The sequence below is a fragment of the Chamaea fasciata genome, unplaced genomic scaffold, assembly GCF_029207755.1.
Source record: "Chamaea fasciata isolate MVZ Bird 193981 ecotype frontalis unplaced genomic scaffold, bChaFas1.0.hap1 SCAF_1, whole genome shotgun sequence".
Classification (NCBI taxonomy): Eukaryota; Metazoa; Chordata; class Aves; order Passeriformes; family Sylviidae; genus Chamaea; species Chamaea fasciata.
The window spans coordinates 97,444,029-98,020,744 of record NW_027094086.1 but is presented as its reverse complement, the minus strand read 5'-3'; the positions used below and the strand labels follow the sequence as shown (position 1 = coordinate 98,020,744).

The window sequence follows — 576,716 nt, the reverse complement described above, 5'->3', positions numbered from 1 at the left end:
CTCTGTATGGCCTTGTAATGCTGCTGCACAAAGATGAAGTAGCACCATAGAACTCAATACCTTTGACACTAACACAAGTCTTTCACCTTAGCTTCCCCAGCACAAATTTTTCCCAGCAGTCTATGTGTGTAAGCAATGAAGCAAAAGGAAAACAGCATACATAGCTGTCCTCTCGAGAAGAAGAAAGAACAAATGTATGACACACATCAATTCCTGCTATAATGGAAGGTCCTCTGATACTGTAATGATGAACACAATACAAGAGATTGAACAGAAGTATTTTCGCTAAATTTTCAAGTTTTTACTGCTCTTTTTCTGGGACCATGTAAAAAAAAGATATATGGACCCCTGAATATCGTTCTCCAAAAAAAAGCCTTTATGTAACTAAGCAATAGATGACAATGTGTAAGTGCATATTGCTGAAATTCTTAGCTTGTCCTCGTAGATAAAATATTACTGCTAACATATGAAAAGCAATTTTTTAAAATGTATTTTATATACATTTTTTATTACAGTAAACACAATCCACCTTATTGTATGCATTTTATATGCATTTCTTTAGTACATGTGTTTCTGTGTGCCTGGGGCTCAAAGAATTTTGGAACTTTTCTGCTTGTTGATTCATTCCAAGCTGTGGACTTGATCCCATACTTAAGCAATGAATGTCATATTTCAGGGAACAAGTGGTTTCTCTTTGCACAATTACTTTCATACTTGGAAACTCTCCTTCCTGCAAGTGAATTAAGGCTAACTTTTCCTGTTCCTCTGCTCTTATATTCCAGATTTGCTGCTTGAGCAAGTGCTTTCTGACCAGCCCTGGCAATGGGATGGGGAAGGAGGAGTTGCTCTTTCCTGTAGGCAAGAGAAAGTATTTAAATACCTGGTAGTGAGCATAACATATTTGATAAGAATAGTTTTGATAGGTCAAATCACGAACAGTAGGGTGCTGAATTCAGTTGTACTAAACTTTTTTACATTTTACCTCTGAGTCCAGAAAGGCCTCCTGGGCACTTCTCCATCAAAGAACTCAACAGTTCGTTTTCAGGAGGAAGGGTGAGTTATAGGTCCAGTAAAGACTGTGAAGTTCCCTAATGTATCACAATTACAAAACCACCTGGGCTAGGCAGGGTAACATTTTGTTGAGTCACTGAATTAGACTTTTTAAGTCAAAGTGCTTATGTTCATTTGTAAATCACTTTAATAAATAAGCAGCATTCCAAACTGCAATTTACTATCTTTAGATAATTGGAAAATTGCAGAATACTTCACAGTATTTATATGAGGAAATTGGCAATTCATGAATGTTATACTGTTTCTGCCAGTTTGCCAGTTGCATAAAATTACTGAACTAAATCTTGCAGTCATCAGAATAACATAGCTTAAGCTACAGTAAATTCTAAAATATAGCTAATCTGTGCAATGCAGCTTGACAAAAACTTATGTCAAATACTGTTGTGCTGTGAAGGGATATTACTACCCTAGTAGAATGGATAGAATGGATATAGCCAAGTAACAACTGCAGTGCACTGGAGTAATTTGCTCTGCTTCTGAGGGTTGTTAAAGATTTACTAATTGTTTTCAGATGGTTTCATATTCTTAGGAAAACTGCCTTTTGTGCTTGGGTTTGGACAACTACTTTATCTCAGTTATTTTATAAAATATGCTCCTGTACTTATTTATTCCCTGTGACAATGTTTTTATTTTTAACATAATTTGTTTAATTATGCAGTCTGGGTTCAAAATATCTAATTAATTTTTTTAAATGTTGTTGTCATTGCTTTGGTTTGTGGTTTTTTTTTTTTTGGTGTTTTTTTTTGTTTGTTTTGTTTTTGTTTTTGTTTTTGTTTTTGTTTTTGTTTTTGTTTTTGTTTTTGTTTTTGTTTTTGTTTTTTCTTCCCTCAATATTGAATCACTGAATTCATAAGAGCCCAGGGTTGTTTTTTTTTTTTTTTTTGCAGCAATTCTGAGGTCAGGTTTGTTTATGCAAGAGGAAAAATAAATATATATCTTTATAATACAAATCCTAATGGTCAAAGACCTGGATAGGCTGCTTTGGTATTCTTTGTTGATGTTACTTATGAAGCCACTTTCATTTCAAAAGAGAACATACATATTGTGTCTCTTGCAAATCCAAACTATACGCCTTCCCTGAAAAAACAGAGGTGATGTCTTTCAGTCTTGGGTATTCCTTTCCACAGAATTTTCTCATGGTTCTTTCCACATCTCAGAAGCTCCAAGTACCTTTGATGATAAAAGGAGACAGGACAGATTTTTTTTTTTTTTTTTTTCAATCTGGCTGCTTTTTCTCACTTGAATGTGGTATCCAGATACACCAGTAATGAGCAGTGCAGCCTGGGCTGAGGCAACCGAGTCAGAATGTCGGCATATGGATTCCTCGAGCAATCTGGTGTGCAACTCTATTATCAAACTAGGAAACAGTACAGGGCACTTGACCCATTAATGTTACATCACACAGAGATTGCTTTCTGGAACTGATGATCATGATCATCTTGAATTTCCTGCAATGGTTACAGGCTGAGTTGGTAATCACAGAAATATTTTATCCCATCCCATTAGCACCTTGTTAGGTAGCAATGCTTTTAGAGGTACAGTATTTGAATATTATGGGGTTTGTTTGGTTTTTTTCCTTTGAATGTAACAAAATTTAAGTTGCAGTCTCACTTCTTGAATGCAAGCATACAGTTAAATTCTCAGGAAGATATTTACTAGCATTTTGACTTTGTAGCCATTTTCTAATCATTGTGCAGATTAAGTATTTCAGGAAGAAAAAGTTACTGTAGATTTTAAGAAAGCACCTCAGGCAATTTGCTGATATATGTGCACTTGTCAAATGCTTTGACACAGATGTCTGGTTTTGGCAACTACAGAATTTGAATATCCTACCCTGTACATAGCTATTCATAGAGTCAATTCAGATCTGGTGTAGGTGGGTGCAACTTCATTGACTTCAACTCTGAGGCAGCTGCCTGTACTCAAGCTGAATTTAGGCTTAGAGAAGTGTGCTGAAGAAAAAACCCGGAGAGCACTCAAAATGGTCCTCTAAGACCTATTGCTGTCTCTTCCTGTGTGAGAAGATGTATCACAGGTGTTCCTGGGCCATCACAGCCAGCCATGGCAGTGATGGATGGTCTGACCTCACCCTTCCCTTTCTCTTCAGGAGTGTTAATTTGGAGTCAGAGCCAGCCCTGGGTAGGTGGTTCCACACACACTCCAGTGCCAGTCCTTACCCTCTGGCTATCACATTGCTTCCCCAGTTGGAGCTTGGAAGTTGGGATTCTGTATTTTCCCTTACAGACAGTTTCTTTGGCCACTGTAAATATCCCGTATATGAAAAAGTGTCTTTATTCTCTCACCAACCAGCCAGTCAAACTTTCTGCAGCTACAAATGTCTGGGATTATCATTACTTATTTAACTGAGCTTTTAGCTAGTTTTACAGTAGGCATTGAGAAGAGAGGTGCCTTTTCTGGCTTTGGAAGATCAGCCACGCCTAACTGTGATGGAGGTCCAGGCTAGGGGCACAGAGGCTCTTTATCACCTCAGCTGGCCCCAGTCACTTTGGGTACCCATTAGAGCTCTTACAATACTACCCAAAAACTCTTCCAGGGAGAGTTTCACATTGTGAAGAGGACAGCAAGGAAATTAATAACAAGAGGGTCAGCCTCAATGTACCTGCTGATATTCCATAGATCTGTGGAGGCTGGTACTGCCTCTGCAGCTGTTACTTCCCCACTTAGTGATCTTCCACACCATGAAATACATTAGTATCACTGAAGGGGAGAAGGGAGGGCATGGGTCTCTGGCTTTGCTGATAATCATGTGTTCTTCTCTGTCCCAATCCAGTGATGTCAGCTTCCCATCCCCGGTGTCTGGTATGAAGGGTCGACTGAATGCATTGCAATTTGGAGCAAAACCCTAACATTAGCATGTCAATATTGCCAGACACTGGTATTTGCTAAATGTGTTTTATCAATGCTATGAGAGAAGACTGAAGACCTTGTTGTAGATGTTTGTTTGCCTGCAGATAAAAACACAATTGCCATAGTAAATTTGGGATTGTCACTGCATGTCACTTCTAGATTCCATTTTCCTCAAGACGGTTGTGAAGTGAAACCCACAGGATTGACACAATGTCTTTGTAAATTGTTACACTGAGCTGCCCTGCTGCTATCGGAAATAATCACAAAATACAATGCTACATGACACACGCCATCTTTTAGTTTGAAGAACACTTAATTTTATGCTCTACTTTCATGTAAATGCCCTCACTTGCACCTTAACAAGCCCCCAAGCATTGGTTACTAAATGATAATATATCAACCTCCCCTTTTTTTCTCTCACTATAAAACTGAACAACTGGGACGGAAAGAATTTGGCTTTGGTTCAAAACATGGCTAGATGCATCTGCATTTGGCTCTGTGCCTTAAGATATAATATTCAAATATGATTTGTCCCTAATTTTTTGTTTAAATAATCCTTCTTTTTTTTTTTTTTTTTTTTTTTTTTTTTTTTTTTTTTTTGGGGGGGGGGTGGGGAAGGGGGTTATTGCAGTGCTTGCAAGATGTTTTCCCCTCCTGTTATCAGATTTTTATTATTGTTAAATGTTAATTCATCTCTTTTTCCCCATGGAATTCAGAAGAGATGAAACCCAGTGGGATAGTTTAGAATTTAAATGGCCCCCCTAGAAACTGCTCCTTCAGAACCTCTTAATATTTAATTAAAATTGTACCATTTCTGTAGTTTTCTTGAAATATCACACAAAATATAGTGAGGAAACTTATTTCTCTGATTTAAGTTTTTTTCTATGAAAGAACTTTTATTACCTATTAAATCCTAGGGGTCTTCTACTCAAAAAGTTTTAGCGGATACTGTCGTTGGTTAATAATTATGCATGTGCTATAGAGAGTAAGGTCTTGGCACATACTTTCAGGGTGTACCTGGTCTGACTGCAATGGGATTTGGGTTTAACCAGGGTAGACCCTTGCTTGCAACAGAGTTACACATAAATCCTTTGCTCACAGTGCTTCCTGTGATTAAAGTAGGGCAGGACTTTGAGAAGTGGCCTAGTACGAAATCAGCTGTAAATTGAGTCTCATCTTACACTTTTCCATTCATGCTGCCCTAAATTCAGAGATAGAAAGTGGGGAGCAGGTCAATGGAGATTGTGACCTTCAGCTGAGAAAACATTTGTTGTATTCTCAGTGCTTTAGTTTTTTTTATTAGTACTGATGGTGCCGAGCAGCAGTACTAATTAAATTGGTGTAAATAGAGATTATAATGTGGTCATGGATAACACAATTGACAATATCTGTATTTAAAAAGCAGGAATGTCAGTATGTATAAAACATCACCAACACAATAAAGTTTGGTATTTCATAAGACAGCAGAGCATGGGGATTACTTTAAGACAGCAGGCTGAAAAAAAACCCATTTCATTTATAAATAAAATGTGTTTTGATGTTATATGCCCTAGCAGGCAATTCACTCATAGGGGATAATAATTCAAAATCTGCTCTGGTAATAGCTGAAAGAGAGACAGAGCAGCATTTCGAAAGACAGTGGTTTTCTTAGTCCTTAGGAATAAGATATATTTAGCTTTGGTGTTTCTTTGTTTGTTTCTTTGGTGGTTTTTGTTTGTTTTGTTTATTTGGGTTTTTGTTGTTGTTTGTTTTGTTTTGTTTATTTTGGTGGGGCGTTTTTTTTGGTTTTTTTTTTGTTTTGTTTTGTGTTTTTGGTTTGGTTTTTTTTTTTTTTTTAATTAAAAAATGCTGTCTTCTGTCTGGAGAGTAGTCCTAAAAGGCTAGGTTTATTAATTTTTTTCAGATTTACATGAACTGTTGTATAAATAATTACAAATATGGTGACTTAATACACACACTGTGTGATGGAGGAATTAAGAGTCTTTCTTAGCCACCTGATCCAACAACCTTGAATAATGTATTTAAATCAGGTTCAGTGAGTAGTTGTAAGTCAAGGGCTTCAGTTGCTGAAGCAGTTAACAGAAGAATTTTTTCCTTATTAAAATATTGCCAGGGGCTGAATTCCTCACTGTCACTTCTCAGACTATAGTTACTGTTCCTCTATAACAATGAAAGGGAGATCTTTAGCTTGTTGTCAGGGCTGGAAAGATGGACTTACCAGACTGCTGAAACAGAAGAGGTTTAGGTCTTGCTGGGTGAATGTGAAAACTGAGGTTGGTATCAATAAGAGTTGATCTCAAGAGGTAACAAGGTGCAAAAAAATTTCATCTTGTTATTTATGAGGGATCAGCTTTTACTGAAACTGACTGTAAAAAAATCTCCCATTTGGCATTTTGTTTTTCTCTTTTCTCCCCATCTTCCTGTAATAGTACAAGATATTTTTTCCCCTCAGCTATAACTGTGAATGAGATTCAAATCTGGGAGATATACAGTGGCTGTGGATCTATCATGATCAGTAGCTGAAAAAAACTGTGATGATGCAGAGTCCCAAGAGAAACTATTTAAGAACTTTTTTATAAAACTCTCATCCTGGTTGCCACAAGGGTTGCAGTTGACCAGCACTGGGAAGAGACCCAGCAAACCTGAATAACACTATTACAACATACTGGGCATAATAGCATGTTCCCTGTTCCTATTCCTATTTTCAAAAATTTTCTAGTAGGAAAAGGAGCTTTGCTTTAAAGGTACTGTGGAGGGGACTCTTACCTTTCTGAAATAGTACAATGAAGGTCACTTAAAATTGAAAAATGTAAATGATATAACAGAGTTCTTTTGTACTGACCTTACAAAAAAGTAAATGTTAGAAGTTGTTGATGAGGCCATAAAAAGATTATCTTTCAGGAAATTTACTGAATCTAGTGATGAAAAAAAACCAAAATAGGTGTGCCTCTGCATGAACAAAACAGTCATACCTTTCTCTAAATTAGAAGAGGAAAAGGGTGTTTCTCCTAAGCTGATGTTCTTCTATTGCTTTTCTTTTTACTAGAAGATTTCACAGCAGATATTGATTCCTATTTAATGAATGAATTCCTTATACATTCCTTATGCATTTTATAGCTGGTATGTTAACTTCCACAAATGAACTATCACAAGTGTAACCTATTTTTTCATTTCAAGAAAAGATTTTTGCTAGTAACTGCTACTCTCAGTCATGAGCAAGGAAGTTGCTGGAAAACAACATAAAAATAATATCAGCTCTCTCAAGAAAAAGACAGTGGAGGTAGATCTAATTTGTATATACTGTTGTTAAATTATAGAGCAGCACCAATGAGGCGTGAATCATCACCTGCTGACATTTCCTTCAACTGATGTCTGCAGAGCACAGTATCTGCACAGTCAGACATTGATATAGGTGTCAGAAAGGATAAAGATCAGAAAGCAGGGTACTTGGTATGATTAGACCGCATAGGTATTGTCAGTTCTCCAATGAGTGATATTGTGTGTGTCTACACCAGGAGGCTGTAGCTGCACATTACAGATATAACATGAGGCTGGTCTTCAGTTGCATGAAGCTTCCAATCTCAGCAACTGTGGGTCTCCTGTGGAAAGACATGGAATTTCATCAAAATGCCAGAACAATGAGGGCACTATATCAGTTTATATTGAGACCCTAAAACTAAAGCAGAGATTCCTGTGAGAGGTGATCCTCTGGGCAGGGAGGTAGATTAAGTACCCCTTGTTGCTGCCACCTGAAAGTCACATGTGGATGTGAAGGTCTAGTGCCACTGCAACTGGTTGTTTCTGTTTGAATCAATAGGTTGTTTATAAACAACTGCTGATGTGCGTAATGTTCATATTGTTAAGTGAGAGTAATTTTTAAGTTTGACAAGAAGATGGTTGTAGGGAACCGTGACTTATGAGTCTCTGCCACGACAGTGCTGAACATAGTGCCTGTGTTACACTGATGCCTTTTCCTGGTCTTAAAAAAAATTGAGAGCCAGATGCAGTTAAGGGAAAAAGGAGTTTTACCTCGCTATTTTAATAAGGATCCTTATGGTGCACTGTTTCGCCAAGGTGGGATACTCTGCAATGTACACAAATGATAAATTGTGTATATAATTTATAGACCTTACAAATTAGCATATCTAACAAAAATGCCCCAATGGGAGGCCTGAATGAATGGCATGATATCCTCCCATCCAAGGAATTCCTCCCTGGATGGGCCAAATCTCCAGTTTACAGGATATGTTCTAGAGAGGGCCTTGGTTTCTCAAGATAGTGAAGGGTTTTCCAGCCTCCTACTATGAGGCTCTTAGGATTTTTGGTCTCCTGGCCTAACAAAATACTAGGACTTTGCTAAGTTATCAGACTTTAGGAATTACAAGTATGCATACTAAGAATACTGAGGATACATAAAAATTATACAAAAGCTATATAAAAAAAAAGGCAAAAAATCATCTTGGCATCAACACAGATGCTCACATTTCCTTGTGCTGGCTGGCTGCCATTCTGATACAGCCTGTAAGGAGCTTCTTAGATTTAAGAAATTTCTGAACAGTGCAAGTATAGTGCAACTTCCCATTATTCATTATTAATAAGCGCAGAGGCTGAAATGCTTATCACTGTGCTTCAGTGCAGATGTTTGCTTTTTTGCTTGCGCTTTTTGTGTGTCTCTTGCCCAGCTGCAGTCCGGGTATTTTCCACAGCATCTTCTCCATCTCATCTCCTGTGCAGTTCCCTATTGCAGTACCTAGGCTGAAAAGGCCTTTCAACTGCCCTCTTTTCAGCAGTCAAGATCTTGTGAAAGCAACTCAAAATCCTTCCATGTCATATTTGAGTGACTGCATTATGGATGTCATGGATCACATATGCACGTCATTTCACTGGATTGTGCCGTGGACTGTAATTTTAGGTTATGGATTTTTTCAGGGACAAATGAACTTCTTCTATGCCTTGTGTAGCTCTAACTTCACCTTTGGTGTGACATGGTTGCTGGGAAGCAGATATAGTCTTTCAGCTGACTACTTTGGCTTTTTTTTTTTTTTTTCTGGAAAGGGTTTACATCCAGTTCGTAACAAATATTTTGTCCATTTTTCCATATCTTAACCTTTTCTCCTTAAAGCCTCTCACCTGTCCAAGGGTAGGGGGCTTTTTTTGCTTTTCCACAGGAAGGAAGGAGTCTTTACTGTAACACTTCCCTTTCTTGGTTATTTGCTTTCCTCTAAAGTTGTGAAAGCTGTTCCTTCCTGTCCTCATGCAGTGAAATCCTCTGTGACCTGCAGTAAATACCACTCTCTATCTGAAGTCCCTCAGCAATTTTAAGGGTCTTTAGAATCTAGCAAAATAGCCAATGTTCGATCCTTACCAAATAGCTTTTGAATTTTAGATGCCTATTTCAAAATTCCATTTCAAAATAAATGTGGCAAGTTCATTGTCAAACAGATGTAATATATCAGCCACAAAATTAGGTTAATGTAGCAGAAATTATCTGCTTTCTGAGTTAAAAAGACATAAAAAAGAAAAGCCATTTACTTCTCATTTACAGCTTTAAAAAGTAAATCCTACTTAGAAACTTTAAAATTCTTTCTAAAAATATGATAGAACAGTTTTAGGAGATCCCAACAGCCTTCTTTAAAGGCTCTATCTGCCCAGTTTCCTCCATTTGCCTGTATCAGGTTACAGAATAACTGCTCATGTTATCAACCGCTCATTGTGTCTCATATTGTCTCCTGATGTTCAGCCCTTGCTCTATCACTCTTCCAGCGCACAGCACCAAAAATCCTCTGAAGCCTTTGAGGCTTTTTTTTTTTTTTTTTGCTTTTCCCATCTGAAAATAACAATCAACAAATAAGCAAAACCAACAACAACAGCAGCAACAACAACAACCAAACAAAAACCCCAAACCCCCAAACCAAAACCATCAAAAAACCAAAACCCCACAAAAAAACCCAGAAGAAACCTTACCAAAACCCAAGCTTCTGCCTACCACCTGTGAGACTAATTTGATAGTAATGCTTCAGTGCAAGAACCAGTCATGAGGGCCTGGCAGGAGTGAAGGTGAAAATTTGTTTACTTACTTGTCATTTAAGAGAGCACAGACCAGAAGAGTGATGCAGAGCTATTCATCTTCACAACCGCTGCATAGTGTACATAGAAGTTAATTTTTTACTGGAACAGGGACACATTCAAGTCTTTGAATGCAGACCATTATTTTTACTTTAGTGAACTCTTGCACCTTCAAAAACAGCTCAGAGAAAAGACCCGTGTAATTTGTGGGGAGTCTTTTGATATTCGGAACCCCCAAATCAGCAAAATTAAGGTATCTTTCTTATTGCATCTTCTGAGTTTGATCTTTTTCCAGGCTCCCCACACAATAGGGTTTTTGATGAACAAAGAAGTGATGACCAGACTACTTCTTTAGATCCTCTTTGACAAGAAGGAATTTTGAAAAGCTAAGAAAGGGTGTACCTTTTCCTTGTTAGCCTTCTTTATTATTTCATCTTTCTAACACCAGTAATTCCAGAAGAGACTTGCATTCCAAAAAGCAAAATTTAATCTGGCATTTCTGTTATTTTTCCAAAGACCCACTTATAACAACACATGCAGGGCTAGAAAGCAGTTACTCACCTGAAGTCTATCCTAATTTAATTTAGTTCCTCCCTTCAGTAACACACCTGTCTTGTGGTGAGTGAGATATATCGCATTAGTCAATGCAAGTTTTCTGTAATGATCTGAAAGAAATATGGGAATATAGTTGAGAGAGTATAGTTGCTGATATACATATGTATACATATAGTTGAGTTGTAGTATGGTTGCTGATATACATATGGAATGCAGGATTGAGGTCTCCAGCAGTATGTTGTCGGCTTCGGGAAATTTTTAATTCTGTCAAAATGACCCAAGATGGCAGGAAACAGCTAAAATCAATGAATATTCAAATGCTCATTCATTTTATGTGGGTAATTTTTCACAAATTTCAGTGAGTTTAGGTACCAGGGTAGAAATGTGAACCCCAGATGACACAGAGCTAACTGTGTGGCCTCCCAAAGGAGCTTCTGACCATATGGACACATAATAATTCCAGTCCCCAGAGGAAAGGACTCATACCCTAGTGGGAACTGATTCTAAGATCTCTTATCTGTACAAAATGACCACACAGCAGTTTGTCAAAACAGTGTTGACAAAATGCTATTTCAACATAGGCAGTAGTCAAATGCTTGATAGGCTGGAGCTGGGGTCCTAGCTTGGAGTGTACTCAGGACCTAGTCTTGTCATAGGGCTCTGATTTTAAAACTGTTTTTTAACAGCCATTTAGAAAGCCATGGCCATACACAGTTTCTATCTATTCTGGTACTTGTCTTCATATATGCCTGTGAACAATTGACAGTTAAATACTTCTATATGGGATCTCATTCATTTGAAAATATCTTTCAGCTCAGAAATGTGATCATAAAAATACTGTCCACATTTCCCACATTCAGTTTTGTTCCTTGCTAGTTTCTGTATGGTCTACGTACAGAATTATGCTAAAAATCTTCCTTACACAAATTATCTTATAAACTAAGCCTACCACTCAAGAGTCCAAATACCTTCTTCTTTAGTTGTTAATCACCACTGGTGGTGAAAATGTAACAGTCCATATTTTCCCCTGCCACAACTTTTCATTCAAGGTTAGATGTAACACACATAGTTAGGGTTAACACACTGGCCCATGTGTTTTGCAGTTCATTGTCAACACTGCTTCTAAAAGGAAATAACCAAGCTCATTCTTTGCTGTTTTGTCTCTGCAGGGCAGACAACGGAAGCAAAAATAGCAACAACAAAGATTTGGTGCCTAAGCAGCTATTATTTAAAGGCAGTGACAAAATATTTTTAAATGGATTTTTTTATTATTATTCAGTGAGATTAATTCTCTTTTCGCACACTTATTATATTGAAGTTTAGCACACTTATTATATGTTTAGTATTTATGCATAATTTCTGTAACAATTTAAAGATTCTGTGTTTTGTCTATTTTTGTCCCCAAAATAAATAATATGCAGTTTTGCCATGAGAAAAATATTAAAATTCTGTAATAACTGTATTAAATTGTTTGCAGGTGTCAGTCATGAGTATGGACATGAATAAGCCAAAATAATAATGGTGTAATAATAAAAACCACAGCACAGAAATACAGCATGAATAAACTGAAACATCAAAGGGTGTTGAATATAGTTCCAGTCTTTTATTTCATATGGTAATCTCTGGGTTATGCATTATCTCCCCTGTTCTAATGATGCAGCAACCTGGTACAATTTCTTTTCTATTGAAGTAGATGTAACTTTTGGGGGAAAAAGCATTTTGCTCCAAAACAGTGTCAAGAACTCTGTTCTTGATACATTACAAAAAGTATTAAATAACGTGCTCTGTCATCTAATAGAGAGAAGTTTTTGATTTTGTAATATAAAATGTAGTAACTTTTCTTTAGCATCTGTGTATATCTGTTGTCTCCCACAGAAGCTTGCTAGAATTCTTGACATTTAGCTTCAAGCACTATATTTATTCTGCACCATGCTTATCTCCATAAGCACAGTGAGTGATCTGCATTTATCCAGGCTCCAACTTCTGGTGACAGAGAAGGGTACAAGCAACTTACACTGTGACCCTAAAATTGCTCTAGCCTTAGAGCAAACAAAGCCTTCTGCTGAACAGTTATAGAGTTTAGGAGAGGTTTTGGCAGTTTAGTAGAATTAGCTATGACAGAGGGATGTTGCAGAGGACCCTGCCACCCTTCTTCCCCCTGCAGGCATGACTTCTGTTTCTTGAGAGTGAGGAAGGGGTGTGCAAAGCAGATGCTTCAGCAGAACATATTCTTACAGAAATATGGTGCTAGACCATGAAAACCATCAGACTTTTATGTTGTCCTGAAGACACCTTGACAACACCACTCCTCTGTTGCAGTGAAGTTATGCTTGTAATTGTAAAGAGCAAGGACAGAAGTAATGTCAACCTGGCTTCACCAGCAATCCTAGAAATATCTCGCAGGCATTATTCCAACATTGGTGTCAGTAGAGTACTTCTGTGGAAAATGCATGTCTTTGTTTTGAGGAAATGCAGAGTGCTGAGAATGTGATGTGTTTTGATATTATTTCCCGTTTACTGCATCAGCAGTCCATTCTGTACCCATCCTGGAAGCCACTCTGCTAATAGATTGGCTGCTGGTATGATGTCTAAAGCCCTTGATCAATTATTTTTGCTCATTTTCTCAGCTCAGAACAGAGGGAGCTTTCTGTAAAGTAAATCCTGGCTCAAATATTCTCGGCTTTTTCTCTGTGTGTGTTTGTATACATACCTGCATGACAGATATAAAATGATGTGCTATATCTGCATTTAGAGCCTGGTAATTTTCTTGTAATCTGTGTCAAATCACCAAGAACAGCTCGGGGGGGGGAGGTGCATGAAATAAATCTCCCTCAAAAATTAATATACCTCTTGTGTAATGAGCTAAGTATAGCACCCATTAGCAAGCAAGAAGTCGTGTCATTCTGTTAAAGCATTAACTTTGCCCTTCCCTCCAAGACAGTACCATGACCCAGCATTTGAGGGGCAGCAACCATATCGTGGTGTCATTTTCAGCCCAGCAGTTCATCCACAGGGCTGGAGAAAAGCTTTACACCAGGGGTCACCTCGGCTCTTCTGGGGGGTGAGCTGCACAGCTGCACTTTGATGGCAGACACTTCTTTAGTATCCTATTACTGATATGTAAAGGTAGCTGATTTCCCAGGAGGAGGTTTTATTTACATGCCTGGTGCCTTTTTTTTTTTTTTTTCTGGGGGGATGTGTGTGTGTGTGTGTATGACAGTATACAAATATGAGTGTCCTGCACCACAGGATAATGACAAGGAGTGGAGGTAATTTTTAAGGAGAAGCTGTATAAGCATGGCACAGTTACAGTTCTTGATGTAAAGAAAGTCACCAATTCACAAAGGAATTTGATTGCCTCTATCCATTATACACACACAGTGAGTGATTGCGCTACTAACCATCTGTCATCTATTTCATTTGCATCATCAACACCTGCCTGTTTATCTGCTACATTCTTTTCTTCTCTGAATTCTTACACTGCTTTAATAAAATACAGAAGTGTTATTGTTAAAAACCAATTAATTTACAATCCTCCACAGAGATTGTATTACTTATATTTCAATTCAGCTTCTAATGACCTGCTTTCTTGCAAAATGACTTAATTCCGGTGTCAAAGATTAGTTATTAGACATTACCCTGATGCACCAGTCATGTACTGCTGAGACAGCCAAAGCAGCTCTAAGTGTCCCCAGTCATTAACCAGAACTCAGACATTTTCCCTATAACTCATTACAGAACCTGATTTCATCTGCCACTTTAACTCTTTGCTTTACTGAGTATTTTAAATCTACTTTTCTTGTTGCTTTCACACTTTGGACCTTCAAGGGGGAGAAAATTATTGGAATTCTAATTTCTTTGGAAAAAAACTGTTGTTGCTTGTGTTTTCTGCTGGCCCTCTGCTGTGAAATTAATTTTGCATCTTAACTGTTATGTGAATGGGGCCTAAAAAGTAGGACTTCTTGTCCCCTACATTGGTTTTGGGAGAAATTAACATGATTGAATTTTCCACACAATTACAACAAGGGATATACATTCCTTTCAATGATAAGAGATGGTATTATACCAGTAGACCACAGAGGCCAAGCTGTTTCCATGGGAGTGCCTTGGGAAGGCAGCTACCACCAGCTGCCTCCTTCCTGGGCTTAACAAAAGATATCATGAAGCAAGGGGGCAAACCCAGTCAATACTTACATCAGCTGGGTTTGTGAGCATTCAGAAAAATGGATGGTTTTGCAGTTCACACATTGATGTTTCATACACAAAATATTATGTGCAATCTAGGGTAGGGCCAAATTCTTAATTCTCACCATATTCCAGGCAAGGGTTGGCTTTTCTTGCTCATAAACTAGTATGGCTTCTTCCTCCTTCTTATGTGGTGTAGCACTCTACTGAGAGTAATCTTATTTGTGAAGCATTTGCAGGCTGTGATTTGCAGACAGTAAGGATGAATTTGATCTTTGGAAAACAGTATAAAGCACCATTCTGTGTCTTTGTTTATAGATTCTGTGACACATCAGAGAAATACTTACCATTATATTAAATCTCAAATCTTTTGAACATTTCAGCAACTAGGGCATAAAAATTGCAAATATAGAAGAATGGATTATATATAGAAATTAGAACTTTTAAACAATTTATGTCAACTCAAGCTTTTGAACAATTACATGCAGAGTATTTTTAAAATGCATAACAAAATTAAAACTTCAGGCTTAAAAAAACTCATTCATGGAGATGGCACAACTGGCAGGATTTAATGTAGAAAAAGTTATTTATTTTATTCACAGCCAAATCTATATGCTGCACTACTACTTCTGATAAAATTTTATTTTTAGCATATGTAAATGGTGCAGTTGAGAGTGGGTGAAATTTTTTACTTTCCCAAATCACAGTCACTTCCGTCTGTTGAAATCTGACAAGATACCTCACATTATAAAAGACAAATAATGTCTCATTTGATTTCTTGACAATTGCATACCATCCTGGAAGAGTAAGAGATGCTGTTCATTTTCCTAAAGCACAGGAATTGATTGTAGAGTGTAAGCTGATGAAACTTCAATAGCTGTCTTATAAGAAGTAGGATTTTTTCACAATAGACTATCAAGGAACATGTGGATAGTATACCAGACTAACTCTTAAACAGCAGGCATTCTATGAAATGATCAAACTCAGCTATGAGGGCCTAAGAATAACTTCCTTCGGATGGCAGAAGTGGGACATTGTTCTTCACATACTGTGAATGCTAAAGTTGTACATAGAAAATTTTGCTAGGTGAGTGTTCTATTTTTATAGTTTATAATATTTACAGAAACATTAATATCTTAAATACTGAGAGGATCAAACCTTTGGACAATATAGTATGTCTCTTTGTATGAGCATCCTTAATAATGCTGTTTCCAAATGATATAGACTAATTGTTACAATCAGACTAAGAAATAATTTACATTTATAAGTAGTTCCTACACAGAGTGATGGAGCATGGTGGTAGGGTAGGAAACATCTACCTAGAGCCTAAAATGTCTTCAGATAAAATCCTAAAATGATTCTGTTTTCAAATGGTGAAATGTTGTGCCTTCATCATCAGCATCCAGATCAGGAGTTATCCCAAACTAGATGCAATCTAATATGGAAATGAGATGTTGGCCTTGATATTGTGTCATTTTTTTGAATGGGATCACCTGCACCCATATCTCCTAAGAGGAAATTTCAAACAGAGTTAGCTCCTTAAACCTTCTAATTAAAATGAGAAATCCCCAGGCTTCCATGACTCAGCCTCAGAAAAAGATTATTAGGAATTTAATAGGGAAAATATCGCATCTCAGACCATCTGTGACCCAGTGCTCCGTGAGAATTTAAAGAAAACTGGAGGGAGGAGGTGCACGCTCCAAAGCACACTCTAGAAGTATTTTGTTGGAGCTGCAATAAATCAACATAGTTAGAGTACAACCTTTTTCAGATTTAATTACTGTTACATAGTTATTAGCAAAGCAGCCTCCTCTGAAACCATAGAACTCATTATATCAAAAATCCCCAAGCTCCTGATAGAATTTATAAGCTAGGTACTCTCGTCCTAGCTCTGGCAAAATACATTAAGATGCATTTAATTTTGTCTCCAGCAATATTTTTATTGTGGGGTGCTATTCTATTCTATTCTATTCTATTCTATTCTATTCTATTCTATTCTATTCTATTCTATTCTGACCTTTATTTGGGGAATATTCTCTATTTGCCATTTTTATTATAAAACATGTTCATTTTCAGTTGTACATTTCTCTGCTCCCAGCATAGAATCTAAACATAAGCACTCAGGGACAGATACCCTTTCCCTTTGTTGAAAGGGATTCACATGTCGTTTTCTCCAACACTCTAGTAGCTACTGACTGAACTAAAGTATGGATTCTATCGTGGAGATTTCATAGAACAAAACTTTTATTGTCTTTTCCCAGAGGTTTTGCTATGAATACAGTTTAAAACCTGCCAATTATGTGAACAAATGACACCAGTGAAGACTATTTGGTGGCTATTTCAAGCAAACCTGGGGCCAGCTCCTTCCCTGGCCATTGTTGTCTGGTTAGAGACATTTGACAGCTGCCCCCTGGCTCCTCTGTAGGACAATGGAGAGATTTCAGGATGTACTGATGGACAGGCTGACCCCTAAATCCATGACATTGCTTCATAGATAGAATTAGTAAGAGGCATCTCCCTCAGAGAAACGAGAGAACAAGTGAGGAATGGTAATGGCCATGGCCTCTTTTAGAGTCACATTATTTCACAGCTGGTGGAACTGGGCTGATGAAGAAGCAAGGTCTCAGATCAATCAGATGAAAAAGCAACAACAATCCCTTCTTTCCTATTTCTTCTCTTAGTAAGGAAACCGCGATTCTTAGCAGAACTTGTACACAGCCCAGCCATCAGCCCTGGGAGGTACTCCTAAAGCTAAGCGGGCCTTTAGTTTCTTGTGGGCTCATGAGGCACAAGTTTAGGAAAGTTATCATAGTATGTTAAGAGGCAACTCACAGATAATCAATGCTTTTGTGCCATAGCACAAAGCTGAAATGATATTTACCTGTTGAAATTTCTATACTAATACTGCCAGGAGGAGCAAGAACACCCTGCTTTTTCTTGAGCTGCATACATTTGAGGCATCAGACAGTAACTGGTCTTCCTGCATTTACCCACTCCAAAATATGATTTTGTTGTTCCATTAGTTGACTTGAAAAATTGCAAATCTTATCCTGGTAATTTTATACATAAGCAAAATTTCTCAGCTCAATTCAATTTTTTTTAACCTGTAGACATAATTGCTGAGATAACATTTCCCCCGAGGTTTAAACTAGTGCCTTGCAAAAGGTGAGATGCTGAGCTATACTGGGTCACATATATTGGGATATTTATCTTGCTCTGCATTTAATATAATTCAATTATCTTCACAGATATTACTCTTGGTAGATATTACAGGTTTCAAAATAACAAGAAATAAAATATAAATTATTTTGCATAGCACTTTCATGTACTCTTTATCCTATATTTAATAAATGATACACTTACAATACTCCAAAAGAGATATTAAGGAAGAAAGCAAGAATAAATATGGCCCTCTTTCCTATAAGAGGGCTCAAGGATCAGGATGTGCATTTCACATGGCGCCAGCTGAAGTAAAGTTTGCTGCACTACATTTCTAGTAGAAAATGTATGAATCGATGGTTTAGAGAGGAAGAGAGAATGATAGAGAGAGCTTGAAACTGGATTTCTATTTAAGAGTCAGTATATATTTTTTTTTTCTTCCCTAGGAAAAAGCAGTTGTTTGAAGTGTTCTGGAGAAGTATATCTTGAGGACATCACAAGGAGAAATTAAAACAGTTAAGGAAAGAAGAATCTATAGTGTAATACTTGTTGGTGGGCTGAAGAAGAAAACATGGTATAGAAAACAGCAGACAAAGACAGGACATGAAAAAATCCTAGTACCATCCATGAGGTTTATTTGAATTGCAGAGAGATCCAGATCTAGCTGCTTATCTCAATAAATCTTCTGAAGCATCTCGCTGGAAAAGTGTACGGAGCTTATTTTCTTGGGCACATCCTTACTTTGTGAAAGATGGGCTCAGGAGGTTTATTGGCATGGAGGCAGAGAGCATGGTTTGGGCAGTTATGTGGGCCACTGGGTAAGAGCATCAGATTGAGGTTTCAGACTCTTGAGCAAGTTACCATAGCTTAATGAGTTCCTATGTAGCAGCTGAGCTGTTGCAAAAGTAGGGTAGCACATGCTAATTTAAACTATTTACACTGGGGCTCAGCTGATGCATGACAGCCATTAAGTCAAAGTAGCTCAGTCACATATCTGAAATCTGATTTAAGGAATCTGGGTTCAGCTTGGTTCAGGAAGTGGATCACTAGGTTTCTGCCCAGTTAGTAACTTCTGATTATTTATTCTAAAGTCATCGGAGTTGTTCATATATCAAAATATTTGATCCAAAAAATAACATCTTGCTGTAAAAATGATAACTGTATTCTTAAAACAGCACTTTTGGAAATTGCAAGGACAATGCTTTTCACATTCTCACAGTCCATTTCTTGTCTTGCTCCTCCTGTGAAGGGCTTGAAGACAATATATTTCCCAACCTCAACAAAAGTCATCTGACATCACACCTGTGTGCATTTACAGTGGATGATAACATGGAACAGCAGACTAAGATTTGAAGCCCTGGATTTGGGGGTCCTCCCTTGTGAATATATGCAGCCTTTGCCTAGTTATTCATCAAACTAAAGATTATCAAAAAAGCTGTGCTAGCCTCCTCAGCTACTGCTTCTGGGCCGGCAGAAGCAGCTGTCTCCTACCATTATGCCTGGAGGAAGCAGTGGCATTTGCCAGCAACTCCCTTTGTGTCACACTCATTTTCTACATTCTCTTATTTCATTTGCATAGTCAACTGGTCCTTATGCCTCAAGAAAATCAGGAGAGCATGTGACGAGTAAGTTGTTAGAAATTGAGGTGCATGAACAGACGTCATTATATTCCCAACAGATCTGCTAGCTCACGAGAACATAACACCAGGGAGAGACTCTCTGTACTAACAGTTAACTGTACTAAAATAAAGAAGGCAGCTCCCCCGCTCCCTCACATTTCAGGAAATCATTGTGCAAATGCAGTGAAATATATCCATGAACCCTCTCTTCACTGTGATGCCCTTCTGGTGGACAGGGCTTATTGATGTCAGGAGTGCTGAAAAGAGTAAGAATTAAGTTATAATGGGCTGCCTGCTTCTATTTTCTTCCCTCCATCTGTCTCACTTCTTTCACAGTAATTTAGTCTGGGATTGTCCCAAAAGTGTAGGTTAGAAATTAGTCAAAATAACCTGAAATCCTAGAATAGCCTAAATCAGAGACTTGTTTTATTGAATATCTTCACAATCAGGGCTTCAGCATTGTTAGCACTTTGATCTCTGATGCTTTTTCCTCATCTATGTCTAGCCTGGCTGTAATGGTATGCTGATGCCTTTGCTGCCCAGGAGAGGTCTGGCAAAGATACTTTCCAGGAGAGGAAATCTGTATGTATGTCTGCTGTGCTTAAAACAACCACTCTGAACCACCAACAGCTAATGATGCCTCAGAGGTGTCTCTGACAGAGTCATCAAGAACCTCTTTCTCATTCTTCTTGGGTAGCTCCGTGGACATTTGATAAGCCTGACCGCCTAAATCTGATTGTGCTCATGCCTTTGATAGGTACTTCCAGGCTGTTGCTTGATGTACTATGGTATCAGGATGTGAAAGTCTCTTTTTCTGCCCCAGTCCCATGACTTTTTATTCTGAGTTTTGAAAAAAACTGGTGTTGTGCTGGATGTGGTTTCCCAGCTATGAGTGAAATCCAGGCATAGACGAACCATGGTAAACCAAAACTGATGCTGACTTATCAAACAAGTGTCAGTTGCAAGCACTATTAAAAAAAAAATCATTCTGTGCCCACGATTTTGGCTTTATTTACTGTTTATGTTGATCACCATGTCACAGTTGGTGCCACTTTGAAGGAAAATAGAAATCATGCTAGGAATCTCTGACAATTTAATAACTAAGCTGATCCGAAAAGTTCCAACAAATCAAAAATGCTTTGAAATATCTTGCTTTGGTTATAAGATATACTTCATTGAATGAGTTCTTTCAAGAGGGAGAAAGAGCAAGGGAATAAGTAATACTGTGACCTGTGCAAGCTTGCAATCTAGTGAATAGACTTGTGGCAAGGGATGCTGGTGTTCACAGCCTGCTCCTATTTCAAAAGAACTTGGTTTATTGCTCTTGCTCTTATTTGGGTAATCCACCAATCAGACTTGAATCTAGGAGCATAAATCCACTGTAATCACCCTCCAGCAGGTTTCTTAAGTAAAAAATGAGCTTCATGTTGCTGGAATTTGGTGCAGTTGAAGAAGGTAAGAGAGATGACTTTGAAAATTTGAAATGTTGCTCATTCAATCACGACAATGTTCTGCAACAAGATGACTGATAATGAAATACATATACAGCCTTTATCTAGGTGTTATATTGATATGTTCAAGCTAATGACAATGCATGCACATCAAAAACTCATTATGCAAAAACTCAGCAGTACCTCACAGGTGATCTATATACCCTTGTCAAAATTTAGGCCCACTGGTTGTTTACAGGTTTTGTAGACTTTTTTTAAGCTTGGTAAACCTGATGTTGTAACATCTTATTATATTTTGGTTGTTTTGTCTCTAAAAGAGATATCGGGTGCTCAATGCTGTTATAAAATGTGCCTTCATGGTTAGGAGGATAAACTGGTAAATTGCAGTTCTTACTATGGATGCTTTTTAAAGTAAGCACTGGTTAAATCTGTAGTTCTGTAAATGAATGCGGATATTCCTCAGTCTTAGGCAGGATATGATAATCCCAAGTGGTGTTAGTGATACAGAACTTTTTGGACTGTTGTGCCTGTGTAGGAACCACCCTGAACAGCTTTTCTCCCAGTAAGCACAAGCTGATTTCATGTGCCTACATACCATTCCGCAAATGAGCCTCTGTAGTGACCAGGGAACCTAAAATTGAAGCCATATGGAAACTTACTGTGCATATTAAATTGCATGCAGCAGTGTTAACAACATTTTGATTTGTGGTGGCAAGTAATAAATGAATTACACTAATTTTGAAGCTGCAAGCTAATTTATCCAGAATTACATTTTAATAACCAGCCTCATGTTCACTGTTAAGATTTAAATACATTTAGGAAAAAGTCTGAGGATTTTTTCCTAAAAATATAAATGCTAGATTCTAATTTGAGACTGAGTTTATTTTGTAATTATCTAGATATTTAAAAGTAAGTTGTCACAGAGCAATGGAGTGAACTGGAGACCAGGTTACCTGTACATGATGCAGGAAATGGGGTAAATCACAGATGAAATGGACAAACCAAAGACTCTTTTGTCTCTTACTACCTTCACACATAGTGGCTTGCAGAGGAGAAGCGGCAGGTATAACACTGATCTAGGATATCTGAGCAGATATGTCCCTCCTTTTGTGCAGTCCTTCCTTACCAATAACTTATCCTTTTTGGAGGAGAAGTTTCTTCCCGGGCAACTTATTGGCAACTTAAAAAGGCGGAGGAGGTTAGTGAGTGTATGCTTGTAGTCTGGGGCTGCCAGAAATATGTGTGGTCCCATATAAAATATCTTCTCTTATGCCTTGATTGATTAATAACATAATTAATATATTAAAACTAATTCTGTAGTGTTGTTTTTGCCCAGAAGAATGCTAAATTTGAAGGGAGGACACATCCAAACGCACGGATAGCAAAAAGAGTTAAGAGAATATGACCACAGTGTCAGTGAGATACTGCATTCTAGCAGTATGTACTATTAATCACTCATGGAGGCCACTAGGCATATCTTAAATGAAGAGCTTTTCCATAAGGCTGTGCCTGTGGTAGAGACCATTACTCATGGCAGAGTCACCATTTTACAGAATGTGCTGACATCTGTGTGAGTACCTGAGGATACAGGGAACCTGTGACTGAGTAAAGTGGGAATGTATGGTACAGCAACATAATCTCCTCTAGGGCATCTTTGCAGGCTCAGCTGTTTGAAGTGACTGTAAATCTAGCACAAAGGCCAAGTTAACTCTTATGGGGGAGATATCTTCTGTATGAAGCAACCACCTCATTCAAAATGGGGATGGACAGAGATGTATTTGGGACATATTGTTCCGGCAAAGCAGACTGGAACCCCAGCTCACAAATAATGTGCCTGTCTCTGAGGAGGTAATTAGCTGAATTTATTGTGACCACAAACTTGCTTTCTCCTTGCAGAAGTTTCCTCACCTGTGGTTCTGCTGGGTGCTGCAGTGCATCTTCCATTGAATTATTACTCTATCCACTAGGAAAGATGTTGTCATACTTCTGGTGGTGTCTATTCACATCCTGCGTCACTTATTATGTTAGGCCATTGTTTCTGTGGCTGCAATAGTTGTCATTCTGATCTCTTGGCTTAGTTACCTTTAGATTCTCCTTTAGTGAGAATGTAAGATGAGGCACAGGTACAGGTTTATCCTTTTAGTTAGGCTTCTATTATTTAATTGAATAAGGGAAAAACTGTGAGTGTAGTAAGAATAAGAACATATTAAATTTAGGAGTAGTGGGAACATGATGGTTATGGCTAATTTGAATCCATCAACTGAAACTTTTTGTATCTGAGCACCTGACAACTTGTGGCCCTACATATTGAATGGCTATTCACTCACTGTATTACTACATTAATAAACTTTCTGGAAATTTGGCATCAAAATAATCATAACTACGTGCACTAAAATTCTTTTCCCTGCTTTCTGGTGGAAATCTGCAAAATCTTTCCCAATGGGTGTAGGTATTCCTCTGTGTGTAAACTGATGGGTGTGAACTAAAATGGTTATTATCTCTATTTTGGGGAAAATATTTACTTTTCTAGAGTAATGCCTGTTACCAAGAAAAAGATGCTTAGCCCAAGAACAGCTCTCCTTGTAAATCCAGAAGGAAAGGACTTTTCATCATGGCTGACATGAACTCTCCTTTAGAATTTGGGAATGTAATCTCAATTGCTTAATTCTTGAAATTAGCAGTAGTCCTGCTTCTGGTGTTCTCCAGGTCTTGAAAATGCTTTTTTTTCCTACAGGTGCTTCTCCCTGTGGGGGACAAATACTGACTACCATTCATGTGGGCCTCTCCCTGGATCCTGTCAGTCTCTTTGTTTGCAAGCAGTGTGGCCAACAGAAATATCATTTCAGTTGCATCTAAGCATTATGCATCTGCTCATGTCTCTGTAAATAAATGACATAGTCAATAAGGCTATCCCTATCTCCCCATGTGATTTAGACTCCAATCTGGTATCTGCTGAATTCCAACAGAACGAGAGCAGACTCAACTCCTAATGTTTCTGCTTTCAAGTGTACAAAATTTATGATATAATCTGGGGTTTAGCCTGTTTCTCTATCTGTACAAGGACCTCAAATTCAGCTGATTATTAGCTTTTGCATTTGCAACCAAAATGTCCAAACACTTCAGAATTAATGACATTTTATGTGTGGGCATTCTTATAGATAATCATATGTCATCAGTTTCAAAAATACTATTTAATGTACTAATTAATTACAATTTAAAAAATCCCAAAAAACTAAAGCGGAACGAAACCCTCAGACCTGCTTAGCAATGTTCTACAGAAGTGTAAAAAATCTTCAGAATATCAGAAAGTACAATGTTCACAAGACTGGGGTGAGTAAGAGAATATACTGAATATCCTATAAAAACACACAATTGTAAGCATCACTTTTATCCAGCAAATATTTTTTTAACCTCCTAAAATAGTGCAGATTTTCAGCTACAACCAGAGATTTTCTACATACCTGGTGTAGAATTAAGTAATGCAAGAATATTAAATAATGCAAGTAATGCAGTTACAGGGATAAATGTGTAAGGAGCAACTGAAAGGAAACAGTCAAAAGAAAATGGTGTTTTGGGGAAGTAGGGGGAAGAAATCTCTTTACCATTGTGTAACAACCTTTGCAGCTGTTGACAATTCAAAGCCAGTTGTGAATCATAGGGAGTCCCCACTGTAGACATTACAAAAAACAACAAACAACAACAACAACAACAAAACAACCAAAAAACAAAACAAAAACCAAAACCCCCAAAAACCAGAAAATATACAAACAAAAAAATTGAATCTTTTCCCCCCAAGAGCTCTTTTGCTTGCAAATTTGCCTTTCCCTTTTCCTATCTCATTCTTGCACATCCTCTGAGATGAGGGGAAAAGCTCTGGAGGAAAACATGCTATCCTTTTGGCACAGCATAGAAGAATTTTATGAGATAACTAGCTTTGGTCTAATTGTGTGGTGGAGAAGGCTTGGGAGTGTGGTTCTGCATGGCAGCCCTGTGTACTGTAGTTAGATTTGTATCAGTGAGATATGACAGGTCTGCCCTCGAGATTCTAATGTGGCACAGTGCCAGCTGTTCACCACACTGATCTGTATCTCTCCAGAGCAAAATCAAAACCTGCTGCCATGGTTCTGCTCTGGGTCAGACCCACAGCCAGATTACTGAGGGTTGGTTTTTCTGTTTGTTTCTTCTTAATTTGAAAATTGCTGAAATTTTGTAAAGGCAGCTGCTTTCCTGACAATTCAGCCTAAAGCAACACTGTATCTGCTACTAATACATCAAAGGCTGAAGGATTTTGAAACCAGGATTAAACCTGCTTTGACCTTGTGACCATAAAACATAATCACAGTTAAGCTAGATTCACAATCTGTTAAGAAAAACCATGCAAACTTCTTAGTTTTGCTTTTGCAAGGGAAGATTCTACCATGTATTACACTGGGATTTCATTCATCTTTATTGATGGCATTTCACTTCATTGCTGACATTTGAGAGCCCTATAGGCAAGACAGAGAAAGAGAATAAAGTAGGGATAAAAAATGGGAGAGGGACTTGCTAGTATAAAAAAAAAATTCCCATCATGTTTGTGCTTGTGCCAATCTCCATACATTTTAAAAATCTTCATAGAGACAGCTATCGAATGAAAAAATGGAGACAGTCCCAAAGGGACCATAGTTGGGATGTGTCCTAAAACAAGGATATTCCTACTGTAATTCAGAAAAGGTTTGAGATCTCCACTGAGGTCTGGCAAAGCAGTGTCTGCCCCTCCATCCCCCTTTGTGGTCTCACTGGGATTTGTAGGTCTGGGGCTTGGGCCACTGGTTCTAAATTGTACTCTGGAGGAGGTTTTTCTTTGCATGGGGTTAAGTGGTACCACCTAGAACTACCCAGTGTATCCTACTCAGTGATTACTGATGAGTCCAGAGTTGCAGAGGAAAGGGTGCTAACACCACAGTACACTGTTATGCCTCCAGGCCTTTTTTCTGATTCAGGTACATCTCTGTCTTCAAGAAGACTGGAACATTATGTTTAGTTTATTTTCCAGTACTTTTATTAGTAAAAAAAAATTATTTTCCCTGCCCTCTTTGACACAGTTGGACAACTTTTTTATACTCTCATATTAAAAATGGGTATTAGATCAGATGGATGATTAATCTGAACCAGTACAGCCATTCTTAAATAATTAGTGTGTTTCTAATACCATAAAAAACCACAGTGCTTTTTAAAAAAGCACACTAAAATGTTTTTCTGGGAAATAGTAAATGGCAAAGAGTTTCACTGTGTAACAAAGCCACAAATGAAATAGCCCTTCTTCTGCCAGTTTTGGGGCTCCCATCTCTAAAGGGACAGAAGATTTCAATATTTTTGTGCTAAAGGACACAGAACAGTAGAAATTTCTCACCCAATTTTTCTGAAGCATAATTAACTCTTTTACATAATTCTATCCTCAATAAATTGAAGGCAGTGAAGAGGAGAACAAGACACACAGAACTGAGCAGGGTTTTTTTTGCTGTATGAAAGTGATTGAAAGGAGACAAACCTCAAAAAGTGGAGATAATGAGTAAGAAACCCATTGGCTTTTATTCCTGTGATTTTAAAGGACCAGACCTTTATTAGTACTCAGATTTTTTTCCTTGATAGGGCATCTTCAAAGGCTTTTCAAAGGAATAAATCATGCCAGAGCTTGGAGCACCTTTTCAATCTGTGACTGGCCAGCAAAGGAGCACAGAAATGCTTGTTGTGTGTATAAAAGAAGGTATGCCAGAGAGCCTGCTCTCAAGGGAGTTTCCTACCTCCGTATCTCTAAATAATCCATACCCTCCTAGAAAGAGAATGTTGGAGGGTTTTTATGCCATTTCAGTATTTTCCTATTACTTGTTCCATTATTTATTGTGGAGTGACTTTCCAACTTGCAATGTCCTGAGCAAGCGTGGTTCTTGCCTTGAGCTACCAGAGGGGGAATCTGGCTGAAAACTGCCTCCCCATCTGTTGTGAAGTGAGTGAGAAAGATCCAAACTGGCAGGGATGTTTTTCCCCTTTTCCTTTTGTCTCTGCTGCCAAAAGGGGAAACAGGAACTGGCCCATGAGTTATTGAGTTAATATAGGGCCACAGAGTTGGAGACCCCCAGATCACAGAGCCTGAATACTGAACACCCCTTGGGTTCCTGCTGGATGTGTTGCAGTAGGCATTTATTTCCCTTGGTGCAGAAGTTTGCGTAAGTTGAGAGTGGTGTGAGGAGGCAGCTGTAAAGACGCTCCCCCTGTGCAGCAAGACAGTACTGAAGTACTTGGTGAACTTTCAGCCTCCTAGAAGAGGCTTCTCTTAGTAAAATTGGTTAGATAAGTTTGCTGCCAATGCTCAGTGGAGGTATTTGCTCCCCCACAAATGATTGCCTGTTTCTGAGTCCTCTTGCCTACAGCTCCTTGTTATATATTATTATTTCTCAGTGTGCATGAATCTGTGCACAAGATTGTGTGCTTTCACCTCATCAACTGGCTTCTTCCCCCTTCTCTCGCCCATCACCTTTCCATGCCTTGCTAAATATCAGCTAATTCTGAGGAACAGCAAATGCAATCTATTTTAGAGTTTTCTTTTTTTCCCAAATCCCTTCTATGTTCAGTGCAGAACACCTGGGGATGTTTTTGAGTTGACTGTCATCACCATAACCTTCCATCCAAGGTTGAAGATGGCTGCCTGTGCCTTCCATGCCTGACCTTGAGGAAACGAGGAATGATCCTGAGACAAATCTCTGAAATTTGGCCCACGACTCTGCTCCAAAGGACTCCATTTTGGTGTCTTATTTGTGCCTAGAGAGGATATTGGTTGAACAAAATCCCATGCTTGTCCCTCTACTTCTGCAAACCTGAAAGCGTTTAGACCCCGATACAAAATTCAGGAAATGTTACCCCTTTCCTTTTGGGGGCAGCCTGGTCTTACTTAGAAAAGATGAACTTCAGGCTGTGGTTGTCCCAAGGGAGCTGCAATGCTTGGCAGGGCAGAATGTTTAAAACAAGTCTTGGTTGTGACATTAGGCAAATTATCAGGAGAAATTGGCCCATCCCCTCTTTGTCCAGTTGTGTACTCAAGTGAGGCTCTGAGATTGATATGTCATTGACAACCCAGACTGTGATTCAGCCAGGAGCTTCCAACTTGCATGTGAAATTTGCATTTCTTATACAGTTTTTAAAAAAGTATTCCCTCCTCATTCAGAGCAGAGCACTTTTGCACGTCAGACAGCTGCTGTTTATCCATCATAATAAAGAGGTCTTGCTCATTGAGAGGTTTAAAGACCGTTGGCTTTTAGATCAATGGTTCATTCATTTTGTTACTCATGAGCACATAGATAAATAGCTACAGCTGGTTAGAAAACAGCTGGGGCTCAGCTAAGCTCAACTCTTTTAAGGTGTGCAGGACTCTGCAGACCTTTGTAGCTGCCAAACTAGTATGGGTTGCATACACATCTATAGTTTACTGGTGCTGTTTTTGTCAGTCAACACTACGTTTAACAATGTCCAGGAATTTTTTTCTCTGAAGTTCTTATGTTTCTTGTGCTCCAGCCCACAAGCCAGAGCTGCAGGAGCAGCTAGTGTCCTGTGTGTTAGCTCAGGGCCCTTCCCCATATGAAATTTCACATTTCATTGAGATACAAAGTTACTTCCTTCCCATAACCTGTGTTTTATTTAGCACACAGCTATTTATCTGGTATTTTGAATCTACTGCATCACTAATACATCCTTCTGAAAATAGCATGAGATTCACCCTGATAATTCTTGACTTCCAACTCCAGACTTGAGCATTATGCGTGTCTTGGGAAGAAAGGTATGTGTAGGCAAGATCAATAGCAGCTGTATACTATGAAATAACAAGTACCAGACACAATACAGTATCACAGCTAATAGATGTATTTCAAAAGTGGAAACATGTATCTTTAATTGCATTTTAAGGACGTAGTGAGAAATCACAGTTACACATTTTTAAAACAAACCTTTACATCTGAAGTCATAATAATACAAACAAAAAGTGCTGATTATATATGGTCAAAATAACTGAGGCAATTTTTTGACAACATCTTCTAAATATGATCATGTGGCCCCTGTCCGCAACACTCTAAAATCAAGTTAAATAATGTCAATGACAATCACTGTTTTTCCTTAGTTTACCAAAAACCAACCACCCAAAAATGATTTTGTATTTTTGTTTGTTTGCCTTTTAGTTTTTGCATAGCTTTCAATATTGCTGCCCTCTCACCTCTGCATATTGCAAGCCCATCTCAGTTCTGGATAATTACTTTTAAGTTCTTAATACTTTTAATCCAGTTGTCCTTGAATACATAATATATATTTTCTACCAATTATAAATACATAGTTTTTATTTATCTGATTTCAGTAACATGCATTTGTATAATTACTATACAATCAAAATAGACATTGACTTTACACAGTGTGTACGCTTTTATTTCAGTAATATTGTTCAGACACACTGCTCAACAAATCAAATAAATAGGGAAATAAAAAGTCAAAAAGGAGAGAGAAAAGCTCTGGGAGGAAACATATTCTCACAGTGATTACAGACAAAAAAAATACTTATAATAAAAAGGGTTTGTTGATACATAGGAAATGCTCACAATAGTTGAAACACACTTTAGGAACTAGTAAACATTTTAAATAGAATTGTGCAGTGCCCAATTACGCAGTGCCCAAGCATCTGCTTGCTCTTAATTAGATGGGGAGGTGAATGACCACTGTTTATTTTAATTTTCCTCATTAATTATGAAAAACTGCATTCAATTCATCTTGTATGGTGAGAGGCTGGTTGCGCAGATGTAAGTCGTAAGGGAAGTGGCTCTCCGTAGGCAACCTGAACATCGAGCTCTGCCCAAGGGGACCCCTGGGTGGCACTGCACAGTAATGCATGCCATAATTGTAATTTTTACCATAGTCCAAGCTTTCCTCTTGCTTCAGGGAAAATATCCCATTATAGTTAATTGGGGGAGGACTTAAGGGACCTTCAAACTGTGGGCTGGCACACTCAGGGGAAGTGCTTTCATAGAAGGACTCGTAAGCGCTGCAGTAATTGTATGGTTTCATGGACTTAGAGTTGTCAAGAGTCCCATGCCCTGCGGGGGTGCCAAGCTCCGGGCTGTGGTAGGGAGGATAGAAGGTGGAATAGGGTGTGCGGGTATGATGGGCACCTTCACCTGCCTGGCCCATTAGGAAACTTCTGGCATTCAGTTGCAGGCATCCTGCCACCAAGTTTGTAGTTGGCTGGGACAGACCCTTGCACAAGTTTTGGACAAAGGTGAGCAGGTCAGGTCTCTTGCCAATTCGCAGTATTTCAGAAAGAGCCCAAATATAGTTCTTGGCTAGTCTTAAAGTTTCTATTTTGGACAGTTTTTGTGTTTTAGAATAACAAGGGACCACCTTCCTTAAATTGTCCAGAGCATCGTTAAGGCCGTGCATACGGTTCCTCTCTCTAGCATTGGCTTCTTGGCGCCTGAATTTAATCCTTTCCATCCTTATCTTGCTCGTCTTTTTTTTCCTAAGACCCCTGCGCCTTGGCAAGCCATTCTCATCCTCCTCTTCTCTCTCTTCCTCCTCCTCTTCTTTTTCTGTGTCTTCTCCAGGAGATCTTTTAATATTCTTTCCTCGGAGGATGATCTGCTTTGAAAAGCTTTCTGGGTTCTTCATCTGCTTTTGGTCATCACTTTCTCTGGGAAACTTTCTACACATCTGGGATTCTGGCATTACAACAGACTCATCAAATGGTAGTGTTAACATGGTTCTATAATCTTAAGTTACCTGAAAGAATGCCAGCACAATGTTTAAATATTTCCATTTTTAAAGTTTCCCGACTCACACAGACAGCCTCATGCACCTTATTTGTGCCTGTGTGTAAGCTCTCTGTATAAGAGAGAGAGAGTGTGTGTGTGTGTATAAATGTTCAATCTATATTTTTGGAATAAAATGGCAGTTGAAAATGCCCATTTTTAAAAAGTAATAGCTGTTGAGAATTCTAAAATCACTTGAAACATTTGACCCTGCTACTGAAAAGCCACATTTCTCACAGATAAATATGAAGTAAATCAATATTTTAAATATACAATTAGCTCCCTGCTCATTTATTTTATTTTTAAACAAACCCTTCAAACTCTCACCGTCATGGAATTCAAAGAAATGCAAAACATGACAAAGCAATATAGAAATTTCATTAATTAAAATTCCCTTGGGTGGAAAAATGAGGAGAGGGAAATGCAGTTTTAAAACTGAAAAAGTGCCATATCTCTATTACCTGATGATAAATATTTTAAAATCACTTTTTGACTTATACTTCAAAATTGTATGTTTTTCCCCTCCACATTTCTTCCTCTGTGTATCAAGATATTAAACTTTAGTAAGTTACAGTGGCTGAGAAGGAAAAAAAATGGAATATACCCCCCAAATCACTCAGCTAGTAATATAATTGAAAACAAAGCATTTTTCCTAGTTATTTGTATTAAAATAACATAATACTTATTTCATATTAAGACAAAAATCAGAATTATTTAACGCTAAACATATTCAGAGTAGAGTTAGGAAATAAAATTCCCCTACCTTTTTTTTTTCGCCTTTTTCTAGCAAAAATTCTATTTGATATTATCTGTTTAGTTAGAATCAACCTATTTGCTTTTTTTTTTGTTCTTTTCTCCTTTTTTTTTTCTTTCCCATCAAGGGGGGGGGAGGTGAAAAATTCCCTGCACGCTATAGCAGTGTTTATGTTCTGCGAGGCTCAGATGTCTTCCTCCAGCTCTTAGCTGACAGGAGCGGTCTGTAGATTCTGACTGTAATCCTGCACGTGTGCTCAGAATCCAGCCTGGAAAGGAAAAATAATTTCCTTTTCCCAATTTCTTTGCTTTTGTTTGCAGTTTGGGAGCAGCAAAAGCTTGTATCCCATGGACTTCAAAGAGACAAGCAAAGTAAAGGCAGGGACTTTTTAACAGAATAAAATTAAACAAAAACCCCAGTCAAAGACCAGCTCTATCAGTATTGTCTACACACTTGCAGTATTACATAAAAGCAATGAAAGTTTGTAATTGCATCAGAAGAATAAAATGTTAGGAGTTATTAGACAGCAAATAGCATACACAAAATACAAGACAATGATACTGTATCTTTAAACACTTGCATGCACACCCAACACCAATTGAAATATATCTTTATTTGTATTACCTTAGGTTTTTATTTCATTCAACAATCAGTTTTCATTTTTTGCCTTCCAAATCTTTTCAGTCTGAATGTCGCATCGTCTGCTGGAGTCTAGATCTGTGTATATCTGCACTATCTCATTGATCTCTAAAAAGTGACATTGATGCCAACTGCCAGAGCTGGTACCCATGCCATCTGCTAGTGACGTCATGGGGCAGAGAAAACCACGTGAGCCTTTCTCCTGGGACCTTCATTCTGCACTGATCATCTGGCATCCCTCTAAGTGGGTACCAGCATTCATGTATCAACACAGAAGGTTAGACAGATAGGAAAAAAAAGTAAAGAAAAAATTTCTGCACCAGCATTTCACACACAGTAGGTGCATTTCCACTGTAGTTGCTTCTTTTTAACAGTCTAGCTGCACAGACAAACATGCCAGAATTTGGTGCTATCCCTGCCTAAAGGTACAGCTGCCCTCTGGTTGTTAATATGGCATTGTTTATATGACAAATGCAGTCCTGTATTGATCTGAGTCCCTCCAGTGCACCTGGTACCCAGGGACAAAAAAGAAAAGGCAAGGAAAGGAAGGCAGCAATGAGGAAGTAATGATGGTGTTATAACACATAGCACGGTTACAAAAAGTAGTTTTTGTGTAATGTGGCTGGGTGTGATTTTTGGAGTGTGGGGGTTTTTTGAGTGCAGCTTGTTGCCCCAGAGCACAGAATAATAGGAGCAAACCTCATGCCATCTGTAAGAACTCCTTCTTTCACATCCCTTCATGGTTTTTGACATGGCAAAATAAAAGAACCATTTATAGAAAACTGGACGTACAGCATGAAGGTTTAACAAATCGTGCCTTTTTTTCTGAAGCATGTGGCAAGGCTTGGTGGTCCCTGACCCGCACTGTCACGTTGCAATGAGACTGGGGTGCACCTGCTCAGGATTCTCAAACAGTTTGGCCCCTGCTGTATTTTCTCAGTCTGCCTGGCCTTTTTGTGAATATTTCCCCAATATCTCTTTAAAACTGAGTTATTCCCTTTGGAAACCTCCTAAAAATCTCCCCCTGCTCTTCTGTTTTCATACCTAGCTTCTCCTTTCTTCATGCCCTCATTTCTTCTGTCAGCTGCCTCTCCTGTGCTCCCTGCTCTTCCTCCTTTAACCTTTTGTCTCATTCTGCTGGCAAAAGACTGTTAAATGAAGCTGACAAAGAGTCTTAGCTTAACCCTGCCATGGAGCTTATGACAAACTCCACCTTCACGTGTTAGGGATTTGTGGTTTTTTTTTGTTTTGTTTTTTTTTTTTTTTTTAAATTTAGGGGGTGGCATGTCACAAATAAGCGATATAAGAGAGTTACAGGGGGAATGATGTGTCACCCTAGAAACTTTTTTTAAAATTTGGTGTCATTATTATTGTGTATCACTGCTTTTTTGTAACTAAATAATTTCTATATTAAAATAATGAGTGACTGAGTATGCTTTTAGTATTAAAATAATCTCTGGCAGAGCTTCTATTGTTACAGGTCCGTGCCAGCATTTCCATTATAAATCCTGGTTTTGAAGGGTTTATAATTCATCTGCTCTAATTCACATTCGTCCAAACCTTGGTCCAGCCCTCATCCAATTTTTTTTTTCTTTCACAAAGTTTCATTTAAATACGTTGGGGCATTTTTTTGAATAGAGACGGGAACAAAAATTAAGACTGCAGTACAGAACAACATGTGTGTGGGAAGATCATGTTTTTCACATCTGTATGTATGTGTTCAATGATTTTATAGCCTTTCATTGAAAAAAAACATAACCCCAAACCTTGAGGGTTTTTTGGTTTTAGGTTTGATTTAAAGAAGTAAGACATTGAGGTCACTCATTCTTTATAAAATGCAGGCTTTAGGTTTTAGTTTTTGTTTTAAAAGGAAAATTTATCTGAAGTTACAAAGATGTTAGAACTTAAGGGGAAACTGTTCTAAAAGAGCAAGCGCTGTACTCTTCATAGCATTTGCTTCATTTTTACTGCAAATATTACAATCTGTGTAACAAAGGAGAGCAGAGAATCCCATTATCCTCAATTAGAATTTATGTATTAAGATTTATATTGTTAAAGGTTCTAGGGGTTGTCAACCTTTTAAAGGATTTTGCATTTTCAAAGTGTTAAAAAAATGTATGATAATCTAAAGTGAAAAGTCCTAGAGTAACCAACACTGTTTCAATACATACTAAAAATACCATGAGAGACTGAAGGAAAGATTGACATTGTAATATTTCTTTGTTTAGGGAAAGACCAAGAAAATTTTCAGTTATACCACACAGTACCCAAAATACATGAAAATATTTTCTCCATACTTTTTTATTATTGGGGTAGATGGCTATTTTTTTTAACAACTCAAATGCTTTTCTGAATGACTATTATACTGCTACTAAAACTAAAAATGAATTAGTTTGTGTTGAATGATTCCCTCTATAGGAGTAATATTACAGTTTCACACATTCCTAATCCATCATTTGACCTTTTTAATATTTTCAAATAAATTGTCGAGAAACAAAATAGCTGAGATATGAAGGTTTAAAAAACCTCTACTGTGCATGCATAATAACTTTTCATAAGGATTTTACTACGCATTTTGTATTATGGATCCATGATATGCAAATAGGTACTGCTGTTAATATGCATTCACAGCATTCCCGATAACTGCTGCTTTGCTGTCTACTGTGAATGCATGTTAAGAATAATATAGAAAATACAGTTAAATGCACTCTATAGAATGGTTGCACAGCACCAAATATGTTACTGAACACATGTCACAAAATTTTTTACTGTACTTGGACTGTATAGTCTTGAATTAAAAGTGAGTTTATTTCAAATGCAATATTATAATAATACATTAATATTAATATGTATAAATAATAACACAACCAAACATTTATAGATTTATTTAAATAATACTGAGTCATGAGTCATTAATAGATTTACTGATATAATACTGAGTTCCAATGACTGCAGAACCTCCATGGTGCATGAGGAGGAGTGACCCAAACTGCACTGCATTCAATAAGAGTCCTTCAAGTAAGTTCAATACACTATTATCAGAGCCCTGGGGAATATCTTACTCTTTTTCTTTTTTTCTGTCCTTTATTTTTTTTTTTTTTTAATTTTTTAAACCATCCTCTCCAACCCTTTCCTAACTGGCCCATACCTCCCCATTTTCCTGAAACAGGAAATACACATCAAATTAAGGAACTCAGGAACATTTTGAAGTGTGGCAGTCTTGGTCATTCACTGGGAGCAACAGGACCTTGTGGGCAGAAGGAAACTGTCCAGGAGGGGAGGATTGCTAAATTTTTTTCTTTTATTTGTTTCCTCGTTTTTCTAATATACACATTAGACATCACTGCAACACAGACACAGTGACAATCATGCGATGTAAAATTCCCTCTTCCACACTCATGACCTGACTTGACTTTGCCTTCCTACCATAGCACCCACATGTACAGCCCAAACACCAGAGCAATTGCTGCTTTTGAAGTGAGACTGGGGGAAAATGTATGTCTAGTGCATCCTTAATTGCAAAGTCAGACTACAAGGGACAAATATATGGGGAAGAATGTAGAAAACAGTGGCTCTGGTCTCCTGCTGGGTTTAATGCCAAGGAGGAGGTGGAAACACCTGTTCTGCAGAAGCTCTGTGTGTGCTTTTGGGGTTTTGGTTGATTGGTTGGTTTGGGGTTTGTACTTTATTTTTAAATTTAAATTATATTGTTTCACAAAAATATCCGAAAGAGGATAGCATCTTGGGCAGGGACTGACTCTGGTCTTCCAGCCTCGGTGAGTTTCAGACTGGTCAGATATGGGGCTTTCTGGTGAAGGCTGGACTGTGTCTCTACAAAATGAGCTGCTGGGGAATGAACTAGAGCAATGTGCCACATGCATGTTGCACGCCAGCTGCCTATCCTGTGTGAGGCTAGCACACCACAGGATCAAAGTAATGTGTCTCTCTGTCTGTGAAGACCTGCCCCTCTTCTGCCTCTCCGTGTCCCCAGCATGCTGCTGCATACTGTGGACTTTTTTATGAGGGGAACTTAGGATTCCCATCAAGTTGACTAAATGGTCTTCTGCCAGGGCTAAGACAATATATGTCCTTCTCCCAGGACAGATTAGAAGACACAAATAAGGACCCCTGGCTTCAGAGAAATAAACTACATTATCTCAAGAGGATTTGGTTCAGTTAGAAAATACAATTTTTAACCTATCTGCCAATGTGCCAAAATAAGTGTGTTTTGCAATAGGCCCCCTTTAATAAGGATGTACTTATTGTTGTAATCAGACATCCTTAGTTTCATTCATGTTTCAAATAGGCTGTTAGACAAATAAGAAAGAGCTGTAAAGGGGTTAGTTCCTCTATTTCAATGGGAGTTATTTGAGTAAAACATGAATGTAGAATCTGAAAATGGTTGCTAACTATAATTGCTTATGGTTAACTAAAAATTAGTTTGTGATCAGAAATTACTCTAAGATTTCTGAAACACATGACTAGAATATGTCTCATGTGGATGCAACATACATTTGGGATAATGTTATTAATTTTGAGTTACTCCTGGTTCCCACAAATATAAAATAGTTGAGAGATGGTGGAATCAAATAATTTTAAAATGGAAAATACCTTTTTTTTTAAAATCACCTAGAAAAGTAGAGGCACAATATGGCCTGGAAATTTTAGTACCAGATCAAGAGGTGATGTGTACTTTGTAGGAATATGGGATTTAAGATACATCTCTCCCTGGGGTAAAATATTCTAGTCAGACCATACATGTAGCTGTGTCAGTTCTTAAAACTGCAGGGTGTTAAGATGATTGCTATCTCTTTGTGGTGCGAAGCGGCCCTATGGTACATCTGCGAAAAGGAGTTTTTCATTCATGCTTGGTGACTGGAGTCCTCACACTCGCTGCTACCCTACCTTGAGGGTGGTCTGAGATCAGTAAGTTTGTAAATATTTAGAAGCTGCTTCAGGGTCACTTGGCTAAAGGGCACACCCTGACACCGCTCATCACCATTTATTCTTTAATGGCAATCTCTGTCAAACAGCTATTCAGGGATGATGACTTTCCTCCTTCTGCTGATACCTACAGTGATTCACAGGTGCACTTCCTCTGTGTTTCCATTTTGAGACTCTCTGTCCCATCAATGCATGTTTTTTCATGGACCTTGCAGCTAGCCTGTTTTAGTGTCGCCTAAAATCAAGTAAAACAAAACTTGCAACAGAGTTAAAACAGTGAGCTAAAAAGCAGGTCTTTATTGAAAGCTTCCAGGTGTCCCCATTGTCATGGGCACATCCAGCACTGGATTTCTACAATTTTTGTAAGTTTAGCGAATTAACATAATTTCAAAAGACTTTTCAATTAGAAGAGCAGTTGGTTAGGTAATTTCCTCTGGGTTCTGCCTCTTTGGAGTTGTTCAGGGGCTTCTTTGCCCCACTTCTTATTATGTCTTTTAAGTTCCAGTAACAATATGTCCTTGTCAGACTTCTTCTTAAGAATATGACTAAACAGAACTCCAACTATGTGTTAGAAGGGTTAGCTTATTATTCTAATATCTAAGAGAAAGGGTAGGAAAAATACCAGGAGCTACATAACTGTATATTAACAGTCTGCAAAGTTGCAAATATATGAAAAATGTATGAAAAGCTAAAATCTTTAGGCATCAATAGCGTGGGTGTGTGTGACCCCAGAAGAGACCTGAACTGCATCCCCTTCCCCAAGGAGACCCCAGAGCTAGGATGTATGCTTTTTCTTCCATAGACAAGCTTGCAATCTCTCTAAAGCTAATGGGCTGCTTTCTTATCCCCACTGAAGTCTCCCTCAGCAAGAAGTGCCTGATGAGATAGTCTCCCAAGATCACCTGTGTAGATGTTCCCAAAACTTTTTTCTCCCTTTCTGCAGTCTTCTCCCTGTGACAAGGTTATCCATCCCACATGGAGTGATGATGTGCTGCACTTTACATGGTGTAGTCATGGTGGGGCAAAGCCTGCCCAGGAAGTGCTGGGAGCTCTAAGAACATGGCTACAGCACTGACACAGAAGAGCAGAGTGGCCTTACAGAAAGCACATGCCACAAGATGAGCTGTTTGCTTAGAACCTGATGTCATATATATGTATATGTGCGTATATATATATATATATATATATATATATATATATATATATATATCTCATTATATGCATTCTATAAATTAATTGCAAGATACAGTGTAAGAGAATTAAAGATCACAATTGCTTTAAACACTGTTAAGATCACTGAAGGACTTTGCCCACTACAGCAAACAGTATAAAGAAGCAACTGCTCATCTGCAACTCCCCAAGCCCACCCCCTACCTGTCCTCCCAATCCATCCCCCCCACCTGTCCCCTCTACCTTTCCCACCTACCCCAAATATGTGCCCTGGATTCCTGGAATCTGGACTGTGAGCTAAGTCACCTGATGGGAATTTCAGGTAAGTTAAAGGTGTTACTATTGTCCAATTATCTCACGTCTAAAGAGAAGTAAACAAGGCTGCAGGAGAAGAATTTATCCACTAGGAAAGCCAAACCCAGCAGGTGTCCTGAAAATCAGCTATGCCTGGGTCTGGCGGGGGGAAGGCCATAGCCCACAGACACATTTCTGAAGCCTTCCACCAGGGGACTGCACGTGATACACAGTGTTGCAGCAGATCCTCAGTGCTGCAAAAGACAGTGTAAAACTCACCCCTTCACAATGAGGAGGTGCTTGGCCATTCCCACGTGTACCTGAATGTATATTAACCCATTGAACTTTCTTTAGTGGGAGGCCCTTCACTGAGAAGACCAGAAAGAAGGGCAATGGGACATGGTCTGCATCCTCGAGATGATGACATCTTTCTCTCTCACTCTCTTTCTCCCCTCCAAACCCTCTCCCCCTTTCCTATTTCTTTCTCTCTCTCACTCACATTCACTGTTAAAATAAAATCTATTCTATTGACATTAACATATGATCTCATTTGCATCTTAATTTGAGTAGAGGCATCTCCCTAGTAATTGGATCTTAAAATGCAAGGAAACCAAGAAGTTGAAATAATGATGACTTGACAAAAGTGTAAAACAAAACTTAAGTGTAACATTAGCTTCTGTTGGACAGTTCCCTCCCAGGAAATTATAGGATGCTTTGCAAGGGCAACTTTGTCAATCTTTATTGCAAACTTTATAAGAAAGTCTGACACTTTTTTATGTGCAGCAGACCTTTGAAACTCAGCAGGGAGAAAGTCCTCAGACTAGAGAAGTGACTTCTTTAGCTCCATGAAACTTCACTAAGTCCAAGTGGGCTGTAAGCTCATATGTAGGAAATCATAATTTCCTTCTTCTTAAAATCATGAACACCTTAGAAAAATAAATAAATAAAAGTAAAACCCCATAAAGTTTAAGCCTACTTTGAATGTACACTATTAAAGGTGAGAAGGCAAGTAGCAGACAGAAGTAAATGCCAGACCTACAATAGCCTATGAAACCTCCATTTTCTCTACACACAGGTATGCAGGTAGTTTCATAACAGCTCAGCAGACGTGCCTGTTTTTAAAAGAAATAATATTAAGTGTTTAGCAGCATGATTCAGACTTACTGTAATGGAAATATGTGCTCCTTTTGGTTTGCATTTTATTATCTGGATTTATAACCTTTTTAGGACAGGACTTTTACTGAGATACTGGTCTGATTAAGAAAAGTAAATTTTTGTTCGAAAAGCTGTGAAATCAGGCATCCCAAGCTGCTAATGAACTATGGCGTCCCTTACGTTTCTCAAATCTGTATTACACTTCTGACTGGTCCTAGCATCCATGATTGCCAAACATGTGATAATGCATGTACTTAAAAACCTTACTAGAGAGCTTTCCTTATTGAAAAAAAGGTAATTTTGGATTAAAAAAACAAAAGGCAAAATAAGCAAACCTAAGCTAGTGCCAGAATCAAATATTTATAGGAGTGAAACAGGGAAATGCTGTTTTCCAGGAGGAAAAGGGAGGCATAAGGATCTTACAGCATTGATCCTGAACTTTTCCCACTGTTTTAAAATGTTTGATGCAAGTGTTAGGAGTAATGAAGACTCCAATGTCTATTTGATAGACATGCCAGAATTTTATTTTTCAGATAGATTAGGTGATGTGTACAGTTACTGAAATATCTAGCCTTCCTGCCTTTTCTTGTTACACAAAATTATGTGCATCTTGCATTGATTTGAAAGCAGTGGAAGGTGGACAGCTATATACTTTGAAGGATCTTGACCATCTCATTTTACCTTTGAGACAAGCTGGAACATTTGAGGGTTTTTTTTTTTACCGACTAGATGAATTTCCCCCTGAGTGTCCTGGGGATTTGGTGGTGGAATTTCACTGCAAATAGAACAGGAATTTATAAAACCATTTTCTGGATACTATCCTCAAGCTTCTGAGAAAGTGAAAAACACAGCTAAAATCATCTTAGCTGTAAAACGGTACTTAATTCAGATAGAACTGCAATGATATTTTCCCAAAATCGTTTTGGAAATCTTAATGTTTAAAGAACAATTTTTGTCAGTAACGAATGAACAATTCTATTATTTCTAGCTGCAGATCTACTTTCAGAGTAACTCATGTTTCTCATCTTTATAAAAATTCATTTTGATTGTGTTTTTCACCAAATATGCTGAGCAAGCAGGCAAACTGTAAGACAAGCAGACAAATAGTAAGATGTAATTTTCTTAGATTCTTAAACCTAACAAATTCAATTCCCATATATTCAAATATACAATTGAAGTAGAGTCAAGAGGGGATTTTACTTACAGCTCCATAGAGGTTTTTTCAAAAATACATGGACACCTTCTCAGAAACAGCATTGTCTAAACAGTCAATAAAGTTTTCCAAAATCAACATGACATTGTGGTCTGCTCTAAAGAGAAGTGAGGTTATCATGCACTTAAGTGCAAGATGAAGTAAACAGTACTTTCTATAATTAACGTCCATTATGTCTGAGCAATCTCTAAGGAGTTGTGTAAATCCTACAGCTTGCCAGCTTCCTTGTCCACCAGTCATCATGAAAATCAGTGCTTCATGACACAGTATGAATACGGTGTTGGCTTTGGAGGTAACCACTCGGTCAAGTGATCTCACCTGACAGGATGTGGAAAGGAAATTGCGCATCTTTTGGCACCCTAAAGTTTTCACTTCAGTCCTTTGGCTGGCTGAGGACTAGTTTGAATCTTCAAATAGTTTGAAACAGCCGTGGGCAGAAGGCACCTAGAAGTTTTGCAAAATCTCTTTCCTAAGAAGGAAGTGCAGCTTGCTGAGCCTGAATCCTGCATGTGTTTCCCCTCTGCTGTGCTATTTTCCATATTAGCTTTCCACCTAGCTCGTGTGGCCTTATTTTGAGCCTGCCTCTTTAAGCTCTTGAAGTGCTGGGAAAAGTTCATACAGGGCATAGTTTGCAAAATGCTGAAACAGTAGTCAGCAAAAACAGTACTGAAGATGCACATATTTTTGCAAGTTAGAAATCCTTTTTTTCTTCCCATGGTATTGTTCCCAGTGTTAGACTATATGTATCTGATGTATCTACCTTTATTTTGGTTTCTTTCTGATCATCTTTAATTCAGTTGCTATTTTTTGAGAAATATGTATAGCACTTCAAGCCTTATTACTGCAGAGTGAGCAGGAGAGGAAAAAAATGTACTTAACAAATTTTTCAAAGGCATGCATTCTGAAGAGTGTACTATGGTATATTCAGGGTTTCATTCTTGTCTTCAGGAATTTTATGTGACTTGGGTTAAAGTGCACTGTCTGCCTAGAGACGCATGTTGGAGTCTGCAGTCTGCATTTGGACCTGTAAGACATCTAGCTATGCAAAGCCATATAGGTAAGATTTCTCTCAAAAGGGTACTTTGCTATGAATTTTGAAGACAGCTGATGTTAGCAGATGGTGACTAGAATAGCCATCTCTCCCAGTATCTCTAAATCCATAAACAGTGTGAATACAGGCAGTGCAGTAATGATTTGGTGAGGCAACATAGGAAATAGACTTGGCATGATGGCATGAGGCCAAATCCTGAGAGTTTCACAGTTCCTGCACTATGTCTTGAAGGCTGGGTGCTGGAGGAATGAAATCTGTGATGCTCAGGTTGGTGGGGTTTGGAGTGAATATTGCTTTCCATTCAATCTGTTAATCATTTGGTTCTTGTGGCACAAATTAACAATAAGATTTTTTTTGCAGAGACTCTGTGGAAATGCTCTTACTCCCATAGAAACAGAAATCTTGATTATGAAGGTATTTGCAGTTTGACCTTGTAACATAAAGTGCCAAGAAAAAAAAAAGAAAAAGAAAAGAAGTTATTTTCTTTCAGAAGAACGTGTTTATTTTTTGGCAAAATCTTTATATTTTAAGTTCACTGGAATGAAATTTCATTCTGGGAAAAAAGGTACTTAGGAAAAGTATGATCTTTAAATCGCTTCAAAGGCATTTGAAAGGATGCTTCTTTTTAAAATTGCATATAATACATAAAATCAAAACCAGAGCAATTTTTCTAAAAATGATTGAAACAAATATTCACTGGAAATTTTTCACTAGAGAACATACTTTTTTTCTTTGCTTTGGTTTCATATCTGAAGGAAAGACAAATTTAAAAAGGGATCTTTCTTCAAACAAAGGAATATCTCAGTTTGCCTAATGTACTGAAATCCCTATGACACCTGGCTTAAACAATTATTTCCAGAAGGCAAACCTCTTTCAGCCATGTATTGTAGATTTGCAGTTTTCACTTTTTAAACCCATTTCTCTACAGTTTACAGTATTTTACAATTCAGATAGCCTATGCTTCTTATTTAGCTACCATATCTAAATGTTTCTACATGGTCCCCAAATATTTTTTTTTTCCTTTAATCATCAGCAGTTCTTGGAAGTAGAGGTTCAGGTTTCCTTATACCATCAATTCCATTTTGCCAAATCCAACATGAAAACGTTAGCCTTTGTTTAAAAGTTTAATGTTCTTAATTAGTAGAATTGTCAGACTAATTGGAATACCAGTTAGAATTGGCAGAATTATCATTAGAATTAGAATTATCATTATTAAGAATTGCTGTGGTCTAGTGTTAACTGCTATTAAACCTTTAGTTTCTGAAAGAGGGAATAAGGAGATGTATACACACACGCAACCTCCATTCTCTTCCATTTTAAACAAGGGTCCCTAATAATCCACGCTGTCAATGTGTACTTAGGAACTGTTTAATCCATGATGACATTGATGAAATGTTAATGACTTGTTATGCACAAAAGTTACATTATGGAATAAAAACTATTAAAAGGGCTAAATTCCATTTGTGGCTGGAAAAAGCACTCAAAGCACTGTGGATTTTCATCTGAGTTGTGCATGAGAAATCTACTTTATTTTACTTTCCAGACTTGTGAAAGTTACCTTGAGCTTCTTACAGCACATGGCAAATGGAGATCTTACAGCATTGTATGAACTGAAATTTAGCTTCAGTGCCTGCTGGTTCAGGGAGTGTTTCATAGACAGATGAGCTATCACTCAAGTTCCCATGGTGAGTCAGATGTACATTGCGAAATGCACTGACAGCTCAGCAACTTTCTCTCTCTGCACGTGTGCCCTTCCCATTGACTTAATTCTAAATTCTGAGATGATCATGGAAGGAAACAATTTTCTTCTTCAGCCTCAAAGGAAAATAAAAAAATGTCTATTCATACTATGTACCTAAAACATATGTTCCTGACTGAAACCATAAGAGACTGCTTCCCAGAGGTGAATGATGTGAATATTCCGTGAATTCCTTGCACAGCTACCACATGCACATAATAGAATTTATATCTGCAAATGGTTATATCTACAAGTAATCAGGAAAAAAGGGCGCTCAGGCAGCTAGAGAAGCACTTGAGAGCCTGGCGTGACCAAGTCTCAAGTATAAACATATTGTTTCCATTTTCTAAGCACAAATATATTCTCCACTTTTATGTTTTTTCCAGCTGGGCTGATTGCCTTCTCAAATATCTTACCAGTGATAAATTGAGGCAAGAGTGATGGTATTGATGATTATTGATATTGATGACGATTATTAGCCAGTGTCCCAGTCCTGGGCTACCCGATTGCTGTATATCTTATTATGCCCCAAGTATGGTTCCTTATACACATGCCCTCTCTGAGGTATGATGATGGTATTGCATCAATGTGGGTGCAGAGAGGAAAGCAGCACTCTACTCTTGTAAGAGAGATGAACAGCAGTCTCAGCTTGCTTCTCTGGATATCACACTACTTGAGTAAAAAGGCATCCCTGTGTTTGTAGTCCCTGGAGGCAGAGCTGAGGACATGGAGCTTCATTATGAAAAAAATATTTTCCTATTTTACTGTTATTTCCCCAGTCATTATTTTTATTTTTTGCTTAGGTGGTTTGCATTTACCATACTTCTTAATGCTATTGTTTGCGTATAGGTCTTCTCTGTGCTTTTTCTCCACCATTAGTCTGTTCTCCTTTTTCTCCCCCCAATGATTTTATATGTGGTCTTTGCGTTAATTTAGCCTGATAGTTGTCCTCTTGTCCATTGTGGATGCAATTATTTCTTAAGAGATAAACAATATTAATTATTTTTTTGGGTACAAAAGACCATGTGTATTATACTACCTCTACTGCTTGATCACTGGAGTGATCAAGTTTTCCTTAAACTTTTTAAATTCCTTTTGCATTCTAGCCTTATAAGGAATTAGAAAGGAGACAAAATGAACTTCCAAGGGCCATTCACTCCCAAAAGACACAGGACCACTTAGACATGCAATCCACAACTGAGAACATAGAAATTTTGGGTGTTTGTTTAGACCTGTGATCATTCTTATCTCATATAGTTTTCTAGCATTAGCCTTTGATGAAGAAAGACCCCTGAAGTCTGTACATGAACGTCAAAAAGAGATTGCTCTTATTAAATCTCAACCTGTTCTCTAACAGTTGCTGAATTCTGAGAGCCCTGAAGCACGACTCTAAAAGCATTACTATAATTAATGCTGATATCTGATATGCATATCAATTCCTTTTTCCAAACATACATTTTGGAAATCCACTTCTTGTGGTAGTGAGCTGTCTAGCCTGAGTACCTATTGAGCATATTCCATTTACAATGTTTAATTTTGGGTTTTCTTTCTGTTTAAACCCCTACTATGTATGAGCAAATCAGTCACATCTCAGCTTTAGCAAAACAGAGATGCTTTAGCTGTCCTTTTGCCTTCTCTTCCATCACAGAGTCTTTCATTCTTCAATTTAGAATGAACAGACTTGTTCAAAACCCGTCAAAATCCTTGATGAATTTCTGGCAACCGTTGCCATATTGCCATAAGGTTTCCTAGTTCTGTGCCCTTCCTCCAGACATTACTGAGTCAGTATACAACCAAGAAAAAACTGCAAATAAGCTCAGTGGCGTGGTACATATTCTCTTGTACTGAGGCCACCCATCCTTCCCTCAGCTAGGGAGGGAGGGAGGAGGATCTTTACACTTAAAGAAAAAATATTGCAAAACAGTGCCCTAGCACTGTGCTTATGGAAATTATTCACTTGGAAGCAGCAGAGTGACTTTAGGCAGGTGAGGTGCTCCTTCAGAACACGGCAAAGAAGGAGCATCACATAGTTCTTGTTCATGCTTTGCTCACATTAATTTTGAATAGAATACTAATAGTGAAAAGTATATAGCAAAATATACAGCTAACAGAACTCAGTAGTAAGTATGCTGCATTATTTGCCAGCAAAAAACAAAAGTGAAAATGCTACCATGTGAATGATGCTCTCTGTATGAAGAGGTGCCATGTTCCAAGCATAAGTGCAAACTAAAAGCACATTTGTGTGAATAGCTAATTACAAGGGTGAAAACACTGTCAATCTTAACAGTCATCTGGGTTTCATCTTGGATACCAAATAGATCTTGCTGTTCTATATGTTAAGAAAAGTCTTGATTTCACAGTCCTGACAAGAGAAAGAATATCAGCCAGAAGTAAGTGAGAGGGCATAAATATATCACGATGAAATTTTATAAGCATATTTTTTATTATATATGAGTATTCTGAACACAATCAGAAAAAGAAAAAAAGAAGAGAAAAAGAAGAAAGCAAAAGCAAAAGCAAAAGCAAAAGCAAAAGGAAAAGGAAAAGAGAAAAAAGGAAAAGGAAAAGGAAAAGGAAAAGAGAAAAAAGGAAAAGGAAAAGGAAAAGGAAAAGGAAAAGGAAAAGGAAAAGGAAAAGAGAAAAAAGGAAAAGGAAAAGGAAAAGGAAAAGGAAAAGGAAAAGGAAAAGGAAAAGGAAAAGGAAAGGAAAGGAAAGGAAAGGAAAAAGGAAAAAATGAAAAGGAAAAGGAAAAAGGAAAACGAAAAGAACAAGGAAGAAAAAGAAAATACCTACTGCAATTTGCAAAATATGCATGTCCTGGTGAAGCTTTCTAATAAAAGCAAACCCATTAAAGGATGGGTTGTATTAAATCTCAAGTTACATCTCATGTCCTAGTACAATTACAATTTAAACATAACTCTTTGAAGCACACTACAATCAGAATATTACCATCTCACATCTATTCATTATTTAAGTGGCACCTGTTGAGTTTTGTTAAAATCTTTACATATTAATGTCTGAAACTTTGTGGACTTTAAAAAAAATGCAGGTGCAAAACTCTCAGCAGGTGGGGAGTCCTGTGCTCTATAATAAATAATTTGGATCCCATGTGACTCCAGGATCCTGCAAACCCAGAAAGAGCAAAGGTGGTTTGTTTTTAAATAAATATTTTGCATGATGTTGAATGGCATAGCCATCAGTGTATATTAGTGTATATTTCAAACAAAAATGACAACTGTTTGAAAAAAATATTATATCTTTGGTTGTTACGTAAACTACTCTTTCAATGTGAGCTATTTGAAGGGGTTTTTAAATATTCCTTTGTTTCCTAGAGCCTAAATCACAGGACTTCAAGTTATCAGTTTAACAGTATTTTGTTCCAGTGTTTGGATAGGAAAGCAAAATAAATAAAAAAGAATCTATTCTAGGATTTCAAACTATGAGAGAAGTATACAGCTTACTTCTGGTTGAATCCAGAATGATAAAGGCCCTTGGAATTTAATTACCTGTAAATCTCACTTATTTTTTCAATTTAAAACATGAAGCAAAATATTTGTGAATGCTTTAGTTTTGGGGTTTTTTTTAATAATGGAAGACCATGATGCATGAATTGTCTGAATTTCTGATAATAGAAGTCCTCTGTTGACTTTTATAACATCTTTGACTGGTTTCCAACCTATTTCTATAAGGCAGGTTAACTTAAGGTACATTCAAATTCTCAAGAAAATGCTCTGTAGATCTTTCACATTAATGGAAAAATGGTACATGACTGTGGAAAAAAAGTAAGCAAGTGGAAGATGAAAAAGCACCTCGGAGCTGGGGAAGATTTCCAGATAGGCTGAACTTGTGTGACAGAAGAGGGTTCACTTTGCTTAATGACTTTATAAACCTCTTAGGTGGGTCTTTGGCTCCAAGAATGCCTATAATGAACTGCGCACTACAGCATTGCTGGTAGTTGGTGTATTCTTTTTTCACAGCTAGATGCTGTTGGGTTTATTATGCAATGAGGATGGGTTTTTTCCCTGTCCTAAAAAAACCCAAAACATAGAATAAGCCCCACCTTGCACACTGACCTTCACACCTTGGAAGGCTTTGGTACCTAAGGTTCTATGAGCATGATGTCCTGCATGATATTGCTGGGGCATTATATCAGTATGGGAAACTTGCTGCACCTTCCAGATATTGGTGTGTGGAAGGAAGACTAGAGATTTCCTGAGGCTGAGCAAAATACCCATGGAGGGGCAGTGGAATGACCCTCCCTATTCCCAGGGTGTAATGGCAATGAAAGGACTGCAAGGGAGAGGTGGTGCCAGATGGGGAATTGAAAGTTCCCTGTTGAAATGGATCAGAGACAAAGCAAAATTCAAGAGCAGAAAAGATTTCTGCAAGCAGTTTCCTCTTCAGCTACTCTTCCTTGAACAATCCAAAACAAAATTCAAGACAAAGCAAAATTCAAGACCAGAGAAGGGCTCTGCAAGCAGTTTCCTCTTCAGCAACTTTCCTTGAACAATCCATTCAAACGTGATCTAATGAGGCTGCAGAATTAAGGAGTATGTCTGGCAGACCCAGATTCCTGGGATTTAAGTGCAAGCCTTAACAGAACATTCAGGTAGAGAAAAGTGAGTGTTTTCCTCCAGATTATCTTTCATGGATGTATAAACAACATTTGCTGCAAAACGTGTCAACTATGGAGCTCAGAGTCACAGCCTGCAGCACAGCAAACTGGCTTTTCCTGGAGCTCACAATGTGATAATTAAATTGCTAACAGGCACCTTGGTGATGGCATTTGCTGGGGATGCGCAAGACTTCTTACAATCATATCTTTCTGTAGGGAACCTATCGGTAGAGTCAGAATCAGGGTTTTTTTAATATATTTTCTTCAATTAGTACATTAAATTTTTATGTGGAGTGAAATGGGACAGGACGTGTTTCCCTTCCACTGCACAATGATTTATTACCCCAAAAAGACTGCAGAACTAATTAGCAGAGTAATTAATTAATATAAATTTGCATATTTGCATTTGCAATTAGTGCAGCCGACTGATTAGTCTGAAAATGGGAAGTTTGTCTCATTAGATGTTAGTGTCTGCTGGACCGGAAAGCGGCTGCCAGATGAGGCAAAAAAGCATAGAATAAGCAAGAGTGTGTGTGCACATGTGCAAGCTCATAAATGTTTTTTGTTAGAAGAACAGAGTGCAAATATGTGGTCTCAGATACTACAACTGCTGGGGGGTTTTAATACTCTTTTCTTGCTTTTCATTCTTAATCACTTTTTCTGCCTGGTTTTCCCATTCATTTACTTCCTGCAGTGAGTCACTGCAACCGTGAAACTCATTGATGGTTCTGTACAGTTGGATCTTTACGGCAGGGCAGCTGCTGCAGATCTCCTGATTTTGGTGCTGAAGGGAACCTGTAAGAAGCCTTCTTTCTGTGTGATTGATGGGACAGGGCTATTTCCCATCTTACTAGTTACATCATATAATGAATTACTAATGCTGAGAAGTCAAATTCAGTGGTGCCCAGAAAGGCCCAGGATAAATTATTAGCTTTCTAGGTTGCTATGCTGTTGTCTTTTCCTCCTTGGACACACTTGCAGGTATGCCTCTTTGTATACATCTAAATAGTCCTACTCTGCATACCTGAATTTGGTATGATTAAACAGCTATTGACCCACATTTTAGTGAAGTTTGAGAGGACATTGAAAAAAATGTGTCTGTCAGATAGGACACCTAGATGCCAAAATATCTGTAGGCTGATTACCAATGCTCTTCTCAGGGTGTCAGAGCAGAGCTAGTTTTCACAGGGCTCAATGGAGAAGTCCTGGAACCTTTTTGGGGCACTTTACTTTTCTCTCTCCACTACAGCTGGAGGAAATCTTTGATCCTCCCCCACAAAGACTGATTGTCTCCCCTTCGTGTTTACTGAGACTAGAAAGAGCTGGCCTTAAAACAGTCCTCCGTAAGTTCACTAGGTCCTCGTTCAAAAGCTTTGATCAGATTTCAGCCATTTGGTGCCACTTTGACACTTGCCTGAGTGTTGCTAAGATTGAAATGCATACTGTCCTTGATCACTTGCCATCAGCATGCATTTACAGCACAGTGAAGTTCAATCTCTCTCTAGCTCCTCTGCAGTATCATAGCAAGTCACTTTGCTTCTTCTTTTTAAGTTTTTTTATTTCATACTAGGCTTAAAATTTTAACTACAGCTGTTAGAACTATGGTACAACTGCAGTTACGCTTCCAAAAAAGTATAATCCTATATTGCTCCAGGAATGAGCTTAAGCCAATGTACCCTTTATAGATGCAAATTCTGTCCTCTCTGGTATACCACCGTTAGTTTGTAATATCTGAGTGCAAACTGGGCCCAAGTTAACAGGAATAAATTACAAACTTTGTAATATCTGAGTGCAAACTGGGCCCAAGTCATCAGGAATGTATTACAAACTTCAATTTTTTTGAGATTTGCAAGTGTTGATTGCCTCTCAAGATGCCCCTGTCCTATTAGATGTATATAACATAATTCAAAATGTAACCATCCCTATGAAATGAAGAAACCCCTATTTTTCCTTTGCATATCTACACCAATGTATTTGTTTTTATGATGTCTGTGTGGGACTGCAAGCAAAATTATTCTTTCCCCCTACCAATCAGTAAATTTTAATTCTCTCTTTACTAGAAAAATTCCAGTATTTGAAAACAATTACAAAGTGAGAAAATATTATTTTCTAAAATACTATTTCTAAAATGTTATTGTTTTCAATTATGAAATCCAGTACTAGTAAGAAGGAATTTGTGAAGAAATATTTGATGAAGAACGAACTGATAAGGGTAAAGAACGCTGTTCATAAGAATCTTCTTACCATTACAGATGAAGACATAAGTTTTACAGTCATTCTTTAATAAGAATATTTTTTAAAAATTTTATCATACTCAATTGCATAATAAACAATTAGGAAAAAATATGAGCATAAATAAAACTTGTCCCATAGGCATATCATCTCAGGCAAAAGATTAAACAATTTGTAGGATCAAATATTCAAACTTAGTTCACCAAATTCATTATTATATTTGAAACATAACCAGATTTTCAAACACATTAAGGACCAAGAGAGGCAAATAGTTTTCCCCATTCCTATTGAGTTCTCTACCTGCACCCTTCAGCAACCTTTAAAAATCTAGCCCAGGTGAGAGTAATTTTGGACATGGATGCATATATGTGTATAAGGCAGCCCTGATCTGGGAATATAGCACTGTGTTATGTAGATGCTCACCATCATGTAGGACAAGCCTGTTGGGATGGCATATTACAGAGACTCAGCACCACGCGCAGACAGATATCCTCCTGGAAGGTGAGAATTGCTTGGTACCAGCATCAGAAGTGCAGGCAGATGCTGACTCTACTGAGCTGGTCTTAGTTTTAATTTACAGGCAGCTGTGCTTTTGAATCTAGATTGAAGCATCATTTGCCTTTATTTGCAAGTTTACATTCTGACACTGTTTCCAATTCTGACCATCAAAACTGTGGTAAAAGAAAATAATGCTCTGGCCATTTAGGGAGATCCTTTTCACCCTTACTCCCCTCTTCCTCCAAATGCTGACTCAACCGCTGAGTTGTTGTTCACCGTCCTCCTAAACTTCCCTGTGTAAAATAGCAAAACATTCTGTTTTCATGAGGTCGAAATGTTTCATTGCACCTTACTAAAAGAGGAAAGCAAAAAAGCAACTCTTTACCAAAAGAGTTGCATTTTGATAAGGCTGCTTGAGTCCAGCCACAAAGTAAATCATTTTTCAGAAGCATGACTCATTAGCAAACAGAAAAGCATAGGGTGTACAGTGCAGCTGCTACCTGCAGTTGGAGAGCACCCCAAAAGAGACTCCAGCATCAGCAGTGACACATCACTCTTCTTGGCTACAGTACATGGCAAAGAGAAGGATAGCAATGCAGCCAGCTTCCTAGGTTAACTAGCTGCATAGGAGCAAAGGAGAACCTCTGATATTCAGTTTTGAATAAACAGCTGGGGGAAAAGTGTTCTGTATTAATGAGACACAAGAAGCGCAAAAGATGCCTTCCATTTGGATTCCACTAATGAAATACAGAGTTATTCAACCCCAGTTGCTGGAGAACTACAGACAGACTATAGATGCAAAGAGAAAGAATCTCTCTTATGGGTTTGACATGCTGTCCAATCAGTCCTAACACAGAAAAATGGTGTCACTTCATAAAAATCTTTATACATGTGGAATCCATTCCATAGCAGAGGCAAGCAAAATGATATTTTTCTAAATCTAGGAACTTTTGTGTCCAGAAACATGGGCAAAACTGGAAACTGCAAAAATAAGTCACCTCCTGTCATGGGTTTTGTAAAATATTATTCTATTCCATCCAGGTAGAGCAGAATTGCTTATCTTTGCCCAAATGGGTCAGTGTCACTTATCAGATGGTGGAGTGCTACTTATCTCTCTTCATTGTTTCACTACTTCCATGGGAACGTCTTCTGCTAATGGACCATTAAGAGCTCATCAATGACATGACACATTACACTGTACTATTGTAAGATGCTCCACACAGGGAGGAGGAGTCAAACCATCTTAACCTAGATAAAAAGGAGCCACAGTCCCACTAGGTATCCAGTTTTTCTACTGGATCCCTGGAGGAAGACCGGACCCATCTCACCCTAACTGGACCCTTTCTTCAACAGGACCATATCTACTCCAACAGAACCACATCTGCCACTCCAGGAGGGCTTACTGTGGACTGCTTCCAACACCCTGACCAACAGGGTGTCAGGTTGTATTTCTGAATCTGTCAGGGTTGTTCTAAAATTTCTTTTTTGTTTATTTGTCTGCTTATTCTTCTGTACTACAACATCTGTATTTTTATATCCCTAGTAAAGAACTGCTATACCTATTCCCAAAATCTTTGCCTGACAGCCTTCTAATTGCAAATTTATGATAATTTGGAAAAGGGGGAGAGGGGCTTACATGTTAAGGGAGACTCCAACCCTCCCTGGCAGATACCTGTCTATCTAAACCAAGACACCTCCCAAGTTTCTGGTACTGACCACTCAGGTATTTCAGCAGCTACTTCCATGAGTGAGATGCAAAATAACCTCAGTGTCCAAGAAAAGGGTATGATTTAAAGTAGTCAAATCTCTAAAGTGGTATAAAGAGGGAAAAAAAGTCTGGATACTTACTGATCACTGCAAAAACATAGGCTCCCTGTGCTGTAGGCTATAATTTATCAGGACCTTGTAGCATATTCTGAATATAAACTGCTCATCCTGGGCAAGGTAGGTGGGACTGGAGAAGAGATGAGCAGCCACAACATTTGGTCGAAAACACCTGCTGGCCTGTTATCAGTGCACAAGATTTCCTGGGAAAAGGGTGCGTGATACATGACTGTTGACAGGAGGTGAAAACATACATGACAGTGTAGACATATGTGACCAAGACAAAAGGGAATACCAAACTGACTGCTCAGTCAAAATTCAGGAAGAATAAACTAAAGCTGGATTATAGCAGATTGTAAATCACTGCATCGCAAATTAAGGACTTCAGGAACCACAAATGAAGTGAATGCTGTAAAATAATTTCCCCTAAGAAATGGAACCATGGGCTGGGTGACTACCTACCAATTAATATTGGGTACCAAGAACAGCAGAACTCACAGGGTGTCCATAAACAACTGGGATGAAGCAGCAATCTGAAACATGAAGGATGCTGTTGGGAAAGAAGCAAAATACCTTATGAAGACAAGGGAAGCCCCACCACAAGAAAGTGTTAAGCAGAACTTGAAACAGCTCTAGTGCAAGAAAAAGCTCACAGTGAAAGTACTCAAAGTATATATTTCAACACAGCAAAATTATATTCAGGTGGGAATTTTTTTTTTTTTTCCCTTGGGTATCAGGAGCTTAGTCACCACATGTACCTGTGCTATTATCACTGAAGCAGATCACAGGCCCCCAGGGTACATTCATGACAACCCCCTAGTATCCACATGGCCAAGAGTTCTTTACTCTGCTTTTAAACTGTGAAGGTGTTTCTTGAAAAGCACAATATGAGCCTGGAAGAACAATTCCTTTAGGAGATTTTTCTTTACTGAAGTTGTGTTGGGCACAACTTCAGTTGTGCACATTGCAAAGGGGAAGGAAAAATTTAAAAAGTAGCAGCGCTTTACAGGAAGTAAATAGAAAGTGACAATGTAATCAGTCATTTGGAAGACAGAATAATGGTAAGGGGGTCTGTATAAGAGTAGGTTTATTTTGTTTTGGAGAGATAATGAAGTGAATTCTGCAAAATGTAGCAGGTTAAGTCAAAAGAATCTGTGGCCAGAGCCAGAAAAAGTACTCCCAGCAAACACCTTCATATAGTACTATGTGATTTGGAGGCATATCCTCCCAGTTAAATAATTCTCCACTGAGAGCCACATCATAACACACAAATTCCTAGATTTGCTCCACATGGCAGGGCTTTTGTTGTGGGAAACATTTGAGCCTGTGAGTTGAACCTAGAAAAGGCAGTAGCTGGTTTTCTCTGACACAGAGGAAAAACTCTCTGATGTTGCGTGATGACAACAGAAATTTCTTGAGGCCACTTCAAAAAAAGGAAGGCTCTTAGATACCACTTTACCACCAAAATAATCCCAGAAAGCAGAGAAATTTTATCTGAAGACCCTTGGTGATTTCAGGGAATGAGTGATGCACCAACAACTATGGTTGCAGGCCATGGTGTCTCAGGTGCAGCTAACCCCAAGTGACTGAAGATGAGACACATCATTTCCTCAGACAGATGAGTGACTTCTATACGCCTGATGAGGTTTTCCCTTTGACTCTGGATATGAAGCTGTTGCCTGTTTTGTAGGCCAGTGATAGAATGCTCATGAAATTATGCAACTTCTTGGCTGACAGAAGCAAGAAGAAATCCTCCTATGACTAAAATCAGTAAGGTGGAAGAAAGCCTCCTTTCTAACAGATGAAAACCCTACTGCACAGTGTTTGGGTAATATTGTGGTCACCCAGGAGAAATGCAAACATTTTTAGGAAAAGCAGTTATCAAAATGAAGCTGCAGTGAATCTTTCACCCAGCTTTCTGCAGCTGCCAAAATACAGTACCTTCTTAATACCTTCTAAGGTACCACCTATAATCAATGAAGACAGAGAGAAACATTTTTAGAGGGCAGTTCTGGGCACTAGCAGCAGGATCCTGGACTATGCCTTTCTCTGACAGTGCCTGTTTCTCATTGCTGCCCACAGAGAGATCTGGGAGTTCAGCCTTGCTGTGGGTGCTCTGTAGGAAGATGCCTTGAGGCAGGTATTGTAATAAGCTTTTGCAAAACACAACTGTTTCCAGCTGAAACTGATCTGAAGTAAGAGAGCCAGAAAACTTTCTTGACTTTTTGACAGGGAATACTTCCTGTCTGTGTCCAATGCATGATGCCTGTTTAGCTGAGGGACAGGCTGCTTGCATGTGGGTGCTTAGCTGAGTTTCAGAGAGCAAGAGGACTCTTCGTGAAAAGACTTTATAAACCAGCACTTTTTTTTCTTCTGTTGTGTGTAAAATGTTTATGACTGGGAATCGCCTGAACCCAGGCAATGTCAGAGAGACAAAAGAAGCAAAATTGAAATTACATTAAGTGGAAGCCACTCTGGAGTATTCTGCAGAATACCCTGCTATTGTGAAGCCAAGACATAGTGCTCTGTAGGTCCTGGCATTTCTCTTAGCCTTAGCATTTCTGAAGAGATTTATTGAAAGGTCTAACTTACACAAGCAAATGTCTTCCTCAACCTGTGGAGAAGACTTCCAGTGGCAAGCCTTATGGAGGGGTCAAGGGAAAACTAATTAAAGATGAAGACTACAGAATTGAGCCCTGAGGAAAGGTTGTAGAGTTTCCCAGCAACAGCAGACTTAACCAGGGGACTTCAGCAAAGGCAAAATTTTCTTCCAACCTCAAGAAATGTTCTTTCAATCACAGCACCAGAAGGTATTTGCATGTGAAGACAGCTCACAGAGAAGAGGAGAGAAATCAAGGCTCTTGCGTTTCATGCAGGTCTTGCACAACCTATTTCCACCTCTCATTCTTTGTTAATTAGGTCTTGTTCTCATGCATATGCAGTAGAACATTTTGGTTTCCCTTCTCATCCATCATCTACTGATAAGACATGGTATACAGAGTCTCTGAGGTAAGGAAAGACCATGACAAAATAGAGGGAAGGAGTTGTCATTTCAAGGAGTTCAGTATGTATGAAGTATGCTTTCCCTCTGGGTCATGAACATGCCTGCCATGGCTGAGCATGCCAGAGTTACGTTTCTTATGTATATGTACCATGTGCAGGGGATGAAAAGCCTGAGGGGTCCAAAAATACTGGTAGTGGCAGAAGGAGGCTCACTAACACGTTTTGCAACTTCATCCAAATCATACAACCATTTGAGTTGACAAGCGATTTTCTGGTGGTCTTTTGGCATCCTGTGGGAGCTGAGTTTCTAGTTAGTGGAAGATCTGGCCAAAAACCAAGATAATTATGTTTACCATGGACTTTAAAGATCTTCTCTGGTGGTTGTTTCAGCACAGATGCTTAGATCAGTACTAGAATAGAAGTTCAACTGTCCTCTACTTTTTTGATGATGGCTGTGAATGAGAAAAGCTTTGCAGTAGTTTAGGTGAAAAGGTTATATGGAGCACGAACCACCATACAGCATTTATGATGTTTAAGTATTTGACTTTCAGACTCCAGAACCTGTCACTCTGGCCTTCTTGTGAGAGTCAAGACATACTAGGTCAAGTATGGTTGAACATGTTATCTTCCTTCCAGTTTTGTACATCTTGTTTCCTGTGTTACACTTGATTAAAGCAGCAGTTTCAGAGAGTGGAGCATTAAAAATGATGCTGTAGGTCTTAATACAAATATCTAATTTCAGTAATGATAGAAAGACCTCTTTCCCTCATGCCTCTTTCCTCAAAGAGAGAAGAATAGAAGTGCTAAAGATAATAAGTACCATTATATGCCACTGATGAAATAAATTAACAATCCTTCCATAAGTCTGTCTTTTCTGTGTACCCCTGTAGTACCTGCAAATATTAACGGTTAACAATTATTGTGATGTGAAAGGAAAGTAATTTACTTTGAAATAGCACACTTTGAGTGCAGCTATCCTACAGGAATGTTAGAAGCTTCATGGACTCACCATCCAACTTGCAGCTGTGCTTGAAGTTCTATTGCTGAAATTAAAACTAGGAAACTATTTTGCAAATGTTTGAACTGACCTAAACCTTGAAAAATCAAGTCTCAGACTGATAGCAAGAACTAGATAGGATAAACATATTTTCATACAGAGGATGAAATACAACAGAGTGAAAAAAGCATTTCATTCTATAGCTCCCATCCTCCCATCCTGGGATGTGATGGTTGTATGAGAGGGCTGAAGGTGACAAAACCCCACATTTCTGGTTATTAACAATACAAGGCTTTATAAAACACTCAATGGAAAAATGGTTTAAGGAAATTTCCTTTCTATCCTGGTTCCAGCTCTTCAATGTAGTAGAAATGTCCTTTAATTTATCTGAAATAGTTTTTTAAAAGGAAATTTTAAAAACTAGTCTTGAACATAAACACACAATTATTGTCACATTGGAGAGATTTTAGCCTTTGACAGAGAAAAAGTGGGAATGGGCGATTATTGGAAGGGTGCAAAAAACCTCTTTTAAGCCAGATCTGATAGAGAAGAATTCATGGCATCAACATGCACTTTCAACATCCCAAGTCCAAATTTCTGTTGAGTAATACACTTAGTGCAGGCAGCTCGGTTTGTAAGCTGCAGTTCAAGATGCAGATTGAGCTCAGACTGAAAGCCCAGAGAGACAAGAGGCCATGAATTGCCTATCCTTTGGATAACAAAGGGAGCAATCAGGTAGGTGAACGGACACTGAGAGACACAGCAAGAGCTGAAGACTTGAAAAGAGAGATTTGCCCACATGAAGATTGTGAGGGGGTTCCTTTGTTGGGTGTTCTCCTTGGGGGCACCAGCTTGAGCTGTTTCTTCTATTACTGTGCCATGAATAAATTGCTTTATGGACATCTGAGACTCTGCTGTGGAAAACCTGTGGTCAAACAGGTAAGGAAACCCAGTCTGACTGCACGATTGGGGCGTGTAAAGCCACTCATTGGCTCACTTCACTACTGTGAAGGTGTTTCAGTCCCAGCAGTGAAAGTGTCTGGCATTAGAAATGTGACTGCTAAAGTGTCCGCCAGTGGTCAGACTGCGATGTTTCCTTAACACTCTCAGGACTGGCAGGAATATAGGAGCCGAATGCCCATTGATTTTCAGCCAGGGAGAGGCTTTAGTAATAAGTCATGGTGGGTTTTTTTTCTGTCTAGGTAGTAAATGTTTCAAGAAGACCTCTCATATATTTTCAAAAATGGCTGAAGACTGTTATGGCCTAAGTACTAGAAAGGGATAAGTAATCCACGGTATTTACTCTTTGAAGTTGCCAGATCTGAACAATCAGTTGAGAACAGAAGAAACTATGCCTAAAGCCATTTGAGCATGAGGTTTTGCAATTAGCAGTAAAAGTTTAAAAATCAGGTGTTTTTGGAAAGCTCCTTGAGATCTGCCAAAATAATGCCAGGGTCACTTCTTCAATCACTGAGGTACTTCAGGAAGATTACTACTAGTGACAGTAGAGTCAGGCCTTCCAGAATTATATGAACACATTGAGAGCCTTAATTAAAGAAACAATCTAGAAGAGGAGTTTCATGAAGTATGTAGTGTGGGAGAATTGTCAGAAATATCTGTTAGACTAGCAAATAAAAAGTTATCTGTTTAATATATATACATTGAAAGTGAATATCTCAGAACATTCTGAGGACTTTCTCTTAGTTCAGTGGCTTTGGTTAATGGCATCTTCCATTGAATGATCATTTTTCTTACCTTGTGTATATCTTTTGTCCTAGAAAAAAGTGGGGTATATAGCACTTGTGAATATGTTCTTGCTGCATCTGACAATGTACAAGATAGAAGCAAAATCATTCTAGTGAGTATTAACTACTTATATGATTATATTATTATTATTATTTATTATTATTACTTATATAAGTAATTATAAGTAATAATTACTTATATGACTATGTTTGAATATGCAAAATATCTTTGTTATAGATGAGCAAAGCAATGGCTGGCTCTCACACTTAAAGGATGAATATTATGTGTATGTTAAGAGAAGTTTTATAGATGTATAGTTATGCTATTGGGATATGTCCTCCCATAGTCCTCTTTCCCCTCCCCCTTGTATTGTTGTCACAAGATGGCCTTGGTAGTTGGGGCATTTGGGGAGGGCTGGCTTGTAACTAGGAGGTGTGGCACGGCAACACCTGACCTCCAATCAAATTGCAAGAAAGTGATCTCCACCAGTGGACATCAAACAGAAGTTGACTGACAGGCTTTGGGAGGGGGCAAGGTTGGCTGATGTAACATCAGGAGTACAAAAGGTGCTGCAGCCATTTTGTAGACAAGCACATGGCGTTTTATTTCCATGCTCCCAGCGCTGCTCGTTCTCCTTCTTCAGTCTTTTGTTGTGTTTTGTTAAGGTTTAGTAAACCTTTGAAATTTTAAGAGTAAGCATAATTTCTTACATCTTCATTGTGTTGCTAAAGGTACAATGAGTAAGGCTTTCTGTGGATATTAACCATTTATTTAAAGGCATTAACAGGATGTGAGTCTTGGATTTATAAATATGTATATTAGCTCCAGAATTCAGAATTTCATAATTAAGTTAATTAAGAGAGAAAGAAGAAATTTGAATATTGTCTGGTTCTGGATAGTATGACAGGCTCCACTCTACTGAGAAAGGCAAATCTACTATAGCAGTAGTTTACAGTCAAACCACATTTGTTTTGATTCAAATTCTGTTCCAATAATTTTATTTATAATACATATATAAATAGTTTGTAGGAGAGCCATCTTATAGCTGCATCATTATACATGCTTCCTCAAACTCTGTCTTGTACATGAAGTTGGAGCAAACCTACTGGCTAGGCAATTGTAGTGGTTTAAGGCAGATTTCGGAGGAAACCTCCTAAGGGGCCCTCCCTCCCCTCCCCCAACTGGTTCAGGAAAAAAACCTCCTCAGAGAGAAGTGGAAACAACCCTGTTTATTAAACAGGCAAAGCGCTCCCCAGCACAATAAATTGGACAATACTTGATGACAAGAACTTCGTGCCGCTCTGGAGAGATGACAGATTTAGAAAAGAAGTCCTTCCTGGAGGTGGTTGCTCTGTCTCAGTCCCTCTGGCACTGGGAAACGTTGCTGCACAGGATGGATCTTGGTGGGTTCCAGGTGTGAGCCCCCACGGTGCTCCCCCGAGTCCTCAGTCCAGAGAGATTTTAACAGTTCCAAGGGAAGGCCAAAAAAAGGAGGAAAAAACAGGAAAGAAAAAAAAAGGAAAAAAAAAAACCAGGAGAAGAAAAAAAGGCGAAGCCTCTCCCCATCTGCTAGTTAGCTACTCACTAACTAACTAACTAACTATTGAAAAAAAAGTACAAAGAAAAAAAGGAAGATCTCTTCGTCCCTCACTGTGTGTTGCTGAATCTGACTGTCAAGGCCAGCTGTCAGAGGAAAGTTTCTGAAAACAAACTGCGTGCTTCTCCCTTCCAGCTGCTCTCAGACCCAACACCAAAGGCACAGACGGCCATATCCAACAGAAACCAAACAGATGACTGGCTATACCAACCTCTCAACATCACCCCAGGACAGCAATGTAAGAAGTCCACTCACTCCTATGAAGGTGGGCTCATTCCTTAATACATTAGTGAGGCTGTGAGAGGTGGTAAGAGATGTTTTCTGCTATGGATAGCTTACATGCCTGACAAAGTCAATCATGTTCTGGAAAAACAAAGGGGTATGTGATGTACTACATATAACATGAACAGAATGTAGGAATCCAGGGTCTGAATTGCTAACGATGGTTTCAAAATGTATTCACACCTATTGTGCATTTTATTTGGAGTCTTGCCTCTGAGGCTAATGTAACAATTTAAACCCTGAAACTGAACTTTCAGAGACAAACACGAACTATTGTGAAAATTCCTGAAAAATACAACATCTGGCATCACCATGTTAAAGCTGGCTCCACAGTTTTATATTGGTATACATACAATATTTTTATGCATCATTATTTAGAAAACATTTCATCAAAAAGTATGTACTGGCATGTTCCTGGTTTTTCACTTTCTTTTACTTTTGATTTTAAAAGGTAGAGTGTCATAAATCTTATCTGAAGGCCAGAGTCTGAATTCCTGGTTCGTATTGAAGAACACCTTTGGAACCACCACCAGTTCTAGAAAAGTCAGACTTCAGATGGAGAGGACTACTAAATCAATCTGAGAGAATAAAAATAATTGTCCGTCAGGTTAATGTACTCCAGAATCTGAAGACCAGTTCATGTTGCCAAAAATGAATGATTTTGTTTTTCAATTTCTTTGCAGGTGATTTCATGTATGCCCAAAGCATGACTCTGAGGCCTAAAGGATTTGACAATATGATCTAATAGCATCAATGTCAATGACACATGAAAGGAGACGAAATTTTTAAGGAAACAAAGACTGCCTGTATAGGCTTTTTCTAATGCTAATTCCTGTGTTACCAGGATAATTTTGTTCAAGTATCACAGTATGAGAAAAAAGAAAATCTACTCTGGCAACTGAAATTTTACATCAGGATATCATCCATTTTAATACGTCAAATTACAAGAAACTGTTGAAAAATCCCAGACTGGGAAGTCCCAGACCAAACCATATACTTCAAGACTGAAACTTATTTTAATTTCAAGAATAAGTAGCTGGAAAAGACCATTTTCATAGATTAATATTTTGGGTTATTAAAATACTGGGATTTACATATCTGGAAGAAATACACATTGCATTGATTATGCATTGATCAAACTTCTATTGTGCCAGCTGTACTTCATAGACCTGAGAAAGTGATTCAAACAAAACAAAAGAGAACATAAAAGCACAACTCTAATAGTTTTAAATCCCAAAGAGGCAATGACAAGTTTGATTCCAGTCATGCAGCTGGACAAATCCTAAACACTTTACTCATATTAAGTAGATGTGAAGGCTTGGATTAGGACTGTAAATAATAAACCCATCCTGCAGTTTTATTGGCAAAGTACCATGCTTTTAATAAGCTGGGAAAATACAGCAATAAAATTCACACTTATTCATGTATAAATGGTAGTTTAACAGAACTGAAATGTGTTATAACATCTTTTTTTAAATGAGAAAAGTAAGTTGTGCAATAACTAATTATTTAGATAAATCAACTGAAAAGTGAATTAAAGTAATGTTGCAACAGGAGTAATTTATAATTCTTTAGCCTTTGTGAATTTTATTTCTTTATAATTTGTGAATGTGTTAGGATATAGCATATTTATACTTAGAATATTTCTTGGCCTATAAAGAAAAGTCTGGCAATTGCAGTGCATATTTATCTTTGCTCTGGTGGCCAAGGTGAAAGGTAAATGCAGGGCATCACAGGATGCAGTAAACCACCCAAACAATGACATGAAGATGGACCAAGGTTTAAAACCCTAGCAATGCAGATGGCAACTGGCTGGTGAGGATAGAGGTGAAGGAGAAAAACAGCTACCTTTGTCTGCACTATCCTAAAAGCAGCTTTTTCATTCAGGGTACATGCACAGGGTCTTTTACCCTCAGATAAATGTGACTGCTGAGTATAAGCTAGTTCTGTGGTCTGCTTCAGTAAGTACTCATATCCCTGGAGGGCAGTTTAACCCACAGAAACTACTTCAGGCTGAGATAGATCACCACTCTCCACTGAGCACTGAGCCACCCTATATGGGTGCTTTCAACCGCACATCTTCATTTTAGATGTCTAAAGTTAGGTAAATGGGACCTTCCCTTGATAGATATAATAAAGCTGATCCATCTCTTCTCTGCTTTTTCTAAAGTGCTGGCCTTAGAGGTGGACAGGGCATCTTGAGTCAGTTCCTGGGTGGTTTGGAGCAGTTTTGCATGTCTCTGGAGTAAAGTCTTTCTTGAAGTTCTCTTTGGATGAAGTAAGGCCTAGGCAAACACCAGTGTTTGGAGAGGAGAGGGACAGAAGGAGGTATCTAATTATATATCTGTTCTCCAATATTTTGGCTCTCAGAATTAAAGCAAAATTAAAATAAATTATATAGAAAATGAAAGGCAAAAATAGGCACAGAAAAGGTAGTGGGACACAAAATAAGTCCTATATTATAATTTTACTTCTTTGCTTTCTCTTCTGGAAAATGTAGGTATGGTGAAAAAAAACAATAAAACCTGCTTGGAAGAAAGATCAGTTCTTATTCTTCTGATGTAACTTGAAACAGTTCTGGGGGAAAAAAAGATCTTGAAATGTTCCCTTTCAATTTTTCCTAGTTTTGGGAAAAATATTTTATTATTTTATAATTCAAGACAATTATTTTATCACATTATTTTAGTTGATTTATAGTTTAAAGTGTGAAAAATGAACAACAGCAAAAAAAGAGATAATATTATTTACATTAAATATTTTAACAATTTAATCTTAGGGATTTCTACTAATTTTTCTTCTTGAACGGCATTACTTTCCAGGTTTTTGGCTTTTTACCAAATTCTGAAACTTGTGGGACAGGAAAAAACATTTGTGACTTAGCTTAGTGCTTAACATCTAAAAAGATCTGCAGCACAAATTATAGTCAATGCTGCACTTTGTCAGATTTTGGGTGTACTTTGTTGAAATGGGTTTCCTCAGGACCCTAAGTTTGCTGCTTCTCTTCGGCAGAGGCAGGGCCAGAAGAACAATGTTAAGTACATCCTAACATTTTTAAAGCCATGTTTCCCTGAGAAGTATGCTTCAGACTGCTATTTGCTACTATTTGGCCTTATCATTTGAGGACACAGCTGTATGGTCAGGTAGTGATGTGTGAAGTGGCAGATACAAGAAGAGTGTTTCATGCTTAGCTTATCTGAAATTGTTTCTGCACGTATTTAACGTTGATGATTAACATGTCCACCGACAGCAAGGAAGAAATCAGGGTGGAAGCTACAGTCGAGGTCTGCAGGGATATTGGCAGATGCAGACTCAGGTGTTACGAACATGACTGATGCCACCTATGGGCAGGTAGAAGAACAGTAGCAGGCAGAGCTGGGGTATACTGACAGAGCACTGCAACATTGGCTGGATTTTGGCAGCAGGGGTGATGTATTTGCATGGTTTATAAACGGGTGGTATTTCTTTATCCTTCCCTGTTTTTTTTTTTTTTGGGTTTGTTTTGTTTTGTTTTGTTTTTTGTTTTGTTTTTTTTTTTTTTTTTTTTTTTTCTAGTATGGACATACTATGTCTCTAACCAGTGACTTGAAGCTTCAAAACTAAAACAGTGAAAGGAAATCAGCAAGGATCCTCACAGGCCTGACTTCTAGCTCAGAGCATTATTCCCGCATACAAACTTAATCAGTTTCTGTAGATTTTAAATCACATTGTCTTTTCCTCTTCTCTGTGAAAGACCTAGAGGATCAAGCAGAATAACAAGAAACTCCGATCATGATAAAACTTGGCAGGGACATTTCTTGCTTCCACATCATGGGACCCTATAAAGATTTGAGGCCAAACGTTGGCAGGTGCATAACCAGCTCCTGTTTTCCTAGTCAGGAGAAATATTGAAATTGTTGAATTCTGAGTGTTCCCAAAGGACTGTTACATGTGGACTTTAGCAAGCTCAGTGCCACTAAGATGAAAATAAAAGTAATGCCTGTTGTAAAATTGAATTGATTTTATATGTGGGAAATTAATTCACTAAAAAAGGGGGAGATACTAAATTCAACTATATTTTTTCAATTATTTTTATTAAAATAATATTTTCTTAAAACTTGTGAGTGGAAATGTGAGACTGAAGTATACTTTTCCTATGTTCCTGCTGTTAGCAGCTTCCAACAGTTTAAAAATTTGTTTTGCAATATTTTTTCAGTACACCTCCAGTGTATGTTGTCATTATTCTTTACTGTTTTGTTCTGTCTCTATGAGAGGAATGTAATTTACCACCCATGAGATTTTGTGTTGCCTTGCCTGCTTATCCTTCATCTGTGCCATGGTGCTAACCTTTGGTCACTCTTAAACTCTATGCTCCAATTCTATTTGTTCATGTGTACATACACATATGCCTCATAATACTAGGGTTAAAGATAAAAAGATTTTACTTTTTTAAAGAACATCCTCCTTATCTGACACTTTCTTTGTTGCTGCTTTTTCTTGTCAGTGTAAAGTGAATTACTGCTTGTGGGATAAGCTGAGAAGAAACCAGAATGGCAGTCCTTTTGTGAAGATTCAAGCTCTCAGTATCTTCTCTGTTCATCACATCTCCACTCTTATCTTCAGCTGATGAAGCTTTGGACATGGTTTCCTTATTTTTTCTATGCCTTTTAAACCAAATTTAGGCTACTGTTTTGTTGGTGAAGATGAGTAGATGCCTTCTAGTTTGGCAAAAAAGAGTGATCCTCATATCCGTAGTAAGTACAAGTGATAAATCTAGTAAAGGTGCTGTTAAATATCACTGTCTGGATTTAAATATTTGGATAAAAAATAGCTTCCAGTACAAAATAAACAGCATGAATATTTAATCAGTATCTATGATTCCTACTGGTCCCATAGTCTTCTTTGTTTAAATAGAGAGACCAGGCCTGCTTAGTATTATAAGTCTATTAAAATTTGGACAGTTTTAATCAAAATCCAATTCATACCTTGATGCATAATTATGAACAAAATATAAGAGAGTTGAATCTACGCATCATAGGTAAATACATACTTTACAGACTCTAAAAATTATGTTGGGGCATGACTTTCAAAAATACATTTAGTCACTAGAGGGAGATATGATTGTGTATAACAGAAATTTTCACACTGGGAGGCAGATATCAACCCGGCTGGAGTGCTACTGCCCAAGTGAAAGGCTGATCGCTTGGTAATCAGCTGTGGGTTTTGGGGATTTGAGACAGTGCAAGAAACCTTCGTGGATCTGCCTGATCCTCCAGAATTGTATCAGCAATTCCTTCTCATGAACCCATCTGGCCTGGGCTCCAGTGAGAAGATCCCCTTCAACTTGAGTGAATAGAAAAGGATTTTACCTCATTTTCAGACAGTGCTAGTCTGTGCTATGTTGCTCATCTTTCTCAAGAAACCTGCTGGGTATGGCCACAATTCTCACCCAAAGTAACTTGACTGGGTGGGGAAGAAGAAGGGCAATGAAGAAAGCCTTGTGTCTCCTTGGGAATTTTTTTACTATCAGAAGTGGGCTGGCACACCTTAATAGCTCCTAACGTATGCTGACAGTAACCAGCGATTCCCCCACGGTTGCATTTGGGCTGAACAGAGATGCTGATTGGAGGACACCAGTGAGGATGTGCAGAGCAGGCTCCTGGATGATTTGTTGGCATGGGTGGGAGAAGACCTGTTTTTCTCTAGGTGGAAAAGACTGCAGGGGACAATATGTACAACCATTTGTCTAGAGAAAGTGGTATGCAAGGCTAAATTGGCAGGGTCTCATCTCAGTGATTTACTTCAAAATGAAAGCTAAGGTGCAAACATTACAGGTAGATTTTCTGCCCACTGGAAAGTGCTTTGATCAAAACATCAAGCCCAGTGTGAAGCTTCCATAAGTGTTATTATTCATCCAAAAACCAAAAAGAGCAAACCAAAGGCCCTGTCTGCTGGGATCAGTGTTGGGCTAGCATTAACCATGTTGCTGCTGATAAAACCACAGGAAAACATCTCTACATCTGGAGTTTCTGTTCAGTGTTTATCCATTCTGGGATGCTGTTTAATAATGTATTAAACTAGGGTATTGCAAATGTGTGGCAAGAGACATTTTTTTACCATTACATTAATAATAGGTGTTATTTATTATTTACTGCCCAGAAATACTTTATGGACCTGTTAATATTGCCTCCAAATAAATGTTTATGGAATCATTAATTCTGTATTAATTTGCAATATTTCTCACAAAGTTTCCGAGTCATGATTTCAAGTCTGCTAAGATTTGTGATCCTATTTTTCTTTGCTTTGTACATTGTATATGTCTGTGTAATTTGAAGGGACAGTTGTGGAGTGCAAGATGGAGGCAAGTATTCTTTATTTTATTAAAATGCTAACACAAAAAATTATCCTATTGAGTGATTTTGTTGTAACATAGCCACATGCTCTGCCATACAGTAGTAAAATGCCATTTGAGGCTTCCTCTAGAATGCTTCCTATTCTCCAGGGCTTATACTGTAGCCAAAACCACCCTCCTTTTAGGCTGAAACTTGGCACACAAAATCTCAGCTCAACTTCAGTGCAGCTTGAAACATAAAACAAAAAAATTTTGCTTTCTTGTCTTCAAGTTGCTTTGGAACACTACACCTTCAGGTTCCTTGTATTGTTTCTTTGTAGAGTGATTAAAGACTTCAACATCATTCAAAGATTAAAAATTAAGTGTTACTGGCATTAATTTTTAATGAAAATATCATTGCTGCTGACTACAGAAAAAAACCCCTCTGTATCAAACTCTCTGTATTTGGGTTCAAGAAGGACATAGATGTATCACCTCACAGAAAGAAAAAAGCTATTGTTTTGCTAGCAGTTTTTGCTTGTGTTGGTCATCCTATATGGAAGACTCTTACCATTCATGGAGAGGCCATGACACAGGCTTTCGTGTCACTGACCCTTGTTGTAGACATTTGATCTGATCCAAGCACAAGCTGTTGTTGCTTCTACAATGCCCAGTGAATAGAGTCTAAACTCTAAACAAATCCCTCGTCTATGGTAATTTATGTATTGATGGTTTCTGAAGCAAGTCAAATGTGTTACTGAGCAAGTTGCCTGTCCCTCTGTCACTGACTACAGAAAGTCAGTCATAATCATCTGATTGATTAGTTAGATTAGAGTGGACCTTTGATCTTTTAATAACAGCATGTGCATATACATGGAAAAGGAAAGTCAAGTTCATTGCAATCTGAAGATACATAAAGACTGAGTCTAGTGCAACTTCAACACCTGGGACCAAGGGGAACTTGTGCAATAGGATTACAAATTTGGATGATACATATGTACCTATCTTTTTTTTAACTGAGTTGTGTGACTGATTGATATAAAACAATTTTTGCACCATGCTTTTCCAAGATATGTACCATAAATTTAGTAGTTTCAGATGACTGGAAATTGTTTTCTAACAATTTTTTCTCCTGATTTTATTTACATTCACTCTTTGAAATGTCTTTGCACATAAAAAAATTAAAGACAGTGTTTAATAGATGGAAATTTCTCTGTCTGTAAGACACCTATAAAAAGGATTCCTCTCAGTAGAAATAAGGAAAAATTTTATTTTTTTCACTACAGGAGAAAAAGTTGGGGAAGTATTGACTGACACCTGAAAACAGGAAAATAAACTCTCAGGTGGAAGAATTTATGGTTGTTTACACCAGTCAAGAGTCATAAAGAAATCCAGAAAGAGACCAAAGGACCTAACACAATGGCATAGAATACTTTTGGTTGATAAATGCAATCATTTAACTTGGAATAATGAAGGGGGAATTTGAAATGGCCTATTTATTTTGCAGGTTACAAGTTAAATTTTTCCTACTTAGGAAAAATACCACTGAACACAGGTAAGTCAGAACTTGTCGGTCTGTAAGAGCTTAAAATATAGGCAAAATGTTAGTACCTGTAAAGGTTGAACTATAAACTATGTCAACCAAATACAGATGAATGCAAGCCTGACAATGTCATTGTATGCATGAGTGCTATATTGTCTCCTGTAACATAGAGTCAGATGGGCACATGTGGAGCTATTTTTCTCTTCTCTTTTGTTGCTTTGGTGGGGGTTTAGGGGAGGGGGTTGTTGTTGTTTGTTTTTGTTTTTGTTTTTGTCTTTTTCTTTGTTTGGTTTTGTTTTTAATTTTTGCTTTTAGTTTTTTGTTGGGGGTTTTTGTTTGTTTGTTTGTTTGTTTTTAATTATTTTTCAGACAACACCGGTACTACATTTTAAAGGGACCAGTGCTTATATGTTTTACACTTCAGGAAACCTGCTTTTGGCAGCAGATTTTCAGAAATTGTTGTGGATCCTCCTGGTAAACCATCTCCAAGCTTGTGGTTATACAGAGTTGTTAAAATCCAGAAGAAAGCCTGACTTACCACCTTCTACCTTTCCATGGGTCATTTATTCCCTTGTGTAGTCTTTCTTAAGGCATCAAACTTATTCTCTTGTGCTGCCTGTCTTCAGATATCAAACCTCCAGTGACTGGAATAAAGTCCCTTTCTGTGTCATGTCACTGATCCTACAAGAAGTGAAGCATTTTCTTATTCTCTGCAGCAAAGCCCAGCTCTGAACACATCAGTGACTGGGGGGGTTTTGCAAGAACTTGCATGGTACCAGTGCGCAGTAGGAACCGAGCAAGCAGATACTCGTGGGACCACAGGCTGTTGTGGAAAGGGCCTGTCAAATGAAAAGGGGTGTACTTCTGGGCAAAGGTGTTCAGTGTTTACATGAAAGAAGAATGGCTGTTAGAAAATTAAACAGTTGGGCCTGGCTCTGCACACAGGGGTTACAGAAATCACTGGTCTGAAACAGAATGAGTGATGTTTATGTGGAAGTGGTTTAAGAGGAGTGAAACTCGGTTTTGCAGTCTTTGTGGAATAGTCTTTTCTTATTTCTGAGTGCAGAATCAGTGGGCAAGGTGAGTTAATAGTACATAAGTAAAATTGAAGCCTACAGCAATTAAATTAAAAACTAGAAAATTAGGAATGGTAAAACTGAATACATTTTAATTGAACATAATCAGTTGAAGACTACTCCATTACCAGAGTGGAACAGAAGCACAAAATAACATGATAATCACTTTCTGAATTAAAATTTTAAACCAATAAACTGAAGAATTGCAGGTACCCCAGTGTATGACATGAAGAGTACTCATGATATGAGAACATGAATTATTTATATCTTCTTTAAGTGTATAATGTAAATTTGTTCTGAATTAATTTCTACTGGGAAATCAGTAAATGTAACTGTCTCCTGTGGCAACGTTTTCCCTTCTAATTATTGTTATTATTATTTTATCATTTTGCTGTTTGGAGAGGAAAAGAAAAAATGGCAAATTTTATGGTAGTAATTTAAGTAAGGGTTATATTGAAAAAATGTAATTTTTTCTACATTCTAAATATTTTCATTGTAGTGAAATACACTGCAAGGTAGACAGCTGTCAAAATAACTTTGGTCAGAAAGACTCCACTTTGTTAGGACCAATGGGTGTTAATGTCTTCAAAAATGACTTGATCGGAAAGGACCAATCAGGTTCTGGAAGAATGGATGTGGGGGTCTTTATGAACATCAAACCACACTAGATTGCTGCAGAGTTGAACACAGTCTGAACTTTTGAAATTTAGAGAAAAATATGCAGGCTTAATAGACTCCAAATAAAGTTGCAGGACTCCTGTGTCTCCTTTGTGGACACTGACTTTTCACAGCATGATTTTCAGCACAAATTTGATATTACTGTTCTGTGACCAAGAAGTCAGTATCTAATTGTTTTTTCCTACAGAGAGTAAATCACTAGACTAGTAGGGAATGTGAAAGGTTTTAGCTAGTGCCTTATTATTATTGTGCTCTGTGGGATGCAGGTGCCAAAGCTTATGATGGCCATAATATCACTGAGACTCAGGAAGAAGAAAAAACCCTCCAACACTACTCTTTCAAGTGTTAGAGAATCGGGCATTATTTTACTCTCGTCAGGATGTGCCATGGAAATAATTCAATCCACCCATGCTTCTTTACCAGATTTTCCACATATTTATACATTATAAATACAAAGAAATTCTCATTCAGTGGTTCTTCATTACACAATTTAGTATTTGATCTCTTATTGGTTATTGATTCCTTAGCCTTCAATGCTAATTTGGTCCTCATTCTTTGGTTCTCTTATCAATCTTTTCCCAGATCAGGTGTATCCAACCACACTAGGGGTTAATGTCTGTCAATGTCCGTTAATGTCCGGTTATCTCCCCTGTGCCTTCTGGCTACTCCCAACATGTAGATGTTAAACTCTCAGAGTCTAGGAATCTTCTTCCTAGGATTGAGAACTATCAGGCCTCACCCAGTGAAACTCAAACCCACAGTAAACAGTCTTTTGAAGATAAACCTCCATTTCCTGCCCTCCAAGTCCCCACACATGGCAAGGACAAACAAACCCATGACTAAAGTTACTCAGAATTTAAAGAGTTACATAATTTCCAACAACAGGAATAATCTAAAAATGAAGGGAAGTCTCTTCTGAGCAGGGAGAGAGTTATTAAATGAATGACACACTATTATTGTCACTTCTGGTTTTTCTCTGTTTTTATCTGTACAAGTGTGTTCCATAGTGAGGGAAACCTATCACTTTGGGGGAATTAGGACAAACAGGTTTCTTAAAACACAGATATGCTCATACCTTATAGTTCTTATGCTCATAGCTTGCCTATTGACATTGGACAAATGATTATTGCTTTGTCTTTGCAGTACACCTGCTGGAGTATTTTGCAGGTATGTCTAGGGTAAAGTCACTGAGGAATTAGGCTTTTCCAGCTTTGCTTTGTACTCTTAGGCTTATAAAAAATGAGGTAGAGAGCTTCTTTTGAATTCTGTGTCTCCTTGTCCTTGGGCAGTTACTGAAGTATCTGTCTAAGTCAGAGTAACCAGCACTCAAGCTTTTGTTGATTGGCCTGACCTTTACAACCCTTTCTACTCATTTTGTACGCATTATTCGTCCATCTCTCCCATCCTAGGGAATAATGATACCTTGTGGATAATGTTATATGGCAAACATTAGGTCTGAGAGGCAAGTAAAAGATGGAAAATGTTAAATAGTTTTGAATCATATAATGCAGTATTTTTGCATTACTTGTATCTTTTTCTTGTAACCCATCTGGATCTGCATGTCCTCATTAGCTGTAATCTGTGTTCTCCCCATTCTTGATCCTCTGACAATGGGAAGATGATGAGCTAAAAATGTAAAGATTTTTGTTTTTATGATTTTGGAACAACTGCTTCCCTGTTTTCTGCTGTTTTCTTTTCGTGGACCATTAGCAGCTTCCAAAGGCAATATCCTTTCACTGTCACACTAGGCCATGGGGTGTCATTTCAACAACTTCAAATGAGAGCATTAAGTACAATTCTGGATGAGAGTCAGAGCATAACCAAATAAAAATAATAAAGGAAACCTTGTAAGAGCAATTTGGAATGCTGTCTTGTGCTGAATTCATTTGCAACTTAGCAGAAAGCTACCCATCACTGGTGATTGGTACAATAGTCTTCAGTACCTTATTTAATCATAAAGTATTTCATACCCTAAGAAACATTTGCATTTCCTTTTTCGGTGATCATCTTAGCTGAGTGCTGAGTGGTGAATCAGTAGGAGGGGAAGAAAATTCATGTTTCTAATTCAAGGAGAATAAAAATGGACTCCTTGTTGTTCCTCTTCCCTCCCCCTTGCAATTAATCTGGAGTTAAACATTTCTAAGGAGAATTTAAAAAAAAATCCTGGAAGGAAGGAAATAACTTTCATAATCCTTTAGTAAATCTCTCAATGCATAGAGGTCAAATTATGGCAAACATTACATCCAGGTCCAGGACAACATACTCCCAGCCAGAGGTAGGATTGTGGGGCAGAAGCTCACCTCCTTTAGCTCACCTCCTAGGGAAACAGAGAATGATTCGACTACAGGTCCTCACAGTGCTGCATGCTGTGGGGAAGATTCAGGCTACCTAAAGTCCCTGAGTTGGCACTGACTGGTTTGGCATCAGCTTTTGCATTCAATGCTTGAATAAATTTTGCATTCTTTGTAGTGGGGAAAATCTATAAGGTGCACAATAAATGGACTTCTCAGAGCTAGAAGCTGAGGCATTTCCTGACTCTGATGATGCACTCCCTTTCCACACCTTTTTCGTGGTGACGGATACGCAACTTTAGCAGGCACTGCTTGGAAGTGTCATGCAGAGATCCACATGGAGTTTGTCAGTGTCATGGGTTGACACTGGCTGGATGCCAAGCACTCACAAAAGCCAGTCACTCACTCCCCTCTGCAGCTGGACAGAGAAAATTTATTTCACAGGTTTACAGGTTGAGATAAGGACCAGGAGAGATTACTCATCAAATGTTATGTGTGGTTGGAGACAGAAATCATGATTTGAGTCCTCTTGATCGTAAGGCAAATGGCCAGTTTTATTGTTCAGAACTTTCTTGTTAACAGGGAGTTCAAAACTCCTGGATCTAGACAACTGATTGTTCTGGGTCTTAACCAGCTCCTTGACCAGTGATATGTCTGCTTTCTGGATTGGACATGATTGGCTGGGGTCCCTGCTTGGGTTTTACTCCAACTTATCCCCGCCTCATCTGAGGACTTGTTTTACTTCAAGGTTGGTTGAGTTTGGGGGTCTGATAAGGCCAAATTCATCCATCCAGCTACAGACTAGTGTACTGTGACACTCAAACACCAACATGGGAAAAACAGGCTTAACTTAGAGATAAGTGTTGGAATGCTAGAAACTTAGATTTAAGATTTTAGTGTATAGTAATACATAAGAGTCAAGATGGAGGATTTTGGGTGTTGTCTTTGTCCTTCTTCTTCACCTCCTTCTTCATGAGTTTAGGTGGTTTTCTGCAATTGGATGAAAAAGGTCCGCATTGTGGGCCTTGGGTGGTTATTATTGGGTCAAAAACATAAATAATATACGCGTCACCTTGGTATTGGGTGATTATTGCTTAAAAGACCTTGGAATGAGTTAGAAGCATTCCAGTTTACCTTCACTTTCTAAGAGCTCACAGTGCGTGAGCCTGTAAATATTGTAAATGGATAAAATATAATAAACATTCCAAGTCTGAACTCGACATCTTTGTTTCCTGTGTTATTCATCCTGACCTTGGCTAGAGAAGAAAAGAAGCCTAAACCATCACAAATGAAGTGAATTTATTACTAACAAAATCACAGCACAATAACAACAACTAAAAATTAGACCCTCAGAAACACCTTCCTCCCACCCCTCTCTCCTCCCTGCTCTACCTCCTGCTCCAGTGGTGCAAGAAAACAGGGAATGGAGTTGAGCTAATTTTATCACCCTAGGTTTCTCCCGTTGCTCAGGGAGAGGAGTCCTTCCCCTCCTGCACCGTAGGGTCAATCCCACAGGAGACAGTTCTCCATGAACTTCTCCAACATCAATCTATCTCGTGCAACAGCTGCAATCCCATGGGCAACAGTACCCCTCAGACTGCTGGAGCATGGGTCACTCTTCCACAAGGTGCAGTCTTTCAAGGACAGGCTTCTCCAACATGGGAGCAGGGCCTCTCACTCCATGGGTCTCTTATGGGCTCACTCCCTCCTCTAGGCATCCACCCACCTCAGTGTGTGGCTCCTCCACAGGCTGCAGGTGGATCTAAGCATCCCAATGGACCTCCATAGGCTGCATAGGCACATCTGCTTCACCATGGTCTTCACCACACACTGCAGAGGAATCTGGGACTTGGTGCCTCAAGCACCTCTTTCCCCTCCTTCTCCACTGACCTTGGTGACTGCAGAGTTCTTCTTTTCACATGTTCTCACTCTGTTCTTCTCTGGTCAGAATTAAAACTTTTTGTTTGATTTCTTCTTAAATCTGTTATCACAGATGTTACCACCATTTCTAATTGCCCCAGCCTTGGCCAGTGGCACATCTGTCTTTGGAGCCACCAGGGATTGGCCCAGACATGGAAGAAGCTTCCAGTAGCTTCTCACAGGAGACACCCCTGTACCCACCTCTGCTAGCAAAAAACAGGCCATGCAAAATCAATACAATTGGCAGAAGAATAGATCAGTCAAGAGGTTTAAGCATAAGACAGGGAGGTAGCTGGGATGGTTGCTGTCTTGGCTATGCTGATAGATGACTTTGGGCTAGGTACTTAACATCTGTGTATTCTGCTTTTTTGTTCTCTAAAAGAGAGCTAATCTCTTTTCCTGTGAATGTTGGAATCTTCTCTGGCACTGGCCTTGTAATAATACCTTAATACCAGTAGGGAATGTGTTGTGTGACTGTGAAGGTTTATAAAGCACTATGAATTTGTGTTGGGTTAGGTGTTATACGTTACCAGTGTCTTGCTACCAGAATGTTTACATTTGATTTGCACCTTATGTAAATAACAATTTTATGTTACTACTCTCTGCTCTGCTGAACAACATTGAGTCCTGCAATTTTCTCGCTAACACTGAAATTATTTTGCATTGACAGGGAATACTAGGCAAGGGTGTCCCATTCTGGAGTAAAAGGCACATGGGACATGTTTAAGAATACGCCTCGTGGAGGTAGCTTGGTGTGCTGCTGTAGTGCAGTGCAAGGTGCAGATTGTGCTTTGGGTGGGAAGAAATGGTGGAATCCCCAGCAACCAGCTGTCAAGTGATATAGACCCTTTGCATAACAAACAGCATGGAGGCCTTGGCACCAGTCAGATGACCAGCCACTCAGTGAAATGGCAGGAGGGAGCCAATGGCTTAACAGCAAAGCCCCACACTATTGTGTGCATAGACTGTGATGATACAAAAACCAAGAGATTGCTTGGTTCAGGGTGCCTCCTCAGAAGCACCCAGCTTGATCTCAAGTGCTTCTGTGTGATTGTGCCATGATTAAAAATTGTTTAAGGATTGTTGGAGGTTAGGATTTTTCCTTTTTTTTTTCTTTCTCTTAGGGAATTTTGTCCCATTTGTTGCCTAAGAGATGATAATGACCAGTACTTAAGAGAAAAAGAAGTGGCCAAGGTGGGGGGAAAGGTGCAGTTGGCTGCCCTCTTAGCCAGGGGGGTTTTCTCTTGGTAAGGGCAGAGATACTGTGAGATTTTGGCTGAGGGGTGAGGGGCTGGGCTCAGCCCACTCTCTCTCACTCTTGGGTTCAGAGGGGAACAGCTGAGATGCTGCTACCACAGGGAGAATTCACTGCCACCACAGAGTCCAGCCCCTTTACTGCTTCTTCCTTACAGTGGGCAAGTCTTTGCTTGTAAGAGAGGGACCTTATTACACTCAATCACATTGGAAAGGACTCTCATCATCTACTCAGGTGCCTCAGGGGAAAAACCTGGGACCCCAACTCCTTCCCCTTCCCCAAGGACATCTCCTCAGCTGCATGGAGCTGCTACAGCTGCAGAGGTTTTGCTACATTTTGTTTGCCACCCTGGGAGTGTCCACCTCTGCCGTTAAAACCACTGCTCTAAGGTTCCTACTACAGCCCATTTAACCACCCAGAGGGGCACTGTGACCAGTTGCCTCACATGAGTTTGTAAAGGAAGCCTCTTTCCATCTCTCCTGACGGCTGGGCGGCCATAACCCACATGGTGAGAAATGGCCAAAACTCGTGCCACAGTGCCCCCTGCAGCCACAGGGGAATTATCATACCTGCCCTGTGCAGCCAGGAGCCACCAGTGCCCCTGCCGGCTGTGACTGTAACTACACCAAAGGGGAAAGTGCCTGTAGCTGAGAAAAGGCGGTCACTGGGCTTCTGGTTCTGTTTGTTGCTGCTGCCATTGTGGTTGTTTCGTTGCCTTGTTTTACACATATATGCTAGTAAAGAGCTGTTATTCCTTTTCCCATATCTTTGCCTGAAAGCCACATAATGTCAAAGCTTTAATAATTTGGAGGGAAGAGGTTCATATTTTCCATTCCAAGGGAGGCTCACGACTGTTTGCAGACACTTGTCTTTCAAACTAAGAGAAGGATCCAGACATGTGGGAACACATCTGGGGCACAGCTGGCAAGGAAATCTTGTCTAGTGTGCATATGGTATATGTAGGCAGTCAAGTGGTGCACCCACTGGCTCACTGGAGCTGCTGGCTTCAAAGAGGATTTGGTCCTATAAGTGACAGTCGAGGTGATGGAAATGTGATTGACAGAATGGCTCCTGTATGGTCAGACAGGAAAGTTTCTTTACCAGCTGGCGTGAGACTAGAGATGCCAGGGCTGCAAAGAGAAGGCTAGGGCAGTCATTCCCTTGTCTCAGCTCCATTAATGTTGCATAGATTATGGATCCTGATATGGTTGTGTTTGGGCTGGGGGTTGTTTTGAGGGTGCAGGTACTTTGGTTGTTGGTTGGGTTTTTTTTGGGTTGTTTGTTTGTTTTGGTTTATTTGTTCTTTGAATTTTTTTCAGTTTCATTCTGACTCATGCAGATTTTTAGCATCTCTTTTGACACAGAAATCTGCAATATAACCACATTGTCTGTGAGGAACTGTATCTTTCAGTTAAATTTGAACTGGCAGTTGCTAGTTTTGTTTCATATGCCTTGCTTCTTACTCCAGAAGATAGAAGATAGTTCATTTTCTCTCAGTGGCACTCATGGTTTCAGAGATTGATTTGGATAACCACATGATCATCCTATGATGGGGTGAAACAGTCCCAGTCGTTTAGTTATTTCTCCTACAAAAAAAAAGTATCTGTAGTGACTTCATGTTTGTTGAGTTTCTGTTTTGCCAAATTTAGTGTAGTGGTTTGAGTGTCTAATCTCTTTTCCCTCTGGGAAACAGGATCTGGGAGAAAAAGGCAAAACAGGCCCAACTTAAAAGTAAACAGATAGATTTTATTAACACACACACTAAAAGAAGAAAAGGAGAGGAAAAGAAAGAAACCTTCAAAACTTTTCTCTTCACCCCACAAGTGTTCAATTTTCTACAAACAACATAAAGACGAAACCTGTAATTTTCAGTCAGTTTCACCATTTGAATATAGTCTTTCATCAATTCTTTAGGAGAGGAGTCTCTCTTAGTTTACTGTGGAGTTTTTCCCCCACTGACAACCTACAACAGTTCTCTTTGTGGGTCTGAAATCTCACAGAAACAGCCGCCCAGGGAAACCTGCTTCCATGTGGTCTCCTCCCATTAGCAGTTTCCCAAACTGCTTACGGGTCATGGGAACTCCGGCGTCTGGGGTGTCACCTTTTAAAGATAAGCAACTTCAAGGGCAAAGAATTCCTCATCTCAAGGAACTGAGATGTCTTCTCACTTCTTTCATCCCTCTCTCTGTTCAGGGGTCTCATGGGACCACAAGAATCACAGATTCTAATGCAATATTACTCAGTCCATCACAAACACCTTTGCTCAAAAATCCACAAATCATCTCCCCGAATGCATATTTTTTCCATGATTTAAAGGATAATCTACCTATAGAGTTCATCTCCATAGCACAATAAAAAGTCCAGCCAGCAGGCAACTCCTCCATTCTTCCTCTAATTAGTCTTTCACTCACTCCCTCCATCTGACTGTTATGCTGAGTCTTCTCTATGTTCACTCTGTCTCTCTTCTCTCCCTCTGGTAAGAGCAAAGTCTTAAAAGCTTCATGTGGCCAGGAAAGGGTTAAATTTTGCCCAGGTCCTCTTCTCCCAGCTTCGGTTCACAGTGTCAAGACTTCAAGGCCACACTGATGAAGGAGGGGTGAAGAAACTCATGCCAAGAAATCGGAGCAGCTCAGGCAGTCAGAGATCTCAACAGTCAAGGAGGTAGATGGCTCCTGCCCACCCCAGCCCAGCCGGCAACAGAAGCAGACCCAGGCCAGGCTGCGCACAGGGCCCGGGAGAGGCTTGTGACTGTGCGGGGCCAGCCTTGCCGAACTCCCAAGCTGCTATCGGGGGCTGCAGCCTCTCTTCCCCCTCCCTGGTGGCTGGGGAGGGTAAAGGCCCAGAGACATGCTCAGGGCCAGGCCTGACTCTCTCCCTCTGCCGCCATGGGGGACCGGCCAGCCCGGCCAGCCCTCGAGCCAGCTTCCCTGCCGCAGAGTGTTTTACACCTGGTAAAAAACAATACAGGCCGGGCCGGGCCGGGCCGGGGCATATGCTCATCCCCTCCCCCAGCCTGGAAGTCACCAGGAGTCCCAGCCCTCCCCCTCGCAAGGAGAGAGAGCCGGAACTGCCCTTCTTACCTCCTGTGAGGTCAAAAGGAAAAGGAAGCTTCCGGGCTTCCCAGGCTTTTTAAGGGTGTGTGACCCAGAGGTGTATACGTATATTTAGTTGGCCAATCTGGCCATCAATCTTACAAGTCAGTTTTTACCATCCATACTGAACCAACAGTGTCATACAAAAGCCGAATCCTATTCTTGACCATCCTTGCCACAATTCCCTTTACCCTTTCAGTTCCACTGTGCTCTTTTAAAAGAGGGGTTCTAGAGCTGCAAACAACCAGCACATTATGGGTATATAAAATGCTGTCCATGTATCCCTGGTTTGTTCTTTATGACAAGTCTGTTATTCATGGACTTCCATTGCAATTGTTTCAGGTATGGCAATAATGTTGTTACAGTGGCTGGGGTTATATTATATTCATGACTCTGAGTGATAGAACAAATTACCACCTCTGCAAGTCTGAACATGAGAGGAGTGAGTCACCCAGACCAGGAGAGCTTCCTCTTCATTTTGCCTTGTTTGTCTCTGCCTGCTTTATGATACCTCACCTTGGAGTGTTTTCAACTTATTGTACATTTGCTAGAAAAGAAAAAGCCTCTCTAAAACTGCTGGACTGAAAATTAAATATAGGATGGCTGCAGGCTATGTTTTTCTTTGCTGGGAAGCACTACCATGATAATTGTTTCTACTATTCTGGTGAAACTACTACTCTGGAAAGAAAAAAAGAAAAAAAAAAAAGACACAACAAAAGCCAAACTCCCGAACACCCTCTTATTTGCCTGAACTTACCATAAAGTATTGCTAGTAATTTTAGAAGCCAACTGCACAACATCCTTATTTGACTTAACTGTCATTTTTTTTAAAGCTGCAAAACCATAAAAATAGAAAACTGACTCAGTGCACAAGTTCTGGAGATGTTAAATTTCACTTAATAAGAAAACTGTGAACTTTAATGCAGCGTGTTTTCTTGTAATTCACTTCAGTTGTTCATATATTATTTTTCCTTTTTTTTTCTTCTATTGTAATATGGAAGTGTAGAAATACGCAGAAGTGTTCGAAAGAAGACTTAATTTTGCTTTTGCTCTCAGTGCTGGATTATGTCTGACAGAAATGTTTCACAGTGAAAGATTATCAAGATGTAGAGAGATCATATATTAGCCGTATTTCTTAATGGCCACAGGGTTGAGGTTATTTTTTATTAAGCTGTTTGTTTTTTTTAAAGTGACTAGCAATTTTAAATGACAAATTCTTCTGACCTTCCCAAACATTTAAGCAATGGTAGTCTATTAAAGAGACAAATCCTTTTCGAGATAAAATTTATCCATTGTGGGTTTAAATTTAAACAGATTAGTAGTCCCCTCCAAATCAATTGAGCTTTAGTGAGTATTACAGAATATTAAGCCATCTGTACATACTACCAGTGAGATGATTTAACTACACAACGTTCTGATACAGTAAGAGAAAAATTTATATTAAGTCAATGTTTATTTATTTGAATGTGAGCTAAGGATTGTCTGTTATAATACATATATGTTATACAAGTTGATGTGATGACAGAATTGTTTTATGCTATAAATACCTAAAGGTTTCAAATCTATATATGCAGTTAAAATACCAAATAAGGACCTGCAAAATTAAGAGTCAAGGCTTTACATTCTCTACCCCATTTTACACCTTTCCTGTCCCATCTGAAACACCTAGTCCCAGCTGCTTGAACAGTGACTCTGGCCACAGAAATTCTTCAGAGGTCTTCTAGGCCCTTCTCTAAGAAAGGTGATGCAGATGGAGGGTACTTAGCAAGGAAGGGCCTAGGACACATTGCAACTAGTGGGGAATTCCTAAGGGACATTTTCCATCTGACACAGTTTACCACAACTGCAGGTCAATCAGGAAATCAATAGTCTTATCCAAAGCACCTAGTACTGTGATGAACTTACTCTCGACTTTGACGTTAGTCCTCTGTTGACATCAGAATCCAGATTCTGCACTTGGTCTAGAAGAGTTCAAGCTCAAGAAAGATGAGGATGGGGAGATGATTTTAAGCTAAATTTGAACCTCCTTAGTCCTAGAATTGGTGCACATTGAAAGGTATTTCAAGTTGCTTGGCTTCATTTGACCTAGTTAATCACCAGTAGATATGTTTCCTCTTCTGATACCTGTTATAGTGGCTGGCAGGATCACTGGTTCCACAGTACAGCTTTGTAACAATGACTGATTTGGCGGCTTAAACTGGTTCAAAAGTTGTCAACAGCAATAGAAGAATCATTCCAGGTAGCAAGGAAGCCTACACAAGGTACACAGTTCCGGTGGAAAATGTGTATACATGCCATAGCACTTAGCCACTTCTGGAAAAAGAGTTTAACTACAGACCTGTTTTGGTGTGCTCTGTGCTTATATGAGTTATGCTAGTTTGTTTTCTACGTGAGCGCCATGCACTCTGATGCTGCTTAGTACCATGCTGGAGTGTAGTTTAGTTTAAAGTGTTACTTCTGATGTCCTGTAGTAGTACATATATATAAGTGCCATTACTTTTTGTCACATTGCTTTATCGAGAAAGGAACTATTTAAATGTGGAACTATCTCTCCCATAATATAAAGATAGCATTTAAAACCTATGGGGCAGATTTGTCTATGTATTTATGACTTTGTACTTCTAATGAGATCACAGCATGCTTCACACTCTCCACACTGAGTAGAAGAGAAATGGAGAGAACATTTGAGATCTGAAACTGAAAGTATGAAACTACAGAGAATTCCTAGCAGAAAATGCAGGATCTGCCATACAATCTATCTTTTCACAGTCAGTTTTAGCTTCACCTCATTGCAAAGAGATAGCTAGGAACAGGAACAGGACTGGAGACCTTTTTAATCATTAACAATCTTCAACTCCATATTTATTACCTATCAACAAAGTGTTCATTAAGCAGTGGAGAATCATGTAGCTGGATTCATAAGATAGGAGAACAGAATGGGGTATAGGTGCTGATAGTGATGTTATCTTCTGAAATTTGATGAGGAAGTATGGAAAAAAGCAGCAAAACCTTAGCTTAAGGGCTGCGAATGGAGAAGGTTCTTCTATATGTATGCCCATTACATTATTCCCAAGGCAGATGTAGATGTCTGTGTTATTTTGACGAAATGTATCACAAGGCAGCAGAGGGTAGCATATGGGATGCAGAAAATGAACAGTAAAGAATCAGACTTTCAGAGGTCAAGAGGATACTCAGTCAACCATAGAAAACTCTGGGCTATCCAAAGCAGTTTCCCAACATACAGTAGGGTCTTAATAACTGTGATCTCAATTAGGTGGCTTAAAATGGCAAGAAAACAACAATGTGGGAATTTCTTTGAGACAGTCCAAACTTGAAACATTTACCTTACTTTCATGCTAATACCATTTTGGACTGTAATCTGTTTTTTTTATTTCTTCATAACTGGAAATATCCCAGGGGGAAAAAAAAAGAGAAGCATTATTATTTACACTTCCAAGGAGTAAAGCAGTATGCGCACACAGGAGCATAGAGAATTAAAAAACTTGTATTAATTTTTCAAGGATCGTGAAAGGCTAAATATGGATTTTTTTGGAAGTTATTTTCAGATTTTTGTGACCTGAGCTGGTTTTATCTTTGTAGCTATCTCAGTACCCAAACAAATGAAACACTGGAAATTTAGATCTGGACATGACTTCAATGTTAGTGAAGATTAATTTACAGGCTCATTTCCATATGCTTAACTTTTCCCCCCCTGTCATGGGTTAACACAGTTTGGTTTTTAGTTAAAGAGGAGTACTGCCCTGTAAGGACCAGTTGATTTCCTGTGGAAGGGACAGGCACCTATCAGAGGCCAATTTTTAGATACTGACATATTGTTTAACCATTGAGGAAGCTGAAGGCGACATTGGGAATACCCATATAAAGTCCTTGTGAAGAACAAGGTTCAAGCAACTCCGAGTTTTTAAGGTTATAACGTTAAAGTTGCTGGTTATAGAGTTGTAATGTTTAGTTGAAATCAGTTTGAGAGTTATAATGCTGTTTGTTAGTTACCAAAAGGCTGTTTTTGTCTACTCTGTATCCCCTACCCCAAAACCTCACTTACCTGTTCCGTCGCTTTCCTGTCGGGTCAAGCCACTGCTGCTCCCTAGCATCACTAGTCTCCACCTCTGCTGCTGCTTCACCTGGCTGCTCCTTGCCTGCTCCTTGCCTACTCCACTTCCTACTTCCTGTCGAATCCTCTTCCTACTTCCTGCTGACAACTGGCCTGTCAGTCAGGCTGCTGCTGCCACATTTATGGAAATTACAGAGCCCAGCTGCATGATGGGACCAGATTGACACCAAAAGCCCCTACTGAGACGAGCCAACACAGAATCTAGACCTACAAACAACAGCAATAGACAGCTGAGGTTCTAAGGTATTTGCAGACAGTCTCCTGCAATTTGCTGTAACCTGGAGAGTACCTGGAAGGAGGGACACCTCTAAACCAGAGGAGGCTGATTGAGTTCTTGGGAACCCCTATAAGGGCAAACTCCTGGCTCTACAGCAGTTGTGCAGTAAGATGAGTATGCACCTTCTACGTGGTGGAGCAGCAGCAGTGTAGGCAATCCCTTGAGCTTTCCTTAATAAAGGCATTTTAAGGAGCTAATATCATCTCCTGCCCTGGTCATCTATATCAGTCCTGATTATGTCCGAGCCAGCCTTTTCTCTTCTGGCAGTAGGAGCAGGTAACACTGGCCCCCTGGGGCTGTTCTGTGGAGTGGCCCAGGCTGACCAGGCCTCCTGCTGCTCACCCCTTCCCCCCCCCCCCCCGTTGGGGAGAGCTGGCCCTGACCTGGCTGGGCTGACAGGCCCCCACTGGCTGCAGCTTGACATCTAGCTAACTTTAAAGCCTACCCTGAGCCAGCCGACCCGAGGGAGATGTCTGCCGAGCTCCTGATAGCAGCTCTGGGCTTGGGCTGGGGCTGGCCCCACTCTGCCATGGACCCCTCCGGGGGCCTGTGTGCCGCCCGGCTGGGCTCTGCTTTTGCCATCAGCTGGCTGGGCACACCCCATAAGACCAGGGATGGGAAGGAACCATCTACATTCCTGGCTGTTGAGATTCCTGACTGCCTGGGCACTCCAAGCCCTGATCTCCCTGATTATTGAGGCCCCCACCAGCGCGGCCTTGAAATCTGGCACCATGAGCCGCAGCCAAAGGGAAAGAGGACCTGGGGAAGATATTAACTCCTTACACAAATGAAGCTTCCAAAGACCTAACCCTTCTCTGAGTGAGAGGAAAGGGACAGAGTGAATGTAGAGAAGACACAACATGAGATGGAAGTCAGTGAAGAGAGAGTGAAAAGACTAATTGGAGAAAAGATTGAGGAGTTGTCATTTTAGGCTGGCCTTCTCCCATGAGCCATGGTAATGAACTGTAATATATGTTAGTATATCCCTTTAAACCATGGGAAAATATGCATTTGGGGAGATGATTATTCAGATTTATGAATTTGAGCAAAAGTATCTGTGATGGACTGAGTGAATATTGAATTAGTAGTTGTGATCCTGTGATCCTATGAGATGTTTGAACAGAAGGAGATGAGTTAAGAAGCCTCTGCACCAGTGAAGAAGTGAGAAGACATCTCTATTCCCTGAGATGAAGAATCTTTTGCCTTTGAAGTTGCCTATCTTTAAAATGACATCCCAGTATGCATTAGTCCATGACCCATAAGCAGCTCAGGAAACTGCTAATGGGAGGGGAATTCACAGTCTGCAGAATTTCCAGGCGGCTGCAGATTTGTGACATGAGAACCACCAGAGGACTGTGTTTCTTGTGGCAATGTTGCCATGGAGGTTCTAAGAGAGATTCCTCTCCCAAAGAACTGATGGTATATTATTTTTAAACGGTGAAACTAACTGAAAATCACAGGTTTTGTCTCTTTATGTTGTTTGTGGGAAAGTGAACAGTTTGTGGGGGAGGAGGAGTGTTTTGAAAGTTTAATTTTGATTCTCATTTTCTTCTTTCAGTGTGTGTTAATAAACCTTTGTACCCTTAAAGTTTGGGCCTGCTTTGCTTTCATAATCCTATCTCACAGCAGAAAAGACACTCAAACCACTACACTAAATTTGGCAGAGACAGGCAAACGTGAAACCATTACACCCCCTCATAATACACCTATGTCTGAATTACTTTTTTTTACCTTGAGTGGTTCCCCTAACTTAAATATTGATTTTTTTTTTTTTAGTTTACAATAAACAAGAGGACTATTTAAATTTTTTAATGGTGTCAGGTTGAGACGGACTCAAGCAAGGATTAGTTTGAGAAACCTAATATTTTAAACTTCCCCCCTTAGAAACAATTAGTTTAATCAACCTTCTGCTTCTCTTTCACCCATCCAATAAACTCTTTTATAAACAGATTACATGTAAAGATTTAAGACCAACGAAGGGTATAATTTTTTAAATGATTACTAGATTTTTAATGGAGTTTTGCTGTTGTTGTTTTGTTTTCTTTTGGGGTGTTTACTTCAGGTTGTCTCATACTCAACAGATACCTTTTTGTGATGCTCATTTCATAGCAGAAAACTCATTATTTTTCACCTTCTAGGATGTCAAGTGACCTTCCAAAGGCTCTTTGGAGAAAGGGGAAAGGATTTTTCAAATGTCAGAAGCCACAGTGAAAATGCTGATGAGAAAGGAGTTTATCTTTCAAGTTTTCAGGGGTATGAGGATCAGTCTCCTAGGGGAAATCACGTATCAGTATTTTCTATGGGAAGAAATAGGATTTGTTTCTCCAACTGTGAGCATTAGATGTTCAATATTTAAGCCAGTGAATAAAAACATTATTCTGGAACTAAAATTTTGGTGATGGTATTAATGCATGCATGATAGCAAGTACTGAAAAGTAATGATTTGATGTGACAGGTAAGAGTATACGGTAGGTGGCTTTCTATCCTGGGCAGAGCAGGACATCCTGGAAGACCTTGATTTAATTCTTCTGTCTGTCAGTCTCTATGTGACCATAGGCAGGGTATTTCATCTGGTAATGATTCAGATTTTTTAGCTCTGTGAATTTACTTTTATTGCATTTGGATTATGAAGTCCATAAAAAGCAAATGCCTTACTCTGTGCTCTATAATAAAATAATCTTAAGAACAATAATGTAATGAAGCTAAATTTTATCATTATGAAAGATTCATTTAGTCCAGTGAGTAGCATGAGGAACTGTGAAGTTCATTAATGATGTTGCATGTGGTCTGAAATCTTATGCAGAGATCAAGTGAACCCCTGATATTTTCATGAAATTTTAGGTAGGAGGAATAATACATGGTTGTGTTAAATGATGGTAGAGAAATATTTTGCCAATTTGCAAGTTCCCATGTAACACTGTAAAGAAAATTTTAAAAGCCTTGGAAGATTTTGAAAAAGAACCAAATCACACGAAACCTCTTGTATGTGAAAATAGGCTTAAAAAGAAGAGTTGCAATATTATAATAATAATTTCAAAGCAAAAGGATAAAGTTAGGAAGCCAAGTATTTCATAATGAATGCAGCATATAGCTTTTTAACAGGGCTAACATATGGACCACTAAAGTGAATGTGAATGTAAATTAGATACTTTTAATTGCTTAAAATAAAGTCAGCAAAATACAAGCTTCAAAAAGCAAATTGTGTGGATTTAACTACTTGAGTGCCACAGAAAGATTATTGTTCATACAATATCTCCATATGCAAGAAGGTAATGAAGCTAATTTAGGTAATTCTAGGGCAAGCTGATCTAGATTATTTGAAGATAAACTGTATGCTTTCTCTGGGTTTTTTTTTGGGGGGGGGTTGTTGGTTTTTTTTTTACATGTTTGGTTTCTTGATCATGATTTGTTTAACCTTTTACTTCTACTTTCTGCTGAATTTGTCACCCAAAATTAGCATGCATCTCACTTTTAGATGTGGTATAGCTTTCTACAAGCATGCTAGTTTTGAGATAAAGTGGCAAAACTGGTGCTGGCTGGAATTAGCAGTTGTTGGGAACTCCTTAATTTACAAAGCTTCAAGAGTCTTCTGGCTCAGGCAAATAGAGGGAGAAGATCAGAAGTTTCCCTAAACCTTGGAAATGCTTGGAAATTTCACATAAAAGCGGTAAGATACTCTTGCTAAGAGAAAAAATTAAGGGGGTTGCCTATCACCGAACATTTGGCATGGCTCACCCCCATGTAGCAGCTATGTCATACCCTCACTGTGACCTGCAATTTGCAGGTTGTAGGAGCTGCTGCCAGGAGCTCTTGAGAGACGGGTGTCAAAGGTGCTACATAGTTTGGAGCAACACTAGCTAAGTGGGAGCCTGGGTGTTAAGACATATCCACTCCTACGCCATTTCTTTCTTGCCCATCTTGGAGTAAAATCTTAGGCTCTACCAGAAGAATCAAGAGGTGACTTTTATCACCATACCTCCTGATCCATACCTTTCTTCTTTCAGACCACCTTTCCTTCATGTAGGGTCATCAACTATATTCCAAACTGCTGCCTCCTTGCAATGAAAGCAGCTCTTTAACTCCCCTAACAGCTGGAATTACCTTGCACCCTCAGACATCTCATCTGTTGGCCACTCTAAACATGATCACATCTACACCCATTTACTACTGATACAGCTGTTCTAAGTACTGCCCTGATGCCTTCCTACCACATCTGGAGATCTTTTTAGTGCATTAGTACCCTATGCTGTTTTTTAGTATTCTTCCCATACTCAGGGCTCATGGTTATAACTAAACCCAAGCGTTACAACACCTGCCCAGTTGCATTACATTCTTCTCATTGCTATAACTGTGCGGAAGGGTGTACTGGTCCTAAACGACATTTTAGCAAAAGAGGAAAATGGCTAAATGAGCTCATTTACATGTTTGCCAATCACTTACCAATTTGCAGATATGTGAATTAGCACATTCTTAAATTTGCATAAATTCACACATAGAACTGTGCAGGACTTGGCAGCTATGAAACAAAAAACCAAAACAAAACTCCCAAAAAAACAAAATAAAACAAAACAAACAACAACAACAAAAGAATAAAATAAAAAATGTATTAATGGCTGTGCAAAAAGGAAAAGAGCTTCAGAGTACAAATTTCTTTGTGCTTTTACAGATTCATAATTGGGCAAACCAGAAACAATTCTGTTAGTAACAGTGGTACCCATTTATATAAGTCCTGAAACTGGGCTTCATGTCAAAACATTGACTTGGGCCCTCTTCTTTTCTGGAAAACCGTAAAAACAGTTGCAAAGACTAGGAAGAAAATTTATTGCATAAAGAAAAATGCAGCACTTAGGCATTGGCTAGTGTCAGCAAAGTGTTTTGGAACACTTAGAAGATCTTCTATCTTCTACACTGTGTTTCACACCAGCATTCCTCACCCCTGGCTGTGCACTTGCACTCTTACAATTATACTGATAAAAGCAAATGATGTTTTAAAATCATGGCTGTGATAAAATTTAAATTGAGCCTGAAGGACTTCCTGGACCACTGATGCTGCACTCATGTTCATATGTGGGGCTTAGCTAGCAAGGTCACTGTACTCAGGCTGCAGCCTGACTTGTCCTTTTTCTTCAGAGGAATCAAGGTAGCAAACAGGTGTGTGGTGCTTGCAGCTAGATTACTTCAGCTAGCGATTGGTCTTGTTTGGAACCATGTCTTCCTTTATCTTCAAAACTGTGTAGCACCTTGAACTGGCAACAGCACTTTCTTTACAGGATGGTAACCCTGAAGTATGTGTTTACATGCTCGTTTATTTGAGGGAAGGCTGCTTGCAGTTGGACAGCTAATGCATACTCCTCATTGTCTGTTCCTTCCTAAGTACTGCTAGTTATCTCTCAGCAAAGAAAACTGATAATGTCAGTGAATATTAATGACTTGGTCAGTGCCAGTTATTTTATTAGGAAAGGTGTAGTCACCATGCATAGGCATGGCAAGGAGTGATGTATGGCACCTGAGGGGTAGATGATGGTATTTTATGCTAACAGAATTGTAATTGTTGACAGTATATTCTGCTTTACCTGCGAAGGTTGCATTAATGGCTACTAAAAAAATATACTGTCACTCTCAAAAAATGGCAAGAACTTTGCTAGTCCCACATCCTGTTATTGTTACACAAGCTGCTTCATTAACCAGTGGTTCTGACCTGTGTTTTCAGCAGATTTTTACAAGCTGAAAATTTAAGGGGCAGAGCTGTGTACAATGCAGTGATCTGATATCTCTGTAAAGGCTGACAGAGGCCTCTTCTTGAAAATGCCTTTTTATAAGCAGGGGATTTTTTGATTGGAGCAAAAATGGTAGGTTTGGCTGGAATTTTTTGAAATCTAAAAGCAATACAGAAAAATAAAGGAAGTAAACTAAAATTGCCTTGATTTTGCCAAACTGTTTTATTTTACTGAGACTTTTTTTCCCCATTATAGAAATCACATAATACTTAGGAAAATTTAGGAAAGCAGGAGAGCTATTAAATATTGCAGGTTCAATTTTAAAATTCAACTGAAGCATCTTCATTCTGAAATGCCTTGATACCATACATTCAGGAACCTTGCTAAAGTTTTTTGGACCACTGCTTGCACTAGATAAAAATGGTTACAATGAGTTAGTCCATTGCTATTCCTACTACATAGATAACTGGACTGCAACTGGACTTTCTGTTAGGAAGAATGTAATGGCATGACATATGGGGAAAACTGGTGTTTCCAAAATGGCTGGAAAGTTTTGCAGCCCTCAAAGTCTTAAAGGCTCTACCCTTCCTGATTTAAATGTCATACTCTGCACTGAATATGTTTAGACAGTAGTGTCACTGACTACTTTGTAGACCTCAGTAATTAATCTAGTAATGCTCCCCTTAATGTGGATGACACAAGTGGAAATCTGTCCAGGTAGAGACAATTTGGTCTCATAAAGAGAAACACAGTCCTGTCCCTGAAGCAACACGTCAGTTATCTGACACTCTTCTTACATTTATTCTTGTAAGAGTTGGCAACTCTTTTAGTTTCTCTCATTTTGTATACTTTGAGGTCATGGCTGGATAAGTGAATTCTGTTGTTTACGTCCCTTCCTTAAATTCTAGGAAAACAGAGCTGAGTAGATTAGCTTTTAGAAGATCATTTAATTTCCCTAATGGGTCACTTTGATTTTTCAAATCTGTGAAGTCATAGGCAGAAGTTGAAATGGTTTTATTTGCATTGGAAAAAATTTATCTACTATGTGCTCAGCAAGTGGTTTATATCAGTAAAACCAAAGAGTACATAGCCTCACTTGCCACAGCAAAGATGAGGGAGCTCCTGTACTGTCAGTAGCACCGGGTGATACTCACATGCACAATCTACTTTGTCGACAGAAAGGCCCCAAAGTTTTGGCAATTTCAAGTATTCTTAACCTGAAGCAAAGAGGAGCTGAAAGGGTGAAATATCCTGCCAGAACAGGAATATGTTATGCAAAACAATTAATGTAAATATTTGTATTTGGGGTGGTATTGCTCAGGGCAATTTGCTCTTTGTATATATTTTATTTTTGATTCTCTGAAAACACGCAGATGATGGGCCTGAGAAGGATGATGTGCAAAGTCTTTGTTGGCTCCAGACTTCTTAGGTGATCTGAAGCATGTAATTTATCTCCTCTGAGACTTTGTTGTCCACCTGCCTAAGAAACGTATAGTGCATAAAGATAAATTTTTAGAGGTTGTGGAGACTCAGAAATGTTATCATGGAGGTGATGTGTATTAAAACGATTGCAGAAAAAAGTACAGTTGGCCAAGGTTTATACATAATCTCCATATGCTTCAAGTAGATAGGTTGGCTTTGGATAAAGATTTTTATTCCAATTTCTCTAGCAAATAGGTGCTAGCCAGTCTGTCTGCGCATGCATGTTCTAAGACTTCACTGTCTCTCTAGGGTTTTCAAGCTGAAACACAGGAGAGTTGTTTTACATTTAGGACTGGGAGGTATCCTGTCTGCTAGTGAGACACATAGCAGGCGTGGAACTGCTGTGCAATCACTTTAAATAACAAATTTGAAAAACACAGTATGTAATCTATATCTGTGAGATAAAATAGGTGTTGGGGGTTAGGATTTTTTCCATTTGTTTCTTTCCCTCATGGAATTTTGTCCCATATGTTGCTAGGAAACAATAACTACTGATACTGAAGAAAACAAAAGATGTAGCTGGGTGTCAAAACATTCCATTGAAATGGCCCTGACTGGGAGCAGTTGCAAGGGATAACTCTAGAGAAAATGTGAGAGGGTTACCCCAGAGGTTTGGGGCTGGGTTTTTGGTCAGTCTGGTTTCTGGGTTTGGGGGAGGAAGGAGCGGCTTGCCTTTTTTCCTTGCCATCTGACCACTCGGAGCTCAGAACCAGTGCGTTTGGTGCCAAAACATCAGGATTAGCTCCCACCAGGCCCTCTGCCTGCAGCGTGTTGCCATGGCCATTCCTGTGCGTTGGATTCCGAGATCCCAGCCTGCTGTGATTTTCCTGCACTGCAAGTCTGTTTAATTACATTTTTTTGTTTCCCAGACTTGGGGCGGGGGGCAGGAGGGGGCATGTCATAAAAGGTATAAGCCAGCTCTGCATGGTTGCCTGGAGACTGGCAATTGTGACAAGCTGCCGCCCATGACTTCCCGTCTAGGCCAAGCCGTCATTAACTGCATGGTCTCTGAGCTCGCACCGGAGCGCCCCCTGCAGTCTTGAGTGATTCATTGCACCCGCCCTGCCCACTCGGAGCCACCAGCGCCCCTGCCGGTCGTGTCTGTAACTACAACAAAGGGGAAATTAAAGAGCAGGAAGAGACTTTATCGTGATTTCTCTTCTTCTTTGTTGTTGCTGCTGTTGTTGTTTGTTTGCCTTGTTATACATACACATACTAGTAAAAAACTGTTATTCCTTTTCCCATATCTCTGCCTGAAAGCCCCATATTTTCAAAGTTATTATGATTCAGAGGGAAGGGGGTCATATTCTCCATTCCAAGGGAGGTTCCCACCTTCCTTGGCAGGTACCTGTCTTTCAGAACAAGACGAAAGGGCACCATTCTGCTGAGACACAGGATCTCCTTGCACGAAGACACTATCCTTGCTGAGTATGGACATACTGGAAAACCAAGCAGAAAACTGACTAAATAGATTTAGATTAGCATCTTCCCAGCTAATGTTTAGGGGCACTTTTCAGGTATCTTTCATTTTAGATGAGTAATGGGATGACTGGCTGTTGCAATTAAGGGATTAATATTGTGTGTATGTTAAGAGAAGCTTTATTTATGTATATTTTGTATAGTTATGTTATTGTGGTTTGTTGTTTAGGTGTCCTCTGTTCTCCCCATAATCCTCTTTTCTCCCCACCTCTGTATTGTTGTAATTAGACAGCATAGGTTATCCGGGACATGTGGAGAGAAGTTGTGTAATGGGGAAATCTTGTTGCTAGGGGAGCATGGCATGACAATACCTGACCTTCAATCAAATTGCGAGAAAGTAGCCTCCACCAATAAAGGGCAAAGAACAGCTGACTGGCAGGCTTTGGGAGGGGCCAGGTTTGCCTGATGCCACCCCCAGGGTTATAAAAGATGGAACAGCCATTTTGTAGATGAGTTTGTGGCTGCTAAGTCACCAGCTCCCTGTGCACTGTCCTTTTTCCCTATTCAGCCTTTTGTTGTATTTGATAAGGTTTAATAAACCTAAAATTTTAAAGTGAACGTTTGTTTCTCACACTTCTGTGCTCATACTCCCAAATGAGGGTGTTTTGCAAAAGAAGAAAAAGTCATGAGTAATCAACCGGTGATTTTTTTTTCCCTATAGCAGGAACAAAGAGCAGGGATCAAGAAGTGGAAGAGTCTCAAAGCCATGTGAGACTATGCCGGAGCATAGGAGCCAAACTGAAAGGCTGACCTGAGGCAGGCAGCCTGAGAGAACCCTTTTAGTGGGCTCCTGTGCTTCCCTGAGAATGAAAAGTCTGTGAGGCCAGGAACCTGTTCATCATTAGCATTTCTTAGAAAGCAAGGGAGAGTGAGTTCTGCTTTGAGTTTTTACCCATATCCTGACCCACTGAATAATTTGGCTGTTGCAAGCAGGAGCACTAGGCTGGGGTAATGGTCACGTCATTTCCCCTTTCTCTGCTGTGCTGCTCATAAGACCACTAGAATCCAGGCCTGGCACCAGAGTCTGTCAAAACACTTGCCTGTAAAGCTTCTGTAGTACCAGATGTGCAGTGTAGGACTTTAGATAACACTTAATTCTCTCTTTATTTATTCTATTTCATCTTGTCATAGAAATAAAGGACTGTATATCAAACACATAAAGCACTTAAATACATCTTTAGAATAGTTTTGCATATTTATTAAGGAGTTTCACAATGTCTGTCACCACAAGAACACTTTTAATAATGTTTTCTTTTGTATTTCAATGCTGGTACTTCCTGTCTTGAGGAAATTAGGGAAAATTAGGGTAAGAAATGTAAAAGATTATATTTGATTGTTTTCTACTTTTCCAAAGGTATGTGATTTGTTTCATGTTTAAATAAAAATCTGTGTAGCTTCTTATTTAACAGTATTGTTAATCCTTTTCTGAATTAATTCATCCTGCTGGCAGATCTATCCTTGGTTCTGTCTTGATTGCTTTTTAAATCACTCGTAGAACATAAATACTCTAGTGATACACTAGGCAACTGTTTTTTTGAACAGTTGTCTATACTCTAGAGGTCTACAGAGTTTATGCTCTTTGGTCTCTAGAATTAATGAATGTTCACACTTTGCTTGATCTCTCTGTATCCAGATTGGACTAAGCAATGAAAAAAGTTCTGATCCAAAAAAATACATTTTCTTTGGTATTTAAATTACATGTCTGATCATGCCATGAAGTGCTGAACTCAAATGAGGCATAGTTCACAGGCATCAAACTGTGGGAACTTCATTTTATTAGAAGGGTAGGTCTAGCTTGTTTTCTTGACAGAAATACTTGCACATGTGCTATGAAGTAAGTGGACAGTATTGGGAAAACTTCAGATACATTGCATGTACCCAGACAGTCTTTGTGCTACATATCCTGGAAACAGCAGATTCGGTATACCTGGACTATAAGATTTATCCATGCTTATCTACTACTCTTCAACAGGGACATATTAGGACAAAAATGTGTATTTCACTCAGTAGAAAAAGACAGGTCTGAGGTATGCCAAAATCAGAATAGCTTTATATAAACACCAGGCACCGGATTTTATTGCAGGTAGTTGCAACACTTAAAATTATTTACTGATAGAAAGTGCCTTTCATATCTTTGATGAAAGCAACAAAATAACCATGTGGAGACATGAAAAATTAAAAAAAACTTTGTGCTGCTCTACACCATGTGCCTAGAATTGAATCTATGCATCTTTGTAACTTGAGAGTCTTTTAGACACAGATAAAACAAATGCCAAACGAAAAACTGCTGGCATCCTTAGTGAAAACATGAAGACAGAGAGTATCTGTAAATCTTTTGTGTTAATGGTGGCACTGCTGATATAATAAGAATCAGAAATGGTTAATAATGTACCCAGACAGTTACAAACAAAGTGAATGGGGTTGTTAAACAGGATCTTGACTTAACAGTGAATCAAAAACTAGGTTTCATACTCTCAAAGTAGGGGGGAAAGATTGTATTGCTTAGTTTGTTTATATCTAGGACTTTACAGCAGTTTTACAGCAGTTTCCTTTACAGGAAAAAAAAACAAAAAACCAGCTACTGATAGCAGACAGATGTCAAAGATGTTTGGCAGAAAAAAGAAAAAAGTAACAAAGCCAACTCAGCAACTGTGATGAAATCAGTCCCAGCTAGATAAAAAGTTCATTCCAACAGAGTGATATTGTGACCACTGACTCAAGGAACCCACGGACTCAAGAGAATGACTGATCAATCAGCGTAATAAGAATGAGAAGCAAGAGAATCATTTAACCAATAGAAGGAAGAATACTAATTAACAAGAGAATTAGGTAACTTGCAGCTGATATGCCATGATTTCTTTATTTGTTAAACTGTATACATAAAGTTTTGAGAATCAATGTGCTATCTTTGTGGATTTACCACCTAGCACCAATTATTGAACAAAAAAATAAATAAATACTTCAGCTCTGTGTATGAGATTGGCTTACTGCACACTGGGTGAAGAATACTGCTTTTAGGGACAGCAACGCTTCTTCTGGAATTGCAATGTGGCTTATTGAGATACTTGCTCCAACTGTGAATAAGCTCAGATGAGGCCAGGTCAGGCTACTGCAGTATTGGAAGAGATGTGAAGGTGTCATGGGCTGTGCTTAGAGGAGCCTTGCAGCAGAATGGGGGATAGCTGTCAAAGTACCTGCATGTGAGTTGGACCTTGCAGTGCCAGAAAAAACAATTTTTTTCTGCTCCAGCGAGCTTGTGTTTGGAGGCAAGGCATTTATGGTGAGGAAGAGGAAGCAGAAGAGAAGGAAGCTGGTGAGACAACTGACTGTTGTAGACAGAGCTGGAAAGTCAGGATGAACATTTCTATTTTCCTCTCATAGGTCAGAAATGCAGAGAGGAAAAAATATTGTTCTTGTGCTAGATTTTATTTTATCCCAGAAGAAAGCCAGAGAATCATACTCTCATTTTTGTACTCCAGCTCTTCAAAATGGTTTCTGTACCAAATAAGTATTTTAGGTAAATTACTGTTTTACTATTACTATTTTAAGTAAATTACTGTTTTTGGGCAGTATTAGTCCCTTATAATTCTGCTGTGCTCTAAGGTAAACATGTTGTTAGTACTTAATGTTCTGTTTTGTTACAGTCAGTAAATTATGGGCAGATATGGTGTCTTTCTAAACTCTAAAAAAAAGGAGTGGAATGCATCCCATCTTACTCCTGCTGTCTGGTGAGTTTGGTGAACCTGGCTCCCTTTGATATCAATCATTTGGACAAATGAGTCCTATTCTAGGCATCTGAGTTTCATGGACATATTCTTCCATTTAGATTTTATATAAGCAACTTTTTAGTATTCTATTCTTCCTTGTCTTGAATTCTTATCACTAGGTAAATCCTCTCTCCCATGAGAAACTTTGTACTCCTCTATGCTGTTATTGGCAAAAGAAGGTTTGAATTTTTTTTTATAAATGTACAAACAGTACTTTATATGTACTACCTGAAATATATTTATCATACTTCTGATTCTGAAAGTGTAAAAATGTTTGTATTAATGGACGAGTGAAAACTACAGATTTTTTTTTTCCTCCTTCTAATTCCCCACATGCTGGAGAAGAAAAAGTGAGCAAAGATGCTGCTTAACTTAAAGAACTTTTGTGCATTTAGTTTCAGCACAACCTGTGTAGATGTTGTGAAGTCTTCTGCAAACTCATTAAATGAACAGCTTTGATTCTTAAAGATTCCCCTGATTGCAGTAGCTGGAGCTATTGTGATATATACTTTATAATGTAATCCATTAATGGGATCTAGATGCATAATAATGCATAACCTAGAGCTCCAACTCCAGGAGTGAGCTTTCACTTTTTCTGGATACACTTTGGGTTAATCAACCTGTAACTTCCTTCCCTTGTGGGATTTCCTCGATGGGGGATGCAGCAGTCTCACCGCTGCTTATCTGCACTTAGTCCTGCATCCAGTCTGGCTCTTGGTTTGAGGTTTTCCTCCAATGTCCTCCTTCCACACTGTTTAGAGGGTATCCTTTCTTGGCTGCACCGTCCAAAAGTCCAGAGGTTCCTCTGTGACTGGAGCTCAGGTACCCTAGAAAGGGAAGAACTATGGCTTCCAGTTTAAAATGTACACACGTTAAGGGGCAATCTCTGAGCAGCAGTGGCGCTAACAGTGGGAAATGGTAATTTCTTGTGTGTCATGGTGACAGAAAATTTACATTTTGTGAAGAAGTGTTCCTAAATAATTAATTTTCAGTATTGGGGGAATATGTACAGCTTTTTATAAGTTTATAATAATTAATCAGCCTCTCTCCTGCTGTCCTGTGTTGGCTGGCTGCTTTAAAAGTATACAATCAACAAGACAGCAATTAACATAAGTAGTCTCAAGAGCAGACAGGATGTACCTTCAAAACGAGGATTGTCCCAGTGGAACTGGGACATCTGGCAATCTTATAAAAAACCCAACTAGATGAAATAAAAATTATGAAATGGAGGAACAGAAAAATATATCTTCACATCGATTCGCAGGCAAAGTAATCAATCTCCTTCAACACCCCTTTCAGTCCTTGGAGTAAACCAAGGGGAAATAGGGATATTGTTTTCAGATTTAGAAGGGATATTTCACACTCTTTCCTCCCTCTTTCATGTTGTCCCTGGTAACAGTCTTTATGACACTTATAAACAAAATCTGTCCCTTGCTATCCTTGTTGCTGGATCCAATCAAAGTTTTACCATTGTCTTTCAGGTGCTTTGGATCAAACACAGGCCTATCTTTGCAGTGTGTGTTATTTTGCAGGACACCACCTGTCGGCAGTCCAGTTTGCAATTGACTGCAATCTTTCCAGGCCAACATATATTGACCTTTTCAAAACACCAGACAGACAAGATAGCATATCCAGCTGGTCACTTTCAAATGTGGACGAGCCACATATACACTGGTTCTACAATAAAAATATTATAATATTTCCCCCGTAAGTTGTTTTTAACTGCATTAAAGTACTATGAAGTCAAATGTTACATAGATACATAAATACATTTAGACTTAATGATCTTAAAGGTGTTTTCCAACCTAAATGATCTACAATTCTGTATCTGTAGTTTCATATGCATGATCTAGTCTCATGGTATGTTTTGGGGTAGGAAGTCCACAAAAATGCTAAGTGTGAAAGATGGACAATCGATCTCTCTGTTTTGGATATATCTTGCTAGAAAAATGTGCTAGAACTACAAATAAAGTATAAAATGATGCTTCTTGCATTGCTAGGAATTATTTAAGTTTATATAGCAATTATTTCTACACACTTAGAAGACAGTGCGTGCTTATAGACACAGTGTCTAGTGCAATGGAATCCTCACCTCTGCTGGGGTGTGGGAAAAAAATCATGTGATGTTCCAGATGATAAGCACTGTAATAAAATTAAACAGTATTGGTTTTATACTGCATTTCATCAGCAACAGCACAATATATCCATATTGGAATATTGAATTTTCAGTAAAGGGAAAAACTAAATAGTAGTGTTTGGCCAGTGAGTGCTTGTATTTTAATGGCAGTTTGACAATGGAGAGAGAAACATTCCTCTAAGCATCTTTTCATCCATAAGTTAACAAGACAACCCAAAAATCATAGCTCCCTAATAACCAGCAAACATGTGTTTCCCAGTATGACTATATGAGGAATAGCTACTATCAACCCTCCACCCATACATGGCCTCTTACCTGAATCATTCTTACCCCTTTCACTTCATTTGTATTTTTAATTTTTTACAGTACAAGAGTTCAATGCTTTCTCATGTTCATGCCATAGTTGTGCCTAGGGAATAGGCACTTCTTGAATTTTAGCTTTTTTTTTTTTTTTTTTTTTTTAATTCCAGATCCTTTTCTAAATATTTCTTACTGTTTTTAAAGGTAAAAACCTAAAAGGAGCTACCTTCCTCAAACACAAATGTCAGTATGTATTAGTTCATAATTTGATCTTCAGACATATTATATGCATGTACATCCTTGTGTACACAGTCTGTTTGTCAGATATACTTCTCAGTGTCCTGGGTTGAAGTATACTCTATCACCATCTTCATGAACTGTTGAAACCAGGTGAGGCAGTGCTCCATGCCTCCTCCACTCTGGCTTGTCTTCTGTTAATGGGCCCATCAGCACCTTTGCCACACGACTCACAGATAACCCCCTCCTGGACTATCTCCTGTTAATGGGCCCATCAGGCCTTATCACATGTCTCACCATCCCATTGTGAGATGCTCCACCCAGAAAGAGGAACCAAGCATTCCAGCCTGGATATAAGCTGAGACTCTGAACACCAGAGGGGTGCTTACCCACTGGATTCCCAGAGGACCCGAGCTACCAGACCTTTCTACAGGATCACTGCTTCAGGAAGACCACCTCATCTAGACTGCTTCCATCACTCCGCTCAGGTTGTATTCTGACTCTGTCAGTGGTCTTTTGTATTATTGCATCTATTTTATTTTACTTTCTTTCCTTTTTTCCTATTAAATTGTATCTCTGACTTAGAGCCTCTCATTTGTTTTGCTTTCAATCCACTACATTTTTGGCACCCAACATGGGGCACAAGGCACTGAGAAAAGTCAGAATTACAATTTTGTATTGAAGAAGACACCTGTTCGCTATGATGCTCAACATGCTTACATGTGTCTTATATCTATCTCTCTATATTTTTCCACAACTGGGGCACTATCTGCCAGTCTTAATGCTCCTGCGTAGACCAGGCTATGGTACTAAAATTGCTTTATTGGTCTATTATGTCCATTGCTTGATAAACTCTGAGGCAATGAACATCATTCAGAATATACACCCAGTTTTGTTTTCTTGTTCTAGTCTAGGATGCTACATCTGGGGCCTCAACAATCTCACCCAGTCCCTGTGGGGAGGGGTGAAGAATGATTTTTTCCAGCTTTTCAGGCATGACACAGCAGTTTTTGAAAATATGGAGTACCCTCTGGATGCCAAGGACAGCATGATGTTGTTGCTCGTCTTGCTTTGTCTTCTCTGCACGGCCCGCACCATGCTTAGAATCAAAACACTATATGGTGTGATACAGCGTGTTCTGAAGGAAGAGGAAGAGGGAAAAAGAAGCAGAGCAACAGCATCGGTGTCTACACAGAGTGTCACAGAGGCGAAAGGAACCAAAGGCAAGGCAACAGTGTCCTCATTTACACAGACCGTCACAGAAGAGAAAGAAGCCAAAAGTGAGGCAACAGTGTCCACATCTATGCAGACTGTCCCAGAGGAGAAAGAGACCAAAGGTTTCCATCAGCATCTCCACACAAACCGTCACCAAACCAGAACAGCCTAAACCAGTAGCAGTTGCCCCTGTTCAAAAGAAGAAATCAAGGACCAAATCAGTCCGCATAGTGACTGATGAGAGTGCAGTGGGTCCTTCACACCCAGCAGAAGAGACAGAGCCAGAAATCATCACTTGCTCTCTATCTCTGGGTGAGCTGTGTGATCTGCGAAGGGAATTCACCCGCCAGACCAACGAGTCCATCCTGACCTGGCTGCTCCGCATCTGGGATGCTGCAGCCAATGACACCATTCTAGATGGAAGTGAGGTCAGGCAACTGGGATCGTTGTGCCAGGTTGTGGTCATTGACCAGGGGATCGGAAAAACCCAAGAACCTCTCAGCTTCTGGCAGCGAATGCTAACAAGCATGAAGGATAGATACCTTTGTAAAGAAGACCTCCAAGTACACCAAAGAAAATGGAACACAATAGAACAAGGTATCCAATGCCTGAGATAATTGGCTGTGTTGGAGATAATTTTTTCAGAAGATGAGAGATTTCCTAAAAACCCAGATAGTGTCCAGTGCACATCATGGATGTGGTTGAGATTTGCACAGCTTGGACCAAAGATGGACTCACGTTACCTGGCAACACTGCAATGGAGGAAAAGTGAGGACAGGGTTGGTGTCTTGGCTAATAAACTAAGAATTTACGAGGACATTGCCGCTGCCCCAGTTCGTACCCATGTCTCGTCTGTGGAAACAAGACTGACTGAGCAAGTCCAGAGCTTGATTGAAGAAGGCCATCAGAAACTGAAAAAAGAACTTAAGGAAAAATTTACCATATCCCACCAGAGCCGATGAGAGTCTCTGCCATTAGGAGCAGGCGTCCCCCAGCCAGGGAGAGAGGATACACACCACGAGGTAACCTCAGGTCTTTTCTTCGGGAGCATGGAGAAGACATGAGGAAGTGGGATGGAAAACCCACCTCCTCCTTAGCAGCCCGGGTATGTGAACTGAAAAGAGAAACACCTACCACAAAGAGCCCATCTAGAATCGATGTTGCTCCAGTCTCTCATGCACAGAACTCCAGACAGTACAAGAATGATGATATGACTGATCCTCTTGAAGGAACCTCAGAAACATATTTACAGGAAGAGAGCAATGTGTGCCATAACCAGGAATAGGGGGGCCCTGCCTCTAGCCAGTGAGAGGAAAGGGACAATCAGATCTACTGGACTGTGTAAATCCAATGGCCTGAAACATCTGACCCACAAAGATATACAGCTCTGGTTGATACCGGTGCTCAGTGTACTCTGATGCCGTCAAAGTATGTAGAAGCAGAACCCATTTCCGTTTCTGGGGTGACAGGAGGATCCCAGAAGCTGACTGTACTGGAAGCTGAAGTAAGTCTAACTGGGAACGAATGGCAAAAACACCCCATTGTGACTGGTCCAGAGGCCCCATGCATTTTGGGCATAGACTATCTCAGAAATGAGTATTTCAAAGACCCAAAAGGATACCGCTGGGTTTTTGGCATAGCTGCTCTAGAGACAGAAGGCATCAGACAACTGAGTACCTTGCCCGGACTCTCAGATGACCCCTCTGCTGTGAGACTACTGAAAGTTGAAGAACAACAAGTGCCGATCGCCAGAGCAACAGTGCACCGTCAGCAATATCACATCGACAGAGACTCTGTGGTCTGCATCCATACGATGATTCGTGAGCTAAAAAGCCAAAGAGTGGTAAGCAAGTTTCGTTCACCCTTTAATAACCCTATATGGCCCGTGCGTAAGTCCAGTAGAGAATGGAGACTGACAGTGGATTACCGTGGCCTGAATGAAGTCACACCACCACTGAGCTCTGCCGTACCAGACATGTTGGAGCTTCAGTACGAGCTAGAATCCAAGGCAGCAAAATAGTATGCGACCACTGATATTGCAAATGCCTTTTTCTCCATTCCTCTGGCAGCAGAATGCAGGCCTCAGTTTGCCTTCACCTGGAGGGACATGCAGTAAACCTGGAACCGACTGCCCCAGGGGTGGAAGCACAGTCCCACCATTTGCCATGGACTGATCCAGGCTGCACTGGAAAAGAGTGAAGCTCCAGAACACCTGGAATACGTTGACAACATTATCATGTGGGGACACACAGCAACAGAAGTCTTTGAAAAGGGAGAGAAGATTGTTCAGATTCTCCTGAAGGCCGGCTTCGCCATCAAAAGGGGAAAAGTCAAAAGACCTGCTCGAAAGATCCAGTTTCTAGGAGTAAAGTGGCAAGATGGGCAGCGTCAGATTCCCACCGAAGTCATCAATAAAATCACAGCAATGTCTCCACCGACCAACAAGAAGGAAACACAAGCTTTCCTAGATGCCATAGGCTTCTGGAAGATGCACATTCCCAAGTATAGCCAAATCGTGAGCCCTCTCTACCTGGTTACAAAAAGAACAATTTCCACTAGGGCCCAGAACAGCAGCAAGCTTTCGCCCAGATCAAGCAGGAAATCACTCATGCGGTAGCCCTTGGCCCAGTCAGGACGGGATCAGAGGTGAAGAATGTGCTTTACTCTGCAGCCAGGAGCCATGGTCTGTCATAGAGCCTTTGGCAGAAAGTGCCGGGTGAAACTCGGGGACGACCACTGGAATTCTGAAGCCAAAGCTACAGAAGATCCAAAGCCAACTACACTCCCACAGAAAAAAAAAATCTTAGCTGCCTATGAAGGAGTCCAAGCCACCTCAAAGGTAATTAGTACTGAAGCACAGCTGCTTCTGGCACCTCGACTACCGGTACTGGGGTGGATGTCCAAGGGAAAAGTTCCTACCACACATCACGCCACCGACACCATGTGGAGCAAATAAATTGCCCTGATCACGCAGCACGCCCGTATTAGAAACCTGAATCCCCCTAGGATTCTGGAAATTATAACAAACTGGCCTGAAGGTGAGACCTTTGGATTACCCTCTGAAGAAGAGGAAGAGCAAGTGACACGGGCTGAGGAAGCCCCACCATACAATAAGCTACCAGAGAGTGAAAGACAATGTGCCCTTTTCACCGATGGTTCCTGCCGAATTGTAGGTACTAACCGGAAATGGAAAGCTGCTGTATAGAGCCCCACACAATGAGTTGCACAAGCTACCGAAGGAGAAGGTAGATCAAGTCAGGTTGCAGAGCTTAAAGCTGTCCAGCTGGCTTTGGATATTGCTGAACAAAAGAAGTGGCCGAGGCTCTATCTCTACACTGACTCGCGGATAGTAGCAAATGCTCTGTGAGAATGGCTGGACCGCTAGAGAAAGACCAACTGGCAGCACAGAGAAAAACCCATCTGGGCTGCTGAGATTTGGCAAGACATCGCCACCCGAGTAAAAAAGCTGGCCATGAAAGTTCAACACGTAGATGCGCACGTACCCAAGAGTCAGGCTAATGAAGAACATCATAACAACGAGCAGGCGGATCAAGATGCCAAGGTGAAAGTATCATAAGTTGATCTAGACTGGCAGCACAAAAGAGAATTATTCCTAGCTCATTAGGCTCATGATGCCTCTGGTCATCAAGAGAGAAATGCAACATATCAATGGGCTCGTGACCGAGGTGTAGACATTAGTATGGACAGCATCTTCCAGGCTATCCATGACTGCAAAACCTGTGCTGCGATCAAACAAGCCAAGCGAGTAAAGCCTCTGTGGTATGGTGGACGATGGTCAAAGTATAGGTATAAGAAAGCCTGGCAAATTGACTACATCACCCTTCCCCAAATCCGCCAAAGCAAGCGCTATGTGCTCACCATGGTAGAAGCAACCACTGAATGGCTGGAGACCTACCCTGTGCCTCATGCTACTGCCCAGAACACCATCTTGAGCCTAGAAAAGCAAGTCCTGTAGAGACATGGCACCCCTGAGAAAACTGAGTCAGACAACAGGACTCATTTCAAGAATGGCCTCATAAGCACTTAGGCAAGAGAACACGGAATCGAATGAATATACCATATCCCATATCATGCACCAGCTGCCGGGAAGGTGGAACGCTGCAACAGACTGCTTAAAACTACCCTTAAAGCACTTGCAGAGAGATCTTCAAAAATTAAGAACTGAACTTAGCAAAGGCCACCTGGATGGTCAGTACCCGAGGGTCCATCAATCGAACTAGTCCTGCCCAGTCTAAATCCTTGCACACAGTAGATGGAGATAGAGTCCCTGTGGTACACATAAGAGGTATGTTAAGAAAGACTGTTTAGATTAATCCCACCTCAGGCAAGGGCAAACCCATCCGTGGGGTTGTCTTTGCTCAAAGACCTAGTTACACTTAGTAGTAGATGCAAAAAGATGAGGAAACCCACTGTGTACCACAAGGAGACCTTATTTTAAGTGAGAACTGTGTGTAAGTTTTCATTGCATTTATATGTGTGTGTGTGTGTGTAGTTTAAGGAAGGTATTGATTTGGGATGATGTAGATGGTAATAGAACAAGGGGTGGATAATGTCCTGGGTTGAAGTATATTCTATCACCATCTTCATGAACTGTTGAAACCAGGTGAGGCAGTGCTCCATGCCTCCTCCACTCTGGCTTGTCTTCTGTTAATGGGCCCATCAGCACCTTTGCCACACGACTCACAGATAACCCCCTCCTGGACTATCTCCTGTTAATGGGCCCATCAGGCCTTATCACATGTCTTACCATCCCATTGTGAGATGCTCCACCTAGAAAGAGGAACCAAGCATTCCAGCCTGGATATAAGCTGAGACTCTGAACACCAGAGGGGTGCTTACCCACTGGATTCCCAGAGGACCCGAGCTACCAGACCTTTCTACAGGATCACTGCTTCAGGAAGACCACCTCATCTAGACTGCTTCCATCACTCTGCTCAGGTTGTATTCTGACTCTGTCAGTGGTCTTTTGTATTATTGCATCTATTTTATTTTACTTTCTTTCCTTTTTTCCTATTAAATTGTATCTCTGACTTAGAGCCTCTCATTTGTTTTGCTTTCAATCCACTATACTCAGTGACAGCCATGCCACCAGGGAAGTTATGTGAGGGTGGGATTTGTCTTTCTGGGAAGGGAGTCACAGATGATGCTGGTAGACATAAAAAAAGGAAGAAAACAAGTGGCTCCCATTTGCCCACTGCATTTTTACTGTGACTTATGGGAAGTTATAGTAGTTAGTGTTGCAGAGGCAGGCCTTTTCCCAACAAATATAAGTGTTCAGGAAAAAAAATATTTAAGCCAGCAGGGTCACTTAAATTTACCAATCCCATATATACAAGAAATGTGAAAACAGAGGTTTTCTTGATATCCCACCCAAGATTCCTTTGATGATGAGTAGTGCAGGGACGGGGCCTGTTTTAAAGATATTCCCTTAGATAAAAAGACAGTTTTTTATAAACTGCTTAACTCATTCTAAAGTGAAAATGACCTCTGCTGGTGGAAAATTATTCATCTATTCAAATAATCATTATTCAGGTCTTTTCATAAACATTTGGGTTCCAAATGCTGTTGCACTACTTCCTCAGTATTTTTTTTTTTAAGTAATCTTTTAAGAGGAACTGGAATATTTCAGAGTTGCTGTATATTAGAGGATTATCACCTGTCTTCATTAACAGAAATATATATGCCCAAGAAATATCATTGAGGATATCACAAATGCTGAAAAACTAAAGAAAAGACAAAGTTACCCCAAAATACTTGTTCTTATATAAAGCATTTTGCCTGTGGCATCCATTCTGTCTTCATCCTCTCCTTATAATGAGCAGATTCCTGTAAGGATAAAATTAAATTATGTAAGTGATACTGGATGCATCTGCACAGAAGATAGATTTGATTTGAAAGACAGTGGTCATTCTGTGCTTACTAATAGATTATTTCTAACCTTTCTATAGCATCTGAAAGATTTATGATCTGAATTGTGTTTATAAAATTTGTAATTTTCTATCTCCTCCTATGAATGGCATTTAGGGAGTGATAGCAGCTAATAAACTTTGCAAGGACTGTAGTATTAATTTTAGGCAGGCATGGAGAAATAGAAAATTATGGCCTTGTAGATTTCCTAGATCATGTCTGTTTTGAAAACATTATCTAAATTTTGGCATCAACCTAAATTCCTAAAGTTACAGTACCATTTTCTAGCTCACTATTTTCTATGAAAATATGTGCACACTTTTGTTCTTGATAAAGATCTGAAAGTAATAAAGAAAAAATGGGGGGGTGGTTACCCACTTCCTGTAGTCGCTGAGCAATGTTTTCCAGTTGTAACATAGTGGCAGTGTAGTAAAATGCAACATGAAAATACTAGAGTATTTATAAATGTACTTACTTAAGGACAATTTAATAAAGAAAAAGCACATTTAAAAAATCCCAGTCTGTGAAAGCTTCAGTCTCAGAAGATTCTAAATTTCAACATAACCCTTTTTTGCTTGGGAAAGAAATTTCAGAAACTTTCCAACCAGCCAGGTATCTCTAGGGAGAATGTTTTCACAGGACAGGGAAATTCCTGTCATTTATATGCTGTTGTCACAAATTGCTTTTAGCACTCCAACTTAGAGTGTCCTGTGTGACAAAAAAGGTAGCAGAAAAGGCATGGCAAGAGCAGATTGACGTATTTGTGCTCTGGGTTGCAAGGGAACTTGTATTAGTTTTTTGCCATCCAGATTCGTTCTTTATCATGTTTCTGGCTAAGTTCACCGAGAATGATGGAAAAATATACTTTCTTCTAATTTAGTACACTCCCCATATGCACCATAGAAGAGCAGACACATGCACACATGAAAATTGCTCCTTATTAATGGCTGTTCTGTTGAAAAATGTTCTCTTCTTTTACCTGAGAGGAATAGTTTCCCTTCAGTGTCACAGGTCATCAACCAAACTTTTTATTTGTACAGAAGACATTTGTGGCTTTAAATCTCTGAGGAAGAAGCTGACTTGTTACTGTTGCATTGTTGTTTTAGGGTTTTTTAACAGGACATTGGGAGGGAACATTTAAAATACTATCAAAAAAAAGTTGAAAAAAAAATCTATTCCTGAAGGGCTGAGTCCAGCTTGCTAAGAGCAGCTTTATGAGCTTGGATTATTTGTTTGTCAGGCTGTTAGGTTTTTTCAAGTCTGACCAGAGCAGTTTTGTAGACTTTGGCTGTGTAATTTTCATTAGCTTTCCAGTTCTGTGTTTGTGTTTTGTTTTTTGAAGTCCTGTTTGTTATTGGGATTGATATTTAAGAGAATTTTGTGCTGTTTCCATGAGTCATGAAGGCATAAGGAATTTTTTCTGTTCTGATAAACTCTGTGATCACCACCATCCCTGGGCACCTGACTGACAGTTGGATAGGCTGGCTTCTCGCAGACATCTGGTCCTTCATACCTGTAGAAGATGGCATAAACTGACATAGGCAATCCAGTTTTGGATGTCATTAGGAGCTCTTCCCAGTCTGTCTCTGCCTTACCCCACAGGACTGCCTAGAGTGTTTTGCATTCATGTATGTCTGTGTATAGTGAGGATGCCATCAGAAGGATGGCAGCATTCAAAATAGTTGTCAAAGGCCCTAAAATCTGTGCCACATCAACTTCTCATGTCACTTTAAGAAAAAACCTCAACAATACAAAACTTCCTGAACATGTCTGTCCTTCCAAACACTTACGTGGCACAGAGTAGACAAAGCGTATTTGAAAAATGGGGAGGTTGGGCATCAGTGGGTGAGGATTATGAAAATATCAGTCCATGTTAGGCAAATGTTTGTCCTCTCTCCTTTAGAAACAGGAAAGCTGTGAGAGTTTTTCAGAGCTTTAAAGCTGATATAGGAGAGCTGCTTTACAGCAGACTCTCACTTTTCCCTCCTCTGGATTCTGAAGAAGCTTTAGGGCATACTCTGCAGTACCTGTGCTGGCACTGGTAAGACTTGTTTACTTTCTTTTATTCTTTATTGAAGCTGCATGTGTTTTGTAAGCTTACTCCACAGAAGCACTGCTGGCAGAAGGGTGATGCCAAGGGAAGTATCTTTGGAGGACAAAACTCCTTTTCTGCTGTTCCACTGTGTTCACATTTAATAGTGAGGGAAGGTGTGTCTTACACAGCAGGACTGTCTCATACCATATTATTACATGTGCATGGGACAATGCCATTACCAGTGGCTAAAACTTGAAACTTAAGTCACTGAGTAATTAAATATGCACTATCTGTGAGAGTAAGCTGTGTAGTTTTATTGGTTTGTATAAAGTCACATTAAGTTATTGACTTACTAACTATACTCCTTGTTTTCTTAGACATAGAGATAGGATTAGTAATTGCTTAAATGAAATGTCTGGTTGACTAAGGGACAAAAAATCTGGCCTACAACACAAAAGATTACATGTGCTCACAGTATCCCTCCTGCCCACTCCAATATGCCAAATATGCTCTTATCAACACAGAAAAGTAAAATGTTTGCCCTGAGGGTTTCCTGTGCCAGTTCACCGATGGACAAAGTTAATAAAAGTTCATAAAAGTTAACAGAGTGTGATGTGCATGAAGCCTTAACCAAATTTTCAGTGGGTAACTTTCAATTTACTTTTGTAGCTTCAGAATTAGACCTGAAGTGACTGTCAGTTAAATCGGGGTAATTTTGGACAAAACCGAAAAAATCAGTTGAAACTCTTTACTGCAGAGAGAAAGGAGTAATTACCATTAAGCACTTGTCAGGTCAATTGTGGTGAACCTATAGTATTTCTAATCTGAGATACAAGATCAACCTAATCTGATTTTTTAAAAACTGACACACACCAAGCATGCTGACTTCTGACTGAAGTCAGCCAGGCTGCCTGTGAAACAACTGAAAGTTATCTGAATCTGCTCCAAATACATGACAAAATTGTGTAGTAGGAGCTGCAAGCAAGCTGAATCAGTGTTTGCTTCTCTGTGTTAAATTGTTTTTATTAGTGAAATGCATACTCATTCTATAGTGCCTTTTTGAACCATTATCTTCTAATAAGTTTGAACTCATATGTAAAGATGAAGTAGGGATAAAAAAATTGGTGATAACCAGTTCTACCTGAACTGTATTCCTATAAATAGCAACATGTAAAAATAGTTTGCACTGATGCTATATCTTGAAATGGGTCCTTATAGGACTCATTTTACATTGCAAGGGCCGGTGCACTTAACTATTGCTGTAACCTTTATGACTTACAGAGACTAATTTAGCAAGAAAAAAAGAAAATGTTCTTAAGTTCAGTTCTGAAAATTTAGCCTTGTCCATAAGAATGAGGGCAGTTATTCCTGGCTCTGACAATGCTAAAAATAAAACAACCAGGCCATTTGCCTTTTCTGGAATATCTGTATGTAACTCTCTTGAATCCAGTGGAAATGGAAATAGCAGGATATCCACCTTTTAAAGATTCTGCATTTCTATGTAGATTTCAATGTCATGATGATATGAGGAAACAGGAAATGTTGCTTTTGCCATTCCCCTTGAGGTTGTGCAGGATTATTAAAACTGAAGTAACAATATGCTCTTTAATAAAATAAACAGAAGACTGAACACATAGAGGGAATAAACCTCTTGACTGGAGGATAGAGCGCAAACATGTTTTCAGACATTAAAGAAGACAGTACTTTTCATAGGTTATTCCCTGTAAATAATTTTGCCATTCAAAAGACTTACCATCCTGACTACCTAACTCATCTCTACTGTCTGGTTGCACTATTGTTTAAAGAAATGCCAAGAAAACTGTTTCTGAATAAATTTTGTAGCAGAGGAAGGAAAAGATCCCACAGATCAGGAGGTTGAGACAAACAGTAAACAAAATGCTAAGTTCAGTTTTCAAGGAGACTTACACATAGTAAGGATCTGCATTTGCTTTGGCTTAACAGGGCAAGTTGGCACTGGAATTTTCTATGCTTTCCTGTTACTGCTGCAGAGTGCATATGTGAGGGCATTATGAGTGGCCAGTGGGTAACACAACCACACTCTGTACTGACATAAGGGTAGGCTGAGGACTTGAAGCCCTGGAGCGCTGTTGTAGGCATGCAGGAATTGCTGCCAGTTCAGCTGTTTGCTCCCATTTCAAGTCCCACCTCCTTCTCTCTTCCTTCTTGACTTGCTTCATGGGCTAGTGCAGAAAGGGAAGAGGAAAGAGTTATTTAATTGGCAGGTGCTCTGAAATGGTAGAGAAAGACCGAAGCATGTGTCCAGTTGTGCTTACAGAGGCAACATGAGGCTAGGGCAATATTTCTGTGTTTTAAACATGCTCCCTTCTCTGTCTCTTTCATCAGCAGCACAGTGGATGAAAGGCCTGACAGAATATATCCCATCAGCAGTTAGTATTATGGCTACTGGAAATGCCTGAAATAATCCTCAGGGTATCTGAAGATCTTGGTCTGATGATGTCACTGTCCACTTCTAAAACTGGCCTCAAGGGTATATATGACTGCTAAGTGTTCAAGGAGCATGTTGAGGTGGGAGAGAGGAGCAAAGAGGTAACTTAATCCATTTGTCAAGCTCCCTCCCTCTTCTTTGCTTCCAGTATTTGCTCAGGGACACAACGGCAGTGGGCTTGAGCTCCCCATGACAACAGTGATTGAAAATGCATTTAGGAATAGGCATGGTGCCAGTTGCTTGGTTTGAAAAAAAGGGAACAGGTAAAGATGTTTGGGGCTGATACTTCTCTCACTTGCAGACAGCAACAGGAAACAAATCCACTGATGTAAGTGGGATTATATTGGTTCAAATCTATTATTTCATAGACCCTTATGAGAGCAACTGAAGGGTTGATGGTCCTAATTTGTCCCCTGTACCCACGGAGAATGTTAGTGTGAGAACGGAGAGATTTGATTGCACCCTTCTTGTCAGAGGAAACCTACTTTTACAGTGCGGGTGCCCTGTCACCAATTGTGGGCTACTCTCCTGAATAGGGAGACAAAAAAAGTATCTTGAAATCATATAGCTGCCCTAGCCCCATCAGAGATGTGCCTAGTCCAGTGCTAAGGGAGGAAAATATTTTTGCTCAACATCTGATCTACTATTCTGCCTAAGATCCTCTGGAAATAAACCCCTTGACTCTTCTATGTGGATGAATTATTTGGTAACCCGTTCTCTTTTTGCCAAACCAATGGCATTTTGGCCAAGTCTCTCCATAGAAGCAGGGCCACATCATTTGTATTCCATGTCGGTTGAAATAAATATGATATATGACTATATATCTGGCAGAGCTTAAAGCAATAATAATAATAAAATATACTAACAATCCAGCCATCTTACAGCCAAACAATCATCCACAATTTCTTTTTGGAGAACAATTTCCCTCCTCTCTATTAACTATATTCTCCTGGTTCCAACTAGGTCTCCTTAGAGAACTGCTCATTTAACTGGACTTTTTGGAACAAAGTTAAGGTGTTATACAGTACTTCTGAAGAATGAAGAGGACATTCAGCTAGATAAAAAAACTGTTGCAAAAAAACCCAACAATCCTGAGATCAGGCAGCCTCTTAAGCCATTCCAGTGCTTGTGGAAATTACTTAGCCCAGGTTACCAGCGTATTCATTTAGCTTTGGTGTCCCACAGGGAAAAGGACAGAAAGCTGAATTGGTGTCAAAACCTATCTGTTAGGTATTTCACACAGGACAGTACAAAAGTATCAGTTGTTCTGCAGATGTGAGTGCTTCTGCCTCTTCCTTCTTCGTCTCAAATATAACATCCCTTACCTTTTTTCTCTTCATAGCAAACACAGACCCAAAGCTGGTGATGGTTTTACTTGTGATCAGTCACAAGGAAGATCCTGGGACAGTCTTTTGCCAGAATATCGTATTGTGTGTCCTTCACTTCTCCTGGTTGTTTGCAAAGCAAATTTTAGGCTTTGTAGTGCCATATCCATGGTAACCAAATGAAGGTAAGTTTGCATTACTTCCTTAATAAAGTGTAATCCTTCCCCTGGTATATGTGCCAAGAAGGCGCACAAACTTAAAGGAGCAGTAATATATTTCATGGAAAACAAAGCAACCAAAGCATCTTCTGCTTTTTTTTCAATTCTTTTCCCCCGTGTCAATTATTGCTGCACTCACTCCTCCACCCCCTCTTTCATATTTGTCTTTTTCTATAAGTCCCAATGTTAAAAGCTAGACTAGTTCTGATTTCTGCTTTCCCTTTGCCTAGAGGCTAAGCAAACAATTATCAAGTCAAACTGCCAACTTAAACACACCACTTCTGTCAAAAGCCTTTCTTTCACCTTTTTGGTATCTTCAAAAAACCATAAACAGTGGGGGTGGAAAGCCAAGCAAAGAATGCCAGTGCTTGTATTCCAGTTTTTCAGACCTTGGGTCTCTGGTAGAGCAGAAGCAGAGGTGCACCAGCCTCCTATTATTCCACTATATTATTAACTGGATCAAGCCATACAGGTTACAGTTATCATTTTTTTTTGTAATGGCCAAATATTTTAGAAATTTTTTTTCCTGATTATGTAAAAATATTTTTTTGTCTTCATTTCTGGTTTTAGTTCCATTTAAAAGAGCTTAATTCAAAATTTAAAGAGCTTTTATTTTTTCCATAGCTTTATAGAGTCTCTTTTGACTGGACAGATAGATTTTTGAATAACGGGAACAGACTCAAACTGAATGTACTGCAAAATCATTGCTGTTGGTACTGTTTACAGTGTTGTTTTGGTTTTGCACTTTTGGCAACCTTTGCACTGAATTTATGCACTTTTCCTTATGTGGAAGGCTTAAGCCTTATCTGGAAGGCTTAAAATGCGACTCCCTCTTCAACACAGTCTCATGCTCTTTGAGTACAAGGAAGAACTTCTTTGCTATGTAGGTGATCAAGCACTAGAACAGATTGCTCAGAGATGGTATGGACTCTACCTCACTGGAGATACTCAAGAACCATCTCAGCACAAGCCTGTGCCAGGTGCTCTAGGATGAGTCTGCTTGAGCAGGGAGGTTGGACCAGATGACCCACTGTGGTACATTCCAACCTCACCCATTCTGTGGTTCTGTGATTCCATGAAACATCTTTGGCTATTTTTATTTACCTGTATCTGTAGTGTTCTCAATTAGAGTGAGCTCACATAATTAAAATGCAGCATGAAGGTACCATCAGCTTCCAATCTTGTTATTTAGAGTGAACAACACTGCTTGTTTCAACCAGCTTTATGACTTCTACTTTGAAAAGAGTAGAGCAAGTTGGTATTATGGCCTCTGGACAGAAATTTTACCAAAGGCTTCACATGGATAGAACACTCTCAAAGTTTATATTTACCAGCACATGAGAAAGCTTGAAGTGTTATTACAGCACTTGTACCCTGTTATGCTTTCAGAAAAGCTTCATTTCCTGGAGTCACTCATCCCTGTGAGTTTTCACATGGACGTTCCAGTGGTGTTTTGAATATCAAACTGAGTGTCCTTTTTTTTCTGTCAAAGTAAATGGCAGGCATGCTGGAGAGACAAAATAAATCATCCTACAGCAGCTCTGAGTTCAGTACGCTTAACAATTCAGATGTTGATGGGCAGGGAAAGGGGACCTCAACGTCATTTAGCTGCCAGAAGTCAGATCCTAAAGACTGAAAAGATTTTTGTCATCTCCTTTTGCTCTGATTAAGACAGAGGAAATAGTAAGTTTACAGGCAGTGATTTGTCCTAATACAGGGCAACTGAAAAGAAAGAATAATTCAGACCAAAAATATGACTATTTTGTGCCTCAGGGCACCTGGCTAGCTGCAAATTTCTTTTTGTTTACTGGAGCAACGATTGGTAGACAGATACTCTGCTCTTTTTCCCTGATAGAACTGCCGTAAGAAGTGTAGCTAAATCAGAATGCAGAACACAACTGTGTCACATAAATGACTCCACAGTAGTAGTATGAAGGAGATCTGCTGTTTTCCTCCCATTTTTTTTTGTTACCTACCTAAAAGTAACAATTAATTTATAAATGATATGGAGTATTAACCCTATAGTTCATAGAGTTGATAATGGAAGAATTTTCATCCTAGCTATGGGATCTGAAAATAGCTTTTTTTTTTCTATCCATCCTATGTTGAAAAAGCATACTGAGTATTCTGTTGTCATGCCAAAACATCCAAGTTATCAAAAATGTACTCAAATACAGAGGACACTGGGGTGCTGGAGCATATTCAAAGAAGGGAAATGTCACAGTTTTGAGACATATTTCAGAGAGGACACTCTGTAATGAGTAGTCTCCTCTACAGGGTTTCAACAATCCCCCTCCACCAATAGAAAATGAATACCAATAGCAGAAGGTGAAAATAATCCCCCAGACTAAGAGTTTGTTAACAACAGAGTGCCCACAAAGCAAGGGAGAAAGGTAAATAACTAGCAAATACCAAATTATCAGAACTCACACCCCCTCACACACACAGAGGAACAAAGACCCAAAAATGCCTGGGAAATGGGGCGAACGTAGGTGAAATACCCCTTCCCAACATGTGGTGCAAGATGGCACCAGCTTTCACTCTGAGAAAAGTGGAGCTTCTGTGGTGTGTGTCCAGTAGTAGGTGAAAATGTGGTGGTTCTCTAGCATCAACCTCCTCTCCACAGTTGTCACAGTGGGTGAAGCAGCTGGGCTGGAGCCTTTTTTTGTGCTTTGTCTCCCTGGCTTGTCTCGCTGAGGCTTGCAGTTGTAATGAGGTGGCCCACTCCAGCAGGTCCTGCTTCTCCATTCTCAGACCAGCAGCTGTTCAGCTGACCTCAAGGCAACTGAAAGATTTCTACTGTGGATTCTCCAAGACACAGAAGGAAAAAACTTTCTGCCTGGGCCAAGAAAACCAAGCTAGCCGAGCAAAACCTAACCACACAGCACCACAGATTGCTTGGGCAGGGAGGCTTTGAAAATACCCACCAAAGAGCCCAAACCTGCCCCTTTCCCTGGTTTGGCATGCATCCAGTCCTGGCCCTTAAAGATACAGCAACCATTTTTGGGCATAAAGCAAAGGATCGTGGAATAGACTATCGTCATAAAATGCTCTAAGACAGGCAACAAAACTGGTGAAGGGTCTAGAAAATACATCCTATAGAAGCAGCTGAGGGAACTGGGGTTGTTTATCTTGAAGAAGAGGAAGCCTGGGAGGGAACTTCATTTCTCCTTACAATTACCTGAAAGAAAGTTGTAGTAATGTAGGGGTCCATCTCCTCTGCCATGGGTCAAGTCAAAGGATGAGAGGAAATGGCCTTAAGTTGCACTAGAGGAGATTCTTATTAGATATTAGAAAAAAAAAAATCATTGAAAGAGTGATTAGGCATTGAAATAAGCATCCCATGGAGCTGACGAAGTCATAATCTCTGGAAGTATTCTTGGGGATATTTTTTAGGGGTCATTATGGTGGTTCTACACTGATGGTTGCACTAGGTGGTGTTGAAGGTCTCTTCCAACCTTATTATTAGATTCCGTAACAAGAAAGCAATTTTTTTCCCCACCTCAAACAATTGCAGTGTCCTTGCAACATATTTTGCCTCTGGTGTTATATCTGAGATGTCGTGCATGACTGTGGCAGACCTAGACACTGCTTTTTTGTGTTTCACACCAGGAAAGTCAAATCACTTCTCTTAGATGCACTTCATCTGCATGGCATGGGATTTCCTCAGGTGATGCAGATCAAGTGTCTCAGCAAAGTGAAGACATTTCTTCTGTGGCAGATGAACTGTGCCTTAAACCAACACTCCTATGGTCAGACAAGAAGCTTCCCAAATTCACTGAATGATACAGCATTTTATAAGTCTTCCCTTTCAATACCATGTCCCCTGATGCCAAGCCATTTAAAAGCAGCTTTTGTAGGGCTTAGTCCATTTTTCTCTCTGAATGTCTTTAACACAGCCTGGTTTCTATCTCTTCTCCCTACTGCTCTCACCATCCCAGGAACCTTGATATGATTAAAAATTGCATTGAAGGAACATTGCTTTTGTGGTTTGATGGAAGAGTTTGCATGGTCTGAGGGCTAGAAGCTGGACAGCTAAGTCAGTGCCATCACACAAAACTCAAATTTGGTTGCAATGGCATCTGAACATTTGGTAAAGGTTTAATTTCTGAAAGACATGAGAACGGATTAAAAACAAGATGCCCCAGCACTTGCTGTTCCAGAGGGCTCCAAAATTTCTGTTACAGTGATATTAAAAAGAAAAAAAAAGAGCACATTATTCCACTGATTAGAGTACAAGGACAGAAATCTTACAATTTAAAAGGATACTATTGGCAAGACAGAGTATTATTATATTTGTGTCGCACACAGGAAACTGATGTGCAGCAGAAAGAGGAGATTTGTCCATTTGGAGCTCATGTTTCCAGAGTACCAGCCCAAAGATTCATCCTGTAAAAGTGTTTTCCCACAATAATATCAGCAATAGAGTTCTCTATTGACTAATGGGCTCTAAAACTGCTGATGTTTCACAATAAATAAGTGCAGGAAATTCTTTCTTTAGTTTCCAGGCTTGGTTTTTGACATGGCATCAGACTCAGGCCAATGGATTGTACTGGTGACAAGCATTTGTTCTTTGCTCTTAGTCACTAATTCCATCTTAGTTTTTATTCTCAATGTTCCTTTCTTGCTTACAGAGATTCTGGTGAAATCTTTGAACCTGTTTGTATTTCCTATTTGTCGTGGTTTAACATAGCTTGGTTTTTAGTTAAGGAGAAATCCATGAGCAACTGAAGTGATTCTCTGTGAGGACGGCTAACAGCTTCCTCTGGACTCAACAGAACCAACCAGCTGGCTAGTTTTGAATACTGATACCCTGTTAAAACACTTTAAGAGAGTTGAACATGCCTCTGCTAGACCACATTTAAAAATTAACAAACCCTGGGAAAAACTCTGTTGCTTCTGGTTTTTGGACAGGTAACTGGGAGCCTGCATGGCCCAGTGGGACTGGACTGGGCCCTGCTCTGCTCCGGCAGGGCCGGGACTCACTCTGCTGCATGGCCCAGCCATGTCGGCTGCTGGTGCAGCATGGCTCGGCTGAGATTCTGCCGCTGCTGAGTTCCAGCCACAGCTGGTGGGCCAGGCTGGCTCTGCTTGACTTTGGGTGAAGCTGAGCCAGACCCCGCTCCGGCCGTGAGCTGCCAAGCTATCTTGCTGGCACTGCGGCAGATCATGCGGCTAAGAACAGAGGCAGCCCCGCAGCCCTGCGGAAAAAGCAGCCCCGTGGCCGGAATTGAACGTGGCAGGGGCTGGGAAACAGCCGTGCAACCAGAGTGGCCACAGCCCAGCAGAGATCACATGACTATCTGCAGGCCCAGGTGAGATATTAACTCTTTCAGTGCACAGATGAAACCTACAGATAAAAGTCCTCTCCTGAGTCAGAGGAAAGGAAAAAGTGAAGGCACATGAAGAGAGCAACATGGAGACACCAAAGTTAGTGAAGAAGGAAGAGCCAAAGTCCAGAGGGAGGAAAACGAGGAGAGGCTTCAAACTTTCTTTTGTAAGGCCATGGTGATGGACTATGATAGATTAGAATATACCTGTAATTCATGAAAAGCATGGCAAGGTGGAGCGTTCAAACTATAGACATGAGCAAAGGCACCCATGCTGAAGCAAGCAGATGTTGAAGTAGCTGTGATCCAATGAGATACTTGAACAGAGAGGGAGAAGACTGCTGAAGATCTTTGCCCCCAGGGAAGAAGAGGAAGACCTCTGTTCCCAGAGATGAAGATGATCTTAGAGATAGATGAAGAGAACCTTTGCTTTTGAAGAGCTCATCCTTAAAAGTGTACCCCATTAGCCAAAGACTGAGCCCTAAAAAACAGCTGTGGAGAAAGCTGTAAGTCGAGGGGAGGGACTTTCACATGGTGAGTAGATTTCCATCTCCAGGGAGGCTGATTTCCTGTGACCTTGAAGCCAAGAGAGGACTCTTTTCTTGTGGAGAAGTTTCTATGGCATGACAAAAGAGACTCCTAAATGAAGTGAAGAAAGACTATTTTAGAGGTGGTAAACTGACAGAGAGTCCCAGGTTTTGTCTCTTTACATTGTCAGCAGGAAAGAAAAGAGGAGGTGGGGGGAGAAGTGTTCTGAAATTTTTTTCTGGTTCTTATTATTCTTCATTTAGTTTTGTTAGTAAAGCTTTCTTTATACCCTTTTAAGTTTCGAGCCTGCTTTCACCCTTCTCCTAATCCTTATCCCACAGCAGAAAACGAGTAATTTTAGTGTGTGCATTGGCGTTTGGTCAGCACTCTACCCACTACACTATTGAAATGTTAAAAAAGCACAACTTTCTTGTTTCCCAGGTGAGTTTTTTCCCAGATACTTATATTGATACTCAGTGTCACAGAAATTATTGTGGTTTACTTCCTCTTTTCTTCATTGGATAGGGAAAATATCCCCAGTTTTGCAAAATCTAATCTTTCCTTCACCAAATCTTCACCAGTGTTCTACTGTTTTCATTTCTGTCTGGGTGAATATGCCACTGATCAGGAAATATATTCTCAGAGCTCTGTGTTTAATCCAAGGTTAGGCTGCTTCTTCCACCAACAGAGAAAAAACCCTCTTTGTGTCTTTCTCTTAATGTGTGTGAACTCTTTTACTGACCATAAAGGGAACTGAAAAGATCAGTTGGGAGAAAACACGCAGGCTTACTGGTGGAACCTAATCTTCAGTGAACCAGCAATGAGATTTCAGAGTTACATCTAGGCAGATGCTGACAGTCTTAAAACAACTCTGTTGCTCTGTAGTTTAACAAAAAAAATAGAGTAATTTTGTAAATTTGTATTCCACATGTCAAAATTAGGTCTCTAAAGACCTGAGTGTAAAGATTAAGGATTGTTGCAATCTTTCCATATCTTTTCACTGTGCTAATGAGAGTTGCAGCATTGAATCCACGAGGCAATAATGCAATGAAACCATCTCCCACTTTATCTTATGTCTAACTCAGCCATGTTGCAGATCTGCCCTTCCCTCCCTTCTCTGTAATGGAACGCAAAGCAGCTCCTTAAACTAATAGTCTCAGTGGCCTTGGTTAAACCTGCAGGGAAAGAAGCCTGCTTTTGACATTTTTCAGCAATGACTTAAATGTCTGTGAGCCATGTTTGTTTATCTTTGGGTTAAAAAACTGAATAGAAAGGTAGGAGAGCTGGGATCCATTTGTGGCTTTGCTGGAAGCTTTTCTTTGCACTTGGTAAAAGGCGATAATCCTCCCTCTTCACAAGAGTGGTCAGTGTCTGCAATTCAAGCTATGCAGGAACTCTATATTGGGATGCATTCATGCAGAATAAGAAAAGATTGTTTTCAATTTTCATTAGGCCTGCTAGATACTTCCAGGATATTTATGGCTGCGTATAATAAAGGAATGCTTTGCAATTTTATTTTGCTTTCCAAATTTAGTTATAAAAAGCCCTGAGACCACTAAAGGAAATTACTAGACTCTTCTCCCAGTATTTCCTATCCATTCCAAGATTCACCAAAAATGAAGTCACACAATAAGATGATTGTTATAAGATGATTTGGCAGTGGTCTTCAGGAGAGCTCTACTTTTATTTTTAGAGGACTATATAGAAGAAAATATCCATCATTGGTTGCATTCTTCTGTTCTGTAACTTTGTGTTACTTCATTATATAATTATTTCCTCTTCTTTCTCCAGTAAGAAATATAGTATCTTTAATATTGAAGATTATGGTAGAAAAATCATGGCCCCTGAAATTTCAGAAAAAAAATGTTCTACTTTGGCTGATTTGAACCAAAGATTGAACTTTTTATTTTGTTGAACTACTACAGAATGCTTTTTTCACAACTATTTGTTCTGAAATTACCTGTCTTGCTTATGACACAATCCCTCATGATAAATGTGTCTCAATGCTCCATTAATTTCCAGGCTATTTTTTGAAGATAGAATTTCCCATCGTGTGTGTCGATCTCTTTCTGATCAAATAATCTGCTTTGTCATGGAAATTTCACAAGGCTGTGTGCCCCAGGTTAGATGTAGCGCACTGTACAAGAACAATTTATAGCACACTGTGGTTACACATGCTGCACCTCCAACCCCATAGACAAAGTGCCACTATAGAGAAGTATAGTTTAACCTTAAACTTACTTAAAATTATTTGTATTTTGATCATCAAAATTGAGAATTTTTTTTACTTTTATCCAACTTTGGGATAAAAAGAAAGAGTGAAAGACTGGTATTTCTCATGAATTCTTCAGTATGACTTCATGCATTCACTGCTTTTAAAGACTGAAAGAAAGAACATATGCAGAGTTGGGAATGATATTTGGAAGTGAGATGAGGAGCAAAAAGAAAAAAAGCAGTAGCCTTATATTACAGTCATAGCAACATTTTTCATTATTAGGGTAAGACCAAGTCAGCCACATTCATAGAAAAGAGAGCTAGCTATTATTGCAGGTGTCATTACTAATTGCCATGTCACTATGCAAACATGGAACAGCTGAGAGCTATCATATAGCTTCCTCTTAGATGTTACACTGGAAAGGTTTTTGCTTCCATTCCAGTCACTCCTGGTCCAGATAAGCTGTTTTAATTAGCTTCTTAGTAACATTTCAGTTCAGAAATGACAGTCTTTACTCATGCAGAATGTTAAAATTTCATGGGTTTTGCCTTAGGCATAAACTCAAGATTTGAATCTCAACACTGAACAGAAATCGATATATATTGAGGGGAAAGTAGGTGATACATACCAGAAACATGAGCCTATGGCTCTGTTTTTCCACAAGCTATCCCCGTCTATGTCCTGAATGACCGGTGTTGTGCCTGCCTGTTGGGTTTTTTTTGTTTGTTTTGTTTTTGTTTTAGTTTTAGTTCTTTGGTTTTGGTTTTGCTTTGTTTGTTTGTTTGCTTTGTTTTTTGGTTTGTTACAGTCTACCAACAAGGGGGAATAAGCTGTGAGGCCAAGAGCAGGAAGATAAGACAGAAAAGACAGAACATCAGAACATAATTTCTAATAAGGACTGCTTAATGATGAAGTATCAAGCTTTGTGGATCTTGGACTGGGCTGGGGGGATCTACTGGGAGAATGTCATACCATGGATAAGGTGTATATTTTATTCTCTCCTGAGGCCTTCAACTGAGAAGTCCCAGGCTCACCTTCTTCACTGGCATGGTTTCATTTTCTTCTGCTGAAGGAGTAGAGGTTTCTAGGATGGGTTTGCAATGTAGTCTGGAAATTATGGTATGAGATTATTATGTGACTATAATTCTGCTTTACTTAAATGCAAAACTTCTCACTTATTCTTGCCTATTTTCCTGATCTATTGAACACAGGGAGTTCAGAGATTTTTTTTTTTTTTTATAGGAAAGGAACCAGAAGCCCAAGTTACCTCATAGCTCTTCATGTCCACAGAAGAATATCTTGGAAGCCCAAAATATTTGTCAGTCTTTCCATATCTACATTTTCAGTTTATTGGGTTCACAAGCAGAAGATGCAGTTCGACATTTTGTGATTTAATATTGTCTCCTGTTAGTAAGAGATTACTACGGCTAAAATGTTCTATCCTCCCTTGGGTATATGAGGTCACATTTTGGTTAGAAAAGGTATACTTAGATATTCAGTGAAGAGTCCCAGTTAGTACCACAGTTGGTTTAAAAAGCATTTTTTATTTGTTTGTGTTCATTAGGTTTTCTGACAGGTTTCTAAAGGGCATTTTTTCCCCCAAAGTATCTTCCAGTTTGGTATTGAGATTCAGTGTTTAGTGTTGGGAACAAAATACTTACACAGAAGCATAAATAAAAATACTGCTCCCTCCCCATTACTTTTTCTGTGAAGGCTTGAATATGGAGAAAACAAACTCTAATAAATGTCAACCTCTCAAATGAGAAACTTGTCATGAGAGTCTTCTCACGAGAAAAAAAGCTGGAGACAAACCATGAGTGAAATTACCTGTGTTGCACTACCCAGAGATGTAAACTTTGTCCAAGTCATGAGTCCTGAGCAGTTTATTTCCACTTAACAGATTGGATGTTTAAGTGTCTATAGCAGTACATTGGCATGCTCATGCCCCACAGAAATACAGGAAAATTCAACTTACTTTGGCCTACAACTAAAGCTAGTTAAGGTGTCACAGCCTGTGTTTGCCTGATTTTAGAGTACAGCCACACCAGCTACTGACTCTTACCAAACTTGTGATAGCCTATCATTTGATTTTTTGGTGACCTGCCACTGCCTATATAGCCTATAAACACAACATCATTAAAATCATCGTTAAGTTCTTTATTCAACACCCTAGCCAGTATTTTACAGTACAAAGTTTTTATTTTGCAGCATTTTGTGTTCACTGAGTCCTGGCAATGCGAGATATTGAGGAAATCACATCAGCAGCCAGTTTGTGGTATAATGTGCTCTTACAGAGAGGACTACGTATGTGCTGCTAGGGTAAATTGTATTCATTCTCACTTTCTAATCTTAGTTTTTACATTTTCAAGGATTTTAGAGTGAATTTACAACTTCTCTTGGTACAAGAGTAGAAAATAGTATACAACTAGCAGTTGATTCTAATTCAAAATGTGCTCAGTTTGCTGCTAGAAAGTCTGTTTTATGTTACTACACAAATTACAGGATGTCAGTAACATGTATGGTCTCAATTTGGATGTCCTTTTACTGAATAAGCCAGAAGAAATTCATGTTAGAATTTATGAGCAGAAGAATAATCCCCTGGAAGGATGTTTTTTCCTTCTTTACAGCGACAATTTTGTTAAGTAGAAGGGAAAACTTCAAAAGTTTTTATTCTCTATATTTATAGCTTAAAAAGCCCCTTGCATTTATTTAAGGAATTCAGGTATTTTCTGCTGCTCATAGTTAAATGTTACCCTATCTTTCAGAAGATCAGCAAGTGTGTTATTTCAGTGTAAAAAGAGGTAGTTACAACTACAGGCATTGTAAATTTTTATCTACTTTATTCCTATCTCATCCTCATGAAATGATCAAATATATACCTTACAACTCACGGGTATAGCACACTTGGAGTCCACTAAACAGTGTCATAAGTTCTTGGACATATATTTCCTCCTCCAGAAACTCTTGCAAGTATTCAGCATCTGTCACAACTCTCAAACATATTTAGTGTATGATGCTAAGCCCAAATTGATGAGAAATCAATATTCACAAATACTCACAAAATTTTGAATGTACTTGAAAAACTATAATGTACCAAAAAATCATACCTGTATATATTAGAATGAGAATATAAGGTAATGTGTTACAGTTGTGCCTTTTTATTAAAAAACAGAGATTGAAATTTATTTTAATCAATTTTCTCTATATATGTCTTCAGTGGTTCTGCAGCACATGGTGGAACCCAATTAATAATGTCTACTTTTAAATACTTAGAGTCTACTGCTATTGATTCATGAAACGTAAAAGTACTTATTTTCCCTTTATTATTGATATGTATTGCATTATTTAATGACTAAATTACACTGACCCTCCCACAGTGATAAATTTTTGCAACTTTGTCACTCAGGCTAAAATTGTTCTTTATTTCATTAAATCAGTCTTTTTTCTTTTTTTTTTTTTTTTCTCTACTTTGACAGATTTCTCTTTTGGGGGGGAAATGTAAGAAAAAGAAATTATTTTTAGTTCTTCTTTGCAGTTTTCTTCGCTCAAACTTCTATCAACAGTGTTATTTCAAAAAACAGCATGTCCCTCTAGGCCTGTTTAATATGTGAGCTGATGGATAACCTGCAATGGTAAAAAGTTACCAATGCAATGTTTCCACTCTATATAAACATTTGCTACTGATCTTGATAGGTGTGTGTAAGGTAAAGTTCATTTTGGGCAGGATAAAACCTGTTGACAAAGGCTACCATGGTGTGGGATATTCGTTTTACAGTGTGAGGGCTCTGAAAAGCAGTCATTTCTCTACAGATTAGCAAATACAGACACAATAAAGTGAAGAACAGAATCATTCTCAGCTGTCACTCCGGCTGCTGCAATTCTTTTTGTCTCCAAAACTTTGTAATGAGCAATTATATCTTTTGAAGTAGGTGGCTAGAGAAACCATACTCCCTAAAGGTTCCCCAAAGATTCACCATCTGTCAAAAGTGAGCCACTCTGCCACCTTTATAATTAACTGGTACTTTACATCTACATTCTCACACCCACTGTAACATACTGTTCTTGAGAATAAGCGTATTGCCTCCCTCTTCTAAGGCATTGCTATTATGTGTCATAATAAACCAAGACAAAATGCAAATGTTTACTCTAGGAAAAATAATTACAACATCCCAGAGGAGAACATAAGTAAACACATTTCATGGTTGCTTTTTTTACCAAACAGGTTCCTGCTAGAGTTTTCAGAAAGTCCAGTTATGTCAAGCTGCAAGAATCTCAGCTTTTCTCACATGCTCACGCTCACTGGTCCACCCCAAAGGTTAGTTACATTCGTATATATTACCACCAAGGAATACAAGTTATTAGTCTGTCAAGATATCAACAAATGTGAGTACAATTTAAATAAGCAGTCATGGTCCTCATTTGTAAAAGCCATGTACTGGTTTATTTGAGCAAGATCAAAATGTTCTCAATAACAGTTATCTGATCTCAAGCAAAATTTGTAAAATATCAAAACCTACCTGAAGCTACAGTGGGCTTTCGATCCTCTGGAAGGTAAAAGGCTGTGAGATCTTATGGCAGCTGCAGCATGCCTTGTTTGTGTTGTGTCTAGAGCAAAGGGAGCCTGCAAAACTGTGTACCTACACCTTTTCTTAATGTTCTACTTGCTAAGCTATCTAGATGTAATGCCACCAGATTATCCTGGGGAGAAGAACATTTATTAATCTTTTAGCAACATGACCCAAAATGCAAAGTGACTACTTCCACTTCAGCAGTACTCCCTGCAAGAGGGGAAGAGAAGGGAAGATAATTATTAAAAACAAGAGAATATGATAGCTACTGCAAGATAGAAGTGGTACTGAGAGAGTGATGTAAATAATCTTGATATTTCCACCACAGCATCACTGAATGGCTGGTGCTCTGGGAAAAGGATCCAGTGGAGATTCTGCTGAATTTGGGGTTTGGTACAGATGAACCTGATGTCTGCACAAAAATACCTCCTCGGTTCTTCAGTGGTGTTTCTGTAGCAAAAGGATTTGAAGTCCAAGCCTTTTTGGAAGCTCAGAAGAAACAGGTGGACATTGAGAGGCCAAACCTATATGGTAAGGAGAATTATTTTGGCAAAAGAAGTTTTAGCCATAAATAGTGTGGGAACTGAGAGGGTAGAGAAAAAGAGGCTTATGAAAGAAAATTATTGAAAAAGAGACATATTTAGGTGACATTGAGGAACCTCCTGTAGCCCTTTGTGGTAATGATACTTCCTGATATGACCAAAGTTCTGTTTAGCTCTACTCAGCTATGGACACTGATTTATGTGCTGAAGCTACCTGCTCATGGCATTTTAAAACAAAACTGCATATCCTCTGTAAGACCTACCTCACAACAAGAGATAGTCCTTGGTGTGGCAGAGGCTGCAGAATTAAATGTGTCCATTGACTCAGCCACTTCACCAGCAGCATATTAATATGTACCAAGCATCATTGGTGATGTAAGTCAATAGAGAAGATATGGAATTCAGCCAGGCCAGACATGGACTTACATTCCCTTTTACCCTTGGTGGATTCCTCTCTCAGGGCAATGTTCAGAGCAGATAACAAGATATTAACTTCCCATGGCTAGAGGTGCCAGAGCTTGTGTATTAGACCCTAACTAGAACCTAACAGTTTCGCGGTTCAAATATGCCCTATGGGTAGATTAGAATCATATTTTAAGTACAGCAAATTCCTTGTTCAAAATTGCACCATTTAAAGCACACAATCTTGGTTTTTATTAATTTAAATGCTTTAAGTTCTTGTGTTGTGTATTTTGCTATTGAGAAATGAATACAAGGTCTTCACCCTGAAGATGTTTCTGCATTAAAATGGCATTGTTAATCTGCTAGTATATCATCTATCTGAAAAGTGCCATTTTGACATCATATTCCCACAAATTGTGGCACAGGACAGCCAGATGGCTCTTGAAATCCTCTGTTTACTGAAGATACACAGTGAAGTAGGATCTCTCATGCAGCCTATGTATTGTTGTGTAGAAATGCACCAAGCAAGAAGTAAGGATGAAATGAGAATTTAAAGTGAAATGTTAAAGCATAATGAAAAATGTGTCCCTCCTGCTCCCTCCCCCCCAGCTCTCTTTTTTTATAGCAAGACCTGTGCACACATTTCAATATTTACAGCAAACTGATATATCAAACAGGTTTCTCAGCTCTCACTATATTTCTCTCCTTACAGAGAGAGAAGAGAGAGATCTGAGCTATTTGGTATGAATGAATGGAGATGTATCTGGGGAGAGGACTCTTAAATGGATAAGAAACTGGTTGGATGGATGCAATCCAGAGAGTAGTAGTCAATGCCTCAGAGTTCTGATGGACTCTGGGATGCAGTGCACCTTCAGAAAATTTGCAGATGACACCAAGCTGGGTGGTGCAGTTGACACACTTGAAGAACAGGATGTCATCCAGGGGAATCTGCACAAACTCAAGAAGTGGTCCTATGGGAGTCTCATGGTGTTTAATAAAACTAAGTGCAAGATGCTGCCTCTGGGTCAGGCTGGGGGGATGAACAGATCGAGAGCAGCCCTGCCGAGAAAGAATAGGAAGTGTTGGTGGATGAGAATCTGGACAGGACCCAAGAATGTGTACCTGCAGCCCAGAGAGCCATTTTGATTTGGCTGAATCAAATGAAGCATGGCCAGCAGGGTGAGGGAAGTGATTCTGCCCCTCTGCTTTGCTCTAGTGAGATCCTATCTGGAGTTCTGCATCCAGCTCTGGGGTCCCCAAGCCAGAAATGACCTGTTAAATCGAGTCCAGAGGAGGGCTACCAAGTTGATCAGAGGGATGGAGCTTTTAGGAACAAAAGAGAAAAAGCCATGATGAAAAGCTAAGAGAGTTGGGATTGTTCGGCCTGAAGAAGAGAAGGCTTCAGAATGACCTAATTGCTGCCTTCTCTTCAGTACCTAAAGGTAGTGACAAGAAGGCTGTTGAGGGACTTTTTAAATAAAACCATTTAGTGATGAGATAAGGGAGGATGGCTTCAAACTGAAAGAGAATAGCTTTAGATTAGATGTTAGGAATAAACCTTTACTGTGTCGTTGGTGAGGCACTGGAACAAGTTGCCTAGGGAAGTTGTGGATGCCCCATCCCTGGAAGTGTTCCAGGCCAGGTTAGATGGAGCTCTGAGCAACCTGCTGTGGTGCACTGAAAGATGTCCCTGCCCAGGGCAGGAGAGTAGGAATTCAACAGTCTTTAAGGTTTCTTCCAAACTAATGAACTCTATGATTCTCTTATGGTGGATGGAGACTTAGAGAATTAAAAGGGAAGGAGAGCAGAGAAAAAGCCTTTGAGGGAAGGAGTTTGGATTGTGTAGGTAGACAGTCAATAACCGAGGTGTAATTTGATGGCTTGTCCTGTAGTCATCCTCAGTGTACAGAATTGTACAATTGTAAATCTTCTGTACAGACTTCTACAGTCCCTGTAATATCAATGAGAAGAATAGGTTCTTTTGAAGATCTCCAAAAAAATACTGTTCTCTGTAAATTAAATAGAAGGTTGTGCTGGTTTTGCATTAATTGATTTGTGGTGAAGAGGGAAAAAGTCAGCCACAGAAGTGATTCTCTGTGAGGAGTTGCTAGCAGCTTTCTCTATGCTTGGCAAAATCAATCACTGGCTAACTCTGAGAATTAGCACACTGCTAAGCCAATTAGAAGAAAGCTGATAATGACTCTATTATAACAAATTTAAGAATGAAAAACTGCAGGAAGATCTCTTGCTCCTTGCTCTTAAAAGAAGGGTGGGGGTGCCAGCTGGGCCTCCTTCCCAGAGGGGGCTTCTGGACCCTGTCCTTGTGCAGCTGGTGGGTCATGCTCCCAAGGGCTGTCCCGGCCCTGAGAGCAACCATGCAGATGGGGTGGCACTGCATGGCTGCAGTTGTCTTGGTATGGCTGGAAATGAACTTTATTTACTTAGCTTCTTTTAACCACCCATGCTGCGCACAGAAAGGCAAAAGCAGTGGCAGTAGTTTTTCTTTTTTGGTGTCCTGCATGAAGAGAAGGCGTGGAGTGGAGCTGGCAGCTGGTGCACCTTGCACAGTGCCAGCAGAGACCACATGACCAAGAGAGAGAGAAGCACAGTGAGTGATTCCCTGATTGTGGAGTTTGGACAAGATTAACCTTTCAGCTCTGCAGAGCTCTATAAAAACTGTTTCAATTGATAGAACTTGAGAACAAACGAACCTATGTACACCAATTCTCTCTTGAGTCAGAGAAAAAGTGAAGACACGTGAGGACAACAATATGGTGATACTAATGTTCAGTGCAAAAGAGGGAGGGGGAAGAGGAAGTGCTTTGAGCATCAGATCTGAGATTCTTCTGCAAGCCGTGGTGAGGACTATAATACAACAAACTGTTTCCCTGTAATTCATGGAGTGCATGGGAGGATGCAGCATTCATCCGCAGCCCATGAGAAAAAGGCACGAGTGTTGGAGCATGTGGATGCTGAAAAGCTGTGATCAGGTGAGAGGCTTGAACAGAGAGAAAGAAATTCTTTGCTTTCAGAAATAGAGGAAGAGGACCCTTGCTTTTATATTTGAACAGCTCATCCTTAAAAACTGCACCCCATAAACTAAATGGCCCATGAAAAGCAGTTGTGGGAAGATTGCAAGCCGTGGGAGGGACTTCACATTGCAAGCAGGTTCTGGACAGACTGTTGGCCATGAAAATTAAAACTACATTGGAAAAGTTTACAGAGAACTGTTTTCCATAGGAAAGACATCATGGCATAGCAAAAGAAAATCCTCTCCCTAAGTGAACTGAAAAAAGATTTTAGAAGTGGCAAACTGACTAAAGATGCCATGTTTTGTCTCCCTGTGCTGTTGGTGGGAAGGAAAGGGGGGGGGGGGGAGTAAAAGTGTTCTAATGGTTTATTTTTAGTTCTCATTATCCTCTTTTAATTCTGTTAATAAAATTTCTTTATACCTTTTGAAGTTTTCAGTCTGTTTTGCCCTTAAAGTGTAATCCTTATCTTACCCCATGAATTCCCCCCCCCCCCCCCCCCCCCCGGCTTATCTATAGCAGAGGAAAATGAATAAATGGTTTTTGTGGGTGCGCTGGCATTTGGCCAGTGTCAAACCATCACAAAAGTTCAGATCTAGAGGTGTTCCACAGCATTTACCTCTCCACGAACAATTTAGGGAATTCCAGGTTCCTTACTGTTGGAGAATACCAGAATAAGTACCAGAATAAGTCAGACCATGTGCCATTTCTGGAGAATTAAGACTGTATTGAAACACTGATTCCAGAGATGGTGTTGTTGGATGAATTCAGTTATTGTTACCCTGTTTGGTTTACTATCAAATGAGCCATTTCAATTCTAAAGCATCCTAAATCCTTCTCATTTGCCTCTAGGAAGAAATTGTTTAATTGCTTAGTATGAGGTAGTGAATGCTTGAGAGGTTTTCTCATTGTCAGTTTACTTTTTCGTACTCTCTGAGTCAGCAGAGAAGGTTAGTTGATTTAGTATGATATACGTTACTCTGAAAAGAGAAGAGATAAGGAGTAAGGTTATGGGTAAAATATGGAAGACAAGAAACCTCGAAGAAAAAGGGAGAGGGAGGTGAGAGACACTAAGGACTTTCATAGTGAAGTGATGCCTCTCCAGTTTCATATTTCATTCATTTCCTATTGCAGTCCTTTTCTGTTTCTGTCTGGCTCTTCCAGGAATATAGTTTTCTCAGCCTCCTTCACTGCTGATTAGATCTTTTAAAATGGGCATGAATAGCTATAAAGTTATTTATTTTACCCTCTTTCAGTGCTGCTGTTTCCTCAGCATTGTCAGAGTTTTTAAGAGGTTAATTAGAAAAAAAAAAAAGAAGAAGAAGAAGAAGAAAGGTGTATTTTCAGAAGACATTGGTGAAAATTTTACTGACCTCATTACAAGTGATATTAGTGACTTCCTAACTGAAGAAACAGTCAGAAATTTTAAGTGAAAAGTGATGATATTTCTAAATATATTGATCCCCAGATGCTTTAAAACTTCAAGTTTCTGAACATCTCAGTTCAGTAATGTTGAAATGTTTCAATCTGATGCTTAATAAAAACAAACAAACAAACAAACAAAAACCAAAACAAACAAAAAACCCAACAACCCCCCCCAAAAAAAAAAAAACCCCAACCCACTATATTTCAGTATCACCTTTCTATGATGCCATATCTAAATTTACTTGGGGTGTTGTGTCTTGTTTCTGTGGATTTTTCACGCTCATTTCTGTCTGTCTTGCCTGCTGCAAGCCCCTCAATTCTCACTACTGGCTGTGAGATGAGTATATTAGGTATCATTTCTCACAATACATTGTTGTCCTGTGAGTACTGCGGGTTAGTTAGAACAGAGGAAATATATGCCATCCACTCCTAAAAGACGAAGGAAATGTAAATTGCTAAATGCAGTCTCTGAAGCGCTTTGATTCAAGCAAAGGCAGTATTGCCAAGACTTAAGTTGAAACAATCTAGAGAAACCAACATATTTTAATACATGACAAAGTTGAAAATGCTGAAATTTCATTTTTACTTCTGAGAAAACCTGAGCAATTTCAGATGTCTTGATTTTCCCACTGAAAAGTTAGATTTTTTTTTTTAATTCTGCCATTTACTGTGAAAAAAAATTATTGATTGAAATTTTTTTGCTGGCTCTGGAAATGCTCTGTTTCTTCAGTTCATTGTGGGCCTACTAAAGACTTTCCAAATCTTTCACATAGATAGTTACATCACCCTGTGTAATACCAGATCTGAGGAAGGAGGAACAAAATTGTAAGTTTGCCCTCCTAAATTATAAAATGGTTGATCATAAAGTCATTAGAAACCTTACAAAAGATACAGATGCTATTGAAGATTGATTGATCTTATTTACAGCATGACCATTTGGTTTTTTGGCTGAAGTTTCTAGTGAAAATGAATCAATTTTTTTAAGGCTGAAGTTCCTAGTGAAAGTGAATCTATGAAAGTTTTTATGTTTATATTTATGTTATTTAATATGTTATCTGTGTTACCATTTTAGACTGTTTTGCAGGAATTAAAGAGACCTTTTTAGCCTCTTGCTCATTTGAGATGGAATACTTGGAGAAGATATCTAGAAATGGAAGGAACTGCTTGCTTGGAGAGAAATAGTCCATGAAACAAGGCTATCCTGACATAACTTCTTCATGACCTGAGTATTTATTATATTGTACATGAGTGAGGTGGCTTTTTTTATGTTGTTTATTTATAAATTGTCTTGTTCAGTTTGCTCTTTAGGTGTCTCAAGTTCTTTGAAATAATTTACAAAATCTAAGCAGTGGGTAAAAAAAAAATGCAAATCACAGAAAGTTTTGTTCTGGTTCAAATCAAAGAAAGGCTGGACTCCTGTGCCACTGTCAGTCAAAGGAGATTAGCATTTGGCATGTTTAAGGTGTGATAAAGTGGGACCCAGAAGAATTACTGAGGATAAAATATGATTTATATGGAGAGCAAGTGGTAATACAATGGATGTACAAAACAAAGAATTTACTCTGAGACCCTAACTCAAATGGAAAGTATACAACACTATGTAACATGTAGTGTTGATTAGATCAGATAGATAACTCTGTTAAATGGTATCAAGTGAAACCTTTTTCTAAAAAGTAGCCAAGTTTTCCTCCAGTGTTAAAATATAGGTAGGGGCAAAGACAGAAAGCACAGAAAGCATATATTCTTGTAATACAGTAACTATCAGGAATTACATGTCATGATGTTTATCCTCAGTGGACCAACCCACATCCCTGTTAAATATCCCCTCATTGACTAATTGTCAGTAGGCAGCTTTACCAACAGCCTGCACACCAACAGCATAGAGAAAATGTGGCTTCTCTCTAAGCAAAACAACAGCCAAGAAAGTTAGCATTTTGCTGTCCTCTGTCCACAATGAATTTTTCAAGGAAGGAAGAGCTCTGGTGACATATTTGTTGTCTCAGGAGACAGGTACCGACACAACATGCAAGCAAATGTGTTCTACTCTATAAATAGCTTCCTAGTACTGTAGTGATGGAGATCTCCAAGATACCTTAGATAAAACATTATTGGCTTATCCCTATATATATATATATTGTATCATGGAAAAATGCCACAGAAATTACAGTAGGTTAGTACAATGAAAAAAAAAATTTGGAAACTTCTATGCAACACCAGCTATGAGTTTCTGGGGGATAATTGTTTTGCTTTGTACTCCTATGAAGATGAGAACATAGCTTTTGTTGTGAATTTTCATCAGTTAATGACTCTATATATTTTACAGCTATCCTGGACACCTGGCAGCTGTAAATTTTTGAGGTCAAACTTAAATAACTTTCTTCACATGATTTTTAATATGTCCTTTTAAAATTAAGTCATTAGTATGTGTCTTGGTAATGACAACTTTGAATAATCATTGTACGTGATTATTTAAAATTTTGAGTTTAAATAACCATGTTGCTTCCCATTCTGCCAAACTTATGAATATTTTTGACAGCTGGAAGTACTTGACCATGTAGTCAGTGCCCTCTCTTTGCTGACCCGTGTCAATATCCAACAGATCAAAGCACAGGACACTGGCAGGGCTGACGCTTGTTTGCTGGATGCTGAAAAACTCAGACCTGCAATCACACAATTGAAGTAGAAAATAATAAGTCAGGTCTTGTAAAGGGCCTCTCAGCAACCAATGCTACTGTCTTGGTTTAAAAGACAGATGTCTGCTAAGGAAGGCAGGAGCCTTCCCGGAATGGAAAGATGACCCCCCCTCCCTCCACATTATTGTAATTTAGAAATTACAGGGCTTCCAGGCAAAAAATATAGGAAAAAGGATAAAAATTCTCTAGTAGACTACATATATAACGAGACAAAACAAACAACATTAACAACAGCAACAAGTCAAAGAAAATCCAATGGCCTTTTCCCTCCCATTAAGCAATTTCCCCTGTGGTGTAGATACAACAACCAGCTGTTGGCTTGTGTTGAGGCAGAGAGGCTGTAGTATCTCCCTCACGGCTTCTGGGGACACTGATGCAAGAGCAGGATGTTCCTGGTGGTGATGACAGCTCAGATGAGGGAGAGAGAAGAAGGGTCATCTCCCCCAGCACCTACACAGACTGTACTGGTCTCTCTGTGTCACTGGCAGCTGTGTCAGTGGAGCAGCTGGGACTCTCTTTTTCTCTTACAAGCAATGGGCTTACAAGCCGGCAGTGGGCATAGCTCCACAACGGTGTTAAAAATCACTGCACAGGAGAGGTCCAAAGTGAAGGAAAAAAACCACGTAACTGTCTCTGCTCCCAATTGGGCAAAAGACTGATGACCCCCCAGCTAAGAAACTGCCAAAAACACCCCACTTCACCCCCTCCCCCAGAATCATTCCAACAGTATGCCAAGGCACTCAGCCAAGTCTTCTTTATCTTACTTACCATTCATTCCCTCCTGGGCATCAACTGCCCTTTCCTTGTTATGCCTTTTCAGGTAATAAATGGGAGAAAATTCACCAGAAAAACCAAACCCACATCAGCTACTGAAACAGGGCTCACTAGCACTCAGGGAAGCCAACTTGCCCATATTCTCCAGGAAAAAGCAACCTTATTCTTGTGCAGTTGTTGCTGCGGGGGGGACAGTCCAGGCACACATTTCATGTGTATTAAATTGGGCTGGCTGTCTGACACACCAACAAGTTCCTGGAAACAAATGTTCCTTAGCATATCCTACATCCCAGTGCCTGCCCATGCCATTAAAGAGTGGGCTTCATTGCATCTAGCTGCAGAACAGGTCCCCCATTCTCCTGCATGCAAGGTGCCTGCTATAAACAGGCCAAGAAAAGTGTCCATTTCTGGTGGCTCACATGCTCAAAAAAGTGGCTGACCTAACCTTCAAGTTGCCAGATTAATTTGAAATCTAAGAGGTAACGTGGATTTTTCAACTTTATCTCCATTCTATTCACAGTATAAATTTGCATTCCCATTTTCAAGATGGAAGCTAGAGTAAATATTTTTAACAAACACCATGCAGCAGCATTATGGGGAAAATAAGTAGAATTCTCACACTACTCATTGCGGTTCTGGCAATTTTAGATTTAAAAATCCTTTGTGTTAGGATATTGTCAAAGTTACCACTGGAGTTACTGAGATAGGATTCATTCAACCAGTATGATAGTGTAAGAAAAATATTTTTATGCAGTGCCCAGGCATTAACCAGGGCTGATCCTTGTTTCCTATTTTTCTTTTTTTCCCCCAAGCTCATGTCCTTCTGTGCTTTTTCAGAAGGTTTCATGGCAAAATTAGCCTTACTTTATAGCAGTGTTTGAAAAAATCTATCACTATGTAAACTAAGCATACTATAACCCAAATAAAGCATCGGGAAAGTTTAGGCTGAGGTGGTAGCATTCCTCTTGAGGAAAAGATATTTATCTTTCCTAGTCTTTCCAAAAGTGTGTTTAGTTTTTTTTTTTTTTTTTCCTGTGGTTAGGTTGGTGCAGCTCTTCTCTCAGCAGAACTGATTCAAGAGTTGGAGGACAGATCTAATTATCGACCTTGGAGGGAAATAAGGGTGTCTTTTACAGATCTGTGGCACTGCAAATTTAGTCCTGGAGCAATCTCTATGTCTTTCTAAAGCACTTAGCATGCTGAACTTGCAGCTCCATGACTAGAAGTTCACACAAAAGTGAGGGCACTGACAGACCAGTAAACACGGTTGGTCATAAATTCCCCAGTTTGATGTCTAAAACAATATGGTAAATGCTGTATTCTCAAATTAGATATGGTATATATTGTTTAACTTCTGAGTATTCTCTACCACAGCATTAAATTAAGACCATGTACTGTTTGAAACCATGAGGCCACCTACATTTTTAATCTGTCAATGGCCACTAGCAGATGTGTGGGGAACAGAAGAACAGGTACATATAGAGTGATCCTTTTCTCTTATTGTAGCCTTTGAACATGAGAATTAGAGGCCCTTTAAGCTACAGTCTGCATGGACAACACACCCAACACCATTAACATCAATATTAATGTGTTACTTGTATCTAATAGATCCCCTCCTCTCTGAAATTATTTTTCTGAAAGAGTTTATGCAGCTCCATGACATGATATACTCATTGATATTATGAAAAAGTCAAATGGGTCTAGAGTAAAAAACTTCTGACCTTACATGTACTCTTTGGCAAAAATATTTTCTTGGATTTCTTCTGCTAAATAATTTCTTTTTCTTAGAGAAATTTCTCTGAGGTTGTTCAAACAAGGTTATTACTGTATTGTAACCTTTATGAATTGATTACTTTGACCAAGGCTTGGAAATGCTCTGAGACTATTTTAAAGAGAAGACTAGAAGAAAGAGAACAATATGAAAGATGTTATGTTTTCACCTCAAAACATCCAGAATTTTTGTTTGTTTGTTTTGCCTTTGCTCCTAACTTCCCCAACATTAAAAATCATTACTATCAGTAAGAATTCTTCCTCCTCTCTTTTCTGATTCAAATTTTGAGGATCAAACTCTATGTGGAAATGCTCCTGACACCTCTTCAGCTGTGTGTAATAAATAATTTGGCTATTTTTATTTTTAAAACTCTTCCCATGTAGCTGCTTTTAAAGTTCAGCTGAAAAATACATTTTCCCTCTCTGCTCCCATCATCTCTGGCATTTGAATGCATCCTTCTAGACATGATAGTCTAGATGATATTGTTATAAATGCATATTATAAAGCTGGCTTTTTGCAGATATTAAATGATGTATGTGTAGTACGGGTAGGTTTTGCTCTATTTTTTTCCTTCTGCTATTAATGAAACTTAGAAATAAATAGTGTGATGAATACATGTATTTCTTAGGTTATAACATGATATTAAAGTAAGGGACTGTTTTTGTGGCATCTACACCAGCTAAACCAGAAGGATGAAGAAAATCCCTTGCATTTCTGACTTATATTATGCAGATGAAGACTACTGACCAAAGCTTCAGGGGACCTCTGTTATCAGTATCTTACCCAGATAAAGACAGCCAAAAACTCCAGGAGAGATGCAACCAGAAAAAATGGAGCCACTCGCAGATGGGTCTACTAGATAAAATGGTTGTGGGGGAGTTGAAACTGAACAAAGAAATTCACACTCACCAGGAATATTTGAATCATGCATGTGATTTTATGAATGTACAACAGGCTGATATTTTTAAGACGCAAGCCTTTTCAGTAGTGGGCATGCTCTTGGCTGAATGCCAAGTCACCTGGCCATATAATCTTACACTTTATTTCTGTCTCCTAATTGTCTATTTTTTTAAAATTAAACTTATAAATTCTTCTAAGAAAGTGAACTTCATTTTTCACAATATGACCTGCTAAATCATGGGGCTGTAAAATATATGTAGCTTGCCAAGGAGTCTCAGGGAATGCACGTGAAAAAGGATGTATCTCACATGCACGCCTTTGAGAGTGTAGGGACCCAGTCTGATGCTTTAAGCAGACCTCTCTGCTCTTCCAAGCAACACTAAAGCTGTGGTTCTGCTTGCTGAATTATTTGCCAGACTCAGATGATGCTTTATACACCAGCCCTCAGATCCTTATGACATAAATATAGGAGACTGAAGATAGTAGCTCTGTAGCTATTCTGTGCTTAAACAGGACCATTCAACCTAACTCTCTGGTGGCAGCATGGCTTCTATCCCATGATCTGCATCTGCTGTATCACATAGACTATCACCGCATGAGCTGACACAGTAGGGAAATATGTGTTAGAAAATAAGTTATTTGAGGAATCTATGAAAGGATCAAAGGAAATGCTGTTGGACCAGATGTTACACTATCATTTGGGGTAATCTGAGTTCAGATCCTGAGAAATGTTTGCTGTCAGGGATGGTGGTACTGGGGAAATGGCTGTTCAGTCTCCAAAGCAGGAAAGCCATTACTTCCTAGAGACTCTTCAGTGTTTAGAGGACTGGTAGATTTTAGGGTTTTTAAAATGGAATATAAATTTAATGTGAAAGAGCTAGTAACTAGCAAGGGACAAAGGTGGGCTACATTATATTACTTTTGTGGAGCCTGCACAAATAATAAAGCAACCCAAGTTCTTGCATAGGTATCTGTCCTAGTTTAAAAGACAGGTGTCTGCTAAGAAAGGTGGGAACCTTCCTAGAATAAAAAAGATGATCCCCTGTCTTCAAATTACTAAAACTTTGAAATGATGGGGCTTTCAGGCAAAGAAATGAGGAATTCTTTACCAGTTCTTTACTAGAATACATACACACACACACACACACACAAACACACACACACACATACATATGTATATATATATATATATATATATATATATATGACAAGACAGACAAATCACAACAACACCAACAGCAACAACAACAAAAAAGAAAAGCCAGAAAAGCCTGGTAACAGCCTTTTTCTGCCTGTAAAGCAATTTTGTCTTTGGTAAAATTATAACCACAACTGTCTTCCCTCCAAGCCACGCAAAGATTAAACCATTCCCAGCTAAGAAACTGCCAAAACCACACCACTTCTCCACTCATCAAGCCAGTGTCCAAACCAGGACCTCCCTCCCTGAAGCTTTCAATGGAATGCAAAGGTCATTCGACCGTTCTTTTGTATTTTAATTGCCCATCATTTATTCCCCATGCCTTACTTCGCTCCAGCTTCAACTGCCCTTTCTTTGCAGAGGCTTCTTTTTCAGGTACCAAATAGGAGAAAATCCACTGGGAAAACCAAACCCACAACAGTATCTAAAAAAACTTCAGGTATCCACTGGTGCTGGGCATGCATAGGTGCCATTGGCTAGAGTGGAGTTAGCAGGAGTGAAATGATGACCCTGTTGAAGACAGTGTCCTACTGACTTCAGTGGGGCCAAAGTTTTTATCAAAATGTGTGGGGTTTTCTTGATTAATGCTAGAGCTCAGAAAAGGTGATGGAATAGAATAATTAATTATTCAGTTCTGAAGTGTTTATTTGTGTTTTCAAATTATCTGTAAACATATTTGCTGTTTTCCTGAGGAGTTGGTTATGGTGGTGTGATGTTTATCTGTATACAGGTTTGCATACCTATGGCATTCAGTTGCTCTTGCCACATCTTTTGGTTTTTTTGTATGTGTCTACTTTATCAACATGTGATTTCATCAGTCTTTGGGGCTCAATGTCAAGTCGTCGTTATTCAGATTTTTCACAGGAGTTACATGAGGTTACTTTGGTTTTATTTTCTGATGAATATCTTGATGTTCATGGACAAAGATGTGAACCTATACCAGCAGTCTTGCTCATAGATGTATCTGCAGAAATAATAGCAATTCCCCAGGACTGGTAGAATGAAAACCACCATTTGGATAAACCTTCAGTGATAAATTAAAAAAATGAGAATGTGGACATAGCCCAATGGGTAAAACAAATTCAAAATGTAACAATACACACACAAATGCTTTCTGCATTCTTTGTCCATCTCTAGAAGATGACTGTGCTATTTAATTTAAGGATTTAACAGGTAGCATAGGCATAGTAATCACAGGAAAAGGAAAAGGGGCAAAAAAATTTAACAGTATATCCCAAATACTCTTTATATAAGATATATGAGTAAGCACATGTTTAGTAATAATTTCATGACAGAAAAAAACAGAATGCAATTATTTCTTTTCAATTCAGGTAAGACTGTCATCCAGTCACGTGATCAACCAAAACTGTACAAGTAAACTGAACTTATGTAAGATTTATGCCTTTGTAGAACCATATACTATTTAGACTTTTTTTAAAATAACATAATTTTTCTCTCTCTTTTCTCTGTTGTTTTAGAGTCTTTGATGTTTTGCCTAAATTTAAAGTAGAGATTTCCAGCTTTTTAAACAGACTTTTTTCATATTCTTTGCCTTTTTCTCACTGCAATTAGATGGCATATCCCTCCATACTCAAAGAAGTCTTTCTGTGACTTCTACTTGCTGGGCATTATGGAAGTAGTCTAAAAAATTTTAGTTGTGAATGTAATATTGTTAATGAATAATACTTAGCTTTTAAGAAAGTTCCTATTAAATTCAGCTAGATGTGGGTCAGAGTCATAAGAGGGGTCCTTAAAATAGGAACAAGTGGGAAATACACGAAGCAAGTGGGAGCTTACACGAAGAAAATCTCAGCTCCTGCAAGCACATGCCTGAATTTCTATTTGGCCTCCACATCCCCTAGGGCATAGGCTTCCTATTTTTCAAGTCTCATGCAGTGCCTGATACCATAAGTGTTCACTTTCATTTGGCTGTGGGCTCACTAGGAAAGGGTGTGAGTAATGATGAAGGTGTGAGAGCCTGACATGACCCTGCTGAAATGACAGCTTACCTGAGTGAAGGTGTGAAGTGTCCAACGTGAGAAGAAATAGAGATAGACAGGAACAGACTGCTTTGATAGATGAAGCATAATAGAAAAGACTCTTAGAAGTACTTGTCCCAGTAGTATTATTCCTTGGCTTTGTAGCCTGGCCTCAATTTTAGTCCAATTGCTTAATTTTCTACATTCCCCACGAAAGCTAATTCCCTGACTACAGTGTTTCTTCTTTATATTTCTCCATAATGTAGACTCTGGCTGTTTAACTGCAGTAGACTTTATGACAAGGCTTTTCCCCCCTCTTTCTTGGCAGAATACCGAGACTTAATTTTAAAAGACACTCAAACCTTCAAACACCCCTGAATTACTTACAGGAAAAGCAAAGTGTTTACTAGCCCTGTTTTTAAAAATATGACAATTTTTTTATTAGGCAATTTTATCATTGTTATAAATAAGTAATTGTACTGGGGAGAAGGGATAATCCTTATTTAATTAAATTCATCTATACTCCCAGGTTGGCAGCAACCACACATATGTGAGACTAATACTCACAGCCTGCCAGTATGCATGTGCAATTAAAAATTCACTCTACAGTAGCACTGGCAGTTTAGTGTTGCTTTTGGCATTTACAAATTCTTTTATTTTGTGAGGGTTTTTTTTACCATACACATATGCTGGAGCAGATGTTGCTTATTTGTTGTTTATTCAAATCTGTAGGCTCTGGCAGCTAACTCCATTGTTCTGTAATGAAGCTTTATTCACTGTCCTGTATAAGGACCCAGCAAATGCAGGATGGGCAAGAGGTAGCTCTCAGCAGGAGCTACAGTTATTGTCATTATTGGCTGTTATATATGCTAAAGCTCACAGTTAAGAAAGCTGACTGGGCAGGGTATGGGACTAGATGCTATACGCAGGGAAGAAATACTTCACTCCACTCACTATACCTTTGTCCTGATGAGGTGAGGGCTTGCATGTAAAACTCAGCTGTTGCAGAGGTTTGGATTCAGCGCCTCAAAAATAAAGCTGTTCTCCCCCTCCACACTCTCTCCTCTCTTTGCTCTCGCCCTTCCACCCCTGCTGCTCCTTCCCTTTTTTCAATTACCCTTTGTAAAGTACTAAGTATAACTAAAGGATGTTTCAGTGTTGCTCACCCCATTAACTCAGTGTGTGCCTGAAAATTCATTAACAGCAGCTCCTATCAGAGAGGCCTGGGAAGTCAGTGTTATCTGTGTGTGTGTCATAGTCACCCACTCCCTCTTGTTCCTTGCTTACTTGCCTCTCAATCTGCTGGGTGGCCATGCACCGGAAAGGCAGCAATTCCTGTACAGTGCTGACCCAAGTGGACACATTGCTCCCAGGCACTCCAGTGCCAATAGAAACTCATTAGCTTGCTGGAAGAGCTCTTGGTAGCCCAAGAGGTAATCAATCAGGCAAGTAATCGCCTCCATCTGGCTCACTGTGACATAGTATCTTGTGATGTATCTTGTCCCAGCTAGTGGTGCTGGGGATCACGTACAGTTTTTGCTGTGGTTGGGAATGTCCCAGCTTCCCCACATGCTGCACTAACACATTGGCTCCTGTGACTTATCAAGTAGCAATTTTTTTTCAGTTATCACACCTTCACTCTTCCTACTCACCAGCTCCTCTGATGGTTTGGCACCATTGCAATACTCACAGAATTCAATTGGTATTTCTTTTAATTGAATGAGTACCAAGAATGCAAATTCTATTTATTATCCATTATCCATTGTAAATTCTGCCTGTAGTTGAAGGAGCAATGTCTTCAAAAGTACAAGAAGAAAAATATGTATGTTTCCTATGCTTTAAAGAGTACAGGATTTTCCATGTACCTTTCTCTGGTTTCAATATTAAAAAGTGAACAGCTGTTCCATATTTGCTGTAGTGCCAACATAACACTGTTTTTCTTCATGTATAACACAGTGACTTCTAGTGTTAAGTATATATTAAAGAAAAGGGAAAGGCAAAGAGACAGACAAAGGGAAGACTTGCTAAATCTGCAGTCAAAATTTGGGAGCCTTAACTTAAAAATGTTTTACCACTATTCTTGTGTTAATACCACCTGACATTTAGGTTAAAATTTGTCGTTGGTTAACAAAAACAGTCTCCAAATATAAATTCTCCCTTCATAAAATATGATGAATAATAGATTCATAGTAGATATATCCCTCTCTGCAGCACTATTATCTCCTGCAGGTGACCTGGTACAAAGGAGACATACATCATCTTCAGCTGCTTTGTGTTGCCTCCACTTGTTTTATGATGCCACAGCCTGCATTTCCCCCCTCTTATACACATGAAGCATGTAAAGGCCATCTTCTTTTTTTCCTGTTTCTTACATAAGGTATCTGTAAATGGGATTAAGAGGAAGTTGCTGCATTTTAATGCATTTTATGTACTGAATAAGTCTGGAGGGGAAGTCCTGTAGTCCCAGAAAAAGAAGAGAGAAAAGAGCAAAGTTGTGAAATGATGAGTCTTCAAACTTTCCTGTGTTTTTTTCCACTCCAAAAACAGTTTGTGTTGCCTGTTTTCCCCACAGAAGTCCTGCTGGAAAAACAATTTACTTTTGCAGCCCTTGGTAATATCTTGTCTGCTTCACTTTACGTGGTCCTCCTTGATGTATCTCACACACTTATATATGCCTAATGGATATAAAATATATATCCAGCAATGGATATTAAATGGAAATTCAGGATGCGGTGATGACACCTTAACCAGTACAGAAACTAGATGGGCAGCAAAAAAGGGAAGATTACTAGCTTTTTGAAATGGTTTCTGTCAGGTTATGCCACCCAGCAGTGGTGTGAGGATTCCCTTTCTGCAGTCCTTGAGTCTAGCAGTATCTCAAGGCCTTTAGAAGGCTGTACAATTTTTAGTGAAAAAATTCCTAAAACTCATTCCACATTTATGTCATTTTGTTGCTTATGTGTGTCATACTTTCGGTTCTACTTCAGCAGGCTGATTCATCCTAGTGGAAAAGGATATCCACACACCGCATACTTAAGGCAGATAGCCCACTGAAGCCTACAGAACCTGTTCTTCTGTTCTTAAAAAGCATAAGCTGTTGTTTAAATGATAGGGGGAAAAAAATCATAAAATGTCTTAGGTGTCCAGGAGGACAACCAAATACTTAAAAAAGGAGAGACTGGTTTACATTAGGCAATAGCTTATAACACAAGAATGGCCTTTTCTATTATTTCTGCCTCTGCCTCTTCTTCCCATACCCTCAACAGAGCACAGGAGTATCAGAGACTGTGTATTCACAAACGTCTATGTTGATGCCTTAAGTTTCAGCTTTCATATTTTCCAGATTCTGTACTGCATTAGTATATAACTCTGAACTTCACATAAAGTGTTAGCAAGTTCTCTTCACAGTTTAGATAGACAAAAGGATCCTTTTCCAGCCTGAGAACCAAGGACACTGTTACAGCTTCAGGCCCAGAAAGTATGAACAACAGTGAACTGAAGAGAGCAATCTGGGAGAATGGGACTTCACAACCTGAAGCCGTACTTGGACAATTAACCCCAATATATAAATGGACCAAAATTTATAAAAGTGTGAAAACGTGTGATCTGTCTTCCATCTTGGGGGTAGCCTCAGCCAGGCTCTTGTACTGCCCACGGTGTATTCTTTGAAGACCTTTTAAATAAATACTTATTTTATTCCTTTAACATCTGGCCTCTGTTCTAGGTAGCCTCTCAAGGCATTGTGTTGATACACTAATTGTTCCAGTTGACATCTGATCTTTTGAACCTTGCTGCAAAATTCAAAATCCAAACCCCACATCCCTCAAAGCTCAGGCTTTGAGGCAGCTTTTTGAGAACATACATACTTTTTCTGATGGCACCACATTGCTTTGAGAGAATTGGTTTACCTCACTGCTGGTGACACTTCTGAGAAAAGGATCTCACTGCTGGTGACACCTCTGAGAAGAGAACCTTGTTATCCTGCAAAGTCGCAGGAGAACCCCAAAATAATGAAGGGAAGTCAGCAAAGCAAACGCAGGTCCGATCAATATGATTACTGCTACGTTTCTCCTTTATTCTATGTAAGAGGGCAGATTTTATACACTCCATAAAGTTTACACTTACAGATACATTTCATTGGTACAGGGCACAGGAAAGAATGCAAACACTTATTGTTTAATAAACTGTTTAAGGTAGCTACTATGTCCACATCAATTACAATACTTACTAACTACTATGAAACCCTTTGACCCTTGTTAACACCTTTAGTGGAATTTCTAAATGCGACACACTCTTGGCACTGAAATTTCTAACTGCACCACAAGCCTCTACAGGCCTCAGTGCCACGGCCTAGAGGCCTCACCAATATGGCTCAGTCTGGATGATTCAAGTACAGCCTATCTCCTGCAAATCCCCCTTTTTCTTTTTGAATCAGCCAGACTGAGCCTACAATATAACTTAACTTAATTTAACTTAACCTAACTATCTTATAACAATAACTATATCAGCTATTTTCTCTGAATTCACACTATAAATTCAACTGTCATCATCTTCTGAGTTGTCACAGGTTTCTCCAGGTGGGTCATTGTTGTCAGCATTGGTATCACTGATGCGGACATGCACGGGTGACTGCGGACATGCACGGGTGAATCGGCTCAGCACCCAGGCAGGGCCGTCCCTTGTTGAAACACACATGTATCCACGACCGTTGAATAGCATGAGACTTGTTCCTTGCCATTCACCAGTTTGAATATTTTTGAGATACACATAAAGTCCTGGAATTGCCTGTGGCGTTCCTTCTTTCACTGTGAGATGATGTATCACTACCACAGGTTCTTCTGGTCCTTCTGCTAAACATAAATAGTTCAGCGTAAACAATACTTTTGACAGTCGACTCACTACATCTATACTAGCATTCTGGTTTTGCTTCACCAGGTATTCTTTTAGGGTATGGTTGGCTCTTTTTACAATGGCTTGACCTGTAGAAGAGTGAGGAATTCCAGTGGTATGTTTCACTCCCCACTTTTGCATAAATTTAGCAATGCGCTGACCGACATAAGCTGGACCATTGTCGGTCTTGATTTCTACAGGAACTCCCATGACAGCAAAGCAAATAGACAAATGTCTCTCTACATGCAAAGCTTTTTCCCCTCTTTGTGCCGTTGCCCAAATAAATTTTGAATAAGTATCAATGGTCACATGGACGTACTTCAATCTTCCAAATTCTGGAACATGCGTTACATCCATTTGCCACAGTTCTAAAGCTTTCAGTCCCCTCGGGTTTGTGCCTAGGCCGAGGCCAGGCCCATAATGACTGCATTGCAGGCAGGCATGCACAATTCTGTGTGCATCATTCAAGGGAATCTGAAATTGTCGGTGCAGGGCTCTCGCATTTTGATGGAAGGTCTCATGGCTGTTGCAAGCCCTTTCAAACGTGTTTTGTGGAGGCACGTGGACAACACAGCTGACCGCAGCATCTGCTCGCGCATTGCCTTCCCCCAGCCCTCTGTTGCATTGATGGCTTCGAATGTGCATGACACAAAAGGCATGTTGACGTTGTTTCAGAATGCTTCACAATTGCAGAAACAGTTCTCCGAGACACTGATTCTAAGTCTGTCCGATGTGTGCGTCTTCAATCCTTTGTACAATTCCAACGATGTACAAAGAATCTGAAACAACGTTGAGTGTCTCTGCGTTCCAAGTTTGCAATACCCAACACAATTCCAGGGTTTGCAGACTGTCTTCAGCTTTTCCTTTGATGACATGCTGCATCCATTCTCCTTGTTGTTGCCAAACACATGCAACCTTTTTTGTCTTCCGGCTGGCATTGGTGAAAACTGTTTTGCCTTTAACTGGTCTCAGGGAACACAGAGGTCTTTCCATCCATCGATGACGTCTGATCAAATGCCACATCGAACCATTTGGTTGTTTGTTGTGAACCACACCTGAGAAGCTCAACAATGCTTTTTGCAATGCAACAAAGTTTCTCAACATCCATTTTAAATCATCGTCTCTCAGGGGAACACTGATGTCCACTGGTTCGTTCCCATCTATTTCTATAATTCTGTCTCTGCCTTCTCGTATCAAGGTAGCAAGAGCGTCAGTCCTGCTCATGACACAACACTTTGGTTGAACAGGCAAAAACACCCATTCCAGCAGACTTGCTGTGGCATCAACTCTCCAGCCGGGTCGGCTCTCCCCCTTTTTCTTTTGCCACTGAAAAACAATGGCAAGTGGACAGGCTTCAGCATTGGTGAGGAAAAGTGACAATGGAACCTGTGTGACACGACGCGCACTCCAACCACATTGCAGTTTTTGTGAAATTTGCACAAGGGCTTTCTGTTGATCAGAGGTACAAATTCGAGGACTGGTGGCGTCACTGCCTCGAAGCCATGGTAGAAATGGCTGCAGATTGTCATTGGTGATGCCTATGATGATACAAACCCATTGTAGGTCTCCAAATAATTTCTGAGCATCATGTAAGGTGGTGATGCTGCCATGTATGGTAATTTTCTGAGGTCGAATTTGTGCATCTGTGATCAGCCAGCCAAGATATTTCCAAGGGGCTGATAGTTGTATCTTTTCTGGAGCAACTACCAGTCCATGCTGCTTCAATTGTGCAATCACCCAATTTCATGTCTGGTCTGTCAAAGGTTGTTTGGTGGCAATAAGAATGTCATCCATGTAATGATAAATCAGTGCAGCAGAAAGATGTTGACGGATTGGTTGCAACACCCAATCAACGAACAGCTGACACATGGTTGGTGAGTTGCGCATGCCCTGATGAAGAACCATCCATTCATACCTTTTGGCCGCATTTGTTTTATTGACAGATGGTACAGTGAAAGCAAACCATTGAGTGTCCTGAGGATGGAGTGGAATGGTGAAGAAACAGTCTTTGAGATCGATGACAACAATGTTCCATCCTTGTGGTATCATGGTCGGTGATGAAAGGCCAGATTGCACTGCACCCATGGCTTGCATCTGCACATTGACTTTCCATAAATCATGCAACAATCTCCATTTGCCTGATTTTTTAGGTATAATAAAAATTGGAGTGTTCCATGGACTTACAGAAGGATGAATATGACCAGCATCAAGTTGTTCTTGAATAAGTTGGTGTGCAATTTGCAGCCTGTCCTCGGTTATGGACCACTGCTCGACCCATACAGGAGTATCAGTCAACCAGGTGATTTTCAGGATGGGTGGCTGCTCTGCAGTGGCCATCAAGGAAAATGCTGATCTGTAGTTAACATCAAACCAAGCTGGGACAGCACATCTCTGCCTATCAGTCCTCGAAGTTGCATGGGTAGGGTCATGACATATGGTTCAGCTACAACGACTTGATTGTTCTCAAAAGTGAGGTTGATAGGATCTGTGCTTATTGAAGGAATTTTCATTCCACCTACTCCTACAATGTGGTTATTTGGAGCTTGCAGAGACCAATCAGATGTCCAATACAATTGATTCACTATAGAAACATCGGATCCCATGTCAAGAAGCAGTTGTAGTTGAATGCAGTGGGATCCACACTGCAAATGTACTTGTCTAATTGGGCGAGTGCTTAAGTCTAAAGTGAAGAAGATATCATGGCCTGTTGATTCAAAGCTTCCCTCTTGTCTTAATACTTCAGTTGGATTTCTTGGTTGTGAGCAATGTGCTAGAAGATTTTGAAATGGTACAATCTGAGCAATCTTGCTGCCTTTTGGAATTGTCACAGGTGGCTGCAGGGCATAGGCCATGATGTGTATTTGTCCAGTAAAATCTGCATCAATGACGCCTGGAATGACAATCACGCCTTGTTTACTTGTGGAGGACCTGCCAAGAAGCAAACCTCCAATTAGACAAGTTGTGGGGTACATTAGACAATGTGCGTTTGCAGGAATCAGAGTGACTTCTTTGTCATTCAAAGTAACTTCAACAACTGTTGTGATGTCAATGCTGAGACTTCCCCATGTGGCATGCTTATTTTTTCTCAGGAAACCATTCATTGGATCTTCAAGGTCAAGGCGTTGATTTGTGTCTTCGCACGATGCCTCAACGCGCTGTGCTTGGAGTTTCCCGACTTGCGACAAATTTCAAATACATGAGTGTCAACATTACATCTGTGACACCATACAGTCTTTTGACAGGCTTGCTAAACGTGACCTGTTTCACCACAGCGAAAACAGCTGATTCTATTGAATTTGTTGGGATATGAAAGTCTGTTAAGTCTGTTACCATACTTGCTTTTCCCACTGGTCAAAGCTGCTGCAATGACGTGGCCTGTTTCCTGCAGTGCGTCTTTCACAGCTGCAGTAAATGCCGCAATCGGTGCATTCTGCTCTGCTTGGATGGCTCTGACCAACATTTCGTCCACTGGGCAATCTTGAGGAAGCATGGCCGAGATGGTCCTGGTTTGTGAATTAGCATTGTCAAAAACCAAGGAACGAAACAGGTGTTCCTGGATGTCTGATGGCACATCTGTTGCTTCTTTTAAAGAAGTTGCTAATCTGTCAATAAATTGTCCATGTGGTTCATTTGCTCCTTGCTTGATTGAAGAATAATGTGCTGGCTTCTTTTTATCTGGAACCAGCTGCAGAGCTTTGTGAGCTAAAGTTTGAGAAAGTTGATGTATTTGCAAAGGATATGTAAGTTGAACATCAGCCATAGCATAAGCCCTGTGTCCTGTTGGCATATCTGGCTGCACTGCAGAAAGAGGATCACCTGGTGTGCGATGTTTGTGAGCTTCTTCCACTGCCATGTGCTTCCATTCCCTCTCAAAAATGAGGTATTGTGATGGTGTCAGGAGCAGTGTTGCGATACTTGAAGAATCTGAAGGACACAGGATCTCAGCTGTGAAGATGTATTGCATAATATTTTTTGCTGCTTCGGACCGAAGTCCATACATGGACACAGTCTGTTTTGCTTTTTGGAGTACTTTCCAATCTTGAGGGTGCCAGGTGGCAACTCCTTTTCCGATAACAACAGGGCAGGATAAAGAACCCACAGCTTTCCAGTCTCCATCTTCAGCTGCATCTTTTATGACTGAAGACCATCATTTTCAAAGAGGATTTTCCGACATTGCAGGCAATGACACTCGCTCTGAAGCAGGTGAAAGAAGAAGGGAGTTGTGCTCTTCCTGCTTTTGAGGATGAAGGAGCCGTGACTTTCTGATATATATTGTTTATGTGCCAGTTTGGCAAGTTCTGATACTAGTTGATGTATTTCATCTGGTGTTTCTGGTTTGGCGTGTCATTATTTTTCACGAGACACAGGGACAGGACTCTCATTCCCTGACTCATCTGTATCGGATCCAGGTGGGAGAGGACACTTCACTGCCGCCATATGATGACGTGGCTGCACTGTTGATGTCTCTGCTGCTGCGGCTGTTGAGCGCGGCAGGGACGGCTCTCTCCGCTGTACTGTCTCAGCCTGCGGCACTGCTGACATCCCCCGCGGCACTTGCTCCCCCTGCGCAGGAGAAAGGGGGGCCGGGGAGTGAATGGGCTGCTCCACCTCACCGCTGTCTCTGCCCTCAGCTCCGCCTTGGAGTTCTGCCTCTTGGCTTCGCTCCGTCCTACCTTTGGCTTCTTCTGACTTTATGTCATTCACCACGCCTACTGAATGGAATCGGAGACTTGCTTCCTGTTCATGTGCAGTTGGTTTGGGCGGCGGAGTGGCCACTTCCACCGCCTGCATCACATGATTCAGGACATCCTGAGGACTGGAACTGACATGTGCAGACAAACCCTTCATCGGGCGCAAATTATAAAATCCCAAACACTTCGCGAATTTTGAACACGGCTGCGGCGGCAGCTGCGGATCTACTTTTTCAGCCTCCACCCCCTCAATCGCCTGAATGGCAGCTTCGACAGCCTTTCTCTAGGCAGAGATGGACTGCAAAGTAGTTACAACCTTCTTCCAAACTGCCCCCAGTTTATTCGCGACCTTCCCGTCTTTGCCACCTGCGATTGCCTTATCCCAAAGCAAATCACCAATCTCGCACCATTCAGAGATACTGAATGTTAGAGATGACTTATGTAATTTCCCTTTTCTTTTGGCCCACAGAGCCAACTGCTCTAAGTCACTTTCTTTTAGTTTTTCACCTCTCTTTGAGAGGAGCTGGAACAAAAGCCGCGTGGCCTCCTTTAATTCCGCTTCCGCTTCCATGTTACCTTACGTATCTGTTGTTTCTCACCGCGACCCTCCTTCTCCCACGACGGTGGCCCCTCTGTCGCAGACCGACTCCCTTTGCTCCATCCAACCTTGGGTGGGCTGAACACGTAGGCTTCACAGTGCTCAGCTCCCCATGGAGGCTTCACGGTGCTCCACGCTTTGTTGAAGGCTTCATGCGCCGGAGCCACTCCCGATACCTGCGGGAGGAGGCTAATGACCTCTTCAGGAATTCGGATTCAAAAATTAAAACAACTTATCAACAACTGATCAACAACTGCACTTAAGTGCAGGGTCCCTGCCTTTCAGGCGCCAGGCGAAGTCGCAGGAGAACCCCAAAATAATGAAGGGAAGTCAGCAAAGCAAACGCAGGTCCGATCAATATGATTACTGCTACGTTTCTCCTTTATTCTATGTAAGAGGGCAGATTTTATACACTCTATATAGTTTACACTTACAGATACATTTCATTGGTACAGGGCACAGGAAAGAATGCAAACACTTATTGTTTAATAAACTGTTTAAGGTAGCTACTATGTCCACATCAATTACAATACTTACTAACTACTATGAAACCCTTTGACCCTTGTTAACACCTTTAGTGGAATTTCTAAATGCGACACACTCTTGGCACTGAAATTTCTAACTGCACCACAAGCCTCTACAGGCCTCAGTGCCACGGCCTAGAGGCCTCACCAATATGGCTCAGTCTGGATGATTCAAGTACAGCCTATCTCCTGCAAATCCCCCTTTTTCTTTTTGAATCAGCCAGACTGAGCCTACAATATAACTTAACTTAATTTAACTTAACCTAACTATCTTATAACAATAACTATATCAGCTATTTTCTCTGAATTCACACTATAAATTCAACTGTCATCATCTTCTGAGTTGTCACAGGTTTCTCCAGGTGGGTCATTGTTGTCAGCATTGGTATCACTGATGCGGACATGCACGGGTGACTGCGGACATGCACGGGTGAATCGGCTCAGCACCCAGGCAGGGCCGTCCCTTGTTGAAACACACATGTATCCACGACCGTTGAATAGCATGAGACTTGTTCCTTGCCATTCACCAGTTTGAATATTTTTGAGATACACATAAAGTCCTGGAATTGCCTGTGGCGTTCCTTCTTTCACTGTGAGATGATGTATCACTACCACAGGTTCTTCTGGTCCTTCTGCTAAACATAAATAGTTCAGCGTAAACAATACTTTTGACAGTCGACTCACTACATCTATACTAGCATTCTGGTTTTGCTTCACCAGGTATTCTTTTAGGGTATGGTTGGCTCTTTTTACAATGGCTTGACCTGTAGAAGAGTGAGGAATTCCAGTGGTATGTTTCACTCCCCACTTTTGCATAAATTTAGCAATGCGCTGACCGACATAAGCTGGACCATTGTCGGTCTTGATTTCTACAGGAACTCCCATGACAGCAAAGCAAATAGACAAATGTCTCTCTACATGCAAAGCTTTTTCCCCTCTTTGTGCCGTTGCCCAAATAAATTTTGAATAAGTATCAATGGTCACATGGACGTACTTCAATCTTCCAAATTCTGGAACATGCGTTACATCCATTTGCCACAGTTCTAAAGCTTTCAGTCCCCTCGGGTTTGTGCCTAGGCCGAGGCCAGGCCCATAATGACTGCATTGCAGGCAGGCATGCACAATTCTGTGTGCATCATTCAAGGGAATCTGAAATTGTCGGTGCAGGGCTCTCGCATTTTGATGGAAGGTCTCATGGCTGTTGCAAGCCCTTTCAAACGTGTTTTGTGGAGGCACGTGGACAACACAGCTGACCGCAGCATCTGCTCGCGCATTGCCTTCCCCCAGCCCTCTGTTGCATTGATGGCTTCGAATGTGCATGACACAAAAGGCATGTTGACGTTGTTTCAGAATGCTTCACAATTGCAGAAACAGTTCTCCGAGACACTGATTCTAAGTCTGTCCGATGTGTGCGTCTTCAATCCTTTGTACAATTCCAACGATGTACAAAGAATCTGAAACAACGTTGAGTGTCTCTGCGTTCCAAGTTTGCAATACCCAACACAATTCCAGGGTTTGCAGACTGTCTTCAGCTTTTCCTTTGATGACATGCTGCATCCATTCTCCTTGTTGTTGCCAAACACATGCAACCTTTTTTGTCTTCCGGCTGGCATTGGTGAAAACTGTTTTGCCTTTAACTGGTCTCAGGGAACACAGAGGTCTTTCCATCCATCGATGACGTCTGATCAAATGCCACATCGAACCATTTGGTTGTTTGTTGTGAACCACACCTGAGAAGCTCAACAATGCTTTTTGCAATGCAACAAAGTTTCTCAACATCCATTTTAAATCATCGTCTCTCAGGGGAACACTGATGTCCACTGGTTCGTTCCCATCTATTTCTATAATTCTGTCTCTGCCTTCTCGTATCAAGGTAGCAAGAGCGTCAGTCCTGCTCATGACACAACACTTTGGTTGAACAGGCAAAAACACCCATTCCAGCAGACTTGCTGTGGCATCAACTCTCCAGCCGGGTCGGCTCTCCCCCTTTTTCTTTTGCCACTGAAAAACAATGGCAAGTGGACAGGCTTCAGCATTGGTGAGGAAAAGTGACAATGGAACCTGTGTGACACGACGCGCACTCCAACCACATTGCAGTTTTTGTGAAATTTGCACAAGGGCTTTCTGTTGATCAGAGGTACAAATTCGAGGACTGGTGGCGTCACTGCCTCGAAGCCATGGTAGAAATGGCTGCAGATTGTCATTGGTGATGCCTATGATGATACAAACCCATTGTAGGTCTCCAAATAATTTCTGAGCATCATGTAAGGTGGTGATGCTGCCATGTATGGTAATTTTCTGAGGTCGAATTTGTGCATCTGTGATCAGCCAGCCAAGATATTTCCAAGGGGCTGATAGTTGTATCTTTTCTGGAGCAACTACCAGTCCATGCTGCTTCAATTGTGCAATCACCCAATTTCATGTCTGGTCTGTCAAAGGTTGTTTGGTGGCAATAAGAATGTCATCCATGTAATGATAAATCAGTGCAGCAGAAAGATGTTGACGGATTGGTTGCAACACCCAATCAACGAACAGCTGACACATGGTTGGTGAGTTGCGCATGCCCTGATGAAGAACCATCCATTCATACCTTTTGGCCGCATTTGTTTTATTGACAGATGGTACAGTGAAAGCAAACCATTGAGTGTCCTGAGGATGGAGTGGAATGGTGAAGAAACAGTCTTTGAGATCGATGACAACAATGTTCCATCCTTGTGGTATCATGGTCGGTGATGAAAGGCCAGATTGCACTGCACCCATGGCTTGCATCTGCACATTGACTTTCCATAAATCATGCAACAATCTCCATTTGCCTGATTTTTTAGGTATAATAAAAATTGGAGTGTTCCATGGACTTACAGAAGGATGAATATGACCAGCATCAAGTTGTTCTTGAATAAGTTGGTGTGCAATTTGCAGCCTGTCCTCGGTTATGGACCACTGCTCGACCCATACAGGAGTATCAGTCAACCAGGTGATTTTCAGGATGGGTGGCTGCTCTGCAGTGGCCATCAAGGAAAATGCTGATCTGTAGTTAACATCAAACCAAGCTGGGACAGCACATCTCTGCCTATCAGTCCTCGAAGTTGCATGGGTAGGGTCATGACATATGGTTCAGCTACAACGACTTGATTGTTCTCAAAAGTGAGGTTGATAGGATCTGTGCTTATTGAAGGAATTTTCATTCCACCTACTCCTACAATGTGGTTATTTGGAGCTTGCAGAGACCAATCAGATGTCCAATACAATTGATTCACTATAGAAACATCGGATCCCATGTCAAGAAGCAGTTGTAGTTGAATGCAGTGGGATCCACACTGCAAATGTACTTGTCTAATTGGGCGAGTGCTTAAGTCTAAAGTGAAGAAGATATCATGGCCTGTTGATTCAAAGCTTCCCTCTTGTCTTAATACTTCAGTTGGATTTCTTGGTTGTGAGCAATGTGCTAGAAGATTTTGAAATGGTACAATCTGAGCAATCTTGCTGCCTTTTGGAATTGTCACAGGTGGCTGCAGGGCATAGGCCATGATGTGTATTTGTCCAGTAAAATCTGCATCAATGACGCCTGGAATGACAATCACGCCTTGTTTACTTGTGGAGGACCTGCCAAGAAGCAAACCTCCAATTAGACAAGTTGTGGGGTACATTAGACAATGTGCGTTTGCAGGAATCAGAGTGACTTCTTTGTCATTCAAAGTAACTTCAACAACTGTTGTGATGTCAATGCTGAGACTTCCCCATGTGGCATGCTTATTTTTTCTCAGGAAACCATTCATTGGATCTTCAAGGTCAAGGCGTTGATTTGTGTCTTCGCACGATGCCTCAACGCGCTGTGCTTGGAGTTTCCCGACTTGCGACAAATTTCAAATACATGAGTGTCAACATTACATCTGTGACACCATACAGTCTTTTGACAGGCTTGCTAAACGTGACCTGTTTCACCACAGCGAAAACAGCTGATTCTATTGAATTTGTTGGGATATGAAAGTCTGTTAAGTCTGTTACCATACTTGCTTTTCCCACTGGTCAAAGCTGCTGCAATGACGTGGCCTGTTTCCTGCAGTGCGTCTTTCACAGCTGCAGTAAATGCCGCAATCGGTGCATTCTGCTCTGCTTGGATGGCTCTGACCAACATTTCGTCCACTGGGCAATCTTGAGGAAGCATGGCCGAGATGGTCCTGGTTTGTGAATTAGCATTGTCAAAAACCAAGGAACGAAACAGGTGTTCCTGGATGTCTGATGGCACATCTGTTGCTTCTTTTAAAGAAGTTGCTAATCTGTCAATAAATTGTCCATGTGGTTCATTTGCTCCTTGCTTGATTGAAGAATAATGTGCTGGCTTCTTTTTATCTGGAACCAGCTGCAGAGCTTTGTGAGCTAAAGTTTGAGAAAGTTGATGTATTTGCAAAGGATATGTAAGTTGAACATCAGCCATAGCATAAGCCCTGTGTCCTGTTGGCATATCTGGCTGCACTGCAGAAAGAGGATCACCTGGTGTGCGATGTTTGTGAGCTTCTTCCACTGCCATGTGCTTCCATTCCCTCTCAAAAATGAGGTATTGTGATGGTGTCAGGAGCAGTGTTGCGATACTTGAAGAATCTGAAGGACACAGGATCTCAGCTGTGAAGATGTATTGCATAATATTTTTTGCTGCTTCGGACCGAAGTCCATACATGGACACAGTCTGTTTTGCTTTTTGGAGTACTTTCCAATCTTGAGGGTGCCAGGTGGCAACTCCTTTTCCGATAACAACAGGGCAGGATAAAGAACCCACAGCTTTCCAGTCTCCATCTTCAGCTGCATCTTTTATGACTGAAGACCATCATTTTCAAAGAGGATTTTCCGACATTGCAGGCAATGACACTCGCTCTGAAGCAGGTGAAAGAAGAAGGGAGTTGTGCTCTTCCTGCTTTTGAGGATGAAGGAGCCGTGACTTTCTGATATATATTGTTTATGTGCCAGTTTGGCAAGTTCTGATACTAGTTGATGTATTTCATCTGGTGTTTCTGGTTTGGCGTGTCATTATTTTTCACGAGACACAGGGACAGGACTCTCATTCCCTGACTCATCTGTATCGGATCCAGGTGGGAGAGGACACTTCACTGCCGCCATATGATGACGTGGCTGCACTGTTGATGTCTCTGCTGCTGCGGCTGTTGAGCGCGGCAGGGACGGCTCTCTCCGCTGTACTGTCTCAGCCTGCGGCACTGCTGACATCCCCCGCGGCACTTGCTCCCCCTGCGCAGGAGAAAGGGGGGCCGGGGAGTGAATGGGCTGCTCCACCTCACCGCTGTCTCTGCCCTCAGCTCCGCCTTGGAGTTCTGCCTCTTGGCTTCGCTCCGTCCTACCTTTGGCTTCTTCTGACTTTATGTCATTCACCACGCCTACTGAATGGAATCGGAGACTTGCTTCCTGTTCATGTGCAGTTGGTTTGGGCGGCGGAGTGGCCACTTCCACCGCCTGCATCACATGATTCAGGACATCCTGAGGACTGGAACTGACATGTGCAGACAAACCCTTCATCGGGCGCAAATTATAAAATCCCAAACACTTCGCGAATTTTGAACACGGCTGCGGCGGCAGCTGCGGATCTACTTTTTCAGCCTCCACCCCCTCAATCGCCTGAATGGCAGCTTCGACAGCCTTTCTCTAGGCAGAGATGGACTGCAAAGTAGTTACAACCTTCTTCCAAACTGCCCCCAGTTTATTCGCGACCTTCCCGTCTTTGCCACCTGCGATTGCCTTATCCCAAAGCAAATCACCAATCTCGCACCATTCAGAGATACTGAATGTTAGAGATGACTTATGTAATTTCCCTTTTCTTTTGGCCCACAGAGCCAACTGCTCTAAGTCACTTTCTTTTAGTTTTTCACCTCTCTTTGAGAGGAGCTGGAACAAAAGCCGCGTGGCCTCCTTTAATTCCGCTTCCGCTTCCATGTTACCTTACGTATCTGTTGTTTCTCACCGCGACCCTCCTTCTCCCACGACGGTGGCCCCTCTGTCGCAGACCGACTCCCTTTGCTCCATCCAACCTTGGGTGGGCTGAACACGTAGGCTTCACAGTGCTCAGCTCCCCATGGAGGCTTCACGGTGCTCCACGCTTTGTTGAAGGCTTCATGCGCCGGAGCCACTCCCGATACCTGCGGGAGGAGGCTAATGACCTCTTCAGGAATTCGGATTCAAAAATTAAAACAACTTATCAACAACTGATCAACAACTGCACTTAAGTGCAGGGTCCCTGCCTTTCAGGCGCCAGGCGAAGTCGCAGGAGAACCCCAAAATAATGAAGGGAAGTCAGCAAAGCAAACGCAGGTCCGATCAATATGATTACTGCTACGTTTCTCCTTTATTCTATGTAAGAGGGCAGATTTTATACACTCTATATAGTTTACACTTACAGATACATTTCATTGGTACAGGGCACAGGAAAGAATGCAAACACTTATTGTTTAATAAACTGTTTAAGGTAGCTACTATGTCCACATCAATTACAATACTTACTAACTACTATGAAACCCTTTGACCCTTGTTAACACCTTTAGTGGAATTTCTAAATGCGACACACTCTTGGCACTGAAATTTCTAACTGCACCACAAGCCTCTACAGGCCTCAGTGCCACGGCCTAGAGGCCTCACCAATATGGCTCAGTCTGGATGATTCAAGTACAGCTTATCTCCTACAATCCTGAATGTATATTTATGTTCTGGAGAACTCTACATGATTTCTCTTCTATTGGTCTTCTACATGCTTGTAGTCTTCAACCACTTGTTTAAACTTAGCATTTTTCCTTGGGAAAATATCACTGGCAAGAGAGAGGCCACCTTACTAAGCCAGACAATCTTAGACTCCCTGAAAGAGTTGAATGGCTATTATAATTGAAATAGAGCTATTATAATTGATTTTTGATCTCTAGGAAGTAACATCCAAAAATCAGTACCTGTTCCAGCCTTTCAATGGCTTTGAGCACTGCTGAGCAGAAGTAGCAGGATCCAGCAAAAATATCCAGATTTGTTCTGGTTCTGGCCAGGACAGGGTCAATTTTTTCAGCAGTCAGGAGGGACACAGCCAGGACCCTGGGGTGATTTGGATACCACCTCAAGTCATGAACAGAGGGCATGGAGAGGGCTAGGGTTTTTCCAGTGTTGTTAGAACATGCAGGGTATACAGTTGGATGGCACAAAGATCTGCAGTTCTGCATGGTGAACAATCACATGTGAATTTTTTGCCCATTTTGTACACTCTGTGGGCTGGCTTGAAGGTAAACCAGGGGAAGGAATTAACTCCACATTAATACCTCATGAGAGATTTCAAGATGGAGTTCCAATTTACTAGGAAAGTCACAGTGAAGGCAATAGTACAGAAACACTGGCCTAAATCAAAAAAATCAGAGTCACTCTGTTGGTCAGGGTAGTGATAGCAGTTCAATTGAATGGTGATTGCACCCCCTTTAAGTGATGGATGTGGTCTTGTCAAAAATGGTGGTCCTGTGGAAAGGCCTGGTCCTTCTCTGGAGGTCCAGTGGTGGTAGTGGAGAATTCTTGTCCTTTGGGTATCCTGTGGTGGTTGTGGTGTCCCAAGCCCAGATTATACATAGGCAGGAATGTCTGGTACCTTCCACAGGGCAGGGAATTTCACAATGGTTGATGTAATTCCATGAGTCATTCTAGGGAGTCTTTGATGGTTCATTAGCAGGGATGACCCCCCTCCCCCCACCCAGGGTGAGTGATGGTGCTACTTCCCCAGAGCGAGTTATCACGGCTGAGTAATGATAAAGAAACATGGCTCCACCTATCTTAACAGTTCATCAGAAGGTACTGTAGATGGTGGCAGAATGCATACTTTGGTTGCACCCCACATTGTAACCCAGGACACTCTACTATTAGTATTGCTGTTGTTATTGATGGTTTTCTTATTTCATTGCTGTTTCTAGTAAAGGGTTATTTATCTCAACCCATGTTCTTTACCTTTTCGTGCCTCCAGTTCTCCTCTCCATCCAGTCACAAGAGGTCTGGGGGTAAATGAGTGAGCAGCACATGGTCTAGGATGTTTCAGTGGTAACATTAAATTGGGGAATATTATTCCTAACCTGTGACAAGATCTTTCACTCCTTTTTGTCAAACAAGTAAAGGCTGCTGGAAGTGATCCTCCCTTTTTTGAGGTGGTTTCAGTTGCAGAGAGACCTGTGACGTTCCCTGTGATCACTTATTTTTTATTCATTATCTCTATGCAGGTGGTACTTGAAACAGTTGTGATATAAAGTGATCTGCTGTGTAGGAAGGTAACATTCAGCTCTGAACGATTTTCATCAGAAGCAGATACAACCATGAGACAACTCCCAAATGCAGTGCTACAAATCTGATTTAAAGACTGTTGACTGAAGCTCAGTGAAAATAAAATGGAAGTGATACTGACTCTCAAGGCAAAGTAGGAGGAGGACCTGGCAAAATTTGAAGTTGTTTTATTAGCTGAGGGAAGATAAAAGACTACTTTTATTTTACAGTATTTTAAAAGCAACTATTTAAAAATACTTCATTACATCAAAATGACCACAGTTTGAGGTTTTGACCAGATTCCTCACTGCTCCCAACCTTCCCACACTATAGAAATATGATTTGTCACAGAGAATTGACTACAGTGTTCTCTGTTTTCCTGCCAATGAGATTACTCATTGTCTTGGTTTGAAAAACAGGTGCCTGCCAAGAAAGGAGGGAACCTTCCTTGGAATGGAAAATATGACCCCCTACCCTCCAAATCATTGCAACTTTGAAATCATGGAGCCTTCAGGCAAAGATATAGGAAAAGGAATAACAGTTCTTTACTAGAATATATATATAAAATAAGGCAAACAAACAACAACAATGGCAGCAACAACAAACAAAAAACCCAGAAACCCATTAACAGGCTTCTCTTGGCCACCAAGCCTTTCCCCTTTGTTGTAGTTACGGTCACAGCTGGAAGGTGGCTCCTGGCTGGGCAGGGCAGGTGCAATGATTCCCCAGCAGCTGCAGAGGGCGCTGTGGTGCGAGGCCAGCTGCCTCTCCCCTAGTTAATGGCAGCACTACTGGGAGAAGAGATCAAAAAGGGACTTCCTTTACAAACTCACAGGGGGCAGTAGGTCTCTGTGCCCATCCAGGGTATGAAATGGCCTGTAGCAGAAATCTTGGAGCAGCAGGCTGGTACAGCAGAAGCAAGCACTTCCAGGGTGGCAAACAAAGTGTAGCAAAAACTCCAAAGCCCTGCCAGGAGCTGCAGGGTGTCCTTGTAGGCAGGGGGATGCTGTGTTGAACTGTAGCAAAAAGCCCAAGGCAGCAACGGAAAACAGCCGGGCTGGGCAGTATCACCCTGGCTCCCACAAGCAGCTGGGGAGATGTGCCTTCAGGAGGCGGGAGGAGGTGGGGTCACAGGATTTTCCCTGTGCCACCCGAGCAGATGGTGAGGGTTCTTTCCAGTGAGATCAGATGTTGGAAAGGTCCCGGCTCAACAGTCACTTATATGAGCAAAGGCTCACCCACAGTAAGGAGAAGCTGTGCAGGACAGAACTCTGCAGTGGCAGCAAATTCTCCCAGCAGCAGCAGCCTGGCACCAAGATGATGACCATCTCCCCTCTAATCCCAAGAGCAAGAGAGTGAATGAGGGCCAAGCCCCTCACCCTGAAGCATAGAATAAGGATTTTGCAATTAGAAATTGAAAAGCGGGTATGTTTTATTTCCAGCTGGGACACACGGGGGGATATCTCCTCCAAACTGTGTGTACTTGGTCAAGACAAGGTCCAAGTTTAAATACACACTGATCCCACAAACCCAGACCTCCCCGCCTGCCGATTCCCCACCTTCTCTTTCGTTGTATTCTAATTAGCTGTCACGCCTCCTGGTGGTCCTGAGTTAAGGAGGAAGGCAGATGTCTTCCTCAGGTTGATCTTCATTCTGGGCAAGCGTGGTGGAGTTTTGGCTATTTTTCAGGTCACATTGCTCTTGCCAAATATTAGGAGCTTGATTTTGCTGGATTCAAGACACAAAGTTCTGCTTTATCCATTTTTGACAAATACCTATGTCTCGCTTTGCTGAGTTTCAACATTATACATCTTACCTATGTGACTTCTACTTACTAACTACCTAACAGTCAAGCTTAATAGCTAATCTTCTATATGTTCTCAATACAAGATATTTCTTTACTTTTACAAAATCACCAAAAGCTGCTTATAAAATCCTGTATTTTTATATTCATTAACATCCACCATATCAACCCTCCAGCCAACAGTCTCATGGTATCTCTGAACTTCCCAAGAGAAATCTGCCCAGTTAAGAGATTGTGGCGAACTGCACTCTTCCCTCTCCTGCTCCTCCTCCTCCCATCCACATCTTAGGTCTCTTAAATGTCACAGTTTCCGTTTCTCAGGCAAAAAATGGGAGAAAATTCCCTGAGAGAAAGAATAAAACCAGGAAAAATCCTAACCTCCAACACTCAATTATACTTTTACCATTTCTAGGGCAATGTTTTCTTATGTAAGACAGGCAGGAGATCATGGGAAGCTCTGATTTGCAGAATAGGCAGACACCTTGCTCCTGAACCTAGCAGTTTGCAGCTGCATTGTGGGAGATTCAGTGTCAATCTGTATTACCAAACCTAATATGACTTCTTTCATAGTTCCAGCCAATGTGTTAGCAAATTTTCCAGAGTTGTGGACCAAATTGTAGCGGGGATATACTTGAAAGAGGCAAAGGACTGATGTTCTGGATGGTAAACCTCTTCACCAATGCCCACAGACAGCAGATCTTACCCTTTCTGGAGAGGCACAGGATGGTTCACTAGTGGTGGAAATTATGTCCTTTTGGGTGATGTACATGGTAGAGAATGTGCTTCCCTTCCCCATATTAATCTATGATTTGGGTAAGGAGGAAGGGAAAAATCCTTTTTTTTCCCCTAATTTTTCTTTATTGAGTAGCTTTACAGCTTGTTATTAGCTAGTTCAGTTCCTCTCTAAGGCTTCCTTCTACACACTAGCTCAGGAAAACCTTTAATGCAAAAGAGTGAAAGAGAGCATACCAATCCACCCACCCATCCCAGGCACTTCATGGAGAGGTATATTTATACCTGCTGTTGAGACACTGACTGAAATACACAACTTGTTTTTAACCTGTAATTACATGCACCAGTTTTGAATATGCTAAAATTCAATGCAGGTGCCAGTGGCAGACTAGCCAGCTCCTTGGAGAGCTCTTATGCTGCTTTTCACACAGTTTTTGCAGCCTGGGCAGCACTCCACACTGCTGTTCTCTGGCTGCTGGCTGTGCTGTGCCATGAGCATGCCAGACATTACCACAATATACACTGCATCTTAAGCCAAAAGCTTGCCTTAAATTTGGTGCAAAACCTGTTCAGGAGGAAAACTCAAGCTGAATTCTCTGGTGATAGACATAGATTTGCTACATAGTTCTGTCATGCACTGAGCCAGTGCAATTTTTTTCTTTAATGGTCCATGATTCTCTGAAGTGCTTATGGCTAGTATTTGGAGACCATCTAGGCAAATGCCCTTCTTGGGGAGCATGGGCATCTGAAACTCTGTAGACAGACAGGTATTGCATGAAGAACCTGAGGCCTCACAGGAGGAGATGAAGCAGTGTGTGCACTCCTACCGGCCCTGGAAGTATGTCTCCTAATGATGACTGTGATAGGAAGATCCCAATGGTAACCATGTAAAGAAGTGCAGGCTGAACAAGGAGGTGAAGAAAAATATCAGTAGCTGTCACATGACATATGTGCCTTCTGGCCCTTTCTTAGGTCCTTGTGTGAAGCATATGTTCCCTTGTGTCCCACCTGGGGTGGTTGCCGTCATGGGAAGTGCAGGGCTTTCCCCTCTTTTTCACAATGAGTCTGGTGTCACCCTCACAAAAAGTATACCTGAAATCTTCCATATGTCAGTGGTACCCAAAGTGATGGGGAGAAGAACATTGCAGACTATGTGAGAGCTGTGGTTTAGGCAAGCAGAAGAAAATACTTCAGAGGAACCAGATTTTGTTCACCTTGTAAATTCGTATTCTGGGCATAGACCATTCTTTTGTTGAATCCATACTCCATCCACCAGCAATGTGGGGCACAATTAATAATAGAAATTGCATTTCATAGAGATTTTTGGAATATATTTTCACCTAGTCACACTGTGTAAGATGATCGACATGAAACTCCAATTCAAAGGGAACAGGAGACTGACAAATATCATAACTCACTTGAATAAGAATAGGAGCTTTTGTTGCATCTGGTGCATTTTGGAGTGTATTATTTCCTTTCAAATACAACTATTCTAATAAGGTGGTTTATTTACCTATTGTCTGCCAAAATATCATTGAAAAATGAAATTTGCAGAAGGACATGGTTAAAAACTCAACTGTGCCAGCCTTTGGAAATAGTTAGTGGTTTGTGTGCTGCTGCCATCTGATGGTTATTCTCTTGACATGCTACACAATGCCGAGACGCTATACAGGAAGGGGTCAGTGCTGCTATGCTAGGGACATGCAGGTCTGGACTGGGCTCTCCTATAAGCAAGTTGTGGAAATGTGTATTGCATTTGGCTAGAAAACAAGTATAAACAAACTTTTTCTCACCTCAGTTTTTTTGTTGGTTGTCCATTCTACAACGTGCAGAGTGAATCAGTGTCACAGGAGTTTACAGGTGTATTAAAAAAAAAAAGAATTTCCTTTGAAATTTCAATGGCAATACTTGAAATGTTTACCTTTATAGTCAGTGATCAGTAATCTGTACTGATGCCGATGGAGAAGCGATGTCTTTGAGAAAGGAAAGACAATTCAGTATGCTTGGAGCAATCAGACTTTATGGAACATTTACAAAGGATTAAGGTTTTTCACACACATGAGAACACATATTCACATATGAATAACAAGATTAATTTTCCCCAGATGTTGAAAGTTGTAAAAGTAATTACTTCTGGTGTATCAAGGTCAAACAAGCTTCAGAAAGTCCCCTGTTCTGGGTAATAACAACTAAAAAAAAAAGGTGTTTTGTGGCTTATGCAGAATGCATATTTCAGTGAAGTTCTGCTAGCTCTTAAACATTGAATTGTAGAATGGCTTGGGCTGGAAGAAACTTTAAAGACCATCTAGTGCCAATCCCCATTTCATGGAGAGGGAGACCTTTCAATACAGTAGATTGTTCAGAGTTCTGTCCAGCCTGGTCTGGAAAACTTCCAAGGATGGGGTATCAACAACTTCCCTAGGCAACCTGTTTCAGTGCCTCACCAACTTCACAGCAAAAAATGTTTTCCTAGAATCTAATCTAACCCTACTCTCTTTCGTTTGAAGCCATTCTCTTAGAAAAATTGCCTCTCCATCTTTCTTGCAGGGTCCCTTCAGATACTGGAAGGCCAAAATTGGGTTGCTCTGAAGCCTTCTCTTCTTCAGGCTGGACAAACCAAATTCTCTCAGCTTTTCCTCATAGGAGAAGTGCTCCATCCCTCCAACAATTGTAATGTCTCTGGACTTACTCCAACAGATTGATGTCCTTCCTTGTGCTTGGAACACCAGAGCTGGATGCAGCACTCCAGGTGGAGTCTCACCAGAGCAGAGAAGAGGGGCAGAATCACCTCCCGCACTCTGTTGGCCACATTTCATTTGATGCAGCCCAGGACACGTTTGGCTTTCTCGGCTTCAAGTACACTTTATTGGATCATGTCCAGCCTCTCATCCACCAGCACCCTCTTCTTGGCAGGGCTGCTCTCTATCTGTTCACCCCATAGCCTGCATTGATACCAGGGGTTGCCTCAGCCCAGATGTAGGACCTTGCGTTTGATCTTGTTAAACCTCATGAGATTCCTATGGGCCAAATTCTTGAGCTTGTCCAGATCCCTCTGGATGGCATCCTATCCTTTAGGTATGGTAGCCACACGACTGATCTTGGTGTCATCTGCAAATTTGCTAAGGGTGATCTTGATCCCTTTGTCCATGTCATTAATGAAGGTATCAAATAACACAGGTCTCAATACCCACTGAAGGACACCACTTGTCACTGATGTCCACTGGGACTCTGAGCCATTGACCCATTAACCTCTGGATGTGACCATCCAAGCAATTTCATATCCATATAATGGTCCATTCATCAAACCATCTTTCTCCAATTTAGAGAGAAGAATGTTGTGACAGTGTCAAAGGCTTTATAGAAGTCTAGATAAATGACATCTGTAACCCTTCCCTCATCTACTGATGTAGTCACTCCATCAAAGAAGGACACTAAGTTGGTGAGGCAGGACTTTTCCTTGGTGAAGCCATTCTGATTGTCTCAAATCACCTCCCTGTCCTCCATGTACATTAGCATGGCTTCTACAAGGATCTGTTCCATGATCTTCCCAGGCACTGAAGCTGACAGGTCAGTAGTTACCACTGTTATCTTTTCTACCCTTTTCAAAGATGGGTACAATGTTGACCCTTTTCTAGTCACCTGACTGACATGACTTTTCAAATATCATGGAGAGTGCCTTGGCAACTACATCAGCCAATTCTCTCAGGCCTCTGGGATGCATCTCTTCATAAATGAGTTTTTCAAGTTTCTTAAAGAGTCACTGGCAAAAGTATCAGTAAAAAATATGTTTAATGTAAAAGTGATAGCATTACAAAGTTCATTAGCACTGTATTACTAGATGGTTACGGCATACCAAGGAAAAGCAAGCAAAAATCCATAGTCAATTAATCTAAACAAAAATAATCCCAAAATTATCTGGGGGGGGGGGGGGGGCAGGGCGGGGAGAAGAGACAAAACAATAGAAAGGGTAAGGATAAAAAGGAATAAGGCCTAAAGGTGCAACAGCACTTAACAGTACTTAAACGTAAAAACATTTTACTTAAGCTTAACAGCACTTAAGGAGAATTTAACTTGAATTATAACTTCAGTTGAAACCATTCAGTGAATGACTCATATAAGGTTTTTATATCACAACAGTAACTTACTTAAGGCCTAACTTGTGAACCTAAAGTACTTAAGAATCTTGGAAAGCAGCATTTCTCTGACATTTGATATAGCGTATACACACTTGTATGCATGCAGACATAAAGAATTTCTACAAGGTACCTGCTAAAATTTCCCTTTAAGGTAGTGAAATACTTACTTCAGATGTCTTTGCATCTTCTCAGCAGGCAAACGGTTGACTCTCAAGGAATGGGAGTATCAGCCCAGGATCAGTCACTGTTTTTTGATCCTCTGAGTACAACATACTTGAGAGTTTGCTGGCTCTGAGAGGTTTTCAGAGGGACTTTGCTGGTCACAGCTGCTGCAGAGCTGAAGAGCTCAAATGGTCTCATTTTGGACTGCTGTTTATAGGGCTTCAAGTGACTGGGCTTTAGTCATAACAATGTTTCATCCTGGCCACGCTTCAGGTCAGAAACTTTCTTTGAAAGATTTGGAACAAAACTATTATTCCACTTAGGTTGTTATTCAGGCAAAAAATTTCAAAGGCTGTTGATTAAAAAACCACAGAATCTCATTAGGCTGCACAAGTTCCTGAGAGCAGACAGTGCTTCTGATAAGCTCAAGAAGAGCTCAACCCAGGTACTGTTCAAAGCCAAGGCCTAGCAAGCATTTTTCCAATCTTAGCAAGGCCTAGGGGGAAACAGATACACCACCACAGTCTCATAGACTTATGTACATTCAGGATACTCAGATTGCCATGAAGGTGATCTTTATTTACAATGAGAGGGACTTTGCTCCCCCAGTCCCCATCCTGCTTTCCCTTCACTTGGGAGGTGTGGGAAGAGAGAATATCTCAGCCTTCTCATTTGCTGTTACCAGCTTTCCAGCATTATCTATCGGTGGAGGGATTGGGGTATATACCTTCATTGTTCTTCCTTTTCTGGTTAACATTCCTGTAGAAGCCCTTCCTGTTATTCTTTGCATCCCTTAACCAATTCAGTTACAGCTTAGCCTTGGCCTTCTTCACCTCATCCATACTCAGTTGTGCTTCATCTCTGTACTCTTCCCAGGTCACCTGTCCTAGCCTCACTTGTCTGTATTTCTCTTTTTCCCTTTAGTTCGGACTCCAGATGAGCAGTCCAGATTTTAATTTGTGAATTTAAAGTTCAAATTTGTTCTTGCATTTGTAGTGTTTGTTCCTATTCTTCCCCATATACTCAAATGATGTAGAAAACAAATATTGATATTAACATACATTCATTTGTGTTAATGTGATTCAAGAGACATGCAAAAAATGTGCTAATGTTTAGAGACAGTGTAGCAGCTCTCATGGCATCTTCTGCAGTTTGCAAGTATTTTCCAGACTGAAGACTGCAAAGAGGTTGTGCTGTTTGCATCCAGCTCCACGAAAACCATTTCTGGAGTCTTCAGGAGAAAGCAGAACCTAACTTCAACTCTTATTGCTAATTAGGAAATATTCTTTCATTAATGGTGAACCTAGAAGCCCTGTAATTTCAAAAAGTTTCTGAAGGCTTCTGAAAGTAGGAGCCGCTGTATCTGCACGTTAATATGAAGAGAGGAAAGGTTCTTAATGAATTTGGATTGATCAAGTAAAGGGCTAGAAAGCGGGGCCACCTTTGATTTGGAAGGCATGTACTTGATTAGTAATTTCCTTTAACCTTATTTATTTAAAATTCAGGCAGAAGAGAAATGGGATGCAGGAACTAAATTATCCCAGTTCAATTAGCACTGAAAGGTGAAGAACAAACGTTTATCTCACCAGGATCTTCAGGGGCAATTCTCAGGTTTCCCATTACCAACATAGCCATATGTATACTCCGCATAAGACCCAGAGTTATAGTTTTTAATTCACAGCTGCATATTGATCTGTGTATCTACTTCCTCTCCAAACATACTTTGTCTTTCCTTGGTGCAATTCTCTGCATGTACTTGCAGAATCTCTAGAGATTTGGGTGTCTCCACACATTAGGAAAACTCAGTAGAACTACACAAATAATGGATGTTTTGGTTTGGTGGCTGAACCAAATGATCAGGTAAAAAGTGCAGTTTGGGCAGACCAGAAATGAAAACATGTTTTTATCAATGTTGGTGATTTAACCCCCTCCCTTTTCTTTTTCTTACTATTGCCAAAATTATTTTTGCTTTTATATTTCCTTCATATATTCTGTAGACTATATAGTTGTATAGTTATTTAGTCCTAGCTAGCTCCAGTATCTTTCCGACCCTGATAGGCAGGAAGACAAAACACATCCTAAAGGCTCCAAGCCCCAGGAGGTCCAAGGCCCCTATCCTATATTGGTTATTCCTTGAAGCCAAGACTGAGACTAACTTTTTGAGATACATTTTCCTAAACAAAGTTTAGTTCCTCTCTAAAGGGGGGCAACAGAAGGGGTGGAACTAAAAGGGGGGAATTACTTCATCCCCTGTGCTTCTAATTGGGAATTCATATCAATTATGCTAATTTTTTAAACTTAAAAAACTGTTTTCCCCCTATGTGGGTTGAGCATTTTTCCATATCTGCCCCCTGAGGGCCACCAATAAAGGTCAGCCTTTATATTACCTCCTATACTAATATTGTGTTGAAAGTGTGTTGTTTCACTTCTAGGTCTTCAATGCATCAAAACAAATCTTCAAATTTAAAAAAAGTTAAAGAAACTTATTTGAAAAAGAAAGTTGAGATAGTTTTAAAATGTTGAAATAAAGTATGCTGATCTGGCTGACCTACCCCTCCCCACCTTTTTACCCAACTTACATTCCTTCTAAAGACAGTATTCCAATTACTAGAAGATTTTAATTCATTTAAACAAGAGTAATGGTTGCTGTGAATAAATGGTATAAATGTCCCTAAAGGTGGCCTTGGCTACCGCTGAAAGGGCTTTAGATGCTAGTTAATTTGGTGAAAAACCACTACAAACATTCAGTCTGGACATTTTCAGAAACTTGTGAAACCTAGCAAAAACCCTCTTTGGGCCCCCGAAGAGTCAATCTCCTAGGAGAAACCTGGACTATGGGTATCCTTGCTGGTTATTAGAAACTGCCAAGAAAATCTTGACTATTACCACTGGTGAGCTGGTAACATCAGTGAAAAATTCACAAGGAGAGAAACTCTATTCCTCCTCATGACAGCATCAGGCATGGTCTAATTGACAGCCTCATTTAATTGCAGTTTGGGACACTAAGGGGAAATGAAGTGATAATTTGGTCCACTGCTCAGCTAAAGCACAGTTTCCAGGTATACAATTGTTGATGACCATTATGAAAACTTTACTTGGCTCTGGTACACAGACATTAAACCAAACTACATTTACATAAGTTTAAAGTTAACTGTCTCAGGTTAAGAAAGCTGTCATGTTAAATCTAGTTTCATCACAGGCCCAGCCTGCCTTCACAATGCAGCCCTCAATCTTGTTTTCCCTGGAAGCATGTCATTAAGTTTGAAGTCCTTGTGAGAGCACTATAGATATCTCTTCACAACTTTTTACCACACCCTAATTTGGGAGTAGATATAAATTTTGACGATGTACTTTTTTTTAATTCAGACTTCACTGAAATCCAAACAATACTGCTTGACTTTGAATAAAATGTTAGAAAGTCGGAGAAAAATATAATCATTTAAAGAGCCCTTACTTTCACAGAATCACAGGATGAGTGAGATTGGAAGGGATCAGCAGAGAAGTCATCAGGTCCAACCTCCTTGCTCAAGGAGGATCATCCTAGAGTACATTGACAGAATTGCATCCAAACAGTTCTTGAGTATTGCCTGAGAGGGAGACTCCATACTCTCTCTTTGCAAACTGTTCCAGTTGTAGTAGTTTGAAGGCAAAACAAATGAGGGGCTCCAAGTCAGAGATACAATTTAATAGGAAAAAAAAAAAAAAAGAAAGTAAAATAAAATAGATGCAATAATACAAAAGACCACTGACAGAGTCAGAATACAACCTGAGCGTAGTGATGGAAGCAGTCCAGATGAGGTGGTCTTCCTGAAGCAGTGATCCTGTAGAAAGGTCTGGTAGCTCGGGTCCTCTGGGAATCCAGTGGGTAAGCGCCCCTCTGGTGTTTAGAGTCTCAGCTTATATCCAGGCTGGAATGCTTGGTTTCTCCCTCTGGGTGGAGCATCTCACAATGGGATGGTGAGTCATGTGATAAGGCCTGATGGGCCCATTATCAGGAGGTAGTCCAGGAGGGGGTTATCTGTGAGCTGTGTAGCAAAGGTGCTGATGGGCCCATTAACAGAAGATAAGCCAGAGTGGAGGAGGCAGGGAGCACTGTCTCACCTGGTTTCAACAGTTCATGAAGATGGTGATAGAATATACTTCAACCCAGGAAACCAGTGTATGGTTGTCTGCATAGTAAAAAAAGTTCTTCCTCATATTCAGGTACAACTTTTCATGCATTGAGTTTTGCCTCTGGTCTTATTGTTTGGCACCACTGAGAAGAGCACTGCTCCCTCCTCTTGACACCCTTCCTATACTTATATACATTGATGAAGTCACTTCTCAGTCATCTTCTCAAGGCAGAACCCTTTGTTGCCTCTGCTGAACCTGCTTCAGGAGCTCCATGTCACTCTTGTCCTGAGGAGCCCAGAACCGGACACAGCACTCCAGATGTGGCCTCACCAGGGCTGAGTAGAGAGGCAGGATCACTTCCCTCAACCTGATGGCAATGCTCTTCCTAATGCACCCGAGGGTACCTTTGGCCTTCTTGGCCGCAAGGGGCTCACTGCTGGCTCATGGACAGCTTGTTGTCCCCCAGGACCCACAGGTCCTTCTCCAGAGAGCTGCTTGACAGTGGTTTGGCCTCCAGCCTGTACTGGTGCAGGACTCTGAATCTGTCTTTCTTGAACTTCGGACAGTTCTTCTCTGCCCCCCTCTCCAACCTGTTAAGATCCTTCTGAATGTCAGCACAACACTCTTGGGTATTGGCCACTCCTCCCAGCTTTAAGTCATCAGTGAACTTGCTGAGGAGGCATCTGCCTCTCCCCCCAGGTCACTGATGAACAAATTAAACAATACTGGACCCAATACTGACCCTTGGTAGACACCACTAAAGATAAGCCTCCAGCTAGACCCTCTTCTACTGATTTTGTCCCTCTGACATGTGCCATTCAGCCAGTTCTCAATCCACCTTGCTATCCACTTATCTAGTCCACACTTCCTGAGTTCACCTATGAGGACATTGTGAGAAGCAGTGTCAAAGCCTTGTTGAAGTTGAGGTAGACAATACACACTGCTCTCCCCTCATCCATCCAGGTAGATTTGTCATCATGGAAGGCCATGATTTGTCTTTAGTGAATCCATGCTGACTAGTCCTGATCTCCTTCCTGTCATCCATATGTATAGAGATGGCCTCCAGAATGAAGTGTTCCATCACCTTTCCAGGGATTTCGTTGTCATCAGTGCTTTTTAGGAACCTGCTGGACAATTCATGCTTTGCTGTTTTTCTTCTCCAGCAAATGTCAGACTCATTAAAGTCCCCCACAAGAATCCCCGCTTTTGACTTTGAAACTGATTCAAGCTGTCTGTAGATGATCTCATATATTTTTTTCCCCTGATCAGGTCACCTGTAGCAAACACCTGCAACAATGTCACCCTTGCTAGCCTGCAACTCTACCACCATGTCCTTCTGCTCTTTATTAAGCAGTGTATAGCTATTCATGACAACAGCCTGTCATTCCAGTCATTTGAGGTATCCCACCACCTTTCCATAATCACAGTGAGATCAAAACCCTGTGACTGCACACAGATCTCTAGTTTGTCCTATTTTTTTCCTCGACTGCATGCATTGGTGTGCAGCCACTTCATAGTATTTCATTGTGTCAGTATCCCAGTGGGGGTGCACAGGGTTGCCACACAGTTCTGTCTTACTGTGATGTCTTTGGCTTCTTGTTATTGATCGAGGTATTCCCCCTTAGGCCTCATTTTGCTACTAGTGTCATCGCTATAGTTCTCCCTATACCACACCTTTTTTCTGTCAAGCCTGTCCCTGTCTCCATTTCTGTTTCAAATCTAGTTTAAAGCTCTCTCAATGAGCCCTGGTAACTCCCGAGCTGAGACCCTTTATTCCCTTTGAGACAGGTATACCCTGTTAGTTGCCAGCAGGCTCAGTGTTGTATAAACTGACCCATGATCAAAAAACTCAAAATTCTGCTCATAACCTGTCTCAAAGACAGGTGTTCATCTTCATGATTTTCCTGTTTCTTTCCCCATCATTCCCTGTAACTTGCAAGACAGAAGAAAACACAACCTGTGCTCCAGTTGTCCCTAGGCCCTGAAGGTCCCCCTTGATTCTCCACAGCCTTCTTGTTGAGACCTTGTCAGTGCGCCCCACACTCTGAGGGTCCAGCCTGGCAGAAAAATGGCTATATTAATTTGAGCAAGACTGCTCCTCGAGGATGTTTTGTGTCGCCCTAAGTTTGCCTGCTTTTCTCTGTTTGCATTTTATTCTCACGCAGCTTCAAGAAAACTACGTATATTTTTAGAACTTATCTATTTTGTTTACATATTTCTCCTCTGGGAGGAGGAATATGATTGATGGTGACGTTCACCAATGAGGTTGAAGAAGTGACAACCTGTGTAGCCAATCTTTTGCCTTCTGATCAAAGTGTATATAAGATAGAGTCAGAAAAATTAAAATAGGACTTTCCTGCTTGACCTTTCTGCTGCCTGCTTCATCTCTGTGTGTCCAAAATAGCGACAGTTTTGTAAATCAAAAGGTTTAATAATGAAAAAATAACAAAGTAGCAAAACATTGCAGAAAACAAATAATAGGCTGCACACTGGCACCTGAGAAAACCTCAGACACCTTGCGACAACATCTAAAAAAGCCTTTACTTCCTTTTGTGCTTTCTTAAATACTGAATATTTTAGGAGGGATAACTTGGCTTGCAGCCAATAAGATCACCAAGGGGTTTTGAGTTACATTCTCAGAGCTCAATCTATGCCCTGTGTTGGCACTGAGTCAACCCTTGTCTTGGCTGTGGAAGAATCTAGGTAAACTTCCTAAAATATCAGAGGTAAACTGAAACTCTTTCCCTAATTAGAAACACCTGCTGGAGTTGTGGGGATTGCATCAGTTCAGGTGCCTACCAGAAAAACCAGTAGAAGATAGAGTAGGCTGTACCAGGCAGGGAAGTTTCTTGATGATTTCCCTTTCCCAGGCCCCAGGGAGGCCATATGCCTCCCTATGGGTTGGGTCTGGTTGGCATATCAGGCCCTCCATTCCTCTCAAAAGGGAGTGAGCAATGACTACTACTCTATTTTTTTTCTTAATTGGGGAGATCATGATGGAGAAGGTAGGTTGCTCTGCCCTGGGCAACATCTCCATCCCAAAAGAACCTTCATCCACAGTCTCATTACCCTGGTCCTGAGATTCCAGAGTCTTAGATAAGGGCACATAGGGAGGTGAGCTAGGTCTGGAGGAGATTCACCTACCACCGCAAGCAGAAATCCTCTTCCACTCCCCTCCATCTCTAAGGTCGCTTCCTTCTACCTGGTGGTGAGAGGGTAGGGGATCCATTGCTTCTTCTGAAGTGAATGGTGGATGTGTTTGTCTAAGGCATGGTAGAGTGCATTTCCTTCTGTCAATCTTTTTTCAGTCTCAAATACTTCTTAGATTTTCTAATTCATCTCTGTAACTCAGAACTGTTGTTTTGTTGTCTGACCATATGGGAAATTTAAGTCTTTACTCTTTATATATTTCATTACACATCTAATAAGCATGTAGATGCAAATTAGATGTCTAACCCAGATGAAGATGACTACTTGGTCTGAGGACAGGAAATAGTAACAAGCTGAGGTGAACAGTGCTTAACATAGTTCTTCTACTATACTTTTCTTTTTTATAAGTTTCTATTCTCTTTCTATAAAAATGGTAGAATCTGGATTTATGCCCAGAAGGGTTATTTGGTCCTGTAGTATTAGCATTTTTAAATACATATGCAGATGGTCTTTCAGAATTCATTCAACCTTTACCTCCCTACCTTGCATGTGTTATCAGTGAAAACCACTATAGCAGAGCACACATCACACTTCCTTCCAGGGCAAATGCAGGGAGACACATGGAAGTCTTTCTGCAGCCTAATAAATGATATTAACTTGATCTGCAGACATTTCATCCAGTTTTTAATGTCTCACCTTGTACCTAAAGTTCAGCCCAGATTACACTGTTACATGTTTTTTGTAGTTCTCTAGCTAGTGCATTAATGTAAAACTGTATGGGACATAATTGACTGTTGTTGGAACAGATGCTTCACATTTACCTTAACAAACAGGTGAAACTTGCCTGCATCCACCTGGTTTTGTCCAAGTCAGCAGATTAATTCTAACTTCACTTTTGAGGGCATTAGAATTTAGAGGGTTTTTTTCCTATAGTTAATTTGTAATAACATCTGTTGACAGCTGCTTTGGTATCCTGCATGTCTCAGGAGAAAAACAGGCACCTTAGAACACTATGAAAGCAGATAATGTGGTCTTTTAACTCTGCAAAATATGATAAAGGCTTTAAAGCCTGAGGGTCAGTTGTTATGATTGTAGGGTAAAGTTGTGATTCGAGAGCTACAGCAGCAGAAATATTTCAGCTTTTTGAAAATTTTCCTAGGCTTTTTTTTTTTTCATCATTTTCATATATGGAAAACTATAGATCAGACAAACACACTGGAAGAAACATCTGGCGAAAGTGCAAAGAGTAATTGAAATTTCTTTTTAAAAAGTTTAGAGAATCTGTGTAGTAATCTCCATAGGGAAGAAGCCGAACCATGATGCTATTTGTGGGAAACTGCAAGGATGAGTTTTGAGACCACCTAAAAGACAGGCAATTTTCAGCAATACTGACTTGCAGTTGCTGTCTACAAATAGACTGTGTGATTTTCCCTGACTGATGTCCAAAATACATTTTAAGAGCCTGTTAATGTACTGTCCTAGTTTTGGTTGAGACAGAGCAAATTTTCTCACATTTGCCATGAGGGGGCGGAGGACTAGACAGTGCAGGCATGTCTAGGTTGTTTATTCTACACTGCTCATATCATCTCTGGGAGGCATGGCTTCATGTGGAAGAAAAGGCCAATATGCAGAAGAAACGTGACAATATATTTGTTCCCTTTTTATCCTGAGGGAGAAAAGTGACAAATAGAGTAGTGTGGTCAGTGCAGTCCAGGTGTGGTTGGTGTAGTCCAGGCAAAGCAGAGGGGTCAGTGTGGCATAGAGAGTCCAGCCTGGGGATTTGTTCATCATAGTTTTTCATTTTCTTGGGCTCAGGGGAAAGGAAGGAGTGGCTGCAGTGGTGTTTGCTATTTTCTCCTTTATCTCAGGAGACTGCATGTCACCACTGGGCTGTGGCAATGTTCACCATTTTCTCCCTTGTCTCAGGAAAATCCTCATGACCATTGGGCTGCAAGTAACATTCTCCATTTTCTTCTTTGTCTCAGGAAATGCTGCATGACCATCAGGACTGCAGTACCATCTACCACTTTCTCCTTTGTCTCAGCAGATTGTAGTGGAACCAACTGAGATCCCTGTTCTGGAATGCAGGCATTGGCAAAAGGTTTGGGAAGAGGACAGAAACTCTCAGCCTCTGGAGGTGAACTCCTGTCAAGCATGGAGGAAAGATATTCTCTTAAGGATGAGCTAATAGTGCACCCAAGTAGATGGAAGGCCTTGGAGAAAGGCATCCAGTACCTAAGAGAATTGACTGTGCTGGAGGAAATCTGTATGGGTTTAAATAACAAGCAGTCCACTGTAGATCCAGATCAGGTCCAGCTTACACAATCCATGTGGCTGACGTTTGTATGGAGTGCACTATAGTCATATACCAAGTCATTGACATTGATGTCAATGAAAGAAGGAGAAGAAACACTGCTTCAGGTGATTACCCAGCTTCGACAATATGAAGATCCTCTCTTTTGCCAACCTACCAACCTGCATCTTGGCTGTGAAAAGACTGTACAAGACTGCAGACAGATTTGAAAGATATGAACAAGCTAGAGAGAAAATGTCCCATGACCCTGCCAGTACAGACCAGAGTCTCTGCTACTGGGAGCATGTATCCCCCTGCTCAAGAGAGGGGTACACACCATGAGGTGACCTGCAGTTTTACTGCATGACCACAGAGAAGCCATAAGGAAGTGGAGTGCAACACTCGTCTCTGCCCTAGAAGCACAGATATGAGTTGAGAGAAAGGGTAACTACTACAGGAAATTCTTCAAGGATAAATGCCACTCCATTTTCCAGTGGGCAAGTCCTTAGACAGAATGGAAGGATTGAATGTTATTTCTGAACCTCTTGAACGGATCACCAGTTCATATTTACAAGAAATGAGCAATGACTTCTATGACAAGAACTATAGGGGCCCTGTCTTCAGCTAGCTAGGAAAAAGGGACAGTTGGATCTACTGGACTGTGTGCATCCAGTGGCCTGGCACATCAGACCCACTAGAGTATAAGGCTTTATTTTGCACTGGCACAGATTGTACCCTGATGCCATCAAGATCTGTAGGGAATAATCTCTCTCTGTTTCTGGGATGATAAGAGGATCCCAACAGCTGAGAGTACTGGAGGCTGTAGAGAGCCTGATTGGGAATGAATGACAAAATCACCCCATTCTGATTGGTCCAGAGACCCCATGCACCCTTGGCATAGATTAACTCAGGAGAGGGTGCTTCATGGACCCAAAAGAGTATCATTGAGATTTTGGAATAACTGCTATGGAGACAGAGGAAATTAGACAGCTGAATACCTTGCCTGGTCTTTCAAAGGACCCTTCTGCTCTAGGCCTGCTGAGGGTGGAAGAACAACAGGTACCGATCACTACCACAACAGTGCATCAGCAACAATACCGCACCAACCGGGACTCTGTGACCCACATCCATGAGACAATTAATGAACTGGAGAGCCAGGGAATGGTCAGTATGACTCTCTTACCCTTTAATAGCCCCATATGGCTAGTGTATAAGTCCAATGGAGAGTGGAGACTGACAGCGAATTATCATGGCCTGGACAAAGTCACACCACCACTGAGTGCTGCTGTGACAGACCTGCTGGAACTTCAGTATGAACTGGAGTCCAAGGCAGCAAAATGGTGACACTGTGGACGATGCTAATACATTTTTCTTCATTCCTTTCGCAGCAGAGTGAAAGCCACAGTTTGCTTTCGCAATGAAAAGGCATCCTGTACACTTGGATCTGACTGTCTCAGGGATGCAAGCACAGCCCCACTATTTGCCATGGACTGATTCATACTGTACTGGGAAAGGGTGGAGCTCCAGAACACTTGCAACACATTGATGACATCATTGCATGGGGTAGTTTTTGCTGAGGAAGTATTTGAGAAAGGAGAGAAGACAATCCAGATCCTTCTGAAAGCCAATTTTGCCATAAGGCAAAGTAAGGACAAGGAACTTGCCCAGGAAATTCTGCTTTTAGCAGTAAAACACAAAATGTATTTTGTCAGATTATAAACGCACATGGTCAGCAAAATAGTAGATTTGTCCCCTGTCACAGTACAGATAGTCTGTAGTTGGACAGATAAATCTGGCTATAATAGGAAATCCAATTTGGCTCTCCTAGGTGATAAATGAGTCCCATGGTGAACAATCATAAGACAGATCTGAACTCAAACAGAGATCTCAACCAATTCCTTCCAACCCAAATGCAGATGTATCATTGGGCAGGGAGCTGGGCAGTGTTAAGACCCAAACCAATCAGTTGTCTAGATCTGGGAGTTTTGAACTCCCTATATAAGAAAGTTCTAAACAATGAAACAGGCTGTTTATCTTATGATCAAGAGGACCTGAGTCATGATTTCTGTCTCTGACCTAAAACCACACGTAACAATCTCACACCAACTTTCCAAGAAGGAAACATAAACTTTCCTTGGCACTGTGGATTTTTGAAGGATGCATGTTCCAAATTACAGTCAGAGTGTAAACCATTTCTATTAAGTGACCTGGAAGAAGAATTTCAAGTGCAGTCCTGAGCAACAACAAAATTTTTAACAAATTAAACAGGAGATTGTTCATGCAGCAGCCCTTGGACCAGTCAGGACAGGACAAAATGTGAAAAATGTCCACTACACTGTAGCTGGGGAGAATGGTTCTTCCTGCAGTCTCTGGCAAAAAGGTATCCTGGGAGACTTGAGGATGAGCCCTGGGGTTCTAGAATCAGGAATACAAAGGATCCAAGATCTGTAACAACCCAATTGAAAAAGAGATACTGGTGGCTTATGAAGGGGTTTGAACTGTGTCATAAGTGATTGGCACTGAAGCACAGCTTCTTCTGGCACCCTAACTGCCACTGCTGGGCTGGAGGTTCAAAGCGAAAGTCCCTTCCACATGTCATGCCCACTGATGTCATGTAGACCAACTGGATCACGCAGATCACACAGCAGGCTTGTATAGGAAATTCCAGTTGTCCAGGGATATTGGAATTTGTCATGAACGGGCTCAAAGGTGAAAATGTCAGACTATCATCATCATTGGAGGAGGAAAAGGTGACATATACTGAGGAGCCCCTACCACATAATCAGCTCTCAGAAAGTGAAAAGCAATATGCACTGTTTACTGATGGCTCCTGATACATTGAAAATTGAAAGGTGCAGTATGGAGTCCTACACAACAAGACACAGAAGATATTGAGGGACAAGAGGGATCAAGTAAGGTTGCAGAGATGAAAGCCATCCAGCTGGCTTTAGGTATCACTGAATGAGAGAAATGGCCAGGCCTACCTCTACACTGACTCGTGAATGCTTCTTGGTATGGCTAAACCAATGGAAAAAAAGACCAACTGCCAGCACAGAGGTAAACCCAGCTGGGCTGCTGAATTGTGGCAAGACATTGCTGCCTGGGTAGAAACACTGACTGTCCAAGTATGTCATGTAGATGCACACATACCCAAGAGCTGGGCTACTGAAGACCACAGTAGAGAGGTGGACTGAGCTGCCAAGATTAAAGTGTCTCAGGTGGATCTGGATGGGCAACATCAGGGTGAATTATGGATAGGGAAAGAAGCATTAGCTTCTGGGAAAAACAATGAACATATCTGTGTACCTTCAGTTTTGTTAGGCTGCTTTGTTTGGTAACTTATATACATCAGTTCAATGTTAAAATGGTTAACTGTCAACTGGGAGGTAAAGTTCATGTCAAATGAAGAGCTGAAAAATGAGAATGAGTTCCAGTGAATCAGCTGAATTAATAAGTAACTTTCTGGTTTGCAGAAATGAGAGGTTACATGATTTAATGTAACCCTTTGAATAAAATAAAACTCATTTGGGTGATATTACTCACTGCTTATTCAAGACTAATTGTGAACATTCAGATACATACCATAAGCCAAACTGCTGTAAATCAAAATGAATCATGACTTCTCAGAACTTTAAGCTATTTTACAGTTGTAGAATAAGAAGCTTGCATAAAGTCTTAAGTTCCAGGAAGATGAATTATTCCAATAAAAATACCAATGGTAAAAAGTCATCAGATATTTTATTTCTTTGTTCAGAGATGCTGAGTATTCTCCAAAGTTGTGAAAGACTCAGGGTGTGATAGGGAAGAGACCAAGGAAGGGAGTCAGGAGTGACTTTTTATTCTCATAAGAGTGGAAGGAGCAGCATCACCATCTGCTCGTTTTCAGGCATTTCTGTTTTTCCTCTTCTATTTTCTCTTCATAAGAAAATGAAACTTGAACTGTTGTAGAAACTGGGGAAGAAAATTATTAGATAAAAGTTCCAGAAAGTGAAACTGGTGAATGTTAAGCTGCTGTCATTGAATATACAAATCTGCAATGTCTTTTCTTTGAACAGTGTATTAGAAAATATGCTTTTTGTTCATTATCTTGCAGTTTCCAGAAGATGGCAGTCAGTCTTTAAGAAGGATTGAGGAGGCCTTTCTCATTTATTCATACTATTTTATCACCCTTCTATTGGGGGATAATGGGATATTTCTTCTCTAGTCTGTGGACAGGAGATGTGGAACAGATTTGCACTGTACCATTTTTCAAAATCTGTTCTTAGAGATATAGCTTCACACCCAAGCCACTGTGCAATAAGTGAGTGAATTTACTGAATATTAGTCATTATACAGAGATTACACTCATGCTTACTTTGTATTGCAGGTGATGTATCCATAACTTTTACTGTGAGATTACTTCCCATTTACCAAGGGCATGCATAGAGCATGCAATCACCATGAAGCAACTGTTAGACAGCAAATTTATCATGTTTACCAACACCTTACCTCAGACAAGGTCTTGGATGAGAGTTAGTCCCTGTCTCCATCTCTGCTGAGCATGAGCACTGAATGAATCTGTGTGAACATGGGGCTATGTGATGTACTCAAAGAGCCAGTGCCAGGGGAGCTGTCTGTACCTCAGCTATAAGGACTGGTACAACTTTTTACCAAACCTGCCCACACAGTGCCATTTTCATGGTGCTTTCCAGACTTATATTAGCCCTGAGGAATCACCTAGAAACTTGTCTGTGACCCGTTGACTTCCTCCTAGTGACCTGACAGACAGAAGATTTCAAGCTCATTTGTGTACATTTTTTTTGATGGCCATATGTCGTCAATGTGCTCAGTTTTAGCAATAGGTAGAAATCATTTTACTAGGTGAGCACTGCTTTCTTGGAGACAATACACTCCCATCTAAGAACAAGAAAACTGCCTGAGAATCAAGATTAAAAATTTTGTTGTGGGTGACAAGTGAGAGTCTGAGTGTTGACTCACCATGCCTGACAATATTTAAAAGTTGTGTAGATGTGTAGGGACATTGTTTTACAGTGGAATTGTCAGTGCTAGGTTAATGGTTGGACTTGATGTTCTTAAAGGTCTTTTGCAAATTAACTATTCTATCATTCTATTATTCTATTATTAAGGCCACCAGTTGTGCTGCACATGGAAAACGCACTTACGAGAGCTCATCTCGACTGCAGTGGAGAAGGCCCTATCAGACTACTGCTGGTCTCTTTTCTGGTGCAATCTCATGACTGTTGGGGCAAGATTTTTTTAATTTACCGTGATGGGATGGTTTATCCCTGGGTCACACAAACCAGGATTGTGGCTAGTATAGCAGTTGAATTGAAATGGAGATTGAAAATGAGAATTCTCGAATGCATGGATAGCATCTTTTTCCCTCTAGCTGAAATTGATCTCCTAGTAGGGAGGGCTTCATCATGTTTCAGGCCTTGGGTCTGAGGGATACATTCAAACACACAAACATGAAGAAACGAAGAAACCATCAAAGGACATGATTGCACAAATCCAAAGAGACTGGGCATTTCTATGCTTTGAAAACATGCTTATTTTTTTTCTATCAGTTAGAGTGGTCAGCAGTGAAGTATAGGTTTCTGCACTGTCTTTCCATGGCTTACAAGAGACCAAAATGTGCTATGATGGGAACATGTCAAACACCTTCTTGCACTCAGAGCAGTTTCAGCTTGATAGGGAAGCATGCTTTCAGAAAGAAGATGGTACTGTCTCCAGAACAACTTCTATGATACTGTTTGCATTGCTACCCTAAACAAGGTGTGAAAAGTCAAGGATAAGCCTTCAGAAAAAAGTCTTTAATATTTCTAGGAGCTCAGACACTGCTGGACACCAGTTATAGGATTAATTTCAATGTCACTAGAGGGCTGCCATTGTATTAGTCCTGTGCTATAAAGTAGTAAATAGAAAAATTGCCTATACTTTTTCTTGTTCATTACTGCTCATTCATCTCCCCTTGTTCAAGAAATTCCTGGGTAAATGTAGATGTCAGGGTAGATGTAGATGACAAGTTATATTAGATACCTTCTTGCAATGAAGAGTAATTAGGACATTTATGGCATGAATCCTCTGACCTATTACAGATGTCTACTTCTTGATCAGAGCAACTGCTCTGTTGCAATACTTGCATGTATGTCTGTTGTGGTAAATGTCTGCCCTTGGCTAGATAAATCCAATTCTAGGCTTCTAGCTGGTGATAGATGAAAAATTATCAATGTAACACTTAGCAGAACCCATCATGAAAGATGCTTTTCCTTTTCATAGTCCTTATCTATCATTTCTCTCTTCCCTCTCCCCCTTTTTCTCATTTTAAAAACAGTTTTCAACTTCCAGTGGACAGAAATGTAACTGTAACAATGAGAAACAGAGACATGGACCCCCTTGTGCATGTGAAGGAAATCACTTTATTGTAGAAGTTACCCTTCTTTTATACCTTTAATCTCAACCAGACAGAACCAAAACATAAGAGGAGAAAAGTACCCATTGGTTGGCTCAGTTGAAGTGTGTTGTCCATGAGTCAGAACTCTCTCTCACCCTCCAAGTAACCTCCACTTGTCCAGCCTGCAGGTGTGCCCTCCTACAGGGCCTTCTGGTAAACATGAGACTTAACAATTTAACAATTAAAACCCCATATCCTACATTTAACCTATGTTTAATCTGTAGCAACTAATCCTGCTCAAGTATGCCTGACAATAGTGCAGTAATGTCAGAAGTCATGTCAGATCTTTGATCAAAGCCTTTTTCCCCTTCAAGGGCAAAAATGACATTCTCATCGGCCCAAAGAGTGCCAGGACTTAAAACTATGCTTTAGGGTGACTGGGATGTGAGTGACGCACCCAGAGCAAACTCCCTTGAGGTGCCATCTAAATTTTCACAGCCGCCGCTCATTTTCTTGTGAGTGTAAGAGGACGACATATTCCGTTCAGGCTGTCAGCTTTAAATGCACTCAACATGGAAGTGCTCAAATGTGGTAAAGTGGGATGTCTTCTTGGTTTTCCATGTAGTATATCCTTCATGAAATAGAAGTGATGAAAAGGTCCTGCCAGCACTTCCAGGAGAAGCTGAATGAGGTTGAACAGCACTTAACAGCAGGTGCTGTTTTCTGGTGCTATGTCAGATGAAGAAAGGTAATGACAGCCAAATACACTCATCTAAATCCAAAGATATCATATTACTGTGTTACTGTCATATCATGTTCATGTGTTACTGCATTACTTCTCATCAGTTAGGTACAGCTGTGGATGTCCCACAGGTGGAGAAAAAATGCATTCTGATGTGATTTTTGTGCACAGGAGAGTCCAGCTTCTCTCCACATTGTTCAAGGTGCTTGAACATAAGCATTTTGAAGGGGAAGACTGCTACATAAATTTGGGCTAGATTTTTAGCACAGAAATACTATGTTCTAATAGCATTAAAAATTCAGCAACAGATATCTGTCAGATGGAGCTTGGTGTCCCAGGTGAGTGGGTTCAGGCCATGTAATTAGTGCTCATGATCAATGCAGTGACAAGGCAGGAAAATTTAAACTAGCTCTTCATGGACTCAGCACATGTTCACAGTGATTACCAAGAAGCCTCAGGTTCATAAAAAGCTACTGGGGGTTTCTAGCCTGGAGTTGCCTAAAAGCAGGACATTTATGCAGTCTTTGTGCTTGTGATAAATCAGATAAACCTGATAAACCTGCCTACATTCCGAATCACAGAATCACAGAATCACAGGATCACAGAATGAACTGTGTTGGAAAAGACCTTTGAGATCATCAAGCCTGACCTATGACCCAACACCTGCTCATAGACTAAACCATGGCACTGAGTGCCATGCCCATTCTTTTTTTTTTAAACATGTCCAGGGATGATGACTCCACCACCTCCTTGGGAATTCCAGTGCCCAAACACTCTTTCAGTGAAGAAGTTTTTGATGTCTAACCTAAACTTCCCCTGGACTTTGTTCTCTCATTCTGTCAGTGGTTGTCTAACCTAAACTTCCCCTGGACTTTGTTCTCTCATTCTGTCAGTGGTTGCCTGGTAGAAGAGACCAACCCCTGCCTGCCTACTACCTCCTTTGAGAGAGTTGTAGGGAATGATAAGGTCACCTCTGAGTCTCCTCTTCTCCAGGCTAAACAACACCAGCTCCCTCACCCGTTCCTCATATGGCTTGTGTTCCAGACCCTTCACCAGCCTTGTTGCCCTTCTCTGGATTTGCTCCAGCATCTCGACATCCTTCCTAAATTAAGGGGCCCAGGACTGGTCACAGCACTCAAGGTGTGGCCTCACCAGTGCCCAGTACAGGGGAAGAATGACCTCCATGCTCCTGCTGGCCACACTATTCCTGATACAGGCCAGGATTCCATTTGCCTTCTTGGCCACCAGGGCACACTGCTGGCTCATGTTCAGCTGGCTGTCTACCAGTACCCCCAGGTCCCTTTCTGCCTGGGCACTGTCCAGCCACACCATCCCCAGCCTATAGCGTTGCAGGAGGTTATTGTGGCCAAAATGCACGACTTGGCACTTGGATTTATGAAACATCATCATATTGGACTCTGCCCATCCATCTAACCCTTCCAGGTCTCTCTGCAGAGCCCTCCTACCTTCCAACTGATTGACGCATGCTCTCAGCTTAGTCTCATCTGCAAATTTACTGATGGTGGACTCAATTCCCTTGTCCAGATTTTCAATGAAGATATTAAACAGGACTAGACCCAGCACTGACTCCTGGGGGACACCACTAGTGACTGGCCACCAGCTGGATGCAGCACTGTTTACCACTTTTCTCTGAGTTTGGCCATGCAGCCAGCTCTTAACCCAGCAAAGAGTGCACTTATCTAAACCATGGTCTTCCACCTTTTCCAGGAGTATGCTATGGAAGAAGGCATTGCTGAAGTCCAAATAGACAACACCCACAGCGTTTCCCGCATCCATGAGGCAGGTCACCTGGTCATAAAAAGAGATCAGGTTGGTCAAGTGTGACCCACCCCTCCTAAATCCTGTAGGTGCCATGTGAGGGCACCCAGGATGATCTCTTCCATAATATTGTTGGGTACTGAGGTCAGGCTGACTGGCCTGTCATTTCCCAGATCCTCCTTCCATCCCTTCTTGTGAATAGGTGTCACACTGACCAGTTTTCAGTCATCTGGGACCTCCCCACTGAGCCACGAATGATGGTAAATGATGGAGAGTGGCTTCACAAGCTCATTTGCCAGCTCCCTCATCACCGTAGGATGGATCCCATCTGGTCCCATAGATTTATGAGCATCTGAGTGGCTCAGCAGTTGTCTGACTGCTTCCTCCTGGATAACAGGGGCATTGTTCTGCTCCGTGACACCATCTACCAGCCCAGGGCACCAGTTGTCCTGAGGATATCCTGTTTCTCTGTTGAAAATTGAGGCTAAGAAAGTCTTCAGTACCTCTGTGTTTTCCTCATCTTTAGTTTCTAAATTCCCTCCTGCATCTAACAGAGAATGGAGGTTGTTCTTGCCCTTTTTGCCATTAATGTATTTGTAAAAATATTTTTTCTTTTCTTTACAGAAGTGACCAGATTGAGTTCTAACTGGGCTTTTGCCTCTCTAATTTTTTCTTACATGACCTAGCAAATCCTTAAGCATTTTCTGAGATACTTGACCCTCCTTCAAAAGGTGATACACCCTTATTTTTTTTCTTAGTTCTTTCAAAAGCTGCTTGCCCATCCAGGCTGGTCATTTTCTTCATCAGCTTGCCTTTCGGCACATAGGGACAGTCTGTTCCTGTGCCTTCAGGATTTTTGTTTGAAGTATGCCCATCCTGTCTGGACTCCTTTGTTTTTAAGGGCTGCTTCACAAGGAACTCTCTGGATAAGTCTCTTGAATAGGCCAAAGTCTGCCCTCTGGAAGTCCAGTATGGAAGTTTTATTGATGCCCATCCTTGATTCATCAAATATTGAAGACTATAATTTCATGACCACTGTGCCCCAGACAAGCTCCAACCACCAGATCTCCCACCAGCCTTTCTCTTTGCAAACAGCAGGTCTAGCATACTCAAAATGGCTCTGCAACTACATTTTAAATTTTGCAGCTGGGATAATCAAACAAATGAGAATCAAGAGACAAGGACTCTTATTCATTATTTTGTAAGGTATCCTGTCATCATTAATAAAAACAAAACTGCAACAGAGGAAGATGTAGACACTATGCTGGGGCTGAGATAAAGGAGGGTGTTCACTGCTCACTCTAATGTGCTTTCACTGCTGTCCCTACAGGAAGGAAAACAGACATCTGCAGTTCTTACAGCAAGCTGTTGGTCAGGAGATTGCAAACCTGGAATTTCAGCAGAACGATTCAGTGTGTCAGGTCAGAGTGAGCAGATCAGAGAGAGCATCTTTATGGTATGTTGCACAACCACTGCTCTGGGTCATGTGAGAAGAACTGAATGTCCTGTTATTCAGTGTTCGATGTGCTAACTCTGGAGGTACATCTGAAAACCCTTGCAGAGCCCAGAGGAGGATTTTCAAATACAAAACTTACATATTTGACAAGTTTACATATTTGACCTTCTTTCTCTCTGCCTATGCTACTTGTACTCAACTACCCTGGGCAAGATTTATAAAACGGTCTGCATCTTACCCTGTTTTTGATTTCCAAAAAAAAGATAACATGCAGTCAGCCTACATAATTACTGGGAAATGGTTACTAGCCCAGTTCTTTTCTGGATCGCCTCTCAATTTGATAAGGAAGAGTTGAGGAATGATGATTAAGGGATTTGTCTTTTGATTCTTTTCTGACAAGCTTGGGTTAGCGGGTCTCATAATTGCAGAATAGCTAGGGTTTCCTCATATGGAGGTGGAACTCCTTGTGTTTTACTCTATGGCCTTTCTTCCTTTTCCTGTTGCTGACCTCCACTGAAAAGAGTCTGGGACACCATCCTCTTGATACCCTCCTATGAGATATTAGTATGTATTGATTAGATCCCCTCTCAGTCTTCTCTAGGCTAAACAGTTCCAACCCCCACAGTCTGTCATTGTAAGATGCTCCAGACAAGATTGCATTGGCCACAGATTGAAGTATGTTTGCAAATGATCCCTTAGACAATTAGATCTGTTGAAATAAAACCTTCTTTAGGGTTTTTGCCTCCTTTTTATGACAGCAACTCAGTAGTCAAATATTGCATGTTTTCTTCAGACTAAGCAGAAGCAGGCATTCTTCATATACTCTTGTGTGTCTTGTTTGATTCCTTTAATTATATTTTTATGATCACAATATGCTTTTTGCCCTATTTCCTTTGCAGCAGCTGGACCAATTATTAGCAGAACTGGGATAGATATTGTAGGATTAATTCATGTTTTCTTTTTATAATACTTTATAAACCTATATAGAGTTAGTTTGTGTGTTACTGTATAATATTTTAAGCCTAAGGAATACAGGGTTCCTGGAAGACATTCCTCTGCCGAGAAGCACCCAACACTGAAAGAAAGGAAGGCACCACCCATGGGTGATGGAGTTGAGCATTGCCCTCATCAACCGTCGGCCGAGCGCTCAGCACCCCATATCCATCATCCCAATCTCATCAAGGACATACATCTCAATACCTGGTTCCAGCAAACCCAGACATAAGTTTATATCTCCCCTGAAAAACTATTCACTGAAATCACATCCAGAAAAGAAACCAGATGAATATAAATCAAAGACCATATATGCAAAGAACTGATGAAGTAATCGGCTGCACAAGCCCAAAAACTGTATAAAAAGGAGGCCCTGAACACTCCGAATTTGTGAACCAGAGGGGGATTCTGTGCCACAGGGGGCAGGATCTGCGGTTCACCCAGTGCCGATTCCTGGGATTGGAACTGTACTTTGATTGTGGTTTTATTGGGGGGTTTTCTATTTCTCAAATTCTTGATTTGTTTGTTTTTATTAATAAATTTGTTATTAATATTTTTAATTCATGGATTCAGCTTATCATTTATAACAAGAACAATCCCATCTGTTTTGTGAGCTCAAACTCTATGACTGAAGGAAGAAAGAAAAGCCCAGAAAAAACAAGTATTTCCAAATGCTGCTGACACTATGCATCCTTGAAGTGGGTGCTCAAAAATGATGCACAAAAGAGTTCCTAGCAAAAACCCGACAGCAACAGGCTTTCTCTCTGCCCCACAGCAGGGGGCATCCTCAATGCAGTTTCCTACCAGGATAGTACTTGATCCAAATTCAACTGAGCCTGCCCCACAGAAGCTCTCCACCAGTAATAAGGAAAGAAAAGGATATCCACAAGTAAAAATGAAGTTTAAGATATTCATATACAATTTAAGAAGTTTCAGTCTCTGCATCAAGGTTTCAAGGTTTTCAGTGGAAGAGATCGTTTACCTGCAGTACAATTTTACTATTCTCTGTCTCATTGCCACTGTCTAGCTCAGGACCATTTCTTTCTAAGCCATGCATTTACCTGAAGGGGTTAAGTCAGTGTTTCGGTGCACTTTGAGTCTGCACAGGCAACAGAGGCAGAACTGAGACTGGACCCACCTTGGTATTTCTCAGTGTTGGGGGTGAGATTTGTTTCTTTTTTACTTATAGAATTTTCCCCCATAAGTTGCTTGGAGACTAACTACTGGGTACTTATGGGTGGTTGACCAAAACAAAGAAGTGAGTAAAAGTCAGGAGGGGGAAGATCACTGTATTTTTGGGGTAGGAAAACAACGGGGCTGGTGGCAGCTATGCTCTCTTGCTCTTGGCATCAGAGGGAGGATAGTCAGGCTGCTGCTTGCTGCAGGAGGAGTTCACTGTCACCACCAAGTCCAGTCCTGGGAAATCTACCATCATCTGCTTGTGTGCCCTGGAATTCTGAGCTTGCCTCCTCCTGCCCTGCTGGGCTGGCCCTGTCCAGCCACCACCGCCACTTCTTCGGCACTGCTTTGAGGTTTTTTTTCCTACGCTGTGGCCCCACACATCCCTGCTCTGCTGGGACATCCCTGTCATTCTAGTTACCATCATGGAGCTTCTGATATATCTCATCCATCAGCCCAAGATTTTCCACCGTTTCAGCTTGGTGCTCTCAAAGTCCTGCAGGGGCACCGAAATCAGACTGCCTCAGGGTTTTGTGAAACAAAGCCCCTTGAGGCTCATGGTTCTGTTTATTATTAATGCTGTAGTTGTTGTTGTTCTTTTGCCTTGTTTTACCTACTAGTAAAGAACTGTTTTTAAATTCCTATCCCCATACCTCTGCCTGAAAGCCCCTTTAATTTTCTAAATTATAATAATTTGGAGGGAGGGGATTTGAATTCTCCATTCCAAAGGGAGGTCCTGCCCCTCCCTAGCAGACATCTGTCTTTCAAATCAGGACACTCAATAAGCTCTGGTTATGATCTAGATGCTCCAGAGAGAAGAACATATAAATACATGGATTTTATTGTCTTGCTTGAACTTTGAAGGCAACTGTTTGACTAATTATTATATTCAATCCTCTCTCTCCTGGTGAAATTAGTAATTTATGGCTTCAAATGTTAGACCTAATTAACCAATTTTACAAGGGCGGTAAAGGCAGTGAGCTTGAAGGTTTTCCTGAAGAAATTCCAAATAAATATGTATCTCACTGTAATAGATGTACTGTATAAAATTCGTGTATTAAAATTTGTGTGTGTAAAATTATACAGTGGAATGTAAAACCCCAGATTCCTGGAAGCAGTCTGAGGGTGTCTCCAAACATTCCAAAGTCTTTTCTCCAAACATTCCAAAGTCTTTTTTAGCTTGAAGGTGTTACCTCGACATCTGTAGAAGAGATAACGGGGAAACGGCCCATTAATCACGGGCTGACCACATCTTCACAGTCACTCAGAGGATCTGATATCGATCTGGGTGGAGCTTGACGGAAGCCTTTCAACAGAAGATTCAGAGACTCTTCCTTCGGACTTTCATTCAGTTCCTCAGGAATCTCTTTCAAACATCCCTCACGGGGTGTAGGACATTTCAACCATTGTATTATTTGCATGATGTCATGTTCTTTGGGCGAATCCTCGCTCTTTGTGATAGTCTTGCTTTCGCCTCAGGGCAGAAAAATGGTATAAAACACCTACCCTGAGATCCCGAATTTGTGAGCAGTACTCCGGAGAAGCACCCTTTGCTGCTCCTGGATTGTCCACCCAGCATTCGATCGATGTTGTCCTGACTTATCATGGCATTTTTCGGAACTGATTTTTGAAATTGTTAAATAAATCTTTGGATTTTTGAATTGGCTCTGATCATTTATAACATCACAATACAACCATAAAAAGTTTTGCCTGATTTTAAAAATATAATATAAACCTAGCAAATATCGTAAATAGCTGCCTTATGAATTAATGGTGTCTTCCACCTAAACAAGTGCCCCAATTTTAAAGGATATATCATTCACATAAATTAAAAATTAGGGTTAAATTATGCCCTTCATTGTAGTCTTATATTGATTTACGTTGATATTAACACTGATGTTAGCAAGCAGAATCAAGTTCCTCAGCCACAGACAGTGAGGAAGGAAGAACTGAAATATTTGAGATAATGTTTTAATGTTTTGTTATCTTTTGCATCCCTTTCTTTTTAAGTCTAGTCTCGGTAATTCTTTCAACATACAAAGAAAATAGCATATTTTTCCTTTTTTTTTTCCCAGTTGAAGTAATCTTTACAAAAATTTTTAAGTAATGATTCAGCAGAAGAAAAAGACTGATGGATGTCAGATTAATGGATTTTGTTTTTAATAGTTGTAGCCTTTTTCATGAAAGGCATGGTATATGACAGAAGCAAATGAATGAAACTTTGCATTGTAGAAAGTTCTGATCACAGCAGTTTCATTTGCCACAAGATGATTGACCAGAAAAGCAGGCATTTTTAAAGGATGTTTTGAAGAGAGGTGCTATGTATTTTGCTATTCTGTGATTACTAATTTTATTATGCTCCTATTAGCAATTACATGAGATAAGACTATTTTTTTCAGAAACTTTTAAAAAGAAGAGGGGAAGTCTTATTTTTTTCTGAAGAAACTTAAGAACTTGCAGACAGACCAGGAAATAGTACTTAAAGGTATTCTTATAGTCAGTTATTTTAATAGTCCTTCAACCAATACTGATTTCTGGTGCAAAGTACCTTGTTTAGTCCCAGCCACATTCTAAATTTTAACTTGCTACTAACTACCTCTGACTATTTGTTGCTGTTAGTATCAAATTAGAAGCTCACTGGCAATGCATAGAAAGTTAAACTGTCAAACTATTACTGTGCAAAGTCACCTGGCTATATTCTTCATGTTTGCTTCATTTAAATCCAACTGAAACCAAAATGAGATAAGAAACACAGGATTTTCTACATTATAATCCTGGAATCAGAATCCTGGTTCAGTTTTCTGGGAAGAACACAGAGCCTGGATTTATGCAGAAAAGCCTCTCAAGTTTGGATCACAGCAAAGAAATGCAATTGGTTCATTTTCAAAGCAGTGCAAGTTTTCAATTCAGGGCTTCCCAGACTGTGAGATGTCCTACTGTCTTGTTTATTTATTTATTGTTTATTATGCTCTAAAGGGATCTTAGGTATCATTTAGGCTTCGGTGTTGCAAAACACAGCTATGCTAAGGTGCAAATAAGAAGTAGCATTTGCACATATTTAAGGAGAAAATGCAGTCACACATGCTGAGCAGCCTTGAGGCTCCTTGCACCTCCATGTCTCCACAGATGTTCAGAGTAATCAAATGATTAGAAGAGAGAGGTACATAACATAGGAACTAACAAGATCCTCCACAGCCTGCTGGGCTATGAATTTTACTGGTTGAAATTTGCTCCTTTCTTGAGAGCCCACATGACATTTGTACACAACTTCCACACTATCAAGTTTTTAAGAGTTTATATGTCAAGGTTTGTGATTGTAAGAGTATCTTTAGGCAGCATGAAAACAGGACCAAAACATCTTCCATGGATTTTTTTTTCTTTTGTGAAATAAGCAGTAAATATGGCATGGTGTTTTCTCTCTCCACTGTCTTAGAAACTGCACTTGCAAATGTTGACCTAGCTTGTGGAGGAAAGCAAGAGCATGGTGAAGGACAAACAACAATGCCAGTGCTGAAGATCTGGAAGAAAGGATAGCTAAGAAGCTTCCTTGTCTCCATGATAGCAGTGATTTCTCCCTTGAAACAAGATGATTTTTGCAAGAGTCACGCAACCCAATGCATAAAAGCTCTGTAGGAATATGATGTTGCAATTACTGTCAATCTCTCTTAAGCCTATGTGTAGAGGTTGGTATTGGCAGGTGGCAGCTGTTCTTGTTTAAAAAAGATCATGCAGGACCTCTTGTGCCATTTGAATTCGACCATTCATATTGATGAGGAATGAATCTGACTGTAGTTAACAAAATTTTCCTGTTTGAATGATCTTTAGATTGGTATGTGCAGTCCAGCTCCTCCTTTCAATTCAATTAAAAAATAATTTAATGCAAGATATGAATGGTATAGGGTTCCCCTATATGCAACACTTAGACAAAAACATTGTTAATGTGAATGTATAGCTAGAAAACCTTTCAAAACCTCAACACTGTTTTAATTGTTAAGCCACAGTCTTATAGCAATAAAAAAGCATACAAAGCCATGGAAAGTATTTCTTTCTGAGTAATCCTAGAGCACAAGTGGTGTTTCACATCATAACTCCTCCATGCATGTTACAAGGATGACTGGACTGCACCTCATAAAGCTGTTGTTGAAGATTGGAAAAAAAAGAAAACAAGGAGTAAATTTGGGATCAGGAAATTCTGGGGATAGTGCTGGTGAATGTGGCAGCCAGCTGTGTACCTACTTAAATTCACAGTGTTACCAACATTCTGGAATCCATAATTTATTTCCCTTTGGGGCATTCATATGCAAATATGGTGACAATCTCAGTGCCAACTCAAAAGAATTGATTAAATAATAATATATCTGTTTGAATATCACAATTGCTCTAGGTAGCTAAAATACAAATTAGCTTGCTAGCTCATATCTTGGAGGAGTGGGGAAGTTACATCACTTCTGAAAAGCATATAGCATCAAGCAGTTTGCAAATTTGAAATCTGGAGAAAACTGACCCTTTGACACTGTAGGATCTCTGACAACCCCCCCCCCAAAAAAAAAAAAAAAAAAAAAAAAAAAAGGAAGAAATTAAAGTATTTCAGTAAAATTATGCTGTTTTTTTGCCATTTTACCTCACCAAAACTAGAATAGAATTATTGGCTCTTTCTACAGGAGTGATGAGGCTCCACAAAGGTCCATGCAATATATATCAGACCAGGTATGGAAAAGTATAATACATATGGATACAGCAGTGTTCTTGCTCTCTGGTGCTCTTTCAGTATCTTTTGTCTCTACTAGCACCTGAAACTAGCACCTGAAATCCTTATAACTCCCTATTAGAGAGTTTAGCATTTCCTTTGTTCTGGTTACAGTATCTAGAGTGCAAGGCAAGGGCAACATGCAGCCTCGGCAAAGCAGGAGGCAGGAAAGGAAGGAGACAGGAAGGGAAAGGTAAAATAGAAAATTATTCCCTAACAAAGATAGAAAATTCAAAACCTTATGATTGCTTTTACCTACCTTAGTTCAGTAGCAATTTGTGTCATTTGGATTTTATTTCTTTTGTCATTGTCTTTTGCCTTCACTGGTTTTCCCTGATGCCCCCATAAATCTTTAAACCCTGAAGCTAAAAGAGGCTGCTTTGTGGACCAGCTTCCATATCGATTTTGCGGAAGAGTATAAAATCTAGTCAGATAATAAGGAAATTAATCTAAAGCACCCTGCCAAGAGCTCCCATTAGTTGTTATATCAGACATCAATTCAATCAACCCTTGAGAGCATCACATGAATAAACATCAAAACCTCTCTGGCATGTTAATGCATCAGTTGCCTTATTGTCAATGCTGCTATGACATTCCAAGAAAAGTACTGTCTTGGGAATTCAGCTTCCAACTTCAAGTCTGAAGATGATTTGACACAGGCTTAGAAGGCAGCAGGGTTCAGGAGAGGGGATGTCACAGCCGAAAATTGTGGACACAGCTGCTTTAAACATAGCTTTGACCTCCTGCTAGATGCATAGTCCAGCCTTACCCAATACGGGCATACTGCCTCCCTCTTGCATCCCAGTGCATGGTGATGCAGTGCTCCAGGTCAGGCCCAGGGCTTCCCCTGTGCTGGAATTTGTTTTTAAAAACACCAAAAAGTCTCAAATCTTGGCCTCAAGCAATACGAATATACTGACTGTGAACTGCTAGATATGAATGGCTTTCTGCTCTAGGACTGTCAGGGAGCCTGGTGTGGCAGGACATCCTCCCCCTCTCTCTAGCACAGATGGCTGGTGCAGATGGATGAGATAACCCAGATCGGGTCAAAGGCCCACCAAGGAGTCATCTCCTGACGCTAAAACGTCTGCAGTCTGACCAAGAAACAACATCTTGGTATGGAAAGCAGATGTGGGAAGAGAAAAAAGAAAAATATCATTGACCAAAGACACTGTTCTTTACGACTATAGAAGTCACACAAATTAACATGGAGGTAGAAGCCACTTTACACACTCCCTGAAGACGTGTGGGGCGGCTTCTGCCCAAAGCGGGGATGCATTTTCATGGCTACTTTTGTGGAAATTGAGAGCAGAGGATTTTGATGTGTGCCCCATAACAATTGTAAGATACATTGAATCCTAATCTATACTATCTCTTTGCTAGCTTAATATAGGTACCTTAATTGTGCAGTGTATGTTATTTTTGTAGTTATTTTTGGTTTACTCCTGTGTAGTAAATAGTCTGTTTAAAGTGTTATGTCTGTTAATTTTGTGTCTATTGAATAAATAATTAATTTTGTAATAGACCTAATTTGCCATTATGAAAGAACTTGTGAAGGAGAGTGGGTTTTGGGGTGCTGGCCACCCCAATAAAGCTACTGCCTGCTGCTGGAGGCCTGGGCAAAAAGCAGGGACTTATCTAAGCTCCCATCTCCATTTGCAACACCTGGTGACAAGAACCGCTCATCCGATTCCAGGTTGTACCATGTGTTTTTTCTATGATCAGGGTCTTTCCCCTGGGGGCACCCTTATCCCTGGCACTGTTTCCTAGATAAGACAGATCTTATCTAACAAGGTTTTAAATTCGTTTCAGTGAAGTTATTCTCTACTAATATGTTTGTAGAGTGCCTGGCAAAATAGGGACGTAGTATCAGTAGGGATCTTTACTTTCTGCTGTGACAATAATTTTATGAGCAGAATTTCATTAAGATCCATTGCTACTTAAGAAACAGCTGCACTGTCACTTTTTAAGGCTGTTGACTGTTTTAACTCTCTGCTCCAGAAACAAGATTTCAGTCATCTCTGTAGAAATGGATATGGGTAAAAGAGACTGAAGCATGAACAAAGGTAATTTTGTGATTAAACGGGAGAATTCAGAATCAACTGAATGAGACTGCCAGGAATTAAAGCACTGTTAAACAACACTTATCTCACCTCTCTAAGAGGTGCATTTGAATTAATCTTTCTTAATTTCATTGTTTTTCAATGTCTTTCAGTGGATGAAGCACTTGCTCAACTAGGCCAGATCACAGCTAGTAAGAGGGACACAGGTGTGGTCCATTGAGTCTATTTAACACTGATATGGGAAACATTTATTTTCATGGTATGTAACAAAACACAGGCAGCCTTTTTCTGATTTCTTTCTCTCCCCACTCCTTAAAATACAAGTCTGTCAGGACAGTCACAGAAATAGTGAGAAGACAAGATCAGAAGTTGGAAGCTAAGTTGTCTGTTCCTTCCCACCATTCCTTATCCTAAGGGAGTGTGAGGGCTCTCTGGTACCTCACCTGAAGATTTGTCACCAATTTCCCTTTCACGTCACTGTCAATATCTGGCCTTGTTACCTGCAAAAGGCTTCTGCACACACAGATAGCTAAAATATTCCCATTCCTCTGTATTCTCTGATAACCCAGCTGCCTCCAGGAGTGACTGCAGTCACTATCAGAGGGATTTTAGATAATGCAAGATTCTGTCAAGAGTGACAGCCTGCTAGAAGTCATAAAAAGGAGCACAATGATAGGCCCAGGTGGTGAAGAAAACTGTGGTGCTCGCTCCAGTATTAACGGTACACTACCATTTTCATTACCCTGTTTATATTTTTGGGAAATTACTTTAGGTCAGTCTCCAATCTTGGAAGGTACAGTAACGTGCATCTTCCCCAACAAGTATAGCTTCTTTTACAACAGACAAGTCAAGCTTGTAAACCTATGGTGAAACAAGGGGTGTGGGCATGTTTGGGGGGAGAAGGTGGGTGTGAAAGTCTGTAGTCAAGTATTGCCTTTGTGGCAAATTAGTTTTTAAAAGATTGCCTGGACTTTACAGGGCTTTTTCTAAGCTACTGGCAGAGAAAGAAATTATGGAGAGTAGTAAATAATCACTTGGGAGGAAAAAAATGGAAAACCTAATTACTTGAAAGCCAGAGTCAATTATGTTAGTGACACCTTAGTAATGTCCTGCATAAAGGCTTTACTGTCCTTAATTTCTCATCTACAAGGAATAGCAAGAATGAACTCATTGCCTCAGGAGAATTGTTCCAGATCGAAGGTTTCTCTAACCAGAGCAAAGCACATTGGAACCACAGTAACCTGGATTATTCACATCCTTGTCCCATTTAACAGACAGAGAAGTGGAACCAAGGACAACTGAGTCATCCCAAACCAGGCCACACAAATGTGACAACCACCCTTCTCAGAACTGGGTTTCCTTCTGAGCTAATCCACAGAGGAGTGAGTGTTTGTGTGTGTGTATGTGTGTGTGTAGAGAAGGGTGGAGAGTAGCTGGAGTAAGATGTCTGGGGAAATTTGGAGAAGCTAGTGCCAAAGAAATCGCATTCTGGGAGCTGATAGCCTTTTGATGTCATGTGATGGTATCCAGCTGTTGTCTGGTGAGCCCATCCTGGCATTGGTTAGAAATTGCTGCCAAAGCATGCAGCAGGTGGGCTGATTACCATCCAGATGAAAAGCGAAGAAAAGGACTTGTGAGCATAGAGGGAATGTTGTAACTGTGGATGGGACAGAGGAATACAGACAGAAAACAAGTGGTAGACATGTGAAGAAAAGGAGAAAGAGAACTACAGTTGAGCAGGTGTAATGGACACAAGAGGCCTGAAACTTGACTAAAGTTGTTCCTCTATGTGCAGATTTATCAGATTAAAGGTAGCCTAAAGATATCAGTCCATAGAATTCCTTCAATGAAATACCTAACCTGATGTAGACCTTGCTCAGAAATCTAGGTGAGCAAATTCACTCGTTCATCTTTCCAAGGATGTTTATGAGCATGTCAGGATCACAGATGAGCAAAGGGGTTAAGGACCACAGTCAGATTAAGTGAAAGTTCAAAAGAACAGTCAGTTTAAGGCTATCCTAAACTTTGATATAGCATCCAATGATTAAGACCATAAGAAAGGGATTACAAAGCCAGTCCACCTGTGACAGGACAATGAGAAACCAGATGTTTGTCTCTTGCTGAGATTTCAGTGCATCTTCATTGAAGACTAAAGAAGCTGGGTAGTTGTAAAAGTAGAAGTCCTTTATTGCATGGCTAAATCATCCTCATGACTACAGTTTGTGCCATTATGCAGAAAGCCTTCTAGCATAAAGTCAGTCCCAAGCAGAAGCAGTAGCATCTTATCAGCAGCAGCAGCAGAATCCCTGATCTGTGTTCCATGCCTGGTCTAGAATTCTCAAAGCAGTGCATTTTATTCTATTTTCGGCCAATCAGTTACAAACATGATTTTCCTACAGTCTTGTTGGACCTATCCTAACCTAAGATTAATATGCGAAAGTAGTCGTAATTTCTTACACAAATTCTATGTATATAACTTTATCTGTTCTAAGAATGCTAGCAAGGCTACCTTGTTTTCATTATGTCTAGAACTTAGTTAACTTTGTAAAAGGTGAAGCTACTGAACTCTAAACTAGGCTTTTGCGCTTTTTCTTACTAATTAATTGTCTCTTATTTGCTTAAGGCACTTAAAATATTCTCTACTTATTTAAAAATAAAGTTGCATTTCTACCTCATGTCTGTGTGGATTTATGTATTTTAATTTCTCTGAAGATTTTAATTCAGCCCTCACATTTCTGAACACCCCTGTGTGGATGGGGCACAGAGGGACAGTCTCTGACAAGAGAAACTAGGAAAGGTAATTGTTTTTTGAGAGGAGAGCTTGATCATTTTTTTGCAGCCTGCTCTCCTCATGTTGTTTCCAGCAGATACAATGGTTGGATGAGGAAAATTTGAGTGTAGTTTCCACCTGTCTCATTTAGTATCTCTTAAAGTTACAGAATCACAGGAAGACAGGTTGAGAAGGAAATCTTGAGTCAGTTGGTAAAGTAAGCTTCAGCAGCAGTGGTGGCTACAGTAAACCCTGGGGGCTGAGCACTAAAATGGGCTGGATAGGAGGCTCCCAGAGTCAGAGCAACATGAGCAAAAGCTGAGGTACCCACAGTGCTCAGGAGCAAGGCTTGAGCCTTGGGTGGGAGCTGCCAGGAGCAACTGTGACAGATCTATACAGCTCCTGGGAGCATGAGTGAGAAGGGTGTGTGGTGTGGTAGTTTGTGAGGAATGGTTCCTCTCCTTAAGAAGGTCAACATCATTGCAGAACCAGAGAGGGATGTATAAGAGCCATAATTTGTCACAGCTAGTCTTTAGCTAAAACAAAATAAATCTGGTCGTGGCAAGTCCAGTTAGGCTGACCTGACTTGTTCTAGAAGTCCCTAGGTGAATAGGAGAGCTCATGCAGAGACCTCAGCCACTCATAGTCAGTCCAGAGAGCAGGCTAATCCCTGGTCAAGGAGCTGGGCAGGGCTAAGACTCAGACCAATGAGTTGTCTAGATCTGTGAGTTTTGAACTCCCAATATAAGTGAGTCCTTGTCTTGGTTTAGATAGACAGGTATCTGCCAGGGAGGGTTGGAGTCTCCCTTAAAATGTAAGTCCCTCCCTCCCTTTTCCAAATTATCATAAATTTGCAATTAAAAGGCTGTCAGGCAAAGATTTGGGAATAGGTATAGCAGTTCTTTACTAGGGATATAAAAATACAGATGTTGTAGTACAGAAGAATAAGCAGACAAATAAACAAACAAGAAATCCTAGAAAACCCTGACAGAGTCAGAAATACAACCTGACACACTGTTGGTCAGGGTGTTGGAAGCAGTCCACAGTAAGCCCTCCTGGAGTGGCAGATGTGGTTCTGTTGGAGTAGAGATGATCCCTTTGAAGAGAAAGGGTCCAGTAATGGTGAGATGGGTCCGGTCTTCCTCCAGGGATCCGGTGGAAAAACTGGATACCTAGTGGGACTGTGGCTCCTTTTTATTTAGGTTAAGATGGTTTGGCTCCTCCTCCTTGTTTGGAGCAGCTTACAATAGTGCACTGTAATGTGTAATGTCATTGATGAGCTCTTAATGGTCCATTAGCAGAAGACATTCCTATGGAAGTAGTGAAACAATGAAGAGAGATAAGTAACACTCCGCCATTTGATAAGTGACACTGACCCATTTGGGCAAAGATAAGCAATTCTGCTCCACCCAGATGAATAGAATAATATGCTTTTTACAAAACCCATGACAGTCCTGAACAATAAAACAGGCTGTTTGTCTTTTGACCAAAAGGACTCGTATCATGATTTCTCTCTCCAACCTACAACTGTCGCGTAACAGCAGTTGAGAATAAGTAGTCTGAGTTCCAAACATTATGGTCATGGCATGCAGAAGAACTTGTTCCCCAGTGGTTGTTGGAGTTGCTGCACAAGTGATGCTGGAGGCTTCCCCCTAAACCATAGATGTAGCTCTGGAGATCTCTGAGTGCCCAGAGCCTCTCTGGGAAGCTGGGACCAAGAGTCTTCTCTGCTGAAAGTGTGTCTGTGTTGAGGAACTGTATCACCAGATCAAGGAGTTATATGAGGAAGTAAGTAGGTTGCATATCTTTCATGAGGATGAGAGATAGTATATTTTCAGAGACCCTACAGACTCAGGAGCCTCAACCCTTCTTTACATTGAAGATGTATGTGGCCTCTGTGCCATCTCACAAGAAGCCAGTAGGAGGGAAAGCTGGATAGAATGCTGCCATTCTCCAGTCTCACTGTGCGCAAGAAGAAATGCTCCTATTTCTCTTGAGGACTTGCCAATAACGAACAGGTTTAGTGCCTTCCAAGCTGAGGAAGATCTGAGTAAGGCTTCATTCTTCTCAGTGGTGCCAAGCAGTAGGTCAGAAATTAACACACAGAAAGTTTCACCTGAATGTAATGAAGAACTTCTTTACTGGGCAGATGATCATGCACTGGAACAGATTTTCAAGAGAGGATGTGGAGTCTCCCTCTCCGGAGATATCCAAGAACTGTCTCGATGCAATTCTGTGCAATGTGCTCTAGGATGACCCTCCCTGAGCAGGGAGGTTGGACCAGATGACTGCACTGATGGTTCTTTCCAACCTTGCCCATTCTGTTATTTTGAGGTAATCCAACATCCCACTCAAGAAAGGGACTAGCTTTCCTTCTCCTAATATGTCTATACCATTTTGTATTGTCTTACCATGAACTTCCACTGCTTCCTGTGTAAAGTAAGTCAGAAATTTGCTAGTTGGTATGTGAACTTTTTTTTTTTTAAATCAGTTTTCAACTGATATCCTACTTCTAATGAATATCCTCTAACTCTAGAACTGCAGGATTTAATGAAAAAGTAGTATGCATTCATTTACTCCATCACTTTCTGAATTCTCCGAAACTGAGGAATCTAGCATCTCCAAACTGAAGAGCCTGTATTGTCACTGGAAATGTTATGCAAAACATACAGTTTCTTCTTATCAAAATTTAAAAAAAAAACAAAAAACAAAAAACAACAACAACAACAACAAAAAAAAAAATGGAAGAAAGAGGAGACATAGACTTGACAAAAATACGGATATAAAGACAGGAGGTGGAGAGAGAAACAGAGAGAACTGAGGAGTAAATAAAAGAAAGAGGAACTCGAGTCAGACACTTAGGTGGCTACAAATGTGAAAAAGAGGAAGCCTGGGTCCCTTTGCTTGGGACCACACTTCTGTGCCAGAATGTCTATTGGGAACAGGAATCCTGTCTGTCTTGGGAATTTACAAAGAAGACAGAGAAGGTCATACATGATACTTGCCCACCTGATCCATCTCCTGGACAGTAGGTACCTATCTATAGTGAAGAAAATCCAGGGATAGCATCAGCAAAGCATCTGGTTGGAATGAGTTTGTAGATTTCTTTTAGGACTGGAAGATTAATAAATGATTCTCCCTATGTGCTTCATGACTGTGCAGGCAATTTTCTGTTACTATTTTCCCTTAGTTTATAGTTTTACTCTTTCTTTACTTCTCCAATGGGAACTCCACTGTGTTGTTTTGGTAGAGTTTTTGGGCATATTTTGTTGGTTGGTGTAGTGGTTTGAAAGCAAAACAAATGAGAGGCTCCAAGTCAGAGATACAATTTAGTAGGAAGAAAGGAAGAAAAAAAAAGTAATATAAAATAGATGCAATAATACAAAAGACCACTGACAGAGTCAGAATACAACCTGAGCAGGGTGATGGAAGCAGTCCAGATAAGGTGGTCTTCCTGAAGCAGTGATCCTGTAGAAAGGTCTGGTAGCTCTGATCCTCTGGGAATCCAGTGGGTAAGGGCTGCATGTACTCTCCCAAACCCCATATTACATCCAGGTGAGAAGGCTTCGTTCCTCCCCCTGGGCGGAGCATCTCACAATGGGATGATGAGTCATGCAGGGGGTCCTTGATGGCCCATTAAACAGAGATAGCTCCTGGAGTGTGTTATCCATGAGTCACGGGCAAGGCATTTGATGGGCCATTAACAGAAGATAATGGCCCAGAAGGAAGGGGTCTGGGAAAACACTGTCCCACCTGGATCCAACAGTTCATGAAGATGGTGATAGAATACTTTGTGCACATCCTGTTCTACAACAGGACATTTTTTTTTTTATTACAGACTCTCAGATTCAGTTCTTTTCTGTGTTGTAGTGCAGTCAACTTGTCAGGTAAAGCTTTACACCCAACAAAAAAATCAGGGAATCTTGGTGGGACTACTTAAGCAAGAGGATGTCTTGTTCTTCTGCTAGGCAGAAAGGAGCTAGTACTGTGAGGCAGCAACAAATTCAATACAACAACTCAGTATGAATTAGACATGTCACTGCTAACCCCTAGATAAACAAGATGGAAGGAAATGTGTCAAAACACTAAAATGCCTATTAAAACATCTGTAAAGATAAACACTCATCCATAGTTAGCACTGCTAGATGATGGAATGTTGTCAGTGAAGCATGAACTATCATATGCAATGCAAAAAACAGATGCATTGGAGATTTATGTCAGACTTGCTGGGGATTTTCAGACTTGGAAAGAAATAAATAAGGAAGGCAAATCTGGAAGAAAAATATAATAAAAAATATTATTTTTTGAATTCAAACCTTAATTTGGGGTTTTTAGTACCTTACACTTTTCTTCTCAGGATTCACAGGGAGAAAGTGACAATTCAGCAGGGTGTTCATGACCTGTGTGAAACTGCTGTCACAGTCAATGAAGACCTTTGGAGGGATAAATTAATAAATATTTAATAGATTAATAAAATTAATAAATAATTGTTTAGAACGTACATAAAAAAAGATAAAGTCTGAGAGGAAGAGAGGTAGGATCCTATAAAATCTAAGACAGCTGGAGAGTCTCAGGGGCTCTGTAAAACAGGGATTCTCAGGCTCTCTAATCTTAGGCTGTTGATCATTTATGAGATAATAATACATAAGTGAAATTCTGAGTAACAATGTTTTCATAATGTTTTCTAGTATAATGTTTTCCAGAAGGGAAAGAAGAGTCTATAAGCTGTTTTGTAAGGATGACCTGGGGTAGTCCACCATATCCTCTGGGAGAGTTGTGGGAGAGACGTGCTACAGACCAAGGCAGCTGAAGACAGATGGTGGTTGGGACCAGAATCCTGACTTTGCCTGAATACCTTCTGAAGGGTATGTTTGGCACCAGCAACCGCTCAAAATCACAGAAGGAAGAAGTTGGTTGGAAGAGACCACCAGAGCAGTCATCAGGTCCAACCTCCTTGCTCAAGGAGTTTCATCATAAAGCATATTGTTGTGGTTTAGGTTTGCTTATCCGAGTCACAGCACCATTTATGTGGTGGTTTTAAATTTGCCAAATTTGTTTGCTACCTGAGAGATAGGATTTTGGGAGAAAAAGGCAAAAGCAGGCTCCACTGAGAAGAGCTTGGCTCCCTCCTCTTGACACCCTTCCTATACTTATATACATTGATGAAGTCACTTCTCAGTCATCTTCTCAAGGCAGAACCCTTTGTTGCCTCTGCTGAACCTGCTTCAGGAGCTCCATGTCACTCTTGTCCTGAGGAGCCCAGAACCGGACACAGCACTCCAGATGTGGCCTCACCAGGGCTGAGTAGAGAGGCAGGATCACTTCCCTCAACCTGATGGCAATGCTCTTCCTAATGCACCCGAGGGTACCTTTGGCCTTCTTGGCCGCAAGGGGCTCACTGCTGGCTCATGGACAGCTTGTTGTCCCCCAGGACCCACAGGTCCTTCTCCAGAGAGCTGCTTGACAGTGGTTTGGCCTCCAGCCTGTACTGGTGCAGGACTCTGAATCTGTCTTTCTTGAACTTCGGACAGTTCTTCTCTGCCCCCCTCTCCAACCTGTTAAGATCCTTCTGAATGTCAGCACAACACTCTTGGGTATTGGCCACTCCTCCCAGCTTTAAGTCATCAGTGAACTTGCTGAGGAGGCATCTGCCTCTCCCCCCAGGTCACTGATGAACAAATTAAACAATACTGGACCCAATATTGACCCTTGGTAGACACCACTAAAGATAAGCCTCCAGCTAGACCCTCTTCTACTGATTTTGTCCCTCTGACATGTGCCATTCAGCCAGTTCTCAATCCACCTTGCTATCCACTTATCTAGTCCACACTTCCTGAGTTCACCTATGAGGACATTGTGAGAAGCAGTGTCAAAGCCTTGTTGAAGTTGAGGTAGACAATACACACTGCTCTCCCCTCATCCATCCAGGTAGTTTTGTCATCGTGGAAGGCCATGATTTGTCTTTAGTGAATCCATGCTGACTAGTCCTGATCTCCTTCCTGTCATCCATATGTACAGAGATGGCCTCCAGAATGAGGCACTCTGTCACCTTTCCAGCAATTGAGTTAGGGTGGCTGGTATTTCCCTAAGTCCTCCTTTCCCCTTTTGAAGATGGAGGTGACATTTATGCTCTTCCAGTGCTCAGGCATCGCTCCTAATCTCCACAACATTTCAAATATGACCATTAAAGGCCCTTCTGTGGTGTCCACCAGCTCTCTCAGCACCCGTGGGTGCATCCCTTCAGGACCCACAGACCTGCAGGCATCAAAGCTGTGTATGTATTCTCTAAATCCTGAATGAGGGAAAGTCTTCCTTGCAATGTTTTTTTACCCTGGTCCCCTGGGTCAAAGATTCCTGAGAGCTGGCCATGTCAGTGAAGACTGATGCATTGAAAGCATTCAGTTACTCTGCCTTCCCTGCATCCTTTTTTACCAAGATGCCCTCTACATCTAGCAATGGGACCACATTTTCTCTGGTTTTCCTTTTGTTTTTGATGTATTTGAAGAAGCCCTTCTTATTGTTCATTATATCCTTGGCCATATTTAGTTGCAGATGGGCCTTGGCCTTTCTTGTCTCATTTCTAGTTACTCTGACAACTTCTTTATATTCATTCCATGTGGCCTGTCCCTGCTCCCACCTCCTGTGTATTTCCTCATTATCACAGAATCACAGAATAACTAGGTAGGAAGAGACCTTCAAGATCATCAAGTCCAACACATGCCCAAAAACTTCAACTAAGCCCCAGCATCAAGTGCCACATCAAGTCTTTTTTAAACACATCCAGAGTTGGTGACTCCACCACCTCCCCAGGAAGACAATTCCAATACTTTATCACTCTTGCCATAAAAAACTTTTTCCTAATATCCAACCTTATTTCCCTTGGCGCAGCTTGAGACTGTGCCCTCTCCTTCTGCCAGTTGCTGCCTGGTGAAAGAGACCAAGCCCCATGTGACTACAAACACCTTTCAGGAAGTTGCAGAGAGTGATAAGGTCACCTCTCAATCTCCTCTTCTCCAGGCTAAACAACACCAGCTCCCTCACCCGTTCCTCATATGGCTTGTGTTCCAAGCCCCTCACTAGCCTTGTTGCCTCCTCTGGACGGGTTCAAGCGACTCAATGACCTTCGTAAACTGAGGGGCCCAGAACTGGACACAGCACTCAAGGTGTGGCCTCACCAGTGCCAAGTACAGGGGAAGAATGACCTCCATGCTCCTGCTGGCCACACTATTCCTGATACAGGTCAGGATTCCATTTGCCTTCTTGGCTACCTGGGCACACTGCTGGCTCATGTTCAGCTGGCAGTCTACCAGTACCCCCAGGTCCCTTTCTGCCTGGGCACTGTCCAGCCACACCATCCCCAGCCTATAATGTTGCAGGGGGTTATTGTGGCCAAAATGCATGACCTAGCACTTGGATTTATGAAACGTCATCATATTGGACTCTGCCCATCCATCTAACCATTCCAGGTCTCTCTGCAGAGCCCTCCTACCTTCCAACTGATTGACGCATGCTCTCAGTCTCATCTGCAAATTCACTACTGAAAGATTCAATACTTTCATCCATGTCATCAGTAAAGATATTGAACAGAATTGGCCCCAGCACAGACCCCTGAGGGACACCACTAGTGACTGGCCACCAGCTGGATGTAGCACCGTTCACCACCACTCTCTGGGCCTGGCCACGCAGCCAGTTCTTAACCCAGCCAAGAGTGCTCCTGTCCAAGCTGTGGGCTGCGAGCTTTTCCAGGAGTATGCTGTGGGAAACAGTGTCAAAGGCCTTGCTGAAGTCCAAATCTACAACATCCACAGCCTTTCCCACATCCACCAGGCGGGTCACCTGGTCATAAAAGGAGATCAGGTTGATCAAACATGACCTACCCCTCCTAAATCCATGCTGGCTGGGTCTGGTACCCTGGCCATCCTGTAAGTTCTGTGTGATGGCACTCAGTATAAACTGCTCCCTTACCTTACTGGGTACTGGGGTCAGGCTAGCTGGCCTATTGTTTGAGTCCAGGACATTCATTTGGGCACCCTGGGAGGCCACAGATCTCGGCAGAGAGGTCTGGGACTCGAGCAAGAGGGTTTGAGATCTGTACAGGGGGGTCTGGAATCTGTACAGGGGGGTTGTAGACCCAGGCATAGAGCCCAGAGAGACACCGTCTTTGACTTAAGTCCATGGAAAAAAGCTTCTAACACTGAGAGGAGAATTACAAGTCACAAAGATGTGACAGACAGTTGTGTAGTGTGTCACAGGGTAGAAAATTTTGTAGTTTTAGGATTCTTAGTATGTAGGTGCATGGGGAACAAGATGGAGGATTTAGGGTATTGCCCTGAGTTCTTCCATCTCCCCTGACGTTCATCTTTGGGTGACGGTGGCACAAAGTAGTTAAAGGAGATTGGGTCCGAGTAGAGTTGACCCCTTTAATATAGGTATTAGGCATTGGCACATAATTGTAAATAATATACACATAGTTATCTGTATAAAAGGCAGCAACCTCCCATCGCGGGGGGGAGTCGTCCTGTGTCCAAGCAGCTGTGAACATCTCAGCCGGGCACAGAGAAAATTGTAAGATGAGAAAATGATAAACAACGCTAGAAACCAAAGAGAAAAAGACCTTGAAGACTCTGCTTTTTTCTCGCGTCTGGATCGGGGCCTTCAGAGGGCAAAAAAGGCTCACTCAAACCACCACCTGAATCTCGGGAAAAGAAAACCAACCCCGAGAGCCTATGTCATGAGTTTTGTAAAGAGCATATTATTCTATTCCATCTGAGTAGAGCAAAATTGCTTATCTTTGCCCAAATGGGTCAGTGTCACTTATCAAATGGCGGAGTGTTACTTATCTCTCTTCATTGTTTCACTACTTCCATAGGAATGTCTTCTGCTAATGGACCATTAAGAGCTCATCAATGACATTACACATTACAGTGCACTATTGTAAGCTGCTCCAAACAAGGAGGAGGAGCCAAACCATCTTAACCTAAATAAAAAGAAGCCACAGTCCCACTAGGTATCCAGTTTTTCCACCGGATCCCTGGAGAAAGACCGGTCCCATCTCACCATTACTGGACCCTTTCTCTTCAAAGGGACCATCTCTACTCCAACAGAACCACATCTGCCACTCCAGGAGGGCTTACTGTGGACTGCTTCCAACACCCTGACCAACAGGGTGTCAGGTTGTATTTCTGACTCTGTCAGGGTTTTCTAGGATTTCTTGTTTGTTTATTTGTCTGCTTATTCTTCTGTACTACAACATCTGTATTTTTATATCCCTAGTAAAGAACTGCTATACCTATTCCCAAATCTTTGCCTGACAGCCTTTTAATTGCAAATTTATGATAATTTGGAAAAGGGGGGAGAGGGGCTTACATTTCAAGGGAGACTCCAACCCTCCCTGGCAGATACCTGTCTATCTAAACTGAGACAGATTTTGGCGCCCAAGTGGGGCAAAAGAGCATTGAGAGGAAAAAGGAATAGCAGTTCTTTAGTGACCTAAGTTCTTGTGTATAGAAACCTTGTTGGACAGCATCATGTGGTCCAGTTTTCCCTGGTTTGGGTGGCATGTAGTTGTGGCTGTATTTCTGCCATTTGCAAGCCCTTATCTAAATATGGGCCCCATAACTAAAGCTACTGTAACTGTCATCCAGTTTATTTTATGGCTTAATAAGGTGAAGAACTCATGGATTTTTAATTTCCTCTGGAAGGCAGGCACATGGATTCAGGGCTATCGTACACTAACAGCAGTCGCCCCTGTGAAAACAAGGAAGTGTGTAGTAGTTTGAAGGCAAAACAAATGAGAGGCTCCAAGTCAGAGATACAATTTAATAGGAAAAAAAAAAGGAAAGAAAGTAAAATAAAACCGATGCAATAATACAAAAGACCACTGACAGAGTCAGAATACAACCTGAGCAGGGTGATGGAAGCAGTCCAGATGAGGTGGTCTTCCTGAAGCAGGGTCTTCCTGAAGCAGTGATCCTGTAGAAAGGTCTGGTAGCTCGGGTCCTCTGGGAATCCAGTGGGTAAGCGCCCCTCTGGTGTTCAGAGTCTCAGCTTATATCCAGGCTGGAATGCTTGGTTTCTCCCTCTGGGCGGAGCATCCCACAATGGGATGGTGAGTCATGTGATAAGGCCTGATGGGCCCATTAACAGGAGGTAGTCCAGGAGGGGGTTATCTGTGAGCTGTGTAGCAAAGGTGCTGATGGCCCATTAACAGAAGACAAGCCAGAGTGGAGGAGGCATGGAGCACTGCCTCACCTGGTTTCAACAGTTCATGAAGATGGTGATAGAATATACTTCAACCCAGGACATTATCCACCCCTTATTCTATTACCATCTACATCATCCCAAATCAATACCTTCCTTAAACTACACACACACACACATATATATATAATGAAATCCTACACACAGTTCTCACTTAAAATAAGGTCTCCTTGTGGTACACAGTGGGTGTCCCCATCCTTTTGCATCACCCACCAAGTGTAACCAGGTCCTTGTGCAAAGACAACCCCACGGATGGGTTTGCCCTTGCCCGAGGTGGGATTAATCCAAACAGTCTTTCTTAACATACCTCTCATGTGTACCACAGGGACCCTATCTCCATCCACTGTATGCAAGGATTCAGACTGGGCAGGACCAGCTCGATTGATGGACCCTCGGGTATTGACCATCCAGGTGGCCTTCGCTAAGTTCTGTTCCCAATTTTTGAAGGTCCCTCCACCAAGTGCCTTAAGGGTAGTTTTAAGCAGTCCATTGCAGCGTTCCACCTTCCCAGCAGCTGGTGCATGGTATGGGATATGGTATATCCATTCGATTCCGTGTTCTGTGGCCCAAGTGCTTATGAGGCCATTCTTGAAATGAGTCCCGTTGTCTGACTCAATTCTCTCAGGGGTGCCATGTCTCCACAGGACCTGCTTTTCCAGGCCCAAGATGGTGTTCCGGGCAGTAGCATGAGGCACAGGGTAGGTCTCCAGCCATCCAGTGGTTGCTTCCACCATGGTGAGCACGTAGCGCTTGCCTTGGCGGGTTTGGGGAAGGGTGATGTAGTCAATTTGCCAGGCTTCCCCATACCTATACTTTGACCATCGTCCGCCATACCACAGAGGCTTCACTCGCTTGGCCTGTTTGATCGCAGCACAGGTCTCGCAGTCATGGATAGCCTGGGAGATGCTGTCCATAGTAATGTCCACCCCTCGGTCACGAGCCCATCGATATGTTGCATCTCTCCCTTGATGACCAGAGGCATCATGAGCCCAACGAGCTAGGAATAATTCTCCTTTGTGCTGCCAGTCTAGATCAACCTGAGATACTTTCACCTTGGCAGCTCGATCCACCTGCTCGTTGTTGTGATGTTCTTCATTAGCCCGACTCTTGGGTACGTGCGCATCCACGTGTCGAACCTTCACGGTCAGCCTTTCTACTCGGGTGGCGATGTCTTGCCAAATCTCAGCAGCCCAGATGGGTTTCCCTCTGCGCTGCCAGTTGGCCTTTCTCCAGCGGTCCAGCCATCCCCACAGAGCATTAGCTACCATCCATGAGTCAGTGTAGAGATAGAGCCTTGGCCACTTCTCTCGTTCAGCAATATCCAAAGCCAGCTGGACAGCTTTAAGCTCTGCGACCTGACTCGATCCACCTTCTCCCTCGGTAGCTTGTGCAACTCGTCGTGTGGGGCTCCATACAGCAGCTTTCCACTTCCGGTTAGTACCTCCAATTCGGCAAGAACCGTCGGTGAAAAGGGCATATCGTCTCTCACTCTCTGGTAGCTCGCTATATGGTGGGGCTTCCTCAGCCCGTGTCACTTGCTCCTCCTCTTCTTCAGAGGATAATCCAAAGGTCTCACCTTCAGGCCAGTTTGTTATAATTTCCAGAATCCCAGGGCGATTCAGGTTTCCAATACGGGCGCGCTGCGTGATCAGGGCGATCCATTTGCTCCACGTGGTGTCGGTGGCGTGATGTGTGGTAGGAACCTTTCCCTTGAACATCCACCCCAGCACCGGTAGTCGAGGTGCCAGAAGCAGCTGTGCTTCAGTACCAATCACCTCTGAGGCAGCTTGGACTCCTTCATAGGCGGCTAAGATTTCCTTCTCTGTGGGAGTGTAGTTGGCTTCGGATCCTCTGTAGCTTCGGCTCCAGAATCCCAGTGGTCGTCCCCGAGTCTCACCCGGCACCTTCTGCCAAAGGCTCCATGACAGACCGTGGCTCCCGGCTGCAGAGTAAAGCACATTCTTTACCTCTGATCCCGTCCTGACTGGGCCAAGGGCTACCGCATGAGCGATTTCCTGCTTGATCTGGGCGAAAGCTTGCTGCTGTTCTGGGCCCCAGTGGAAATCGTTCTTCTTGCGGGTAACCAGGTAGAGAGGGCTCACGATTTGGCTATACTCGGGAATGTGCATCCTCCAGAAGCCTATGGCACCTAGGAAAGCTTGTGTTTCCTTCTTGTTGGTCGGTGGAGACATTGCTGTGATCTTATTGATGACTTCAGTGGGAATCTGACGCCGTCCATCTTGCCACTTCACTCCCAGAAACTGGATCTCTCGAGCAGGTCCCTTGACTTTGCTCCTCTTGATGGCGAAGCCGGCCTTCAGGAGAATCTGAATGATCTTCTCTCCCTTCTCAAAGACTTCTGTTGCAGTGTTTCCCCACACGATAATGTCGTCAATGTATTGCAGGTGTTCTGGAGCCTCACCCTTTTCCAGTGCAGCCTGGATCAGTCCATGGCAAATGGTGGGACTGTGCTTCCACCCCTGGGGCAGTCGGTTCCAGGTGTACTGCATGCCCCTCCAGGTGAAGGCAAACTGAGGCCTGCATTCTGCTGCCAGAGGAATGGAGAAAAAGGTATTTGCAATATCAATGGTCGCATACCATTTTGCTGCCTTGGATTCCAGCTCATACTGAAGCTCCAACATGTCTGGTATGGCAGCGCTCAGTGGTGGTGTGACTTCATTCAGGCCACGGTAATCCACTGTCAGTCTCCATTCTCCGCTGGACTTACGCACGGGCCATATAGGGCTATTAAAGGGTGAACGAGCCTTGCTTACCACCCCTTGGCTCTCCAGCTCACGAATCATCTTATGGATGGGGACCACAGAGTCTCTGTCGGTGCGATATTGCCTACGGTGCACTGTTGCTCGGGCGATCGGCACCTGTTGTTCTTCAACTTTCAGTAGTCCCACAGCAGAGGGGTCGTCTGAGAGTCCAGGCAAGGTACTCAGTTGTCTGATGCCTTCTGTCTCTAGAGCAGCTATGCCAAAAACCCAGCGGTATCCTCTTGGGTCTTTGAAATACCCATTTCTGAGATAGTCTATGCCCAAAATGCATGGGGCCTCTGGACCAGTCACAATGGGGTGTTTCTGCCATTCTTTCCCAGTTAGACTTACTTCAGCTTCCAGTACAGTCAGCTCCTGGGATCCTCCTGTCACCCCAGAAATGGAAATGGGTTCTGCTCCCACGTACCTTGATGGCATCAGAGTACACTGAGCACCGGTATCAACCAGAGCCGTATATCTTTGTGGGTCAGATGTTCCAGGCCATCGGATCCACACAGTCCAGTAGATCCGATTGTCCCTTTCCTCTACCTGGCTAGAGGCAGGGCCCCCCTATTCCTGGTCATGGCATACATTGCTCTCTTCTTGTAAATATGTTTCTGAGGTTCCTTCAAGAGGATCAGTCATATCATCATTCCTGTACTGTCTGGAGTTCTGTGCACGAGAGACCGGAGCAACATTGATTCTAGATGGACTCTTTGTGGTAGGTGTTTCTCTTTTCAGTTCACGTACCCGGGCTGCTAAGGAGGAGGTGGGTTTTCCATCCCACTTCCTCATGTCTTCTCCATGCTCCCGAAGAAAAGACCAGAGGTTACCTCGTGGTGTGTATCCTCTCTCCCTGGCTGGGGAGCGCCTGCTCCTAATGGCAGAGACTCTCATTGGCTCTGGCTGGATATGGTAAATTTCTTCCTTAAGTTCTTTTTTCAGTTTCTGATGGCCTTCTTCAATCAAGTTCCGGACTTGCTCAGCCAGTCTTGTTTCCACAGACGAGACATGGGTACGAACTGGGGCAGTGACAGTGTCCTCATAAATTCTTAGTTTATTAGCCAAGACACCTACCCTGTCCTCACCTTCCCTCCATTGCTGTGTTGCCAGGTAACGTGAGTACATCTCGGGTCCAAGCCGTGCAAATCTCAACCACATCCGTGATGTGCACTGGACACCATCTGGGTTTTTAGGAAATCTCTCATCTTCTGAAAAAAGGATTTCCAACACAGCCAATTCCCTCAGGCATTGGATACCTTGTTCTATTGTGTTCCATTTTCCTTGGTGCACTTGGAGGTCTTCTTTACAAAGGTATCTATCCTTCACACTTGTTAGCAGTCGCTGCCAGAGGCTGAGAGGTTCTTGGCTTTTCCCAATCCCCTGGTCAATGACCACATCCCGGGACAACGATCCCAGTTGCCTGGCCTCACTTCCATCCAGAATGGTGTCATTGGCTGCAGCGTCCCAGATGCGGAGCAGCCAGGTCAGGATGGACTCGTTGGTCTGGCGGGTGAATTCCCTTCGCAGGTCACGCAGCTCACCCAGAGATAGAGAGCGAGTGATGATTTCTGGCTCTGTCTCTTCTGCTGATTGTGAAGGTCCTGCTGCACCCTCATCAGTCACTATGCGGACTGATTTGGTCCTTGATTTCTTCTTCTGAACGGGGGCAACTGCTACTGGTTTAGGCTGTTCCGGTTCGGTGATGGTTTGTGTGGAGATGCTGATGGCACCCTTACTCCCTTTCTCCTCTGTGACAGTCTGCATAGATGTGGACACTGTTGCCTCACTTTTGGCTTCTTTCTCCTCTGTGACACTCTGTGTAGACACTGATATTGTTGCTCTGCTTCTTTTTCCCTCTTCCTCTTCCTTCAGAACACGCTGTATCACACCATGTAGTGTTTTGATTCTAAGCATGGTGCGGGCCGTGCAGAGAAGACAAAGCAGGACTAACAACAACATCATGCTGTCCTTGGCATCCAGAGGGTATTCCATATTTTCAAAAACTGCTGTGTCATGCCTGAAAAGTTGGAAAAAATCATTCTTCACCCCTCCCCACAGGGGCTGGGTGAGATTGTTGAGGCCCCAGATGTAGCATCCTAGACCAGAACAAGAAAACAAAAGTGGGTGTATATTCTGAATAATGTTCATTGCCTCAGAGTTTATCAAGCAATTGACATAATAGACTACTAAAGCAATTTTAGTACCATAGCCTGGTCTACGCAGGAGCATTAAGACTGGCAGATAGTACCCCAGTTGTGGAAAAATATAGAGATAGATATAAGACACATGTAAGCATGTTGAGCATCATAGTGAACAGGTGTCTTCTTCAAAACAAAATTGTAATTCTGACTTTTCTCAGTGCCTTGTGCCCCACGTTGGGCGCCAAAAATGTAGTAGTTTGAAGGCAAAACAAATGAGAGGCTCCAAGTCAGAGATACAATTTAATAGGAAAAAAAAAGGAAAGAAAGTAAAATAAAATCGATGCAATAATACAAAAGACCACTGACAGAGTCAGAATACAACCTGAGCGTAGTGATGGAAGCAGTCCAGATGAGGTGGTCTTCCTGAAGCAGGGTCTTCCTGAAGCAGTGATCCTGTAGAAAGGTCTGGTAGCTCGGGTCCTCTGGGAATCCAGTGGGTAAGCGCCCCTCTGGTGTTCAGAGTCTCAGCTTATATCCAGACTGGAATGCTTGGTTTCTCCCTCTGGGCGGAGCATCCCACAATGGGATGGTGAGTCATGTGATAAGGCCTGATGGGCCCATTAACAGGAGGTAGTCCAGGAGGGGGTTATCTGTGAGCTGTGTAGCAAAGGTGCTGATGGCCCATTAACAGAAGATAAGCCAGAGTGGAGGAGGCAGGGAGCACTGCCTCACCTGGTTTCAACAGTTCATGAAGATGGTGATAGAATATACTTCAACCAAGGACAAAGTGTAAAGTAAAATCGTCAGATCCTGGTATTAAGGATAAGAAAGGAGGGTCCTCACAGTCCACAGAAGAGCCACAGGTTGAGATCATCACTGAGTCCCTGACATATGAAAGTCTACGTAATCTGCAAAAAGATATTGCACGACGAGGACGTGAGGCTTATACAGCCTGGCTACTTCGAGTCTGGGACCTTATGGGTACAGGTGTGCAACTGGATAGTGCTGAAGCAAGGAATTTGGGACGCTTGACCCAGGACTCAAGTATAAATCAGATATTTGTAAGAGAGTAAAGGCCCCTTCCCCTTTGGGAACGACTTCTAATGAGTGTGAGAGAGAGATTTGTCCACAGAGACAAAATGCAAGAGCACAACAATAGAATGCGATGGAAGACCCTTGAGGAAGGAATCCAACAGTTGAGAGAAGTGGCAGTATTGGAAGTACTTTTTGGGAGGACCGGACAGCATGATAATGACCCCGACAAGGTTAAATGCACAAGGCACATGTTGTGAAATCTGGCAACTCATGGACCATCCCAATACGCCACATTCATCGCAACAATTAATGCCGAGGATAACCGAGAGACAGTGGGTTCTGTTGCCAACAAGCTCAGAAATTATGAAAGTATGATCAGTGGCCCAATGCAGGCTCATGTCTCTGCGGTAGTGAAGGAACTCAAAAAGGAGATAAAGGAGGTGAGAAAGGAGATGAGAAGGAACAGTTCCCATGTAGCACCGGTGCGAGTCACAAGCCCCAAAATCAGAGCCCAACATCCCCCAATGAGAGAGAAAAAGTACACCCCTCGAGCTGACCTGTGGTTTTATCTGTGGAACCATGGGGATGACATAAGAGCGTGGCATGGGAAACCTACTTCTGTCCTGGCAGCACGGGTACGTGAGCTCAAAGAGAGAAACGCTAACAGAGGGAATTCCACTAGAATGAAAGTAGCCTCGGCCTCCCATGAGCAAGCTGCCAAGTATTACGGAGGTAGGAATGCTGTGTCAGATTCCCTCGAAGGAACCTCTACCATATATGTCCAAGAAGAAAATAATAACCAGTGCTAGAGGGGCCCTGCCTCTAGCCAGGAAGAGGCACGAGAAAATCAGGTTTTTTGGACTGTGTAGATTCGATAGCCTGGCACATCAGAGCCACAAAAATATGAAGCTTTAGTAAATACTGGGTCGCAGTGTACTCTAATGCCATCAAGACATGTGAGGGCAGAACCGATTTCCATTGCCGGGGTGACGGGAAGATCACAAGAATTGACTCTAGTTGAAGCCGAGGTGAGCCTGACCGGGAAGGAGTGGCAGAAACTTCCGATTGTGACCGGCCCAGAGGCTCCATGTATTCTGGGCATAGACTTCCTCAGGAATGGATATTATAAAGACCCTAAAGGACTCAGATGAGCTTTTGGAATAGCTGCTGTGGAGACAGAAAACATTAAGCAGTTGAACACCTTGCCGGGACTATCAGAGAACCCATCTGCAGTGAGACTCCTGAAAGTAAAAGAACAACAAGTACCTGTTGCCACCTCGACAGTGCACCGTCGGCAGTATCGGACAAATCGAGACGCCGTGATCCCCATCCACAAGATGATCCGTGAGCTAGAGAGACAAAAAGTGGTCAGCAAAACCCACTCACCCTTCAACAGCCCCATCTAGCCTGTGCGCAAGTCTGATAGAAAATGGAGACTGACTGTGGACTATCGTGCATTGAATAAAGTGACTCCACCGCTGAGCGCTGCTGTGCCAGACATGCTAGAACTTCAGTACGAGCTAGAGTCCAAGGCAGCAAGGTGGTATGCCACTATTGACATTGCCAATGCATTTTTCTCCATTCCTCTGGCTGCAGAATGCAGGCCTCAGTTTGCTTTCACCTGGAGAGGCGTGCAGTACACCTGGAACCGGCTGCCCCAGGGGTGGAAACACAGCCCCACCATCTGCCATAGGCTGATCCAGGCTGCACTAGAAAAAGGTGAGGCTCCGGAACATCTACAGTACATTGATGACATCATTGTGTGGGAAAAGACTGCAGCTGAAGTGTTCGAAAAAGGAGAGAAGATCATCCAAAGCCGGGTTTGCCATCAAAAAGAGCAAAGTCAAAAGACCTGCCAGAGAAATCCAGTTCCTGGGAGTAAAGTGGCAAGATGGACGGCGGCAGATCCCCACTGAGGTCATTGATAAGATCACAGCAATGTCTCCACCGACCAGCAAAAAGGAAACACAAGCTTTCCTAAGAGCCATAAGTTTTTGGAGGATGCACATTCCTGAGTACAGTCAGATCGTGAGCCCTCTCTACCTAGTTACCCGCAAAAAAAACAATTTCCACTGGGGCCCTAAACAGCAACAAGCCTTTGCCCAAATCAAGCAAAAAATTGCTCATGCAGTAGCCCTTGGCCCAGTCAGGACGGGACCAAATGTGAAGAATGTGCTTTATTCTGCAGCCGAGAACAACGGTTTGTCCTGGAGCCTTTAGCAGAAAGTGCCAGGGAAGACCCGAGGCCGACCACTGAGATTCTAGAGTCGAAGTTACAGAAAATCTAAAGCCAACTACACTCCCACAAAGAAGGAGATCTTGGCCGCCTATGAAGAAGTTCAAGCCACCTCAGAAGTGATTGGCACAAAAGCACAACTCCTCTTGGCACCCCGACTACCAGTGCTGGGGTAGATGTTTAAAAAAAAGGCTCCCTCCACGCACCATGCCACTGATACCACATGGAGCAAATAGACTGCCCTCATCACACAGCGTGCCCGTATTGGAAACCCAAATCGCCCTAAGATTTTAGAAATAATTACAAACTGGCCAGAAGGAGAAAACTTCGGTCTCACGGACAAAGAAGAGCAAGAACAAGTGACACGAGCTGAAGAAGCTCCTCCGTACAACCAACTGCCAGCAGAAAAAACACACTACGCTCTTTTCACTGATGGTTCCTGTCGCATCGTGGGAATGAACCGTAAGTGGAAAGCAGCCATATGGAGCCCCACACGACAGGTTGCAGAAGCCACTGAAGAAGAAAGGAGATCAAGTCAGCTTGCTGAACTCAAAGCTGTTCAATTAGCCCTTGACATTGCTGAAAAAGAGAAGTGGCCAAAGCTCTACCTCTACACTGATTCGTGGATAGTAGCCAATGCTCTGTGGGGCTAGCTGGAAAGGTGGAAAAAGGCCAACTGGCAGCGTAGAAGAAAACCAATCTGGGCTGCTAATGAATGGAAGGACGTTGCCACTCGTGTAGAGAAGCTGCCTGTGAAAGTCCGCCATGTAGATGCCCATGTTCCCAAGAGTCGAGCTAATAAGGAACACCAAAACAACAAGCAAGTAGATCAGGCTGCCAAGATAGAAATGTCAAAGATAAATTTAGATTAGCAACACAAGGGAGAGTTGTTCCTAGCCCGATGGGCCCATGATGCCTCGGGTCATCAGGGCAGAAATGCCACCTATAAGTGGGCCCGAGACCGAGGGGTGGATTTAACCATGGACAGTATTTCTCAGGTTATCCATGACTGTGAAACATGTGCAGCAATCAAGCAAGCCAAGCGGGTGAAGCCCTTATAGTATGGTGGGCAGTAGTCCAAATATAAATATGGGGAAGCCTGGCAGATTGACTACATCACCCTTCCCCAAACCCGCCAGGGCAAGCGTTATGTGCTAACCATAGTGGAAGCCACCACTGGATAGTTGGAGACCTACCCTGTGCCTCATGCTACTGCCCGAAACACCATCCTGAGCCTAGAAAAACAAGTCCTGTAGAGACATGGCACCCCTGGGAGAATCAAGTCGGACAATGGAACTCATTTCAAGAATAGTCTTATAAGCACCTGGGCTAGAGAACATGGCATTGAGTGAGTGTACCATATTCCTTATCATGCACCAGCGGCCGAGAAAGTTGAACGGTGCAATGGCCTGCTTAAAACTACCTTGAAAGCACTGAGTGGAGGAACCTTTAAGAATTAGGATACTAATTTAGCAAAGGCCACCTGGTTGGTAAACACTCGAGGTTCCACCAACCGAGCAGATCCTGCCCAATCTGAGCCCTTGCAAAAGACAGACAGAGATAAAGTTCCAGTAGTACACATGAGAGGTATGCTAAAAAAAACTGTTTGGATTAATCCTGCCTCCAGCAAAGACAATCCCATCCGTGGGGTTGTCTTCGCTCAGGGACCAAGTTGCACCTGGTGGGTAATGCAAAAGGATAGAGAGACCCGATGCATACCTCAAGGAGACCTTGTTTTGGGGTGAACTACCCATGACAATGTGGCTGCATCCATATTTGCATATATATATATGTGTTTTTAACAGTTAAAACTCAATGTAATATGTTGGTATGGGAAAAAAATTCGGGGTGGATAATGTTGGGGATTAAGTTTGTTCCTTCTTTCTCTAAAGAATTTTTTCCCCACAAGTTACCAAAGAGACCAAGTGTTGAATACTTGAGAGTACTTAACTGAAACAAAGAGGTGGACAAAAAGTAGAAGGGGGAGATAACGCAGGTAAAAGACAAAGCTTGAGGCAGCTGCGTGCTTTTCTTCTTCCGGCGTTCGAGGAGACGCGTGTCTGCCGCTCCTCGAGGAGCTCAGCCGCCGCAAAGCACGCCGAGCGGAGAACGGCTGTTGCTGGCTAGAGAAGTTTCACTGTGGCCAAAGAGATCCAGTCCTAAGAAATCTACTATCACCAGTTCGACCTGAATCCTGAGTTTTTCTCTGCCACTCGCAGAAGCTGGGCCGCTTTCTGCCTCGCCTTCGGCTCCTTCGGCGCTGCTCCTCTTGCTGCAGCGTGACCCTGCACCCCCTGCGCTGCCGGGACATCCTGCCCCTGCCTGCCGGGACACCCTGCCATCCCAGCTACCAGCCCGAGACTTTTCCACTGTTCCAGCTTAGTGCTCTGAGGATCCTGCAGGGACACCGAAACCAAACTGCCCTAGGTTTTGTGAAACAAAGCCCTCAAAGTTCTTAGTACTGTTGTCGTTTGTCATTAATGCTGTAGTTGTTTAGTGGGGGGGAGAGTTTTTTTGTGTTTGTTTGCTTTATATTACATACTAGTAAAGAACTGCTATTCCTATTTCCCAAATCTTTGCCAAAGAGCCTCTGATTGTAATTTTACCTAGCAGATACCTGTCTTCCTAAACCAAAACAGGAACCCACAGACGTTACAACTGTCGAGGTTCCAGCTGAACCACAAAGGCAGCCACAGCCAGCAGCAGTCACCCCTGTGGAAACAAGGAAGTCTAAAGTGAAATCGTCAAATCTTGGTATTAAAAATAAGAAAGGAGGGCCCTCACAATCCACAGAAGAGCCACAAGTTAAAATCATCACTAAGTCCCTGTCGTATGAAAGTCTACGTAATCTGCAAAAAAATATTGTACGACGAGAACGTGAGGCTTATACAGCCTGGCTACTTCGAGTCTGGGACCTTATGGGTACAGGCGTACAACTGGATAGTGCTGAAACAAAAAATTTGGGACGCTTGACCCAGGACTCAAGTATAAATCAGGTATTTGTAAGAGAGCAAAGGCCCCTTTCCCTTTGAGAACGACTTCTAATGAGTGTGAGAGAGAGATTTGTCCACAGAAACAGAATGTAAAAGCACAACAATAGAATGCGATGGAACACCCTTGAGGAAGGAATCCAACAGTTAAAAGAAGTAGCAGTATTGGAAGAACTTTCTGGGAAGACCGGACAGCATGATAATAACCCCGACAAGGTTAGATGCTCAAAGCACATGTTGTGGAATCTGGCAACTCATAGACCATCTCAATATGTCACATTCATCGCAACAATTAATGCCGAGAATAACCGAGAGACAGTGAATTCTGTTGCCAACAAGCTCAGAAATTATGAAAATATGATCAGTAGCCCAATGCAAGCTCATGTCTCTGTGGTGGTAAAGGAACTCAAAGAGGAAATAAAAGAAATGAAAGAGAAGATGAGAAGGAACAGTTCCCATGTAGCACCGGTGCGAGTCACAGGCCCCAAAATCAGAGCCCAACATCCCCCAGCGAAAGAGAGAAGGTACACCCCTCGAGCTGACCTGTAGTTTTATCTGCGTAACCATGGGAAGGACATGGGAGTGTGGCATGAAAAACCCACTTCTGTCCTGGCAGTACAAGTATGTGAGGTCAAAGAGAGAAACACTAACAGAAAAAGTTCCACTAGAATGAAAGTAGCCTCAGCCTCCCATGAGCAAGCTGACAGGTATTACAAAGGTGGGAATGCTATGTCGGATTCCCTCGAAGGAACCTCTACCATGTATGTCCAAGAAAAAAATAATAACCAGTGCTAAAAAGGCCCTGCCTCTAGCCAGGAAAAGGCACAGAAAAATCAGGGCTTTTGAACTGTGTGAATTCGATAGCCTGGCACATCAGAGCCACAAAAATATGAAGCTTTGGTAGATACTGAGTCGCAGTGTACTCTAATGCCATCGAAATATGTGGAGGCAGAACCGATTTCCATTGCCAGGGTGACGGGGGGATCACAGGAATTGACTCTGGTTGAAGCCGAAGTGAGCCTGACCGGGAAGGAGTGGCAGAAACTTCCGATTGTGACCGGCCCAGAAACTCTGTGTATTCTGGACATAAACTTCCTCAGGAATGGCTATTATAAAGACCCTAAAAGACTGAGATGGGCTTTTAGAATAGCTGCCGTAGAGACAAAAAACATTAAGCAGTTGAACACCTTGCCGAGACTATCAGAAAACCCATCTGCAGTAGGACTCCTGAAGGTAGAAGAACAACAAGTACCTGTTGCTACCTTGACGGTGCACCGTCGGCAGTATCGGACAAATCGAGATGCCGTAATCCCCATCCACAAGATGATCCCTGAGCTGGAGAGCCAAAGAGTGGTCAGCAAAACCCACTCACCCTTCAACAGCCCCATCTGGCCTGTGTGCAAGTCTGATGAAGAATAGAGACTAACAGTAGATTATCGTGCATTAAATAAAGTGACTCCACCGCCGAGCGCTGCTGTGCCGGACATGCTAGAACTTCAGTACAAGCTAAAGTCCAAGGCAGCGAAGTGGTATGCCACTATTGACATTGCCAATGCATTTTTCTCCATTCCTCTGGCTGCAGAATGCAGGCCTCAGTTTGCTTTCACCTGGAGAGGCGTGCAGTACACCTAGAACCGCCTGCCCCAGGGATAGAAACACAGCCCCACCATCTGCCATGGGCTGATCCAGGCTGCACTGAAGAAAAGTAAGGCTCCAGAACATCTACCGTACATTGATGACATCATTGTCTAAGAGAAGACTGCAACTGAAGTGTTTGAAAAAGAAAAAAAGATCATCCTGATTCTCCTGAAAGCCAATTTTGCAATCAAGAAAAGCAAAGTCAAGAGACCTGCTCGAGAAATCCAGTTCCTGGGAGTAAAGTGGCAAGATGGACGGCGGCAAATTCCCACTGAAGTCATCAACAAAATCACAGCAACATCTCCACCGACCAACAAAAAAGAAACACAAGCTTTCCTAAGTGCCATAGGCTTTTAGAGAATGCACATTCCAGAATACAGCCATATTGTGAGCCCTCTCTACCTAGTTACCCGCAAGAAGAACAATTTCCACTGAGGCCCTGAACAGCAACAAGCTTTTGTTCAGATCAAACAAGAGATTGCTCACGCAGTAGCCCTTGGCCCAGTCAAAACGAGACCAAAATAAAGAATGTGCTTTACTCCACAGCCGAGAGCAATGGTTTGTTCTGGAGCCTTTAGGCAAAAAGTGCCTAAAGAGACCCGAAGCTGACCACTGAGATACTAGAGCAGAAGTTACAGAAAGTCTGAAGCCAACTACACTCCCACAGAGAAAGAAATCTTGGCTGCCTATGAAGGAGTTCAAACTTCCTCAGAAGTAATTGGCACAAAAGCACAACTCCTCCAAGCACCCCAACTACCAGTGCTGAAGTGGATGTTTAAAAGAAAAATTCCCCCTACCCACCATGCCACTGATGCCACATGGAGCAAATAAATTGCCCTTATCACACAGCGCGCCCGCATTAAAAACCCAAATCGCCCTAGGATTTTAAAGTAATTACCAACTGGCCAAAAAGTGAAAGCTTTGGTCTCACAGTAGAAGAGCAAGAACAAGTGACTAGAGCTGAAAAAACTCCTCTGTACCACCAACTGCCAGCAGAAGAAACACGCTACGCTCTTTTCACTGACAGTTCCTGTCGCATCATAAGAATGAACCGCAAGTAGAAAGCAGCCGTATGGAGCCCCACACGACAAGTCGCACAAGCCACTGAAAGAGAAAGAAGATCAAGCCAACTTGCTAAACCCAAAGTTGTTCAATTGGCCTTAGACATTGCTAAAAAAAAAAAGTGGCCAAAGCTCTACCTCTACACTGATTCGTAAATGGTAGCCAATGCTCTGTGGGGCTGGCTGGAAAAGTAAAAAAAAGCCAACTGGCAGCATAGGAAAAAACCAATCTAAGGTGCTGATGAATAGAAGAACATTGCCACTCAGGTAGGGGAGCTGCCTGTAAAAGTCCGCCATATAGATGCCCATGTCCCCAAGAGTTGAGTTAATGAAGAGCACCGAAACAATGAGCAAGTAAAACAGGCTGCAAAGATAAAAGTGTCAAAAATAAATTTAGATTGGCAACACAAGAAAGAGTTGTTCCTAGCACGATGGGCCCATGATGCCTCAAGTCATCAGAGCAGAAATGCCACCTATAAGTGGGCACGAAACCGAAAAGTAGATTTAACCATGAATAGTGTTTCTCAAGTCATCCATGACTGTGAAACATGTGCTGCCATCAAGCAAGCCAAGTGGGTAAAACCCTTATAGTATAGTGGGCAGTAGTCCAAATACAAGTATGAAGAAGCCTGGCAAATTGACTACATCACCCTTCCCCAAACTCGCCAGGGCAAGCGCTATGTGCTAACCATGGTAGAAGCCACCACTGAATAATTAGAAACCTAACCTGTGCCTCACACTACTGCCCAGAACACCATCCTGGGCCTGGAAAAACAAGTCCTGTGGAGACATAGCACCCCTGAGAAAATCAAGTCAGACAATGAGACCCATTTCAAGAACAGCCTTATCAACACCTGGGCTAGAGAGCATAACATTGAATGGATATATCACATTCCTTATCATGCACCAACTGCCGAAAAAGTTGAACAGTGCAATAGACTACTAAAGACTGCCCTAAAAGCACTCGGTAAGAGAATGTTCAAAAATTAAGAAATGAACTTAGCAAAAGCCACATAGATAGTCAACACTCAAAGATCTGTCAATCGAGCTAGTCCTGCCCAGTCTGAACCCTTGCACACAGTGAATAGAGATAAAGTCCCTGTAGTACACATGAAAAGTATTTAAGAAAGACTTTGAATTAACCCCACCTCAGGCAAAAGTGAACCCATTCGTGAGATTGTTTTTGCTCAAGGACCTAGTTACACTTAGTGGCTAATGCAAAAAAATGAAGAAACCAGTTGTGTACCACAAAAAACCTAACCCTAAGTAAGAATTAAGTGTAAAAGTTCATTGTGTTAAGTATGATGCAGATGGTAATAAAATAAGAAGTGGATAATGAGTTTTGTAAAGAGCATATTATTCTATTCCATCTGAGTAGAGCAAAATTGCTTATCTTTGCCCAAATGGGTCAGTGTCACTTATCAAATGGCGGAGTGTTACTTATCTCTCTTCATTGTTTCACTACTTCCATAGGAATGTCTTCTGCTAATGGACCATTAAGAGCTCATCAATGACATTACACATTACAGTGCACTATTGTAAGCTGCTCCAAACAAGGAGGAGGAGCCAAACCATCTTAACCTAAATAAAAAGAAGCCACAGTCCCACTAGGTATCCAGTTTTTCCACCGGATCCCTGGAGAAAGACCGGTCCCATCTCACCATTACTGGACCCTTTCTCTTCAAAGGGACCATCTCTACTCCAACAGAACCACATCTGCCACTCCAGGAGGGCTTACTGTGGACTGCTTCCAACACCCTGACCAACAGGGTGTCAGGTTGTATTTCTGACTCTGTCAGGGTTTTCTAGGATTTCTTGTTTGTTTATTTGCTTGCTTATTCTTCTGTACTACAAAATCTGTATTTTTATATCCCTAGTAAAGAACTGCTATACCTATTCCCAAATCTTTGCCTGACAGCCTTTTAATTGCAAATTTATGATAATTTGGAAAAGGGGGGAGAGGGGCTTACATGTTAAGGGAGACTCCAACCCTCCCTGGCAGATACCTGTCTATCTAAACCGAGACAACCTATAATTACCAGGATCCTCTTTCCCATCCTTTTTGTGAATGGGCATCACATTGGCCATCTTCCCAGTCATCTGGAACCTCACCAGTGAGCCAGGACTGTTGGTAAATGATGGAGAGTGGCTTTGCAAGATCAACTGCCAGCTCCCTCATCACCCTGGGATGGATCCCATCTGGGCCCATAGATTCATGAATATCCAAGCATCTCAGCAGTTGTCTGACTGCCTCCTCCTGGATAAGAGAGGGACCATTCTGCTCCCCGACACCATCTACCAACCCAGGAGGACAGTTGTCCTGTGGACAAGCCGTCTTCCCACTAAAGACTGAGGCAAAGAAGGTGTTAAGCACTTCCGCCTTCTCCTCATCTTCAGTTACTAAGTTCCCTCCCACATCCAAGAAGGAACAAAGGTTGGTCTTGCCTTTCCTTTTACCATTATTATATTTGTAAGAACATTTTTTTTTTTTTTTTTACAAAAGTTGCCAATTTAAGTTTGAACTGAGCTTTGGCCTCTCTAATGTTTTTCCTACATGCCCTAGCAACCCCCTTAAATACTTCCCGAGAGACCTGACCCTCCTTCCAAAGATGGTACATCCTCTTTTTACTCCTAAGTTCCTTCAAAACCTCATTGCCCATCCACGCTGGACGTTTGCCTCGTCAACTTGTCTTTCGGCACACAGGGACAGTCTGTTCCTGTGCCCTCAAGATCTCTGTTTTGAAGCATGCCCATCTTTCCTGAACTCCTTTATTTTTAAAGGCTGCTTCTCAAGGAACTCTCTGAATAAGTCTCCTAAATAGGCCAAAGTCTGCCCTCTGGAAGTCCAGTGTAAAAATCTTATTGATGTTCCTCCTGATTTCACCAAATATTGAGAATTCTATAGTTTCATGATCCCTGTGCCCCGAGTGGCATCCAACCGCCACATCTCCCACCAGCCCATCTCTATTTGCAAACAACAGGTCTTACATAGTCCCTCCCCTGCTGGGCTCATTCACCAGCTGCAACAATAAGTTGTCCTCCACACACTCTAAAAACTTCCTGGACTGCCTCTTTTCTGCTGCATCAAGTTCCCAGCAGATGTCTGGTAGGTGAAAGTCACCTACAAGAACAAGGGCTGATGACTCTGAAAAATTCTCCAGCTGCTTATAGAATAAGTTGTCCACCTCTTCTTCCTGGTTGGGTGGACGATAACACACTCCCAGTAGGATGTCAGCCTTATTGGCCTTCCCCTTAATTCTTACCCATAGGCATTCAGCTCCATCATCATTAGTTTCAATACCCATGGTGTCAGAAGCCTCCCTAATGCAAAGGGCCACCCCTCCACCTCTTCTCCCTTTCCTGTCTCTTCTGAAGAGCTTGTAGCCATCCAGTGCAGTGCTCCAGCTATGTAAGTCAACCCATCACATTTCTGTGATGGCAACTACATCACAGCTTTGCTGTTGCACTATGGCTTTCAGCTCTTCCTGTTTGTTACCCATGCTGCGTACATTGGTATACATGCACCCCAGCTAGGCTACCGATTTCACCCCTAATTCAGGCTTACCACCCTTGGGCCTGTTTCCGAACAGCCCAGTTGCAACCCCTTTCCCCTTCAAACCTAGTTTAAAGCCCTCTCAACAAGTTCCACCAGTTCATGAGCTAAAATCCTTCTGTCCTTAACAGAGAGATGGAGCCCATCCATCTCCAGCAGGCCAGGTGCTTTAAAAGTTGCCTCATGTCTTTATGCTTGAGTAATGACAGTAGTTCTTTATTCATCCATGCAGACTGCTTGCTCTCTTTGCTGGTACATCAGGATGCGTCATTCTTAAGCTGGAGGATATGATCCTTGAATATCAACCAGATTCTCTTAGATCCCTTTTCCCTGCAGAGCCTGTTCCCATGGCATTCTTGCCAGCAGATTCCTGAAGAGTTTAAAGTTAGCTGTCTTGAAGTTCATAATCTTGCTTGCTGCTCTGTTTCTTCCTTGCCCATACTGAAATCCACAGCCTCATGGCCACTACAGCCAAGGCTGCCCTCAGCCTTAACATCTGATAGAATCAATTAGGTTAGAAAAGACCTCTGAGATCATTGAGTCCAATCTATGATCAAACACCAGCATAGTCAACTAGATCATGTCTTTCCTTACACACCTCCACCTCCTCCCTGGGCAGCTGTCCTGGGGTGACTCTATGATGCTTGTATCCCCAGTCATCTGTTCTGTGTGTGCTGTGTATTGAGTTTTGTGCCTTTAAGACTGGTTTTGAGAGTGAAACAGCAAAAGAAGAAGCGTGCAGTTTGTTTTGAGAAAACAGCGTTCACTCCTCTGCATTCCTTCTCTGGCGGGTGTTCGTCTGAGGCACGGACAGCAGCGGGATGGAAATCTATTTTGCTTTTAGTTAGTTTAGCTAGCTGAGGCAGAGAAGTTTCCTGGACTTTTTTCCCCCTTTTTCTTTTTTTCCCCCTTTTTCTTGGGACAGTTAAAACCTGCTCTGGACTGAAAAAACCTAGAGGAGCACTGGGGAGCTGGAACCTGTGGCCCACTGGGGCCTGGATTTCCAGAGGGATTGACAAGGGAGTGAACAAGTTGAGCTACACCCACGGCAGGGACTTTCTCAATTTGCCACCTCACTCCAGAATGAGAGGTTTTATTGTTTCATATTATTCATTCTTTATTCTTGTGGGCACTTTGTTTGTTGAATAGTTTTTTCCACTTTTCTCCAAGGAAGTTCTTTTTCTGAACGGGCTGGGAAAGGGGCCCTTTGGGTTTGCTTTCCAGAGGAACGCCATTCGGAGGTTTCCTCCCAGATTTGCCCTAAACCAGGACAGCAGCTCATTCCAATATTTCATCACCCTTTCTGTGAAAAAAAATTTTCCTAATATTCAACATAAATCTCCCCTTGCACAGCTTAAAACTATGTTCTCTTGTCCTATTGCTAGTTGCCTGGGAGAAGAGGCTGACCTCCACATGCCTACAACTTCCAACAATGCTTTCCCTGTTTGTTAGTATAAGGTCAGGCAGCACACAATTCCTTCTGGGGTTCTTCACTACTTCTGTCAGGAAGTTGTCATCAGTGACAACTGATGGAACAGGAATGTCCTAGACTGCATTTCTCTGTGTTTCTTCTCCAGCATATGTTAGGGTAGTTAAAGTCCCCCACAAAGATCATTAAATGGAAAAAAAAAAAGGGGGGGTGGGGTGGGGGGGGGTGGGTATGGAATGTATGTCTGGTATTTTTTTAAGTGCCTTACTGTTTTGAGCCTTGTTCAAGATTTTCCCAATAAGCAGGAAGCCTAGGAACTTACTTAGTTCTTACTCTATCTTATTAGAATATAAGTGTCATACAGGTTTATATGTTCTTGGGCATAAGGTCCATCAAAGATGAACCCCTCTCTTCCTGATATAGCTTAAGAAATACCTGTTTGCGGTCCTCTGAAGCTGTTTCTTCCCAGCATTCATTAACAGAGCATCAGTTCACAGGGAAAGAAAAGGTTTTTCTGTAATCTCCTATGAAATGTTCTAGATGTCTTACTTGTTTCTGTGAATCTGCCTGTTCAAATCTGCCTATACTGTTCAAAAGGTTATGTTTCTATTGGTGTTTTAAGGTATAAACTTGATATCTGAATAATTTTATATGGGCTCTTAATAATACCATTCCAAAAGAAACATTTCAAGAATAAATATTAATTATTTCAATGTTACTTCATATTTGATATGCTGGAGATAGTGCTTGTTTTAAGTATGTGGAAGCAGGTGTACAACAGCTGATTAAATTAAATTAAGCAAGTAGGAAATTAAATACACATAGCTATTTTCAAGGAGAGATACTGTAAACACTAATTAAGCAACTGGAATTCAATAACTAACAAAACTATTCCCTCTTCATAATTTTACGAGATGGAAGAAATCCTGATGTTCTCAATCATGACACTGTTATTTATACCTTGCTAAGCTATAAAGAAGAGGTGCCCATAGCCAGGTCAGCCACGACACAGATGCAGCCATCTGAATTTTCATATCTGGACTTCATATCATACCTTATGAATCCTGTAGAGTTCCAAGAAGAATGACGCAGCATTGCTTTCACACTGCCTGTTAAACCCAAAACAGTCAGTGATTGTCTAAGTGAATGATTTTCAGAAATAATTAGCAAAAATTATCCTCCATTCCCCTTCTGGCTAAAATTAAGTCCTTAACATAAAATAAGGGATGGCTAGTAATTTTCCAGTGGTGATTCACTATGTAAGACTACTGTAATTTTGTGTGCAATGAATAAAAAATACTTAAAAAGGAGAAAAATGGATTTGCAAATTTTTACAAATATCTAGGTACTTATTTCTGGTCTTAAAGAGTCCTCATTAGCATTTATCTTAATCAATACATATGCTCCCAGCAGAAGTACAGACAAACTCAGCTTTTACAACTAAACTAGTTTTGATGGATTTTTCTACTATTTCTGGCAGAAGTCAACCCAGCTAAGTTAGAGCAAAAAGCTACTTTCCAGTCTGTTTTGTGCATTCCTGTGTGCAGGTCATAGCAACTACTCATATGCTATCCCACAAGAGGCAATAAATTATTTGTCAGATGCACAAAGTCAAATTCACAGCAGACAACTCACCTCATGGGGTTGATTTCCCAGATCTTCCCATGCTGATTAAGTGATTCCTTGTAGCAAATGTAGCAATGCCTGTGCTGGCTGAGAAGGGGGAACAAGTCTTGCTGCTCAGGAAATTGTGGACAGCCCTGCCTGCTTAGCATTTATGTTTGCAAAGCCTGGCTCTGAGATAGGTTGTGGATCGTTAGAAATAATAGTTTTGGTTTTTTTAAAAAAGCTGTATGAAATGGAGAGATTCTTCTTTTGATTCTAGGGGCCCCAGGAAATGGAGTTCCATCTTCAGACTATGCATACCATCTCCAGCAAATCCTGAACCAAGTGTGTGTATATTTTACAGACAGGATTGTGGAGTGTCACAGGGTGTGAATGAATGCAAGCTGTCTAAATGGATGAAGTTGTTTCACTTTACATAAATATTTGAATACTAAATGGAACACATACTGGCATATGTCCACCCTTCCCCCCTGCATCTTTCTAACACCATAATCTCCTCTTCCTGCTGGTCTAGTGGGGAAGCCATGAAAGTACTATTCTAGAGGAGGGCAGCAGAGAGAGCAGGGAAGAGATTGGTCTCCTCTCCCACCCTCCTGGCTTTACAGAAATGCACCTGCTGCACTTATTTGGGGTTTTTAAGTGTAACCAAATGTTTAACTGAAAGTCTGGATTTACTTTCACTGGAGCACCTTCAGCAGGGACCCACACTGCTGCTTTCACAATGTCTTTGGTCCTCCTTCCACATAAATAAGAGCATTTGTGACAGTGGCTGTAGAAAGTTGGCATCCTGCTATTGCTCTTCTGCAAGATCCTCATTGGGATTGGCTTGTGGCTGGAAATTCATGGTGTTTGGTTTTAACAGGCATCATACCTTTGATGAATATGACTCTATGGAGTGAAAAGAAGGTTCAGTTCAACTTGTCCCCAGATGATAAATGGCCTACACCTGGTGAGCTAACATAATGCTTGTTCTCCAAAACTGCTGGCCTATGGAAACAGCACAATGCCCATTGTAATGTTGTGTAAGAAGAACAGGAAGTTCATCATTCTCAGTGTCCTGCTAACTTGGCCAGGTGACCTGGAACATTGGGGTCTATGACCACCAGGGACTACCAGGGTGACCCCCAGAATAGAAGAATGTATGTGTAAAGGGGAGGGGAATAATGTTATTGATTTTGGGGAAATGATTATCATATGTATGTTTAGTCGGGAACAATCAGTGAATATGTATGAAAAAGGATGTATATAAACAGAAACTTTCCTGTACCCACAATGCATGGCTTTTGGGAGGAGCTATTTAAGACAGATTTAGGAGGGAACCTCCTAAGGGGCCCTACCTCCCCTCCCCCAACTGGTTCAGAAAAAAAAAACCTTCTAAGAGAGAAGTGGAAACAACCCTGTTTATTAAACAGGCAAAGCACTCTCCAGCACAATAAATTGGACAATACCCGATGACAAGAACTTTGTGCCAATCTGGAGATATGATAGATTTGGAAAAGAAGTCCTTCCTGGAGGTGGTTGCTCTGTCTCAGTCCCTCTGGAGCTGGGAAACGTTGCTGCGCAGGATGGATCTTGGTGGGTTGTCGCCTCAACTTTGCCTGCTTTTCAGAGTTTGCATTTTGTTCTCACACAGCTTCAGGAAAACAATGTATATTTTTAGAATTTATCTTTCTGTTTACATATTTCTCCTCTGGGAGGAGAAAGGTGACTGATGGTGGTCTTCACCAATGAGGTCAAAGAGGTGGCAACCTATGTAGCCAATTTTGTGCCTTCTGAAAAAATTGTATATAAGATGGAGTCAGAAAATTAAATACAGAACTTTCCTGCCGACCTTCTTGCTGCCTGCCTCATTCTTTCGTGTCCCAAAGTGTAACAATGGGTTCCAGGAACGAACCCCCCACAGCGCTCCCCCAAGTCCTCAGTCCAGAGAGATTGTAACAGTTCCAAGGGAAGGCGAAAAAAAGGAGGAAAAAAAAAACAGGAAAGAAAAAAAGGAAAAAAAGCAGGAGGAGAAGAAAAAAAAGCGAAGCTTCTCCCCCTCTGCTAGCTACTCACTAACTAACTAACTAACTACTGAGAGATAAAAAAAAGAACACAAAGGAAAAAAAGAAGATCTCTCCGTCCCTTGCTGTGTTTTTCTGAATCCCACTCTCAAGGCCAGCTGGCGGAGGAAAGTTTCTGAAAACAAACCGCGTGCCTCTCCCTTCCCCCTGCTCCCAGACCTAACAGACGACTGGGGAAACAAACCTCACAACGTCACCCCAGGACACCCCCTGTGGATCCAGCCGAAGAAAGAATGCCTGCTTCCTAATGCTACATTGGTGTTAAGAAGATTTTTATTTCACCAAATTTTTGGCAACAAATTTGTTTTCAAAACCAGCTTGTTGAAAGATCTGTCTGCTTTTTCTTTCATGTTCTATATTAATAATTTCCTGGCCTTGGCAAAGAAAAATAAATCTTTTGTGGTCCCACTGGACCATTAAAAAAGAGAGACAGCTCTCATCTGCCTCTTCAAAATTTCCTGATACAAGGAGATTTGGTTCTGCTGTTTCATCACTGATTAAGTATTCAAATAACCTAACCAAAGAACAAGCATTTAATTAAACAACAGGCAAAGAGGTACTTTATGGTTGAGCACTGCTTGAATTGAAGCTGCATATCAGCTTCATAAACCTTCCTCTCTATGACATTACCTATTACCCAAATGGTCACTTTTCACTAAGATACTACTTCAGAAAAGACACTTCCTCAATGTCTTGTGGGTCATAATAGTACTGCTGAAGCTGAAAATATATTTAGACAAAGAAAAGTTACCCAGTTTATTCTGATGATGTCCAACATCTATGTGCACAACAGAAAAAGGATCACATTAGCTTTTTAATCAAGCACGTTTTCTGTGAATGATGGCAATGATTCTTATTCTAATGACTGTGTCCTTAAGAACATCTTTCTGGTAAGGCACAAAATTTGTCTTTCTGAGCCAATAGAGAAATTAATTTCCTGAGGTCCAGACTCCATTGAAGTCACTGTTCTCGGACAGTGTTCAGGCTTTATGCTGTGTTAGGGAATTAACTTTGTGACATCCTGGCCCTATTAAACCAGTAGAAGTTTTGTCTTAAACTGCAGTAGATTTAGTATGTTGTGCACTCTATAACAATTGAAATGGAAATTATAGGAGCACAATTTTCTGTGTCCCATTTTAATGAGCTTAACTATGCGGAATGAAACAGAGAATATAATGGAACTGATAAAGGAGCCTGATATCTAAGCCTCGATCTTAGGCCTGATAAAGCTGAAGTCATGGGAGAGACAAACACAGATAAAGGCTTCCTTAGGTAGAAGTGACCAAGAAACATGTTGTGAAACTACCAAGTAACTGATGTCATAAAGAATGTATAACCAATGAGAAATTGTTACCAAAAATAGAACCCTATATGTGCCATGCAAGAAAAGCCCTATATAAATGCCTTGTATGCTCAAAAATTTGGCTTCTGATCAGAACTTGTAATGTCCCCATCTCTCAATCACTGATACTCAACAACTTCCTAGAAGCAAGCTTCTGCAGATAGGGAATCTGTGCATGTACTTACACAAATCCCATATGATGCTGAGCTTGTATGTCTCGAATGAAAGAAATGTAAGGAACCCATGCTGGGCTCAACATCTTGCTGTCAAACCTCCAGTGGGCTCAGTTCTATTGAAATCATAGAAAAAATTATAAAATGCTAAAGACTAACATATTTTAAGTGCTATTAAGATTGCAAGCTTGAAATGCAGGCAGTGAAATTAGGGACACTTTAGACTTGCTTTCAAATTCCACCCCATGGAGGGGTTCTTCTCCCCCTTAGAAATACTTTGCATTATCTACTGTGTACCATCTCCTGTAATGGAAGAGATGGTATCAGGCAGAGGACACCATCCTGCTCTGAATAGCAGTCAGTAATCTGGCTAGCAATAATAAAGGACCACTAGCACACTTCCTTCCTCCTTCCCTCAGTTTTGCAGTATGGGGTGCAACATCAGTCTGAAAGTCTAGGGATATAGGATGAAGACAACAGCAAAAACCCTGCATGACTGCCACCACTGCTGCATCACCAGTGCTGTCCTCTGGACTAGCTTTCTCAGGATCCAGTGCAGGTTGCAATATCCTCTTGTTTCCCCCTCAGCTCTTCACACAGCTTTCTGAGGAGCTACTCTCCTCAGAAATCATGATGAGGCTACATGATGGCTATCATGGCTCCAATTGGCCAGCCAGTTGGGCAGGTGAGGACTGAGAGTAGTCCCTGATAATGTCCAGAATGAAGTAAGAAGGCCATGACATGTAGAAGACTGTTTCCTTGAAATCTCATCCTGTATATTCTTTAGCCAGCAACAATTAAACTATGACAGTTTTTCATCCACTGAATTTTTCAGACCTTTTCTCAAGCTGTAAGGAAAAAACCAAAGACCTCAGGGGATGGAAAGGTATGCTTTTGTCTCTTTCTACTGAGGGGAAGTACTGAAAAATGAAAAGATGCAGCTTACAGCTTGCCACTGACTGAGCAAGGCTGAACAAGTCAGCCATATATCCTTCTCAAGACCTGAGTCACCCACAAACTGGAAGTTTGTCAGCACAGCAATGCGGTCTCATTTCATGACAGGGCAGTAACTACCAAAATGTCTGTGGTGCTTCTGTAATGTGAAGAACAGAGAGTGAGTAAGGATTTTTCAAGATGCTTGCAGTAAATTGGAAACTCAGGGAAGTTGAGAGGAGGCAGTATTCACCTTCCTTGAGTTTCTTTGAAAACCCTCTTCTGTGGATCACTCTGCTCCTTGCTTCGTTTCATGTCCCGTGTTGATAGACTGTTGGTGTGGTTTCAATCATATCTAGTTTATTCCTCTTTCAATAAATGGTTTATTGGATAATACATGCAGAAATATTGTTTGCCAGGAAAGTTCATAGACTGTATCAGACATCTACAATTCTTGCCATCCTGTTGCAAGGCTCAAAAAGGCTGAGGGACAGCCCAAATTTACCAATGAGTCTCTATCTCTAATCTGAGAGATAGGCATATGTTGTAGGCAGTGATGTTTCTCACACTCATATGTGCAGTTTCCAGTCAGAGAAGTTGTTTTCTTTTAAGGTTCTCAGTCTAATAAAATAGAGCAAACCATGTGGAGGGTTAAAAAGGAGAGTGAACAGAGCAGTGTTTTGGAAGTTGTCTAATATTTTAAGGTCCAAGTGCAGAGGACTGTGATGCTATTTAAAAAGATCCTTGGATGTGGAGTTGGAAATTATGTAATCTTGACAAGTCTACAACGTTTTAGCAGGCAAACCCCTTTGTAGCCATACACAGGGAGACACTTGCTCAGCGCATAATTACCTAGAGCCAGAACTTAGAGTGAGAAACAGCAACTCCAGGAAAAGGAGCACTTCTACAGATTTAGTGCTCCTGAAAAGGGAGAGGGAGAGACTTCTCTAGGAGGCAAAGGCCAGCTTTAACCTCATCCCAGCTCTCACCTTGCTCGAAGCTGCAATAAGAGTGATGGATATAAGAAGCACAAATTACATGGGTCAGAGATCATCTGCTACTGCTTTGTTCTAAGTCTCCCCGGAATATAGTTTTTCATCACCATCTGCCATTTCCTGGATTTTACATCTGTCTTTGCCTAAAATTAACTCTCCCAAAGCCATCTGACATAAAGATTAATAAAAATTGTGCATTGGAGTCTTTAAAAGCACCAAATTTGAAAATCTTTCTTCCTTATGAAAAGCCACATATTTTTCTTTTCATGTTTTCTCCTGGGTTGCTTCTCCTGAAAAAAGAAGGAAGATTTTGTTGTAAACTAGATATATCAGAAAATAGTAATTTTTAAATCTAAATTTTAAACACAGATTAACCTATAATAATTTTCATGTCAGCTTATTATGATAGTTTTTTCTCCTTGGCTTTGCACATAGAATCTGGGCATGACATAGAAATGATAGATTCTTGACATAGAAATTTCCTTTGCCACTCTAAATGGGGCTATCGTCTTCCACAGTTCTAGGTTTCCTTTGTAATGCCCTTAATCTTTGTCAGGGCAGCAGGAAAAACTTTTTCATGAGAGTCATCCATCGGGGTAGATACAAACCCCAGACTCCTTATGAGCCTTAGCGTTACAGTCTTAAAGGTTTTACTCAGCAGTACAATAAACACAAATTACTTCCTTCTTGGACCTGGGACAAATACGCAGTTTTTGGGATGTGGCAATGATTTTCATCAAGCCTTCTTTTTCAATAATATGACATATCTTTATGTTCGTGTCCATGATAAATGCAACTTATGTCCCTATATGCATATACAATTATATAGAGGGGAAATGTAAATGTTTATAATAGCAAGTCTGAAAAGTGAGGTGTGTTGAGTGCAGGTTTTGATCTTCTGCACTTTTAACCTTGACAACTTAAAGGGAAACTGCCAAAGACAAGTGTTGACTGTACTGGAGGCAATCTGTTTGATTAAAAATCCAGCACAGCCCATTGACCAATTGATCAAACTGTCGTGGCTGCAAAGTAAATTATATAATCAAATGTAGTCTGTTTTATACCTGTGACAACATTTATAAAGGGACTAAATTTAAAAAAAAAAAGTTCCTTACAAGGTACAATTCCCTAATTTTCCACATATAAATTTATTTTGAGTGTGAGCATGCATACAGCAGCTTAGGAGTTAGCATAAATCTGGAACAAATTTTATGTACTTCACAGTACACTTTCGCAATAAGAGCACAGGCTGAAGGTGGGCTTAGGCACACCAGGAGAGTGTGAGCCCTGAATTTTCTTACCTGGAGTGAGTATTATATTGGATGTAACCACATGCTACTGCATAGAGAAGTGACTAGAGGCTAAATCATCAAGTTTTCAGATAACTAAGATCTGTTAAAATAAAATGGCACTTCACCTCATCAGCACCTCTTATTTCATCTGAAAGTAGTGCCAGGGTTGAAAGTAAAATCTTACCTTAATGTAAACTTAATGTAACAAACCTCTACAGTGCCACAGTGGTACATATGTCTTGGATTGTACACAAGGTTATTATATATATGATATAAGTTACTATAGGTTACTATAAGTATGGTAGTTTTATAAGATTTTCATAGCCATCTGCAGTAGATATGGAACACACAGAGGTGACAACTATATCATCTTTAAGGCAACAGGCCTTTCTGGTACTGATAATCATGCTCACTTTTACCTTTTTAGAGACAGGGTTTTGTATGAGAAGGTACTGTGATATGACTTACCTGGTGATCGCTTGTGTTCTTGGTTCTCTCCTTTCCAGCAGACTCATTCTAGCCTCTACAGGCAGCATCAGATGCTCTGTTTCACAGCCATGACCAATAACAAATCCACAGTAAGGTTATAGTTATATACACATACATGCAGGTATATATGTACGTATGTGCATGTGGGGGTGTGTGTGTGTGTGGGGGGGGTGTGTGTATGTGTATGTGTTGTATTTACCTGAGTTTTTTGTTAGATCTTCTCTTTCCTTTTGTTTGTCTTCTAAAGCACTAGCCTGGAAACTTTTAGACATATTCTTATATTTAATTATATGAGTAGTTCTCCAAGAACTACTTTTCTCAAGATGGGAGCGCCTGTGTACATGTGAAGAGAATTAAAGTGCAGATTTACTACAAACTCAGACTATTTTCCAGGTTGTGTTTGTGAAATAACTGAACAGAAAAGATTAGAAAGCTGGCAGGAGTCCCAACCCTCTTACAAGCAGGACAACAACTGTAAACATCTAAAAGACCACAACTGACAGTAAATCCTCTACCACACTGATAATGTGACAGACATCCTGTAGAGACTACGATAAATCTTCTGTTGCAGTTAAATGCTTCATGCATCACGGTAGCTAACAAATCTAAAAGGTGACCAGGGTTGGATGTGTAATTTTGCTGAGATAGCTGATAGGCTGCTTTCCTTCAGAGTATACCTATATTGTAACATTCCCAAAACAACCTTGGGATCTGATGGCTAGAACAGGAAATTATTTTCTCATCCTCAGGGAATTCTTTAATGCTATAAATGACTGACTGACTTTTTAAATCAGGACAATAAAAAGCCAATCTTCAGCTGAGTTTCAAAACATATTTCTGGTTTATACACTTTGTTTCATTCATCTAATTCTGATTTTCTGACTTCATAGAAAAATATGAAACAATTGTGTTTCTAAGTAAAAGATATTTCAGTGAAAATTAGAGGGTTTTTAATTTAGAATTCACTGCAACAGAGAGGTCTGGACAATGATGGATGTGGGCAACTCATAAAAAGCAAGGTTGGGCTTTGTATGAGTTTGGAGATTTGGGGATTTTTGTTTGTTTTGTTTTGTTTTTTTTTTTTTAATTTAGAAATATTAACTTCACAAAACATTCTTAGGTGCCTCTGCTCCACTTTTTAAGGAATAATTTAAGCATTTATGAACTTGCTTTTAAAGGTGGGCCACTGAGACATATAAGCACAGGTGACTTACACTTTGCAAGGTAATGAACGTATTTGTCTCTCCCAGGCATTGATGAAGAAAGCTCACAGTTCTTTCAGGTGGTGCCTTTAGAGCATTTAACATGCTTGGCATTTTTGTAGAACCACATATGATACACAAAGGATACAAGGTTGTAACATAGTTTGCAGGGCTGGCAATTAGCACTTAGCCCCTTTGGGCTTTCTGTACAATATACTGTTCATGGAAGAAAGTATGCCATGCAGACTGGCACTTTTGAATTGCAGTCACTGAGGGGGGGGGGGGGGGGGGGGAAGAAGAGAACAGCAACTGTGAGCCGTCACAGTTTTATAGACAAAGGCTTTTTTTTTTTTTTTTGTAAATGAATACTAAGAAAGCAATTCACAGTCCCACCACAGACTAGAATATTTCTTCCACAGCTTTTCCAATGTCAGGCATGTTTTTATTTCTTTCCCTGAGCTGAAATAACAGTTCCATCTAAAGGCATGGGCTAAAATAGGAGAGACTGGTCTCTGCTGGCAAACAGTTGGCAGCCGTGGAAGACTCCCTGCCTGTCGCCACAAACACCATGCTTGTATAACCAATTTTGGCTAGATATACACATAAAAAATGCAGTAATAACTGAACCTCAGTGCTGGAGACAGTGTCCATCAGTTTCTATGCTTATGGTGCTGCTCCTGGATGTGTGCCCTGCCTTCTTGCTCCACTTTTATTCTCAACTTTCCCCTGGGTCCCTGACGGCATCAGCCTTACTCCCTCCCCTTGTGATTTTCTTTGCAGCTCTGGACACAGCAGCTGCAGTTCACCTTTTGGCTCTCTGTGCCAAACCTTTCACTTTCACATCCTCCCTTGCTTCTTTGAGAGCAGCAGCATCTGTGGCTCTTGGTCATCTGGCAGGAATGATGCCTCAGCCTTGAGGCACTGCTGATCTCCCAGGCATCTTATTGCCTCCTCTTTGACCCCTGTAACTTGTGGAAGAGGAAGGAAACAGGATAAGAATCTGCTAGTGGGGCAGGGCGTGGTGGTGTTGCTCCCTAGCCCACAGGAGGACGAGTGAGTGCACTGCTGCCACAGCAACGGCTTCCACTTACCCCTAGATAAGACAGGCAAGAGCATCAGCTGCAGCCCTACTCCAGAAAGATCCTCCTGTGAGCCCCGAAAACAAACTGCACCTTCCCGACTACCTCACACCGCTCAGTAAGTACTTCAGCCACATTTTTTCCTCCTGTCTGGTTGGCTTCTTGATTTCCTTCCTCTCTTTCTCCTCTCTCTCTCTTTTTCTTTTCTTCTTTTTGTTTGTTTGTTTGCGTGGGTTGTTTTTTTTTAGCAGCCACCACCAGCAAGTTGCCTTATCACCTCTGGGGATGGGCAGGAAAGCACAGTCCCCACTGCGTAGGGAATGGGCTGGGGATGGTCCCGTGTGGGGAAAATTGATGCATGACCTAACTGAGTCTGGTATTTGTGGATAGGGCAACAGGGAACAGACTGTTTTAGAGAAAACTAAAGCACTAAATTTAACTGATGGGACAGTTCACAACCAGATTTTTAAGCCAGCAAAGTGAGAACTGATATAAGGACTTCTTATCTCACTACTAGAGGGGTTAATTTGTACCTCAAGCAAAAAATTAGGGAAGAGTATATTTTTTATGATCTCCAAAGACAAAGACTTTGTAACCAGAACTTGTGCAAATTTATCTTGCATTTTTTCAATCAAACAAATATTTTTATCTATTTTATATGTTTATTTTACAAGTAGTAGTGGGAACCAGTCTACCACCCAGCCACAATTTTTGAAATAACACCCAGAAGCACACTGTATGTGAGAAGAAACTGCTCCTAGACAATTCTGTGGTACTTCTGCATCCATGCTATTATTAGTAGCAGAAGTTTTGGGCAGAGGGAGACACTCAGATCAGGCTTTCAAATACCTAAGTATTTGCTAAGAAGATTTAAATATGTTTTATAAAAGTAAAAATTAGAGTAATCTGACAATATGCTTGTGGAGAGCAGCCTAGGGCCTAAATAACTGAAGCAGAAACTCTGTGCATTAGCATGAAGTTGTCTTCTGTACCCCAGAAGGCATCGCTCCAATAGAATAATGTTAAACATATAGTAAAACTTGTAATTAAAGGTTTGGAGTGAAGAGCAGCAACACTGAGAATTTCAACTTGTAGGATATCTACTTTGTACTCTGACCACTGTAATCTTGCTTTATTCACATGATTTGCCAGGAAGCAGTTGTAATGGGGCTGGGATAGGATGGGGTATAGGTGAAGGTACATATTTTCTGATAAAGGTACCAAGGCTGCCTGCTGAGTGCAGATGGGAGAAACCAAATGCAGCCAGATGTTGTACCATTCCTCTTGACTCCTGACCTGTTTCACATGATTTCTGTGTAGTGCAGATGTGTGCAAGATTGCTTCATCCAATATTTTATTCCTTCTTTCTGCATTTGTAAATGACTTTAACAAATAAGGAGCTTATTCACACTAGAGCCCTCCACAGGGGGTATGCTACAGAAGGAATGACAGGTCCCTCTCTTTGCCTCCCACATAGGTTTAAGGATGCAGAGAAAACGGAGCAGGTAAGGATGCTGGGAGCCTGGCTATTCCTGCTTGCTTATGTGCTCATTGCAACCAGTTAGAAAGGGGCAAACCAATTTAAAATAATTTAATATACAAACAGCACAAGGAAACTGTAAGCGCATGCTTGGTGGGAGAAGAGGCACCAGTCTTAAAGAGCAAACTCCCATTCCAGAGCAGGTCTTTGAGCAGGGCAGCAAAATGCTGCTTTTTGTCCAGACTGGACTGTGACTAATGAAGTCCAGCCTCTGCCTTGTGTCTGCATTTGGCAGCAGCCTGTGAGATACTCCCTTTTTACTACAATTTCCAACTACTGAATACACCAGCAGCAGCAAGGCCAGGCTCTGCCTATGAGAATGAGGACAAATAAGTGTGCATGCTATACCACCCCAGGGCCTTAGTTGCCTCTGTTTCTGTCTCTGCTTCTCTCTATGTTTTTAGAAATTGCTCTGGCTTCAAGAAGGTAAGTACATAGGGTCAAACAGGCTTCTGTGGCAACATTATTTCCAACTATCAAAATGAACTTATTAAATTCAGATTTACTGCTATTACTCAACAAGGATGCTCTCAAAAGTACTTTTATTTATCTAGCATCCTTGTCAACATGCCAGTGGTTTGTTTAATAATTATGCACACCCTGGAAATTAGCACATTTTTCTTCAGGATTTTGTCAATTGTAGAAACGAAACACTCTCCTGAACAAGAAAAATAATCCACATAGAATACCACATGGTCTACTGAAACCTTCTGAGGCACAGATTGTGGATACCTTATAAAGGGCCAGTTCAAAAATTCTAAGTATTCAATACACAAAGAAATCATGAGCCTTAATATACAATGATGAGGAGTATTGACATTAATGCCCACATAACCCTTGTACACATAAGAATTGAGTATCAGAACTTCGTTTCTCCATCTTGTAGGTAAGAATGATCACCTATAGGTGACTCATTTGACAACTTCTTTGTCCCTTCAGATTACATACAACTATCCATATTACCTAGTACCCGTGTATAGGCCCTACAACCCTTCAAACCCCAAGAAAAGACAAAAAATGGAGATTTTCCTCCCAAGCCATTTCCATGCTTAATTCAAGATCAAAGGAAAAATAAGTCCAGCCCTTTAGTTTTGTTCTCAAAACTTTAGTTTTCTATCTTACAAGGTAAGTTTTTTCTCATGAGATTTCATTTTAAGTTGGTTTAAATGTCACATTATTGGATGGCCTTGAAAGATTCACATCATCTTATAAATATGTGAGAGTAGCTGTACTGAGTATTTCCTAAACTCCAAGCTGATTACTTGTGACACACATCTACATTAAACTAACTGTGCTTTAAAATAGTAAACAAAACCATGTTTCTTTATCTATCTTTAGCAAAGTATTTTTACCTAATTGAAGCCTGGAATTTGTTGCATTTGTGAATTTTGTTATAGAAACCAAAAATTTAAGCAAAGAAAGTAATCATATTACTTGCAAGTATTTGTGTGTTTTAGGACTATGTTAAGGAGTGCTAAGATAGCTTTATTTGGACACTTTAATCAAGGGGGTACAGCAACTGAGAATTTTGAAAAAAATTTTAGTATGTGCTTTAACCTATCTAAAAACCCAAAGCTGATATCCAGAAAGTGAAAAGTTCAGATATTCTTCATCTGAATCATCATATTTTACAAGGGTATATGCCCAAAGGAGTCATGCTGTTATATGACAGTGATTCAGTATGAGACTTCATTCACATGACGCTGAAGCAGCTTTTAATAATACTTGCACTCTTCAGTCTGCCTTATCATTCATTGCCCTCCTCTGTCTGTAAGCAGAGCCAATCTAATCTCACGCCAAAAGTTTTAACAAGGAGCAATGCAAAACTATGTAGGCAATGCTTGAACTTGCCTCAACTTTTAGGAAAGCATTTCAGCTGTCTCTATCTGCTCCTTCTTTTCCTAGAAATAAGAGACTTGAGGTGACTCATTTAGGCACATATCTCTGCAGAGGCTGGTACAGCCTAGCTGCACTGTACCAAAGTCTCAGGCTAAATGACAATTGAATTCTAAATCATATAGGGAAATCTATAGCATCTCAGGAAGTATCTTCTGTTGCATGTGAGTTAGGCTTCCAATGTAACCATTACAGATGCACAAATGATGAATGTGGATCATTATGTTAAGAGACATAACAGAGTGCAAGAAAAAAACCACTTTATTTCATCACATGAATAGCAAGCATTTGCTACCAAAGTGATGGATGTCAGCAGAGAGTACAAACTGTGCTAATGTGAAGGCTGCTAGAAAAAGTGTTGCACTTCATGCATGAAAATCTGAGAACATGCTTCCATTTGTAAAGTCATATTAATGGCTTCATACAGTCCCCATAGCAGGCTACCTTCCCACATAAAAGTTACAGGGGAATCTGTTTCCGTAGTGGCAGGAACTGATTTTAGTGGTTTGGGAAAGCACCATTACAATGGTCACATACAGCAACTTTCCTTTGAAAGAGAGGTCTGTGTGCAATCCATGGTGACAGGATGTAACAGCACTCACAGGTTCACACATCATACACAAGGTATATACACCCAAGATACCATTATATATTTTGGTAATTTTTATCTTTTTTATTCTTTTGTCACAGACTATCACAAAGTGTAGTGCTTTTGTAAGCAAGGCAATGCTGGCTTCAGGGCAGACTTACAAAAGAAATGAAAAGGAAGGAGAGTGTCAGAAGTTAGCCTGTAAACCAGAATTTTAAAGAACTGAAGATGCCGAGGGTTTGGCATGTGTGACAATGAAATTACGAACACAGATCTAAGAGATGCATTTTAGAATAAAATTTTCCAAACTACCACGTTAAGAAAAAACAATGAAGCAATCTTATATTAAGTCTCTTCACAAAGCTTAATTTTTATTGGGTGAAATAATTCAATGAAACAACTTATTGAAATCTAACCAAATTTAACTGTATTTTTAAAGTCATTTCCAGTAAATATAATTTACTACCAAATTTACATTTAAATTTTGCTGTCTATTCTCAGTCTTTTTTGGCCTCAAGATATAGTAAAAATAAAAATGTCCATAGTGTCTGAAACAATATCCCTGATTTTACTGAAAACCTTGTAAACAAAGTATTATTCAGAAAATAACCTTTTACCTACAGTCATCATATTTAGTCAGCATGTCCTAATCAAATCTAATAAAATCAAATGGCATTTAAGAATAAAACTCCCTCAAATCACAAAATGTAGTGCAAGACTTCTTATGGCCAGATAATAAATTTTGTATTAAATAAAACTATGTCTACTTCACTTTAAACCACAGCTATAGCTTACTTTTACAGTGAATAAACAGAGCAACCATGTTAAGGTGCTTTCAAAGATTTCTTTCTGTAGAGTCTTCCCAAGTGAGGGATTTTTCTTTGCAGTGAAGGCAAATGAGCCTTCAGGCAGTATAATACTAGTACAGATGTGAGGCTGGACTAGGACATTCCTATAGTGAACATTTGGAAGTGAAATCCTTCATCTAGGTCTGATACAGTAAGGTTTTAATAAATTGTAGAATATTACAATCATTTGTAAATTTTAAATAGTGAAACATAAGGGAATTAATTCCATATGTACAGTATCAGTCAATGTCAATTTTTGATGTTAACATGAGTTTTCCAGGCAGTTGTGGCAGGACGTCTACACCTCCCCCTTCCCCCCTGCCTCTCTACCACTGACAGTTGGTCCATAAAGAGAGAACCTAGGGGCTGAAAGGCCCAGCAAGAGGTCATCCCTGGCACCAAAAGGGCTCAGACCTCAGCTAAGAATCAACATCTTACTCTGGGGAGCAGATGTAGAAAGCGATAAAGGAAATATTCTTGACTGAGAGACAGTGTTTTACAAACTATAAAAGACACATGAATTATCACAGAGGTAGAAGCCTTCTATACACACATCCTGAAAGTCTGGGAGACTTCCCCCCGGACTTTGGATGCAAATCCATGGTTGCTTCCTCGGGGAATTGAGGAAAAGGATCTCAATGTGTGCCCCACCAACAGCTGAATTAGGTTTGTTCCTTTGTTTACACTGAAGAATTTTTTCTCCATGAGTTACTAGGAAACTAAGTGCTGGGTACTAAAGGGTGCTTGACCAAAACAAAGAGGTGGCCAAAGCTCTGAGAGGGAGATAATGCGAGTTTTGGGGCAGGTAAAGGACACACCTGGAGGCAGCTTTGTTCTCTTGCTCCCGGCATCGCATTGGAGAGGATGCGGCCAGGCTGCTGCTTGCTGCAGGAGGAGTTCACTGTCACCAGAAAATCCAGCCCTGGGAAATCTACCATCATCTGCTTGTGTGCCCTGGAATTCTGAGCACCTCTGCCTGCCATGCTGGAGCTGGGCCAGCCCTGGCCCGCTGTCAGGGCTTCTTATTCACTGCCCTTTTTGCTATAGTGTGACTCTGCACCCCGCCCTGCCCTGCCGGGACACCCTGCCCCTGCCTGACGGGGACATCCAGCCATTCCAGTTACCAGCCCGGGACTCTCCACTGTTCCAGCCTGGCGCTCTGAGGGTCCTGTAGGGGCACCGAGATCCAACTGCCCTGGGGTTTTTGTGAAGCAAAGCTCTCAAGGTTCTTGGTTCTGTTTATTATTAATGCTGTAGTTGTTGTTTTTGTTTGCTTTGTTATACATACTAGTAAAGAACAGTTATTCCCATCCTCATACCTCTGCCTGAAAGCCCCTTTAATTTTCTAAATTATAATAATTTGGAGGGAGGGGATTTGAATTCTCCATTCCAAAGGGAGGCCCTGCCCCTCCCTTGCAGATACCTGTCTTTCAAACTGAGACAGTAAGATACATTGAATCCTAAGGTATATTATTTCTTTGCTAGCTGTTACATTAATACTTACCTTTAATCTCACTCTATATATATCTACTTTTTGTCTCTTTTCTTTTTGTCTTTATTCCTGTGTAGTATTAGTTTGTTTTAAGTCTTATGTCTGTTAGTTTTCTGTATATTAAATAAATAATACATTCTGTAATAGACCGAATCAGCCATTATTAAAGAACGTGTGAATGAGAGTGGGTTTTGGGATGCTGGCTGCCTCAATAAAGCTACTGCCTGCTGCCAGAGGCCTTGGCAAAAGGCAAGGGCTTATCTAAACCACCACCTCCTTTTGTAACAGCAGTGTTACTCCAGTTATTTTTAAGTCACTGGCATTTAAGACGTGTTTCCATCTGCTGAAGAACTACATCAGTGCAACCTTTCCTACCTCCTTTTGCAAATATTCCTTTGACTGGATTTTGCTCAAGGGTTAATTGCTCTTTACACAGATGCAAGTTTAGCCATGGAAATGAGATTAACTCCCCCACTGTTCTATTTCTTGTCAGCAAACCACCGTTGCAATTTACAGATAAATAATTAAGTAATTTCTTTTCCTCCAGCAAGATAAAACCAAACTCACAGAGTTTAGTCTCCTATTTTCTCATCCTCCTTTTCAGTTATTCTCCAGCTGCCTTTTTTCTTACCTTTCTCTTTTATTTGTCTTTCCTTCTCTACCTCCCCTTCCTCTACTTTTTCCCAATTACTTCTTTCATCTACTATTCATGTCTCCAGCTTTTTTTTTTTTTCCACATTGCCTTTCTCCTCCTTACAAGGAAGTCACAGTCTGCTCTTATTCCCTGAAAATGGAGAACAGAGGTTGTGATTAAGAAATTACCACAGCTGTTACTGGATGAAGGTAGATACTGAGATCACTTGGACTGCACCTTCAGGTTGAAAGTTTTTTCCCTTTAACATTGCTTTTGTCATACTGATGAGATTCTGCTAAGCAACCACAGAAATTATCAGCAGTAAAATATGATCTAATTTGCCTCTCTCTGTGATGGCATCTCTGGCAGCCCCAAGATCAAATCTCAGCTTGCAAGGTGCTGGGGAAGCTCAGGGAGGAAGATGAATGAGGATGGGCATCAACATCCTCTTCATCTATAGGTAAAGGGGGACAAAATAGCCCAAACAGCAGTCCAGTGAGACTTGCAGAGCATGGACACTTAAATGGCTGTGTGAAATGGGTTTTCATGGTCTTACCAAAGTGATGAGTAAGTTTACTCCATGATGGCTTTGGGGTCTGTGGGCATTGGCCATCTTTCTGGGGCAGAACTTTACTCCTGGTTTTTCTGGGGTATGCAAGGTGTCTTAGTGGAGCTGGACCTATAAGACTAAGTCAACAGAATTCATGATTAAAGTTGGTTCATATAATAAACACCAAATATGATCCTTAGTTTACAGTTGAGAAAAAATGGAGAAGAAAACCAGAACAAAACATCCTATTCCTTACCACTTTGTGTATGAGATTGGACTTTCTGTATGAAATAGCACCTTTTGTATGCTATAAATAAATAAATAAATAAATAAAAGTATGCTAGTGTGGGTTGCTTACAGCAAAGCAGGTGAAAAAACAGGTTACTATGTGTGTAACAAATACAGTGAATAAATGCATCGCAGAATGTGTGAGTGAAAAATAAGGTCAGCAGACTGCTGGAAGACAAGAACTCCTCATCAGTTGTTAGGTAACACCAATATGTCTGTTTTATGTCATGCTGCTGAATTTCTTTTTTTGTTTTTTTAAATGTGGTAGTAACTTCATAGGAGGAGAAAAGCCTGTTTCAATGATGTCAACAGAATGTGTTCAGCCACTTGATATCCCAGAGGGCAGACTGGACAAGCAAGATTCGCAGTGTAACCATTTAGGTAAGTGTTATTTGATGATGTCATTGCACTAATGAGCCATGTTGCCTTCTCATCATAAAGTCCTGTTCCAGTGTCCATTTTTCCCCTCCAGTGATATAACGAACCCCCCATGAAAACAGATAGATTACACCTTCTGCTAACACTTCTAGTGCCAGATGGAAAGACAAAGGGCATTTTTCCTGCATATAAATATCAGCTGAAGCTCTAGAGTGAAGTTAATTAAATAGGAGAAAGGAAAAAGAGTCATTGATCTTTTCCCTGGTAGAGCAGTTTCTTCATTTATATCACAGTAAACTGAAAGCTAGGATATAGCTGAGCTTTCCCTGAATATATCTTCCAAATGTAATTTGAGTAAAAGATTTCAAGCATTCCATTTGCCATCAAGGGAACTTTCTAAAAATGTTTTCTCCTTCATCACCAGTATTCTTTCTTGAAGCTGCTTCATACAACTTTTACAATGAGCATACCGGGGTTGTCTTTGCTCCATCACACTCCTGAATACCAGACTTCATGCTTGATAAATACGCTTTTTGCATATTCATGGTGTTTACCTCTGCTTCAAGTGCTACAATTTCACTTTTATCTTACAAAATTGTCTTGAAGATTTAGCAACCCAGAAAGAAAAATCTGTTTGCATGTTGTTACCTTTGTGATGACAATAATGAAACACAAATGCAGTTTCACTTCCTTATAAAAAAAAAGTGTCTCACCACAGGTTTTATACATTTTGTTTATTTGTACTGCAAGGAAGGTATCCTAGCTCTGTCTCTGCTACATAGCATTTGTAGCCACAGACACCATTTTTACAACTGCTGGTACACCCAACACAGTTAGTCCACAAAATTATTTATTTAAATACATACAGAATGAATTTCATTATACTGTTGGAAAACTGAGGCAGTGGGAGGGTAAATGAGCTCATTAGAACTATGAAGAAAGCCTGTGAAGGCCAGAAAGAAACCCCACATATCCAGGGACTTTACCCAGAGGCCATCCTTCCCATATCCACCTGCATGTCACAGGTATAACAGCTGCCTTAAATAGTGTGAGAAAGTCTGGAATGAAGTCATGCTTGCATCCAAATCTGCAGTCAGGAGTTGGGAGTTTAAGTTGCCCAGCTGAAGGCAAACAAGCAGCTTTTAAGAATTCAAAACATTGGTTTCTGTGATGATACTAATGAGCGGTTCACAAATGAGTGGTTAAAATGCTTAAAGAATCATCATCAAGGTTATTGGCAAAAAGCCGGGTTTAATATGAATTCATGAGAATGCAGCTCTTACAGAGTTAAGTGGCAAGGTTCATTCTATTACTTACTATGTAGTCAAAGCATACATAAGTATATTGGATTAGAAGCAATTGGATTGATTTACATGAAGACTGGGATGCAAGAGAGTAAGAGTGCAGAGGATATGGATATAAGAATAGGGTGCAAAAGCACTTAGTCATTGACTAATTTAATATTTTTTTAAAAAATTCAATAGGATTTGCTACAATCTTTATAACAGTGAGTTAATTATATACTCAAAATAACAACATTCATACCATAATCCATTCACTTGCATGAACACATGATAAAAGATGTATACATCTATATCTCCTAGTGTAAAGGTACCTATCAAAAATTCCCCTCAGGCTCAATGCAATACACATGTCAAATCCCTTAGTGTTTCTCAGCTGGCATGGGCTGCACCTCAAGGAGTACGTATGTGTGGGTGTGGCCATCTGCCTAGACCTCGTTGTCAGCAACAGTCTTTCAAGTATTGCAAACTTGAGGGTTTGCAAGCTAAAAGACGCATCCTATTCAGAGGCCCACTGTGTTCCAGGAGAGCTCAAACAGCCCTACTTAGCGCTGCTGTTTGTAGCACCACATGATTTTTCCCTAAAAGTCCAGTAAAAATCATACTATTACACTCAGGCTACAATTTATTTTTCCAAAAGGTCTAATAACAATGTTACCATTTCAGCTGGGCTATGACTCAGGTAAATTACTTACCAAGGCTAATAAGAATAACTGCTTATCCTTTGTTCCTCACTTTAGTCAGACTGCTGATGTTCCTGGTATGGTCAGAATAGTTCCTACCTTTACTGTACAAGAGCACCTGGTATGGTCATCGATACTTCACTGCCTAACTGGCATATTTAAGGGGCACTTCACCACTCAACTGATTCAACTAAGGCTTATCAGAAGCTGCTGAGATTGTAGAGCAGGCCTAAACAGGAGTTGAGGGAGGAGGATGTATTATCACAACAAGCTATCTTCAGTATATTCAGCTTGCATTAGCACCCAGAAATACAGACCCTTGCAGGAAAAGTCATGTTGACCCTCTTAGTCATCTGAATAAAGGAGTGTTTTAAAGGAAAACCAAAAATCCAGTGTAATGTTATGTAAATAAAAAGCAAATAGCAATTGCTCAGTTGCTCTGGAAATAAAGTTAACTCTTGAAGGGAACAATATACTGACTGCCTCATTTTACCAGTACTTCAGACTGACCCTATATATGTATATATATTTCCTTCACAAAACTGGCCTTGTAACCCATGAAGAAACAATCTACACAGTAACCACTGGATGAAACAGGGGTGGCCATGGAACCTCTGCACACAATGCCTTCCTTCTGACATGTAAACACACAAACTGCCCTCAACTCACTCACTCTCCATTTTATGTCTACTGCCAACAAGGTAGAAGGACTACCTAAGTGACTTGACTCCCCTGTAGTATGGTACAGAGCCCTCTTTTTTTGGCTTTCTAAATATTTAAGAGATTTTTCTTCCTGGGCATTTTAATTTACTTGGATTAAAGCACTACTATCAAAGTAATTATTTTTTACCATCTCTTTTTTTTACTTCCCCTAAGTTTCAATTTCTATTATATTTTTCCCCTGCAGAAAATCTTTCAGAGCAGCTGATTAAGAGCTGTGACCTCAAAAAAAAACCAAGGAAAGGTAAAACCCTCACAGCTTCCCAGAAGACTGAACAGGAACAAAAGAAGCCAAAGAGAAAAGATACACCAGCTTTGCACACTCCACCACCTCTAACAGGTGAGTAGTAAATCTCTTGACTTTGAAATCTCAATCTCTGGGGACTGAGGCTGGGTGAAAGCCCATAGAACGTTCATTCAGTTATGTCCCCTTGGATGCAGACAGGAACACAGCTTCATGCATGTGCACCTGGGAAGGCAGGTGAGCAGAAAGTCTGACTTTCTCAAAGACATTCCATGTTAGTTGGAGGGTTTGGTCACACTTCTGGGAATACTGAGATGGATATAGGTTTGTACTCTGAAAAACATGCTCCCATGGAGTTCATAGTCTTGCTGATAAATAATACATTTATGTGTGAAATGATGCATATTTATTGGCAGCTGCTGAGCCATACTAGACGTCCCAATTGGATATGGTCCAAAATCAAAAAGGATCAAATCCAGGCCCTGCACTTCCTCATGAAACGTGCATCCAGTGCACAGCAGGACGCTGGGGATGAGACTGGGAGTAGACCAGTGAAACACACAAGCTACCTGCAGGATGCTCCTGGAAATCACAGGGCTCATGCATTTATGGGGACTCTGTCAAAGGGTAGATGTTCCAGGAAGCCAGAAAACATCACAGCAATGAAAGGGCTTCTCATAGGATGCTCCCTGCTGTGGCACAAATACAGATGTTTGAGAGCTAAATGCCACCCACCTGGAGAAGGGAAGAATAAACAGGAGACTGAAACCTAATGATCTAAGAACAGCAGTGGGAATAAACGTTTGTCACTCTCAGCTAACAAGCACTCCTTGTTCTAATCTCCAGTGAGAAAGCTGTGCTTTTATATTATTGAGTTCTTCTTCCCATGCTGCACATACATGGAGGAATTAGCCAGTAACTACTTGTATGCTTCTCTGTATGTCTGTGACAATTCACCAAGTCAAAAATAAGCAACTGGGATTTCCCAGTATTTGTAATCCAGATAGTGAATTTGATTCTGTTCAGTTTTCCCATGTATATTCCAGCAATTCTCTCTTAGGAAGAGCAGCTCAGAGGCTGAAGAGCTGTGTTTTCTTCCTGCTGTTTTTGTCACATCATAAAGAAAACATTTTTTTCACTAGTTAAGACAGTCACTTCTGTGTGGTCACATTGCCCCCAATTAATCTCTTGAGTATCTGTGTTTTTAAGTTACTGTGGTAAGATGTCTAAAGTTCTAGAAGAGATTACACTCATCTGTCCCACGATTTCTGATGGCCTGCAGTTTAGTGCATTGTGTACAATCAGAAGCCAGCTGGCCTGATAGCATTTTCTAGAGCCTATGGGAAATAATTAATTCGAAAGAAATGTAGGGTAGGTACATCATGCAGCAGATCCTGCAGTCGTGCCACTGTACTTTGGAGTAGTCTTTGGGAGACCTATGTAGATGAAAGTTTCTTCAATGTGAACAGGCTAAAGTAGCATTTTCTTTATTGCTTACTTACAGGCATAATTTCAGACTCATCTGAAAATCTGCTGAAAAGGTATGGTATCACAGAAAAGTCACAGAGAGAGAGTCCAGTCTCTCAAATCACTGACCTGGAGCAGAAAAAGCCCAGAAGAAAAGATACACCTGCAATACACATCCCACCTTTGATAATAGGTAAGAAAATTAGGTAAAGATCCTCCTAAGACACAGCAAAAAGTGGCTAGTTTCAGAGATATACTTGAAAGGCTGAAAGGAGGCTGTTCTCTGCTCAGTGTACTTAGCAGTTCTTGAACTGGACCTATTTGGTCCAAATATATAATAGTAGGGGTTAATGAAAAGTCTAATATATATCTCATGTTCAAGCTCTGGGAATACAAAGGACAGGGAGAAAGAAAAGCACTTGATCACTTGATAATCTCTTGCAAACTGCAATCCTACTTTTCTGAAAAGCCAACTACTGCCCTGCTTTTCAAACCTAAGCACATAGAAATTTTTAGGTCACCAGCATTAAAATGCCTCAAACAACCTAGAGCAAAGCTGTACTGATTAATCCCCTCTTCATTCTGCAGTCCCTCACATGCACTGAGGAAGCCAAGTGGTGATGAACTTCTCATTAGGAGCACCTTAAAGATAATTCTGTGCTTCTGGCATGACATGCAATACATACTACTTAACCCGTGCCAAAAGGGAAGGGAAGGGAAGGGAAGGGAAGGGAAGGGAAGGGAAGGGAAGGGAAGGGAAGGGAAGGGAAGGGAAGGGAAGGGAAGGGAAGGGAAGGGAAGGGAAGGGAAGGGAAGGGAAGGGAAGGGAAGGGAAGGGAAGGGAAGGGAAGGGAAGGGAAGGGAAGGGAAGGGAAGGGAAGGGAAGGGAAGGGAAGGGAAGGGAAGGGAAGGGAAGGGAAGCCCTACCATGGATCATTTGAATAGACCTAACCTGCTTTTGGGTACACTCAGGAGTAAGAGTACAGGAATGTATGCTAAATATAGCTGCACTTTGCTTTATGATCATGTCCCCTCTCTTGTTTAAATTAAGAAGTGATGAAGGAAAAGTATATTTATGTAATTCTGATTACCCAGTTATAGCACATAAACCAGCCTTTTTAGAGCAATGCTGGAGACAGCTGAAATGTAAGATCCAAACAGAGGTCCTCAGCTCTCAGATGGTCCATACTAGTAGTGTGTCAGATGCTTACCACAATCAGTAGCAAAATCATTACCAGTGAATCACTTTGCTAACTCCAGAGGTTCCCAGTAGAGTTCAGGACTCGAAGCTCAGAGAGGGATGTAGCCCAGAGATGCAGGTTATAAACTTTCCATGGATCACCAGCAATTTCAAGGACAAATCAGCATTTTAATGCAAAACAATGGAAAAGGAATACAAATGGGAAGTCAAAATTGTAGTGATTTGTATAACACCGGGAAAGTATTTTTTTCTTTGACATGATGCCTCTGATCACTTGTGAAGAAAATGTGCTTTACCAAATGCAGTTTGGAAGTTCTGGGTTTAAAGGAGTGAGAAGCATGTCTGATTTGGGAAACATTTGTAAGTTAATCTTTCTCCGCTGTTTAAATCACTTAACCTCCCTTCCTCTGTTTTCCTAGCTGCATGCATTATGAAATGAAACTCATCCTGCACATCTATTTTAAGGATTGTTAGGTTGTTCTGTAAATATCTGCAAGAGATCTGGCTAAAGAAAACAGAGGGTAAATACAATGTAATCATAGTTTCCCAACAGAACTTCCAAGTACTTGCAATTTTTAGGTAGACTCTGGAACCACAATGGCTCACAGAAACATGAGTGTTTCTGTTAGAAAGCTAAAAACTAGGCAGAAGTAGTTGTCTTAAATCATCTATTTGTCAGGCGCCACCTAGATCTAAGCCATACCTCCTGGGCTACAAATCAGAAAAACAAGATAGCACATGTGTACAGACTGCCTAGGGACAACTCCTGCAGCTGAGTTGGGAGAGGCAAGAGGTGAATGGTTAAACTTCCATTCTTCTCACCCAGAGGTTTTCAATGGAGGTGTGGTATTTTCCTAAAGGAGCTGCCTTAACCAGTTTTCTAGGCTATGAGAGAGAATGAGGGTTTGAAACTAGTTTTAGTAGTTATCTCTCATTTGATTAGGAAACCTCAGTCAGCAATATTTCAGGAACTGCATTCCCATATTTACACATGTATTTAAATTCTAGCTCAAACCCACAGGCCTGAAGACCATTGATTTAGTTAATGGACTATATAATGCTAAGTGGGGATGACAATATAGTGTTCTAGAGCTGACTACAGGCTTGGGTCAGATTCAAGCCATTTGCTGTCAAGTGATATTGAAAAAAAGACCATTAGAAATCTGATTATATTTTGTCTTCTGGTCTAATCCCTTCAGAAAGACAAAGTGTTGGTTGACTGAAGGAGAGCTTGCCACTGAAGGAGACATCTGTTCATGACTCAGTTGTGTGGACATGGCATAACATTAACTGTGCCACTTCAGTAGAAGTTTGAAGGTTGAATACATTTAGAAGCCTGACCCTTGTAGAGGAGATTTCAGACAAGTAATTTAGTAGTCTCCTTTCTTTATCTGCATTTCCCAATTGGATTGGGTGTTTACAAGGTGTAAAACTTATTCTGCTTCTCATGTGGACAGCATGCCACCCAGTAGATTCATTAATTTTCTTCATTTTACATGATACATTCGACTTTCTTTGATTTGTGACAGAAAATCTCTCTGAACACCCAAAAAGGAGGACTGCCCTAGGAGTGCTGGTCAAAACAAAGAGGGATAACACATCTGCCATTTTAGCTGCATTTACAACAAAGTATTAGTGTGGACAGCTGTTCAAGAGAATACTCAATTATTTAATGCCTTTTACTAGAATTAAGTGGAGTTTCTTGAATTGGTATCTACAAGTGGTTTGCAGGTGATCTAAGGGGAAATATTAGAAATGGTGATAATCCTCATTAGCAGGTCACAAGAGATACTGATGCCTTAAGATTTTAGCTTTTATATTTTTCAAATCCTTTATTGCATTAGTGCATAGATCTAAACTCCATATAAAGTGTAGTTAACTGTCTTCACTTTTTAGTTAGACAAAAGAATACCTCTGGGCCTGTGATCCAAGGATACACCACAGTCTCAGGCCCCGAAAAGTATAAACAAAAATGAATTGGGGAGAAGCAAGCTGGGGAAATAGGGCTTCATTATCTGAAGCTGTAATTGGAGAATTAACCCCTGATATGCAAACAGACCAAGCTTATGTCTGTCTGAAAAACCTGTGACCACCATCTACCTTGAGTGTAGACTCTGTGAGGCTTTTACACTGCCCAAGGTATATCTATTCAAGGCCTTTAATAAATACCCACTTTATTCTCTTAACTCTGCCTAGCCTCTGTTCTAGGTAGCCACTCCAAGGCATCAATACTATGTAGCACTGAGTGCTGTTTACTTCAGCAAGACTAATAACAAGGAGACAGGACAGAAAGGTTTGTCTGTATTTACTTAGACTCCTGCTGGGTCTTCTTGAATCTCCAAGTCTATAATTCAGGTTCTGTTTTGCACAGCAGTTCCACAAAAGCTTAGTTTCTTTGTGTGTGCTACTGGATGGAATAAAACTGAAAATAAATAAGTAGAAAATACTGGACCAGCCTTCAACCAAAGGCTTTTCATACCAAATCATGGAGCCATCACTGTTGAATTTCAACCAGCAGAATGATAAACATTGGTATGTATCTTGAAAAGTAAATATGCACCCTTAGAATAGGAAGGGGATGGAATTCAGGCATTTAAATACTTTGCCTGATACAGGCACAAGTCTGCCACAGGCAGTTAATCACTGGAAAACAGATCCAGAGTACAGGATATGAAAAGCTCAGTACAAAGAGGCAGCATCTTAGTAGATTGCTTTGATTCCATGCCAAGTGTTGGAAGGTGGCTTCACCAAGAGGCAACAAAGTGTCATTGGAGGTATAATTGAAAACAACTGAAAATTGCATTAGTTTCTGTCATTCTCTCAATAGCAAATGCATATAGATTGAATTTTGTCACACATTTGAAGGTACATTTTAAGTATATATTAGTTATGTTTTCCCTGTTCCTCGAATGGTCCAGTGTAGGATCATCCGTGGACGGCAAGGAGAAGGAATTCTGCTGACCTGAGATATCCTAGAATACGTGATTTTATTCCATGGGTCGTGGGTAAAAAGGGCATTGCCTTCAACCACCAGCCTCGGCTGAAGGAAAGTCCCAGAGAGAGCAAGAGGAAGAGCAAGGGGGTATGAGTTAAGAGAGAAGGGAGCGAGGGAGCCAGGTGGCAGTGAATTATTAAAAAAATATGAATATTGCTCTAATGCTGTTATTTAACTATGACGGACAAAAGACTTTCTAACAGTTTAAAGTTAGAAAGTGTATGTTTAATTATGACGCTGGGCAGCGTGCGGGATAACTTCTAAACACATGCGCACTTACAGAAGATTACAGGGTCTTTTTATGTACAGAAGTATTGAATACTCAAAACACAAATGTATATTCATGACTTTAGTACATTTCATTTTTCGCTTCGTATGGTAATTAGCCAAAAGCTATTAAGCATGCGTGGTTTGTTCTTTGAAATGGGTTGGTGGTCTTTTTTATGGGGCAGGGTTTTAAAATGATGAAGTAAGTGAGTCTTTTTCGCTTTGACTTTTTAACCTTTTAGTGTTGTGTGACAACTGAATCTTGTTTTCTTAGGAGTATTTGATTTATGAATTTATTGTTCTTCTTGAAGCTTATTGATTAGTCAGAATATACAAACATAAGTTGACAGGCTTCATGATTTATCAGTTCCTTAAATTTGGCTTCTGCTTATCAAAAGGGAAGTCTATCTGTCTTATTTCAGCAATATCTGGTTAAACTAAAATCTTTAATTTTTTAAAATTAATGTTTCATTTCCCCACTTCCTCTTTAAAGTGAGTAAATTCTTTTACTCAATATATAGAGTTTTTTTATCTATCTAAGTTGTACAACTAGTGTCTTTCAAGACTAATCTATATGCTTTTGATAGTGAAGTTAAGGCTGTTACTCTTCGTAGCATTTTCTAATTTTAAATAAGTATTACTACAGATAAAACTAAACTTATACTAAGTAAAATAAGTAACACAACTATAGGGTGGACTAAGGTATTTAGTATACTGGTTGCTGTCGGAGACTACCTAAAAAGCTCATCTCACCAATGATGAGACACATGTTCTTCAAGCCTTTTAAAAACTCTTTTGATGGTCTCTGTGTCATGGTGTATTGTAATTAATATCTTTTTTCCCTTTCTCTTAATTTTTTTTAAGATTTCTTTCAATTCAGGATGTCTCATCAATTGAGTGACTAGAGTCAGATTCATTTTTATGGGCACAGGCAGTATTTTTTTCACAGTGGTTAGGTTAGTCTTTATATATTGATGTGATACTACAGATGCTTGATAGGAAAAATCACATCTCTTAATTCTAACAAAATTACAAACACACAAATTGAATTGTATCTCTTTTACAATTTGGTTATCTACCCTTATGATGGGGCATGCTGTCTTTAAACAGACGCACTCCTGTTTTGTATACACTAATGAAGTTTTCTGTTTGCTTGGATGTGTTTCAAAGTGACAAATATTTTGGTTTGTATCTAAACAAGTGTCTGTCACTTTTTAATGTCTTTTCACATATGTATCTTAGTTGTCTCCTTGCAGTACAGGGTTTTAGATTAACAGTTTGCCATTTTTTAAAATTTTTTTTTACTCACATCTTGTGTTTAAAAGGGTACAATACAGCTCTTTTATGGTTTAACCTTAAGGGTACTATTGGGTGTATTAGGTCCACTGAGGCATCATGTATGGTTAAAACAAAGGCTGTCACTATACTAGTCTCAGGGTTATAGGTGAAATTGACTAACATTTACCAAGACTGAAGCTCTTTCTCTGTATCAGAGGTATTGTCCTAAATAATTTTGCGAATTTTGGCAGGAAATGCTCTCTCTCTACTTTCTTTGATAACTGCAGCAGCCACTGATTGCATTCACAGTTGTGTCTGAGTACACTTCAGAGGCAGTGAAATGTTTTCACTAGCTGTACTTAGCGCATTAATTATTGCCTCATGATTTTGCTCTTCTGTGTTTTCTCATTCTGGTAGTATTTGGGTCAATTTCTAATGATTGTTACTCAGTGCAAGTAGAGAGTATTGCAAAGGTTGCTGTAGTTGAACTAAATCATTCTTTATTGAGGCTAATTTATTTCTCAGTACTTTTGAATTTATGGTATTTATGACTCTCAGTCTTGTTCCTAGCAATCTGGTGAGATTCTTTTTACTTCTAAAATTAGAAGGCATACTTTTTTGGAGTCAAGTGGTCTAGTCTAAAAAGGAGTTCTTGAGAGATGGAGCACATTTTGGTTATTTACTTGTACTCTCATTTTTACTAGTTTTAAAGACTACATTGGGTTAATTATCAGCCTAATTTTGGTCTTATTGCACACTCTTTTATTTTGAGTCTAAACTGAGGGCATTTACTCGAGTATTTGTCACAGCATTCAGGACTAATTTGGATGGGTCTTATGGGTGGGTGGTAAGCTTCATGGAACTTGTCCTGTACAAATGCATACTTACAACTCCACACATTTCTTCTTTCCTACAAGCTTGCATTCGTGACTTTTGCCATCTTATTTAAAGCCTTATGAGAGTAAGCATCGTATGCTCTCTCTTCACACCTGTTTATCTCAGTCACATTGTACCTGTGTGGTATTGCGTTGATTCTTGTTATAGTTACAGTAGTTATTGCAATAATTACATTTTTTTACATAATGTTCATGATAACTATTAGTCTATCTATTTGTAGTTCCAAGTGAGCTTCAGCTTCAGTTCGTTATCGCCTGGTGTGATCTTTCAGATTCCTTCTGAGGCTTTCTTCACTCGGGAGTGATGGATCCAGGCTTTCTGTTCTTTGACCTTGATTGCAGTGAAGGTAGTAAGAAGCACTTGGAATGGTCTTTCTCACTGTGGTTCTAGGGTCTTTTCTGCAAAAGACTTAACATATACATACTGGCCCATCTAATTTTCTGTTTTGAGCTCCGACTACATATTTCTTAATTTCCCTAAGTTGTCTATTCAGGGCCTCCATATACTTATGTAGGGTCTCTTCCCCTACTTGCATAGGTGTTGTTCCTTCTTGAACTGCATATGGATTTCCATACAGTATTTCAAGAGGGCTTAGTTATTCTTTTGCTCTTGGTTTTGTCTGTATTTGCAATAATGCCAATGGGAAAGCCTGGGGCCAGGGCAAATTTACTTCTTGCTCCAATCTCACAATTTGTTGTTTAATCAAGTGGTTCATTTTTTCCACTTGACCGCTAGATTGAGGGTGGTATGGGGTATGCAATTTTCAATCTATTCTCAGGTGATTACTTACTTGCTGCACAATTTTTGAAATAAAGTGTGGCCCTCTATCTGACGATATGGTGGCTGGAACTCCAAACTTCGGTATTATTTCTTGTAACAGTGCTTTGGTTACTTCTCGGGCCTTAGCTGTTTTGGCAGGAAAGGCTTCTGGCCATCCTGAAAAGGTATTGGTTAACACCAATATGTAACGATATTCTCCCTTTTTGGGCAGCTCTGTAAAGTCAATTTGCCATTGTTGCTCAGGTCTACAGCCTTTCCCAATTTGTCCCACTTTAGGCTTTGGAGTATTTTTGGGATTAGTTTGGAGGCAAAGGCTACACTGATGAGTTACTTGTATCACTGTGCTCTGCAATTTCTTGGCTATGATCTTTTTTTTTTTAAATGGTTATACAGGGCATTTATTCCCCAGTGTGTTTTCTTATGCTCTCTCTGTACTAATGCCTACAACAAATAGGAGGGTACTACAAGTTTCCCTTCTTCTGTTACAGCCTATCTCTCCTGGTTATAACTTGCTTTTTCTGCCTTAATGAGTTTCTTATCTTTTTTATTGTATATTGGCTTACCCTCAATAGAAATTTTTCCATCTGGAATTAATGCTGCTTCAATTGTCTCATCAGGTATTTCACCTTTTGCTGCTTCTTTTGCCTCTCTATCCGCCAGCATATTCTCTTCTTCCAATTCTGAGCTCACCTTCTGGTGAGCTTTGATATGCATGATGGCTACTTTCTCAGGTAATTGTACTGCCTCCAACAGTCTCAATATTTTTTGTGCATGTTTAATATCCTTCCTTTGTGAGTTTAACAGTCCTCTCTCTCTCCAAATGGCTCCATGGGCATGCACGACTCCAAATGCATACCTTGAGTCTGTGAAGATATTAATTCTTTTTCCTTCTGCCAGCTCTAGGGCTCAAATTAAGGCTATTATCTCAGCCTTCTGTGCAGAGGTATTCGTTGGTAATGGTTTGGACTCTATTACCTCTGCTTGTGGTAACTGCATGCCCAGCATGCCTCTTCCCACTGATGACATAGCTGCTCCCATCAGTAAACCAGGTTTCGGCATTTTCAAGCGGGCTATCTTTCAGATCCGGGCGAGTGGAGTAGGTGGCTTCAATGCTCTCCAGGCAATCATGGATCACTGGTTCTTCCATACTTCCGCTGAGGAAGGAAGCTGGGTTCACAATGTTAGTTACCACAATCTTAACATCATCCTGTTCCACCAGTATAGCTTGGTACTTCAGGAATCTGTGGGGAGAGCCAATGCCCCCCTTTCACTTCCAGGAATGTAGACACTGTGTGAGACACTAGCACTGTCATCTTCTGGCTCAGGGTGAACTTGCGTGCCTCTTGAATGTTCACTGCCACTGCTGCAACGGCTCTGAGGCACCCTGGCCACCCCTTAGCTGCTGTATCTAGCTGCTTAGAGAGGTAGGCAACTACCCTTTGATACGGGCCCAGGTTTTGTGCTAGTATCCCTAAAGCGATCCCTTGCTTCTTGTGAGAAAACAAAAAGAATGGCCTACTTACATCTGGAAGTCCCAAGGCTGGTGCTGACATGAGGGCCTTCTTTAGCTGGTCGAAGGCTCGAGCTGCTTCTTTGTTCCACTGAAGATCTCTGCTTCCTTCTGTGATCAAGGCATACAGAGGTTTAACAATTAATCTATAATTATAAATCTACAGTCTGCACCATTCTGTCATGCCTAAGAAGGTTTTCAGTTTTTTCACTGTCTGAGGCTTTGGGGTTTGGCATATTGCCTCTTTGCGATTTTGCTCTAAGGTTCTCTGTCCAGCACTCACTTCGTAGCCCAGGTAAATTACTGTTTGCCTCATCATTTGGGCTTTTTTCTGGGACCCCCGATACCCTTGTAGGCCTAAAAGGTTTAGGAGGCTTACCATCTAGTCCACACATGTTTTCTGGGTCTGGGTGGCTATTAGGGGGTCATCTACATACTGGAGCAACTGTTCTTCTCCTGGTGGAGGTTCTCAAGACTCTAAATCTTTTGCAAGCTGTTCTCCAAATATGGTGGGGGAGTTTTTGTACTTTTGAGGCAAACACACCATGTGAGCTGAGTTTTTTGTCTAGTTTTGGGGTTCTTTCACTCAAATGCAAAGATTTTCTGGCTGGCTTCATGGAGAGGGAGGCAAAAGAGAGCATCTTTCAAATCTAAAACAGTAAACTAGGTTAGTTCAGGGATTAAACGAGTTAACAATATATAAGGGTTAGCAATTACTGGATACAAGTCTTCAGTTATCTTATTAACAGCCTTTAAGTCCTGTACTAGCTTGTATGATCTGTTAGGCTTTTTCACTGGCAAGATAGGAGTGCTAAAATTAGACTGACACTCTTTTAGTAGTCTTATTTTTAAATGTTTTCATAATTGGACTAATCTCTTCTCTGTCTTCCTTCTTTAGGAGGTATTGTTTAACTTTTACTGGCTGCCCTCTTTCTTTAATTTTGACTTATACTGATAGTGCATTTTTTGTCCTGCTTGGTATGTCAGAAGCCCACACCCCAGGAAACACTTGATCTAATATTTTCCTGAAATTCTCTTCTTCATTGGCAACTTCAATTTCTTTGGTTATTAAGCTTAACAGTTCTACATATTGCTGATCTTTTACCTCCAAAATAATTTTTTCATTCTTAAATATTATTTTTGTCTCCAGCTGCTCTAGCAGATCTCTGCTCAAAAGTGCAGATGGAGCTTTAGGCATATAAAAAAATCAATGAATTCCCCATTGTTTTTTAATTTATACTTCAATGGTTTGCAAAAAATAAGCTCTTTCAGATTGGCCAGTTGCTCTTTTTACTATAACATAGTCATTGGTTACAGGTATTAGAGCCATATTCAGCACTGAAAATGTTGCCCCTGTGTCTATTAAGAATTCTCTCTTTTTTTTAATGCTTTTTGATCTTATTTTAATTCTTAAGTTTCACTTGGTATTCTTCTGGTACAAAAATATGCTGGCTACACTCAACTTTAGGAATTTGTACTGGTTTCTTTAAGATCTTTGAAATCTCGTTTTCTAGCAACTCAAATATTTTACCGCTCCGTAGGCTTATAGTTCCACTCTTAGGTACTAGCCACTTGTACCTTTATCGGACTCACAAGCCTTGACAGACTCCACCACGAAGCACAGTCTGCTGATTACAGTAGCAGCCCCTCCTTGGGCAGGGGAACTCCTCTGAACCAGCCTCTCAATTTTTGTGCCTCCTATTCCTGGGCATATATCAAAATCAACACAAGAGAGAAAAAATAAAGAAACAAAACTAAACAAAAACTAGTTTGTTAACCTTAAAAAGGAAAAAGTTAGCTGTACTTTCAGCTGTTGAGGAAAGAATTACGGTTAAAAAGCAAAAAAAGGAAAAATCAAAACAAGGCTTGAGGCATAAAAAGCAAAAAAGAATTCTTTTCAAAATAAGACTTGAAGCATTACTTGTTGTGAAAAGAACTTATGGTTAAGAAAAGGATAAACGTCTTTTTATTAAAGCAAACAAACAAAAAGCAGAAACAGACAAACGAAAATTTTTCCAATCAGTCAGGCACAGTTTTAGGCTCGCAAAGGAAGCAGCCAAGGTGGGCGGGGGGGAGATCCCCCATGATGCTGAATACATTCTTAAAATCCCACAGACTTCGGCCGGGACACAGCACAGACTTTCCTGCAGGGAAGCGGGGGCGGGGCTCGATCCTACACTCCCCCTTCGCTCTTCTGCAGTCGCAGCTGAGGACTACAGCACTTTGAAGATATTATCACACACTCTGGCAATTGCAAACTTTTATTCGCCAAAAATCCCTCCGCGTTTTACAAAGTGCTGGGAAACATAGCCTTAGGCTGTAAGTTCAGCCTGTTGTCTGACTACCAAGGTGACACTAAGTACCCTTGATCACCGGCTGTCAGGCATGGATGCGAAGAGACGGAAAAAAACCCTCCTTGCCTGTTTTGTTCTCTTTTTTTTTCTTTTTCTTTTTCCTTTTTTTTTTTTTTTTTTTTTTTTTTTTTCTCTACAAACAGTAAACAGCTTATTCACTTACGGCGCTTTTCTACTGAACAACAAACTGATTGAAGTCACACTATCAGCTAAACGATCAAAGCTAGCACACAGCCTTCCCGTGAGACGCCACAGCCTTCTCAAATCCCTCTGCCTTCTCCGACAGAGGTATCCCTCCACCAATGAGCGGGGGTTTTAAAATCTCTTACGTGTTCCAAAAAACACTTACAGAGATTAGTAGCACATTCCAAAATTACACAAACCGAAACGACTACTTTACAAGCTTTCACAAACCGCAACACAAACGGTACAAAACTGATCCACAATCACAAAACCTCGGGATCACCAAACAGACACAGGTCTGGCCGCAATACACACACATCCGGCGCATGGGACCACGACTCAAAACGGGACCCTTTGCATCTCAAAACTCAGGCTAGCCCCTCAGATTATGCATTACCAAGGTGCACCTTTAAACGACAAGTCGAAACCGGAGCTAGTACTGCTTTGAAAGGAACAAGACCCAAGACCGGCAGCTCTGCTGCCGCCGTTGCTGCCCCTCCACTCGGGATGCAGCCACCAACTACTAGGTTCTTTACCTGGAAACAAAACAACCATCTACAATACTCCGCGGAGTTTTTCCAAAACTCATTCAGGCCTCTGCTTTGCATAAGACGTCTCTTATGACTTACAAGCTGCCTCTATTCAAAGGTACCTGCCTTCAGTATTTGTTCTTTATTTTATTTTTTTAAACATACTTTTTGTCCGTAGTTCCAGCAGGCTCTGGTCTGTCTCCGGGGGTGTCAGGGGGGTCGCAGGAGCCTTCTACCCAGAAAATCGTGGGGGGCGCCCAGAAGGGTCCTAGACCCCGATGGCCCCCACGGCGAAAGAGAGCGTCTCCTGGCTGGCTCGCCAAAATGAATTATTAAAAAAATATGAATATTGCTCTAATGCTGATATTTAACTATGACGGACAAAAGACTTTCTAACAGTTTAAAGTTAGAAAGTGTATGTTTAATTATGACGCTGGGCAGCGTGCGGGATAGCTTTTAAACACACACGAACTTACAGAAGATTACAGAGTCTTTTTATGTACAGAAGTATTGAATACTCAAAACACAAATGTATATTCATGACTTTAGTACATTTCATTTTTCGCTTCGTATGGTAATTAGCCAAAAGCTATTAAGCATGCATGGTTTGTTCTTTGAAATGGGTTGGTGGTCTTTTTTATGGGGCAGGGTTTTAAAATGATGAAGTGAGTCTTTTTCGCTTTGACTTTTTAACCTTTTAGTGTTGTGTGACAACTGAATCTTGTTTTCTTAGGAGTATTTGATTTATGAATTTATTGTTCTTCTTGAAGCTTATTGATTAGTCAGAATATACAAACATAAGTTGACAAGCTTCATGATTTATCAGTTCTTTAAATTTGGCTTCTGCTTATCAAAAGGGAAGTCTATCTGTCTTATTTCAGCAATATCTGGTTAAACTAAAATCTTTAATTTTTTAAAATTAATGTTTCAGCAGGGGTCAGAGAGCAGGGGGAAGAGGTATGAGCAGAGCGAAGAGCAAGGAATTGAGAGGAAGAAGTAAGAGCTAAAAGAGGTAGAAGTAAGAGCTAGGAATAGAGAACAAGGTCCTTCTTACAATGCATTATATCTCCTTTTGTGATGAATATTCTAATTTACAGTGACCAACCAATACAAGACACAAAATCCTACAGAATCTACATATAACCTATAAGAACTACTACATTACCATACTATGTTATATTTTAAACTCTAAAAACTACTCCTTAGACTTTTCTGTTTTGCTACATTGACCTTTGGTTTCTTAGCTAGCAGAAGGGTATCATTCCATCAAAAGAGATTCTTCTTCAGGTAGCTAGGCTATTGTTTTCAGGTTATATAGTAACTAAGACTCGATATCCTACAACTCAAAGTAAGCTTCCTTTTCTATTTCGATAATAGGTTTCATATTTTCAGAATCTTTTGCTAAGCAATCATTTTTATAAGGTTTCCCTGATTCATCTTCCCCAACAGTCCAGGACGTAAAAACCAACAACAAATAACCCCCACTCCCTTTTGGAGCATACACAACCCAAACCCCAGAGACAACAGGAAAAAAAATTTGTCTATATTTTCCTAGGTTGCCAACAGGGATAGAAGTCTGTGTGGAGAATATTTACATCCATCTCTATAAAATTGCATCATTCTTTGGAGTTAACAACAACAGTTACTTAATTGCTGCTTGAACAAATTAAGTGCTTTGTGTTTCAAATTAAAATTATTTTATGCCTTTCAGTTTATCTCATAGTGCTGTGAAACCAGCTAGTTCACAAGAACTGCAAATAAATGAAGCAGGAGGTAATTTAAATGAAGGGTAGTATAGGTCAATATTTTCATTAATTTGTCACCTCTGAAAAGACTCTATATTTGAAGAAAATCTTCCTCTGTGATGTTGTCCTATTTTCAGACCTTGTCAAGACTGAAAGCCTTCTCTGTGAAAGGATATTTGATGCAGAAAGAAGCAAAACAAGTTGGTTTGACAGAACAGCATGGCTGGCTAGACATTAGTAGGACATCAAATTAAAAAGGGGAAATTTCACTGATCTCAAAGCAATTGTATCCCTCATCCTGTTTGTAGACTGTTAACATCCACACCAAGGCATGTGGGCATAAAATCTGTCACAGAGGTAACTTGATTTTTACTGGAAACAGGCAAACCCATCACAATATGTTAAAATAGGTTTCAAAAGTATTTTGTACCTAATGTGTTGAACTCGTATCACTCTTACTTATTTTTAAATGCAGAAAGCAGTTACAATATTTGTTATATGTTGGTATAATATAAAAGCCTTCAGATCCCCAAAAGGCAGGCTTACTGGTTTTACCAAGAAAAAGACAAAGAGAGACACAGGGAAAGGAGAAGAGAGAGATTTGTGAGAGGTATGATCTACAATCCAAGTCTATTTTCACCTTGTTCTTAATTCTGTAGCTTTTGCAATTTATTGATACTATATCATTTCAATGGAGATTGCATCTGTCATTTGGGTATTTTAACATGTCTCTTTTGTTACATGCACTTGCAAAATCTAATATGGCTACATACATAGAGAAAACATACACGTCCATAAAAGCTGTTTCTGCCACAAAGATTTGCTTCATCATGCAAGCTCTTTCCCTTTTAGCTACCCAAACCCTTTAAACAAACAGGTTCCCAAATGAAACTTCAGAGTATCATTTTACAGGTAGCAAAAATAAGCTGGATTTAAGAGTGCTGAATAATTTTAGATAAAAATGCAGTGATTCAACTCAGTTCACTAAGTATTAGGAGACTGAAATTCCAAAAAAAAATGAGGTGTAACTCACATGATGTATGAAAATGACATTAAAATCAAAAAATAAGAGAGAAATGAAAAATTCTCTTTAGCCTGATATTTTCTAAGAAGTAGTATATTAAATCAACTCCTTTTTTCTCCTTTTTTTGTTTGTTTGTTGTTTGTTTGTTTTTTTTGTGTTCTTCTCTTTTTAAGGCACTAAGGTGTTTACAGAAGAAGAACAAACAGTGATTATGGAAGATGAAGAAAAGGATGGAGACGTAATCCACAGTTAGATTACTGTGATACTTCAATGATACAGTGTAAAAATCATGGGTCATTCAAAGTGGCAACACAGTAAAACAGATCTTTCACCTTTATAAATAATTTTCCCAATTGTACACTTGAATATAAACTATCATCAAGTGGTTATCTGCTTATCTGCATCTCATTATTCCCAGCAAGTATCATTGGAAATGATGGCAGAAATTTCAGTTACACAGGGTTTGAAGAATTCTGTTGATTTACTACAAGTGGCTTCCTAGCATTTTTGTCAGTGAGGAATCTACCTCAGATCAGATCTAGCTTTGTGCAGTGTGGTACTCATACAGTACCATATGAGTGTATACATACATATATATATGTATATATATACACACATTCATACTGGCACTAGAATTGGTAGTGCAGAGTAGTAAACAGTAACTAATGATTCAAATTGCTTTTTTTGCCTGACACTTTACCTCATTTGTCCAGCTTTCCTTTCTTGAAATAACACTGACCGCAGTGAAAATTCCCATGTGTAGAGCTGGTGAAATAGATGGAGAAGGTAAGAGGGCAAGGATTGAACTCTAGAGTTCCTGAAGTGCAAAGCAAAAATTTCCTCTGGCTGTATCTGCTCATGACTTAAGTCTGTAAGAAGGAAAAGACAGATTTACTGTAGAATTAAAATTTACACCTAAGGGCTCTCAGCATTGACAGACATGTCAAACAGGATGGAGGGCAGAGATCTCAGGAGAACCAGTAGGAAAGTGCAACGCCTGCCTGTTACACCAGTGTAGACAATTGTCTCCACTGACTTGGTGAAAGATAAAATAGTTGGATAGTTGATCCTTTTGCTCCAAATAATTTCTTTTCACATCTGCTTTTTAAATTGAGTCCTATGTAATCAGTTAGGAGAGGCTGTAAAGATTCAAAATCACAGCAGGAAAGTAAAGATTGAGTAAAAGGAATAATGTTACTCAATGGCATATGCTTACTGCAAGGTAGAAGAGCATCATGTGACTTTAAAAAAAGTTTTCCTCAATGATTCATACAAGAATTCTTTTCACAGCCAGCTACAGCCTTCAGCATTTGTAGAGAGATGGGTATTGGAAGAATATTTTACCAAAAAAAAAGATAGAACTGGACACTTTGTGCTTGCCTTAATAATTCTGGGCTAGATAGAGTAACACTGCTAGTTGAACTCTTAGAGAACTAAGCAGAGAGGTTGAAGATTGTCTAGTCTGATAGACTGAATTTAGTTATCTTTTTAACTCATTCAGGCAGACAGCTGAGGACCATACTAGTTTGGACTCCATTTGCCATTGTGACTGACCCAGCATCTTTCATAAGAATGCAGTCCACTCACAGATATATGTGAATGTATGCTTTCAAGATGTAATCAATGAGCTTACAATAAATAATTGCATATCAAATTGTACAAGAGGTCTGCTATATTATTAATGGAATGCTTCTTACTTAGAAAGTGTACTAGTTTTATCTTATTAATCTATCAGAGATAAGATATTATTTAAAGTATAAACAATCAATAGTTAAATAACTACATTAATATAAGATCCACAGTAAAGTATGTCACAACAAGTACATGACAAAAAAATATGTATGACTCAGGTCTACCTTTACCAGTGAAATTGGTGAATATTTTCAGTGCATGTGTAGTGAGTTGATCTTGGGTAGATGCCAGGTGCCCATCAGGCTGCTCTATCACTCCCCTTTACAGCAGGACAGTGGAGAGCAAATAAGATGCAAAACAACTAGTAGGTTGAAATATGGCAGTTTGTAAAAGCAAAGAAAAATAAAAAGAAAAGCAAAAGTTTATGCATGCATAAGCAAAAGGGAAAATAGGGGGAAAAAAAGGGAAAATAATTCATATCTACTTCCCATCAGCAAGCAATATTCAGCCACCTCCCAGGAAGCAGGATTTCAGCACACACTTCTGGAGCGGTTGCTCTAGAAGGCAAAAATGATAAAATAACAAATGTCTCTCATTCCTCCTCTCTCTCACAGGTTTTGTATCTGAGCTGACGTCATATGGTATGGAATATCCCTTTGGTTTATTTGGGTCAGCTATTTTGGCCTAGTAGGGTCTCCTTGCAGAATCTTGCCCACTCCCAGTCCCTTGATAGGAGGCATGGGAGACAATGTTAGAGAGACAGTGCTGATGCTCTGCCAGTTGCTGCTCAGCAGTAGCAAAAACACTGCTGTTACCAACACCTTTCCAGCTATCAATGCAAAGCACAGCACTGTGAGTGCTGCTAAGGGAAAATGAACTCTCTCTCAGCCAGACCCAATACAGCACAATACAGCACAATTCAGCACAGTTCAGCACAATACAGCACAATACAGCAAGAGTGAAGTGTGGAGTCCTGAAAAGAGTGACATCAGCAATGAATTAGCCATGAAAATCTACATGTGTAGACATGAAGGGTCTTAACAACACAGGAGCACAGATAGGACTGACTTTACTGCTCTGAAAAGGATTTTTTTTCAAACCTGGGAAATACTGACACAGTTTAATGGGAAATTAAAAAGAAAAAAGAAAAAAGAAAAAAGAAAAAAGAAAAAAGAAAAAAGCAAGCATCCTTTAAGCCTAGCACTGTATATTGCTCGGCAAAGAGGAGTTACAGTCTGAATGACATCTCTAATGGCACAGCAGCCTAATCTACCATCCCTGTACTGATGAAATTGAAGCCCAGACAGAAGAACGCTGCTGTTTCCTTTAAAAACAGCATATTCACAGCCTGCCAATTCAGCGTTTTGGGGGGGTTTTTTCCACCCAGAACCAATATAAACAATTAAAAGTAAATTTTCACTTGATGAATTAAGTAAGTAGAAGGTTTTGTAATATTCCTAGCAAGCAGTTTTAAGGACCTGATAGTAAAAATAATGCCTCAAAAAGCTTAATCGTTATCTCTTTGAACACCTGAATACTAAGAGCAGCCTGCCTTGATGTCTATAAAAAGGAAGGCAAAACCTGTGCAAAACTAGGGAGGAGAAAGAGAATGACAGAAACTCTGGCCTTTGCCTTCCCCCCTTTCACCTCTACTGCTGCCTTTCAAGCTTTTTCACAGCTGCAGAAACAACCCAAAGCCTCCAAAAGCTGAGACACCACCAAGCCTTGGATGATGCCTCCAGCCTGGGAAAACAGTAACCTACTGTGACACACATGTGACTTGTGGAAGCCCTCCTCTGCTCCTGCATTCCCTGGTGTGAGCAACAAGAGTGGACCAAAGTCAGCTGCAGGGACCACATGCTGCCCCTACTTTTCAGGTCAGTGACTGCCTTCCAGCTAAGATGCTAACCTTCAAGACTAGAAAAGCAGATAAGCTACTCCAAGTAGCAGGGGAAAAAAGAAAGGCAAAAACCTTTTCGCCCCCCACCCCACTCAGTGAAAAGGTAGCAAGCGTGTTTGGTAAACTATCCTATGCTCGCAATAGCAAAGTAATATTAGCTTTTTTCCAATTTTCTCTACTTTTCCCTTTCTCTCAGCCTCTCTTACAGTTAATAAAGTGAAAATATCAATTTTTTTGGTATCAACATGTAATTTCTTTTGAGTTTTAATTCCATTTTGGGGAATATTCAAACCTGAAGTTCTTTCTGCAATTCACAGAGATGAATGCTCCTCCATAATTAATGGATTGTAACATTTTATCATGGGACATGAATCCCTTAGAACCAGCGTGCTGATTCCAAAAAATCAATAAATTCCTAATTTTTATGATTGATCATTTTTGTGTTAGAGAAACAAAGCAAGATACCCTTATGACTTTTCTTTTTTTTTTTTTTTTTGGATAAGTGAAGTGCTTTGTTAAACATTGTAGCTGTTTGCTTTTTTTGATGAAATTACTGTAAGGTACTCCTCAAAAGTGAGGCATATTACTATGACTAAGCATTAAAATAAGGTGCTCCTGATGTGTAAGGAGTGGGACATTACAAAATAATTTAAATGAGGTGCCCCTCAGGAATCATCACCCCTGTGTGTGTGTTTTTTATGAAATATATACAAGGTGCCTTTCTAGGGTGGAGGATTGAAATTTGAAAATTAGCTGCAATTTATATAAGATACCCTCTGGAAACAATCACTTCACCTTCATGACGTAACTTTGTAATATATTTTTCCAGAGATAAGGGGTTAATTTAGAAATTACACAAAGTACCCTCCAGAAAAATCTACCACAATTTTGTGGTAATATGAAGCATAATGCACAAACTCTGGTCAATTTGTTGAATGAATTTGGTGCCAAACTGTTATAAATGTATATTAGAGGGTTGGCTTTCCACAAGATGTGTGTTATATGAGTAATAATGTTGTGGTAAGGATATAAGTTTTTCTTTTATTTCTGCTATTAGCAAAGAGAACTAAGCATAGTGGTATTAGCTGATATAGTATGCTTAAACTGTCTGTTTGGCCAGGATAACACCCAGTGAACATGTAAAAAGACTCTACTATTTGCTTGAACTGTCTGTTTGGTCAGGATAACATTGAACTTGCAAAAAGGGACTCTGCTATTGATATACCAACTATCAGGCATCTACCATCTGAAGAAAGCATGGACCAAGGCCCAAACTGGAGGTGGTAATGAAGACACAGGCAAGAAACACGCATGCTCTAAAAAGGTGGACCCAAGGAGGGGCCATGCAAAACAGTTCCTAGAATATGGAAACTAGTTTATGGAAAAATATGAATATTCAACAGACTGATGCAATAGAAAAGGTATTTAAAGTATGACTTTGATATAGCAGTGTGTGGACTTGGCTGAGTGCCAAGTCACCCGGCCGACTGTACTTTGCTTTTTTACTCTCTTTTGTGTCAATATTTTATTAAATCTATTTCTGAAATTTTACATAGAAAGTGAACCTTGTTTTTCACACAAACTGTCTCCTCCAGGAATGGCATGGGCATGAAATTACTGGTCTAATATCCAAGAAATTGTTGATTGAAACTCTACCCTGCATGCAGGGGCAAAAGTCAAAAAAGATAAAGGAAAACTTATCATTTGTTCTGTTTTCGGTGTTGTTGTCTTAGCTGCAGTTGAACACAAACACCAACAAAAAGATGATATGGAAATTATTGCTTTGTTACAAGATTTGGTTGAAGTGTTGCAACTGCAATTAGAGGAAGATAAGGCTCACACCTACATCCTCCAGGAAGAGATTAAAAATCAGAACACATGTGCTAGGAAAGAAGCTGCACGTGAGATTAGCAAGTGAAACAAAAAAGGGACTTAGAGCTGGAGCTATCCAAAGAAACATATTCACACCTGTGGTAGTTTGACACTGGGGAAGCGATTTTTTCAGGAAGTTATAGTTAAACCAATTGGTGACTGGTTTTGAAAGTGATAGCTACTATAGCCAATAGAGGAATTATGCATCTATGTGAACACACAGGGTTAAATATCAGAAGATCCTGGGAAACTTTCCTTTTCCCCTTCAGCTGGAGGAGCAGGTAACAGCCGGCCCCCCAGTGCCACTCAGTGGAGTGGCCCAGGCCAGCTGGGCCCACCACTTCTCCCTGTGGTGGGGAGCCAGCCCTGGCCTGGCCGTGCCCCAGGCCCCATTGGCTGGCGGCGGGGGAGTGGGAAGCTGCAGCTTAACATCTAGCTAATTTTAATGCCTACCCTGAGCTGGCGAAGCCAGGGGAGATGTCTGCTGGGCCCCCTGATAATAGCTACGGTCCTGGTTGGGCTCACCTCGATGATCACCGAGGCGGGGGTAGGGGGGCAGGAGCCATCTACCAGACAGGCCGCTCTGAGATCCCTTGTGGTGAAGTTCTCTTCCCCACATCCCCAAAGCTTTTGAAAATCCTAGAGGCTGCTGCCCAGGAGAGATCACATGACCATCTGCAGGCCTGGGTGAGAATGTTAACTCTTTCCTGGTACAGATGAAACTTTTAAAACTCTAATCATCCTTTTGAGTAAAAAGAAAAGGACAGAGTGAAACATAGAAAAGACACAGCATAAGACAGAAGTCAGATGAAGAGAGAGTGAAAGACGAATTGGGAGAGAGGAGTTGCCTCATTTTGGCTCGACTTCTCTTGTGAAACCATGGAGAATGGACTAACTTTCCCTGTAACATATGAATGCTGTTATAGGGATGCAGAGACCTAGTTACAGTTGTGGACTGACTGAGATTTAATGGAGAACTTTGAACAGAGGAAGACAGAGAGAAAGTGATGTGAAGCCCTTTGCTCCCAGGGAAAAGGGAAGCCTCTGTTCCTTAAGATGAAGATGATTTTTGGAAATAAAAGAAGAGAACCTTTGTTTTATACTAGAAGAGGCCTCCTTAAACAGTACCCTAAAAAAAGCAGACATGACCCATATGCAGTGTTAGGAAAGCTGCTAAAGGTAGGGACTTCACAGAAGCAGGTTTCCTAGGCTGCTGTTTTTGTGAGAGATAAGACCCACAAGAGAACTGTTCTATGTTGTCAGTGGGGAAATTCCATGGAAGTTCCAAGAGAAACTCCTCTCCTAAAGAACTGATGAAATATTATTTTTAAATCGTGAATCTGACTGAAAATCACAGGTTTTGTCTCTTTATGTTGTTTGTGGGAAAGTGGAGGGTGGAGGGAAAGTGTTTTGAAAGTTTCATTTTGATTCTCATTTTCTTCTTTTAGTGTGTGTTAATAAATCTGTCTTTGTAACCTTTAAGTCGGGCCTGCTTGCCTTTCTCCTAATCCTATCTGAAGCAGAAAAGACACTCAAACCACTACACTAAATTTGACCAAGAGAGACAGGCAAATGTGAAACCATTACACTTCTCTGACTTAAAATGTTTCCATAAATCAATCAGAGAAGCTGCCAGTCTCACTTTGTCCCTTAATTAAAACAGAATACATGAGGGTTCAGATGATGACACACATTGCATAACCATGAAAGAAATCCCGTATATGGCTACTGAATTGGTTAAATTTAGGAAGGAATATAGCCAAACCCCTAAAGAATCTGAGACAGAGTATGTTTGGAGAGTCTCTCTTACTTGGGATGACAAAATTCTGTTATCAGAAAATGAGACAGAAGGGTTCTGGAGGCAGGGAATGATAGTGATCCTAAGAGCAGCTTTTTGGACTGGTGGACTCAACCCCCTGATGAGATCCTCTGGCTATAGTGGGAAACATTAATCAGATTGTAGAAAAGCAATCTGATTAATGAGATTGCATGAAAAGCTGCTTGTTTACAAATGATGCATGATAGGGAGTTAACACCATGATATGAGTCCCCTATGATGATGACTGTAGGCCCTGAAATAATGATACCTCTTATCAGAGGCCACCCTGAAGCTAGGAAAGCCATAGGCATCCAGATAAAAGGACAAATAGAAAGCTTCATTAAAGGGGAAAGAGCTGTAGCCACCTTGGAGACTGCCATAACCCTCAACCAAAACTGAGAAAAAAGTAAAATTTGGACCTGGGGATAGGTGGCACAAGAATTAATTAATTATGGAAGAAAATGTGACCTAATGCCTTCAAGTGCAACTGATTTTAAATCAAGCCAGCACACAGAGTGCAAAACAACTGTGCCTCCAGTAAGAATCCAAAAGGCTATGTCTTCCCGTGGGCAAGGAGGATGAGCTAACACAGAGGAATAACACAAGGAAAAAGAAATATCCTGTGGAATGTGAGCTTACAAAAAGGGATCCCAAAAACCCTAATGGGTGGCCAACCCACAAATAAATTAGAGATATTCATTTGAGAATGGCCTGCAAAGGATGGATAGCATTAAAATCTATGCTGGCTACAGCCCTTTCCTTCAAGGGATCACAGACAGGGAATGTGACAGGAAACTGCAATCTTCATCCCCAGTAGGTAAGCCAGGGGACAAAGGGCTTACCAAAAACTCCAGAGGAGACTTATTAAGAACCTGTCCTATTGGTCCCCAAAAAATCCCTGTAACTTTTCTAGCAGATATTGGTGTTCAAATGTCTGCCCTTAAAATCGACAATGCCTCTTCATGTGGAATCACTCCCTCATGTAAAGGTATACCTGTGGATAATTTTGAATTCACACAACCCCAGATAAGAGCAAAGGCAAGATGCTGGTTACCAAGAGAGGACAAAGCAGTTGAAATGGTTTGGGGTAAATTTCCTACAGATTTACTGGGGCCAGACCTCCTAAAGGGAAGGTCTTGGACTAATGAAGAAGGAAAAATATGGGCTTCTGGGAAGGAAACCCAACATCTGTGTTTATTAAGTTATGCCCCTGCTCTTCCCCCCTCCCTACGAAGCAGTGTCCCTACCCCTTACCATTGTGTTGCTATAGGACACAAAATGAAGGACACGTACGCGATCAGTTGTCAGGGCAAAAAAGAGGGGAGTTTTTTTTCAACTTTAATTTATACAGATTCTAAACAATAACCAAAGATTAAAGAGTAAAGTTAATATCTCTTTTACTACACTAGTCGAACTAAAAATCTATCAATTATCTCTCTTCCAGAGAGATATGTAAATGAAATGTAAACTTTACTGTATTTACCTAAAAATCTGTAGAAAACTCTACTACAAAAATGCAAACATCAGAAGGCTGAAGAAGATCAAAGCAACACCCTTGTAAGACAATGAAGGAATCACCCCAGTTATTGGAGATTTGAAAGAAAGAGGAATGGCAATTGCATCACTATTACAAGCATCCTGTCTGACCAGTCCACAAGCCAAATAGCAATTGGAGACTGATGGTGGACTATTGATGTCTTACGTCAAATTCAGGGCCTCTCACCACAGCAGTCCCAAATATTGCTGAGTTGATAGCAACTATACAAGAACAGGCTCATAAAATTATGGTCTCTATTGATGTTCAGGACATGATTTTTACAGTTGCCCTGCAGGAAGAGGATCAGGAGCATTTTGCTCTCATGTGGGAGGGCCAGCAATACACTTTAACCCACTCTAGCACATCATGCAGTGGCACAAGAATTGTCACTCCTTCCTCCTGCAGCTGGACAAAAAGTATAGCAATAAATAAATAAATCAGTGGATTTAGGTAGCAGATGAAATTTCACCTGTGCAATCAACACAAACAGACATTATTAAGCATCTAGAGTCCCTGGGCTTGCAAAAATACCCCCCGCCCGCCTTCGGGGGCTTTAGCTAGCTCAGTTATTAGGAAGCTTTGGAGGGAATTATACCAAGGACGAAATAAAGATCTCAGAAGAGGCCCTTTCCCCAGGACCTTTGTCCCAGGCGTTTATTCTTCAAAATTCCAGGGGGGAAAGAGAGCAAACAAGAAAGGGCGAGGCATTATATAGACCCCCGCTCAGGGAAAAGATAGTTGAACCATAGCCAATGGGGTCAGAGAAGGAAGGAAGGGTCACTCTATGTGATAAGGAACTCCAGGGGGTCAGAAGGGAGAAACCATTCCCCTAGAGAACTACAACAATTCCCCCTTTTTTGTCTAACAAAGTTACAAGCAAATACTAGATTAATTTTGACAAGGGATGTGAGCTTTCCCACCACTTACAATTGGTGGGGAAGTCAGACTGCTTTAGGTTGCCAACTGTATGTGGTTGACTTCTGAGAGAGAAAGTATGATGCCATTGATAGCCTTGAAAACCAAACGACGTAGGATCCCGAACGCAATTGTTACAAGGAAAAGAATAACAAGAAATAACAAAATTGTTTTAACTATAGAAATCCACCACCCTGTGAATCCCCAGCCCTTAGATAGTTCAGCACTAACAAGATGACAACTTGGATGGGGTTCATCACAGGGTTGAGTGTGAGGTAGGTTTTCTCTGAAAGGGAAAAACAAACATTTTTAAAACAAGTTAAAGTTTCTGTTTCTGCCAGAAGGAATCCACACCTAGGAAGATTCTTTTTCCTTCATCTGGCGGCGTCTTCTCTTTGAAGCAACGGCTACTTGCCTCTCATCCCCTTCTGCTGGAGCTAGATTTTGGGGGACAAAAGGTTTCACTCACTTCTGTGGAATCCACCGAGGGCCTGAGGGAGTAGCCATGCATGCATAGCCACAACCCCAGGTCACGAGCTCATGGGGACCTTTGGTTTCCCAAGTCTTGGGGTCCCTAATCAAGATCGGTGGACACTGTAACAATTTGAACTGATTGCCACTGTTAAAATGACATACCACAGGTGGACTCATGTTTTCAAATGAGCAGTTCAGAAAACTGATGGTAAACAAGGCTTTGCAGAGCTTCTGCTGCAGAGACATCCACGCAGTTGAACCGCTCTGTCTAGCCAAGACCTGCTTGAGCGTCTGGTGTGCACGCTCAACCACAGCTTGACCTGTGGCGGAGTAAGGGATGCCAGTTTTATGTTCCACTCCCCACTGCTGGATGAACTCCAGGAACTCCTTGGACACATACGCTGGGCCGTTATCAGTTTTGATTTCTCTTGGAATCCCCAACACTGAAAAAGCTTGCACTAGGTGCTACTTGGCATGTGCAGACTTTTCTCCTGCATGGGCAGAGGCATAGACTGCGCCTGAATATGTATCAATGCTTACATGAACATATTTGAAGTAACCAAAACTAGGAATATATGTGATGTCTGTCTGCCACACCTCACAACTGCCAAGGCCCCAGGGGTTAACCCCCGCGCCCATCGATGGTATGGCCTGGAGCTGGCAATTGGAACAGGTGGCCACAATGGCTCGAGTCTGACTCCGTGTTAGCCGAAACTGATGGATCAGACCTGGCACATTTTGATGGTATTGTTGGTGACTCGCCTTTGCCTTTTGGAAGATGTCAGGGCGACATGCCTTTTCAACTGGGGCAGCAAGGGCATCTGCAGTGCAATTTCCTTCTGCAATTTCACCTGGCAAATCAGTGTGTGACCTTACATGCATCACATAGAACAGATGTTCTCGATGAGAGACTAAATAAATTAGCCTTGAAAGCAACCTGAAGAGATGCTCATTCTCTATTTCTTTGAGCACAGCCTGCTCCACTCTGGACACTAGCCCCACTACATAAGCAGAGTCGGTCACCAAGTTAATTGGCTTCGAGAACTTCTCAAAAGCTCTTACCACGGCAGCCAGTTCAGCCACTTGGGGTGATCCCTCAACAAACTCAACATCAGCTTCCCAAAGCTGTGTTTGCGGATTTCTCCAAGTCATCACCAACTTGTGAGAAGCCTCAGATGCATCTGTGTACAGTGTGAGAGCCTTGAGTGGTCTCCGACTCCTCACGAGGAATGAGGTGGAATTCCTCATTGAACAACTTGTGGGACGGGGCATGGACTGATATCTCTCCGCTGTAGCTGTCCAGAGATAATTGGAGACTGGCATTGCCCTGGAGCAAATGCTCAAACATCTCTTTGATCAATCTCTCAGGAGAGTTCTTTCCCTCCTCAGAAAATTTGACCGGGAGGTATATGCATGCAAAATCACAACCTGCCAATTCACACAGTCTCACCCGGGCCTTCTGAATCAGCTAAGCTATCAGTTCTTGTGGTTCTGTGATGGTCTTGGATCTTTGGTGAGAGAGGAAAACCCACTCTATTATCAAGAGTGAATCTCTCTGCTCTTCGATCCACATGCAAATGTGGCACCTTTCCTAGTACAATGAAATGGAAAGGCATGTTTGGCTCACACCGATGAGCCTGTCTCTCTGACAAGCCCTTCTGTACCTTTTCGATTGATGTCTTTGCCTCTGGGGTCAGTTCCCTGGGAGAAACCAGCTCCCTCTCCCCCTTCAGTAATTTGAAGAGGGGGGCTAGATCCTCATTTGTGGGGCCTAGCCAGGGTCTTACCCAATTCAAAGACCCACACAAGGAGTGGAGATCTGCTAGAGTTTTGGGATTGCAGTCAATTTCCAAGTTTTGCGGAACGGTCCTTGCAGTGATTTCCAAACCCAAGTATTTCCAAGGGGCATCCTTTGAACTTTGTCTTCCTGCATATGAAATCCAGCAGAGGTTAAAACCTTAACCACTAGGTCAAGCATGTGTTGGAGTATTAAGTCATTTGGGGCACACACAAGCAGATCATCTACATAATGCAATATGATAGTGTCATTGCTCTCAGCATGTACTGGAGACAGCAATGAGGCATATAAAAGGCAATTGTTGGCATATAAAAGGACTCACTTTAAGACCTTGTGGTAAAACTTTCCAGTGATTGCGTTTCATTGGTGCTTCTCGGTTAATAGAAGGGACCAAGAATGCAAACCTTGGGGCATCAGATGGGTGTAAAGGAATTTGGAAAAAACAATCTTTGATATCTAGGACAGCCAATTTCCAATCTCGAGGAAGCATTGTTGGAGTAGGCATCCCTGGCTGGAGTGATCCCATGTCCTCTATAACATTGTTTATTTCTCTGACATCATGGAGAAATCTCCACCTATCCTTCCCCGGTTTCTTTATTACAAAGACTGGGGAATGCCAAGGACTTGTTGTCTCTTCTATGTGTCCTTGAGCCAACTGCTCCTCCACGAGCTCCTCAAGCACCTTGAGCTTCTTTTTGCTCAGCGGCCACTGTGCTACCCATTTTGGGGTATCATCCAACCACGTTAACTTTTGGGTAGGGCGCTCCACAGTGGTTATTTTCAAAAATCCTGGGGTGTCTTAGGAATGACCAGTTGGACTCCCCATTGGGACATGGTGTCTCTCCCCCACACGGGGGCCTTGTATTCAGCAACAAATAGATGGACGCTTGCCAATTTTCCATCAGGTCCCTCAATTTGCACTATGTTTTTTGAAATTTTTGCAATTGTGATTCCTCCTATGCCCTGAAGTTTGCCCGCTACAGGTTGCAATTCCCAATGCGATGGCCACATGGTCTTAGGTATAACTGCGACATCTGCGGCCGTGTCTAACACGCCGTCTACATGGAGATGCTCTCAGCCACAGGCTCTGTTGCATGCCATAGAGGGTCTATCTTCTCCCACCACTTCTGCCCAGTAGACTTCTGGTGATTTTCCATCTGCTGTGATCTCTGCTGGAATGGGAATGGCCTGAGCAAGAATTTGCCCCTCTGCCAGGTAAAATGGAGGGTGCATGCAACGTGACAACAGCATCAGGCCTGTTATCTTTCCCTCAATGGTCATAGGAGCTATCTCAATCTGTAGGGGTGTGTGTGCTGTGTCCCCAATAACAAAATACTGTCCAGTTCCATGTCATGAACCGTCAGGTCCTGTGAAGTATTTGACAGGTCCACTGTAACAACAGTTCAATCAGTAGACCTGAAATTAAAACCTTTGGTAGTCACAAGCCTTATTCGGCCTTGCGGCTGCCAAACCTTGTTAGTTGAGCATTTGGCATTTTTATTTTTCTGCACCCTAACACCGTGTGTCCCTTCCTCCCCCATTTTTTTTAATAGAGAGGCTTGAGTCGGTGCAGGTCCTGCTATATTTGTATCTTTGCGCGTAAGGATATTAACTGTGGGTGCACACTGTGAACTCAGTTTTCTTGTTTGTTGGACTTCTTCTGTTTCTGGTTTTGTGAGCAGGCTCTGGCCAAGTGCCCTGGCTTTTTGCAGTGAAGGCAGATGATGTGCTGCAGCTGTTCTGATGACATTCGTTGCTTCATTGATCCTGGCACTGCAGCTGCCACAGACTGTGGCTGTGCCAGTCCTGCATTCCTTTCAGGTGCATGGAACAATTCTGCTTTTCTGGTGCACGCTTCTATCATATGTGCAAGGCTGGGGGTTGGCTCCAGCGGAAGACTGAGGATAATTCTACGACACGTTTCATTGGCATTTTTCTGAGCCATCTCTTTTATTAATTCTGCCTGCACCAGCGGGTCTTGCACCTGTCTTTCCACCTGTGTCCGTAGCCAATTGACAAACTGTAAGAAAGTTTAGATGGAGACTGAGTTACATTGACATAGCTGCCTTTAATTTCAATTGTTGGTAACTGGTAAAATGATTTCTCTGCAGCATTACAGATCTTATCTAAAACTGACTTGAGTAATAATTGGGTTTGTTGTTCTGGGCAGTAAAAGGCACCCTCACCACAGAGATGGTCATGAGTTATATCATAGCCATCTGTAATGGTTTAAGGCAGATTTTTGAGAGGAAACCTCCTAAGGCGGCCCTCCCTCCCCTCCCCTCCCCCAACCGGTTCAGGGAAGAAAAATCTCTCCTCTGAGAGAAGTGGAAAGAACCCTGTTTATTAAACAGACAAAGTACTCCCCAGCAAAATAAATTTAACAATACCAGATGACAAGAACTTCGTGCTGCTCTGGAGAGATGACAGGATTAGAAAAGAAGTCCTTCCTGGAGGTGGTTGCTCTGTCTCATTCCTTCTGGCGCTGGGAAATGCTGCACAGGATGGATCTTGGTGGGTTCCAGGTGCGAGCCCCCACAGCGCTCCCCCGAGTCCTCAGTCCAGAGAGATTTTAACAGTTCCAAGGGAAGACAAAAAAAAAAAAAAAAAAAAAAAGAAAAAAAAAAAAAAAGAAAGAAAAAAAAAGAAAAAAAAAACAGGAGGAGAGGGACAAGAAAAAAAAAAAAATGAAGTTTCTCCTCCTCTGCTAGCTACTTCCTAACTGGCTAACTAACTACTGAAGAAAAAGAAACTCTCCGTCCCTCGCCGTGTGTTGCTGAATCTGACTCTCAAGGTCAGACGGCGGAGGAAAGTTTCTGAAAACAAACCACGCACCTCTCCCTTTCCCCTGCTCCCAGACCCAACACCAAAGGCACACAGGGCAATATCCAATAGAGACCCAACAGACAACTGGGGATACAAACCTCACAACATCACCCCAGGACACCATCATTGTCTTTGGTTTCACCAGGTGTTCGGTAGATCTCCTGTAATAGTATAGACAATGCTCTTTTCCATTTGCTTTTCCACAAATCATGTTCTGAGGGGGTTTACAGGCATCTGAATAAATCTTTTATGTCAGTTGGTACCAATTCATTAGAATTGAAGGTTGCCCTCATAAAGCCTGTAAAAATTTCACTAGATCTCCCAAGTTCCCTCTGTATTTTGCAAATTTCCTTTTTATCTTGGTAGGATAACGGCTGGTAAGTTCTCTTGGTATTTCTCCTTCCAAGATAAATTATCAGAGTAACAGATGGGATGCTATCATCCACATTGGTCTGAGTTGTTAGAATTTCTGCAGCTCTTTCAGTTCCCAGGGAAGCAGGAGCTATCTGCTCTCCCACCCCCTGGGGTCTGGCAAGAGGCAGCCTCCCTCCCATATCCCGGGGTCTCAGGGGAAGCCGTTCCTGTCCCTCTGCCGCGGGGGAAATCCACCTCCCACCGGGGCTGTGGGCTGGGAGCGGCTCCCCGCCGTCTCCACTGGGGCTGTGGACTGGGAGTGACTCCGCCCCGTCCCCGCCAGGGCTGCGGGCTTTGAAGAGCCCACCCCGTCACTGTGGTAACTTGGGGGGAGGGGTAGACAGTGGGAGGGAGGGTGGGGCGGGGCAGGCAAAGGAATGAATGGGTTGGGTGGGGCATATGGGGTAGGGGCAGGAAATAGGGAGAAGAAGGGACTCTGGGGAGGGGGACCAAGCATGTGGAGTCCACCATTGTTCTTCTCCATGTGTTTCTGTGGGTGAGTCAGCGGTTCTGTGCCGATATGGTCTATACCAGGATCCTGTTTCTAAGAGGGGGACTTAAGCCACTCTGGGTCAGCCACAGAGGAGTTTGGAAAGAAAGAAGGATTATTCAGATGGTTTATCTGTGGCTTACTGTTGTTCTCTGCATATAGCAACTTTTTTCTAGCTTGCAGGAATTTTGGCATAAGTAAAGAAACCTTTAAATCACCATTTTCAACTTTCAGAGTTAGTAATTGTCCAAATTTTTCCCAAAATGAAACAGAATTTAAATCCTGCAAATCAGAATCTGGAATTTCAGTGGTTAGCCAGTGGACAAATGTTATTAGTAGTTTTTTAGGTATTTTACCATCTGATAATATATTTCTGAGGTGTGATACTATTCTCTTCTGAGGGACAGATAGTCGCATGCCCATATTTCTTGATGTTTTAGAAGCTATTTGTATGAAAAATCTACCTCCTGACACGAGAAAAACACAGCACAAACATCCCAACTCAGGCTCTCTGCCAAGAGGACGGAGTCAGGCGGGGGGGCACCCGGGGTGCCGGGAGCAGCGTCAGCTCCTTCTCCCGCCGGCTCCATGGGCACGGGGGGACCCAGCCGCCTTAATCTGGCTTCTAGGACTGGCTCTGTGCTGGCAAAACTTAGGAAACGCGGTCCGTGCCAGTCAGGGCCACCCCACGCACCATGCAACCGTCCGGCTAGCAAAAACCCAAAGGGAAAAACCCACAATTTATGCAAATAGGCATCTGTGATGTCCTAGCACCCTCAGACAACTGCTTCCCTGATCCAGTGGCAAGGATTCCACCCAGCTACGAGCTCTACTTGTGTCAGCCGCGACACGGTGGAGTCTTACCTGTCCCGTGGACTGTGGGGCAGTGTCAGGAGTTCTCATCCTGAGCTGACTTGCCTGGTGTGAAGCAAGCTACTGACACTTCCCCCACCCCACAGCCATGCCAAAAAAAGCTGATAGGTGTGTGGGTAGTAGAACTACTCAGAAGCTTTTTGAGACCCCTAAACAGGGACTCCAGCTATTGCATGGGCTTTTAATATTTCATAACAACCTACATGAGTGCCAACTGTAAAAATACCCCCCACCCGCCTCCGGGGGCTTTAGCTAGCTCAGTTATTAGGAAGCTTTGGAGGGAATTATACCAAGGACGAAATAAAGATCTCAGAAGAGGCCCTTTCCCCAGGACCTTTGTCCCAGGCGTTTATTCTTCAAAATTCCAGGGGGGAAAGAGAGCAAACAAGAAAGGGCGAGGCATTATATAGACCCCCGCTCAGGGAAAAGATAGTTGAACCATAGCCAATGGGGTCAGAGAAGGAAGGAAGGGTCACTCTATATGATAAGGAACTCCAGGGGGTCAGAAGGGAGAAACCATTCCCATAGAGAATTAAAACAGGGACTTACATATTCCTCCTGAAAAAAGTACAACCCCTTCTGCTCAAGAAGTTAAATTCCTAGGAATCTGGTGGAAAGGACGAACGGTCTGTATTCCCCCTGACAACCCTCACCCATCTACACTAAATTAAAAAGCCAGAGATCAGAAAGACCTGCAGCATGCTTTAGGCCTGTTGATTTTTTGGAGGAAACACATTTCTGATTTTTCACTAATTGCAAGGCCCCTATTTTATTTGCTATGGAAAAAGGCAAAGTGGAATTGGACCCCCCTCCATGATGAGGCCTTACAACTCCTGATTTTTGAAGCCAATATATATCAATCACTAAGCCCTATACACCCTACTGATTCAGTACAAATTGACGGACTGTACATACACTTACAGCAGAAAGGACCTAATAGTCTTACCAGACCCATAAGATTTTATTCCTGCAGTTTTAAAAATGCAGAAAAACAATACTCCACCTAGGAAAAGGGCTTATTGGTGGTTAATACTGCTTTTCAAGAACCAGAGGAAACTATCCACCAACAATCACTAATTTTAAGAGGACCTTATAAAGTCATCAAGCCAGTTTTGGCAGGAACACCACCTCCAGAAGTGGTGGCCAAACAAGCCTCTGTTCTAAACTGGTTCACTTAAATTGAACATTGAACAACCACTTCAAGCCTTCTGGGGGAAATGAAGTGCTTCTATCAGTGAATAAAAGACTGATTGCAGTCAGGAGATTGTTAATGGCTAATAGTTTTGAAGAAAATTACTGATTACCCTCTACCTAGAAACTAAGATACAGGTCTCCATTTACAATAAATGGCCTTACACTTTAACAGCTTTCAACTAAGGATTACAGAAAGCCCCTCACCCATCTTAAGGGGTTGTGATGAGCATTTTTGTAGTGCTAAATATTAGGTTCATAGGTTATGATATGATGCAATATTCATGATGTTTGTAAACTCAAAATATATTCACACATAAAGCAGAATTTGTACACATTGAGTTTAGCAAAACTTAACTGAATTTTTGTCTGGTTGAAATTTTGTCTTACTGGTTAATAAATTGATAACTGTACAATGCTTTTACCAAAATTAATTGATACATCTAGATAATAAAACAGATTCTCCTCCTCTTCCACCTTTTGAGATGACACTTTTTACACATGGCTTACAGTATTGTATGCAGAGAGACTGCCCAGCAATAGCATCTACAAGCAAAAATCAAAAATGCCTGTCAGTGAAGCACAATAAAAATTTTGGCTCTCACTTGTATTTAGATAAGTTCCTAAACTAGTATTATTTAGTTCCTTGCATTGTCCCCCAAAAAAGTGAGGTGGTGCAAAAAGAAATACCAAAATTTTGGCAATGTACATCTGCAAATAGAAAGAGTGAACATTTAAAGCCAGTTTCTGCTCCATAATACTGGCTTTTGATCTTATGTGAGAGAGACTGTAGGGCCCATCTTTGGAGATTTTCACAGCCAAACTGGACACAGTCCTTTATAACCTGCCTCAGTGGACTATATTTGAACAAATAAACTCCAGACACACGACCCAGCCTTAGTGATTCTGTGACTATAACCCAGGATCCATACTAAGGAAGCTGCCCAGTGATGCTTAGCAGGTCTGTGAGAGAGGAAAAAAGTTAATGGTAATGATAACACATGAAGTTAAAAATACACAAAAAATTCACAGTAAATGTATGTTAGTTTTAAAACCATGACAATAGGGTGCCAGAGTAATGGAGCAATGAAGAGTTCCCGGGAAATACCCAAAACATAAGAAGTGAATACTCAAAATGGTCCTTATATGCCTCATTCACTGTAAATTTTAACATTCAGATTTTAATTCAGACTTTAATCCTTTCCTAAAAAACAAGGAAGAACTCTTCAAATAATAAAGCACCAATTTTTTTTTCCATAGCTAAGCAACCCAGTGATTACAGCTAAGACTCAGTTCAAGAATGGACTAAAGAGAATTAAAAAAGAAATTTTCAAGTGTTGATTGTTGCAATGACTTATTGATAACAAGTTTAAACAGCATCATAAGCCTATGATAGTAAAACTTGCTAAGAGGGATGGACTTTTTTCTATGCTGGGAGCAAGGGTTAATCTCGGAAATCATAAATACAGAAGAAAGCTGAGTGCACTGCAAAGCTTGTCCTTCAAGTAACACAGATTTTATTAGTGGAAAATATCCCTTTGTTGTACACTAGATGTCAGGGTTGGACTGAGTGGATGAGCCCACCCATTTGATCCTATATTTCTATACATCAGGCTGGATGCCATCAACACAATTAGGTGGTAAGCTTAGGAATTATTTTTTGAAGCATCTGGTATTTACTAGAAGCCATCTGCACAAACATCACCTCTCCTCCACTTGGCAGTATTTTATTTCAGCTAAAAGCCCCAGACTTTGGAAGAGGGAGAAAACATTCTGAGGTATTTTTCCAATACCAGTGAGTATCCAGTAGCATTCTTCACCTTCTCCAGCTCCAGGAAAAAACCAAATCAAACAATGCCTCTGAACCACTTGGGTGAACAGCCACTTTCTAGAGGCAACTCTATTAAATAGCAGTGCAGCACAGCATGGATTTAGCTGGAGGAAAGTGAGAGCAAAGGAATCTGATCAGAACTCCAATAAATTTTAGAAGCCATAAGCACTCACCATGACTCAACAAGCTGAATGGTGTAGCTGACACTCCTGCACGACAGGATACCACCCAGAGGGACCTGGAGAAGCTTGAGAAGTGGACTCATATGAACCTCATGACGTTCAACAAGACTAAGTACAAGGTGCTGCACCTGGGTCAAGCAACCCCTGGAATCAATACAAGCTCGGCAATAAAGAGATCATGTGCAACCCTGCTGAGAAGGAAAAGGGGATGCTAGTGGATGAGAGGTTGGATATGCAGTCCAGAAAGCCAACCATGTCTGAGGGCTGCATCACAATCTGCGTGGCCAGCAGGTCGACAAGAGGTGATTCTACCCTTCTGTTCTGCTCTGGTAAGATCCTACCTGCAGTGCTGAGTCCAGCTCTGGGGTCCCCAGCACAGGAAAAACATGGCCCTGTTAGAGCAGGTCCAGAAGTTGGCCAGGAAGATGTTCAGAGGGCTGGAGAACCTCTCCTATGAAAACAGGCTGAGAGAGCTGTGGTTACTTGTCCTGGAGAAGAGAAAGCTCCAAGATGACATTTTAGCACCTTCCAGTATCTAAAGTAGACCTACAAGAAAGATGGAGAGGGACTTTGTACAAAGGCATGAAGTTATAGGACAAGGGTGAATGGATTTTAAAAGAGAAAGTAGGGTCAGGTTGGATATTAGGAAGAAATTCTTTATTTTGAATGGTGAGGCACTGGAACAGTTTGTCCAGAGAGGCTGTGGATGCTCCATCCCTGTGAAAGTGGTCAAGGCCAGCCTGGATGAGGCCTTGCCCATGTGGAAGATGTCCCTGCTCATGTCAGAGGGGTGGGAATGAGATGATATTTAAAGTCCCTTTCAACCCAAACCATTCTCAGAGTCAGTGATGACACCTCACGTAGGTCAATTAATTACTCTGTGACTATATAGCAGTATATTCAAGATGACTACTTATTTCTGCCTCATGGCAAAGGAGAGAGTATGAACCAGGAGAGCAAAGACAAAAATTTCCCCCTTTGTAAGACACTAGTGACAGAAGAACGATAACACAAATAAACTATTGATAAAAATGAAAGAAAAAAAAAGAGGCTTCTCTTTCAACCTCTACAAGTGACCTAGTGGTGTCCACTTGCTGTCCACAGGCAGAACTCTGTTAGGTAAAGTGTCCTATGAGGAAGAAATGACACAGATAGGAAATGTGTTTGGAAAGACAATATAATTTTGCACATATACATATGGATATAATATATGCAGTATACAGCCTATTTGAGTAAAACATTTTAGATTATTCTACAAGCAAAATACAGTTCTTAGAAAATTCCCAGAGATAAATCACATTTCATAAGCAGGGGACTTTAAAGTCCATTCCTTTAAGCATTGTGTTTAGGCAGTAACTCACCTCTGCTGCTGGAGTCACAAGTTCAGGTGGTGGTTAAGGTTCACAAACATGAAGCACAGAGTACAAAGGATGAAAATAACTGAAACATGGTGACATCAGAGTATTTGGGCAGTGAAGATGTCTAGCAACATACTGTAAAAAGGTGTGAGATCTTGAGGCGAATTGCACTGGTCCTCTCTCAAGGGAGCAAAGGGCCTTTGTCGCACCAGGAAAACACCTTGGCTTTTTTCATGTGACAGCCAGCCTTGATTTTCATGTGACTGTCATGCACCAGTGGTACATACACCAGCTGGTGAAGTTTTAATGTTGAACATGATTGCAAACTTGTAGTGTATAATGGTGCTAATAACAGTGACCATATTTTTAGAAATAGAAATAATAGAATTGGTAAGTGGCACAGATACTTCTAACAAGAATACTTTAAAAAAAAAAGAGTGTTCAGACAAGTTTCTGTTTAAGAAATCTTGCTTCACAAACCTTGACACTCCTTGGAGGAGCCAACAATGATTTTCTCCATTTTTCCAAGGTCCTGATCCAAAGAATGTCAAACCTACTAACCTGTCATGGATTAAATGAGGATTACAACATATGGTCTTAAGATGGGTAAATAACTAGTAAACAATGGGGAGAAAAATAAAAATGCACAAATAAATTAAAAAGTGTGATGAAAAGCCAGGATTCATAGTAAAGAAGGATTTTTGCTTCTGCTATTCAATGTGCTTCTCCAGAAGACGTGATTTGGAAAAGTTGTTGGTGGAAAAAGAAAGCAAGTGGGGAACAGAAATAAAGAAAAAGTGAAGAAGTAGAAAAGAAGAAGCAGCAGCTTACTTAGTATAGTTGTCAAAACCACCAATTCAGTGTTGGTTAGTGCAGAAAGATGCATATAGAGAGAGGCAACACTAACTCCACAACTCCACATGTGTACCTAGGCTAAATATTAATTAGGATTTTTATAGAGAATTCTACAGAAACTACTGTTCAGTCCTCAAGGAGGAACAAAAATGAAAGTACAACTTTTAAATCTATTCAGAAAAGCATAGAAGGTAAAACAGAAAGTGTAATTAAATTACTGTAAACATTTCTTGACACTTCTCTCAACATACTGCTTGAGCAGTATGCAGTGCTTGTTCTCTCCTTTCAAAACGAAATTAAAATCAAGAAGGATATAGAGAAGAACAGCAAGGAAAATGAAAAGTAGAGTAGGTTTACCTGTGAGGAAAGTAAAAAGAGGGCTGCAAAGGGACAGTTGAGGTAGTATGTAAATCACCAGGGGCTTGGGCAAAGAGAACAGAAAGCTATTTGCCACTTTCTCGAGGTGCAAAATCTGGGGACAAGAGGATCTTTTTTTCACAAGGGACATGTTCAACTGTGAAACTCAAGCCCAAGGGACACTGTGTACTGAAAGAATGCATGGGACCAAATTCAACAAAATTAATGCCATAAGAGACAATCAGTTTTATTTAACATTCAACAGAATTTGAGCAAAGAACAATTTTATTGTTGTGCTATATTTTCTTTTTCTAGTGAGTGAAGTGAGAGGACTCTTTGTACTCCAGCCTCCTACCTGCATCCTCCTGAATACATATCACACTGTCATAGGAGGACATTTATTCTCAGTACTGTTAAGCAAGAAAAAATTTCCCATGCTGTCTTAAATAGGTGTTGTTGTTTTAACTGTGATATGCAGAAGGTCACATTGAGAACACTATAAGGAAACCAATAATAACCAGAAAAGCAATGACTTAATTTGACAGCAAGTCACAGACAATTACTTTGTGTATGTAATTCTTTTAAGGTAACAGAACAATATTTCAGTACTAAGTGAGCATATGCCAGAATAACAAGGCTATTGAAGTAATTTCCAAACAAAATGTCCATTATATTATATAGTTAAATCATAAACTCGGTTTTAGTTAGAATTGCAGCTGCTGTCAATGTAGTGTGGCCTGTGCAATGACTCCACAATGTGCTCTGTTTGCTATTCCAGAAGAAGCCTCTTTATCTCTTCTGCTATTTCTTATTCCAACTCTGGGAAATATGCTGAATTTTATTCATTCTTCCCCTTTTGTCAAACACCTTACCTCCCACTGGATATTCCTCCAATTTCTTGTGTAAGGCAGGGAAATAGTCTCCTGGGTTGTGAGTAGGCCTCCTGAGGTAATGCATTTGAGGTTTGATGGCTGGTGGTGACAAAGGAAGAACAAAGACGGTTACTGTGCCTAGCTTTCACTCATCTGCGGAGAAGAAATGGATTCCTCAAAAGCTGTATCCATCCTACTCAGCACAGCCTGTGTGTGCAAAGGAGGGTTTCTCAGCCTGTGAGCCAGGATTCTTTTGGGTTAACAGGTAGTTACAGACAGTTAGGAAAATGTTCACAAAAAAAAAAAAAAAAAAAGGTCTAGAAATACAAATCATAAATTTAGATGTAAAACTCTTAAATGAAACATAGGCATCTCCAAAATTGAAATTAGGGCAATTAAGCACTACAGAATACTGGATCTTGAAATCATGCCCTTATTCTGACATCTCAGCAGACTACAACAACACAGGAAAGAACATTCTCGTCGTTAGAAAACAACAGTTTAGACAGTAGATGAAACTGCCAAAACTAAATTAAGAACTTTATACTTATCTATCTACTATATACTATATACCTATCTACTACTTACCTATCTACATATATACAGTGAAACACTTCATTATTTTCAAAATATTGTTGGTCAAGGTAATTTTAAGGCAATAAATGTGAATTGAGATAATGTTTCCCAGAATTCAGGAACAGGTGGATCTGAGGCATTCTGTCTGATTTTCCAATAAACTACAGGCCATTGTGAAAGTTGGAAGTGGTCTACATATGAATCAGACCATTCTCAACTTCTTGACTAGGTTTATTTCAACTTACATCCTGCTTTCTTACCTCTTTATGTAGATAGACTAAAAAAAATAAACATGACCATGATCAAAATATTTTCATCTTATGCTTAGTTATTATTTGCAAAATAACCAATTGAATAATTAGTATGATAAGGATTTAAAAAGAAAAGTCACAGCTCTTATCAGGAATCCTAAAAATCAAAAAAGATTCTACTGTGAGAGCTAGCTAACATCACTGATTCAAATGCCACATGGGAGTCACACTCCCATCTTGCTAAACTTCTCAAGTGATTAATCATACCCTAAAATGTCTTGAGAAACAAAAAACTATGGATTTTCTAAACTTTAGAAATGCGCAAACAGATTTCTGCATAGTCATAATCCTTCCTATTCTCAACTAGATTAGTTTCACATTCATTAAAAGGTTGAAAAATAACCAGGAAAATTTCTGTTCTTTGAGGCACATCCACATTTCATATTAATTCCATTTTCTGTACTCAGCATGGATTTGGCCAAACTGTTGTTGAATTTTCCGTTGCTCAGTGTGGGAAAATGTTTATTGTTACCAGCAATTTTATTGGAGATTTGGCCAGAAGAGATGACTTTCGTAATAGATTTAAGGAGGTTTATCCAGAACAGTGACAGTACCATTTATCACCTTCATAGAGAAGTAGATAAAGGGGATTCATTACATTTAAATTCTTAAGACTTTAGTACATCAAAGTGGTGGGCAGAAGACTCTGTCAGGACTCTGGAATTCTGTTCACAGATTTCTCACTGACCCTTGTGTCACCTGGACTATACCTTTCACTCCAGTTTCTCTGCATGTAAAATGGGAATAAAAATGACAATACTTACCTCACAGAGTTTTTATAAGGAGCTCCAATAGGTTATGATTCTCAGGACCTTCATGCATGCATGGAGTGATGTGTTTTCTTCTTTCCTTTTTTTTTTTTTCTTTTAATTTAGGGAAAATAATTCTTTTTTAGATCATGTCTATCATCGAGGCAATGAAAGCAGAGAAAACATATTTAGTAGCACAATGCTGGTAGTGCCAGTGTAGACTAGAATTGTTACACAAGCAGCATCACACAGTCAAACTGTGTGCTGTCCAGACACTAACATAGCAAGGAGGCTGAGTGCATTAGCCACTCTGTTTGGTCTGACCAGTGGCATGTGCAACCACATATATAGATGTGCAACCTTATAGATGAAACATCAGATTTGGCTAGAGTAGAATGCACACAGTATTTCACACAGATTTCACACATGCAGAATGACTAGGTTGGAAGAGACCTCCAAGATCATCAAATCCAACACATGCCCAAAAACTTCAACTAAACCATAGCACCAAGTGCCACATCCAGTCTTTTTAAACACATCCAGGGATGGTAACTCCACCACCTCCCCAGAAAGACCATTACAGTACTTTATTATTCTTCTGTGAAAAACCTTTTCCTAACATCCAACCTGTATTTCCCTTGGCGCAGCTTGAGACTGTGTCCTCTTGTTCTGTCAGTTGCTGCCTGGAGAAAGAGACCAACCCCCACATGACTACAACCACCTTTCAGGAAGCTGTAGAGAGTGATAAGGTCATCTCTCAATCTCCTTTTCTCCAGGCTAAACAACACCAGCTCCCTCAGCCGTTCCTCACAGGGCTTGTGTTCCAAGCCCCTCACCAGCCTTATTGCTCTTCTCTGGACATGCTCAAGTGTCTCAATGTCCTTCTTAAAATAAGAGGCCCAGAACTGGACATAGCACTCAAGGTGTGGCCTCACCAGTGTCAAGTACAGCCCAAGAATGACCTCCCTGCTCCTGCTGGCCACACTATTCCTGATACAGGCCAGGATTCCATTTGCCTTCTTGGCTACCTGGGCACACTGCTGGCTCATGTTCAGCTGGCTGTCTACCAGTACCCCCAGGTCCCTTTCTGCCTGGGCACTGTCCAGCCACACCATCCCCAGCCTATAATGTTGCAGGGGGTTATTGTGGCCAAAATGCATGACCATCATATTGGACTCTGCCCATCCATTCCAGGTCTCTCTGCAGAGCCCTCCTACCTTCCAACTGATCGACACATGCTCCCAGCTTAGTCTCATCTGCAAATTCACTACTGAAAGATTCAATACTTTCATCCATGTCATCAATAAAGATATTGAACAGAATTGGCCCCAGCACAGACCCCTGAGGGACACCACTAGTGACTGGCCACCAGCTGGATGTAGCACCGTTCACCACCACTCTCTGGGCCTGGCCACGCAGCCAGTTCTTAACCCAGCCAAGAGTGCTCCTGTCCAAGCTGTGGGCTGCCAGCTTTTCCAGGAGTATGCTGTGGGAAACAGTGTCAAAGGCCTTGCTGAAGTCCAAATATACAACAACCCCAGCCTTTCCCACATTCACCAGGCAGGTCACCTGGTCATAAAAGGAGATCAGGTTGATCAAACATGACCTACCCCTCCTAAATCCATGCTGGCTGGGTCTGGTACCATGTCCATCCTGTAAGTTCTGTGTGATGGCACTCAGTATAAACTGCTCCCTTACCTTACTGGGTACTGAGGTCAGGCTAGCTGGCCTGTAATTACCAGGATCCCCTTTCCCATCCTTTTTGTGAATGGGCATCACATTGGCCATCTTCCCAGTCATCTGGAACCTCACCAGTGAGCCAGGACTGTTGGTAAATGATGGAGAGTGGCTTTGCAAGATCAACTGCCAGCTCCCTCATCACCCTGGGATGGATCCCATCTGGGCCCATAGATTCATGAATATCCAAGCATCTCAGCAGTTGTCTGACTGCCTCCTCCTGGATAAGAGAGGGACCATTCTGCTCCCTGACACCATCTACCAACCCAGGAGGACAGTTGTCCTGTGGACAAGCCGTCTTCCCACTAAAGACTGAGGCAAAGAAGGTGTTAAGCACTTCCGCCTTCTCCTCATCTTCAGTTACTAAGTTCCCTCCCACATCCAAGAAGGAACAAAGGTTGGTCTTGCCTTTCCTTTTACCATTATTATATTTGTAAGAACATTTTTTTTTTTTTTTTACAAAAGTTGCCAATTTAAGTTTGAACTGAGCTTTGGCCTCTCTAATGTTTTTCCTACATGCCCTAGTAACCCCCTTAAATACTTCCCAAGAGACCTGACCCTCCTTCCAAAGATGGTACATCCTCTTTTTATTCCTAAGTTCCTTCAAAACCTCATTGCCCATCCACGCTGGACGTTTGCCTCGTCAACTTGTCTTTCGGCACACAGGGACAGTCTGTTCCTGTGCCCTCAAGATCTCTGTTTTGAAGCATGCCCATCTTTCCTGAACTCCTTTATTTTTAAAGGCTGCTTCTCAAGGAACTCTCTGAATAAGTCTCCTAAATAGGCCAAAGTCTGCCCTCTGGAAGTCCAGTGTAAAAATCTTATTGATGTTCCTCCTGATTTCACCAAATATTGAGAATTCTATAGTTTCATGATCCCTGTGCCCCGAGTGGCATCCAACCGCCACATCTCCCACCAGCCCATCTCTATTTGCAAACAACAGGTCTTACATAGTCCCTCCCCTGCTGGGCTCATTCACCAGCTGCAACAATAAGTTGTCCTCCACACACTCTAAAAACTTCCTGGACTGCCTCTTTTCTGCTGCATCAAGTTCCCAGCAGATGTCTGGTAGGTGAAAGTCACCTACAAGAACAAGGGCTGATGACCCTGAAACATTCTCCAGCTGCTTATAGAATAAGTTGTCCACCTCTTCTTCCTGGTTGGGTGGACGATAACACACTTCCAGTAGGATGTCAGCCTTATTGGCCTTCCCCTTAATTCTTAGCTGTGAGAAGACAGATAAAGATTGTGCTAAAGGCAGTCCTGACTCTGATATACTGCAGCTGTGTTAATTAGTCAGAGTGGGAACAACCTTGCCCTCCCAGTCATGGGTGTGATAAAGAGTGAGTTATCTGGTAGAGAGTCAGTTGGAGTCTGCTGGCTGTGCTGTGAGGAGGAAGGGATAGGAGGTTGTGTGAGGAACAGAAATGTAAGCCACTGTATGAGGGACGGGATAGGGTTAGGTGGCTGGCTAGGGACAGGAAGCAGTGAGCTGGAATAGCAGAAGGAAGAGAGAAGAAGGAGAAAAAGAGCTGGAGCTACCCATAGGATTGCAACATAGAAAAGGTATGAGAGACTTTTGGGTAACAAGGAGCTGATACTCTGAGGTTTCTAATGAAGCACTTTGGGTGCAGTGGTTGTCTTGACTCTGACACTTACCCATAGGCATTCAACTCCATCATCATTAGTTTCGATACCCATGGTGTCAAAAGCCTCCCTAATGTAAGGGGCACTCTCCACCTCTTCTCCCTCTCCTGTCTCTTCTGAAGAGCTTGTAGCCATGCAGTGCAGTGCTCCAGCTACGTGGATCAACTCACCATGTTTCTGTGATGGCAACTACATCACAGCTTTGCTGTTGCACCATGGCTTTCAGCTCTTCTTGCTTGTTACCCATGCTGCATGCATTGGTATACATGCACCTCAGCTGGGCTAATGATTTCACCCCTAACTCAGGCTTACCACCTTTGAGCCTGTTTCCGGACAGCCCAGTTGCAACCCCTTTCCCCTTCAAACCTAGTTTAAAGCCCTCTCAACAAGTTCCACCAGTTCATGAGCTAAAATCCTTCTGTCCTTAACAAAGAGATACTGCCCATCCAGTTCCAGCAGACCAAGTGACGAAAAAGTTGTCCCATGGTCAACCGGAAATTCTGCTGATGACACCAACCCTTGAGCCACCTGTTGATAATGTGGTCTCTCCTCTTCCTCTCACTGTTTTTTTCTGCCACCAAAGGGACTGCGGAAAAGACTACCTCTGCTCCTGCCCTATCAACCACTTGTTCCAGTGCCCTAAAGTCCCTTTTCATTGCCCTGACACTCCTCTTTTTAATCTCGTCACTGGCAGCCTGGAGTATCAGCAGTGGGTAATAATCATGGGGCTGAATCAGCCTAGGAAGTCTTTCAGTGGTTTCCCATACCCGGGCCTCAGGGAGGCAGCAGACTTCCCATTTGGATGGGTCCAGTTGACATATGGGGCCCTCTGTTCCCCTCAGAAGGGAGACACCCATTATGATTACCCTACTTTTCTTTTTGATGTTAGAGGTGGTGATCTGTCCTACAGATGAAGCGCAATTGGGAGGCCCACTGGGCAGATAATTTTATTCTAAATCATCTGGCTGACTCTCTAGATCCAGGGTCTCATATCTATTCTAAAGTGGTACCTGGGTAGGTGGTGGGAGTTGGGAGGAATTTTTCTTATCACCTCCCTGAGCAGACATCCATTTCCACTCCCCCTCATCCACCAGGTGTCCTTCTATTGCCTGACAGTGGGAGGCATGGGACTCATCTGATTCCTGGTGTGCCTCCCTCAAGGATGGAAGGGTGGAACTCCACCAATCTATTTCCCTTTCACTTTCCCTAATACTCCTTAGTCTTTCAACTTCCTCCCTAAGCTTGGCCACCAGTGAAAGGAGATCATTCACTTGTTCACACCACAGGCAGGCTTCTTCTGTAGTGGCCCCTGGAACCACTGATAAGCTCAAACACTCTGCACAGGAATGGGTCTGTACAGACATATCCCTTTTGGAGGGTTACATTTGGTTACACACGCTTGTACTAACTACAGTTTTTGGTTGTGTAAAAACCATTACTAACAAAAAACCCCAAAACCGACCAACCAACAGAAACACAGCAAACAACAAACTAACCTTACAAGCAGGAAAAATCTGCAACCCTGCCTGCACAAACTGCCATGCCATGCCTGTTTGCCCGTTCCTGTTCGCTGCTCCCCAGAGGCCGCTTTTAATAAGCCCACTTGCTCACCAGCAGAGGAGCCCCACCCTTGCCTGCATGACTCACAGATTTCTCTTAACTCTTCTTTGGTACAACTCTCTTTGATTCTTGGAGAGATGCCAGTGGATAAAAACACCTGGGCCTACATCTACATCACACCTTGATTTGAATACCAGGTGAAAGAATGAATGTCAGAGCTCATGCTTAGTGAACAACTGCACATAAAAAACAAGCCTACTCTGCTGATAAGAATCATCTTTCTCCCTCTCGTAGCCTTTGTCAAGAAAGGAAGTTTTCTACTGTAATTATGAGAAAGATCTGCAGGACAGAGGAGAAGGAGAACTAAGACTGTGTTTCATTAGAGTGATTCAAAAAATGGTCTAAGCTTGGAGAGACTCAATCTCCTAAGAGTGTTAAGAAAATTTGTGGTTATAGAAAATTCACTTTCATCTAATGAGACACCTCAACTAAAGTTCAAAGATAGCTACTTCTTGGTCAGCCACTCCGTCATCCCCTGTGGAGCCAGGAGCTGACACTGGTAAGAAATGGCATGCAGAGATGTTATCAGGGCTCCAAGTGCTTTGCAGCACCCACTGGTGTATGGCCAGAGATGGGAAGAATTTTTCCCCCACAAAGGCCTGTGAGGTAGCTCCAGATGGAGGGGGAACAGGGTTTGGACATCTCCTGGGAGGTTTGACTGACCAGTGGGATGATGTGGAAGTGGACTTTTCTTACATGCCCAGGGAATGGCCAAACTCTAATGCTGGGGTTAGGAAGCAGTTTTCCCCCTGGGAAGATTTGCATCCGTCCCCAGGGGTTTTTTGCTCTCCTCTGCAGTATCAAACCTGACCACTGGCCAAGCTCCTCCAGCCCCTTTTGGTTGCTGCCTGCTGCTCATGCACCATGAAGATAGTCTATTGCAGCCCACATCCATTGTTCTATCTTCTTCCTTTGTGTGATTGTTACTGAAACTAAGTACTCACGTTCTCTTCAGGAAACAGGGTTTGCTTGGCCTTTATTCCTTCTGCCTTCTGTAGCTCTGTCAGACCGACAGACTGCAAAGGATGTTTTTTCAAACTAAATTGAGATGCATCACCCAGCTCCTGGCTACACATGGGCATTGTGTTAACACTTGTGAGAAGGGGCTGTGAAATGGTTTCAGAAAAATAACAATAAATAAACCCCAAAATAAAATCCTGATTCCAGCTGTAGCCTTTTATTATGTGCCTTTGAAAGCAGTTTTGGTGCTGAAAAACCCAAGGCATTTCAGGCAAATGAAATTGATTTTCACCATTTAAGTTGTGGTGTGCAGGGAATAGAAACAGAAATAAATAGAAGTAGAAACTAGAACTAAGCATGTTACTCCTAGAATTCTATATGATGAGCTAAGACCCAGGTCTGAGGTCTCCATCCTGGAGAGCAGCTCTTTGCAGTGCAGGTCCCAGGCCCACCTAGGAGACAGGGACAGAGATGAGCACACCTACATCAGGGGGACTGAAAGTCCCAGGCTGAGCTGGGATCAGCCCTGGATCCTTGGCAAAAGATGGTGGGGGTGTTGGATAAGGCTGGTCCCAGACACTGAGGCCTGTGTGCGCTTCCATGACCCTTGACAGAAGTAGACCTCCAAATGTTTCCAAGCCACGGAAATGAAAATATGGTCACTCAGTGACTACAAATAATAACAACCAGGGTACATCAATACCCCTACTGTGCTTTCTAAAGCTTCCCCTTTTAATTCAAGATGCTGAGTGCAATTTGAACAAAAACCAGCAATACAATAACATTTACTCAATTAGAAATTTGTTTGTGTGTGGTAACAGCAGACTGTTTCTTAACTATATGTTAGTGGTTGCTTCTAGCAAAACAAACCCTCCCCAAACAAGATATATAGAGAGCATAGAGAAACAACACAGTAATGGCTGTAAACAAAATATGTCATCAGCACTGGACTATATGCATGGAAAACATTGTACTATTATCTAGACATTTTGGGGTGCATATATGTGGGGAAAGGGGCAGGTCGAGCCTTTCCCTGGGAGGCAGTGCACTACCCTGTATACCCTACCCCCCTGGAGTCTGTATCCCAGCCTGGCAGACCCTGACAATCCCTGGAGGCAATGCTTCTGACCCATCTCTGGAGCCCCTAATCAGTCCTGAGTGGCCAAATGACCAGAAGCCCCAGCTGGGGGAATGGGCCCAGGAAGGCCAAGGGATATTTAAGGCCAAACACGAGGCAATCACATATCTTCACTCTACCGCCTCTTGGAATTTCTATCTAAACACAACCGGAACTCAGAATTAGGTAGCTATGTGTGTGCTTTTCTGTATCTTTTCTATTTTCTCTCTTTCTCTTTCTTCTTCTAATTCTCTCCTCTTGGAATTTTTCAGTAACTTAAAACTGAATGTGCTTAAAATTTCCTATGTTAAAGGGCCAAGTTAATGCTTTGAGAAGTGTTTTATGCTGATTGAATGTTGTACTAAACCTTTTGCCAAATTCCTCTGATTTTCTGAAGTTGTCAGTAAAGTCTTTTTTGTTATTTTGACCTCTTGAGAATATCTTGTTGGTATTTCTCCTGTGCACATCAACAATCCTGAGCCTTGTTCAAAACCTCACTGAGCAAGTTGTTTGGGGCCTTACAGCTTTATGCCAAAACCTTCTCTTCTGCATTCATACCCTGACGTGCTTATTATAATGGTGGTCTGCAGGCTCAGAAGTGCTGCACATAAGGGATGTGCAATTTGCTGTTTGCAGGTTCTCATTAACAGATCAGTCGGTCAAAGGTGGGATGGAGTTGGAGAATGGATGAAAAGCCCTATGTAAGCATTGCTTATTACAAATAAACAAAAGACCAATGCAAATATGCTAACAGGTATAAAAATGAGTTAGTTTTAATATTAGATCTGTTTACATTTCATGAGAATTATAGGTGTAATGAGACATGAATGTTTCATTCCTCCATTTTTCCTTAAAACAATGTTTTTCTTCAAAAAGCATGACCTCTCCAAGATCTCTCCAAAGAGCAAGATCTCTAAATACCACCTGCAAGAAAATCCTGAGTGATTTAAAGTAATAGCCTCTTTAGAAGGATCCTCTGCCTGAGTGGGAAGCTTTACCTTTCCCCTATTCGCAGAAGTTACCAGCAGTGGATGGAGACGTGATATCAAGCTGGTTTTGGTGTTGAAGAATGCTGAGACTAGCCTGACTCAACAATTAAACATTCAAACAGTGTTTCCTGACAGAAGCTGGCACCAGTGAGGACAAAGTTCCCAATAAAGGAACTTTGGATAAACCAACAAGTTATAGTACTGATAACATGTCTAAAGCTGCTGAGCTAAAGGCTGATGAGCTGGGGTATGCTGTTCTTGGTTTAGATCTCTCACAGATTGTGATTTCAGTCAAGAGAAATGTAGGAAGGTGAGATTTACCTTGGGGTCCTTACATAAGCTAGTTCAATTCTCTACCTCAGTTTCCCTATCTTTAGAAATTACACTGGTAATGACACTGACTTCTCCCAGGGGTGAGTGGTGAGAAATAACAGCTGTCCAAGCAACATTCTCACCATGCTTAAAAAAAGCTTGATTATTACTAGGACTCTCTGGGGAGCCAGATGCTGAAAAGTAAACAGCAAGCACCATGCCTGCATCAGATGTAAAAGGCACGAAAAAAATTATTTCCATCTACAACTTAAATTCAAATGCAGGGGAGATCTCATTGTTTATATTTGGTAATAGCATGAACATATACAAACTCAGTTACAGAAAATACGGAAATGTTGAAAAATGTTTTAGAGACCACAAGCCTCTTCTTTCAAACCAAGAACTAGCAATAATAATAATAATAATAATAATAATAATAATAATAATAATAATAATTTAACTAATATTGTTAAATATTAGTTTCAGAACAATTGAGAATATTTGCCATTACTTGGTATCATTCATTTTGGTTTCCCATTATTTTTCTTATGAGTCTTAACAAGCCAAATAGGTTTTTTCATTACTCTACCCACTCATTTCCAGGAGCAAACTTGCACTGAGTTTTGTTTTCAGCCTGCATTTTAACTTGTTTTCTATTTCCTGAATATAAAACAGAGCATAACAACCTGCCTTTTTTCTTCCTTGAAAAATGTTAGAGAACAGGGGTCTTTAGTTCATCTTAATTCAGCTTAAAAAAGATGTCTCTATTATCAGTTCTGCTTATATGAACATCCTCTAAAGTTTACTATCAACCTCATACATAGAATTCGCTGCAAAATGCCAGCTGAGAAAAGGTTATTTTATAGGACTAAGATCCTTGAATTTGGTTAATTTCCCCTTATTACTCCTACCAAGAGGTTTAATGTTTCTTTATTTAAAACCTGCCTCTGTAGGGTTAACCACAAGAGCAGTAAATCTGTCACAGATAAGCCGCACTGCCCACCCTTCCTCCCTGCTGAAGGCAGACAGTGCACTAGGACATGACTCTGAAGTGTATCATCAGAACAAAGAGAGATAGTCTCTCATTTATAAAACTCATGGTGGTCTAATCAGCTCCTACCACAACAAAAAAAGGTGGACACACCCTGATGCACTGCCTTTACACAGAATGCCCTGTGTGTGGTGAGCTGTATATGTTGTTGTTGTTTAGTCTTTGTCCCCAGATGCTGCCCTGGGACCCGCAGAACTTTGCCTGCAATGTCCTTTGATTTCAGTGCAACTTAAAGAGTGGTCAGGCCCTTAGTACTATTTTGCACCAACCTTATTTGCAAATACAAAGACTTTTGTCTCTCAAGTAAGAATAGGGAGGAGAAAAGGGTAGTGAAATATTACTATGATAATCTGGGCCTGTAGAAAACCAGAAGACCTGGTAAAAACCTAGCAAGAACACTACAAGAACAACAGTACAGATTTTTTAAAATTGCATATAAAAATGTACAAAAATATTACCCAAGCAAGAAGAAAAGCAAAATGCTCACTGTCATTCTACTGCTAGATTTTATCGCTAGAAAACCCCAACGGCTATAAGTAATTTAATCTAATAGGTGCACTCCTACAACCACCAGAAAAGACAATGGAATTATGTATATTCCCCCTGCCACTGGATAGCACCTAAACTCAGGTTGCTATAATACATATGTGATTGGAAGAGACCAAAATAATACAAAGTGTCAAGAGCATGCTACTGAAACATGGGATTGGAAACTAGAGGACATTAATCACAGAAATTAGAAGATATTGATTAAAGAATAGGCATTCAGATGATGCGTACTGCTGCTCTTTGAAGGACTGTGTGCAAGAACAGCAAGGAGAAATGCAAAGATGCCTGATAAGGGGGGGATGCTTACCAAAACAGGAGAGAAGAATACAAGATTACCAGAGATACTGAAATAACAGAGGCCTTGGGCCCCCAAGACCAGACAAAACAGGCCATATAGCTTGGACTATGACTAGAGGATCAGTGAGCATGCGCAAGGCAGCGGGGTCAGAAGTTCATCTTCGAGGAAGACTATTCTTCTTCATCTCTGAGACCCCTGAGAAGACCACCAGAGACTACTGCACAGGCGCAAAGGACTGATAAAATGATTAGCATACGAAGCGGAGAGGGGGAGAGCCAAGGAATGAATATGCATAGGTGTATTGCGAAACTGGCTCCATATGTAACATTCCAGAGGTTAAAAGAGAATGCGAGTGAGCGAGGGGCTGCGCACGCCTTTGGGAGCTATCCCGCATCTCACCCAGAGCTGAATAAATCACATACCTACTTCAAAACTCACTCTGTGTCTGAGTTTTAGACTCTTTCCGCATGTCACTTTGAAAATTGTGTGTGCTGTCTTGTGCTTAAGTATAAGGGTAAATAAATTTGCTAAAACTGAGTTTCAGGTCCTCAGCCAGCTTGCTTGGAAGTAGTTCTGTTTTATTCTACCTGGTGCTTAATTCCGCAGAGCAGGGTGAGCTGATGACTCAAAACATGCCTGTTTCCTGGTCCTGCTTCTGTACAGACCAGAATCCCCTGTGCTTACTAGGGATCAAAAGAGATGTTTCAGCGACAGGAAAGCAGTCTCATCAAGTGCAGGTGCACAGAGAGCATTTAATTTTAACAGAAAATAATGGCATTGGCCACCTGTGCTGCTTCTGTGCTGATCTTGCATTTACACAGTAGTCAGACATGAAAAGGGGTATCTGGGATCACAAAACTTGTCTACCTATGGGAATTAGGATGCACAACTGACACTAATCTGACACTGAGAAGACCTGCTTGTGTTCTGAGTAACACAAATGGGAAAATCCTCTGTACTCACTTCAAAGGGAGATGAATTATGAAACGTGAAAGCACAAAGTTTTATTCCACTTTTCTCTCTAGCCAGCACTGACGTCTGGTCCCTGGAGTAATTTACATGTAGTCAGTGCCAGAGGGTTCCTTCTCTTCCTCAGCCAGCATGTTTCTGCTTTTGAGTGATGATGTTCAGACACCATGCCAGTAAACTTCTGAGATCACCACTGGTTCAACACATGAAAGCAAAGTATCATTCTGTTTTTAATTATAAAGTGAGGTGATGGATTTAAAAGTAGAAAAGGACTTGATAATGCTCTTATTTTCTGAGTATCAATTGCTAACCTGTGGTATAGATCATCAAAGGTCATTATTTTAAAATGAAATGTGAGGGAAAAGGAGAAACATCTCACAAGCTCCTGGAAATATACTATTTTATTCTAGTTAAAGGAAAATAAGTACTATACTTGTCAGGCTCCATCTTTACTAATCTGGATAGGTTATTGTGCTTTTCAATTAAAAGACAGATTTGGGAGCCATTGTAGAAGTTGCACGGACTAACAGCAAATTCAGGTTGCATTTACCTTTAGCTAGGTGAGCTTATGGACCTTCTGATTTACAAAGCAGCATAGCACTATCAGCTATCTAATTTGAAATATATTTGCTTCCAGACTTAGCCTGTAAGACTTAGTAAGTACACATGCAAACATTTTCATACTCAAAGGATATTTTGCAAAACACCACCACATAGCATTCTTCTCTAGCATAACCAACTACATTTTGGGAAGCTTCTGTCCAATCACGAAATTTATGGTAGAAAAAAGAAACAGCTAGAAAAAGGTATTTGCCTCCTTAATTTACCCATCAGGAACCAGGTCCCCAAATGTCAGATTCATTCTAATGCTAAACATCCTACTGTATAAACAGGAATGTGTTTACTCCAGCCTGAGCTATACAAAAGGCTGCAGCTAGCTTTAGTCTGCTTAGATTGACTAATCTGAAATGTTTTAAATCTATCTGAAATTACAATTTTTTTTTTAATTTACTACCTATTTTATTACCAGGGGAAAATTAAAAGGTTGGCTTCCCTTATCTATAATTTTTCTTAAACATGGAAAATATTAGTGGCATCCCTAATCTGTTGCTCTTTGAGCCATTTAAATAATTAGCAGGATACAATGAAACACTAAGACACTGGTGAGACAATAGAGCAGGTTGCCCAGAGAGGCAGTAGATGTCCCATCCCTGGAACCATTTAAGATCTGGTTGGATGAGGCTCTGAGCAACATGACTTAGTGGAAGTTGTCTCTGCACATTGCAAGAGGGTTTGGAATAGACAGCTTTTATATATCCCCTATGTCCCTTTCAACCCAAACTACTCTAATACTATGATTCCCTGAAAACCTATTGACACCTTTTTTTTATATAGTGTGTTCAGGAATCCAAGCACTATGACACCATGAGTCCAAGGTCTGCTAGTTCCCTGAACACCAGTCCCAGATAAAGAACAAAACACTGATACTTGCAATGGCGTCCTCTCTGTTTTAGGAGGGGAAATTCTCCCTCTCAAACTATACATCAGTTTCTGGGAAGCAGAAGACATGTGGTGCTCTTTCAGCTAGGCAGAGCTTTCTGAGAACACCAGCAAGTCTCTGTAGACCTGCAGAGGTGAAAGAGCATAATCTTTATCACACAGCTTCCTAGCCTGTGCTGCCCTCTACAAAAAGCACTCTGGCACCAGAAGACTCCTTTCTGTCTACAGATGGGAGCTCCCACATAACTCTGTAAAATTTCAGCATGAGGCAAATGGTATGTACCCAACATTTGCAGAATTTCTGGCTTATTCATTGCTTGTGTAGTCTTACTGAGGATAGAAAAGAAAGGCATCTGAAAACATAGTTTCTATACACCTGAGGAAAGTTAGATAAAGATGTAATAACAGAAATCCTTTCTCACACTATAAACATAGGCCATTAGCTGATGAACACCTAATTTTTTTTCCCAGTTTTTGACTGATTCCTTTGTGGAATAAAATAAGAGAAAGCAGCTATGTATTTTTTGATAATTATTTTTTATTATTTTTTTACACATTTGCACAGTGGCTGATCTCTAGTTTTACTAGGAAGTGTCTAAACACACCATACTTTGGCTCATGATGCACCAGCCCAAGGCTGCAGAGTGTTTCAGGAAGGTGAGGGGGCAAAGTAAGGAGGCAACCCCACAATAGATGCTTTCACCTGGCCAAGTCTCTTTGTAGGGTTTTGATTTCTAGATTTCACTTTCACTTTATGTATTTTCCCAGCTAATAAATTTTACTTATTTTTTAAAATGACAACAAAAATAATTTAAAAGGTGCTAATAGCCCACTGTAGCTTACACAAATAAGTTAAAAGGAGGAGACTGTAAGGTCTGTCTCTGACTGTGTGTATTAAAAAGCATTTTGCTGTACACTGGTGTGTTGAGATCAGTAACTCTCCCTATAGCATATCTTCTAGAAGAGCAAGTCTGATTTGCTGTTTCCAAAAGACATCAAATCTTCCTTTATTAGCTCCTGCCAATAGTGAATAACCCTAATAATCAAGTAAAAACATTTTCCAGCCTGATTTCACACCTCTGTGTCAGTGCATGATAAACAAGGACTGATGAACTATGAATTGAGAAAGAAAGAAAGAAAGAAAGAAAGAAAGAAAGAAAGAAAGAAAGAAAGAAAGAAAGAAATATATATCAGAAACAGGTTAAGAAAAAGATACAGTTTTTACAAAAAATATTATTTTTCTAGTGTGCATAATCTAAGGCATCTTTAGCCACTGTAAAAGGTAAGAGTAACTTGACTAAAAATATTGACTAAATCACTGCACCTCTGACCAAACACTCTGTTTGGGTATATTTTCCCTGACTCCATGAAGAAGTCTACCTAAGCACAGACTGTCACCACTGCGGTATTTAGTTCAACATTATTGTTATTTCATCAGGGCTGCTCAGGGCTGGAATTCATATTCTGCTACTCTCATTAGGGCTGAATACTGATGGAGGAGGGCAAAGAGGAGTCAAACAATGCTAAGAGGTGACACAGCCTGTCACAACATGGAATGTGCTCAGTGTTGATGGTGGAGCCACTGTCCTCCCAGCCCTTCACATTCTTCAGAAATTTACACCAGAACCACTCTTGAACCACAAATGAACAAATGGGAACACTATATCCCCTTATATTTCATTTAAATGAGCTGGTTCAGTGAAGTCAATTGAGAGTTCTAAAAATTTCAAGAATTATTTTTGTACCTCATTCTGAAAACACATGATTGAAGTACAACCTTTTCACAGCATGAACATAATCTAAATCTCTGGCTTTGAACAAATTCAAACTGGAGTACAAAAAAAACCCTTAAACTATTTCTAGCCTCAATATTGAATATGCAAGATACTCAACAGTCTTAAATAAAAGTGTTTACTGTTAAAATGGATTTAGTCTGAGCTTTCTGCTGTAATTTTTGCTAGTGTCACAGGAGGCTCCTCCCTGTATTTGCAGAGTTTAAAAAGGATCAGAGACCCAAATTCTGTTTGCAAAGTTCCGGGCTTTTCAACATGAAAATGAACTAAAGATTTACCTTCCTAAGCCAATGTTTTGCATGTTCTCTACATAGAAAAGATCCATGACAGGAGTATGATTCCTTAAAAAAATACATATATGAGTAACACAGTAAGGTCTCATGCTGAACAGCAAGCTGTTCAGCAAAAAAAAAGTTGTATGTATGTGTACATGTCTTGACTTCCACATAAACAGGCAAAATTGCTTACAGTTAGCTAATTGTAATTCCTGTTGTGGATTCCTATTAAGATCCCAAGCCAGAAACACAATGTGCTTGATATCCCTCATACTTTTTTTTTTTCAGTCCATCCTTATCCAACAATGCTTTTCCTTTTCATTGGACTGTCCATTCAGTCAGTGATGAAAGATTAAACTGAGATGAAAATAAGAATTGATCCATGTGATTCCCTGATGCCCCTCTCCTCCTAGATCTTCAGGTCAGACAAACAGCTATTACTAATGGGCCATGAAAAAATGTGGAAAACAAATCATTTCCTGCAATATCAAGTTACATAGACACATCATGCGGTACATTAACAGATGTGCTCAGAGTCTGACATCAAAGTTTGCCCCAAGAGAATATTGCTTTCATTGGTGATTGCTTTCCGAACTGCAAAAAAAGGACAAAATCAAGGGCTGAGAGAGTCTGACTGCTGTTTAGGAAAAAACCCCATTTTTTATCATTGTATAACCTGCAAAAGATATCAAATTCCAAGAAATGTTCAAATGACTCTACAAATTCTAATTAATAAAATCTAATTAATAAAATCTTATTCTGTTCTTATTAATAAAATCTCCTACAGGGGTAAAACTGATGCCAAATTCAGTCTACTAGCAATTGGAAAAGGCTTTCAGTGAAAAGAAAAAGTGAATTATTATCAAGGAGGTTTTTTTTGGTTTGGTTTGGGTTTTTTTAATATATATTCTTTTGCATTCATCCCAGTGTTGGTTTCACAAGCTGAGGCATAGCAAAGGGCAAAACAAGCTTTTAAAGAATACTTTTTTCTATTTGCTTGACCTGTCCAGAAAATGGAACCATTTGCATAATGAAATCACAATTTGACCTTTTAACAAAAAAAAAAAAAAAATCCAGAAAAACCAACAATAAAAAACATACATACATGAACAAACAAACAAAATTAACCAAAGAAACAAGGCCCCCACCCTTGAACTCAGAGTTGCTTGCTGTGAAGTAGCCAGTGAGAGGAGGAATATTTCGAAAGTTGTTTAATGCCTTTCCCAGAAACTGATCTTTGCAGGAGTAGGAGAACAGGAATGAAGAAGGTCAGATAAAATGATGAAAGATATTTGTAGTCTCTTTTTAAATATATTTTTACTCTTCTGTATCTGGAAAACAAAAAAAAAAAAAAAAAAAGAAGAAAAAAAAGAAAGAAATAGAAAAGTGTCAAATGCTGCCTTTCTCCGCTTTGTCCAAGGGGTAGGTAATCTGGGAAAGTAAAATAAAGGTATCAGTTTAGACAGCCTCATTTTCTGCAAGCAGTGAAGCTTTGCTTAACTGTTGAAAGGGTAAAAGGTGAGGCATGCCAAAGCAATACCTCTTACAGGCACAACTGGAAATATCATTCTGTCCTAAACAAATTGAAGTCTATTATGATCAGACTAATACAGCTAGAATTCAAAGTTAGGTATCAAGAAGATCACATAACAGTCCAGCATGCTTAGATCAAGAGATTTTAATAGGTTTCTTTGCTGTAGAGCTGTCTGATCATCTTTGATCAACAGCTTTTTCAGTACCTTTTTACTTATGAAGGCAAGGATGTTTTACATGTGGTTTGAAATGAAGAAAAGAAAATGCTCCAAACACAAAAGAAAACTGCACTTTAAAAGCTCTTTTCTCCCACTGAGGTTTCAATAAAAAACACAGCTTTAAGTATGGAGAGGCACCAAAGATAACAAAATATGGGCATTTTGCAAGCTGCTTGACTTCTCTGCCAAGTATTTATAATCTCTTGGCCTCATAATAAGGCTATGTTTGACTAATATCCTGAATGTACAAACATAACTGTTTTCTATGTAGCCATACTACAAGTGCATCTTCACAATAAACAGATCTCCTTGAGAAAGAAGTATAGACAAGAAAACCCTTTTGTTATTTCTAGTGAAAACGGACAGTTTCTAATTAAAAATGACAGTCTATCCAATTTGTCTCATAACTATCCCTAGAAATCCTCTGGAAAAGCTTCAAAAAGGATCATGAATATTTTACTCTATACTGGCTGTTCTAACTGGCTCCCTGAGTACACCTGGCACCCAGTTAAGCTGTTGTTATATTGACAATGCTTATATCAGCAGAGTTTGAAAGAGCATTTGTGTCTCTCAACCAAGGATATTCAGCACAAGGAGAGATGAGTTTATCTGTAGGGCTGGGCAAGCCTTTGAAGATATCATTGCATCAAAACATCTTTTGGTTCCTTTCAGGAAACCAATTTCTTTTGCACTCAATAATATATTGCCTTTTTTTTTTTATGGTGTTTGGGCAAAGGAGAAAAATGACTGCCAAAACAAAGATATTTGCTGCTGGATTGCATTGTCTGTGATGAATGTATCACAGCTGTACAGATCTACTAGTGAGTTGGTATCTTCTACCACACATATAACAGGGGAGGTTTTACTTTCAGGATGGTCCCCAGTAAATTGCTACTACAAAATCTTGCTCATTGATGCAATTCTAAGACACCATTTTAAAGAATTAGGCTTTCAGCATTTTATTTGATTTATTTAGACTGAGTTGGCACATTGTAGTTGGCATAATCTACAACAGGCAATACTAACAGCCATAACAACATTACCATGATGTTTCCCAACTAAAACATTCAGCCTGATTTACTGTTATTAACAGGATCATAACAATTCTGTGACACTTATAATTAGACACATTTTAAAGAGAAAAGATTGACCCAGAAGAAAGGATAATTATTTGAGGCAGGTGGACTAAATAACATATTTGAGAAGTAAGTATTTCTAAACTTTTTAAAGGATTTGCTGAATCACACCAGAGATCTGAAACAGAGCCTGGAGTATCACCAACACATACTTTTCTTCCTATGCCATCCCCACTTACACGAACTTTAACCCCTCCCATCCCTGCTAACGAAGGGAAAAGGGAAAGGAAAACGCAAAGTTTTCTCCATTCTTTGGAAATCACCTAGCTGTGAGAACTGAGTCAACCCAGAAAGGCTGTGGATGTCTCAATCTTGGCAGTGTTCAAAGCCTGACTGGCTAAGGCCTTGCGCAACCTGGTCTAGTGGTAGGTGTCCCTGTCCATGGCAGAGGAGGTTAGGACTAGACGGTCCTTAAGGTCCATTCCAACCCCTTAACTTCCTATGATCCTGTGATAGCTTTTTACTTCTGTTAGCTACATCATCAGCTCCAGTAAGAACATACCAGCATAGAACTTGCTTTGAATTGTTTTTCTGCTTGGTGGAGCAGATGTTTTGGTTTCCTAGCCAGATTTCCTATTGCATATAATAGAACCTCTCTTCAACTACCCTGATTCAGCCTCTTTCTCATTTAAATAGCTCTAGTGCAAATACTAGCATGTATCAACAGAGGTAGTTGAAAGAGGAAAAAGAATGACTATGCAGTGCTCTGAACACCTAAGACTTTAAGTAATCCACATAGCATCTACTGAATGTCATTATCTGAAATAGCCTTGTCTGAATACACATCTCAGTCCTTCATTGTCTCTGATGAACTTACATTGTTTGTCAAGGTTGAATACTAGCCTTTGCTTCGATCACTAACGTAAATGCCAGTGACTTCTACAACTTTTCCATGTTGTGATACCAGTATCCATTGTGAGTCCATTTCTGCTATCAGTTTCTAGTTCATACCAAGGCATTTTTAACTTTTGCCTGGTGGACTATGAAGCTATATATCTATACAGACTGGCATACTGAAATAGAAATTCAATGTGGTTCATCTCTTTCTTCACACATACTCATACACTAAGTGTATGAGTATACCCATATAACAAGGAAGCTGATTGTCAGTTTTGTACATTAATTAATCAATCTCTCTTAATGATGTTTTGGAGTACATAGTCTTAGAAGAGCTATCCATTTCACAGCTGACATTTATTCTGCCTAATTCAAACTTTCAAAATCTGTTCTCTCAACACAGTCGGAGGACATGAAGCACTTAGACTGAGGTAAGAGTTTAGATTTACTCAGAAACATCTGTTCTGTATTGACTCCTGCTCCTCAACAGGCATAAATCACAGATGTGATGCTGGTTGCACCAACTAGAAGTGGAGAGCTGACCTCTCCAAGCACTGCTTCTGATGGCGGCCAGCTCTGCTGCTCCAGATAAATACCTGCCTTTTACCTCCACCCTTTCCTCTCCAGATGCTAAAAGCACAGTGCTGGTCAGAGAGGGCTTAGGACACTGTTGAAGGTTAGGATGTTTCTTTTTTTTTTCTTTCTCTCAGGGACTTCATCTCCCATTTGTTGCCTAAGAGATGAGAATGGGTACTTAAGAGACAAAAGATGTGGACAGGATGGAGAGACAAGGGAGGCAGCTTGCTTTAGTCTTGCTGCAACTGGGGGAGTGAGCATGGTGGCTGGGGGGAAGCTCAGTGCTCTTGGGAAGCGCAAAGATACCACGAGCCTTGGCTGGGGGTCAGGGGCTGGGCTCAGCCCTCTATCTCTCTCTCAGGGGGATCAGAGGGCAGACAGGTGTGGTTTTGGTGCTGGACTGCTGCTGCCTGAAGGATTTGTTGCCACTGTGGAATTTTGTCCTTCATTGCTTCTCCTTACCGTGGGTGACCCTCTGCTAGCAAGAGTGGTCATTGAACTGGGACCTTTTCAACACCTGGCCTCACCGGGAGGGACGCTCACCATCTGCTTGGGTGCCTTTAGGGAAAGTTCGGGATCCCGACCCCCTCCGTCACTCTGGAGGGAGCACCTACTGGCTGCTTGTGGGAGTCCGGCTGCCTCGGATATCCCCAGGACATCCCACAGGAGATTTGAGAGCCAGGGGAAAACTGGAAACAACATCCTCCTTCTACCTTCTCTCTTGTCACAGGGTCATCCCACCCCTCCTGTTTTCTGCCATTAATTTGGGGGGGGCGGGGGGGGGGTGCTACACTTTAACTCAACACACCTCATCGTTTTGAGATATGGGCAGGGAGAGATCATTCACCAATTACTCTCACAGGTCAAACATACCTGACTTGGGAAAATTAATTTAATTTATTAATGAAATCAGAGTAGGCTAATGTGAAATAAAACCAAACTTTAAAACACATTTCTCCCACCCTCCCTCCTTCCTGGGCTGAACTTCATTCATGATTCTTTACCTATTCCTCCACAGGGCACAGGAGGACAGAGAATCAGGGTTAGAGTCACTTTCTCAAATACTGTCTCTGCTGCTCCTTCCTCCTCATGGGGAGGACTTCTCATACACTGCTAATGGTCTTGGCCTTGGTGGGTAGGTCTGTCTTGGAGCTAGTTGGACAGCTCTGTCAGACATGACAGAAGCTTCTATTGGGTTTTCAGAGAAGCCACCCACCCAGCCCTTCCCACTACCAAAAACTTACTATGCAAATCAAATAGAATCTTCTACAGGAAGAAGGATCGTCAAAGTCAACAAAGTTTTCAGTCACATATGTGAATTAGAATTTTGTAGTAAGCACTGGGCTTCTTTGGCTGACTAAAACAAAAGATTAGGATAATGCCTAGCTCTGGGTCAGACACAAGAAATTGGTGCATTTCTCACATGGCAAAATGTCTGTTGGAGATTGGGGTTTTGGGGGAGCAGTGGGGTGGATAGAGAGAAAATAAAAGACCAAGCTGAGGTTTTCATCTAACTAAAACAAAACTTTTATGTTTACCATTTACTTAATGCTGGATAAAAATGTGAAACACCATTTCAGAGTAAAAATTCCCATTTGGATTTTTTCAATATGTCTTCAGTTTTTTGACAATCACTTGTTTTGAATTAGACTTAAACTTCTAAACACTTTAGCCTGACTCAAAAATCCCCAACTTTTCAACTAATAACAGTTGTTGATTTTCTTCTACATTTGTTATTGCCTGCAAGTACCAGGTTTTGAAGTTAAGAAAAGGAAAGAAGTGGTTTAGAAGGAGAGAAAATAATGAATTGCCTAGTGATGGATCAATTAATGATTATAAGTAATAAAGATTATACATTTCAATCATGAGTATCTGGGTACCTGCATGTTGCTTTCTCTTTTGGGATGGGATGCCACACGTTGTAAGAATCCTATCTGGTTCCTGTAGCTGGTATGCTCAAATTGGATGCCAGTTGTCCTGTGAGTTGTTGAATATGCAATCTAAATGTCACCAATGTCTACTGGAGGAGCAATTTCATATTCTTCCTTCTTCTCATGAGAAAACATGATCTTGTTTCTCTTCCAGGACTAAGTCTTGCATCAGGAAAAAGAAGCCTGACTGTCACTGTACCAAACATAATTCTTGCAGCTGGGAAAAAAGAGGACTCTCCTCTTGCTGAAGTGGAAAATTTCTATACATCATTGCACAGGCAAATTTTCCTGAATGGGATAAGAACTATAATAGAAGCAACACCACAGTTGTATTCCCTGACTGGTGCAATAAATTAATTGATGGTCCAAAATCAAGGAAGAATTTCTGCAAATCACTGTGTAAGTTACACATTCCTCCATGTCTCCAGGACCATGAATGGTATCCCTGAGGCACAATGCAACCATATGCCATCTCTGAGCAGAACTATATTTAAAGGACCTGACGTAACATGGAAAAATATTCTCCATAAGGTAACTACTCAAAAAACCCTAGTTAAGTTGCCTCCAGTGATGATTCTTTTTCACCATGAACATGAATATTCCAAATAGTCACTTAAATCAAGACAAAGGGAATTCCCAGTTTTTCAGCTTGTCACATATATCTGTGACTTCATGTAAAGCAGAATCAAAAAGCTGTCCAGCATCCTAAAGACCATGTATCTAGGCTCCTATGAATAATAAAGAGCGGGCTAAAAAAGAGACACATGAAAGTCTCAAAGGAAAAGCAGGTACTTTCCCTAAGACTTACAAACACATGCAAAACTGACATGGTGCAAAATCACCACCTGCATAATTATAAAATATACCTGTCTACATATTCCCTCTATTTTTACCAAGCATACACACCATGGTGATGTACTGTTTGTCTGGTCTAGATACTAATAATGAATTTTGCATTTAGTTTCAAAGATATGTTCATCTGCTATTAAAACTGCATAAAACCTTCTCCAGAACGCATTCTTCTATGCAAATTCCAGCTTGCCTCAGGTGCCACTTGCTACATTAGACAAACTGTTTCTTTCAAAAGAGCACAAAAAGGATTTTAAAAAGCACAAAACCTGTTCCACCCCCCAGTTATCCTATACTGCAATACTATGGAACAATTGTTCAGCAGAGAGAAATTACAGTGAAATATGTCTTTTTGGAAAGCAAAATGTCTTCATGTTTCTAGCACATTTTTCCAGAAGCTAACAAGTTTTTCTGATTTGTAACTTGAGGCCATAGCTGTTAATGTAATTCAAGTAACAGGCCATAAAAAAGAAGTGAGAAAAAGAAGGAAACTGTCTTTAGTAAGTAGACTTAGACTACGGTCACTCCAATTTGCCTGTGCTGCTGTATTATGACACATAATATGAAGAGCACTATCAAGCAGCAAGGAGAATTATAATATGTTTTCCTTACAAATGGAAATGGATTTTTTGCTTCTGACAATAATGGAGAGATCAGCTTGTCTTTCGAAACAGAATTAGGAATGGCACCATTATTTATATGACCTGTAAACTACATTTTTAACTCTCTCAAGGAGACATGGACAAATGCTCTTCATTTACACATTTGAGTAACCTGTTTTAAAACAACATCAGAATAATGAATATTACATAAGCAGGATTATATCAGAAGTCTGTTTAGTGTTCATTGCTATGTAGTGGTCTTGGCTCAATTGACATATACAAAAATTGTATCTTGCAGAAGGCTGCAAAGACAGGCAATATTAAATGGTTGAGAAGTTTTGACAAATTAAGTTGGGAAGAATCCTGTTAATTCAACTCTCTCTCTGAATAATTGTGGAACCCTCACCATGGTGTCTTCTCACCACCATGTTCCTACACCAAAGACATTGTCAGATAACATTCTGTGCCAGCTAGTCTGACTTGATTTTTGGGACAACTGGGACAGAAAGAAATGAAGGCTTTAACTTAATAATAAGTGAATTCTTCACTTGCTGATCAAGAAACAATTATCAGGAAAAATTAAGACTGAAAGGCAGTTCTACATGTACATGGCATGGGCAATGTAGAAAACTCAAAGGAAAAGCTTTTAACTACTGATAAGCAACATTATATCTTTTAAAAAAATCAAAATAAAGAAAGCTAAACCCTCCATCTCTGAAACGCAGTCCATATATTAGAAAGGCTATAAGTAGTATTATCTTATTATGTACGTTATATTCTATTGTGTTGCACTGCGTAGAAGAATGTAGTACTGAAACAGACTCGTCAAAACACAGGTTTTGATTTGACCATGAGGTGGCAGCACTGCTCATCACATAGCCAGAGCACATTAGGCTTTCACGGTACGTACTAGCTGTTGAAGATGCAAATGTCCTGTCTATTGCCGTGCTAAAACATGCATGTTATCACTAGAGTAATACATTTCTAGGACAAATATACAAAAAAGGAACCTTTTATTTGTCTACAATTGGTAGTTGAGAGCGTATATTTGATTGAATGGACTCTGTTTTCCCCAAAACAAGAAGTTACACTGAAAACTTTGCCTTAACATTGCAAAATCTTTTCCCAGTGAGAAAAAAAAAATGAGGACATGATAGAAATAACCTGTGAAAGTGTTAATCATAGGATCATGCAATCAGAATAATTTGGGTTGAAAAGGGACCTTTAAAGGTCATCTAGTCCAACTTCACAGCAATGAGCAGGGACATCTAAAACTAGATCAGGTTGTTCAGAGCCCTGTTCAACCTGACCTTGAATGTTTCCAGGAATGAGGTTTCTACCACCCCAATGGACTCAATGTTCCAGTGTTTTGCCACCATTACTGTAAAAAATTTCTTCCTTATATCATGTCTGTAATGGGGAAGAATAATTTTCTCATTTGCTGTTAGTTTTATTAGAAAAAAATACTATTTCAAAAAAAGAAAGATTGGAATGTCAATAAAAATTATGTCCATGGGGCTGCTTATAATTTTCCTTCCAAAGACTTGCCAAGCAATGATCTCACATGAGAAAATTCAGTTTTTCAAAACTGTTTAACAATGTTCTGTCCCACAGGAAGCACTTGATAAACTACCTATGCTCAGACAGGGATGTATCCTCATTTGGCAAATGGCATCCCCATATTTATTTTCTTGAAACTGAGAAAAAGGACAGTAGTGAGTAACAAGAAGTATCTCCAACAGGAAAAAAACAAACAAACAAACACCAAAAAACCAATCAAACAAGCAAACAAAAAACCAAAAAAACCCCCCAAAAACCCAAAAAAACCCCCCCAAAAACAAACAAACAAACAAAAAAAACCCCACACCAAAACCCCAACCAACAATTATATGAAGATCAGATTAACATGAGAAGAAGACTAGTCTATATTCAAGAGACTTGCACAGGATTTTGAAGCAGTTAAGTCTGAAACCCAAGATATGACTGCAACTTACACAGCTGTTTTTAAACTAGCTTTACGGCAGTTGGTTTTGGTATGGATAGAATTAGTCATAGTCATAGAAAAGGTCTGGCTAGACACATAATTCCTCACACTCTCAGTGAGCTTGATCCTTGTTTCTGGAGACATGCCCACTTGAGTATTTTTTGTAGCTTCAAGGTAACTGACACAGAAACTGCATTTCACACCTGTGACTACAGGGTAGTCATGTAGTTTCAACAGCTTTGTGTCAACATAGCTAGCTATTCTATGTGTCTCTAGTCACTAGGTTCCCCATGTAGTAAAAGGACAAACAGAATTATTTTGGCATGTATGTATGCCTACAAGTAGATACTACAATAGCTTCCTTTGTATATAATTTAAAAAGAAACTTGGCTACATATCCTACAAAGATTCATGTAAAATTTATTTATAAATAAATAAATAAATAAATAATATTTACTGTATTTTCTTTTCTGGGTGCAGGATGCCTGTGCAGTGGGACAGAGTATTGTAGGTTTGGATTCAGGACTTCAGCTGATGCAAAAGGGTAGTGGTGAGAAAGCTGAAGCTTTTATGTTGAACACACACAAATGGGCCTGTTTAGTACAAATACTCCCAAGCTACACACTGAACAGAGGTTGTAAAACCCAAGAACAGAAAAGAGATTGTAAAACCCAAGTACCCTTGAACCTGAAAGAAGTCCAGGCTGAGTTTCATCCACCAGCAAATTACATGTGGTGAGCACATTATAGCCATAATCTCAATCTTTCTAAGTCTTAAATCTTTTTTCCAGAGTGTGACATATGAAAGACCATGCACTAGCACAAGAGAAAGCATATGTTTGAGTAAACATTTTAGTAGTCTGCAAACAGCTATGGATAATGTTTCTTTCTCCACACCTCTCACATGGCTGGTAGAGGAGATTTGCTCTGGAGTGGGTAACGGACAGTACAAGTTGTGCAGTACTTGGCAAAGCAGAAGGGCCATTCTAGTGTTTTTCTTTCTAAGGTGCACATTTCTAATAATTCACAATATTTTTTTCTGATTTTTATCAATTAGATAATTAGCTATAATTTGCCTCTACACTGTCTGAATGAGAAACAGTCAGCCTACAAATTGCTTTTGCATGGTTAGAGTTGCTTATTAACTGTAATCAATTGGTCCCATGGTACTGGTATTTTCCCTAAAAAGATGAACTTAGCTATCTCTTACAGAACAATAAATAACAAATATAAATAACACCAAAGATAAACAACTTGCAAAGAACCAAATTCACATCCTCAATATTCAATCTTCTAGTTTAGTTGGTATGATATATTCATTTCTTGGTCCTTCAGCCCAAATAAATATGTGGCCCTAATATTTTTAAGACCTTGAGAGTGAAGGCCTTTAAATGTAACATTTTCCTCAAAGTTAGAGAGTCATGGGTTGACTCTCTTGGCTGAGCTGGTACTCTTGCGTCCTCCTAAAAAAGCCCCAGTGTTTCTGCATTCACTTGGTCCTGCAAGGAAGCAGCCTTCCAGCACAACTGAACATCCCCAACCGGAGTAGGGAGAGCAGTCATTCTGCCCATTAATCTTTCTGGAGTCTTTATAGTTATACATGGAACTGCACATACTCATGAAAATCTGAAGAGTCACATGTTATTTCAGTATTTGTGCTTAGTTTCTGCATGACTGCAGTAAGAGCTGTGACTGATACTTGTTCAAGACTGTTTTCCTTACAGACATTCAACTCAAGTATATAAGTAACATGACCTCTTAACAAAAGAACTGTATTTTTCTAAACAATTTTTACTAAGGGGCCTCTTAAGAAAAAGTACATAATTATGTGTCTGAAATTAATACGTGCTTCTAGATTAAATTTTCTACGTGTTTAGTTGAGATATTGTATTTCCTTCTTATTTACCACTTTGCTAGAGCAGTAGGAATTTAAATAATTTTGATGGTTTCAACGATCAAAACAAAGCACTGTATTATTTATATTTAGGAATAGTTACATTTCAGTGAATTTCACTGATACATACACGAAGAAAATGCTAGAAAATTTGTTCACATTTATTTTCCTACCAAATTATTCAGCAATTGTCTTTGAAGCAATGTGGGTTCAGATACCATCTCATAGGCCTGTGGTACACAGGTGAGGAAATGCAGAAGTGTAAATACACTGCAGGACTTAGAGATGTTTTTCGAAACTGCTGAGGCTGCTAAAATATCTGTGGACCTCTACACTAGGCTCAGACTCATTTGAAATTATTCCAGATGCCCATGAAACTATCCTATGCCTTGGGATTGCTAGAGTTCAAAAATATTTCCCTTTTCAATAGCATCCTCAATAGAACTTCTTGCACAGCATTTTCCTTTGGTCTGTTTTCTTCATGCCCAATGTGGCCTGTCCTTACCAACAGAAGAATACAGCCCAAAGAAAGTCAGAATCTTACAAATCTGCATTTTCTATTAAGCAGCTCTACTAATCCAGGATTTCTTTCAGCCACTGCACAAAAATTGATGGATAAGGCTTACCAGAGAACTAACTGGTACTAGGCATTAAGTGAAAGGAATGATTTTCCCCCAGAATGCTTCAATGGCTTTTTTCAAATCTAATAACTGTATCTGTTAAGTTTGTTTCCGGTTACCAGACAAGTTTTTTTGTTTTAGAATAAACCAGAGATGTTTAGGAAACAAGAGATTGCATATAAAAATGTGTTCAAAAATGCAATAAAATGTTGTCCGTACCACCTGTTTTCTTTGATTCATTCCTGACACTAAACTTATCTTTTCTGTCCAATTTGTTGTCTTCCTTTAACTCACCTAGAAAGAAGTAATAAGAAAAAATAAGAAAAACTATAAGCATTTTAATGCAGTGTGCATTTTAATGCTTATAGCTCAATGAAATTTCAACACCCAAAGTAGATGCTGTTCCTTAGGGGGAAAAGTCTGGGTTCAAAAAGAACTTAAGTAACATATTTTCATAGAACAAAGCACCAGAAAAAATTTACCTGACTCCTACGGATAAGCAAGTTTTAAAATCTATTTATAAAATTCTTCTAAGAATCAAAACCTTTTAAAGTTCATATGCAAACTTACAATTCCTCTGATTGTATATAGGCCATAAAAAAAAAACTGACCATAAGCTTCATTTCGGAATCAGGAGTCTGAAACATTTATGCTTTCCAAAGAAATAAGATCCTGCAAGGATTCATCGTGTCTGTTTTAAAGAACCATCTCTGATACCCTGAACAGGCCTATGCAGTTTTGCCTTACTTTCTCTTACCAGATTCCTTTATCCACTGATTTTTTTTTTTTTTTTTGTGTTGGTATCAGGGAACAGTCATCCTAGCACTGATTATTGCCTCTAGAGTCAGTGTAGCAAACCACAAAAATCAAGGCTTTTGGCAGAGCAATGGTTCATGCAGAATGAAAATAGCAACTTAAGATAGGGTGCATCATATGAAGCCAGAAATGTCAAACAAGAGTGACTCTTTTTTCAGTCCTCTATTAGCCATAGAGCAAAGTACATCAGCCCTTACCAAACCCTTCCTTCACAGAATAAGAATGCTGAATGCTAGATCAAATAAAAACTTAAATGGAAAGCTGTGGCAGAACAGAGCTGTTTCAGCTGCAGTGTCCAAACACAAGAAAGGTATTTTTCCTTTTGTGATGCACAACTCAACACAAAAAGCTGTAAAAGTCTCACTTCAGAATTCTGTAAATGTGAAGCTCAATTACAGTGATGCATATTCTATTTGTATTACTATTTTTGGTACAATACTTCCCAGCCTTTGGATCAAGATTAAAGGTATTGAGTGATAAAGAGGATATGATTTGCCTTCAAAATACTCATGGGCAGTGGATATTTATTTTTCGAACAGCTCAAAAAAAGAAAAATTGTGGAGAAATGAGGTCTCCCTCTTCCACAAGGTACTTTAACCATTAGCATATTCATTATTCTTGGATGGTAGTGAATCAGTCTCTCTCTCCAATTAAGCTTCATCATAGTATAAAAGAGGAATGGTTTTCAAACCTTAAAATATTTAACAAGATGGAACCAAAGCATGTTCTGTTCAGTTTATATTCAAAACTTTTCATGTTTATCTTCCTAAGCTCACTGTGTGGGTGAAAAAAAAAAAAAAAAAAGAATGCAAGATGATACAGGATAAGCAGCACCCTCAGCTGATCACACTGCCACTGACTTGGGAAGTCTTTGTACAGAAGGAAAGCAGATCCAACAGGGTTTAGGTGTCTGTTTGATGAAGGTGGTTTAAAAAGAAAGGGTGCAGTCTTCAGGAACTGAAACAAATATGTCCATAGCAAAGCAGAAAAGTATTTTTGCATTTCCTCTACCATCATACAGCTTATGGTAATGATGAGCTAACAAAGGTTCTTTGACCATTGCATAAACAAGTTGCTTGACCCTAAATGTGTGCAGGGAAAAATGCTGAATATCTACACATGCACTATTTCAGTGTTTGATCTCTCAAACTCACCTGAAAACACAATTTCTGAACTTTCAGTGAATATTATGAAAAGGGGACTTCTGAGTAATGTAATATCTACCCTGTCATAGTACAAGCAGAGCAGAATAATGATCATAATGATTTTTTGAAAGGGATTACAGAGGCCGAGAAATAATAAGACAAATACATTAGATGAGATCTTAACATATAGGCATAAAGGAAGCTGTGGTAAAGCTAGAGATATGAATGTTAAGATTTCAGCAGTCCCCAGAGACTCTGCAGTGAATGTTCCTCATAAAGGCATTACCCCATAAATAAAGGAGCAGAATTTCTTTTTCGGAGGAAGTCACTAATTCAGAAATCATTATAATTCCTTTCAGAGCACTTCTGACACCTGCAGCAGAGACACATTGCCAAAAAAAAAACCTAGCAAAATCACTGAAGCACACTTATTCCTCATATTGTTAGAAGCGTGCAAAACTAAGGATTGCAGAAGAAAAGTCTGGTGCAGTCTAACTTGCATTTCATATGTTCCTGACCTTTTTTTCTTCTGGAGGGGCCCATTCCTGTTCACACATCTAACACTGTCTGAAGAAAAATCCCATACATTAGAGAGAATTACAACTTTGTTTCCCACAGCCCTTCCAATCTAATAAAAACCCTAACAAAGGAGTTACTGGGAAAGGCCAGCAACCCTGAGAATGACATCAGGAATGTTTTAAACAGCATTTCTGCATCTCCTGCCATCTAAACTCACTGCTTGAGCCTGGACTTTCAAAGCCTAAATGCTCATTCAGTCTTTTTCTAAGAGGAGGCTTCTTAGTGGTTTTTCTGCTACTTTTGGACTGCATAATACTAGCCAAATTTTTGACAAAACACCTATGGCTGTATTGCCATTTTTTGATATTGCCTCCATGGAGCAGGAGCTGTGCAGGAAAGGACAGTGAAATGGCCAAGACACAAGTAATCGCTTGTGTTGGGTTTAGTAAGTTTTTTAATGTTTGATGGAATTTTCAAACATTTTTCCACCTTTTTTTTTGGGAGCAGAATGGGGTTCTTATTTTAACTCAGTTCCACACCAAGTTAAAATATTTAAAATAAAATTTCTGTCAAAAAACCCTGAAAAAATAAAGGCTAGTGATTGTCCCAATAAAAAAATTACTTGAGCAAAGGAAGGATAGATGAAATAAATCCTAAAAAAAGAGAGGAGAAAAATTCTCTGTTCCAAAACATATTTAAATCTGAGGCTCATATCAAAGATGCCTTTAAATGGCTTTAAAATGAGTTTGTAAGCCAACTTCGGCTTCTGTTCTGTCAGTTACTCAAGCAATGAAGATGTTCATTGAAGCAGGAATATTTGTTTCAGCTTTCCTTGCTGTGTATTGTAAGAGGCTACTTCAGTTCCATGAAAAAACTAATTTTTCCTTTTTTCCAAGCAGGGATGGTGAACGCCATCTACAGAACACTACTTGGAATTTAATTTAGTTTCTGATTCCCATATGTAGTTGACAATGTCTATGATCAGGAAGAGACTCTGAGCTGAGGAATGCTTTTTCAGGACATCAGGTTCCGCCACCACTGAGGTGAGATATTGGTTTTAGGGCTGGATCTATGTTTCAGTAGAACTCACCATTCTGGACATGCTGTTTCTCTTCTCCCACAATATGGTGAGGATTCATTTTCTTATCTGTCCTAGGTACGCTTTTCCCTTGATAGGCTTCATGTTTGCTCATACCACTTTGCCAAGTGCCATTTACAGGATTCTTACTGGAATCTGCGCTTTTGCTTTCCCCAGGATTTGGTTCTTTGCTCTTTTCTGTCTTTGCTTCTGTGACATCTTCACCTGGCTTCCCATCCTGTTCATCTCTTTCCTTTTCATCAGTTCCCTGATAAACATTCTCCTCGGCCTCTTTCTTAGCTTTTTCTTCTGCATCTTCACCAAAGAAAGAAGCCAAACAAAGAAAGAAATCACAACTATCAGTCAGTTTGACAAGAACAACTCATGTATTGAAATCTACTTCAGATTTTCACATGCAAACAAATTTACTTAGATAAATATAGGAACTGTTTTGACAACAAAAAAAAGAACATAGGAGGACATTTAAAAAAATATTCTGAAAATAACCCCCTTGGTTGTCCTAAATGTATTTTATGCACATGTCCTCTTTTACCATATCAAGTTCACCTTTGAAAAAGTGGTTCCTCAAAATTATTAAAAGGCAAAAAGAGATACTACTACTGAAGGCTGAAGGGATGTTTCACAGATTTCACATAATATTCTGAGCTGGAAGAGATCCATTAAGTGCAACTCCTAAGTGAATGGACCATACAGAGGTCAAGCCCATGCTCTAACCAAATTAATCTCAGGGTCTCACGGCATACAGAAGGATTCCTCTCATTTGAGGATCTGAAAAAAAAGCTTTATTCTGCACATGAACCACAGGACAGATCTTTGTCTCAGGAGAACTGGGCTTCCTACAACACCATTGGATAAGTGTCTCTTGTCAAAAGTAGTGCCAGAAAATACTTTATCTAAATGGTGCTTTGTACATCAGAGTTTTTGTTTAGTCAGTTCTTTTTTCTGTTGCTCTTGAATGGTGATCATTTAGGCAAAAAAACCCCCAATCAGTAATAAACTCACACATGCCTGTCTTGCACATAAGATTTTTATATAGTTTATGCTTAGTCAAGAAAATATATATGGTACATGTTGAAATTAAATTCTTAAAACTAATATTATGCCTTACTGTATTGTAACTTGTAACTTCATTCACTCAATACTCCTACACCACAAGACACTGAACATGTTAAATGCTTTGTTTAATTAACTTTAATTTGGTCCATAAGAAACTGCTAGATATTAAATAAAATAAACAAACAAAAAAACCCACAACAAAACAAAAATAAGCAACCCCCCCCACCAAAACACAGCAAAAAAACCCCCAAAAAACAACCAGAAAAAAAAAAAAGCACCAAAAGCAAGCAAAACTTAAAAGAAAAGAAAAAAAGTTCCTGGGAAATAAACAAATTTTGAATTATGGTTTTGTTTTCATTTTCATGGAATGTCTAGAAAGTATTTTCCCTTAATTGCAAGTTTTAATCACAAAGAAAAAATTGTTTGAATAATATATGATTTCCTGAACCTTTAGACAGATCTTTCAGTTGGAGAGGAAAAATCTGCTCTGGAACTTCAGAGTACTATGCCAAATCCCCGAAGTCACAGCCATTTAATACATTAAAATCAAACTCTTTCCATTTATATGAAATAAAACAACTCCATTCAGTAAGGGACTGAGCAATAACCATTCAGATCAGAGAATAAATTGTATCACAGTTTCATGAAGGAAAGAAAAATCAGTGAAATATTCCTCATCTTTTTTGTTCCAAATCTGGTCTAAGTAACCTAGGGGCTGTAGGATACCTTGGGCAATCATCCATACCCTTGAGCTAAGGGACAATTATACCTAAATAATTCTCAAAAGATGGCTCTCAGTATTCCCAAAAGAACTCCAATAATAGAGGTTTACCAATGTCTAACTTATTAGACATCATGATAGTATCTATAATAAACTACCAGTTTTTTCTGCTCTTAATGGTCTAAGTATTTGAGTAAAAATAGTTTTCTTATTTTTCAGCTGCAGTAGTCTTCAAGAAACTGCTTTCAGCTGTACACTTTCCTAGCTAAAAACAAGTTATCACAATTTTCATTGCTGTACTCTGCATTGTCTACAACTGGTTTATATGTTTTTTCAATTGCAGTGGCCAAAACTGGACACAGAATAACATTGAGGGCCTTGTTACTGTTAAAAAGATGAGAAGAATGCCAGAGGTGTCTTATAAACAAAGTCTTTTGAGGGTTCTTTTAGTGGGGGGGGGGGGGGGGGGGGAGGGGGGAGTCTTTGCTTTGCTTTGCCTTGCTTTGCCTTGCTTTGTTGGGATTTTTCAGTAGCGGTGGGGTGTTGGTTGGATTTTTTTTCAGTTTCATGACAGGTTGAACCCTGGTCAACCTTCAATCAATACAGCCCTCATATTCTTCTGAAATGTTTGCAGTCCTTCCCAGACTGATGACATCACGCACATTTTCACCTTAGTTCCTAATTAATTTTTGAAGTTATCACCAGAAATATGAAATCAGCTGTGAGTAGAGAATATCCTTCTCTCCTGAACTATCCCCCAACTACCATCCATCTCTAAAACTACCACCTCCTTTCAACCTCAATTAACTGTTGTAGACAGACAGAAGAATTTTAAAAGAAAGGCCCAATAAAATCAGGCCTGCTCTATTAAATTAATCGCTAGCCTGTCATCTCTTCTAAGTGTAGTTAAGCAATTTGCAAGCTCTCATGTGAAAACAATCTTGGTATGAGAACTCGTTAGCACAACAACCTATTCTTGGGTTGAACAACAAATGCGCCTGCAGTAAGAAGGGATTTGTCCAATGAGAATCAGAAAAGAAAATATGTAAACAATCCAGGAATAGAGAGATTTGATGCGCAAGTAGAATATCTTTTACTAACCAATAGAGTATTTGGCAAGAAAGCTATTAACCAATTAAAGTTGCACAGGAGGTCTGTAAAAACTGTATAAAATTAGTTATGTGAATAATGAATTGGCTTTTCTTGCATAAAATAATGGAGTCTCAGCTGACTTATTACAACAATGAACAATTTATAAAGCTGTATTTACAAATACCATTCCAACTATTTTTGCACCCATTGAATATGCTTTGTGACTTTAGGGGAATTCCCTTTAATTTTTTTCTCCTCCCATTGTTCACATCCTCTTCATTATGTACACCTACACTGCATAAGAAGAATATAAGGCATAGATGAGTCACAATGTCCCTATCTTCCTGAATCCAGAGTGGGTTGTTGAACTCAATAGATAGATTCTTTCAAACTAACAGTTTGAGAATGGTTAGATTGAAGATAAGCTTGAAGAAGAAGAGGTCAACAGAATTTTATTCTGTTAAGAAGCCTGGCTGTTACCTTTGGTGGCTTGTGCTTTCCATTTCTCCCTGTTCTGTTGCACCACCTCAGTCCAGGTGGCTTTAAAACATTTGAAGTCCACAGAGAGTATGGAGCAATTGAGTGAGGCACTTCCTTCGGACCCAGTGATGTTGACACTTGATCTTTTAACTTCAGAGGGATTCATGCTATTCAAACTGGGACACAATATCACAAAACACAGAAGAAATCAGCATCCCATACACTCAAATACAGCTAAGAAAAAATAATAGTTGAAAGTCAGATAACAGAGCTACCCTGGAAAAACTAAGCTTGAATCTATTATCCTTCCCCTCTCTCCTAGCCCAGGCCAACTAATGTTAAAGCAAAGAGTACAACCTGAGCCAGCATTAGAAATACAAGGCTCCTTTTCCCCATCTATTTTTTCATGCTCCCTAAGAAATAGAATCACTCAAAATGCTGTTACTACCTCTTTTGTGTGTATCTCCACTCCCTAAATATTACTGGAGAGTCAGACAATTCTAGAAATCAAATATGTCACAAGAGGAGTCTCCTAAATTTCACCAAAGGGAGGTATTAGGCACAGATCAGTCTCTGTCAAGGGCTTGGTGACCTCAGCTGAGGCTCAGGCATTCATTTCTGTTACAGATCCTACAGCTGACTTTTGATGCTTTGTTGTGAACATTTTAATAAAGGCAGCAAGGTTACTGATATAAAAATATATTAGTGTTTGGTCTTTGTTTGCCCAAGAGCAAAGAAGTCACCTGGGAGAGTGAATCCTGACTTGATAGCTCTACTCTAGGGAGCACTAGCCATGTGGCATTTGAATCCAAAGATATACCTTGTAAATTAAACTACCAAAAGAGCAGTATCTCTAAAACAGCAGTGTGGGTTGAATGGGCCAAGACTTCCTACACCTAAACTCCAGGTAAATTGTGGCGGTTCTTCACACATTTGCATAACCCTAAACACTGTCACAAAATTATGCTTATTCTTTCAAGCCAACATTTATGTTTCAATATCATATATACTTCTAGGCATGAAAAACAAGTGCCTCCCAATTACTCTCATTGCCTCCTCTCTGACATTAGTGACTAAGAGAGCACTGACAGTGTATCTGATTGCATGGCTACAACCATTTGTGCTCCTTGCCTTAGAAGGTATGACTCCGGCTGATGCCAACCCTCCTCCCTCTTGGACCTCCTCCAGACTGGACCTTCCCTGAACAGTCACCTCACAAGGTGAGCTGCAATATTGATAATGCAGATATGGGTCTTTAGGCCACAAGAAAGACATACACTGTACAGGGGGGAAACCAGGCCAGTTGATTGCAATGGCAGCTCATACAGAGTGAAGGGGGAGAATGCAAGGTTATTCACCTGGAACGCCTAAATCCAGACATGCCAGAGTGGGAAGCTTCATCAATTAGTGGAGTCACAATTTTCTCTGTCATGTCGGTCAGCACAGTAAAGGTGGGTTCCACAATGAAGTCAATGAAACCTGAGCAGAAACACAAGCAGAGTCAAGTAGGCAAGAGGAGGATTTATGTGGAGTCCCTGCTTCAGTGAATACAGATGACCACACTGTAAATGACAGTAAAAAATTATAACTTGAAAGAGGGATAGGCAAATACTAGAAAGGGAAAACTGAGCTATACATTAATCCCTGACCGAAGACCCTCAGTATAGCATGCAGTGAAAGATACCTACTTAAGCATTGGAAAGAAGCTCTGGCAAATCAGAACATAAACTCATCACGACTTGTTTTATAAGAGGAGTAGTGTGATTTTGAAGTCAAACTCCTAGTTGATCTAGATAAAACTTAAAACTAAAGTTTACCTTCAAAGAACTTTCTCAAAGAAGAAAATAATTATAACAGTAACAATACCAGTAAGCTTAAACCACCCTTACTGCATATCAATATGTTGCTGTGAATTCTCTCTCCTCAGTATTTGGTCAGCTTTTTCTTGTTGATAATAAAATAGATCTAGATGCTTTTCCCACATTTTCTAATACTGGAAAAAAAAAAAAAGACCCAAATATTTTCTACTTCAGTATACACCTAGACAGAGATGAATATGGCTCTGATCTGAATGTTGGGAAGTGCAGACTGAAGAGCCCTGTGGCAATAAGGTCATGGGATAAAGGAAAATCCAAACTGCATGAATAAAATGTGGAAGTGAGTAGCTTATAGTAGCTTACACATTTCCCTAATTCTTTTAGCACTTCACTTATGAAATTACTCAGTGCTAAAGGTAGCCAAAAAAACAACAAAGTCCTTAGTCTCTCCTAAGGCACATCGGAATCCAGGTTACAATGACTGCTGTTACAAATCCCTACTATTACAATTTTTAGGTATTTTTTAATTATCAACAACTAATAATTCATTAATAATATTGCAATTTCTCTGACCAGGTCATGATATGTTTCTATGGCACTGGTAATTCTAGATCATAATTGAACAACAAAAGAAGAGATCACGTGGTTCAGGCACCTGAATTCACAGATGCTTCAATCCACATCTTGAGTGCAAAGCATTTGAGCATCCTCCTAGTTCCACTTCCCTCCCCATATTTTTGCTAAATTTCTAAAAGGATGGATTATTTGGTGTATTTTCATGCCAATCAACTTTCAAATAACATTCTGTAAATCTGGAGATACATGCAGTTTTATGTGAACATGTGAATCATGTGCCTCCACAAACCTGGGTCAGTGTCATCTATTAAAATTTAGGGAAAAAGGATTCCCAGGTAGTTAATCAGAAATACATGCAGTATAAAGCTTGAACAGGAAATTGTATGCTAGATCACAACCCAGACAGTCCCAGCAAACTTCATGTAATTTTTGAAGCACTGAAAATTTTACTGACTGAGAACAGTGTGAAGCGTACCAAAGGAATCCTAAGGATGATAAGAACTTGATTTACACATTTGTGTGTCTGTCTGTCTATATGTCTCTTCTATTCCCCTTCACTCAAAAATTTATTTACCACTTAATGACCAAAGAAATCCAAGTCGTACCTTATAATTCTGCTCAGCAAGTAATGCCACTGCCATTTGCTCCTTCGCCACTAAAAACCCTGAGACATGTAAATCTCTGGAATCAGACGCATGAAAGAATCACTAACTTCAGCAGCAAGACAGTGGGATCTGTTTTGTAAGATACTGAACAGCTGCACATAAACACATTAAACAGTTGTGTTTAAGAATCAAGTTTTCCCTGTGAGTGGTCTTGCATCTCATCAACAAAGATGAGCAGAAGCGCCAAAAGGGACCACAGGTAAACAAATTCAAATACATACGACAACTTTTCTTTGATAAGTCGCATTTTTTTTCTCTATTCCCTATAACATGAATAAATTATTCAACTATGTTATCTTAAAATTGGGATTATGATAAAGTTGGAATCATAATCTGCTATTGTAGAAAAAAAAATTAGGACTTTATTAAAAATTATGTAACTTTTGCCACATTCCCACATGCCTCCTCCCCTGTTGTATGCTCTTACTCTTTACCTGAGGACATTTAGATTTAAAGACAGTAATTAAGTTTGCTACTTAAAACCCTGAATATCAAATAATGAGCCTGAGTTCTAAAACCTAATAATACTGATGACTAGTTTATCATCCTTTTTCTCCTTCAATAGAATGAGCATGATAAACATTTCTGTACCCTAGAGACTAAGATGATTTTACCAGTTAATGCTGCATGCTAAGAGTGAATTCCAGGCATATGCCTAGTGTTCATTCATTATACCTGTGAATATAACATTGAGAAAATTGGGTAGGTGACAGTTTCTTTAAAGTCCACCATAAAAAAAAATCAGCAGCATGCACTCATCAGCTTTTATCCAATGTTTTCTTAAAGTGCATTTTTATTCCTTGACAGTAAAAGGACAAAAATAAAAACATCCTGTTGCATTTATCAGCTGCAGAAGAGGACATTGACAATAAAGGCTGATCTTCAGTAACACAAGCCTCCTAGACTTTGAGCTAGAGAAGTTTTAGCTCCTGATATTCTTGTTGGAAAATATGAAAATGTTGGTCTGATTTTCTTTGCAGTTTTTTCTCTCCCCCACTCTGACAAGCAGCTTGACTCCCCAACAAAAACCTCTCCCAATTTCTGTACTTCACTATAGTACAGAAATATTTGCCATACTCATTCTATTGAATAAGAAAAAGGATGATAACTTGGTAATTATAGTTAACATTAATAGGTTTTCAAAGTAAAGTTCAATAATTTATGCTCATGGGGGTTTTATTTATCAATTTAAACTGAACATTTTTTTCATAATCTCATGCAACAGGAGAGATATATTCTTTCCTTTGAGGAGTTTTTTTTCTGTTGGATTGCTTAATTTCATCCAAGTCCATATTGTCGAAACCTTCAATCTGCGTTTGTGAAAAGCTTTCATTAATGAAAATGTGCTCCCACTGTTGTTGCATCTACAATGACCTTAAAGCAGCAAACCAGCAACTACAAACAGAGACACCAGAACATGATTTCTAGGCTGTGACCTTGATAGAACCAAAAGCACAATTTTATTTCACAAATAACAACGATTTTAAATTTGTGAGAATTGATGGCTACTTGGTGCAGATGGCAATTATAAAATCACTAAGGTTGGAAAGGACCTTTAAAATTGTCAAGTCCAACTATACAATAGCACAATTTGGAATTCAGTAAGACTTCTGCAAAGAAGTATTTTCTTTCTGCAAGGAAATGTAATTACTATTCCAGGAAACAATTTTTGAGGCTACTAATTGGGTAAATAAATGAATGAAAGGAGACTATCTGTCTGAGAATCCAGCCTACAACTTTGAAAGTCTTATCTCAGCAGATAGCCAGAAAACAGGTGGTTGCAATTTAACAAAAAGGGACATTAAAAAAGACACTGTCAAAATGTGCTGCAGACTGAGAAATTAACAACTTTTTAATGGTAGAAGCCAAAAAAACCAAGTAGTCTATTAATGTAAATGGATTACTAAACTGCACAAATGAAATAGTATATGACTAAATAAGCCTGCCTTTGCCTACTGACAAGTGCCTCTAAGGTAAACTGTTTCCACCATGGTTTAATACAACATTAATTTTGCAGTAGCTTGACACGAGGGGCTGTGGAACAGAAATTTTTTTCCTCTTCTGGTCTTTTTGAGCAAAGGAGCAGGAAAGGAAAGGACCAGGAAAACTGGTTCCCAAACGTACAGAACCGTATGTAGAGGGACCCAGGGGAAAGCACAACTCCTTTTTCCTGCATAGTGAGGAATGTATCTGAAAGCTGATAAAACAGATATGTAAAAGAAGTATCTACCTGGATTTTACCTCACAGCAACCAGAGAAGGAGAGTTTCTCTTCTTCCACAGCACAGCAATAAGTCTATGTCCCGGAGTCTTCAACATAAATTTTAGCTGAGACTGTCGTACTTTAAGTTTATTGCTGCTTTCCTCCACCAGGCCACTGGCAGAACACACAGTTGTATGGTAGGCTATTGTTCCAGAGGAGTAATGCCACAAGCCTGGTAACCAAGCCAGGCTCGTATAGGGCACTTCAAACTCAGATTCTTAAGTGAATTGTCTAAACTTCACAAGCCAGAAAAATCTGGAATACTGTCTCTGAGATAATGGCTTGCCTACCATGAACAATGAAATAATTTTAAACAGAAACAGCTCTTAGCCAAAGATATGAATCTGTACTTTCCTAGTTTCCAGGAAATCTTTGTTTCATTCTTTGAGAGAAATTTCTTGCTTCAAATTTTTTTTTTTTGCTTTCTTTATATGTTTTCTGTCTTTCTGTTTTTATCAGTTCTCTCAATTTTAGCATCCATGTTATCTTCCTTTTTTTTTTTATTCCATTTGGCTACCTATTCTCCAGTTGAGGCTGGAACATGATCTTCTATCTATTTTGCTTACTTCCAAAGTATTAAAATCCACCCACAAATCCACCTTTTCCATGTTCTCTTCATTGCGCCAAGCCCCCTGAACATTTTTACTTCACTTAACCTCTCTTGTTCTTCCACTCAATGTGAGTCTTGTTGCCTCATCTTTTCCCTGCTTTTTCACTCAGGAACTGAAGAAGAGGTAGAGAAAGTGTAGTTGGTGAGTCTGTAAAAAGACATTTTTCTGAATGGGTGGCACAGAAAAAGGTTTGCTAGTTGCTTGGCTTCAGTGAAACATAATGGTTGGTTTAAAGCATCAGGAGGGAAAGGGTGAAAGGAATACATTGTTTGGTCCAGGTCATCAAAGGAACTGTCATTACATTTTCATACACACCAACGATACTCATTCACATGATATTCTCGTGTGCCCTGTCTTCACAGCTCATAAAATCATGGAGTAAGTGTCATAACCAGGTAATGGTTCAGAAATCAGATAACCAGATCAGAGACAGATCAGAGGTAATTTGGTTACTGTATGGAATCATCACCATAAACTGAATGGCTCCGCTTTGAATGGTTGATCTGGGGAAAATAATGCCATTGTGCCTTATTTCCTCTCTTTAATATAATTCCAAATTATGAGAACACTAGGATCTTAGCACAAAAGAGAAAATGAAGTTTTTCTTTTAAGATGCTACTTTGCATGCACCAAAAGGGACATACCTATTTGAGACTGAGCAACCATAGTAGATTTCCGATCACACAGAGGAGAGAAGGGCAGCCCTAGTTCTGCTTCTTTGTCACCCTGGAGAAAAAAAAATGAGAAGAAATTTTAAAAAGACAAGACACATTGCACTTTTCATATATTATGTCACAACTGTAAGAGACTCTCATTTTACTTTCTTTAATAAAGTTTGAATTTGTTTAGATTGGGGGTTTTTTTAATATAAATTGTGGAGAATTTGAGTCTCACTGGAAAAGTTGTAGTCCAAGGAGAGGTTGGTGAATTAAGCATCTTGATTCCAGTGACTTTTCATTAGAACTTTCCCTGCTTGCTTGGTACTTCTATGCACCAACTAAAAACCACTTGAGCACAAGAATGCTTCTCACTGCAGCTCTCCTGAGGACTCAGTTCTCAGAGCAAATCTTTCATGAGAAAACATCAGTGTTGGGACTGGTTTTTCAGGGCTTGCACTTCATTGCATGTCTTTTTTAGTCTTTCAGATAAGGCTGGCTGGATGCAGATTAGAATTTTTTCTGAAAGAAAACACTAACGGTTTTCTAAGAGAAAGTAACCTAAAGGTTGATGTGGGACAAGTGGTGGACACTGTCTACCTGGATTTATCTAAGGCTTTTGATATGGTTTCCAATAGCATCCTCCTAAAGACACTGATGCATTATAGTATAGACAAGTGGTCCATGCAGCAGGTGAGGAACTGGCTGACAAGCCCCAGCCTGCCAGGAAGTGGTGGTAAATAGCTTCTTTCCAAACTAGCAACCTGTCACAAGCAGGATACTCCAGCAGTCAATACTAGACCCAAGGCTGTTTAATATCTTTATAAGTGATCTGGATGATGTGATCAAGTGTGAAGGTTTGTTGATGACACCAAACCAAGTGGGAAATGGAACATTTCTAAAGGGAGAGTCATCCTGCAGGCAGACCTGGATAGGCTGGAAAAGTAGGCTCACAAGAACGTTATGGAGCTCAACAAGGACAAATATAAGGTCATATACGTGGGAAAACATAATCCAGGACCACAACACAGGCTGGGAACAACCCAGCTGGGGAGCAGCTCTGTGGAAAAAGACCTGAGGGTCCTGTTGGACAACAAGCTAATACGAGTGAACACTGTAGTGCTCTGAAGAAAACAACAGAATGGTGGGCTGCCTCACCAGCAGAGGTAATGAAATAACACTCTACTCAGCACCTGCAAGGCCACAGCTGGAATACAGCATTCAGATTTGGTTTCCCCAAGCAAAAAAACAAGTGGATAGGCTGGAAAGGGTCAAGAGAAGGGATACAGGGATGATGAAGCAACTGGGAAGCCTGTCACGTAAGAAAGGACTGAGAGAACTGTGTTTGCTAAGCCTTGAGAAAAGAAAACTTAAAAGAGACCTTATTACCATGTTCCAGTAATTCAAGGGTGGCTACAAAGAAGATGGAGACCCCCAATTTACAAGAAGGCACATGAAAAAAATATGGAGTAATGCATACAAGTTACTCCTGAAGAGATTCTGACTAGACACAGGATAAAAAATTTTCACAGTGAGATCAGCCATTAAAACTATCTCCTCAGGGGAGTGATGTATTCCCCAGTGTTGGACACTTTTAAGATTCAGCTGGATAGGGTGCTGGATCATCTTATCTAGGCTGTACTTTTGCCAAGAAAGGTTGGATCAGATGATCCTTCCGTTTCCTTCCAAGCTGGTATTCTATGTTGCTGTGAACACGACATTTCACATTACTTTTAGATTACACTTACATTTTAACTACATAAGTCCAAACATGCCTACCAGACCTCAGAACTAAAAGTCCTTTTCTAGCATCACAAAATGATAGAAGATCAAGCGTTATAACCCCGTATTTCCCAGTTCTCCAGTCTTTCAAGTCACATGTTTCAAAAGGCCCTTTAATTTAATTCAATCACTCTATAACATTGCTTTATGTTTAGAAGATGTATAGGATGACACAGCTGCAGTACACCCCACAGAGCATTCAAATTTAAATAGTCTGTTAAATATACTGTAAAATCATTTACTTAAATTAGCAACTCACTATAATTGTGCTGAACTTCTTGCCAGTGTTCTAATATCAAATAGAAGCTATTTCCTGAATATCAAATATTCAGGAAACTAAGCAGAGAAAAGCTTCTGTGGGTGTAAGAAGAGCTGAATTTTTCTTATTTTTTTAAATATAACATACATAAAAGGGGGGCACAATTTCTGATAGGATTTTGTGTGAAACAACAAGCAATACTATCCTTTTACTGAAGAACAATTCTGATTTATGTTAAGAGCCTGATATACAAATATCAGGGTAAAACACAAACTAAACACAGAGATATTTCCAAGTAATATTCCTTTACTCTGTCAGTTGTGTCACTCAGAAAAAACATCTCTCGATGCCTGCTCACAACTCTTCTCTTACCCCTTAATCCTCCTAAAAACCACAGTGGCTAATTGTCTTGGAAAGGAACACCTGCCTGTCTTTGTGACTGCTCAGAGAGACACTTGGTTTCTAAGCTGTTTGAGCAGCTCCCCAATGGCTAACTAAAACACATTAGTAGAACTAATTAGTTAAGGGAAGATGTTTGCTTTAAGAGATGCTCATAGATGTTGAACATAAAAAAACCAGTATTGTACTTAGAACCTTTCACACTTACAACATGGTCACTTGGTGTATGAAGACCTATGTCATGTCACATCTCAAAATACTGGGAAATCAACAGAGCTGGGGATCTTTTCTGATATAGGTTAAGTCAGGTTTTATGTCTCTGAAGAACAAAAGGAAAGGAGGGGAGGGTCTGCAATAAGTGACCATAAGGAATAAATGTCCAATCCTAGGTCAAGCAAGTTCCTTACAACCATAGTCCCCTTAGCTAGTAGTAGTTTGTCCTGGGTTGTAGTATAGGATATGCAAAAAGTATTCTATCACCATCTTCATGAACTGTTGAATCCAGGCAGGGCAGTGTTTTCCCAGACCCCCTCCCTCTGGGCCATTATCTTCTGTTAATGGCCCATCAAATACCTTGCCCATGACTCATAGATAACTCCCTCCGGGAGTTATCTCTGTTTAATGAGCCATCAAGGACTCCCTGCATGACTCATCATCCCATTGTGAGATGCTCCGCCCAGGGGGAGGAACCAAGCATTCTCACCTGGATGTATTCTGGGGTTTGGGACAGTACAGGGGGCCCTTACCCAGTGGATTCCCAGACGACCAGAGCTACCAGACCTTTCTACAGGATCACTGCTTCAGGAAGACCACCTTATCTGGACTGCTTCCATCACCCTGCTCAGGTTGTATTCTGACTCTGTCAGTGGTCTTTTGTATTATTGCATCTATTTTATTTTACTTTCTTTCCTTTTTTCCTATTAAATTGTATCTCTGACTTGGAGCCTCTCATTTGTTTCGTTTTCAAACCACTATATAGTTCACAATATCATGGTTTAAGGATGGTATTCTCCAATTTAGTGCTCCCACTAAAAACCTCAAAACCATGCACTACTCGCTCACTCCCCATTAGTCATTCCCCTCCGCCTGCAGTGTGTTGGAAAGGAGAATTGTAGGCATAAAAAAGATATAGATCATAACTTAAGAACAATCTCCTGGAAACATCAATGAGATAAGAAAATAAAAGAGTAATAACAATAACATGAATAGCAAAATTTTACAAGAGAATGGCAGGTGATTCACATGCAGATGGTCAACATGGAGCCCACCCTGACTGCCACCACACTATCCCAACCGCGAAGAAAGCCCTTCGCCCATCCCAGGAAAATTATTTGAAGTGGTATAGAATAAACTCTGGGTTCTAGCCATGCCTCCTCTGGCTGCTGTAAAGATTACCCTGTCCTGTTCAGAACCAGGACAGCACCCACCCCTTATTCTATACTATATGCATTATACCCAGATTCTACACTTTACAACTATACTCACACACACACACACACACACACACACACACATATATATGTATGCATGTATGTATGTATTTACAAGCACTATTATAATTTTTTTAGTCAATGGCCATCCTTCCAAGATGTCTGTTGAGTTCATTTAGTCCATGACTGTGGATTCTATCCATCCTAGGTGTCTTCAATGGCAGGAGGGCTCATGCACTGTTGAGTGGTTGCAAGCTGCATCAGGAGTTCACAACTGGTGCATCTGGAGCACTCCATTTCTGTTGTTCATGGTGGTTATGGCATACAGGGGCAGTGTCATTCAGCAGCCAGTATTATACAATTCAACATAACAGACTGTTCTCACCCAAAAATCAAATCCCTTTGAAGTATACATAATGTTTCCCTGTTACTCTGCATTACACAGCAAGTGCACCCAGATCCTTGAGCAAAACAATCCCACATTTGCTTGAGGAAGGACTAAGCCAAACTGTCTTTCCAAACATATTCCTCATATGCACCACAGGGACTTTGTCCCCTTCTATGGTATGTGGATGTTTTAATTGCATAGGGGGAACTCTATTAGCAGAGCCTCTACTATGGACTAACCAAATGGCCTCCACAAAATGTAGATCCCAATGTTTGAATGTCACACCACTTATGGCTTTCAATATGGTTTTTAACAGCCCATTGTACCACTCAATATTCCCAGAGGCTGGTGCACGATATTGATTATGATACACCCACTCCATACCATGCACTCTGGCCCAGGTGTCTATGAGGTGATTTTTTAAATGAGTCCTGTTGTCTGACTCAGTTCTTTCTGGGGTGTCATGTTGCCACAGAACTTGTTTTTCAAGGCCCAAGATGGCATTACAGGCCAGAGGCACAGAGGCACGAGGCACAAAGCACACATGGTGTTTCTACCACTGTAAGTATTTAGTATTTTCTTGGTGGGTTTAAGACAGTGTGATGTAATCAATCTCCCAGGCCTCCCCATATTTATATTTCAACCATTGTCCCCCATACCACAGAGACTTTACCCACTTGACCTGCTTGACTGCAGTGCGTATTTCACAGTTGTGGATAACCTGAGAGATTATGATCTGGAGTTAAGTCCACCCTCAATCACAAGCCCATCTCCTCCCTGTTGCATCTCTTTCTTGATGATCTAAAGCATCATGGGCCCACCAAGCCAGAAATAATTCACCCTTATTCTGACAATCCAGATCCACCTGAGACTTTATTCATGGCAGCTCTATCCACCTATCCATTGTTGCGTTGCTCTTCAGTAGCCTGATTCTTTGGTAACTTGCACCTGTATGACTTAGTTTTACAAGCCAGGCAGCAATATCATGCCACATTTCAGCAGTCCAGATGGGTTTACTCCATACCGCCAACTGGTCTTTTTCCATTGGTCTGTGGGCCACCCCTAGAAAGCATGTTTTACCATTCACAAGTCAGTGTAGAGGTAGAGCACTGCTCACTTCTCTCATTCAGCAAAATCCAAAGTCAGCTGGACATCTCACAACTCTGCAGCCTAGATTCACCTTGTCTAATCTCTGCAACTCATCGCACAGAACAGCAGCTTTTGATTTTCAGTATATTCCTACAATACAGAAGAACCATCAGTAAAGAATGCATATCACTTTTCATTTTCTGGTAGCTGATTATATATGGTGGGATCTCCTCAGCACGTCATCTTTTCCTTCTCCAACGATGATGGTAGTCCAAAATTTTTGTGTTGAGGCCAATTCCTGATTTGTGATTTTGCCTTCAGGCCAATATCCCTGGGAAACTAGGGATTTTTATTTGAGCTTTCTGAGTGATCAGCACAAACCACTTTGCATGCATCTGAAACATGATGTGTGAAAAGGACTTTCCTTTTAAACATCCAGACCAGAACAGGCTATCAAGGGTGCCAGGAGGAGTTGTGCTTCACTGACACTCACTTCTGAAGCAGCTAGAGTTCCTTCATAAACTGCCAGTACCTCTTTTTCAGTTGAGATGCAACAGGCCTCATATCCTTTGTATTCCAGACTCCAGAATCCCAGCTGTTACCTGCAAGTCTCCCAGAGTATCTTCTGCCAGCGATTCCAGGAAGGATCATGCTCCCTGGTTGTGGTGTGCAGCACATTTTCCACATTTTGTCCTGGTATAGCTGGGCCTATTGCTCCCAAGGAATCTCCTGATTAATTTGTTACAAAGCTTGTTGCTGTTCAGGACCCCACTTAAAATGTTTCTTCTTCTGGGTCATTTGATAGAGAGGGTTTACAATCTGACTGTAATCTGGAATATGCATCCTTCAAAAACCCACAGTACTGTGGAAAACTTGTGTTTCCTTCTTGTTGGCTGGTAGGGACACAGCTGCAGTTTTGTTGACCGTGTCCACTGGAATCTGATGATATCCATCTTGCTATTTTACTCATAAAAAGTGATATTCCTGGGCAGGTCCCTTGACATTGCTTTATGGTAAAATTGACCTTCAGGAGGATGTGGATTATCTTCTTTTTTCAAAAAACTCTCTCTGTTGTTCTGTGCCACACAATAATGACATCAAATATGCTCCAAGTGTTCTGGAGCTCTATCCTCTTCAAGTTCAGTCTGGATCAGAATAGCAAATAGTGGGCTGTGCTTCCACTCCTGGGGCCATCAGTTCCATGAGTATGGGACACCCCTCCAGGAAAAAGTGAACTGTGGCCTGCACTCTCTTGACAAAGAAATGAAAAAAAAACACATTAGCAATGTACACAGTGGCACCATTTTGCTGCCTTGGACTCCAGATCATCCTCAAGTTCCAACATCTCCATCACAGCAGCTCTCAGTGGTAGTGTGACTCTTTTCAGGATTCAGTAGTCCACTGTCAGTCTCCACTGGACTTACACACTGGCCATATGGGGCTATTAAAGGGTGAGTGAATCCTGCTGACCACTCCCTGGCTCTCCAGTTCACGAACTGTCTCATGCATTTGGGTCAATGAATCCTGGTTGGTGCGGTATTGTTGATGATGCACTGTTGTGGGTGTGATCAGTACCTGCTGTTCTTCAACCCTCACCAGTCCCACTGCAGAAGGGTCCTCAGAGAGATCAGCCAAAGTATTCAGCTGTCTAATTTTCTCTGTCTCTACAGCAGCTATCCCAAAAGCTCAACAATGCCCTCTTGGGTCCTTGAAATACCCTCTCCTAAGTTAATCTATGCCAAATATACACAGGGCCTCTGGACTAATCAGAATTGCGGTGTTTCTGCCTTTTGTTCAGTTGGGCTCACTATAACTTCCAGTTACAGTCATCGGTTGGGATTGCCCTGCCACCACAGAAGCATAGGTTCTGCATCTACAGATCTTGATAGCATCAAGGCGTATTGTGTGTCAGTGTGAATTAAAGCCTTATACTCTTGCAGGTCTGATGTACAAGGCCATCAGATCCACACAGCCCAACAGATAGGGTTGTCCATTTCATCCTGCTGGAGGCAGAGCCCCTCTAGTTTTAGTCATAGTAGTCACTGTTCATATCTTGTAAATACAAACTGGATGTCCTTTCAAGAAGGTCAGAAGTAACATTCCATTCCACTGTATCTGACAACTTGTCCACTGGAAATGGAAGCAGCATTTACCCTTGAAGAATTTCCTGTGGTGGTTGTCCTTCCTCTCAACTCACACACCTGTGCTGCTAGGACAGACACTGGTTTTCCATCCCACTTTCTCATGTCTTCTCTGTGGTCTAGTAAAACTGCATGTTATCTCATGGTGTGTGCCCTTTCTCTCAAGCCAGTGAGTGCATGCTTCCAATAGCAGAGACTATGGTCCATACTGGAGGGGCACAGGACATTTCCTCTCAAATATGCTTCAATCTTTTGAGTGTGTCCACAATCAGGAAGGAAAAAAATAATTTCATATTACCATAGTTGTGTAGTAGTGAAGTCTTCACTTGAAGATGTAGAGATGGATGGTCAATATGAAGCCCTCTTTGTTATCTTTCTTTCATTAAATAATAATGAGTTGGTGTACAAAAATGGTGTGCTGCATACAAATTTCTGCCACATGGATGGTGTAAGCTGGACCTGATCTGAGTCTACAGGATTGTTATTTGAATCCTCATAGGTTACCACCAGCACAGCTAATTCTCTCAGGTACTGGATACATTTCTCCACAGTTTTCCCCTTGCTTGACCACACTACTAAAACATACTTGTGAGAATTAATACCTTTCTCTTACACTTGATCGGAGTTGCTCCAGAGGCTACAAGTTTCTGTCCACTTCCCAATCCCTTTGTCAATGCTCACATCCCAGGACAGGGATCCCAGTTGTGTGGCTTCACTACCAGGATTAGGCACCACAACCTTGTGAACAGACCAAGCAACACTGTGACCAGTGGCTCCACACATAGTAAAACTAATGCTTAGATCAAATTTGCTTCCAACACTCTGTGGCCACATCTGTTGTTATCTCAACTCTTTGAGTCCCACAGTGGGTGCCAAACTAGGTTGTTTTGGTTTAGGAATGGTATTCTTCAATTTAGTGCTCCCACCAAAAAACTCCAAACCATGTTCCGCTCACTCCTCCCTTCCCCTTTCCCTCCCCCTCCTCCTTCAGTGGGCTAGAGAGGACAATTGGAGGCACAAAAGATAAAGATTAGCAATTGAAATAACAATAATCTACTGGAAATAGCAATAAGATAAGAAAGTTCAATAGAGAGGAAGTGATTCAGATGCAAATGCTCACCAAACACCACCCCAACCGATAAAAGAGCCCTTCCTCCATCCCTGGAAAATAAAGTTCAATGGAATAGAATAACCCCCACTTTTTAGCCATGCCACCTCCAGGCTACTGCAAAAATTAACTCTGTCCTGGCTAGAACTAGGACATCAATTTGTGAGAAGTGTGTGTGCTTTTCATCTAATGTCAAGTAGGGATGTACTCATTGATCTAATACTGAGTAACTTCAAGGAATACACATCTATGCTTCATGTTAAGCTTAATGGTTTTCCTGAAGAGGAAATTAACACTGCATCTGAATTTGGAATTATAACACGGTATTTATATGTGGCTTCCTCTTAAAGTATTATTACTCTTCTTACAAAACTAAAGTAGAATTTGTTGGCTGGAATTAAAATACTTTTTAAATATATAAAATAGTTTTATCTTCATTACCTGTGTTAAAAAAAATCAAAACTCGGAGGTTTTGTGGTCTCACATCTTAATGTGAGGTAATCTTAATTCCTTCACAAGTCTTTGTCAGTCATGTATTATAACACATCTAGTATAACTTTGAGCTAGAAAAGCATAAATATGCACAGATTTTCCCCTAAAATTCATGTTAAAATCATCCTACTTGCATGAGCCTCCTGTGTGGCAAGACAGAATCAGTTGCACATATGAGCTATATTATCTCCTTCCACCCAGTAAAATGATTCTTGGTTTAAAAAACAAACTAAAATATTAATTTCAAAGCAAATTTTTGCAATATCCTTGTAAAAAACCCAAATTTCTGCCGTGCCTTAAAAAACAAATATTATTTTATTAAATTGTCAGAACTTTGAAAAGATTGTCATTTTTTCCCTTTTGCATTTAGATTTACTATAGAACATGAAGTTATTGGACTTTGCAGGGAAAATAAGCACTTATGTGCTAGCAATGCCTCAGTTAGTAATTCATACTGGAGAAAAGTATCCTATACACTCCTTAAGTGATCTGTTTGCTTTCATTTTTTATTTTCTTTTTTTTTTATTAATTCTTTAGATGCTTTTTATTACTCACTTGAGAACCTTATAACACAGAGTTCAATGATTTGTCTAGATTTGTGGGTCTGTCAGCAGGTGGTCCACTATGAACTTTAATTTTGATCAGTTCACTTCTTTTAAAGTAAGAGCAAAGTAAGCCTTTTTCACATCCATCACAACAATGTAAGTAGAGTTCCATAAACTACAGCTACACAAACATGGTTTGATGGTTCTGGAGCTAAGTAGAGTGACATATATTCCATATTTTCCTAATTTGAAAGACATGTTAGCTTCCCAAATTAGAATTTCTGCTATGTAGATAATGTTTATATCTATAGGGAATGTATCAGACACTAGCTTCCTAAGAGGCACAATAGCCAGTGCTAATGGTTCTAGAGGAGAAAACTTCATACGATTTAGGAGGTTCTTAAAAACATCAGAGAAAAGGAACATACCTGTGTTAATATTTTCCTACTTCCTTACCCAATCCTACACACTCCCTCTCAACTGCAGAAAAGAAAATAACTCCCCTAGCTTTACCTGTCTGAAGAACTCCTCTAGCAGACACATGGTCCAGCGATGATGGAGATCCCAGGCCTTGGCTGGATGACTGATATCTGCTGTATGTAGTAACAGTGATAAGGCTTTCGGCTTGTCAATTCTGAAAACCCAAAGGATCAAAAAAAAAATTAATTGTCTGCTCTTGCAAGGAAGATGACCAAAAAATCTTACTTACAAGAAAATAAGGTCATTAGAATCTTGGACCAGGATGTTTGTGAAGTGGCTTGTCTGATCATAAAATCAGACAACTCTGAATGACTGTCTTATTTCTCCAACATACCTGCTTCGTCTTTTAAAAGAGATACTAAGAAATGCAAAAAAAAAAATTGCTCAGCCTTGCTCAGCAACTTTCCAGGCTTGCTTGTCTGCACTAGCAGTCTTGAAGAGCTGCTCTGTTCCCCATTTCATTGGTGCTGTATTTTTTGCAGCTTAGAAGAAAAGATAGTCCCTTTCATCCCATTGTAATGAACAGTGGGGATCTCTGGGGTTCTAACAAGTCTACAAAACAACTGATAGAAAAATTGTGTGAGTACAGAAGGGAATCCTGATTTCACAAAAAAAAAAAAAAAAAAATTGCTGGTGATGTCTTACAACCACAACCTAAGAGGCTAGCCCAAGAACCCAGTAAATAATGCTTTCTTGGTATGAGTGTTCTCATTTTTAAATTCTGCTTTTTGGCTATCCAAAATGGTTGAAAGAGCTGTAGCTTCTGAGGGGATCAGGTGGCTAGCCACACCCTGTTCTGATACAGGTGTAATTCTGATATAGGTATAATTCTGATACAGATACAATTCTGGGAGGCTCTGGACATAACTGTGTCCAGGGTGAAAAACTGACCATCACTCAGAGCAATTGAGAAGGAATTTTTTGGGGAAGAGCTGTAGATAAAATATTACAGCTTCCAGTGCCATACTGGGAAGAAGAAAAGGCTTCCCCCATACTGGTTTATCTGTTATTTTCCAGTCCTTGCCTCAGTGGATCTCAAGTTTTCATCTGTTCTCTGGTTATGAAGCAGGACCCTTCCAGGGGTGACAGCTGATACCATCTTCATGAGGATAAAATGCAAGTTATGTTCTGCAGGTCTTAAAACCTTAAGTCATATTAAGTTATAGAGGTCACTCTAATAAATCTTGTCCTTGATGTTATCCACCAGCGAAACGCCCAGTGAGGCTGCTCCCAACAATGGTGACATTTGAAAGCTTTGGGCCACCATCACAGAATATAGATATGCATATAGGCATGTCTCATCCCTCCCTAAGTGAATTAATTCAAAATTCAACTGCAGAAAGAAAATTGCTGCAGATTTCAAAGAAAGAGAGGGCCTCTGGAGAGGTGCTTTTGAAGTTAAACACATTGGCAAAGCACCAGCTGAAATGCAGCTCCCTCACTGCACTATGTTGTGAAGTGACTCACCCTTCTGGTTGCTGCAAAGCATTCTTCATAGCTTTGATTTGCTGGAAGTGACAGGACATATCAGTAGCCAACACCATCTCAATGACTAGAGCTCTAAATTCCCTTTTGGATAGCATCACAATGAGAGCAGCAAGGAAAGAGAAGCACAAAAGGCAGCATCAGACACGCTCCAGTTTCTTTTGTTATCTGCAAATTATTGACAGCAATGCCTTTGTATGTAACTCTTTATTCCTCTTTCAGGGATGGGGAAGAGGATGAAGGATTTTCTGCACAAACACAGAAATGGGAGGGATGCAAATGAAGCCAGATGGCTAATCCTTGGTAAGAGAAATATTAGATGTTTTCTAAAGAGCACATCGGTATAAGTACTCCTTTTTAAATTAAGCACAAACTTCTAAAATTGTTTTCTTTTCTAGGGCATTCTTACAAGGAAGGGGAAAGATTGTTTAAAGCCTCAGAATCGGATAATTTGATTCAACTGGTCAATACACATGTTTAAAGTTGACTTATATGGTGGAAAATCACCACATTAAAAAAATCACCTAGTATATATGATGCATATATGAAATAAAGACCTTTGAGAATCTGCCCTACTTCCCAGCTATTACTATTTCAAACTTTTCCTGTATGAGATTTTGTTAAGCAAACTTGCTGTCTTGTTTCTTTTTTCTGGAATAGAGTTGATTTTCTTCTTAGCTGACACAATGCTGTGTTTTGGGTTTAATATGAGAATAATGTTGATAACACACTCATGATTTTCATTGTTGATAAGCAGAACTTACTCCAAATACAGACTTTTGGGCTTCCCATATTCTGACAGTGAGCAAGTGCACAAGAAGCTGGGAGGGAATAGCCAGGACAGTTGATCCAAACTCGCCAAAGGCATACACTATGCCATAGAACATCATATGAACATACATATGCCATAGCCATATGCCCAATACATAAACTGGGGCCAGTGATCACTACTTGGTGAGAGACTAGGCATCAGTCAGCAGGTGGTGAGCAATAGTATTGTTCATCATTGTTTCTCTCAGATGTTATTTCCCTCTCTCTCATATTTTAATTACTCTTATTATAACTATCATCATCATCATCATTAGTAGTAGTACTACGACACTAATTTAGACACCAGTTGAAATCTCTCTGAAAATGATATGGATGTCCTAAACAGTTTAAAATACCAGAATATTCTGATCTAGCACACAGTACAAATTTATTTTCTTTTTCTCTCAGTTAAGGTCTCTACAGATTAAGAGAGGAAGAACAGCTCAAGTTTGGCATACCAGCTCAAGATTTGGAAGATGCAGAAATGGGCCAGCATTAATTTAATAACCTTCTCCTTTTTATGAATGTCTCATGAAGTCTATTTTGATGATTTCTCTCTTGCCTATAATAGCTGTGCTCAAATTTCAGCCCCAGGCCACTATTGTGTGCATATCCAAAACTGCTGTACTTACCTAGTCCAATGGATGGCACATAATCATGTTTCACCACCAGAGTTCTGCAACATTGATGGTATCAGACAGCCTTGGTCTTCACCCCCTACAACCATGTCCTCCTCCCAACTCATAAGTACAATCAGTTGCATAGTTAACAGCATTCCAACTAATCATATGATGGATGAAAAGTAACTAATGTTTTTTCTTTTTTTTTTTTCCTTTTTTTTTGCCAGTCCTGGTCAGTTCCTAGCAGCACAAGCATCTCTGTCAATACAACCAAGAGAGAAAAACCTGAATGCATAGCAATATACTTTTACAAGAATTTGGTGAGATAATGCAATGGGAACAATTGATGCTAGGAAACAACAGACTTTTCACTACATCCTCTGGACTACAACTCCATCATACTGCTCTGCATGGGCTACTTTGTGTGTAGCTTATTGCAGGAGGAATACAAAAGCAAAAAACACGGTTCAGGCAAATGAGTCAGTGATTGCAGTGCAAGAATGTACATATGCTTACAAGCACACAGATACTACTTTCCCTTTCATAAATGTAAATCTGGAATATGCACATCCTCTGACCTCTGCACATATTTCAGATCATCATTTTCTCTGAAACAGATGAAAAATACTTTAGACATGGCAAAAAAAAAAAAAAGGATTTCACTATTGAAAAGTTCTTATTTGTCACTTCAAACAACAGGCATCACAGCAGCATTCAACTTTGAACTCCAGAGCTCCTCTGGCTTTAAAGTCTTTAACCTCACAGCCAGTAGGGAGCAGGCCATGCTGTCAACTATCTTTTTACACCTTGGTTCCTAATCAACAGCTTTGTTTGGTTTCTTCCCTGATGGTGCCATGGGGTTGACTGCCAGGCATACAGCACAGCTTACAGGAATCCATGCTTGCAGCAAACCATGAAACATACTAAACTGACAGGCTTGGCGCACCTCAAGGAATTAATTATCAAGTTTGCTCTGAATATAAATGAAAATATTAGGGGGTTTTTGTATACTTTGGTTTGGTTTGGTTTAGGGGGGTTATTTTCGGGTTTAGAGATTTCTTTTCCTTTTTAGCCTGCTATATTCTCTCCTCTTAGAGTAAAAGATGCCCAAATCACTCCAACTCTTACTTGTGTATTTTCATGTCCTTCCAGTTTTCTCTTTTTTTAACACTTGCCTTGCTCTATTTTGCCCTGAGACAGTGTCTTGGTTTGCAATATGTAACCAAAAATGTGTATTCTACTCCCATCTGTTGAAACTGGTTGGGGAGGTGTTTTCTTTATCTCTTGTATAACCCATTCCTCATAACTCCAGGGGAAAGGAGGCAGGTGTCTTCTGTTAATGGGCCAGCTGTTAAAACCAGGTGGAGCAATGTTCCTTATGTCTTCCACAACCCATCCTCGCACCAGGGAGATATCTTCTGTTAATGGGCCATTAAGGCTCACCACATGACTGATACAATTACATCATCTCATTCTGAGATGCTCTACCCAGTGGGAGGAGCCAACCATTCCTACCTAGATAAAAACTGGGAGTCCTAAACACCAAGGCAGCCTGTTTTCTATCGGATTCCAGAGGAAGACTGGACCCATCTCACCACCACTGGATGCTTTCTACAGGATCATCTCTACTCCAACAGAACCACATCTGTTACTCCAGGAAGATTTATTTGGACTGCTTCCAACACCCTGTCCAACAGGGTGTCAGGTTGTATCTCTGACTCTGTCAGGGTTTCCTAGGATTTTTATTTGTTTGCTTGCCTGTTTTTTTTTTTTTTGTACTACTACATTTGTATTTTTAATATTCCTAGTAAAAAACTATTATTCCTATTCCCATATCTTTGTCTGAAAGATCCTAATTTCAAAATTGCAAGAATTGGGAGGGAGGGGGTTTACATTCTCCGTTCCAAGGGAAGCTCCAACTTTCCCTATCAGGTACCCGTTTTTCCAAACTAAGACAGACAGAAAAAAAAAACCCCATTCAGCCCTGGTGCATCACAGGCTAGAATGAAATATCAGTCATTCATTCACATGTGCTCTTTTTCAGATCAGGAATACAAACCAAGATTGCTTTGTTTATACACTCTGTGATATCAGTTTATAGAAAAATAATATCAGAGGTAAAAAAGAACATTTCAGATGTGTATTCGTTGTTGTTTGCCTGTCCTGGTCTGGGCTCCTGTTTCAGAAGGCTTACTAATTGTCACTGTGGAGTCAGAGCCAGGAACGCAGCATTAACACACTTGAGTTCATGCAGTGACCACACTTTTATTGTCCAGCAGCTCCTTTTACAGGGCTTTAACATTTCCCACACTTACAGACATGATTGATCAAGGGCTTCAACTCCACCTAGCTCACTGGCCAATGACAGGGGTGCATCCATGCTTCAAAGCAGTTGGCTGAGGTCCTCTGTCTGGGTTTGAATCCGACCTATTTTTATCGTGTCCAAGAACTGGTTTACCTCAAGCTAGGCTGGTCGAGCTGGTATCTGTTAAGCTAAGTCATCTGGGCAGATTTAGTCCAGCTATATCCGTCACAATTAATAATCTCACCCAACCTGTTTGGGCAACAGGAGGGGATGATATTTCCTAGCTTTTCACCTCCTCCTACCTCTTCAGGTCCAGCACAACACTTTTTGAGATTGTTGAATTCCCTCTGCATGCTAAGACATCATATTCTTGTTGCTAATTCTGCTTTGTCTCATACATAGCAGTCTACAACATTTTTAGAATCAGGGCTGAGATTTCCAGGGAGGTTTCCCAGAGATCTGTCCCAGGGGTGGAAAATCCTGAGTGGCATGGAACGTGGGAGGATATAAGCCAGATTTTGAAGAAATGGTCTAGTTCAATGGTTTGAAAATTTCCCACTGAACAAATAGAGAACCCAGCAAAGGTAACAGAATATTTGAAGGAAAATTACAGTGGCAGTTCCAAAGAGGGGCAACTTATTGCACTGTGCTGGGACATGAATGTTTATTCCAAGTTGTTCATTACTGCACAGCAGCACCTACAGCTGGAAGGGAAGGGAAACAAATCAGCAGACACCCTGGTCACCCAGGCTACCGTTAAACCAGAAGGGCAGCCTAAGCCAGTAGTAGTCACTCGCATCCAGAGAAGGAAATACATGACCAAATGCATTCATCTGATGGATGATGGTGGGGAGGAAGAACCCTCACAGACAGCAGAGGAATCAGAGCTGGAAATAATCATCAAATTCCTATCCTTAGAAAATTCATGCAATCTGCAGAATGACCTCACCTGATGAACAGACGAGTTTATATTGAGCTGCCTGATCCAAGTCTAGGACAGTGCAGGTGATGCTGCAATTTTGTATGGTACTGAAGCAAGGCACTTGGGATTTCTGTTTGTGATGTGGGTATCAACCAGGGAATTGCAAGGAGGCCCAAACTCTCAGCCTCTGCATGTGACTCTTAGCAATTGTGGAGAGATACCATTGCCAGGAACACCTCCAGCTGCATCAAGGCCCTTGGAAAACCACCAAGCAAGAAATCCACAGCTTGAAAGAACTGGCTGTGATCGAGATAATTTTCTCAAATAATGAAGAATACAAAAGAATCCCAGATCTTGTACATCATTAATGTGGTTGAAACTTGCACAGCCTGGGACACAAGCGTATTCCCACTTCCTAGTGATGCTGCAATGGAATGAGGAAAATGAGACGCTGAGTACTATGACAAGAAGGCTACAGACATGTGAAGACACTGTCCACATCCCAACCTGAGGCTGTCAGCCTTGAAAAGAGACGTGACCAAGTGTATGTGGAAATTGGAAGAGAGGATTGAAGAGAGCTATCAGAGATCCATCAGAAAGCCATCAAAAACTCAGAAAGGAGCTTAGGGTGGGTCTTTTCCACATTTTACCAATACAGACCAGAATCCCTGCTATTTGAAGCAGGAATCCCACAGCTAGGGAGAGGGAGTACACTCCATGAGGCAAGCTATGGTTCTTCCTCTGTGAAGACATGAGAAGATGGGATGGAAAACCCACTTCCATCTTAGCAGCACGGGTACATAAACTAAAAGAAGAAACTGCTAACAAAGGAAACTTGGCAAGAATGAATTTAGCTCCAGTTTCCTCTGAGTGTGTTCCTGGGCAGAACAGAAGTGAAGATAACATGTCTGATCCCCTTGAAGGGACCTCCAGAATGTATGCCCAGGGAGTGAAAGATAGCCAGAACTACAGGGGCTCTCCCTCTAGCCTGATAGAGCCATGGGAAAATCATCTCTATTGGATTGTCTGGATCCAATATCCCGACGCATCAGAACCACAAAAATACAAAGCTTTGACTGACACTGGCACACAATCTATTCTGATGCCACCATGACATTGTGGGGACAAAACCTGTTTCTGTTGCTGGGATGACAGGGGGTTTCAGCAGTTTACTCTGTTGGAAGCTGAGGTGACCTTGATTGGGAAGGAATGGAAAAAACAACCTATTTTGACTGGTCCAGAGGCTCTTTGTATTCTTGGTTTAGATTATCTTAGGAGTGGTTATTTCAAAGACCCAAAAGGACTTTGTTGGGCTTTTGGATAGCTGCTGTGGAGACAGAAGACATTAAATAATTGAATACCTTGCCTAGTCTTTCAGAGGACCCTGCTGTAGTAGGACACCTGAGGCCTGAAGACCAGCAAGGTACTAATTGCTACCAAAACAATGCACCATTGACAATACTGCACTGACTGAGACTCTGTGACTCCCATCTGTAAGATGATCCATTAACTGGAGATCCAGGGAGTGGTCAGCAAGACTTGCTCACCCTTCAATAACCCCATTTATCCTGTACATTAGTTTAAAAAAGAGTGGAGACTGACAATAGAATAATCATGGCCTGACTGAAGTCACACCACCACTGAGTCCTGCTGTGACAGACATTGTGGAACTTCAGTATGAACTGGGGTCCAAGGCAAAAGAGGAGTGTCACCACTGACATTGATAATGCGTTTTTCTCCATTTCTTTAGCAGCAGGCCAGTCTGCTTTCACTTGGAGGGGCATTCCCTACACCTGGATCCAATGGCCCCAGGGGTGAAAGCACAGCCCCACCATTTGCCATGGAAAAGGGTGAGGCTCCAGAACATCTACAGTACATTGATGAGACGATCCTATAGGGTAAAATGGCACAGGAATTTTTTGAGAAAAGGGGAAAAATCATCTCAGGTCTCCTCAAAGTGGGTTTTACCATCAAACAAAGTAAGGGCAAGGAAATTCAGTTGCTAGGAGTGAAGTGGCAAGACAGACATCAACAAATTCCAGAAGAGGTGATTAGCAACATAGCTACTATGTCCCCACTGACCAGCAAGAAGGAAACACAGGCTTTCCTAGGCACCATGGGTTTTGGGGGATGAAAATCCCAGAGTACAGCCAAATTGTAAGCAGTCTCTACCTTGTGACACAGAAGAAATTTCATGTGGGTCCTTGAACAACAGCAATACTTTGAACAGATCAAACAAGAGATTGTCCATGCAGCAGCCCTTGGGTCAGTCAGGATGGGACAGGATGAGAAGAGTGTACTCTACACTGCAGCCAGGAAGAATGGTCCTTCCTGGAGCCTCTAGCAGAAGATACCAGGAGAAACTCAAGGATGAGCTTTGGGTTCAGGTATACAAAGAATATGAGGCTAACGGGAAACGGGATCTTATCAGCTTATAAAGGGGTTTGAGCCATGTTAGAAGTGATTACTACTGAAGCACTGGTCATTCTCACACACTGACTACCAGTGCAGGGCTGGATGTACAAAGCTCGACTCTTAGGTACATGTCCATGAGTCCAATAGGATGAATTTTATAAGTTCAAGTGCTGACTCCTGCATTTTGGCCACAATAACCCCCTGCAATGTTATAGGCTGGGGATGGTGTGGCTGGACAGTGCCCAGGCAGAAAGGGACCTGGGGGTACTGGTGACAGCAGCTGAACGTGAGCCAGCAGTGTGTCCATGTGGCCAAGAAGGGCAACGGCATCCTGGCCTGTATCAGGAATAGTGAGGCCAGTAGGAGCAGGGAGGTCATTCTTGGGCTGTACTTGGCACTGGTGAGGCCACACCTTGAGTGTTGTGTCCAGTTCAGGGCCCCTTAATTTAGGAAGGACGTTGAGACGCTTGAGTGCATCCAGAGGAGGACAACAAGGCTGGTGAGGGGCTTGGAACACAAGCCCTGTGAGGAACGGCTGAGGGAGCTGGTGTTGTTTAGCCTGGAGAAAAGGAGACTCAGGGGTGACCTTATCACTCTACAGCTTCCTGAAAGGTGGTTGTAGTCACGTGGGGGTTGGTCTCTTTCTCCAGGCAGCAACTGACAGAACAAGAGGACACAGCCTCAAGCTGCGCCAAGGGAAATATAGGTTGGATGTTAGGAAAAGGTTTTTCACAGAAAGAATAATAAAGTACTGTAATGGTCTTTCTGGGGAGGTGGTGGAGTCACCATCCCTGGATGTGTTTAAAAAAAGACTGGAAGTGGCACTCAGTGCCATAGTCTAGTTGAGGTGTTAGGGTATGTATTCTATTATTCCTCTATGTCAGTCCATGCAGTTTGTCTTACCATCCCTTTAAGACCCAGGGATCAGAAGTGGAACCAAAACCAGTTTTGGGTTCAAGGAGACTGGAGGTGCCAGGGTCCCTTTAAGAATGGGGGAACACTCAGGGATATCTTTCTCGTTTCTCTATGGGCTGCCAAGAGAGTTTCCTAGGGCATACTCTCTGGGCCAGGGCAGAGAGAAGCAGAAGTATTCTTTAGTTTCTCTCTGAATTCTGTGAGAAATTGGCTGGTGCAGGTCTCAGAGAAACTGCATTTGTCAGTCCTAGACTGTTTTGGAAGAAATGTCTGAACACTTTTTTTGGCCACAGTTGTCAGGAGCAATCCCTGTTCCTAGAGCTGGCAGGGGACTTTTGTTTGGGACCTTTGTTTTCACTACAGCCACTCAGGACAGTCATGCTGTGAAAACTGGTCGTCCCCTCTTCCTCCATGAGTTACAGCTGCTACTCCAGATCCAGTTGCCACTGTTGACAGCGTGTCACTGCTAGGAGAGACCGTGTCAGGTGGCATAGACTAAATGGTTCAGCAACATTTGACTGGTTTTGAACAGGAATAGTTGTCCAAGTTCTCCAGGTTTCCTTTGTTTTATCCTTGCTCCCTCTTGGTTGTTGTTTGGGGGATAAGGGAGTTTTGTAATCATGGAGGTTCAGTTGTTCTGTTGGGTTTTTTCCTCTGTTCTCTCTATCACATGGCTAGGAGAACGGGTCTTCTTCGCCACCTCATCTTTGTCCCCTGCCTGATACAGTCTTCTAAAAAAGTCTCCATATTGGGGGAGGGGCTTCTCTGCCATCTTGTTTTCTTTGTTCTTGGGGAGTACATAGGATTCAGGATCTTTGTACCCAGGGGTTATTACTGTTATCTTGGTTGTGGCTGTTTTTTTTTTTTTTTAGCAAACTTATTTTTTTACTTATGTCTTCTTGCATTCGTTTTTGTTGGTGACAGGGGAGTGGTTAAACTGAAAAGGAAGGTAGCTTGTTTCCTAAGCTCCACTCCATAAATTGTCTCTAACCAAAACACTTCTCAGGGAAACGCATCCAGTTCTGGCTTCAGAGTTGAAAGCAACATCTGTGTGGCAATCAAGGAACTGCAGAAATGCAGATCATAGCCACAAAATATTGTTCCCAACTGTGAGCAACTCTACAGTTGTTGAAACTTGCCTAAAAGACATAGCAAGAGCTGCACTACACCTTGTTAGCTTGCACTTTTCTCTTCTATGCTCCATCACACTGTACACACTGGTGGCATCCTTTTTTTCAGGCTTCTCACTGAGCTGAGATAATTCAAAGGATAATTCCACTTCTCGAAGTAAACAAAAGCCATGATCTAAGGATGCTGATCTCCATCAATCTTTACAGCAAACCAGCTAAGCTGACTTACATGAAACCCACAGACAATGAAGTCTGTTACCAGTGACAAGAATTTATAAAAGTCTTAAACAGGAAAACTTACTGCAAAGTTACAATAGTTACATCTCCTGAACTGATCTAGGTGACTAATTTCGTTCAGTCAAAGTCCCAGCGCTTTATTATAACAGAAATTAATAGGAAAACACAACATTATAAGAAATATCATCACCGGCTGATTCTTGCTGGAGGTATAAAACTCAGAATATGCATGTGCCCATCCGGAGTGCATAGAAGCAAAATTTTATAATAAAATTTTACATGATCCATGAACCATACACACACTATTACTTATGGGAAAAAAGCATATGAAAAAAGTCAGTAAAAAAACTCGTGGTCTCTCACTGCAATGTTGAAATGAATAACAGTGATTGACAAGGAGAGTTCAGAATTATTTGAGGGACAAAACACCGAGGTTTACTGAGAAAGTCGATATTGAATTCAAAGTAACTTCCTGAAGTTGTACTGCTATATAAGGCTAAATAAGTAAATATTTTCCAGGTATCCTTTTATTCAGCCTTTATTCAACCTCTTTATTTTATTTATTATTTTTGTTTTATACTTGAAAGTAAAGGTTTCAATAAACTGCATGGAACTTACTAACAATAAAATACTGTGACAAAAAAGACATCTATAACATTATATTGGAAAACATATGTTCACTTTGCAGTTTAGTTTCTTAGCTCACTGTGATTTATTTTTGTTACAGTTTTTTGTTTGATAAGTTGCACAAATGGGATTCAAAAACTGGAGCAACTAAATTAATTTTCAAATATTTAATAAGCACCAGAGAAAAAAATATGTATTTCTCTGTGGAGGAAAAAAAAGTTGTTTAAGCACTAGTAAGCACTCAACTCTTTTTTTCTTGACTGTAACCCAAAAGTTCTCTTCCATTCTCATCTGCTTTCCTTATACAACCTGTGGCCATTTATCTTTCAACTGTGAAATGTGTCTCAAATTTTCTATGTATCTTTCCTAAAAATACATTTCCTAATTAGATGACAGAATACCAAAAAGTTATAAAATCCACATAGACATCTAGGATTGCAGATCATCAGACCTTCTTTTCCTAGTAATGTGAACAAAGAAGTCAGAGCTCAGCTCAGAAAGGAACTCAAGAATTTATATTCCAAAAAACATCACTCCGGCCTTTTGCAGAGGGAGATTTATCACTCTACAAAAGTGAAGTTTAATTTGGGCACATTTTATTAGTTGCCCAAAGCATCCTTCAATATTGAGTGTCCTCCTTTTGAGTCCTAGAATGGGGAAACTCTGGGCTTCTTGGGTTTTATTTGTCAACACTTCAGATTTTGCTTAAGTCAGTTGATGTTTGCATTGCTTCCCAAATGTCTGCCTATGGGATTTTGTAGTGGGAGTCAATAGCAAAAGCTCATAGAAATCACAATGTTTTGGAATTAGAGCACTTCCAGATAATGCCCTTTATTCTGCAGCACTGCTGCTTGATCAGCAGCTATAAAATCATACTTGAGAGAGAACAAATAAGCAATTCAAACCACAGAATATTTTTGCTCAGGCACTTACAGCACTTTTAAAGGGATGGGTTAATCTTTGAAACTTCGGTTCTAAGCACATTGCATCAACAGAACACACATACTGGCACTACAGAATCAATAAGAAATATCTGAAACTGGCTTTAATTCAATCAAACTTTTAACAGTTTAAAGCTCAAACACAGACCATTTACCTAAAGTCAGTATCTATGCAATGAAACATATTCAATTAGCTGCTCCACTAAAAACAGTGGCTGGTCCTTCTAGACAGTGGCTCTAAGGCTGATGTTTCTATTCACTTAATTCCTTATGTTTCCTCACCAACATTAAACAAAGCATTAATTTGCTGCCAATATTTGACAAGGAATTTCCATCTGTACCTAAAATAGATTTTTGCCATCTCAGTGGAGGTACTTTCTTGCCACCTTCTTGCTGCCCACCATGACACTATTCTATATATTGGCACATAGAATTTTCAGGACACTCCTCCACAACACTCCTTTAGACTGAAATCAGCACTGTAAGTTCCTAGTGTTTGGCTATAGGATCACATCACTGTTGACAAGTTAAAATAAATAGGAAACTCAGGCTAAACAGATTAGTAAGCAGAGCCTTCACTGACCATCTTGGTAGAAGTCAGCCCCAGAGACAGGTTTATTTCCCCACATTTATATATAAACTTGATTAAACAACTGTTCAGCACTATGTTACATTTAAGAATATGTAGAAGGCACTGTGTGTGTCACATAGGAATTCACAAGTTGACTCCTTTCCCATGAAAAAAAACATGGGGCTGGATCCTTCCTGTCTAGCACACTAGACTATTTTTAAATTATCACCCCTTGAAATTCACAGAACTCAGTAAAAGCAGGAAACTGTCATCACTTCGAACTGTCTGCTATCAGAAAGGTAATCATGGGCTCATTTTGGCATATAAATTATGTATTTCATGAGGCTCATTTTAAATTACAGCTTCTTAAACCTCCCAAGCATATGTAGTAGATCCATGCCCCCTGGACTGGATTATGTTTTGCATTAAGTCCCATTTATAATTTCCAGGCAGGAAGTGTTAAAGTAAATAAAGGTTATATTTATGCTTTAGGACAAAGCAACAGCAGGCTAGCTCTGCACTCAATTACATGTATACAAAGAGTGTCTCTGTGATAATTAAATGGGAGTCAATTTGTACACTACAACCCATTGTCACAAAGTCTAGTCTCACTATCAGAAGTGAAAATTGAAAGCAGGAATAAACAAGACACACTTTTTAAAGTTCTTTATCTTGTAGCATAGAAAGACTAATATGTAATATACAATAATGCATATTGCTATTCAAACAAGGCAATACCAGTGCATGATGATGCTGCAATGTTCCTAGGCAGCCACCATGGTCATTATTACCTCCAATCATCCTTTGAGAGATTAGATAAAATATTCATCTCTTCATCATCTTGCAAAAGACGATACGCTGCACTAACATGATGATTTTCAAGCACAGACCGGTCATTGTATAGAATGGCTGAGTCTGACCTAGCATTTAAAAGAAAACATAGGAAAGGTTGTTTCTCTTCAGTCTAATGACGTTTTCCTTTGATCAGCTACAGCAATTAAGTCTATGGAACAGATATGAGCATTTTAAGAGTACTTGTAATACTTGGTTAATTGCTGTTACTCAGTAAAAGAAATCTAATGAACACTGCAAAATCTATTTCACTAGATAAGACTCACTTAACTGCCTTGTTACATACTTGAAAATAAGTGCTGAAAGCTGTAAGAGATATGTAAACTTGGATTAAAACCATGAGTCTTTTTTCTAGTACTTATATATGTCTCTCTGATATTAAAATCTGACTGCAGACAAGTAAGCAATTGCAAGATGTGACCCAATACTGTTTCTCCAGAACAGCAATCTGGCTGTAAGCAAGATACAACTCAACTGATTCCTGACATCTGTGTCCTAGACTATGCTGTCTGGAGAAGAAATTTTAAGTGGGACAGAGTAAGACCAAAGGTATTCATGCCTGACTTTATGCCCCAGAGCAGAGATCTGTAATTGATGAATGGGTAAACTGGTTTGAAGACAAAGAAGTTAACAGCAACAGAGGGTGAATATGTTTTGTTACAGTCCTTACTCAGATCTGCTTCACAGAGAGCAGTGTGTATTTTTATCCTCTGACACTTCACACTGTCTGATGTTCAATGTTAGAAAAATTAAATTACCACTATCCTTCCTTGAATATTTTTATAAGTATTTGGAAAGTACAGCAGATTCCTAAATCCTGTATGCATGAAGTTGTGAGAAGTGTGGCTTCACCCAGAATAGAGACAGAGACTTCTTTCTTCATTCCCAGTCTTTACTCTGCATATGTGTGCTTTATACTGGAAACCATTATTGATGCATAGTATGGTTCAGCCAACACACTACAGGCATCTATTTTAATTACAGACATGTAATCTAAAAAATTAAAATGCATCTTAGCACTGCCCAAGTGCGCAGTGTCAGCTGAGGACATTTAGACATTTTGGCATTACTACCAGTACACTCCTATTGTCAAAATAACACACACACATTAGATGCCCAATTATCATTGAAACTAGAGACTTCATAATCTTTGCACACTTCTGGATTTTGCTATCTTCATCTAATTTTCCTCTTTCCCACCAACCCAAAAGTTTTATAAAATACACCAGTCCAGTCTAGTTCGTGATCAGTTAATTACTCTCTAGCAATTTATGATGCTTTAAAAGAGTATTTCCCTGATTAGGTAGTGCTAAGCATATCCCCTTGCTGCAGGAAAACCTGTCTACCTACCTTGGTTTTCCACTCAAGTAGAAACAGTATGTGTAGTGTGCACATTCACTGATGAATGCAATAAACACGGTTGAATGGCCGATTTATGCCAATAATGTTTGAATCTTCAAATTCAACAAGGAGAAAAAACCGTAAAATTACAATATTTCCTTCAAAACTTTATCTTCATCAAAATACATCACTCTGTACAACCATTTGTCTTTGAAAACTTTACATGGAAATATTTTTGGAACTTCCTTTTTCCTGGTTATTAATATGAAACAATGTTCAGGAATTTAAAATACATGCATTCCATTGTGAATGTTTGAACAAGAGAAAATTAAATGCAACAAGAGAAAGTGAACTTTCCTCCTTTAATACTTGAAAGCAGACATTCCCGCACTTTTCTAAGATGGCTGTGCAGTTATTCTCCAAAGGTTTCGCCCTCTATTTCCTGACCCTTCATCATGATTTGCAGTGGCCTCACCGTGTCTGGATGTGAAAATTGTTGGTGGTTCCAGTGTGTTCATAGTCATGTATGGCAGCTGCAAAAATCACAGCGAAGATCTCCAGCTCTGTCAGCCAGTGCTGAAAAGAGATTACAGTACAATCAGATAAGCTGTCATTTTCTCAGGCTTTTGTCTTCTAAGGTAAATTATCTATCCTCTGTTGACGGTCAGTGTTGCATGTCATTACCCTTCCCCTGCAGTCTGCCAGCTGCTTTAAAGCAAACTTCTCTGGTTGATATATAAAAGCCAAATCAGTGTTCATCATGGACCTTCATCTAAATAAATGGAACTTCAACAAAATTATTTCAGGACCTAAAAAGGTTTAAGGCAGAGCAAGGGGAAATGTGTCCTTCTGAAAGAGCAATGTTTGAAGAAGAGCAACAAGGAAAACTCAAGAAAATCAAGGTTCATCAAGGGAATTTTGATTATATACATGCAGGTAAAACATACCACCAGGGTACATATTTTCAGATCAGTTTACTGAGTAGCAGAGACTCAAATATGGAAGAACGTCACTGTTTTCCAGAAAACTAAAAGTCTTTGTCAATCACTGAATCACAAGGAGAGCAAGGAAGATAGCCTCAAAAGATGTACATCTTGTTATTTATTGATCATTTTTAAAAACACTTGATAAAGCCCTGGAGATTGTGGGATTTGTCCTAATTCCCTAGTCAAAGCCTTATTTTACAATGTTTAAGTCACTTTTGCCTTAAAGTTATAAATTATTCAGATGGTTTAAATATTTTTTATCTGAATCAAAAAGAAATCATTTTATTGTCTGGTTTTCCACTGGTAGCCCACAAAGAGTGTTGTTAACATCAACCACTTTGGAGCCAAAGGTTTTAGATATTGTGAATGCTGTAAATATTTGTATGAAATGCTTAAATGCATTGCATTTAGAGAAAGCCTTTACCACAGTGATCGCCAAATACTTCTGTAACACCTCACTGTCAACCTGCAAACATTTTGATAGGCATTCATATACAAACTGCCTTTTAATTCAAAGCCCAGCAAAGGCAGTAAGGTTTCCAAAATCTATTCTAGACATATACTATAGCTCAGCTTAACCACCACTAGGTTGTTAAGCACGTGCAGGGAAGCATTTGTAACAGCGGGACTCTGCACACATCAACCTGTCTAGCTCCTTATCTGTGTTTCACAGTCATCTCTGCATAACCAGTGACGAATGGAGCAAGCCTTGGTATTAAACATCCCCTTACATTAAAGATGCAGTTTGAAAATACAGCCCAGAGATATTTAGCACAGTGCTATTGACCATAATCAAGGTAGTTCTTGGCTTTGGGTTGTGGTTTTTTTGTTTGTTTGTTTTGGGGTTTTTGTGTGTGTTTGTGGTTTGGTTTTTTGTTTTGTTTTGCTTGTTTTTTATTTGGTTTTTCTTGGGGTTTTTTGTTTGTTTGTTTTTGTCTGTGTGGTTTTTTGTTGGTTTGGGGTTTTGTTGTTGTTTTGTTTTGTTTTGTTTTGTTTTTTAATAGCAAGAGAGAAAGAATAGTGAGAAGTGCAAGAAACTATCAGAAACAGAAACTGTGCTGTTTTCTCATATCTACACTATTGATCCAGGACATGACTGGAGTGCACTGATGATGGAGAAGTCTGTTAAATTTTGTTTCCAGTTGTGACTTGTGAATAAGAAAAGATTTCCAAAGGTTTAAGAACATTAATTCAACTTTCAAGCAAGAACTTCTGGCAACTGCAATGGGGTAAAAAATGGAACTAGGATTTCCAGGCTACATGTCTAGATCTGGACTTTCATTGCTAACAGCGGTCTGCCATTTGCCAAAAGGAGAGACTGAAAATGATAGAAAAAAAATATCAGGGCACAAGTGCTCAGAAACAGCCAGAGCAAGCCTGTATTATGCATGCAGAACTCATTCAGGACACATTCAGCTAGTCCAACGCATCCACTTTAGACCTTCTGGACAGCATCTGACAATTCCCACACTAACAAGATCTCATTACTCAAGTCTTAAAACATTACTAAGGCAATGAGTCTTAGTGTTTGAGCTTTCCTACCTTGTCTCTTAAGGCACATACAGGAAAGTGCTGACTTGCATACCTTACCAAAGCATCACTTGTTGAACAATTTTGAGTAAGGTAGGTTTTTAAATAGGGTGTACTAGATCTTATTATTAGCAGTATCTTGTATTAGCAGTATTAAGTATCATAACAGCATTCCAGGAAGATCACCCAGAATAAAATGGAATTACAGCTGTTAATTGTTGGTAATAAATAAAGCAGTGTAAGTAGAACAAAGTCAAAATTGGCTTGTGAGTAACACAAGGTAAGTAACTAGAACCTCTTAGTCCCTTTTTTCCTGTCACAACCTTGCAAGAGAAAGCAAACAAGATGCCAAAGAGCCTGCAGAGAATGGATGCAATCTCCATCAAAGTGCAGACTTTACATTTCACTGCTTTGTGGTGGATTTCATCTTGGAAACAGAAAGCTAATTTTTAAAGTACAAAGCCAACAAGAACATCAGGAGTGTCACAAAAGACGAAAAGTGCAAGGAAATGTGAATGGGTTTGATTTCTAAAGGGCTGACAAAACCAATCCAGAATAAAAACATATCAAACCTTCTGCAATGGTAGGAGGTCTATAATGGTGGAGGGTAAAAGGCATGAAATACCAAGTACTGGCTACCAGAATGAAAAAAAAAAATGGGCAAGAAGCATGATTGCCTTTCAACAATATATAGTAAATGTGAAGCAATAGCTACTACGATGGCTCATTTGCATGTAAACAGAAGGATTGATGAATATAGAAAGAAGAAGGGAGAGGAAAGAGTAGTGTTTCCAAATCTAACAAAAGGGGAAAAAAAAGGCATTTCCAAGAAATTGCTACAATGTAAGTAATTAACTAGTTTCCTTCCCAAGAGTTTATTAACCTTTATTCCAAAATAGGTATTATTTTCAAAGCTTATGATGACCTGCTTATTAATCACAATAGGCTAGTGGAGATGATCTCACTTCCCTTTAGTACTAAAAGATGTGACAGAAGTCCTGCACTTTCACAGTTTTTCAGGTCTGCTGCAGGAAATAGTCTCCTGTAATTCTTGTCAGTATCAGAGAAAAAAGTCTTAAGCTTTACAATTTTCCCATCATAGTCTAGGTTAAAAAATAAATAATGGTATTTCCAAACAGTTATAAAAATTAATCAAAAACCAATACCAAAGAAAGTAATAATCAGAGCTGAACAACAGAGTTTAATAAAGGAAGGAATGAAATGTGCAAAAAGTGTCAGCTCTTGGAAGCTGCTCCTGCATATCATGCTTATAGGCCAATTCTCCACAAGATAAACATCAGATTAATTCCAAATTCTCTTTCAACATATTGTCTGTGAGTGAGACAAAAACTTTGTAGTTCATATGGTAAAGTATAACAAACTAAGGCCAAAGCATCATCCTGAGGGAAAAAAATAACAGGAAAACTGATTAAATTTTACAAAAGGAGAGGGAAAGAAGATTTAATTGAAAATAAAATATTAAAAAAAACAGAGGGATGGTGTCGATCTATATAGGTATAAGGTCTTAAAAAGCCAAGAACATTTTCTGGTTATAACAAAGGTGTTTATTATATAAATGAATCTGTCTCTAAGGCAAAGGGTTCAAAGAATGCGGTTTTATTAAAAGTTAGTAAGCTTAAATTCCCAGCAGGGCGTGAAGGCAGATTGGCAGAGAGTCCCAGAAACGGGGGCAGAGGCAAATTAACAAGGAGTCCCAACCACGGGGAAAAGGCAGATTACTGGCCCAGAGTTCCATTCTCAAGCAGAGTTCCCTGCAGCACAGGCCACGATGGCAGAGGCTACTGCTGCAGCAGCAGCAGCACCCCCAGCAGCACCCCCAGCAGCAACTCAAGTGATAACACTTGACAAAGTCCTGTCTGTAGCTCCCGGGCATCAGCTCCCTGGCAAAGCCTCATTCTCTCTTGTTGTACATGGCAGGATGGTGAATCGATCGATTGAAAATCGATGACTTGATACCATTGCCCCCGAAACATGGGCTTTTTATCCATAAACCATAAATGCATATTCATATCCCTATCTATGGGTTAGCCAATCCACTAAAGACACAATTCAAAAACATTTTTTCTACACCAAGCTAAACTCAATTTTGAAAGTACGTAAAACTATGAAAAATTATGAAGAATGGTATCAAACCTTACACAAAAGCTACGCATACAGCCTATCTACTAACATTAAAAGGTTCTATCATATAGCATATTTATTAACGCAAAAGGTTCTATCTCATTCACATAGAAGTTACGCCTGCTTTACCTAGTACTGTAAGCAATGTTCAGCCATGGTTTTGTTATGTCTAAAGCTAAGTTATCAGGCCTTAGGGCTCTAGACCCTGTGCTGGCTGACAAATTCTTAAGGCACTTAGAGTACACTTAAAACTAAAATCTAAACTTTTACTTCATATTTACGCGGCTTAATATATTTTAATTTCTCTAAAGGCTTTAATTCAACTCCTACATAATTTTCTCTCTCTGGGGAACCCAGGGAGGGATGATCTCTGACATCTCCCCCTCATTGTTGAGTCATATAGATTCCCTTGACAGCTTTGTTAATCATTTGTCGTGTGCATTGGAGCAAATAAGGCACCATGATTAGCACAACTATTATGATGACTAAAATATACAAGCCCATTTTTAGAAGTTGTTTCACTCATGATGTCAAATTCCATCCATCAAATAGACTATGTAACCAAGTCTCATCATTAACTGCGATTTTTGACACACCTTCCTTAAGTTGTTGTATGCTTTTGTGGATAGATTCTGAATGATCAGACAAATTCATACAAAACATTCCCTCAAAATCCTCGCATCCATGCCCATGTGCTCAAAAGAGAAGAAACCCATGGCAGCCCTGTTTTGCAATTTTGCATGTCTATTACTATTGACATCTGTCAACATATCACTCAATGCAAGAAAAATAGAATTGAACTCCTTAGTCAGCCAACACCCTAATCAATCTAATTGTTTCAATGCTACTGCTGAACTGAGTTGTGGTAAAAGAAGAGATGCTGCAATCCTTTTCCAAAACTCCAAGGTTCAAAATCATCTTTGCAGCCTGGTTCGTATTTCTTGATAACTCTTTTACTTTTATGTTTTATAGACATTTTTACACTGGATGTTAGCAGAATAGATTTTCCAATACTACATGGTACACTTTCAATGTGTGCCAGGATAGCAGGCCAAATTCTATCTCCACAAATAAAAAACATTCCCCATAGCAACTGTTGGAACAAAACTGTTCAGAGAGTTCATAAATAACAGGGAGTGTGACAAAGACAAATGAACCATGTAAAGACAAACTAGAAACATGTTTCTTACTTTTAAGACTAGAACAAACTTAAACTACATAGAATATTTAAATGTGAAACAACAATTTTTCCACATTACAAACAGCTGGTTAGCAAGAAAAATGAGGGTTTCTTTCCCTATTTTTGTGTATAATTTTTTTACAAGGGATATTCATCTTATTGGTGAAGAATTAAACCAATGGCCCTTACAAAATTGTGAACCCAAAATCTTGTGTTCCAGCATGTCCGAGTTGTTTACATAAATATTGTAGAAGTGATGAACTAAAAAACTATACACACTCCAGTAATGATAAGATCCTGATGTGAGCAAATCCTGGAAAGAGGAAAATGCCCCCTACATTTCTTTACTGTGTGTGAATACACTATGCATGTAAGAAGCTAGCCCTGCTGTGAGCAGGACATTAGGACTGCAGTGCAAGCATGTCCCTATGCTTACGAGCGTGTCCTTGTAGGAACATTCTAGTTCCTCTTTTCTAGATAGAAGTCTGGTATATGTACCTTCTCTGACCTCTTGATGGGGGTTGGGTGTCTTTCCTTTCTTTTCCATTTGTACCCTTTCCTTTCCTTTCCTTTCCTTTCCTTTCCTTTCCTTTCCTTTCCTTTCCTTTCCTTTCCTTTCCTTTCCTTTCCTTTCCTTTCCTTTCCTTTCCTTTCCTTTCCTTTCCTTTCCTTTCCTTTCCTTTCCTTTCCTTTCCTTTCCTTTCCTTTCCTTTCCTTTCCTTTCCTTTCCTTTCCTTTCCTTTCCTTTCCTTTTTACCTATGGAATTTTTTCCCATTGAGTTGCTAAGACACACTGATGGCTGGGTGTTTGAGATGGGGCGAGGTGGCCGGGCCTCAGGGAAGGAGGGTGTCTGGTGGCACTTCTCTGGTTTTTGGGAATTTCTCTAGGAGGGACAGAGATACCGCGAGAATAGAGGCAGGTAAAGGACTGGGGTTGAGACAGTTAGGGGTTCTCACTCACTCTCAGATTTCGGAGGACAGTCGAGCTGCCACTTGGGAAAAGGAATTTTGCTACCACTTGTATAACCCAGCTGGGAGCTGCCTTTCTTCTGCTGCTGGGCCCCGCACTGCACCCCCTTGCCCTGCCAGGATGCCCTGTAGTTCCAGCTATTGCCATGGAGTTTCTGAGACATCTCGTCCACCGCCCCAGGGATTTCTGCTCATCCTTGCCGTTCCAGCCTGCTGCTTCCAAGAGTCCTGCTAGGGCACCAGGATCGACAGCCCTAGGGGTTTGTAAAGCGAAGTCTCTCTTCCATCCCTCCCCGTCTTGTACAAAGCTGCGGTTACCATGTGCTCCCCGAGCCCGCGCCACAGTGCCCCCTGCAGCCGCATGGGGATCATCGCACCTGCCCTGCCGGGACCAGAACTGCACCAAAGGGGAAAGTGTCCGCAGTCAAGAAGGCTGTCATGAGGTTCCTGGTTCTGTTTGTTTTTAATGCCATAGTTATTGTTGTTTGTTTGCCTTGTTATACATAGTAGTAAAGAACTGTTACTCCTATCCTTGTATCTTTGTCTGAGAGCCCCGTAATTTAAAAATTATAATAAATTTGGTGGGAGGGGGGTTACATTCTCCATTCTAAGGGAGGCTCCTGCCCTCCCTAGCAGACACCTGTCTTTCAAACCAAGACATGTCTGCACAATATTTACACATATTGCAGATATTCACTTCTGTAAAGGATAATAAAAAATGTTTTTATAAATACATTAATGGTGAAAGGAGAGGGGCAAGTAAAACCTCTGTTCTTTATTGGACATGGTGGGGAATATAGTTACCAAATGTGAGGAAAGCTGAGGTACTTAACACCTTCTTTGCCTTAATCTTCACCAATAAGACAAGTCATCCTCAGGATAACTGGCCTTCTGAGCTAGTAGACAGGGACACAGAGCAGAGTAGCCCACTGTAATCCAGAAGGAAGCAGTTAGTGACCTGATGAGCCACCTCCATGCTCACAAGTCTGTGGGACCAGGTGGGATCCATCCTAGAGTGATGAGGGAGCTGGCTGAAGAGCTCACCAAGCTGCTCTCCACCATTTATCATGAGTCTCAGCTAACCGAGGAGGTCCCAGATGACTGGAAGCTGCTCAGTGTGATGCCCATCTATAAGAAGGGCCAAAATGAGGATCCAGGAAACTACAGGCCAGTCAGCCTGACTTCAGTGCCTGGCCTGGTTCTAGAATTGTTCATCTTGAGGGTGATCACACGTCACATACAAGAGAGCCTAAATATCAGACCCAGTCAGCAGGAATTTAGGAGGGGAGGGTCCTATGTAACCAACCTGATGTCCTTTTATGACCAAGTGACCTGCCTGCTGGATGAGAGGAAAGCTGTGGATGTTGTCTATCTGGACTTCAGTAAAGCCTTTGACACCATCTCCCATGGAATAATCCTGGAAAAGCTGGAAGCCCGTTTCTTGGACAGGAGCACTCTTTGCTAGGTTACAAATTGGCTGGATGGCCAGGCCCAGAGAGTGGTAGTGAATGGTGCTGCATGCAGTAGGTGGCCGGTCACTAGTGGTGTCCCTCAGGGACCTGTGTATGAGCCCAATCCTGTTTAAGATCTTTATTGATGATCTGGATGAAGGGATCAAGTCTACCATGAGCAAATTTGCAGATGACGCCAAGCTGGTTGTGAATATCAATCTGCTGGAGGGTAGGAGAGCTCTTCAGAGCTACCTGGACAGGCTGGATCAATGGGCTGAATCCAACAATATAAAGTTTAACAAGACCAAGTACCAGGTCCTGCACTTTGGTCACAACCACCCCCTGCCTCACTACAGGCTGAGGGCAGTGTGCCTGGACAGAGACCAGGCAGAAAGGGACTTGAGGGTACTGATTGGCAGCAGCCTGAACATAAGCCAGCAGTGTGCCCACGAGGCCAAGAAGGCAAATAGCATCCTGGGCTGTATCAGGAATAATATGGCCAGCAGGACTAGGGAAGTGATTCTTCCTCTGTACTCAGCAGTGGTGAGGCCACACCTTGAGTACTGTGTCCACTTCTGGTCCCCTGAATTTAGGAGGGATGTTGAGATGCTGGAGCATGCTCAGAGAAAGGCAACAAGGCTGGTGAAGGGTCTGGAACACAAGCCCTGTGAGGAACAACTGAGAGAGCTGGTGTTGTTTAGCCTGGAGAAAACAACAGGCGCAGGAGAGAAACCTTATCACTCTCTACAACTCTCTCAAAGGAGGTAGTAGGCAGGTGGAGGTTGGTCTCTTCTCCCAGGCAACAAGCTACAGGACAGGAGCAGTCTTAAGATGAACCAGTGGAGGCATAGGCTGCATATTAGGAAGAAGTTCTTCACAGAAAGAGTGATTGGGCATTAGACTGGGCTGCCAAGGGAGGAGTTGGAGCCACCATCCCTGAAAGTGTTTGAGAAACGAGTGGATGTACCACTTAGTGCCATGGTCTAGCTGATATGGCAGTGTTATGTCATAGGTCATTCTGTGATTTCAGATCACCTTTTCCTCTGAAAAAGAGGTTAGTGTAGTTTGGTTTTGGGGAGGTTATTTTGGGTTTGGTTTTTTATTTCTTTTTTAGTCCACTGCATTCTCTCTCTCAAAGGGGAAAGAAGTCCAAAATTCTCCACTGCTTACTCACGCATTTCCATGTCCTTCTGGTTCTCTCTTTAACACTTTCCTTGCTTTACTGCACTCAGAGACAGGATAGGAAATCCCATACAGCACTGGTGAATCACAGGCTAGAATGAAATAGTACTCATTCACTCGCATCTAAGTTGCTGCTAAATGACTAACGGGTCCAGAAGCAGCAAGATGGAAAAAAATTTAGCTCTGAACATACATAGGATGGAGGTCAGCTATATTTGGGGAGCTGTTTTAATCCAGAAACCTTGTGGTGCAGAGTATCACCACATGAAAACTGCCCTTCTTCCATGGTTTAAGGAGAAAAAGGGAATCTTTTTGCTCACCACTAGAATACAGTTCACATTACTCAACATAGAACCTGTTCTACTGACTACAGGTTGTGGTGCATTTTCATTAACTAATGGTCTTATTAGTAACAATGACCAATTTAGTATCTCACAGGAGATTTTGAGTAGGTAACTGTATTAGCTGCAATTCTGACCTAAGTTCTTTTTACTTCAGGCACAATCAGAAGCAAGTGACACAACTTTCATCAGGATCAGCCTGTCTGAATCACCTCTTGAGACAGATAGCATCTGAGTCCTTCCAAATCTGCTTCTGATAAACAGCAGCATTTACTTCTCTAATTGCAGAGAGACTGCAATTCACAAGTGCAATCTACATTCAACACAGGAGACTTGGGATGTTTACAAGAGGCAGTGGAGCACGTGACTCCTCAGGGAAGAGCATCCAGTTCTGACTTCAGAATTGAAAGCAACACCTGTGTGGCAACAGGAAGTGCAGAAATGCAGATCATATGCACAAAACATAGTTCCCAAGCGTGAGCAATTCTACAGTTGTTGAAACTGGCCTAAAAGACATAGCCAGAGCTGCACTATACCTTGTTAGCCTGTACCTCTCTGTCCTATACTCCATCACCCAGTAGACACTGGTGGCAGCATTTCTTCAGGTTTCTTATTGAGCTGCATAGAACAAGGTATCATTGACATGCAAATATCACCACGAGTGATGCTGACAGACAATTTTTATAGTGATTTTGTATAGCTGATCAAAGGTGTTCATTGCATGGGAAAGAGTGTTGGAATTTGATTGGGCTGAGGCACACGGTTTTTCCTTATCTTTTTTTTCAACAGTTCCAGATACAGAGTTTGTAACAATTGGGGAGTGTTCAAGAAAGCCTGAGCTGCAGTAAGAGCCTCAACCTCTGCTGACCCGCATTCATGTGTTTACTCGGCACTACTCAAACTGCACAGTTGTTAGTGAAAAGGCCTCAGTGAAATGAAGCGCAATATGACAGAATTACACGTATTCAAGTACCAGCCACAAACAGAGCAAACACTGAATGACCATGGTATAACAGGAGATAACTGCCAAACATTTAACAGATTAATCTCCCTTTCACTGTCACCTTTGCCTCTACACTTCTGCCAATACAAGAGCAAGGGCAAATTAGATGCAAGGAAAAAGTGAGGCAAATAATGTGTGGAAAAGATCAGCTCCACAGAATCAGACTAAAGGTAATTTCATTCATTTTTCTGGCTGCAGCAGCAACCAGGAGAAAGAAGAAGAGAACGAATACATATATATCCTGTACACTTTGAACTTTCTGTGCTATTTATCCTCCCTAATGGTGTGGGCCAGCAACTTTCTAAGCCTCCAGCTGAATCCAAACTGCAATGGTTGATCTACACTCTGGAATCTATCTTCCTTCAAATTCTCTAGTCCACCCTCAAACGTACTTCTGTTATTTGTCTTGAGAACCACTGTGGGAACATATTGTGCACTAAGTTTGTTTTTCAAGCCCACTATCCACTCCTGGCATTGCTGTCAGACTTCATCTGTCTACGTTTCTGTGCAAGTCAGTCCAGATAATTTTCCTGTAGAGAAGTGGATGGAGATCAGCATTTCCAGATCCCAGCACTTGCTCAGGTAAGTGGAATGAATTATCATTTGGATGTACTGTCTCCTACATTAAGAAGAAAGAGTAGACAATACAATTCTTCATATTAAGTTAAATGAATTCCAGCAAATGTGTGTTGGCAGATTCACACAGAAGATCTGTGGCAGAGTGGAAAACCAAGCTTGGGTTTCTCATTCATCCTCTTTAGATCACTCTTAAAAGAGTTGTCAACAACTTCACTTACCCTCTGTTCCTAAATAATCCCAAGTCTTCACCTTTATTAGCCTAGCCACATCAATTTAAGTGTGTCTACAGTGTAAACAGATTCTACTGTGGATAATCATAATCTCATTAATAAGCATAAACTGTAGTAAACTCACTATGTATTCAGGATGTCAAGTCTTTTACTTACCACTGTGCCTGTCTTGCAAAGGAGATAATGGACTGTCTGTGTGACATCTGCAGCATGCATTAGGTTGTGATAAGGATTTTTGTGTTTACTGTAGCCAACCTCCAGAGCTTCCACAAAAGACACCAAGGCAGAAATAGGAATCTAAGTAAACCAGCACAGTATTAAAGAAAGAAAAAACAAACAAATAAATAAACAACCCCAAACAAGCAAACAAACAAACAAACAGCTCTCAAAAAGGCCCCAAAAAGCATTCATACAGTATTTTGATAAGAGGTTCTCAAAGAGCTGTCTGTACTTCACAAAACAAGAAAATGCTAGAACATCTGAAACACTCACTCAAGAGAGAGAGTCAATTCAGGTTACTACTTCAAACTGTTTTTTCCATCCATAATTACATTGCATGTGAATAATTCCCACAAATAAATACACAGAAAAAAGTATACTATGAAATGTTGTCCAGAACATACATAGAGTACAAAAAGCAACAGCAACCGCTGTATTCATTGCCATGGAGACATATTTCTAAATAGATTGCAAGCAACTGCCTGTTACCTTCATGATCCACTGGAATATATCTCTGCTTTATTATTCACATTTAAGATTTTCTAATGAAACACATGATATAGCAAATCTTAGATACTCTTAAGAGGACTATCATTTATCAGACCTCTGCGTTTTCACAGCAAAATCCAGCTTGCCCATCCTATGGGATTGCCATGTTTCTCTGACTCCAAGAGTAAATGAAATTACCTGACAAAATGCAATTCAGGGAATTTCTAGAAAGGAGACTATAGCAGGTGGTAATGTATGCAACTGGCAACATGGGTTTTCCAGTTTCATCTGCTCAAACAGGAAATACATTAAATGCTAATGTTTCCATATAAAAGATCACTGGTCTTCTCCTCTTAGGTACATATAGGCAGAGGATGCAGTTCTGAGCAGACATCTTGATGTCTCATCAGGCATAGGAAGTTCCTGAAAAACTATGGGATCTAGACATCTGTAAATTTTTTCCAATCAGAGTGAGAACCCCAGGGAAATGGAAATGTCAACAGTGGAAAAGATGACAGAGTTTCTGCATGGGGAAAGTGGTCAAGAACTGGATGGCAATGTTTTCTCTTCAAAGCTGGAGGAAACTTCTCTAACAACTACAAAATTATAGAATAGTTTGGGCTAGAAGGGACTTTTTAAAATCATCTAGTCAACCACGCCCTGCAATGAACAGGGACATGCGCAACTAGACCAGGTTTCTCAGAGTCCAATCTGATCCTGAATGCTTCCAGGGATGGAAGCACCTACCACCTCTCTGGGCAATGTTTTCCAGTGTTTTACCACTCTCATCGTAAGAAAATCTTCCTTATATCTAGTCTAAATCTATCCTTATTTAGTTTAAAATCATTACCCCTTGTCCTGCTGCAACAAACCCTGACATAAAGTTTTCCCCTTCAAGTACCAAAAGGCTTCAATGAATAATCCCCAGGACCTTCCCTTCTTCAGGCTTAACCATGCTAACTCTGTTGGCCTTCCCTCACAGGAAAGGTGCTCCAACCCTCTGATAATTTCTGTGGCCCTCCTCTACAATGGCTCCAACAGGTCCTAGTCTTTCCTGTGCTGAGAGCTCCAGACCTGGATGACCTGGATGCAATACTTCAAATGGGGTCTCATGAGAGCAGAGCTGGGAGTAGAACCATCTCCTTTGGTGATTCTACTGGCCAATCTAATTGGAATGAATTTGAATTTGCTTTCATATTCTCTTGTTCTCTTTTATGCCTGCATGCTTGAGGGTCCTATAAAACTCAGAAAAATGACAGTATCATTCTTAGAGGAACAAATACAGTATTTCCCATGGATTTCATTTGGAACCTCTCCTAGTTCATGGTGCCTCATTGCAATTGAAAATACTACTTAAATCACATATGGTCTTGCTTATTAGGGAAAGTGCAGTGTTCACAAATTCTTCAAAGATCACTAAAATTACATTTTTACTTGAAAAAAAAGCAGGTTGAGAGGGATAATAAACAAAATTCAAGATGAATGAAGATAGCCATCTTCTAGGTACTGACCTTGAAACGGTTGATCAGATCATAGTGTGTGAGAAGTTCATAGAAAATAAATTTCAGTGCATGATCCCCACTGGCATCATTTAGTGCAAATACATCAAAGGACCACTTGTCTACATTCTGCAAGAGTATGTAGAAAAGACAATTAATTTGGTCAAAATTTTTACCATGATCATTCTATTTATTCACTTTTTCTCACAATTTGAGAAATCCAGTAGTGATATAAATGTATAATTTCTTTCTCAATAAATTCTTCATAATCCATTTAACCAATGCAGAATTGTCATGACAGGTAAAAGAATTCTAAAAGAAAGGCCTCATAAAATCAGGCCTGCTCTGTTAAATTGCTGAAGTTAGCCTGTCACTTTTTCTAAGTAATTTGCATGTTCCCATGGGAAAACAATCTTGGTATGAAAACTCGTTAGCATAACAACCTATTCCTGGGTTGAAAAACAAATGCTACTGCACAATAAGATCTGTTCCATGAGAACCCATAAATGAAAAATATAAACAACCTGAATCTTAGCATGTATGCACAAATCACCTTCTGACCAATAAATAAAGTAGTAAGAAAACTATCAGCCAATAGGTGTTGCACACGAGGTCTGTGAAAACTGTAAAAAATGAGTTGTTAAAATAAAGAATTTGCTTTTCCTGCATGAAGAAAATGGAGTCTCGGCTAACTTATTTCAATACAGAATCATCAATGTACTTAGAGTATTAGTATACTGATCAGTATTGTGTGATGTGTGTTTAAGAAGTTTCCATTAAGAACATGTATGCTGTTTGCTTATTCTAAACATGACAATTATCTCCACCAGAATTTAATCACCAAAGGATGAATCCTAAAAGATAAAAATTCTGGTTTGCTTTAGTACCTGAGACATAGAGATGGTCCTAAACCAGATGGTTTGGGCTGATATGATACATTAAATGCTAACAATTATATAAAAATCCAACGTTTCTAACAGAAGAATAGATATCTAATTCCACTTGGGAAAGTAACAGCCAGCTAAAAATGACATACTAGTGCTGCAGGCCGGTCACTCAAGAGATGAAGGAGGGGAAGTTTACTTATCCTACATCTAAAGTTTAAGGTTTAACCTTCTTGCAGAAGTTTGAGTTCAAATCTCAAATGTTAGGGAAGGCTGCGGGAGGTGACAGCATTCATTACCTAGCAAGAGATGAAGAGAAACATTAATTCTTTATAAATGCTCAGTTTCCTAGTTTTCTGTCTCTTCTTAGCCTTGGGGGCTTGTTATATATGTCAACAACCAAATTCAGGGATAGAGGTTATTCTGCTCACTATTACTGGAAGGCATGACATTTCTGTAGCCACAGATAAGCAGAAGTCTATACTGCAGACATTGTGACTACAAGTTCTGTGTTCACTACTTTTATATTTGCTAGCCTAGAACATATTCCTGTCATGGCACGGGCATCAGAAAAGGCTGAAAAATTAAATTCTAAAGCATGTAAATCCTTTGGCAGTAATTAATGCAAAGTTCCATCTCTAGGACTAGACTGATGAACAGCAGATCACCACACATGCTCTGTAAATATGTCTGTATGAATGACTTCTATAGTCACTATTCAAATGAAAGACAAAGCTGATTGTCCCTTTTATGGCAACCAGTCTTATATCTTCACACCCATGTCACTCAGAAAGGCAATTTTTCTACTGCAGTAGAAAAATTAGTATAGAATATATAGAGAGGAAAAAAAAAAAAGCCAAACTTCTCATCCACTGAAAAAGTGAGACAGATTATACATCTAGAATTTGCACTGCTACAGCCTACATTTTTTTTGCAGGAACTGCAGCATTTCATTATTTTATTAAAACCAACCTCTGTCACAAATCTCCGATTCCACAGCTTTGAGTTATTAAGTCAGATGTCCTCTTGACCACAGCAGCAAAAATGAGAATTTTTAGTTAAAAAAAAGCTTCTTTTGACTTCATTTCATCTCAGTTCTTGTCCTTATTAGCATGACTCTGAGCGGAATATTTATTATTGCAATCCAGAACAGCAGGAAATGTGTGTGTGGTACATTCCTACTTTTGTATGCTTAAATCATCATTTACAGAGGTCATTTTATAGAGCACACTAAGCAGTCAGGTAGCTGTAAGAGTTTTATAACTGACCTTACTGGACTAAAGCAAGCAACAAAATACACCATTTTCAATGGAGGAGATGGGACTGAGAAATTTAGGATGAAATATTATTTTTAAGACAAAAGACTTCAGAGAATCATAGAATACGGTGAGTTGGAAAGGACCCATAGGGATCATCAAGTCCACCTCCTAGTCCTTCATAGGAAAACCCCAAATGTCACACCATGTGCCTGAGAGCATCGTCCAAATGCTTCTTGAACTCCATCAGGCTTGGTGCTGTGACCACTTTGCTAGGGAGCCTGTTTTGACTTCTTCAAAGTAACTCCCATTTCAACCAAGTCTATCACCAAACCCAAGAACATCCAGGCAAAGGCATGTCTCAAAACAGTTTTGAAAAAAAAAAAAGTTTCTGGAGTGCACAGTGACCAGGTAGGTGCTATTTCACTCTGAGCAAAATTAGTCAATGACTTGGTTGTTATTGGTTTTTAACTTATTCCAATGTGACCACTTCTTTTTACAACCTAATCATTTGAAAATATGGAAAAAATGGAGGAATTCTATAAGATTTAAGTCAGCGGAGAGTAAATGATGAATCTTCCACGGTCTTATTACTGCTGAGGAACTCTGGAGAAGAGGTACCAGTTATAGGTATCTTCCCTCATAAGATGGCTATGGAGTGTAGTTGCAAAAGAACAAGAATTTACATCCCATTTGCAGGAGTGAAGCTAGCACTTGTCAACATGCAGCTGGAATAAGATGTGGGTGGACACTTTAGTTCTGTATACGAAAAGCATGTTTGATCATTCTTCTTGCAATTCCTCCAGATCTTTTGATGAGTTCTACTATTCAAAAGGATGCCCTAACTGTAAATCTTTATAGTGCAGAGAAACACTGCAAGATGTCCTAATGAGTTTTACACTTAATATCCCTGTGTATTGCCCCACTATATCACTTTTTTTCACCATTGCATGGCATGGCTAAACCACATGCAACACGTAATCTGTAAAGCTGCTGTGTAGGCAGCTGGTTGCTAACTTCTGTTTGTAGTCTTGGTAATTCCCGCCTAAGCCAAGAATCTTGCAATTGGCCCATGGATTGAAGTTTTGTTTATTTTTCAGGCTACTTCTGACTAATTGTTTTCACTCTGAAACCTCAAAACTCACAGAAGGGTCCATTTTCATAAGCTGATTGTCACTTTGAAGAACTGAAGCTGAACAATACAAGATATTCCCTTCTCTAACAGCAACAGATCCTTCTCCTTCTCTATCTCTCTCCATCAGTGGTTGTTTTCTGTAGTAGATACAGGCTGTAGTTGAATCATCCAGACTGGGCCCCATTGCTGAGGCCTCTGGGCCTCAGCACTGAGGCCTGTAGGAGTTTGTGGCACAGACAGAAATTCAGTGCCAAGTGTGTGGCACAGTTAGAATTACAACTGAAGGTGTTAGCAAGGGTCAGAGGGTTTTTCAGTAGTTAGCAAGTTCAGTATTTAGTGTGCACACAGTAGCTGCCTTAAAAGTTTATTAAACAGTAAGTGTTTGCATTCTTTCCTGTGTTGTCTGCCAACGAGTGTACACCTGTAACTGTAAACTATATAGAGTGTATAAAATCTGCCATCTTACTCACAATAAAGGAGAAACGAAGCACTGATCATATTGGTTGTATCTGAGTTTGTCCTCGCCCGAACTCCCCGGTTATTTTAGGGTCACCTTAGTACTTCTGGCGCCCGAAAAGGTAGGGACCCTGAATTTAAATGCAGTTTAATGGCATGCCTTTGTTTTTGAAGACTCAAGCATTCTGAAGACTCTGCGTATGCCCCTTTTCGCTGGTTGAACCGGGGTGCAGAGCACTGAAGACTTCGCGGCGTGCGGAGCAGTTTGGAGACTCTATTTTGGCCCTTCCCGGGGCTGAAATCTACGGAGCAGGGAAGTTATGTTCGTGGCGGAGAAATCGGCACGGCGCGAGAGGAGGCAAGCCGCAGTGGAAAACAGACTGAGTTACCATGGAGACAGAACTGAAAGCGGCCACGTGGCTTTTGCTAAATCTCCTGACAAACAGAGGTGGAAAACTGAAAAGAAAGTGACTTAGAACAGTTGGCTCTGTGGGCCAAGAAAAGGGGAAAATTGACTAAGCCGTCCCAGGTGTTCAGCGTCTCAGAATCGCACGAAATAGGAGAGCTAATGTGGGACACGGCGATCTCAGGCGGCAGAGATGGAAAGGTCATGAGCGAGCTCGGAGTAGTCTGGACAAAAGTCGTAAATACCTTGCAGACTTTCTCCGCTGAGGAGAAAAAAAGCCGCCGAGGCTGCAATTCGTGCTCTTGAACGTACAGAGGCTGAAAAACCAGATCCACAGCCGCCGCAGCCGCGGTCAAAAGCTGCGAAATTCTTAGAACTTTATAATAAGCGCCCGATGAAAGGTACGTCCCCGCAGATCCGTGCCAGCCCGCAGGATGTTCTGGATCATGTGACAGAGACCGAGGAAATGACCTTGCCGCGGCCCCGACCAACTGAGCACAAACAGAAAATGCCTCCGCGATCCCCTTTGGGGGGCGGGGCAAATTACGTAAGCTCAGGCGGAGCCGAAGGCAGGACGGAGTCGGTCAGAGGGGCGGCACACCAGGGCGGAGCGCAAGGCGGAGCATGCAGGGCGGCGACAGCAGCAGAGAGGAGCGGCCCCCTCTCTCACCCGCACGGGGGGGAGCCAGCGGCAGGAGGGGGAGCAGGCGCCGCGGGTGCAGACGGCTCGGCGGGGGGAGCCGATTCCGCCGGGTGCAGCGGCAGAGGCAGCAGCGCAGGCGCAACAGCAGTGAAATGCCCTCTTCTGTCTGGGTCGGATTCAGACGAATCGGAGAATGATAGCCCTGTCCTTCTGCATCGCAGCAAACAACGGCAAACCAAAACATAAGGTGCAAGTGAATTACATCAAAAGATATCGAAACTTGCTGAATTATCACAACGACAAGACAAACTAGAAAACCAAGCATCAGCAAATCCTCACGCGTCATTGCCTGCATTTTCAGACAATCCTCTTGGAAAACGCTGGTCTTCAGTTGTGAAAGATGCCATTCTAAATGGAGATTGGCAGGCAGCGAGTTCTCTCTCCTGCCCAGTCGTTGTCGGCAATGGGGTGGCTAGCTTGCAACCCCATGACTGGAAAGTGCTCCAACAAGCAAAACAGACTGTTTCTACATATGGGATTCGATCTGAAGCAGCAAAGAACATCATACAATACTTTTTTACGACTGACATCCTGTGTCCTGCAGATTCTTCCAGTATAGCATCACTGCTTCTGACACCTTCACAATTCCTCATTTTTGAGAGACAGTGGAAGTGCTTGGCAGTGGAAGAAGCCAACAAACACTCTACACCAGGCGATCCTCTTTATGCAGTGCAACCAGATATGCTTACAGGATACGGGGCTTATGCCATGGCTCATGTACAACCTACATATCCTATAGAAATACATCAGCTATCCCAGACATTAGCTCATAGAGCTTTGTTGCTGGTTCTGGATAAGAAGAAACCAGCACTTTACAATAAAACAAGGAGCAACAGAACCATACAGACAATTCATTGACAGGTTGGCAGCTTCTCTAAAGGAAGCAGCAGATGTACCATCTGATGTCCAAGAACACCTGTTTCATTCTCTGGCTTTTGACAATGCCAATTCACATACCAAGACCATCCTAGCCACACTTCCTCAAGGTTGTCCAGTCGATGAAATGCTGGTGAGGGCCACTCGAGCCGAGCAGAACACTCAAACTGCAGCCTTCACAGCAGCTGTGCGGGACGCAATGCAAGAGCAGGGCCACATCATTGCAGCAGCTTTGTCAAGTGGAAATGGTAAACATAGCAATAAAAATGCACGTCCCATCAAAATGTCTAACATTATCTGTAACCGATGTGGCGAGACAGGCCACTTCAAGCAAGCCTGTCAAAAGACTGTATGGTGTCACAACTGCAATAGTGATACCCATGCTTCTGAAATTTGTCGCAGGTTGGGAAATGCCAAGCGCAGTGCGTGGAGGCATCGCGCAAAGACACAAATTGATGCCTCGACCTGGAAGACCCAATGAATGGTTTCCTGAGAAAGAATAAGCCTGCCACATGGGGAAGTCTTGTCATTGACATAACAACAGCTGCTGAAGTCACCCTGAAAGACAAAGAAATTACACTGATTCCTGCAAATGCACAAGGTCCAATGTACTCCACAAATTCCTTAACTGGAGGTTTGCTCCTTGGCAGGTTCTCCACAAGTAAATGAGGCGTGATTGTAATTCCAGGTGTCATTGATGCAGACTTCACCGGACAAATACAAATAATGACTTATGCCGTGCAACCATCAGTAACAATTCCAAAAGGCAGAAGGATTGCTCAAATTGTACCATTTCAAAATCTTCTAGCACATTGCTCACAACCAAGAAATCCAACTGAAGTATTAAGACAAGAGGAAAGCTTTGAATCAACAGGCCATGATATCTTCTTCACTTTAGACTTAAGCACTCGCCCAATTAGACAAGTACATTTGCAGTGTGGATCCCACTGCATTCAATACAACTGCTTCTTGACACGGGATCCGATGTTTCTATAGTGAATCAATTGTATTGGACATCTGATTGGCCTCTGCAAGCTCCGAATAACCACATTGTAGGAGTAGGTGGAATGAAAATTCCTTCAATAAGCACAGATCCTATCAGCCTCACTTTTGAGAACAATCAAGTCGTTGTAGCTAAACCGTATGTCATGACCCTACCCAAGCAACTTCGAGGACTGATAGGCAGAGATGTGCTGTCCCAGCTTGGTTTGATGTTAACTACAGATCAGCATTTTCCTTGATGGCCACTGCAGAGCAGCCGCCCATCCTGAAAATCACCTGGTTGACTGATACTCCTGTATGGGTCGAGCAGTGGCCCATAACCAAGGACAGGCTGCAAATTGCACAACAATTGATTCGAGAACAACTCGATGCTGGTCACATTTGTCCTTCTGTGAGTCCATGGAACACTCCAGTCTTTATTATACCTAAGAAATCAGGTAGATGGAGATTGTTGCATGATCTGTGAAAGGTCATTGCACAAATGCAAGCCATGGGGGCGCTGCAACCTGGCCTCCCAACACCAACCATGATGCCACAAGGGTGGAGCATTGTCGTCATCGATTTGAAAGACTGTTTTTTCACCATTCCACTCCATTCTCAAGACACTCAACAATTTGCTTTCACTGTGCCATCTGTCAACAGAGCAGCCCCAACACGAAGATATGAATTGGACGGTTCTTCATCAGGGCATGCGCAACTCACCAACCATGTGTCAGCTGTTTGTTGACTGGGTATTGCAACCAATCTGTCAACACCTGTCAGATGCAATGATCTATCACTACATGGATGACATTCTAATTGCCACCAAGCAACCATTAGCAGACACCAAATTTGAGTGGATGATTGCACAGTTGAAGCAGCATGGACTGACTGTAGCTCCAGGAAAAATACAGCAATCAGCTCCTTGGAAATATCTAGGTTGGCTGATCACAGATGCGCAGATTCGACCTCAGAAGATCACCATACATGACAGCATCACCACTTTGCATGCTGCTCAGAAACTATTTGGAGACCCGCAATGGGTTCGTATCATTGTAGGGATCACCAATTATTATTTACAGCCGTTTTTACCATGGCTTTGTGGCAGTGATGCCTCCAGCCGTCGAGTTTGCACCCCCGAGCAACGACAGGCTCTCGTGCGAGTTTCAGAGAAACTGAAACATGGTTGGAGTGCTCATTGTGTGGAACATCTCCCATTGTCGCTGTTTCTCTCCAATGCTAAAGCTTGCCCACTTGCCGTCGTTTTTCAGTGGCAAAAGAAAAAGGGGGAGAGCCAATCTGACTGGACGTTTGATTCACCAGCAAGCCTGCTGGAGTAGGTGTTTTTGCCTGTTCAGCCAAAGGGTTCATGCAAAAATGGGGAGTGAAATATACCACCGGAATCCCTCACTCTTCTACAGGTCAAGCTATTCTAGAAAGAGCCAACCGTACCCTGAAAGAATATCTAGCAAAGCGAAAACAGAATGATAGCATAGATGTAGCTAGTCGACTGTCAAAAGTACTGTTTACGCTAAACTATTTATGTTTAGCAGAGGGTTGAGAGGAACCTGTGGTTGTAATACATCATCTCGCAGTGAAAGAAGGGAAGCCACAGGCAATTCCAAGACTGTATGTGTATCTCAAAAATATGCGAACTGGTGAATGGCAAGGACCAAGTCCTGTGCTGTTCAATGGTCGCGGGATACATGTGTCTTTCAACAAGGGACGGTCCTGCCTGGGTGCCAAGCCGATTTACTCATGCGTGTCCACAGTCAAAAGTACCACCTGACAGTGATACCGACGCTGACAACAATGACCCACCTGAAGAATCCCGTGATAACTCAGAAACTGATGACAGTTGATTTTATAGTGTTAAGTCAGAGAAGATAGTTTATATAGTTATTGTTATCAGGTTTTATTTGTAGTATGTTTAAGATTAGAACAATGTTGTATGCATGTAAAAGATAGTTAAGTTACATTTTAACCTCAGTCTGGCTAATTCAAAAAGAAAAAGGGGGATTTGTAGTAGATACAGGCTGTAGTTGCATCACCCAGACTGGGCCCCATTGCTGAGGCCTCTGGGCCTCAGCACTGAGGCCTGTAGGAGTTTGTGGCACAGACAGAAATTCAGTGCCAAGTGTGCGGCGCAGTTAGAATTACAACTTAAGGTGTTAACAAGGGTCAGAGGGTTTTTCAGTAGTTAGCAAGTTCAGTATTTAGTGTGCACACAGTAGCTGCCTTAAAAGTTTATTAAACAGTAAGTGTTTGCATTCTTTCCTGTGCTGCCTGCCAATGAGCATACACCTGTAACTGTAAACTATGTAGAGTGTATAAAATCTGCCATCTTACTCACAATAAAGGAGAAACGAAGCACTGATCATATTGGTTGTATCTGTGTTTGCTCTCGCCCGAACTCCCTGGTGATTTTAGGGTCACCTTGCTATTGTTTTCTTTCTTCCTTGTGGGATGTTGTGAATGATTCCTAAATCTTAATTTAATCACTGTAATCTAGAACAGCATTGCAATCTTCACAACCTGAAAATGGCGACAGTCTTGAACTTTATTCTTTCTTTTATTGAAAGGATAATCACTTAGACCAGTTAAATGATTATTGTATGAGAACTAACTGAATGTCAGAGAGAAGGAAAGGCCAAATACTAAGACCCTCCTTGTCATGTCAAATATCACAGTATTATTTTGATGCTTTGTGCAGACCCCCCTTCAATATCTTTTTATTGTTATTACCTTTAGGACTCCAATTACAGCTGGTGGGTAGCTCAAGCCGACCATATTTGAAGTACGCCTGTACATTCTACCAAGATGAAAAAGATAAAGAAACACATAGAATTAAAAGAAACAAAAACAATTAACAAAACTCATAAAGCAACAGACCATTACAGGAGATCTGATTTAGCCTAGAAAAGCCTAACTGGAATATGGAACTTTTTTCCTTCCATTTTGTTCCTAACTTGCCCAATATTCTCAATACTATTCGTATTGTACAGCTTAATTTGAGCTTGTACACTCCCCAGTATCTCACAGCTTGGTTATCTGAGCTGAACATGACAAAGAATTTGCCAGTACCAGGTTTTCATCAGATGGATAGGCTACACTCAACTAAACAAAATGTTCCCCATTTCCCACTGCACATAACTGAGCTTTTAGTTCCCTTAATCCTGGCTGGCCAACATGCAAGCTAATTCTGAGTGTACTTCAGAAAGCATTTGTATGCTATAAATCAACTCCAATGTGATACAGCTGTTACTTTTGTCTGCATGTTTTCAATAGTATAAAACCCTTTGGGTGTTTGCCGTGTGTGTGTTTCAGGGAGTGAGAGAAGAATAACAAGGCAATCATCAACATCTGGAACCATATTAAATAAAGTATGTAATGTACTAGATTTTAAACTTGATTATAAAGTGTATTTTAAACAGAATTTAAAGTATGTACAAGTTTTTAAAGTTGTTTTCAGTACACACATTGTGCTCAATAGGATGTGATGAATGCAGAAACACTGTCACAGATAGAATGACTCTCCACAGGCCACCCTTTTTTTGCCCTAAAGCACTGTAGGACTAAAAGAAGATGATGGAAAGCTCTCTCCTCCCATCTGAAATGATCCTGTGCAAAGCCTTCCTTCACTGCCATTTTTTTTTTCTTTGTCATCTTCTGCACTCAGAACTGAAAAAAGTAATTCCCTTTTGGAGACTGATATTCACCCATTCCCAAATCATAGAATTTCTGATCCCTTCCTTTCTCTAGTCAGAAGCTCCATAGCATTCTCTTAAGAGATAATTGAGGCAGAACCCCTTTCCCTTAGCTCAGGAGAGACACAACCCTCCTCCGGTGCCATATTATATCTGAACACTTCCTTCTTTGTGTCACAGTGACCCAGGTCAGCTGGAAAACCCCTTTCCCTTAGCTCAGGAGAGACACAACCCTCCTCCGGTGCCATATTATATCTGAACACTTCCTTCTTTGTGTCACAGTGACCCAGGTCAGCTGGAAAACAGCCTACTGAGCCAGCTTTCTGCATTTACTTCCTAGTTGAGAAAGTCCCCCACTGAGAGTAAGGGTTAATTCACAAGTAGCCTGTCAAACCTTGGAGAAATCTGTCCCAAGAAGAAATTAGAGGTTTAGTCTTATTACAGTTTGCTGCCACTCTTAACACATGTACAGTAACTTTGGTGCACAGATAAAAAATATTGGCTGTAGTCATTACAAAGGAGACTTCTATGTGTCTTTGTGGATCGTGGTCCACTGTCTGATATGCATAAAATCTCCTGCATAGAGGGCGGTTAGGCTGTCACTGCAATTCTGATGAACAGTGGAAGGTGCTCTGCTCTTCCATTCCTGACATGACTTTTGCTATTACAGAATAACCCCAGAGACCTGAGAGCTGCTGTCTTTCAGGCTGTCCAAAGAATGCTGACAGTTTTAGATGTGCCAGCCCTCCTTCTGGCTGGAACAAAGAAGGTCAGTGAAGAGCAGTTACTTGACATGAAAAGGTAAGATTAGAAGTGAGTCCAAATTGAAATTAATAAATGTTTTAAAGGGTTAAAAAAGTAAAATCAGTTTTAGCAACAGATTGTGATGTAAATCACAAGAGGGAAGGCTGAGAGGACTCAATGGCTTTTTTGAAATCTTCCCTGAGCTCCAAAATTTTCACATCAGTTTTGATCTATCGTTCATTCTAGTAATAATATGATAAAGGATTTTGTTCTGTATCTTAGAACTTCTTCATGAGAAATACTAGACCACAGAGGTAAATGGAAGCAATGGAGAGTTTGATCTGTCCAAATTTTAAATGCTTTCACTCCTGACCTGGGACTGTGCAGAAGTGTATATTGTGTATCAAAATTATACCAAGTGTGCTATTACATCTGTACTATAGTAGGAACAGGGGAGTAGGTATTGTTTCAGTTTGCAATCTTTTACTAAATCTCAGGTTTTTAGGTGTTACCCAGATCTGTGTAGAAACATTAACAGAAGCACATTAAAGTGTTCTTCATTCAGTAGTCTTCTACTAGTCCTCTGAGATCTTCTGGCCTAAGGTACCCTCCTCCACCTCCTGTCATTATGCCATCATATACTACAGATGAGATCTGCAGCACCTGGGTAGTTACTAGAACAAAGAAATTACATGACACTTTACCTTTCCACAAATATCCCAGCTTGCACTGCATGGACAATACTCCTGAATCGGGGTTTTTCCTCAGTCCTTTTGAGCATCATCCCCATTTGCCGTGTGAAGGTAGAAGCCAACCAGTCACGGACCTCTGAGGGCACAGAGTCAGACTGGATATCACTGAGTTCATCTTCTGTGTCCAGTAAACGACTAGAAGGATGAGGAAGCAGAAGGGTAAACAGACTCCCTTAGAGAGTACTACAACATTATTAACAAAAAACGAAACTCACATATTTTCTAATTAAATCAGCTGTTTAAAGTCTTTGATTTGTCAGTCCTAATAAAACACCAGTCTTCAACTGTTTGTTTATTCTCGTATGTACTTACATTTCAGATTGTGAAACTCACTACTAGGCTGAGAATCAAGAATTATCAGTCTTCTGAAGCACAACTGACTTCTGACTTCTGACACAACTGATCATCTACTGATTTAACATCTTCAGCTCATCAATATTTCTGAACTTTCTGCCTTTCAAAGGTAATTTATGGTCATTTCTAGGAATTTCTAGCTTCTGAGTTAGTAACATACAATTCTCTCCCATTCTGGTCATCTGTGTTGACTCTCCAAGTGCATTTATCGCTGGGTAAATGGCATGTAACCAGGAAGAAGAACTCCTCTGCAATGTCTTACCTGTCTACCTCTGTCATGAGTAATTTTTTTTTATTATTATTTCAAAGATATCTTACAAGTTAAAAAATTGACATTATTCAGAAGAAATAGTTGAGTAGAAATTTAGAAACTGCCAGAAAAAGTAAGAAACAATTATTATGAAACATTTCTCTGAGAAAAAGTATATTACATTTATGATTAGTTTTGAGCCCCTTCCCTGTCCCAGGAAGCTTGAAGAAGCTTTTAAATGAAGGATGGAGATCTGTTCTACACAGAATACAATATTCTAATGATTAAAACCATAATGTCTATGAGTAATAAATCTTGGCTCAAGCAACTTTCACAATTGATATGTAAATTACAACTGGTACTAGATATGAGTGCTGATGTCTGTAATTAGCTCACCTTGTTTCATCAATGTATACTGACTCAAGAACAGTTGCCGCATATTCCAAATTCTTCTTTAGATCTACAACAGAAGCTTCCCCTCTCTCTAATTGCTTTACCAAAGACCGCAATCTAAAGAAAAGGAAAACAAAAGTTTGATTAGTATAAAGCAAAATAGGTTGAGAGTGAGTGTCAGTTCCTAGGAAGAGACCTAGCATACACCTTGACAGGTGAAAACTTTTTTAAGTCCACAAGGTTTTTGAAGCCACATATATGAAATCAAATTTACAAAATTTTACAAATTTTACAAAAATTACTTTTCAAAGATCAGTTATAATGATGCCAGGCAAATACATGCAAGTCTGTGAGTTATCCCAGAATCATACAATCACAGAATGATAGAATATACTGAGTTGGAAGGGACTCATCAGTATCACTAAGTCCAACCTCTGACCCTACCCAGGATACCCCAAGAATCACACCATATGCCTGAGAGCATTGCCCAAAGGCTTCTGAACTCAGACTCCTTGAGTCCTGTCACTAGTCATGAGAGTGAAGAGATGAGTATCTGCCCCTTCACTTCCCCTCATGGGATTGTTGAAGACTGCAATGAAGTCTCCTCTTAGTCTCCTCTTCTCCAGTCTGAACAGATCACGTGGTCTCAGTCACTCTTTATAAGGCTTCCCCTTCAGATCTTTCACCATATTTGTGGCCCTCCTGTGGAGACTTTCTAATAGTTTAATATCTTTCTTATATTGTGGTGTGCAAAACTGCACACAGTACTCAAGGTGAGGCCATACCAGTGCAGAGCAGGGCAGGACAATCACTTTCATTAATCAGCTGTCTGTTCCCTACTCAAAACTGAAGTAAGTGAAAATAGAAATCACTTGAAATTTAACGCAGGAGTTGAGGACAATTTCAATCCAGCCATAAGAAGGAACTTCTTGAATAGTATCAGTTAACAAATGACTGTTACTCCTCATGATTGATGTACACATGCAAAACTGTACTAGAATATACTTTAAAACACTGTTGTAGAAAAGCTATACAAGGTTAGGAAAAGCTAGGAATTTCATTAGATCAAGCAGCCACCCTTAGACTATCCCATGTATATTAAACAGAACTCCCTACTTTCACATCCAAACAGTAAGCATTGCTTCATATGCCTCCTCATTTCTTCATTCCATGTATGGGGAGTCTGCAGAAATGACCCCTTAAGTAGCTACCAGAAACATTGTACATTTGCCACAGGAGTCAGTATTACAGAAAGAACATGACCTTTGGCTCTTCCTGACTGTAATTGATATAAGTATCTGGCAGCCTTATGCTGAACTCATTCAAAATTCATGTTCAATAATAGCACAGTGAGCAATGACTGTTTCATGGAACCAACATTCTTCATGGAACCAACACTCTTCATTCTTCAGTAATCATTAAAGAAGATTATGCAAAGTACTACATGCATCAATCATTTACAAAAACAGAAGTACAGTTGTTTCTTGAACCATCATGTGAAAAAATTACACTGTCTGTGTCTTACCATCCGGTATCTCTAACTATTGCTGATTTATTGAGTTACAGCAGCTGCTCCCAATTAATTGTACTAAATAAGAGCCTGGTGATAGTTTGCCTTTAATGTATTCCATATATCAGTTTTTTTTTTAAATAATCCTAAATGGGCTGAAGGGAATCCAGGCAAATTTATTATCTGAAAAATTCTGCTTCGAGGTGGCTGAAATAATTTTGAAATTCAATCAAATTCACCTGTAGCACTTAGGAACATGGTTTAGCAAGAGCTTGGCAGTGCCGGGTTAACGATTGGACTCAATGATCTTAGCAGTCAACTCTAAGACCAACTCATTTGTGATAACATTCCTTTGAGAACCAGCTCAAATAGCTTTGTAAAAAAAAGTAAAATCAACAACAAACTTTATAAATTTAACAAAAGAGTAGTCAGAAGTAGGCCTGACTGCATAAAAGCCAGCTTCAGTATACACACAGAAAAAGACAAAGAGTTGCTCCTAAAGTTTGGAAGATAAACATCTGCTGAACTGTAAAGACAAAACCCTGCCTTCTGATCTTCAGCACATTCCTTGCTCTTCTCAGGAAAACCACCATAATTACTAGTAAGAAATTCTCACTAAGTTTGAGAAGCAGTGAACCGTATCAAAGAATTCTGACACAGAAACAGGTGTGCATCTGCCATCTCACTATAATGTACAAACTTGATAAATCTGATATTCTGAGAGTCATATCAGAGTTAGGGAGCATGTGCAGACTATCTAAGCATGAGCACTTAGAGGGTCTGACAGATGCCCCGCAACAGTATCTGTCTGCCTCTTGGGGTGTAAAAAAACTGTAAAGCAAATACACAGGATACTTAACACTGTCCAAAAGTATCCAGAGCAGACCACATGTAGTTAGGCATGTAATGCATATGTGCAGTAGTTTCAGTCAGCTGGGCAGACAGATGTCTCCACAGTTTGCATAGCATATCCCTGAAACCCATTCCAACACAGAATTGGTGGGAGAGGTACAGCATACACCGGAAGTAACCCAGAAGCTCACCATCTCTTTTTACAACAGTCAGCAGGTACTATTCATTCCACAGGCTGCCACATCTTAATCTAAGGCTCTGCATATATATATATAATGTATATACCACTAAGGAAAAGACACAATCAAGAAAGCCAGCTTATGCAGTAATACTCAAAATGAAACTGAAAATTAGGTAACTATTAGCCTGTGACCTAATGAATTCGTATTAGGGTGGATAGCTATCTTCTGTCACTACTTTTGTATACAAAAAAATGCAATGTTCAGAGGAAATAAAAACATGTATTTGCAAAAAGCAAACACACAGTACTGCTACACTGGCATTTTTAATCCAAAAAAATTATATGTAATTTCCCAAGTAATTGCTTTGCCTTCTTCATGTTTCCTGAAATATCCTTCTTCCTGTGAATAAAAATGCAAACATTAAAAATTTTAAGTAATCAACTTCTTTTATTATTATTAGAAGCATGAAAGTGCAACAATGATGCACCTTCCTGAAGTGCAGGATGGTAAGGATGGCAGGATGGAAAAAAGCTTGGTTCAACTCACCTTGATTCAGATAAACTTTTGACAATGTTTGTCAACTATAAGTGAAATTAAATAGTTTAAGCTTTCACTTCCCATTTATAAATTCCTTCATGAGTTTGAAGGAAGTCCTGTGCTGGAAACTTTAGCAAACTTTGGCTTACTGAATGATTTTGAATAAGACAATAACCTAAGCACTTCCTCAGCACCAGGTCCTGTAAATTATCCTCTCCTTCTCCTGCTACTGAAAACTCTAAAGGATGTGTACTCCTCCAATATGCAAACACCTCCCCCATTCTCAGGTTCTGAACTTTGGGAACTGAATGAGACAATATAAGCAGTTAATAGGATTGGTCATGTTTTGGGGTTTTTTTTAAATTCAAGTCAACTACTTAATCTAGCATGAACCTTTTATAGAAATCACAGATGCTCATGGAAATCACTGGAGATGGATATCAATGATACCTGCCTGTCATATACTTCCTCAAGACAGGGTGCACTGCCTCTTTGATGGGCCTGCCTTCCTCCACTAGTGAGAGAAATGAGCCAGGAAATTATCTTAGTTGGTCATTCTGGTTTCATACAGCTAAGATGAGGTGAGATGACTCATTCCACTGAATAAATGTGAGAGCTGAACAAGGATAAATTTCAGATGTGGAAGAGAAAGAAAGGCTGCTATATTCTTTTTTCATAACCAGAATTCTTCTAATTGGTATTTTCCCAAAGCAAGCCTCCCTTTTGGCAGACTAGCTCTTTCTGAGATGCTAGTGTGAATTAGTTTCTTGGGGAAACTGTTCAAACACAATAAAATCATTGAATTTTTTGACAATGACATCCAAATACAGCAAATGAAATCTTCCAGAATTAAGCATTTTCAAACTGCTGTTGCCTTTTATCAAAAAACAACCTCCATTATAACACATCAGACACAAAATTAACAATTTTTAATTTGCATCTTTAAACACAGGTACCTGAAATAAACTGTCAATAAATGTATTTAATACACAATAGCTAGATATTATATGTATAATATAATAAAACCATACACAATAAGATCACCTGTCCTGGACTTAGGAGAGCAGACTTTGGCATCTTTGGTAACTTGTGTCATAGAGTCCCCTGTGGTAGAGCCCTGGTGGGCAGAGGGATTCAAGAATACTGGCAAATATTCAAGGATCTTTTTCTCCAAGCTCAGGAACCATGCATCTCAACAAGAGGGCAAGGGGCAAAAATGCCAAGAGGCATCCATACATGGATAAAGAGCTGCTGAGCACCTCAGAGATAAAAAAAGTTTATGGAAGGTAGAAGCAAGGACAAGTAAAAATTGAGTCTAGCCAGAGATGTCAAAGACAACAGAAATAGCTTCTATAGGTATCTTGCTTACAAAAAAACCAACTAGGGGTAATATGGGCCCACTCTAGAAGGAAGTGGGAGACCTGGATACCTGGATAAGTGTGGAATATGGAGGAAAGGGAGGTTCTCATGAATTCTATGTCTCAGTCTTTAACAACTAGTGCTCCAGCCACCCTGCCCAAGTCATGAAAGGAAAGTGCAAGGACTGGGAGAATGAAGACCCTAAGCCCACTGTAGGAGAGAATCAAGTTCAAGACCATCTAAGGAACCAGAATGTGCACAAGTATATGGGATCTGATGAGATTCATCCATGGGTCCTAAGGGAACTGGTAGACGAAGTTGTTAAGCTACTACCCACCATATTTGAGAAACTGTGGCAGTCAGGTGAAGTACTTGATGACTGTGTATTGATTTGGCATGGTCTAGTTTTTTGGTAGTGGGGGGTGGGGGTTGTGTGACACAGGAGTAGCTTCTGTGAGAAATTGCTTGAAGCTTCCACTCTGTCAGACAGAGCCAATCTATGATGGCTCTGAAGATGAACATGCTGCTGGCCCAATTAGAGAGGTTGTTAATGCCTCTGTGATGGCATATTTAAGAAAATCAAAATCAAAACAGTGCACGCACAGTTTCTGTTTCTAGGTGTGGCGGGGCACTGCCACGAGGAGCCATCACGGCACCGCCAGCAGTGATGTGCTGCCACAGCCGCTGCCATCTCGGCGTGGCCTGCAGTGAGCCTTGCCTGCCTGGCTGCCCCTAACCAGCTGTGCCACGGGCAGAAGGGCAGGGGCGGTGCCGGCAGCTTCTCCTTCCCGGCACCCCCTATGAAGAGAGGCTTTAAATAGCTCCAGTGCCATGGCAGCCATCACTACCCCAGACAATGGCAGCAGGGCTGCCTAGCCACCTGCAGAAAGATGACAAGCAACTCCTCAACGCAGAACCTAGACAAGATTGACCTCTCAGTGCTGCAGGATCTTGCAAGAATCTTTGAGTTAGTGGAACTTGTTGGCAATGGTACCTACAAGCAGCAGTTTTTCTTCTAGTCAGAGAAGGGGAGGAAGTGAGGACATGTGAGAGAAACCACATGGTGACACCAATGTCAGTGGAAAAAAAAGGAGTGGGAGGAGATGCTTCCAGTGTCAGAGCTGAAATTCCTCTGGAGACCATGGTGAGGACTATGGTGAAACAAACTGTCCCCTTGTAGAACATAGGGAATGCAGACATTCAGCCTGTGGGAAAAAATGCTCATGGTAGAGCCAGTGGATGCCAGAGAAAGCTGTGATCCACTGGGAGACCTGAACAGAGAGAGAGGGCCCTTGCTTCCAAACTAGAGCAGCCTATTCTTAGAAGACTGCACCTCATGGATGAGTGACCCACACCACAACAGTTTTGGGACGACTATTTGCCCATAGGAGGCACTTCATGGCATAGCAGAGGAAAGACTCTTCTCTCTGTGAAAACAGAAGATCTCAAGTGACAAACTCACCAAAACCCTATTCCCTGTCTCCCTGCACCGTTGGTGGGAAAGAGGGAGGGGCTGGGGGAAAAATGGTGTTTTAAAGGCTTATTTTACTTCTCATTATCCTCCTCTGACTGTGTCAATAATAAATTTTTCTTATACTTTTAAATTTGAGCTTGTTTTGCCTTTACAGTGTTTTTCTCACAATCCTTATCTCAACTCATTAACCCTTCATTAATTTTTTCCCCCTCTCCTCTGCCCAACTATAGAGGAAAAAAGTGAGCAGACAACTTTCATGGGTGCCTGGCATCTGGCCAGTATCCAGCCATAACAGACTGAAAAAAAGGCAAATGTAACCTCCATTTTTAAAAAAGGGAAAGTGGAAGACCCAAGGAACTACAGAAAATTCACTGTCACATCTGTGCCAGGCAAGATCAAGCACTATATTCTCCTGGAAACAATATTAGTAAATAAAGAGATGACTGGTGATAACCAACATGGCTTCACTAAGGGGAAATCATGCCTGACAAGTTTGATGGCTTTCTATGACAGGACTACAGAGTTGGTAGATAGGGTCAAAGCAACTGATATTGTCTACCTGGACTTGTGCAAAGCACTTAACACTGTCTGGCATGACTTCTTTGTCTCTAAACTGGAGAGATATGGATTTGATGGATGGACCACTCAGTGGATAAAGACTTCGCTGGATGGCATGGCTCATTGTCCATGTGGTAACTAGTGACAAGTGGCGTCCCTCAGGAATTGGTGTTGGGGCTGTTCAACATGTTTGTTGGCAACATGGACACTGAGACTGGTGCACCCTCAGCAAGTTCACTGATGACACCAAACTCTGTGGCAGTGCAGTCACTATGATGGAGGGAAGGAATAATGCCATCCAGAAGGAAGTCAACAGGCTTGAGAGGTGGGCCAATGCAAACCTTATGAAGTTCAATAAAGCAAAGTGTAAGGTCCTACATCTGTGTTGAGGTAATCACAGGAGCATCTAAGAGCTGGGCAAAAAGTGATTGAGAGCAGTCCTGTGAAGAAGGGCTTGGCAGTGACAGGTGATGGAAAATTCAACATGAGCCAGCAGTGTGTGCTCACAGCCCTGAAAGCCAATTGAATCCTGTGCTGAATCAAAAGGAGCACAGCCAGCGGGTCAAGGGAAGTGATTCTCCCCTTACTCTGCTCTTGTGAAACACCACCTGGAATACTGCATACAGTTCTAGTGCCCCCAACGCAAGAAGGACATAGAACTGTTGGAACAAGTCCAGAAAAGGGCCACAAAATTGATAAGGGGACTAGAGTCCTTCCTGTATGAAGACAGGCTGAGAAAATCAGGGCTTTCTGTCTGGAGAAGACTGCATAGAGACTTCATAGCAATCTCCCATTACCTGAAGGTAACCTACAGAGAAGCTGGAAAGGGACTCTTCATCAGGAACTCTAGAGACAGAACAAGGAGTAATGGGTTAAAGAGAGGAAATTTGGCTTAGATGTACAGAAGAAATTCTTGATTGTGAGGATGGTGAGGTACTGGAATGGGTTGTCCAGAGAAGTTGTGAATGCTCCATACTTGAAAACATTAAGAGTGTGATTAGATGGGACACTGAGCAACCTGATCTAGGGGAAGAAGTCCATGCTTATGGAAGTGGACTTGAAACTTGTCCTGGTTCCAGCAAGGACAGGGATGATTTTTGCAGTAACTAAGAGGAAACAAGTCAGTGTAGGGGTAGAGTGCTGGCCATTTGTCTCTTTTAGTCGTATCAGTAAAACCCAGCCGGATGGCTTTCAGCTCTGTAACCTAACTTGATCCATCTTGTCCTTTAATAGCTTCTGTGACTCACTGCACAGGACTCCATGTAGCTTTTAATTTTTGATGTATGCCTACATTTCAGCAGGAACTGTCAGTTAAGAGGATGTATCACTTTTCTCTTTCAGGTGGTTAATTATATGGTGCAGGCCCCTTAGCAGATGACATGTTTTCCTTCTCATCCTCTGCAGATAGTTCACAATTTTCACCCTCACACCAATTTGTGATGTTTTCCAAGATCCCTAGGTGACTAGGGTTTTCCTTTCAAGCTTGCTGTGTGATCAACATGATTCACTTACTCCATGAAGCAAAAGTGGCATGATGATGCAGCCTTACATGTGTCCAGAATGGAATGAGACACTTGAAGATGTACCAAGTCTGTGACAGTGTCCTGCACTTCTCAGAATGGCTTAAATAATTTGCAAGACTGCTCTTCCGGTGTGTTTTGTAAAAGTAAAAGGTTTAATTAATGAAAAATAAGAAACATTACAGAAACAAAAGAAAAAGCCAAGAACAGGTGTCAGAGAAGCCTCTGACACCTTGCAAAGACACCCTAAAAAGTCTAGAGCACCTCTGTGCTGTCTCTTTAGTACTTGGTAATTTAGGTGGGCTATTTGGCCCCTTGCCCAATGAAATCAGCAGCAGACTTTGAGGTTCACTTCCAAAGCCCAATCAATGCTCCTGTGCTGGCACTGAGCCAATACTGATGAAAAGGGCATATAACTTTGTATTTGGCTTCCTTTTATTTTTAAGGTAAGCTGAAACTTTTTCCCTTTTATAGAAACACCTGCTTGGTGTGGGAAATGCATTCCTACAGCATGATGTGTGAAAGGGACTTTCCTTTTAAACATTCAGCACAGCAGTGGCTGTCAGGGTGCCAAGAGGAGCTGTGCTTCAGTGCCAGTGACTTCTGAAACAGCTTGAACCCCTTCATAAGCTGCCAGTATCTCTTTTTTGGCAGAGGTGTAGAAGGCTTTGCCTCTTTTGTATTCCTGACTCCATGACTACTGCATGAACAGTCTCCTGTTTAATTTGTTTAAAAGGTTGTTGCTGTTAAGGACCCCATTTGAAACCATTCTTCTTCCCAGCCACTTGCTAGAGAGGGCTTATGATCTGGCTGTAATCTGCAACATGCATTCCCCAAAACCCCACAGCATTGAGGAAAGCTTGTCTTTACTTTTAGCTGGTTGGTGGGGAAATAGCCGCAATTTTCTTGACCATGTCCATTGGAATCTGATGATAAGCCATTTTACCGCTAGAAACTGATATTCCTGGGCTAGTCCCTTTACTTTACTTGCTTTATGGCAAAGCCAGCCTTCCGGAAAAAACTTTTTTCAAAAATGTCCTCAGCTGTTTTGCCCCACATGATGATATCATCAATGTACTGCAATGTTCTGGAGCTTCACCCATTTTCCAGTACAGTCTGGATCAGTCCATGGCAAATACTGGGGCTGCGTTTCCACTCTTTTGACAGTTGAATCCAGGTGTACTCAACATCCTTTCAGGTGAAAGCAAACTGTTGCCTGCACTGTCTTGCTAAAGGAATGGAGAAAAATGCATTAGCAAAATCAGTGGTGGCACCACTTTGCCGCCTTGGACTCCAATTTGTACTGAAGTTCCAGCATGTCCACAGCAGCACTCAGAGGTGGCATGATTTTGTTCAGGCCATGATTAGTCTACTATAAGCCTCCTCTCTCCATTGGACTTATGCACTGCCCATATAGGGATATTAAAGGGTGGCTCTCTAGTTCATGAATCATCTCATGGATGTGGGTCACAGAGTCTCAGTTGGTGCGGTATTGTCGATGATGCACTGTTGTGGTAGCAATCAGTACCTGTTGTTCTTCAACCCTCACCAGTCTCCCTGCAGACGGGTCCTCAGAGAGACCAGCCAAAGTATTCAGCTGTCTAATTTCCTCTGCAGTTATCCCAAAAGCCCAACAATGCCCTCTTGGGTCCTTGAAATACCCTCTCGTGAGTTAATCTATGCCGAAGACACACAGGGCCTCTTGGCCAATCAGAATTGGGGTATTTTTGCCATTCATTCCCAGTCAGGCTTGCTTCAGCTCCTATCTTGTCAACTGTCGCCCCAGAAATAGAGATACAATCTGCCCCTACAGATCTTGATGGCATCAGGATATATTGTGTGCCAGTGTGAACTAAAGCCTTATACTCTTGCAGGTCTGATGCACAAGGCCATCAGATCCACACAGTCCAATAGATCCAGTTGTCCCTTTCCTCCTGCTGGAGGCAGAGCCCCTCTAGTTCTAGTCATAGTAGTCACTGTTCATGTCTTGTAAATATGACCTTGAGGTCCCTTCAAGAGCAACAGAAATAACATCAGTCCTTCCACTGTTTCTGACAACTTGCCCACTGGAAACTGGAGCAGCATTTATCCTTGAAGGATTTCCTGTGGTGGCTGTCCTTCCCCTCCACTCACACACCTGTGCTACTAGGACAGAGGTGGGTTTTCCTGCCCACTTCCTTATGTCCTCTCTGTGGTCATGCAGGTAAAAGCACAGGTTACCTTGTGCTGTGTACTGTGTTATAAATGATTAAGAGCCAATCTAAAATCAAAGAATTTATTTAGCATTTTCCAAAATCAATTTGAGAAAACCACAATAAAATTGGACAACATCAATCGAATGTTGGGTGGACAGTGGAACAGGAACAAGGGTGCCTTCCAACCTTGCCTACAAATGCTGGGTCTCGGTGTGCTGTGGGAATACACAAGACCGAGAGTAAGACAGACTTAATTAGCATAGCTAGTCTGGTGACTAGGATGCCATGGAAAGGACAAACAAAACTTTGAGCTTATGAGAAGATAGGATTAAACCTGCTTAAGGGAAAATATTCAATCAACCCCCTACAATAAAGATGTTGTAAAATGCATAAGTAGCTTGTATGATCTTTTAACCTAATTATTGTAGTAGAAATTATTAACCTTACTGAAATGGTATATAAGTTCTTGGAAAACCTGAGTAAAATCGAATTCTGATCATGAATCAGTCTTCCCGTCTCTCCATCAATTGCCGATAGTGTACGGTTTTTATACAGTTTTTCTACTCGGAGGCAATGTCTACTGAAAGTCCGAATACTCATGTATTCTTTTATTTACAAGTGGAGTTTAAAAGGATTTCTTGGTGGTATGAAAAGACGTCCTAAAAATCCTCCCAGATCCTCCCTTTGAGGCACTGATTCAATCATCTTCTGGATCTTCCACAAAGATGGATATCAGATCTTAGGTAGCCATGAAGTGGGGTCCACCCTTGATGAATGGGCCATCTCCAATCCAGTCTTATCATTTCTTTTGCAAATTTTGTGGTTTTCACAGCTTGCACAATGGACCTTAGAATTTTGGAGATGGCCTCAAGTTGTTTATGAGAGTCCGAATTTTAGTGACAATTTATAAATTTACCATGTACAATATTTTATACATGAATTTATACACTACATCTATTACATACTGTCTCTTGAGAGCAACTGGAATGGTAGTCCCCAATTAAGTGTCTACTGAGACCCTGCAAACGATGCTGCTGCTGCTCCTTAACTTCCCCACCTTGCCCTCCCTCTGCCCTCTGTGGCAGGCTGGACAGGGGAATTAGAGGTACAAAAGGTAAAGGTCATGGGTTAAGATAAGAATACTTTACTGGAAGCAGCAGTTAGGTAAGAGAACAAACCGTAACAGCAACAATACTAAAAACAGAAGTGTACTAAAGAGATTCACATGCAAGAGATTTGCATTCACATGCAAAATGATCAATGCAGAGCCACACCCAACTGCAGCCACACATACTGACCAGAAAAGACCTCTTAACCCTATAAGAGACTCACTTTTCTGCTGGCAATGATGTGAGGTGATACAGAATAACCTCCAGGTTCTAGCCATGTTTCTTCTTAGCTACTGCAAAAATCATCCCTGACCTTGCTGGAACCAGGAAAAGTTTCAAGTCCCCTTCCATAAGCATGGACTTCTTCCCCTAGATCAGGTTGCTCAGAGCCCCATCCAACCACACTCTTAATGTTTTCAAGAGTGGAGCATCCACAGCTTCTCTGGACAACCCATTCCAGTACCTCACCATCCTCACAATAAAGAATTTCCTCTGTACATAAAGTCAGCTCCATACTATATTGGACAATATAGTAAACAATAACTCAATTGAAGACAAAGCTGCAACAAAATGCAAAACTCTAAAATAAAATACATTAAATGGTTTATCCTTTTTTATTTTCACAACAGTGTCCCCCTATGGCAGCAGAGTTGTTTGCTTCTGGATTAGTCAATCATCCTGGCAGGACCTTGTACCTAATACTTGGTATTGTTATCAGTATTAGGTACAAGGTCCTGCCAGGATGATTGACTAATCCAGAAGCAAACAACTCTGCTGTTTGCTTCTGGAGGGATAAGTGAGCAAGAAAGAAAGTGGTGTTCTTTTTCCTAAAGGACCACTCTAATATCTCCCACATAGAACAAATATAGTTGGCTTAGGACTTGAGTCCAAATTTTCAAAATAGGATGTAACAGAATATGTAGATGCATCAAAAACTATTTTATCTAGAAGGGAAACGGTCTCAAAAGAATGACTGGCTACTCTAACTCAAGTTTCCCTATATGTTGCTAAGAATCCTCATCAGTATTGTTAAAGTACTCCATAACTTAAAGAAGTTTTACTAAGTAAGTTTTATTAGTGATGGTTGCACTTTTGATGTCTTCTGAGTTTCTTTTCACAGACTGTTCTTGTTAGTTTGAGTGAAGGTTTAATGAAACTTCCTATGAGAAAGAACACAAAAGAACACCATGGACACTTCCTCCTTTTGAAGTAGGTCCAATTGGGATTGAGTTTTCTCCTTCTAGAAAAGTCTGTGAGAGCATAACAAATAATGGGACAGAGGAATTGCTGGTCTTCGCTGCATCAAAGTGTTTGCACATTTTTATCATATTGAGTTTTAAGATATTTATGTTCATATATGTTTTTTTAGGTTTGTTGCTAGCAATATTTTAAGATGTTTGTATTTTTTCTCTAGTTGCCACAGTGGACGGGAAAGATTCCTCTCTCAATTTAGTTTTGGGAGCTTACACAGGATTTCATATGATTATGGAATCAAATTTTTGTACCTCTTCCTATCTCCTCAGAGCAAAGTATAAAATTATTACACCAAGGGAAGCATGTGTAGTAACAGTAAGAGATGTGTAAAGCCTAATTTTTCAGAAGAAAGGGATGTTGAACAGTTGGTGGTCCCTTCAAGGAAGGAGAAAAGGGGCTGACAGATGAGCTGAAGTGGCAGCTGTGAAGTTCCAACTGTAGATGAAGATAACAAGTGGTTAAAAGAAGAAAAATTTGGGGGTTGAGAACCACTGAAGGGTTTGATAAAGTTGAAAAATGTATTTGGTCTGATCCCAGCACCCTGACTGAAATAATATGCTGAAGAGGTAGGAATTACTCAAGTGCTGTTATATTTTGTCTCCCACCCTTGAGGTGGTCCAAACTATTATGTAGTAGTATATTTATGTAATGTAATTTTCCCATGGTACCCATTGACTTTTTCCTCTTTCTGTGGGTACAGGTTCTGAGATCCTCCTGAAATCTGGTTGGTGGGAGGAGTAAGGGTGGTAATCCGGCACATGTATATTTGTTTGGATTGTGGTGATTCCTGGACCTGTAAGATCACAGACACCAAAAGGCAAGGTAGCCTAACTATTGATTCTTAGAGTTTGTACAAGGAGTGCAATGCACTGCACTATCAATAGACAGGAGAGAATCTTAAACTGAATTCGCCATGCTATTTTGGATCCAAATTTACTAGTCCAGCAAGTATCAAAAATAGTTTTATAAAATTGTCTAACATTCACTAAACCTCACTGAAGAAGAGTGCTGTTTCAAGAAACACAAAGGAAATCACAAACTGTGTGATTTAGACCATGATGTGTCTAAATACTGGACTCTTTGGTCACTGCAGATGAAATATGGGTTAATGAACTCTTCCCCCCGATCATGGTTTGCATCGCACTTGCCTGTGATGTTAGAGACTCACGGGGGGGGGGGGGGAATGACTTGTACAGGGGGAAATCTTTATTTTTATAAATATTTATTCTTTGATTATTGGAATAGCAATTGGCCTTTATATGAGTTCCTGTATACTTCCACCTTCTTTCCTTTTTGTTCTGTCTGCTAGATGTCTGCTAGGCCATGAGAGGAAAGGTACCATTACTGTGGTCCCTGTCAATGTCTTGAGCCACAGGGCAGTTGTCAGAGAATATAGGAGATTGTTGGCTCAAAAAATTTCATGTTTGTGTGAGCAAAGGGGTAGCTTGGGCCTTGCTCTGGCAAGGCAGTGCACTGCCCAGTACACCTCACTCTTAGAGCCTGTATCCCAGCCTCTCAGTGGCTGCCAGTCCCTGGTACACTTGAGGCAATGCCTCACACTCCACCTCTGGAGCTCCTAACCCAGCTCCTGCATGGGAAGATGACCAGAATTTCCACTTGGAGGAAAAGCCCAGTAAGGCCAAGGGGCATTTAAGGCCAAACATGAGGCAATCACTGTAGCATCACTGTAGCAGGGTATCTCCCTCTCAACAAGATCTTGCTAATTGATTAATTAACTCACTAAAGACAGATTGTCTCATGGAAGTGACACTTCTAGCTGACAATAAACGTCTTGGTGTGGAAGCAACATTGTAGAAGTAAGCTGGAATTTCTGACTGACAGACAATCCACTTTACAAACTATAAAAGCTACACCAAACTTTTACGAAACAGAAGTATTCACATTCCCTGGAAATGTGTGGGGCTTTCCCCCAAATTCAGCATGCTGGTTTCATGGTTATTCTTTCAAGGGTTGAGTGAAAGGATTCTATGTACACTATCATCAATTTGGTAATAAATTACAGTGACTCCCAATCTATACTATTTCTTTGCTAGTTTTAATATTGGTACCTCAATGTCATGCACTTTAATGTAATCTACTACTAGTTCTTTTGTTTTATAATATGTAGTAACTCTGTTCAAGACCTTTTGTCTGTTATTTTCTGTCTGTTCAATAAATAATTCATTTTTTAAAAGACCTGATCAGCCATTCTTAGAACTTGCAAGCCAGAGTGGTTTAGTTGTGTCAGAGACTGAAACAGTTCATGCCTCAAACACTGATATAAAGTTTCACTCATTATAACAAAAACTGTATAAAGAAGGTACAACCAAAGAAGCCTCCCTAAAGATGCCTCACTGGAACTTTAAACTTAGATAAAAGGAAAACCTGTTCTTCAATCACCTGAAACAAACAAGTAAACAAGGAAAGTAATGTGAGCCAAACACGGCAGCCCTGCTGAGAATCATCTTTGACTTGCTTCGGGGTGGGGGAGGCCATAGCCCACAGACCCATTTGCTGGGAGCAGGTTTGTACATATTTCCCCCCGAGCCGTGGTGTGGGGAGGAAGTTTCAGTGTGTTGTTACCTCTGCTCAGGGGCTATGAACCCATCCTCCCTTACACAAACTGGCTATGGGACAACAGCCCCAGGAAGGCCACATCCACGGGACATTCAGGTGAGAGGCAGCTGAGGAAGTGCCTTAATCCATCAAAGGCCCACCCAAACACCCCCCAGAGTCATTCCTGAGGCCTTACACCACAGAACTGCACATGATACAACAAACTCACTCTGTTGTAAGAGACAATCGCAAACTCCCCCACCCCAGGGAGGTGCCGGGGTTTTCCTACCTGGCCTGAGCATATATTAACCCACCAGATTTCATGCTTTTCAGGGGAATCTTCACCACCAAGAAGACCAGCTGGAGTGGATAATAGAACATTGTTGAGATCTAGAGTGGTAACATTTCCCTCATTCTCTCCCTGTTACTCTCTGTCCCCCCTATCTCTTCTCTTCTCTTCTCTTCTCTCTTCTCTTCTCTTCTCTTCTCTTCTCTTCTCTTCTCTTCTCTTCTCTTCTCTTCTCTTCTCTTCTCTTCTCTTCTCTTCTCTTCTCTTCTCTTCTCTTCTCTTCTCTTCTCTTCTCTTCTCTTCTCTTCTCTTCTCTTCTTCTCTCTACTTCCTTCCTTCCTTCCTTCCTTCCTTCCTTCCTTCCTTCCTTCCTTCCTTCCTTCCTTCCTTCCTTCCTTCCTTCCTTCCTTCCTTCCTTCCTTCCTTCCTTCCTTCCTTCCTTCCTTCCTTCCTTCCTTCCTTCCTTCCTTCCTTCCTTCCTTCCTTCCTTCCTTCCTTCCTTCCTTCCTTCCTTCCTTCCTTCCTTCCTTCCTTCCTTCCTTCCTTCCTTCCTTCCTTCCTTCCTTCCTTCCTTCCTTCCTTCCTTCCTTCCTTCCTTCTTCTCCCTCTCTCTCTCCCTCTCTCTCTCTCACATTTACTATTGTCACTGGCATGTGGTCTTGTTTGCAACTTTATTCAGGCAGACTATTTCTAAGAACCCTAGTAATCAGATCCTGACCAGGTGCAGGCTAAAAGCTGCCGCCAAAATCTTAGCCTAAGGCAGGGCTTACCTGAAGTTCCCACTCTATCCATAAAAATCACATTGTCTGGACCCTAACTCTTCTTACAGTTCCTATCATCACTGGAACCCAGGAGTTAGTAGCTATATGTGTGTTTTTCTATATCTTTTCTATCTTTCTTCTCTCTCTTCTGATTCCCTCTTCTTCGAATTCTTGAGTAACTTGAAATTGAACTGACCTAAAGTTTGCTAAGTTGAATAGGTCAAGTTAATTCTTTGTTTGAGAAGTGTTTATGTTGATTTGATGTTGCACTCAACCTTTTGCCAAAGCTTCTCTGATTTTCTAAAGTTGTCACTAAAGTCTTTTTTGTTATTTTGACCTCTTCAGAATATCTGGTCAATATTTCTCCCGTGCATCTAACTCAGATAACATGAACAACTGTAAGCCCCATTAAAAACACACGTGAGTTGTCTGAGGCCTTACACTCCCATAAATGAAGGAGGTATGAGGTGGTACAGTGGACTACATACCTTTTGCAGAAAACAATAATCAACAAAAATAGTTCAGTAGATTGAAAAAAGTACAGAAAATATAATATCTCCTGAAATGTGTCCCATTTTTGCCTCACATACTATTTCCTTAACTAAAGGAGAGTAAAGGTTGAAGAATAAGTCTGCTTACACAGAACCCATTGGGCTTAAATTATTACAGCTGCAGCAAAGACTTGAGAAAATGTATTAATAATCAATCAATGGAAGTATTTTCAGTAATGCAAAAGCACCATGGTTACTTCCTAAACCAGTCAGCCATTTCTGATTGTTAAATATGTGTGGTTCTGAGCTCCTTTGTATTTATTTATCTGGATCAAAGAAATTAAACTGAATCTTTACACAATACTCATACAACACTTGGCATAACTAAATAAAAAACTACAAGAAAACATCAGGAATTATTTAGAGGTCTTGAAGACAAATATGCTCTCAAAGTTAAGATTGCCTCAACCAAAAAGTCTTACAAAAGGTTAGATTTAAATGAAGTTGACTTCCCCACATTTAACCCTTCCCTAAATTAAATCCTTCCCATTAAGAACAAAACACAGACTAAATGCTTGACCCATCTCAGAGTTCTGGAACTTACGGAATAAGCTGTCCAAATGTCTATAAAGTAGACAGCCACATCCATAGTGTGCAGGATGAGAAAAGGAAGCCTCACAACTGAATGTGTCTTCCATTTGCAGAGAGACTAGGACAATGAATACATCTAATAATTTAGGTTGGAAAAGACCTTTAAGACCATTGATTCTATTAGCTTCAGTGGAAGGTCACAGGCAATACTATTTCCTTAATAAATATTCATGAAAAGGACAAGTACACCCCATTTTTCTTTATCAACACAATAAGACTACCTCATTTCTGCTGTTTACACGACCTTGCAGCTTGGGATTTTTTTAGAATAGACTAGTTCAGTTGGAAGGGACTTGAAATAATCATCAAGTCCACCTGCCTGACCACTTCAGGGCAATCACTTTTCATCTTTAGGTTACAAAGTGCCATTTGTGAAGGAAAGATCATGAAGAGGCATGGCACAGCTTTGATCAGCCTAATGGCAGTGCAGTTTACTGGCAGAGGTAAATTTCAACTATTATTTTCACGGGAAAAAAAAATATTTCTGCATTATAGAAATAGCTTAATTTTTCACTGCTTCCAGAGCCTAAATATAAGCAACAATACTCTTAAAGCACATACCCTGAGAACTGTCTCTTTTTTTTTTTCTTTTTTTTTTTTTTCTTTTTTTTTTCTTCCTTGGGAAAAGCTGAGAAAAATCTGACAGATTCTTTGAGAACAGGTATCTTCTCCAGGATTTTTCCTATCCTTCTTCACACTGCTATCATGAATGATAATGTGAAATTCAGCTAAGTTCACATCAATCCTCCTTGAACAAGACCTTTCTGAATAGGATGAGCATACAGCCACAAGATTATACTATAAGGTGATCTTTCAAAAGGAGTGAATCTATCCAAACTGTTAAAAATGCATCTACACAAATTAGCCCTTCAAATAATAATGGAAGAGAAAAATAATAAGCATATACTGCATACACTAACAAATTGCCCAATTGCCTAGAGGAATGAATATACTCTCTAGATTACCAATGCAAGTGAAGAGACATACCACTGTAACTTTCTGAACTTCAGTGCAGAACAAATGCTAAAGAGAGTCTATGAAATAGCTGTATGATTGAGAGCTCAGTCTTTAAATGGTCAGTTTTGGGGAAGAACATCCCTTTGATCCAATTGGCTCTTCATTCCAGCACCACAAGCACAAACATCTTTCACTATCAAGATAGGTTATCACATGGTCTAAGAACATAATATTAACATGAGGGAGCAGAAACGTGCTAATGAAACCCAACACAAGCAAAAGGCAGGATATTTCTGTGAAGGATAGTAGTAGCAAAACTCGCTGGTCCCCGCTCAAGTTTGTCATTTTCCACTCATTGATGCAAATTTCTGCTGGAAATCAACACTGAATTTCCTCTTAGAAGAGTAAGGATTTTTACTAAATCCTGTTGATACTTTAGGGTACTATATGCTGAAAAAAAATTAAAAGAAATAATTTATATTAATATAATTTATAATTATATATATAACTTTATAATTTATTATAAAAGAAAGCTTGCAAAATCTTTAGAAGTCAGTATGGACAAAACACTAAGTGACTGCTAAAGTAATCAAGAAGGATGAATGCAAGAGACAAAAAATAATCAGCTGCATGTTGTCTTGGGTTATGTAACCAAAAAAATGTTTATTCTATTCCATCTGTTGAAACCAGCTGGGGAGGTGTTTTCTTTCTCTCTTGTAACTCCAGGGGGGAGGGAGTGAGTGCCTTCTGGTAATGGGCCAGCTGTTAAAACAAGGTGGAACAATATTCCATATCTCTTCCAGAGAGATATCTTCTGGGTGATATCTTCTGTTAATGGGACATTAAGGCTCACCAATGACATGACACGTTACATCACCCATTGTGAGATGCTCCACCCAGTGGGGGGAGCCAACCAGTTCCTACCTAGATAAAAACAGACATAGGAATGCCAGGCATATGGTTTTCCACTGGATTCCCGGAGGAAGACCGGACCCATCTTGTCCATACCGGACCATTTCTACAGGACCATCTCTACTCCAACAGAACCACATCTGCCACCCCAGAAGGGCTTACTTTGGACTGCTTCCAACACCCTGACCAACAGGGCTTCAGGTTGTATTTCTGACTCTGTCAGGGTTTCTAGGATTTTTGTTTGTTTTGTTTGCTTGTCTTTTGTACTACTACATTTGTATTCTTAATATTCCTAGTAAAGAACTGTTATTCCTACTCCCAAATCTTTGCCTAAAAGCCTTTTATTGCAAAATTATAATAATTTGGAAAAGGAGGGGAGGGGGTACATTCTCCATTCCAAGGGAAACTCCAGCTTTTTCCAGCAGATACTTGTCTTCCCAAACCAAGACACATGTGTACAGAGTTTATGTCAAACTTTAAATAAGTTCCTAACTTTGTAACACACAGTCGAGGAGTCTGAAGGTCAGTGTTTACTGTCATTATAGTGAGCTATGAGCTTTAATCATCAAAAATTATACAAATTTTATGTAAAAGAATCAGGATGAGAAAGATCAAGGAAGAAAGGAAGCCAGCATAATAGCTTGGAGAGGCAGACCAAAGAAATGTACCTATTGTGGGGGTATATTTCTTAGCCACACAGGGTACCCTTCACATACAAGTTAGAAGCAATTACATCACAATAAGTCCTCTATAAGCAAAGGGAAGGACACAGATTACTAACATTTTCACTCCTTTTTGTCCTGGTAAATGATATTGTAATAATTATTCATCTTCCTACACCAATTGGAGTGCAAACACCCCCGCTGTAGATATGAGGTTTTAAGGCTGCAAACAGCAAAACTCATTGTGGAGAGGAAGCATATTTTATTAGATCACCTAAAGGAGTTGAAGGGGAAAAAAGTATATTATTAACTTAAAAAAACTCAGGTCTCAAATACTCTGCCTTTTGTCCAAATGATCTGTTAAGGATACTATCCTTTTCCTTTTAAAACAAGGGTGCTTATACACAGGTGACATGTGATCACCCTCTTGAATAAATGGTCAGAGACTTTCAAAGTTTTGAGTAGTAGCTGTATACAGAAAAAGACTGAGAGAGGTATCAGTACTAGCACAACCTTTACTAAACCTCAAGGCTTCCAAGTAGCATTTATACAGTGAATGACGTAAAGAGAAAAAAGCCTGCAATGTTTTTGGATGCTATATCTGTTCAATAAGAGGCCCCAAAGCCACATGAAACCAGTCTTTCTTGGGTACAATGTTTATCACCATAGCTGTTTACTACTGGAAAGTCAAGAGCAATAATCTGCTGCAATAAATTGCACTAGCAAAAAGAGACAAAACCTTCCCAATCCGTTTGTGTTATGTATTCTTTACGTAAGCTCCTGCTATTGATATTTTTACCCATTTTCCTTCACAGGTTTTAAAAATTATGTTCACTTTTGTACTGCACTGCTAAGACTAGGTATTTGGTTGCTGTTGTATTCCTAAACATGAGGTCTTGATCACTGCATCTTCCCAGTGTCATTCCTAACACTACACCTGTTCTTTTATCCCATGAGCAGATTCCTTTCTTTCAGTTATTTTAACACCCTGTTTTATGATTTGAGAAAGCAAACAGTAGAGCTGGTCAAAACAAGGATAAACTCATGAAAAGACAAAATAAAAAATCTGTTATGATAGATAAAATCCAAATGTCAAACACTTGTATTGAAATGAGCCTAAGAGCTATGGAAGTTCTCTTTAAGACCCTGTTCCTTCTTAAATCCTTGGGGCTAAACGTATAGAACACATGCTGGGACTAACATAGACAAGAATGACAAGCAGTTGTTACCACCCTTTTTATGCCCTCTGAACATCTGAAACCCAAGGCTGATACTTAATTGTCACTAAATTGTCATTAATAGAGCCATTACTCATTCAACACCCTTTAATTTGAGATATTTACAGTTGCAATCTTTCTCTAGCCTCCCCTCCTGATGGCAAAGCCTGAAAGTTAAAACAATATTACATCCACAGCTTGTAATTAACCTTCTCTGTACTAAAATTTGACTTTTTCTAGGGGACATAAATCTTCTTTTATATTAGATATAGAAAAACTGATGTATCTTAGATGGAAAAGATCCATTTTGCATAGGTTGAAGAAAACCCTATTTCAAGATATATTTCATTATAACTAACTGAGAAAAAGAATTCTTGTTTCTTCAAACAGAAAAGACAAGAGCAAAATAAAAGAGAATTTAAAAAGCATTTTTCACTGTAAACTGAACAAGTAATCTTTATTTTATCTCTCATATTTCTAGAGTGAAATATTCAGAATAAAGCAATGTATTTTCCTAGCCTGCCACATCAGACTTGCTTGTCATGAAACTCTCCTGGTGAACAACTTGGTCGAACACACTTCTGCAGGTTAGTAAGTACTTTAAATTCCATTAAAACCCCCACATTATTCCTGCCTCACATTTAAGAACTACTGACTATGTTGGTGCATTGTTGTCTTTCCATTACGTAAAATAGAACAGAGGTCATAATTAAGGGCAAAGGATTCTAGCCCAGGAGCTGGCAGGGCTGATTGAGAGGGTTTTGAACTAGGTTTGAAGGGGGAAGGACATTAAACCAGGGTCACCAGAGAGGAGCCTAAGAATGGTAAACCAGTTAGGGTGAAATCAGCAGCCCAGCTGAAGTGCACGTACACTAACACATGTAATATGGGTAACAAAGAAGACGAGCTGGAAGCCAGTCTAGAGCAGCAAAGCTATGATGTAGTTGCCATCACAGAAACATGGTGGGATGACTGGAGTGCTGCAATGGATGGCTACATGCTGTTCAGAAGATACTTTGGCCTATTCAGGATGCTTATTCAGAGAGTATCTTGGGAAACAGCCCTTAAAACAGGGGATCCAGGAAGAATGGACATACTTCAAGAAAAAAAATCTGTAAGGCACAGAAGGCTCTTCCTATGTGCTGACAGATGAGCTGACAGAGAAAATGACCAGCCTGGATGGGAAGGGAGCTTTTGAAGGAAGTCAGGGGAAAAAACAGGAAATCTCACATCTAGAAAAAGAGGCAGAAAAATCAGGAAGTGTTTAAGTGTGTCATTAGTTATGCAGAAAGAAAATTAGAGGGAAAAGCTCAATTAGAACTTAACACGGCCACTTCTGTAAAGGATAATAAAAAATGGTTTTATAAATACATTAATAGCAAAAGGCAGAGCAAGGAGAACCTTGTTTCTTTATTGGGTATGGTGGCAAACATACTTACCCAAGATGAGGAAAAGGTTGAGGTACTTAAAACCTTTTCCTCTGTTTTCAACAATAAGACAGGTGTTCCTCAGGACAGCTGGCCCCCTGAGCTAGTAGACGAGGACAGAGAGCAGAACAAATCCTGTATAATCCAGGAGGAAGCTGATAGTGACCAACTGAGTAACTTTGATGCTCACAAGTCAATGGGATGTGATGGGATCCATCCTGAGTGATGAGGGAGCTGGCTCATCAATCTGCTCTCCATCATTTATCATGAGTCTTGGCTAACTGGGGAGGTCCCAGATGACTGGAAGCTGCTCAGTGTGATGCCCATCTATAAGAAGGGCCAAAATGAGGATCCAGGAAACTACAGGCCAAGTCAGCCTGACCTCAGTGTCCAGCGACATTATGCAACAGTTCATCTTCAGTGTGATCACATTGCACTGACAGGATGCCCTGGGGATCAGACCCAGCCAGCATGAATTTAGGAGGGGCCAGCCTTGACTGGCCAACCTGGCCTCCTTTTATAACCAGGTGACCTGCCGGGTGGATGAGAGGAAAGCTGTGGATGTTGTCTATCTGGACTTCAGTAAAGCCTTTGACACCATTTCCCATGGAATAATCCTGGAAAAGCTGGAAGCCCATGGCTTGGACAGGACCACTCTTTGCTAGGTTACAAATTGGCTGGATGACCAGGCCCAGAGAGTGGTAGTGAATGGTGCTGCATGCAGTAGGTGGCCGGTCACTAGTGGTGTCCCCCAGGGATCTGTGTATGAGCCCAATCCTGTTTAAGATCTTTATTGATGATCTGGATGAAGGGATCAAGTCTACCATGAGCAAATTTGCAGATGACGCCAAGCTGGTTGTGAATATCAATCTGCTGGAGGGTAGGAGAGCTCTTCAGAGCTACCTGGACAGGCTGGATCAATGGGCTGAATCCAACAATATAAAGTTTAACAAGACCAAGTACCAGGTCCTGCACTTTGGTCACAACCACCCCCTGCCTCACTACAGGCTGAGGGCAGTGTGGCTGGACAGTGGCCAGGCAGAAAGGGACTTGATTGGCAGCAGCCTAAACTTGAGCCAGCAGTGTGCCCACGAGGCCAAGAAGGCCAGTAGCATCCTGGGCTGTATCAAGAATAATATGGCCAGCAGGACTAGGGAAGTGATTCTTCTCCTGTACTCAGCAGTGGTGAGGCCACACCTTGAGAACTGTGTCCACTTCTGGTCCCCTGAATTTAGGAGGGATGTTGAGATGCTGGAGCATGCTCAGAGAAAGGCAACAAGGCTGGTGAAGGGTCTGGAACACAAGCCCTGTGAGGAACAACTGAGAGAGCTGGTGTTGTTTAGCCTGGAGAAAACAACAGGCGCAGGAGAGAAACCTTATCACTCTCTACAACTCTCTCAAAGGAGGTAGTAGGCAGGTGGAGGTTGGTCTCTTCTCCCAGGCAACAAGCTACAGGACAAGAGCAGTCTTAAGCTGAACCAGTGGAGGTGTAGGCTGCATATTAGGAAGAAGTTCTTCACAGAAAGAGTGATTGGGCATTAGACTGGGCTGCCAAGGGAGGAGTTGGAGTCACCGTCACTGGACGGATATGACACCTAGTGCTATGGTCTAGGTGGTAAGATGGTGTTAGGTCATAGGTTGGACTTGATGATCTCTAAGGTCTTTCTTTTCCAAGGTAGTTGATTCTGTGACTCTGTGAATCATTTTGATATAAGTATTCCTGAACTTTTAAAAATAATGACGTTTATCTTCTAATTTTTAAGACATTTAATCTTTTCTTGCTTCCCAACTTCCTACACAACCAAACAAACCAGCTTTTTTGGTAAAATGTATTCTCAAATACACTACTTTTTAGCACCGATGGAGTAAAAACATATTTACTATATATCACACAATTCTAAACCTCATATTTAAAGAATAGCACTGTACCCCTACTATAAACTGTAATTTGAAAGGAAGCAATCAGAAAACTTGAGTAGAGGCTATAACAGTGACATCAATTTAAGAAAGATTTCAAAAACTGGGTTCTGCAATTTTATTTGCTATTATGATTAATAAAATAGTGAAAAAATAAAATTTGAGAAGGAAGATGGGCTCATCCTAGCCATGTGAAGAGTGAATTAAAAGTAGTCAGCTATATGTCTGACTTCTGACATGAATGTCTGTGAGGGTTTGAGAATTATATACTGTCATTTAAGAAAACAAATCAAAGGGCTCTCATTTTTTAGCTTTTTGCTAAAGTAAAAATAAAATACATAATATTGACCAACTAAAGGGTTTGAATCCACAGATTACCAATATATTGCTGAGAATATCAAAGTCCTTTTCACTAACTAGGGAAATAATATACATGCAGGGAAAAAATCTTTATTTTACATGTTCATATATTCTTGAATTTTCTATTTATGTATTCTTAAAAAGAATGTTTATTTCTTCTTACACTAATTGTCATTCTCTGTTTCTAAATATATATTAGTTATACATATGTTAAATGAAGAACATGATAGACAATGCTATAAACATTTTTATCCAGCACCTGGATGACAGTTCTAACAACCTGAATAGCACTCCAGAGTAAATATTGCAGTTTGCCTCTTTTAAAGCACTTCATAAAGAAAAAGCTCCTCTTCTAGTCTCTGAGCAGCTCACAGGATTAGATGTACTTTAGGTTTTAACAGCATGCTTTCCAGATGTTAAATGGGTCTAAGGATTAGATGCATTTTTTTAAAACCAACATGTCCCAGCTTTGAGCTAGAGTTATCTACAACATGAAAGACTGTGTATTCCACAAATCATCAGTAAACAGAAGGGCACCACTGAAATCACCAGATTAAAGCAAGTGTAAGCACAGATTTAACCTAACATTTTTCTTTCTCTAAATTCCATAGAAATATCTCTGTTAGAGATACCTGTTTTCATATTTCCATTCAGCTTTGCAGTGTTGGACAAAAATAACCAACACATTTAAAAACAAACAAAATATAAGTACAGGTGGAAGAAATTCTTCTGTATATACACTGCTGTTAGCTGTGTTTTATGTCAAGCCAATCACTTAGTACTTCTGATCATGCAGTAGAGCACACTTACAAGTGTCTGGCTCCGAACTGCTTCCTGTTGCCATTCCATCAGCTGATGAACAAATCCTTCCACAAATCCTTCCTTCCAGGAAGGATACTGTGTGGTCCCAGCTGACCCTAAACCAGGTGCATCAGCATGGAAACAGCTAGCAGCACTGATCTCAATGAGACAGCCCTGGCGAGTAAATCGTCCACAGAGAGTAAGCAAATTACTTTCCTGGGTCAAGGAGCAGGTACCAGGATTAAAAAGAGATCTCCAAATAAATCTTTAGACCTCTTCACTTTTTGAGAAAACTATGAAGTTCCTGTATTTCAAAAGAAACTTCTGCATCTCCCTAAGCATGGAAGATGACAGAAAAATGCAATACAAAGATGTTTTTTAATTATCTTAGAAAAACAGAATGTGGGCCCAGGTTCTCATCCCCTCAGCTGCAAAGAGACCAGAATTTCTGAGTATTACTAAGGAATTAGCTGTCTCATAGTGGTATTATTAATTTCTTGGCATGTTTGAGGTTTGTTTTCAGTTTTTGTGGCTACATTTTTTAATTAAAAGATGCCTGAGCAGAAGTTGAGTCATAACCTAACCTGTGATGGCCGCAGAAATTTTAAGTGTGAACCATTACTTATATAACTAATAATACCTAACTCTTACTATGCATTCTAATAACCTATGCTTTCTTAAGGACTTCTGGATTTAAATTTCACATCAAGTAAACAGCAGGATGTGGTCAGACAAGACAGTTGTAACACAAAATCCATTATCACTGACGACAAGTCTATTAGCTTGGAAGAATTAATTCCTTCCACTGTAATACTGTACACTGACTGCATTTGTTGCTCTGGTTTGAAAAATATGTTTTACACAAAGATGACTGCAACAAGATATAAAACACTGGTAATAGTAAACTGAGGGTTCCTTGTCCTCAACTTTTTGAGCTGTACAGAATAAAGCTGGTCAGTTACTGAGAGTTGAAACTCCTCCAGTACCTGTGGCTTCAGTCAATCAATGGTCTAGTCCATGGACAAGTCGGCATGTATGTTGTTGACAGACATCTTAGAGGATGATACCTAATTGATCAACCTGACACTGTAGAGGGAACATACCTGTCTGAAATCTTTGAAAAAGCAGCCAAAATAAGACCCTTTGGGCTCTCCAAGACCACAGCAGGCTGCGACCAGCAATATCCCTCTGAGCCGGACATCTCTCAGAACTAGTGAACTCTCAAGGTTTTGTACTTGGAGGATCACTTGGAGGACGAACAATGATGAATCCTGGGTCAGTATTTTCACTCCTCAATACTCAACCCTTCACCCACTGGGGAGATGCAAACGCATCCAAGGTGAGTATTTCACTTATCTAGGGAAGGAGAATTTTTCATAGGTACCTTGCTTGCACTGACCTGCTATGTCTGTGTGCATGCACATGTGCACATGCTATAGCAAAGCTGGGAGAAATACTGGTTTCTTAGGTTTTTAAGTACCTTAGATATCTAAGTAAGTAAGACCTGTAATTATAGGGCACAAGTCATAAGCTAAGTGGAATACTGCTAAGTGTTGTTCTTTTCTAAGTTGCTAAGCTTAACCTACAAGTTAGGTTAAATACTGTTAAGTGTTATTCTTCTGTTAAATTGTTAAGGTCAAGTTTTAAGGTTAAGTTTTAAGTTAAATTAAGGTTTAAGCTAACTGTTGTTCCTTTGTTAAACTCTTAAAGTTAAGGTAGAAGTTATAACAAAGTACTGTTAACTTTGAGTACTGTTAACACTTTTAGGCCATATTCCTTTTTATCCTTGCCCTCACTGTCCTTTTGTCACATATACAGGCTGGATTTTGTTTCGTTGGGTTTTTTCCTTGGTGTGCCACTGTCTAGTAAGTAGTAGATTGAATCTTGCCAACAAATGTTGTCATGCTGTCGCTTAATATTTAATCAGTTTTTACTTATACCATTACCAGTGATTTTTTAAGCAATCTCACTCATTCATAACACATACCATTGCAACCCACTGGATACTGGGTGCATGAAATACTACCCTGACCAAATCCCTCTTCCTCATTGTCAACTGACTTCACATAAAATCCCTTACTTACAGGAATTCAAAGCTCTCACACACCACTGAAGAGTGAAATAGAGCAGGGAAGGGCTAATCGTGTTTTTATTCCAGTTTCAGTTTCTGCCTAATTTTGCTTTTTTTCCCTGAAAGCATCAGGACACACCTTTGGAATCTCTGGTCCCAAGGACACAAGACTCTCATTCCCACCACCAGTGGAGAGGAAGAGTGAGACATCAGCAGCTACTTAGACCTGTGTTGCCTCCTTCAGCTACACCTTGTCCTGATCCCCCAGCTAGACGAGACCTCAGAGACTGAGGAAAAACTTTCCTCTGGTAGCATGAAAGTTGACAAGAGAAATATTTCAATTGAGCCTTCCCCTTATACAAAATAGGAAATCCTGTTTTGAGTGACATTTACTAGATTAAAGCCACAGCCAAAAAACAGGTTTTGGATTTGCAGTTTGCCCAGTTTGTAAAATAGAGGAAATTTTATAATTTTCACTTCAGCAGCCTCCTTCCAAATCACTTTTAAAATCACTGACATACTAGAGCTTACACTGTGCTGAATCCTTTCAGAGACCTCATCATTTGGAAACCAAAGACTCAAGTTCAGCTCTTGCCTGCTGAAATACAAAATAAATTCTCCTAAGGTCTGGGAGAAATGAGAGGCATATTTCACTTGCTGGGGGAAATGACTCACTTGTGTGTCTCAGCAGACCTCATTCCTATGAGGCCACCGGGATCTAGGGAAGGAGGGGGAGATAGAAGCAGGATGTGAAAAAGTAAAACTGCAAAAGCAAAGCTTTTAGCATTTTCAGAACATCCCCTGCTCAATTCCAGCTTGAAATAAAACTCAGCTTCATTTTCAAAGCTCAATAGCATGATGACTGGCACTTCATAAAACAGAAATCTGCTCATGAGTAGTCGGCAATACCATTGCACATTGATCAGTGCTTTCTGGCTTATAGCAAAGCAATTGCTAGCACTCTTTTTATTTACATATTCAGTGAAACAAAATCACCAAGAAAAATCTAATTATAATCCCATAGGTCCATCCCTCATGATACTCTTCCAATTGATCTGTAACTGCATTCAACAAACTGAGAAGGACAGACTAAAGAGAAATCTCCAGGAATGCTCAACAAAAGGGTAATCATTAAAATTCTCTGACACAGTGAGAAGGGATGCATTGATAACATGTGAGTAGTGCCTAACAGAAGTGGACAGGAGTACAAGTGGGCATGATTATATTTCAATGAGGAACAAAAAGGAGTTCCTTTTCCACAGCTGGTAACCTGTTTCTGATGGACTATATTCTATGTTAACCTACTATTCCAATGTTAAATGAAAATGAACAAAGGGGAAGAAGGTACAGTGTTTCTTATAAAACTTTATTTAGAAATTAATGTAACTGTTCTAGCGTAGTCTTTGTCTTGAAATGAAAGCTACAAGCCATTTGATTAATGTATAAAAAAGCTTCCTATCCTCCATCCTCAGCAAAGCTATTTACTCTTGCATAAAATGCTGTGTTGTACTAACTTATTAACACAAGACAAGCAGTGAAAAACCAAGTAAGTTTGGGGTTATTTAAAAAACAAAACATGAACCATTGTTGAAAAAGGTAACATTCCTGAACTCTTTTCAGTAGTGATGCATGTCTCTGAGGAAAAAGTTCATATTTACCAGGATATTTGGAGAAAAACCCAAGGGAATAAAGGGCATGACAGCACGTGCACATGAGTATTTACATATCAGGTCATGAAGAAAGAAGAGCACCATCTGAAAAAATATGAAAGTCCTCCAGCCCAGGAATAAAGAACTACTTCATGCCCTTGGTGAGCCAGAACAAATAAAAATTAGCAATGAGTATTACTTTGAGAAGTAATTTCAGAGAGTCATTGAGAAGCAAATCCAGAGACTGATATCCTCATACCCACATCCTCATAATCATTCAACTAATTATTACAAATAATGAGAAAATGGGCGCAAATCACATTCTGTCCACTAGTCATTCAAGGACCAGTACAACAAAGGTCAAAGTCATCTAATAAATTATCTTATAAGAACTGTTTTCCTCCATTTTATTTCCACCTCTCTGTGGCCTCTCTGTCACATTTAAGGCCTTGGCTGACATACATAAGAGCTCTGAAAAGGAAGGGGAGATGATTCCGCCAAGTCCACATACCTTAGTCTACCTGTTATACAGTAATGTAAGGAAGGCCAGAACATTTTCACTAGAACCTTCCAAAGAAAAAGGCTAAAGAGGATGACTACATTCAGATGAATAAACTGACATCACTCCCAAGCCGTACAGCCGGACTTACAGATAGTCATTATCCGAGAAGCCAGACATGTCAGTGGACACAATTTAAAATAGTATTTTTAATTTGCTTTTCACATTGCTAAGATGAGCCCATCTTCTTTCTCAAAATTCATCTTTTCACTATTAATCACTATGGCCAACAAAATTGCACATGTTTTTGACAACTTTCCTCAGTTATTCTCACTATTACAGCATCTACCCAAGCCTTCTGTTTTCTTCAACTTGGTTTGCCTATTAATTATTCTAGTTTACAATCCCAAATTAGCCCATTAAACCACTCACAAAGTTCTGAAATTCAATAATTTGGAAGATAATCTACATATTGCTCCATCCCTATTTTATCTAGAAATCACAACTTCTTGCAAATGCATGTCTTTTCACAAATTAGAGACTGGATGAATACTCATCTTTGACCTTATTCTCAGTTCATTGACACAACACTGAATCTTGACATGACCTTGTATTGACAAGCAAGAAGCAGCATAAATGTAGCATAAAACTTCATTTAGCAAAGAAAAGAAAAATTCTCTTACTGTGTAGATTTTTTGAAGTGTAGTAGTACTTTGCTTTTTCTGTATTTTTCATTACCTAGCTCATTCTTTCAAAAGTAGCTGTGCTGAGTTCAACAGCAGACATGGTGGTCCTTGCATAAGATACCATTTCAGAGAGTTTTACAGTAGGCCAGCCTTGAATTTTACTTAAAGAGACAATGAAACCACTCAAAAAATGAAAGCCTGATTTTAGTTTCCTAGTTTTAAATAGACAAAATATCTCTGAATATATAATATCTCAAAAGTTAGAGTAAATGTAAGTGCATTGACTGTAAATTAAACTATACAAGGTTAATTACAGTAATAAAATAGGAAAATACAATAGAAGCAAAACAGATTTTTTACCACCTTTCTCCTATTGCCCTGGAACTTTTCTCCTCTTGCCCAGGAGCACAAGGAGCAAGCAGACACCTTCTTCTACAGGAATAAGATCAGGACCAGATAAAACATCACTGACATAAAGAAGAGATCGGGTAAACTATATGAACTACTTAAATTTTGATGTATTTTCTATGTCACTATAGGGTAGAATTTTAAGATCATTTATATATTTTTTGCAGCTTCTGCCACCTAAATTGCTTTATTCTCAACAACTATATCTAAAACAGGAATGAAAACACCTACCACCTAACAATAACATCTACGCCTTTGGAATATCACTCAGAATCACAGAATATTCTCAACTGGAAGGGACCCACAAGAACTATCATGTACAACTCTTACATCAATGGCCTTACAGGGATTAAAAAGAGGCTGCAGGCTGCATGGGTATCACAGTTGTGGAAATCAAGTAAGTAGAAAGGGAGACATGCAATTTTATAAGTCCTTTCTCAGGACCTGCATCAACTACATATATTTTTTCTGAGCTTTATGAAGGAGTAAACATTCAAACACATTGGCTGCAACATCAAATATTTTTAAGACACACAAGTATCTCCAGGAATTTCTTGCCTTTTTTTTTCAATCTGCTAAACAAGTTTTATTTTCTTGTACTCCTGAATCTTGCCAGTTTGTATCCCAAATTATCTCCCAGTCACAGTGTCAAGGGAAAGGAAGAAAGCATCAGACGAAGAAAACCAAAGGAAGTTCCCTATCCATTCAGTGATCCAGACATGTATCTTAACAAGGCTCTAGGTTATAAATCTGCTTTGAAATGAACACATTGTAAGCATCTGTAGAAAATCATTAGTAAAAAGAAATAAGCAAAGCAAATTATACTGTTTTGGTACGATTTTGAGACTAAGTGATGGGCAGAATGGTAAGTAAAAAGAATAAAACAGATTATACAGAAAACTTAAATGGAAAATATCAAGTTTTATGGGAAAAATGGTGAAATTAATCCAGAACAGGTGAAGTGAATTTTCTCAAGAGGAATGTCCCACTTTCCCTTCTCCCTACTCCCCCACCCTTGATATCCTGCAATACTATTAAGGTATAGAAAAGAAGCAGTGGCAGTTACAATGCAAGGAAATAAACACCCAAACAGATTCAGTGAAACAAACAAACAAACAAAAAACACAAAAAAATCAAAACAAAACAAAACAAAACAAACCCAACAGGTGGCAAAGCATGAAGGGAGTAGAACAGAAATTCTTTATTTCTCAAATCTCTTACTTTACACTTCCATTATCACATACTCCTGGAAATTAAAAGTCCTCTTCATGGCACCCAAATGAAGTGGCCTTACACACAATGGAAAATACTGCTGTTTCATTGAGTACAGCAGGAGGTAAAAACATTGAGTGTGTCTTAAAACCTCATTTCTTTTGTTGTAAAAAGGAACTGCATGGCACAATCCCTGTGAAAATCTGAAATGGAAACAATTTCCATTATTCATCTCTTTCACCCCTGTAAGAAAGAAATGAATACAAAAGGAATGTAAGCATACAGATCTGAGAGGATCTGGTTCAAGAAAAGGTTTTCCTAAGCAGGTACTTATGAGGCAAGTCAGGTCTTCAGGTATTTGTCACAAAAATGGGCTATATGGATAAATATTCAATTCATTTAATCCCAGTACATAAATGCTCATTTTTTAGAACTGGGGTAAATGGTAGTATCCATTGTATAGTCACATCATGGATATTAGGCCCTGAAAGCATCGAATTCTCTTGTTCTTATGAATAAAACTGAGCAGAAGCTTGAAATCTTAAGTAATCAATATAATTGTACTAAAAATATGATAAAGGATCTGAGTTATTAAATATTATTAAAGTGATGAGCATTTTCAGACTTACTAATTTTCATTAAATTTGGTGAAGCCTTTTCATTAAACTTTATCAATGGTGATGCTTTTTTCTGAGTGACACTGAAATCTTCAGAGAAACAGAAGCTGATGTGAGAAATACTGTTTTCTATTTGGCATTTCACTAATCAAAATAAATTAGGCAGTATAACAATGCAGATAAATATAAAGTAAAATGAACAAGTTTTGATAAACATCAAATGCAGAAACTGCAGAACTCATCTTGTAATATCATTAACATCAAAGTTAGTATTTCATCAGATAGTTAGTATTAACATCAGATAGTATTTCACCAATTTTATGTGGATAAGTGATCTTGATTAAATTACAGAAAATACAATATTTCCCTTTATTATCAGAATCCTTCATTAGCAAGCAGCATCATTTAAAGAAAATAGATAATTAAAACTACTTTTAAGATTGGCTAACAATAGGAAACATGGAGAGGAAGAAGTGTGGAGTGGAAAGTTTAGAGGGGCCTGAGAAAGGGGGAAAAAGTCCAGATAGCAATACCTGGCAACCACAAATATTGCTGATTTCTTGTCAGGACAAATTTCCTCATTCTGTAGAAACAAACTGAAGAATGGTACTTAGAGGTTTATTTTCTTTATTTTACTTGTGGCGTCACAATATCTGAAGATAACATTTACTTCCTGTGCTGGTTTCAGCTGGAGTAGAGTCAATGTCCTTCATACTTGCAAGTATGGGGTCATGTTTTGCATTTTTGTGCTGAAAACAGTGTTGACAATACAGAGATGTTTTTTGGTATGGCTGACCAATGCTTGCACAGCATCAAGGTCTTGTTTACTTCTTGTACTGCTTTACCAGCAAGGCAGCCAAGGGTGTGTAAGAAGCTGGAAGAGGACATAGCCAGGAGAGTTGACCCTGCCTGACAAGGGGATATTCCATACTATATGCTGTCATGCTCAGCATATAAAGCTGGAGGAAGAAGGAAGAAGATGGGGTTGTTTGGAGTGATGACATTTGTCTTCTCATGTAACCATTAGGCATGATGGAACCCAACTGTCCTGGAGATGACTGAACATCTGCCTGCTCATAGGAAGCAATGAAATAATTTCTTATTTTGCTTTGCTTCTATGTGGCTTTTGCTTAGCTTATTGAAGTGTCTTATGCCAAGACACGAGTTTTCTCTCTTCTACTTTTCTAATTCTCTCTGCATCCCACTGGCACAGGAGTAAGCAAGCAGCTGTGTGGTGCTAAGTTGCCAGCTGGGGTTAAACCTGTGGTTACAGGATAGCTGCTCTCTGCACAGATGGTGTATTCTGAATTGATTCAAATATTGATTACACAAAATAGTTGAAATAAGGACTACAAAACTTCCCTCCTACTAAAAAAATACCCATGTGCATGACCAAAATACATTTGGAAAACTAAAAAAAAACAAAACAAACAAAAAAACCAAAAACAAACAAACAAACAAAAAAAAAAAAAAAAAAAAACAACAAAAAAAAAACCAGAAAAAAAAGTTTATTGATTTTGATTGCCTTTTTATTCCTGAGTTCCCCAGATTATCAGGTCCCTCTATGAGGACTGAAAATTTCAAATTTTTGTTTCTTTCTTAAAAACATAAAAAGAAACAAATGGGAAAAAACCTTGAAAACTGGCAACAGCACGTGTTCTTTGGAGAATAAAAGTCACTTTGCAAAGAGAGTATATATAAAGGCACTGCAGAAAGTAAGGTCAAAATATTCCCTGGAGAAAGCTAAATAGCAAAATAATCTCTTTCTGGCAAGTGAAGTGTAAATGAGCCCACAGACAAGATCAAATCCATGCACTGAGAAGGTCACAAAGTTCCACTTGCATATTTTAGGCTGAGGAGTAATCATGGAGGTTAAGATTTCCTTTCGTACTTAAGGATAAAGGAAAGAGAAGTGTTCACATAATTTAAAGTTTAGAGAAGACACGTCATATATAATTTAACTAAACAACATGCACAGTGAAATTCAACTCTTCTTTCTCATGGTAATTGGCAATTAAAGAAACAACTCTGAAAACAATCTTAATTTACTCACAGTAAACAATGAGTGAAAGTCTCTAGCACATGTACCTGCAGTATCTGCAGACACTGACTGTCCCTGGGGTGTATCAATCTAGGGTTATTAAATCCTTCATAACAATGCTCTGTAAAGTTTCTTTGCTAAAAATAGGATATTTCTATAATTTTACAGTGCCTGTCCCACCAGCCACTAGTTCTTACTTATCACCCTGACATAAACACTCTCTATCTCAGCTCAGTTTTTGGACATACTCAATATCCCTCAGGGAAATTCCAGAGCAGACCAACTTCTACCAGCAAACACTGGACATTTTCTCCTTCTGGCCTGCCATTTTCTACACTAAGTAACTCTGTTTCACCAGTGTAGTAGAATTCCACATCCATATAATCTGAGGTACCCTTTTCACTACTTTTTTTTGCAAATCTTCCCCTCTTGTTCCAGTACAATGTCCAGAGATTTCAGTGGTTTCCCCAAAAATAAGAGGTTCAAAATTATCTGTCCTTTCTTTTTGTCCATCTCCCCACCAACTCTTTCATCTTTCTTCCCCAGCACAAAAGCTGATGGTCAACCTCTGCTATCTTCTTCTGCCTTCTCCATTTGCCAATCTGCTGTTGTCCAATGGCCTTTTTCATCATCAAACTAAGCTCATTCTTCTTGATCTTCCACGGATTTTTGTCAAATTATACCAATGGTGTGGGGGAAGTACTGGCGAGAAAATTTCCTTTCTGCTTTCTCAGAATGAAATTACTAATTGTAACAAAATGTTTGTTGAGGAAGCAAACTATAAACAAATCATTAATTTTTTTTCATGGGAACAGAAATTTTGCCTGCTCAGCGCCAATTCAAATTGCATTTAAACAGATTGATGACATGTTCTTCTGTTCAAGTTATCTGAAATAAGTCAATAATTTCTAGCTTTCATGCTTCAGAGATTATTGGAATAGCCCTATTCCATTGTCTTTGGAAGTTTTAAATTTCAAGAGTAAAAGCCTGTATAACACTTAAATGGATAAGATAGACATGATTTCAAAACCGTCTCTGCCCACACAGATTCCAGCAGGTGTAGTAATTTATCTCCAATGACTGAAAATTTTGTGGCCATAATGAATAATATCAAATATTTTCTTTTTCATTGGTAATTACTGTTGTATTCCCAGTAAGGTGAGATCAGAGTACACAAAACCACTCTGGCTCTACTGGGGAATTATGAATCATTAAGTTGAAAAAATATTTTTACAGCAGTGAAGTATATATGACAGTATTCTTCCAGTTCTTAACTGCTTTCTAAATCAGATACATCAGGGTAAACATAGGATAGAAAGAAATCACCAAGCTGAAATCAGTCATCCACTGGCCTAAACAACCATATTATTTCTCAAATACCTTACCAGATATGAGATTGTCTCTCTCAAACATGTCAAGTCCATGTGACAACTACTCTGCCTGGCCCTCCATAACCTTTTGAGAAATCATTTCCTGAACCTCCTTACTGTGATGGTTAACACCATTATTTTGCTAGACAAATATTACTCTTGGCCAGGAAAAACCCTTTATTCCAGTAACATTGTTCATCTGTTCAAATGGCTCCTTTCCCTCTCTTGCATTTACTTCTCTGGTGTACATAGTGGCATCAATCCCATTCACTCTAAGCTTTTATCTTAGAGCCTGGATCCATCAGTCCCCAATCAACTACCTGTACCTCTGTGCTGGTTCAAAATTTCTTGAATGTGAATGGTGCAGTACTCTACATGGGGACTTGAGCAATGGCTTCTTCAAATTCTTGCCTTTAAAATAACTTGCCTGACACTTCCTAGGATGGCATTGGCACTTATACACTACTACTCATACTGTGTTAATGAACAGTAGGCCTGAGACTTTCTTCTTTCACTGCCACATTATAAAATTATGAAATATTTTCTTGCTACTAAATAAAAGGATGTTCAACCATACACTTCCATTGCTAAATTTCATCCCTGTCTAGTTACTCCATCTTTCAGTCATTAAGGTTTTTTCCTATTTTATCCTGTGGTCCTCTTCATTGATGGGGCTTTCTGAATGTCTGTATTTCTTTGTTCTTCCTATTCTGTCATCCTAATTTGCTAATATTATCAGCCCCAAGGTCATGAAGAATTTCTGTAGATATCCCTTGTAATTCACCCTCTCTCACAACCTGTTGTTGCCTCTCCATCAGCCAGTTGCCTACGTCACCTTCCTTTTCTAATTTTGATCCCCGTTTCCTTCAGGTTATAAAAACACCTAGCACCATAATTTCACAAAGTCGAACTGGACTGAAACTTCCATTCCCTATTTTTCTAGAATATATATTAAGTAAAGAAGAAAGCCATCACATAGATTGATCTAGACCACAACTGGCATATTGACTGGCAAATGCATACTGAATTCCATCTGTTTCTGACATTTACTTCTGTGCCTTCAATTATTCATTCTTTCAAATGTCATTCTAAAAAATAAAAATACAAACCACTCAATCAAAAAATCCTGCCCTAACACAGTAGTCTGATTATAAATATGTCACTGAATTTGGAATTTCAGATTCCTGAAAACAGTGTCAGAATTTCAGTTCTCTAATTATTTTGATACAGAAAATATCCAACCTCTTATAAACCAAGAATAATAAGTTCAAACTTAGCAAATTAAATTAATTTTGTTATTTTTCTGATAGTGTTAATTTCTCACTTCCTACTTTCTTTTCTTACAGCAGTTCCACTCCTATTTTTTTTCATACAAAGAACAGTTTAGTATTTGTTTTAAATTCCTTAGTAGACCCTAACTCTGCTGGGTCTTAGGTTGTGCTGCTGCTTAGATGAAAGCACTAAATTCCATTCAGATGAGCACTCCTTGTTCTTCTGCCACAGCTAAATAAAGGAGTTAATTTTGGTAGCTCAGACGGTTGAAAAGCAAAAGTCGATAAAACAAAGTTACTTGTCATCTTTGTGTGTAAGATGCAGGCTATCTCTAAAGCATGGTGCAAATATCCTTACTCTGACATAATGATAATTTCGCATTACGTATCAACAGAGCTCACCTCACTGAATGAGGTGCTTTGAATTAACAGAATAAGCTTAAACTTTTGCAATTAAAACTATGACAAAGTATACCAGGGAAAACAAGCATAACTGAAAAACTATTTTCTGTGGCTTTAGCTTTTGTCAAAAGAGTCAAAAGTTTAGAAGAAAGGGGGCACAGACACTAGAACTGGCATATATGAATGTACAGCACTAGTGCGGAGGGATCAGAAGAGAAGGGCAATGCTCCTGCCTCAGCAAACAGCCCTAAAATGAGATTCCTAATGACCTACTGGGTCTTGCAGGTGAGCAAAGCTATGGTCACATTTATGTGTTTGTATCACTGACACTCATCAGTATTAGTGCCAACAGGGTGGTGACAAAAAAAGCATTAGGATGCAGTTATGATTTCATAAAGAGTCTTGAATGTTTAGGTTCAGATTGATGTAAAACATTTCTAAGTAACATATTTTATTCATTTGCTTTTCTTTGGATGTTCCCAGGACTGGGGTAAAAACACTGTCAATCAAAAACACTTTGGGTACTTAGAGGCTCCTCAAGAAGCTTTCTTTATATAGAGTACCAAAAATGTTGGTTTTAATTGCAGCACAGACAAAGGTTCTTTCCTCCTTCATTTGATCAGTCATCATTTCAACTCTGCCTCATGGTATAGATGCAGTTAAAATATGTTTTCACTCCTGCTCTCTGGCAGGAGTGACAAGTCAACATACACAATTAGGACATTGTCAAGTAATGACAGAATACCATGTGATTGATATTGGTGCCTGTCCTGGGTATATTCTATCACAATCTTCATGAACTGTTGAAACCAGGTGAGGCAGTGCTCCCTGCCTCCTCCACTCTGGCTTATCTTCTGTTAATGGGCCCATCAGCACCTTTGCCACACGACTCACAGATAACCCCCTCCTGGACTATCTCCTGTTAATGGGCCCATCAGGCCTTATCACATGACTCACCATCCCACTGTGAGATGCTCCGCCCAGAGGGAGGAACCAAGCATTCCAGCCTGGATATAAGCTGAGACTCTGAACACCAGAGGGGCGCTTACCCACTGGATTCCCAGAGGACCCGAGCTACCAGACCTTTCTACAGGATCACTGCTTTGGAAGACCACCTCATCTGCTTCCATAACTCCACTCAGGTTGTATTCTGACTCTGTTAGTGGTCTTTTGTATTATTGCATCTATTTTATTTTACTTTCTTTCCTTTTTTCCTATTAAATTGTATCTCTGACTTGGAGCCTCTCATTTGTTTTGCTTTCAAACCACTACAGGGCCTGAGACTTCAAGGTAACTGTGATGTGTATTATAATGCTAGACATTTCACATAACAAGTCCTTTCAAGATTATTAATGACTACAGGATTTTTTTTTAATGATGGCTGCTTAACAACATATGGCAAAAAGGGCTGAATAATATTTTCTGTTACAGACAACAAATTTATTGATGGCTTCACTGACATTGCAGAAAGAAAAGAAAGATATTTTTTAAATCACCCCATTAATTATATGAATTTATACTTTCACAAAATAATCTTGTATATTTAACAGCACAACCAACTGCCAGGATTCTTTTTCAGAAAAGCATGTTTTTATGGTTTTGATTTCTAAAAAATTAGAATAACATTCCTAAAGAAAATGCATACTCCTTTTAGGGAAGTGCATGTACCCTGAGGAACTCTCAATATTCAGAAAGGGCTGACAGAGTCCTCAGTAACAGCAGCTGAAACATGCAAACTCTGGGGCAAGAACTCCAAGGAACAACACACACCAAGAACCAGAAGACGTCATTCCACAGATTGTAATGGGCTGACAGAGCTATGCCTGACATGAGAACAGTGTACAGAGAAATGATGAACAAAACAGCCCTACTAGTCTGGAACTATACAGGTGTTTAGCATGCAGCCAAGTCAGAAATAATGGTATAGTCTACCATCAACAGGCACTCATAGGTAACTGCCCATAGGCTCAGGACTATTTTAAGTTATGAAGTTTCTATTTCAGAGTTGCTTCATGTCATGTTGATAATAAACAGTAAGCATGAAGCTGTGGACATGCCCTGCTGGTTTGCTGTGGAGGAGAGGAGTCTGGATTTTCTTCTCCATGTTGGGTCCTGCAAGCACAAAGACATTGATTCTGTTCAGCTGCGCAGATAGAGATCCTACCCTATTAGACAAACACAAGGTTAAACCATCTATCTGATCAAAATTATGGTTTTAGACTTTTATTGCTGTTACTACTTCTTGGTGAGTCCTTCAAACGCAGAAACACTTCAACAAAGACTGAGAATTTAACAAAATGAGGAAACTCCCATCTCCAGCAATACTCCTAATAAAATTCTGCAATGACAAAAGGTCACAGTATAATTTTTTTTTCTATGTAGTTGATTGAGCCTGGCTGGATTCCAGACACCCAGCTGTGGTGGTTTAGCATGAATGTGAGAGTTTTTTGGTTTTTTTCGTAAGGAAGTTATAGTATGGATTGACAGCTTGGCTGACGAATAGGAGTATTGTCCACGCCTCTGGAGAACACATACTTACATCAAAGATCTCAGTAGGCTCAGCCCTTTTTTAGTTCTGGTTGGAGAAGGTAACAGAGCTCTGAGGAGCGGTCCAGGCTGGCCAGGCCCTGCTGCTCCCCCCTGTGGGGAGGAGCCAGCCCTGGTCTGGCCTTGCCTCCAGGCCTCCATCAGCTGCCAGGGGTGGGGATGGAGACTGCAGCTGAGATCCCTGACTGGCCGAGCTGCTCCGATCGGTGTGAGATTCTTTGCCCCCACCTTACCCCATCACAGCCTTGAAGTCAGCAGCTGCCCTGAGAAAAGAAGACCTGGGCAAATTTAACTCTTTCTTGGTACAGATGAAATTTCCAAAGTCCTAACCTTTTTCTCAGTGAGAGAGAGAGACAGACAAACTGGAGATATGTAAGGGACAATATGAAGATATTTAAGTCAGTAAACGAAGAGTGGCTTCTTAAGTGGGGGGAGATTACAAGTTGCCTGAGTCCTAGGCTGAAATCTCCTGAGAGTTTTGGTGACAGACTATAACATGAATATGCTAGAATAATCCTTTAAATTGTAGGCAATATGAATTGGGGAGATGATTTGTAGATTCTTTGAGCAAAGGTATCTGTGATTTACTGAATTAATATTGAATTAGAAGTTGGGATTTGATGGTCCCATGAGACATTGGAACAGAGAGAGATGAGAAGCCCCCAGGGCCAGTGGAAGAGGTAAGAAGACATCTCTGTTCCCTGAGTTGAAGAATTCTTGGCCTTTGAGGTCGTTTATCTTTAAAAGTACCACCCCAATATATATATGAGATACGGCCCATATGTAGTCACAGGAAAGGCTACGTGGTATGGGAGGTTCCACAACTGCAGAAGTTTCCTGGGAGAGCTGCATTTGTGTGAGTTAGAAGCTACAAGCAGACTGTTTCTCTTGTGAAAAGTTACCAAACAATAGGAAAGACTTCTCTCTCTCAAAGACTGAATGAAAGACTGTTTTATAAGTGGTATTGAGTTTTGCCTCTTTACATTGTTTGTATAAAATGGACAGTTTGGGGTGGGAGAAAGGGTTGGTTTAGAAATTTATTTGTGGGTTTTTTTTTTTTTCTTTTCCTTTGCTTCTCTTAGTGTGTGTTAATAAATTCTATCTGTTTATCTTAAGTTGGAGCCTGTTTTGCCTTTTCCTCCCAAAAGCCTATCTCCCAGTTGGCAAACAAGATGCAGCAAATGTGGAACCACCACATAAATGGTGCCGTGACTTGGACAAACGAACCAAAACCACTACACCAGCAAAGTCACTCTCTCATTTCCCTCCACAGTTGAACAGAGGAGAGAAAATATAACGAAGGCTTCATGAGTTAAGGATGAGGACACATCACTCACCAAATATGCCATGGGCATAACAGGCTCAAATTAGAGATATGAATTAGATTTACTAATAACAAAATCAGAGCAGGATAATGAGAAGTAAAATAAAACCTTAAAAACACCCTCCCCCAACGCCTCCCTCCTTCCAAGCTTTACCTCTTCTCCCAACAGTGCAAAGAGACAAGGAATGGGGGTTATGGCCTGTTCATCTCCTGTGGTTTCACCTGCTGCTCAGGGAGAGGAGTAGTTCCCCTGTACCACTGTGGAGTCCTGCCCATAGGAAAGAGTTCTCCAAGAACTTTTGCAATGTGAGTCCATTATCACAGGCAATAGTTGTCCCCAAACTGCTGCAGCATAGGTCAGTCTTCTGCAGAGTGCAAGTCCTTCAAGGACAGTCTGCTCCAGTGGGGGGGGTCCTCTCTCCATGGACCTCCTCCCAGACATTCACCTGGTCTGGCATGTGTCTCCTCTACACCAGGTCTGCATCTCTGTGGTCCTCCACGGGTTGCAGACATACAGCTGCTTCACCATGGTCTTCACCATAGGCTGCAGAGGAATCTCAACTCCAGTGCCTGGAGCACCTCCTCCCCTTCCTTCTCCACTAACCTTAGTGTCTGCATAGTTATTCTTCTCACAAATTCTCACCCTCCTCTTCTTTGGCCACAATTACAACTGCTCAACAACTTTTCTTTTCTTAAATATGTTATCACAGAAGCATCACCACCATTTCTAATTGGCCCTGCCTTGACCCATCCATCTTTGGCACCTCTAGGGACTGGCTCTGCTGGAGATGAAGGAAGCTTCCAGCAGCTTCTCACAGAAGCCACCTGTGTAGCCTCCCCTTACCAAAACCCACGCCATGCAAACCCAAGACCATATCCCCACATTAAGTTGTTCTGGACAGAAATCACAGGCAGAAAGCACATCTATACTTGAGACTAGACATCTGTTTTTAAGCTTGATGGGTGCTAAATACAGAGAAGAGGAAAAGAGCACTGTTGAGCTCAGAAAAACAGTAATTCAACACTGATAACACAAAAAAAGCCCAGTCTTGGGAAGCTGAATAAGTACAAACCTTGCTAGCCATTTCCCTGAAGGAAATACACTTAGTGATATAAATGCCCAAAGGTCTTGGAAAAATAGACAATTATCGATAAACAACACCAAGTTAGGTGGGAGTGTTGATCTTCTTGAGAGTAAGAAGACTCTACAGGCCTGGATAGGCTGGATCCATCTAATGAGGCCAATGGTAGGAGATTCAACATGATAAAGTGTCAGGTACCTGCACCTGGGTCACAACAACCTCATGCAATGCTACAGGCTTGAGGATTCTTCCAGTAGTCGGAAAGCTGCCTAGCAGAAAAAGGATGTTGGGGGGGCCTGTGGAAAAGTGTCTGAACGTGAGCCAGCAGCGTGCCCACATGGCCAAGGCGGCCAATACCATCCTGGCCTTTATCAGGAATTGTGCAGCCAGAAGGACATAGGAAGTGATTGTCCCTCTGTATTTGAAACTGCTGAGGATGTACCTTGAGTACTTTGTTCACTTTTGGACCCCTCACTACAAGACATTGAGCATACCCAGAGAAAGACAAAACTGGGTGAAGGGACCGGAACACAAGTCTTAGGAAAAGTGGCTAATGGGACTGGCGTTACTTAGACTGGAGAAATTGAGGCTTTGGTGGGACCTTATCACTTTCTACAGCTGCCTCAAATGTGGCTGTAACCAGATGGGGGTCAGACTCTTCTCACAAGTAACAAGTGACAGGATGAGATTAAATGCTCTCAAGTTGAGCCCAGGAAGGTTTGAATTGTATATTAGCAAAAACTTCTTCACTGAAATCATGGTCAGGCATCAGAACGAGCTGCCTGGGAAGTGATGGAATGACCACCCCAGAAGTCTTAAAAAAACATGTGGTACTTGGGATGTGGTTTAATGGTGAACTTGGCAGTGCTGGATTAACAGTCGATCATGTTCTTAGGGGTATTTTTCAACCTAAACTATTCTGTGATTTGGAAAAAGGAGAGTAAATATTTAAGTTAACCCTGAATGCTGCGTGCAGACCTTCTCCTCTTAATTCCTTATGTTTCTCTTTTTTCTGCTGTTATTATCTCTGTTTTTTATCTCTGGCCTTTTATTCTTTCCTTTACTGAACTTAAAAACAGAGGGAAAAAATAGAGTAAGACCAGTACCTTACCTGATTTTAATAAAACAGTTCTGTTAGTCTGCAAACTATTGATCAAGACACTAACTTTTATGTTGAAAAAAAATCTGAAAATTTAAATATAGTCAAGGGATATAACAGATTAATGTCAAGTTATAAACATTAGTTGTATAAAAAAATTATGTGTAGATTCAATATATTCTTAAAATTAACAACAATAAAATGATAACCGGAAGAAATGCAAAAACACTTTTACATTTTTAGAATTATGCAGCAACTCATTCAAAAGTAATGTGTTTGTCACTTTATTTATATATAATGGATAAACTGAAATACAAATACCTGAGCCTTAACAGTGCTATTAAAATAAAAAAGTAGGAGGGTAACACATAAGAAAGTTGAATAGAGATACACTTTTTGACACCAATCGAGCAGAGATTCTGCCATCCCCCGGGGTCATTCTTAGTTGCCCATCTGGCCCCAGCTCCTGCGAGGTTTCAGAAATCCTGCAAGAGGCATTTAACTTCAAATCTGCAGTAATCTGCAGTTCCTGGTTACAGTTCTGGAGCAGAGGGTTTATTATACCAGTAATAAACTCCTGGTGAAATAAATTAAAGTAAGCAACAAGTCAGTACTGTCATTTCTTGTAGGCAGTTTAGCAGCAACAACACATTCCTAAACGAAGAAACTGAGAAGAGTCTGAGAAGCCAAATGTGGTTTTGTGGATTTACATATTCCTCTGAAGGACACAAGAGCACCTACAGAGCGTGGTAAGCCTTTAGCAGGCACCATGAACTGGTCCCTATTCCATCACATGCAAAAATTAATGTCTCTCTCAGCTGTCCCACATCATTCACCTTCCTAAAGAACAGTCTCTTACTTTTTACAGCATGATATTTAAGGAAACAGACTTCAACAGAATTGTCATGATTTTGCTTCTAATCTTTCCTGAAGAAGAGATTCCATAAATACTTCATTAGACATACAACAGTGTACTATTACAAATTATAATCACAAAGAGAGTAGCAGAGCTGACATAACCTTCTTGTCTCCATAAGGAGGCAGCAGGTTTTTTGTGCCAGGAATTCAGTAAAACCTGCCAGAAATATAGGCACTAGTGTTTCTTCCTTTTATATTTACACCAGACCTTTACCAAATTAAACATATTGAGGTTAACCCATCTTCTCTTCCACTCCTAGCCTTCAGATGTCTTTTACTTGAAAATTAAAGGGAAATATTTGAAGATGTACAACCATTTCGTTTCTTCCCTTACTCTCTCCACACAACCATCAGAATGTATAAATATTTAACAATTTTCCAGCATCAGGTATGTGTCACTTTTGCTATCTGAATTTAGAAGTGGTAGGTAAAACAAATTTGAAGCAATACCTACCATCTTTCTGGTTTTAGTAAGATTACATATTTATGAGAAGGTTATATTTATATCAGATAGGGAAAGGTAGAATAACCAGTCACCAAGCATACCTACCATGGAACTGGGGTGGTACTTTCATCAGAATGAGAGCAACATGTAGTCACATGAAACAGCTCTCATGAAGGTTTCATGGGTAGGCTGAATGCCCTCAGAAGTCAGACAAATAAGTTAAAAATGACCTGCAGCTGGCCATTTTTCAAATAACCTCATCATAACTTTTAGGCCCTTGCAGTGTGCACAGCTATATCCCACATGCTTTGGGCATCCTGTGAGCAGCCCCACCAGATGTAGGGCTGCTCAAGATCAGTGGTTTGAGTGGAAAAAGAACAGCTATGGAAAAAAAGACCTGAAATGTTCCAAACTCTCATGTTCAATACTCCCAACTGTCCCTGTGTTTGGCATCACCTACATCTTGCTGTGACTCTCCTCTTCATTTGCAGGCAAATGGCTCAAATCCAGATACACATAGGGGTGGTAAAGTCAATAATTTAGCAAGTTGTTACAGGCCATGGTTGTCACACTCATCTCACTAATCTATGCCTAAGTGTTCACTTGAATGTGGATGAATATAAGAACATACTTATACTTTCAAAGTCTGTTACTGTATGTTATTGACTTTTAATGCCTCACCCATTTTCCTTGTGTTCACTTACATAATTGTAATTCATCCCCAGGGGTACAGAAAAACAGAAGGTATCCAACAAGAATTTTTCTTGGTTTTTTGCATGTCTGAAATCTCAACATGTAATTTGCACCACCTTGTCATGGGGATAGCAGGACAGACAGTAGAAGGTGAAAAAATACAGTTTGATTTACAGAACATCTTTCAATTTACATATGGAATAGATTTGATAGGGGAGACACTGAGAATTACCAAATAAGGAAAAACTATGATGTAATTTTAGAGAGTCCCTTTCCCTATCATAAGCTAATATTATGAATTTTCCTCACAAACCACTGAATAATATAATGTATAATATTAATTCATTTGGCCAAATATGGAAAGGGGAGCATGTAATGGAAAATTAGAAAGCAAAGTAATTAAATGAGAAAACAGAATATGTAATTAATAAATGACCGGAAAATATTAGAGACCTAACCCGAGATGAGAAAGGAATACGTGTTTTTGTTTAGCTCTCAATATTTTTATTACTAAAATGATGGAAGAAGCTAGATTATGGCTTGGGTAATAAAAAAAGAAATCAATATCACTAAATCAATATCCAAGCCGAAATGACAGATTGCCCTAACTTTAGAAAGACTGACAAATCCGCTTTCTCAGTTAAATATAACACTACATTAAAATGTATCTAGCTAGAAAGGATGCCTAGTAACATAAGAAGAAAGCTCCACAAAAAAAAGGAATATGTTAAAAGGAAAAGAACACTTTGAAGAATTTTATGCCTCAATATGGGAAAATATTAGGGCATGACAGCAAATCCAGATGCAGCAGGTGTATGCTTTCCTTATTCACCTTCAAATGAAACAGACCCAAGAACTGCAGCTCAGGCTCCAGAGGACAGGACCTCTCCTTAGAAAACATCACCAAATGAGCAGTTGGGTGCAGTGAAGCACAGTCTGGTCAGGGGTGGAGATGAATGCCCTCTCCACTGGGGACTGCCAACTTCAAATCAGTCCACCTCTGGGAATGGTGCAGTGTGGGGAACCTTGCACCAGGGCCACCCCTCTCTCCTCAGCTAATAAGTGAGAAAGAGGAGATTTTCCACATCTGTCAGGCTTTGCATCTTCATTGCTATTAAAAAAAAAAATACCCACGAGTGGTCAGACTAGCTCCTGAGCAGCTGCATGGAGACATTGTAAAGAAAGTGACTCAGTACATGAAATGGGTGAGAAGACTCCTATAGCATGTTAGCAGCTTTGTTTAGCCATGTTTGTGGCTTAAGTATTAGCAGAAGAGCAGGGAAATCCCTTTGAACAGATAATTAATTCATTTAATCACTGCTCTAGACCAATAAAACTGATGTGAAATTCTGGTAAATTTGAAACATGTAGCAATATAAACAAAATTTCTCATAAGTCTCATTATTTCTAAAGCAAAAAAAATTCATGTCCATTAAAAACAAAAGTCCACTGTATTTTTGGAACAACACAGATCCAAAAGCCAAATACTTCTTTTTGGGGTTAAGGAAAATTATGTTTTCCCAAAAAACATTTGTATTTGGCTAAAGAATTAAAAAGGTAAGCCAAAAAATAACCTAATTACTCACAGAACGTTAACCAGAAAGAAAGATTTTCAAATGTGTCAGCAGCAGAAGAGATCTGAACTCAAAGCAATAAGCAGAAGTGGAATTAGTGTGAAAAAGAGATAGCTTTGTCATAGTTTACATAGTCTCATTAAAAAGTCATATTCCCTTACCAAAACATGGTTTACTTCAGCTTTGTTCTCTTCAGGTTGGTGTCCGTGAAATTTGGTGGCCTCCCCAGTATGTGTAGCACATAAAGATCAAATCATTTAATAAAGACATGATAGCATGTAATTCAGACTTAAATATTACTTAAACTAAATTATTTAAATTATTATGCTCAGAAAGAAATAATAACTACAGTGTCTAGGTGATAGAACAAGAAATTCAAAAATATTTCTGCAGCATGTATGAACACATACCGTTTTTTCATGTACAGGACAGATGGGAAATATTTATATAATTTACATTCCTTTTAGTTTTAAAATCACTCTCACAGCTTGACCAGACCAGTCTTCAAAAGTTTGTGTAGTGGTGGGAAAAGCACTGTGTAATGGTGAGAGAAATACTGGTTTGACATTCCTGTTAAAGCAGAGGACTAATTCAGTAATGATCTTGAGTCCAATCCTGACAAAAAGGTAACAAGTACTAATGAGTATTATTTTCCTAGTAAGGTGTAATTAGAAGAAAAAGAAGGATCTTAAAATTACATCCATTCACTAGAAATAGATAAATTGAGACAATAAACAATGTAAAGGGGAGGAATAATGCCTTTCATTCTTACAAAACTGCATCTAACCTTTAAAAAAATCCTATGGAGTACAAACAAAAGCTTCAGTTTCTAGGAAAGCTGCATTTTGATTTGCAGTTGTTATAGTAGTAGTATCTCCACAGTCCAACGCTGTCTGAGAGAGCTCTATTTATTGACAGCACTGAGCTTATTTTTTGAGTAAGCCTCTAAAAATCCCAACTCTTCCAAGCAACTTCTTAAATACCACAGCTCTCAGAAAGGTTACTTACAAACATCACAGAGAGAACACTTGGATTGCCCTACTAAAAAGCTGCTGTGTCTGACAGCTATCATTGAAAGAGATGGTCAGAAAGGTCAGTACATACTTTGTGTTAGAAATGCTCACAGAAACATCTTACTTGACATATTATGTCTTCAAAACCCTAGAGGATTTAGTTTGTGCCTGTTTCCCATGCAAGAAGAGACAGGTATGCCCAGGGTCCATATCTCCAAGAACTGACTATATAAACTATAATGAGCAATGGAAGCAAAAGTGTAACAAGAAATTAGGATGTTCTTTAGGAACATGGAAATAAATGGGGCTTTACACAACAATAATGATACAACTGCTCTTTTTTACACATCAGCTTTCCATTATTAAACATTAAAGTAGAGGCTAATAGCTCAGAGAAATGCAAAAATTGACATGGCCTGACTAAGAGGGGATCCACTGAAGGAACAAGGAGCCCATGCCTTCTCTTGCTGCAACCCAGACAGTCCAATAACAGAGCTGTGGTAATTGCGTATCATGAGGGCTGAGGGTAGATTCACAAAAGCTACCTTTGGCATAATGAGCATAATTATTCATAATCAAGAGGGAAGAAGAAGGTTCCTCCTGCAGACAAACCAATGGCATCCTGAGGTACATTAGGAAGAGCATTGCCAGCAGGTTGAGGGAGGGGATTTTGCCCCTCGAGCCCTGGTGAGGCCACATCTGAAATTCTGTGTCCGGTTCTGGGCTCCTCAGTACAAGAGACATAAAAATCCTGAAGTGGGTACATGTTGGGTTAACCGGAGCCGCAGGAGAAGAGCCTCATGCTATCATGGTCAGCAAATCTCGTTTATTTCAGGTAGCATACACACATTTATATCTTCTATAATCAGCTCATACATATTGCAAAAGTTAAGCTCGGGATTGGTGCTCAGACTAAAAGTCAGCTACGCCTCTTTCTACATTTCTTTGTGGTTACATAGTTTGAGTAAGTTTTAGTTTTACCGTGCTTCTCCCTTATATCTTTCAGCTACAAGGTCTTGTTATCGTATTCCAGCTGTGCTCAAGGACATACGAAGCTTACTGCCTTGCTGGTTTTCATGAGAGTGCCTGTGTGCTCAGCAAAGCTCTCTCATGTCTGTGTGACCTTTTGCAGCTAGCCAGTTATCAATCACACTCTCCACACTTCCCCCGTTTTCTTTTACTGCTATCATTGTCATCTTAAAATTATCAAACATTGACAATACCATACGCTGCAAACATTGCAACACACAAGGCAAAACTAAAAGCAAAACAACAATTACAAGCAAAATCACAAACACTACTTGTATCAAATGTTTTAACTAGCCTGTAATGTGCGCTGAAGTTGCATGAAAAGTTCACTCAGTCGGGGGTTGTTAATTTCTTTGAGACTTGCGTCTTCAATTCTGGAGACAACTTTCACTACATAAAGTGAGTCAGAAACTACATTAACAGGTTCTCGGAAGGTTTGAAAAGCCCATATAACTGCTAATAGTTCTAACGTCTGGAGATTGTCTTGTGGGCTTGCTGGAATCACATGATGATGCCACTGGCCTGCCTTGTTCCAAGTAGCTGCTGCTCGGCGGGAGCGCTTTCCTGCATCAGTAAAAACTGTAATTGCGTGTGGAATAGGTTGGTCTTCTCTCAAAGGCTTAGTAATTAATTGTCATTCTCCTAGCCAGTGCAATAATTTCGGTTTAAGAGGGCCTGTTGTAACAAAACTCGGTGCTTGTAGTAATGCCTCTGCCAATTCTGCGGAGTTAAGCAAAAACCAGTCCAGAGACGCTTTTTCTATAGGTAGATGTATCACACTAGGTTCCTTGCCACTTAGCTCTATTGTGCGTAATCGGCTTTTCATAATTAGCAAGGCAAGTTTTTCAATTTTTTGTGTAATTGTTTTTCTTTGTTGTAAGGGAGGGCTGATCCATTCCAGGACCCCCAAGTCCTCCATATTTCCTGGTCTCTCCCCCGTTTTCTTTTTCTGTGTAATGGCTTCTAGAAGGTGATCTTTGTTACTCCAAATAGTCAGTGAAACAGAAAGGGATGGATCGTATCTGGTGACAAAGCCATTGGCAACACACTACAAAATACTTTGAAGGGCACTGATTTGGTCTGCAGAAAGTACAACTGGAGCACAGGGGTCCGTGCCTTTTAAGAGGGGGCGCAATGCTTCTAGAAGGGTGTTAGGAATGCCAACTACAGGCTTAAGCCATTGGAGGTCTCTCAATAGTTTTTGTGCTTCATGCAAAGTGGACGGTGGAGCCTGGATGGTAAGTTTTTGCGGGCGTATTTGTCTCTGTGTAATTGTCTATCTCAAATACTTCCATGGTGCATGGGTTTGAATTTTTTCATTAGAAACCATAAGGCCATAATTTCTCAACATGGCAATGATGGATTGTACCTGTATGACTGTAAAAGGCGAGCTTTGGGCAAACAAAATATCATCCATGTAATGGTAAATAATTGTATCAGGCATCGCTTGTCTAACAGGTTGCAGGGCCGTGTCAACATATAGCTGACACAAGGTCGGCGAGTTTCGCATTCTTTGTGGCAAAACTGTCCATTCAAAGCGCTTATCAGGTTCACCCCTATTAAGGGAAGGCAAGGTAAATGCAAACTTCTTAGTATCCTTTGGATGTAGGGGTATCGTAAAAAAGCAATCCTTCAAATCTATAACAAGAATAGGCCAATCCTGTGGTAGCATAGCTGGATTAGGGAGCCCTGGTTGTAGAGCTCCCATGGGCTCCATCTGCTGATTGACTGCTCGCAAGTCCTGTAGCAGACGATAACTTCTTGATTTTTTCTTTATAACAAAAATAGGCGTATTCCATGGGCTAGTTGATGGGTGAAGGTGTTTAAGCTGTAGTTGTTCTGCAACTAGGCAGTGTGCCTGCTCAAGATTTTCTCTTTTTAACGGCCACTGCTTAACTACCACGGGGTCATCAGAGGTCCAGGTCAATGGTAGAGGGAATGTCCAAGCAATGGCCATCACAATAAAGGGCGATCGGCAAGTACGTATCCCAATTGTGTCAGAACATCTCTTCCCAGGATGCAATCGACCTCCGATGGCAGGGGTGTCAGCAAAAATACTGCTTTAGCTTGTTTACTGTCGATCTCTACAGCAAGAATGGGAGATCGTTGTGCAAGCTTAATGCCACCAATGCCAGAAACTGTGGTATTAGCCGGTAAAAGCGGCCACGTCTTTGGGTATTTAGCTGTATCAATAATACATGTATCCGCCCCTGTGTCTAACAATGCCTTATGCAAAATGATCGTTTGTCCTTGGTAACATAAACAGCAGATCCTTTTGGGCCTTGTAGATAAATCTATGACAGGGAGAGTGATACTTCCTGAGGAGCCAAGGCATTTTGTTCCGCGCGGCTCATCAGATCGTGGTGGTATGCTCATAGTTAATTGTGGTAGAGGTATGAACTGGGCGATCCGTTGGCCTTTTGGAATGTTCACCGGCGGGAAAGGTGTATGAGCTATAACAAAAATCTCTCCTTCAGCATCAGCGTCGATAACTCCAGGTTCTACCAGTAGGCCTAAAACAGACCCAGACGATCGACCTAAAATGAGTCCTCCTGTGGGTTGTCCATTAATGAGAATAGGTCTAAAAATTCCGGTAGAAATCACATGTGGACTGCTGTTATATAGGGTAACTTTTACTGCTGCTGCTAGGTCCAATCCGAGGCTGCCGGAGGTTGCTGGCAAGAATTGCCCATCGATGGTGTGGCTGGAACTATTTGTGTCTCGGCGCGGCCCAGTTTCGCGCTGGTCTTGGAGTTTCCCGATCCTGATCGGCAAGCGGTGCTGTTGTGGGTATTGGATCGGCACTTGCCGCACCATACGCCCGTGGCGCCACATTCGCGGCGGATGTGTCCCGGCTTTCCGCAGCGGAAACACTTCATCCTCCCACCGGTATTGGGGCTTTGACGCGCTGTCGCCGCTTGGAGGGGTGCGAGGGCAGCTAAAACCTGAGTCTGAGCTGATACTGCTTGTTCTCTAAAAGCCTGAGCCTGCTGTTGTAACCCCTCACCTATCTTTTGCAGCGCTTCTACCACAAATACCTGAGTGCTGGAAGGCATGGCTGCCGCTTTATCTAACAAATCTTGGACATTCCAATTCCCAGGGGCTGAAGCTATGAGGGAACGAGTATTAGCATTCCCATTCTGCAAGATACATTGTTTAACTAGGGCATCTTGCATGTGCTCAGCAATGCCTGCTTTACTTAAAGCATCAATGATTTTGTCCACAAAGGGGCCAAGAGGCTCCTCCCTCTCCTGTTTTATCCCCATATAAAGAGGAACACTTCCTGGAGCTCTAATTTTCTCCATAGCTCTTTTAGCTACCGCCATGGCCTCTCTCAATTTATCAGGACCTAGGGTAGCTTGAGCCTTTACTCTATGAAGCGGTCCTTGACCCATAAGCTCGTCAACGGTAATGCCGAGTAAGGGGTCTCCTTGGGGACGAGGGAGCGCGGCACTTGCAGCCGCCTCTTCCCTCCATCGGGCTTCAAACAGTAACCTTTGATGTGGGGTATAAATTAAACGAGAAAGACCTCTAACATCTGCGGGCAACAGGAGATTCATATTAAAAAGGAATTCTAACATTTGTTTAGCGGGTTCGCTTGTGACCCCATAGCTCGCTACGGTAGATCGTAGTTGTGACAAAAGTTTCCAGTCTAAATTAGTAACCTCCGCCCGTTGCCCTCCCTGTGGGTTGTTGTGAAAGATAACTGGGAGGGCGAGGGGGGACGACATCTGCTCCTGAGCTGCCGTGGCCAGATCCGTATCTCCCTCCCGCCAGCCCTGATTTGCCAGTGCCGCCCATACCTCCCGTCTTTCTCGTGCCATAGCCTCCGCGAGGTCCGATAAGGCTCCGGGGAACGGCTCCGTGGCAACAGGACAGGGAGGGGCATTCCTAGCCTCTGCATTCATGGGGGTAGGGGGTGAAGGCATTGGTGGAGCAGAGGGCTGTGGCGAGGGCTGAACGGTGGGTGTACTGGCCGGCTCTACAGAGTCAGATGACGGGAGGTCAATGGTTGCAAAGACTGGAGGGTTTGGAGCGGAAGGGTCATCTCCATAAGCCCTATTCCTAGTGTGCATTTCACGAGCATTATCGACAGCTTTCTTCTCCGCCTGACACATAAGCAATTCATTATGCACAGTTCTCCACAACTTGCTCATCTTTTTCGCTGGCTTATCATCATCTAGCACTAATTCTCAAAGCTTATCCCCATACCTGCGCCATTCGGCTAATTCATGAACAGTATGGGGGTTAGCAAAAGAGCCATAAGAGGTAGCATGGCTCAAAAGAGGGGGGAGCTCCTTATCTAAGTCAAGCCCCTTAAATCCCTGCTTTCTAAGAAAAGCAGTAAAGAGATCATACGCTGCTTGCTTTTTTATACTCACTGGTACTGTCGCAAACCCCCAGGCGTCGGCAGCGCGTAGCGGCAGGGCGCACTGATGTGACTACCCTGGGCGTAAATTTGCTGTCTAAAGGGACCCGATTTCAATGCAGCTCTAGAGAGGGTAGGGGAGAAGCCTGTTCGGGCGCCAGATGTTGGGTTAACCAGAGCCGCAGGAGAAGAGCCTCATGCTATCATGGTCAGCAAATCTCGTTTATTTCAGGTAGCATACACACATTTATATCTTCTATAATCAGCTCATACATATTGCAAAAGTTAAGCTCAGGATTGGTGCTCAGACTAAAAGTCAGCTACGCCTCTTTCTACATTTCTTTGTGGTTACATAGTTTGAGTAAGTTTTAGTTTTACCGTGCTTCTCCCTCATATCTTTCAGCTACAAAGTCTTGTTATCGTATTCCAGCTGTGCTCAAAGACATACGAAGCTTACTGCCTTGCTGGTTTTCATGAGAGTGCCTGTGTGCTCAGCAAAGCTCTCTCATGTCTGCGTGACCTTTTGCAGCTAACCAGTTATCAATCACACTCTCCACAGGTACAGTGGCAGACAACAAAGATGATTAAGGGTCTGAAGCATCTCTCTTACAACAATAGGGTGAGAGAGCTGAGCCTGTTCAGATTTGAGAGGAGATGACTGAGAGGGGACCTTGTTAATATATATAAGCATCTGAAGGGAAGGCGTCAAGAGAATGGAACTGATGCTTTAAATTTTAGCTTTTGTATTTTTCACATTCTGTATGCCTTAGTGTGTAACTCTGAACTTCATATAAACTGTTACCAAGTTCTCTTCTCAGCTTAGTTAGACAAAACAATCCTTTACCAGCTGGAGAACCAAGGACACCAACGCAGCTTTAGGCCTAAAAAGTATAAACAACAGCGAACTGAGGGGAGCAAACTGGGAGGATGGGACTTCATAACCTGAAGCTGTTATTGGACAATTGACCCCAATAAGTAAATGGACCAAAACTTATAAAAGTGTGAAAACTCGTGACCAGTCCTCCATCCTGCATCCATCTTAGGTCCATCCTGTGTAGAGCCATGGCCAGGCTCTTATACTACCCAAGATGTATCCTTTGAAGGCCTTTTAATAAATACCTACTTTATTCCTTTAACTCTGTCTAGCCTCTGTTCCAGGTCAGCCTCCCAAGGCATCAGAACAAAGCTCTTCTTGGTGATGACAAACAATAGGGCAAAAGGCAACAGGCAGAAACTATTGCACAGGAAGTTCCCCTTGAATATGAGGAATGCTGGTGACCATGCACTGGAATATATCTCCCACAGAGGCTGAGGAGTCTTCCTCACTGGAAATATTCCAGAACTCTCTGGATGCAATTCAGTCCAGTGTGCTCTAGGATAACCATGCATAAGCAGGGAGGTTGGACCTGATGACCTGCTGTGGCCCTTTCCAGCCTTACCCATTCTGTGATTCTGTAGCTCTTCAAAGCATTCTCAGTAAGAACTCCTGTCTCTCCTCCTGCAGATTTTAGTTGGAGACCTGGAAGGCTTGCCTTTCCTTCATAGTTTACCAAACACTGGTTTTAAGCTTTTATTTCATCTCAGGCTAAACCTGGCTGCAACTTTTAAGTGAATTACAGAGAACTTTTCTATAACCACACCTGGAACATGGAGGAAAGCAAAGATCAAAACATGTTCAGCAGCTTTTTCTGCCAGAAATCCCTTTAAGCAGAAAACTCCACAAACATGAGTGTTGAACATTCCCTCATGCAAGATTTAGGATCCACTGACAGAGATTGTATTCAGAGATTGCATCCCACACTTGTGTTTCCATTTTTCCCTTTCTGCACCTCAGAGTCATTCAATTACAACTTCCACAAATTGGAATCCTCTCCTCTAATACTGACAGCAGTATTAAAGGAGGATCTCTTAGATCTTCTCCCCCATAAAGCTAGGTGGTATTCAAAGGGAGATGAGGAAAAAACAATTCAGAAGGAGAAAAAATGTGAGTACGGCTCATAAAAATACCAGCCTGTCTCAGGAAAGTACTATGATTTTTTTAGTTCCTGTGCATCAAACCCCAACTCCCTCTGTGCGTGTTTTCATGCTACAGCAGGTCTACCTGAACTACCTTTAAATTTGGGTACTAGGCAAGTCCAGCCACAATTATATACTTCTCCCAAAACAGGCTCTAAATTCACTCAAGAGGTAGGAGCAATTAGTCCATTCTGAATGCAGCATAGGCATGGCTAAACCCAACACATCAAGAGCATGTGTTGGTGGTAATGATATTCAAGATCATTATCAGTGATTTGGATTATTAGACACAACCATCCTTTCTAAATTTGTGGATGATATCACATTAGGGGGAGTAGGAGATACGGCCATGAGTTTGGAATGCATGGTTTACAATTGTCCCTTTCTATCAAAATTTTTCTGAGAGTCTTGGATACATAGACCAACGTAAGAGGAGCGTCCACTTCTAGTTGTGGCAGCCACCATCAGCATAGCCGCTATTTCCTGTCAAAATGAAAGTTGGCTGCACAAGCTACACCTGGCCTCTGACTCTTGTTTGCTATGTTGCAGTTCTGTTTCACATAAGCAAACTAATTGCACGATCTGATCTGAACATGTGGGAAACACTAGTTCTGTGCCTAATTACACTGGGATAATTGGCTGGCATATGGCACCACAAAGGCTGATCCCAGCAGCATCAGAGGGCTATTTGGTACCTCCCAGAATTGGATGTTGGCAAAAGGAAGAAGTGATTGCTTTCAGAATACCATTTGTCTAAATAGCAAGACTTAGGACTCTTCTGAGTATGAAATATTCACAGCAGCATAACATTTATTCACATTATTCTTTTATCTTTCACAGCCTCTGTGAATTATTTGGTACGGACAATTTAAAAAATGTCAGCAACAGCAACACAGCCTGTAAAGGTGGAGAAACAGATCTGTAATTGTAACACTGCGTGAGAAAGGAGGATTCATAAAATGTAACAAATTTAACTCAGCAAAAGTATTTTTGATCTTTTGATGTTATAAGCTGTAGTGAATCATCCAAAAGCATATTTGTTGCTCAGAAAATAATAAGAAATAAATCTGAGAAACATTCACTGTAACAATCATCTAGTCTGAATAAAGCATGGAAGAATACGTCATAGTGTGGACAAAACATTATATAAACAACCCATCAAATGAAATGCATGTCAATTTTCAGGATATACTGTAACATACCATTTACAATTAATTTTTTATAAAAAAACTGTCTCTTTCACTACACCTCATTCTAGAAGTTGAGAAAAGAGGGAAAAGCATGAATTAAATCCCATTACAATACATATTTAAATATGTAATGCAGAGTATATGCAAGATTATTCTGAGACTTTTCAATATCCTTCTTTTCCTCAACACAATGTAGACAAACAAGTTTATAAAAACAGCATATATTGCTTTGCATGATGATTCAGAACACAGAAGGACTAAGCCCATGTTCAGAACTATTATCTTTTTTTCCCAGGGGGCATTATTTTCACAATTCCAGAAAGTGCAATCTATTAAGATGTTTGCTTATCAGTATTGTTAGCTCACTGCATGGCTAATGAAGATGCTTTCTTGTCTGAAAGCAAAACTGAGATAGATAAGCAAATTAAGGAAGGGAAATAGTGTACCTAAGGAGTCATAAGCCTGCCTACCCTGCCTCTGAACCTGGGTAGGCCTTTTCCCTCTTGGGTCTCTAGGGCAGAATCCACATTAGAAAGCACCTGAAATATTTGCAGTGATACTGTTTATTATAAGCATGGCTGTAGTTATTTCCCCAACTGTAACTACTTCTATTACCTGTGGTAACCACCCACACAACAGCCAACTACCACATGTGCTTTGCAGAATGCTGGAGACAGGGGTTGAAGACGGACAGACACAACAAACTTTTAGGTAAACAGCAGGCAACAAAAAGACAACAGTGCAGCTGTTGACCAACCTGTTCAGCAGGTCAACTCTTCAACAAATATGGCTGATACCCATCTAGCTTTCCAAGCTGCATGTGTTTACACCCATGTCTCAGAAGAATGAGTTGTGGTCAGGTGTGATGGGAAGATTCTGGGCACAAAAGACTAACGCCAAGGAGAGAATCGTGGGCTGTGGTCCTAACCTTCCCAATGACATCAGCTCAGCATAACAGCTGAGCTCTGTGCCAGCTCTGCAATGTCACGTGTTGAGGATTAGGTTTCTTTCTTTTTGTTCCTTTTTACTGATAGAATTTTTCCCATGAGTTGCTAGGAAACACTAACGACTGGGTACTTAAGAAAAACAAAAGAAGTGGCCAAGCTCAGGGGAGGAGGGCTGATTGCACTTCTCTTATCTGGGAGTTCCTCTCTGAGGGACAGAGATACCAGAGAATTGGGCTGCTAAAAGACAGGGCTGGGGCAGCTGCTGCTTCTTTCTCCCCTCTCTCTCTCACTCTCTCTCTCTTTTTCTCTCAGCTTCAGAGGACAGTTGGAGCAGCTGCTTAGGGAAGGAAATTTGCTGCTGCCCCCGGAGTCCAGTTCAGAGCTGCTGTTTCTGCCGTGTGGTGAGCCTCTGCTTATAAGAGCAGCCACTGAATGGGGGACCTTATTAACACCTACCCCACTAAAAAAAGAATCCTATCACCATCTGCTCGGGTGCCCAGGTTCCTGAACTCACCTCTCCCTGCCTTGCTGGAAGCTGGGCTGCTGCTTCCCTGCCTCCGCCGCTTCTCTGGCACTGCTCCGAGTTTTTCGCCGTACTGTAGCGCCACATCCCCTGCCTGCCGAAATGTCCTGCCATCCCAGCTTGCTGCTTCCAAGAGTCCTGCTGGTGCCCGGGATCGACTGCCCCAGAGGTTTGTGAAGCACAGCCTCTCTTCCATCCCTTCCTGTCTCTGGCAACCCGCCACTAGCACGTGCTCCCTGAGCCTACGCCACAGCGCCCCCTGCAGCCGTGGGGAATCATCGCACTGGCCCTGCCCACCGGGAGCAACCAGCGCCCCTGTCGGCTGTGACTGGAACTGCACCAAAGGGGAAAGTGCTTGCGGCCAAGAAAGCTGTTGCTGGGTTTGTGGTTCTGTTTGTTGTTAATGACATAGTTGTTGTTGGTTGTTTGCTTTATTATAGATACTACTAAAGAACTGTTTTTCCTATTCTCATATATATATGCCTGAGAGCCCCTTAATTTCAAAATTATAACAATTCAGAGGGAAAGTATTTACATTTTCTGTTCCAAGGGAGGCTCCTACCTTCCTTAACAGACACCTGTCTTTCAAACCAAGACACCATGTCTATTCATACTTTACACCATCCACCTATTGGTACATGCATAGCCAATAATTTTGACATCCATGACTGAAGACAGTTCTTTACAGAAGATACCACAGAAAAATTTTTGAAACTGATACTTTTCTTTATTTGTAGATATTATTTTATGGCTCTCACAAGCTTTTTCGGTCACTGAACATTAATGATTACATGTTTTAAGGGGGAAATTTAAAGGTAATACTTCTTTCAGCCAGCATGCTTGACTTTTACCTTAGCTGAAAACATACAGTTGATATTACTTTGATATTTATTATATCTGATGATTATTGCACTAGCATCTTTTTTTATATCCAGAAAATAAATCAGAAACATTTCCCCATGACTCAAAATTTGCCAGCTGAAATGGATGACTAGAATAAAAGTACAACAGTAAAATAAGAAATTAATGGTGTAAGGTAGAAAAGAGCTAAGCAGCTACACAGGCAACTATGAATTCAAAAGTTTATCACCACAGCCTGTGTAATTCAGTCAAACTGTAACCATTTTACTAGATTAATAGTAATTTTCTCATTTACTTGATTAAAACTAGTAGATGTGAAGCATCATTTACTGTGTGAAAAAAAGCCAGTGCTCAGGCCTGGATCCTGGCTTGGTTCCTGAGTTAGAGATGTGGCCAGGAGAGTTCATCATGTGTCTTGCCAGAACATGTTGGTTCAGCCACTAAACAAAAACTCATCTGGGAGAGACAACGCCTTCCAATATTTCAAATGTCCTGGTGGTATGCAGCTATTCCTGACAGCATCTGATTCTCTTTTCCTAGCAATCAGTTTTTACCCTCAAAACCAAAAGTCTAAAATCTGTTTCCATTGAAAAGCTGGAATAAGGCAGTGCCTAATACATGATTTGTATAATGCAAAACACCTGCAACTGAATTCTCAGCCAATGTAAAATAGCTAAACTCCACTGAAGTTTACTGAGATATATTGTCAATTTATAGAAGCAAAGGATCTGGAACAATACACTGATTTCTTTTTGACTGACTGAAGCTAGTAACTCTCAGCTCTGTCAACTACCTTCAAATATTTTAATTAACATTTTTCTAAGTGTGGATGGGTGAGGAAGCTGTGTAAATTATGGGTTGTCAGTTGGTTCCTGCCAACTTAAATCTGGTTCAGTTCACACAGAACACTTGTTTTGATGTTTTCTAACCTTAGACCATAACCATTTTTGCATTCCTGATTCTTCTGCAAAATATGATCTGTGCTGTATGCTGTATCTCAGGACTAAATACCTAAAATCATGACTGCATAGGAATGCCGAGTGACATACCATTTTTCACTTGTTGCCCAGGTAACCCACATCTGCCAAACGGACATAAGAAAAATTATTTCATATTTAGTTTCTAGCCACTCTGCAATCAAGATTCAGCTGATGTGAAAATGTGCCATGGTTACATACATAAACCGTGAATTGTGTATTCATATTCACTTCTGTATACTGTTGTTATGCAAGTGAACTGTCCACTAATCCTTCAGGACAAAAATAAAGAGAATCCAGGTCTACCTCCATGCTCACCCATCACAGTCCTAGCAATGCATATTCAGGTTAAGTGCAGTTTAACTACTAAATGTAGAACAGATACCTCAATTTAAATGTTGGCACTAGTACTGGGTATAATTACGAGTTTTAAGGTCCCCTATATTTAGGGTATGCTGAGCGGTCCTAGCAGGGAAAATTCTTGACTTTTTTTCTTCTATTAGGGAAGGAACTAAGATGCACATTTCCAAACACATTACTGAATAAAGGAAAAACTTACACACCAGCTTGCGAGTGCAAATTGCCTTCACTAATTAAAGCAGCAACATCAGCACTGCTGAGTCAGAGCACCAGATTAATTGTAGAAATGCTCTGTGTGACAGTCTGCAGCAACAAGGAAGATCACAGCCAAAGTTACTATGGTACTCCTCCTGGACAGGGCTCTTAAAAAAAATGACAACCATTTTGTCACGGGTTTTGTAAAGAACATGTTATTCTATTTCATCTGGGTGGAGTAGAATTGCTTATCTTTGCCCAAATGAGTCAGTGTTGCTTATCAGATGGTGGAGTGCCACTTATCTCTCTTCATTTTTTCACTACTCCCATGGGAATATCTTCTGCTAATGGACCATTAAGAGTTCATCAATGACATGACACATTACATTGTACTATTGTAAGATGCTCCACACAGGGAGGAGGAGCCAAATCATCTTAATCTAGATAAAAAGGAGCCACAGTACCACTAGGTATCCAGCTATCTACTGGAACCCTGGAGGAAGACCGGACCCATCTCACCGTTACTGGACCCTTTTTTTCTTCAACGGGACCATCTCTACTCCAACAGAACCACATCTGCCACTCCAGGATGGCTTACTTTAGACTGCTTCCAACACCCTAACCAACAGGGTGTCAGGTTGTATTTCTGACTCTGTCAGGGTTTTTTCTAGGATTTCTTGTTTGTTTATTTCCTTCCTTGTTCTTCTGTACTACAATGTCTGTATTTTTATATCCCTAGTAAAGAACTGCTATACCTATTCCCAAAATCTTTGCCTGACAGCCTTTTACTTGCCAATTTATGAAAATTTGGGAAAGCGGAGAGGGGTTTACATTTCAAGGGAGACTCCAACCCTCCCTGGCAGATACCTGTCTATCTAAACAAAGACACATTTGTAGCTGTTCTTATCTATACTTTCCTTTCTGTGCACTTCCAAACCTGCTGGCCAGGGTGTGTGGGAGATGGAAATTTGAATTTTTCAGTCACCCGTATCAAACCCAAAAATGAGGTGTAGTTTTTCTACCTGGTCTCTTCACTTCTGTAAGCTTGCAGTGGAACAAGCAGACCCTAAGCTCACAACACATTCTTAAGAAATTGCTCTGCATATGCTACCAAAGCTGATGAAGGGTAGAGACCCTGTTCTTTTTCCAGAGTGGATGTAATTCCCTGTACAGGTGCAGAGAAGACAAAGAACACCAGCCAGACATCTTGAGAGACACAGGAGAGGTAAAGGTGCATTGGTGAAGAAAGCTGACCCTCTAGCACACCTCTAAGACAGTCAAATCAACTAGGAAGTCAGACACTTTACCATGAAAATGTGACATTCATGGGAGCAAAGGCCTCCTCTTTGTCCCATTCTGACACACAGAATTTTTTAAATCTGAAGTCAGGGACCTCCGTGCTAACTATGCCTAAAGACCTTCCATCCAAAATCACCCTTTCATGGCCAGTATTCAAATAAGACCAACTGTCTGGTAGGTTTTCTACTTTTAAGGTCTTCACAACCATAAGTGTCTTTTATGACACCAGCCACTGCTTTTTAGCATTAGAACTCTAAATTATATTTCAACATTTTTCTTTAGCTTTTAAGATTCTTGCTTTTTTTTTTTTCTTTTTTTCCCTCAAGTAGGTGCTAAAATCTTTGTCTTTCTCAGAGATTTCTCTCATAACCACACCACTGTAGGTTCTGGGGCTTTCAGACGAACCAAGTCAATTATTTTGCAAGTTCCAGTAGATCTGTGAGTTTATAATCAATAATGATATCAAATCTACTTATCAGTCTGTCTACAAAAATTTACCTCCAAAGAGTTATGCATATAGTCTTCAGGAATGATATCACATAACCCATGTTTCTGAACTAATCATAAATTCTTCATTGGCAGTTATTAATAAGAAGCACTCTGAGCTGCAGCTATACATTACACTACAATTTTTCAGGATTTACCCATACCAGAAAGAAGGAATTTGCATATATATACATATATATATATACACATATATATATATATATACATATATATACATACATATATATATATATATATATATATATGTTATGAAACACTATTCATAAATAAAGTTAAAGTAGGTAACTGAAAAGTTACAGAAATGTTTCTGTGGCTGAAGACATGCTTTTCTTGTGGTGGATGTCACAGATAATATTTGAAGGAGCGAAATGAATGGTGATGCTGCTACCAATCTGTTTCACTACCTTTGTGGTGGTCTTGGTTTTGCTAATGATCACAACAGCTCCTACTCCAGAAGTCAAGAGCAGAATGTAGAGAAATAAAACAGATTATGTGGGTCTACTGAGAAGGAGAAAGTCAGGTTAGAAGAGCTACAAATTCTTACATGCTGCCAGACCAATACAAACCAGAGGAAATACCATCAGGATGGTACCACCACCATGTCCTTTGTATGGAAGTCCAGGACTCAGCTGCTTTCAAAGTTGCAATGTGAATTCACACAAAATGGACAGTGTGAGCCTTTCAGTTCATAAAAATAAGTTCTTCTCTGTTTTTAGAGAACAGAGGTTCCTATAAACTCCACAATGCTGGTCTGACAAAATGTGCTTAATAATTAGACTAGCTGACTACCACTACCAAACAGGACTTGTGCATCATTGAGTCTCTTATCTCACAATATGAATGATATGAAGGCATGTGTCCCTTCCATACAACAGTCTTCCTGACTTCAGGATGACACTGTACTATCAGTTTCCCATAAAACAAATACTGGGGCTCAGTCGCATGGGGTTTATGGTGTTCTTTAAAGCTTCTAGGTGAAAAGTAGTACCATCAATGTTTTTCAGCTGTAGCTGAAATACATTAATACACACTACGCACATCAGTATGTACTCTGTTGCTAAAAGCACTAGAAGCTAATAAGTAAAGGAAGTTCATTTATATGCACAAATATTTAGGTTAAAAGTATTAGGGTTCTGTTCATATTATCTTTAAGGTCTTGCCATGAATCAAGAACAGTTTTTAGGATAGAGCACTGAAACCCAGATGATGTGGCTCTATACCTTATTCAACTGACTCTACATACACACACACCCCAAATTATGCATTTTATTTATCTGTGAAGATAATTCTGAAAATAAACTATTTATTTTACATTGCATCTTGCAACTGTGCTTTCTGTGTACATGACCCTTAAAGAGAGTGAGTTGAGACAAGAAGGTATTTTGCAGTAATATGAAAAATAAGGAAGCTTATATAACATCATTTTATGAGATCTTCATTTTAGAATCCCAAAATTTGGTATTTTCAAGAATGAGCTTTGGAGAGTCTGTGTTCATTTTCTCCTGTGAATTTGATACTGGCAAAGATTTATAGCAAGAATAAGAAAACGCTATGCAAAGCAAAGTCAATTATTTTTAGCCTCTCAGAGTTTTTTTTCATTAAACAGTTCTGTGCTTAAAGCAAAAATTAAATGCCAATACCTTTCTAGCACTATCTATTCATTTTTTAATTGTAATTGTCATTCATTACAGAATTAGTTGCTTCCTAACTATGCCTGCACCAAGTTTCAATTCAAGTACATTAAGCAATTGACCTTTAAATAATGCAATGAATTGATGGCACTGCAACTTTATCATAGCTGGATTGATTATCAAGTAAGACTTGTAGAAGTCTCTATCTTCCTACAAAGTAAAGGGGATTTCCAGAAATTGTTTTCTATGTAAGACTTTTTAAAGTATGTTCATTTGCAGGTTTTTTAAGCTCTGCTTGGGACAAGTATGTTCAGCATTTATGGCAAATAGTCTTTTAAAAGCATGAATTTTTAATAATGCTGTAAAAGGAAAGAGGGGGAAAGCTGAAAAGCTGGTTTTGCAGGAAGAGTGGATTGTAAAATCATCAGGAAATGAACAGTATGCATGGATAGACATTGTCACAGTTTTGGCACTGCACATTCTTGATTTTAATTGGGACCCCCAGGAACTGTTAAGTTGAAAACGACAAAGAGCAACTGTTGTAATACTGAAAACTGATTCCAACCTGGAATATCTTTGCTATCAACTCAAAAGAACATTTGACTTAAGCTTTTTCTTTTGAGGTTTTATGCTTGTTTGGTTTGGATGGTTTGTTTCCTAATTTCCACAGCAAACAGACATTTCTTTGTTAAAATACATTTAGCCCAAAATCCACTTTTTAAATTGAAGAATAGATAAACCACAAAACTTAGCTAGCCCTACCCTTACCCTGTTATTAATAACTAAGGATATTAAATGTAGAAGACTGAAATCTCAACAGAAGTTGGAGGATTAAAAGACATGTTTATTAATGACCTTTAAGATAATTTAGAAGTAATTCTTAAATTGTGTAAACTTAACATGAGATATATAAAACTATGGATGCGATGTCATCAATAGATTTGATCTATCCTTGCACTTTTGTATACCAGCTATAGGCAATAGCTTAAACACTGCCCATTGATGGGAAGAAAATAATTTTTAAATGCAGACTCTGCCTTTGTATTACTCTGTTTCAAATAAAATTCTTCTTGAAGAGTAAATGAAACTTTTTTTAAAGTTGTTAACCTCTGCACTACAGAAGGTTTATTTACGATGTAAATAGTTGTTTCCATGTTCAGTTACTGCTTGGTTAAGCATCTAAAAAGACAAAAAGTCACATGCAAGATAGCAGCACTAAGAGATTCCCTATAAATATGAAAAAAAAAAATAAAAAGGCATGTGGACCTGTGTGATCTTTGTTCACAGGGATTCTAATTATCAAAGCAATGTTGGCTCTTTTGATATCTATTCCAAGCATCACCTTTTATCTCCTAAGCATGTAAGAACTGTTTTGTTGCATAAGACATGAAATTTCCCTTTACAACTCATTATAAAATATACTTGTTTGTATAAAAGATGTCCTCACTCGCAAAGTTTGTTTTTGCATTGCACCAGAATTTACTTTCTCTAGTTATCAAAAATTAAAACAAGAACTTCTGTCCTAATGTAGGTCAGCATCTGAATCCATCCAAAATCTTTCTTCAAAGGTAGTCAGTGGCACATACCCACATGTATAAAACTCTCATAATGGATATTCATGCCATAAACCATTCTTATTATGCCTACAGATTTCATCTACAGTTAAGCTGTGGTGGATAACCCCAGTTAGAACTCAACCAGTCTAGACTGGTAGGGAAAAGAGGTAAACATCCCTAATACATAGGCATTGGAAAGCCAGGAGATTAAAATTTAAACAACACTAGCAAGCATGGATGCAGGCAGCTATTGGCCAGTGATCTGGGTGGTAACCAAGTTCAGCCAATCAGGGCCAACCACGTGGTTTTCAAAAACCATAAAGAAAGGAACTGCACTCAATAAAAATTTGCTGTTGCTGCATGAACTATGGAGAGTCATGTTGTGTCCATCTCAACTGTTACATCTCACTATGGTGACCCAGACGTGTTCAGCAGCAGCCTGCTGCTGGAGTGCAGGGAGAAGGAGCCCAGTGGAAGGGCAGACAGTGAGCTGCCAGCAGTGAGTAGAGCTGCAGAAAGTCCAGACCATTGTAAATAGAAAAAGTGTCCACTAGGAACATAGGGATGCAAGTCTCAATGGAGGAAAAAAGCAGTTATACAGGTATGGACCCTCTTTTTATCCAAACAGGGGATAAAGTACGTAGAACAGGCTCTGCAAGCCTTGCTGCCATGGTGCAAGAACCATAGACTAGACATCACCACAGAAACCACTTTTAACATACCAACATGGGAGAGGGCTGGTGGACTGATATTTGACTCACCCTCACATGGCAGCAAATTGGCTAGAGACATTTTTATGACCTGGCAGCTGGTGCTGGACACCTTAAAACAAATAAAAGCCGAGCGGAGTGTGAAAGCCACAGCTTGAGGCACCATGGGCATCACCCGCTGGATCGTTCTGAAAGGACGGAGGGTGGGGGGAAGCTGGAGGAGGAGTGGATGATCCTTCAGGTGCACAGGCAGAGAGGACGAGTGAGAAACTGGGAGGGGAGTGGCCGTTACCAGAGCCCCCGTCCCTGCAGCATTGTCCTGCTGCACTGCTGGACATCCTCTGCCACCAGCAGTGGATGCGTTTGAGCAGCACCCAAGCCTGCCCAAGCCATGGCTGCAGGAGCTCTGGCACAGAGCTGCGAGCACCCAAACCCCGAAGAACTGGTGGGAGATTGCCGGTATCCGTGACCATGGAACATTGTACCCTGCCGCATATACAGAGCTCAAGAAGCCCAATGGACATTTTTCATTATTAAACTCACAACATCTTAATGGAGGAAACCCAAGCTATCGCACTTTTGCTGACCCGTGAGTGGATGCTGCTGTTGCACTGCTGGTATTGGTCACCATCTCTACCTACACTCTGGTCAGCTACTGGAGGCAGGTGAAGTTGATTGCCATTGCAGATGGGGATCTCGAAGGTGCAGAAAAGATCTCGGTGCCCATGTCCCCACTGTCATTGAGTGGCTTAGAGACTATGGGTGGCACGACCAGAGCTTTCCCGGTGCTGCAAAGTGGCGGGATTGCACCCAATAGATATGTTCCCCTCAAATGGAAAATCCTCTCTGAATTACACCAACTAGCTGCCAGACATGGTCTGGGGCCTCCTGCAGTAGCAAGCATGCTACAGTTTTTAACTGCCAATGAGATGATGCCCTTTAATATTAAACAGATAGCAAAGCTGCTTTGTACCCTAGTTCAATATATGATGTTAGAGTCCACCTGGCAGTGATATGCAGAGGATCAAGGGCTGTGCAGTTTTGAGGTAACCACAGCAAGATCCATGCTTTGCGGCTGGAGTTTCTCAACTTATGGCACTGCCTCCCATTGACAACCCACAGTTGCAGGAGCGTTTGCATCCTTTAATTTTAGTGCAAGCAAGAGACATGAAAATGCAGGCCCTGCTTAAGGTGGCAGACATGGCAATACCAACCCAGAGGTACTCCACAATCAAACAGGGCCCCAAGGAGCTGTACCTTCAGTTTATAGAACGATTACAAAATGCCATGAAAAAACACATAGTAAACAATGACACAATAAATCAATTAATACTGCAATGGGCTCGAGATAATGCAAATGAGGACTGCAAAAGGGTTAATAGATTTGTTACCAAAAGAAAATCCATCCTTAAATGAACTAATTGATCCATGTGATAAAGTTGAAACTGAATCATACAGTATGGCTTAGCTGATTATTTTGCAGCTGCTGTTAACATGCTGGTGTTATGGTTGTGGGCAACAAGGTTACGTGAAAGTGAACTGTCCCCGTAAATTTAACCCACTGAGGACATGTTGAAAGCAGAGAATTGGAACTGTAAAGAGAAACTGTAACCAATGTGGGAAGCCCAGTCATCTAGCCAAGCTTTGCAGGTCTAAGTTTCACCGTAATGGACAGCTTCTCAACAAGCATTGAAAAGGGAACAGGAGCATGACAGGGAAGCATGCACAGACACAAGCATCTTCCTGTCCCCCAGTGCGAGCCTATGCAACCAGCTCACCAGAAGAACAAGAGAGGCAGCAGGTATGGATGTTTCCACTGCCATCACAATAATCATAAGCTCATGGCAGGTGCATAAAATTCCTCTAGAGGCCTATGGACCTATAGGGAGGGGGTTAAGTGCTCTGCTGTTATGAAGATCAAGTGCAACATTACAAGGTATTTTTGTTCACCCTGGTGTTATAGACACTGATTACACAGGGCAGATACGTGCCATAGCGTCAACGCCTACTCCTCCTGTGACTATCCCAGCTAAAACTCGTATGACCCAGTTTATACTTTTCAAGCCTTGTGCTCCCAAAGCAGACCTAAGGGCACAAGGAGACTGAGGCTTCAGATCAACAGGAGAACCTCAGGAGTACCGGACCCAGGTCGCCTCCGATCAGAGACCAAATACAGGCCTTGGGCTAGTCCATCTCACATAAAGATCAGTGGAATGATAGATACTAGAGCAAATGTTACCATCATTTCTGCAAACACACAGCCTCAATTGTGGCCTACTATGGCCATAGGATCTGTTGTTGCTGGCTTTGGAGGTACCACACAGAGTCATCTAAGCAGAAAATCCATGTTACTTAAAAATCCTGAAGGTCAAACAGCCACACTACATCCCTATGTTACTGCTGAACCACTTAACTTAAGGGAAAGGGACATCTTATAAGCGTGGGGAGTCCAGATGGGAATAGATTTTTAACTGGGGCCACTGTACTAAGAAGTGTAAAGCAGCCTACACTAGCTTTGAAGTGGCTTACTGAGCAAACTATGTGGGTTCAACAGTGGCCCCTTGAAAAGGAAAAATTAAACACTCCAAACTTCTTGTTCAAGAACAATTGGCTCAAAGTCACATTGAGCCTTTGACAAGCCCATGGAACACACCTGTGTTTGTAATAAAAAAGAAAACAGGAAAATGGAGGTTACTCCATGATTTAAAAAAGATTAGGGATGTTATGGGTAGTATGGGTGCTTTACAGCCTGGAATGCCATCACCAACTATGTTACATGCTACCTGGGACCTTTTAATTGTTGATTTGAAAGATTGTTTTTTCACCATTTCTTTACATCTAGACAATACCCCAAAGTTTGCTTTTACAGTGCCTTCCATCAATCATGCAGCACCAGTTGAACAATACCAATGGGAAGTGCTACCATAGGGAATGAAAAATAGCCCCACCATTTTCCAGTGGTGTATTGTACCGGCATTCTCAATAGTAAGAGAACAGTTGCCTCGGGCATATTGTTATAACTACATGGATGACATCTTAATAGCAACCCCAACCAAAGAAGGCCTTTTACAAATTTGACTGAGATTGATGAAAGCACTGCAAGAATTTGGCTTACAAATTGCACCAGAAAAGGTACAACAACAACCACCACAGAAATACCTGGAGTTAAAATATTAGATCAGACCATATAACCACAAATAATTCAATTCTCAACACAAAATTCAGACTTTAAATGATGCACAAAAGCTTTTGGGTATCATTAATTGGGTGAGACCTTATTTAGGATTAACCATCCCACAATTAGCACCCTTGTTTAACATCCTTAAAGGTGACACTGAATTTACCTCCCCAAGGAAATTGACACCAGAGGCAAAAACCGCACTGGAAACAGTAGGGCAGGCTATAACAAACAGACAAGTTTACCGGATATGTCTTAAGTTTGTGTGACAGTGTTTGTTGTTATTGTTGACCTACATTCTACAGGTATCATTGGTCAATAGGACACTCAGTTGTCCAATCCACTACAAATTCTAGAATGAGTCTTTTTACCTCATCAACCTAAAAAGACAGTACCCTCTATCTTTGAAATGATTGGACAATTAATCATCAAATGTCATAAAAGATGTTTGCAGTTAAATGTCAAAGATCCTGCAAAAATCATACCTGTTCAACAGGAATATTTTGAATGGTGCTTTTCAAATAGCACAGCGCTACAAAGTGTTTTACAAAATTTCACAGGACAAATCACCTACCATTTACCCAGTCATAAACTGCTGCAGGTTAGGTGGGACCATTGCATTGTCCCTGAGACCACTGAACCATCGCACACCTCTGAAAAGTCTTGCAGTTTTTACCAATGGATTTAGCAAAATGAGGAAAGCCATTGTGACCTGGAAAGATGATAATGGGTGTTAAACACTGGAAGGTCATGATAATGGATCACCTCAATTACTAGAGTTACATGCTGTAGCTATGGCTTTTCAACTATTTCCTCACATTCCCCTGAATATTGTGACTGATTCTGCCTATATTGCAGATATTACACAAAGATTGGACTGAGCATTACTGAAGAAAATTGATAATGCTACAGTATTCAAACTGTTAAAAACTGTGGCATACAATCAAATCCAGAACATGTCCTTACTACATCTTACATATTCAGAGTCATACAGATTTGCAAAGCTTAATAGCAGAGGGTAATGTTCGGCCTGATTGGTTAGCTAGCCCTGCCTGGACAGCACCACAACTAGACATGCTGAGGCAAGAGCATCACATGCCTTTTTTCATCAAGGTGTTAGACCATTACAGCAGCTATTCTTACTAACAAATGCAGCCAACATTGTCAACACTTGTGCTGATTGTCAAGGCCACACTGCACCACTGCAGATGGGGGCTAACCCATTGTGGTCTACAAGCCTTGAAGATCTGGCAGACAGATATCACTCACATCTCTGAATCTGGCCACCTAAAATATGTGCATGTTTCTCTGAACACCTTTTCAAGGGCTATAAGTCCAGGCAAGGGAGAGAAGCCATGATGTCATCACACAACGGTGATTAGCCTTTGCTGCTTTAGGCATTCTTCATACTATAAAGATCGATAATGGCCCTGCTTATACATCTCAAAATACTTGACAGTTTTTACAGGACTGGGTTGTGTGACCCTAGAGTTGTCACCTCCCAACCATGTGGGAAGGCAGCTAGAGAGCAGAACTGTGAGTACTGCTCAGCTCATGACAGAAGTGGACGTGCTAGCACTGGTAGGCCATAAGCCCTGGCAGCTTAGGGCAGAACCCTGAAGAAAGAAGCAAGAGATAACGGTGTGCTTGGGTGTACTTTGGTATGCAAGTCAGTACATATCTGTGTGGGTCTGTGCTTGCCTATAGTTAAGCAATGTTATTAAGAAACATAAGATATGCTTGCTATCATTATTATTGGTTAAGGGAGCAGTTATTTTTAGTTACAGCTGAAAAGGTATATATACTGAAACTTTGTGATCAATAGACCGACTTTTTGCATCCAAGCAATCAGTCGCATCTCTTCCATTGCCGTCAACACCACACTCGTATTCCTCATTCCCCTAGAGGACAAGCCATCGTTGAGTGTACCCATGGAACTTTAAACCGCATGACTGAAAAACAAAAAGGGGGAATGTGTGATGAAACTTCCCAGAGTAGGGTGGCCAAGACACTGTACACTTTAAATCACCTCATAATATTGACTAATTCCCAAAACCCTGTCATTTTAAGTCATCTTTTATCATTGCAATCTTCTAGTGACATCCAGTCAACCAAGCCTAAAGTGTTAGTAAGGGACCTTATTACTAACAAATGGGAAGGTCCTTGGGACCTTATCCCTTGGGGGTGGAGGTATGCCTGTATATCCACAGTTGTTGGCATCCAATGGGTACCTGCTCAGTGTGTGCATCCTGCTTTATGCTCTGCTCAGTATCACAACCAACAACACCTCCCTGACAGCTCCTCAGCAGAGCAATAACTGGAACAACATTTTCCACCCTTTCTATGGAAATATAGGACCAGTGGAATGACAATTTACCTGCAATTTCATTTAGGCTTGAGAGCCAGATATTTTAGAAATGTGACTGAACTGAAGGATGTGTGTTTTTTAATCATGTCAAGACAGCAAGTGCTACCTCTTACAGTTTTTGAATGTTGTCTTTAATAGTTTGTGAGTTAACTTGTTTGTAATTTTCTTAAGTTTTAACAGTTTGGCCATAGATGTAAATAGTGTGCAGCGTACCACCCTGCGAAACTGTGCTCATAGCTCCTGGACATGCTTGTAAAATCTTCTGATATGTGGGATAGATCAACAGCTGGTAAGACTAGACTTGTCTAGTTGGATGAAGAGCCTCATTCTACCTAGGTTTATTATTTGCGTCATCATAATTATTTTGGACACTGTACTGTGTTTGTTATCCCATCTGTGAAGGGCCCTGCAGGAGATGACAAACATTGCCTTTGTATTTAAAAACAAAATGGGGCAAATGTGGTGGCCTGGAGGCCTCACAGTCATAGATAACCCTAAATAGAACTCAACCAGTCTAGACCGTTAGGGAAAAGAGGTAAACATCCCTAATAGAAAGGCATTAGAAAGCAGGGAGATTTAAATTCAAACAATGCCAGCCAATCCCTGGCAAGCATGGATGCAGGCAGCTATTGGCCAGTGAGCTGAGTGGTAACCAAATTCAGCCAATCAGGACCAATCCCACAGGTTTTCAAAATAACATATATAAAGGATTGGCACTCAATAAAAATTTGCTGTTGCCACATGAACTAGAGTGTTCTGTCACATCCATCTCAGCTGCAACATTAAACTGCAAAACTCTGAAGAAGAGCGAGGTATGGTGTGTCTCCAAATTTCACGTCACTGAGCATTAACGGGAAACTGCAACATAGGTATACATGACAGGCTCACTAAGTGGCCTGAAAACTGTATATATGCAGCCACTTCTATTACTCTTTCTCCATCCTTGCCCTTTTCCTGAACCAGCCATGTCAGTGCCTTGTCCAGCTGTTACAGTCCTAGACAAGACGGACAGGCTTTAGAAGGTGATTTTTAAACACCTCTAGCACAACAGAACACAAATTCGGTGTTGAGCATAGATGTTACAGGCAATCCTAAAATGAGCCACATGCAAATTCTGCAAAACTGAGTTGAGCAGAAAGCTTATTTATTCGTTTTTCCCTTTCTTTCCTCAACATGCTCATCATTTCTGCCCACAAAATAACATGAAAGTTTTTTAAAAATCATATTGTCTAGTACATCTTTGAAAACTTATATTTTAAACTATTTTTTCTTTAAAAACATTTAAAAGTTTTAAAATGTCAGGATTTGAGAAGAAAACCCTAAACTTAGCTGAGTTCTATAGAGTGGATGAGTGAAAATATCACATACATATATCTATGCACTACATGACTCCCAGTAGGTCATTCTCTACAAGCAAACACTGAGATTGTCTAGCAACAACTCTTCTCCAATTTTGAGGAGAAAACAAGAAGAGTGGAAGGAGTTTGTTTCATAGGTGACAAATGAGCTTTTTCTGGGTCCTAGCCCTCTATCCAATCCTTTCAAACATGCGCAGATTTTCCTCTAGACAGCTTCATTTGGAGGGGTTCCCTAAAATATGTGGGCAGTCATGGAAAAAAAGGTGTCCTGAGATGAAAAATCTATGTGCCTCAGAGAGGGCTGAAATGTTTTCAATGACCACTCCTTCAGCTGTTCATCTGTTATCAGACACTATATGTCTAACTTCATCTCAGAACCATGAGCACAAAAGGATGTGACAGGCTCAAGTAGGTCACAAAGAGTGACATTCCCAACATTAAGAATATGAGTCGAAGAGATTAATCAGCAGCTCCAAGCCCTGATGCTCTACCTAGTAACTATTTCCATGCCAAAAAGAAGTGGTCTACCCCTCTACTACCTAATTATTCTGGATTGTGGAAGTACTGTTTTTGCATCTGTAATAGATGAATGAAGAGGTAAGAGTAGAGTAGAGAAATGTACCTAACAGCAGACTTGTTTTTCCAAAGGATTCTTAATTTTTTGTCATCTTTTTGTCCTTTAAAATATATTACCTCTCCTTCCAGACTCTACTTGTTACTGCATGGGTCATTAATATTGCAGTCATGTATGGTGTTTTGTCCGGATCAGTAGAACAAAATATCACTAAAATACTTGTGTTCTATTTTAGCAGTCACCTCTCTCCAATACATTGAGACTGTTAGTCAGGTAAATATTTCATGGTACATCCCAAAGCAGAAAATTGCTAGAATATCTGTATACCTATCAACCTTTCACTGTCCAAAATTCTTCTTCATAATCCTCCTTTCAAAGTTGACACAATCTGATTACAAGCATCTAATGACAGTTCATAACAAAAAATAGGTTGAGTAACTATTCCTCTTCTCTTCCCAAAGACCATGCTGTGACATAATTTGGATTGGAGTCAATGAGCACCTAACAAAATCCCACATCAAAACCCTAAACAGAAACCAAAGTATGTAAAAGGCAAGAGCCAGGTTCTGCCATTCTGCTGTGTTTGCAAAATGCCCCACTCTGCACGAAGCCCCTTTATGGAATACACAAGTATTAAGGTGGCAGGGAGCCTAAATGAGACAAAGTCAGTCTCACTCAAAGCCACAGAATATTAGAAACATAAAAAAATATTTCCATGGTCATTTTCTGGAGTTACTAGCTTTGAAATTTCCAAATACTTTGTAAAACAATCCATCAAACTCAAATGACTGAATTAATCTAAAACATCGAGAAATCTACTACCCTTGAGGAAAATTAGTTAAACGTTCAAAAACATCACTTTTCCTTTTCATCTTGCCTAAAAGCCTCTTCTTCCCTTGGCCTCAGTTTACTCTCTTTTCATTTCATCCTTCTTCCAACCAGCACTGGATAATAGGATGCATGAGATATTCAACCCTGAGACTGCTTCTTTCCTTCAAAAGGGTTTTAATGAAAATGTTTGTAGGCTCCACAATTAAATCAAAATAGTGTAGGATCATCTGTGATTTTCAACAGGGTGCCAACCTTTTTTCTCATCAATTATTTCCCCTTTCTCCAACTGAAATAAAACCCCAACATATTTTTTAGATCAGTCTAGAGAAATACATTTCCCTGTGGAATGCACTCACATGTTCTTTAAAAATCACTCAGCTGAATCAAATTCATATCTGAATGACAACAAATTATTACAAGCACATTATTACTGAATATGAGGTAATTTTCTCTAATAATCCTGTATACTGAAAAGGGGAAGAAAAACCTTCAAAAAATAGTCCTATTCTAACAGACTTTCTTTTTAAACAAAAAGAGTATACTCCATGATCACCTTAAAAAGTTTTAACAAATTGTATGGTTTCAATCTCACACTGCGGTTCTGTACACCTTAATGTAAAATTAATATCCATTCAACATAATCTTGCTGTTTCTCATTCACTTCTGCACTAATTTGGCTTTCTTACAGCACTTTAGGACACAGAAATATCTACTCTGATTTCTCTCATCTTGAAATAAAATTTTCTCTGAAAATTATTTTATTTCTTAAATAATATTATATTATTTCTCTGCAATAAAATTTTATTGGAGGGGTTGTTTTTGGTGGTTTTTTGCTTGGATTTGGGAGGGGGGCTTTTGGGTTTTGTTATTGTTGTTGTTCTTACTGTGGGTTTTTAAATTTTGGTTCGGTTTGGGTTTTCTTGGGTTTTTTTTTTTTCAGTTGTTTTTTCGGTTTTTTTTACCACCAGGCAGTAGAATCCTCTTCCAGCTGCTTTACTCTTTATATTTACAGAGTTACTACAAAACACTTAATTCACAGGGCAGGAGGCCCACTATTTCAATCTTTTAAAAGTTATGTACCATCATCCACTTGCTTTCTGACTATCTTTGCACACTAAGCAAAGCTTGTCCTTCCACAAATTCTGCTTGCAATGAGCATCCCCATGCAAAAAGGGACAAAAGGCAAGGTACAAATTAAGAGTTCTTTAACCTATTAACTACTTGCATGACATATACTCTTGCAAGATATATACAGCTCTAATGCCAATCAAAAAAAGAATATTTCTTCCTATTTATTGGAATAGGTATGCGGCAAAGGTCTGGCAAGGCACTGCTTCAGTGTATCCTTGATAGTGATAAGACAAGGGAGAATGGTTTTAAACTAAAAGGAGATTAGAGGTTAGGAGGAAACTCTTTACTGTGAGAGTGGTGAGATACTGGAACAGATTACCCAAAGGTGTGGATTCTCCTGCATGGAAGTGTTCAAGGCCAGGTTGAATGGGGCTTTTAACAACCCATTCTAGTGGAAGGTGTCCACAACCATGCCAGAGGGGTAAATGACATTTAAGGTCCTTTAAAACCCAAGCCATTCTGTGATTCTATTGTGTGATTCTGTGTGTGACTAGGTGTCTGGGAAAGCTTAGAGCCAACAACAAAAAGGAATTTGCTAGCTAGTAATTTGAAAAAGTCCTCACAAAATTGATTCCATTATTTCTGCCAGCACAAATGGGTATCTAGGTGCGTTTTATGCTTATTGCTTCCATTATATGCCAGTTATTGGCATTGCACTCTAGAAGAAATTACACTGCGTACACCTGAAGAATATTCATAGTCTGTATTTCAGACTGATACATGTTTGATGTAACAATTTTTGTACCACAACTAGAAAAGCTCAGTGGCGAAATGGCAACCTAGTGAAGATATTTGAATTTGATTTTCTTGTTTGTCAACTGAGTAACTTAACCACCCAGCCAGCATCCTCCAATTTACCATCCCTCTTTGCTTTCACAGGGCTGTCCCAGAAAAGATTTTCTTTTCCCCTTGACAGAAGGTTCTTTTAAACCAATATTATTAAATTAAGAGAATAATTCATGTACTTCACTGTAGTCAGAAGTAATAAACTAGCAACAGGCTGCAGCTGAAGCAGGAGAAAATGTTTGGAAACATTGTGTCTTGTTTCTGCTGCTGGGAGACTGTGATGAATCATGGCAGAGTACTGAAAAATGACAAACATGCATGCACCCATGCCTCAGAATTACTGCAAAGGCCAAGGTATTAATAACAATATTTGCAAGAATCCATGAGCAGGTAAGGCTCTGTGCTATCCCAAAATGCATATCCCCTTGAAGCTCAAAAAATGCTATAGATCTCCTGCACTATAAATATATACAAGCAATACAGGGATGGCAATTCTAAAGAGCATGGCCAGTCCATCTTCTCTCCTTGATTTGTTAACTTTTGGAGGAAGATCTATAACAATGCAATACATCACATCCACTGTATCCTGCTAAAAGCAAACAATGAAAAGTGCTGCACACTGCAATATGTATTCACTTTTGTAACAGCACAGGAGCAACCACAGTTAAATAACATCAAGGTAGATAAACAGCAGCAAAAATTATAAAGGACCAGAGCTGAAAGTCCCAATTCATCATGCCAAAGTCTATAAGAGACTTGATTGCTCAATGCAGTGAGAGAATCAATGTCTCATGTACAGAATATGGAACCTGCCATACGCTCTTCTTGTTTGTATTCATTATCTTGAAATACAGTACTCACAATACTAGATCACTTCTTCACTACCTGTCAGTGTGTGGAAGGTAATTTCCTGTCACAGCTAAATGAGCCTACTGGACGTGGGATCCCACAAGACCTTCTGTTTACAAACAGACAAGGTCCTGTGGGAGATGTGTTTGAAAGTTGTCTTGGGCAGAGAGACCATGAAATAAATGATAGTTTTCAATAGTCGGTGGTGTAAGGAGGTGCATCAACAGAACCTAGACTTCCAGAGGGTGGACTTTGACCTATTCAGTACACTGATTTGGAAAGTCCCCTGGGAAGCAGCCATTAAAAACAAGAGGGCTCAGGAAGGCTGGACGTACTTTAAGAAAGAAATCTTCAAGGAGCAAGAGCAAGCCTTCCCTAGGTGCCAAAAGGTGAGTCAGCTGGGAAAAAAGACTGGCCTGACTGAGCAGGGAGCTTTTACGGAAACTCTGGGTAAGAAAGAGGGTGTATCATCTTTGGGAAAAGGGACAGGCAGCTCAGGAAGTGTTTAAGGATGTTGTCAGGTCGTGCAAAAAGAAAATTACTCAATTAGATCTTAATCTGGACACTTCTGTAGATGATAATAAAAAATGTTTTTATAAATACACTAATGGCAAAAGAAGGGGCAAGGAAAACTTTGTTTTATGCAGAGGGGACTATAGCCACCAGAGACAAGGAAGGATGAGGTACTTAACACCTTCTTTGCCTCAGTCTTCAAAAGTAAGACTGGTTACCCTCAGGACAAATGGCCTCCTAAGCTGGTAGACCCAGACAGGGAACAGAATAGATCCCAGGTATTTGAGGAGGAAGCAGTTAGTGACCTGATGAGCCTCTTCAGTGCTCACAAGTCTGTGGGACCAGATGGGATACATCCTAGGGTGATGAGGGAGCTGTCAGAAGAGCTCACTAAGCTGCTCTTCATCATTATCATTAGTCCTGGCTACCCAGGGAAGTCTCAAATTTTATCAAGTGTGATACCCATTCACAAGAAGGGCCAAAAGGAGGATCCACAAAACTACAGCCTGTTAGCCTGACCTCAGTACCTGGCACAGTTACAGAACTGATCATCTTGAGTATGATCACACAGCACCTACAGGACATCCTGGGCATCAGACTCAGCAGGTCTTGCCTGACAAACTTGATCCCCTTTTATGACCAGGAATCCCATGTGGTAGATGAGGGAAAGGCTGTGGATATTGTCTACCTGAACTTCAGCAAACCCTTCAACACCGTCTCCTATGGAATAATCCTGGAAAAGCTGGCAGCCCATGGCTTGGACAGGGGCACCCTTCACTGGGTTAAGAACTTGCTGGACTGCTGGGCCCAGAGAGTGGTGGTGGATGGTGCTGCATCCAGCTGGCATCTGGCCACTAGTGGAGTCCCTCAGGAATAAGAGTTGGGCCCACTCCTGTTTAATAATTAATGTTCTGGTTGAGGGAATTGAGGCTACCATTAGCACATTCACAGACGACACCAATCTTGGTCAGAATGTCAATCTGCTGGAAGGTAGGGAGGCTCTGCAGAGGGACCTGAACAGGCTGGATAGATGGGCTGAGATCAACAGCATAAGAGTTCAATAAGATCAAGTGCCAGGTCCTACATTTTGGCCATAATAACCCCAGGCAGCTGGTGGCAGAGTGGCTGAAAAGTGGCCCAGTGGGAAAAGACCTGGGGTTACTGGCCAACAGCAGGCTGAACATGAGCCAGCAGGAAGTCCATATGACCAAGTGGGCCAATGGCAATCTACCCTGTATCAGGAATAGTGTGGTTAGCACAACTGGGGAAGTTATTCTTCCTCTGTACTTGGAACTGGTGAGGCTATACTTTGAATCCTGTGTTCAGTTCTAGGCCCCTCAATTTACAATGGACATTTAGGTGCTGGAGAGGGCGCAGAGAAGGGCAATGAAGTTGGTACAGGGTCTGGAATATGAGTTCTGTGAAGAGCAGCTGAGGGAGCTGTGGTTGTTGAGTCTGGAGAGGAGGCTCAGGAGTGATCTTAGCATTCTCTACAAGTACCTTGAAAGGAAATTGTAGTCAGGTAGGGGTCAGTCTCTTCTACCGGGCAACCAGCAACTGGACAAGAGGACACAGTCTTAAGCTGCACCAGAAGAGGTTTGGGTTGGAAATTAGGAAGAATTTCTTCACAGAAAAGGTATATTGGAATGTGCTTGCCCAGGGAGTGGTGGAGTCATCAAGTCCAACCTATGACCGAATACCACCATGTCAACTACACTAAATCTCAGATGTTTTTTCCAACTTAATTGTTTCTGTGATTCTGTGATCACCTAATACTAGCCACCTAAATAAATGTTTACTCTCTTTTCTAAGGTTTTCTCCTTAAGCTCAGCCTATAGTCACTTGCAGAAGAGTCATTTTCCACTTAATCTCCCTTGGCAGACAAATACAATTAAGCAAGATGAATCCCACCCTTTAACAAGACCTGTTGGGAAAAATCAACTAAGCACTTCAAGCCTACGCTACAGTGAAAACAACTGTCCCAAATAATACCAAACAGGCTGTAACTGAACTCATAGCAAGTGTGTGAAAAGAAATACTTCTTGTATTTCCACTCATTCATTTCTCAGGGTTTTTAACTGTGACTTGCTGGTTTAAACCTGTTTTGCTTAGACTGTCAATCCTCTTGAGGGCTGGAAACTGTTCATGTTACTTACACAGCCTAGAACAGTTTAACGTTGTGCTGGTTTAAAAGTAAACCTGGGGAGAAATTACTTGCACTCAACTATCTCAAGAGAGTTTACAGGTCAGAGTTAAGATTTACTAAAGAGACTACAACAAATACAATGATACAGAGAAAACTGGTTTTAACCCACAAAGGCAGAGTATAACCTGTCACCCTCTTTGTCAGAGTGATGGTTGTAGTCCTATGAAGTGTGCTTGCAGTCCTGATGAAGCTCTGGTCCTCTGCTGGATACATCAAGTGGTGCCAGAAGTTCCTGAGCCCAAAGATGCTTGAATTCAGGTAGAAATGCTCAGTATGTCCCCAAGGGCAGGGAGTTTCACAATGGATGATGTAACACTGTGAGTCATGGGACATTTTGGGAGTCTTTGACAGTTTATGTCATTGCAGATGCCTAGGTATGCTGGTGCAATTGAGCCTCTTATGGCCCATTATTGGTGACTGAAATGTTATAGTTTACAGCTTAAACATCTTTATGAAGGACTTTTGCCTACTATAGCAAAACTGTATGACAAAAGCTGCATGGAAGACCACCACACACTGAATAGGCCTCTTGACTGAGGCTCTGGACTGCAAGTTGACAGAGATAAGATAAAGTGACTCAAGTCTGTGCTGAGAAAGAAGACTACATTCACAGGAGGATTAAGCCTAGGACCTTCAGGATGGAGGCCACAGCCCCAGGTTTATCTACTGCTAAACTCACACACACACCCACATCACAGGGGGGAGAAGGAAAGGTTTTGGGTGTATGGCACAGCCTCTGGACAAAGGCAGTTGACACCCATCCTCTGCTGTGCAGACCAGCTTGGGGGCCCCATCCCAGGAAAGCTGCATCTATGGGATATCCACATCATGAGGGACAGCAGAGGGGGTGTCATGGTCCATTAAAAGGCCATTGACACCACCAAGGGATCCCCCCAACACTGAACCAGAGCACTGCATGTGATGCAACATGATGCAACAGATCCACAGTGTTGCAAGGGACAATGTCAAGCTTGCACACCTCCCTCCCCCCCACCCCTGCAAGGAAGGCACCTGGGCCTTCCCACCTGCCCAAACATATATTAATCCATTGGATTCTTTACTTTTTTGGCGAGGGACCCTCACCACCAAAAAGACCAGATGGCGAAGATCAATGAGACGTTGTTGGGACACCCTGTCATTCTCTCTTTCCCCCTAAAATATAAATATATATATATTTAAATAACAACATCTAACATTGTTTGGTTTTAATTGGGTTTTGTGTTCTTTCTGGGTTCAATCTGTTTTATTTACAGGGACTTAGTTTTCTTTGCTCTTCTGTGCTTAGACTGTATAGAAACACCCATGAGCAGAGATGACCTCTCAGGCTGGGTGTGAATGTGCCAGTGCTTCCCCAGAAGGGAGTTATCACAGCTAAGTCATTTGTGTGAAGAAAAAGAAACACTTCTCTGCCTCAAAGGATTTGCCGCATTTTCCTTATCTCAGTTAACACCATTCATGTAGCCTGAGGTTTTGGGTGTGCACTAGGCAGCTACTGCAAATGGTCCATCATTAACAGTTCATCAGAAATTACATAAACGGGGTACAATGCTCCTGTAACTAGGACAGTGTCAAGCACTTGTATTAGTTGAATAGGACTCCACCCTGAAAGCCTTTCTTTCACTGATTATCTCTCTGAGATAATTAACTCAGTACCTATACCGGATTAACTGAAAACTGAGAGATAAAACATCTAATGTGTGTGACATGCTATGTACAGAAAAGCTGAGAACAGAGACATTCCTAAGACAGGCAGGCTTTCATAGTAACACTCCTGCCCACTCTCAATTCCAGCCTTGGCTCCATCCCCATACCTCAGCACCCCAACCTTTATTTGCACATCTGTTTCATTATTCAGATGAAAAATACCCTTTATCTGGAGGTTTATTTTGCAACCAAGATCCAGCATGAGGCCAGAGTGAGAGCTTAAGATACAATTTTTCTGTTGCATATTTGAATTGTCATGTACATGGTATGGGAACTCACATGCTTGTAGACTTCCTGTCCAGTCTAAATAGGAGGGGGGAGGGGAAGGGTGGACAGACAGAAAGAGGTGAGATGTAAAGGAAACTTCCATGTCTGATCATTTGGGAGTGACTCTGGGAGTCACACTCACGCAACACGAGACTTTCACTACTCTGACAGAAGCCCTTTCATAACAGGCTCCATTGAGCTGACAGGTGCACCGCTTGACTCTCTGCCCACACCACTCTTGAGCAAGTCAGACAAGTTTCCCTGAACAGCTCGACTTGAGGCTTCCTGTAGCAGCCTCATTTGTCTGGTATCTTTAAGTAATTTAACTGTGGAGCATAAATACAGTAACACCTCAATCTGGGTGCCTTCAGGGACAGACCACAACCAAAAGAATCCCAGGGATCTGTACCCTTACAGTCTATGGACCCATCCCTTGCACTCCCTTTTCACCCTGTTCATGTACCTTGGTGCAATGGTGATATTTGGTCTGGGGTCTTTCATTGTTCATTGGGTTCCACAGAGAAGCCACCTGGTGCAGCAAATCCCCATGGCCTTTGTTAGGCAAAGGGTCAGCACCAGTTCACAGCTCATTTCCGGGGGCTCCTGCCATTTCCCACTACCCAGGGCACAACCTGCCACTGGCACACTGAGCTAATTGCACTAGGTGTGTTCCTCAACAGGGATCTACATTCTCAAAAATACTAGTCTAACAGCTGGTTGCACACAGTTAACATGAACTAGGCATTTAAAAATAAGCTCAAAAGCCTAAATGGGAAATGTTGTACAAACTGATAAGAGAAATGGGTGTTAATGTCTTCACAAATTACTAGATCTGAAAGGACCAATCAGGTTCTGGAAGCATGGGTATAGGGGTCTTTATGAACATTAAGCCCCTCAAGTTTGTTGCAGAACTGAGCACACTCTGAACTTCTGAACTTTAGAGAAAAATACACAGGCTTAATAGATTTATGAATATTAACTTCTCTGCCCAGGGTTGGCTTAAAGCTAATTTTAATAGTCAAAAAGTGCATGATGAGGGTGGGATACATGTTCAAGTGGGAACATGCAGTAGGCGGTTTGGGAAGTCTATACCTTCCTAGTACCTCAGCCAATGGGTAAGGAAGAGTGCAACATGCAGCTGGGAGTTTAGGATAAGAGAAGGCTGCATTGTCCAAAAACTCAAGAGACACCCCATGGAGTCATTGCCTAGCGGATTCTCTCCCTTTACTCAAATAAAATTGCAGGACTCCTGTGTCCTCTTTGTGGACACTGGCTTTTTACGGCATGTTTTTCCACACACAAAAATCTACAAAACTGGTGTTGATTATACCCAAACTAACAAATAGGAGAACTGCAATGTTAAACATATCAAACAAAGCAAAGGAGAAATACGATTTCAAGTCAAGGTCATGCCATCCAAACTGCAATACCTTTTTAAAAATTTATTTTCCAGAAAGGGCAAACATGACTTCCTTTAGCAGAGTCTATACCTTATTATTCTCTATAACGATTAAGACATAATGTTTCTCTTTGAAAAACAGAACCACTGCAAGTATAAAACCAGCACGTATTTCTATACGGGTGTCTTGGTTTGGGAAGACAGGTATCTGCCAGGTAAAATTACAATCAGAGGCTCTTTGGCAAAGATTTGGGAAATAGGAATAGCAGTTCTTTACTAGTATGTATTACAAAGCAAACAAACACACACACAAAAAAAAAAAAAAAACACCAAACAACTACAGCATTAATAACAAACAAAAACAGTACCAAGAACCTTGAGGGCTTTGTTTCACAAAACCCAGGGCAGTTTGGTTTCGGTGTCCCTGCAGGATCCTCAGAGCACCAACCTGAAACAGTGGAAAAAGTTCCAGGCTGGTAGCTGGGATGGCAGGGTGTCTCGGAAGGCAGGGGCAGGATGTCCCGGCAGCGCAGGGGGTGCAGGGTCACACTGTAGCAAGAGGAGCAGCGCCGAAGAAGCTGAAGGCAAGGCAGTGCCTGGCCCAGCTCCCACGGGTGGCGGAGAAAACTCAGGATTCAGGCTGAACCAGTGATAGTAGATTTCCCAGGACTGGATCCCTTTGGCCACAGTGAAACTCTTCCAGCCAGCAACAGCCGTTCTCTCCCTCCCCGAACGCCGGAAAAAAAAAAAAAACCCACAGCTGCCTCAAGCTTTGTCTTTTACCTGCGTTATCTCCCCCTTCCACTTTTGTCCACCTCTTTGTTTCGGTTAAGTACTCTCAAGTATCCAACACTTGGTCTCCTTGGTAACTTATGGGGAAAAAAAATTCTTTAGAGAAAGAAGGAACAAACCTAACCCCCAACATTATCCACCCCGAATTTTTTTCCCATGCCAACATATTACATTGAGTTTTAACTGTTAAAAAAAAAAAAATTATATATATACATGGAAATATGGATACAGCCACATTGTCATGGGTAGTTCACCCCAAAACAAGGTCCCCTTGAGGTATGCATCAGGTCTCTCCATCCTTTTGCATCACCCACCAGGTGCAACCTGGTCCCTGAGCGAAGACAACCCCACGGATGGGATTGTCTTTGCTGGAGGCAGGATTAATCCAAACAGTTTTTCCCAGCATACCTCTCATATGTACCACTGGAACCTTATCTCCCTCTGTCGTTTGCAAGGGCTCAGATTGGGCAGGACCTGCTCGGTTGGTGGAACCTCGAGTGTTCACCAACCAGGTGGCCTTTGCTAAATTAATATCCCAGTTCTTGAAGGTTCCCCCATCCAGTGCCTTCAAGGTAGTTTTAAGCAGGCCATTGCACCGTTCAACTTTCCCGACCGCTGGTGCATGATAAGGAATATGGTACACCCACTCAATGCCATGTTCTCTAGCCCAGGTGCTTATAAGACTATTCTTGTAATGGGTCCCATTGTCCAACTCGATTCTCTCAGGGGTGCCATGTCTCCACAGGACTTGTTTTTCCAGGCCCAGGATGGTGTTCCGGGCAGTAGCATGGGGCACAGGGTAGGTCTCCAACCATCCAGTGGTGGCTTCCACTATGGTTAGCACATAGCGCTTGCCCTGGTGGGTTTGGGGAAGGGTGATGTAGTCAATCTGCCAGGCTTCCCCATATTTATATTTGGACCACCGCCCACCATACCATAAGGGCTTCACCCGCTTGGCTTGCTTGATTGCAGCACATGTCTCACAGTCATGGATAACCTGAGAAATACTGTCCATGGTTAAATCCACCTCTCGGTCTCGGGCCCACTTATAGGTGGCATCTCTGCCGTGATGACCCAAGGCATCATGGGCCCAGAAAGTTAGGAACAACTCTCCCTTGTGTTGCCAGTCTAAATCTATCTTTGACACTTCTATCTTGGCAGCCTGATCTACCTGCTTGTTGTTTTGGTGTTCCTCATTAGCCCGACTCTTGGGAACATGGGCATCTACATGGCGGACTTTCACAGGCAGCTTCTCTACACGAGTGGCAACGTCCTTCCATTCATCAGCAGTCCAGATTGGTTTTCCTCTATGCTGCCAGTTGGCCTTTTTCCACCTTTCCAGCCAGCCCCACAGAGCATTGGCTACTATCCACGAATCAGTGTAGAGGTAGAGCTTTGGCCACTTCTCTCTTTCAGCAATGTCGAGGGCTAATTGAATAGCTTTGAGTTCAGCAAGTTGACTTGATCCCCCTTCTCCTTCAGTGGCTTCTGCAACCTGTCGGGTGGGGCTCCATACAGCTGCTTTCCACTTACGGTTCATTCCCACGATGCAACAGGAACCGTCAGTGAAAAGAGCATAGTGTGTTTCTTCTGCTGGCAGTTGGTTGTACGGAAGAGCTTCTTCAGCCCGTGTCACTTGTTCCTGCTCCTCTTCATCCGTGAGACTGAAGTTTTCTCCTTCTGGCCAGTTTGTAATTATCTCCAAAATCCCAGGGCGATTTGGGTTTCCAATACGGGCACGCTGTGTGATGAGGGCAGTCCATTTGCTCCATGTGGCATCGGTGGCATGGTGGGTGGAGGGAGCCTTTCCTTTAAACATCCACCCCAGCACTGGTAGTCGGGGTGCCAAGAGGAGTTGTGCTTCTGTGCCAATCACTTCTGAGGCGGCTTGAACTCCTTCACAGGCGGCCAAGATCTCCTTCTCTGTGGGATTGTAGTTGGTTTCAGATCCTCTGTAACTTCAACTCCAGAATCCCAGTGGTCAGCCTCGGGTCTCCCCTTGCACCTTCTGCCAAAGGCTCCAGGACAAACCGTTGTTCCCAGCTGCAGAATAAAGCACATTCTTCACATCTCGTCCTGTCCTGACTGGGCCAAGGGCTACTGCATGAGCAATCTCCTGCTTGATCTGGGCAAAGGCGTGTTGCTGTTCAGGGCCCCAGTGGAAACTGTTCTTGCGGGTAACCAGGTAGAGAGGGCTCACAATCTGGCTGTACTCAGGAATGTGCATCCTCCAAAAACCTATGGCTATTAGGAAAGCTTGTGTTTCCTTTTTGCTGGTCGGTGGAGACATTGTTGTGATCTTATCAATGACCTCAGTGGGGATCTGCCGCCATCCATCTTGCCACTTTACTCCCAGGAACTGGATCTCTCTGGCAGGTCCCTTGACTTTGCTCTTCTTGATGGCAAACCCAGCTTTCAGCAGAATCTGGATGATCCTCTCTCCTTTCTCGAACACTTCAGCTGCAGTCTTCCCCCACACAATGATGTCATCAATGTACTGTAGGTGTTCCGGAGCCTCACCCTTCTCCAGTGCAGCCTGGATCACCCCATGGCAGATAGTGGGGCTGTGTTTCCACCCCTGGGGCAGCCGGTTCCAGGTGTACTGCACGCCTCTCCAGGTGAAAGCAAACTGAGGCCTGCATTCTGCAGCCAGAGGAATGGAGAAAAATGCATTGGCAATGTCAATAGTGGCATACCACCTCGCTGCCTTGGACTCTAGCTCATACTGAAGTTCCAGCATGTCCGGCACAGCAGCACTCAGTGGTGGAGTCACTTCATTCAATGCACGATAATCCACAGTCAGTCTCCATTCTCAATCAGACTTGCGCACAGGCCAGATGGGGCTGTTGAAGGGTGAGTGGGTTTTGCTGACCACCCCTTGGCTCTCCAGCTCACGGATCATCTTGTGGATGGGGATCACGGCGTCCCGATTTGTCCGATACTGCCGACGGTGCACTGTCGAGGTGGCAACAGGTACTTGTTGTTCTTCTACCTTCAGGAGTCCCACTGCAGATGGGTTCTCTGACAGTCCCGGCAAGGTGTTCAACTGCTTAATGTTCTCTGTCTCCACAGCAGCTATTCCAAAAGCCCATCTGAGTCCTTTAGGGTCTTTATAATAGCCATTCCTGAGGAAGTCTATGCCCAGAATACACGGAGCGTCTGGGCCGGTCACAATCGGAAGTTTCTGCCACTCCTTCCTGGTCAGGCTCACCTCGGCTTCAACCAGAGTCAATTCCTGTGATCCCCCCGTCACCCCAGCAATGGAAATCGGTTCTGCCCCCACATGTCCCAATGACATTAGAGTACACTGCGACCCAGTATCTACCAAAGCTTCATATTTTTGTGGCTCTGATGTGCCAGGCCATCGAATCCACACAGTCCAAAAAACCCGATTTTCCTGTGCCTCTTCCTGGCTAGAGGCAGGGCCCCTCTAGCACTGGTTATTATTCCCTTCTTGGACATACATGGTAGAGGTTCCTTTGAGGGAATCCGACACAGCATTCCCACCTCCGTAATACCTGGCAGCTTGCTCATGGGAGGCTGAGGCTACCTTCACTCTAGTGGAACTCCCTCTGTTAGTGTTTCTCTCCTTGACCTCACGTACCCGTGCTGCCAGGACAGAAGTAGGTTTCCCATGCCACGCTCCCATGTCCTCCCCATGGTTCCGCAGATAAAATCACAGGTCAGCTCGAGGGGTGTACCCTCTCTCTCTCGCTGGGGGATGTTGGGCTCTGATTCTGGGGCCTGTGACTCGCACCGGTGCTACATGGGAACTGTTCCTTCTCATCTCCTCTCTCATTTCCCTCATCTCCTCTTTGAGTTCCTTCACCACTGCAGAGACATGAGCCTGCATTGGGCCACTGATCATACTTTCATAATTTCTGAGCTTGTTGGCAACAGAACCCACTGTCTCTCGGTTATCCTCGGCATTAATTGTTGCGATGAATGTGGCGTATTGGGATGGTCCATGAGTTGCCAGATTCGACAACATGTGCCCTGTGCATCTAACCTTGTCGGGGTCATTATCATGCTGTCCGGTCCTCCCAAAAAGTACTTCCAATACTGCCACTTCTCTCTACTGTTGGATTCCTTCCTCAAGGGTCTTCCATCGCATTCTATTGTTGTGCTCTTGCATTCTGTCTCTGTGGACAAATCTCTCTCACACTCATTAGAAGTCGTTCCCAAAGGGGAAGGGGCCTTTGCTCTCTTACAAATACCTGATTTATACCTGAGTCCCGGGTCAAGGGTCCCAAATTCCTTGCTTCAGCACTATCCAGTTGTACACCTGTACCCATAAGGTCCCAGACTCGAAGCAGCCAGGCTGTATAAGCCTCACGTCCTCGTCGTGCAATATCTTTTTGCAGATTACATAGACTTTCATACGTCAGGGATTCAGTGATGATCTCAACCTGTGGCTCTTCTGTGGACTGTGAGGACCCTCCTTTCTTATCTTTAATACCAGGATCTGACGATTTCACTTTACACTTCCTTGTTTCCACAGGAGCGACTGCTGCTGGCTGTGGCTGCCCTTGTGGTTCAGCTGGAACCTGGACAGTTGTAATGTTTGTGGGTTCCACTGCTGCACCATCAGTCTCTGCCTTCTTGGGGCAGGGGGAGGGTTTTTCATGAGCTGGGGAAATGTACTCCCTCAGCATCTGGCCCATCTCTTTTACCAGAACCTCAACCCAATCCGGGTGGGTCCTTTCTGAGGCAGGCTGTGGGGCAGAGTCAGGCTCTGGGGTATCATCCCTATTCTGTGGGGTAGGTATCAGGGTGGTTATCCAGGTCAATCTTCCTTTATCTCTGAATGCTAAATAGAATACGCATATTAGCAGCACCAGCCATTGTGTGATATCATTAGCATTCAGAGAGGATTTAAACCCTTCAAAAACTGGTGGGGCAGACCCAAAGAGATGGGTAAAGGGTTGGGAAAAAAAAACTCCCCCGGTGTCATTTCCTCACAGTAGGTACCATTGTTAAAGTAACTCCAAAAACACACAGTTAGTGTACGATAGCCCTGAATCCATGTGCCTGCCTTCCAGAGGAAATTAAAAATCCATGAGTTCTTCACCTTATTAAGCCATAAAATAAACTGGATGACAGTCACAGTAGCCTTAGTTATAGGGCCCATGTTTAGATAAGGGCCTGCAAATGGAAGGAATACAGCCACAACCACATGCCATCCAAACCAGGCTAAGTTAGACCACATGATGCAGCCTAATGAGGTTTTTATATCCAACGCACACAAAAGAAAGTACTAGGTTAGTTAAGAACCGCTATTTCTCTTCCCTTTTCTTTTCTCAGTGCCCTCAAGCCCCACACTTAGGCGCCAAAATCTGTCTAGGTTTGGGAAGACAGGTATCTGCCAGGTAAAATTACAATCAGAGGCTCTTTGGCAAAGATTTGGGAAATAGGAATAGCAGTTCTTTACTAGTATGTATTACAAAGCAAACAAACACAAAAAAAAAAAAAAACCACCAAACAACTACAGCATTAATAACAAACAAAAACAGTACCAAGAACCTTGAGGGCTTTGTTTCACAAAACCCAGGGCAGTTTGGTTTCAGTGTCCCTGCAGGATCCTCAGAGCACCAACCTGAAACAGTGGAAAAAGTTCCAGGCTGGTAGCTGGGATGGCAGGGTGTCCCGGAAGGCAGGGGCAGGATGTCCCGGCAGCGCAGGGGGTGCAGGGTCACACTGTAGCAAGAGGAGCAGCGCCGAAAAAGCCGAAGGCAAGGCAGTGCCTGGCCCAGCTCCCACGGGTGGCAGAGAAAACTCAGGATTCAGGCTGAACCAGTGATAGTAGATTTCCCAGGACTGGATCCCTTTGGCCACAGTGAAACTCTTCCAGCCAGCAACAGCCGTTCTCTCCCTCCCCGAACGCCGGAAAAAAAAAAAAAGCCCACAGCTGCCTCAAGCTTTGTCTTTTACCTGTGTTATCTCCCCCTTCCACCTTTGTCCACCTCTTTGTTTCGGTTAAGTACTCTCAAGTATCCAACACTTGGTCTCCTCGGTAACTTATGGGAAAAAATTCTTTAGAGAAAGAAGGAACAAACCTAACCCCCAACAACGGGGCACTAACTTTAGTTGAGGAGCTGTTTGATCCTTTGAAGACCTATACAGTCAGTGTATTTTATAATCTACTCAGTTTTCTGGGTTGATTTCCCTCTTTTATTATACCTGTATCGTTTGGACAGGATTCTGGCATAAATCTACGATATCCTTTCAAGACTCTTCAGGTGTTCTCTGACACATGTTAAACTGGTATCACTGAGGATAATTTCAATCAATTAGAGGTTCTGAGTAGCCATCAAGCTGTATTCATACACTACAAAACTGGCTGTGTGCTGTTTACAAAGCATGCTCTAGCATGGCTTGGAAACAATCAGTGTGAAGGAACACAATTTATTTGAAGGGCAAGAGGTATATCAGCTTCATGGATTCTTCATTCACAACCATTAGTTTCACTGATGACTGTAAATGTATAATGAAAATATTTCTGAGAAGATTATTTCCTGAAAGCTTTCTCACCATGCATATGTGTTGTGAGAGAAAACTGCCATCATCATCTCTGATACGGTCACAGAACTGCGTTTAGACCTGAACAAATATCTATAGCACAGTTCTCCTTCTAAAAGCCCTACTTCAATAACACGAGTTTGTAAAAATTAATCACTCCTAGCCATAATAGTTTATTAATCAACATTCACTTATTTACTTTGTCATTCTTTCGCTTTGTGAGAAGGTGGTGGTCATTACAGTTGTACTAAAGGTATTCTTGGAGATAGAAGATTCTGGCCTTTCGCAGAAAAAAATTGTGCCAGTGTTTCGTTAACATCCTGTGTTGAAATCCATGTCCAACGCAGACTGAAAAGATCTGATTATGCTACAGATAAAATCTGAAACAAAATGGTTTTCAAATAACAGAATGAACATATATAGATACTAGCTAACAAGTTGTAAACAGTTGGAGTAGACAGAGCACATTAAGTCTTTATGGATAAGCCAGCCAGGAGTTCTGTGTTTCTCCTTGCATTGGAGAGTACTCTTAAAGACTTCTAAAAACACAGTACAAAAATATGTAAGATGCACTGAACCCACTGTTTCCTCATCTAGGAAAAGCATCATAGCTTGGTGCACCTCATGTTATACAAGTTGGGAAACTGCTGAAGTCATCAAGGTGATTTTCCATAAACTCCTCAGTAGTCTTAATTGCAGGCTGGACTGTTTTTCATATCGTGAAACAAAGTTGAACAGCCCTATAATCCACTTTTGTTTCCCCAGTACTGCCCACTCATTTCTTCCTTCCCTTCTTTGACTACATACCTCTATTCATACACTGATTTTCTACTCCTCATTACAGGAAAACATTTAAAGAATAGCTTTGTCAAGATATTCTATAGCATCTATAAGCATTTATAAGAAGTTTGCTTGTTCAGTAAAACCCAATTTGCAAATATACTTCGACTACACACAGTGACAAGTGTGTTGCCAACAGTTTTAGGCACCACAATAAAAAAAAAAAAATAGAGCTATTAGAAAGGGTCCAAAGGATTACCAAGATGGTGAAAGGCCTAGAGAGCCTGTTTGTTAGACATCTTTACATAAGACTAATGCCTAGAAGTATAGTTAAATAGGTGTCATTTGGTGTCTTTTTCTTGACCCTTGATACAAATCTAACAGCATTTGGAAGACATCTCTCTGTACTTCTGACCAAAACATGGGCTCCATTTCTTAATCCACTGAAAATGCTTCTCATTTATAAACATTAATAATATTAATTCTAAGCAAATTCTAGTTCAAAGCAGAAATACCATCTATTTTTGTGTTTCCTATTGAGTTCATGCTTTCCTCAATGTTCCTACATTCATTCCTGAAGTTGAAATCCTTCCACAAAGACAAACCTGTCATATGCTCATAAAACCAGATGCCTGGATGGCATATTCCTAATTCAGATTGTAAGTTTCTGATGAATAAGTGTGCATGTGATGGTTTGGAGAAACATTCTCTTATAATTACATCCTTTCAACAAACAGCTGGAAGAAGAGATAGATGAATGCTATAAGGTCTGCTCTTATTATAACAAAATAATTTTCCAAATTAAGAAGGGGCAGTTGCATATATACATCACAAAGTCTGCATCTGAAAAAGCTAGTCATGTCTTTGTTTACATCATTTGCCTCATTTCTTTAGCAAATAGAATTTTACCATTTGTATCACTCATTCACTCTTGAACTATGTCAATCCAGATGATAATCACAGCCCTGTTGAAGTGCTATGCTAGAAGACAAAATAGTTTAATATCATTTAAGATTATATTATTCCTGCTTTTGCTCCTCTCTCAACTTTTAACACCTCATTTCAGATGAAGAAACTGAAGAAATTTTTCATCTTTTTCACCTAGACCTTTTGCAGTCAAAACTTCTCTATGTGCAGGTCTGTACACAGTGTGCAGGGTTTCTCAGAGCCATCCATGTTTCCACCACTGGATTAATAGAAGCAATTCACAACTTCATAGCTGCACATAGCAGAGGAAAATGCCTTTGCTAGTGATGTGACAAATCCTAGAGGTTTCAAATATCTGTAAGATTCTGTACTGCCTTCTGTCTTTATTTTTTTAAACGTTCTGAATAAGTTTCAAACCCCCAGAGACAGAAGTCTAGTCTCCATGTCTAATCACTGTGCAGCTCTTACTAAAATATTTTAATTGAAGGATTAAAGGATAATAAAGATGCAATTCAGAAACATCTTAAATTTATTCTTTAAATTCACTCCAAATGAAAGTTACTGGAAAATTATGAGGAAAATCCAGCTTTAATTATGTTTTCCCTCAAAGATATTTCTGTTCTGAATTCAGATAAGAGCAGAGTATCAAGGCTATGCTGATAAGCAAAGGCTGACCATCACATTCTAGGCAATAAAAATGTGAGAGCTGATGTTGATGACCACTTTACCTCTTATGGCTTCTCAAGGGCATTGACAAAAAGCATAATGTTGGCCTGCCAATAGGCTCCTACAGACAGAATAACTGGGACACTGTACTCCCAGTGTTCAGACAATCCAGCTGAGAAATGGAGTGAAAGGAAACTGAAATAAATAACATGCACTGGAGTTAGTCATTCAAAAAATCCTGAGAAATTTAGTAGAGACGGTTTCTGCCATCACCAAACTTTTCTTTTTGGGTTTGATCCCAAAAGAGCCAAAATCTTCAGGTGTTTTGGATTCTCTTCACATGAACATTCTCCACGGGAAACTATTGGGGACTCCAGATAATTTATATCTTGCTTTAAAAACAGGACAGACTCATTTTAAGAGGAATGGAGGACCCAATATGCCAACCAGACCCAACCCACAGGAAGTGTGTTGAGCCCCTGTGACCAAGCTAAATGACATGGGAAAGAAACTTCCCAGCCTGGTACTGCCCACTGATTATTACCCTTTGCTGGTTTTCCTGGTAGGCACTGATGACGTCCCAACAAGGCGGCTTGCAGACAATCAAGAGAGACCTCAGGGCCTTGGGACAACTGGTCAAGGGACCTGAAACCCAAGTTGTGTCCCCTTCTGACCTGCCAGTTTCAGAGAATGATGGGACAAGAAACAGGAAAATCATACAGATAAACGTCTGGCTGGAGGACTGGTGTTACCAGCAGAATTCTGGGGGTTTTGATCATAAGCTGGTTTATGTGGCAAAATCTGCTGGCAACAGAGTCGACCTGTCTCAAAAGGGATAAAGGATCTTAGCTCAGGACTTAGCAGGCCTAGTTGAGAGAGCTTTAATGTAGAGTTGAAGGGGGAACAGGAGCGTAGCCAGACTCAGTAGAGGTAAGGTGTGGGAAGGGGAGAACTATAGCAACCACACTAGTAGCAAAAGGAAGTTTTTAAAAATTAATATCTGAATCAAGCACAAATAGCCAAAGACATACCCAACATGGGGCATGGGGACTATGGGGCATCCCTTTGTACACCTACTGGGATATTGACACAATCAAATACTTCTATTAAGTGCCTGTACACAAACACATGCAATATGAGGAACAAACAGGAGGAGTTAGAGATCTGTGTGCAGTTACAGAGCTTTGATATCATTTTGATTATGGAGGTGTGGTGGGATAGCTCACATAATTGAAATGTTGAAATGAAGGGCTACACACTGTATAGGAGAGACAGGCCAGGGAGGCACAGTGGTGGAACTGCCCTCTGTGTGCAACACTTGCACTGTATCAAGCTCTGTCTTGGGGTGGACGATGTGCAAGTTGAGAGCTTACAGATTAGGTTAAAACACCAGACCAGTAATAGTGACATTGTTGTGGGTGTCCGCTACAGGTCATCTGAGCAGGAGGATGAAGTGGATAAAGCCTTTTACAGACAGTTAGAAGAAGCTTTAAAGAAATAGGCATTGGTTCTTGTGGAAGTCTCTAAACTACCCACTGGTGAAGCAACACAGCAAAACACAGTCTACATGGTTCCAGAAAATATTGATGACAACTTTCTGACACAACTTTCTTGGAAAATCCAAGAAGGAATGATGTGCTGCTTGACTTTATACCAAGAAACAGGGAAGGAGTTGCTGGGGATGTGAAGGTTGGGAGCAGCCTTGGCTGTACTGACCATGAGACTGTGGAGCTCAGTAATGGTCAGAGATGAAGCAGAGCAGCAGGTAATTGTCACCTTGGAGTTCAGGACAACAAACTTTAGTCTCTTCAGGGATCTTCCGGGAAAAATTTTATGGGAACAAACTCTGCAGGAAAGAGGTGTTTAAGAGAGCTGGTTGATACTCCAGGATGACTTTCTCTAGGCTCAAGAATAATGCATCTCCATGAGCAAGAAATCAGGTAAAGGGGCAAGAGAACTACACAAATGAATAAAGAACCCCTGTCATTACTCAAATATAAGCAGGAGATACACAGGAGGTAGAAGCATGGTCAGTCCACTTAGAAGGGATATAGAGGGATTTTCAGAATAAGTAGAAATGAGATGAGACCAAGGCCCATCTGGAATCAAAACTAGCCAAGGATGCCAAGGGCAACAACAAAGTCTGCTTTAAAGACTTCTTCAAATGCATAAGAACAAAAGGAAAAAAAAGGATAATGTGGGCCTGTTACTAAATGGAGGGAGGAACCCTGGTAACAGGGAATGGCAGATCAACCACACTGAAAAGAGCAGCCCTCAGGGATCTCTCACCCAGGAGAATTAGGGTAACAAATGTTGGAAGGAAGATTTTCCCTTGGTCAAGGAGGATTGGGTTACAAAACACCAAGGCAAGCTTGATAACCACAAGTCCAAGCCAACAAAGATCATTAAGGGACTGGAGCATCTCTTACAAGGATAGGCTGAGGGAGATGGGCCTCATCAGCCTCAAGATGAGACAACTGAGAGGGGACATTATCAATGTCTAGAGGTATCTGAAGGGAAGGTGTGAAGAGACTGGAACCAGGCTCTTCTCAGTGGTGACAAGAAGCAAGACTAGAGGCAGTCGGCAGAAACTGATGCACAGGAAGTTCCACCAGCATATGAGGAAGAACTTATTTACTGTGTGGGTGACCACACACTGCAATAGATTGACCAGAGAGGTACTGAAGATATTGAAGAACCATCTGGACACAATCCTTTGTTATCTACTCTACGATGACCCTGCTTGAGTAGGGAGGTTGGGCCAGATGACCCACTGTGGTCCCTTTCAACTTCATTCTGCGTTTCTGTGATGCTGTGACTGTTTATTAGTGGAGAAACTTCCAGAAGGAAACCTTGTCACCACAATCTGAAAACATTCACAGTATTGCCAGGTGAAAGAGAAAAAGAATTGCAATTGCAATCTGAAGTACAACCTTTTGTGTGGCTAAACCTGTGGTTAGCCAGACTAACAAAAAAGCAGCAACAAGCTAATCACTTTTTAGAACGTGAACAGCTCCTACCAAAAGGTGTTGAACTGGCTACCCAGGAAATCAAACTGATTTATTCATTCATACATAACACAGTGTTTGTAGTCCAAATTTTTTTCCCCATCACTCTGCTTAGTCATGACCTACAATGAGTTTGGTTCAGCAACTGTTGTAAAATAGCTTCATCTCTACACCTGCATATTCCTTGAGTATTCCCATGAAAATCAACATGATGTTGCAGTTTGCAGGGCTTAACCAGATGCTCCAATACTAATGACTTTCACAAAACCACGAGATATAAATTACAGAACCATCTCTGTTCTGGAGTGTGGATCACACAATTCTTGCAGTTAGCAGCAGATAAGCATTCCTGTCTTCACTAAAAGACAGAAGTGGAGAAGTCTTTAGTCAGTACACTACTGGAATTTTTAAAAATGTTATTAGATAGCTGAAAAAAAGCCCCAGGGAAATTACCAGCTCATGTGGAACTCAGTTATAGTAGTATCCATTTTGATAGTGCAAGGGGAAAAAAAAGCCTAGAATTTCAAACCAGCCTTTGGAAGACAAAGAAATCAGAACAGATAAATTCCATGTACAGAATGGTTGAAATGTTGTCAGCATTTTTCACTTCTTAAAATTATACTTTGTTTTTCATTAAAAATCAAAGTGTTATCTGCAGCAAATTTTCCCAGGAAGAACAAGTAAGAATCCAGGAAAGAACCACTTTCATCCTATCCACTCATTACTACTAACATGCTAAACTTGGAAAACCAGCCTGATAAGACAGTGGTCTACAGGTCTAGAATGTATCACTGATCAACAAGTCCAAAAAACACTATCTGTACTGCATGAAGCATTGTTTCTGACAACAAACTTAAGAGAACAGAAATATTTTTTCCTCTTTTAAAAATAGCTTGTATTAAACAAGACAGGAATTAAAATAAGCTGAAAACTCGGCTTAGGTAAATATTAATCAAGCCAGGTTCCAAACTTTGAATTTTAATTACATGCACCACTAAATCTGTATGTGTTGCACAGCCACTCAGAAATAAATTATTTTTTTAGGTTAAGAGCAATAACTTGAGAAACACACAATTAATTTAACTACAGCACTTCTATTACGTGCAGACAATTGTTATATATCCTCTCTGAAATTATGATTGTAGCTAGGTGAGGGAGAATGTGGATTTAAGTATTCTATGAGTCAGAATGATTAGCAATAAGTAGCTGGATTGATACACTAGCATTAAAAAGGTTTTCTGACCAGGCATTGGAAGCCCAGATGTTCAAAATCCTCCTCCCATGAGAAAACAAAGCACTTCTGTACCATAATTATTCCCAAAATCTGCCTGAGGGAAAAAAAAGAGTAAAACCATGACACAAAGAATCCACTCCATGTCTTTGGAAACGGATGTACCAAATCTTACTCCTGAGATCTTAGGATCCATTTTAATAATCTAGATGCATCTATAGTGTACCTGTTGTGCATGTCTTTGAGTATGGTCAAATGTATAATCCACAATTAATTTATATCCACCTGAGACATTTTACAAAGCCCTTAGGAAGCATAACATGTGCAGGTAAGTATATAACAAATGGAAGTTTCTACTTGAGAACCTTCTCAGCAGAAGAACAATTATTCTTCTGCAAGAGGAAAATCTAACATCATCATCCACTGGAACATAATAGGAATTCAAACCCTGGAAATGTACTAATTAAATTCTTTAAAGGGTCTGCATGTCTTCTAATAAATCAGTAGATGGATGGGATTGAGGAAAGGAGATATACCAGGCAAAAATCTACAGTAAATTGCTTCTTACTATCCTCTGTGGTGGTGCACACTGAAACGTATCAAGTATTTTAATGTGTGATTTCTTTTTAAACTAACGCACACACAAAGGAAGTCCAAATACTTGTTTCTAATTAAGGCTTATTTTCCATTTTTGGTGTTAATACTTGGAAGCCAGCCTATCAAAATACACTATTAGCCATGACACCCTGTGATTACAGAGATGGCATGGTACTCAGCATGGATCGACAACGTTTTCAGAAGAGACTCTCATAGATGTTTTCACCTTAATGTGAAAACAGTGATACATCTTTTAGCTTAAAGTGCAGTAACTATGAAGAAACTGCACAAAGAACTTCTTCATCTGTCATCCAACTGAAGTAAATTCCATCCCAAAGCTATTATCTCAAAACAGGCATGACAACAGGGCAAACAAAATGCATTTGTTAGGAGGAAAAAGTACTTGGATAGTCTATTGCCAATGTTTTAAAGAAAATACAGAGTTAAATCAGTAGAGATCAAACTGATAGACTTTTCGATGTGGGAATGAGGGAAGAGGGATTATAGCTTTTGGGCCTTGGGTTTTTTCTTTCCTTTTTCTTTACTTGCTACCAGTGGAATTTCTCCCCATTATGTTGCTAAGGAGCACTGATGGCCAGGTGCTTGAGACAGTGGGGAGGGGAAACTCTCTTTCACTCAATCTGAGCCTTTGGAGGAGAGCGGTGTAGCTGCGGCTTGGGGAAAGGAACTAAGTGCTGCTGCAGATGTCCAGCTCGGTCTGGTTTCTTCTGGTGTGGGGTGAGCGCCTGCTACTGGAAGCAGCCACTGAACTGGAACCTTGTTATCTCCTGCCTCACTAAAGAGGGGCCTGTCACTGTGCTGGGAGCAGTACTGCCCTTGTTCCGCCCCCTGCTACTTCTTCGGAACTGCTCTGAGTTTTTTTGCTACTCTGTAGCCTGCACCCCCTGCGCACCGAGACCTCCCATGTCTTCAGCCACAGCTCCAGAGTTCCTGATCCATCTCTTCCATCCCTTCCCATCTGGGACAAAGCCACCATCACTGTGTGGTCCCTGAGCCCGCGCCACAGCGCCCTCTGCAGCTGCGTGGGGATCATCACACCTGCCCTGCCCGCTGGGAGCCACCAGCGCCCCTGCCGGCTGTGACCGGAACTGCACCGAAGGGGAAAGCGCCCGGGGTCAGGGAAACTTACTGGTTCCTGGTTCTCTTTATTGTTATTAATGCTGTAGTAGTTGTTGTTCGTTTTCCTTGTTATACATACTAGTAAAAAACTGTTATTCCTATCCCCATATCTTTGCCTGAGAGCCCCCTTAATTTTCAAAATTATAATAATTTGGAGGAAGGGGGTTTGAATTCTCCATTCCAAGGGAAGCCCTGCCCTCCCTAGCAGACACCTGTCTTTTCCAAACCAAGACAATAGTTTTCCCTGATTTGATAAGGCTTATTAGTGGCTGGCTGTGGTTTAACCCCAGCTGACAACTTAAGTACTACACAGATACTCACTCTCTCCACTCTTGACCCTTCAGTGGGATGGGGAGGAGAATTACAATAAAGGTAAAAGTTGTGGATTGGGATAAGAACACTTTAATGAATGAAGCAAGATCTAATAATAACAAAACTAAAAGAAGAGGAAGAAATAAAGAAATAATACCCAAGAGAAATAAGGAATGCCATTGCTTGTCACCAATGGACTGATATCAAACCCATTACCAAGCAGTGATCAGCAGCTCCTGGCTAACTCCTTCCAGTTTATATGTTGAGCATGATGTTCTATGGTGTGGAATATCCTTTTGGCCAGTTTGTGTCAGCTGTCCTGGCTCTGCTCCTTCACAGGTTTTTGTGGACCTCCTCATTGTCAGAACATGGGAAACTGAAAAGTCCTTGTTCTAAAAGAAGCTCTACTTAGCAACAATTAAAAAATCAGTGTGTTAACAACGCTGTTCTCATACTAAATTCAAAACACAGCACTGTACCAGCTACTAAGAAGAAAATTAATTCTATCCCAGCCAAAATCAGTACACAGTTCAAGTGTAATTCACACTAAATGTGAGAAATATCTCTTGAGAAAATGTCCTGCTGCCAGGAGATTGCTGATTTGCTCCTAGGGCAAATTCTCTCAGGCAAGATACTTTATCCTTCGCATTCAATAGATTTTTAAGAAAATCCCTTAGGATTCACCCTTCATCATTCGCAAGGGAGACACATTTAAGAAGCAAGAGATTTTGAAGGCTGGAAGCTTATACAGGACTTTGGTTACATAACCTGCCCTCTGAAGATATCCCCAGCTAAAAGCTTGTTCTCATATTAACTGCCAAGATAATGTCAATCACTAACAATTTTGTTCTTTCTACCTATTTCTTCCTTACCTCCCACTCCTCCCCAAAGTCTGACTTTGCTAAATCAAAGAGAAGGATTAAAACAACTCATTGTCAATTCAAAGCAAATTTGAGACACAGCTAAGACATAAGAGGTCTGAATTAGTCATGGAAATGCTTCATCTTAGGGCAATTTAAGTGACCGTATTTCTGTAATTACTTAGTACTGAAAATTGCCAAGAAGTTGCTGTAGTTCATACCCTATAAATGCTTGATGGAAAAAAAATCAATGAACTACCTATCCACTTGTATATGAAGAACTTCTTTACTGTGTGAGTGATCACACACTGCAATAGATTGACCAGAGAGGGTGTGGAGTCCCCCTTTATAGAAGATAATGAAGAACCATCTGGACACAATCCGCTGCCATGTACTCTAAGATGACCCTGCTTGAGCAAGGAGGTTGGGCCAAATGACTCACTGTGGTCCCTTTCAACTTTATTCCTTCTGAGATAATATCCTTACTCAGACAATCATCTTTGAGAGAGCACTGATGCTTCATTCCAATAAAGATCTCTTTCGTATGCCTAATAGCACTAAAGGATAAGATTAATTGCATCACAGAGTTTTCCTCACAGGAAGAAAATGCCAAAACTTAAAGATTACTTAGAATGAGACTTGCAAGGCAATAATATTTCAAAAGTGACAGTGGATTGTTTTACCCTACGGAGGTGTCAGCATAAACAATCCTGTTGATTACCAACTAAATTTGTGGGGAAGATACACTTTTCAACTTATTTTGTAAGTAACACCATTACATGTATGGTTTCATCTCTTGTGCCCCCACTAGCGCAAATACATTTCTCCAAGAACACATTAACTAAATGCAGAAGCAAACTGGAACTAAGAAGTACATACAAAGATGAGAAAGAATAAGAAATGGGGAAAGAGATGGAAAAGATCTCTGCCTTTGAGTTTCCTGCCCTACTGTGTGAAGTAGAAAAAACAAAATCCTTCTGAAGATTAGGGAGGTCTTGATATTCTGGCCATGTGGTTTGTATCAGATGTCAACCTTTCTTAAAGAGAGTGCAATCTTTTTTGAAGAAACCACATTAGTATTTTGAAGGGCCCATTAGAATGCTTTTTTCAGGGCCAACGGCATATTTCAAAGACACTTTGGTTACATTTTCTCCTGAGACATACTACTTTAGTGTAAGTACATTTGAAGTAGAATGAGTTACACACACATATAATATTGTGTGGATTTAGTCTTTTTAGCTTCACTTACTCAGCCTAAGTAGCTTGATTTGGTGAAGCTTTAGGCCACAAGTGGTGAAGTTACATCTAGATATGCTTTTGGCAGGGATAGTTTATATTGTGTTATTTTTCTAGTAGCTGCTATGGTGCTGTCTCCTGGCTTTAGTATGAGAAGAATATAGATAACACAATGTTTTGGTTGTTGCTAAGTAATGTTTGTCCTACCTCTAGGGCTTTTTTAGTTTCCTAGGCTCTTCCAGCAACCAGATGCAGCAGAATCACAAATTGGAAGATAAGGAGACTAGGGCCACCAGGAGAAGATGCAACTTAACAAGTTATGAAGAGTTAATGACCTGCCTGCACAGACACTTGAGAAATAATATGATGTTAGAAGACCCCAAAACAAAAATCACTATTGGGCTGAGAAGTGCATTCAAGGCACATGAAGAGCATCTGAGGGGCAGGTGCAGAAGTCATAAGGGTACAATTTTTCATGGATTTCTGTGTTCTGGGTCCTCTCTGGAGCCACCCAACTTGAGTTGACCTGCTGCAGGAAACCTACTGTTGAGCCTGAAAAAGGAAGAAGTACACCCGAGAGTGTGTGTGTGAGCAAGGAATCAAAAGAGGCACACGCAGCTCTAGGGAGTTGCCTGCTGTGAAGGGACTTTCAGTTTTAGTCTGGGGTGGCATGTGCATGTAATTCCCTGAAGGGTGTCAGAATGTTTGAGCAGAGACTTCTCCTTTAACATTTCCTTTTCTACTTTGTACTTTATATAAGGCATTAACAGACACTTAGAGGGAAGAAATTCATTCATCCATGATGGACAGATAAAATATCAGGACTCCTTTTTCTTGGCTTATTTAAAAAAAGGTCACTGTAAAAGAAGCATTTGCATCTTAATAGAAAATTAAACTGCACAATTAACCAACATGCAGCTAAATTAAAAGAGCAACACATGCAATTCTGTGTTACTGATGGAATAAAAATGCATGACAGTAGACTCAAATGGAAGAAAATTTATGGCATGTAAATTAACACAGATTACTTCTCTGACAAATTTTGTGACGATAAACTGGACTTTAGTGAGTCTTTAGAAGTGCCAAATTGCCTGCACTAGCTGAATTCACTCAAGAGGATGAACCTAACCTAAGAGGCGATTGCCAAGGACTACTTGAAATGCCCCTTTCCCTTTTAATGTTCCAGGAAGCTGAAGGTGCTGAGTATGTCCTAGAAATATATTAGACAGCCGGTAACCGGCAGTCTTCAGGACAACTAGGAGTCTCAACAGTCAAATCAAATGTGACTGAGGTCTCAGGTGCTCAAAAAACAAAACAAAACAAAAATCCCAAACAAACAAGCAAACAAAAAAACCCCAAACCCAGCTCAGGAACTCAAGACCTGGAAATTCAGAGTTTTGGCTTCCTGTCTAGTTCTTCCTCTTGCTAAGTACCTCTCCAGTCACTACATAGTAAGCTATCTGCTGTTTACTTACCAAAGGGAACTAGACAACAGAATGATAAAATTAGTTGAGTTCAGATTAAATATCCCACTTCTCTGATGCTGCTGTGATTAATCTACATCACATCCAGTAGTTCAGATGCAATTCAGATTGGGACTAAAGAAGTTAGCGTTGTCTAGATCGCTGTGAAACTTCCAAGTTTATAAGGAAAATCATACCAGTATATTATTGTTACAAAAGCATTCAAGACAAATCAACAGGATGATCAATGTAAAAGTCACTGTCTGTCATTTCTAATTACACTTTTAGGATGGCTCAGATTTTACCTCAGCTCTTTCTCATTACATTTTCTTACACATCTCGTTTATTTTCTTTCATATGTTTGATTTACCTTCCCAACCAGTCTGCATTCAGAGGAAACTGTTTCTTTACACTCACTGCAAGGTACAAAGGACAGTGGTGTTTCTCCTATACAGCTGCTGCTACTATCATGTAGGCATTCTTATGTGATAACACTCCCCAAACAGAAACAAAAGGAAGATGTAAAAGCAAGGAATAGACAATTTCAGTACAGCTGTCAGACACCCTCAGAGCCCAGTGGTGTTATCAGTTTATGCACGTTGCTGGAATTACCAACTCAACAGATGTTACTAAAAACCAGACTTTAAATGAACTGCTGTCCTACCACTTCTTTTTGTTGGATGTTACACTTTTGCACCAAGTGGTACTAAGTGCAGTTTTTCATTTAGCATCATAGTTAATCACTCAGCAGGTGGAAAATTCAAGGCAGAACCTTACTAGCCATCTAGGTTTCCGTAGGTGCCGCCAATGTGTGGTTTCTAGAAATAAACAGCCCATTGTGCTACAGAGCCCTCTAGGTCTGCAGTCAGCTCCCATTGGGCAAGGTTATCAGGAGTCACTGCTCAGGACTTGCCATATGCCGGTCCCTGGAGTGGGCTCTTGGCCTCTTCAGAGTTCACATCGTTTTAGATATCAAAAGGTCATGAAAGCCCATTTGCAAAATTGCTGCAAGGATGCACACCATCAGGCAAGCAGCTGGCATGTGTAATAGTAAGAGAAAAAACCAGAAAGTTCAAAATCCCACAGGGCACAAAACCGAGCCCTGTAATTCTATGTTTAAACAAACTAACATATTGTATTCTATGTATGTCATCAATACAAGAATATATCTGATTGAGAGAACATACTTACGTCTCTCTTCTGAGGCTTACAGAAAGTCTCCCATAGAAAAGAGTTGCTGAATACAAACCTCACTAATGTCACAGTTATGCACACAGAAAAGATACCTAAATAAGACACAGTACTCAATGCAATGCATTGACAATGCAAACAGTCCAAGGCATTCACAAATACACACAAACACAGTGCAATCATTCATTCTGGAAACAATCTTCTTGCAGCAGCTGAAGACCTGTGGCCAGAGAAATGTTCATAATTAATTAACAATTATGGCAGCAGCAAGGGAAATGGGGAGAAAAGCCGAGCTGCAAACAAAGCTAGTGTCAGCCCCATATTTAGAAAAAAAAAACTAGGAGCATATTTACCTTCTCCCTGTTTCTGTCTCTCACATTATCCAGTGCTCTCTTACACAGATCAGCATAGAAATCTCCAAATCAGTAATTTTCACTAAACTCTTATAGCTTAAACCCATCTTGTCTGTGACTCAAGGCAGCACACTTCAGTTTCTTGTAGTTGTGACACACAAGCACACATATAGCCTGTCCTGTCATTGCTGCATTAGAGGCATAATCTTCAGCAAAGGGTGATAGCAAACAGGAGTGGTGCCTATGACACCTTAGCCGATTAAAGCATCACATTGGCTTATCTGCCAGCATGCTCAAGGGTTCCAAAACAAGAAAATTTAGCAAAGATCCCCATTGAGCCTGCCTCCTACAAGGAAGGAGTAAGATAACTACATCTGGAGGCTGTAATATGGACTCAATAGGATTCACATTTTCCTTCAGTCTACTGCAATGGCACAGATTATCAGTAACTCTACAAGTGTGAAATTCGTTTTGTTATTACAGAATAAGCAAGCTATACAATACAGGTTAGAACCAGCAGATCTTGCAGAAGAAATGGTGTGAAGTTTGTTACAATTTCACCTTCAATGACAAATATTTCTGTCCTTACTCAGAGACAACTACGACTAACATCAGAGGGGAGGACTACCATTAGCAACAAAGGAGATTAGGAGCAGCAGCAGCACAAGATGGTCCTTAAAAGGGGGAAACAATCACTAGAATGGCATTTCCCTGGGGGGGAAAAAAAAAAAAAAACAAACAACAAACCACCAACCTGGTAACAGAAAAATCCTCTTTCAAACCCCCTAACAAAAAGAGAGAGATGATGCACAAATACCTTCCAGTCTTCTGTGATTTACTCTTACCTCTGTGATGTTTTCTTATATTTTCTCCTGCAGGAAAAGAACAAAATACAACTGAGATGAGAAGGCTTCACAGGCAAGGAGGAAAAAGGAGAGGGTCAGACATCAGGAATAATTCAGTGAAGTCACTTCTGCCATAAGATTGTCCCAAACCTGATGTAGCCATTCCCTTCTACTAACCTCAGTGATGATTGCCACTAAATTCAGGAGAAAAAATTGTGTTTGCTAGTATGCACATACTGCCCTTTCTTGTGAGAAAGGGTTGTTGCAACTAGGAAAAAATATTTATTATTCTAAATTACTTGGCAGGAATTCCAAGTGTCAGAAACACTTGTACTTACTAGTGGTAAGGTGTATGTCCATCATCCAACATGTAAGTTAGATAAGATCTCTGAAGATCCCATTAACATGGAGTCATGAAACGTATCCAACCATATTGTCTGTGGTCAATCAGTGGAAAACCCCAGTGGTTTTAGAGCAGTCTCTCTCCAAAAAGTAAGTCTAGATCCTAGCAAGTACTCTACTGCAACAAATTCCACATAACACACCGCAGAACCTTACTTTGTTGCACCTGTCCTGAGACCTTACAGACCTTAATCCAGGACTAGGAATGACAAGAGCAGATAAGGATACAGGACCTCTTTTCTACCCCAATACTTACACTACATCAATTACAGCAAAGGCTGTAAACCTCTTACTTGTCTTAGTAAGGTGGATTTTGTCTTCAGCGGCAGGCAATGACACAGGCTGCCAATGCACAGAGTAAGGCAATACACAAAAAGGCAATACATGCCTTTCTGCATAGCTATCTTTGTGGCTATACAGTTACCTGCAGGGATGCGTCAGCACTGTATGTTGCCTGTGAGCTGCTGTTTCTGCAGCTGTTTCCAAAGGCTTTTCACAGAAGCTGGCAAAACAGGGTATTTGTTTACTTGAATTCAGCTCTGCTTGTATGTTCTAAAGTAAAATTAATGATATTTAAAATTCACAAGTAGTGACTGAAAAAACTTTCTGTGTTCAGGTGTGCTCTGTTATTTAGCAATACATTAACAGACATTCCCAACATTTTCAATGTGTAGGTAATATTGTTAAAATAGGTGTATGGCTATTAGCATCAAGTTTAATTTTTCATTTCTGAAACTACTGTATGTGGAAAACTGTACCTAGGGTGGGCCTAGAAAACCCAAAAAAGGAGTAACAGTCCTTACAAATAGGAAACATGGCAAAAAGGAATGTAGTGCTATTTTCTACTTAAAAAGAGCCATGAATAATGTCTCCTGACTGTAAAATGTTTTATCCAACAAATATCTTTAAAAAACTGTACTTGTGGGTGTACCCACTTGTAAATTCTGACCATGCTGAAATCATAAAAATATTAAATAGCTCCTTTGAAAAAAATTTCATTTACAATTTACTGTTTAAAGAACTACTTATTTTAAACCTGAAATTATGCAAAGGAGTAAAAGAGTGAATAGTCATAGCAGTATCAAATTTGTAGCTTACTGACATTTAGAATGTTGACACATAAAAGCTGTTGGGGGTTAGGTTTGTTCCTTCTTTCTCTAAAGAATTTTTCCCCCCATAAGTTACCAAGGAGACCAAGTGTTGGATACTTGAGAGTACTTAACCGAAACAAAGAGGTGGACAAAGTTGGAAGGGGGAGATAACGCAGGTAAAAGACAGAGCTTAAAGCAGCTGGGGGCTCTTCTTTTTTCTAGCGTTTGGGGAGAGAGAGAACGGCTGTTGCTGGCTGGAAGAGTTTCACTGTGGCCAAAGGGATCCAGTCCTGGGAAATCTACTATCACTGGTTCAGCCTGAATCCTGAGTTTTCTTTGCCACGTGCGGGAGCTGGGCCGGCCCTGCCTCGCCTTCGCCTTCTTCGGCGCTGCTCCTCTTGCTACAGTGTGACCCTGCACCCTCTGCGCTGCCGGGACATCCTGCCCCTGCCTTCCGGGACACCCTGCCATCCCAGCTACCAGCCCGGGACTTTTCCACTGTTTCAGCTTGGTGCTCTGAGGATCCTGCATGAACACCAAAACCAAACTGCCCTGGGTTTTGTGAAACAAAGCCCTCAAGGTTCTTGGTACTGTTTTTGTTTGTTATTAATGCTGTAGTTGTTTGGTGGGTTTTTTTTTTTTGGGGGGGGGGGGTGTGTTTGTGTGTTTTTTTTGCTTTGTAATACATACTAGTAAAGAACTGCTATTCCTATTTCCCAAATCTTTGCCAAAGAGCCTCTGATTGTAATTTATAACTGAAAAAAGAAAAAAAAGGGGGGGGGGGGGGGGGGGGTTTACACTCTCCATTCAAAAAAAAACTGCAGTTGTTTTTTTTTATTACCTGGCAGATACCTGTCTTCCCAAACCAAAACAAAAGCAGAAACCCAGTTGGACAAATCTTATTCTATGAGAATTCTTCATTTTCATTTCAGAAGGATGAAAAGTACAACCTTTGTTTTAAAGAATGTACATTAGAAAGTTTATACTCTGACAAATCCAGAACTTCATTATGTTTTCTGGCAAAAAAACCAAACCAAAACAAAACAAAAAAATCAACTGCTAAAAGATAGCCCATCTGATTGGCCGTTCTAATCCACACCAATTAAAATATTTTATTCCCAAGAAATCCAGATTTGTTTACATTTTAAAATGAAATTATTTGTAAGTTAATTCTTTCCCCTGAGAAGCTCTTATGGTTTATTCCAACACTGTCAGAACTTTCCCTTCATTGATTAGTGACTTTCATATAATGTTATAAAATATTTCTCTCTCAGACATTCTAGCAAAGATAAAATCCATTAACTCCTGTCTTAGGGTGTTCTTTACATTTGGTTAATAACATGACTTTTCTGATCAGCTACACCTTCAATGTTCCTTTCATTCAAGAATATTTTTAATACATTAGAAAGCTGTACTATAACAGGTGACAGTCCTAGAAAAAAAAGAATTTCCCTAAGTCATAGAATTTTTTAAAAAATTATACACAGTTTTGTTGTTGTTGTTTTCACGCCTGCAGTCCAATCACAGTTCAGGTTTACATGCACCAAGTTAGTGATTGCTTTTCCAAGCACTGACTGAATTTGCAATTTACGCTCAAAGACAATATAACTAGAGGAACACTCGTTTAGAGATTCAATATCACTACTGCATGCACATGCTTTAAAAGGAACACCATAGCAAATTCTATATACACGGGGAAAAAAATTCTGTATGCTTGAATTTCCAGCATTTCAAAAAACAAAGTCTAATAATGCTACTCACCACATTACAAAAAGATGTTGTTGATAATATATAACTGTTTTTAAATATAGTATTCAGTTTGCTTTTGGAAACAAAATGTCAACATCTATCTTGTTCAGGGCTACAAACCACCACTTAGGCATGCCTTCCATTAAATAAGACCACTGGAAACAAAGAAATTACAAGGTACTTCTTTAATACCACAGCCAGCATCAGAGACTGGCTTGAATCAGCAACCATATGTGCATTAACAAGAGGAAACTGGAGTACGGTGGATTTAGGTTTGGTTGTGTTTGCAGTTTTTTATTTGGTTTTTTGAGGTTGTTTTGTTATAATGAGTTTTGTTTGGTTGTTTACTAGAAAAAAAAAAAAGAAAAAGAAAAAAAAGTGGGACAAGATATCTTGATTTATGTCCCCAGGACAAGTCAATGAAGACAAGAACTCTCTATGAAATTGCTTTGAGCAGATGCTCTAGGGTAAACCTGGAAACAGGCATACTTCCAGTCAAGCCCAAGGGACTTCTCATTTTTTGAACAAACCCAAGCTATATCTCTTTCCCAGAAAAGAAAGAATGAGAGAGATTTAAAGGAGGTAATGTTACACCTTCCCACATCTGTGGGCCATCCTGTGCTCATGCCTGAAAAGAGGCTTATTGATATTACCAAATCTGTTCAGTTTCTTTTCTCACTGCACACGTGATGCTCAGACTGCGACATCCATTCAATTCCTGTTTCTGTGGAATGTATTATTCAGTGGTTTATATTTAGCTTACACTTAATTAGAACAAAGTAGGGTTTTTTCCATGCTGAAGAGAATTAGCAAGTCAGTCACACTAGGTAGGCCCTACAACCAGTGTAAACTAAAAATAACTTCACTGAACTTAATGCAGTTACACTTGCACGGGTATAGCATGAGGTAAAGCAGTCCTAGTCCAAGAAGGCTGCTAGAGCCTAATAAAAAAAAAAAAATAAAAAAAAAAAGCAGTAAGACACTGAAAAATAAATGTTTTGTAATTGAAGGGGTAGGTAAGATGAAATTTTTTAACTCAGAAACCATAAAGTTAACAAAAATGTTGAGTCAACTATTTCAGTATCTCCTCTTCTGAGGATGAATCCTTCTTGTAGCCAGAGAAATAAAGACAGCATACTGGCCCAAACTAAAATTAGGACAGGTTTTTGAAGGTATTTAATCATCAATAAGATGTAGCTTGCTACAGCTGTATGCCCTCTCATTTCCCATTGAAATAAATAGACAAAAAAAATTCTCTGTGCTTTGATGCCCATCAACTTCTTCAAGGTTGTCTGTTCTCAGGGTTATGTTTCCAATTTTGCCATTTAATTCCAGTGCACCCTTGGCCAAATTGCCTTTCCCTGTATTTCCCCTTCAGACATTTTCCCATTAATTTGTTAGCTCTTGGGGTTGTTGGTTTAGCTATATAGGGTTTTGCACAACAATTCATTACTTGAGCCCAAGTATAGCCCTCCATTTGAGTTTTTGCAAAAATGGTCCTGCCCTTCCTCTGCATCTAGGAACCTGGAAATGCAGAGAATATAATATAAACACACAAAATGTGTGCCTGCATTTGGTAGTGATGTTCTCAGACCTTAGTCTTCTAAGAGAGTTGAGTGAGTTAATAAAACTGAGTACATACAGAGAGAAGTGAGGACAGAGGGGTTGGGGGAAATTAAGTAACTTTGTCAGCTGATCTAGTTTTGCCCCATAATCATTCAACTTGTAATATCAACTAGCTATATGAATTGCTATTTCCCTCCTACACAGCCTCTGAAAAATTATGTAAACACTAAATTTTCTTTAAATCATAATGGTGGTTTGTTTAGTATGGTGTTATTCCACAGGGTTTGGTATTAATTGCATCTTTTCAGACTATGGACAAATCTGTGGGTGCTGCAGAAGTAATAGGAGGATCTTTGCCTAGTTTCATTCTTGAAAATCTACACTAAAATTTGAAAGTTAGTATGAATCTCATGCTCTGCTCACACCCTGCTAGAGATTAGGGGCTGTATCTGCCCTTAATACAGAAGCCTTCTGCAGGCTTCTACCTTCACTATAGTGATCAGACTTAGGCCACCAGCTGGTGGATGTGAGATTGATGGCCTAAGGTACACATTTGAATGCAGATGACATTTTTCAATGAGTAGATACTTCCCAGCTCAGGAATGACAAGTGCCAGAAGAATGTCCTTAGCCTGCTGAGATGATGGAATGGCTCAATTTTAAGGCTGAAGCTCACAATCAGCACTCACAGTGGCTTCATCCAATGTGTTATGTTTTGCTTGGCTATTGCAATGGGTTTAGAGGGTAAACACAGTTGGTCAAAGCAGTTTAATAAGCCAGGTAGATCTTCTGAGGTCCCTACAACTCAGTGGCCTGTGCTCTCTTTGTACCACCAGATGAGAGTGCACAAGCCTAGATCTAGCACGGAGTGTGTTTTCAGGCTGGATCTGTTTCTTAGTGAAAAAGAGGGCAACAACTTTTTAGGGTGCCAATAGACTAGCAAAAAATGAATCTGCTACAGTGGTTTAAAAAGTTATTGCCACCAGCTGCCTTCTATGTGGTGCCCTGCCACAGGTCTGTACCCTCACAACCTGGCTGGCAGAAGTGAGGACACCTCTGGACATCGTTGCCTCAGTGCAACATTCAACCTTTTGGCTTAAACCACCAAAAAGGGTGACTTTTGGCAAAGATGCCAGGTTTTGTACTGTCCTGTCTGAAGTACACTCTTTAATGCCCAATCTGCAGAGAAGAAAAACTACCAGTACATTAACGCCTTCAGCTGACGCAGCAAACCTCATCAGAGCTTGCCTGCCATATCCTTAATGTTGTCACTGACACTGTAAAGCATGATTAGAGAAAAGGGAACATTCCTCCTGCCTGAAGAGAATCATTTTGCAAAAGCTACTTCTTCAGAGGAGCTACAATTGTTTAGGAAAACAGTTGCCACAAGCTAATACTTAAAATGAGCTGTTCATAAGCTCAAGGAGAAAGAAGGATTTTTTCCTCCTATATTCAAAAAGCTTTATAATTAGCATGTGTAAGATGGGGGGGGGGGGGGTGGATGGAGCTTAGTCATCTGTTAACGTAAGCACACAATAATGTCATTTAATAGTGGAGTCCCACTACATCCATAGCTTACACAAGGTAGGGCTAAAAAAAGCCACCTTACTGAAGTGAAATATCCAAATCATAACACACATTTTCTCAGGTCCTTTTCCTTTCTTTCCTGCAAGAGCTGGGCTTCTGATATTAAAATTGGTGTTAAGATAACACTACTAAAATCCTATATTGTAGTTTAGCAAACCAACAATGAAATAAACAGTGAAATTCAGTAAAAGAGAAAAATGTCTGTCTACAAGTCAAATCTGGAAGTTTTTTCTGCTCCTTTTTTACCCATTGGTAATGTTTTTTCTGAATGATATCCCTCCACTACCTTTTTCTGTAAGAGCCAACCACAATTCACGTTTCCTGCTCTTGCCCCCAGGCCCTTCCAACTAAGAATTCCCAAGATTTTCCCTTTGTGACCATGTCTAGACAGAAGGATTTAAGAGCATTTCCCAGCTTGCAAGCTCAGGTGCCATCTCTGGTGTCCTGGGTTGAAGTATATTCTATCACCATCTTCATGAACTGTTGAAACCAGGTGAGGCAGTGCTCCCTGCCTCCTCCACTCTGGCTTATCTTCTGTTAATGGGCCCATCAGCACCTCTGCTGCACTGCTCACAGATAACCCCCTCCTGGACTACCTCCTGTTAATGGGCCCATCAGGCCTTATCACATGACTCACCATCCCATTGTGAGATGCTGTGCCCAGAGGGAGGAACCAAGCATTCCAGCCTGGATATAAGCTGAGACTCTGAACACCAGAGGGGTGCTTACCCACTGGATTCCCAGAGGACCCGAGCTACCAGACCTTTCTACAGGATCACTGCTTCAGGAAGACCACCTCACCTGGACTGCTTCCATCACTTCGCTCAGGTTGTATTCTGACCCTGTCGGTGGTCTTTTGTATTATTGCATCTATTTTATTTTACTTTCTTTCCTTTTTTTTCCTATTAAATTGTATCTCTGACTTGGAGCCTCTCATTTGTTTTGCTTTCAAACCACTACATCTGGTCATATGGCAGTAGCATAGCAGTTTGTACTGGGGATAGGCATCGTCCTTCTGTGCATCTCTCCAAAGGAGAGGTGGCTGGAGGCTCAGATCAAGCTGACTGACAGGATCACCTAAATAAATTGAAAATCTTCTCTCTCAGCAGCTCAATATTCTCAATCACTCAGTGCATTACCAAGTAATCATCATTACCACAGGATTAGAGATGCATTTATGTTACATTGACAAAGTCTATATTAATAACCAAGTATAAACCAACTCACAAAACCCCAATTTCACAGCACACAGTACAGCATCTGGCAAAGCACAGGATCCCATGGGAGCCATGACCAGAACTCAGAAATACATTAAGATGACCAGACTTTACTGATGGTATAATGCCATCAGTTCCTGACAGGCTTTTAATTCTTTAATTTAAACAGAATGATGCCCTTTCTTGCTGTACTCACACTCCAGTCAATAATAACAACAAAAAAAAGTAATTTATTTTTTCTGACACATGGGGTGTTTATCAGAATACTGTGCTAAGTTAAAAACAATACAATCTCAGAGATAATTAACAGCAGAAGAGAAGAAACAGTAAGAAGTGGGAGAGGAAAGAAGGCAAAATTTCATCTGACACTTGAAATTTGATGGAGGGTTTATGTGGAATTTTTAAAAAACAAGGGAAATAATTTAAAATTGGGCCCTGAACTATATGGGGACATCCTGAAATCATGAGAGGATGAGGCAGTCACTTCTCTCATTTGAAGTAGATTAGAAAAGCCTGTGTGCTCAGAAGTATGGGTATGCATGGTAGAGGAACACAAAGAAAATAAGTGCTCACAACCTGGAACTAGTAGAATGATTTCAATAGAAACGGAAACAAGACAGGTGAGAAACACAACCGGTCCCAGTTAGTAAATAATGTATGTAAGTAATTCAAAGCCAGAAAATATAGTCTGATTTTGTCCAAGGAAAATACTGTTTAAATAAACTTTAGTTCATCTGGCTGACCATTGGATTTCACAAGTCTAACTACCAAGTTTTACAAAGAACAACAAAAAAGAAACTTACAGCTTCATCTCCAAAAATTATTGCAATCATTAGGACATACAATCAATTAGTGTCTCTTGTTCTGCCTCTGTTAAGCTGTGACTTTTGTGACTGTAGAGCTCTTACCTGTGGCTTAGAAACCAGTTTTCTACTTGCTCATTTCATGTCTAATAAGTGTACTGAGTAGATGTTAATCATAGCTGGAAAGGCAATGAGTTTAAATACTTCTTACAAAATAGCTTCTGTGATCACAGTCAGTCAGGAATTTCTTCTGCACTACAAGCTCAAGAGAGCTGAAATCCCTTCTCTACACTATTTAGTAAAGAGGGAACAGAGCATAGAGGTATTACAAATGGGTGTTATGGATATGATCTGAGCAGACTCAGTTTAATGATGTTGTTATACTATGTGCTGTCTTGAGAGCTGATGATCTTTAATTGCACTCAAGTACAAATTCCTTCATCTTTTGGACAGAGTGCTGGGCACCAACTCCCTAGCAAAGTAAGATTCAAGAATTGATAGGGGGAAAGAAGAAGGAGGAAAGAAGACTTGTAAGAAGGGAGTTGCTCTTGAGATCTGTTCCTCCAGATAATAAGGATACAACTGACTTGAACTATTTGGCACTACAAACTCGACCCATGGCTTGATCTTATCTCCCAAGGCTAGTGCAAAAGCAACCTCCTACTGACCTTGGACAGGACTATATACAATTACAGTCCTTTCATTCAAGCAGTGTGTGAGAGCTATATTAGTTAAAGGTACGTTATTTTCCACTGACATAAAAATGATTTATGACCAATTGACATAATTTTGTTTAGCTTCATTTCAACTAAAGACAATCACGGCTTGCTCAAACTTTGATAAATAACATTAGCTATCAGAAGAGGAAAGATAATTTCAGTGTATTTTTCCATGGCATGGTATATCTACTGAAAGAGGAGAAAAAAATAACATAGGAAAGGTTTATGTAATTGATCTGTATTGAATAGTGTATGCTTAGGCTGATTTTGAGCAAGACAGTCTGAGGTACAAGGATTTGCAAGGAGCAGAGGAAACACTGCAGGGACAACATAGTGCTTCAGCTGTATCACCAAAGATTTCAGTACTACCAAATCCGAAGGGTAAATTCAAATTCACTAGTGAAATGGCTTTGCATTGGAAAATAAACTTGACTGGGCTTTTGGCTTTTTAACTACAAAAGAAGTCAGCAAATTTTGTTCTAAAAACTTCTAAAAATAGGATTTCACTCACGTAGATTTTGTACATAGCCAGTACAATTACTTACATTTTGAGGTTATTCCTCTGTATTTACTCAGTCTTCCATCACTTCTCATGCAAAAGACCAAACCAAAGAACCAAAACCATAAAGAAAACCAACCACAACAACAGCAAAAACCTCCTGTTACTGTATTTGGTGAGGATTCAGCTGAAGAAAAATCTGAAGTAAAAAGGAAAATAAGTCTGCCTCCGAAAATCTAAACCTTTGAAAGAGTGTGATCTGCTCATTCATACTGCATTTTCACAGCACACAACAAGCAAATTCTCTTGTACTTTATGTAAATTACATTCTCAACAGAAGTGCAGCCTCATAAAAATTCAGTTACAGGAGAGTATGTATCAGGAAAATAAAGTCCTGTGGTCTAAAAACAATATAGAGCAGTTCTCAATGTTCATCCTCTAAAAGTAAAAAAAAAAGTTCCAACCATATGACCTTCACATATTTATTGTCATAAAAACAGATACATATTTAGCCTGTCTGTGTTCTACTATCAAGCTGCCCACTACAAATTACTTATGGAACTTTTAGTTTTGAAATTAGTAAAGTTGATGACCTGCAAAGTACAGGATGGCTGGTACTTCAACATGCTTATTTTTAGTCTCTCCCACTGGAAGACAATGTGGCATTTAGTGCACAATGGGATCAGAAGGGTCAAGAGGGAAGAATACCTCCTGTAGGTGTTGGGAGCATAAATGTGCTTCACAGTGTGTTTATATGGCAACAACTGATGTCAACAAGTGGGATGCCCCTTCCTTGCAAGTACAATGTCTCAGAAAAAGGAGATCCACAGTCTTTACTGGGCATCCTTAAGCTATATTTAGCTGTTCATTTCACTAAGAAGAAAGTAATGAAAATGAATCAACAAGGAGTGTACTGGGAATAAGACAAAGCCAAACTTTGCAGAGCACATATATATGCAATATTGATGTGTCATGATGTATCATGAAGGACATAATACTGTTTAGCAGGAATTCCACTCTCCCAGTGGCAAAAAAGCTGTTAGACCCTCAAAGAAACAAGCATGTACAGGTAAAAAAACTTACTTTAATCATTGCTGCCATGTAAAACTAGCATATTCAGATTCTGTAGGAGCCAGCTGTCAGTTATCCAGCTTTTCTCATGCAGGATGGCTCTGTGATGTTATAGCATGCATGAAAATGGGGAGGGGGGAATCATTCTTCATACTCGGGGTGAAATATGAAGACAGGAAACATGGACTGGAATTATATAAGGCCAGAAAAGCTGTGTGCGTAAAGTCACTAAACAAATTTGCATATAGCCCTAAGCTTGAGTAAATCTATTTGTTACTATTTTTAGATTTAAATGTTGCTTGTTACTGTTTCTCCCTCCAATCTTCCTCCCCCCAAACACAATCTACCCCCTCTGTCTCTTAACAGACAGCTGGAATGACGCAGAATTTTAAATCTCATGGGTTTGTGCCAGATCCTTTCCTGACTCCTGGGTTACAATATAAAACACGTGGATTACTGTTGAACAAGCCTAAACACTGGCAGAAAAAATTACTACAGAAAGATGCAGTGTTCCCTCTCCAAAAGAAGGTTCACTTCCCCACCCCCACCCCTAAACTTTCCCCTCCTTCAGCACTATGGTAGACTTTGAAAATTATTCAAGCCTTTTAGCAACACTACTTTGTGTAGCAGTTCAGGACTGCTGCTGTCCTGATAATGCTTCTTCACCACCAGGCCAGATATTAAATACCACTCTTAAGAAAATGCAACTTTTAAACTTCTCATGGAGAGCCAATGCTCTTTTTCTAGGCTTCTTAGAACTCTGAGTGTCTTCAGGTGCAGAGACATTACAGAGGAAAGTAATGTGAATGATGATGGGTTTCTGGGATAGCTAATGAAAGTGTGTTTGCAGAGAAGTGGTTTCACAGAGGCTTTTATCTTCAAAATTGATGGCTGCAGCAGGGTTCATCATCTTTTGCAGGATGCCTGCTGCTCTGTTCACATCATTTTCATATCACAACATTATTTTCTGCAGAGAGTAAAGAAGGTTGCCCAACTTTTGTTTCTCCCCTCCCTAGGCATGAATGACACAGATGTGATGGCATACATCTGGCTCCACTGAATTAGACATGAGGGTAAAGAGAAGGAAGTGAGGAAAGTCAAGAGAGAGAAGTGGAAGTACTGTCATCTGCAAGCTCAAAAACACTGTCCTGTGGTCTCAACATGGGAACATCTTGCCACACAGGAAGAAATTTTGGGAGAGAGAACTGGGATGGGCCACTGAGATGGGAACAGGTGCTGAGCATGTACACAGAGAATGAAGGAGGCTGTGCAAGATTTTCATTTCTTAAGACCCTACTCCATCCTGATACCAGCAGTCTCACAAGTATCTAGATGGCACAGAAACCATGGGGGAGGGAGTGGGATATGTCATCAGAAGCCTCAGATATAAAGATGTATTTAAATAAATAACTCCTGCCCTTTCCACATACCAGGTGCCATGGCTGAGACAGCAAATCTAGCTCTTAAAAGTTTGGCTGCTGTAAGGGAGGAGTCAAGTTCCCTGCCTCTGGCCCAGAAGAGGAGCAGATATTCATAAGGTAAATAGGTTATTCAAACTGAAATTTGATATTTCTTAGAATGTGAGGCTAGGTGGGACAATTATGATAATCTACTTCAACTTATTCAGCAAATTTACATAACTTAGGAATTTAATTCTTCTCCATTTGCAAGATATTTACTGCAGTGGAGCTAATTAGAAACAAGACTTTTAGACATCACTGAACATTTATGCAAAAGCCTTTCTCAAAAAAGCACTTTGAAGGCACTCTCTGTACAATATAAATTACCTCTACACAACCAGTCAAACTGCATCGAAATCTGTAGGCTCTCCACAGATAAAAAACTAGTGTAATGAGAGAAACGAAAAATAACTACCCAGACTGAATTAATGAGAACACATGGAAGGAAGAATTATGACAGATAGTACAACAAAAACGTGGCCAATGTACCAAATAAGTCCCCCCTTCCTCTAACAAAACAAAGAAATGGCCTCCTAAAGAAGAGATCTTCATTCTTCTGAACAAAGACATGCTTAGAAGGTAACACAGAAGCAGTATTTTGCGCAGCAGTCACAACCAGTGGTGTTCTTGCAGAAACCAGGCTTTCCTTCAAATCTAAGGAAAAAAATCTAATTCCCCTAAAATCTGCGAGATGCAAAAAAATGCTACAGAGGGGTCACATTTTCAAATGCCCTTAAAAGCAGTTCTTGTCCCTGTGGTTTTCAGCAGAACTCAAACTCCTAAATGACTTGCATATATGTTGTGCAGTGAACTACTTCAATCTGGAAGTAAATATATCTAACAAGTGTTTACATGCAGGAATCTGGAGAACTCATAGGACTATCTCTTTTCCTACTATCACTTTTTTCTTAATTTCTATTTTTAAAATGCTTTATCTGGTTGTCCTCTCCAACCTTTTTATGAGTCAGTATGCTCTTTAGTAGATGATCTTCCAATTCTCCCTTCCCAGTCACAATTCCCACAGCTCCCTCTCCTTTTACTTTTCAAGCAAGTCTGAAAAAGGAGAGTTCTTCCATCTGGCCACAGCTGTCCCTGCTGCATCAATATGTGCAGAGAAGAATATCTGAATTGTGTATTCAGACTCATTGCTTAACAGACACCAGTAACTGCTTATTTCTAGGGAATCCCTTAAAACCAGATGCTCCACAAGAGGCATGGGAGGAAATGTGATCTGACCATCATTTATAGCAACCATCTGAATTGCTCAGCCATATAAGGATGCTCTACTTCTGTTCCTTGCCCCTGCCTGCCACAGCTCAAGGGCACTGTATAGCCTTAGCTGTTAAAAATTGCATAGATTTTACATCCGATTGTGCTAATCTTGGTGTTGAAATGAGCTTTGTAACAAGCCAGGATTCATGCTACAGATGGATGTTGTGAAACTCTCTGTCTTGGCTAGGAGTTTTGTGCATGAACAGTCTCTATCTCTATTAGTGTAAGAAATCACTCCTAAAGTAATGACACAGCTATTGCCATAAGACTCAAATGACACAAATAGCCATTCAGGATACATTGTTGTCATGCACTTCTATGCGCATCTTAATATCTAAACTGTCTCAAATATCTCTCTCGACAAGAAAGATCATGAAAATCTTTTCCTGCTGCATACCTAAGCTCATGTGAACTCCTGCATCCCACATAACTGACTGACAGGCATAAAAGTCCTCCCAAGGAAGGCAAGTCAGGCTGCTGTGACATGAATTGGAATTCTTGGCAGAGACACTGCCTTTCAAACCTCTGCTTGACAACCATACAGATCCATGTCTCTCCAAGAACTCTGCACCACGTTCTTGGCCAGGAAAATTCAAAAGTGTCCAATATCCGCCTTACCAATTGTTTCAAGGAATCCTGACTTCATTGAAGTCAATTGGTTGAGTTATTTACAATGAGTTTTGCCAGAGTCTGAGTTGCATTCTTGGTCTATTGCAAAATTTAGTTCTGGTTTCTTTGTATTTATAATCAACTTCAAATTTAATCTGCTTTTCAAGTATCCAAGGCAGTTCCAAACAAATTTTGGCAAAGGTTGGGTCTGCAGGAGAGAGGATTATTGCTTATCTACAATTCAGATTTAAGCACAGCTCTGGGATGAAAACTGTCAGAAGCAATTTTTGCACCACTGTGGGGCTAAACTTTTCTTAAGCTACCAATTACTTAGAAAACCTAGGTTTATCAAGGAAAAAAAGGGGAAAACAAATTTTAAAAAGAACAAACAAAACAAAACCAAAACAAGAAAACAACGACAACTAAAACAAAGACAAAAACAAAAAAACCACACTACCACCAACACCATGGCAAAGACCAGAAACTGAATTCTAATTTCACCCCTGAAAACACATTGGTATCAATGCTTTCTAGTACAACACAATTTAGGAGATCAGAAACAGCCTTATGAATACTTATAAAACCTTATGAAACAAGCCCTTCTAGGAAAGCTCTGCTTTATCCAAATTCCCAGTATTTTGAGAGCAATTTGCATTTGTAGAGGTTTCACTGTTTCTGTAGTATTTACTGGGTCAGCGCTATTATGTGAACCTTAAGCTTTCCTCACCCAGCAGTCAAGATCAGTCAGACCTTTTCTAGGATTTTGAAGAGGCTGAAGTGATTTTTGAGGACACAAGACAAAAGGACTGGAACTGGAAAATTTTGTGTGAATTGGAGGAAGAAACAGAAACACATTAAATAAAAATCCTTTCAAGGTCTGAGCTGGATTTAATACAGTTTTCAAATCCACCAAAAGCTGTCAGATTAGGAGAGGACCTTTCCTCACAGCTTTTAAAACACACACAGAGAATTTTTCAGTGATGTCTTCCATCAGATTTTCCTTCTTTCTATATGGACTCTTATCCCACCAAGACAGTTAAAAAAAATAATAAAAAAATCAAGATATAAACTCTTATTTTCATTTGACTTAAGGTTTAAATTCATCTTCACACATGAAACATAACCTTTTCATTTCTGCAGGACTGCAAGCTTTATAGCAGTGATACTTGAAAAGCACTGAATTTAATATTACAAAGGGAGATCCCTTCTTCTATGACAGATTGTGGTGGGTTTATGACTTTTTGTGTTGAATGTATTTCATTTGTACTATCCTCAGAAGAATAAAAGTTCTTTAATAATTACGAAAAAAACCAAAGTGTGTATTATTTCTTGGTCAACGTTTTACTATTAAACACAAACTCTTCCCTCTTTCATTACCTACAGGACCCATATATTGACTTAGGATTAAAAGAATGTCATTTTGTGGAACAAAGTACAATTACAAACACCATCATTTTTTGCTGCCTTTTTCTGAAGGTTCTGTTCTTCTACTTTTTTGAATATATTCTTTCCTCTGTCCATTCGTCAGGCATGAGACTAAAAGCTGGCAACACTTCTCCTGTTCCCATTGCTCCTTCATGGACTACACCACAGGCAGTATAAAACAAGACTAACTTAAATATTACTCTACTGGTAAAATTGAGCCCTTCTTCACTCTACATGAGGAATAACATTATGGGTCAACCACACCTTGGCAAACTCTAAAACTAATGAAGACATCCATACCCACAGCTCACCCAAACCAGGAATCTCTAGGCTGCCCTGCTGCCTCCCGCATATACCCAGCATCTGATAAATCAGACTTCCTAATCTTTCTGTGAACTGTGACAACCATAATAAAAGTGAAACTTGGACCTAAGATGTCTACAGAAGTTTTCTAACATGGTTCTTTGATATATAATTCCTCTCTATGTCTATCAAAAAGGTTAAATGAGAAAAAGGGTGGCAGGAGCAGCATTTAAATATGATTGCAGGTAGGTCTGTTCTGCTCTCAGGGCAAACAGGGCTTCAGTTTAAACCTAGAAACTCAGGACCTTCAGGAGGACTGAAATGAAGACCAAAGAAAGCCTTCAGGACTCTCTCATCTCCAGAAACTAATTAGCATATCCTTATTTTTCCACTTGAAAACTGATGTATTTACACACTTGCAAACAAAGTGGTCTTTTCTGATGGACTTTTTAAAACCCTAATGTCTTCTGTGAGCTAAAATATTAAGGGACAAAGTCCACTATGTAGAGTGTGCTTCTGGAATTGGAGAGTTCTCTGTTTTCCTGTTTATGATGACCACATAAATAAAATTTAATCAGATCAGTCAAAGGTAGAACCAGCTGTTCCCTATGTGACATTTTTCAACTAAGGAATTCTAAAAATATTGTAAAGCACATGCAGATAAGACAGGGAAACAGGTAACTCAGAAGTGGCACTCTAACACTTGCCAGGTCATCTTCAGTAGCCAAAGCTCATCTTTTTCCAATGAAATAAGTTGCTTCTTCACCATTTACTTCAAGAAAATTTGGTCTTAGGTGAGATCCATCATTGGGACCTCTCCAGTGTTGACAGGATGCTGGGTACTTTGCAGAGGAAGCTAAGGATGTGCGATAAATGCTGAATATTGTTCCAGATTTTCACCAAACCAATGACATTTTCAAAGGCACTGTTTTACATATGTCTATACCTTATCTGCCCATCAAATTTCTTAGTGAGTTCAATTTCAAACATCACATTCATATCACAGTTTAGAGATTGCTGTTTGTAATCACAGAATGGTTTGTGTTGAAACACCTTAAAGATCATTTAATCCAATCTCCTTTCACTAGACCAGGTATTCAAAGCCCTGTCCATCCTGGCCTTGAACACTTCCAGGAATAGTGTATCCACAATTTCTCTGTGCAACATGTTCCATTGCTTCACCATTCTCATAGTGAAGAATTTCTTCCTTGTAACTAAACATTCTCTCTAAAAGTTTAAGGTCATTACCCCTTGTCCTATCATTTCATGCCCTTGTAAAAAGTCCCCCTCCAGCTTTCCTGTAGATCCCTTTTAGGTACTGGAAGGCTGCTATAACATCCCTCTGGAGTCTTCTCTTCTTTAGGCTGAACAACTCCAACTCTCTCAGCCTGACTTCATAGGAGATATCTGACATCTGATCATCTTCATGGCTTCCTTGGGTGCTCCAGCAGTCTATGTCCTTCTGATACTGGGGGCCCTAGAGCTGGATGCTGTACACCAGGTGGGTCTCATGAGACCCATTTAAGACATCGATTGACAGAGATTCTGTAAGTCCTGAAGGGCAAAGGTGTCCAGGAAGGCTGTATGTGCTTTAAAACACATTGTTAAATATTCAGGAGCAGGCTGTCCTCATGTGTATAAAGACAAGTTGTCAGGGAAAAAGACCAGCCTGGTTAAACAGAGAACTTATGCTTGACCTTAGGGAAAAAAATTAGAATATATCACCTCTGGAAGGAGGGTGAGGTATTTTGGTAGGGCTCTAGGGAAGGTCATGTTAGAAGAAGACTAGAAGGGTCAAAAACCAACTAGAACTTCATTTGGCCACTATAATTAAAAACAACAAACATACATTAGCAGCAAACAGAGGGTCAATGAGTGCCTTCATTTGTTGAATGCAGAAGGTGACAAGGGAAAGGCAGAGGCACTTAATGTCTTTTTTTACTTCAGTCTTCAGTATCAAGACCAGTTGTCCTCAGGATGTGAGCTGAGCTGGAAGTTGATGATCAGGAGATGAGTAGAGCCCCCATAATTCAGGAGAAGATAGTGATCTGCTATGCCAATTACACACTCACAAGTCTGTAAGCCCACCCCAGAATGAGGGAACTGCAAAAGAACTTGCCAAACCACTTTCGTCATCTGCCAGCAGTCATGGTGTCCTGGCTTTATCTAGGATGGTGCAAATTTCAGTAGCTGTTAAGACTGCTGTTTTGGATTCAGGATGACAATGGTATTGATAACTCATTGACATTTTGGGTTTTTTCCAAGTCATGTTTATCATAAGTCAAGGATTTTTTTTTTTCCCTTGTCTCATGCTCTACCAGTGAGGAGGTAAGCAAATGAAATTAGGAGGAGCATAGCTAGGACAGGTGACCCAAACTGACCAAAGAGATATTCCATACTTTATGACATCAAGCTCAGCATATAAAGAAAGAGAAAGGAGGAATGGGGGGGACATTTGGCCTGATGGCTTTTCTCTTCCCAAGTAACTATTACATGTGATGGGGGCCTGATCTCCTGGAGATGTCTGAACACCTCCCTGCCTTTGAGAAGTAATGAATTAATATCTTGTTTTGTTTTGCTTCTGTGCCACAGCTTTTGTTTTCCCTATTAAACTGTCTTTATCTCAACTCATGAGTTTTCTAGCTTTAACCCCTCTAATTGTCTCCCTGATCCTGCTGGTGCCAAGAGTAAGCAAGTAGCTGTGTGGTGCTCAAATGCTGACTGGGGTTAAACAAAACACCTGGTTTGCTAGACAAGTCCCAGCTGACTGGAAATTAGTAAAAGTAATGTCCATCTACAAGAAGGGTCAGAAGGATGATCTGGGGAACTACAGGCCTGTTAAGCCTAACCTTGGTTCTGGACAAGATTATGGAAGAGATTATCCTGAGTTTTATTACATGGCACATGCAGGACAACCAGGGGATTAGGCCCAGCCAACATGCATTTATGAAGGGCAGGTCCTAGTTGACAAATCTGATCTCCTTTTACAACAAAGTGACTCACTTAGCATCCTTTCGGCTGTGGATGTAGCCTCTCTAGACTTCAGTGAAGCATTTGACACTATCTCCCAGAGCATCCTCCTAGAAAAACTAGCTGTTCACAGCTTGGATGGGTAGACTGATTGACAGAGAAAAAATGGATGTATGGCCAGACCCAGAGACTTGGAGCTAAACCCAGTTGGCAACTGCTTGCTACCTGTGTTCCTCAGATCTCAGTTTTGCACTGGTCCTGTTAAACACCTTTATTGATGATCTGGAACTGGGGATTGAGGGCACCCTCAGTAAATTTGCAGAAAACACTAAGTTGGATGGGAGTGTTGATCTGCTTGAGGGTAGGAAGGCTCTGCAGAGAGATCTGGATGGATTCAATCAATGGGCTGAGGACAGCAGCATGAGGAATATTTAAGGTGAAGTTCTGGGTCCTGCACTTGGATCACAGCAATCCCATGCAGCCTTACAAGCCTGGGGAGAAGTAGCTCAAGAGCTGCTCAGCAGAAAGGAATGTGGGGATGCTGCTTGACAGCCGGCTCAATATGAGCCAGGAGTGTGCCCAGGTGGCCAAGAAGGTAAATGGCACATAAATGGTAAATAACAGATGTCCTATATCAAGAATAGTGTAGCCAGCAGGACTAGGGAAGTGATCATCCCCTAGTACTCAGCACTGGTTCTTGAGTATTACACTCAGTTCCCAGGTGCCTCACTTTAAAAGGGAATTGAAGCACTGGAGTCTGTCCAGTGAAGGGAAAGGTTATGAAAGGTCTAGAAAACATGTCTTATGAGGAACAGCTGAGAGATCTGGATTTTTTTAGCCTCGAGCAGAGGGAGGTCAGGGGAACATCATTGCTCTCTATAACTACATGAAAGGAGGTTGTAGTGAGGTGGGGGGCAATCTCTTCTACTGTGCCTACAGTGAGAGGACCAGAGGAAAAGACATTAAGATGAGACACTGGAGATTCAGATGAAATATTTAAAAAAATTTTCACTGTTAGGGTAGTCAGGCATTAGAAAAGGCTGCTCACGGAGGTGGTGGAGTAACCACCCCTGGAGGTCTTTAAGAGGTGTCTTGGTCTGGCACTGGGTGATATGGTTTAGGGCTACAGTAGTAATGCTGGGTTGATGGTTGGACTTGATGATCTTAAAGGTCTCTTCCAATCTTGATGATTCTATGAGAGTAACAGCATGAGGAAGACTACACTGATAATGAAGGGATTTATCATGTATTTAGCAAGTCAACCCCAGCAACTGGGAAGAAGGCTAAAGTCCATTTCCCCTCCTTTTCTCCTTCAATGTGTAAATCACAGCAGCGAACCAGCAGATGCCAGTGATGATGTACTACTACTGTAATAGCTAAAAAAAAGGTGGGGCTTTTTGGCATAAAACCAACTAAAATGAAACTAAAAATATCTGCAAGCTGCATTGTCAGTTGCCACAAACTAGCACAGCTTTACTGAAACTCACAAAGCCCTTTGGATATGTGCATCTGGATTCTTCTTTGTCCTCAGATACAACATCTAATCCTAGCATTTAAAAAGGCTTCAGTGCTTTCTCTGCTCTTAAGAAATTGGAAGGCAACTGAAGCCACTTCATGAAGCTTGCAGAATTGTAAGTAGCAGATGGATGTTTAAGTCTCACAGCTACAGTTCCAAGTCCAAGAACTCCCCAACACAGCCACCACTGCTCACACCTCCACAGAGAAACCATCAGCTTGAAAAGCAACCATACAATTTTGAAACCACATATTATGAAATAAGGTCTGCAAGCTCCAGCGCTTACACTGACCTATAAGGACTCCCACCTAATCTTAACTGATATGTTTTGCAGAGCAGAAGGTCTCAGTCTTAGCAGAGTTATTAGTAACCACTGGAGAGTGGAAGGAAGATTCACATGTAATTGCTTGGAGTCCTACAAAAGTTTTGGCTATGCTTTGTACAGTGTCCAAGTCCAGACCTGAATAAAACAAGTCTGAATAAAAGACTGTCTTCTGGACAGGATCGATGGAGGAGCAAGGAGGATAGAACAGAGCAAGAGACTCAAGATCTTTTTCTGGCAGCAGGAGCTATTGAGAGCATTAAGCAAACAATCAACATATCCATAAGAAACATAGTTTCTTGCAGGGCTAACACAGCTTAGGAAAAAGGGGAAACTGATCAAAGGCAGGCTTTGCCTGATGAAACAAAGGACAGAGGCAGCTGGCAGCCCATCAGCAGCCAGGGAATGAGAGCACCTGTGCCTTTGTGCAGGAGGGCACAGGGTGGTGGAGAAGCACTTCTTGCATCCAGGAGCATTCCTGAGAGACAGGCAGCCCTCTGGCAGGCAACAGCAAAAGGCCTCCGATATTCTGATGGAATGTGAAGCTGTTCCAGTCTGATTCATTTATGATGTCATTAAAACTCAGAAGCAGGTCTGTTTCTGGGAGGCCTCTGCTGCAAGGAAATCTGCTGCATTCCTTCCCATGAAAGAAAGGACACCAATGGCTGCATTTCTGGTTTACACAGCCTATTGCTGGGTGAGCTCCCACAAGGAAAAATCTGGATTAAACTTTCCCCTAATATTGTAGTGCAACATGGAAAAAAAAGGGCAAAATTGTCAGTTCTCAAAGAAGAAAAAGAAGAAAAAACTTTCAGCAGTTTTCCCCAGACAGTTTCATATACTTCTAATGGCATCTTTGCCCAGCAAAAGCTTATTCACAAATCTTTCCTCAAAGTTTATTAAAAGTAAATTAATGAAAGTTTTTCTAATATATGATTAAATTTAAATTGATATCTAATAGGTCATGTGTAAAAGACAACACTTATTTCTAGATCTCTGGTTTGAAATATGCAAAGATTTTTCAACAGATTATTTACTGCCCATTGAGACAACTTACCATGTTCTTACTAAACCTGAGAAAACACTATAAGTCCTCTGCCTAGATTATATTATTAAATACAGCACAGAATTATGACATCATGAATATGTATATATATCAAGAAAAAACATTTCAGTACTCTTACTATATTATTATTTTAGTTGGTTCTTAAACAGTAAAAGCAAAAGAAACATGTACATGGCTTAACAACCACTACCTCACACTGCTGTGCTTATAAAGCAATTATGTTGTCCTGACTAAACCACAATTTGGAGTGATACAAAACAGAAAGGAGAAGCAAACCCTTCCAGTCCACTCCATAGACAAATTCAATACCTTGTCTGCCTTTTACAGCAACACATGATTCATGTTGCGACACCTGGTTTCAGCCTCACAAAAGTCTGTCCTTCTCCACTGTCCAAAACACCTCCCTTTACCTTGAAAATATACATTCTATGCCCAAACTCTTAGAGGCCAGCCATCCTGCAAGACAGAGCAATACCACAAACATGGCAAAAAAAAACCCCTCACCAGACTAGCTTCAGCAGAAAATTAAGGGCATCTGAAAAGACCTTCAACTCAACCACCACTTTGCAGCCTTTGGGTTTCCATTCACTTCAAACCAAGCAGGCTGAGAAGTGGTGAAAATTCAAAGAGCCCCCTCCCAAGCCCCTGAGAAAAAACAGATGATGAATATTGTTCTGTACACAAAGTCTTTGTGAATAAACACACCAGCTGGCACTGGGGGTGGGAACAGGAGAGGAAAGTACCAGAGCTGTCACAGGTGAAGCCCTACCAAGGAGATGTCCAACATAATGCTGAGACCTCAGATTGTTTCAATCATCACAGCCCTTCTCATTTAAGAAGAGATGTCAGGATCAAATTATCTACTGTGTGTCTGCGTGCTGCAGACTACAACTCCCCAGGTAGCTTCAGCCAGCAGCATGCCCTCAGTACCTGTGTAACACTGTGCTGGTAGCACTGTTCTACCTTGTAACTAATTCCAATGAGATATGGCTGTCAGCTTACTAGTGGCAGAGAGGGATTTTATCAAGTAGAATTTGTTCTCTCCAGGATAAAGCCTCTATTTAAGCTTCAGCTAAGAGGGTTATGCACATTTGATTGTTCTTCTTACATATATAGGCATGCATAAAGACAGACAAGAAAAATCATGAAACATTATACCCAACCTCAGTTTGGTGTGTATGGATGCACTAAGCCACCATAAAATAACTGGGAAAGGAAAACCTTCTTTACTGATTTCATCTAGTGATTGAGAATTCTAGAGAAAATCTCTCTTCTTTAGGCAATCTTGAAACTTGGAAGAAGATACATATTTTACATATTTGTTACACTCATACACACTGATGACAAAGTGGGTTATACTGAAAAACAGTGCAAGGTTTAGTTATTATGCATCTAGGATAAGTCTTACAGGTTTTCTAACTTTCTAAAAGGTAGAAGAGACCCAAGCTTGATGCATAATATACAGACCCTGCCTTGTACTAAATGCAGGAGAAGTCCTGAACAAAAATGAACTCCAGGTAGAATCTAAATCAAATCAGCATGCTCCTAACCTCTACATTAAACAGAAATTCAAGAAGTCCTAATAGAGGGTTTGTTTTGTGTGGATCTTCTTTTAGGACGGCTCACAAGACAGCTGTCATCTACTTTGATTAGGTTTCTTCACAAAACAGGCTTCCTGGAATGATGCTTTGAAAGAAACACATGTTAATGCATATCTCTTACATTGCTTGAAGTCCTACAGAAGTTTTGGCTATGCTTTGCAAAACATATCATAGTTGCTCGAACAAAGTAACACCTAAAAAGCAACTCAAGTTTAACTTGGATCCATTTGTTTTCAACAAGTACTGGCCTGTTGCCCTAACTTTGCCTTCTTTTCAGAGTTTGCATTTTGTTCTCATGCAGCTTCAAGAAAACAATGTATCTTTTTAGAATTATCTCTGTTTACATATTTCTTCTCTGGGAGGAGAAAAGTGACTGATGGTGGTCTTCACCAACGAAGACAAAGAGGTGGCAACCTATGTAGCCAATCTTTTTCCTTCAGAAAGAACTGTATATATAGATGGAGTCAGAAAATAAATATAGAATTTTCCTGCTAACCTTCTGACTGCCTACCTCATTCTTTCGTGTCCCAAAGTGTGACACTGGCCTACTCTTTCTTCGTTTTTTTGCTTCTGCTATTTCCAAGCCTCCTTGGTCCCACCTCCCCTACCTCTCCCTTGAGGGCTGAAATTTTAATAACTCTAACATGTGAGGATGAAGAAAAAAAAAAAACAAACATAAATAGTTCTGAATATAGGAAGGGTTGTAGTTTAACATGGTAACATTCCTCTTTGCCATGGCCAAAAACTGATGGGCAAATGTTTGACAGAATTTTACATACTGAGAATATGAAAAACACCAGATACTGTTTCTAAAGAAGCTAGGCAGACACTACAGCTTTTTTCTTTTCTGCAGTGCCAAGTTCTTTAAGCACAGATACTTCTTTCTACTCATGAGGCAGTATACAGTCATCTCAGGCTTAACATATAAATTAATAAGTACAATGAAATCAGTGGAAGATTAATTTGCTTCCATTACAAATGGTATTGGAACTGTTTTCCAGTTGTGCCTTCTCTGCCTATTTTGTCCTTATGCATCATGTCAGTGCTAGAAATGGTGTACACTGCAGTGGGGGAAAAGTCTTTATGCTGCAGCTAAGGGTAAGATTATTGAAAACAGAGGATTCAATTAGGTATCATTCAGGCTATAACAAAACTTTCCTAATATAACACCTGAAGTAATTAGCATTCCAGTAACTGCTTATAACTTAAAATGCTTCATTAATGGCATTTCTACATTTCCACTTGAAAATGTTCAATGTAAAAAGCGGTTCAATTTAAGGAAGTAAATGAATCTTTCGCTAAGATAAAGTCACTATTTATGGAGAACAGGTGTGGAAACTGCTGGGAGATTTTGAAGATACAGCAAGAAAGAAAAGATAAAATGCTACAGTAATTTTGACAGTGGGAGTAAATTGGAGGAGATGAAAAGTGCAGTACTACTTACAAGCCTCGGAGACGAAGCCAGATTTTCTCTATTTGCTCTGGCTGTAGGTATTTCAGAGAGTTGTTCTCAAATTCTTCAATTTCCTTAGTCGGTGACTCCATAGCTGCAGGTTACCACTTAAGTTAAAGCTCTACAAGGACGGCTGCTGCCTCCACACACACACTCCCTCCACCTTTAACGCTGGTGGGGAGCAGTTAACATTTCTGGCACACACTTCTCCCCCATCCCAGCAAATGGAACTGTGTGGGCAGCCCTGGAGAGCTCAGGTGTACACAGGGGGCAGCTGTGCCAGCATGCCACCATTCTAGGGCTGAGCAAGAGGATCAAAGGCTCATCTCCAGATTGCAAAACCACACAGATTTTTTCCCTTTGTTTTTTGTTTCATTTTGTTTTTACAATAAGCCAAGGATATAACCCATAATAGCAGCTGAGGGATCTTTATCAAGGGAGGAGGGGAGGAAAATCCCTTGCAGGCAAGTGAGCTGTGTGTGCAGGGGCTGCTGTGCGGAGTCTGACGGCTGCAGGGGTCCCCAAGGCTTCAGCTCTGCCTTACCACGCTGCCTGTCGCTGTGCAACTGGCAGTACACAGGCCCCTTTCAGTCCAGTCCTCACCAGGCCAGCCTCGCCCTCCCCCTCCCTAGCCGTGTTTTGTTCCACTTACCAACCGCGCTGCCGACAGGCTTGAAACCTGACAACTGAGGAAGAATTCATCCGTCAACACAACTGAAGAACTGTTTCACTCTTTGCCTCACTCTTTGCTTCCCTCCCATTTGCATGCATATCCACAGACACACGAGGGAGAACAGGCTATTGGAGAAAGACTGGCTTTGATTAAAAACCCAACCAAAAAAAGTCATTGACTAAAAAAAAAGAAAAGGGGAAGTAACAGAAAGTGAGCCACTCACTTCTGGCAAACAGCTATCTACTTCATTGCCGTCAGTCTGCTCTCCTGAGAGAGACATGCACAGCAGGGGCTTTAAAGCTTCAACAGGGACAAAATCCACTTTTAAATCAGTAAAGTGCCAATGCTTGAAAATGCTCAGAAGGGAAGTCAGTACACTGAAGAGAGATCAAGTCCAACACATTAGTTACAGATGTATCAGTGTCTTTGAATAAGAGAGGAAGTTAAAATTCAGTTTTGCAATAGGATGCCTAGGATGCCTGCCTCCGGCTCCCCTGGAGTATCCCCATACTGGTCTCTGGGGACATACCTCTCTACACCTGCAGAGTTTATGCTCTGAGCACAAGGAAGAACAGGGATTTCTTTCATCTCACCAGCCCAATCAGTCATCTCTCAAACTTTGCCAAGATGTCTGTATGCTTCTCTTTAGTTAGTGTTATTGATGTGATGCTTTCCGCCAAAGCCATTAGAGCAGAGGGAAAATAACTGTCAAAATACTGTCTCAGCCTTAACACATTTTGCTGCATATTGCAAAGCTGTCTTTTGAGAAGCAGAACCTGCAGCAAAAGAATTAGCACCTCAAACAGTTGGGGAGCCTGGAACCTGGAGAAGGTCGCCTCTTTTTTTTTGCAATAACATTCAACAGTATGTCTGTGGTGCTAGGTCCAAGGCAGGTCTCTGAAGTACTTGATGTTGCTTTTCAGAAAGCTCTTTGTATAATGAATGTTATCCTTCCCATTGCTAGGTGCCAAATTGTATCAGCCATCACTCTAATCAGTCTCAATCCTTTCCTAGGGGTAGTTCTTTAGGAGTTACCCAGTTAGAGTGCTGCTGCAATTGTTAACCATCTCCAGCTCTCTGCTATTAAGATTCTCAAATATAACCAGAAAGCATCTGAGTCAAGTTGGTATACATTCAAAGAAAAGAGACAACTTATGGGAGGTAAAAACATGAATAATTCTTTAGGTAGTCCTCATTCCCCTTGTGGATTACAAAGGAAAAGCAAGTATGTTTGCTGTAGGAACCTCTTTTGAATGATACAAAGAACTGCACATGCAGTCACAGCAAGCTATTTTCTGACAAAAGTTTGGGGCGTATTATCTTCTTACGTTCCTGCTGTAGTGATAACAGAACACAGTGCTATTCTTCACTTCCCGTGCTACTTTCCATTACACTGATGCCCACTAGTAAACAGTTAGCATGTTGCATACATCACTGCCTTTCGGTGGCGAGTAAAGTAGTTACAAAATATGTTGTCTTTTTTTTTTCACACATTTGATTTTAAGGTACAGAGGAAGTAACTTAGGGAAATGTGAATGCCAAATACTGGTAGCACTGGGTTTAAGCTCAAGTCTGGGATTCCCTTTCTTGTTTAAGTCCTGGTGGTCTGATTTTGTAATAGATGTCATCAAAATAGCAAACACCAAGACAGTGACTGTAAAATGTTTTGAACTTGTGCCGTAAGTATCTGACATGAATTCATATCATATTACTTGCTCCTTAAACTTATGCCTCACCTCATGGTGATAGAGTAACTTCTAGAAGACAAAGTTTACAGGTCAAGTAAGCAGCACCCTTTCAGTTCTCACATTCATTGCTGCATTGAGGCAACAAGTTGTATGCAACCAAATGGCACCAGTTGATTTCACTCCATTTGAAGAACTTGACCATCATGATGCCATTTGATACAAGCACTAAGCCACCTCCTGGTGGATTAGCCACATCTTTAAAGCAGAGGGGCGCTCAGATGAGCGTAAGTCCACCTGCCTGTCAGAAACATCTGTCGTTCAGCCTTATGCAGGTGATGACCAAGATTGTAGGGCAGATAGTACTATGTACATACCCTGCAAACTCCTATGGCAGGAGCAACGCTGCACAAACTTTCTCCCTGGAATCATAAAATCACAAAATATTCTGAATTGGAAGGGACCCACAAGGATCATTGAGTTGAACTTTGAAGTGAATGGCCCATATGGGGATCAAACCCACAAACTTGTCATTAGAAGTCCCATGCTCTAACCAACTGAACTAATCCTAGTAATTTTTTGTATCCAAGCTCCTTCCCAACCTATCCCTTAGGAGTTTCAGGAGGGGTCCAGGACACCGCTGTTGCCTTCAAACAGGTCTAGCTTGGGTCAGAGACTGGATTTCCCTCTGCTGCTCTGTTACCTGGCATGAGCTCCAGTACAGAATGACTCCTTCCTGAGCCCCTGAAGCAGCCTTTTTGCCTCCTCTGCTTGCCTGCAGAAGAGCTGGGACACTCATCTCAGCTAGCTCAGATACTCCACTCCTAGGTCACTAGGTCATCACTGGAATGATAGCAAGGGATGAAGAGCAATGGGATGGAGAGATGGAAGTCCCAGGCAGGCCAATTATACCCTACATTGATTGCCTCCTTTATCACAGCACACAGATTTGGGTAAATGGGGGCTTCACCCTCTTTTCCGCCATTTCTTCAGTTGAGGACAGTAGTGGCATCCACACTAAAAGTCTTAAGATTGAGCCCTGTTCAGGAAGGGTCTTAATTACAAGTATTTCTTTCAGTTCTGAAAGACTGAAGATGTAGGAGGATGCTGACATGCTGCAGAGAGGTTGTGGTGTTGTCTTATTTAGGAGTGGAGCTGGAGCCTAGATCCCAATAAGTCTCTGTGGTGGAAAAGACACTTGGGGAAACTCAGGCAAAGCAGTCAAGCTCAGACATCCACACACGCCACATGGCTAGCACAGCTAGGAGAGGCAGAAGGCCTTTGCACTAGATCAGTTCCAGCCAGGTTTATTACCAGGAGCCAAAGGGAAATCCAGAGCTAGAAGGGGGATCATGTGCCTGTCCCAGGCTTAAGTATGGGGCTTGGCAGCCAATGACCTTGAGGTAGGGGAGTGGAGCAAAGGGCAGGTAAAGTCCATAAGCCATAGGGAAGGCAGGGCCGGTCACTGGGTCCCACAACCAATGGAGACACACCCAGGAGAGGAGAAACCAGAGGGCCAGAGGCATTAAGGAGGGGGAAACAGGGACAAACCATTGTGTACAGAGCACCATTGGGTAGTTCTCTCTTTCAGGCTGGGCAGGTGACTATAGTCTGTCCTGCCAAGGCTAGACCTTAGGTATTACGTCAAGGGGTTGCAGGGACTCCACAAGAGGTGGTAAAAGGCAGCTGAGAAGAGCAGAATCCACACTGTGCCTCTATGAGGACAGGCATCACAGTAAAACAGTTAAAATACCAGGGAGTGCAGGAGTAGGTCTGCCTTTCTCAGGATAGTGGTACAGTTTCTCAGGATTTCATGCATAGTCCAAGGAGAAGTCAGAACCACCTCTGACATATGTGGCTGCAAATTAGACTCTGTCCTCATGTTAAACTCACTTCTCAGCAGCAAACTTCCTTAAAGACACCTATAGTTCATTTTTTTACATTTTTTAAACGAAGGCTAGAAAAACAATGAGAAAGTTCAAATACCCCCTTACTTTCATCAGAGCTAAGTAGGTATAGCAGTAACATCCAAAAGGCCCACTGAAATGCATCCAAAAATGCTTCCAAGACAGAAACAGCACTTCAGTAAGCATGAGCAAACTGAAGCAATAATTTCAGACAGCAAGTTATCTAAAGTCCTTGTTGGAGTGCAACAAAACCAGAGAAGCTACCCCAAGCTGAAGAGGTAGCATGAGATACTGGCAGTGTCTTGACATGTTGTCTACTGCAATTCCTACATATTGTTTGTGTGCACATTGAAACAAGTTCTATAATTAGTACAACTACAATATATTCATATATCTGTCCATGTATAAATAATCTAGAATATATTTGTCTTTTTTTTTCTTTATTGTAAATCTGAGTTGGATCTCTGAACTGTCAGTGTGATGAGTCAGCCAGTAACATATTCCAAAATGTTTTGCTAATTCTATATTCAAACAGTTGTAAAACACTGGCGTGTCTTCTAATTCTGCTAATGCAAAAATAAACTAGGCAGATTTTGCCCAGTCTTTATAACAGCAGGAAATAGCTTTTTTCTCTTTTTCAGTTAGAAACAACTTTTTGTTTGTTTTGTTTGGAAGGGAGTTAGGGGGAGGGAGAGATGTTCAGCTATGTCACTGAATTGCATTGGCCCTATTTATTCTTCTTGTTGAGATATAAGGGAGTGGTGGGAGATATTTAGGTAGTTCCACTTTTTAGCTTTATTAAGTTAGATCTAGTACTTCTTAAACAGTAGTTTCCAAGGGAAATTTCATCTCTTTTTCTGCTCAAGGTTAGACTTTAGGATTTGATGGTAACTGACTCACACCATAACCACACATAGCCACATAGCCATTAATACTACCAAAAGTGAGAGTTGGAAGAAAATGCTGCAAGGGCTAAAGATAGCCAAGGAGTAGCAGCTGAAGAGACTACTAACTATCTTTAATTATAAGCACTCATCCAGTTTCCTTAGGGCTGGGGAATTGTGATTACTGTTACTCTCAGTAATTAAGGATAGTTTTAGCTTTTCTGTCCAGAAGTAGCACAGACACAGCTGACCCAGAGAATGCCATACTTTTGAAAAGTTTCAAAACCAGTGAACTAGGTATATATAGACATAAGCTATTATATTATATATAGATATAAGCTATAACAATTTAGCTTATATTCCACAGGCCAATACTGCCCCCTGTACTACGAAAATGTTACATTTCATATAAAAATTTAGCTCTTGTTAGAGTTAAGACAGAAATTATTATACACAACATATCATCCTTTGTGGAGTTAAGAAACAAAACTATCATGGAATATCTGTGCATATATATATACATAAAAGCCCCTGTATTTTACCAACTTAAAAGTGTATGGGAGTAATTTATAAACCAGACCTCAGATTTCCCCTCCTCCCCTCATTGTTTTCTTTTTTAAAATCTGCCAAGTTGCTGTATCAAGAGAAGACTCTCTAGCTGCCATTGTGCACTACCGTTGCTTTTTGAGACTAGGGAGCCCAAATGCTTTTCTTTCCCTTCTTCTTATCTGCTGTCTCCTGAGGCAGATAGGCAGCCAACTCTGATTGCTCTACTTGCCCTAGTTGGCAGTGATAGCCAAGTCAGGGTTATTTAAATAACCATCTCTGGCAGACTTCAGACCAAGTTACAAAAGTTAGTTTCAGGACCTTATGTAGATTCCCTCCTACTCCAAAATCCCTGATTAAATTAACATTTCCTTTGTTTTTCCATGAATAGCATGCATTGGACAGGCATGGAAATGGAAGCAGAAAGTAGAAGCAAAATACAAAACTACACTGCAAAATGCAGTACCATATTGATCTGAAACCAGAGAGCCCAGAACACCGTCATCAGAGAAATGCAGGTATCTACAATGTACAGAAACCTTTTACTGGAGTGATACACAAAATAGAAGATTATTATCTGCTCTCAGTGGTTTACCAGACTGGGTCGCAGCAGCGTGTCAGAGGTCAGAGGAAAGTATAAGAGAATGTAAATAAAAAGCAAAATCTATTTATAACATTGGATCATGGCTGATTAACCCAGTCTCTTTCTTCCTCAATCCACTTCCTGTGAACACACAAATGTGGTAGATCTAGCATATTTGGAGTTCAATTTTTTTAGAAAAACAGGCAGTGGAACAGAGAGCTGCAGTGCAAGCAGGGACGTGGTTAAAAGTAAAATGAACATGTAGGGTAAAACACCTTTCACAGTACTCTTCACTGCCACAGCTGACTTGTCTTCCCTACTTGTGCTTGCTCGTGAAAACCCTAAGGATTTAGCTGCTTTAATAGAGCAAAAGGAAGGCTAAAAAGGATTGCAATACTCTGTTAGTTATCAGAGGTAAACACCAGGGAAAAAAACCAACAGCAAACTTTACCTTTAGAGGAACAATTTGCCACAGAGCAAAAGGGAACAAACAGGCCCTGAGTACATCTTGAAGGATGGAAGATTTCTACCACAGCACTGAGTTTCTGGAAAACTCTCCCAAATGGTACAGCACAAAAGAAATTTCCCACCTCATTTACTTGGAGATGAAGGTTCCCCAAGCTAGACAGGGGTTATACAGACAGCAGGCTAGACCCAGCAACCTGTGCCAAGACTTGTGCCCTGAAGATGTTAATGCCTCTGCAGAGAGGTCTTGGATGGACATCCACAGGTGAGGATAATCAGCTTAGAGCAACACACTCTTCAGAGAGGGAAAAAAAGGTAACAGGAGTTTCTCCTCTGGGAGGAGAGGAAAGAAGTTAGTAAACAGTTATTCAGTACAAATGACTCTTTACTTCACAGAAGGTGCTGCTTCAAAGTCTTAAAAAGTGTTCCTCAGAGACAACTCTTTTCTTAGCTCCAATGGCTGAGCTGCCTTGAACAGCTTAAGGGTTTTTGAACTTCCTCTCCTCTCATAAATGGTCTTCTGCAAGAAAGAGGAAAGGCCTGCCCTCAAAACCTGAATTACCTTTTCCCTTTGACGAAAATAACACTTTTGTGAGCCTGTAGGTAGTTTAAGCACTTTACTGCAATGGCATGTTCCCCATCCTCTTTTGCTGCAACTACTCTTTCTGCAATTATTGATTTTTGCATTGCTTAAAGCCAGTAACATTTATAATAAATATAAAAATTACAAATAAAAAAATCACAGCAAGAAAACACATATATGGATGCTGACGGATGCAGCTGAGCTGACTCCAGACACTTTCCATATAAGGAGGCTGGTCACACCAGGGAAAGAGTGTTGCAGAACAGTTTGAGGAAGGGTTGAAGCGCTCCTCCTCTGTAGTCAAGTAAATGGCATCCACAGTTCAGGATGCACGGGGCATAAGATTCAAAGGCAGTTTATACCCTCCATCCTGCTATTGCAAAACTAAATTCTCCTTGTCTTCTGGAAAAGTGGATGGTGTTTCCTTCGACCAGAATGTTTCACAGGTGTGGAAGCTCAGGACTTCTGAACAACAGAATCAGTATAATTTCAGTAGAAGCCACTTATTGTTTACATTAAACTACAATCATAGATTCTAAATTGTTTGTTCACGTGTTAACGCATCATCTCATTGGCCGACTCACCTGTCCATGAGGCAGGAACACATCTTTCAGGACATTTAATTGGTCAGGGTCTATTATCACGTTGTGCCTCCTTTATCTAGGTTTAACATTTTTGGTAGACAGTTTCTCAGGCTCTTAGTTCTTATTTTAGTCTTGTTTTTCTCAGTAACCTTGATGAATTCCTGAGAAGTCTGCTAACAAAAACTGCAGGTGGTTTGATAAGTTTTCTCACAAACAGTTTGGCTGGTAAACAGAGTGGCCTAAGTCTTGCAAATACATTGCTATACACAGACATGTACCCATTCAGGCATAACATGCTATGGGATTTGTTTGCCTCTATAATTCAGAGAAATTACATGGGCTTTGTACTGCTAGCCCCTCTTTTCATTATCACGTTGGACAGAAAAATATCCTAAAACAGACCAACTAATATATTGCAAAGAACATGAATACCTATGAAGTCCTGGACACTGCGTATTACAACTGCAGGAAAGAGAAATATATTTCTTAATAGCAAGAGATTTACAATCTCCCTTTTGCCTTCTGTTTATCACCCTCTCAATGCAACAGGTCCACATTGTGAAAGGAAACTCACTGACTTAAGATAAAATCCTTACACTTCCAATGGATGTTTAAAATAAATTGTGCAACATATTATCTAAAAATCATAGTGTTCATTCTGCATCTATAAGGACTGGATTTTAAACTGACTTTTCAAAGCACTGCCAGAAGATCACAAATTATTTACAACCTTCACCCATAATATTCACCACTGTCTTACGGCATTTCACTGGCAATATAAAAAACTAAAAATCTGCTAAATCATACTTCATGATTAATTCTGCACTGGAAGAACAAGTGATATTCCTAAACCCTCATTTAAGCTAATTCCTGCAATTTCCATTTAGATTTTCATTTACATTAGATCCATTAGGTCAGACTTCAGCAACATTTTGTCCAAACTCTCATCTGACCTGTTTCCCCTTTTCCACTGCATGTTAGTGTAACTTTGGTCACCACTGAATGGATTTAAAATTTTAAGAATTGAAACACTTGAATGATCCACTTCTGCACTGATGGTTCTTCTAGGGGGAGGTTGAAACCATGTCTTGAAATAGTTTTGAACTAACTTCTTCTTCAGCTAAAGAAACAAAATTTGTTTTAAAAGAGTTCTAATCCATACATCCAAGTATTTGCTTCCTGAGCTGAGTTTGCAGCTAATTTTATTTTTTCTTTATTAATAATTTATTAATCCCTTAATAGTCTATAGTTTGCATGCATCACTTTTCTGTTGTTCCTCGTTGTTGGTGGTTTTTTTTTATTTACACTTGTTCAAAGCATATATTTGTATTGCAGATGCAGCACAGATGCCCGAGCTGCCTTTGCTGATTATTTTGACTAGTTATAGACTTTCTTCCTAGCAAATAATCTTTTAGGAAGGCTAATGAAGTGTAAGAAATTAAAGGCAAATCCAGTCAACATTATTTATGGATTTCTTTTCACATTCTTTTTCAGTACAAAGATATGCAGCTTCACAGAATATTTTGGTATCTATTTCTGTCACCAAACGCGCACTGCAGATTTAGTCTTAAAAAGATATCCTCTCCAAGATAAATGAAGTAAACTCATATCAATCAGACCTGAAAGATGTTTTCACCAGTGCCTCAGGACTGTCCACTGGCAGTAGTTCATCTGCTAAAATTTCTTCAGGAGGTCTAGGGTCACTGATAATGGTAAGCTTTGGCCTTTCCTTGAGGTTGCTGGTCAGCCCACTGATAATGGTGTTCCACAAGCAGTTTTGTGATTTAGACCCTGAAAAAACAGAGTGAGAAGGAAAATAAATTCGTAGGCTTACTGTCCAGTGTGTCAGAAAAACAAAGGTGGTCTGCAACCATTTTACCTTTACATGACCACAGTTTGGGAATAAGCCTGAAAACCTGAAAAAAAGTTCAAAGTGGAAATAAGCACAAACAAAAGAGTCATTCCAAATGTAAAACTGTAATGCTTCCCATAAAAATACTTTATTATAGAACATGAAGCTTTCACACCTCAATAAAAAACATCCTCTCCACATTACACTTAAGTTGTAACTTAATATGTGTTGATGTGGGTCTTTAGCCAAAGAACTGGCTAAAAAACAAAGTACCAAATCAATATAATACTCATCATTGACATTTTTTAGACTAGTAAGTTGTGGTTAAATTATAAATAAAAGAGATCACTGCAGGATTAGCACCCAAAAATTACATTTCTTTTCTGTCAAAACTTCATCTTTTCATGGGAGATACTCAAATGCCAAAACATTTCTATGGATTTTTTAAAAATTTATTTAGAAGTGTCACCAAGTGGCTTTTGCATGTCATTCAGAGAAACCATACTTATTTTTAAGTCTAGTTCCACTGACATGGTACAAGTAGCATCCTTCAGTCAGATGTCCACCCTGCCACAGAAGAAGAGAATATGTGACTTGAATTTTTAAAGTGTCTGTTTCCCATTTTCAAATATTTTCAAAGAGTTTCTGAATAAATCAGGCACTTCTGAAAACTCCAGCAATACTTCCACAATGAACATCTCTGTCATGTTCTAGTTTTCAAGCATTATAGAATGATACATGACTGAACTAGGAGACCAAACAAGAACAGCTAGGTACTGAATTGCTGATTATTATTTCAGACTTCCCACAACAGAGGTGCAGCAAACATTAATCTTACCACATTCCAAAACAGTAATACAAACCAACCCTGCGAGTAGTATCTCTCCAAGGGCTTTGTAGCAATATGCAATTTTTTTTTTTTTAAATCTGGAAAATGAGGTGTCTCTGAAGTCAGCAACGGATTTTAATTAGGAACATTACTGGTAAAATTTTCTAATATTTTCCCAGCTTTCAGATCAGTTATCCAGTGGACCTAATTCATGGATTAAGGGTTACTTTTTGAAGCAACACACGCTGAATACACAAGATGAAACCAACCAGAAGAGCTGCTATCCCATGCCTCAAGAGAATAAATCACAAAAAACTATCCTATCAGAAGCAGCAATATCTGCTGTGATGGATAGGAGCCGGCAGCATTTTTTTTGCTGATTGTCTTAAATATCTTATTTTCACACAGTCTAAATGTTACAAAGACAGAAGATCAGCAATAATTCTCATCTACTTTCTCCATTCCATAATTATGTTCAGACAATATCCCTGGTAATCAGGAAAACGTCATACTCTTCTTTGCTCTTAAATGTGAGCAGCTACCTAATGTGCAAGAACTATATTTATCCAAAGTTACAGGGAGCCTTGAGATTCTGTGCCAAGCCCTGTGTTACAATAGCTAGAAATATAACCTCTCACATCAGGTAGTCCAAAACCAAGTAATGACTACACAATAACAGCAGAAATGAATGCAACATCAATACAATATTATTATTCAAGGGCCTGTAATGTTATGGCTGTTCTTTAGACAACTGTATACAAAACTTTTCTGTCTAACCATCCAGGAGCCACTCACACTCCAACCATCCAAGATTTTCATTGTTGGGACTAAAGCCCTTTTGCAGAGGACAGCTCCAGTGAATTGACAGCACCCCACTTGACTAATTACATATATCACAATCACACAGTCAGAGAAGATTTCCCTCACCAGCTTGCTGTCAGGTTTCCCACAGGACACCTGGCTCCCATGGTGCTCAACATTATGACAGCTGAAGCTGGGTGCCTTCAGGGAGATATCACTAAAAAAAAATCCCTGGGTTTTTTACCCTTACAGTCTATGCACCCATTTCAATGCTGATATTTATTCTGAGGTCTTCTCATCCTTCACTGGCTCCTGCAAGAGTCTCTGGGTGACTGGTCACTATGCCCATTCTCCCCTCACTGGACTATGGCCCAGGTACCCATGCCCTTTTTTATGCAAATAGTCTGCACCATGACATATCTTGTTGCCTGAGGCTCTCTATTTCCCCACAGCCATGACACAAGCCGTAACTTGCATTCCAGGCTACCTGCACTAGATATAGTCCTCAAAAGTCTTCACTTTCTATTAAGCATACGTGCTAATACATTTTAAGGGAAAAGAAAACCCTTTCAAGAAATTTAATCGCTACCCTTACATACCACATTATCACAAGTAATGAAGGCTGATTGTCATAGGGCAGAATAGAAGATTACTGATTCTTGTGCACAAGTGCTTAAATAATTACCAATACAGAAAAGGATTCTCAGAAGTTAGTTATTGCCCAGCTGGCTGGTTATCCACTACTTGTTTGATGTAAGAATGGTGCATCCAATTTTCCTAATCTAAAATTTTAACAGCAAAATAGGAATACCCTAAAACAGTAGGGCCATTTAGAATCATAGAATATCCTTAGTTGGCAGGGACCCATCAGGATCATTAAGTGCAACTCATGGCCCTGTACAGGATAGTCCTGAGGAATACACCATGAGCCTCAGGACATTGTTCAAATGCTTCTTGAACTCAGAGAGTTTTGGTGCTGTGACTACTTTCCTAGGGAGCCTATTCTAGTGTCCAATCTGCCACTTTTTCCTCTGGGTAAAAAACCTTTTCCTGATATCTAACCTAAATATCCCTGGACTCAGCTTCATGCCATTTCCTCAAGTCCTGTCACTAGTCACAAGAGTGAAGAGATCAGTACCTGTCCCTCCTTTTCCTTCATGAGGATGTTGAAGACTGCAATGTGGTCTCCCCTCTGTTTCCACTTCTCTAAGGTGAACAAACCAAGTGATCTCAGTCCCACTTCCTAAGGCTTTCTCTCCAGACCTTTCACCATTCTTGTGGACATCTCTGATAGCCTAATGTCTTTTTTATATTGCGGTCCCTGAAACTGCACACAGTACTTTGAGCTGTGAGTCACACATATTTTCTTCCTACAGTGGAAAGCAGCATCTCTGTATTCTTCCCATGCCACCTGACCTTGCTTCCAGGGGACATACACCTTCCTTTCTTTGCCTTATTTCCAAGACAAGATTGCTGTTCAGTGAAGCCAGCCTTCTGCTTTTGCCTGCTTGACTTCCCAATTTGGGAATTGCCTACTCCTGTACTACCCTTAGGAGATGATGCATACAAAGCAACGAGCACTGATGGACCTCAGCACCTGCAAAAATATTTTCCCAGGGGACTTTATGTACTAATTCCCTGAGATGTCTGAAGTCTGGTTTCCTGATGTCAAATTGAAATTTTGCTGGCACTTATCCTCCTGTCAACAAGGATTTCAATCACTTTGTGGTCACTGTGGCCCAGATGGATGCCAATCAACACTTTTTTCATGAGATCCTCTCTGTTAACAAGCCTCAGATCAAAAAGGATATCTTTCTGAGTTAGCTCCCTTAGGACCTGTTCCATAAAGTTTTCATCCAGGCTTTTAGCAATCTTCTGGCCTGGGCTGGACCAACTGTGTGAAGCTCCCAGTTGACTTAGGCCAAAGAGAAGTCCACTATAAGGACAAGAGCAGTTGACTTGAAAGTGTCCCCTGATTCATCAAAGAGTAATTCATCAGTGTCATTGTTCAGGCTAGGAGGTCTCTAGTACAGTCACATGATGACATTAACATTATTTGTTTATCTATTAATTCTTATAGAGATACCCCTAACTGTGCTATTACCAGCTGTGAGCTCCATACATTCTGACCCTTCTAAGACAGGACTCATCCCAGCAGTTTCAGTTAGGCCAGTGATATCAAATCTCTGGGACTGGGCCAAAGCCTTCTCTTATTTGCTCCTCATGCTGTGTGCATTAGTGTAGAAGCATCTCAGGCATCGTACATTGTAGCCAACACCTCATAAAGCAGATTGAGGGATCCTATTAGTACACAGTTACTTCGGGTTTTTGGCACACCATCCCATTGCTCATCACTGACAAGCCTGGTATTCTCCCTTTCTCCCTTCCAAGCTTGTTTAAAGCTCTGTCAACAAGACCGACTAGCTCCTCTGCTAGAACTTTTCTTCCCTTCTGAGAAAGGTGCATCAGAGCAGGTGGCAGTAGACCAGGTATTAAATAGATCATCCCATGGTCAAAAAACCCAGGATTTTCCCAATTACACTAGGCTTGGAACCAAACATTGACCAGATGCATTCTTGCCAATATTATATTCTTTGTTACCAGAAGGACCAAGGAAATCACTACCTGTGCTCTTGATTACTCAACTAATCATCCCAAGGTCCTGAAGTCTATTTCAATAGCCCTCAGACTTCTCTTTGTTACTTTGTTGCTGCTGGCTTCAACAACCAATACACATAGTAATCGTAGGATCTTACTAGATTGGAGAGTTTTCCAGTAATGTCCTTTTATCCTTGCCTGCAGGGAGACAGAAGACATGCCTGTGAGTTAGGTCAAGTCTGCATATCAGGCCCTCCGATCCTCTTAGAAAGGAATCTTCTTTTACAACTACCCTTTTTGTCGTCTTATTTGGGTTCTAATTTGGATTTTCTGGACAATACCTTATTAAAAACTTCCTTTCTGGGCTGTACATTTATGTACCTGTGTTTCAGGTGGTGTGGGTTGATACTATATCACTACTAAGATGGTGAAGTGTCAAGAGAGGAAGCCATATGAGGAATGGCTGAGGAAACTTGGCTTGTTCAGCCTAGAAGAAGAAGGGGAGATCTCATAGCTGTCTACAACTTCCTCACAACACAAAGCAGAGGGGCAAGCACAGATCTCTTCTCTCTGGTTACCAGTGACAGGGCCTGAGGAAATGGTATGAGGTGGAGGTTTAGGTTAGCTGTCAGGAAAAAGTTTTTCACAAGAGGATGGTTGGGCACAGGAACAAGATCCCCAGAGAAGTGGTCACAGCACCAAGCCTGCTGGACTTCAAGAATGCTCTCAAACACACAGTGTGATTCTTGGGACTCTTCTGTGCAGGAGTTGGACTTTGATGATCCTAGTGGTTCCTTTCCAACCCATGAAATCCTGTGACATCATTTTGCATACTTTCTCTGCTCTTCAAACCTTTTTTCATACATAAAACATACTGTATAAGTGAACATCTCTACCCAGTAAGTTGGTCTTATCTGGGATATAAATTCCTGGCATAGTTAAGTGCTTCTGCTTCTATTACTTGTCCCTGGTTTACTACAGTGTACGCAGTCCATCACTGTCCTTGCAGGTAGTAGAATGAAACATTCACAAAAGCAACTAAATCTGGGTTATGTGAGAAAGAAACAAGCCTGACACTGCAGAAAATTCCTGGGAAGCATGAAGAAAATAGATTGCACACTATCTGAGAAAGGCATCCTGTTTCTTCAAAGCCTGCAAACCTTGAGAAAACTAACAAACTGTCAGACCAGTGTGTTTATTACAGGCCTGCAAACGGGTTGCATGTGAAGGACTGAACAAAGATTCTGACACTAAGTGTATAAGTACTGTTTTAACTCTGCAATAAACAGATTCATTTTGCTCTCAGCTTGTGAGTCTTGCATTCATATGCCAACAAATGGCTCCCAACTTACAGGGACTTCATTACTACTGAGATGATCCAGTCCGGTGGCTCCCAACTGAATCAAGCATGTGTGTTCAGCTGATCGCAAAGGAGCTCCTTTCATCACTGTCTATAGAAGAGGTTAGCCATTTGTGAACTGTGGATGCTGACATCCTGGTCAAAGAGAAATTTTTAGGCATCAGGCAGCAGCAGAGATTGTGGGAAAACAAGTCAGATAGACTTTCCCAGGCACTGCTCGACATTCCAAACAATTTCTAATCTTTGCACCTGTTGCTTTGCTAACTTGTTTACTTACAAAGATGTTTATGAAGAGGTGTTGGTTTCAATGACCAATCACATCTAATTGTATTGGAACAGTATATAAAAAAGGTTTGCTTTCTAATAAACATTGCTATATGCCCTCTAAGAAGACTTGGATTATTATACCATCATTTGCCATCCCAACTACTTAACAATAGCGAACAGCATTTTTTATAATGGGGCAAAGTGTGATGAAATCCCAAAAACTGAGTAAGACTGTCTGTTGTGCATCACCAGGGAACAGGGTTGTAAAGTCCAACCCCAAAGCCATGCCCAGTCACTAATATGGACCAAACAGTTTTGTCCCTGGTACCCATCAGATGGTCCCTATGATCTTACTCACCAGCAAAAGGTCAGTGAATGTTTACAAAACTGACAAATTTCTCATCATGATGTCCACCCTGATGATATTATTACTTGGCATATGGTATACTCAGCTTTGCAACAATTTAAGGAAGCAGATCATGTTCTTGTGGATGCTGCACCTGCATTGCGGTCAGATACTGTTGTTTTTGTTAATGAAACACCGTCTGAGGATAATAATCAAGAGAAAAAGGATCCATTTGATCCCAGTACGATTGATTCTGGACAGGAACCAGATTTATACCCTCCTTTAGCCCCAGTACATGCTATGGCCACAGCAGGCCCTAGCGTGGAAGAAATACTAAAAACAACATGCAAAAATGCTGCAGCAAATACTTCACATATTCCACCACTGGCTTATACCTTGTCCTATTCCTCTAGTGACTATGATGAGGAAATAATACCACCTATAAGACCTGATCCAGAAAAGTTTATACAGAAATGCCAGAGGAGAGTGCTGGAGGAGGGTGATCTTGAATTTTTTCAAGCAATGCCTGCTGTACATCGTAATCAAAACCCACATCACGAACAATTGTCATATGAGATGGTAAAGGAATTGCAGAAGGACATATTATGTTACCAGTGGATTGGAAATCTCTTTTTAAGACAATTTTGACAGGAGGACAATACTCTGGTGTACAGAATTTGTAGATTTGGCTCAAACTCAGGCATTGAATAATGGCAATCAACTACCACCCATTAATATCACTGATTCACAGCTCTCTGGCACAGATGTATATGCTACTGTTTGGGCTCAGTTAAGACATCTGCCCTAAGTGTGGGATCAGTCTACTGTTATTGCCACATGGGGGACTGAAAGGTACCTGATACAAAAAGGTTGGAGTCTGGTTTTTCTGCTGTAAGGCAGGGGCCTCAGGAACCATATATTTATTACCTTTATTGATCAAACAAAAGCCACCATTAGATGGCAAATTGATATGCAGGAAGCAGCTGATGCTGCCTTAAAATCTCTTACTTATGAAAAGGCTAACAATGACTGTAAAAAAGCCCTGAACCTGATTTTTAATCCTGCTGATGTTGAATGTTCTGATTATATCAAGACATGAGCTAATACTGGCTTGGAACAATTTACAGCAGAACTAATTGCTACTTTGATAGCCCGACAACTGCAAGTGGCCAGAGCAGCTGTTAAGTGCTTTGAATTCAGGGGGCTAGGACATATCAGGAAGCAATGTCCAAAGGGACAAAGAGGCAATAAAAAGCCCAGTAAATCTTGTCCCTACTGCCAAAAAGGGTTTCATTGGAGCAATCAATGCCAGTCTAAATATGACAAACATGGCAACCTTCTCCCACATCAGGGAGACTCTAAAGGGGGCATACTGGGGTCCATTGGGTTGTTCAATTCAACAGGACCCCCCTCAATCCGACACAAATACAAGCACAAGCCTTGCACAAGGTACCCCTGGGAGTGCCAGTCTGCATGTGTCCATCAGCGCTACCACAACCCTGAATGACACCTCAGCTCACCTGCTGCCTCCCTCTGTGTGCAGGCCACTGCCTTTTCAAAAATAGGCTTTACTCCTGGGATGATCCTCTACCACCCGCACAAGACTATTTATATTTCTAGGAATCGTTGATGCCAGCAAAAAAGGGGAAATTAAAATCATGGCTTGGACAACTAATCCTCCCTGTACTGTGGCACAGGGGAGAAGATTGGCACAATTAATACCACTGCCAGCAATTCCCTGTTCAGCACCGATCTTACAGCAACAACAACATGCAGGAGGATTTGGAATTGCTTCTGACACTTCTCCATTATTGTGTGATTTCCTTGCTGCTTTAAAGGTAATGCCTGCCAGCAGAGGCTTGTGCATAGCCACAAAAAAATCCAAACAGAACCTCCCTGGAAATACCTGGGTTTCAAATTATTGGAGAAAACAGTCCTCCAAAGCCAGTGACCCTAAAAACCAATATACACACATTGAATGATTTGCAAAAATTGTTAGGTGCTATTAATTGGATATGCCTTTTATTGGGAATCACCACAGAGGAATTATCCCTCTTATTTCAATTGTTAAACAGAGACCCCTTCCCCCAGCAGTTGACAAAAACTGCCCAAAAGGCTCTAGAGACTGTGAGTGATAAAATTAACAAGTCCTTTGCCACATGTCAAAACCCAGATTTGCCTTTGTGACTGTTCATGATTCTGCAATCTTTACAAATCTATGCTGTTATTGGTCAATGCAATATAGAGGAACATAGTCTCTGGTTATTAGAATGGATTTTCCTACCACACGCTTTTTCAAAAACCCTAACCACTCAGCTTGAGATGCTTATTTGACTGCTGTCAATTGGACAACTCCAATGTCAGAGCCTGACAGGATATGATCTGGTAGTAATGCATTTCCCAATTTCTGCAGCAGAATTAGAGAGTCTTTTCAGGGAGTCACTGTCATTTTGAATTGCTCTTGCTGACTATAATGGACATTTATTCCCATGATGCCTCAACATGCCTGCTGCAATTCTTCAAAGAACTCCTCTTTCAACAATAACTACAAACAAAAACTCCCATTCCTGATCCAAAGACTGTTTTCACTGACAGATCAGAAAAAACACACAAAGCCATAACTGTGGAGAAATTATAAGGGACAGTGGGAACATTCAATAACCTGGATCTACACAGCTAGTCAAACTGGTAGCTGTGGTAAAAGCATTTCATCTTTTTTCACAGGATCCTATTAATATTGTTTGTGATTCTCCTTATGTTACAGGAATCTTTGAGATAATTGAGCACTTATTCCGGAAGGAAGTCTCTAAAAATAATCTTTTTGTGTTATTAACCACTCTGTAAAACTTTTTTACTTCACAGGACTCATGAATATTACATTCTGCATCGTAGGTCACATACAATTCTGCCTGGACCTATAGAGGAAGGTAATAAGAGCGCAGATGCCCTTGCCATGACAGTCACTACAACACAAAAGTTAGGGCAGGCAAAATTTTCTCATGATTTCTACCATCAAAATGCCTGAGCACTCGCAAAACAATTCAATCTAACTATGCCACAAGCACAGAAAGTAGTGAATACTTGCTCACAATGTCAGCGGACTCTGCCACAAGTATCAGGTACAAATCCATGAGTGTTGAAACTTAATGACATTTGGCAAAGAGATGTAACACACATATCAGGCTTTGGGACTTTTAAATATGTCCATGTTTCTATTGGAAACATGGATTTTTCAGGATTCATAGTGGCAACAGCACACAAGGGTGAGAAATCAAGAGATGCCACCCAATATTGGCTCCATGCCTTCAGCATGATGGGTGTCCCTCAACAGATAAAAGCAGATAATGGACTCACATATGCACCTCATAAAACACATTAATTTTTCCATACTTAGGACATCAAACACATCACAGGTATTGCCCACTCCCCAACAGGGCAAGCCATAGTTGAAAGGGCACATTTTACATTGAAAAACATGCTGCAAAAACGAGAGGTAATCCAATAGGAATACTCCCTCAAGAGCAGTTTGACAAAGCAACATATGTTTTAAGTTTCTTTAATCTCTCGAGTAGAGATGACTTAACTGCACGTAAAACATTCCTGGGTCAGACTGCTGATAGAAAAGTTTACCCAGAAGTTGCATACAAGGATGTACATAACAGTCGGTGGATAGGTCCAGTTCTACTGTTAGCCTGGGAGAGAGGTTTATGGGTGTATTTCTTTACCTACGAGCCCATACTGGCTCCCTGCAAGATATCACAAACTCCGGCAAGGACAACAACGATTAGCCTTCTCATCTTTCTTCTGCTATACTGCCGTCAAGTGGCAGAAGAGAGAATCTACTGGGGCCACATCGTTAAACCTCCACTGTTTTGGCCTCTGACTTGGTAGGATTCAGAGCCTCCCCTCAGCAACAATGGAACAGAATGGGTAGGAGTAACTTGGCTTTGTCCCTTAGATCAGGATATTGTAGCTACATTTACTTTTGTTACTGATTTACTGCCTGTATGCTTAACATGGAATCAAACGAGTAGCTCTTTACCTTTACCTTGTGCTTTACCATGCAATTACATTTAATATATGTCTACTCAGAGAATACAAGAAAATTGACTGCTATTACATTGCTGCCCATTCTGTTTGCCTCCAACAAATCTGTGGATGCCACTCCACTTCATTTCCCCAAGTGTCGTTTTACACCCATCTCCAATGTGATGGTGCGGTGCCTCTCCAGGGACTTTCACCCGCACTTCCTGGCCAGCTCTGGCACCGATGTCGCAAGAAGGTACGGTTCTGTATTTGGGAATACAGTTCTGATCCTTTGAGTCCTTGCCTCAGCAGAAGCATGAACCATGCGAGAAATTAAGGGATGGGACTCTGGAGGGTAACTTCAACTGAGTTTTATTGAATCAGCACAGCTTCCTCCCACCCAGAAGTCAGCCCGCCAAAGCCCGGGAAACATGTGGGTTTTCACCTTAAATCTGGGGGTGGGGGAGTGGGGAGGATACAACTTGGAACCAATCCAGAACAGGAAGGGAGTGACCCTGAACTGAAATGACAAACTATAGAACAAATCATGAAACAAAGGGGGAAGGGGAACCTGGACCCCACCAACCACTCAAAGCCCTCACCAGAACTTTCTAGTGGTCAGGGTGAGGCTTCAAAGTGACAGGCAGGACCCAGGTGTCACATAACAATGATGGATTGATAAATAACTGGGGCAAACCATTATGAGACAATACATGGACATATGGGAAAAACCATCCCGAAACAATAAAAGACAATCAGATATATGCAAAAACTGTGAAAACTTCCAAACTCACAACTACACTCCAACATACAGCTTTTGGAATGGACATCAAGTATAGGACAATAACAACAATTCTTACATTATGGGAGGGTAATTGATTGGGGACCATATGGTATCTTTAAAGAAAGTGGGACCAATGCAACCATTTTCCTGTCCCAAAATGCAAACTGCAGTATTGTTTGGAACAATGGTTGGATGGCTGGATCATTAATTCATTATTATTTAGGTAATAATCAGTCCTGCGTGCACAAACAGTTGTGGAAAATGTTGTTTCCTGCTTTTGGTAGCAGGAGATACCAAGTAAAACTAGACAAGAATGCTAAAATTGCTAATTTAACAGTGCAATGAACAGTTACTAATGACTTATGCTTCACATATGTATGTTTTCGCTTTGCTAATGATTTTTCAACAGATTATAGAAATGCTTTGCATTTTTTATCCACTGATTCTATTATTTTCAAATAATGTATAACCTATGGAGATATGTGTAACTATTCTGTCCTTCTTCCATTTAAAAGAAGAGCTGAAATTTGGGTACCTTTAAATCTGACTTGGACTTGGGAAGGACAGGATGGTCTCCTGTAGTTGGCTCGAGTAGTCCAAGAGGAAATCCAAACGAGTAAGAAATGGGTTTGCAAATTTCTGGGTTGCTTAATCTTTGCTATTCTTTTTTTCCCATAATAATATTAACTACAGCCTCTGTGGCTGTTGCTGCCTAAACTCATTCCATTCAAACTGCCTAAACTGAGGGATAGGCTTTAACTAATACCACAAAAGAATTACAAACACAAGAAAAAATTGGTAAAGAAATAATGGCTAGATTGGACACCTTGGAAAGTGCTCTTATACACATAGGCATTAAGGTTGAGGCCCAAACCCCTCATCTATCCCTGCACTGATTGGGAACATATCCATAATTCCTTATGTGCCACTCCCCTTCCATTGAATGACACAGAACAGAACTGGGCAACAGCTAAAAACCACCTTCAAAGGGCCTTTGACAAATCCTTACAACAGAATAGACAGTTGCTTCATGCTCAATTAAAAGATCAACTCTGAACTTTACAAACTCTGGAGGAACAAAAAGTGTTAACAGATCTGAAAAATTATCTTTCTTGGCTAAATCCAAATAATTTGCTTTCTGGGATAAATTTACGAGTTTGAGTTTTCATGGGACTGGGCTGTCTGGCAATGATATCCTTTATAATGTTCTATCTTTTCCTTTTCAACATAATCAGAGCTGTTAAAAGCACGCAAAAATAAGTCAAGGTTACCTTAGCTATATCTATGAGCCCAATAAAAAACTGAAAAAGGGGGAGATGTGAGAAAGAAACAAGCTTGACACTACAGAAAATTCCTGGGAAGCATGGAAGAAAGTAGATAACATGCTATCTGAGAACAGGAAAGGCATCCTGTTTCTTTGAAGCCTGCAAACCTCAAGACAATTAACAAACTGTCAGGCCAATGGGTTTATTACAGGCCTGCAATCAGGTTGCACGTGAAGGGCTAAACAAAGATTCTGACACTAAGTGTATAAGTACTGTCTTAACTCTGCAATAAACAGATTCATTTTGCTCTCAGCATGTGAGTCTTGCATTCATACACAACAGGGTTACATAACAAAACTTCAGTTAACTCAATCTGTGTTTTACCTGAAATACATCACTTGCTCACAATGGTGATGTTCTCCATCACAGAACCTGGGAGTTCATAATACAAAATATTAGGCAATAGAACCAGAGTCTCCTGGCAGTATTCTTTGCATATTATCCTCCTCCCCTAGAAGGAAATAAAACTTTGTCTCCCAAGTTAATATGAATAACACTATTCTGAAAAGGGAAAATATTTCCTGCTGCTGTGACCATGCCACTAAACTGTGTCACAAGTGATGCCCTCCATTTAGGAATAAAACTAATCAAATGTCCTTGAGAGCAACTACAACAAATCTCCTTTTTCTGGAGGAAATCTTCAAATATTATTTGCATGTTTATTACTCTCTTACCTAATACAAATATATATCTAGAAAAATGTGCTTTAAAAATATTTTTAAAAAGCATACATAAGATATTATTATAAACAAGTACTAGTTCACAGAAAATCTCATACAAAAAATACATTGTTTCAGCTGATGTCCACCTTCTGAAAAATCTGGTCTTGGCATGGTGGTTTGAGTTTACACCCCAACAATAAATTCACACATAATTATATCTAAATCTGAATTCACATAAAAATTAAAGACACAAATACCACACATTATGAAGATGAGTGTGCCTCTACAAGTAGGTCTCCCTGAATCCTTTTTGCAGAGGCTCCAAGTGCACAGAGTAGCAATAGATCAAAGTGAACAACCACTTCGTCTAGTATTTTGTGGGCTCTCTAGAAATGTTTCATCTGCATGCCAATTGCTTATTTATTAGTTGTGAAAGAAGAAAATCCTTTAAGAAGCCCAAAAAACTGTCAAATAGACCCTTAGGCTAGACTCTTGAAGGAATCACTGTATATTGAAACACTGTCTACAGCTCACTATTTTGAAAAGTTTTGCACATAATCTTGTAAAATGCTTATGAGTTTTACTGGCACAAATAATTCCTATAAGTGGTTGGGTTGTTTTGTTGATGGTGTTTGGTTTTGTCAGTTTTTCTTAGGTATAAACAACTCAGCCTTTTTTCTCTGAACCAAGTTCAGCCAAACTCACAAAACATCCTGCAGTGTTTGCAAGAAAACTTTTCTGTCTGACCATCCAGGATTCACTCCGACAGCCACACTCCCACCATCTGAGATTTTCACTGTTGGAACTGAAGCCCCTTCTCAGCAGCCAGCTCTGATAAGTTGACAGCTGCCCTGCTTGATTGCCTACACACACCACTCTCACAGTCAGACAAGATCTCCTTAACTGCTTGGATGCAGATTTCCCACAGCAGTGTCAGACATCGGGATCCTTAAAATAATTTGATCTGGTACAGACAGAAAAAGCCAGCTTGAGCTGGGTGCTGAGGAGAAGGGATCCTGAATCAAGCAATCCCTGGGCTTTTATACCTTTTCAATCCATTTCAATCATCTGGGGTCTTTCTGCTGAGCCATAGGCTCCCACATGTCTCTTTGTGGCCAGTCAGCTGGCTAGTGCCAAGTCCCCATGCCCTTTGTTGTGCAAGTGCTCTGCGTCACTTCATGGCTTATTGCCTGTCATGGCTTATCCTGCACAACCTTCAGGTTGCACTACAGCTGCTCACCAAGCGACCTGCACTAGGTGCAGTCCTCAATAACTTTAATTTCAAATCCTTGTGAATAAGTTTAAACATTTGTGAAAATGTTTCCCTCTCATTATATTGTACCCTGTGAAGGATGATTACAGCTGAGCTGGAGGCTCAGAATGCCATCCTGTGACTGTGCAAAATACTGCACCATAGATGTAAATTATTTTAATGTTTTGAGCTGCAGTTGCTATGATGATGACAAATGCTCCGCTCCATTTAATAATGAAGAGAGGGGTTTTCCCTGCTAAGTTGTCTTGGTTTGGGAAGACAGGTATCTGCCAGGTAAAAGCTGGAGTTTCCTTTGGAATGGAGAGTGTAAACCCTGCCTCCCCCACCCTCTTTTTTTTTCCCAATTATAAATTTACAATCACAGGCTCTTAGGCAAAGATTTGGGAAATAGGAATAGCAGTTCTTTACTAGTATGTATTACAAAGCAAAAAACCCACACAAAAAAATCCCACCAAACAATTACATCATTAATAACAAAAGAAAACAGTACCAAGAACTTTGAGGGCTTTGTTTCACAAAACCCAGGGCAGTTTGGTTTCGGTGTCCCTGCAGGATCCTCAGAGCACCAGGTTGAAACAGTGGAAAGTTCTGGGCTGGTAGCTGGGATGGCAGGGTGTCTCGGAAGGCAGGGGCAGGATGTCCCGGCAGCGCAGGGGGTGCAGGGTCACACTGTAGCAAGAGGAGCAGCGCCAAAGAAGCCGAAGGCGAGGCAGGGGCCGGCCCAGCTCCCGCGGGTGGCAGAGAAAGCTCAGGATTCAGGCCAAACCGGTGATAGATTTCCAAGGACTGGATCCCTTTGGCCACAGTGAAACGCTTCTAGCCAGCAACAGCCCAGCCGTTCTCTCTCCCCGAATGCCGAAAAAAGAACAGCCCACGGTTGCCTCAAGCTCTGTCTTTTACCTGTGTTATCTCCCCCTTCCAACTTTGTCCACCTCTTTGTTTCGGCTAAGTACTCTCAAGTATCCAACACTTGGTCTCCTCGGTAACTTACGGGGAAAAAATTCTTTAGAGAAAGAAGGAACAAACCTAACCCCCAACATAAGTGATCACAAATCATTATGAAACTGTATATCTTATGATTGGGATGCCCTATCTTTATCCTCATTTCTACATATTCTATCCTATCTTTCTAGTAATTTGTATGGTCACAGTCGTGGTCAGTTGGTGTTACATTACCAAACATACCCCTCCTTTTCATTCGTATTTGGGTCAGTTATTCCAAATCCCAAGCCATAGTTTCAGTTTTTAATCTTTTTGTGTGAAGCAAAAGGATAAAGGAGATACCAGAAATGTTTAATAACTTCCTTCATGTATTATTTCTTAGATTTGACAAAAAGCTATTTGTAAGCACTGTAGTGAACTTCAATAGCTTAGAGACATTTATAACTTTTTATGCTTGAAATAATTGTAAGGCAAAAACCTCTTCCATTCATTTAAATTTGCATCAACTCTGTTCAGTAAGACTGAATTTCTGCAGGAGACTTTTCCAATCAAACATTATGGTTCCTCAGTTTAGTACTGTAAATGACACTTAATATAGGGCAGACACAATATGAGATTGAAAGAATTAATAAATTTTTTATTTTTTACAGTAGGTATAGAAATCGATCAGTTAAAATGAAAGACTTACGGACAAATTGTAATAGTGGTCGTGGATGGCTGTCACCTGTCTCATTTGCAACTGAAAGAAGAAAATACAGAGAAAAAATGCATTAAACTAATGCTACATAAAGACTAATGATAATACGAATTTTTCTGCGTATATAGATGTCTTGGTTTAGGACAATTTAAAGAGGTAAACACTCTAAAATTACTCCCTTTAATTTCAACCAATCAGTTTCCACCATTAAGAAATTAATATGAGTAGATATAAGTGAAAAAAAGTAAGTTTAATAACAAGCAAAACAGGCAAAAAATAACAGTAAATAATCACTAGATACAAAATTGTTAAATCTCACAAACTCACAGAAATGAATGGTGGGGTAACCCTTCCTTCCAAGATGGTGACCCCCACAGACCCCTGTGTGGCTTGAAAGACAAAGGGAAAATGGCACCTGAATTGACTGTGCAGTCTGGGAGACAAAGGGGGAAAAAGATAATGAACGAAAAGAACTCTCCCATGAAGGTAGACTTTACAAAGCAGTTCTAGTGGCAGGTGGGAATTTCCATCATGTATGGAGTCAGCTCAGCTGCCCACTGCTTCCTGCAGTCACCCAGTGGACTCCACCAGCGTTGGTGCTGCTGTCCTCCATGCTGCGGGTGTGTCAGGGGAAGAACTGGCCTACAGGCACTGATGTGCATATGCCCAGCCTCAGGGACCAGCTCAAGCTTTATGCTGCTCATAGATTTTGCAAACTTCACACCGAAAGAGTTTTTGATTATGAAATGAAGTTTTTCTGGATGGCTACTCTTCCCAGCCCAAAGCAATCATTCCAAAGCAGAGCCTTCAGCAAACAGTGTCAGGAGAGAGAGACGGCTCTCTGCTTCTGGCCTCAGACACTAAAAGGGACCGCATCAACACCTCCCTGGCCATCTTGGTTCCACTTTCTGGTTGCAGACTCTTAAAGAGACAGTAACAATTTTTGGGCACAGATAAATAGGGAATACAGTAACATTTTGGGTTACCCACAAGAATAGAAGAAAAGGCTGTTCACAGTAACAACAGTTGCATTAATGAGTATGGTAAGAAAAAGGTATGATTTGCATGTATATAAATTAGGTGTTCTGGTACTTTTGGAAGCCCAGAGGTTGACTTAATAGCAAATTAAATGAAATTCCTGTGCAAAGGGATCCTCTAAACTTTGGAACTCCATACAGATATCACCTAGGATAAAAACAATACTGTACAAATCTTGGGTTGTTTCTGCCTCAGATTCATATTGGCAGAGCACCACATTGCTGGGACCCTGCTGGTACACAGTTAGTCAAGAGATAAGCAATTCCGTGGAATTCTCCCAATATTAAACTACAGCTGAAAAAGAGAGGAGTTTTCAAGGAGAGTAGTTACTATCCATGACTATTTTTTTTTTCTGTAGCTAAAATAATCATGAGGAACAACACTGATAGACACATAGGGAAGAGAGCATAAGTGCGCACCAAAACTTCGCAAATTCTTTGCTTTCTTTGAAAATGCTGTTTTCTGGACCAACCAAGCTAAGAAAATCAATAGAGGGATGCAAAAGATCATAACTGAGACTCACAGGTTCCTAGCAAGATAATGTCAAGTAAACTGTAATGGACCTTTTGAAGTCAGGAAAGACTGATAAAAATTAATTCTTCAGTCAAGGCTTGAAGTGGATAGTTTTAATTTGGCATTACTTAAGACCCATATCCACTGTCACTGCAGCTTTCTTACTTGCTCTTCAATCTCTGCCTGCTGATTAAGATGGTTCTAGCACTTACTTCAGCGAACAGAGGGACTTCTAACAAATCACTGGCTCATTTTGCTCCCATTAGCCAGCAGATGGTAGCCTTAAGACACTGGATGCCTCTATCAGCCTAGGAAACTTGCCAGACTGGCCAGAGCAAGGGCCCTGGGGTCTCTCAAGTCCTACAAGACAACCTTCTTTGGATTAAGTCCATTACTGTAACCTGAAGCATAAACCCAAACTAAATAAGCTCTCCTGGGACATTACACACAGACCGGAGTGATTGTACAGAGCTATGCTGGCCCAGAGTCAAAACTGGCTCTGCTTCAGGTGATGGCATGATGAAGGAGAGGCAGCAGCATCCTCCAATGGGGCTGGTATCAAAACAGTTGGATCCAGTGACATAAAGAACCATGACAGAAAATATTGCTATAGCAAATATGTAAGGCTCAAGCGGCTAGTCTGCCTTTAACTCAGAGACAATAGTTTGCTGAGAGATCTCCAGCCAGACCAGTGTCTTCTGGGGTCCTAGGTACCTCTATCACAGCAGAGACTGGGCAAATTCATAACATGAACTGATGTCTTAACTGGAGCATCAAGTGAACAATTAGATGGGCCTGCAAAGGGCCTTTTAACTTTGCTGTAATTTGCTTTAGCATAGTTCCTCCACTTTGGTGGCAGATGGCACTCCCTGGTCACAAGGGCCTTCAGGTGCACAGGTCTTAACTTTGTGCCACTCTCCAGGTTGTTGCAACAAGAGAGCTTCACCTAGGATCTGTGTTTGGCAGCCCAGTTCCCAGATTCACAGCACCCAGCTCTCAACAGCTGTCATTAACCCCTAAAAATATTAAAATTTTCCAGTTCCATGATGCATAGGTTTGTTTTCAGTTGGCAGTGCTTTCCAGTGATATCAGAAGGTGTCATATATAGAGTAAAGCTCTTCCATCGAATACAGCCATGAAGAGCAAAGATGCGATGAGAACAGCAAAACAACAATCAGGACAGAAACACGGGGGATGCTAAACCTGCATTACTAGAACTATTCCTGGTACAATTGAGATAACCTCTGCCTGGGAATTGTCCAGACCCAATGCTGTGTAAGCAAAGGAAAGGATTCAGAAGCAAAGAGCATTTCTGCATTTTCTCACTGTGAAAATCTCAGAAGACTTTACTTGATGAAGTTTTTTACTGCGGAAATTCTGCACACTTATCCTACATATATGTAAGTAAGAATTTTTCTCCAGATGGCCTGAACTCTTCTCAACACTTCGTTTATTCAAGTTGATTAATAGTAATAGGTTTTTGGGTGAAACCAGATATGAATTAATAAAGCTGGGGAAAGAAGAATAATCTCTGACAAAAAAGTCACAACCCACACCAAAGATGATTTCTAGTATTTTCAGAGACTTCCTGTACCACTGTCCCTTTAGATATGCTTATTCTCCTGCCACACTCTACCCTTGTAGACTGAAGTCTTGGCTGATTTGCATCTGATTAGATGAGACTATCAGCAAGAAAACTGCAGATATTTACTTTATTCTCCTAAGTGAGTGACACATTCCAACTTCCATCAGACCATTTTCTAATTATTTTTTTTTAAATACCATGCACATTTTGAAGTTGTTTTCCATTCCAACCTGGAAGCAAATAAATCTCAGTGAATGGTACAGCAAAGTGCAAGTAGTTTGTAAGTAACTGGCTGTTCTTTCAGAAAGACAACCTTCACAGGCAGGAGACATCATCCTGCAACCAATCCTCTATGGGAAAATATTCACATGCTCCCTGTAGTTTCTTCTCCAAATAGACAAGAAAATACTACACCTAGTCAAATTTCTACCATTTCAAAAGTTTTATGTTGTATGGCAACTGCCTGGGAAGTTCAAAAGCCTCAAACTGCAATTATTAAAATATCTTCATGTGTTTTTTGATTAACATAGATCACTCATATTCAAGTTCACTATATGCCCACCTTATAGGCAGGTTCCTTTTTTCAGTGATTTCCCTATTAAACTATTTCCTACAGTTTGCCACAATTTTCTGCAGAAGGTATCCATTTCACCAGTATGCCACCTCAGTCAATTTAACTTTCAAATATCCTTTGCCTAACTCCTAGTACAATGTAAAGAAAAACATACCACTTCATAGCATTGATTCATCAACACTGACAGAAAATAACAAATCATCTATGTTTTGCCATTAAGCAGCTGAGAGTCTGTAACAAGAATTTCAGATGTTTTTCACCCACCAGTAAAGACATTCTTTCAAGGATACCTCTTTTTTTTGTAATCTGTCAAAGGAAAAGACGAACCTAACTATGAATTTCATGCTTTTAGTAAATTGATCAGTGTTAGGAAGAGGAAAAATACATTACATAGGGCAAGAACACAGATACACAGATGAATTTACATTGAATACACAATCTGGATAAACTCTTCAGTAATATCATCTCTGAAAACTCCAGCAGCTTTTCCTCTATAAGACTGAGACGTTAGATGTTTATAAACTTATCAATAATTAGATGTTTATAAACTTATCATAAAAGTAGATTTCATGCTTACCCATCTTACATTATGAGATCTTGTCAAAAGCTGGCTGCAGTGTGAGTTATGGCCTATCGTTTAATTTGTTTCACTTTCTATAAATTTGTTCTTGCACAAGCTTTAAACTCTTTAAACTGAAAGTTTTTGGATGCTTTTTTCTGTTGATTAATCTTCCTCTAATTTGGTCATGGAAAGACTGAATTTTCTCCTTGCACTTTTTTTGTGGACTGAGCACACCATGACCATGCCTCAGAGAATAGGTATCTTCATATCCCCTTTCTGTCTTTATTGAACCTCTTCAGTGTCGATTCATTTTCTCACAGATAACATATGCAAATGTCCAAGGTAACTTGTTCTTGCCTGATCACATATTAGTGGATGGCTCTGACACATCTCTTATTTAACAATGCACTCTCACATATAGCAAGTCCTTATCTACCTGATCTTTCACTCCATATATTTCATAGACTGAATATGCCACAGCTCTCCAAGTTCACAGAACAAATGGCTCTGATCACACCAGTTTTAGGCAGCTCTCATTTCCAATCTCTGCCATGCCAGTCTTTAGAGTGTGAACAGGACAACTCCTTTGCTTCTCTGGCTATACACACACACACACACACACGCCTCTTGGAACATCCAGTTGCCAGCAGCATGTCATTGATCCATAATTGCTTGCTAAAATTCTGAGAATGGACAGCAGAAAAGTTGTGAATCCAAAGACAACAAAAGAATAAATATATAGACATTCTCCACAGCAAGAGAAGTGGAAAAGTTCTTTTGGCTTCTGCAATACGATTTCTTTTCATTCCGTTTTTTTAACCTCGAAGTGTCCTGGCTGATTTTCTACACTTATGGCTGTCCTGGTTGCAGCCAGGACAGAGTAAATTATTTGCAGTCAGTGGGAGGGGACATGGCTAGGACATGAAGTTTATTCTATACAACCTCACATCATTGAAAGGGGTGGGGGAAAGGGACTTACTTCTGGGGAGAAGGGGCTCCTTGGAGCAGTGGGATAACGCTGGTTCTTAGCTGGAGGGACTGATTTGGATGGTGCCAGTCTTGAGCTGAAGGGAGTGGTCAGGGTGACATGGTGTGGCTGTGGTCAGGTCTATGGTGAGCATTTTTGCATGTGAATCACTCTCTTTTTTGTACCCCTTTATTAATAATACTGTTTTTGTTACTGTTCATTTTCTTATGTCATTGCTGTTTCCAGTAAATTGTTCTTATCTCAAGCCGTGAACTTTGCCTCTTGGGCCTCCAATTCCCATCACCAGCTACCACAGGGAGGAAGAGGGAGAGAGGGAGGGAAAGGGGGAGAAAGTGAGGGGCACATGGTTTGGAGAATCTCAGTGGGGGCAATAAATAGAGGGCTATCATTCCTTAACTATGACAAAAGCACTCACACATTACTCCTGAGAATAAATATATATCTGGAAAACCAGGTCCAGGTGCTATTTCTGTGCAGTGAATCTAAGCCATATAGATGGAAATAATGAACAATGGGATATTTAGAACAGAAATCTTTCCATGTAGGTTACTGCAGTAGGTTGAAATAGCTTAATTTTTAGTTAAGGAAAAACAACCACCAGGCACAGATGTAATTCTCTCTGTAAAGAACATTACAGCTTCCTCCATGCCTGGCAAAACAATTCACTGGCTGGCTTTGAGAACTGATGCACCAAATAGCCAATTAGAGAAGCTAGAACCGCCTCTATGAATACCATATTTAAAGAAGTGGAAACCATGAGAAGTTCTCTCTTACTTCCGGCTTTCTGCAAAGGAGAGGAGGCCCTCTCTCCCCCCACCCTCCCTTCTTGGTAAGGCCAGGCTGGGCCTGCCCAGCAGGCTGCTGGGTGGGGGGAGGGGAAGCCACTGGGCCCTGTATGGCCCTGAGCTGAGCCCCCATGGCATGGCTGCTGAAACCTTGCTGCCACTGAACCCCATCCGCAGCCAACAGGCTGGGCAAAGCCCTGCCTCACCACGAGGCAAGGCCAGGCTGGGCCATAGCAGGGCCACCAAAATTTCTGCTGCCGGGAAACCACCTTGGCGCCGGGAGACACCATGCAGCTAGGACTGGGGGTGGCTCTGCGACTTGCACTGAGGGCAGCTCCAGAGTAGAGCGAGCAGTCAGTGCAGTTTGTGCAGTGCCAGTGGAGACCGCATTATCAGTAGTGAGAAGCACAGTGAGTGATTTTCCCTGATGCAGGGCCTGGATGAGATTAATTCTTTCAGCGCTCTTGTGAATAACTGTGTAGCCACCGCTGCCCAACAGGGATCATATGACCAGCAGCAAGAGGCAGAGCACGCAATTCCCTCATGCAGGGCCCAGGCAAGATCAACCTTTTTTAGTGCTGCAGAATTCAATCTGAGAACAAATCTGTGAACATCAATCTTCTCCCACGTCAGAGAAAAGGAAAGGTGAAGGCATGTGAAGAAAACAACAGGGCAACACCAAGGTCAGCGATGAAGGAGGGGCCAAAGTGTAATAAACGAGGCAGGGACTCAGGTGGAATAAAAAAAAAGGCACCTGGTTTATTGGTGAAACCACCAAGAACAGGAGCCTGAGATAAGCCCAGGCGCCATGTGACAAGCCAGAAAAAAACCAACCAGTGACAGTGTGAAAACACTGGGTGCTCCTTAGGACTTGAAATTCCACCGGAGAACCCTCTGGAATGTCTATCAGTCCTTTTTATACTCTCTTGCTCTTACTCGATTGGTGCGCTCAGGATCCTCACTCCGATTGGTTCTTTCTCTGGTGATTCATTGGCCCTTAGCAAGGACTATCCTGGACCAATCATTTGACTGAGGCGTCGAATGATCGGTCCGTTGCATCCACCAGTCCAGGGTTGGAGTGCTGACACTGCCAACACGACGTCCACGGAGCTATCTCACACCTTTAAACATCACCCACTCACAATAAGTACCACTTTTTAACACGTAACCTCAGAAACACTAACAATTACAACTGTTAACACATACACTTCAGGAACATTAACAATTACAACTGTTAACTTCTGGAAATATTTATTTACTTATAATATTTAGAAACATTTATTTACTTGTAACAAAAGCCCAGAGGAAAGAAGGAGATGAGACGCTCTGGTTTCAGATCTGAAAACCTTGTGCAAGTCAAGGTGAGAATACAATACACCAGATGATGTCTCTGTAATTCATAAAGCACATGGGGAGAAGCAGCATTCATCTGCAGCTCAGAAAAGAACTGGAGCATATAGATGTTGAAAGAAGCTGTGATCTGACTTGAACAGAGATAGAAAAAAGGAACCTTTGCTCTTAGAGATAGAAGAAGAGAACCTTTGCTTCTATCCTAGAATGATTCATCCTTAAATTATACCCCATCAGTCCAAATGGCCCCTTAGAGCAGTTGTGGGGAAAAACTGTAAGTCAATGGGAGGGATTTTCATGTGCAGATTTTTTCCAGGCTGACTGTTAGCCGTGAACTTAAAACCACAAGGAAATTGTTTCCTGTGGCATGACAAAAGAGATTCCTATCCCTAAATGAAGATTCTTCTTAGAAGTGATAAACTGACTGATAGTCATAGGTTTTGTCTCTTTACATTGTCGTTGAGAAGGAAAGAGGGGCTAGGAGGAGAAAAGTGTTCTTAAAGTTTATTTAGTTCTTATAATTTTTCTTTTAGTTCTGTTAACAAAGTTTTCTTTATACCCTTCGAAGTTTTGAGCCTGTTTTGCTCCTAAAGCATTTCTCTTAATCCTTATCTCAACCCCATGAGTTTTAGTTTAGTTTTTCCTCCTCTGCTCCTATTATAGCAAAGGAAGATAAGTAGATAATTTTCAAGAGTGCAGTGGCATTTGGCTAGCGGTCAACCCGCTGTATCTACCATGGCTTCCAGCTCACTTCTATTAGAAAACACACCTTCTAAATAATAGTATTGTGATTAGACACATGAAAGTTTTATCAGACTGCATACCTTCTGACTGGCATACCCTTGAAAACCACCTTTATGAGCTTCTTCACCCACTCCTCCATTTCTCATCATGTTCCCCTCAACTTGTAGCATTTGAGTTGAACTACAGTCATCAAGCATGTTTATTTCTTTTTCACATTGCACCCCTTGCCATTTAGCAGTTATACGTCCCCTGTACAAAGACCCAGGTACATTCCGGCATACCATGTTAAGAAAGCTTTCCTGTCTGACCACCATCCCAGACTGTCACTACTGGGACTGAAGCCCTTTTGCAGCAGATGGCTCCAGTGAACTGACTCGACTCCCTACATACATCGCACTCACACTGTCTGACAAGTTTTCCTTACCCGTTCAACCCTAAGTTTCCCATAGCAAAGTCACAGGTGTCTACTAATTTAGTAAAATAAGTAATTTAATCACAGTGCAGCAACACAATAAAAGCCTAAAGCAGGTGTCTCAGGAATGGATCCTGAGCAAAGAAATCCTTGAGCTTTTATACTGTTTGAGACCGGAAAAGGCAATCTGTTTTCAGACATCTTGGAAGCTTGGAATAATGTAGTTGCATATTGGGTTAACAGGTGTTGGTGTAAGGAAAGAGTTAACAACAGCAGCAGCGCCAGCAGCACCAGTAGCAGGTCTCTCTGACACAGCATGTACTTGAGACAGAACTGAACAACTGAGTTTCTACTTCTACATCAACACAGACGCACATTTTTCACACACTCTTCACGCTCCTTTACCATGGCTTTGGAGAGAACAACGAAAAATGTCAAGAGGACAGATTTATTGTAGGACTGTAATCACATCTGTAAGCTGTAACCAAAACAAAGCTCTTAGGAATAAAGATATATATATACTGATGCTTCTGAATAAACCTTAGATTCACTCAGATTCACTCTCTCTCAGCTGGTGGGTCTCGTATCTTCATGTATCAGTTGAGGGCGGATAAGACCTTGCCCTGGTGAGGTAGTACCCTACCCCTCATACCCCTCTGCCCCACAGTGTCACTGGAGGCTGTCCCAGTTTTGCCTAACCCAGTCCTTGAGTGGTCAGGAGACCCTAAGTCCCACCTGGGAAGAAGGTCTGGGATGGGCAAAGGCTTTAAGAAGCCTGACCACAAGGCAAGCATGTTGTCCTTTAACCCTTCTTTCATCATCATTGCTGGAACCCAGGAGCTGGTAGATATGTCTGTTTTTCTATATTGTTCCTGTCTTTCTGTTTTTCTCCCTTTCTTCTTCTCTCTTCTCACAGAGTATAACATCAAATGGGTTACAAGGTTTTCTATGTTCAATAAGCTGTCTATGCTAAGTGGTGTTATGTAGTATGTACTCTTTTGCCAATGTTCCTAAATTTCCTATAGTTTGCCTATAAACTTACATGTATTTGTTACCTCTTGAGAATATTTGGTTGGAATTTTCTCCTTTGCATCTACCCAGAGCAAAAGAACCTTGATTTAGCCCCAGGTTTGAGTGACTGGGATGTAACATATACCCTTCATAGTCTGTGAGCCCATTCCAATATTGATATTTATTCTGCAGACTTCTCATCTTTATTGGCTCTTGGAGAGTCTCTGAGTGACCAGACACCCCTCTCCATGGCCAGTACCACAAGATGTTAGGTAAAGGTTTAGTGCCAATTCACAGCTTGTTGCCTGGGGCTCCCGCCTTTTTCTTGCTCCCAGGGCACAACCTGAATTTTGCATCGCAGCTGCACTTTGAGCTACCTGCACTGGGTATAGTCCTCAACAGATAGACTATTTTGCCCATCTAGAAGAAAGGATGCAGAACAAAACTTGAGTGTTTGTGCCATTTCCTATACTGCTCCATAAGCAATTGCTGTCATAAGATGCCTACATACCTCAGAGTGATTGACACAGACTTGAATAAAGTACATGAGGAAATCCAAGTGAAAATCTGCAGAAGCATCTTTCTCCAGTACTCCCCTTGAGACTTCCCTTTCCTTCCCTGGCTCCAAAAATAAGCTCACCATACTGTACTTCTGGCCACCATCTGAGACAGACCACTGAACTGCCTTAGCCTGGTTCAGATCAGCAACTCATCTGTTTTTTAAATACTGGCTTGTCTATCACATATACCTTTTACATAGCTACTAATTATGATGTAGTCATATTGTATGTAGACATGATGTAGACATCAAGTCATATCACTCCAAACTAGTTCCCTTGTGCAGGGGTATGAGGGCCACCTCCATGAAGCATGAATTGCTGGAAAAATGGCAAGTGGCTGTGCACAGTGCTATAGAGGAAGGCAAAAGAACCTGGAAACACTTGCTAGCTCATCTTGAGGGGATAAAAAAACGTTCCTCTCCACAGCTCCATGTCACAAGAGACCACCTTCCAGGTGCATGAGCAGCAGGCAGCAATCTAGCCAAAAAGGATTGGAGGAGGCCTGTCTATTAGTCATGTTCAATGCTGCAAAGGAAGGCAAAAACCCCTGAGGACCACTGCCAATCTGCCCAGAGGAAAATTCCTTTCTAATCCCAGCACTAGTGGCCAGCTGTTCCCTCAGCAAGTGGGCAGGACCTGCTTCATCATCATCCAACAGGCTGGTCACACGTCCCTGGAGATGCCCTGTTCTGTGCAACCTAGGGCCATCCCAGGGACTTCTGAGAGTGGCCAGATGCCCTGAGTCTGATCATCTTTGGGAGCAAGAACCATTCCCTCTCCAGACATGGTGCTCCAAAGCATTGGGAATCCCGGCAACATCTCTGCATCCCATTTCTTATGACTGCTGCACCAGATTCCGGAGGGGATGCGGATGGAGAGCTCTGTAATGTTCCTTGAGAAGGTATTCCTTTGGTTTCACCAGTGCTCTCAAGATGGGAAAGCTTTGGACACCTCCAGAAATTAGTGATTCTTCTCATCTCCAGCAGTCTCATCCAGTCTTCTTCAGTCTTCCTCCCTCAGCCACCTCCAAGTAATTTCACCAGCTTCTCAAGGATTTTCTTCCAGACATCTACAGGCTTGCCCCAGCCCAGCTTTGACAGTGGGACATGGGAGGATGCTCCCTTTTGTCTTGCCCCAGGCAGGCCAGTGACTGCTGTATTGCAGGGTTGTCACCCTGATTTTTCAGCCTTCTGATGTTTTTCACATTTCTACTGGAGCTTTCTCACGCTTGTAACATACATGCTGTGATGGAAGGCATGGGGACGTTGCAGGCTGGTATGCCATCACCTACCATGCTTCCGGCAGATTGTGGATCTGAAGGATTGTTTTTTACAATTCCTTTGCGCCCCGACGATAGACTGAAATTTGCCTTCTCGGTGCCAGCTATCAACAATGCTGAGCCTGCACAGAGATATCAATGGAGGGTGCTTCCCCAGGGGTGTCAGTTGGAATGAACGGTTCAACACCAAGAGGTGCCATTTGTGCATTCGGTGAAGACATTGAATGATGCCCAGAAATTGGTGGGTGTCATCACCTGGTTGCATGCGTATCTGGAACTGACCACAGCACAGTTGTCTCCTTTGTTTGATTTGTTAAAGGGAGACACTGATTTGAAGTTGCCTCACACATTGACCCGAGGCACATCAGGTTCTGGAGGAGGTTCAGTGAGCCATTTCTGCTCACCAAGTTTATCGCATTGATGTCACTCCCTCTGTTTATGTCACTCTGTTCATCACCACTACAGATTTGCATCCTACAGGTATCATTGGCCAGTGGAATGACAAGTGGTCTGATCCCTTGCATATCTTGGAATGGGTCTTCCTGCCCCATCAGCTGCATAAGATGGCAACCGCATTGTTTGAGCTCATTGCTCGACTGATAATGAAATGCAGGCAATGGTGCTTGGAATTGATGGGTATGGATCCCACAAAGATCGTACTCCCAGCACCATGGGAGGAATTTGACTGGAGCTTTGCAAACAGTATTTCTCTGCAAAGTGCTCTGGAAAATTTTTCAGGGCAGATCACTTATCATCTGCCCAGCCATGGGCTATTGCTAGTGGCGAAATTCACTGAAATTTCTTTGCGGCCCAAAAATAATCAGGAGCCACTGCAAGAACCCACCGTCTTTACTGACGGTTTGTGAAGGACAGGAAAGGCCATTGTTACTTGGAAGGATGTATCTGAGTGGCAGGTTCTGGAAGGTCATGAGGATGGGTCAGCCCAGTTGGTTGAATTGAGGGCTGCTGTCATGGCATTTCAAAAGTTTTCCCAGGAACCTTTCAATTTGGTCATGGATTCTGCTTATGTTGCTGAAATAGCACAGTGGTTGGGTCATTCAGTTCTGAAGGAAGACAGCAATGCTGCTTTGTTTCATTTGCTGAAGGCCCTGTGGTGTGTCATTCAGGTCCGGGTTCATCCATTCTACATTCTGCACGTCAGAAGTCATACCAATTTTCCAGGGTTTGCAGTGGAAGGTAATGCGAGGGCTGACAAGTTGGCTAACCCAGCGTGGGTAGCACCTCAGCCTGATACACTTACACAGGCCAAGGCATCACAGGGGTTTTTCATGGCATCATTCAACGTCTTCACCGAACGCACATACCTTGCATAAGCAGTTTCAGCTGACACCAACAGAGCCCCGTGACATCACGTGAATCATGTGAAGACTGTCATGCACTGGCTGCGCCTTTACAGGCAGGGGTAAACCCCAGAGGCCTTAGGGCCTTGGAGCTTTGGCAGACTGATGTGACTCAAGTTGCCAAGTTTGGCCGGTTCAAGTATGTGCACGTCATGATTGACACCTTCTCCTCTAGGATGTGGGCTTCTGCTCACACGGGAGAAAAGACTTGTGATGTCATTGCCCACTGGAGGTAGGCTTTTTCCGTTCTAGGCATACCTTCTGCTGTGAAGACCGACAATGGTCCTGCTTACACCTTGCAGAAGGTGCAGCAGCTCCTGTAGTTGTGGGGTGTGTCACACAAGTTTGGTATCCCTCATTCTCTGACTGGTCAAGCTAATGTAGAACACACTTATGGTACTCTGAAGCGGGTTCCTCAAAAACAAAACTGGGGAATGCAGGGTGAAACCCCGCACAGCTGGTTGGCAAAAGCTTTGTATACCATCAATCACCTTACAGTGCCACAGAATTCCAATAATTCCAATAAGCATGGGATCACCTGTCATGGTGAACCATCACCTTTCATTACAGGCTTCAAACGAGATGCATCAGCCTTGAGTGAAGGTTCGGGTGTGAAATTTAGTCACCAAGCAGTGGGAAGGTCCCTATGACCTTATCGCTTTGGGGTGTGGGTATGCTTGTCTATCCACAGATACTGGGGTACACTGGGTACCTGCAAAGTACCTGTGACCGCAAAGGCAGAATCTGGCCGATGGGCAAGCTGGAAACCGTGACCAAAATGAAAGGCGGCAAGTGGATGAACCATCGAGTGATGACTCAGCTGCAGACGATGAGAGTATTCACTCCAATGGTCTCTCCACAAGCAGACACTGAACATTGCTCATTTTTCTTTTTTCCTTTTTTTTAATGGAAAAAGGGTGAGCTGTCACCCTGATTTTTCAGCCTTCTGATGTTTTCATTCTTGGACTGCAGAGTTCTCACTATTGTAACAAAACCAAAGATTGATATTTTGTAAACATGCATTCCTTTCCAGGGGAAAGGACAAATTGATGGACTTCTGAGTTGACCACTGGGGTCAGAGAGGTGTTACTCTCGTCCCCTCATCCTTGACCAAATTCTAAAGACTATGGATTCGAGACCCCGAAATAAACTTCCCTTCTTTCTCATCTCATATCCTGACGGGTGAGTGTGGCTCTTTTTCTGTCCTCTAGCGACATCTGGTGACCGCGAGTGGAAATTGCAGCCTGTGGATTGTGGTGAGGTGCTGTGAGTTTTTTAAGGTAACAGGGATTCATATAAATGCTAACAGATTGTATGAACGCTAAGCTAGTATTCCTATTAACTATTGCTATTTTTCCTGTAAAAAGTGAGCTCAGAACACACATAAAAGACTTTCAGGTACTGGGATGCATGGCTGAGATAGTTAACTATAGTCAAACCCACATTTCTAGAAGCAGGCTATATCTATATTTTCTCTCACTGGGTCTATTCCAAAAGCCAAAAAGAAAAGAAAATCCACTGCCTCTGATTTCCATTCTTTGTATCAGACAAAGAGATGACTGGAAAAGGCAATAGGCATTTCTGAGTTTTCTTTCTCAGGGGATGAACTCACTATTTTCATATTTGTGTAATTCGCATATGATTTGCATCATTTTTTTCCAGGTTCCTATTTTAATTTTTAATCTGTATGCAACCCCTGGGATCATAATTTTGCCCACTCAGGTTTTCATCAGATATCTTCCTACTCTGCAGAACAGCAGCATGCTGTGGGCTCTGTCTCGCAGCTCCTAGGAGAGTTCACTTTAAAGGAACTTCAAAACATGCAGTCTCTGGAAGTTTAATTTACAAAATACTTGTGTTTACAAGGCAATAGTCGATTGTTTTCAATAGGGCCTAATTATACACCATTTCCTTTGCCCTTCTATTTCATTCTGCAATCCCAATGCATCCAGATTTAGCCCTATGTCTGTGAATGGGACTTATCAAGAAGTTCCTCTGATGACTCTTCTTCCTCCTTTCATGGACAGACAGGGACCTCAGGCATCAGCCAAGCTGAGGATTGACCCAGAACACATCTAGATAATACCTGAGGAAGCATATGCCAGGAAGCCCACACCTTGTTCTGTGTTTCACTTGGAGGACACCTGTATCTATTTCTGAACATGTAATTAATTTTTCCCATTCCTCTTTTCCTACATATCACTTCGAATGTTTCCCCATGAAATTCAAAAAGCTGACGGGACAAAAGAGTTAAACAAGGAAGGCAGATAAGTGTGAATGATGCTTTTACAACTCCTCTGTCGAGATCTTCTTTAAATTCCAGGTCTTTTCTGTCTTTTACCCTTGGTCATTTGTAATTCTTCTAAATTTTTGTACAATTGCTGCATAGTTGCTTTACCTTTCTGTTTCCATAAAGTCAAACAAATACACACATGCATATTTAAAATGAGGCCTAAGAAACTCCTTTCTCTGCCAATAACATGAACACTTCATCTGCGTGCTGACAGAAAGACAAGAGGCAGACCTGCTAGCTCCTTTCATCACAGGAATCCTGTATAGATGATTATTGCACATGCCACACAGCAAAGTGGATTCACAGCTCAAGTACATCAGTGGCAGCTCTGACTGAAAATGCCCTGAAGTTTACTGCTTTTTCATCTACCAACACCAGGAGGTTTGCATGGGCAGTGGAAAAGGAGTGTTACAACCTCTATTTTGAAGAGGCTTCGTCATAATTCCTCCCCTTAAATGTTCAGCAACTCAGTTTTAATCATCAGAGAATTCTCCTTTCTGACTCTTCTGCGCACAGTCTTAGGAACAGGAGGTTGAATGTGAACAGTTCTGTGGCTCTAGAAATGTTGCACAAGTGGTTCACTTAATGGAAGTGCACTGAGTTTCCAGCTCCCTTCAATCATGGTCATTCCATGGGTGTTGCTGAGGATTTCCCCATGAACACTTTGGCACCGGTGCATGCACTCTATTCATACACTTTTTAAGCAGCATGGGATCAGATATAATGGACTTGAAGAGTTTTTCAGGACCCCGTTCAGGAGTCCAAATGTCTGAGTAATTAATCCTGCCCTGGAGAACTGCATAACCAGGACAAAAACAGACTGTACATTTCTGCATGTGCTTCAGAGAGCAGGCCAAGAACAGGGCAGGATTTGCCACCTTCAACTCATGAAATCAAATCTGATCTAACAAAACTTAACGCTGCTTTGCTTTACCTGACAGGTGGAACAAATAGGAAGGGCTTCTCACAATGAACAACATGTGCAAAAAACTAGAAAAGATAATCCTGGTAAATAAACTTCTCATTAATATTCAATACAGCAAGTCAATCATAACACTAAACCACTTAATCAGCTGCTGGTGCAGATGTCAAGACTATGACCTATTTTTTTTTTCTTTTCAGGTTATGTGCTTTCTAAAGCTTGTAACAGAGGTGGGCGGATGACATGCCATCTGATATAATTGTTTCAAGCAATCGAATTTCAGATTGATAACTGAAGTGTATATAGAAACTTCTGGTTTATATAGAAACCAAGTGCTGCTTCACAGTTCCCTGTCACTGGCAATCTGCTGGTGAGTACCAGCAGACAGCTCTTCTCAGAGAGACCTTTCTTAGCAACTGGTCTCCAGTTGTGATGCAAAAGCATTTACTCAAACAAATACACTGAATTCTAAAATCTCTTTTAGACACCTTGGTTTTTAAGGCACATCACTAATTCTGCATGGAAAAGTCTCTTAAGTCTTTCTAGAGACAGTGTTATTTCAGCAGCTTCAAAGGCAAGCAGACCACACAGTGAATGCTGAGTCTGTACAACAGACGAAACATCAGGACAAACAAGTCTTGGCTTCTTGGTGGAGCAGGACCTATCTGCCAGCCTACAGGGGCAGAGTATTAGGCATATGTACCTTCAAGGACCTCTGTGACAATGGTGTAAGGCCTTCAGCTTCAATACTAGTGGTGCTGCAGATGCAACACAGAGATGGTTAAATCCATGCTCCCTTGAAGGGTCTTAACAGCAATGGCTCTCTGCAGAGGAAGTTCATACTGAACTGAGCAGTTAGGGATGACTGCCCTCTTATAGAGATCATCTGACCTATGACTCAGATTGAAATCAGCTTTGATTATCACTTTGCATTTTAAAATTTCAGATTTTAGAAAAGAAAGAAAAGATTTGGGTTTTTTTCCTCAGCTTTGACAGAGATTTCTTAGATTTGCTTATATGATAGTTTTGAAAAGAAAGTAATACCCACTTCAGACCAAATTACATTTTGACTTACCAGGGCTGCATAAGAGTCAGAACATAATGTGGCCTGAAAGATCTGTAATTCTGAATTTATGGTAATGCCAAGGTGAAAAAACATGGATTGTTTTTAAATCAATGGCCAGCAGTTGGAGGAAAACAACATGTCCCTCCTGTAGGCTAAAATAATGTGGTACAGTGCCACAAAATAAGATCTGTACATTCTGAAGATCCCTTTTCTAGAGCACACTCCATGGCAAATAGTGATTATTACCAGTATACTTATTTGGTAATAATTACAGATTTGGGAGGGGGGGAGTAAATCAGTATCAACTAAACGAGCTTAGTATTCTGCTACTCATATCACATCAAGCATAAACCTCCTATCCTTTAAAATGTCAGTTTTAATAGGAGAGGAAACCACACTTTCCACTTGGAGCATGTATATATTGGCACCTACATATTATAGTACCCATGAGTTTTAGAGAATCCTTTTTCTCTGTGGCTTTCCATTCTTTGTTCACTCCCTAGAGGGTTACAACTACAATTGCAACAACTTGACATTTGAGGAAAATAGCAATTACTCTATTTTAATCACGGAGCACATTTTATCACTATGCAACAGAGCTTCTCATCCTGCAACTAACTGAAGACAACTTGTTTGGAAAATCCCGTTATTTCAGTAAGGTTTCATGTGCAAGTCCAACAACAAAATCATGACCTGAATGAAATTCTCCTTGTAGGTTTTCTTAAGGCTATCTTCCTCAGATATATAAATTATTTCTCTTCAACTAAAATCCATTTTAAACAAAGAACAAAATTGAAACTCAGTATTCTAAACAGAGCAAAAATTACTGTGAGTAGTTTCAGAGAAAGTTAACATATTTATAATCTCTACTTCAAGTCTGCTTCCAAAGGTGTTAAATTACGTGCTCAACCTGAGCAAAAAAATTCCCTGGAAATTCTCTTTATGTGATTAGCTGTGTATGGGGAGCAGAGCAAGAAAGTTCAGTTTTCAGCTGACTCCATTCAAACTAAATCACACAGGCATTCACAAAGTACAAAATAAAAGAGAAAAAATTGTAAAATATAAAGAGGAAAACACTAGCACAAAATTTGGGGACCAGATCTATTACCACAGCTCAAGAATGCAAGACCCAAAAATGGAAAGAAAAAGAATGTGAAAAAATTAGTCCATAAAAAGCAATCAAGCATGCCATATAGAAGAACTAGAAGGACCTCAGCTACCCATATATACTGGGATGAAACAAGTAAAATTTGATTTTGGAATGCTTTGACTCCTAATAATGATTGATTATCAATACTAAAAGAGAAAGGATGTAGGAGATGAGCTGTACTTGAATCATCCAGACAGCAATATGCTAGGCCTCTGGGCCGTGGCACTGAGGCCTGTCTGGGTTGTGGCGCAGATAGAAATTAGTGCCAAGTGTGTGTCGCAGTAGAAAATTCATTTAAGGTGTTGCAAGGGTCAAAGGGTTTCATAGTAGTTAACAAGTATAGTGATTGGTGTGGATATAGTAGCTACATTAAACAGTTTATTAAACAATAGTGTTTGCATTCTTTCCTGAGCCTTGTACCAATAGGAATGTATCTGGAAGCATAAACTATAGAGAGTGTATAAAACCTGCCATCTTACACAGAATAAAGGAGAAACGTAGCAGTGATCATATTGATTGGACCTGCGTTTGCTCTGCCAACTTCCTTTTATTATTTCGGGGTTTCCCTACGACTTCAAAAGAATATGCAACATCAATCCAGAATCCTTTTCCTCATCTCCAATGGTTATAAATCTACTTTAAGTCCTTGGAGTTGAAACTGAATTAAGAGGTACTGACTGAGCAAGTTGTCTACCCTCTCCCCTCTTGCAATGTGGTTACCAAATTTTTGAAAAATCGTTTGTTCTACCTACCCCTTGTAAAAACCCCTCTTTGGTTTTTCCTTAGTTGTGGGTCCTGTCCATCTCCCTACAACCTTGCCCAGGCTCTGGTGGGGGGCTGGGGTGATTGGCAGAGTCCATGACTTCTCCACCCTGTATTATGTATAAGATGTCCTGCTAATTATCTTCTTGTTCTGGTCACTCCCATCCTACCTGAGATTGGTTCTAGATTGCCCCCTGCCCCTTTCCACACCCCCTTGTATTTAAGCTGAAACCCAAAGCCCAGGAACTCAGTTTTCACGTGGGCTTTCTGGAGACAATAAACCCTAGCTACAACCCATGTGAAAGTCCTCCTTTCTTCCACACCAAAGCCATGTTTCTGCCTGAGGGCCAGGACCCACATCATCGAAAAGGTACTAAAGCTGTACCCTTAAATGCGAGTTCGGGGACAGAGCTAGCCGGTTGCAGCTAGGAAGCCCCGCACTCCTCCTTCGTAATGGAAAACTTTCTACACTTGGCAGGTTTCATCGCTCTGCATAACAGTGAGAAGGAGTAGTGAGGTGATTGGAAAGGGTACTAAATCAACAGACATGAAATGTATCATGATGCAGCAGTAGCAGCAAGAGACAAACCAGGCACTGCCATTTAATGGAAAGAGATGATGTTTGCACCTAAGAAAAATTTTCAGGGGACTGATTGCAGCTCCTATGACAACAAGAGAGGATGGGACATAATGACCCAAGTGGCTGTTTCATGTTGTTCCAGTGAACCACTCTACTCACCAGCTGGGAAGCCAGTAGAGACTTCATTAAGTGCATCTATTCAGTAATTACTGCATCCTTCCCTGCACCACAACTGTAACTTTCCATGGAGCCATAGCACAAAGCTCCTGGATGTAATCATGATGGTTCATTTCTCAGTCCTAAAATTGCCAAGCCTGTAGCTATTAGAAATTTGGAATCAAGTTTCAGCAGGTTGGTTGGTTATAAGCTCTGTCACCTGGCAAGGAGAAATAGGGAGCAAAATCATATCAGCATAACTCAGATGAAGTCTTGCAAGCAATGCATGGAAAAGCTGCATTATTCACCAGCCTTGTATGTAAGGTAGTTCCTTTTGTAACATACAGCAACTTTAACTGGAAAAGACCAGGACAGATCCCTCGCTCAATTAAATCATTGCAGTTCTCCTGACTGCGGTGGAGTGATGAATACTTACTGCTGGTCAGGATTTTGCCCCTTCATTTGATTTGCACTAGTACACAAATAAGTGAATTATATGTCCAGGAGCTTTTTGCTTTCTTAGTCATGCAAACCTACAGAACTAGGAAAAAGGAGCTTGATGAGTGAAAAAACACTACATCAAAACAATAGACCAATTAGTAGAGCACAAGGGTTTTAAACAGAAAGTTTGCAGCAAAAGCACAAATCCCTTAAGACAGTTTGAAAGCTCCTAGACTTTGATCCTCAGCAAGAGGAGGAGGAGCAGGAGGAGGAGAAGGAAGAGGAGGCAGACCTCTGGGAGAAGGAACAGTCTAGAGAGAAGGTTCTCCGTGTTGGAGCCTACCTGCTCAGGAACAGGCCTGGCTGCCTTCATGCCTAAAACTGAGCTCAAAATGCACAGAAGAGTTCATGCCTCTATTTATTTTGAAATTTAGGTATTTTAGAAAATCTGAATTTTTAAATTATTACCTTTGTATCAATTCAGAAAGCACTGGGAGCAGGAATAGTTGGCCAAAGACCAGAGAGGAAAAAAAGCAGAGGCAATGTTATTTCTCACACGGTAAGATTGTAGGTACTACCCTCTAAGCAGTAACCATCATTTGCTGTCTGCAGAAGAAGCATTTCTTTCCTTCACAGAAGATGGATAGGGGAACGAATTCTTGGTCTAGGATCCAGCACAAAGAGAACAGGTGCCCTCGTTTCCAGCCAAGTGTCTCTGCCTTCTGCCCTATTTGCACCTTGTGTTTGAATCAAAAATCATCCCAAAACAAAACTCAGGGCTTCCACAGCAACTGGAGAGAAAGCTTTTATATGCAAAAAGTGTAAGTGTAAGTGTAAATTTTAAAAAATTATTTTATACATTGGATTGGACCAACTGTTGCCAGATGCTTCTGGATATAAAAAACAAAAAATTGGAGTTTTACTGGTTAAGCTCTTCATCACAGCAACGTAATAAATGCTGAAGGGAAATATCTTCTTGTTAATATTTGTGTTTATCATCTTCCCAGATTTAAAGACAGTGGACCAACCTCTAGAAAGTCAATTACAGCAACAAGTAACACTTAACTGGCATTCTGAGTTAATAGTCTCTCATTTGCACAGCAATGATAAGACAATCCACAGGGGAAAAAAAAGGCCTTAACTTCCTCTCTGTTATGTTTTAGTGGAGGAAAACTTAGCCAAACAAGAGCTCGAATACAATATCATGTGTGTATAAAACTTCATGTACTCTGAAATTTGGTGACATAAATCATGGCAAATAAAGATCTTGAAGCCGTCATCTGAGACAGATTGAGTTTTCTAGTGCAAATTAAGTTGCATGATTCCAGTTCTTGAATAGTCCCACTAAACGGCTCACACTGTGGCTCCAATCTTTCCACCAACTACCGGAGCAAGAAGTCAATAAAAGTACAATATTCAAAATCCTCACTGGGCCAGTGCACCTCAATCCTCCTCAGAGTCTCTGTCAAAACAGTTGTATCTAGAGGAAAAGGATTTGCAACTACCTTATTTCTTCATACAGAAGAAAGCTACATACTATTGTCACACATTTGTCTTTCTGATATGGCACATCCCTCTCTTCTGCAGGGATATGTAAAGTCCTTGGGAAGCGTACAGTTCCCACAGCTCTCGTGTCCCAACAGCAATGTGATAAGGAGCTAAGGTGCAAATTAGCACAGTTGAGAAGCTGCTCTAGTTTGCTCTGCTCTGTAAGCAGATGCTGGCCAACTCCAGAGACGCAAGGGCATCCAACTACAAGCCTTCAGAAAGCAGCTCTTCTTGCAGCAGGCTTCTTCTTTGCCCTCATACTTTCATGTTCGATGTTAGGCCCAGGTCTTTCATTAATTTTCATTAAAATTTTTATTAAGTCTCATGGTGTCTTGGGTTATGTAACAAAAAAATGCTTATTCTATTCTATCTGTTGAAACTGGCTGGGGAAGTGTTCTCTTTATCTCTTGTAACTCCAGGAGGGAGGGGATGGGTGCCTTCTGGTAATGGGCCAGCTGTTAAAACCAGGTGGAACATTGTTCCTTATCTTTTCCACAACATGTCCGCCCTCCAGGGAGCAGGCCATTAATGCTCACCAATGACATGACACATTACATCATCCCATTGTGAGATGCTCCACCCAGTGCAGAGAATGTGCTCCTGCATTCCTACCTAGATAAAAACTGAGACATGGAAACACCGGGTATCTGGTTTTCCACTCGAAAACCAGACCCATCTTGCCATTACTGGACCCTTTTTCTACAGGACCATCTCTACCCCAACAGAACCCCATCTGCCACTCCAGGAGGGCTTACTTTTGGACTGCTTCCAACACCATGACCAACAGGGTGTCACACTGTATTTCTGACTCTGCCACAGTTTCTAGGATTTTTGTTTGTTTGCTTGTTTTGGGTTTTGTTTTTTTTTTTTTTTTTTTTGGTACTACTACATTTGTATTTTTAATATTCCTAGTAAAGAACTGTTATCCCTATTCCCAAATCCTTACCTGAAAGCCTCCAATTGCAAATTTATAATTGGAAAGGGGGGGGGGGGGGGGGGGTGGTTTATATTCTCCATTCCAAGAGAAACTCCAGCTTTCCCTGGCAGATACCTGCCTTTCCAACCCAAGACATATGGTCAGTAATCAGTTTCCAAAACACTGTGAAGATCATGATCAAAACATGTGAAGATCACATATACTAACTTACAAGTTAGTATAAATGTGAATCAATGCAAAATATTTTTCCTTCATAGTGTCATTAAGGTTGGAAAAGACATTTAAGACCATTGAGACCAATTGCAAATTGTATACTGTCAAGTACACAAAAAGAAGCAATGGAATGACCAAACATCAAATATCAGTGCTCTCAACCATGCAGTTGGAGGTGACGATAGTGAAGATATAATTTACAATTACCATGCTTCCTTTCTAATGGCACAGATATTTCATCATGGACCTACCCAAACTCCCAGTATGCTGTTCCCACTCTGTCTGGAACAGAGTTGGACAACAATTTGCAAATGTTGCATGACAACTATTATGATTCATTTTGCAGCTAAAGGGAAGTTACTTTCTCTCAAACTAATATTTCTCTGTTCCTCAAGGGTATCAGCCTTCTCTCTCAGCTAGTACTACAGTAGCAGATGCAGCAGCTCAACATTTCCCAAGAACTTCTTAAAAATCATCAGGATACAAAAACAAGAATTTTCATCTGATGGAAAAAAAGACATTTAAGCCCATCCCTGACACACTAATGTTGCTGTGGGGTTTCTTAGATAGATTTATTTTCTTTGGTATAATGATTAACAGATACATGAATCATTTAGGTCTGTCTACCACACAGTGCTGGTAATACTACACAGCATGTTTACAAAGATTTTACAGTTATGTGATTCAATACAATGCACACTTGCCCAGATATTTAAATAAATGTTATATTATACACAGATCATAGAATCAATACACTGTGTGCATCAAATACAGATGAACACCAAAGAAAGTAGCATAGGAGCTGCAATACAACCCTCCTATAAAGCAGAAAAAAACCTGAGTCTTGCTTTAAGACAATTTAAAGGGGATCACTATAACATGAGTTGTCTCTCATTGTTTTAATCAATCCCTTTACACCAATAAGGAGAAACAAAATCCGAGTAGATATAAGTGAAAAAAAAATCAGTTTACTAACAAGCAAAACTATAACAGGAAAAAAAACCCAGTAAATAATCACTAGATACAAAATTGGTAAATCTCATTAACTCCCTAAGAACAAAGAGAAATCCAAAATGGGGAAGTACCTCTTTCAAGATGGGATCCACCACAGGCAACTACATGCAGGGAAACAAAGCAAAAATGGCATCTGACCAATATGGCAGCATTCACCAGCAGTCATGCAGTTCAGGAGACAAAGGGGAAAGCATGGCAGTAAACCCTCCTGGGAAGGTAGGAGCTTACAAAGCAGTTCCAGTGGCACATGGAAGTTGCAAGCATAGGTGGGGTCAGCTCCACCGTCCACCACTTGCTTCTGCCTCCCACCATACTCCACCAATGTTGATGTTGCTGTCCTCTGAGCCACTAGTGTGTTGGGTGTAGAGAGAAACAGTCTCCTGGAATCTACATGGGGTGGCCTGGTGATGGACCAGGTCGGTCTTTGCACTACCAATAAAGGTTTGCAAAGTTCACTCTGAAGCAGTTTTTGATTGCAGAAATACAGTTTTTCTGTGTGGCTAGCCCAGAACTCCTTCCCCCTCTCCCCTGAAACAACCTCTGCCTTAAGCAAAATGCCACCACACAAAAGAGAACACAAAAGAGAAGCCTCTGCCCACACTACCTCAGCTTTAAGGTAAAAGCCAAGAAGTGTTGCAAGAGATGAGAAAGCAAGCTAAAAGGTGAAAAAGACTCTGCCTGTGTGCTCCAACCTTTTAAAGTGTACCATACCTGCCTGCAGGTACCAGTCGTGCCACCTTAAAGAGATAGTTAGAATTTTTGGGCACGGATAGATCTGAAATACAACATTTTTGATTACCCAATACAGCTTTCAGTTCTAAACCCTGAGTTGTTTTATCCAAAAATTGGTCTGGCTGTATAGTGACCATGAGTAGCAATAAAGACAGCAGAGCAACAAACTCAGCAATTCTGTTGCATTTGTTCCTGAATTCAAAAAACAGAAAACGAAACAAAACAACAAACAAAGAAACCCAAAGAAAAAGAAAATGTTCATCCACCAGACTGACACAAACTGATAAAAACCTACGACTAATAATGATGCTGAGAGTAGAAGAGATTAAGACAGGGGGTGCAAAAGTGAGCATATTGCAACAACCTGTGGAGGGCCTTCCCATTAAAGAAAGAAATTTCAAATGCAGCACTGGCCTTGTAGTTTCACCTTTAAAGTGCTATATGAACATTAACAGATAGTTAAGATATCTTAACTATGTAGATATTTTAATGAAACATGTATCTCCAGTTTTTTTTTCAACAAGCCTAATGTTTGTATAATGTTAATGATTGCAAAACAAATTCTCATTGAATCACAGGACTAAGCAGGTATCTCCTTCTACACCAAGAAAAGGTTTTATCCATCATTATTAGATGAAATTCTGGCCCAATTATGTTAATATCAGCCAGGGAAAACTTTCCTGATTTCATAAGGGCAAGGAAGTGAAATCTCTGTTTTCCTAAAGGTATTCAGCAGGAATTTGTACTGATTATTACAGTTAAGTCATCCATATACTTTAACTTGGAGTTAATCTAAAAATTCCCATCGGATGTAAGCTTGCTTTGCTTCTAAGATCTATATGGATATATATATACATGAGTATATATATATATACATACCCTAGTAAGACAAGAATTTGTAGCAAAGCAGTCTGCTCAGAAAATCCTCAAATTTTGTGTACTAAGTCCATTGGAAAAAGCCCTTTCACTTTGAGAAGCCTCACTTTTCCCCAAGACAGAAAACATAAACATGAAACAGCATTCTCCAAACAATCCAAAACAGCAATCCATCCTAAAATTCCTAATCTTTCTTCAATATTTCTCATTGCCTCAGCAATTTTACTTCTTGTGTTTGTGAACAGTTACATATATATCTTTGTGCAAAGTGAGAAATGACAAAAGATTATAGAATTTGAAAACACTGACTAAGTAAGCAATAAAATATTATGAAGAAAGCTAAGGCTCCCAAGGATGACATTCTGGGATCATAGGAAGGAAATACCGCTAGCAAGCTGGAAACTTGCAATCCTGGAGCCTAGGCTTTCCTTAGGTAAGTTTCCAAAACAAAAATACTGCAAACATCTTGGTGAACCTGTGCTAAAATCCAGCAAAAGGATGTAGAGTGGCTGCATATCAAAGGCAAGCTTCTTAGGCAAAAGAAAATACAAAGATGGAATGCAAAACCAATGCAGGCAAAAATTGCAGGATATCTGTACATTTTAGAAGCATATATTGACAAATGGCAGTTGACAATAACTGTCTTTTAGTTGTAGTACCTACTGAAATTACTAAAAAAACAGGAAAGGAAGAAAGGAAAGAAAATGAATTAAAGAAGACAAATTAAATAAGCTTACCAATTGTAAAGTTATAGCCATCCATACTGAACGTAGCACTCTGGCATTTTTTAAATGCTTCCTTTCTGCTACTTGGGTCTGTCATGATCCTGCCAGCTTGTACTTTCAGCAGCTGCCTTTCTCTTCCTCCTGGAAGCAGTGCACTCGAGCTCACTCTTAGCTGCCCTTGAGTATCTGCCTATGACAGCACACACACCAAGCTTCACATCTTCCTACATGGAGCCAGAACTGAGAGGCGTGTACCTAAGAATTTTCTCCTCCCCCAAATACTCTCATTGGCAAGTTACCTACATGCCTGCTCAGAGTTCAACTGGTTAGAGGCTCCCCTATCAAAGCCAGCAGTCAATTAGTGTGAGACTACCAAGTTAATAAGCCAGCTGTAGCTGTAAAATCTCTGTGTAGGACGTAGCACACAAAAAAACAATAAAGGGTTAGATCTGACTGTTATCTACTCACTGACACTCCCTGTATTCCCTTCTATATGCTGCAACCAGTTTCTGTGGCTCCTTTTACTCACAGGGATTTCTGACTTGCAGGAAATTGTGCTCAGATTTCATCTCTTTCAAACAGAAGCAGTGTGTTTTAATAATTCAAGATATAATGAATCAACCCAAATACATTACACCATCAATCATCTGCTACTTATGTAAACAGCAAGTCTCTAGAAACCCAACTGAGAGCACAGAACTAAAAATTATCAGTAAAGAAGAACATGGGAAAACAACAAGTAATTTAGCAGTAATGCTCATAAGCAGAGCAAAATGTTCATGCATGCACACACTCAAAACAGTCTTCCAAACTCTTCCTTCTCCTTGTTGTTTATCATGGTTTGTAAACTCATCTCTGTAGTTTTTTTTACCTAGTAATGTTCAGAAATGTTGACTCAGAGCACATGCAAGCAATCCACTGAAAAAGGCAGGGAAATCCTGAGAACAGACAAAATTTAGAGTCAAGGCTGTCAAAGTTTTCACAGGAAGGCAGCAGCAAGCCAAAGTTTTACGAGTAGACATCTAAGAAAACACTGTCAATATCTTAATGATTCCAGTACACATAAATCTGCGCAATTCTTTCTTTTTCTTGTAATATATGTTAAAACTATAAATGTGCTATTGAAATGTTCCAACTTTTACGTTCCCAAGAAAAAAAATGTAAATTCCACATAAATGCATCAAGTTTTGCATTGGTCTGGATTGAAACCACTTGGAAACACTAAGTTTCAAGAAGACTACCATCAAAACAATAGCCAGGACACAGTTTACTAAAAGCTTGCTCAATGCACATCTAAAGGTTAACAAAGTATCAGCAAATGCGGTCATGTTTAAGTTATAAACCAAGCCCCACCTTGGTTTCTCAACAAAAGCTTAAGTCAGATAGGAATGCTGCACTTTTTAAATCACCTCTCTTCAACGGATGGGAGAGAATTACTACTGATACAGCAGTTATTTTAAATTCTGCTTAGTTCTACCATAGTGGAGAGCCTCAGCCAAAGAAAGCTTTTACTTCGTTAACTTTTTTTAAAATTATTTATTTGGATGTTTAACAATGTAAGACAAGTTAATTAAGAAAACAGCTTCTAGCAGTGAGGGTTTGTTGGGCTTTTTTTAATAAGTCATTGTTTTGAAACAAAAACAACTGCTTACACATAACATTTCCAACACTTGCACCTGCGATTATTTTTTATATGAAAATTGTAGGTAATAGTTCTGGAACTTAAAAGAGTTGCTGCTCTTTATAGACATTTTATAGCCTCTGCAATGAAGATTGCTCATGCTGTTTACTGAAATTCATCATGTAGCCGCTTCTCCAAAAGGAGGTAGGAAAACAATCCAAGTATAAAATAGTTTTAAAGAATTATTTTATCTGTCACTGGTCATATAGCTCATATAAGCACCAATGCTCTTTCTAAGACAGCAAAAGCACAGAGGATGATTTATACTGTATTTAGAAAACAGAGGGTTAAATGTTACCTAAATGAAAGCTAAGGAAACAGAACAGTTTCAATATTTTGGAACTATTTGGTTTGGGTTTTTTAAATTTAATTATTTGCTGACACAATTTTCTTCCTTAAGCCAAAAAAACATTTATTCATAAAGCATGGGAAGATACCTGTGATGATTTGATGAAATTTTACTCAGGTTTCTAAGTTGGAGGAGAAATGTTCTGCTGAAAAAAAAAAGGCAGGCAGAGACAGTCCTGCTTCCTCCTTGGCTTTGGACCATGTACTCACACAGGAAGTAGGAAAATTATATTTGTATTTCTTTTCTCAGGAGAATATCCAGATCACCAAGTGTCACCAAGCTACTGCTGTGATGCTCATTTCTGAGCCCCTTCACTGGCGTTTTGGCCATTTTGCACAGATTGCCAGAGAGAAAATGACCTGGCTATTCAGTGGCTGAGCACTCTGGAGCTACCTTACAATACTTGTTCAAAGTCCCACTAATACTAATTCAAACATCTGTAATAGTTTAATAAGCTCATTTAGGTTAAAGTGAACATTTACACCATAAAGAATAAAGACGGTCACTCAGGAGGATGAAGTGATCAACTAAGTTTAAAAGCCAGAATATCCATACCATTGGAGAAGGCCCTTAACTGACTGCAGAGGGATATTCTCTTCATTCAGTACGGCAGAGGTAATCACATTGGGGTGAAAAGAGAAAGGTTTTGACCTGCAAGTTTTCCAAGAAGAAAACAGTTTTTTCGCAGATCTAGTCAAAACTTAATCCAACTGCTCAAAGAATTACCAAATTGTATCAGAAACTTGGTACCTGATCCTATCTGATTCTTTGCATTTTGCTGTTCAGCTCTTGACTAGATTTCAAGTCTGCATTTACATCCTGCTTTCCCAAACAATTCCTACAGATTCATTCAAGGCATAGGTGGTTTACCTTCTACTGCCAGGAAATACCAATACAGATTACCAAGCACTTCTTGTGGCTGCAGTTCACTGCCATGTAGAGCAATAGATGTGTCATTTGTAAACTATCTGAACATCCTTTGAGGTAAAAAGTACAGTGTGGAAAAAAAAAATTGTGATTATTGCTGTAAAAAGATGACAGCCTTTATGATAATTTTTGATTTGGCAGCCCATAAAACAGCAGTTACTTCGATATTTTGCCTTTACTTTCCTGTGTGTGGAAGAGTTTGCATGTTTTCGGGAAGTCTATTTTAAGCAATGATCATCTCAAATTAAACCAAATACCAATCTGTCAGGAAAATCCAAAAACACTTGAAGTTTATGTTCAAAAAGGAGACAAAGGAGTCATTCAACTTTATCCAAATAAAGGGAGAGAGTTCATTGGGGCACACACCCATGGGGTTTTCTCTCTCTCACTTGGGGTTTCAGATGGCGCAGCCTCCCTCTTATCCTAACTCTCGGCCGCATGTTGCCTTCTTCCTTTCCCCATTGGCTGAGGTACTAGGAAAGTACAGCCTTCTTGAACCATCCACTCCATATCCCCCCTTGAACTTACTATTTTATCCCAAAGTTCTGAAGTTCAGGCTTCTGCAGACTCTTGTCTCTGTCAGGAGACAAACTGTCTGGGGCTTTTGCAATCGACTTAGGTGGCTAGTCCCCCCCGTGCGGTGGGACGGGGGGAGGTGGGATCCCGGCACTGAGTGGAGCCAAGGCAAGCGGCGAAGGTGCGCCTGTGCCCGCATGCTGTGCAGAGACAGAATACCCCACGTCTGCCCCACAGGGGTGTCATGCAGTGTCAACAAGCCCCGTCCCGGCGCCACGAAGAAGGCCGTTCCTGTCCCACCGAAGTACACTGCAGCGCCAAAAAGCCCAGTGCTCACGTCGCGGGGGCTGCCAGACTGGGTCAACCCCTGGCTGCATGGAGCTGATGTCCCGGATCAGGTAACGCTGCCGTTATGATTGAGCAACTTGTGACCATGAGTCAGCCGCATTCAGTTCGTGAAGCCACCATCCCTCCATCGCGTCCACCCCACCCCCGGAGCCACCCACACTTCTCATCACCATGGAAACGCCTGGACCGCCCCTGTCCGGAGCCGGTTGGCTCAGCCCACAGACCGCGCCCACAGTCTCAAGCCCGCTGGCCACACCTACCTGCCGCTGCAACACGGGGGTGGGGCCTGAGATGATACAGCCACAGATGCCCGGATGTTGTTTTACATCATGCCAGGAAATACACCGGAACCAGGAAGTGCCAATGCCACGGTGCCACACCACGCTCCCACGCTCCTGCCCGGTCTCGTTCCTGCTCCTGCTATGACACCATCGCATCTCCAGACAACATTTGCACAACCTGAGGGAACCACATCGCTGATGAATGCCTGAGACCCCCACAGAGGGAACCCAAGTCTCCACTCTGCCACCAGCTTCAGAGAACAAGCCCCTGCAACCCCGCGTGCACCAGTTCCAGGCCCATTGATGTTCCGGGCGGAAGCCATCCACACACGCGACCCCGTGATCTTTTGGATGGAGTGGAAACAGCAAGTCATGAGAAGCGGCGATATAGAGGAGGCTGAACTAATTTCTGTACCCATGTATTCACCATCATCAGAAGGCTGGCAGCAGGGTGGGGGAGAGATAGCAGCATACCCAGTTATACGAGGTAATGGCAAAAAGCCTGATAAGTATGTACTCTTTAATTGGCAAACCCTTTCAGAGCTACACCAACTGGCTGCTAAACATGGGCTAGGAGCACCCACTGTGTTGGAGTGCAAACCCCCCTGGGTTCCCCAGGGGGAGAGAAGGATACAGGGGTTGAATTAAAGCCTTTAGAGAAATTAAAATATATTAAGCCACGTAAATATGAAGTAGAAGTTTAGATTTTAGTTTGAGCCAAATAGACTCTAAGTGCCTTAAGAATCAGTCAGCTAGCACAAGAGCCCAGAGCTCTAAGGCCTGGTAGCTCAGCTTTAAACATAACAAAAACATTTTAGAACGTCACTGACAGTACTAGATAGAGTAGGTACAATTTTAACATGAATACGATAGAAGCTTTTACGTTAATAGATATGCTATATGATGGAGCTTTTTACATTAATAGATATGCTACATGCGTAGTTTTATGTGTAAGATCTAATACCAATTTTTCGTAGTTTTTCATGGTTTTACATACTTTCTAAATTAGGTTTAGATTGGTGTGGAGAGAATGTTTTAGAATTGTATTCTTAGTTGATTGAGTAGCCTATAGATAGGGACATGAATATGCATTTATGGATTATGGATAAAAATCTCCTGTTTTGGGGGCAACGGCATCGATTCATCAATTCTTTGATGGTCGTTCCATCCTCCTGCTATCTACAAGAAGAAAAAAAGAACAGGGCTTTGCCAGTGAGCCATTGCCAAGGAGGAGTTGCCAGGATTTTGTAAGGTATTATTACTCGGGGGGTGCTGCCGCATTGGGGGCCGCAGCTGCTGCTGCTGACGATGCTGCTGTTACGGCTGTAGCTTCTGCCGCTTTATCCTCTGCTGCAGAAAATGCTGTTTCTGTGGGAGTTCAGACCCACAAGAGAACTGTTCTAAGTTGTCAGTGGGGGAAATTCCATGGTAAAATGAGAGACTCCTCTCCTACAGCATTGATGAAAAACTATATTCATATGGTGAAACTGACTGAAAATCACAGGTTTTATCTCTATGTTGTCTGTAGAAAAGTGAACACTTGTGGGGGTAAGAGAAGGGTTTTGAAGGTTTCGTTTCGTTTGGTTTTTTGGTTTTTTTTCTTTTTCCTAAGTGTGTGTTAATAAAGTATCTGTTTACCTTAAGCTGGGTCTTGTTTTGCCTTTTCCTCCCAAAAATCCTATCTCTCAGAGCTAAAAAAGAGCAGACGCTCAAACCACTACACTAAATTTGGCGCAACAGAATTCGGCAAACATGAAACCACTACAGGGGGGTAGTTGAGAAACAAAAGAAATGGCCAAGAACTCTCACATACCAGCATAATTGCTCGGCCAGGGGAACAAGGGTTTGGGAGTTTTGTCTGGGGAGTCAGCTCTGTGGCTGGGTGGATTTTTTCCCTGGATTTGCAGTATAATGACACGAGAAGTGCTGGAGTTAACCAAGACTTAGCTGGAGGATGGGTGCTGGCCTCTCCCTGTTTTGGCTTGGCGGTGGAGGAGAATTGTCATGTGTGTTACAGAGGGAGTTTGGCTGCTCCATGGACATTGCTGCAGTTTAGCTCACCGCCATGAGTTTGCCCTTCTCCACTGTTCCAGCCCACCGCTCCTGGGACATTGCTACCGAGCTCCCACCACCATGTCAGGAAGCTTCTGAGTCCACGCTGAAGTGCCCCTGAGGCCATGGGTCTCTAGGAGCAGGAGTCCAGAACAGACAAGTTTTGTGGTCACATCTTACAGACTGATAGAAGTAACCATATTCTAAAGTCTAACCAGTGGTTACTGCTATTGATTTGCTTCCCTATTCTGTATTACAATTCAGTTTGTGAGCAGAAGTATATAACCTTTCCTATAATGCTTTCCTTAATTTCTCCTTCAATCCCAAAGCTACATTCTGCTGAAGGCATTCTTAAGTTAGTCAGACATATTTTAGAGAGGGTGATCATGAAATATTTAAGGGTACAGTTTCAAGTCTTCATTTGCTGTTTGCTTTGCTGTTTCTTCGGCCAAAAGGGCATAGTATTTTAAAGCTGGCAAAGAAAATTTTATACTTCAGCTGCAGGCTTTAACAGTCTACAGCACACCAAAAAAGGGTGCGTAGGAGGGTTGTATGTGGAACAGAAGAGAAAAATAAAATTTTTAGGACTGCTTCAGGGACTTCTGGGACCTACTCATTCAAATGCAACTCATTTTGACAGACAATAGGTTTCCAAAAAGTAATTATTAGATTTAAAAACAATGAAGCATCTAGTTCCCATTAACTTTTACAGGACTTAAACACCTATCTGTTCTGCCCATCACTGAGCATCTACCCCAAATACCAGTACAGTTAGAGGAGGTTTTGGTTGTTGTTTGGTGATGGGTTTTGATTTGGGGCAGAGGGTTGTAGGGTTTTTAAGTAAGTTACTCAGCTTCTCTACTCCCTAAAAACTCAAACTAATTTTCCATAGTCTCCAAACAAGGAGCATGCATTTAAATTTGTTTATACAAGTAGTTCTAAGCTTTAAGCTTACCCGCCAAGGTTTGTAAGACAACATGCCCACAGCAGCATTTCTTTCCTTCTCTGTAAACTGCTCTCATAAGATAATGAACATTGAGCTTGACAAAATCTGCTATATAAGTTGTCTTATATATAATAAATATAAATACACAGTATTACTTTAATAATAATTTAAATAAATACACAGTTTAATTTAAGTCAATATACAATATTACTTTAACATATGAAACCCTAAAGGGGTTCTGGTGTTCTAAACATTCATTGTCAGTATTAATTTCCATCCTCAGAGTTCAAACACTTTGCAGCTCCACTTCCCCACCATTCTTCAAGCTCTGTCTAGAATCACGTGAACAGATAAAAACACAGAGCAACATGAGCTAGCCTTTTTGTCCTACAAGTGTGTAACAAAACAACATGATCCACAGGCACTTGCACAATGCAGATATTGTTAATGCATAAGAGCCTTGGAAAACCACAAGAAGCAGGTAAGATAATGTTGAAAAAATAAATGGTTAAACGGGATTTTTTTAAAAAGCACAGAAGAGGAAGAGACACTGGCATTGTATTTTACCTTCACACACAAAGAAAAGATTATCTTACATAATCTAAAACTAAGTTACTTTATTTTCTTTGTCCAACATGTGGTTTTCACCCTGCAGGTGAAGTGGTAAATTAAAAAGGAAAAGAAATTATGTATTACTTACCTCTCTTTGAAACCTTGATTTCATAATTTCTTTCAGTTCTGTGAACAACTGAGGCACCAACTCAAACCGGCAGGGAATCTGAGTTGTTTATTCAAAGAAACAAGCTGGTTTTATACACTTTCTCAAGGCATAGTATTTCCTTACATCGTAATTCTCACTACCTGACCTATCTCATGTTGCCATGTCAACAACACACTTTCTTAATGTCCTTCTATGGGATGACCGTATGCTGTTCACCTGTCAGTCAGCTTCTGGCAGGCTCCTCTCTGTAGGGGTCTGCCATGTGACACCTCTTCACCCCAAGGTCAGGTGGGGACAACCTCTCTGTGCTGCTATGTGCTTCTGCAGGTACATCCCACAGCCCCCAGCTCAAGTCCATCCCATGTCTTCCTACATAGTTCCACTTAAAAGCCTGAAAAATAAATTGACCCCATACTACATACCAACATTCTTCCAAAGATGGATCTATGTCCAGCTTTTGTCACACTGATATATGTCAAAGTATTTTCTAAAGGAGAAGAAGGAAAAGAGGGATTAAGAAAAAAAAAAACAAAACAAAACAAAAAAACACAAAATAAACAAAAAAACCCAAGAAATTAATTATGTCCTTCTTAAAATTTCTCTCTTGAAAAAAAAATACCATGGGCAACTGTATCTGCTTCAACTAGTTTTTTTCCATCTTAAATGCTGCTTTTATTTTAAGATTGTGCAGGAGCTGCCTACATCTACCAAATATTTGTGTTGGATTTTGCTGTGGAATTAAAATATAAAAAGATATGTAGCTACTCTACAACAGGGCAGATGGCTGAACTGTTTTGGCAGCTTATGGAGTCCAGAGTTTATCTGGCAAACAGGCTGCACAGGGATGTAGGGAATGACCTTGAAGTCATAGTAGTAAGTAAGTGCCATAAGTAAGTAGTGGTCACCATTTTATTACAGAGCAGGCAGGGTGGTCACTTAATTTTAAAAAACACTATTCTCAAAAGAGAAAAAAATAGGTGTTAGGGGAGTAAACTGGAGGAATATGACCAACTCAGTTGATGCAGGGAATAAAAGGCTATAATATGTAAGCTTTTCACTGCTTGCATTGTTTAAACCACTTCTGGAACAAAGGTTCAGCCTCGAACATACTTCAGTCCAAACTCTTCACATTGTTATTGCTGCTCTTAAGACCCGATTCCTTGTCCAGGCTTCTCTTCATAAGACTAATATTCCAGCTTTAAGTAGTGCTAATGTACCTGTATCACTGCCAAAACTTTACCATCAACCTCCATAAACACGGTACGGCCACCACTTTAGCATAGACTGAGGCATAGACTTCCCACTGTTTATTTTGCTCAAGCTTTCAAGAGATCTCTCAAGACTTCACCTCCCTCTAAAGAGAACAAGTGAACCTGTTTGATTTGGTGAATCAGCAAACAGGAAAAATAACCATTCATGCAGTAGCAAAGCATAAGCAGCTGTCAGTGGTTTGGTATATTTTATAAAATGTATGTTTGTAGCAGTTTTACGTTTGCCGAATTCTGTTGTGCCAAATATAGTGTAGTGGTTTGAATGTCTGCTCTTTTTTACCTCTGGGAGATAGGATTTTTAGGAGAAAAAGGCAAAACAAAGCCCAACTTAAGGTAAACAGATAGTTTATGAACACACACTAAGGAAAAAGAAAAAGAAACAAAATGAAGCCTTCAAAACCCTTCTCTTACCCCCACAAGTGTTCACTTTTCTACAGAAAACATAGACAAGACCTGTGAATTTCAGTCACTTTCATCATTTGAATATAGTCTTTTGCAGCGGTGCTGTGTATCTCTCAGGGACCTGGCGTCCCATTTCTGGCTAGCTCAGTGCAGACGCTGCAGTAGAGTACGATCTTGTATCCTGTGGGTTCTTGCCTTCGGCAGAAGCGTGAACAGTGGCAAGAAAGAAGGGAGGACTCTCGTGAAAGTTTCATCTGGGGTTTATTAAGTCCATGCCGGCCTTGTACACACCCAGAGAGACTCACAAAAGCGAGTTTTCTCTCTGGTCCAGCACTTAAGTATGGGAGTGGAGAAACGGGAAGGGGGCAACTTGGAACCAATCCTAAGGGAGGGGGGAGTGACCCAGAACATAAATGACACAGTAGAACAAATCAATCAGTCAAGGGAGGTGAGAACCGGGACCCTGCAATCACTCAACATTTTCACTAGAACCTTCTGGACATCAGGGCGAGGCTGTAAAGTGATGGACCAGACCCTTAATTGTGATTGACACCTGCCAATCACTGAGTTAAACCAAGGAGGGTTTAACATGGGGTTACATGGGACAAACCATTGTAACTTACATAAAACAGTACAAAACAAAGAACACCTACATGCAGAAACCCAGTAAACCTAAAAACACACCACTATAGTCTTTCATCAATCCTTTAGGAGAGGAGTCTCTCATTTTACCATGGAATTAACCCCACTGACAACTTGGAACAGTTCTCTCGTGGGTCTGAACTCTCACAGAAATAGCCAACCAGGGAGACCTGCTTCTATGTGGTCTCCTCCCATTAGCAGTTTCCCAAGCTGCTTATGGGTCATAGGAACTCAGGCATCTGGGGTGTCACCTGTTATAAATAATTGAGAGCCAATCCAAAATCCAAAGATTTATTTAGCAATTTCGGAAATCAATTTTGAAACACCACAATCAATCAGGACATCGATCGAATGCTGAGTGGACAATGGAACGGCAGCAAAGGTGTTTTCCAATCTTGCCCACAAATGCTGGGTCTCAGTGTACGGTTTTTATACAGTTTTTCTGCCCGGAGGAAATGTCCATTGAAAAGTCTGAATATTCATGTATTCTTCTATTTCCAAGTGAGGTTTTGAAAGGATTTCCTGGTGAAATGAAAAGACGTCCCAAAAGTCCTCTCAAATCTTCTCTTTGCAGCACTTGATGTACTCATCTCCGGGATCCTGCACCAAGATTGATATCAGATTCTTGAATAGCTGTGAAGTGTGGTCCACCCTTGATTAATGGCCCTTCTCCAGGCTAACTTCACCGTTTCTGTTGCAAGTTTAGTGGTTTTCACAGCTGAACAATGGACTTCAGAATTTTGGAGATGCCCTTGTGTTGCTTCAGAGAATCCAAGTTTTAGTTACAATGTATCACTTTACCACCTACAACATTTTAATACCCGAATTTATACACTGCATCTATTACAGGCCCCCACCTTTTTGTTTACCCATTAAATTCGTGTTTTATTGTTACATTCTTTCAAACATTACATTAGGAATACCATCCATCAAAATTTCCCTTCTTTCAAAGGGTACCCCAAGACTTTTATTTTTACCAATCTTCCCTGGGTTTCTCAAATTCATCCCCGTCTTCCTGTGTTATTTCATGGTATATTTGGTAGGACACATTCTCCTCTTTGACTTTGTCCTCAAATTTCTCCAAGGCTTCATCTGCTCTTGTCCTGGTTTGGGAAGACAGGTATCTGCCAGGTAAAATTACAATCAGAGGCTCTTTGGCAAAGATTTGGGAAATAGGAATAGCAGTTCTTTACTAGTATGTAATACAAAGCAAACAAACACCACCACCCCCACCCCCCCCCAAACAACTACAGCATTAATGACAAACGACAACAGTACCAAGAACCTTGAGGGCTTTGTTTCACAAAACCCAGGGCAGTTTGGTTTTGGTGTCCCTGCAGGATCCTCAGAGCACCAAGCTGAAACAGTGGAAATGTCCCGGGCTGATAGCTGGGATGGCAGAGTGTCTCGGAAGGCAGGGGCAGGATGTCCCGGTAGCGCAGGGGGTGCAGGGTCACACTGTAGCAAGAGGAGCAGCGCCGAAGAAGCCGAAGGCGAGGCAGTGCCTGGACCAGCTCCCGCGGGTGGCAGGGAAAACTCAGGATTCAGGCCGAACCGGTGATAGTAGATTTCCCAGGACTGGATCCCTTTGGCCACAGTGAAACTCTTCCAGCCAGCAACAGCCGTTCTCTCCCTCCCCGAACGCCGGAAAAAGAAAAGCCCTCAGCTGCCTCAAGCTCTGTCTTTTACCTGCATTATCTCCCCCTTCCACCTTTGTCCACCTCTTTGTTTCGGTTAAGTACTCTCAAGTATCCAACACTTGGTCTCCTTGGTAACTTATGGGGAGGAAATAATTCTTTAGAGAAAGAAGGAACAAACCTAACCCCCAACAGCTCTGCTCCTTTCCTCCAGCTTCATCTGCCTTGATGCCTTTGAAAACTGCCTAGTCTTTTCTCCAGCTAATTCAGGATCAGTGGGCAAAGCTGTAATTTGCATGCCTTGTACCACCTGAGTGAATCAGCCAAATGAGACGGGGATTAGAAAAGGTAGAAATATGATACCAGCTATAGAACATAAGATAAAAAATATTACCTTTTTCCACCAGGCACCTTGCCCAAACAGCTGGTGCCACCGAGAGGCCTGAAGTATAGAATTCCAGTTCTGGACAGGCACATGGGCTACCTTTTTGATCTCAGCCGCTAATCCCCTTATTGTCCATAATCATCAATTTTTAATACAACACTCCGATTCATTGAATTTCCCACAGACTCCCCCTTCCTCTGCCAGGAGGTAATCGAGGGCTAATCAATTTTGATAAACAAATGCCCTCATCTGGGAGTGCTGTTTGGCCAGAAATTCCAAAGCATCTGAGGTGTGGTTGGACACTATTTCTACCACTACCTGCAGCCTTATCAATCTATTTAAAAGGTAGATGGGGGTTCTATACCCCCAACTTCCATCATTGGCCCAGGTTGCAGGACCATAATATTCTATTATTTTTTCAGCAGACCATTCTTCATCTCCTCATTTCTGGCTTCCCCCTGCCAGTTCCTTCCTTAAATCTCTCTTTTGTCTGTCTAATGTTTCATACGATAGGGCCCCTAGCAGGTTACTTTCGGTCCTGGGTAGAGTGAAAAAGAAAGGCCTAATCATTCCCAAGGTGCAAGACCCCTTCCACCTTCAAGGTAGCTCACTTTAGGCTTTCTTCCCACATACCCAGTAAATACCATCAGGGGCTTTTCACTTCAGGCTCACCTTCTCAGGCTCTTTCCAGTAATCTCGCAAACCTTCAAGGGACTGGTAGGGGTTAGCTCCAGGACTTTTATGCCAGCGCAATCCAATTGATTCAAACCACTCACAATTATCCTTTTTCTCCTGACTCCAAAACCCCGCTGGGGGTTCAGGCTGCCAAAGCTTGGAGTTATTGTTAGAATTTATTGCTAGGGTAGATGTGCAGGGGGCGTAGCCCACCATGTCAGTGCACTCTTTACCTTCCCTGCTGATACAAATGATTCCAATGATCCTTTTGTCTAGAATCCACCCTTCGGGTCTCTGAATGGTTTTTGAGATCCGTGTATTGTCC

General features: G+C 40.7%; 3 protein-coding genes, 1 long non-coding RNA gene and 1 pseudogene across 14 annotated transcripts; 2 read left to right on the top strand and 3 right to left on the bottom strand.

Annotated features, from left to right (window-relative positions):
* Positions 1-6,397: 6,397 nt before the first annotated feature.
* LOC136301492 (uncharacterized) lies at positions 6,398-10,536 on the bottom strand. 2 transcript variants are annotated; one of them, XR_010723931.1, is made up of 4 exons: positions 10,408-10,536; positions 10,017-10,076; positions 7,969-8,023; positions 6,398-7,538 (listed from the first exon to the last, which is right to left on the bottom strand). It is a non-coding gene; the product is annotated as an uncharacterized lncRNA (long non-coding RNA). The 2 variants fall into 2 exon arrangements; XR_010723983.1 differs by lacking the exon at positions 7,969-8,023.
* An 18,322-nt stretch (positions 10,537-28,858) lies between these two features.
* Positions 28,859-32,347, bottom strand: NEUROD6 (neuronal differentiation 6). Of its 3 annotated transcripts, none has more exons than XM_066190547.1 (3): positions 32,171-32,347; positions 31,556-31,814; positions 28,859-30,763 (listed from the first exon to the last, which is right to left on the bottom strand). In XM_066190547.1, the coding sequence occupies exon 3, from the start codon at positions 30,740-30,742 to the stop codon at positions 29,729-29,731; it is 1,014 nt and encodes a 337-aa protein (XP_066046644.1). In that variant the 5' UTR covers positions 30,743-30,763; positions 31,556-31,814; positions 32,171-32,347; the 3' UTR covers positions 28,859-29,728. The 3 variants fall into 3 exon arrangements, with proteins under 3 accessions (XP_066046644.1, XP_066046646.1, XP_066046645.1); XM_066190549.1 differs by having other exon boundaries at positions 28,859-30,702; XM_066190548.1 differs by lacking the exon at positions 31,556-31,814.
* Positions 32,348-236,257: 203,910 nt separating this feature from the next.
* Positions 236,258-269,472, top strand: PPP1R17 (protein phosphatase 1 regulatory subunit 17). 5 transcript variants are annotated; one of them, XR_010722178.1, is made up of 7 exons: positions 236,260-236,683; positions 238,043-238,070; positions 244,671-244,783; positions 247,672-247,824; positions 249,233-249,388; positions 264,133-267,468; positions 268,674-269,472. XR_010722178.1 is itself a non-coding variant. In XM_066190541.1 (6 exons), exons 2-6 carry the CDS (start codon positions 238,051-238,053, stop codon positions 249,798-249,800), a joined length of 459 nt encoding a protein of 152 aa, XP_066046638.1. In that variant the 5' UTR covers positions 236,258-236,683; positions 238,043-238,050; the 3' UTR covers positions 249,801-249,839. The 5 variants fall into 5 exon arrangements, 2 of the variants coding, with proteins under 2 accessions (XP_066046638.1, XP_066046628.1); XR_010722177.1 differs by having other exon boundaries at positions 268,612-269,472; XM_066190541.1 differs by lacking the exons at positions 264,133-267,468; positions 268,674-269,472 and adding an exon at positions 249,784-249,839 and having other exon boundaries at positions 236,258-236,683.
* Positions 269,473-269,840: 368 nt separating this feature from the next.
* On the top strand, positions 269,841-271,886 carry LOC136292641 (uncharacterized; annotated as a pseudogene).
* Positions 271,887-286,451: 14,565 nt separating this feature from the next.
* PDE1C (phosphodiesterase 1C) lies at positions 286,452-521,380 on the bottom strand. 4 transcript variants are annotated; one of them, XM_066190506.1, is made up of 17 exons: positions 521,239-521,380; positions 487,010-487,036; positions 381,287-381,400; positions 380,239-380,421; positions 377,829-377,895; positions 368,399-368,515; positions 366,336-366,476; positions 355,062-355,162; positions 353,185-353,313; positions 340,883-340,984; positions 339,449-339,569; positions 329,291-329,372; positions 324,074-324,194; positions 322,716-322,891; positions 319,358-319,654; positions 316,007-316,081; positions 286,452-287,254 (listed from the first exon to the last, which is right to left on the bottom strand). In XM_066190506.1, the coding sequence occupies exons 4-17, from the start codon at positions 380,322-380,324 to the stop codon at positions 287,085-287,087; spliced, it is 1,785 nt and encodes a 594-aa protein (XP_066046603.1). In that variant the 5' UTR covers positions 380,325-380,421; positions 381,287-381,400; positions 487,010-487,036; positions 521,239-521,380; the 3' UTR covers positions 286,452-287,084. The 4 variants fall into 4 exon arrangements, with proteins under 4 accessions (XP_066046603.1, XP_066046575.1, XP_066046585.1 ...); XM_066190488.1 differs by lacking the exons at positions 286,452-287,254; positions 521,239-521,380 and adding exons at positions 302,097-304,939; positions 511,701-511,839 and having other exon boundaries at positions 319,358-319,660; XM_066190478.1 differs by lacking the exons at positions 316,007-316,081; positions 521,239-521,380 and adding an exon at positions 511,701-511,841 and having other exon boundaries at positions 286,463-287,254; positions 319,358-319,660.
* Positions 521,381-576,716: the final 55,336 nt, after the last annotated feature.

Bases quoted from the DNA above. Each gene is read 5' to 3' on its own strand.
- NEUROD6 (XM_066190547.1), bottom strand. From the start codon at position 30,742: ATGTTAACACTACCATTTGATGAGTCTGTTGTAATGCCAGAATCCCAG.
- PPP1R17 (XM_066190531.1), top strand. From the start codon at position 238,051: ATGCAGAGAAAACGGAGCAG. The intron at 238,071-244,670 runs GTAAGGATGCTG...TAAATGTGGTAG, and splicing joins ATGCAGAGAAAACGGAGCAG to TAACTTCATAGGAGGAGAAA. The intron at 244,784-247,671 runs GTAAGTGTTATT...TTTCCCCTGCAG, and splicing joins TTCGCAGTGTAACCATTTAG to AAAATCTTTCAGAGCAGCTG.
- PDE1C (XM_066190478.1), bottom strand. From the start codon at position 511,801: ATGGAGTCACCGACTAAGGAAATTGAAGAATTTGAGAACAACTCTCTG. The intron at 377,896-380,238 runs GTAAAGTGTCAT...TCATCTTGGTAG, and splicing joins GCTGGGATATTTGTGGAAAG to AATGTACAGGCGTACTTCAA. The intron at 329,373-339,448 runs GTAAAGCTAGGG...TTTTTTCTCCAG, and splicing joins TAGAGGAGTTCTTCAGACAG to GGTGACAAAGAAGCAGAACT.